Here is a 554283-nt window from a genome sequence, read left to right as displayed (position 1 = left end):
TCCCACTGCTGCGGCGACACCGCGCCGCGTGGGGCGGGAGGGCTGGGCTTGCCCTCAGCGGACACTGCGGTGGAGAGCCGACTGATGAATAAATAAGTGACCACATCAATATTTAAGCTGGGCTCCTACGTCACCGGTTGGCGGAAATTACAGGCTCAGGAAAGGGTTTGAAACAATTACTTCCACGCATTAAGTGCCTACTATGTGCCTGTGTGCAAAGCACAGGGTCTTATTCGAACGCTTGGCTTATTATTAATAATGATAGCAATGGTTAGTAATTATAGATGCTGAATTTCGGCCAGTGCTGGTCCATGTACTTTATATACATTATCTCATTTTATCCTCAGAGCAACCCTCTGGGTGAGTGTGGTTTTTATTCCTGTTTTCCAAAAGATTAAATTGCAGTTTAGAGAAGGTAAACTGCCTGAGATCCATAATTGACCAAGGTGGGATGTGAATCCACACAGATGACCACTGTACTTTGAAAATTATAATTTTTAAGTAAGATATAACACATATAGCTAAAAAAAAAAAATCAAATAGGACAGAAGCTCTTATGATGAAAAACAAAAGTCTCCCTCTCACCCCTGGATCCAAAGAAAATCCACATTTGGCCAGTGGTGTTTTCAAGACTGGCGGTACCTCCATCTCTCTGCCTAAAATGCTTACATAGATGGATTTAGCCAGAGGGCCATTACCTATTGCCTTCTGGCTATGATAGATGGTATGTCTCACACCCACTTCCCTCCCCCAGTCTTGTGTGGCTATCTGATTATTTTTAGGCTCTCTGTTGGATACCTTTATGGTGGAAACTCGTGTTTCTTCTTGGGAAGTCTCTCTGGGATCCCCCCTTGACTTCCCTTGCAGTGAGAGGAGGAAAAATCCCAACTCTGCCGGCCACATTCTCTAGCAGAATATGGAGGGGGGGGGGAACCAGTACAGCAGTCACTGGGGATCGATGGAAACCCACCCACCCCAGGTCCAATCCTGCAGCCTGCCTCCTTGCCCCTGCTTCCTGAAAACTGGGGTAGAGGGGTCCTGGGCACTAAGCCCCTCCGTCCAGCAGGCCTGTGCCCAGCACCTGTCTTTGAGACAGCCAGGTCTGCCTATGGACCTTGGCTGTCCGCCACTTAGCAGGAATAAGATCTGAAAATTAAACCAGCTCTCTAACGTCTCCAGCCTCCTTTCCTAATCTAGAAAAGGGGGATAATGATGCCTACTTGAAGCAGTTGCTGAAAAGATAGTGTGAGCGAATATTGCCAAAGATTTTAATGCAGTGGAGACCACTGCAATGATCTCAAGGCATCCGAACATACACAGCTTTTCTTTTGATTATAAAAGTGGCTTGGAAAATGCCAAAAAATATAAAGGAAAAACAAATGATCATAACCTTGCCATCCAGAAATAAACACGGTTAGCAATTTGTTGTGTTTCTATCAAATCTTTTCCCTACACTCTGTGCTGTTGATTTGTATGCATTAGGGTTGTAAGGCAACTGTAATGTATCTTTGGAGTGGGTTTTGGGGTCCTGGTTCTACCGTTTACATGTATTATCTGATTTACCCCTAAAGACAACCATTTAAGGCAAATGCTATTGCTACCCTCATTTTCACTGATGAAGAAACTAAAGCAGAGAGAGCTTGGGTACTTTTTTCTAAGTTTCTAACTGGAAAACTGCAGAGAATGCACTTGAACTCAAGTCTGAGTGACTACTGCCTGTGGCACTCAGCTGTCACACCGGCTTGTTGATAGACATTACATCATCTGGGGTTGATAAAGCAGGAAATGTTGTCATTCCCACTTCACAGATACAGAAATTGAGGTATGAAAAGTGTTAATAGACTTAACCAGGATAGCACTCAGGATGAAACCCCAGCTTTAAAAAGAATGGATTCCCCCAAGGGCTTTGCAAATGAAGACATCTTTTCCATACTGCAACTAACATATATTAGTCATCCTTCTTTAATGGTTCCATTTCTCCTGTTTCCGTGTTTTTCTCTAATACGCCTAGGCGGCTGCCTCCTCCCCCTTCCCTCCTCCGCCCCCATGGAGTAGCAATGTTGCAGGAAAGGGCAAAAGAGAACTCAGATGGGCTACTCCCACTCTGCTTCCTCCTGCCCTGGCTCACTCAGTTTGGCAAGCTCAGGCTTCCTGCTGGCCTGGGATTGGAGCCATAGGAGGCCAGTGAAGATGGGCAGGGCTCCCCTGCGGGTCACTTAGCCCTAGGAGGAAGGGGTGGGGTCTTTTAACTCTCTGTGACTGAGAAAAGAGCAGAAACTGTGAAGACTACTGAAGTCTTGACCACCCAGAGGTGTTTCCTCCTCAAAACAATGAGACCGCCAACACACTCTGGCTTCCTCTGCCTCCCTAGGGTGGGTGTGCTCATGCTCTCTAGTCCATTAGGGATAGTTCTTCCTAAAAAAAGTGCTCCTTTGTGTAATTCCCACTTGTTGCTTCTCTCCACAATAATATAAAAACTGATTTGCCCTTCCACATAGGTTCTTCAAGTATCTTTGCCTGGCTCTTCAGGCTACATTTTCTCCTGTTCGTTATCTCCCCTTTCCAGCATCTGTTTTCTAGGCCCCTCACCATAACAGAGTCACACAACCCAAGTTCAGATTCTAATGCCACCACTCCCCAGCATTATAACTTTAGGAAAATCACTAAACCCTGCTGAGTCTCAGTTTCCACATCTATAAAATGGGCTTAATAAGAGAAGTCGGCTCATAGGGTTACTATGAGAGGTATCTCAACACACACTAAGCAGTACGTATTATCAACTTAGAAATCTTGGCTGAAAGCAAAAGCTTGTACATCCTTCTTTCTTTTGGATTCATCTGATTGCCAATGAGATTGAACATTTTTTTCAGTTATTAGTCATCTATATTTCTTTTTATTGAATTGTCTATTCTCTGAATTATCTATTTTCCATGCTCATTTTTCTTTGAATTCTTAATTTCCTATTAATTTATATTAACACTTTCTATGTTAAGACCAACACTTTGTCTTGGGTGCCTGGGTGCCTCAGTCAATGAAGTGTCTGCTTTCAGTTCAGTCATGGTCTTGGGGTCCTGGGATCAAGCCCTGCATTGTCAGGTTCCCTGCTCTCCCTCTGCCTCTTCTCCTCACTCCCCGCTTCATGCTCGCTCTCTCTCAAATAAATAATTATCTTTTTTAAAAAAAAGAATAACACTTTGTCTCTTACATTTCTTGCAAATAAGTTTGACAAAATAAGTTATGTGATCAAATCCTCAAATTTCCTCTATTATTTCAAGTAAGTTCTTCCACACTCATAGGTCCAATAATATCCACTCATATTTTCTCTAGGTTTTAAGTTGTTTGGCTTTTTCTTTGTTTTTCATTATCTTTAAATTTTTCTACATGCTATTTTAATGATTTGAAAACCTAAACTTCTCTCCCTCAACAGCAGTCCATGCTTCCCAATACTTATTATAAGACACTATCCCCTTGCCATTAGTTTTCTCATATACATTCTTATATATACTGTAGGCAGAGTCTGAACTTTGTATTCTATCCCAAGATTTCTGTCTTGCTGCCAGTGCCATTCTAACTGCCATTGCGTTTTTAATGCATTGTTACAATAGAAGAGCAAATCTTCACTCACTTCTTTATTTCAAAGATTTTATTGTTACTCTCACCTGTGTATTCATCCACCTAAGACCTAATGCTTTTTGGAATTGTAAGAGAAACTTTTATGAGAAAAATTGTCATCATTACAAACAACAGCCATTTAAAATCATGGTATACTCCCTAAAATGTGGAATAAGACAAAGATGTCCTCTCTCCACTTCTATTCAACATTATGCTAGAGGTTGTAGCAAGGGCAATTAGGCAAGAAAAATAAATAAAAGCTATCCAGATTGGAAAAAAAGGATAAAACTATCTCTATTTGCAGATTATCTTATAAATAGAAAACACTAAGGACTCCACTAAGAAACTATTAGAACTAATAAATGGGTTCAGCAAGGTTACAGGATACAGGATGAAAATACTAAAATCTATTGTATTTCTACACAATAGCAATAAACAGTTGAAAATAAACTAAGAAAACAATTTCAGGGGTGCCTGGGTGGCATAGTTAGTTAAGCCTCCGGCTCTTGGTTTCAGCTCAGGTAGTGATGCCAGGGTCCTGGGACTGAGCCCTGCATTGTGCTCCACACCCTGCATGGAGTCTGCTTGGGATTCTCTCTACCCCTCCCTCTGTCCCTACCCACTCCCTGCCTCATACTCTCTCTCTCTCTCTCAATCTTAAAAAAAAAAAAAATCCATTTATAAGAGCATCAAAAAATAAAGTTCTAAAAAATGAATTTTACAAAAGTAAAATAAAACTTATACACTGGAAACTATAAAACATCATTCAAAGAAATTAACAAAAGACCTAAATAAATGGAAAGACATTCCATGTTCATGGATGGAAGGCAACATTGTTAAAATGGCAATACTCTTCCAATTGATCTACAGATTCAACACATTCTCCAATAAAATTCCTGTTGTTATTTTTGTAGAAAGTGATCAGTTGGTCTTAAAAATCAAGTGGAAATGCAAGGTACCCAGAATTGCCAAATAAATCTTAAAAGAAGGAAAAGTTGGGAGACTCATACTTCCTGATTTCAAAACCCACTATACATCAGGACAGTATGGTACTAGCAAAAGGGTAGACATATAGAGCAATGGAATGGAATTGAGAGTCCAGAAATAAACACTTATATTTATGGTCGATTCATTTTTCCACAAAGGTGCCAAGATCATTTGATGAGCCTTTTCAACAACTGGTGCTAGGACAGCTAGAAATTCATGAGCAAAAGAATTAAGTTGAACCCCTTCCTACACCAGACACAAAAATTAACTCAAAATAGATCACAGACTTAATGGAAGCACTAAAACAATAAAACCCTCAGAAGAGAATGGAGTAAATCTTCATGACCTTGGGTTAGGCAAAGTCTTCCTAGAACACCAAAAGCACAGGCAACCAAGGGGGAAAAAAAGGAAAAAAATACATAAACTAGACCACATCAAAACTAAAAGCTTTTGTGCTTCAAAGAACACCAGTAAGAAAATAAAAAGACAATTTGCAGGACAGGGGGAAATATTTGTAAATCATACATCTGATAAGAGACTAGTATCCAGAATATATAAAGAAGTCTCACAATTCAACAATAGAAAGGTAACCCAACTTTAAAAAGGGCAAATGAGGGGTGCCTGGGTGGCTCAGTGGGTTAAAGCCTCTGCCTTCAGCTCAGGTTATGATCCCAGGGTCCTGGGATCGAGCCCTATGTCGGGCTCTCTGCTCGGCGGAGAGCCTGCTTCCTCCTCTCTCTCTGCCTGCCTCTCTGCCTACTTGTGATCTCTGTCTGTCAAATAAATAAATAAAATCTTTAAAAAAAAAAAAAGGGCAAATGATTTTAATAGATATTCCCTAAAGAAGATGGACAAATGGCTAATATGCACATGAAAAGAAACCAAAAACATTAGCCATTAGGAAATGGAAATCAAAACCACAATTAAGAGACCACTTAATACCCACTAGAATGGATATAACCAAAAAGACAGATAATAACAAGTGTTGTCAGGATGTGGAGACACTGGAGCCCTCATACATTGCTGGTGGGAATGTAAAAGGGTACAGCTGCTTTGCAAAACAGTTTGGCAGTTCCTCAAATAGTTAAATATGGGAGTTATCATATGACCCAGGAATTTCATCAGAATAGAAATATACACATGTACACCCAAGAAAAATGAAAACAGGCAACCACATAAAAAATTGTGCATGAATATTCATTTCCAGGTCCCTACCCCAAACCTACAAACAAATAACCACTTATATTTCTCCAATCTCAGAGGAAGAGCTGTCCCTATGTGCTTAATATCCCTCTTTGCCTTGGGGCAGTCCAGTTTCCATCTCCTTCTCCATTTTGGTATTTCTTATCCACTGGCTCCTTCTGCTCATCATATAAATAAGATCAAATCCCTCCCAAGAAAAACAGAGAAATATCAGACTCCCTCTCACTATCAGCCTCTGCCATGTCCCCCTTTCCATCAGGTTTCCTGAAGATGATTTACCCTCCTGGTTTCTATTGCTTCACTTCTCCATTCACTCCCCACACCGCTACAGCCTGGCTCTCTGTGCTTCCACCCATTCCTAATTGCAAAATCCCAAGGCCATCCCTCAGTCCTTATCTTACTTGACCTCTCTTTGGCATTTAGTAGTTAACCACCACCTTCTCCAAACTCCCTCAACCCCACGCTCTGCCTCAGGGCTCCATTCTTCCATGCTTTTGCTCCGGCCTCTCCCTCAACCCACCACCTCTGGGTCTCCTTCAAGGGCTTCTCTTCTCCATTTCTTAACATTGGTTTATTTCTCAGCCCTCTTCCCTTTTCACTCTTCAGACTCTCCCTAGAGATTCACCTTTACACACATGGCTTTATCCCCACTTATATATGTGTTCCCAACTCTCACATGTCTACTTCCAGCCCAGTCCTCTTTCCTGAACCCCAGATCCACACTTCCAACATCCACAGATGCTTCAAACTCAACAAGCTCATATAAATTTGCTAAGGCTGCCATAACAAAATGCCTCATATTGGGTGGCTTAAACCACACAAACTTATTATCTCGCAGTTCTGGAGGCTACAAGTCCAAGATCAAGGTGCTGACAAGTTAGTTTCTTCCAAGGCCTCTCTCCTTGGCATGCAGGTGGCTGTTTTCTTGCTGCACTCTCACAAGGCTGTTCCTTGGTCTCTGTGTTGTCTGTGTCCTAATCTTCTGTCCTCATAAAGGACACCAGTCATTTGGGATTTGGTAGGACCCATCCATATGACTGAATTTTACCTTAATTGCCTCTGTAAAGGCCTTATTTCCAAATACAGTCACAATATGAGGTAATAGGACTAAGGACTTCGACTTAGGAATTCAAACCATGACAAAGTTAAAAGTTGTACTCATCATCTTACCCACCTCCATCTTCTGTAGTTCCTCTCTTGGTGTACCTCTCAAGGCTCTAACCAGAAACCTAGAAGGTACAGGGTTTCTTCTTCAAAGGTGGGCCTAAGCAGAGTTGCTCCCACCAAACCTAAAGGCTACAGATGGTATCCTCCTAGTGCCTGCTTTCCAGATGCCATATTGGAAGAAAGCCATCAGAATACTAAGATTGTCATAAAAGACTCAGAAGCCAATTTGAGAAGCTTCTACTGGCCAAAGGTGCAACAAATAGAGAATGGCCAAGGATAATAATCAATGGATTGAAATACATTAAATATATTTAAATCCATGACTTTATAATGATTTTTTTAAAGTTAAATTTCTTATCACTAGAAGATGCTAAGAAAATTCATTTGGAGATTCTAACACAGCTACTCATATACCTTCGACAGAAGGATGGTCCTCCTCTGTCAGGGAAGGTCATCCTATTCTACTGAGAGACCAAGAGCACAGCTTCAGGAAGCACACACATGGAGTGGTTGGGAAGAAGGGGTCACCCATCTACCTGGCTAGATTAGAAAAATCAATCCTGGTGAACGATGGGGTGACAGATGTTGCTTTATTTTGAAAGCTGCTAAATAAAGGGAAAGAATCCTGTTACTTCTCCACTTCTATAGGAACTGTAACAAAATAGTAAATGAGGAGAAGACTCTCTTAATAGAAGTGTTCCAGCAAATGAATGAGGAAGAAATGATTGGATTGGAGTATCACCATGTCTAACGCCTAATGAATAAATAGATCTAGGCAGTGATTATCAATGGCTGCTGAATCACACCAAAAGAGAAAACCAGGAATTATATGCCTCCTAATAGAAGAACACATCACCAACTATGTAGTAGTCTTGTCCAAAAAAATCTAACCAGAATCTGATAAAGCCTCTTTACAGGAACTATATGGACAGAGAAAAATGTGAACAACTCAAGAGATACAATCAACAAAAACCAGGCTGTAGGAAACCACAGGATAAACAACCCCGTTTTGTTTTGTTTTGTTTTTTCAAAAAGAACAGTGCAAGGAAGAAAAAAGAAGAAAAACCTAGAAACAAGTAAAATACATTTTATTATTTTTTTTAAAGATTTTATTTATTTATTTGACAGAGAGATCACAAGTAGTCAGAGAGGCAGGCAGAGAGAGAGAGAGGAGGAAGCAGGCTCTCCACGGAGCAGAGAGCCCGATGTGGGACTCGATCCCAGGACTCTGAGATCATGACCTGAGTCAAAGGCAGAGGCTTAACCCACTGAGCCACCCAGGCGCCCTAAAATACATTTTAAAAAAATAAGTAAACCTGGGGTGCCTGGATGGCTCAGTTGGTTAAGCATCTGGCTCTTGCTTTCAGCTCAGGTCATGATCTTGGGGTTGTGAGACAGAGCCCCACGTCGGGCTGTGCACTAAGCTTGCAGTCGGCTTGTCCCTCTCCCTCTGCTCTTCCCCCTGCTCATTCTCTCTCTCTCTCAAAAATAAATAAATAAATAAATAAATAAATAAAATAAATAAATTTTTTTTCTCTCTCTCTCTCTCAAAAATAAATAAATAAATAAAATAAATAAATAAAAAAATTTAAAAAATATTAGTAAACACACCAATAACAATGAGCCCATCCACCACTCAGATTATGGTTTCTAAGTATCATTCTTCAGGGAAAAGAACCAGACTCCTTTGAGAAGTGATTCCAGGACTAAGGCAATTAAAAATCATGAAGGTGGTACATACATGAGAACAGTTTGCTTATTTTACAGATGACTAAAACCAAGGCAAGGAAGAGTTTTGTTCAAGGTCCTATAGCTTTAAAGCGGCCAAGCAGGAATGAAGCCACTGACCACCTTGACTCCTGCTGGGGACATTTCTAGGTTTCATTCCCAGCTTCTGGTGCCTAGGGAGGACAGATTAGATAGCAGGAATTTGGATGTGGGCACCAGGTGGCCTGTTTGGAGTCATAGAAGAGTCTGGGAAAGAAGGATGAAACTAAATGGAAGAGAGAAGGCTGCAGTGTGATAATAAGCATTCAATTCAGCCTGGGCTGCCAATGGTTTAAAATTTTGTTTTAAATTTTGGGATAATATCAGATTTTATAGAGAAGTTGCAAAGATAGTACAGAGAGTTCCCATACACCCCTCACCTAGCTTCCATTGATGTTAACATTTTACAGATACATTTGTCCAAACTAAAAAACCAACAGAAACCAACAATATCCTTAATTAGGCTACAAACTTTATTCAGATTTCACCAATTTTTCCACTAACATAATTTTTTCTGTCGCAGGTTCCAATCCAAGATCCCACACTGCATTTGCTCATCATGTTTCATTGGTTTCTCCCAATCTGTGATGCTTACTTAATAATAATTCATTAAAGGGTACATTTGCTTTATTTGATTTTCAGAATTTGTGTTATATTTAACAATAACAAATTAAAAATAAAACAAAACTGTAATGGTTTCTCATTACTTTTAGAATAAGGGCAGCCATCCTTTGCCTGACTAGCAAGACCCAAATGACCCACCTGTACAGCCTCTCCTTGCTTCACAGTGGTCTAGTCAAGCTATCCTTCTAGTATCTTGTAGTTTACCTTGCTCTCTTCTGCCACAGGGCCTTTGCACCTGCTGTTTCTTCTGCCTGTCACACTCTCCTCTCCTCTTTGCCAAGGTAGCTCCTACTCTTCTGTTGATATCATTCCAGCATCCCTCTGACACTCCAGCCTTGCCTGGCTTTCCTGGCCTCCTTAGCTGGGTAAAATCTCCTTACCACAGGCTCTCATTACTGTCCACAGGGGCAAGGCTAATTTGCAATACAAATGCTATTTGCTTTCACATCACTCTTTCTGCTTGACCATAAGGTCCTTGAGAGCAGGGACCACATTGACTAATTTATCTCTATCCTCAGCTTCCTCTACAATACCTGGCATGTAGTAGGTGCTCAATAATATTTGTTGATTTCAGAAATGAACAAAAAGCATAAAACATGCCCAAAAGGTAGGGGAGGTAGGGAGAGAGAAAAAGAGTATTTACACGGTATTTGTAACTTACTTATTTCTTTTTCATGGAGACAGGGATGAAAGCCAATAGATGGTGGCTGTGTGTGAAGTTGCCATTAAAAAAATTCTTAGGAGGGCAGATCCCAGTAAGTCAGAAAATGACCCTTTTGTTTCTGTTGGGTACCTGGAGGAGTTCTGGATGAAGAAAGTTAGCCTAGGAACTGGGCGTTTAAGGAGACCTGGAGAACCTGAATGGCTGAGTAGAGTGAGAATTACAAGTTTCCCAGAGTCATCTACCAATCCAGGAAGGAAGGGCAGGTAGGAGAGAGCTGAGTGGAGAGTGGGGTGAACAAAATTGCAAGAGGCATGTGCTTTTAAGCCTTGCTTTTGTTATTAATTTATAATTTTGTGCATTATGGGTAGATGACATGACCAGTATGTAACTGATTCTGTGAAATTACAGCTCCTTTTATGGCCAATGCAAATGTTCCTCCTGTGCTCAAAAAGAATATGAATTCTCTCCTGGGTGTGGAATTCCATTATACCTAATACATCAAATTAGTTGTATTTTTAGATCTTCAATATCTCTATTTTTTCTCTGTTTGCTCTCTTGGTTTCTGAGAGTAGTGACTTTGTAGTTATACAGACCTAAGGATTTTTATTTAAAAGGTAAAAAAATGAAGATTAATATTTAAAAGTTATACATTTTTCAAATTTGGGGGGGGGGGGGTAGGGGGAAACAATAAAGAACACAGACCAGAAAGCAAATGATGGAAAGCAGCAAGGGCGTATTAAAAACAATCTGAAATTATAAAAGATGACTAGAGAAAATCTATCTATCTATATAACAATAACTGAATGGGAGAAACTTGCTGACTCAAAGCAAATACTTTCAGACAGGGTTTAAAAATGCAAAAATATGCTATCAATAAAAGATATACTTAAAGTTGCTCAAGGAGTTTGAGAGTAGAAGAAATGAAAATCTCAATGGGTTTTAAAATAACTTGACATTATTAACTCTGAAGTATATTCAAAAGAATAGATGTAGAGTAATAAGTATTTGTTGAGAGCCCATTAGGTACCAGGCATGTGTTACAATCAAAATGCAGGGTAGAGCCCGAAGCAGGCAAATGATCAGCAGCATCAGAATAGAGTCTGGAAACAGTCTCACACTTACCTAAGAATTTAATCTATGCTAGAGATGGTGTCTCAAATATATAGGAAAAGAACAGCTTTAATTTCTATTTATAAAAAAAAAAACAAGTAATAGAGGTACCTGGCTGGCTCAGTCGGTACAGCATGCAAATCTTGATCTTGGGGTTGTGAGTTCAAGCCCCACATTGGGTATAGAGATCACTTAAAAATAAATAAATAAATAGATGGATAGATAAATAAATAAATAACTTTAAAACATAATAGTAATAAATATTAAACACAAAGTTAGAGGGACGCCTGGTTGGCTCAGTCAGTTAAGCATCTGCCTTCAGCTTGGGTGATGATCCTGGAGTCCTGGGATTGAGTCCTGCATGGTGGGGGTTGGGGGGACTATACCACACACTCAGCAGGGAGTCTGCTTCTCCCACTGCCTGCCACTCCCCCTGCTTATGCTCTCTCTCTCTCTCTCTGTCAAATCAATTAATAAAATCTTTTAAAAAATTAAAAATAAACACAAAGTTAGAGTTCCAACTCATAAACAAAAATGACATCTGATAGGTTGAAGATCTGGACATTAAAACCTCATTCAAGAGCGCCTGGGTGGCTCAGTGGGTTAAGCCTCTGCCTTCGGCTCAGGTCATGATCTCAGGGTCCTGGGATCGAGTCCTGCATCGGGCTCTCTGCTTGGCAGGGAGCCTGCTTACTCCTCTCTCTCTCTCTGCCTGCCTCTCTGCCTACTTGTGATCTCTGTCAAATAAATAAATAAAATCTTTATAAAAAAATAAAACCTCATTCAAGTAATAGAATAAAACATAGGAGTATTTTTAAAATGTATATATTCAGGCTCTACCTGAACTGCTCAAATAATTTAAATAAATAGTTCACAGGGAAATACAAAGGATAATTAAACATATGAAAAATGCCTAACCTCACTATTAGTTTAAAATTACAAATTAACACAATAGTGGCATCCAGCTTGGGTAGCCAAAGGACACCCTCGGTGTCAGTTTGAACTGGTACAGCCTTTTTGAAAATCAATTCAGTGGTACCTATCAAAAAATGGGTCATCCCTTTAATCTGGCAATTCCATTTCTAGGAACTTACCTTGTGGAAATCCTCACACAAGTGTTCAAAGATCTGGGGTGCCGGGGTGGCTCAGTCAGTTAAGCATCTGACTCTTGGTTTTGGCTGGGGTCGTGATCTCAGGGTCTTGAGATCAAGCCCCATATTGGGTTCCACACTCAGCTCAGAGTCCGCCTGAGAGTCTCTCTCCCTCTCCCTCCACGCCCCCTTGCGCTCGTTGTCTCTCTCTCTCTCAAATAAATTAATTAATTAAAAATAAAACAAGTGTTCAAAGATCTTTGTATAAAGAGGTTCATTTCTGGATGATTTAAAACAGCAAACCACTTGGGGTGGAGACTGACTATCCACTAACAGAGATGAAGAGGTCACAGCACCTAAGACAAGGCCAGGAATTCTGTGGGCTGCTGAGGAAAGGAGAGCTACGCGTTCGGCATCCCTCATCTCAGAACCAGCTTCCCCACCCTGGGTGCTGTGCTGAGGAAAATGTTCCTCTGCAGAGACCTTGGCCTCGAAGTCCCAGAGGACTCAGCCCCTCAGCACCCACCCAGAAGGAGCTGTGGTCTCCTAGCATCGGGCTTTCTTTGTGTTTCTGGACATCATCTCTGCTGACTGACTTCACCTGTATTTTGAGAAAGACACTTAAGCTTTGGGCCTTTTGGTTAGGCAAATTATAAAGATACGTCCAACATCCTATTTTAAATACAAAGGTTCAAAACAGTAAGAAGCTCTATATATTTTAAATTGTTTGAGATGGAGGGGGAGAAAGTGTCTCTGTAAATGGCTCCCTTTCGTTCATTTATTGCTTCAACAATTGGGGGACAGATGACAGGGACTCTCAAGAAGCTCCTCTCATGAGGGGAGGAACTCTCATGAGGGACGCCATAACTACATCATGCCAAACACATAAAACTTCAAGTGATAGTAAGTGCTGAGAAGGGAGAGTGTGGGATTATACAAGTCTGCAGTATAGGGTTCTAGGTAGGGAACTGTACAGGGAATGTAGGGAAACTTCAGTCAGGCTGGGAGGTCAGGGAAGGTTTCCCTGAGGAAATTACATTAGGCAAGACCAGAGAAAGATGAGAAGTGGAAAAGAATCCCACGAGAGTTTGCATGAAGAAGGAAGGGTTTGTGCAAAGGCCCAAGACAGGGCAGAGCTGGAAGTATTTATGCCATTATGAGTATTAAGGCTGGTGTGGCCTGAGCCCTGAGTGGGATGGCGAGAGGGAAAGGCAGAAGCTACCCTGCCAGGATCTGTGGGCCACTTTAATGACTTGGAATTTTCTACTATGGCCAAAGCAAAACAATTCATGGATTAGGAATAGGTTTCTTTTTAACAAATAATATTCACACCGAGCAGTGTCTTTGGCCATGTTTTGGGCAAGGGGGTGGTATAACCTGGTCAAAGTGGTTGCCCACAGGACATTGGGAGGAGGAAAGCAGCCAAAAGGTCCTGAGGTGAATCTCCTCTTCAGAATGGAGACCTCTGAATGGCCTCCACTGGCAGTGCCAAAGCCTTTGTGGGGCTGCTTCACGAGGCTGTACACAAGCTACAGTCTAGATGCTGGGAGGTGCGCTGGCGAGGGCTGGAGGGTTGTTGGGTAGGGCAGGGGTGCAGCAATTGGGTAGGTTTCTGGAAAGTTGTGAGTCTTTCTGCAAGAGGCAGGGTTAGAGTGTGGAAAGACGGATATTAGCATCTGACCTGAAAAAGGTCTGCAGGAGCCCAAGCCTTCATGGTGTTGGGCATTGCTGTCTGTCTCATCTTCTGGAGGTATAGGAGAGCGGGAGTGCCCAGAAAGGAGCTGAAGTGGAGATACTTGGCTTTTGAATACTGGAGCGTTCTAAACCCTGCTTTTAAGATGTGGTATATATATATACAATGGAATACTATGGAACCATCAAAAAAAAAGAAATCCTGCCATTTGCAAGGACATGGATGGAACTAGAGGGTATTATGCTAAGCAAAATAAGTCAGTCAGAGAAAGACAATCATCATATGATCTCTCTAATATGAGGAATTTGAGAGGCAGCATCAGGGGTCATGAGGGGTAGGGAGGGTGCTAAACCATGAGAGACTCTTAATCTCAGGAAACAAACTGAGGGTTGCTGGGTGGCAGCAGGGAGGGATAGGGTGGCTGGGTTATGGACATTGGGGAGGGTATGTGCTGTGGTGAGTGCTGTGAATTGTGTAAGACTGATGATTCACAGACCTGTACCTCTCAAGCAAATAATACATTATATGTTAATTTTTTAAAAAGATAATACCTACTTTTAAGATTTCTTTTTCGTGCCTTGTAATTCACCCTAGATTTCAGCGAAGTCTGCCAACCTCTCCCCTGTACTGAAGCAAATCACTGAGAGGGTCTGTGTTCACATCTCAGATTCAAGAACAGCTTCCCCAGTGGCCCCCTCCTGCCTCCCTTCAGAGGCCTCCAAGATGCTAATGACACCTTTCAAGAGAGGGTAGTGTTCCTGCAACCCCAGGAGGTAATGGATCAGTCCTTACTAAAGTGGAAAAAACGGCCGTGTGAACGTGAGAGACTCCCCCACCCTTTCTATTCTAGAAAGGCCAGAAGCTTGATAGAGTGAGTTCCTGTGATAATGTGGACAAGAGCTTCACGGTCAGCAGATGTGCTAAGTGACACAGGGTGGACTAATTAGGCAGTTTCGTAAGTGACCCCTCTTTCCTCCTTGACCCTCTCAAAAAGGAGATCGTTATAATCCATGCTAGTGAGGAAGGTGCCACACTCAGGGCAGTGTCCTCAGATGCAGAAAGCTACGGTAACCATGCTAAAGTCCGAGGCACAAACTCTCATAAGCCTGTAGGAGACAGGCAAATAGAGGAGCAAGCGGATCATGGGAAGACAGCGAAGCTGATGGAACATGACCCGGTTTGGGGCGATCACTATTATGTTGATAGGAAAGATCTATGCTTCCTCATTTTCCAATTAAAAAAAAAGCCACAAAAAAACATAAATCCAGATATAATGTGAAATTTAAAAGTTTTTTTCTAACTAATTCAAAATGTATAGAATATATATGAAATCTGTTTCGCGTTGGCTATTATACAGTGTCCTATGACACTGTAACAAATTACTTGGGGACCTAAAGCAGCACAGATGTTTTCCCTTACTGTTTTGGAGGCCAGGAGTCAGCCCTCGGTTTCACTGGGCTAAAGTCGGGCTGTCAGCAGGGGCACCTTCCTTTCAAAGGTCCTAGGGGAGAATCCACTTCCTTGCATTGCCTAGCTTTTGGAGGAAGCCTGCGTTCCCGAGGCTCATGACTCCTTCCACCGCCTCTTGTTTCCATATTCTCCGCTCTTAGCTCTGTGTCAAATCTCCCTCTATCTCCATCTTACAAAAGCACTTGTGATTACATGGAAGGCTTACCTATCTGGATAACCCAGAATAACCTTCCCATTTCTAACCCTTAACTTAATCATATCTACAAAGTCTCTTCTGCCATTTAAGATTATACTCACAGGTTCCAGGGATTAGGATCTGAGTATCTTTGGAGCCATTATTCAGCCCATCACAGGTTTGCAGGTAGATAGAGCCCTCAGATTTGAACCTATCACAGATTTTCCCCCAGCTAGAATAAAATATCCCTAAATTATCCCAATCCTCTGATCCCTGAATCTATGATCCTTTTTAACAGCTTTATTGGAGTTTATTTATTTTTTTAATTGACATATAATGTATCACTTGTTTCAGGGATACAAGTCTCTGATTCATCAGTCTTATATAATACCCAGTGCTTACTACAGCGCATACCCTCCCCCTTCATCATGCAGTTACCCTATGCCTCTACCCTCTCCCCTCCAGGAACCTTGTTTCCTAAGATTAAGAGTCTCTTATGCTTTGTCTCCCTCTCGCATTTCATCTTGTTTCCTTTCTTCTTCTCTTTCCCTATGATCCTCTGCCTTGTTTCTTAAATTCTACATATCAGTGAGATCATATGATCATTGTCTTTCTCTGATTGACTTATTTTGCTTAGCATAGTACCCTCTGGTTCCATCCATGTCATTGCAAATGGCAAGGTTTCATTTTCTGATGGCTGAGTAGTATTCCATTGTATATACATAGCACATCTTCTTTATCCATTCATCTGTCAATGGACATCTGGACTCTTTCCATCGTTTAGCTATTGTAGACATTGCTGCTATAAACATTGGGGTGCACGTGCCCCTTCAGATCACCACATTTGTATCTTTGAGGTAAATCCTTAGTAGTGCAACTGCTAGATTGTAGGGCAGCTCTACTTTCAACTTTTTGAGGAACCTCCATATTGTTCTCCAGAGCAGCTGCACCAGCTTCCATTCCCACCAACAGTGCAGGAGGGTTCTCCTTTTTCTGCATCCTCACCAACACCTGTCGTTTCCTGACTTGTTAAGTTTAGCCATTCTGACTGGTGTCAGATAGTATCTCATTGTGGTTTTGATTTGTATTTCCCCGATGCCAAGTGATGTTGAGCATTTTTTCATGTGTCTGTTGGCCATTTGCATGTCTTCTTTGCAGAAATGTCTGTTTATGTCCTCTGCCCATTTCTTGACTGGATTATTTGTTCTTTGGGTATTGACTTTGATAAGTTCTTTATAGATTTTGGATACTAGCCCTTTATCTGATATGTCATTTGCAAATACCTTTTCCCATTTTGTTGGTGGTCTTTTGGTTTTGTTGACTGTTTCCTTTGCTGTGCAAAAGCTTTTTATCTTGATGAACTCCCAATAGTTCATTTTTGCCTTTGTTTCCCTTGCCTTTAAAGACACATTTTACAAGAAGTTGCTGCAGCTGAGGTCATGGAGTTTGCTGCCTGTGTTTTCCTTAAGGATTTTGATGGATTCCTGTCTCACATTTAGGTCGTTCATCCCTTTTGAGTCTATTTTTGTATATGGTGTGAAGGAATGGTCCATTTTCATTCTTCTGCTTGTTGCTGTCCAATTTCCCCAACACCATTTGTCGAAGAGACGGTCCTTTTTCCATTAGACATTCTTTCCTGCTTTGTTGAAGATTAGTTGACCATAGAGTTGAGGGTCCATTTCTGGGTTCTCTATTCTGTTCCATTGATTTATATGTCTGTTTTTTGTCTTTTTTTTAAGATTTTATTTGACAAACAGAGATCACAAGTAGGCAGAGAGGCAGGCAGAAAGAGAGAGGTAGAGAAGCAGGCTCTCCGCTGGCAGAGAGCCCAATGCGGGTCTCGATCCCAGGACTCTGGGATCATGACCCGAGCCGAAGGCTGAGGCTTTAACACACTGAGCCACCCAGGCGCTCCTATATGTCTGTTTTTGTGCCAGTATTGTACTGTCTTGACGATTACAGCCTTGTAATAGAGCTTAAAGTCTTGGATTATGAAGCCACCAGCTATGGTTTTCTTTTTCAACATTCCTTTGGCTATTCGGGGTCTTTTCTGGTTCCATACAAATTTTAGGATTATTTTTCCCAGCTCTGTGAAAAAAGTTGATGGCATTTTGATAGGGATTTCATTGAATATGTAGCTTGCTCTGGGTAGCATAGATACGTTAACAATATTTGTTCTTCCAATCCATGAGCATGGAATATTTTTTCATTTCTTTGTGTCTTCCTCAATTTCTTTCATGAGTGTTCTATAGTTTTCTGAGTACAGATCCTTTGCCTCTTTGATTAGATTTATTCCTAGGCATCATATGGTTTTTGGTGCAATTGTAAATGGGATCAAATCTTTAATTTCTCTTTCTTCTGTCTCATTGTTAGTGTATAGAAATGCAACCGATTTCTGTGCACTGATTTTATATCCTGTCACTTTACTGAATTCCTGCATGAGTTCTAGCAATTTTGGGGTGGATTCTTTTGGGTTTTCCATATAGAGTATCATGTATCTGCAAAGAGTGAGAATTTGATTCTTCTTTGCCAATTTAGGTGCTTTTATTTCTTTTTGTTGCCTGATTGCTGAGGCTAGGACTTCTAGTACTATGTTGAACAGCAGTGGTAATCGTGGACATCCCTGCCATATTCCTAACCTTAGGGGAAAAGCTCTGTTTTTCCCCATTGAGAATGATATTCACTGTGGGCTTTTTGTATATGGCTTTTATGATATTGAGGTATGTACCCTCTATCCCTACACTGTGAAGAGTCTTAATCAAGAAAGGATGCTATACTTTGTCAAATGCTTTTTCTGCATCTATTGAGAGGATCGTATGGTTCTTGTTCTTTCCCTTATTAATGTAATGTATCACACTGACTGATACCACCCTTTGTTGAACCACCCTTGCAGCCCAGGACTTGGTCACTTGGTCATGGTAAATACTCCTTTTGATGTACTGTTGGATCCTACTGGTAGTATCTTGGTGAGAATTTTTGCATTCATGTTCATCAGGGTTATTGGTCTGGAATTCTCCTTTTTGGTGCGGTCTTTGTCTGGTTTTGGGATCAAAGTAATGCTGGCCTCATAGAAAGAGCTGGAAGTTTTCCTTCCATTTCAATTTTTTGAAAGAGATTCAGAATAGGTATTAATTCTTCTTTAAATGTTTGGTAGAATTCCCCTGGGAAGCCATCTGCCCCTGGACTCTTGTTTGTTGGGAGATTTTTTATGACTGCTTCAATCTCTTTGCTGGTTATAGGTCTGTTCAGGTTTTCTATTTCTTCCTGGTTCAGTTTGGGTAGTTTATACATCTCTAGGAATGCATCCATTTCTTCCAGGTTGTCTAATTTGTTGGCATATAGTGGCTCATAGTATGTTCTTATAATTGTTTGCATTGCTCCTGTGTTGTTAGTTGTGATCTCTTCTCTTTCATTTATGATTTTTTTTATTTCTCTTTTCTTTTTTGAGAAGTCTCGTGAGGGGTTTATCAATCTTATTAATTCTTTTCAAGAACAAGCTCCTAGTTTCATTGATTTGTTCTATTTCATTGATTTCTGCTTTCATCTGTAGTATTTCTCTTCTCCTGCTGGGTTTGACCTTATTTGCTGTTCCTTCTCCAGCTCCTTTAGGTGTAGGATTAGGTTGTATATTTTAGACGTGTCTTGTTTCTTGAGAAAGGCTTGTAGTGTTAAATACTTCCCTCTTAGGACTGCCTTTGCTGCATCCCAAAGATTTTGAACAGCTGTGTTTTCATTTTCATTTGTTTCCATGAATTTTTAAAAGTTCTTCTTTAATTTCCTGATTGACCCTTTCATTTTTTAGTAGGATACTCCTTAGCTAAAATACACCTTAGTATTCGAGCTCTTTCCAACTTTCCTCTTGTGATTGAGTTCCAGTTTCAAAGCACTGCAGTCTGAAAATATGCAGGGAAAGATCTCAATCTTTTGGTACCAGTTGAGACCTGATTTGTGATCGAGGATGTGATCTGTTCTGGAGAATGTTCCATGTGCATTCGAAAAGAATGTGCATTCTGTTGCTTTAGGATGGATGGAATGCTCTGAACATATCTGTGAAGTCCATCTGGTCCAGTGTGTCATCCGAAACCCTTATTTCCTTGTTGCGCTTCTGCTTAGATGACCTGTCCATTGCAGTGAGGGGGGTGTTAAAGTCCCCTAATATTATTCTATTATATCAGTGTGTTTCTTTGATTTTGTTATTAATTGGCTTATATAATTGGCTGCTTACTTTATTGGAGTTTAATGTATATATCATAAAATAATATATTCACCTTTTACAAGTATACAATTCACTTATTTTTAGTAAATTTATAGAGTTCTGCAATTACCCAACAATCCAGATTTAGAACATTTCCATCATCCCAAAAAGCTCCCTTATGCTCATTTACAGTCAGTTCCTACCTCCAGATCCAGATCAGGCAAATGCTGATCTTCTATTTCTATAGATTTGCCTTTTCTGTATACAGCATATAAATGAGATCATACAATACATAGTCTTTTGTGTCTAGCTTTCACTTAGTATAATGTTTTTGAGGTTCATCTAGGTCATGTGTGCATCAGTACTCAGTAACTATTCCTTTTTATTGTTGAGTAGTGTTCCAGTGTGAATACAGCTTATCTGGTTTATCCATTAACCTGTTGATGGACATTTGGGTTGATTCCTGGTTTTGGTATGATGAATAATGCTGCTATGAATATTCATGTACAAGTCTTTGTATAGACCTGTTTTCATTTCTCTCAGTAGATACCTAGGAATGGAATTCCTGGGTCAAAGAGTAGGTTTATTTTTAACTTTTTAAGAAACTGCCAAACTGTTCTCCAAAGCGGCTGTACCAATTTACACTCCTATCAGGAATGTATGAGGGATCCAGTTTCTCCACATCCTTTCCAGCACTTGTATAGAATACTTTTTTTCCCATTGAATACCCTTGGAACTGCTGTCAAAAATAAATTGACCTTACACGTGAGGGCTTATTTCTGAATCTCAGTTCTAGTCCATTGGTCTATATGTCCATCTTACTACCTATACCACATTGTTTCAATTACTGTAGATTTGTAGTAAGTTGGCACTCAGAAAGTGTGAGTCCTCCAACTTTGTTGTTTTTCAAAAATTTTTTGGCTATTCTGAATCCTTTGTATTTCCACATTAGTTATAGAATTAGTTTGACAGGGGCGCCTGGGTGGCTCAGTGGGTTAAAGCCTCTGCCTTCGGCTCTTATCATGATCCCGGGGTCCTGGGATCCAACCCCACATCGAGCTCTCTGCTCAGCGGGGAGCCTGCTTCCTCCTTTCTCTCTGCCTGCTTCTCTGCCTACTTGTGATCTCTGTCTGTCAAATGAATAAATAAAGTCTTAAAAAAAATTAGTTTGACAATTTCTACAAAAAAAAAGGCAACTGGAACTTGGATAGGGATTGCATTAAATTTGTAGATCAATTTGGGCAGTATTACCATCGTAACAATTGCAGTTTTTTGTGCATTTTTTAGGATTTTCTATATATAGGACCATGTCACCTGTGAATACAGTTTTTTACATTTCTTTTCCAATGTGGGTACCTTTCTTTATTTTCTGCTTTTTGGCCTTGTCACACTAAGACCTCCAGTACAATGTTGATTAAAAATGGCAAAAGCTGACATTTTTGCCTTGTTCCTATGGGGAAATATTCAATCTTTAATCATTGTATATAACATTGACTGTAGGTTTTGGTTAGATATACTTTATCAAATTGACGAAGTCCTCTTTCATTCTTAGCTTAAGAACTGTTACCATTAATGGATTTTGGATTTTGTTGAATGTTTTTTTCCACATCTATTGATAGGATCATATGGTTTTTGTCCCTTATTTTATTAAATGGTGACTTACCTTAATTGATTTTCAGATGTTAACTGACCTTGCACTCTTGGGATAAAGGCCACTTGGTCGTGAAATAGAATTCTATTCATATATTGCGGAATTTTATTTGCTAATATTGTGTTAAGGATTTTCATATCTATGTTCATAAAGAACGTACAGTTTCATACAGTGAATTGGGAAGTATTCCCTTCTCCTCCACTTTATAAAAGAATTTATGAAAGATGGGTACTATGTCATCTTTAAATATCTGATAGAATTCACCTGTGAAATATTTTGGGAATGAGCTTCTTTTTTTAATAGAAGATTTTAAGTACTATTCTTGTTATAGATCTATTCAGATTTTCTTTCTTCTTGTTTCAATTTTCATAATCTATATCTTGCTAGGAATTTGTCTACTTCAACCAAGTTACTGAATTTGTAATGTTCCCTCATATTCTTTTTATTTCTGTGAGGTCAGTAGTGATTTTATAATTTATATTTTTCTTCTTTTTTTTTTATTTTGGTTAGCCTAACTAAAGATCTGTCAATTTTGTTAATCTTTGTCAAAAAAAACCCAACCTTTTGTTTTATTGATTTTTGTATCTGTTATTTTTCTGTTTTACTTATTTGCACTCTAATCCTTATTATTTTCTTCCTTCTGCTTGCTTTGGATCTAATTGGATCCCTTTTCCCAGGTTCTTAAAGTGGAAACTTAAGTTATTGATATGAGACTATTTTTCTTGTCTAATATAGATGTTTAAAGCTATACATTTTCCTATAAATGCTTTTGCTGCATCTCATAAATTTCGATATGTCAAATTTTCTTTTTTATTCAGTTCAAAAGATTAATAATTTTCTTTGTGGTTTCTTCTTTGACCCATGGGTTATATTAAAATGCCAAATTTCTTTTTTTCTTTTTAAAGATTTTATTTATTTATTTGACAGAGATCACAAGTAGGCAGAGAGGCAGGCAGAGAGAGAGAGGAGGAAGCAGGCTCCCCACCAAGAAGAGCGCCCGATGTGGGGCTCGATCCCAGGACCCTGGGAACATGACCTGAGCCGAAGGCAGAGGCTTTAACCCACTGAGCCACCCAGGCGCCCCTAAAATGCCAAATTTCTATCTGTACTTCCAATCCACTATTAACTTAGTATTGTCTCGAATATTAATTTGGGACTATTGTGAATATACTTCCTAATTTTCCTTCTTTAATCTTAAGTTTGTTGTTCTTGCTGTTGCTGTTTAGATGACAGAAAATTTTACCAATGTATCGAATCACTCTTACTCTATATATTTCTTGAAAAGTCTCCTGGGTTTGTGTCTCTTCTTATTTGTGTATTGCCTCCAAATGTTTTAAAACTTTTTTCACTATGAAAGTTTCCAAATTTCCAGAACAGTAGAAATGATAGCACAATGAACAGCAATATATCCCTCCACTTAGATTTAATAATTGTTAAAGTCTTTTGAACAGTTTGCTCTATATATTAGGTTAAACCATCTGAAGTCACTCCACTTATCTTTTCATGTGTCCTTGCTTTCTGGCCCTCCAGAGATGCTTTTTGATGTGGGTCTTTTTATGGTGAGCATTTTGAGGCCTGGCTGCCTGAGAATTTTTTTCACATATGAATGACAACCTGGATGTAAAAGCAGAAGTTCAAAGTTATTTTCTTTTAGTACTTAAGAAATATTATTCCACTATCTTCTTACACCTAGTGTTGCCGCTGAGAGATCTGATGTTTAGAGTTTTCTCTTTGGTGTTTTTAGATTTTACCATCTGATATCCTGTGTAGGTTTTCCCTTCTCTCCTATGTTTTCCACTCTATAGCCCTTTCTTTCTCTTTCTTTTTTTTTTTAAATTTATTTATTTTCAGCATAACAGTATTCATTGTTTTTGCACCACACCCAGTGCTCCATGCAATACGTGCCCTCTCTATTACCCATCACCTGGTTCCCCAACCTCCCACCCTCTGCCCCTTCAAAACCCTCAGGTTGTTTTTCAGAGTCCGTAGTCTCTCATGGTTCATCTCCCCTTCCAATTTCCCTCAACTCCCTTCTCCTCTCCATCTCCCCATGTCCTCCATGTTCTTTGTTATGCTCCACAAATAAGTGAGACCATATGATACTTGACTCTCTCTGCTTGACTTATTTCACTCAGCATAATCTCTTCCAGTCCCGTCCATGTTGCTACAAAAGTTGGGTATTCATCCTTTCTGATGGAGGCATAATACTCAATCGTCTACAGCCCTTTCAATCTGAGGTCATTCTTTTTTTTTTTTTAGTTTTATTTATTTATTTGATCATTCGTCCTTTTTAAACCTGAAAAATGTGTGTCTATTGTTTCTTCAAATACACTCTTCTATCCATTTTCACTTTTTTCCTTCTAAATTCTGCTACAGATGTGGGCTTTCTAACTCTACCTTCCTCACCCTAACTTTTAATTTTCATCTCCTCAGTATTTAATGAGTCTTCCTTGGAGTGTTTCTCAATATGATCATCTCAAATTAATTTAGTTTTCACCTGTATATATATATATATCTCACTTTTTGTGTTCTTTATTTCAATTTATTATTATCTTCTTCATTCCTAATATTTTCATTTGGCTCTTTTAAATTTTTTTCCCACTGCTAATATGACTTTTGTATATTTATAGAGCTGATGTGAACTTCTTGGTCCATGTGTACGAATACACCTGCTTTCATCCTCCTGTTTCTGATGCTACACATGGTGCATTTTACTTTCCTTTTGGTTTAGTTTTATGCTTTGAGTGTCCCACTAGTTAGGCTTGTGAGCCCATATTCCTTGTGGGTATTGTCTACTCTGCTCCATACTGCTTTTTGGGGAGGGACTGAGGGCCACTCGGTATAAGTTAGGTTGTCAAGTTCAAGGAGAGAACAGGGACTCAGATCTGGAGTGGGGCACCGCAGGCATCATATAAGCACATGGCATCAGTTCTAACTGTCTTCACCTGGCCAAAACCTCCTTGGGGCCTTGATTTTACTTTCTACCCTGTGCTGGAAGGAAGCTGCCTGCAGTGATTGGGAGTGCCAGCCTCGATATTTAGAGGGCAAACGGTGAAGTAGTGAAGATATACTCAAAAACAGTTGTTCCCCTAATTTATCAACTCTTGACCCTGAGAGGGCTTTCATGCTGCTCTGAGTTCCTCCCCACAGACACCCTGACCATGGCCTGAGCCACTGCCTCTGTAGTTCTGCAGTGAAAGGCAAGCAATGTCTGTCCAGTGCAAAGGTATGGGAGAAGCAAGAGCTGAAAGTCCGTTTTTCTTGTGTCCTTATGATTACTGTCACCTCTGCCTCAGGCTGCAGCTACTCTGTGTGCACACACACGCGCGCATACACACGCACACACACGCACACAGTCTAGTTCTAAACAGCCTTTTAGCTCCCCAGGCATTTCTTCTTTGTTGTTGCTATTTCCTGGATTCCGCATTGCCCTCTTTAATTCCTCCTGTGTTTAGTTCAGGGAGGAAGCCAGCAGCCCAAGTGAATTCTCATCTTGGCAGGAACTGGAGCAGCCAAGAGATGCCTATTAGTCAACTCAAAGGAGAGATAAACTAGACCATTGGATAGATAAGGAAGAGAGTAGACTGGGCCTAGAGATATGTACTTGGGAACGTCAGGGCATCCAGCCATGAGCCTGGATGAGATCTCCCCGGGCAGGACTGTAGATATACAAGGCACCTATAGTCCTTACTGTAAATAAAAATTTAGATCTGGCATGTGTACCCATTTCTCATCGGTTTGGTCAGTGTGAATCAGTCCTGGTGAGACTCTTCACTTTGGGGGCTCCACAAAATTCAAGTGTCTGGCCCAGCATATCTAAAGCTCAGACTCCGACCTCTAAGGTCTCCACAATCATGTACCATCTCCTGCCCCCATCACCAGACTCCCTCAGCTCATACTTGCTGTATCATGTTAACTTCCTGAGATAATGCGAGGAGTAGAAAGAAATGGTGCTTATGAAAACATTTTGGCAAGTCACAGGTTCTGAACAACTGTAAAATACCTAATCATTCTAACTGTAATAGTTCCTCTCTCTCTGAGCAGGCGAATAGGTGCTCCCATCTTCAGAAGAATCTCAAGGACTTGAGGAGCGGCCCACGCACAGGCTGGAGACCTAGGAATCAGGAGGCAGCAGATCTGGAGGCCGACGGATGAGCACTACTGGTGTGTTCTAAGTACTTGGGGGTGGGTGTGCCCAGAGCTCAGACACTCTCCAACTCAACCGGGAAGTTAACCAGGCAAGGCAAGGCACAGGGAAAGGAAAACGTGCAATCAAAGACCAATGAGGAGGGAGGCCAGAGACAAAAACCTAGAAAAGCTGAGAACTATTAGGAAAGGGAGGACACTCCAATTCTTAAGATCTCCCAACACTCATAAACCCTCACTGTTCTGTGATTTCCTAAACAGTCCTTGTCCCCTAACCCAGTCCATTCAGCCCTAGCTGAGCTTTGGTCATGACCAAAACCATCCCACTGTCGAAATCACAACCTCTCAATATCCCACTGTCTGACCATGACCTCCTACCCCCCCCCCCCCGGTTTTTACACCCTTAGTCTCACAAGACAGGTGCTCTTCAATCTTGCTGAGCCTTCTAATCCCTTGACAACAGTCAATGAGTACTGACAGACCATCTACAAATGTGCCGGGCAAGGTATCAGGTGCTTTCTTTCCTCATTCTCTTCCTTATTCAGCTGGATGCAACTGGACCCCACGAGGCATCACTTAACCTGCCTCTGACAGCACACTCTCAAGCGGGCCCCACAACCTCCTCTGCCCCTGCCCCAAACAAGGGTCTGCCACTCAACCTCAGCGACCTACTCTGCAAGGCTCCTTGACCGACACACACAAGGCATCACATGCAAGGACACACACTCAGATAAATGAGCCACAGATGTCCTGGAATAAGAAGCACGGGCTGCTTCCTGAACAAACCATCCTGACCCATCTACCATTCTCAACCTGTTCCTGATCCTTCATTTTTTTTAAAGATTTTATTTATTTATTTGACAGAGAGAGAGATCACAAGTAGGCAGAGAGGCAGGCAGAGAGAGAGGAGGAAGCAAGCTCCCCGCTGAGCAGAGAGCCCGACATGGGGCTCGATCCCAGGACCCTGAGATCATGACCTGAGCCAAAGGCAGAGGCTTAACCCACTGAGCCACCCAGGTGCCCTGTTCCTGATCCTTCAGACTCTGTCGCTAGTTTCCTGTTTTCCTGTTCAGAGCCACATCTCACCCTTCACACCTGGTTCAGGCAGATGTCTTTGCTCCCAAACTCCATCCTCTAAGAACCTTTACTCACCTGCTCCTCCTCCCTGCCCTGCTGCCCCTTTTCACAGGTGCACTTCCCATCTCGATGCTGCTTCTGGCTCTCCCCTCACCCCTGCATCCTGCCATCCACCTCAGCGGCAGCTCTTCCTGAAGTCACCAGTAGCCTCTGGTGCCGAATTCAGTGGACTCTGCAGTCCTGCCTTGGCCTCTCTGAGGCAATTGACACCGCAGACAACTTCCCTTTTAACAGGGAATTTGCAGAAGTAATATATAAGTATATTCTCCTTGTATCAGAAAAAGAAGGAGAAATCAAACCACACCAATGTATATAAATTTTAGTATATGTGCTGCTGAATCGAACACACCGATATATATAAAAACTCAGCCTTAGCCCCCCACTCCTATTTGAGCTTCCTTCTGCCCCCAGAGGTAACTATTATTAACACATGGCTGGGGACTCTTCAAGGCCTGTTTCTATTTATTTGCCTCCATGTATATTGACTTAGACTTTCGCATTTTTAAAAAAATATTTTAGGGGCACCTGGGTGGCTCCGTGGGTTAAAGCCTCTGCCTTTGGCTCAAGTCATGATCACAGGGTCCTGGGATCGAGCCTCGCATCGGGCTCTCTGCTCAGCGGGTAGCCTGCTTCCCTTCTTCTCCCTCTGCCTGCCTCCCTTCCTCTCCCTCTGCCTGCCTCTCTGCCTACTTGTGATCTCTGTCAAATAAATAAATAAAATCTTAAAAAATATTATTTATTTATTTATTCGTTTTAGAGAGTGCACAAGCACACCAGCGGGGGAGAGGGGCAGAAGGGGAGGGGAAGAGAGAATCCCAAGTGGATTCTCTGCTGAGCACAGAGGTCCATGTGGGGCTCAGTCTCGCAACCCTGAGATCATGATCTGCGCCAAAACCAAGAGTCGGACACTCAACCAACTGAGTCAGCCAGGCACCCCTGACTTGGGAATTTTTCTAACGTATAAATTGGCTCATGCCACATAGAGTTCTGGCTTGTTTTATTCATTTCACTGTATTAGTAGTTTTTCATGTCATTACACACAGGTCCATCTGTTCTTGATTTAAACTCTTCCACAGTGGCCCACTGTACCAGTGATCCATAGTTCATTCGATTGTTGGCCTACTGATGGACCTTCAAGTTGTTCCACATCTGAATTCTACAGATTGTGCTACAGGCTCCCGCTTCCAGGAGTATAGCCTGGAAGGACCCTGAGGAAGGGCCCTCCCACCACAAAATAATAAGAGACCACACAAAACATGATGTTTTTGCTGGGCTCAGTGGAAATGAGAAAAATCTCAAAAAAGAAGAAAAAAGAAAACAAACAAATAGAAGTATCAGTTATATCCATACTCTTCTCTCAATTACACAAATTATGCACAGAAATAAGAGTGTAATCCTGTGTCAGTGGAAGAAAAAAGAAAAACAGAGAAGACCGCAGCCCATGCAACACATTTGCGTGGGGAGAAGAAAGCCATCGAGCTATACAAACCAACAGGAGCAAGTCTCATGACCGTGAAAAAGCAAACTGCAGGAAAACACCTTCAGTGTGATTTATAGCAAAGTCAAAACTAAATTAAAAAAACATATATTGCCTAAGAATGGATACCAGCTTGGACCATATGAAACTGCTTAATATATATGTGGTAAACTCTAAAGAAAAGTAGAGAAGTGAAAACGCAAAAGCCCAGACACCTTAATGTCCTTGGGAAGAAAAGGGACAGGGATCTGGAAAGAGCAGCAAGGATTTCAAAAGCTGTAGTTTACTAACTGAGTGGTGGATCCCCTGATGTTCATTTTGCTTTTATTCCTTGCATTTTACACATATGTAATGCATATCTCCTGTATTTAGTCAGTATTTAGTAAGACCATATATTTAAAAGGATGAAAGGAAATATATTTTAGTGATACTCAGTGCAGCATACGGGCATTTTGACTAAATGTGGTTTTTCTCCCTCGTCTATCTTTTTATGTGTCGTAAACATTTTGCATAGTGAACATATATCACTGTGCTCACATATATCAGGGAAAAAAATCTTATAGCTGAGTTGGAAGGTTGGCAGCAAAAGGATTAATATTTTCAGAAATGAGCCTCATATTGGAATATAAAAAAAAATCAAGAAAATTTAGGTGAGATGTTTTACTAGTCTCCACACAGAAGAAGGCAGCATGTTTTGTTTTGTTTGGGTGACGCTGTTGACATCTACCGCAGACGCTGCTGCAGTGATCCCAAAGTAATGACATTTTGAGTCATTACACAGCATTTTTAAGTATCAATTATTACTGTGAGAGATAAATAAAAAAGACTATGCAAAAATTGTTCAGACAGGGGCGCCTGGGTGGCTCAGTGGGTTAAAGCCTCTGCCTTCAGCTCGGGTCATGATCTCAGGGTCCTGGGATCGAGCCCCACATCAGGCTCTCTGCTCAGCGGGGAGCCTGCTTCCTCCTCTCTCTCTGCCTGCCTCTCTGCCTACTTGTGATCTCTGTCTGTCAAATAAATAAATAAAGTCTTTAAAAAAATTGTTCAGACAGAATTTGTAAAGCATTCTATAATAGTAAGACTTGGGAGATTTTGCAGATATTAACAGGATATAGTATAATAGCCTTTCCCTAAAGATCTAAAAAATAACTTATTATGGACAATTTCAAATATACTCAGAGAGTGGGGAGAACGGTTTAATGAATTCCCATATGATTCTTACCCAGATTCAACAATCACCAAACTTTTGTCAAACTTGCATCATCCTTACCTCTTGTGTGTGGTGCATGTTTGCTGCTGCTCAAGTATTTTTAAATAAATTCTACACTTAATGCATCTCTAAAATATGCAGCTGTTTTCTTATACACACATAATGGCATTATCACATTTAACAAAATTAACAATAATTCCTGGGAATTCCCTAATACTAGACTCATATTCAAATTTCCCCAATTGTCTCAAAACTGTCTTTCTTTGGGGGGAGGCGCCTGGGTGGTTCAGTTGGTTAAGCCTCTGACTCTTAATTTTGGCTCAGGTCGTGATCTCAAGGTTCTGAGACTGAGCTCTGCGTTGGGCTCCATGCTCAACAGGGAACCTTTGTAAGACCCTCTCTTCCTCCCCATCTGCCTCTCCCCACTCTTCCTCTCTCTCTTTTTTTTTTTTAAGATTTTATTTACTTATTTGACAGAGAAAGATCACAAGTAGGCAGAGAGGCAGGCAGAGAGAGAGAGAGAGAGAGAGGGAAGCAGGCTCCCTGCTGGGCAGAGAGCCTGATGCGGGGCTCCATCCCAGGACCCTGAGATCATGACCTGAGCCAAAGGCAGCGGCTTAACGCACTGAGCTACCCAGGCGCCTTCACCCTTCCACTCTCAAAAAAAAAAAAAAGTCTTTTTGGTAGTTGGTCTCTTTGCATTAGGACCCACATATTGCATTTGGTAATTGTGTCTCTTAAATTTCTCTTAGTCTAGAGCAATCCCTCTTTTTTTGTTGTTTTTTATTTATACATTGTTTTTTAATACATTGTATTTTTTCATGAATACCATATAAAAGACTTCATAGTATTCTTTTTATGTACATAAAATAATTTAATTAAGCACTCAGCTGATGATGAAATATAATCTTCCTCCGGTTTCTCATCGATAAACATATTAATACCACAATTTAAAAAGCACCTCATCAAGTACATTGACAATTAAACACAGATTAGACACAGCTGAAAAGAGAAATAGTGACGAAAAAGCTGAAGGAATTACTTAAAACACAGCAAAGAGAAATGGGAGAAGAAAACTGTGGCAGAAGATTTAAGAGCTACGGAGAACAGAATGAAAAAGCTTGTCACCTGTCTAAAATTGCAGGAGGGCATTATGGAAAGAATGCAATAGAAGCAATATAGGAAGAGAAAAAGGAAGAGTATTCCAGAACTGATGAAATAAATGAACTTACAATACACAATGCACCACATGATAGCAAACAGGATAAATAAGAAATCTGCCCCAAATGCTTATAAGGAAACTGAAGAATACTAAAGACAAAGGGAGAGTTGTAAAAGCAGCCAGAGATGAAAAAATTGTTTTGTTTTAAAGATTTTATTTATTTAACAGATAGAGATCAGAACTAGGCAGAGAGGCAGGCAGAGAGAGAGAGAGAGAGGAGGAAGCAGGCTCCCTGCTGAGCAGAGAGCTCTATGCGGGGCTTGATCCCAGGACTGGGATCATGACCCGAGGCAAAGGGAGAGGCTTTAACCCACTGAGCCACCCAGGAGCCCCTGAAAAAATTGTTTTAAGTTCGGTTAAAAACCTTTGTAATCTTAAAATTGAATTGGAAGCATCAATATGAACTCATGCCTTACTTTTCTTTCTAAATAATAGGTACAATAGGTATTTTCCAGCTCTGTTTTCTGTAGAAATGACAACCCAGCAGCAATAAGCACCCTCAACAACCAAAGTTTGCTCTCTAAATACCATTTCTCACTAAAAAGAATGAGGTTCCCTGGAGAAATGGCTCATTCCAGTTCTAGGACAGGAAATATACAAGATGAACCCGGGAGATTTCATTAATTCTTAAAATAATAAAATTGTCAATGACTACCAGAGTAATGTTAAAAGATACAGGAGCCAACCTGAAGGAATACTTGCTAAAGATGGGATAATCTTGCATCAGAAATCATAATAAATAATAATGATTGCATATTGAGCACATGAATTATACAAACTTCCATAATTTGATAATCTCACACACACAACCTCATTAATTACCTTGATACATCAACTGCATTTCAATCAACAAATTGATGAGAAGTTTCTAATAGATTAATTCCATCTAATGAATGGATAAGGAATGATAGAATTAGAAGGAAATCACCACTTCACACCCTTAATTCAGTAATGGATGCATTTAACATCAAAGCACAATAACCCAAACGCAATGTGCCTCTTAGCATAATGCAATAGAAGTGCAGCTATGACAGCATTTTGCCAAAATGCTGAGTCAAGCAAACCAACTGTAAAAAGACCTTTCTGGGACAATCAGAGAAATTTGAACATGCATGAGGAATTAGATGATATTTAGAGATTAACAATAAAATAAAGCAAAAGGTCATTAACCATCAAGGACACAATCTGATCGATCTATCTATCTATCTATCTATCTATATATGGAATTTGCTTTCTTTTCTTTTTTTCCTTTTTTTTTTTTTTTTTAAGTAATCTCTATGTCCAACATGGTGCTTGAACTCACCACCCTGAGATCAAGAGTCACATGTTTTACTGGCTAAACCAGCCAGGCACCCATGGAATTTGCTTTAAAGGCTCCAGAATAAACAAAACCAAAAAATGCCTCAGGGAGGGAAGGTAGATTAGAGGAAACACTGTTGACAAAATATTGTTAACTGCTGATGCCAGGTGTTAGAAATGTGGGAGTTCATTAAACTCTTCTCTTTACTTTGGGGTGCATTTGAAATTCTCCATAAAAAACAAAAAAACAACTTTTTAAAGGCCATCAGAAAGGAAACTCATATCACCTACAAATAAACAGCAATTAAGCTGACAAAGATTTGTCAACAGCAAGAGTGGAATAGAGAAGATAGCAATATAATATACTAAAGGATCAGGATAAAGTAACGGTCATGATAGTTATATATTCAGCAAAACTACCTTTGAAAAACCAGGTGAGGGATGTCTGAGTGGCTCAGCTGAGGCGTCTGCCATTCAGCTCGGGGTCATGGTCCCGGGGTCCTGGGATGGAGTCCCACATTGGGCTTCTTGCTCGGCGGGGAGACTGTTTCTCTTTCTGCCTGATGCTCCCCTTGTTTGTGCGCTCTCTCTCTCTCTCTCTCTGAAAAATAAATAAATAAAATCTTAAAAAAAAAAAAAAGAAGAACCAGGTGAACTAGGGACATATCTAGATAAACAAAAACTGAGTTCAGCACTAGTAAATCTGTACTATGAGACTGCTGAAGAATGTTCTTTCAGGAAGAAGGAAAATAATCCTAGAAGGAAAGGCAGAGACTTAAGAAGGAAAGGTGAACAGAGAAATCAGTAAACATGTGGGTAATGTGGCCCGTATAAAATAATTCCAGTCATGTCTAGGTCACAGGGTGGAAAAACAGACTTAAAATACCAAACAATAACAGCATCTGGGAACATGGTGTGTCTCTTCATTTATTTCACTTTTCTTTTCTTCTTTCAAGAAATGCTTAAGAGTTTTCCTCATATGGGTGGTACAACTTTTTTTAAAAAATTAATTTAAATCCTATAGTATTTCTTGTTTTTTATTGTACAAAATATACATAACATAAATTTACCATTTTAACTATTTTAAGTGTATATGTACTGTATTTTATAGTTTCTAGTTGTCGTCAGAAATAGTATATATATATATTTTTTTTCATTTTATTTATTTTTTCAGTGTAACATTATTCATTCTTTGTATATATATATTTTTTTAAAGATTTTATTTATTCATTTGACAGAGACAGAGATCACAAGTAGGCAGAGAGGCAGGCAGAGAGAGAGGAAGGGAAGCAGGCTCCCTGCGGAGCAGAGAGCCCATGCGGGGCTCGATCCCAGGACCCTGAGATCATGACCTGAGCCCAAGGCAGTGGCTTAATCCACTGAGCCACCCAGGCGCCCCAGAAATAGTATATTTTGATTGCCCTTTATATTTTTTAACCACTTACCACCAGTATGTGGGAGAACTGTTGATTTTTGTATATTGATTTTATATTGGCCCCTTAATTCTCTTGTTAGTTATATAGTTCTTTAGGGACCTCTCTTTTCTGGCTACATAATAACAACATCTGCAAATCATGATATTCTGGTTTCTTCCTTTCCAAAAATTACACTTTTTTTGTCTCCTTGTCAAAGTAGCACTACAATGTTGAATAATAGCAGCAACAAAGGACTTGGTCTTGTATTTTACGTGACTGCCTTCAACATTTTACCATTAAGTTTGCTGTTGATTTCTGGGAGTTTCCTTCTGTTAAGGAAGTCTTTTTTTTAATGTGTTGTTTCTATTAAGTACTTAGCACCTCTCTAGTTAAAGGCCCCACTGTCCCTCCAGCCTCTTGGGTCGTTGTTTTTGTTTTTTTGGTGGGTTGTTTTTTGTTTTTTTTTTAAGATTTTTTTTTATTCATTTGACAGACAGAGATCACAAGCAGGCAGAGAGGCAAGCAGAGAGGAGGAAGCAGGCTCCCCGCTGAGCAGAGAGCCAGATGTGGGGGTTGATCCCAGGACCCTGGGACCATGACCAGAGCTGAAGGCAGAGGCTTTAACCCACTGAGCCACCCAGGTGCCCCAAGCCTCTTGTTTTTTTTCTCTCTTTTCCCACTCCCTAGACCATACAACATAAAGATCCTGGGCCCAGGTTGGCAAAGTCTCTCATCTTTAGAGGGCTGGCAGTAGGAATGCTCATACACTTTAAAACTCCCCCATCCCTTGCATCCACCACACTGTCCCTTGGTTATTCTACAACCTCTCCCATACGCCCACTCTCTCTTTTCCCAGCCCCTTAAAAAATCCTGATGCTCCCCAGAACTCTGCCTTTGGCCTGCCTCTTGCTCATGCTCCATGGGCAAAGTCAGCTACTTCAGGCATTGCACCATGGCCCTGTGACCCCAAATCTGTTTATTTAGCCCCAATCTTCCCCCATCGCTCCAGACTGTGTCCTAATTTCTCAGCACACATCTCCCGCAGGAAGTCACATTCCAAAGGTTCAAACCCCACTCCCTTTGCCTGACTATCACCACACCTCTCCTCTCCTCTGTTCCTGAGTTTGGGACGTCATACATGAGAGAAGCGTGGACGTCAGCTCATATCTCCCTCATACTCGCTCCCCACATTCTGTAGCTTCTGGGAACCTTCCCCTCAGAGCTAACCTCACACACCACGCCCCGCACGGAGCAGAGGCGAACTGAGCGCGCTCTCTGCTGGTCATTTGGAGAACTACAATTCCTTCAGGCGGCTGCGTTCCCAGAGTGGCTGGCCTGAACAGGGGGCTTCTTGGACGTGTGTGTTGGTGGGATAAGGTCGCTTTGCCCCAGTCCAGTCAGCATGGCTGCCCTTTGGATGGGTCGGCAAGCAGCGAAGATAGTAGTCACCCCCTCCTCTCCCAGACCCTGGCCATCCTCATTGCCACCCTGTTTTCACCATGCACACCTCTCCTCCACTCTTCTCCCTCACTGCTCCTCCCTCCTGTCGGAGCTCATAACAGGGATGGGACCTCCTGAAGGCAGGAGTCCCTTTTCTCCTGGGCTCAGTCATCCCGACCCAGTGTAAGGTGGATGTGCATCCTGCTGGACCAGACACTGGACAGGGATGGTTCTCATCTTGCTCTTCAGTGTCTAGAAAGAATTGCCCCTTCGGAGGCAGCCCTGAGGATAGGCAGCTTCAAAGGCACCCCTTCCCCTTGGATGGAGGAGGATGGGGCTGGGGCTGCAAGAGGGGAAGCTCTGTGCCAGGTCCCACCGCCCGGTGCCCAGAGAGCAGGCTGGATTTCATGCTCCCACAGCATCTTATTCGGGTGTCCTAGGTTCACAGCTGGGCCGCCTCTGAGATAGGGCCCACAGAGTAATGGAGAAACAGAAATAACAGACAATAGAAGGTGGTGGAGGGAGGCCCACAGTTTTTACAGTCATTCAGAAGGTGGAATCAACTGGGCGTGGTGGTTGATTAAGTCATAAAATTAATACGAATTGAACGCTCCTGAGTGTCAGGCACTTTTGAGGAGTCTGAGGAACAGAGGAAGTAACTCCCAAGCTCCTCACGTGAGAGACTGGAATGGGACAGGGAAGAAGAGGCTGAAGAGACTAGGGGAGGGGGATGATGGGCCTTGTGGGGGCAAGCCAGGTCTCGTGACTCTGAGACATCCAAGTGAGAGGCCCGGAGGACAGTTGACCTACAGGTGGGAGTTCAGGCTTGACACCAGACAGCTGACAGGGCCTGGTGGAAGCCCTCAACATACAGGTGTAACTGAAGCTGAGGGGGGAGGGAGCTCCTCGGGGAGGGGGTGTAGAATGAGGAGGGAAGAGGACCAAGGCCCAAGAGTGCTGGCTCTGAAGGGGCCACCGAGGAGCAGGAGGACAGGGAGAAAGGGAGGCAGGGTGTGGAAACCCAGAAGAGACAGGGAGGGAGCAACAGCAGAAAGTCCTAGGGCAGTACAGGACCCAAGGAGTTTCTACTAGACGTAGCCACAGGACATGGGGGAACACTTTTGCTGAATGGATACAGCACAAGGTGTACTACAGTGGACCAAGAGTTTGGGGGTGAGGAAAGGGAAGCTGTGAATGTAGCTTATTGGGGAAAGAAGAGGGTTGTTTGTTTTAATAGGAAAAACCAGAGCAAGGTTTGGGAAGGAATCAAAGAGTGGAGGTTGAAGATAAAGGACCACAGAGAATGATAGAATAGGAAGTATAACGTGTGGCTCCAAAATTTTGATCCAAAAGTAATCTGGTTTGAGATGAGATGGAACTACTTAAATATCCAAGAAGGTATTGGTTATGTCATATGAATGTCTAACAATATGGGATTTACTGCAAAATCATTGTCTGATAATAGGTAACTAATTGGAACAAACACAACCTATAACAGGATAATTTTAAATGTCTTGCTATGTTTTTTTATCATAAAGTAATACATATTTACTTCAGGAGAAATCAGAATATACCACAAAGGCTCTCAAAAAACACCCATAATTCCACTTACCCGAAGTCACTCATACTGGTATTTTTGGTTCCAAATCCTTTTCTATGCATATATCATTATTTGGCAAGAACTGGGATCACAGCATGTGTATTAGGATAAGTGTTTTATATCCCTCCTGCTGCAGAGCAAATTACCCCAATTCTTAGTAACCTCAAACAACAGATATTTCCAGTTAGTCCTCATTATTCATGTATTCTGTATTTGTAAACTTACCCACTTGCTAAAATTAATTTATAAGCCCAAAATCAATACTTGAAGTGCTTTTGTGGTCACTGGCAGCTAGGCTCCAAGCAAGGAGAAATTTAGACTCACCTTCCCAGCTGAGACTGAACCGGCTGATGCTCCCCCTTCTTGTTTCAGCTCTCCTACTGTAAATGGGTACCCTTGTCACAGTCTGCTTAGTGCCATGTTCTTCACATTTCTGTACTTTTTATGGGTGATTTCCCACAATATAGCCCCCCAAGTGCGGTGCTTAGGCTCTGTCTAACGGTCTTCAGCACAAGAGAAAAAATGTGTGTTAGATAACCCTTGTTCAGCCATAAGTTATAGTGCTGTTGGCCATAAGTTCAACGTTAACAAATTTATAATATATATTAAATATGGTGTTCTTAAACAGAAACACACATAGAACAAGGTTATATATTGATCAGTTGAAAATGTGACTGGAGGCTCACAAGACCTAACTACATATCTCTCCCCTGGGAACAATGGTTCAGTATTAGAGAAGTCAGAGCTCCTGGTGACTGCTGGGAGACACAAGCAACTTCTGTGTTATCACACCATTTCTGCAGGCCAGAAATTTGGGAAGAGCTCAGCTGAGGAGGTTTTGGCTCATCGTATCTCACGAGGTTGCCATCAAATGTTGGTGGGCACTGTGATTATCTGAAAGCTCGCCCGAGGCTGGAGGTTCTGCTTCCAGGATGGCTCCCTCGCATGGCTGTTGGCAGGAGACCTTGGTTCCTTGTCTCTCCAGAGGCTACTTGAGGGTCCTTGTGACATGGCGACTCGAGTGTGTTGTGAGAGCATGGCAAGGGAGGCTTCCCTAGTCCTGGAAGTCCACACCACGAACAAGCCCTAAAGTCCAGCCCACACTCGAGGAGAAAGTCCCACCACAGAATAGATCTGAAAAAAAAAAAAAATACAAAAGATACTGATAATGTTTGTTTCTTGTGAGAAAAATAATCAGGTGGCTGGGAGATGGAAGTGGGGGATTTTACTTTGTATCCTTTTTTTCTTTAGAATTTTTAACAATGTAAACCTATTCATTATCCAAACATAAAGAAATTGAATTTTAAATGACTCTGGAATTTTTTTTTTTTTTTACAAAATAGTTATTCTGGGGGCACCTGGGTGGCTCAGTGGGTTAAAGCCTCTGCCTTCAGCTCAGGCCATGGTCCTGGGATCCTGGGATTAAGCTCCAGTCGGGCTCTCTGCTCGATGGGGAGCCTGCTTCCTCCTCTCTCTGTCTGCCTCTTTACCTACTTGTGATCTCTGTCTGTCAAATAAATAAATAAAAATCTTTTTAAAAAAATAGTCATTCTGTTCAGCTTGATTTTGGCCAACTGGTTTCAGTCCAGCATATTTCTAAAATGAGATCTCTGGGAAGATAGGACTGGTTGGAGTGGGGTCAGAGGCTGGAATTCATGTTAAAGAGGAGAGAAGTTAAAGGAGAGAAGAAGTTTTGGGGCAAGTGTTAAGGGCATTCCCTTTTTAAGGTAGTATTTGCTCTGTGATGTGGGGGACTTTAGAAGAGGTGGCATTTACCTAAGCCATAAGGGAGGGGACAGATTTGCCCTGGTTGAGAAGAGGGGTGATGAACCCCCAGCAAGGTCATGTGTGAGCTAGGATGGACATGTGGGAATGAGAAGACACACAGCTGGAGGTTTGTGTGCACGTGGGGGGTGGGGATGGGCAGATCGGGCCCAGTGCGCGGAGGGCCTTGAGTGGCAAGTCTGGCATCAGGGCTCTATTTAGAGGCAATGAGGTCACTTATTTGATCAGATCTGTGGTGTAATTAGAGCAGTATTTTAGGAAGATCAGTCTGTGAGCTGAGTGACAGTTGGACTTGGTACGGTTTGGGGGCCAGATGATCTATAATAAGAGTCTCGGTGAGTAAGGAGGCACGGTGTTATTATAGTCACAAGCACAGGCTCTGGACGGCTGGGGGGCCAAACCCTGGGTCCCCTACTTCCTAGACGTGTTATTGAATCTGAACTTTAAAAGGCTAATAGCATCTTTCTTATAAGGCTGTGTGGGGTTTTCATCTGACTGGTTTTCATCGCACAGTCCCTGGCACATTGTTATGGGAAGCACAGATGCAGGGCGTGACCAATCCTGGGAGTAGAAGAGGAAGAACGATGAGAAGGACAACTTTTGGTGAATTATTAGTGGAAGAAAAGAGTGAGGGGATACAGTGCATGTCTGTGCATGAAAGGGGGACACAGGGTCTCCCTGTTTCCTGGCAGCATGGCAGACCCATAAATAAAGCCAGGGCAGGCAGGTGAGGACAAGCTTTGGAGGGTTGTGAGATGCTGTGATAGGTCTGGGGCGTCGATCGCACAGTGTGGCCCGGAAACTGACAACTGAGAACAGAGGTCAGGACTGCGGACAGAACGTGGGAGCTACCTGGAAGCAAGTGCGGCTGAAGATGTGGGGGCAGGAGAGACACCAGTGGATCCCTTTGAACGTCTGCAGCAGGGCTGGGGGGAGTGAAAACAGGAAAGAGACCATGAGAGAGGTGGGGAACCAAGAGATACCAGAAGCCCTGGGAAGGAATGTTTGAAATAGAAGGATGGGGTCGGCAACATTGCCTGCCTCAGAGAATCCAGGAGGTCGGGGGATGAAGGCCAGTGGCGGCCTTGGTGAGAGCCTTTTCCCTGGTGGGGTGGGGACACAGAGCATAATGCTATGGGCCAAGGAAGAGGGGAGGAAGGGAGCCATCAGTGACTGGGGTGTACAGTATTCTTTTAAGAACCCCACCTATGAGTTATCCTATAGTTGCCTCAACACTGGCACAAGAAACATATTCATGGATGTTCATGACAACATGGTAATTTCAAAGACAGAAATCATCATTACGTGTTTGCTAAATAAAGTAGGGTACACCCGGGTATGGAACACTATGTAGCTACAGAAAAGAATGAGACAAGCATATGAATTAAGAGAGTAAAAATCTTCGTGATCCATTAAGAGAAAAAGGCAACAAAAGCAAATTATGTGTATTATCTGATCATTTATGTTTTTTTTTTTAATATTGTATGTCCTCTCCCTCCCTCCCTCCCTCCCTCTCTCTCTCTCTCTCTCTCTCTCTCATTCATGCGCGCACATACTCATACACTCTTTTGGAAAAACACAAAGAAAAAGGTAAGGGAGGTTGCCTGGAGAGCCAGAGGACTAAGAAGGAGATTTCTCTCTTTATTTTGAAATAAATTGCATACGACATAGCAACCCCACTCCTAGGTATTTACCCAAGAGAAGTGAAAACACACTCTTACAAAAACGTGTACACCGATGTCCAAATAGCAGCTTTTTAAATTATAGCCCCAACCAGAAAGTGTCCAAATACCTATGAACCTCTAAGGGATAGGTGAGCTGTGGTCCACCCACGCTGTAGAATACTACTTAGCCGTCAAAAGGAACACACTGTTGATGCACGCAGCCACACGAGTAACCTCCCGTGCATTATGCTGAGCGCAAGAAGACGCCATCAAAGGCTACTTGCTCTAGTATTCTAATTACAGGGCATTTAAGGGAAAGCCAACATTTCAGGGAAGAAGTACAAAAGAGTGATTGTAAGGTGTTGGATGGAGGGGAAGCTAATTAAAAGGAGACAGAAGGAGGAAATTTTGGAGGGCGATGGGAGTGTTCTATATCTTGGCTCCAGGCTCTGTGCATTTGTCAAAACTCATACAACTGTATATCGGAAAGTATCCATTTACTGTATACTGTTTTGCTCCGCCCTAATTCCAAAAGAAGAAACATGGCTGCTCAGAAGATTATTTTTAACACTTCTGGATGCGGTTTCCAGGTTTCTAAATAGATAGCACCATGCCCTGATATTTGGAAGACCAAGTTGAAAACGCTGGCCTTGGCCCAGTGATGGCTGAGATAGGCCTGGCATGGGGTGTGCGTAGGAACCTGGGTCACAGAAAGGGCTTTTTGGGGGGAGCCAGGTGCTTCAAGGAGGCTTTCCCTGGGCTGGAGAGGGGAGGAGGAAGGCTGGCCAGAGCTGCGCACCTGCTGCAGGGGAGGAGTGCCCAGGTGCAGATGAGGTGAGAAGCAGTAGCCCCACTTTCATGAGGGTGGAGACTGGGTTGGTAGGCAGAGGGTGGGGTGAGCCATTCCGGAATCCACCGCGGATGTCTGTCTCCCACCCCTGCCATTGAGGTCAGGGGCCAGGTGGGCCTGGCTTGGGGGCGGTGATGGTGGAGATAGGTCTGGCTCTGGGAGTGTGTGGGAGCGGGGGAGTCAAGGGCAGCGGCCAAGCCCCGTTGGCGCAGTCACAAGGGAGAGGGAGCCGTGGCTTATCAGCCCCATCAGAGCCTGCCACACTCCATCTCCCCTCAACCCCTGCCAAGGGGAGAGGGTGGAAATGGGCTCTCCCAGATTTCATTCATTTCTGCAGGCAGTTGACCTCCAAAGCACTTCCTGCCTGCCCCACCTCCATATCGGGAGCAGTCAAGAGGGAAAGCAGAACAGTAAAAGCCTACACTTACCACTGGCACTGTTCTTAGGGCTCCGTATGTATTCACCCACATGGGCTTTACAACTCCTTGAGGGAAGGAGGTATTTTTATCTATGCCCACTTTACAGATGAAGAAACTGAGAGGCAGAGAGATTAAGAAACTTGACCAAGGCCACACAGCTAGCACTGAGGACTTGGGTTTTGAACTTCGGTGGGATTTGGTTTCCATCTTTAAGACTGGGCTATTCCAGTGGAGGAGATCTCCCTCATGGGGAATTTTTTGATTCTCTCTCTCTCTCCCGCCCTCACTACCTCTTTTCCTTCCTCCCTCATTTTTCTCCTTCCTTTCTTCCTTCCTTCCTCATTTCTTCCTGTCTTTCTTAGGTGGGTCATAGGCAGTGATTCGGTTCTGGTTCATAAAGGTTTAATTCTGGTTCATAATGGGTCCAAGACAGACCTGTATGTGGTAGCATACCCAGCCAGCGTAGCCTTCCTCCTTCCCGTGGTCCTGCCAGTGAAGAAAATCTCTCCCTGGGGGAAGGGGTGCCAGAGGACTTGGCCAAGCCTTTCCTAAGAGACCCATCAGTTTAGGTTGTGTTTTCCAAACTAGCCTGGAACCCATTAATACTCGTGAAACCTATTTGGAGGATCACAACTAGTACTTCTAAAAGAAAATTAGGAAAGAATAGAAAATACTAAGCTGCAGGATATGTACCAAATGCAAACATCATTTTGTGGAATTTCTATTTCAAATATATATATATATATACATACATACATACATGTACTGGGATCTGCTGAAAATCGACTTCTCACTATGACATGAGGCCAAAATGATTGGGAAATACTGATTCAATAATCTATTCCCTAAGGTTAAGAATCTATTGTCTTCAATTTATAATAATCCCTACATCCTCCCTCTGTGCCATTTTTTTTAAACATAGTTTTTTTTTATTATTTCTAACAGTAGTCCTCACTACATTTTTTGTTTGTTTGTTTTAATTGTAGAAGTGAAAGAAGACTATATTCTGGTTGTAACAGTCCAGCATTTCTATTCTAATCCCTGCAAGGGATTCTGGGAAATGCGGTTTTTCCTTTTCCAACCTCTCCAGCCAAAAAGGAGATGGCATGGGAGGCTGAAGGAGCCCGTTCTCAGTAGAGAGAGTAGGAGGGGAACTCTCACCTCTCCTCACTCCACTCCAGGCAGAGTCCCCCAACCCCCACCGGAAGCAGTGTGGTGTGCTTCCTTCTGGCTTTCTTTCATAGACATGCAGGTACGTGCATTCATGTGCATGTTATTTTTACTAATACTAAGTTAAACTGTATGCATTGGTATCTGCATTTTTTCCCACTTATCATATCTTGGAGATCTTTTGCTATCCATTCCACATAAACTTATTTCATTTCTTTTAACGACTGAGTGGGTAGTAGGCAATGATTTGGTTCTGGTTCATAGAACCTGTATGAATGAACCTTAACATACTTAGCCTCTCCCCTATAGGCACCTAACGCCATGGCCTATTGCCCCTCCTATGAGCTTCAGCCTCCCTATTCTAAGCACCCCTTCCGCCCTTCTCTCCCCAGGGCACTTGTCTCCCTCAGGGTCTGGAAACACTGGGAGCCCCCCCACCCCAGCCTCCTGGCTCCTCCCGCCAGCCTTTTCTGTGTGGGTATTGGCCAGGCCCCGGCTGGCAGCAGCCACGGCCTGGCATGAGGAAGCCTCCAGGACTGGAAGACATTTGCTAAGGATGCTTAGCAACACTCTGAGTTAATTATTTAATTGGGTGAAACATCCATTAGGGAGGATTCTCACTTTCCAGACAGCCTGTGAGTAAACATGTCGAGAAGAGAAGAGAAGAGTGAGGTGTGGGCGAAAGCTGCCATTCACCCTGGCTCCTCCCCCACCCCCCCCACTCCCCAGCAGGGGAATGGGACCCTGAAGGACTCTGCCCAGATGTTTCCTCAGGCTGGGCCAGGGCAGGATGCGTCGGTGAGGAGGGCAGATGTGGCTCAGGGGCCCACTACTGGCCCAGCACGTCTGGGGAGTGCAATGTCAGGAAACCCACTCACACAGGTAGCTCACTCCGGAGGGGATTTAATTTGAGAATCCAGTTACAGGAATGTCGGGAGAACCGGAAAACCCCAGAAAGGAGAAGGTAAGGCAACTTCAAGGTGAAAGGTTGCAAGAAGTTGCTCCTACTCCTGGAGCCGGACACCGGAGGGGAGGGTGACTCCCACAGCCCAGAGCTGGGACCGCCAGGCCAGAGCTATGACTGGGAAGGGCCAAGAACTGGGGGCTGGAGCCATCTGCGGGGAGTGTCTGGCAGAAGCTGGCTGCACAGATTAGATGCCACTGTCAGTGAAGAGAGAGAAGACACGAAATACTCTGGCCTTTTCCTTCTTCCTGCCCTCCAGAGCCTTGCCTTGGCTCGACCCAACAGGAAACCAGGGGACAGAGCAGCCTGAGACATGTAACCCATGGTTGGGTGGGGGTGCTCCCTGCATGCAGAACAGAGCAGGGGAAGGGCAGGGAATGAATACGCCAGTGCAAACAGGCAGTGACCAGCACGTGAGCACGTGAGCTGGGCAGCTCAGAGGCCGATCACGGGGCTGGGTCTGCTGGTATGAAGTTTTCTTTAGGAGAAGGAGACCTGCATTAGGTGGTATGCTGTGGGTGTCTAGGAGAAAAGGAAGGCCTGGTTTGCACCTGTGCCTGTCAAGGCTCTGTGTAGAAAACCTCTCTGGGCATTTTAAATATGGAGATATTTAATACAGAGAATCAGGTACTTTCAAAATTGTTGGAGGGGCCAGAATAGTGGGTTCTGACCTGAACACCCAGGAATGATTTCCAGAAGAATTCTGAACCGACCCTGGTGGCACTACCCCCTCTGAAACCATCCCTTGAACGATGGGTCTGAAGCCACTGCACCTGCAGTACAGAGATCACAAAATCCGAATTAAGCCACGACTGCCGTCGCCACCACTGTCTTTGCCTTCTGACACCCAGAAGCTAGAGAATGGATTATGGGAAGCTGCTGCAGACAACAAAGAACCAGAAACAACCAGAGGCAGGAAACAGCCTCGCTCTCATACCTACCTTCCAGATATCAAGGTATGACTGAGGGGTGGAATCCTATTCGCTTCCAGAACCCGAGCTGCAAGGGATTCTGGGAAGTGCGGTTTTTCCTTCTCCAACCTCTCCAGCCAAAAAGGAGATGGCATGGGAGGCTCAAGGAGCCCGTTCTCAGTGCCCCCCACACCACTTGGGGAAAACTCAGCCAGGTGGAAGAAATGGTACAAGACTGCAGGACACCATACGTGTTGGGGACTCCAAATGGCACAGGAGTTCTGAGACAGGCAGCACACACTTTGGCCTCCCAGAGCAGTAAGCTAATATGTGCACATATAAGAGGGCTGGCCCCTGTACCAGCTCACTCCCCTCTCCCGTGCACCTCAGGGGACAGGGTTGAGTCCATCCCCATGTACTCACATTCACAGGTAAACGGAGGCTCAGAAATACCGCCCCCCCCCCCCCCAAGAGCACATGGCAGTAAAGGGCAGAGCTGGCAGGAGAAGCAGGCTGCTGGAGAGCAGAGCTCTTTGGCTGGGTGTGAAGAGAGAGAAGGAAACAGAGTAGATGCAGGGGGGAGGGGGGAGCGGTAGGAGGGGGCTGAAGGAAGAGCCTCCAGGTGAGGATCCCAGCACGAACAGACAGGGCATAGTGAACGTGGCCCGCTGTGAGCAGGAGGTGTGGTGGGAGCGGGCATTCTGAGGAGGAGGGCAGACCAGGGTGAGGCCATGTTTGGGAGGAAGCTTCCTGTGCACATACCGTGAGGGACACTCAGTGGGCACAGAGGGAAGGGGAGCTGCAGGGCCTGCACAGAGGCTGGATCCCATGGGAAAAGGGGCCGGAAGGGGAAGGCAGGCACTGGTGAGGGAAAGAGCAGGGCCAAGGCCGCAGGGGAATGCTGAGGCTCAGGTGAGCACCAGAGCCTGGAGGGTTCCTGGCTTAGCTGGGAGTTGTTTTCTCCACCACTAAGTAAACATCATATCTGGGCTGGAGAACAGCCACTGTATTCAGGAACTGGGGGTTCCCACCTCATTCCTCCTCCAGAAAGTCTGCTTAGATTACCTCCACCAGGCGCTCCTGGAGCCAGGGCCGGTGGCATGGGTGGATGGCCTGCACAGTTGCCCAGGCCCCAGGCTCAGAAGAAGGCCCCCATGTTTGGTTTAATGCTCTGCTGTCCCCATCTGGAAATTCTCAATGATTTTTAAACCAGGGGCTCTGCCTTTTCATTCTGCACTGGTCCCAGCAAACTATGAAGTTAGTCCTGCCCGGAATGAAGATGAATTTAAGGAAGGTGCCATGCACGACTCCTGGAGATGGGCAGCAGGAAGCTCCCTCTGGACCTTTTTCAGGGAGGGTCGGTGGAAAGTCTCGAGAGGAATTCCTCCCGCTCTTTGGATTTCCTGTCTATCCCAGATTCCTGCACCTCACACACTAAAGGCCCATTCCTTTATACACCTGTGTGATTTCCCCACAGCCCAGGCCCAGCCTGCTCTAAGCTCAGAGAAGCAGGGTCTTTGTCATCCATCTGTTTAGTGCCTGTCGCCCCTGCCCCTCCCCCCAGCCCCCTCTGACTCCACAAAGGGCCACGCACACAATGGGTGCTCCGTGGGGCTTGCTGAGCTGATCGGAAGGCCGGACTGGGATCCCCGGTGCACAGACAGGCCATCTCCCATGGTCCTCTTCAGCAGCCTAGGCAGGAGCACAGGAGGGGAAGAAGGCAGAGTGTGTGTGTGTGTGTGTGTGTGTGTGTGTGTGTGTGTGAAGGAGGAGGTGCATAAAACAGAAACAAATAAAGAGTTCAAATGTGAAACGATTAAAAAAATAAATCGAAGGGAGTGAGATAAGGCAGTGGAGCCTCTGCTCCCTAGTTAACATTCATTGGATTGAATAATCAGGCTTCATTATCTCAAATTGTCTGCATATTTGCCCTCAAAATGCTAATTTACAGTTGGCTGGGAGCAGTCTCGGCCTATTTTGACTAAAATATTATTTCACTTTATTGAGCATTGTTCTTTGCTGTCGGGCATCTTGCTTTGCGAGGGGAAGGAGGGGAAGAAATAGAGGGAGAGGAAAACATTTCCCATCAAAGCTCTGCCCCGCTCAAGTCTGATTATGGGTTCCCTGTTTTGCGTAGAAATGGCATTTCTAAGCCTCCAAGTAAAATTAGAGTCTTTATCATTTTCTTTTAGGGGACAGACAGTTTATCATTAATCTCAGAGAAGGAAATAGAAATAATTTTTTTGTTTGTTTTACTGAAGGGGTGAAAAATCTTCTTCGCTCCCTCCTCCCTCCTTGGCGCTAAGGCTGTCAGCTTGTCCTCCACTTTCCTCTCACCTCCAAAGGCCCGAATTCTCTGTCTCTTGCCCTTCTCTGTCCTCCAGGTCCCAATAACCAAAACAACGGTCACAGGCTACTACTCTCATGAGCTCTGGAGTTTGGCCAGAGTTTCCCAGAATCTCAGCCCTGAACGTCTACAGATGTCAGCTCCAAATTTAATCCTAGAATTGAGTTAGAAAGGCATAGCCTTCCTTGGAGCTAAAAGTCCATAACAGTCCTTTCAAGTCTTGGTTCACACATGAGCACAGTGTTCCAGAGAGCCAGATGGGACTCTGGGCTGGGTTTTCTGTCTGGGGATAGGCTGTCCTGAGCCATCCACCTTCTCCACCCCTACCTTACCCCCAATGTCCCTGTGAATGGGGACAGGACTAGTGTGACTCTCATCTGGTCAGCCCCAGGCCGGGCTAGTTATGTCTGTGTCAGAGTCACGGGGAAAAGAACCTTAAAGTCATTTCATCCCAACCCCCTGAACTGGATAACAGAAGTGAGACCAGAAAGAAGTTAGTAGTCAGGGGTGACAAATCTAGTTCTGGGTCATCTTGGTGACTCGGTTTACTGTTGGGAGGCTTCTCTCCTCTACCAGACTCCTTTCTGAATGCTCCTTTTGGTCAGCCATCTTGCTACTTTCTTTTGTAGTCTCTTCCCTGTCATAACTCTTCCGTGGGCAATGAATGGCCATTCTGGCACTCTGTGAAGCAGTAAGTATCTGGATTGCTGGTACCTTCTTCCCTGCCTTCACTGTGAAGGCTAGCCCAGAAGAGAGTATGCCCAGGTAGCCAGCCTCCAGCTATCCTGCTCCAAAGCCATCCCCACCCCAGTTAGTCAGGCTTTCCCTCCCCTCCAAAGCCCAGAGGGCATCTCCTTTGCTCCAAAAGAAGCAGAAGTTGCAGGTTCCCAGGCCGAGCCCCAGGGTCACTGTGTATGGTTGGGCAGGTTGTACATGGCACAAGGGTACATGGTCAGGTGAGCAGTGTGGCTGAGATCCTGTTCTTGCTTTCTTCACTGAGTCCTGTGCCCAGCAGGGCATGGAGCCACCTCTGCACGGAAGGATGCCAATAAGGCTACCCATCCAGAGCTGGCTCACGTTTCTGCCCCGCCTGCCCAACCATCTGAGTGCAGCCTTCTCCCAGCACTTTCTCCTTCTGAATTGTGCTGAGACTGAATGTGTGGCCTGGATTGAGATCCAGACTTGACATGTCCTGTCCACTTCCCTGCCCGGCATCTGTGTGGTGCAGGGGGCCTTGCTCTCTGTATTCAATAGAGTTGAGACTCCAGGCGCTGCCTCTGTCCACTCACTGAAGCCAGTGCCTATCCCCGCCAGGGTTTCCATGCACCCTGGTCATGTCAGTTACTGCTGTCCTTCGGCTTCCTGACCTCCTGAGTCACTGGACCCCCAGGCCCTCCGGGCATGTCTCCCTAGCCAGCACAGGGGCGGCAGCCTCTGTCCAGGCATAGGGTAACTGGTCAGGGGATATCATCAGGCATTTTACACAGAAGTTTCCGGAAGGCAACATCACAATACAGCCTACAGGCACGACAGCCACCCACATGCACACAGAGCAGACACTACACACAGACTTCCCAGCCAGTACCGCACATGCTCCGCAGACACACCCCACAGATACCACTTACCCTCACCCTTAGCAAACACTACAAACACAGAGACAGAACCCAAGAGATACTACTTACACGCCCACACTCAGCAGACACACACACACACACACACACAGCCAACACCCCCCCCACACCAACCTACACCCAGATCCAACAGAATCCACACACAGCCTCCACTGACACCACACACACACGTCCCCAGGCACACACACACATCCGTACACAGCAGACACCACACACGCACCCCCAGCAGATATCACATACACGCCCACCATTCGCGCGTGCTCTGTCACATTCCCTGCAGTTGGTGGCCATGCACCTGGTACGACAGGAGAAAGATGAGGCCCCCCAGCCCCACCTACACACATGAGGCAGTACTACGCCCTCCTAATATGCCTGATGCAATTACTCAACACGAGGCGGAGATTCCCCTGCTCCTGGGACGCAGGCTCCGGGCTTCAGCCCAGCTCCATCACTGTAGAGCCATGGGACCTTGATCACCCTCGCCTCAACCAGAAATAAGGCGTGAGGACTTGTCCAGTCTTCGGATGGGCAGGAGGGCCCTGGGTGCTCACCATGTCGCGTACACTGAGTGCCACCCTGGGCTGAGTGCTGCAGGCCACATAAGGAATAATTCCAGGTCAGCCTTGCGCCCTGTCCTCAGGGAGTCAGTGTCTCGCTGGAGAGGGAAGCAGGGCTTAGTAACAGAGGATATGAGAACAAACACACCAGTTGTGCAAATTCACGCTCAGGCCGAAGGCCTGAGGATTAAATGGGGTTCAAGGTAAAGCAAGCAAGCCCAGGGTGGCCACTGCAGCTGGCCATGTCCAGAGGGAAAAATTCAGAGTTGGGGCGAGGAGGGTGGAAGATTCTGAGTCATTTATTCAATCATCAGCATTTTTTTTTGTTTGGCACGCGCTGTCTGCCTGGGCACTGTCTTGGAGGCGTGAGATCCCCGCCTTGGGCAGCTCTATCCCATCTGGGAGACAGCCGGAGCCAACCAGGTGAAGAGTGAGGATGATGTCAAGGTGGTGCCTGGCTAGGAGGCAAATCAGCAAGTGATAGGCATTGACTGGGGCTCCCTTTGGCTGGGGGGAGTGCTTCCTTAGGGCAATGAGGGCAGGCAAGAGACCAGGGTAAGGCAAGGAGGCGCGCCCTCCCGGGTGCCAACCATGCCTTTGCACAATGTTGAGAGCACATACTTAAATTTGTGCCCTCTGGGGTGCCTCACCTCCCTCACCCTAGTCACGGCTCTGTGCAAGGGTGTTAACAGGAGGGGAGGCCTGTAGGCATGAGGTGCCAGGTCACTGTCCAGCCCTCTTCACCTGCTTTCTCTCCTCCATTTCTGCTTCTGTGTCCATTCCTGCAGCCTTCTACTTACCCCAGCCCTCGCTTTCCTTCTCTGGGCCTCAGGGTGTGGGAGAAGGCCCTGCTCCCTGGATACCCCCACCCCCACCCCTGCCAAGGGCTACAGCAACAAGACTTGCCAGGACACAGAGAAGCCAAGCTTTGAACTGTCTGCTAGGCACTGACAGGGGCCTAGACCAGAAGGCCAAGCCACAGGTTTCCTGGCCTGGGGTGGCTCTTCTGGGAGAGAAGGAGGTGCATCCTGGAGGCCTGCATGGGAGGCTGGAAAGTGAAAGGGAAGAAAACTCCCCCCAGCTGAGAACAGTCCTGTCCCTGTGAGGCCATCTCTCAGGCTTCAGTGGGTTTGCCCCAAAAGACTCCCATATGACCCTATTTCTCTCTTCCATTGCACTGGCCTTTTCAGGGACTTAGGAATAGGCGAACGAACAGGGGAGGTGTTTTTCCGCTTGGAGCGCTCTGGGCTCAGGACTCCATTCATCTCTACCACCAGGTTCAGTGAATGAATGTCGGAAGGAGGCCACTGCAAGACCCCGGCCCTTCGGGGCGACCCACAGGAAGCGGGCCCTGGCCACCCGCAGAAGCACTGGGAACCTGAGAGTGGTTTGGGGTACATAGGGACCTGTCAACCCCCAGCTCCACAGTCAGGCCCCTGCGGATCCTCCCTCACCATGCTTAGGACAGCTCGGTCTGGGGGGGAGGAGGGGGCTTCACCACCCCAGACTGGGGTGTGCCTGGGCAAGGTTGAGGCTTTTCCCCTCCTCTCTCCACCTCATTCTCCCCTATCCCCCCATTCCGCCCCCGCAATCTCGATGCCCTTTCCAGGGACATTCTCCACCTCCGAGTCCAGACAGGCCCGCTGGAGAGTGAGGCCTCGGGGAGTGAGGGACGGGGAGAGGGTCCTGCCGGCCTCCTAGGCCCGGGGTGCGGAGCGGGGGCGCCCCTCCCGGGACTGGGCTGAGCCTGCGGCTACGGCGCTAATCAATGGGCCGCAGCGGGCGGGAGGGGCCCGGCAGGAGGATTAGGGGCGGAGAAGGGCAATTACCCCCGACAGGCCGCGCTTCGGCTTTTCTCCCGCGGAGCGGCTCAAATGCCACATTTCGGATGCAGCGCCGCGCTCGGCCTGTTTGCTCGGGGAGCCGGGGCCCCGGGGCAGGAAACCAACTCGCAAGTGTATCGGAGATTAGAGCCGGCGGCGGCGGGGGCGGACGCTGGACAAACACGGGGCGGCCGCCTCAATCCCCCGTGCTCGATTCCGCCCGCGGCGGCGCGGGCCGGGCCGTGACTCTGCCGCGCGCGGCTGGGCGGAGGGGCGGGGCGGGGCGGGGTGGGGTCGGGGGGAGCCTGCGCCCTTCTCCCGCCGGCCGGGACCTCTGCGCCTGGCCCAGGAGAGGCTTGGCCGCCGGGGCCGCCAGCACGCGGGGGCAGCTCGGAGGAGACTGGCACCCGGCGACGGAGCAAAGCATTTTCTTCTTCCTTCCAGTGTTAGGAATTTTCCACCCTTTCCTTAATGAGCGCACAGGTGGAGGGCCAACTCCCGAAAAACCGGCTTGGAACAAAAGGTCACGGGGCGAGAAGGGAGAGCAAGAGGGTACGGGAGAGAGAGCAGGCCCGGAGGGGGGTCACGAGGCAAGAAAAGGGCGGAGGAAGGGGACGAGGAAAGGGAGTGGAGGAACCCTAGGCACCGACGCCTTTAGTCCCCCGACCCTCCCTGATTTGCCTCCCAGGGCCGGTACTAACCCTCCCGTCTCGCGCACCCCTAGTTCACCGTCTGCCAGGTGAGGTGAGGAACCTCAGGTTGGGTTTGGGGAAGGAAAAAGAGCCAAAGGTGGAGTTGTGAAGACGAGAGTGATGGGCCCCTCACCCGGGGGCTGGCAGCTTTGTGGCTGCGCCAGTCGTTCCAGGGCAGAGTAGCCCAGGGCGAGCGCAGCGGGAGAGGTACCCCCTGGTCCATAGGACGCCCCCACACCAGCCTCTGCCACATCCCCAGCTAGAGCTTCTCCTGCCCTGCCCACCCAACTTACCCTCAATCACTGCTCCTTCCTGTTTCCGGAACAGACTGACCATTCCTACAATCGCCTTTGCTCAGGCTTTTCAGAGGGTCCAAATCCTGCTCATTTACCAAGGTGCATGTATGTTTCGACCACTTCCTCCAGAAAGCCCTCCAGGGTTTCTCCAGCTCAGAGGCCCTTTGAAGCAATTCAGCATCTGATTTGGTCTTAGAATCCCTCTGTGAGGGGCCTTAGCCATCTGTCTTCTCCTTCCAAGACAGGTTATGTGTTCCTTTGGAACTGGGAGGTATGGCCAGGCATAGAATTTCCCTCCACCTCCAGACAGATGCTAGAGTTTGAAAAAAGCAGTGGACTGGTCCCTGAGGCATCTGTGCCGACATGGGCCCCTTTCCCTCAAGAGTAACACGGTTCCCCTCCCAGGACCCTCACTGGTGACTCACTGCAATGACTGGCCCCTCTGCTCCACCCCCACCCCTTGGAAGGTAAAGCCACTTTGGAATCACTGCTCTTGTTGGAGTTATGAAGTCCTTTCTCATGCCATTGATATTTCTGAATTCAACAAACAAATCCTCTTCCCTGACCTGTGGGCCCTCCTTCCTCTTCAGCCTCCCCTAAGGTTCCTTAGCAAGCTGCCGGGACCTCTGGAAGTGACCAAGTCAGGCAACCATCCATTCCAAGAGTTGCAGGGTTCCAGCCTCACCTCCAGAGAGGTTGTGGCGAAACCCATCAGGAATTTGGCCACACTGTGGGTGGACACACAGGCCAGGTAATCAGCTTGTGGAGCGCAGAGCAGCATCAGCCAACATTCACATGAGTGTCTCTCTCATCCTAGAAAGTGCTCATTTAAGAATCTCTCTAAAGAGTAACTTGCAGGGAGCACAGTACCCGTAAGAATGCTTGTCATGAGGAGAAATGGAAAAACAACTTCAGGTCCATCAGTGGTGGGCTGGCTCAGTTAAGTGTATCAGTGCGCTGTGCAACCAGTTATTAAAAGTAGGGCAGAGCTGAGCTACCTGGGTGGCTCAGTCCATTGAGCAACAAACTCTTGATTCAGCATAAGTCATGATCTCAGGGTCATGAGATCCAGGACAGCATCAGGCTTTTCGCTGGGTGTGGAGCCTGGTTAAGATTCCCTCTCTCCCCCTCTCTCTACCCCTCCCCCTGCATTCTCTATCATGAATAAATAAAAAAATAAATAAATAAGGCAGAGCGATATATGGACACTTAGTATGTCCAATGTCTAAGTGAGAAATAAAGCAAGTTAAAGAATAGTGCTATTGTTTGAGTCAATGATTTTTGTAAAGATCATTGCAATAAATAATGTGTGTTAGTGTATGTATAGAATAGAAATAAATGTGAAAACTGCCCTTCACGGCAACTATTTTGTTAAGCAATTATGGGAGGGCTTTCATTTTCTTTTTTTTTTTTTTAAGATTTTATTTATTTATTTAACAGAGAGAGAGAGATCACAAGTAGGCAGAGAAGCAGGCAGAGAAAGAGGGGGAAGCAGGCTCCCTGCTGAGCAGAGAGCCCAATGCGGCTGGATCCCAGGACCCTGAGATCATGACCTGGGAGGAAGGCAGAGGCTTAACCCACTAAGTCACTCAGGCGCCCCGGACTTTCATTTTCTTAATGGTAATTTCAGTATTGCTTTATTTTTATGCCTCACGTATATATTAGTTTTAGAATCAGAAAAGAACCTATACTGTCAGGACGGAAGGACCTTGGATACTTGAGGTTGGCAAATGTTGTGATCTGGAAGCAGAAGAATGGGTCCCTATACAAGCACTGCTACTTCCCAGCTGGGGTAGGGTAGGGTCGCTTTCCTTGTCCCCACCTCTCCAAGGTCTGGAGAGGAATCAGAGGAAAAATGAGGTATTTTTCCTTTTGGCATTTGGGAATCTCCTGCAGTTGACTCTACATTATGCTCTTTCGCCTGGGAGGTGGAAAATGCTTGTTTTCCCACTGGGGTTAGAAAGTGTTGACGCCATCAGCCCGAGAGCAGCGTTGGTCTGCACCCACACAGCATCCCTTCTTCCTTCCCTTCCCCACTCGTGCTCTACAGCCCCTTGGGACACAGCGTTGCGCCCCTCCTCCTCGGCTCAGGCTTCATTTCCTGGAGCTTCTGAGGTGCCTGCATACCAAACTGATCTTAAAGCTTAAGCTCCTATATAAAGGGCCTTGCTGCCTCCCGCGCGTTTGCCCCGGCTGCCCAGACACCAGGGATTGGGGTGCCACTGGCAACCCAGGCCCTGGCCGGCCGCATCACACGGTCTGCGCGCGCCCCCTGGTGTCTGTCTCGAGAGACGACACTTTCCGTCTGCCGTGCCCTTCAGTCCGTAGGTTCCAGGAGCCCCCTAGCCCTGGTGTGTTTTCACAGCCTCCCTGGGACGGTGCCCAGGAGGGACAGGTACTTAAAAAGCAAAATGCTGCCTCCATGAATGGGATAAGCACCCCCTGAGGCTATCATCTCACTTCACAAGGGGCTGTGACTTTCCTGGGTCTTGTCACACAGCAAGTTAGATATAGGACCTGCCCAGAGCCTAGGTTTCCTGACAGCAAGTCCAGGCCCCTACAAACCCCTGCCAGAACAGAGAGCTTATATTCTCCAGGGCACTGTACAAGGAGCTCGCCGAGCCTGAGAAAACTGGGTCCTGCCTCCCAGGAACCTCTAGCCCCAGAGCAGGTGCAAGCCTGACTCTAAGTTCGGCACAAACAGCCCAGTGGCCAGCATCATACACCTATCTGTTCTGTCTCTGGGCCAAGCCAGTCCAGACAGTGAGCACTGACAGGACCCTCTGCAGCACCAAGTCCAGGTGTGGTTCCAGCCAGCAGAAACGCCAGCCCAGGAAAGCTCTAGTTGCACCCGCACTCCCAGGGCTGAGGCCGTAAGTTCCCTGAGGATTGAGAGACAGGGTCAAGCCAGAGGAGCTTAGAGGCAGGAAAGAGTGCCCTTCTCCTCGGCCATGTACTAACCGTATCCTGTGGAAAAGTGACTCACCCTCCTTTCTGAGCCTTGCATTCCTTATTTGTAAAGAAGGATTAATTTTCCGTGGGTTGTGATGAGGATTCCCTGCTATGATTTCGCCATCTCAGCACACAGCAGATGCTCATTACATCCCTGAAGCATCTCCAGTGAGTCCCCAGAGTGACCCAAGTGTGACCAGTAGCCCAAAATCGCAGGTGCAGTCCTTTGCAGGACTGCAGGACTGTTTGAATAACTAAAAACTGGATACAATCCAAATGTCCTTCAACAGTATAATGGGTACATTGTAGCATATTCATCTTTGGAGTACTCTACAGCAACCAAGAGTAATAAACCAGGGCTACACACACAAAGCTTGCAAACAGTGCTGTGTGAAAGAGGCAAGCTGAAGAACGATGAAGGACAGAGGATGCTACAATATCTCAAGTTTAGAAGCATGCAAAACACCTCATGCTATAACATGTTGCTTATAGATAAGTAACTATGGAGAAATTGTATGAAACCATGAATGGAAATGATAACCCCAAAGTAGAATGATCGTTAACTCCAGTGAATTGTACTGGAGAGAGGCTCAAAGGGGCTGTGTATTCATCCGTAATGTGCTTTAAAGAATAAAAACTTGGGGCACCCAGGTGGCTCAGTCGTTAAGTGTCTGCCTTCACCTCAGGTCATGATTCTGGGGTCCTGGGATCAAGCCCCATTTCAGGCTCTCTGCTCCACGGGGAGCCTGCTTCTCCCTCTCCCACTCCCCCTGCTTGTGTTCCCTCTCTCGCTGTGTCTCTCTCTGTTAAATAAATAAATAACATTTTTTAAAAAAGAAAAGGCTCCTATATAAAGGGCCTGAAATAAGCACGGCAAAAGCTACAGTCAATAAAGTTGGATGGTGGCCTCTTAGGTATTTATTGTGTTTTCATCTATAATTTCTTAGTGTTTGAAATATTTGATTAGAATTTTGTAAACGGAGGGGAGGAAAACAATGGCTTACCTAAAAATAAGCCCTCCAACACCTGCTTTCAGGAGCTCAGCCTGTTCATCCCCCCACCTGCCCATCCTCCTCCACCTTTCATCTCATGCACTGGTGTTTTTCTTTCCAACTAGCATCCACATGCACATGACCCTCAAATCTATGACCAGCCCAGACACCCTCTCAGATCCAACATCTCGTCCGGTGTCTCCACTGGGAGGCTTTTCAGACACCTCATCTTCAAGACATCCAAAACTCCCCCCTCCAATTGCTGGCTGCCCTCAGCTGTAAAGACGTGTGGAGAGAAAATATACACCCAAGTATCTTGTTGAGACTTTTGAACACTGATGATAAGGAAATCACCCTCTAAGCTTTTCAACAACAGAGAAGGGTTTCCACAGATAAAAATTAACCTAACAACAGACTTTCATTCACAATGTGAAATTCTAGAAAACAGGTATTAGAAACAATGAAACTTCTGCACATACAGCACTGAAGAGAGAACTTTAAAATGGTTTTGAGTAGAAAAAGAAGAGAAGGAAGGAAGGAAGGAAGGAATCTATACACAATACTCTATATAAATTTAAAACTTATGTACAAAACCACCCTACATGTTTTACATGGATCCATAAATAATAAAAAACAGCAAATACATGAAAGAGAGGCTGACTGGGGTGGGGGGGAACTGGCAAGAGGATGAGGATAAAGAGGAAAAGACAGACAAAAAGAGAAGTGGGGTCTAGTATGGACCTCTGAGGGTAACGATCATGAACGGTTGGAAAGCCAGCTCTGCTTCTGAGGTCTAAATGCAAAAAAAAAATAATTAAAAAAATAATTTTTAAAAAATTATATTAAATGCATAAAAAAGACTGAGAGTCATTGATTAAATGATGATTCAGAGAGATGGCAGGGAGAGCTTATAAGAACTTGGATTCAGGTACACTTTTTTTTTAAGATTTTATTTATTTATTTGACAGAGAGAGAGAGATCACAAGTAGGCAGAGAAGAAGGCAGGGAGGGGGGAAGTAGGCTCCCTACTGAGCAGAGAGCCAGATACGGGGCTCGATCCCAGGACCCCAGGATCACGACCTGAGCCAAAGGCAGAGGCTTTAACCCACTGAGCCACCCAGGCGCCCCTCAGGTACAATTTTTGCTTAGAAAAGTGATAAGTTTTGGGGCGCCTGGGTGGCTCAGTGGGTTAAAGCCTCTGCCTTTGGCTCAGGTCATGATCCCAGCGTCCTGGGATCGAGCCCCGCATCGGGCTCTCTGCTCGGTGGGGAACCTGCTTCCTCCCCTCTCTCTGCCTGCCTCTCTGCCTACTTGTGATCTCTGTCAAATAAATAAATTTTTAAAAAAAGAAAAGTGATAAGTTTCAAGTGATATGTGATGTATTTGGCCCAAATCAATCCCTAACCAGAATTCCCTAGAAAAAAGCCAACACCCTGGTGATCTTGAACCAGAAACTCAAGCTCATGACAGCTTACCTGGATCCTTTATTTTTTTTTCAAGATTTTATTTATTTATTTGAGAGAGAAAGATAGCAAAAGAGAGAGCATGAGCAGGGTGGGGAGGTGGCAGAGGAGCAGAGGGAGAGGGACAAGAAAGAAGACCCCACAGCTCCGAGCACAGAGCCCCATTCCACGACCCTGAGATCATGACCCCAGAGGAAATCAAGAGTCAGATGCTTAAGCAACTGGGCCACCCAGGCACCCCTACCTGGCTCCTTAGGAGCCTGGAGAGGAGCACCTAACCGAAGGGGAAGACACTAACCGGGCTGTGAGCTGTTTCCTGCCCTGCTCACCTCTTCTCCCTGCTACACACACCAATGCGTGCACAAGCCCCTGTTCTATGCCAGGAGCTGTATCTTTATTACTTATTTTTGATTTCACTGAATCCAACAAAGTGGGCTATATTAGGTAAAGCTAACATCAGTTACATTCATTCATTTGGTTTATTCATTTAACAAATATTTGTGGGCTGATCATTCTGGGCCAAGCTCAGTTCCAGGCACAAAGAGAAAAAGCAGTAAACAAAGCAGGTAATCTCTGTCCTTGGAGAGCTTTTATTTTTGCTGAGAGATAAAAATAAATAAGTTAGTAAAATACAGGTATGTTGGATGGTGATAAGTACTACAAAGAAAAATTAAGCAGTATGAGGAAATAAGGAATATAGGACAAGGCAGAGAGGGTCAGGTCAAGAAAGACCTCATTAAAAAGGTGACATTTCAGCAGGGACCTTGAGAAGATGGGGAATGCGCCCTACAGACAGCTGGAGGACAAGTGTTTCAGGCGGAGAGAACAGAAGTGTAAAGACCCTGAGGCAGGAGTAGATTTGTCCAAGGGAAAGCCAGAGACCAGTGTGGCTGGAGCAGAGTGTATGTGCGTATGGGGAGGCGGGTGTTGAAGAGGACTGGATGAGTTTAGAGAAATAAGCGTTGTCCAGGGCCTTGTCAGCCCCTACCTGGAATGACTTGGGAAGTCACTGGAGGATACTGAGCAAAGAAGTAACATGCTCTATCCCCATTTGTCAGAACCACCCTGAATGCTGGGTTGAAGGCTGGAGAGGGGCAAGAATGGGAGCAAGGGAACAGATAGGTAGCTATTGTAGTGATCCTAGGAAGAGACAAGAAGCTTGGCCCACTCTAGCATCAGTGTGGGTGGCTGGGTGAAGTCAGATTCCGGGTACATCTGGGACGAGAGAAAGACTAGGTCCAAGGATGACTGCATTTTTTGGCCTAGCATCTAGGAGGATGAAGTTGCCATTCTCAGAGATGGGGAAAGCCGCAAGGGGAGGAGGATGAGAACAGATGAGGAGGTATGAGGCTCCCCAATCACCCACCCTGATGAGCTGTTTCCTGCCCGGCTCACCTCTCCTCCCTGCTACACCCACCGAAACACTTGTCCTCCAGCTATCAGTAGGGCGCATTCCCCAACCATTCTGGGACTGTGCACATGCCTGATGTAAGCCTAGGTCTGTCTGTCTTGCAAGACCTTTCTTCTTTGCACATCCCCCCGCCTCCCCAGAGAAAAGGCAAAGCAAGCAGGGTCGTTGTCCTTGCCTCCTCTGCCTTCCCCCAAGTCAGCATATTCTGGGGAAATCACGCCTTGGAACTCTGAGCTGGAGTTAGTTTTTAACCTTCTGCGGTCTGTCAGTTGGCTGCATTGTCAAAAGGTTCATCCATTTAGTGAACAAGCATTATGACCTGTCATTGTTCTTAGGCCACAGGTCTGGACTGCCAATGCCTCCTGTCACAGCTCTCCCATCCTGAGAAAGAGTCAGGCCATGGGATGGATTTGGGAATCGGCTGTCGTGTAGCCAACCACTCCAAAACTTGGTGGTTTAAAACAACAACTACTGTATTTGCCCACAACTCTGGGCTTCAGGAATTTGGGCAGAGCTCAGCTGGGATGTTCTGCTTTATGTGGTGTCAGCTAGGATTTCTTAGGAGGTTGCAGTCAGGCTGGCTCCACAACCCCAGGACCTAGGCCACTGCACCAGGCCCCATGCTCAGAGAGGCCCTACAGTTGATCTAATGCTCTGCTGTTGCTATTCCTGAAATTCATAATCCTTTTTGAACAAGGGACCCTATGTTTTCACTTTACAGTGGGCCTCACAAATTCTGTAGCTGGTCTGGGTTGCTGTCAGATGCCTGGGACTAGAGCATTCTAGATAGCTTCATTCACAAATCTAGGGTTTTGGCGGGGTGGACTGGAAGGCTGGAGCCTCTCTACAACTCTCCACATGGCTAGTCTGGGCTTCTTTGGTGGAAGGTGGATCCCAAGAGTGAGCATCCCGAAAGGCAAAGGGAAAACTTCAGATCATAAGGTCCAGCCTCAGGAGTTCCACAGTCCACAGTCACTTTCTCCACGTTCCACAGGGCGAAAAAAGTCAGAGGGCTAGCCTCGGTCCAAGAAGAGTGGCTGGGGACATGGCAGGGCCTCCTTGTAACAGATTGTGTGGGAGGAAAGTATTATTACACCCACCTTTAGGAATGTGCTCTACCATAGGACATGTGGGTCCTGTCTGCCCAACAGGACAGAAAAATATGTACCTGCTGCTTTTGCTCCTGTCCTCTCCCTCCCTCTACCACACTCCCAACTGGAGCCAGCTGAACCGGTTTGTCTTAGATAGGGTCTGGGATCTGTTCGGTCCACTCAGACCCTAAAAATGACTACAGCACTGACCTCAGCCAGAGAGTCTGGGATGCCTGTTGATTACTCACTGGGTGAGGTAGTGGGGAAAGGGTGGGCCAGGTGAACAGGTGCAGGAAGCTTGGGTTCATGGTTCTACCCCTGCCCTCGGAGTAATGGGGGCAACTGGAATGAGGAGTCCAGAGCAGGTACAGAGCCTTGCTACTCAAAGTACGGTCCCCAGACTGGCAGCATTAGCATCACCTGGGGGTGTGTTAGAAACGCAGAAGCTAAAGAACCAGCCCTGGCCTACTGAGTGGGATCTACAATCGAGCAAGATCCCGAGGTGATCCACATGCACGTGAAGGTTTGAGAAGCTGGGAGACTCTGGAACAGCGGTTCTCACCTTGGCTGCACAGTTGGAATCAACTGGGAAGGTTCTATCAGTCCCAATGGCCTGGCCACGCCCCAGACCAACTAAATCAGCATCTCAAGGTGGAACCTGCATTAGGATGTTTTGCTCTTCACTAGACAGTCCCCACAGGGGAGTGAGGAAGCCGGACTCCAAGCCCTTCCCGGGTCAGACCTCTGCCATGGCTCTTCTCTGGAAAGCAAGAAGACAGGACTGAGCTTCCAGTGAGGCCCAACCCCCCCCCCCACCAGGAGCTGTAGACATTCATTTTCCCAGATTATACTCCAGACCCTGTGGGCTCTGGGTCCCGCCCATGTTCCCCCTTCCCACGCCTACCCCTACGTGTGAAGCCAGGACTCTGAAGGGCAGCTCCCCATGTAAGCGCGAACTGCAAACAAATCAGCCTGGACACCAACAAGGACATTTCCTAACAGGAACCTCAGCTCAGTGCTGAACAAACAGGTCGCCAGAGTCCCCACCCCACTCCTAGATCTCCCGCTGACAGCAGGGCCTGGCCTCTGCACCTGGCCTGGACCACGAGCTTTCCCAGGACTTCAGTGCTCCCTCCCACCCAGTTCTCTCCCAACCTGTTCCCAACCCTGGATTCGACCTCCCCAGCCTTAGTAGGGCATGGCAAAGGCTTGGGGACAACCCCAGAAACCCAGCTGTGTGGGTGAAGGGAGATCTGGGCTGGTGTGCAGAGCCTGTGACAAGTCTGTTTTCTCCCTGCCCAATACCACCCCACATCGACCCGCAAGATTCATATACCCCAACACCATCAGCATCATGTCATCTCCATTTTCCTTTCTTCTGAGCACAGAAACCTCTCTCTAGATGGTTCTCTCATCCTCTCCCCTGCCCAGCTGCATCTGCTTACTTGGAGAGGTCACACACTCTAATCTAGTTCTTTTTCTGTCTTTCCCTTTCCAACAATGCCCCTGAGTTTCTGCAACCTCAGAATGGGCTCTAATGCCCATGATGCAGAAAGGTACTAAAGACATGGGGGGTGACTTTTAAAAAAAAGAACCAACAACTTTTTTTGGTGTGGGAAGTTCAATCAGTTATGACAGTTAAAGCAAGGTGGTCCTTAAAAGGATTTACCCTCTTTCATACATACCCTTCTACTACAACGCCATCCCCCATTCACCCCAAGGGGGGGGGAAATCTTTCCCCAAGGGCTGTGGGCAAGGAACGGATGTCAACTCAATGAAATTCCATTTCAACCATTTACACTGACCCCCTCATCGTGGAATTTAGAGTCAGATGGACCTGGGTTTGAGTTCAGGCAGTTCACTAGCTGGAAAGCATACCACCTAGCTCTCCAAGATGCAGTTTCCTCCTCTGTAAAGTGGGAGTAACAGCATGACTTCGGGGATCAAGAAGGCAGCATCAGGATGCACCCCACCCCACACCCCAGAGCGTGGGGTAGGACAAGATTTGATAGAGGACCACCCCTCTCTCTTGGCCATTTCTTCCGAAACTGGAGGAAAAAGGAAGACACAGAATTCAGTTCAGCAAATAGGTTTGTGCCTACTATGGGCTAGGCACTGTGGCAGGCACGGCTTCTGGCCAGAACGAGAGTTAAGGTGCTGACTTGGGTCTTGGGTTGTCACAGGGGCTTGGGGTCGCATGAGCTGGAAGCTGAGTCCTGGACCCAGTTTTCCCTTTTGTGCACATCACTCCCCACTCAGTTGGGTCTCAATGTCCTTCCTTTTCAGTACAAGAAAGGGCTTTGACTAGTTGGCTGCTGAGGGCCCAACCAGCTCTACAGTACTCTAAGTGGGTAGAAAACATCCTAGTGTCATTGCATGAGGGTTGTTTGCCCCAGTCCTCCTCCCTCCTCTCTGAGCATTCCTTCTTCCCTCTGCCTTTACCCATCCTTAAAGCTGGGAGGCCCCTAGGGGCCCATACCGGCTAGCCCTTCTCTCTTCTCTCACAGCATTTTCTGTCTGCTTCATCTCACCTACACCTTGCCTTCATAAGCTTCCCTCTCTTTGAAGGTTATCTACAGAGGAAAGTTCCCTCTAAGGAGCCCTCCCAGATCTCTGAAGTTGTAACTGCTTTCTGTCCTTCCTGCTCCCATAGAACTGCCCCTTCAGGCTGACGGTTGTGAATCTCCCCGCACCCACCCCCACCATTGTGAGATGGTGAGTTCCCACTGGGAAGAAACTGTATCCTTCTTTCCTTTGTACCCATCATAAACCCAGCACAATAAATGGGCCTCAAACAAACAGATGTTTGTTAACTTCAGTCTAATTGAAGAGCCCAGGATTTCAGAGAAAGTCTTAAAAGCAGCATATATAAGAAAAAGTTAGGCAACAGTAGGTAACTGCAAAGTGCAATGTGTGTTGTCTGCATAGAGAGAGCCGCCCCTGTGTCCCTGCACATTCCGGGAAGAGAGGAACAAACAACCTTGTTTGCTCTTGGCCTGTCAGGTGCAAGGGGATGCAGGAGGGGCAGAAGAGGGGAAGAACAGGTGTGGGCTGGAGCTGAGGCAGCGGGGCAGCGGGAGGGGGTGTGGGGTTTCCCTAAGGTAGCCCCAGGCCCTCTCATCCTGTGGGCTGGGCTTCCCTTGAGGCCTGATTATTATTACATTGTGTTTTAGCTCAAAAGACCTGTGCTTACCCCACTTAGCACCTTTCTCCTGGATGCAAAGCCCCTCTTTGGAAAGAGGAGAGACCAAGAGATGAAGAGACACCCTGCAGAGGAGAGGGCAGAAAGGAGAAAGGGACAAGAATTCTCAAGGGTGCTGGGAGAAAGGGCAGCAGAGGGGCCCCCACAATACATCTTCTTCTCCAACTTCCTAGGGCCCTGTGGCTCTGGGACCCCGACTAGGTCTCAGAATGTCAGTGTCCACAGCTGGACTTCTTCCCTCAATCCAGAGAAAGAAACCTGTTCTCTACCTAAGTGGCATAATCCAAGGGCCAAGCCTAGCAGTCAGTAAACATCAGCAATTCGTGTTATTATCCTTTCCCTCCTCCTACACTTCAAACCTATAGGCAAGTATAGAGAATAATAAAAAGAATATCCATATGCCCACCACTACATACTTTATCAAACAGCTATACTACAGTAGTTTTAAGGAATAAAATGTCACAGGGGTACCTGGATGGCTCAATCAGTTAAGTGTCTGACTCTATCTCAGCTCAGGTCTTGATCTCAGAATCATGAGTTCAATCCCTGAGTTGGGCTCGGGGCTGGGCAGAGTGCCTACAAGGAAGGAAGGAAGGGAGAGAGGGAGGAAGGAAGGAAAGAAAGGGGGAAGGGAAGAGAGGGAGGGAAGGAGAGCGGGAGAGAGGGAAAGAGGGAGGAAGGAAGGAAAAAAGGAAAAGAAAAGAAATAAACTCACAGAAAATGGGCAGCCTATAGGCCCTCCCTAGTCCTGTTCCCTTCTTCCTCCCCAGAGCTCATCCTTATTTTATTTTTTAAGATTTTTATTTATTTGAGAGACAGAGACAGTGAGAGAGGGAGAGCACATGCAAGGAGCAGCAGGCAGAGGGAGAAGCAGACTCTCCACTGAGCAGGGAGCCTGATGCGGGGCTCCACGCCAGCACCCTGGGATCATGACCTGAGCCTAAGGCAGATGCCCAGCTGACTGAGCCACCCAGGTGCCCTCCATCCTTATTTTAATTGCCATAGTTTTCCTGCTTAATAATGTCTTTATGCTTATACCACATACTTACGCCTTAGGTTATACATGTTTTAAACCTTTTTATAAAGAGTATAGTGGCTTTGTAGTCAGCTTGGCTAAGCTAGGACTACATTTCCCAGAATTTCCTTCCCTGCATGGTTGTGGGCTAGGGCTGGCCACAGGAGAAATCTGCATGATACTTGGCAACAGAAGTGAAGCAGCAGCTGCCTGTTTACACTGTGGAAGGCAGGCCCTGGGCTGGCTCACGCATTATGACAGATTTGCTGGCTCACCTCCCTGATGGGGGAGGTGGGGAGAAAGAGACGGGCACAAAGCTCCTTTATTTCCCACAGAGCCTCAGGAGTTTCCCCAACTCCTGAGCTAGGTGTGGATTTAGTTCTAAATCAAAGGACCAGACTCTGTTGCAGGTCACCTGCACTCATAGAGTCAGAGGCTTAGAGTTGGGGTGAGAGTGAGGCAGTTTCCAGTTTGTCCTTGCTCCCCTCCTGCATATAGATCTTTCCTTCCCAACTGCCTGTCCCTGTCCCCAGCCCCAGAGAAAGAAGTAACAATCCTATATACAGACTATATAACCAGCTCCCATAATTGGGTACAAATTCCCATGAGAAAGTCCTTCTTTGTCATTCCTCGTAGTCCAGCTTCTCAGATTGTATCCTAATACAGAACATGTTAGCAGACATGGTTTCCAAGAAGATCAGAACCTTAGTGAGTGATGCCTTCTCCAAATTTGGTCTGGATTATAAAATTGATTCTGTGATCTAAATAGATTTAAAGGCATAAATGAGGGCCCCTAGGGCCCTCAGTCATTAAGCGTCTGCCTTTGGCTCAGGTCATGATCCCAGGATCCTAGGATGGAGCTCCGCATCAGAGTCCCTGCTCAGCGGGGAGCCTGCTTCTCCCTCTCCAGCTGCACCTCCCCCTTTTTCATGCTCACTTTCTCCTTCTCTCAAAATAAATAAATAAATAAAATCTTAAAAAAAAATTAAAGGCATATATGACCCTTACCAAGGATTACCAAGGGTTACCAGGGGTACAGGGGTCACTGGTACTCTGTGTCATAGAACAAGAGAAAAAGTTTCTTTACGTGATCACCTGTAGACAATTGTAATTTGGTGCCTATGGAAGTCAGTGTTTTGATTGACTATTTGCTTGAATATAATTAGAATTAAGATTGGTGGATTGTTAACGTGCCCTGAAGAATTTGGGGAAAGAGGATGATGCGTCAGGGCTTTAAATTCCCATCTCAAGGTTCATGTAAGGGACCTGAAAGTTTCTATGGCTGACCAAAGAATTCCTTTCACAGCAAATGAAGAGCAGCAATGAGCTCAAGCTCGTGGAATCTACTGATCTTACCATGTTCCCCATCACCCTGAAGCAGCTGGCCTGAGGGAACAGTAAAATGGTCTTCTGAAGCCTCAGTTACGGTAGCACCTGGGTGGCAACACCTTGCAGGGCTTGGGTAATGTCCTTCGGGATGCAAGATGTTCTCTAGATCAGCAACTGACCTATGTTGCTGTTTCTCCCAAATTAAGGATCCATGGGTCAGGAAGCAGATGTTAGAAATGAGAACAGTGTGGGGCGTCTGGGTGGCTCAGTAGGTTGGGCATCTGCCTTTGGCTCAGGTCATGATCCCGGAGTCCTGGGATCCAGCCCCGTATCAGGCTCCCTGCTCAGCAGGGAATCTGCTTCTCCCTGTTACCCTACCCCTTCTCATATTCTCTGTCTCTCACTCTCTCTCTCAAATAAGTAATAAAACCTTTAGAACGAAAAGAACATATTAAAAAAAAAAAAGAAATGAGAATAGCTTTCCTCAATACACATGATGCTTCTCTAGCAAAAATGCTACTTTCTGTCTCTGAAATGTTGGGTTCTGCTGATCTAGAGGTATTAGTTCCCCAAAAAGGGCACACAGAAGTGGTTCCACTCAGCTAGACGTTGACACTGGACCTGGCTACTCTGAACTTCTCTTGCCAGTGAATCAACAGGCTAAGAAGGTTATTGGTCATGCCTGGGTTGACTGTCTTGACTTCCAAAGGGAGAACGGGGCCTCTCTTCCCATTCCTGTGATTAAATTCAACAGCAAAACTACTGCAACCCAATGCAGGAAGAAGTGTTATGGGTCCAGACCAGAAACCACGGTCACCTTACCAGGCAGGGAGTATGAAATGGGAAGTGGAAGAGTATTTATAAATACCAGCTAAAACAGTTGCAGAAATGAGTATGAAACTTTTCCTCTTACTTCAATGTAAATACTTTTCCGCGTTAATAAAAAAGTCTCTCCTCCGCATTCCTCTACTGTCTAAATAAGTTTTTAACATTACTTGTCAGCATTAAGTTATAAGATATCACAGGGGGAATATGACTCAGCTAGAAGAGAAATGAGCACCACTGAAGTGTGAATAAAAAGACTTTGTATCCTCTTGTGGTGGGGAGCATTAAGACCGTACTTTTTCTTTCTACATATGGATAACCAATTGATCTCACGTGATTTCATTGTGCAAGGGAGCAACGCATCATGTTAAGCAGAAGTGCAAGTTTACTATCCTTTGCTTTCAAACTTTATTTCAAAGTTAAGCATAGTGAAAATGGGTATTTGGATTTGGAAAATGGATGCCAAGTTGACCAAGCATGGACTATGGTGCTTTGTATTGTGTTGACTTCGCTAAGTTGAATCTCACTTCCTAGAATTCCCTTTCCTGTATGGTTTTGGGCTAGAGCTGGCCACAGGAGACATTTGCATGACATTTGAAAAATAGAAGTGAAGCAGCCATGCTTAATCTTGGAAGGTCACCAAAGGGTCAGGGCTCTCCATTCTGTTCTACTGACCCATGCATCTATCCCTATGCTGATAGCACACCATGTTCTTCACTCTAGCTTTATAAGAAGTGTTGATGTTGGGTAAGGCAACTTCCTTCAACTCGTTCAGATATTCTATTCATACTGTCTTAGATATCCTTGGTGCTTCAGCATATAGTTTTTGAATCAGTTTGTCAAGTTGTATAATTCCATAATTTTTTTAAAATTCTACTTGCATTTAATTTTAAGATAATTTTGGGAAGAATTGTCATCTTTGGACATTGAATCTTTCTATCCATATATTCAGATCTTATTTTATGTCCTTCAATATTGGTAATTTTTCCTTTAAGCATTTTATACATCTCAAGTTTATTTTTAAATTTATTAAGCGCATTTTATTGTTTATGATGAAATTACAAATGAGATATATTTTCAATTACATTTATTAATAATATTTACCTTTACCAATTCTTATATATTGATCACGTTTCCAGAAATCTTTCTCTGTGGATTTGCTTAACTTCTCTATAGACAATCATATTGTCTACAAATAAGAGTAGTTTTGTCTCTTCCTTTCCAATTACATCTTTCTTTTTGTGTCTTATTGTATTGGCTAACATTACCAGTGCAATGACAAAAAGACACTGTGGTAACGGATATACATGTCTTATTTCTGACTTTATTTCTTTTTAAAGACTTATTTACTTGACAGAGAGAATACAAACAGGCAGAGCAACAGGCAGAGGGAGAGGGAGAAGCAGGCTCCCCACAGAGCAGGGAACCCCATGTGGGGTGGATCCCAAGACCCAGGAATCATGACCTGAGCCAAAGGCAGATGCTTTACCAACTGAGCCACTCAGGCGTCCCCTGCTATAGGTTTGTTATGACTATCCTTTACCCTTTATTTTGATAAAAGATGTACTTTTTAAGTGAAGTAATGTTGAATTTTATAAATTTTTTTCTGTACCTATTAAGATTATTATATTTTTTCTTCAACCTGTTTATATGGAAGACTATTTTGATGACTACCTTTACCCTTAAATTTACTAAAACTTTACTTTTTTTAAAGATAAAACTTTGCATTTTTAAATGATTGTAGAAATTGAACAAATGTTCCTTCTGTATTTTTTTCCTTCTGTGGCTATTAAGTGTTATGTATTTTTCTCTAATTTGTTATTATGGCATATTCCTTAAAAGATTTTATGATGCTGAAGTTCTGTACCTTTCCAGGACAAACCCTACTTGAACAAGAATATTTTTATATAAACTGCAAGATATGAATTGCTAATATTTTACTTAGCATTTTAGCACCTTAGTATCATAGGATAGTTGGTTTATGATTTTTGTCTTATAAACCACTTTTTTCTGGTTTGAATATCAAACTTAACACATCCTTAAAAATGATTTGGGCTTGGGGTGCCTGGGTGGCTCAGTGGGTTAAAGCCTCTGCCTTTGTTTGGCTCAGGTCATGATCCCAGGCTCCTGGGATCGAGCTCTGCATCGGGCTCTCTACTCAGCGGGGGGCCTGCTTCCTCTTCTCTCTCTGCCTGCCTCTCTGCCTACTTGTGATGTCTGTCTGTCAAATAAATAAATAAAATCTTTTTTAAAAAATTATTTGGGGAGCACCTGGTCGCTCAGTGGGTTAAAGCCTCTGCCTTTGGCTCGAGTCATGGTCCCAGGGTCCTGGGATCAAGTCCCGCATCAGGATCTCTGCTCAGCAGGGAGCCTGCTTCCTCCTCTCTCTCTGCCTGCCTCTCTGCCTACTTGTGATCTCTGTCTGTCAAATAAATAAATAAAATCTTTAAAAAAAATTATTTGGGCTAAAAAATGATTTGGGTAGCTTTCCCTTTTTTCACCTCTTTGAAACAGCATAAAATCAGGACTACTTGTTTTATAAAACTATTGGAACTGGACTCTTCTTTGTGAAGAGGGGGAAATGGTTCATAAAATGTTAATGACTAAAGAACAGTCAGTGGTATATTGTTTTCTGTTTTTTCTAAAGTCAATTTTGACAATTAACATTTTTCTAGAAAATTGCCTTTTTCACATAAGTTTTCAAGTGTATTGACAATGTTAGTCATGATAATCGCTTACAGTGGAATAACTTTTTTATCTCCAGCCTTATTCTGTCATCATTCCTTACAATTTTTATTATGCCTTTCCTCTTTTTACTCTTGATAAGTCTTGATAGTGGTTCGCTGATTATATTATCTTTTCCAAAGAACCATTTTGGATTTTGTTGATCTTCTCAACTGTAACGTCTTTTTCTATTAACTGTATCTTTTTTTTCTATTTCATTACTTTTTGTTCTTATCTGCATTTTTTTCTTCCATTTTCTTTTTCCCATATTGGCTTTTCCCCTACCTGCTTATGTTGAACACAATTCATTTATTGCTAGTCTTTATTTTTACTGTTGCTTTTTGTTACAGAAAATGCTGGATATAAACAAAAGCATAAAGAACCCTATAATGAAACTCCATGCACTCATCAGCCAACTGCAACAATTTTCAGCTCATTGCCAGTTGTGTATTGGTCAGTCACCCAGCCCAGATTATTTTGAAGCAAATTATGACATCACATATTTTCATGTATGAACAGTACAGCAGGTTTTTCTAATAAGGATTTATTATATATGACCTAATAAATCATTATCACCTTAAAAAATACCATTACAATACCTAAAAAAAAACACCAATAATCTTTCACGTCATCAATTTCCAAGATTTAAATTTCCTCAATGACCTCATAAATACTTAAACAGTTTCTTTGACTCCTAATAAGATCCAATAATTGCAATTGGTTAATATTTATCTTATGACCCTTAACCTATAGGTTCTCCATCTTTTTTTCTCCCACTTTATTTATCGATGAAGATGAACAGTGTGTCAGAGTGTCCCATAGTCTGGATTTGGCTGACTGCATCCCTGTGGTGTTCTACATGTTGCTCTGGTCACCATATTTCCTGTGAATTGGGAGTTAGATCTAAAGACTTGATCAGGGGTGCCTGAGTGGCTCAATGGGCTAAGCCTCTGCCTTCGGCTCGGGTCATGATCTCAGGGTCCTGGGATCGAGCTCCACGTGGGGCTCTCTGCTCTGCACGGAGCCTGCTTCCCCATTCTCTATGCCTACCTCTCTGCCTACTTGTGATCTCTATCAAGTAAATAAATAAAATCTTAAAAAAAATAAAGTCTTGATCAGATTTGTATTTGTGATGTCAGGGACCACAGATAATCATGGCCACTATAACTTATGTTTGTTTTCCGTCCTGTCATTTTGGTTGTCTGAAGCTTTTTCTCTAGCAGATTCTTCTGCTAGAAGAAGCAGGAAATTTGTGGGAACAGTATTTTCATATTTTTTAAATGCTTCATAAAAACACCTTTAAGAGCAAATTCAAGAACCATGAAATTGGGGAAGCTATCCTGGTCTACCATCCCCTTCCCTTCTGGTTTAGAAACACTCATCTCATTTAAATATTGGCAAAGGTTCTCTTTTAGGTTGTGTTAGTGCTTCTTGATTTGGACTTTTTCACCTATTTCTTTTGTGTTTTCTATTTACCATTCTTTTAAAAAATTGTTCATTTCCTTTATTACCTTCTAGAGAAATGATAAAATTTTCCACATATATACTGCCCCCCCTTTTAATATCTTTTGCTGGTTTGGGGATGCCTGGATGGCTCAGTTGGTTAAGCGTCTAACTCTCGATTTGGGCTCAGGTCATAATCTCAGGGTTGTAAGATCGAGCGCCACGTCATGCTCCCTGCTAGGCATGGGCATGGAGCCTGCTTGGAATTCTCTCTCCCTCTCCCCACCCCTCTCTGTCTAAAAAAAAAAAAAAAAAAAAAATCATTTGCTGGTTTGGAAGCATGGATTGTATTTCTGTTCTTTTGGTCTTTGTCCATAAATTTTTCTAAAGATTTTATTTTATTTGAGAGAAAGAGAGACAGACAGACAGAGCATGAACAGGAGGAGAAGCAGAAGGGGAGGAAGAAGAAGACTCTCCACTGAGCAGGGAGCCTGATGTGGGGCTCAATCCCAGGACCCCAAGATCTTAACCAGAGACAAAGACAGAGGCTTAACCAACTGAGCCACCCAGGTGCCCCCATAAATTTTTAATATAAAATCTTAACTATTAGTTTTGCCTACAAATAAAATCAATCACCTTAATAAGCCATCGATTAATATGCTCAATTTTATTATTCCTGTTGAAATTTTAATTTTATAATTAAAAATTATTAATAGTTGATAGTTGATGAAAATTTATTGACAAATTAATAGACCTCTGTGCTCATTTTTCTTGTGCCTCATGAGTTTTGTTTTTTCTTGTTAACCTACTCTTTAGCATGTCTCTTAAAAGGAAGGGTCTTTGGGTAGCAAGCTCTCTTAGTCTTTGTATGTCTGAAAATGTTTTCATTTTTACTTTTCTCTTGAATGACAGTTTAATATATTAAATGACATAAAATTATTTTATGTTTATTTTTAAAATTATAATATATAATTATAATTAACCAAATTATAAGATATAAATTTCTAAGTGGACAGCTAATTTCTCTCACTACATTGAAGAGATCTCTCCATTGCCTTTTTTCCCCCCCTTTTCCCTGTTGTGGTGGTAAAATATACACCACAATGCCATTTTAGCCATTCGGTGGTATTAAATACACTTGCATGGCTGTACAACTATCATCACTGCCAATGATGATGATGACTCTTCATCTTATAAAACTGAAATTCTTTATTTGTTAGATTGTAACTCCCCATGTCCCCTCCACTCAGTTCCTGGCAGCCACCATTATATTTCTATCTTTTGTTTTTTAATTTCCATCTTTATCATTTTTAGTAAGTACCTCATATAAGTAGAATCATACAGTATTTGTCATTTCTTGACTGGCTTATTTCATTTAGCATAATGTCCTCAAGAGTGACCCATATTGTACCACATAGCAGGATTTCTTTCCTTTGGAAAGCTGAATAATACTCCATTGTGTGTGTTTAACCACATTTTGCTAATCCGTTCATCCACCAGTGGGCTCTTGTGTTGCTTCCATGTTTCAGCTATTGTGAATAATGCTGCTGTGAACACAGGTGTACAAATCTCTGTTCCAGAGCCCACTGTCAATTCTTTTGGGCATAAAACCAGAAGTGGAATTGCTGGGTCATATGGTAATTCTATTTTTACTTTTTTGAGGAACTTCCATACTGTTTTCCACAGCAGCTTTACCTTTTACATTCCCATCAACAGGGCACAAGTGTTCCCATGTCTTGACATCCCTGTCAGCACTTACTGTTTTCTGGTTTTTTTGGTAGTACCATACTACTGGGTATGAGGTGGTCTTTCGTTGTAGTTTTGATTGGCATTTCCCTAATGTTTAGCAATGTTGAGCATCTTTTCATGTGGTAATTGGCCATTTGTACATCTATGGTGAAATGTCTATTCAAATCCTTTACCTGTTTTTTAATTGTCTTTTTATTATTGAATTGTAATGGCTCTTTATATAGCCTAACTATAGTAGGCTTATCAGATATGTGATTTAAATATTTTCTCCCATTCTATGGGTTGTCTTTTTACTGTGTTGATAGTGTCTTTTTTTACGTTTTCATTTAAATTCCTGTTAGTTAAAATATAGTGTAATATTAGTTTCTGGTGTACAATACAGTGATTCAGTACTTCCATACAACACCTGATGCTCATGGTGACAGATGCACATTGATAGCGTTTTCTGATGCACAAAAATTTTTTTAATTTCTAAGTTTTGAAGTACAATTTGTCTATTTTTCTTTTTGTTAGTACCTTTAGTGTTATATCCAGGAAATCACGGCCAAATCCAATGTTGTGAAGCTTTTGAACAATGTATCCTTTTTCTTTTTTAAAAGATGTTTATTTATTTGACAGAGAGGAATACAAGCAGAGGGAAAGGGAGAAGCAGGTTCCCCACCGAGCAGGGAGCCTGATGTGGGGCCCAATCCCAGGACCCCGGGATCATGACCTGAGCCAAAGGCAGATGCTTAACCAGCTGAGCCACCAGGTGCCCCAAATCATGTTTTCTTCTAAGAGCTTTATTGTTTTAGTCCTTACATTAGGTCTGTGGTCAATTTTTAGTTTATTTTTGTATCTGGTGTTGGGTAAGGGTCCAACTTCGTTCTTTTGCATGTATTCCCACTACCATTTGTTGAAAAGACTGTCTTGGGGCGCCTGGGTGGCTCAGTTGGTTAAATGTCTGCCTTCAGCTCAGGTCATGATCCGGGAGTCCCTGGATCAAGCCCTGAGTCAGGCTCCCCGCTCAGTGTGGAGTCTGCTTGTCCCTCTCCCTGTATGCATCCCCTCTTCTCCCACTTGTGTTCTCTTTTACTCTTTCATACGTGAATAAAATCTTGAAAAGACTGTCTTTTACCCATTTAATGGTCTTGGAGTCCTTGTCAAAAATCATTTGACCATATATGTGATGGTTTATTTCTGGGCTCTCTAATCTATTCTATTGGTCTATGTGTCTGCTTTAGCTAATAAGACTGTGTTTTCATTAATGTAGCTTTGAAATAAGTTTTGAAATCAGGAAGTGTGAGTCCTCCAGTTTTTTTCTTCTTTTTCAACATTGTTTTGGCTAAGCAGGGTCACGTGAAATTCCATGTGATTTTTAGGATGTGTTTTCTATTTCTACGAAAAAAGTCATTGGGATTTTAATAGGGATTGCATTGAGTCTATAGATCACTTTGGGTAGCAATGACATTTTAACAATATTAAGTCTTCCAATCTGTGAACATAGAATGTGTTTCAATTTGTGTCTTCTCTTAATTCTTTCAGCAATGTTTTGTAGGTTTCATTGTACAAGTCTTTTACCTCCTTGGTTAAATTAATTCCTAAGTATTTTTGTTCTTTTCGATGCTATTGTAAATGGAATTGTTTTTGTAATTTCTTTTCAGATTGTTCATCGTTTGTGTATGGAAATGAAAATGATTTTTATGTATTGACTTTTAATCCTACTTTGCTGAATTCATAATTTATTCTAACGGGTTTCTTGGTGTGGAATCTTGAGGGTTTTCTATATACATAGTCATATTATCTGTAAATAGAGATATTTTACTTCTTCCTCTTCAATTTGGATGCCCGTCTGTCTGTCTGTCTGTCTTTCTTTCTTTCTTTGTAATCTCTACACCCAGTGTGGGGCTCATACTCATGACTCCAAGATCAAGAGCCACAGGCTCTTCTGAATGAGCCAACCAGGCACTCCTCTGCCTTTTATTTCTTTTTCTTGCCTAATTGTTCTGGCTTAAACTTCCAGTCACATTTGAACATAAGTGGTGAAAACCTTGTTCTGGATTTTAGAGGAAATATTTTCAGTCTTCACTGTGGATTTTTATTTGGTTCTTACTATGTTGAGGGAGTTTCCTCCTATTCCTAGTTTATTCAGTGTTTTTATCATGAAAGCATGTTGAATTTTGCCAAATGCTTTTTCTGCATCAACTACATAGATTTTTTTTTTCTTCATTCTGTTGACGTGGTGAATTACATTCATCAATTATCATATGTTGACCATCCTTGCATTTCAGGAATAAATTCCACTTGGTTGTGGTGTATAATCTTTTTAATATGTTACTGAATTCTGCTTACTAGTATTTTGTTAAGGATTTTTGCATCTACATTCATTAGGAATATTAGTCTGTAGTTTTCATGTAATGTCTTCATCCAGCTATCTTCTCTGAGGTAATGCTGACCTCACAAAAATGAGTAAGTGCTTCTTCCTCTTTGATTCTCCTCTTCAGTTTTTTTGGAAAACTTTAAGAAGAATTGTTATTAGTTCTTCTTTAAATGTTTGGTAGAGGGGCGCCTGGGTGGCTCAGAGAAGGAAGAGTTAAGCCTCTTCCTTTGGCTCCAGTCGTGATCTCAGGGTCCTGTAATCAAGCCCCGCGTCAGGCTCCCTGCCGAGCAGAGAGCCTCTGCTCGGCAGGGAGCCTGCTTCACCCTCTCTCTCTACCTGCCTCTCTGCCTACTTGTGATCATCTCTCTCTCTCTCTGTCAAATAAATAAGAAATCTTTAAAAAAATTAAAAATAAATATTTGGTAGAATTCACCAGTGAAGCCATCAGGTCCAGAGCTTTTCTTTGTTGGAAGGTTTCTGATTACTGATTCAATCTCCTTACCAGTTATATAGGTCTATTCCAATTTTCTATTTCTCTGTGATTTAGTGTTAGTAGGTTTGTGGTTTTTTTTTAATTTTTATTTTATTTTATTTATTTGACAGAGAGAAATCACAACGAGGCAGAGAGGCAGGCAGAGAGAGAGGAGGAAGCAGGCTCCCCGCGGAGCAGAGAGCCCGATGTGGGGCTCGATCCCAGGACCCTGGGATCATGACCAGAGCCCAAGGCAGAGGCTTTAACCCACTGAGCCACCCTGGCGCCCCAGTAGGTTTGTGTTTTAAGAACTTGTCCATTTCATCTAGGTTATCCAACTTCTTGACATACAATTGTTCATTGTTTTTTCTCATAATCCTTTTAATATCTATAAAATTAGTAGCAATATCCCACCTTCATTTCTGATTTTAGTAATTTGAGTCTTCTGTTTTCTTCTTAGTACATCTAGCTAATGGTTTGGCAATTTTGTTGATCTTTTTGAAGAATCGACTTTTGGTTTCATTGCATTTCTCTATTGTTTTTCAATATTTCATTTATCTCTGTTTTAGTCTTTATTATTTCCTTCCTTCTATTATCTTTGGTTTTAGTTTACTCTTATTTTTCTAGTTCCTTAAGTGGTAAAATTAGATTATTGATTTGAGATCTTTCTTTTTTTTTTTTTAAGCTTTATTTATACTTTAGAGAGAGAGTATCAGTGGGAGGGGTGGAGGGAGAGGGAGAGAGAATCTCAAGCTGACTTGGCACTGAGCATGGAGCCCAACATGGGGTTCCATCCCACAACCCTGAGATCATGACCTGAGCCTTAACCGACTGTAGCATCTAAGTGCCCAAAGATCTTTCTTGTTTTTGAATGAAGTATATATAACTATAAATATCCCCCATAATAGCACTTTCACTGATTCCCCCGGGTTTGGTATGTCGTGTTTCTTTTTTTTTCAGAGTTTATTTATTTGACAGAAAAAGATACAATAAGAGAAGGAACTCAAGCAGGGAGAGTGGGAGACGGAGAAGCGGGCTTCCCACCGAGCAAGGAGCCTGATGCAGGCTAGATCCCAGGACCCTGGGATCATGACCTGAGCCGAAGGCAGACCCTTAACAACTGAGCCACCTGGGTGCCCCAGTTGTGTTTCATCTCTGTTCATCTCTAAGTATGTTCTGATATCCCTTGTGACTTCCTTTTTGATCTATTGTTTAAAAGTGTGTTATTTAATTTAAACAATTTTGAGAATTTTCCAGGTTCCCTTTTGTTATTGGTTTCGAAGTTCATCCCATTGTGGTTGGAGGAGATCTTTTAAAATCCATTGAGACTTAATTTGTGGCCTAACAAATAGTCTATCCTAGAAAATGTCCCATGGGCACTTAAGAAACAATGTGTATTCTGTCGTTGGCTACAGCGTTCTGTATATGTCTTTCAGATTTAACAATTTTATTCTCCTAAGTCCTCTGTTTCTCTACTTACCTTCTGTCTGGTTGTTCTATCCATTATTGTGAATAGGATACTGAAATCTCCAACTTTTAGTGCAAAACTGTATTTCTCCCTTCAATTCTTTCAGTTTTTGCTTCATATATTTTGATGATCTATCATTAGGTACAAAACTATTTGTTAAAACTCTTGCTATATTGAAATTTTTATTAATATATAATGTCCTTCTTTGTCTCTTCTAACCTTTTTTGATTTAAATTCTATTTTGCCTGTTATTAGTATATCCATACCCGCTGTCATGGTTACTATTTGCATGGAATATCTTTTTCCATTGTTTCACTTCCAATCTGTTTGTGACTTTGGACCTCCAGTGATTCTTTTATAAACACGATATAGTTGGATCATTTGCTTTTACCCACCTTAAACCTCTGCCCTTCCCCCCTCCCCACATATACAATAATAGTCTTATCTTTAGGCACCAGGCCAAAGTGACAGCAAAAGTGAGGAGCAGTTGGCAAAAGACTGTAGGTACTTCTTTTCCCGTACCCTTTGGAAGAAGTTGCCTTCACCTCTACTTTCAGCCAAGGGTACATATAGCTTCAGACAGCAGGTGTCAAGTTCTGTAATATTTATTTTACAAATACAACAAATGTAAAACTAAATAATGATGGTATGGTATGTTAACCCAACCCAAATAGGAATTTAATAATTTGATAAGTCTGACTGAAATAAATGTTCAATATAGATAATAAAAACTGAGAAAAAGTTCTGTCAGCAGTCAGTGAAATGGATACTAACAGAACATTACATTTAAATATTTACACTGAAATCAAAGAACAGCAAATTTACAAAAGATACAGAGAATATATAGATCTCACATCTACAAAGAAGTAAACTAAGACTCAAAAGATTAAGTGATGGAAATAGATTAATGCAGAGAAAAGATTCTGTCAAACCCTAATTTTGTCATTTACCTGCATGATCTTGGCTATTGTTAATTAACTTCTCAGAATTTTAATTTCTTCACCTGTACAAGGTAACTGTATTATCTAATTTACAAAATGGCTATTTAGATTAAATATGATAAAAATCCAGCTCAATTTCTCAAAGCCTAACAACTGCTCAGTAATTATTACAATCTTATCCAAAGTCGCAAAACCTATTGGCAGAGCTGGTACTGGAACCCAGGTGTCCTGACTGTTGGTTAATGTACTCCCTTTTCCAAGGCTGCACTGTTTCAAGGCTTACATTTAAGTCACTTTATTTTTTTTGTAAAGATGTATTTATTGGGCTGCCTGGGTGGCTCAGTGGGTTAAGCCTCTGCCTTCGGCTCTGGTCATGATCTCAGGGTCCTGGGATCGAGTCCCATGTTGGACTTTCTGCTCAGTGGGGAGCCTTCTCCCCTCCACACCGCTTGCCTTTCTGCCTACTTGTGATCTCTCTCTGTCAAATAAATAAATAACATCTTTTTAAAAAGATGTATTTATTCATTTGAGAGAAAGAAAGAAAGAGAAAGAGGGGCACCTGGATGCCTCAGTGGGTTAAAGCCTCTGCCTTCGGCTCAGGTCATGATCCCAGAGTGCTGGGATCCGAGCCCTGTGTTGGGCTCTCTACTCAGCGGGAAGCCTACTTCCCCTTCCTCTCTCTCTCTCTGCCTCTCTGCTTACTTGTGATCTCTACCAAATGAATAAAAAAAAAAAAAACTTTAGGAAAAAAAAGAAAGAAAGAAAGAAAGAGCTCTTGTGGAGGGAAGGGGCAGAGGGATGTAATCCATTTACATGTAATGTAAATCCATTTACATTTAAAGTAATTACCAATAAGGAAGGACTTCCGTCGTTGTGTTCTGTGTTTTCTATATGCCTTATAGCTTTTGTCCCTCATTTCCAACACTACTATCTTATTTTGTATTTGGTTTTATTAGTGAAATGTTTAAATTCATTTCTCATTCTCATTCTCAGACAGACTCTGTGCCAAGTGCATAGCCTGAGGCAGGGCTCAATCCCACAACCACGAGTTCACAACCTGAGCTGTAACCAAGAACTGGTCTCTTAACCCACTGAGCCACACAGGCATCCCTAAGTCATTTTAAAACTAAGGTTCAGTTCCACTGATATATATATGGATGGACACATGTGTATGACTTCAACCTATTTCTATTCTCTCTGAAGGACATAACTAGATTAATTTCAAAGTTGACATTTGATAATTAGTATTATGTTCATACATGAAGTACAGCACCTTAATAGATCATTATATCAAAGGGGACTGGTGAATCTTAACCAAGAGGGGAGATCTTAAGAAGAAATGCTCATGTGAAGCTTTCCTCCCTATCTAGTACCTACCCCCCCTTAAAAAAAAAAAAAAGTTGATTTTTGTCCATTTGGACATGGTAGACCATATTCAGTGGAATGTATCTGACTACCCTTGGGAAAAAACAAAGAAGTTCTTTCTCATCAGATGGGATATACGCTCTGTCTTTTTTTTTTTTTTTTACACTCTGTCTTTTGATTGGAGAATTTAATCCATATACATTTAAAGTAATTACCAATAAGGAGGGATTGACTTCTGTCATTGTGTTCTGTGTTTTCTATATGCCTTATAGATTTTGTCCCTCATTTCCAACACTACTATCTTATGTTTGGTTTTATTAGTGAAATGTTTAAATTCATTTCTCATTTCCTTTTATATATATTCCATAACCATTTTCTTTATGGTTACCATTAGGATTACAGTTAATGTCATAAAGTTATAACATTCTAATTTGAATTTATATCAGTTTAACTTTAATAGTATAACAAAAACTCTGCTCCTTTACAATTTTGTCTCCATCTCTTTCAGTTGTTGATGCCACAAAATTACACCTATATGCATTGTGTGCCCAAAACCATAAATATTTTAAATACATTAGTTTCTTAAATTATGTAGAAAACAAGATTTGGAGTTACAAACCAAAATTACAAAAGTTACTAGCTTTTACATAAAATAATTGTTTCTTCTTTAAATGTATTTATGTCTTAAATCATGTAGGAAAGAAAAAGTACAGGTACAAACCATTGTTACAATTAATTTTTAAATTTTTGTGTTCTTTAATTAATCAATACTTTCCTTTATAGCTTCAGATTTTGACTCATCCTTTAAAAATCTTTTCCCAAGCGAACCATAAGAGACTATGGACTCTGAAAAACAACCTGAGGGTTTTGAAGGGTCAGGGGTGGGAGGTTGGGGCAACCTGAGGGTTTTGAAGGGTCAGGGGTGGGAGGTTGGGGGAACAGGTGGTGGGTAATGGAGAGGGCACGTTTTGCATGGAGCACTGGGTGTTGTGCAAAAAGAATGAATACTGTTATGCTGAAAAAATAAATAAAATGATAAATAAAAATCTTTTCCCTAACACCTACACAAAAATAAATTCCAGACCTAAATGTAAAAGCTAAAATAACAAAAATTAAAAAAACAATAACAGGAGAACATCATAATTGGGGCAGGCGAAGTTTTATTTTAAAGGACACAAAAACATCATTAAATTAGCAATTTAATTTAAAAATTAGCAATTTTTGTTCATAAAAAAACCTAACAATAAAAGAATGAAAAGGCAGGCCACAGAATGGGAGAAGATATTTGCTTCTCTGTATATTGCAACAAGGAACCTGATCCCAAAATATCTGTATCTATCTATATGTAAATCTCACAAAGAAAGAAAGATAGTAACCCAACACAAAAATAAGCAAACTACTTGAACAGGCACTTCACATAAAAGAGGATATCCAAGTGGTTGATAAGTTTGTGAAAAGATGCTGAACATAAACAGTACTCAGGGAATAAATGCAAATTAAAACTACATTTTGCTAAACTCCCAAAGCTAGCAACTTTGTTAACATCTCTTGTTCTATTTACTTATAGGAATATTAATGTCTGTCCTCAGAAATTTACAGTCTGAGGAGGATTAAGTGAAATAACAAAAAACAGATAACTATGTACTGAAATACAGTGAATTATGTACTGAAAATCCAGAGCTAGAGGGGCACCTGGGTGGCTCAGTAAGTTATGAGTCTGCTTTTGGCTCAGGTCATGATCCCAGCGTCCTGGGATGGAGTCCCATTTCAGGCTCCCTGCTCAGCAGGAGAGTCTGTTTCTCCCTCTTCCTCTTGCTCTGCCCCTGCTCATGGGCTCTCTCTCTCTCTCAAATAAATAAATAAAATCTTTAAAAATAAAAAGAAAAGAAAAAAGAAAATCCTGAGCTGGAGACACAGTGACTATGTTCTTTACCCCAAAATCAACAAAAATAGACTTAAAATGTTCTTGAGCCTGGGACGCCTAGGTGGCTCAGTGGGTTAGGCCTCTGCCTTCAGCTTGGGTCAGGGTCTCAGGGTCCTGGGATCGAGCCCTGCCTCGGGCTCTCTGCTCAGTGGAAAGCCTGCTTCCCCCTCTCTCTCTGCCTGCCTCTCTGCCTACTTGTAATCTCTCTCTGTCAAATAATAAAATCTATAAAACAAAATGTTCTTGAGCCTTCCACCTTATAAGTTTTATCTTGCTCTTTGTCAACTCCTTCTAATTCCAGGGTGCTTGCTGCTGTCAAATTAGCTCATTTTTGAATCTCAGTGCATAAAGTGACACAGACCAGACACTTTATCTTGGCTTTATAAATCTGTCCCCATACTTTCACTGAACCGTTTTAAGAAGCCTAGCTCATCTACCAATCTAAATAGCCTCTCTCCTCCCCAAAATGGTTACCATTTAGCTAAAAACACAATCTCATTTAATCCTTGTAACAGTCCCATCAGGTGAGTATTATTTTCTTACCCAAGAGATCATTACTATTTTACAAGAAATTGGAGGCTTGGAGTGAATAATCCACTTATCTGAAGTTACAGAAATGTTCAGTGACAAAGCTGAGACTTAACGACAGGTTTATCTATTCCAAAATCTACATCTTCTATCACTGTGCTCCACTGACCACCAACAGCATGAGCTGTTATGTCTTCGAAGAGGTGGGTGCTTGCGTCCCTCCTTATAGGCATGCTGTTGGTATCTTGGCACTGCCATCTGGGTGGGGGGGTTCCTCAGGGTAGCACAGCCCCACACTCTTAGAGGAAAAGCTCCTTAAAAAGAAATATGTTGGGGCACCTGAGTGGCTCAGTCTGTTAGGTGTCTGCCTTTGGCTGGGGTCATAGTGTCCGGGTCCTGGGATCCACCCTCACAACCTGCTCCCTGCTCTGCAGGGAGTCTGCTTCTCCCTCTCCCTCTGCCTGCCACTCCCCCTGTTTGTACTCTCTCTCTCTCTCTCTATCTCAGTAACTGGTTAAAATCTTAAAAAAGAAAAGAAAAAGAAAGAAGGGAAAGAAAGAAAAAGAAATATGTGAGAAATGGAATGGTGTGTGTAGGATTTGGGAGTCAACTTTCACTTGATCCCCCATTGGGTCTGACTTCAGGTAAGTAAGATCTCCTCTTCTGAGTTTGCCTCCCACCCACACTCCTTCCCCAAAATCATCAATTGGTGTCTCCTCGACCCAGCACCCCCTGGCCAAACCACAGTAATCCTAGATCTGGGACTAGCTGGGCCAACCACTGATGATCTCACGCACAATCTCAGATTCCAGGCTGCCTGGGGGGCTGTCCAGAAGGTGGGGCAAGTATTTGCTGAAATGGGAAGGAAGGCAGGGCAGGAGGCTGCTTTACCTTAGCAAGATTCGTCTAGTCCCTACCTGGCAGAGCAGACATGGGTACCTTGTGTCCCAAACAGCTGATGCTTACTGACAATGGCATGGAACTACCCTTGACCTGATTGAGTAGTTTCAATGTTAGCCATCAGTTTGAGGAGGCAGAAGGGCAATAGGAGCCTAGGAACCAAGAATCCCTCTGAGCACCACAATCCCAGCCTAACGCTCCTCATGCACCAAGCCAATTCTAAACCCTTCACATTCATTAACTCATGTAATCCACACAGCAACTCCACGAGGTAGCTACTAGTATCTCCCATTTAACAGGTAAGGAAATACAAACAGTAACTTGTAGTTTGTTCAAGAATAACAGCTGGTAAGTACTGATTATTCATCCGAAAAGCAGGAATACAAATGCCAGCCCTAAACCTACATAACTCAAGGAGTTTTGTACACAACGCCTATGCATTGGTGATAAAGACTATTTCTTAAGCTGGAACAATTACAGTTCTTTCCCTTCCACCTTTTGGGATAGAGGAAAGATTTTTTTTTCCAGTGGGGTCCAGGTAATATGGGTGCAGAAAGTTCCTGGAAAAATCCAAAAAGAAATTGGTAACCATGGTGGTGTCTCCAGGCAGGGGAAGAGTGGCTGGGAAGCCGGATGGGAAATTTACTTTCCACTATGTTTATCAAGATATTTAAATTAAATAAAACCTTTTTTTTTTAAGGTCCGCTTAGGGGCGCCTGGGTGGCTCAGTGGGTTGAGCCGCTGCTTTCGGCCTGGGTCATGGTCTCGGGTCCTGGGATCGAGTCCCGCATCGGGCTCTCTGCTCGGCGGAGGGCCTGCTTCCCTTCCTCTCTCTCTGCCTGCCTCTCTTGTGATTTCTCTCTGTCAAATAAATAAATAAAATCTTTAAAAAAAAAAAAAAGTCTGCTTAGTCCCAGGTAAATCTGGCTGGGGTTTCTGCTTCAAAGATGGCGCAAGGATAAGGCCAGGCCTGACGGCGCTCAGAGGTCGGGTAGCTCGCCCAGGATCACCAGCGAGCCACAGCGACCTCAGGGTCCTTTCCCGACCACACCAGGGTGGGCATTTCAAACGCGGAGGGAGGGAGGGAGTGCCCACCTTGACTGGGCGCGCGCGGACTCGGAGGGTCGGCCCTGCAGGACGCCGGAGGCCCCGCCTGGGCGGCTGGAGGAAAAGGCCGGCCCCCCGCCCCGCCCCGCCCCGCCAAATTTAAGAGCCCTCGCCCAGCGCTGGGGCCCTTACTGACCGACGAGTCTCCCTCATCGTGGGGTGCTGCCCCTCGCCTCTCGCACTCCCCGCACGGCTGCCCCCAGGCCCTGGCTCCGCTCCCTCGGCCCGTCCCGGCGGGGGCCGCGCCATGCCCAGCCCGGTGCCGCGAGGCCGCCGGCCGCCCACTCCCCCCGGAGCTCGGGACCAGCCCCCGCTCTCTGGCGATTCCCCTGCGCCCCAGCGCCGCCCGGCCGGCCCAGGCACACCCCGCGGTCCTGGGCGCCTCGAGTCGTCCTTCTCCGTCGAGGCCATCCTGGCCAGGCCCGCCCGCCGCGCGCCCGCCGCCTCCCCGCCGGCCGTTCCGCCCCGCGCCGCCGCGCCGCTCGGCACCGCTCCCTCCCGGGCTCCCGCGACGTGGCTGCCCGCCTACCTGGGCGTGGGTCTCCACCAGCCGTGCCCCCAACCGCCGGGGCCGGGGCTCCGCGTGCCTCACTTCTGCTGCCTGCAGGGCCTGGGCGTCACAGGTACGAGGTGCCCCGGCGCAGCGACCTGGGAACTGGGCGGGGTGGCTGGAGCGCCGCAGCCGCGTCATCGGGCACAGAATAGACAAGTCCCTGAGTTTGAGAACCGCGCACGGCGGGAGTGGGAAGGGGCCCTATGACCCTTGACCTTGCCGTGGAATCCGAGGCCAGAGAGAGGGACTGGCCTCCAGAGGGCCGCCGCGCACGCTCGCTGCTGAGCGGGCAGGAGGTGTGTGAGCGCGGGGGTGGAGGGGGAAGTGCGGTGGGCCCCACGCGGCCTCGGAAGACCCGGCCAGGGCCACAGCGTCCCCCCAGAAGGAGTTTATAGAGTCTCTCGCCCCCTCCACACCCACTGCGAGAACGCTTGATAGCGCCAGAGCAGCTCTCTTCCCAAAGGAACGGCCCTTTCTTAGCTGGGAGAAGCGGCTGCTGCGGTGGTGAGGTCCAGCGAGGAGCTGATCAGTGCCCAGGCCCCCGTGCCGCCCCCCACAGCTCCCGTCCGTGGAGCTTAGGCTCCACACTTAAGTGCTCCACACTCAAGTACATATGCGTAGAGCGCTCTTAGAAGGGGCACCTCCGACTGTGGGGCTGATGTCTTACATCCCAGTGAAAATGTAAATGTGGAACTAACGTTCTCCTCTAGCGTTAACAGCCACCTCCAGGAACTTTCGCCGTTTTTGGCAATCTGATTCATGCTTCCCCACCTCCCCTTGAGGAAAACAGGAGCAAAGTTAGTGCAAGCCTTGTCAACCCATGCCAAGATGGATGTAACCATCTGAGTTGGTGCCCACTCCCTGGGAGCTCTCTGTTCGGCATTTCCACTCCACCTCCCTTCTAGGCTCTCAAAACCCATCCAAATTCATGCCACTGCAGGGGAGTGACCTGCGCAGGGCTCCAAACCAATTTGCCCTAACTTCCTCAGACAGCTGAGCTCTGAATTGCAGTTTACTGCTTTATATTACAGTGATCTCATTTTCAAGTTAGTTTTTGCAGTTACTACATTGATACAGTTCAAACTTCAAAATGTTTACTAAGTTAGAGGGAGAAGAGTTTCCCTTAACATTCCTGTCCCCCAGTCACCTGGTTCACCCCATCCCACAAGCAGCCAATGATTCCAAGTTTCTTTAATCTTCCAGAGAATATGCATATTTATGCATATTTTGTGTGTGTGTGTGTGTGTGTGTGTACACGTGTGTACATAGGCTCTTTAGGTTTAGAGCTGACTCACTGCTCAGGTCTCTGGGGTACCCCAGACTGGGCTCCAACAGAGGAACTCCAGGACACTGAGAGACCCCAAAAGAGGGTCCGGACTATGTTTAACTTGAAGCAGCTGGAAGAGTTGGAGAGTGTGTTTACAAAGCAGCACAATCTTGTGGGGAAGAAGAGAGCTCAGCTGGCAGCCCAGCTCAACCTTACGGAGAACCAGGTAGGAGCAGGGACTCCTGCAAGCCCAGGGCTATACCTGGGGGTGGGCATTGCTCTCCAGAAGGCCCTGGGTGAGGTTGTGGGGAAGACTTGGGCCTTCTTCCTCTCTGCCAGGCCACTGGGGGGAGACAGGCCCTAATCATTGGTACACTCCCTACATGAATGCGGAAAATAATCCCATAGGAAAACACATTATGGGAACAACACCCATTAATCTAGATATTAACCTGGAACTTTATGTTTCTACGTTAAGAAAGGAGCTGACAGTGAAATTAAGTATGTTAGGGACTAAATATTTAAAATAAGAATAACCATTCACTTGGGGCGCCTGGGTGGCTCAGTGGGTTAAAGCCTCTGCCTTCTGCTCAGGTCATGATCTCAGGGTCCTGGGATTGAGCCCCGCATCCGGCTCTCTGCTTGGCAGGGAGCCTGCTTCCCCATCCCTCTCTCTCTGCCTGCCTCTCTGCCTACTTGTGATCTGTCAAATAAATAAAATCTTAAAAAAAAAAAGAATAACCATTCACTTATCCCCCTCCAGCTACTACACCGTTTTTCTGCTTTTTTCATAGGCAGACTTGCCAAGAACTTGTGACAGTCTCTCTACATCCTCACTTCCCATCTACGTAACTCATTCCAATATGAATTTCCCCTTCCCATGCCATCAGAACTTCTCAAGGTCTCTCCATGTTGTCAAATTCAGCAGCTGTTCTCCTTTCCTCATCTTACTCCCCACTTAATACAACTGACTGCTCCTTCTCTTACGGACACACATACTTCTCTTGGCTTCTGGACACCGCATTCTTGGTTTTCCGGGTCTCTAGCCACTTCTCTGTCACCTCTGTAGGGTACTCTTCTCTTTGTGACCTCATATTTGCCCGCCCTCCCTCACCCCCCGCTGATCTCATTTAACCCCATGGTTTTAAATACCATCTATAAGCTAACAACTCCCAGGTTTATATTTTCGCCCATCTCTTTGTTTTCTCACTTGTACATCAAACTACCTTCTTGAGGTCTCCATTTAGATGTCTTCTAGGACAGGCATTGCAAACTTAAGTCTAAACCTCAATTCTTGACTTTATTTCTTTCCAGATCTCTTCCTCTCCCTACTCATGGCCTCACCATCCACCCAGTTGCTCAAAATATCAAGTCCTCTTAGATTCCCCCTCTCCTGCTTCCAGTTCATCAGCAAACCTTGTCACCTGTACCTCCAAAATACAGCTGGGATCGCTTTACTTTTCTCCATTGTCCCTAGTTCATCCTGGTCCCAGCTCTTTTTGGATTATCACAGTAGCCTGCCAGCTGTGTCTCTGCCTCTCCTTTCATCCGTTCTTCACAAAGCAGCCAGATATGCAATTCACTTGAGCAAACAGGACTATGTCTCATCCCACTTAAAAGCCTCAAAGCTAGGGGCACCTGGGTGGCTCAGTGGGTTAAAGCCTCTGCCTTCGGCTCAGGTCATGATCTCAGGGTCCTGGGATCGAGCCCCACATCGGGCTCTCTGCTCAGCGGGGAGCCTGCTTCCCCCTCGTTCTCTCTGCCTGCCTCTCTGCCTCTGCCTACTTGTAATCTCTTTCTCTGTCAAATAAATACATTAAAAAAAAAAAAGCCTTGAAGCTGGTATTCCTTACCCACAGCCTCCGTGGTATTAGGTGATCTGGCCCCTGCTGACTTCTCCCACTGTCTCTTTCTTCACTTCCCCATCTCTCACTCCCAGATCCTTCAGCCATGCTCTCCCCCTTTCTGGTCCTCAAACAGCCCAAGCTTTCCTATAGGTCGTCTCCTGATCCAGCCTTCTTTTCTCTGTCCTCATTAAACTAGCCTCTTATCCTTTGAGCCCCAGCTTAAGTGCTGGTTCCTCAGGGAGGTTTAAGCGCCCATTTGTGTTTGTTTTTGTTTCCATGTTTGTTGTCTCTCCGGACTGTGAGTTCCATGAGGTCAGGGACTATACCTCTATTGCTCACCACGTATCACCATCACCTAGGATGGTGCCTAGTACATAATAGAATCTCAATAAATACTTGTTGGATAAATAAACGGTGCCTAAAATTACAGGGAAGGGTGTTTTGAAGGAGATGCTCCTGTTAGAAGGAAGAACCCAGAGAGCAGGAGGCACCATGGAATGGGGGAAACCATGGGAACTGCTGGTCACATTCTAATCTCTGACCATTGCCTCTGATTATAGGTGAGGGTCTGGTTCCAAAACCGCAGGGTCAAGTATCAGAAGCAGCAAAGGCTGAAGCTGCCCGCTGTGTCTGCCATGGCTGCCTCCCAAGACGAACCCTCCAGCAGCTCTGACAACAGCATCCAGAGAGAAGACCCTGAGTCAGGAATGGACAGCTGAGGACTGGGACAGAAGCTCAACCTGGGCTGTCTGCGCTAGTTTTTCTTGGGGGCACTCACTGGAACTATTGAGCCTTTTTTCTTCATCTGTATAATGGGTGCATTGACAACTTCATCCTCCCAGCACTGACAGGATGTCTGTAAAGTTGTTACAGGGTGCCAGGCCCAAGCAAGTGTGTGGGGCAATGTGTGGTGTTTACACGAGCACTGACCTCTCCACAGATTAATCTCTTCCTGTTCTGACTGTGGAGAAGGGGCCTCCCTGAATCAGTGTCTGGGCCTTAGAAGTCTCTTCCCCACCAGAGATAGTGGAGTTGAGAGCAAAGGTGAGGGAAAAGTAAGGGGAAGTAAGTGAGGGAAGTAAACCATACTTCCCTTCAAAGAGTTTCCCAAAGTTTTCTTGTTTTTGTCTGAACTGTCACCATTTTCAGGAGCTCAGCCCCAGCTCCCTGCTTAGGACAGACATGCCACCCTGACCACCATCTTTTTCCTTCTAGCTACCCATCTTGCCCCCTCTCCATCATTACATAAAATAGAGCAATTTGGCTCTGCCTTTGCCAAGGCAGGCATTTTGTCACAAACTCTGCTGTATTTCCATGAGATGGTTATAATTTCTCTCCCCATTTCCTTCCCAGGAAGCTGCTCAGTTTCTAAGAAGCATGCTGATAGCCTGCTCTTGTTAGCCCAGTCACCAGCACAGAACGGATTTCTTTAGTGCTCTGCATTCCTGACCAGAGGGTGTTAATAGAAAATCTAGAACTGCCTCTCCATACTGAGGTGAGCTAGTGAGAGAGGCGTGCCCTGCCACCTAGTGGTGGGAGAAGGCGTGGTCCCCACTGCTGTCTGCAGGAGAGAAGAAAGACAGGGAGCAGAGGTTGTCTTGGAAAAACCACATGCCTCCAACTGGTGGTAGACCATCCTCTCCTAGACACCAGGCCACAGGCTTGAGGGAGGCCAGGGTCCAGCTTCAAGAGCCCTTCTCCCTGTCTTCACGGAAATCCTTCCTAATGCTGGACCCAAAGTCCACTCTGTTAATCAAAGGGATCCAGCTGCATCTGCCTCTTCCAGCACCTGCTTCTTCAACTGACTCATTTTAAAAATAAAAAAATAGGGTGCCTGGGTGGCTCAGCCATTAAGCATCTGCCTTCGGCTCAGGTCATGATCCCAGAGTCCCGGAATGGAGCCCCACATCAGGCTCCCTGCTCATCGGGAAGCCTGCTTCTCCCTCTCCCACTTCCCTTGCTTGTGTTCCCTCTCTCGCTGTGTCTCTGTCAAATGAATAAATAAAATCTTAAAAAATACAGATTATAAGAAAATAAAAAACAGTTAACCTATTCAGCAGTTACTGGGCTCTACCCAATCCCTGATGTCACCATGATACCATAACAGATGCAAACAATGTCCTTTTTCAAGGAGCACAGCATCCACTGGAGGACAAGGAAACAAGGCAAGGAAACAGTGGTCAGCCTTGGCTGTGGAGACAGATGCTATAAGTCCATGGCTTCAGGCTTTGGGGTCCTGAATGAAAGAACAGGCCCCTCTCCTGTTCCCAAGACAATGTGCATATGCACACTGCTGCATACAATTTCAGGGGTCCTCAGACCTGAGGTGCACCGTGTACCACCTTCCACCACCCCTAGGCTGCAAGGTGCCTATGCCCCTGAAGGGGCTGAGAGAAGCACAAGTCCAGCTTGAAGGCCCAAGGAAAGGGGAATTCTTGCACCCCAGCAAGTAGGATGGACACGTGCAGTAAGCTAGTCCCTCCTTTCAGGTAGATCAGAGAGGGTAGAGATCGGCTGACTGCTGCCCACCCCCGCTCCCGGCTGGGTGTAAAGAGCGCTTGACTCAAAACGGGCCAATGGGTGGACAGAGACAACAGGGCACATAAACACGAACTGGACACAGATACATGAAAACTATACACACACCCATTGAGTAGGACACACAGGTATGTACGAAGACACAGACGAAAAACCGCACAGATGTAAAACACAAAGGCAGACCCAGCTACATCCAGCCACCGAACCAATCGACCTAAACACGTAGATTAAAGGGATCTAAATCAGTACTCGCTAGAACATAGACCCGAGGGCCTTGGACACACACACAGGGGGCGGGGCCGGAGAGGGGCGGGGCCTCCCAGGTCGAGGCGAGGTCAAGGGTCACAAGGCGGAGGCGCGCCCAAGATGGCGGCCTCCATGTGCGACGTGTTCTCTTTCTGCGTGGGCGTGGCGGGTAGGGCCCGGGTCGCCGTGGAAGTCCGCTTCGTAAGCAGCGCTAAGGTGAGGCCAAGGCGGACCCTCCGGGAGCCCCCTACCCTGTCCGACCTTGGAGACAGCCCCACGGGAGACCAGGCCCGGAGCAGAAGCTCCTCTGCCGCTCGGACTCTGCGGCTCGGTCCCTACTCGCGACCCGGGGGCTCCCTGTCTGTCCCCGCGCGCAGGCTTCCGGGGAGGTCACGCGGTAGACCCGGGGCTCCGAAGTCTCCGTGCGCGCGCGCCCCCTTCCCGTGGGACCCGGTGCGCCAGCCGGGGCCTCTGCTCCCGTAGCTCCGGGCGGGGCCGAAGCGGGTGGCGCCGGGCTTTTCCGGCCAGGCTCGGGGAGGGGGGGGGGGGGGCTGGGTGGTACTTTGCTGCCGAGCCCCAGGTACGGTGGGCGGGGATATGCTGAGCAGAGGGAATTTAGGAATAAAAAAGCGTGGGTCCTCAGGGAACTTTCTGAGTGAGATTTGGAAATGGGTGTGGAGGGAGGCCAGGACCCTTCACGAGAGGCCTCGGAATGCTAAGGAATTTGGAGCTCGAAACCCGTGGCCCGTTTGAAGCGTTTCGACAGAGAAATGTCATGATTTTGTTATGTTATGGTGTTCTAAAAGTTACTTGTAGAAAAATGAGAAAAATGCAAAAATCACTCATAATCCTATGCTTGTGCAAATATGTGGATATTAAAATTACAATTTTTGCAATCGCTTTTTGATGCAGTAGTAAATCAACATCAATAAACCTATTTCTAAATAGGTCAACCGACTACTTATTTATGGACTTTTTTTTATATTTATTTTTATTTGTTTATTTACAGCATAACAGTGTTCATTGTTTTGGCATCACACCCAGTGCTCCATGCAATACGTGCCCTCCCTATTACCCACCACCTGGTTCCTCGACCTCCCACCCCCCCACCCCCCATTATTTATGGACTTTTATATTTTATTTTATTTTGCATCCTGAGGTCAGAAGTCTTGGAGCTCAATTTCTGTGCACACATCCTTTTGTTCTCCCTAGCAGAGTATTTTCTTTCCGAGTTAACTTTGCCATATGACATGTGCAAAATTGTATTGCTTTGTTTTCATTTATATTTCTTTGTTTACTGAGAAGGTTGAATAATTTATCATGTGTAATGGCTGTGTGTATCCCCAGTCCCTGCCCAAGATGTCAGCCTTCTCTAGTCATCTACCTTCTGCTCTTCAGAGCCCAACTTTCCATTGACTTCTTCCCACTCCAGATGCATCTGGAGCGTTCCTCCTCTTCCGTGATACAGCAGCTCCCCTATGTTCTTGACCTCCCCAACCACTCACATCTCTGTGTGCACACAGGCCTCTGGTGTTCTTGATCAGCTCATAGTTTGATGGTGTCCAGGTTCCATCACTCCTAGCACACAGAGCTAGTCACCTTCCCCTTCACTGCACCGCCTCTCATCCCCTCCTCTCTTCCATTCTTCCTCTCACATCATCACATCAGCCGCTCTACTTGCCCAGTTGTCCTGTCCTAGCCTTCTATCAAACCCCACCTCTGGAAGAATGAGCTGACCAGCCTCTCCATGCCCACATCTGATCTGCAGCTGGAGAAAATCACATACCCACTTAGACATGGTGACAAGATAGATTATCCCAGGCTTTTTGCATCTGTACTCATCAAGTGCAGTTGCTTGTGAGGTTTTTTTCTTTGTGCTCTCTTCCTCTGGTTACTGCATCAGAGTTATGCTTGTATTTTGGTAAAATGGAGATGCTTTCAATTTTTTCTGTGTTAATTAGTAGTTTAAATAGCATGAGAATTACTTATTTTTTGGCTTGGGAGAGGTGGCTCATGGACCATATGGACTAGGGGCCTCACATGGGGGTTGATTTTTACTATTTTCTCTGTTGCTTCTCTGGATATTGGCAGGAGCGAGCTTTCAAAAATTTAGCAACTACTCTGCCAGGGACAGGACCAATCAGAACATCATAGTGTCTGACCAAAGAGGATGGATGCCAACCAGAATGCCGTACAGGTGCAGGTCAGCCAGATAACAGCACTGCTTCTTTGTCTAGGCTTTCTTCCTTTTATTTGTTTGTTTTTTAAGATTTTATTTATTTGTCAGAGAAAGAGTTAGAGAGCACAAGCAGGGGAAGAGTGAGGCAGAGGTAGCATTAGGCAGAGCAGGGAGCAGGCTGCACCCACCCCCCCCCCCCCCCGCCCAAGCAAGCAGCTCCACGTGGGACCCTGGGATCATGACCCAAGCCAAAGGCAGATGCCCAACCAACTGAGCCACCCAGGTGTCCCTAGGCTTTCTTCCTTTTGAATTCGGTTCTGGTAATTTCTATGTTCCTAGAAAATTACCCATGTAGTAAAGCTTTTAAAATTTACAGTCTTTTTTGGGCACCTGGGTGGCTCAGTGGGTTAAGGCCTCTGCCTTCGGCTCAGGTCATGGTCTCAGGGTCCTGTGATCAAGCCCCGTATCAGGCTCTCTGCTCAGCGGGGAGCCTGCTTCCTCCTCCCTCTCTCTCTCTCTCTGCCTACTTGTGATCTCTCTCTGTCAGATAAATAAAATCTTAAAAAAAAAAAAAAATTACAGTCTTTTTCCTAAAACTTACTTTTCAAATTGGAGCCATCTTTGCAAATTTCTGGCCCTCTCATTCAGGTTCACTTCTCTCCAAGCCTCTTGGTAATATTAATGAAAGCTGCTTTTCTCGAAACACTGTTTTATGTTTGGGGGATAAGTGGTTTCATAAAGAAACCAGCTCTGATTCTGTTCCCATTGTTTTGATTACTAAATACTTTCTGCATTTGGGCCTTCAGAGAAAGACATTGTTATTTACCCAGTGTTGAGATTTGAGATTGTCGTGATAATGTGGGTCTGTGTTCATCTCCCTTTGTCCCATAGAGGAAGACCATCTTTTCATTTTGCTAGATTGGGTCCGGCCCTGAAAGGCATGAAGGTGGGGTTCCAAGAAGACAACCAAGGATGTCTCCATGGCTTTAGCCAGAGGTTTCATACTAGCTGTCCCACTCTGCTGTTAGAGCTCCCCAAGTTGTTCAGGGTTGTGATCTTTAGCTCATGGGTTGCTCAGGGCCATCCTGGTCTACACATCCCTGCTTCTCTGAGTTTGGGAGGTGCTGCTTTCTAGCCACAGTGCCAATGCTAGAAGGAAACGGGGAGCTACCTGAGAGGCCACATGACGGGACGATTTACTGCTGTATCAGTCAGTCAGTTCCTGCCTTCCTCTTCCCTCCTTCCCTTCTCTCTCTTCCCCCACCTTTCTTTCTTTCTTCCTTTCTCTTGGTGACAGTTCAGTGCAGTTCAGGGCGGCACCCTTCTTCTCTAAGTGAACAGTGAGAGTAAGTGCCCCACAGGGCCAGTAACTGCCTGGGTCCCAAAGCCGTCTTTTGTGTCCCTCTGCACCTCCTTCATGTCTTACGTGATGTGCACAGTGCTTTAGACCAGAGCTCTTCAGACTTTAACATGCACGCTGATCACCTGGGCATCTTGTTAAAATGCATGTTCTCCTTCAGCAAGTCTGTTGGAGGGGGTTGAGATTCTGCATTTCTAACAGTCTCTCAGATGATGCCCATGCTGCCCGTCTGTCATGTCACTTTGAGTAGTAAGGAGCTAAAGCTCATAAGGTACATTCACCTGGGCTGAGGTGCGTCATGGAAACTACCTGGTAGGTACTATGATAATACTTTTCATATACGAAACAGATGCAAAGAAATGAAGCGGTTGGTGCCAAGGTCACAGCAGGTGGTATTAGGGCTTGGAATCATCATTCCTTTCAGTATAACACTGAGAACTGGTTGGGTCCTCTGAGTGCCCCATGGACCAGAGAAATGCAGCAATTCTCCCCCAAACTAGGGCTCCCTCTCCTGTGGCAAAGGAGTCCTCTGCAGCTCTGAGCAGCAGCATCACTGCCAGGGTCCTGGCGGGCCACATGGGTGACACTAAGAAGATTGTCCTGTCATTACCAGCTCCTGGCACAGGAGCCTCGGTGTGCCTCTGGCCATTCCAAAAATTCTCTTCCTCTGGCTGACATGGTGGCTCCCTCCCCATCCTAGTCCTTCTGCTCTGACCAGGCTGAAAGAAGTGGGACTGAAAGTAGATCAGAGCTGCATTTCCAGAGGAGGTGGTTATGCTGACCACGCTCTGTGAACCCTCCCAAGGCAGAGAGGCCTCTCCTGAGTGGGGGGCGTGTAGGAGGTGATGCTGGGCAGCCCTCCGGGAACCCTTGGAGCTAGGTCTTCTCTCTCCCTATGATCATCCTATTCCTTCTCTCCCTGGTAGGGTAAGGGGCTGTTTGCCACACAACTGATCCGGAAGGGGGAGACCATCTTTGTAGAACGGCCTCTGGTGGCCGCACAGTTTCTCTGGAATGCACTTTATCGCTACCGAGGTGAGCATATCTTGTCCACTCCTCATGGCTGCTGGGCCCAGCTGCCATTGTGCATGGAAGACAGCTACGTTAGCTGATGTCTCTGGGACTTCAGGTGTCGGGAGAGAAGTTTATCTTCCCTTGGAGAGCCATGCCTGAGAACCATGCTTCTCTCTAGCTTCAGGGCATTTGGGACTGGGGGTGAGCGGTAGAGGGGCTCTTCCAGCCTGCTCCCTGTTGGGGGTGGGGAGGACTGTTGCTCAGGTGGAACTCAGTCTGAGCCAGAGTATAAGGGCCTGGGTGTCATGCTGAAGGTCTCTGTGCTGATGTGCCGCCCTGCACCAAGAGGAGGCCACAGGCCCTTTGGTCAAAACAGGTGGAGTTAGGTTTCAGAAGCAGGTAGAATGCCCTTATCTTTTCTAGCCACATGCTTTCTTTATACTTTTCTTAGGCTAGAGACAAACATGAAAGGAGGGTCACCTGGCTGCCCAATGTGGGGGCAGCGCAGTCTGGGGAATAGGAGGGAAGCTCCACAGATTAAGTCGCATTGGGAAGAGCATAGTGCCTGGTGGGAGGGGTGGGACTCCAGAGAGGGAAGAAAACCAGTCTGCCTTGGAATGCATGTGAAAGCATTCACTCATTCTGTTCTTTAACACAGTCATTCATTCACTTACTTCCCAAATGTTTGTTGAGCACCTGCCATGTGCCAGCCACTATTGTTAGCCCTAGGGTTGCTGCTGTGAAAGAGACAGAACATGGCCCCTGGTCTAAAGACGCTCACGTTGGAGCGCCTGGGTGGCTCAGTGGGTTAAAGCCTCTGCCTTCGGCTCAGGTCATGATCCCAGGGGTCCTGGGATCGAGCCCCGCATCGGGCTCTCTGCTCAGCAGGGAGCCTGCTTCCTCCCCTCTCTCTGCCTGCTTCTCTGTGATCTCTGTCTGTCAAATAAATTTAAAAAAATCTTAAAAAAAAAAAAATAAAGATGCTCACGTTGTCCTGTGTGGCTCTCTTCCTCAGCCTGTGACCACTGCCTTCGGGCACTGGAGAAGGCGGAGGAGAATGCTCAGAGGCTGACTGGGAAGCCAGGCCAGGTTCTGCCTCACCCCGAGCTGTGTGCCGTGCGCACGGACCTCCACCAGAACTGTCCGCACTGTCGGGTAAGCAGCCCCCGGGATTGCACCTGGAAGGGAGGTAGGGGAGAGGCCTTACCTGCAGTCCTCTGCAAGGATACAGGAATGACAACAGACCTGCTGAGGGCCCCAGTGAGCCATGATGGAGGGGAAGAGTGTCAGAAGACTCCATTCTGTTCCAGTTTTGTCCTCCCTGTCCCAGTCCCACCGTCTAGAAAATAGGTCTGCTGGGAACTTGCCCTCTTCCCAGCAGCCTAGCAGGGGCTCTTCCCTCTGTCTGAAAGCTCCCTCCTTCCCATTGTTTTACAAGCCTGGGCGCCCCTCTCACATGCCCCGGGTCTCCGTATGCTTTCGACCCTTGTGATGCCGCTGAGCTGCTGCTCAGGCTGCTCCGAGAAGGAACGCAGTTAGCGGAGGCGAGCAGCACGGAGGGCCATCTGCGCCTCACCCCGTGGCCAGATCCTGGGGTGCTGATGTCGCCCCACTCCACCAGGTGATGTACTGCAGTGCAGAATGTCGTCTGGCGGCTGCTGAGCAGTACCATCAGGTCCTGTGCCCGGGGCCCTCCCAGGATGACCCCGTGCACCCTCTCAATAAGCTGCAGGAGGCCTGGAGGTAGGTAGCACTTCATCTCTTCTCTCCTTTATCTTCCCTCTCCCTGTCTGCCTGAGATGAGCAGATGTAGTCATCTTTCTTAAACTTACCATCCCCCCGATTTTTCCTCCATCTCAGGGTTAAACTGAGGTCACATCACCTTCCATGTGAGCCGCCAGTCCCACTGTCCTCAGCATTTTACACACTCCCAGGAAGAGCCCTATGGTGCCCATAGGGATGTGAAGTCCTGCCCACGTCCTTGCCAGTGACTTCCTCTCTTTGGTTATAAATGGAGTCGGCAGGAAGGATTCTCTGTGGCAGTCAGCCTGGACTTCCCTGCATGCAGCTACCGTGGAGGGAATTTCAGGCCATATCCTTTTCTTTCTCCCCAGGAGTGTTCACTACCCCCCTGAGACGGCAAGCATCATGTTGATGGCCCGGATGGTGGCCACGGTGAAGCAGGTGAGCCTGCCCAGCCCTCCCAGGGCAGCCGATTCTGACCTCGTTTGCCTCTTGGCCTCAGTCACCCCTCCCCCCACCCTTGAGACCCTGCCTTGGATGCAGAGCTCTGCCTGGGCTGTGGAAACATCAGGAGCAGCTAGCCATAGTTCCGGCAAGAGACTCTGATCTGGGAGAGGGCGTCCTGTGCGGCAGCAGGTCACACACTCAGCTTCCAGGAGCCACTTTCTCAAGATCGTGCCTCACGTGTCAAGTGAGAGGAGCCACTCCAACCCCTTCTATTAACACTGAAGCTTCTCAGCCTCATCATCCTGTTTCTCCAAGTGGTGTTGAATCGGCTAGCCTGGCCCAGCTGGGGAGAAGGTCGGGTGCAGGTGTGGCAGGGAGGAAGTTCCCAGGCCGAGAAGGGTCTACAGAGAATCTCCTGTGTGCTGGTGTTTCCCTAATGGCAGGGGCCTCAGAGTCACAGGCTACCCTCCCACCTGGGCACAAGCAGCAGCAAGGAGGCAGGCATCCTTGAGTCCACATGTGCACATGCATGCACGCATGGGCATAGTGAATGTGACTCTGAAGTATATTTGTTCACTGCAGGCCAAGGATAAAGATCGTTGGATCAGGCTCTTCTCCCAGTTCTGTAATAAAACAGCCAACGAGGAGGAGGAAATTGTCCACAAACTCCTGGGGGACAAATTCAAGGTCAGTCTTCTCCTGAGATCCCCCCACCCCCAAACAGCCTTGTATGGTTCTGTGGCTGTCTGACGGGAGCTCCACATTTGGTCCCTTCCCAGCCCCAGGAAGAGGTTAGAGCCTGGGGCCAAAAATCTATTCAGAGGGCCTATATTCCTGCTACTATTTAACCTTGTGGCCTAGCACGGACCAAGAGTTGAGAAGTGGGGTAATGACAGAGGAAGGAGGGGTTGGGTGCCCTGACAAAGTAAGGCAGAATCTCATGGTAGGATAGCAGTGGGCAAGTCAGTTATAATGGAAAACAGAGGGTTGGGGGTCCGCAGAGTGTGGGAGCAGCGTGAAACAAGAGGATTTAGCTGCCGATGTGCTGAGTACTTATTCCCACCCAAAGATTACACATTCTCACTGAGGACAGCCAACTTCCATGCAGGAGCTGCCTAAAGGTACAGGCAGGGTTTAAAGGGAGCTGGGGTGGCCTCCGTTCATTCTGAGGAGAGGGGGTAGGGAGTCAGGCTGGTCCAGAGGCTAGGTCAGGGAGCCTGGAAGATGGCAGTGAGGACAGACCTTCCAAGCCACGTTGCCTCAGCCCTCCTGGTACAATTGCTGTAGGATAAGGAGGAATTTGGGGTTTGCCCCGCTAAGTTGGAACAATCCACCAGACTGCCAAAGTTCTTTACAAATAAAGATTCTGTGGGCTTCCTTTGCCTTTAGGGAAAGCTCTTCCACGAGCTGGCCCTTTTTTCCTTCCCTCTCCTGGTCTTCTGGGGCCTGTCTGGGTGTTCATGGCAAATCCCCAGGGATGCACATCTCTCCCTGCTTCCCCCAAACCAGGGCCAGCTGGAACTTCTACGGAGACTCTTCACAGAGGCCCTCTATGAGGAGGCGCTCAGCCAGGTGAGCAGGGGCGGCGGTGGGGGGTGCGGGGGGGCGGGGAGGGGCACCAATGGCCCTTTACTCGTTCCAGCTCTCCAGGAGCAACCCGGTCAGCACCTCCTACTCGGAGAGCTAAGCCAGAGCTGATCTGGTATGAAGTTGGGGTGGGACCGACTCACAGAAGACTTCCTGAACAGAGAGTTGTGTCAGGAAGAAAAGCGAGCGGCTGTAACCTGAGCATTCATTTTTCTTCTCCCCACAGTGGTTTACACCAGATGGATTCCGGTCTCTCTTTGCTCTTGTTGGGACCAATGGCCAAGGAATTGGGACAAGGTTAGGAGAGAACATTCCAAAGCTATTGAACTTGTCCCTTAGGGCTGGGGTGGGAGATTGACAGAGGAAGGTAGCACGCCTCCTTTCAGGATTAGGATGGGGTAAGGTATGACTCTATGACCGGAGAGCGGGATTGGAGACAGTGGTGGGAGTCAGAAGACTGAGGTGTTAGAATTTGCTCTTGGGAGCCTTGGTCTTTTGGGGAAGGTGGGCCCCTGCCCTGAAGAAGGAAGTGGGCTTAACTTGCCTAGAGGTGGAGAGCCCTGTGAGCTGGGCCTGCTCCTCTCCAACCGTGGATGCCTGGGACCCCCAGCTCCCTGAGCCAGTGGGTCCATGCCTGTGATGCTCTGGAGCTGAAGCCTCAGGACCGAGAGCAGCTGGACGCCTTCATTGACCAGCTGTACAAGGACATCGAGGCAGGTTGGTGAGATGGAGCCTTGGTCTCACCCAACCTCAGATGCCCCCCAGTCAGACACACAGCCTTCCCCTGAGGGAGTTCCAACCGAATGGTTGGGGAAGATAACCCCTATGTGCCTATGGGAAGCTTCAGATCCATCCGTAGGACACATAGATAAGCCACGACTCTGAGATCCATACAGAGCTCGATGCTGGGGGTGGGGGTGCTGGACAAGTAAAGTGATACCGTTTACAGAAAAGCTCGTGCCTCCAAGAAGCAAGTTCAGATGAACTGGTAGTGGCCAGGTGATAAGACAGTGGAGCCAGTGCCTGTCCTTACAAGCCTAGTTTCTTTTCCCCCCAGTAAAATGGGTAGAATAACATCTGCATATTACTGTCTTACAGCCACTGGCGAGTTTCTTAACTGTGAAGGATCTGGCCTCTTTGTGCTTCAGAGCTGCTGTGAGTCCTGGCATTAAGGAGGGGTGGCTCTGGTAGGCTGGTGGAGAGGGAGTCTGAGAGCAGGATTAGATCTGAGTTTCCTTGCGGATTCCCCTGGGCCTTTTCGTTCCATCATTTTCTCATTCATTCATACGCTGGACTTAATATATGTGTATATATAAAACCTTCCAGTGGGCCAGGCCCTGTGCTAAGGCAGGACACAAGAGTTCTGATTCTTGCAAACAGAAGCCTCGGTTTCGCACCACCACTGCCCTGCCGGGTTTGGGAGGGGAGTGTTGTGAGAGCCTGGGAGGTCCTCAGGCTCCTGGGAGGGAGCTCAGGCTGGAAGCCGAGGCTCAATAGCCCCTGACAGAGAGGGGCAAAGCCAGCTCACACAATTGTCTTTTCCAGATCTCAGCCTCTCCCCTTGGGTTTCCTCACTGTGAGCCCCCTCCCAGGCCGTGGGGCCACTCTGCCCCCCAGACTAGGCTTGCAGAGGGCCTGGCTCAGCTGTTCCCAGATGCCCAGTAGCAGACAGGACTGAGTTAAGTTGTCCGGCCTGGGCGGGTGTTCCTTTCTCAGCCCCGTCCCTCCCTCTGCAGGATACTGGAAACAACTGAGAATCAAGCTGCCCAGTGCTGAGGACAGCAGGGGCAGCGATGACAGGTGGGAGGGGGTGTGAAGTGGGAGTGCATTTGTGCCTGTGCTCTGGGGTCTTCAGGAAAGAGCACTGGACAGGGAGTTGGGAAACTTGGGTGCCAACCTGCACAGCTGTAGCAGCAATGAGAGAACAAGGAAGGATGGGAGCTCTGCCAGGCTGTTATTTTTGTTAGTCAGCAGTCCTTACGACTTGCCTCTCATGACCCAGGTAACCACAGCTGTGTCCCCAATGCAGAGACCTCCTTCCCAGAAAACAACTTCCTTTTGCATGTCACTGCCTTGGAGGATATCAAGCCAGGAGAGGTGAGGGGGCTGGGAGCTGTGGGGCGGGGGCACATTGGGCCTTGCAAGTTTCCCCTTGGTACTGGGAGCAACAGTGGCTAGAACCCAAGTTCAGGCTGTTTGGTTGAGTCCCCACATGCCCCAGGGCGGGAGTCTTTTTACCCATGATTATGCTCTAACCCCACCCTACCCCCCCTACCCCCCACCCCCCGTTCTTCAAAAAATAACCAGAAAGCCTCAGAGCAGTGACTGAGACATAACTAGATGCCCAGGTTCTTCCTCGCCACCTTTTGATCAACAAATGCACAGCTTCTAAGAAAGCCAGAGATGACTCTTCATGGCTTGGGCTGTGGGGTATGTGTGTGCTTGGGGGCTGTTAGCACAGTGCACGGAGCCTGGCTGAGTCTTCTTCCAGAGCAGGTGGCACTGTGTCAAGATAACCTCTGACCCCAGCCACAGACCATGGCCACTGAGTGCCCATAGCCATGGCCCGAGGCTAACTACAGTCCCCTCTCCATCTCAGACACAAGTTGGCTGAGCCTTTTGCCAGTCTGCTGAGGGCACGGGAAAATGGAGACAGACCTCGATCCAGGGACGTGGGCCAGTGGTTGGGGAGGCCCCAAGCCCATCTAAGAGAGAGCACAGCCATCCGACCCCTCCTCTTCTCTGTCCTCCAGGAAATCTGTATCAGCTACTTAGACTGCTGTCAGCGGGAGCGCAGCCGCCACAGCCGCCACAAGATCCTCAGGTGCCAGCCGGGGATGCGGCGGGTGGCCGGGCTCCGGGAGGCTCTGGCCTGGTGGCCGCCTGACTGCACCCTCACCACCCTCCCCCCATCCCCTGCAGAGAGAACTATCTGTTTGTCTGTTCCTGCCCCAAATGCCTGGCAGAGGCTGATGAACCCAATGTGACCTCGGAGGAGGAGGAAGAGGAAGAGGAGGAGGAAGGAGAGCCAGAAGATGCGGAGCTAGGCGATGAGATGACTGATGTGTGACGTCACCCTGCCTGGAAGGGGCCCGACCCCAGACCCTGCAGGAAAAGGGGGCCTCCCCCCAGAGGGGAGGCTTGGAAGGAGCTTCCCACTCCCCTTGCCTGCTATCTTCCCGCCCCACCCCCCGCCTGTTCCAGCTCTGTTTCTGCCAGAGGGTAGGACAGAGGCTGGACCCTAGGCCCTAGGCCCTCACCTCCCACCAGACCTCATGCCCTGGACACTGCTGCTGAGGGGCTCAGACTCTGCGCTGTCACTGAGCCTCTCAGAACTTCCCCCCGCACAACACGCACACACGCACACACTCTCCAGGTGTAGCAGCTGCAGCCAAGGTCAGGCCCTAACAGTGTCTTTCCCCCAGCCCCACTTACCTGTCCACCTGAGGCTTCACCCCTTTCAGCGTGCTACAGAGGGGGTAACAAAGTGGCCATCTGAGGACGGCCTGACTGCACTGAAGTGACAGGAGAGGGGGTGAGCTGCCTCCACCTTCTTCCCCACCTCCCACTGTTACAGCTGCTAAGGCAACTGCCTCCTGCTAGCACTGCTGGGAGAAGCAGGAAGGAGCAGCCTGGCTTCCAGAGCATTTCCCCTGAGGCTTTGTGCCCTGGACACTGGACCAAGGGGATACTTCCTTCTGCCCACCTCCTCACGTCCTTATTTGGACTTCTGGGGAAGTGGAGATTAACAATCCCTTCCCCAGACTCCGGAATCTCTGTACCTTGTGCCTTGCTTCCCAGGCCCTGGCACAGTGGCTGGCCACATGGGGTAGGCAAGAGGCCTCTGCCTCCCTCAGGAGGGGCATGTGGGGGATCATCACCCCTTCCTCACACTCTTTCCCACCGAGGACTCCCGCAGCTTGGCTGACACTGGGACATGATAGGCCTGTGCTCCTTAATTTTGGATGCCCAAAAGGCTTCCCTGGGACCAGTTTAACATGGGTCAGTGAGGGGCTCTCCTGGCCTCAATCTCCATCTTTGGGGTCTCCAGAGAGGAACATTGAAGTCTTCCAGAAACCTAGAGGAGCTGGGCTAGATATTCTGACTCAAGCCCTGCCTGTGTCACCCTCCCACCTCCCCCCAGTTAGCACCACCCCTCACTCTTGGGTTGGATGCTATGAGAATTATAGCCCATCACTTGCGATTTCTTTGCCTGCCTACCTTCCTGGCAGGCCTGCCACCACCCCTGCTGAGGGATCTCTGAGAGGGCAGGTGCCCGCCCCGTAGGCTGTCCTAGATCTTGAGTCAGGTGGTGCCCCACCTATGTGGCCTCTTGGGCTCTTACTCCTTCACAGCAGCCAGCACCCCCTCCCGCCCCCCCCCCCGCCCACTGTTCCCAATAAAGTGTGAGTGGTGACAGGCCTCTGCAGGAATGCTTTGTGGAGAATGACTTGACAAGCTGCCTGGGGCCCACAGCAGTCACCGAGGTGGTGCAGAGGCACACAGTGTAGACCAGGTGATGGCAGAGAGGGGAGCCGCAGCTCCTCAGTTTGGGCTCCTCTCTGCACTCTCCGCCCATGCTCTGCTATGCACGTTTCCAAATGCCAATAGCCCAGGTCTTCGGTGGTCTAGTGTGGATCCCCAGGACCAGGTTATCACAGGCGTCTTCTCAGGGGACTGACCTATGGCTTCCTGAGTTCTTGAGCAGGAAGCAGGCTGTATCAGGATCCAAGGCTATTGGTAGCCTAAGCACTGGTCCTGAAGGACCTTGGTCAAGTCATTTACCCTCTGGGGGCCTCAGTTTCCTACCCCTCAAAATAAGGGCATGGGACCAGATGAGTAGGAAGGCCCCTCCCGCCCATGTGCTCTTATTCTAGGACACAGTTGCAACCCTGATGAGAGGCTTTATTGCTAAAAAGTCAGTGAGGGTTTATTAATTCCTCAAACAACAGCTCCTAGAACCACTCCAGCAAGTGCTGTGAAGCACACTGAGGAGACCCTGGCAAGGGAAGGCTGGAGCCAGGTGGGATGTGACAGGTCACAGGTGGCTCTTGGGCCACTTGGCTTTAGCCCCTTTTGTTCCAGATTCTAGCCAAGAAGCTCTGGGGCCTGACTCTTGCCTCTTCCCATAGCATGAGATGTTTGGGGGCCCTGAGGGAGGGAAGGCCAGTGGCGTGGCTTTTAGTATAGCCAAGGCCCAAGCCTTTTTCCTGTACCCAACTCCACCTGTCCCCAAATCCCAAAGAGCAGAATTCCTGGATTTTCCTTTCCCAGCCCAGTTGTTTTAAGGCTGGTATGTGGGACCAACTCTTCTACCAGAAGGTCCAGGGTGGTTGCAGCAGCTCAAAGGTGGGGATGCTGGTGACATTGACTGGGATGGAAATGATGGCCCATGGCAGCCCATGCTGTTCCAGGGAGCGGCGGATCATGTAGCTGGGAGGGCATGAAGAGAGGTGGTGATGGTCACTTTCTCAGCACCCCATCATGCCCCACTGTCCCCATCACTCTGGGAGTTCTAGAGCCCAAGGACTTTGCCCTCCAAGTGAGGCTTGCAGGAAAGGACTGGTGATTGCCCTTGACCTCCCCAAGTCATCGCACCCAGCCTGGTGTTGATACAGCCAGACATAAGGAGCCCTCACCCATCTCGGCCGAGCAGGAAGAGAGCAGGGATGTCAGCTGTACGCTGGGTACTGTCCTGGATCATCTCCACGTAGAAGCTGTCATTGTCAACCGCATTGTCAGAGATGATCACTGCCCGCCCGCCGTGTTCCTGCACCACTCGGGTCTTGGAGAGGAAGGAGCAGCCCCTGGAAGAAGTGGTGATGAGACCAAAGGAAAGACAGGGTCCTAGCTAGCCCTCCTCCAGACTGTCACTGAAAGGAAGAAAGAAGGACCAGGGAGAATTTTTTATAAGTAGCGAAAAGGCACGGATCATCTTAAGACATTTCTTAAAGACCACTCAAAATGTGAATTATTTAAGAACAGCTATTTCAGAGCACCACCAACACTGATCTCAGAATCTACCCTATGCCGGGCCCTCCTCTGGTGCCAGCGTCTGTCTGTTCTTACCCTCTCTCCACCAGAGCGATCTGGTCCTGGATGAAGAAACCGTTGCTGAGCTCCCCACAGGCCTCCGAAGGTTCTGCAGGGACAAGGTGAATCTGCTCATACCTTGTGTGCTGGAAGACATTTAGATAGGTCAGGGTGAGGAGCCATGCCAGTTCCAAGACCAGGCTGACAGTCCCCTATTGGTTCCTCCCAAAGTGTGAAGGAAACGTGGAGTGGTTTCGGTATGTTGGGCACTGAAGTATTTTTACTAAATTCTCACAAAGGCTTATCCAGTTGTCCCACTCGACCCTGCCTTTCTATGAGATATGTAGGAGAGTTGATATGGACCCAGAAAGGGGAAGTAACCTGCCTTAAGTCACATAGTGCAGACAAAGCTAGCAGAGCCCTTGATTTCTCACTATTTCATGTCCCCAAAGAAGACAGCTTATCCCTGTCTGGTGCTCAAGTCTGTATTACACCTGGGAGGATAGCTAACTGAAATCTTTCCTTCCTGCACAGCAGCCCCAGGAGGACAGACCAGGATTCTGCACTCTCCCCTGTCCCAGCACTCAAGTATTGGTTGAAGGGATGAGAGGGTCGCCTTACTTGGTGGGATGGAGATGGAGACAAGATCAGAGACAAAGGGGTCTCCCTAAACTTACAAAGATACCACCAAAGTCCTTGGCAGGTGTGGCTGTGAAGATGTAGCGAATGTCTCCAGGACTCAGCACTTGGAAGTACAAATAATCATGGATGCGTAAGCCTGAAAGATAAAAGTGTACGGGTGAGAAGCCTCCAGAGAACAAGCTGGTTCAAGTTCAGATCATGGACTCATTGTCTTCAATGGGTCTGGCTATAGTCTGGGCTCAGGGGCCCAGCTTTAGCCATGTTGAGTCCTCCTGGTGGATGAGATGGATGGTCTCTGCCTTGATGCAGAGAGAGTTAGTAACCCCAGACAAATCAGCTGCTGCTGCTGCTCCTGCTGCTGCTGCACAGGGGAGCCTGGAAGAGGGAGAGCCTCTGTGTGTCTCTCTCGGGATGAATCCATCTTTGCTCTGAAGTGGACCTGAGAGTTTCAAGGTGGAGCTGTGGTAGCCTGAGTATAAAAAGATTCTCACTAAAACTCAAAAGTTGACTCCGGTTCCACTGTCATGCCCCTTGTCCAGCCACTGTCCTTTCTTGTCCTCATGGGTCCAGCTTCTTAACTGGTCTGTCTGCCTCTGTTCTTGCTCTCTATGGTCTATTCCCCCAAACAACAGCCATGGGGCTTCTTAAAATACCGTAAAGCAAATATGATGAGGTCACCACGCTTATGGCTCCAGAACCCTTCAACAACTAGCCTTTGCGTTCAAAATAAAATCTAAATCTCAACTGTGGCCTGTAGGGTCCTCTTCCATCTGGCCCTTGGCTGCTACAACCTCATCTACTCCTTCCTGGCCTCCTTTCAGTTTCTTCCCTTCTCTGAGTCTTCTTACAGGCGTTGCCTCTGTGTGGGAGGCTTCCTCCCCTTACCCCACCCCAGCTATGCCTCTTTACCGGCTCACTCCTACTCATTAGTTAGGTCATAACTGATATGCCACTTCCTAGAGAAACCTTCTGCCCTGTCATTGCTTTGTGGAGCAATGCCCCTTCAAAATGAGCTTTTTCTCCTTTGACACTTTCAACATAATTTTAAATTACACAGTATTCATACTGTTTTGTTTAATGTCTGCTCCTCCACTAAGGCAAGAACCACAGTTTCAGAGCTTAATTCAATGCTGTATCCACATTATGTAACAGCGGCTAGGATATGTGGGTGCTCAATAAAGGTTGTCGAAGGAGTGAAGAACTATTTTCAGCTCCATTGCACCGAGGAAGAGAATTTTCAGAACAACCAGATTTTTCTGGGGTTCGGGATCTTCTCTTCAGCACCAAAGTTTAATATTTTACCTGGACTTGAATCCCTGGTTCTTCAGCTCAGAGAAATTGAGGAATGTGGAAATGTGGAAGCTGCTTGCCACAGGTCAGGTAGTCAGTCAACAGACTATCAAATCAGTACTGTGTGTCAGGGTTAGGACTGACTGTGGCTTTAGCTATCCTTGTCTCCCTCCCAAATCGCAGCCACCAGAGAGAGTTCCACTGGCTTGGCATTGGGCTCACAGCTTTTACCCCGGGAGTGGGGACTTCCCATCAGATACAGATACATTCCCAAGAAGCCTTCTTTAAACTCCTCCTCCTTCCCACACACATCTTCGCCTGGCCTTTGCATCTGCTGATCTGTGTAAATCAAGTGTGGGTACACGTATGTGCTCAAGTGTGTGTAGGGTGTACATGTTTATGTGCTCCTTCAGGAGCAAACAGGTTGTGTGTGTACAGTGTGTGCCTGTACATGTGAGCCCACGTGTAAGAATGCATGTCCCTGTATGCTCACATACGTATCTCCAGCTTGTACTATCCCTAGCTGGCCCTTGTTCTTTCTCCCGGTCGCCCCTTCAGCATCTGGGTCGGAGCTACTGGGGGCGTGGAGAGAAGTCCTGCTTCGACGTAGGGAGCTGAGGACTCAGAGTCCAGCCTCAGGCCGCGCCCTGCTCAAGTCGCCGGGGCCAGCACCCACCCAGTCCAGTCGCCCATCCCCAGACCTGCCCTGCCCCGAACTCGCGGGGTCCCCAAGGTGACCCGTGACTCCCGGCCCGACACGCGAGCGAGCTAGAGGACCAGCCCCGCCCCGCATCGCAGCCCCGCCCGTTGCCGCTCACCGTGGGCCGCGACGCACGCGGGGAGCCAGAGCACGAGACAACACCAGCCCGCGGCGCCGGGGACCATTTCCAGGGCCCGGCCCGGCGCCGCGCTTCCTCCCGCCGCCCCACCGCGCTAGCTCGCGGGACTTCAGCCTGACAGCTGCTCCGGCCTCCAGCCCCCAGACCCGCTCTTGCCGCTGGTTGGCGGACGGGAACGAGGCCCAAGGCTGACTGGCTCTGATGCCTGTTCGTGTAGCTACACTTTCCGCCTCTGCGCCTTAGCCTACTTCCTATTGGTCAAGAGAAGTGGGGCCGAGGGCTGATTGGTCTAAACTCTTAACAGCAACTGCCACAGCCCCGCCCCCCCCAACCCGCGCCCTAGCATTTCTTAGTTTGGATTCGGCTCTAGGACTGCGCGGGCTGGTGGGTGGGCTGCGGGGGGAAAGCGAGCCGGAGGTTGCCAACCCTCTGGACTCGCTTCAGCCGCGGAAAGTCGGGGCCGTCAGCGGATGCGGACTCGGCCGGATCTTCCCTGCGGCCGCCTAGCAAGACGACGATTTGCTTCTCCCAACCGTGCTTTCCTCCTCACCCCTCTTTGGGAAGGCGTTCGTCTGGCGCGCAGGTGGTCCTCCGCCCAGTTCCACCAGTGCCTGCGCGCTCTCTGTTGGTAGGAGCTGGGCACCCGGCTCAGTGATCCCCTCCCTCGAGGAGGCTGTGGCCAGCGCAGAGCCAGAAAACGGGCACTGGAGCCAGGTGCCGGGTGCCCACGCCTGCTTTTCTACCACTTAGCCTACAGTTGAGACCTTGGACAACTTTCATAACCTCTCAGCCTCAGTTCCTCCATCTATAAAATGGGCATGATAATAGTACCAACGCGATAGGATTGGAAGGGTTCATGAGATCTCTCACCAAGTGCATACTTAACGTAAGCCTATCCCATAGCCCTCAATAAATGTTCGTGTTTATTGTATTCCTTGGTCTGGCGTTCGGGGTGAGGGGGGATGGAATGAGGGTTAGCGGGTGACGCGGATCCAACAAGGATTCTACATATTCAAAGAGAAAAGCACAACCCGAATCCGGCGACCCTGGGTAACCAACACTTCTCCCAAGACCGCCCCCAGAGGCCCAGCCTCTGGCCCTTCTAGCCGTGTCGACTCTGTGGTAACAAGCCATAGAGTGGCGGAAGTGGCCCGTCCCCTTCCTCTCCCGAGCCAACGGCTTGGCGAAGCTTCTGGGGACTTCTCTGGCGCGGGGGATTGTGGGGTTGCTGGGCAGCCCGGACGCGGAGAAGACGGGAGGCGTAGCGGGCCAGTGAATAAGCTTCCAAAATGATGGTGAGTGGCGTTTCGCCTATCTGTCGCCATCCGCTGCCATCCGGCCCGTGGGTGACACCACCTGGCCCGGGTCGGTCCCATAGGGCCCTCCGCTACCTACTGACTCTCCTTACGCGGATCCCCTGTCTCCGGCGACCCCGGCCCGCCGCGGCCTGGCTCGGCCCCCGCACGGAACTGGGGCTCTGGGCGAGGCCTTTGTGGGGCTGGAGGGAAGGCTTTGGTCTGGTCGGCTGCGGACTACAAGTCCCAGGCTGCTTCGGGGCCGCGAGCCCGCTTTGGTGACCGCGTTTTTGGAGCCCCCCACAATCATAAGCTGTGTTAAACGAGTGAGACTTGGAGCGTGCGTGCATGCACGGTCGGCGGGTGCCTTGGGAAACGTGGGGTGTAAAAAATGTGTGCTTCCTAGAACGGGCAACGTGGGACCTTATGTTGGGCGGAGCGGAGGGGCTCAACTGTGGTTGCTCGCGGGTCCCCCAGCCCGCCTGCTGCTGCATACATGGAAACAGACTTGGCTTGTACTTTACCACTCACTCGTTCGTTCCTTAAGTAAAAGCATATTTAGTGCCTGCTGAATGTCCTGTAATGCCAGCTGGTTGTTGGGGCTGCAGCTCCTCAGCCAGGAGAATGGACAGGGCACATGGGGACACTACGGCAGAGATGGGAAGACCCGGGCTCTGACTCCGACTCTGTTTGCCCTTACGGACTTGGCATCAGACCAGGCTTTTCTAGTTGGCCATCTAACGCTGGGTCTCCTTTTCTTTTCTTTTTTTTAAGATTTTTTTTTTTTTATTTGACAGAGATCACAAGTAGATAGAGAGGCAGGCAGAGAGAGAGAGGGAAGCAGGCTCCCTGCTGAGCAGAGAGCCCGATGCGGGACTCGATCCCATGACCCTGGGATCATGACCTGAGCCTAAGGCAGCGGCTTAACCCACTGAGCCACCCAGGCGCCCAGGGTCTCCTTTTCTTGAATGACGGGTGTTGATGAATCCCGGAGGCCCTCTGTAGCCCAGCCGACTTCCGCCCCAGCCCTTTGTGCCATCTCAGAGCCCTAGATGCTTTCCATGGATCTCAAGCCTGCTGCTGTCTCTTGAGTTGCTTTTGAACAGGGCCAACTTTTAAGGGGATGTCTGAGGCAAGACCCTGACTTAGATGCTGCTCCCTGTGGTGCATGTGGCAGTTCACTAACTCATTTTGGCCTGTCAATCAGAAGAAATCTTCTGTTATGTGCTGGTCTTCTGTAGCGGCTTCTGGTCCTGGTAGATGTTAGACTGACACCTATGAGGTGTGTGTTCATTCTGTGACTGGATGCCCTGGGAGTCCAGTTGTACCCATGATAGAAGGAACCTAGAATTTATCTGTACTCTTTTCTCCCCTTCATACCTCTAGTACTTCCCTTTTTCGGTCCCTCTCCAGCAATACCTATTCTTGAAGTCGCCTTCAGAGTAAGGGCTCTGGAGCTACACTGGATGCCTTGGTTTTGTAACTAAGCTGGGCCACCAACTAGGTATGTGACTCTGAGCATGTTATTAAATTTCCTGCCCTCAGTGTATTAAGGGGATTCTTTGAGCTGCTACATACAGAGCATCCAGCTTGGAGTAAGCACTCAGCAGATCTTAGCTGTTCTGCTAGGTGGTTGGTTTTTCCTTCCCTCCCTGTAATCTGTCCTACTGACAAGACTTCCATAGGAGTTTTATTTGGCAAAACTCCTTTTGGGATGTGAAACTTATGTCAGAAATCCTTGCTGTCATGGAATTAGCCCTGGTATGGCTATTGGAATGGTATTCCAGAAGGCTTCTGTGATCAGAAGATAGGTAAAGGGGTGCTTGGCTGGCTCAGTCAGTAGAGCATGCAACGCCTAATCTCGGGGTCATGAGTTTAAGCCCTGCATTGGGGATAGAAATTACTTAAATAAAGTTTTTTTAAAAAGAGAGAGGTAAAAAGAGGGCGCCTGGGTGGCTCCGTGGATTAAAGAGAGAGGTAAAAGGGTGCCATGATAACTCAGTCCTGTGACTTTCAGTACACTAGTAAGAAACACGTGTCCTTGCCTTTGTGGTATTGAGCACTATATGCCTTGGCATGTGAACACCTGTTGTTTTACAGAATATTAAGCTTTAATAATAAAAGTTTTAAAGGAGGATGAAGATGAAGGGCATTAAGCTGAAATTCCAGAGCCTTCCACGATACCCTTGGCAGATTACTGGTTCCACTCTTGTTTCTTTACTTCAGTAAAAATGAGTGAGATTGAAAAGTAACTTAGAAAAGAAGCTGGACTTTCCATAGCAGTGCGGGTCCTCGAGGAGCTAAAAGAAGAGGACCCATCCTGCTTGACCTGGCTTGGTTCAATCCAGCTCTGCCACCTTTCCCTTCCCTTAGGATTCCTCATTTATCCAGCCTGCCATGCCTGTGGGTCCAGCCTACACAGCATAGAGAACATGGGGACTATGTGGTCACCTGCTTCTGAGCCCTCTTTGCTTTGTACTTAGGAATTCTCAGTGGATTTCGTTTTACCACCCTGCCAGTACTTTTGCAAAAATTAGAAGCCAGTGCTTTTTTTTTTTTTTTTTTTTAAGATTTTATTTATTTGAGAGAGAGCACGCACACATGAGGGGATGAGGGTCAGAAGAAGATGCAGACTCCCTTTTGAGCAGGGAGCCTGATGCAGGACTCGGTCCTGGGACTCCGGGATCATGACCTGAGCTGAAGGCATTCGCTTAACCAACTGAGCCATCCAGGTGCCCTAGCCAGATTCATGGCTTGTATAAAGTTGAATTTTCAGTATCAAAAGCTGTTGCTTATTACTTCATATGTGGCCAAATCTAGGCACTCCACAAATTGAGATGACTATAATCCTTACCTTTGGGAAGCTCATACTTTAAGATGGCTGGTGTTATAAAAATTGTACACAGAGGAAGCAGATGGAATTACGGGATCCTCTCTTCAGGGTGCCCCTAGTAGCTGCTGTTTAAAAAACATCTTGGAAGAATTGGGGCACTGATGAATTGCTGGCATGGTAAGAAAGTGTTTTGTTTTTTTACTTTTTAAAAATATCTTCACACACACACAAACACACACTTTATTAAGTAAGCTCTGTAGCCAGCACAGGGCTCAAACTTTTGACCTGGAGATCAAGAGACACATGCTCTACCAACTGAGCCAGGTTAGGGGCACCTGCATGGCTCAGCCAGTTGGGCATCTGACTCTTGGTTCAGCTCAGGTCATGATCTCAGGGACCTGAGACAGTGCCCTGTGTTGGGTTCTGGGCTCAGCACTGAGTTTAAATTGTCCCTCTCCCTCTGCTCCCCCTACCCGTTTGTGCAGTCACTCTCTCACAAATAAAATTTATTTTTTATTTTTTTAAAGATTTTTTCATTTGTATATTTGATAGAGACAGAGAGACAGCGAGAGAGGGAATACGAGCAGGGAGAGTGGGGGGAGGGAGAAGCAGGCTTCCCACTGAGTAGGGAGCCTGATCCGAGGCTCAATCCCAGAACCCTGGGATCACGACCTGAGCAGAAGGCAGACGCCCAACAACTGAGCCACCCAGGCACCCCAAATAAAATCTTTCTTTAAAAATGGGGCACCTGGATGGCTTAGATAAACGTCTGTCCTTGGCTCAGGTCATGATTCCAGAGTCCAGGATCATAGCCCACCCCACCATTGCTGCTCAGCGGGGAGTCTGCTCCTCCCTCTGCCTGCCCCCCACCCCCACCCTGTGCTCTCTCTCTCAAATAAATAAGATCTTTAAAGGGAAAAAAATGTCAGGGTAGCTTTTATAAATAGGCATACAGTTTGGAGGTGGAGGTAAGAAAAAGTCTTCATAAGCTTTGTTCAGTTATCCTGTTGGAGAAGTGAATATTTGTTGAAGGTATCAGGAAAAGTTTGAGATGCAAGTTAGTTTTTGATTTGAAGTGTAACACTATGCAGGGCAAGGATGAACTGAAGATGCTTGGGGCTGCCATGAGGAATAATTTAGCAGGACTGGGAGAGGGTAGGGCCTTTGGACCGAATACCTTTCTCCTTAAAGAAGGTGTAAGAGGCCTGAAAGAATGCTGGGGGTATAAAGCCATTTCTTGCAGCCAGACCTGGGACACTGGTGAAAGGGAAGGAATTTTCCCTCTGACCCATACCTGACCTCAGATTTCAGGGGTTGTCCAACAGGTAGTCTTTATTTTAAAAAAAAGAGAAGAAGAGAAAGTAGTGTATGTGTTTATTAGGAAAACATTGAAACAAAACAAAATCCATAATACAAAGTATTAGAACCCTTTTTACTCCCCGCTCTTACTCATTACAGTTTCTTGCTCATCTTTCCAGCCCCTTGTATGTATTTACATACTATATCTTGCCTCCTACTTTGTTTCTCTTTATATTTTATATAAATGTAAATCGGAACATGCCATTCCTCTGCAATAAGTTTTTCCAGGACTTCCTTTTGTAGGAATAAAATCCAAACTCCTTACCAAAGTCTATATTGAGTATGTGATCTGGCTGTTGCCTGCCTCTGCAGCCTTATTACAATCTTCCTTCTGCCCACTGTCCTCCAGCTGCACTGGCCAAAGCAGTTGGCCTTTATCAGGAATTGCCCAGTGAATATGGAGTCACCCTCGTGGGTCACTAGGCTTTCTGATGTGTGAATCCCTGCCTCCTTATTGTTGGGTCAAGATCTCCCTTGTGCTTTTGTTTCTTGTGTCTTTCCTGCTCAGAGGAGGGGTGGACAGGGGCAATGGCTTTCAGACTTCGTATAGCAATCCATGGTAAGAAGTACATTTTAAGTCATAGCCCAGTAGTACACATATAGCATAACAAGTTTCGAAACAGCACCCTTACTATATTCTTTTTTTTTTTTTTTTAAAGATTTTATTTATTTATTTGACAGAGAGAGATCACAAGTAGGCAGAGAGGCAGGCAGAGAGAGTGAGAGGGAAGCAGGCTCCCCGCCGAGCAGAGAGCCCGATGCGGGACTCGATCCCAGGACCCTGAGATCATGACCTGAGCCGAAGGCAGCGGCCTAAACCACTGAGCCACCCAGGCGCCCACCCTTACTATATTCTGTTTCACAACACAAAATTAAGTCACAAACGCAGAGAAGACTAACTCTGGTTATGAGCTCATCTTGGAAGGCACAGTTTTGATACAAACTCTGGTTTGCTAAGATGAGGAATTACTGTCTGTGCTAACAGTCACTGAAGCAACGGTCTCTAAGCAAAGTTTTAAAATGAACAAGTATCCCTGTCTTCCCAGAGTTTCTAAGGCCGGTCTCCAAATTAAGCCTCTGTAGGAATAATGACTATTCTTGAGGCTAGCCTGCAAAATAGAGGAAAATTTCTGTGGGACATTTGATTGGAGACCGGTCACAGGGAAGCTCTATGGAACTGACACTGAGAGATGGAAACATCGTTGTATGAATTAGATTTGTTGTCATTTTGTGAGGCTATCTGTTTCTCTGCCTGGCTCCTGTGCACTCCAGCTAAACATGGTTAGTAAGCTGCCTGCCTGGGCATCTCCAGGACACCACCTGAAGCTGTTGGCGCCTCGTGTTTTGCATCAGTGCCCCGTCAACTTCTGTAGGATTAAGCTGTAATGCAGATAAGTGGTGGTTTTGCTGGAGGGTGAACACTGAGCTGCTTCCTCCTGTGCTGTGACCTAATTCTTCAACACAGGGGATAGTGTAAGAGTTGAAAAGGCTGTGCTTACTCCACTGAACACTGGAGAACACAGTATTTGATTTAGACTAAATCATCCTCCTCATACCCTTTTCTAGCACACCTGCAGGGTATACTGTGTTCTTGGCTGTCTCTCTGGATATAGATGCTGGTCAAGGAATCAGCGTGGTGGGTAGTGGGAATATGGTTTTGAAAAGCCTTCAGAGGGGCGCCTGGGTGGCTCAGTTGGTTAAGTGTGTGACTCTTAATTTCAGCTCAGGTCATGATCTCAGGGTTATGAGATGGAGCCCTGCGGCTGGCTTGGTCCTCAGCAGGGCATCTGCTGCTCTCCCTCTACACCCCCTCCATGTGCGTGTGTGCATGTGCACGCGCTCTCTCTCGGATCTTTAAAAGGCCTCCATATGTTTCTGTTATGGGAGAGATGGAAACATTTATCCTTTCACCCCTCCTTGAATTTCATTGTAATAGATGACTGTTAAAAGCAGTCTGTTCTTTCTTCTCCAGCCCACACCAGTTATCCTGTTGAAAGAGGGGACTGATAGCTCCCAAGGCATCCCCCAGCTTGTAAGTAACATCAGTGCCTGCCAGGTGATTGCGGAGGCTGTACGAACCACCCTGGGCCCTCGTGGCATGGACAAGCTGATCGTCGATGGCAGAGGTGAGTCTGCAGAGTTCCTCAGGCCAGGGCACAGGAGAGGACACTCCTGGGGAGTATTCGGGGTAGCAGAGGTTGGCCTCACAAATGCCACTGCTTTTAAGATCTCTGATGGCTTGCTGTGAAATAGTTCCATTTCGTACTTTGTCCTGAATGCTAGATAAATCTTAGGGGAATATATTGGAGAAGTGGGTCTCAGGAGCCTGTTGCTTCTTAGAGAGAGCCTGGAAACGTGAAATAGAACCATCTGAGTTGCCTGTGGTCATTCCATTGTATCATGTTACCAGAACAGAATTTCCCCTCATGTTTTTAGTGTCTTAGCTAACATAGGAGATAGTAGGGTATTAACTGTGTCAAGAATATCTAAACAGTTTCTCATTCTCATTTGAAGTAATATTTTCTACATTTAGTTTGAGGTGTGCAAAGTGCTGTTCAGAGAAAATCAGGAGCTCATGGTCTTTAGAAGCTTGTGATTTTACGTGCTTCGTGCACAGAGCTAAGTCTTTAAAAAGATCAGTTCATAGATGCCACCATCTTCTCTGCCCCATCCCAGTAAAGTGTGTGTGTGGGCTCCAGGTCCAACTGGGAAAAGGGTCTTTAAATTTTTACTTTCTGTTTTTCCTTTTAAGGCAAAGCAACAATTTCTAATGATGGGGCCACAATTCTGAAACTCCTTGATGTTGTCCATCCTGCAGCAAAGACTCTAGTGGACATTGCCAAATCCCAAGATGCTGAGGTGGGGAAATCAAGCATATGTGTTTAAATAAAGTTTGAAATGCATGGCTGCTTGCTCTTTTGCTTTTCTCGCATAAGTTTTTTTTTTTAATTTTAACTCTGAAATTATGATTTCACAAGTAGTACATGCTTATAAAATATTTAGATGGTATTGATAGTCTTTTAAAATTTATACTCTTTCACTGCATGTAGTTGAGATCTTAGGACCAGGGTCATATACTGTCATTCATATCCATGACCTTGTAAATAATTTAATCTCTCTACCCTTGAAACAAATAATATATGTTAATTTAAAAAAAATCAAAAAGAAACAGGTGGAAATAATTTTAGTATATTTAGCTTAAAAAAAAATCTCTCGGGGCGCCTGGGTGGCTCATTGGGTTAAAGCCTCTGCCTTCGGTTCAAGTCATGATCCCAGGGGCCTGGGATCCAGCCCCACAACGAGCTCTCTGTTCAGTGGGGAGCCTGCTTCCCTTCCTCTCTCTGCCTGCCTCTCTGCCTACTTGTGATCTCTGCCTATCAAATAAATAAATAAAATCTTTAAAAAAAAAATCTCTCACATGTTAGTCACCTTATAAGATGGGGCTAGAAACTCTAAGGTTTCCAGTTTACTTGTTGTTTTTCCATGCTGGTAAAATACAGATAACATAAAGTTTGCCACTTCAGCCATTTTCAAGTGTACAAAATGACAACATTCACCAGTGTGTCTTAAAACAGTTCTAACTCTGTGGGCACTGGGGTGGCTCAGTTCCCTAAGCCTCTGCCTTTGGCTCAATTCATGATCCCAGGGTCGTGAGATGGAGCCCCAAGTCAGTCTCCATGCTCAGTGGGGATCCTGCTTCTCCCTCTCCCTCTGCCTGAGGCTCCCCTTGGTTGCGCTATTTTTCCCGCTACATCTCTCTGTGTGTCTGTCAAATAAATAAATAAAATCTTTACCAAAAAAAAAGTCTAACACTAGAATCTTGATAATAACAGTTGAGAGGAAACAGGCTTGCATTTTAGAGTATTACAGATATGTTCTGAAGTTATATAAAAAGGTTTATTGAGACCCAGTAGCCTATAAAACAGTATTATTTGTAAAAATTAAAGTGAGAATAATCTGGGTTTGACCTGTTACTATCTTCAACAAGGGACTAATACCTTTCTGGCCAGGAGTTTGGCCACTTAAACCCCTTACCCCAGTACCACTTTTTCCCTCTTGGAAATCCCTCACATTACACAATGGACATAAGTGAATTGAACGTGAATTTCTGCCAAATCAGATGTGAACTGGTTTTAGCTTTTATTCTTTTTCTCATTCATTAAAAATAGGGTTTAGATCCCATTGTAGAAAATGACTATGTTAGAAAGGTTAGCAGACTTGTTATCTGATTATTCCAAAAAGTATTTAAAATGTAAAGGACTTTTGGGGCGCCTGGGTGGCTCAGTGGGTTAAAGCCTCTGCCTTCGGCTCAGGGAGCCCCACATCGGGCTCTCTGCTCTGCGGGGAGCCTGCTTCCTCCTCTCTCTCTGCCTGCCTACCTAGTTTTGATTTCTCTCTGTCAAATAAATAAAATATTTTTAAAAATAAATAAATTAAAAAATAATAATAAAATAATCCAACAAAGGGTTATAGCTAATTTCTCCCCAAAAAGGAAATAAAATGGAATCATAAAAATGCAATTAAAAAAAAAAATGTAAAGGACTTTTGTCCTTTCCTGGAAGGTTTGTTTTAGTGGGATTTGGCGGAAATGATCTTTTTGGAAACTTCTGTAGTCCTTCATATACTCCTTGAAGAATGTTTGTGTCCTGTCTCTTGCCGCCATGGTTACCTGGGACACAGAAGCGTTGTAAGTGTGACTGGGACGATCTTGTTCATCATGCCTGTGTATAGTAAATAAGTTCTTGGTTAATCTGCTAATGTGATTTCATATCCTGAGGAACTTTGATTGTCCAGATCAGTCTCTTTGGAGAATGGGCCTGGCTGGGGAATTAATTTTGTAGCCCAGAGCCTTTTAAGGGACGGATACCTAACTACCATCACCTTCCTTGGACTCGTTGCCATCACCTCTGCTTTCAGGAAAAAATACTTTACACCCACCCATTTAAAGAGTCCCAGTTTAAAGGGGTAGGTTGCCTAAAAATGGAGTTTCAGGGTTTATCTCTAGACATGAGAAAACGTGAATTTCCTGTCATCTGCTTCCAGGTCGGTGATGGTACCACCTCTGTGACCCTGCTGGCTGCTGAGTTTCTGAAGCAAATAAAACCCTATGTGGAGGAAGGTTTGCACCCACAGATCATCATCCGAGCTTTCCGCACTGCCACCCAGTTGGTATGGGAATATTGGCTACCTTGGCCATGTGCTTGGGTACCTTCATCTTTCTCTTAGGATAATACTGTTAGTGGGGTATAGAGAGACTGGTACCAGCGTTTCTTGGACTTTTTCTGACTTCTCCCTACAAATTTCAGATCTGCCATTCAGTAGCTATCTCTCCAAGCCTCAGGTTTCCTGATGGACTCAGTAAGTGAGAGCTGGGGTTTTTTGGTTTGTTTTTTATCAAGTTCCTCATGGCACACATCTCAAGACCCTGCTTTTATTGATCTTGGGCAAGTCAGTCCCTCTAGGCTTTACTTTCTCCCTTTACTATCTCTCTTCCAGGGGCACCTGGGTGCCTTGTTGGTTAAGTGTCCGACTCGTGATTTCGGCTCAGGGTCATGGGATGAAGTACCGGCTTAGGCTCCACGCTCAGTGGGGAGTCTGCTTGAGATTCTCTGCCCCCCCCCCAAAGTTATTTACTATCTGTTTCGGGTTGGTAACATTAAAATGAGATCATACATGAGAAGTGCTTTTGAAAAGATACTAAGTTTAACATACAAGCGTATAAATATCTAATAAATAAAGCACTGAAAGGTGTCATGGGTGTTTTTCATAAGCCAGAAGATTTGGCCCAATCTAGCATCCTAGCTTGTTTCCACTCATTTATTGTAGTGTATTCTTTGCATATTCAGAGTTAAATCCTAGAAATACCCTGATTTTTCAGAACTATACCTATGCCTACACCTATTTGTCACTGGGAGTTTTCTAAACTGTAGAGACCTTTGTTTCGGGCAGCTATAGGACATGGAACTGTTGTTTCAGCTGCAGAGTGGGAATGTTTAAGAATTGGGAGTAAATAGATTGGAGAGTGGCAGGATGGTCTGGGACCCACCTCTCCAGGTTGCCTTTGGCACCAGGGATTCACTCGGCTTCTGTTGTTGACAGGCAGTTAACAAGATCAAAGAGATCGCTGTGACCGTGAAGAAGGAAGATAAAGTGTAAGTTTTTGGTGGGCTTTGTCAGAACCTTGACTTTCTGTGGCCAAATTGGATATAGAGGTGTGTTGCCACCCTATAAGGGCCCAGGGTATTTGGCTCTGCCGGACCCTTGGCTGTACGCCAGCTTAGACAGCACAGAAGGGGCTGTACGCTGGAGTTTTAAAGGTGTCCCACGTGAGGTCTCTGGCTGCGGTCACCATCTGTCAGTGGTAATCTGTCCCAAAGATGCGGGAGATGACGGTGGTGTGGGCTGAGTTTAGACACCAGAACAGATCCCCTGTCCACACTGCAGTAGACTCAAGACAAGAGCCTGACGCAGGTGCCACCCATCCTTGTGTCCCAGGGAGCAGAGGAAGCTGCTGGAGAAGTGTGCCATGACTGCCCTGAGCTCCAAGCTGATTTCCCAGCAGAAAGCCTTCTTCGCCAAGATGGTGGTGGATGCAGTGATGATGCTCGACGATTTGTTGCAGCTTAAAATGATTGGAATCAAGAAGGTGCAAGGTGGTGCCCTGGAGGTAAGCCTGCCACAGCCCCCTGGGAGGCTCCTGCCTTCACATAGACTCTGCAGACAGGTCTGTGCAGGAGGTGAGCACACCGTACAGGTGCTGAGAGAATGCGTGTTGGGCTGGAAGTCAGACTAGAGTTGTGGTCCCCATGTCACTACAGCCTATGACTGTACATACTTTCTGGACCTGTATTTACTTGTCAGCAGAAGAGCAGATTGAACTCGATTTTTAGAATCTCTGTGTGATGCAGGAGGGGATAGCCCTAGCTCCATCTGATAAATTACTTAGGACCCTCCCGGCAAATAAATCTGAGAAGTGCTTCTCAGTCCACTCTGTTTCAAGGGACACACCTTTTATTCATTTATTTTGAAGAGATGATACATAGTTCTAAATGTATGAAGGGGCCTAAAGATAAAAATAAATGCCCCAGATAAAACCACCATTAAGTGTGTGTGTGTGTGTGTGTGTGTGTGTGTGTGTGTGTGTGTGTGTACACGCACGTGCGTGTACATGGGCTTCCAGCATACTGTGTATGTCTGTAAACACATATGTAAATACTGCTTTTCTAAACACAAGGGTTTGTTTGTAATACAGTGTTCTGTAATTCCCTTTTGTCCATTTAACAACATATTTTAGAATTTTTTTTTTTTTAAGATTTTATTTATTTATTTGACAGGCAGAGCTCACAAGTAGGCAGAGAGGCAGGCAGAGAGCCTGATGCGGGGCTTGATCCCGGGACCCTGGGATCATGACCTGACCCGAAGGCAGAGGTTTTTTTTTTGTTTTGTTTTGTTTTTTTTAATATTTTTTATTTATTTGACAGAGAGAAACCACAACTAGGCAGAGAGGCAGGCAGAGAGAGGAGGAAGCAGGCTCCCTGCGGAGCAGAGAGCCCGATGTGGGGCTCGATCCCAGGACCCTGGGACCATGACCCGAGCCGAAGGCAGAGGGTTAACCACACTGATCCACCCAGGTGCCCCTCTGCCTATCCATCTTTTTTTTTTTTTTTTTTTTTTAAGATTTTATTTATTTATTTGACAGAGAGATGACAAGTAGGCAGAGAGGCAGGCAGAGAGAGAGGAGGAAGCAGGCTCCCCGCTGAGCGGAGAGCCCGATGCGGGGCTCGATCCCGGAACCCCGGGATCATGACCTGAGCCGAAGGCAGAGGCTTTAACCCACTGAGCCACCCAGGCGCCCCCTGCCTATCCATCTTGATTGAGCTCAGGCATCACCCCTTTAGGATGCTGTGTATTTGAGTGGTGCACACGTGTTCACTGTTAGGCAGCAGTATTAGAGATGAGCACTGGCAGAGAACATGGAGGTCATTGAGCTGAATATACCCTTTTTTATTGAGTGGGAAATAACTTAGTCCCGTAGTAAGAGAGATCTGGGATTTGAACCCAATCTTTGGATAGTGCTGAAGTCTGTGCCAAGGGCAGTGTGCTTTCTTACTATTCCCTACTCTTAAATCCAACCCACAGGAAGCTTAAGTTCTGAGGGAGTGAAATGTAGGAAGCCACAGTTGTAGCCAGGGAAGTGTATAGGGGGTTTCTGACCCTTTTGGCCTCATCTGTTAGGAAGAGGACACACCTAGCTTACCGCACACAGGTCAGAGTGTGTGTGCACACACGCAGGACAGATAGAGGGGGTGTGGGGAGGAGTGTCCCGTAGAAAATTGGGAGGGAGTTGAGTTGGGATTGAAGGGGGAGGCATTGGGCAGCCTGTACCTTATTCATAAATGCCTGGTCCCTTGTCTGGCACTGGAGGTATACATTCGGCATTATCCCTTGGCTCCCGCTTTGGAGGTCAGTCTTAGAGCAGAGCCCAAATGGCCTTTTACCGTGCTTAGTCTCTGTAAGCTGAATGATTGATTTTCTTGATGATAAAGGGACAGCCAAAATATGTTTTGTATTTTTCCCAGGTTTTATGAAAATGAAAAGGCTTTCTTGTAACAGTGAAATAAAGACATGGTCGGGGTGCCTGGTGGCTCAGTGAGTTAAGCCTCTGCCTTTGGCTCAGGTCACGATCCCAGGGTACTGGGATTGAGCCCCACATCGGGCTGTCTGCTTGGCAGGGAGCTTGCTTCCCCACCTCTCTCTGCCTGCCTCTCTGCCTACTTGTGATCTCTCTCTCTCTGTCAAATAAATAAATAAAATCTTTAAAAAAAAAAAAGATACGGTTAACTCTTTCAGGTTCATGGGAATAGACATATCTTAGCCTAGTTCACCACTAGCTTGATTTCATTTCATGCCAGTACTGAACTGTTGACTGTTTTGTTATTTTTACACAGGAGTCCCAGCTGGTAGCTGGCGTCGCGTTCAAGAAGACTTTCTCTTATGCTGGGTTTGAAATGCAACCCAAAAAGTACAATAATCCAATGATTGCCCTTTTAAATGTCGAGCTTGAGCTGAAAGCTGAGAAAGATAATGCTGAAATCAGAGTCCACACCGTTGAGGTAGGCCCCACCAGCTGGCAGTAGCCATGGAAGGGTCAGCTTTCTGGGCCAAAGCCTTGGTCTTTGTGGACATCTTGGGCCCAGCTCTGTCTCTCAGGCTCCTGTGGACCCCGTTCTCCTGGCCCCCTGAATATGTTGATGTCCAAGTACTAGGCCCACTTTTTTTCCCACTCTGATCCCTGAGTGACCTGACGTGAGGGGATTTGGGTAGGTAAGGCCTGCTGAAATAATTCTCTGGCCCCTGAGATGGGGCTGGTGGGGCCTTCCACCTATACACCGAGCCCGGGATTTTGAGTCCTCTTATTTGAGCAGATGAAGTCCCTTCTGCACTGGGTCCCACACTATAGGGACAGGTGTACTCCCATCACCGATAATACCCAGGCTGTCTCTGGAGGTAGCAGTGTTCCCAGCTATAAGCAGGTGCTGTCCCTCATAACATGCCCCCAGCATGGAATGGCTTCTGGAAAAAGGGGTCTTGTCACTGGGAACTCCGTGGGTACAGCTTCTCAGGGGAATCTAGATCTGTGAGGCTAAACTATTTCTTACACCTTGGCATGCCAGCTCTGGAGGAATTCCCAGTCCTGGGGTTATTTTCTGTTTTGGTATTTAAAAGTTTTAGGTGGTTCCTAAGTTACCATATAGGGTCCCTGTTTAGTTGGACTGAGGAGGGTCTCTTCTGGTTACCCTTGTTAATTTCCAGATAAATCAGCATATTTTACTTTGGGGGTATACTTTAGCCTACCATATATGCTGATCTCCCCGCAAAAGCATCCTCATCCTTTTCTGGGTCTCTTAAGGATTATCAGGCAATTGTCGATGCCGAATGGAACATTCTCTATGACAAGTTAGAGAGGATCCATCATTCTGGAGCGAAAGTCGTCTTGTCCAAACTCCCCATTGGGGATGTGGCCACCCAGTACTTTGCTGACAGGGACATGTTCTGTGCTGGCCGAGTACCAGAGGAGGATCTGAAGAGGACAATGATGGTAACCAAATGTTCGAGTGCTGCTTCTTGGCCTTTGTGGCCCTGGAGGAATTTTCATTTACTCCTGGTGTGCTGGCGTGCGCTGTCAGGTTGGCACGTGATTCTAGGCCTGTCTTCACTTTTTTTGGCCTTGAAGCACTCCAATCCCCATGTGCACATGCTCAGTATAACCGAAACAAGTCAGGAAATCTGATTTGTGCGGGAACCTAGTAGTAATGCTATGATCAGCTAGAGAAACTCAAGTATTGGTGTTTCCAGCCAGATTTCCTCCTTTTTCTTCTTTTTTGAGCATTTCACCAAAGATGTGCTAGGTCTAAAGCACCGATCCTAACTAGTTGTTGGGCCCAGGGCACACTAGTTTGGGGGAGTGGATTTTGGCTGAAGGAAAGGGTCCCCATCTCCTTTTAACTAGGCCTGCTTGCCTGCCATGTGTCTTTGTTCTGTTTTATTTTCTCCTCTTTCGTGGGGTAAGGGTGAGAGTGGGTTATCCAGGGCAGGGGGCTCTGGGGCACTGGTGTAGGGTTTAGCATGGGAATTGGCTTTTGAGGCTGGGTGGCAGGAAGCTGTCTTCTGGCTTCACAGGAGCCTTAACTGCTAGGTGGTCTTACTTTCCTGTGTTCCTCAGGCCTGCGGAGGCTCCATCCAAACCAGTGTGAATGCTCTGTCGTCAGACGTGCTGGGCCGCTGCCAGGTCTTTGAAGAGACCCAGATTGGCGGTGAGAGGTAAGCCATAGGCCTGGTCTGCCTGTTGGCAGAGGTCACAAGACCTGCCTGGGTCTGGCCTTCTGCCGTTTTCTGGGAGTGGTATACAGCATGTGCTCCTCTTTTTTGAAGTCTCACCTTTCGGGGCATAAAGAACTCAGATATGAAGTATTTCGAGAGAGGAGGAGGTGAAGTTGGTCTAAGGTCTGACTCCGCAATGCCCCAGGGTTATAGCCCCAAACCTTGCCCAGAACATGTCTATAAGCGTGGGATTGGAAAACTCTAGTGAGGAACAAAAGAGCAGCTACTGAGTGTTGGGAGGATGTGGTGAGGTCAGACACAATAGGCTGGCAGCAGAAATTAACGTGTATGATTTGATCCTGGGTGTAGGTACAATTTCTTCACTGGCTGCCCCAAGGCCAAGACTTGCACTATCATCCTTCGTGGCGGTGCTGAGCAGTTTATGGAGGAGACGGAGCGGTCCCTGCATGACGCCATCATGATTGTCAGGAGGGCCATCAAGGTACTAGGCTGGGGATGTCCTGCCCGCACAGCCCGCTCTGCCTCCCCAGCTGATGAGACCCTGCATTTGTGTGGTGATTTCTTCCCTGTATAACCTGTCCTTCCCTTAGCGGCCTGTTGGCCCTCAGTTGCCTCACAAGTCATAGAGAAACAGCCTCAGTCTCTCAGAATAGGTGATACTGTCTTAAAGGCTATGACTTGTGAGCCATCCGTGAAGCTGCTCTTATCAGCTATCCCGACGATTATAGTGGTGCCCTCAAACTACACGGTGACCCTGAAGATGGTCAGAAACCAGAAAGTTCATCGGATTGCAGTTGGGATGTGCTAGAAAAGAGCCGCACCTAGGTTTCCTGGGGTTTGGGATGTGGGAGGAATGAGGAACCACTCCCTTTCGGTGCTAGAGGGCCTGCCGACTGGCTGGTCTAGCTTGGCTGTGGCTGGAGCTTGGACCAGGGGCCTGTTAGCATTGAGAGGTGGGTCTGGTCTCTGCAGAATGATTCAGTGGTGGCTGGCGGCGGGGCCATTGAGATGGAGCTCTCCAAGTACCTGCGGGATTACTCAAGGACCATTCCGGGAAAACAGCAGCTGTTGATCGGGGCATATGCCAAGGCCTTGGAAATTATCCCACGCCAGCTGTGTGACAATGCTGGCTTTGATGCTACAAACATCCTCAACAAGCTGCGGGCTCGGCATGCCCAGGTGGGTCCTTCTCCCTTGGGTCCAGGGATTGGGTACGTGGGCCTCAATTTGGAGCGTGGTGCCTACTCAGGCTCTGCGTGCTGGGCCCCAAAGACAGGGCTGGAACCAGACCTGGTACCGGCTCACTGTGTCTCTGAGGGCAGAGAGAGCCACAGTGCCATCAGAGGAACCAGGGGGATCCTGTCGCCTCCTCCCGAGAAGCACATGCTGACCACATATATGGGGCTTTCCGGGGTGGTGGTAAGCGGGCTGGAGCCCGTCGACTAGCAGTCCAGCCACGGCTCTGCTGCCTCTAAGTTGTGATCTCCCAAAGAGCTTATTGGGTTCATTTGCTGTTTGGCAGATACTTGTTGAGAGGTGTTAAGTGCTGGGCACTGTGACAGCAGCACTCAGTGAGTGGCCTTGCTTCTGACTTGTCTGAGGGCTTGAAGCAAACATTCACTTCTCTGCATCTCCATAGCCTCATCTGAAATGGGGACTAATGGAAGCAGTTAGCCAAGTAAGGGGGGTTGGGGAGTGTTCCTCTTGATAAATACACAGTCCTCAGGGTGACCTGAGGATGGGGCCTCCCCAAAACATAGCATGTTGCCCAGAAGAGGGCCCAGAGCTCTTGTGTGAGCAGCTTGTTTAGGGTTTGAAGGGGGTGGGCGTTAGGGGCACGGGTGGGAAGACATGCACGCCCAGCTTCCTGGTGTGACGCCAGGCAGACGCCATCTTCCTTGGGGAAATTCGGGCAAGTTCAGAGAGAATGAGGTTTTCTAACACCCGGAAGCTTTTGGAGGATATGCGAGAAGAAATTTGAGAGCAGTTGCCTATTACGTCCTCTCTTTTCCTGTTCTTTCAGGGGGGCATGTGGTACGGAGTGGACATCAATAACGAGGACATCGCTGACAACTTCGAGGCCTTCGTGTGGGAGCCAGCCATGGTGCGCATCAACGCCCTGACCGCAGCGTCTGAGGCCGCCTGCCTTATCGTGTCGGTAGATGAAACCATCAAAAACCCTCGCTCAACAGTGGACGCTCCCCCAGCGGCGGGCCGGGGCCGGGGCCGGGGCCGCCCGCATTGAGAGGCACCCTGCCCCTCTCACGGGGGGCTGGCAGGCTGGCTGCAGGGTGTGCTTACTCTGTCTTGGTCAGTTGGTATCACGAGGAAGGGGTAGTCATTGGTCCACTCTATTCTCACTGGAGGTTATTTAAATAAACTTAAGACTTAGAATTCACTTTACAAATTACTTTGGCACGGGAGTTTTACGTGGAAGTGTCTTGACTCCAGCTCAGGATTTTACTTTTGTATGTATTCACCCACAGAAAAATCTTCTTTTCTGTTGGGCTGAGTCCTCAGCAGCCTCTCAGGTTGCTAAGGCAGAGTGTACAGCAGGGGAGCTCCACTTGGGAACGTCCATCTGGAAGTCTCATTTTGTTAGTTTCCTTTATCCCAGAAGTGGCTGGGACACTGATGTCATCTTGTTTAGCCCTGGCCTCACCAGGCACTGCTCCCAGGCTTTCTCTGGGTTTGAGTACCTGTGTTAGGTTACTTCATTTGCTCCTTCCACCTCCATACTCTTGGCTCAGTCTTTGGTCTGATTCAAGACCTCATGGTTGAGGAATGTTCTTGGAGGAATGTTCTAGAGGCCACATCCTCTTCAAATTCTGTGTTGATTGTTCAGAAGTTTGTTGAGGTGGTGGCTGAAGGAGCATACACCTGGTCTTCTCAATTCAACCACTAATGGTCTTAGGGGTTCCTTTTGCTTTCATCTGACCGGTGGAGGTTTGGAGTGGCCAGCACAGATAAACTGGAAATCAGCAGGGTCTGACTGCCTTCTCATTTACACTGTCCTGAGAGCCATCCTGTAGCTAGCTATCGTCATTGTTGAAGCTAGAGGTGGGACTCTGTCTCCTTGAGCCACGGAAGCCTTAGCTGCCTGACACTGGGAGGTGATCAGGAAGAAAATCTCTTGAGATAGGTGGACTCAAGCAGGATGGGGTGCTGGGCAGGCTGTGGAGTCGGGCATCCCTCCCTATTTGATGGTCTCTGGGTAAACTAACTTTTCTGAGCCCCCGCCGCTCTGCCTGTGTGGGGAACAGAAGATCTGGCTTGGAGTTGTGGGGACGCATGTTCATCTGATTGTTTGATGCTAGAACCGCACGTAATTTAAGCCCAAACCCTTGGTCTTTTTTCTGATTTTAAATATTTCAAGACCTCAGTAATCAAATCAGTGGGGCAACCTCATTTGGCAAAATGGGGGAGTCGAGGCCAGAAAACAATGGCCAATTTGGTCTCTCCCCCAGGCCGGAGCCTGATGAGCTGGCTAGAGCTTCCTGTAGAGGTGGCCAAGCCACTGAGGGGCTGGGCAGTGCCTGGTGCTCCTGCTTGACTTGTCCTGTTGTCCTTAAAATGGCCTCTCCCAGCTGAGGGTCAGAAATGACACCCCAAGGCTTTGTCTGTGCAGAGTGATTGTGGCAGGGACAGCAATGTCTAGAGCCCTGAGACAGGTCTTCCTAATGCTTTATTCACTCTCAATGCGTTCAGGTCATACACACACCGCCCCTCCCCTTCCTGCCTCGGTGAACTTGAGAGGCAGAAAGGCTTGGTGACACAGACAGACAAAAATACGGCCACCTACTGTTTACTTCCCTGGCAGATAGTCCAGTTTCACCATCTTTTATTAGATACAAAGTCATAAATTCTCTGATGCCCACGAGTCCTTTTAAATACATACACTCAGGTACATTCGGCAGAGGGCACCTATGGGTGACGTGGAGCAAAGTGCTGGGATGGTGATGCCTGGGGGGCGGGCAGAGAAGTGGGGCCAGGGAAGGCCCCCTGGGGGCTGGAGGTACAGGCACCACTTCAGAAACAAAACCAAAAAATGCTCTCCGCCTCCGCCTGCTGTGCTTGGGGTGGGGGGAGCTCCGCTCACGGTTCAGGCCCATTGCAGCCTGCCCGTGCAGGGAAGGCAGGCCTGGGGGCCACTCGTGGAGGGCCCCACTAGCAGTGCCCACTAGAGCCAAGCCTACTGGTGCCAGTCATGAGGCAAGCTGAGGTCGCTTCGGGCCTCTGCACTTGAATGCAGGACCCTGCCGGGGCAGAACTGAGGCTTGGGCTCATGGTGGGGAAGCCTGCCTGATTGTCAGGGCTGTCTTGGGACTGGCCGGGGTCCCGGGGTGTTGGGGAAGGAATAGGAGCTGGTTGCCTTAGTTGGTTGGCCCTGGTATTCCGGTCCTCACCCAATCCTAAACTTTATCCTCAGGCAGAAGCTGCAGATGAATACACTTGTCCAGGAATAAATACATACACACAACACACAGCAGTATATACAGAAATGCAGGCCTGGAACAAGGCTGGGTGAGAAAGCATGACCACCAGGGTTAAAGAGAGAAGTGCCAGGCCCCTGGGGGAGGAACCAATAGGCTGGACAGATGGCATCAATTTGAGTTAACTCCTCTGGGCAAGTAAGCCCTGTCCCCATTCACCATTTCTGCTGTCTTCACCCCAAGTCCACCAGGAATTGGGTCTTTGGCACCAGTAATCACTCTGGGAAGGTCTTCAGCCTAGTGCCTTAGAGGGATTAGGGACTGGGCAGCTTTCCCCCCCATAGCCCAAAGGACCAGGGGAACAGGCAAGGACTCAAAGGCAAAGGATGGAGCCAAACCTTGGAGCAGCAGGCTTTGGGAGGGAGGTGGCTTTCTGTTTCTGAAGCATTTCTTTAGGGGCTCGCTCAAACCACTCTCACAGGACCAGGAAATCCTGGGCTGCCTTGGTCCTTAGGTGGTTTCTTGGCCAGTGGAAAGCCACGATTCTGGGCAGCACCCTTCCTCCCTCCCAGGGGTCAGGTACATGCAGCACCACCTTTGGTCCCTGCTAGTGCCACGGGGAGGTAGCCCAAAGCCTGACGAAGCGCTCAAGCTGAGTGTGCCAAGCCTCTGCGTTGCTGGGTCCAGGCCTCGTGGCAGGGACGGGTGTAGGGACACCCGAGTGCTGGAGCCTGTGGGACCTCTACACGTGCCTGGGAGCCCTGGAGCACGTCCTGCCTCGATTTCCTTGCTCTGATGTTCCTCCCCCTTTGCATCTTACTAGGTGTGAGATATGGAGGATTCTCCTTTGAGTGAGTGAAGGACGGGTGCTCCAGGAGTGGCCAGACCCTCCATCCCTGTTGCCTGTCCTCAGCCGTGCTCTGTGGTTGCCAAAGTGACCAAATGGAGCATCTCTGCAAACGGGCTCCACATACAGCAGCAGGGCTCATCCCCGAGAGTCAAAAAATAGCTTCGAGCCAGGGGACGAGGGCCCCGCGCCCTGCCACTTCTCAGCATGCATGAAGTCCAATGTGCATGAGTCTGAGTCCTGGGGCAGCTCTGTGGCGGGACACGCTATGACCCATCGTTCCTGTTGGCAGGGCCAGGGGCCAATGCCATAGGTCCTGTACCCCCTTCACACTCAGCTGGGAGATATAAAGTGGGGACTTGCTAGCCAAACTTCCTCCTAGTGGAGCTGGGGGATGGGAATGGGGTGGCCTATTCACTCTTCTGCCCCCAATGCTGGTGGTGCTCAGGGCTGTTGCACGAATGAATGAATGATTGAATGAATGGGTAAATGAACCTACTCCTAGAATCAGTCCTTTCAGCACTGCCTTGCTCCCACTCTAGCTCCCTGCCCATGCACCCTGACCTCCTTTCCAGGACTGATGCCAGGCATTCCAGAGGGCACCCACCCGGGGACATTGCCCAAAGTCTTGTATTCAGGGATGGAAGCTTCGTGGGGCAGCAAAAATCCCTCAGTAAGGCAGGCTCTGGCCAAGCAGGGCATCCCTTTGTGCTTTGTCCAGGAGATGGGGAGAGCAGCACCTCTGGTCCTAGGGTCTCGAGCAGAAGCTACAGGGGGTACAGTTGGCAAGGCAAAACAGATGCATCCAGGGCACCCCCCCATAGCCCTTCACAAGCCCCTGGAGGACAGAAACGTCGTGCTTCCTGCAACTCCTGGGGACAGGGACGGGCAGATGGGAGACAGTGGGGCCAGCTGCTCTGGAATCGGGGGTGCCACACGGCCAAGGCTTCGTGCAGGACTGGACAGGGAGTTGCCAATCGACAGACACCCTTGGTATTTGGGGGTCTTCCAAGGGCAGGGCCAGAATAAGCCATGGGAGGAAAACTCAACAGGAGCAGGGACGGAGCTGGGCGTGGAGCCGGGTAGCTGGATACTGAGGCTGTGGGGTCCCAGATCTGAAGGGCTCTGTACAGGGTAACCCGGGGCTGGGTCCTGATGTCCAAGCCAGGCCGTAACAGAGAGGTCCCTGGAAAGGGCTGAGAAACTAGTGAAGCCCAGGCCCCAGCCAGGACCGGCAGCCTAATGGTTAGGGCAGAGCTGGCCCCTGTATGGGAAAGAAGGAAACCCTAAGATGGATCGAGGTTAATGTTTGAAAGAACTTCCCAAGTGAATGTTAGCAGGACCCAAGGCCTCTCCACCACTGCGGGAGTTCTGAGAGGAGGAACTGGGGAGACCTGAGTCTTTGGAACCTTAGTGTCAGAACCTGGTCTTACCAGAACTGTGCAAGAGTCCGTGAAAAACTCCCATTTGCATTCTGTGGTTTCCGAGCCAAGTGGCTCTGGCTCAGGCCCCAGCACCCTCCCTGGCCAGAAGCACTCCAGCAGAGCCCACAGCCCAGGGGGCCCGTGAAGACTGTGGAGGGAGGCAAGTCTGATGAGACTGCTCTTCCTCGTCCTTGGCTCCATAGGTCTGGTTCCCTACCAAGGCCATGTCTTCAAGGAAGCTAGCCAGACAAGGAAACAAACCAAAATTCCCTCCTCCTGGCTTCCTCCCGGCCCCAGCACACAAGGCAGCCCAGTGACTCCCTCCTACCCACAGACCTGGGGACTCAGAGGCCATTTCGTTCCTGCCCAAGCACCAGAAAAACATTTCTTGAGGACAAGAGCTGCTGCTCAGTGCTGCTAAGGTTTCCCAGAGCTAGGGCCTTACCCCTCCAGAGGCTCGGGATTGGAGGAAGGTATAGAAACATGCACCTTTTAGCTCTGAATTTAGCTCTGGTGTGTCATGAGGGTATGCGATGGCTGGGAGGAAAGGTCTTATTGTTTCTATAGCAGTAAAAACTAAGTTTTCTCTACTTGGCAATTTCCCCCCTTTGGGAGTGGTGGTTTCAGTATCTTGGGGAAAAGTTCTAGATGAATGTTTTGCCATTCCAAGCCCATTCCCACTACCTCGCTGTTCCCCTGCTCCCCACTTTTGGGTGACCACATTCCCAGAACCATAGGCCTATCTGTGCTATCCCTAGGGAATGTGGACACGGAGCCTAGGAAGGATGTCTGAAGGGGATGCCCCACAGAGAGCTGGAACAGGGCAGGACGAGGAAAAGAGCCCTCCTTGCCAAGTCTAAGACGCTTTGGGGCCTAGTGGAGCCCCCGACTGGAAAGAAAGGTGGGGGGGGCCTTCCCCAGTAGCCTGAGCAACCAAGAAGCCACTCCGTGGTTAACTGCAGGTCCTGAGGGCGATGACACCAGGTGCTGGTGGTGACTCAGCTCCTTGCTGGCTGTGCCCAGAAGGATGCCCCAGTTGGGGGGTGGAGCAGGGGTCGGAGGGCAGCTTCTGTCCAAGCCCCTGCCCTGAAGAGGCAGTGCCCAGGGTCAGGCCTGTTGCTCCACGGTCCCAGGAGAAGAACAGGAAACTCAACCCTTCCCTGGAAGCCAGGGATAACACCAGGCCTCCAAAGGTCTAGTCCAATCAGGGTCCCTCTGGAGGTCCAAAGAGAGTGCCCTGGTGTGGGGCTGGCAGGGGCCCTGCCGCCCCCCACCCGGGTTAGCAGCCACCGTCCACCTTGATGTGCAGGATCTTAGAGAAGCCGGGCCTCCGTCGTAGGGCCTGTAGACCGAACCCTGGGTTAGTTCCCCTCAGGGTCAGGCAAGGGGGCCTTCCCATTACATGCCTAGGTCAGCAACCCGAGCCTAGGGATGTCACCTAGGGTCTTGCGGGGCCTAAGAGCCAACTCCTTACCTGAAGTTTTGTCACCATGTCCTCAAACAGCTTCTGGGCCTCGGGACTGCTGGGTTCTTTGAAATAATCGGCAATCCCAATCTGGACCACAATGGACTTGAGGTTCCGGCAAATGCCTGGGGAAAGGTGGGCGGTAAGGTGGTGGCTCACGTTTGGCCTGGGCAATGGAACTGCTGCTTCTCCTATCAGTACTTAATGAACCCAGAACCCTACAGAGAGACAGTCACATGCCAGGCACTGGGCACTACATAGAGGAAAGCAGGCCCGTGGCACCCGAGGGTCAACCAGGCAGGGGGTTGGTGAGGGGCTTTGAGGGCAAGGTCATACAGCAGAGGCTGCAATGGACTCTGGGAGGATGAGTGGGCCGCGGTCAATCATGCAGAGGCTCTAGGAACATCCCTGGCAGAGGGGACAGTTGTACCATGGCCTGGCCATCTGGAAATGAATTCAAGGACAGAGCGGCTGGGGTGAGGCTGATGGGTCTTCTCTGGAGCATGGAGGGGAGGCAGGCAGCAAACAAGTTGGGAATGGAGGGCTTAAGGGACTAGATGTTGCCATGAAGTCAGTGGAGAAGGAAGAGGAAGAAAGTCAGGAGGCTGAGAGGGCTCTGGAGGTCAAGCTTATGGAGGCTGAGCAGTTAGTCCTGGAGGTCAGTCCAGGGCTGGGCCATGAGGCTGATGGGGAGGGAGGAACAGGGTCTTGGAAATAGTGAGATAGTCAAGAAATCTTCAGGGCTCAGGACTTAGGTGTGACCAGGACCTTAGGAAAGGGGGCATGCTCCAGTAGCCTGAACAACCAAGGAGCCACTTGGTGGTTACTGTGGATCCTGAGGGCGGTGACACCACGTGCTGGCGGTTACTCAGCTCCTTGCCGGCTGTGCCCAGAAGGATGCTCCAGTGGGGCATGGAGCGGGGGTCAGAAAGAGCTTCTGTGCAAGCCCCTGCCCTGAAGGAGGGTGAGCTGCCCCAGCTGGGCGCCCACGGCCTCAGTGAAGGTGGCGTAGGTGACAGAGGGCAGTGGGCTCAGAAGACACATGTGGAGTCTGCGGTAGCGTGGGGAGAGGGGTCTGAGAATGGGCCTGGCGGGGCTCACCCACGTGATCTCATCTGACCACCTACCCATTCCAGAATGTCTGCTTAGAAGATGGAGATACAGAACCCAGAGAAGCAGAGTAACTTGCCCAGTGACACGGCCGATAAGCAGCAGAACCAAAATGGAGACCTAGATCAGTCCAGCTCCAGAACCTGTATTCCTAACCTGTCTGTCCTGTCCCTGCCCTTGGCCAGAGGCCCACGTGGAACAGGTGGCAGCCCACAGCTCACGTCTCCCGTGGGGGCTGAGCACAGGGCAATAAATGTCTGTGGCACTGAACCATTTGGACCAGATGCTAGCAGGTCTCGCACACCACACTGGCCTCGAGAGACACGGGTGGCAGGGCCGGGATTGGCAGCCTCATTGGTCTGCCCCCTGCCCCCGTGCTGGCGCTTGCTGACAAGGAGCGGCAGGGACCTGGGTATGCTACCTGCTGACCGGGCATGGTGAGAAAGGACAGCGGGCCCCCGCCCCCCGTGTTCCCATCGCTCACTGTTGAAATGCAGCAGGGCCTTGGGGGTGACAGGGGTGGCCGTGAGCACCAACATCTCCAGTCCCTTCAGGCCTTCCCGGCAGACCTCAGCGGCCACCTCCTGGGTGATCTCTGACACATGGTCCAGCTCCAGGACCTGCAGCCGCATGCAGTTTCTTGCTAGGGAGAGGAGGAGGAGGGGAGGTCCTGCTGACGAACTCCCCAGGTTGCCTCCAGCCGGCCCAGTGCCTCCATGCTCCTGCCACCACCCGGGCTACAGCCCCAAGCCCCTCCAGGACGTCGGTGTCACACCCACGCCTGCTTCCCATCACCCTCTGCCCCAGTCCCGAGGCAAGACTCACCAAGTGACGCCAGGCCCTGTACCCCACAGCCAGCACCCCCAACCCCCAGGGCCCGAAGGTGCGGCCAACAGCGACCAATCATCTGCAGGCAGCGGTTACTGAAGCGCGTGGGCTGCTGGCTGGAGAATGGGGCAGAGAGAGGGCTGTCAAGGAAGCTTCTGGTTGCACAGCACCTGGAGGCTGCTCCTCTTGCATGCCTCCCCCACCCCCACCCGCAGCTCGGGCTGGGGCCCCACCAACCACCCAGCTGCTCAAGTTAGAAACCTGGGATCATCCCTGACCCTTCCTCACCCCTGAAGATTCTGTAGAGACCTACAGAATCTGATTCCTGAAAAACTATTCAACACACCATTTGCACCACCACCACCCACATTCGTGTGGGTTCATCTAGTCTCTCTCTGCCAGTTCACCCAGCCACAGTGCTGACAGCAAGCCCCTCGCTCCTATGTTCTCTCACTCAGTCATTCAAGAAATGGGCCTCAAGTGTCTATTAGAGCGGAGCACAACTGAGCTGGGCCCTGGGGACACAGTGGTGACAATACAGAGATGGTCCCTGCCCTCAAGGAGTGGGGCGGGGAGGGGGCATAGAGAACATAACCAGCCTGGTGTGATCCTGTCTTTAAGATCCGAAATACTAAAAGGCTTCCCGAGCACTTCCTAGGTAAAATGCAAAAACCTACCCCCATTATACAAAACCTTCCTGACCTTGCCACCTTCCTCTCCACACTCACTGCTCTGCCCGGCCCGCCACACACAGCAAACCCGCCGTTTCCCTGAACACCTCCCTCCTCGGTACTGGCCCAGACGGCAGGCTTCCTGGTGTCTGCTACATACTTGGTACCAGGGATATGGAAATGAACATTCACAGCCTGGCCCTGAGAGCTGCGAGTACAGTGGAGACTCGGAGAGAGAAAGATGACGGCAAAACAAACTCCAGCAGGGGTCCAGCCCAAGCCCCTGACAGGAATGGGGGCCGGGGAGCAGGGACAGACTCTGCCAGGTGGCTAGGAAGGACACAAGACGCCCCAGAAGGAGCTGTCGTGCAGAGAGGGCTTGGAGGACCAAGTGCAGGAACAAGGAAACCTGGTTTGAGGAACGCCAAGTTGAGTGGTGAATGATCTGGATTCTCCAATGACCACCTCCTTTGTGGATGCTACACCGACCTTCCTTAAAGGCCTTCTGTGTGCCAACCAAACATGGCTATTTCTAGCTAGTGCTGACTGAACACCAACATACAGGCTGTAGGGACACAGCTCATCTGAGCCAGCTACAGTCCCACTAAGGCTAAAAGATCTCTAATGTCACCTTCACTTTGCACTTGAGACACTGAGGCATGCCTGGATTGCCCTACATCACACAGCCAGTGAGCTGGGACGTCACCCCAGGTCTGATTTTGAAGACCCACTCCTAACAGCTAAACACGCAGACTGATGACCATCAATCTGTCCCCTCAACCAACTTCTAGAATGGCCCAGATAGGCTTAGTCCTCAGCTAGCCCCAGCCCAGGCTCAACCCCAGCCCCTCCAAACCCCTGCTGGGGCTCACCAAGGGTGAAGTGGCGCCACCTGGAGGGAGACAATCTCTCTGCAACCTGCGCCCAGGGCCCAAATGACCTCATGGCCCACGGGGTCTGTGGCGCTCCTGTTGAAAAGACAGAGCTGGGACCGCCCACTCTGGTGGCAGCTGCTCCCTTCCCTTGGACCAGAGAACTCTTGGGTCCCCTTGCCTTAGAGCCCTGGGGGAAGGGTATGCAGGCCGCAGGGACCCCTTTGGCCCCCAGTGGAGACGGCGGACTACCTGTAGGTGACGGCCTGCAGGGCGCGGCAGTAGCAGCTGGCCAGCCAGAGGGACCGGTCGGTGAGAATGTTGGGACAGTGTGAAATGCGCAGGATCAGCAGATTCCCCCCGGCCGCCTTCAACAGGGACTCCAGCCCCGCTTCCAGGCAGCCCCTGTGGATGGCCAAGAGCTCAGGGCACCGCTTGGGGCCACTCCCTGCCCCAGGAAGCCTCCCCGTGGAACTCCAGGTGTGCCCGCAGTAACCCCCCAACACCCACCCTCCCGGGCCTCACCGGGTGCTTCGCGCATACTCTTCCTTGCTCTCCTTCTTGCCCCGCTGCCGGGGCTTCAAGTTCTGCAGCGTCAGGGAGTGGGCCTGGGTGCACCACTGAGCCAGCATGGCCAGGAACTGCGGGGAGAGAGGGGTTACCTGGCGATGGAGGGGCCTGAGCTTGGTTGGGCTGGAGGGAGACCAGCCCCAAGACAGGTGGCCCGGGAGAGCATCTGGGGGAGCCAGGCTAAAGCTGGCTGGGTGTTGAAAGGGATGCAAGGGCCAGACCTCAAGGGCCCCAGTTCTGCAGGGAGAAAGGCAGGTTCACAGCAGGGCCGGCGGGCAAAGACAGGCACCTTGGAACAGACGCGGGCGTTCTCGAGCAGCACCCGGGTCCAGACCGCGGGGTGGCGAGCCACGAAGCGCCAGTCCCGGCAGACCTCAGCGGCGTGCAGCAGCGTGCGCGTGTCCAGGTAGGTGAAGATGCAGAACAGGGCGGCACGCATCTTGAGGATCTCTGGGCTGATGACCTCGTTGGAGCGGGAGGGGCTGCCCCTCTCAGCCCGCCGACCCCGCCCACTGCCTCCCTCAGGGCGGGCTGCACATACCAGAGGGTCAAAGGTCAGTGTGGAGGGTCAAAGGCCAATGGGGGTGTTGTGGTGGGGAGGTGGGGTGCGTTGGGAGCTACAGAAGGAACAGGCATGGGAGACCCCTGCTGGGGGACCAGTGACTTGGGAAGGACACAGGGCCTCTTCTTCCCCCTCCTCTGCACACCCTATCTCTAATTATACACATTAGAAAACGGTGACCCTTCCTCAAGTAAAGTGTTTTTTAAAGATCATACATTAGCATATTGTCCAAATTCACCCCCTAGATGAAGCAGCTGAGTCAAGTCTAGGAAAGGCAAGGGTTTAGAGGGTGAGGGTGCAGAGAGACAGAAACCCGGGCTCTGTGAACAGAAGGCCAGAGCGAGCCTGCCCAGAACAGTCACTCGAGAGCAGCCATGCAGCTGACCTGAGCCCTCTAACCTCCTGACCCTGACCCTGACCCACCCACACATGCACATGGCCTTGTGCATATATGGGGGGGGGGCTCTTCCTGCTGTTCCAGGGACTTCAGATTGCAGTAAACACTCAGCTACTGTCCTGTAAATGTCCACGAGTCCATCATGTGAATGGACCCCTGAGACAGCATTCTTGTGCAATCCCCAACATGAACACCCCTGTTCAGCAACACTGTTCTGTCTCAGGAGTTCCTCGCCCCGGCTCCCAGGACACTTGTAGGAGAGTTTGTCATCCTCACTGCGGGAAGTCTGGGACAACAGGAAAACACATGCAGGAGCCCAAGAGATCTACTGCCCCAGCCCCGTGTCCCCTGAGAGGGCCCAGCACCCAGGAAAGCTTGGCCTCTCTGGCCTACCCTTCCAGGACTCACCTGAGAGCCGGCAGCTGCTCAGTGGCCCAGCCAGAGCAGGCCCAGGGCGGGGGACCTCTGCGGGGCCCTCAGCCTCTGACTCGGTGGTTCTCGAGCCCACGTCTGAGACATCACCCTCCTCCCCCTCCGTGCTGTGTCGGCGGGGTCTGCGCTGCCAGTTCTGGATGGCCTGACGCCGCAGGCCTGAGCTGCGAGGGGCCTGGGTGCGCTCCGAGCCACCGTTGGCAGCCTGGGCCCGTGTGCCCAAGCCCCCAGGGCCACTGTCCTCGGGGGCCCCCTCTTCTGGCCGGGGTAGCTCCAGACTGTCACTGTCATAGCAGCCTGAGCTCTGGGACGCAGCAGGGACACGGCTGGAGGCCCTGGGGTGGAGTGGACCAGACGGTGAGGAGTGAGGGGCACCAGGTCAGCCCCAACTCCCCATGCCACCCCTACCGAGGGCAACCCCCCTGTCCTACTTTCCAAGAGCCCACTTCCAAGAGTATGGAGAGGCAGACAGAGGTGACCCAAGGAATGTGGGGAAAGGAGGAGCCAAGGCCCCAGATGGGCCAGCCAACCAGGGGGTCAGTGGATCTTTCTGGGGTGAGGGTGGGTTGTGCGGGACGGGCCAGGCCCGAGGCTTACCCTGTGCTGGGAGAGGAGCCATGCCTCGACACGGCGTATGTGCTAGGCATGGCCGGGCCCGCGTGGTGTTCTCGCTGTGGGCCCCCGAGCGGGAGGGAAAGACGGAGGGGCAGGGGCAGAGGAGGCAAGAGGATGAGGAGGAGCAGGAGAAATAGGGCACAAGATGGAGAGAAGAGAGGAGGGAGAGGAGAGAGAAGGAAAAAAGTTGGGAAAGATGGACAAATGGACAGACAGACAGCCCAGAAAGGCAGGCTCACCACCCCCCTCCCCACACCTACCCAGCACCCCAGACCCTGGCTTGCGGCTCCTGGGCTCTCATTTGGGCAGAGATGGGCACCTAAGAACCGGGGCAGTTGGATCACAGCCTCAGGGGCTGGCACTTCCGCGCAGTCAGAGGGGCACCCCTGCTCCCAGACCCCTCCTTCAGGCCCGAAGTGGGCTTGCAGGGAGGAGCCAAAGAAGGGAAGCACGGACCATAAGGGGCAACGCCAGGCCAGGCAGTGCACACGGTGGCACTGAGGGGGCAGGGGTGCAAGTGGAGCAGGACGGCAGGTGGACACTCACCATTCTGCCGGGGCCCCGGGGACCAGGCCCAGCGCCCCCTCCTCCCCCTCCGCGACCCAGACTGGCACTCGGTGTGCTTCCACAGCTGCTGCTGATGACCTGCAGCTGCCGCTCGGCGCGGTCGGCGCGCTCCAGAAGCTCCTCGATGAACTGCTGCAACCGCAGCTTGGCGCTGGCCTCCCGCGCCGCCGTCTCCTTCAGGAACTGGTCGATCTGCACCACCTCCCTGGGCCGGAGCAGTCTCTCACCCAGGTGCCTCAGTCCCTGCCTGCCCACCCGCCCTCCAGATGAGACCCCGAGCGGGAGGGAGAGACACACTCACATGGGTGCACACAGCACAGCTCCGCACTACTGCGCACCCAGAAATGCATAGACCCTAAGTCCCACGCTCACACTCCACTAACCCAGCCCCAACACTCCTGCCACACATCCCTCATCCCCATGGAAACGCTGACATTCACAGTCACACCCAGGGCCACCTCCTCCTTCCAGAAACACTCACGGGCACAGGGCCACACACAGTCCCGTACGTGTGCTCATGTCCTGTTCACTTGCAGGCATACACGCAGTCTGAGACAGGCACAGTCCCGCTCACACAGCCCAAAACACACACACACACCCACACACACACACACACACACTTCCAGAAACATTCTCAGATGTAGAAGCCTCTGGGAAGTACACACAGCGCCCTTCAGAGTCACTTGAGCATTTACGCCCAAATGTATTCACATTCAACACCGTCTAGGCGTCAGGCACGGTTCTAGGTATTTAGGGGCACAGCAGTGGACAGAGCTGAGAAAAGCTCTTGCTCCCACAGAGCTTACTTGTATCACAATGGGGGTAGATAAATAACATCCATATATTTCCTTCTACACTTAAAGACCGCAGAAATAAGAAGCGCACAAAAAACACTGAGAAGAAGCAGAAAAAAGGAGAGTGTTCTGGAAGCCAAGTGAAGAAAGCATTTCAGGTTGTGTTTCATTTCATTTGTTTCATGTGTTTCATTTGTGTCAAATGCTGCTGACAGGCTGAGGTGAGGAATGGGTCTCGGCGACCTGAAGGTAGTTGGTGACGTGGAGGACCATGGTGGTGGTGGACATCTATCTGATCAGAGTGGATTCAGGAGAGAAAGTGGAGAAGGAAATTGGAGATAAGGAGTATAAACTTTCAAGGAGTTGTTCTGGAAGGGGAGAAAGGGGGCAGCAGCACAAGGGGGTTAGTGGGGTTATGGCGGGTAGGAGAAACAACCTCCTATTTGGCTGCTTTCAGGAATGACACAGCTGACAAGGAAAATCTGATGATGGCAAAGGGGGAGGGCAGAACTGTGCCTCTTTGAGTCGGCAAAAGGTTAGAGGATCTGTTGCCACAGTGTAGGGGCTGGCCTTGGCTAGAAACATGGAGAAGGAAGAGAATGAGTTGTCATGGGCAGGCACACGGGAATACTTGCATGTCCTCACAGTCCCAAACACACACCGTCATGACGCTCTTGGCCCCACACACACTACCATCATGTGCTCGTGGCCACAGATGCCACAGGACCAAGCCACGGCCACACAGGCACACGCAGAGCCACACTCGGGCCCACTCACGGCAGCAGCACTGACACACACGGTCACCCAGTCAGGAACATTCACGGACACACCCGCCCACAGGGCCCCACAGGCCACTCACTGCTGTTTGCGGCTCAGCTCCTGTTCCTTGTGCACCAGGTCCTGCTTGAGCGAGGCCAGCAGCTCCACACTCACGTCCACCTGGCGCGAGAGCTCCGACGCCCGCTCCTCCAGCTCCTCCTTCTCGCGCCCCAGCCGGGCGCTCTCCTGCCGTGCTGTCTCCAGCTCGGCAGCCTTGCGCTCCAGCTCGGCCTGCAGCCGACCCACCTGGCCGGCGATCTTCTGTTCCACCTCCTCGCTCAGCCGCTCCAGCCGCCGGTCCACCTCCAGCTTCTCCAGCGCGCGGATCTTGAGTCGTGCCAGGCCCTCCTCGTAAGCCACATCGGCTGGCGAGGGGGACGCGGGCGAGGCGGAGGCGGGCCCGGGGCCCGGCCCGGGAGGCGGTGTCGAACACGCCGAGGAGGCCACGGACTTGCGCGCGAACAGCTCCCCCAGCGGGATCTCGATCTCGCGCAGCGCGTAGCGTGCCGCGGCGGCGGGCACGAGGCCTGGCTCCGCCAGCTCCTCGCACGGCAGGCTGGCTGGCACCAGGTCGCCCGCGAAGTGGGCGAGGGGCGCGTGGTGATGGTGGTGGTGCAGCAGGTGCGGCGCGGCGGGCGACGGCCCGGCCGCCTGCTCCTTGCCCTGGAAGGACGTGCTCTCGAAGACCTCGCGCCGGGCGCCGGGCACGGCCAGCAGGGCGGCGGGCTCCGGTGTCAGCGGGAAGCCGGAGGCGGCTGCGGCGGCGGCAGCGGCCGCGGCGGCGCCGTCGCAAATGCTGTTGGTCTTGGAGAGGATGTAGAGCGTCTCGTACGTGTGGCTGTACTCCAGGTGAGCACGCAGCGACGACAGGCTCCGGAAGCGCTTGTGCTCCCCGCAGCGGGGACAGCGGTACGGTAGGTCCAGCGAGGCCATGGCCCCGCCGCCCCCGTGGCGCCCGGGCTCCACCGCGGCCACCCCGCCGGTCAGCCGGGTGCGCTCATGGGGGGCCGCGGGCGAGCCCCCCCACGGGGTCGGGAAGGCTCAGGGCGCCCACGGCAAGGGGCGAGGAGGCTAGAAGAGAGGGAGTAAGCTGTAGGAGGATGGTCTCCCCCACGTGTAAGGAAATTGCCCCAGGAAACACACACCCATAAAGGAGGGTATCCCAATGGCTTGGCCTCCTAGAGGGGGCCGGCCTGCTCTAGTACCCGCGGGGATGGGGGGCTGTACATGCACGACATTGAGAAAGAATGAGAATTCTTTAAGGGGGGGAGTAGGCATTCATTATACTTATAACACTTCCAACCTATATTCCAACTAGACATAACCCAGGTGCCCAGCACCAGTAGAATGGATAAATTATGATACGTCCCTAGTGGAATTTTATCCAGCAATAAGAAAAGAAAGCACTGGTACATGCAAGGACATGGGTGAACCCACCCCACATTATGCTGCATAGAAGAAGCCAGAGCAGAGGGCACACTGTAGGATTCTCATACATACAGATTTCAAGAACAGACTAAATTCATCATGATATAAATCAGAATAGAGGTTACTCCCTGGAGACTAGAAACTGAGAAAGGACAGGAGGGAACCATGTGTGATGCAGAAAATGTTCTAGATCTTGATAGGAGTGGTGGTTATACATGTGAATACATATGTAATAATCAGGCTAAATGCTTAAGGCTACTGCACTATATGTATTTGGCTGTATGTATCTTACATCTGAAAAAAAAAAATCCTTAAAGGAAGATGCTTACTTCCATGTCACGCAACCATACCCATCAGACAGACTGGACTGTTGGTACCATGTTGCAGCGACCAAGTTGTCACCTCACCCGATGATACCTGTGTGCGTGTGTTACTGTTTATTCCTGTCCTGCTTCTGTACCCTCCCATCAGTGCCACACTAGGCATGTAGGTCCTTTTTCAGAGTTCTTTGCTAGGTCGGTCTCCAATAAGTGTCCTGCCCCTGCCCTTTGCTCCAAGGGCCACCATATTTGTCTTCTTCAGGCTATTTCTAGCACAAGCCACCACCCTTCCTGACATCCTACCCCCGGTCACCCTGAACTCCTACTGCCTCTCACCCCTCATCTCTGGCTTCTGGTCATACCTCCTCTACCTTGTGGAATCTCTACCCCACTCATCACTGCCCTCCTCTTCCTAACTGCCTGTGACTGGGCTTCAGCCACCCTCTGCTGACACTGTGCTCCTGTGGGTCACAGACCACCCATTTATCAATCCAGTTGTCATCAGGTATCTCCACCCACTTGGTCCCTTGGCTGACACTACTGGCCCCTCCATCCAGGCTGCCATGAAGCTGCCCATTTGGGTTCTCCAACCTCCTCTTCCTACTGCCTTCTGAATCTTCCTGCGGAGAGGTCCACCTTCATACCCTCTTTGCATCTGCCCTCTCCCTGGCAGTCGGGTTTGCTCCCACACGTTCACTCCCAGCTTTAAGCCACTGACTCTCAGCTCTGCATCTCCATCCTGACCTGCTCTCAAGTTCCCATCACCTTCAGGCATTTCCATGTGGGGGTATGGGTCACTGTTTCTTCCCTTTACTAGCCCAGCACCCGGTCTTTCTCCGGTAAAATCATTCTGCTTTGACCTTGAAGAACCATTCTTTCTTCCCCACTTTCTCAGTCCACATGCTTTGAGTGGGGGTTGATGATCCAGCCCGGCTCCAGGGGTAAGAAAGTAATATGGACCTGGCCAAACAGAGTCCCAGGATGGGCAGAGATCACCCAGGTTGAGTCCGGGGGTCATTCCTCCCTCCAGGACCTCTCTGGAACTACTGGGGGGAAAGCATCCTCTTTGGGCTCAGGTTTCTAAGCTGATGGGGAAGGCTAGAGCTGCAAGGGCTATCTTTGCCTCTTTGGGGAGGAACCTCCTGGGAACGAAGCCAAGGCAGAGAAGCAGAATTGAAATGGAGAAAGAGATTTCTCACAGACACTGTTTGAGATCTGGTCTGTTCAGCTGGGTGAGCCAATCCTTTCCCTTCGTTGCTTAAGCCATTGGGAGTCAGGTCTGTTGTACCTGCACTAGAGAGAAGTCCTAACTCAGAAACTAGAATGAGAAATGGGTTTGTTTTTTTTTTTTTTTAAAGGAATAGACCCTAAGGAGGAATTAGCTGAACTAAGAGGGGAAGTAAGATAGTACCACTTCCCCCCTCAGAAGTTGGTGACCCCTGCCTGCTACCCAGCAGCAAAGCAGCCAATGAAACTCTCCCACTGTCTCTGGAGCTCAGGTGATGTTGCTGCCTAGAACTTTAGGGGACTTGTAAAAAATGTCACCCTGTTGGGGTGTGGCCCCTCCCTCGGCCTCAGTAAGGTCCAACAAGAAAGAGACACATGGCTGAAAGGGGCCCATCTGAAAGCAGAGGAAGAAAATGCTGCTTTGCCTAGAGAGGCGCTTTCTGCCTGAGGCCAGTAATCCAATATGGCTGAGAGTCAGATAATTAAGAGTCAGATCTCTGCTTCTAGTAAAGTCAGCTCAAGCAAGGACAGGGAGGCTGCAAACACAGAGAGACAGACCTGGGCCATGGCAGGCTCTTGACTCCTCAGGCCGTTCGAGAACCCCTCCTGCTGTGCCACCATTGCTTTCATCAGAAACAGCCTTCCACTGGGATGCGGCTTGAGTGGGAAAGGGCAGATGGACTCTGCCTCCCACCCTAGAGGAAGGGTTTGCCTTGCCCTGCGGCAGAGGCCTCCCAAGAAGCAACAGAACCATGGGCTTCTGGGATGGGCAGAGCACCAAGGGCTGTTGCTAAGAGACAACCTCTGCTCCTCCCCCAACACCATCACCAGGGACTTGATTCAAGAATTACAACTTCCAATGAGGTCTCTAGTTTGGTTAATGGCTCTGGGGACAACTGAATGCAAATTGACTGAAAGCTTCCTAATGATTAAGGGGATTGTATTGCCAGAAGAACCCACAAACCTGGAAAACAAAGGCCAAGGATTGCTCAGCTCCTAGTGTTCCCCACCCCTTAAACTTGCATCAGTAGGAAGTGAGCCCCCTAGGCCCCTTTTCTGTGTGGCACAGAACTGAAAGACCAGGGAGGCTCTTGGAGATGGCAGAACCAAAGAAGCCAAAAACAGGAGTCAGGGAACCTGGTCCTCCCCAACTGGACAAGTATGTGGACCATGTATGGGTCTGTGACCACTTTTTCCTCACCTCCCCTCTTCAGCTGGGAGGGTTTTGTGCTTTCAGCTGTCTGGTCTTTCCTCCATCATTGTCTGGCCCTCAACTGAAAGACCATGAGGGCCTAGCTCAGTACCTGCCAAAGAGACAGCCCACCACCAAGACCTTGAATTGGGGCTGGACCACTAAGTGCATGAGAACTTGGAACATCTCCTTCTGGAGATGGGACAAGGGTATTTTAAGTTTTGTGAGGGATCGTTGTGTTACAATAAAGAGAAGCATTTTAAAAATTGTACAGGTAGCAGGATCTGTGTAGATCTTGTTTAGAGGAGGGATACAGGGGACACGTATTCTTTTTGCTGTTCAGCTCCAGTCCCCCTTTGTGACTAGACCCCCAGTTTTCCCTTGGAGAACGATTCCCCCTTCTGTGGGTTGGGCTATGACCTTAGCCTGTTTATCAGTCGCATTTCCCACTCCAGGCCCATACAGCCACCCCAGGACCTGTGCCTGTTGGGAGAATGTGGGCCTGGAGCTGCCCGTGGCCATTTCTGTCTTCCCTGGACAAGAACACAGAGACTCCTGATGACCTCCCTTGGCCATCCAGATCCAGATGTGCCTGAAACTTCAGTCCAGGACTTGTAATTGTGAGAGGCAGCAAATCCTTTTCGTAGCCTAAATCTTTTGACTCTGCTGCCAGTCACTGGTAATGAAAATCTAAACTGAAACCATGACTTCCGGCGTCAAAAAGCAAACCTTGGACTTCCCCTCACCCACTCCCCAGGATCCATCCTGTTTCCTTCAATGGTGTCACTGTCCTCCCAGTCACACCACACCACTGGCCATCCTGACCTAGCTCTCTGCTCATCATCAAGACCTATGGATTTTGGCATGCCTGGGTGGCTCAATGGGTTAAAGCCTCTGCCTTCGGCTGAGGTCATGATCCCAGCATCCTGGGATCAAGCCCCATCTGGGCTCTCTGATCAGCGGGGAGCCTGTTTCCCCACCGCCCCCCGCCCCGCCCCCCCCCCCCCCCGTGCCATACCCCGCCCTGCCTACTTGTGATCTCTGTCTGTCAAATCAATAAACTCTTTAAAAAAAAAAAAAAAAAAACCCACCTATGGACTTTTTTATGCAATGGTTTTCTTCTGCTCTGTGCTCTTCCTCACACCCAGACTGCTGGCCTGGGCTTCAGCTCGGGGCTCTCCTCTGTCCTGTTAGGCACCAGCCTCCTCTGTCTACAGAGGACTCCTGGCTCATGCCCTTTCAGTGGTTCCCAATATCTACCAACTGCAGCCAAACTCAGATCATGAGCAGGCGGGGGGCGGAGGGGGGCCTGGCTCCCCGCTGAGCAGAGAGCCTGATGCGGGGCTCGATCCCAGGACCCTGGGATCGTGACCTGAGCTGAAAGCAGAGGCTTTAACCCACTGAACCACCCAGCCTTTACTCGCCTTTCTCTGATTACTATAGCTGGATTTTTTTTTTTACACAGTAAGCGTTCCTTTTTATTTCTTTGGTGACTTTGCCTCTGTACTATTTTGCTCATTTTCATACTGAACATTCATATTTTCTTATTGATATTCAAAGGCTTTTTCTAATATTGATCCCTTGTCATTTATATACCACAAATGGTTTTCTCCAGTGTGTCGATTGGCTTGTTTATGGTCTTTACTGATATAATAAAGCTGATAGTTTGCTTCAGTAAAAATCTTTAGGATTTCTGATTTTGTTATCAAGTTTAGTGAGTCCAGGCCTACCCGAAGACTATAAACAGTTATATATGTTTTCTTTTTGTACTTTGTGATTACCTTTTTTTTAAAGTCTAGAACAATTTTTTAAGTTAAGGGCATTAAACAAATAACCATAATAGCATAAACTGACAGTGACTTGGTAGCATGCAAATACTTCAAGCTGTATGGTTTCCTTTTATACAATGGAGCTGTAAAATCCAAAAATTTTTGGTATGCATCATGGGACAAGGATTAAAGAAAAACAGGTTTTTGTTATGGGCATTTCCACACATATTCAAAAATACAGTAAACTCCTATGTACCCAGCATCCAATTTCAACAGTGACCAACTTATGACAATTCTTTCATCTGTATACCTGCTCCCCTGCCTTACACTTCCCCCACCCTACCACTGGATAATTTTGAGCAAATCCAAGATTTTATATTATTTTACCCAAGAAGTACTTTAGTACCTAGAAGACAAGGACTTAAATTTCTTTTTTTAAAAAAATACTTAGTCACTGTTCTAACATCACCATCGTTTAGCTGTATTAAAACCAAAAAGTAGCCTCTAAAGGTAAATCCAGAAGATAGTTCTCTGAAAAGACCAACAAAATAAAGAGTCTTCTGGAAAATCTACTCAAAGCACAAAAAAAAAAAAAAAAAAAGAAAAGAAAGAAAGAAAACAAATATATAACACTATGAATGAGAAAAGGGATAGAACCACTCACAGAGATTTTTTTTTTTAATTACTAAAATGCAACCAGGTACAACTCTTGGCCCAAATTTTTGAAAATCTGGATGAAGTGCGTATTTTTCCAGGAACATATAAATTACCAAAATTGACTAAGAAAGAAATAGAAAACCTGAATAGATTAGTAACTATAGATAAAATTGAAGACGTTGGCAAAGTGACCAGAGATGTTAGAAATAGAATTCAGTGATCTCAGGGTCCTGGGATTGAGCCCCGAATCCAGCTCTCTGCTCAGTGGGGAGCCTGCTTCCCCCTCTCCCTCTCTGCCTGCCTCTCTGCCTACTTGTGATCTCTGTCTGTCAAATAAATAAATAAAATCTTTTAAAAAAAAGAAAGAAAGAAAGAAATAGAATTCAGCACACACACACACACTCACACACACACCTGCTTGGGAACAGGGCTATTTCATTATGTCCAGTCAGCCTGGTATCAAGGCACCCATGTGTACCCGACCATCCCAAGTGCTGGTCCCTTCTGTGGGGGCCCTTTCAGACATCAGAACTGAGCAGCCTCCCCTCTCCCCTCCCCGTATACTTTTGAAGCATTCTCTTCCTGCACAATACCCTGCTAGCCAGGCCCCGAGAAAGGGGAAAGTCTGGGGGTGCAGGCTGTGTGTGGCTGTGCAGGGTAGAAGAAGGGACTTCTCAGGTCCAGGTGGCTCTTCACAAGGCCAGCCTGCCCCACAGTTTCCCTCCGCAGGCCAGAGCAGAGGAATTGCTATGAATCATTCTTAGGAATATTTTTGCCTGGATGTGTACACTTCCTCAGCGTGAGTATAAGCTTTGCCCAAATGCCAGCAAGAAGATGATGGAGGGAGGGGGAGGCAGAAGAAGAAGAAGAAAAATAGAAGTGTTGCCTGTTCAAATTCGATCACGGTCCTGTATTATTAGTATAATGACAGAACAGTTGGCGATTTTCCTTTGCATTCTGGTCTTCCCAAATCAGCAGCCTCTGCAGCCCTAAGACCTGCCTCCTTTTTCAGCCAGGACCCGCCCCCTCACCATCCGTAGGACCTGTTCTGCTCCCCACCCCACTTCTGAAACGCTAATCTCAAGTCTCTTTTCTTCTAAGCCTAGCTGAAGGCTTTTCATTGGGTGGAAGGATTCTCCAGGCTGAACCAAAGGCATTGACTTTTTTTTTTTTTTTTGGTAAAGTTTTCAGGTATGTGAGTCTCATCTCCTCAAACAAGGCCAACCATCTCGAGATGGGTGTCTTCCCTGGCTCCTGTCTACTGTCACATGATCATGGTCTCTGCCAGAAACACAGAGAATCCTACATTTTCACGGCTTCCATTACCAAATAGGCCCTGAGAATTCCTGCAGTGGACTGTCACATTTTTATCTGTTCGGCAAGCCTTCTTCACCTTCTGATGATAGAACATCTCATTCCTTCTTCGGTAAGCTGCCCCTCCCCATTCCCTGTGGTTCTGACAGGGCTGCGTGACCCAGGCCTGACCTATCATGGTGTCCCCACCTTTCTGGCCACAGTGAATGACCCCAGAACAGCCACATTCCTCAAGCTGAGCCAACAGAGTCCTTCCCTGGGAATATAAGTGAAAGACTGAGGAGTCTCCTGTTCCTCTGAGATCACTGGCTAGTGAACATGAAGCGGTCTGTGGCCTTGTGTAACCTCCAGCTACCACACAGAGGAAGTCCATGCACGGTGGGGGGAAAAGTATGGCAACAGAGTGAAGTTGAACCAAGAGCCAGGAAGAGTCCTCATCACATTTTTGAGAACCCAGGTACGGTCATGCCCAAACCCACTCATCCCCCCTTCTTTCCAGTTATTTGAGTTGGTACATATCCGTTTTTGCATAAAGTAATCTGAATGGTTATTTCTGTCCCTTGTGACCAAAAGTCCCAACATTCTTGCAAATTGATATTTCTAGCCTAGAATTCTCCCCTGGGCTTTATTAAAACATGAATTCATTCATGTTACATTTATTGAGTCCCTCCTCTGTGCCATGAATGTATCAGGTACAGTGGAGAGTACAGCCCACCGGGGGTCAAGGTCAGGAAGAAGTTGAAACTGTTGGCCAAGGCAGCAGGAGCACAATGAGGAGAAGGATGGATATGGGAGCAGTATAGGAAGGAGAGTCGAGAAGGCTTGGTGACAGAATAATTGTGGCTGGTATTAAAGGGAGGAGTGAAGGATCAATTTCAGGTTTGGGTTTTGAGCATCTAGGTAGATGGGGCTGTGGTTCAGTTTGTAGGGAAAGTGAAGCAAGGCACGTTTGGGGGAGAGATTGGTTTGGTTGTAGATTTCACAAGTTTGAGGTTCCAGCGGGCCCTGGAAGTAGAGATAGTACATAGTTTGCAATGTGAAGCCAAAAATACAGTTTTCGCACCTTAAGCGTAAAAGTGGATGAGTACGATCAGGGAGAGGGTGCAGAGAGAGGGGAGCAGGGGAGAAGTGGATCCTCAGAGAGGTAGAGGAGGGAGAAGAACCAAGAAGATCCTAAGAACCGGCAGAAGCAGTGGGAATTCTGGTGGGAAACCTTTGGGAAGAGAGGATGTCAAGAAGGGAAGCAGTGGGCAGTAGTGTAAATGACAGTGTAAACAGCAGGCGTTGATGACACAAGTCAGAGCAGAGGTGTAAAGGGTCCAATGGGGACTCAGGGAGTCCTGCTTTATGAACCCGGTTGATGGGGTTGAAGGGAGAAGAAGCAGCGTGGGAGATTCCAGACAGAGCTTTTAAGAGAAGAGACACCTGAACATATTTAAATGCTTCTTAGGGATAACCTAACTCTCATCTATACCATCACTTGCGGTATCCTGAGGCACACATAACCCAAAGCTTTAGACCTGACATTTATAGCAGGTTTTTTTTTTGTTTTTTTGTTTTGTTTTTTTTTAAGTGCACCTTACAAGCAGCCTGCATAGAGGGAGAGGATGAAAAGGATGATATTTTAATGTCAGGGGCTCAGAGCTTAATATGGCTAATAACGAACTCACAATAGCACAATGTTCACCTTCAAGCTTGCTTCTTTCTCCTGTTTCCCCATCTTGATCAACATCTTCATTATCTACTCTTCACCTTGGATACAACCCGCAAAGCATCTCTGAATTCTCAAAGTCCTCCTCAGAACTCATCAATCACCAGTTTTTGTAATACTACCTTCTAAATACTTGACTCTCTTTCCTCTAGCCCCTGCCCCAGACCATAACCATCCCCTTCTATCTGATTCATTGATACCATTGCTAACTGTAGTCCTAATTCCACCAGCTTTCAATTCTCATGTTTTCTGCAAATACAGATCCAGTCATGTCACTGTTCTTCTCACGTAAGTCTCTGAGCGCAGGCCATTTTCTGGGAGGTAATGTCCACCGTGCTTTGACTGCCCTCAAGGTGGGCCAGGACCCGACCACCACTCAGCCTCGCCAGCCTAGCGTTTGCATCCGCTTCCCATGTGCAACCTTAATGAGCCTTGTGGGCCTTAGCTCACTGAGAAGTGCCAGGAGCTGTCACACCCTTAAGTCTTGGCTCATGCTAGTCCCTCTTCCTGGGACTCCCTTCTCCAAATGGGGAATTCTGCAGGCCCAGCTCAAATGCTGCCTGTTCAGGAAGCCTTCCTCGACTCCCTCCTTCGACTCAAAGCACATCCGAGTGTGAATCACCCCTTACCGTAGATCTTCACACATGGCAACAGGTGTCACACATGCCGGATGGTTGTAGACCTGTTTGCACATCAGATCCCACCCCATGCACACACTGGAGGGCAAGGACAATGCAAATGATTCACCCTCACACCTTCCTCCCATACAGCAGACATCAGTGTATCATTCTTAGAGGTCTAACACTGAATAATGGATGAACTGATGGATTTCATATAGTCGAAGTGATTTCTGCCCCTCATTATGGAATGGGATGAATCTGATTATAATTAAGTCAATCCAAGAATCACCTGGAATAAGAAGTGCTTCCCTGTCTTCTTGACTCTGTCACTCTACCAGAGCTCCAAGGTTTAGGGCTTCTCTGCTTCTTTCTAGTTTATCCACCCAACAAAAAGATGTCAGACAGGGGTGCCTGGGTGGCTCAGTTGGTTAAGCTTCCTATTTGATTTGCGCTCAAGTCAGGATCTCAGGGTCGTGAGACCAAGCCTCTCCACGGGCCCCATTCAGTGGGGAGTCTGCTTGAGATTCTCTCCCTCTCCTTCTGCAGCTCCTCCTGCTTGTGCACGTGCACACTCTCCCTCACAAATAAATAAAATCTTAAAAAAAAAAAGAAAAAAGAAAAAAGACGTCAAACACAGGAGCCATGACCGCCACTGGAGACACAAAGATCAATAAGACAGTCACGCCCCCAAGATGCTTACAGTCTAATAATTTGAACAGTGAACGTTTACCTACTAATCACTCTGCTCAGATACCATGCTTCTCATTTAATCCTCAAGACACTGTTGCCCACAGGTGGTACTGTGTCTATTTTAGGAGGAAAGTGAGGCTCAGAGTGCCAAATTACTTGCCCAAGGCCAGGAAATGACTGGAACAAACTGTGGCTTTGATGGCCCCAGGAACCATGCCTCCCAGGATTCATCCCCTTATGTTGTCCCCTCCCATACTGATGCAGAGCTTGGCCATGTGACTTCCTTTGGCCAATGGGACATTAGCAAGCCTGATGCAGGCAGAGGCTTGATAAGCTGTTGTCCCAGAGGGCTTATCCTCTTGGAATACTTCCATTTGGGATCCAGGTGACATATTAAAAAACAGGCTAAATTACTGACCAAGTAGACGTCCCATGTAGAGAGGCCCTGGAGGATGAAAGGCCATCTTGACGTTTCTTTCCAGCCAGTCCCTCAACTGAATGCTGCCGAGAGGGGCCATGAGAGCCCACAGCCATGGCCACAGTCCTGGCCAACCCACAGACCGTGAAAAATAACAAATCACTCTTGTCTTAAGCCCCTAAATTCTGGGGTGGTTTGTTACATACCAGGGAATGAGTGATAGGCTAGGATTTGAACCAAATACTACCTGACTGATTCAAAACCCATGTTCTTAGTCTTAATATATGTTTCTTCTGATTGGGAGGAGAATGTCACACCAACACTACAATATTCATTGGCTGGCCCATAGCAGCGCTCAATAAATATTTGTTGAATGACTGAATAAAGGGAGTGGTGGGCTTTCAGAGAGGCAGGAAAGTCCAGGGAGCTCAAAGGCAGGATGGCAGTTACCTTTCAACAACCATCACCCCCTTCCAGCTGTAAATATTCCCAAACCAGACATAGGCTAGGCATCCCTAAATCTAGAAACAAGTGTGTGACTATAGCTAAACTTCCTCTCGGTCTCTTTCTCTTTTAAATTCAGATCAGGCAAATGGACAAGTTAGCAGAGTTGGGTTTTTCTTGGTCATGCTCCCTGGCTCCCGTGTCCCCCTCTGGCCTCTCCTCTACCTCTCACTTGGCCTTCTGGGCCCAAGAGCTCTTTCTCCCTCTTTCCATAAAAACTGGCATGCAGGAAAGGAGCAGAAAAGGTAGAACTTACAGAAGCGGGGAAGGAAGATTTGGATGTTAATAGATGGCGTTAGAGGCCAAAGAAATGAAGCTCTAAGCTCAGTGGTTTCGGGAGACATCTGCCAGCAGGTGGAGGAGGTGTTCTGAGGATGGGGAGGCAGCTGGAAGTGTCCCTGTGGATGGAGAATAAAGGCATGCCCCCTGACTCTCCAAAGCCCTCCAAATCCCCCAAGAAGGACAGGGTTCTGGCTCTCCACACCTGGGTTGGGGTCACCACAGGTTACCTCCCAGAGCAGTCTAGTGAAGACCCACAGGGGTCAATGCACCCAGTCCCCTGCTTCCCCGCAGCCCTGACACTGCCTTTTCTCTTCTAAGCTCCTCTTCACTCTTGTGCTCCTGCAAGCGAGCACACACCTCCCAAGGTCACACACACATGGCTCGAGCACCTGGATCCCACACCCAGAAAACCATCTGGGCCCCTCCTCACTGCACATCCGACCTAAGGAGAGAGCAGGCCCCACTCCGACCCACAGGCACGCCGTGGCACGCGCACACAGGCGCCGTGTCACACACTCACATGCAAAGCAATGCAGTGAGGAGCACACAGCCAGATCACCGTGGACAGTCACCAACGGAGGCACTGGGCTACAAGGAGAGAGAAACATGCGTGCACACACACGCACACCTCCAGATCGTCCAGACCATCACACGTGCACACCGGCACGCACACAGACACCCAAAGCCTCCCACCCTCAGACTCCAGCACAGGTGCCCAGCCAGGCCTCAACACCACGCCCCTCCCCCACCCCTTTCCAGAAGCAGGTGGAGAGGGCTGGGTTTGAGGGCGCTCCCTCAAACCTTCCTTCCTTCCTGCTCCCTCCCTCTGGCCTGACTCTCCAAGGTCCAGAGTCCCACCGGAGCCCGCCCCCACCCCCCCAACCTGGCCCGGGGAGCGACAGGCGAGAAGGGGGGATGGGAAGCCTGGTCTCAAAACGTTCTGATTTTAATTCCTTAAATTAACCCCTTCCTTGCCTCTGGCCTGGCCTGCCCAGAATCCCTCCCGGTCCGGCAGCCTCGCGGGCCTCCCGAGGGCTGTGGGGGAGAAGGAAGAGGAGGAGGAGGCAGCGGCTGGGGTCCTCCCTGCCTTCTCTCTCCAGGAGCGGTCCCGCAGCGCGCCCATGACTCGCCCTTACCTCCTCCACCCCGCGGCGAGGCCAGGCCCCGCGGCCCTCGGCTGGGGGTGCACAGGCAGCCCCCGCGTGCCGTGTCCAGATGCAGGGCCGCCCTGGGGCCTCGGATCTCGTTCCCCTCCGCAGCCTCGGGTGGCCGCCGCGGCTTGCGCCCCCGCCTCCCTCTCGGGGCGGGGGCGGTCGAGCCTCCCAGCCAGTCGCAGCGGGAGGGGCACACAAACCGGGTGGGGGAAGGATGGAGGAGGAGGAGGGAGGAGGAGGGGGCTCGCGGCCGGAGGAAAGGAAGAGAAGGGGGAGGGAGGCAGCTAGGAGGTGGGGCGGAGCCGGCCCCTCCTTCGGGGCGGGCTCTCCTGCGAGCTGGGGAGCGGCAGATGCCGCCAGAAGCGGCTGCGCCGGGACCCCACGTTTTCCGCTGAAGGTGGCTTCGATGGGGGAGGGGTCTGCGGCGCCGCCCTGGGGGTGCAGGGGCCGCTGGGCCGCGCTTCTCCTGGGGTCCGGGTCTTCCAGACTCCCGGCACCGCCCAGTGCACTCTTCCTGTCCCAGGCACCTCTACTGCCCACCTTTAATTCAAACCTCTCCGCCCTAGCCCGAGCACGCTGGCTGGGCCTGCTACCACTCAGGGCAGATCCCAGGGGAGGGGGGTGGGGTTCTGTGGGTCAGGAAGAGGGCGGGTGCGCTGCGCTGCTCCTAGGGTATGCGCCAGGGTCACTAAGCAGCCTCGTGGGCCTCGCCCTAGGTTGTGCACTCGGCGACCTCCAGCCAGATGCTTGGTCTCCGCCAAGATTGCTTGAGTCGATCCCCTCACTCTGGGCATCCCTAGGGAACCAGGAAAGCTGGCAGTGGTTGCTTTCCCAGGACCCAATTTTGCCCTTGAGGATATCATGGAGGAGAACTTGTCCCCAACACAAATCCCATCCTGGACCTAGAGGGGGAGAAAATAGGCAGAGAGACAGTGGCTTTCGGGTTTGGTTCCTTTCCACCCACCCCAACCCAATCCTCCACGTCACCTGAGTCCCACCTCTCAACCCCCCACCCCCACCCTGCCTTGAACTTGGATAGGAGAGAAGCCTAGCTCCCTAGCACTTGAGCATCTGGAGTGGCCTTGGCTTAAGGCCTACCCAACCACTGAAGCAGGAACAATCTGCCTGGACTGGAAGGAAGTCCACAGAGCTGCAGGGGGGCCCTGAGAGATCAGACATGGTGTTAGGGCTATCAAGCCCATGGCTCAGCTGGGCTTTGGAGGAGGAAAAAGGGAGATGGAATTTCAGGCTATGGGTAGTACTTGGGCAAAGGCCCAGAGATGAGCTTGGGCAGGATTGAGCACCAAAGCTGTGAGGGACAGTCTGGCTGCAACAGCACAGAAATCAGCATAGCCTGAGGATTCTCCAATAAATGAGGCTGACAGAGACTTGTCTTGACCCCGTCCTACTCCTGCTAAGAAAAGGGCATTGAACATTTAATATGAGGAAAGATAATTTGTAGACTTCTCTGGTGGCTTTGGGGGACAGGCAAATTTAATAAGGACTGAGGCAAAATAAGCCACTCAAGTCAAAGTACACTTCTCCCAACATCTCTTCTGTCCCCGACCTCCTGAATTTATTTCCTCCTCCAGAAAGTCTTCTTGGGTTGAGCAAGTGAGAAATCACTTCTTCTAAGACCTAAATGATAACAGCTTCTATTAGCCAAGTGCCATGCATCACACTAATCATTTCATGCATATCATTCAACTGTCCTAATAAATCTGTTAAGTACATATTATTATTATTCCTACTTTACAGATGGGGAAGCTAAAGTTCAGAGCCCAGTGAATGGCACAGTCAGGCTGTGAACTCAAGTCCATGAACTCTAAAGTCTGCACTTAAACACAGTGCCCTCCTGCTACCCTTTTGCTGTATTAAGCTTACTGAACCCTCCTCTGCCAAAGTACAGTTTCCCCAAATCCACCTGCTTTTGCAGAGAACCAGAAATGGCCGTATATTGTCTTGATTCTAACTTTGTCCTGGTGATGTTTGTCTGTCCTCACTCTATGCTTCCTATGAATATGCAAAAACAATGCAGGGCATGCCTGTGTATGTATGTATGTGCTTTTGTGCATATGTTTATGCGTGCAGGTACATAGCTGTGCATGTGCACGTGTGTGCATGTGTGAGTACACATACAGGTGAATACACGCATGTGTACACATGTGGAGGACGCTGTGCGTGTATGAATGGGTCTCAGTGAATGCACGTGTGTGTGTATGTGTGGGTGCATGTATGTGTGGAATGTGCACATGTATACACACACGCACACACGTGTGTGTGCGTGTGTGCATGTGCGCATGTGTGCTTATGCTACATTTCACAGACAACAGTTCCTGCTTGGTTGTTATGGGAACCACAGTTCTAAAAATGTTAAACTGAATCCCACTCCATGTGGGCCTGAGAAACCAAAAGAGAGAGAACTGAGTGGCAGACACATCTGGGGTCCAGAGCTGAGGTACAAAATCATGGGCTCAGCCAGAATTGGACAGACACAGACCAGCCAGAATTACGGTCCCACTCATGACACCCCCACGGCTTGGAGCAGGACCTCAGTCCTGCTTCTGCCCATCTCTCCCTCCTGATCTTTTCTCAGCTTCATGCTCTCCAAACACCTGATTTCCTTTCTCTTTTCCCTTCTCCTTTTAGCACTTTAGAACTTTTGGGGGAGGGCAATCAATCCACTCAATAATTAAGCACTTCAGTGTGCTGGGGAGTGGGCATGATGATATAGAGCCCGCATATGTGGATCAGACGTGGTCTTTACTCTTGAAGGAGCTCAAGTGTGGGACAATTTGGATAATACATAAGGGGAGAGGAGAGAGCAAAAGGAGAGAAGACAGAGGATGGAGGATGAATCTGGTTCAGATATGGAAGGCTTTAACTGCAGTGTATATTTTTTTGTAGGAAGGTAGAAGCTGTGGTCATTTTGGGATACACCACCATGAGTCCTTTAGGGAAGTTGTATCAGTAGTGATGTGCAATGTGGAGTGGAGGGAGAGAGACCACAGAAAGCAGTTTGGTACAGTACAGGCTTGTCTCAAACAGGGCACAGGAGTTGGGAGGATGAGGGAAGAAATAGCAGACATTCCAAGTTGCTTTGTCAAAATCTCCCACTTCATCAAGATTCTTAATTACTCTTCCCTATATCTCTATGGTGAAAGTCAAGTCTAGAATGACCTTTGTTACTCATGTATGTGTTGAATTCTTCCGGTATATTGGAAAGGAAACAAGTTGGGAACCACTGGCCTGGCATATGGTAAATGCTCAATGGTTGTGGAACGACTAGATATGCAGGAGAAATGCTGGTCTTGGAACTGGAAGGCCCAGGTTCAAGGTCCACTTCAGTCTCTCACTCTCTGTGTGTCCTTAAGAAAATCCCCAGATCTCTCAGGCCTCAGTTTCTTTCTCTATACATAGAGGCGTTAGAAAAGATGTTCTTATAAATTCCTTCCAACTACATGTTATGTGATTCTATGTGATTGTCATAGCCATGGTGTTTGTGTATGTGCAGGGAGGGGCATGGACTAAGATGCTGGCAATAGGCACAGAGAAGATAAACATGGAAAATATTTCACTAAAGGAACCAACATATTCAGGCTTCAGTTTCAATCAGTATTCCGGAATAGATAAACCAAAGACCCTCCTGCTACAGAATATGTGGACTGACTCACAAAATATAACAGACCTCTGAAATGCTTAACCAAAAATGCAATCAAGGAGAGAAAATCTATATGGACCAAAACTGGGCATAGAACTGGGAGACCAAGAAATATAAGCATATGATGTGCTGTGAGTAACCCCAGGAGGTATGGGGAGGGAGGCTTATTGCTTGCCTATGCTGACCTGGGCCCCATTTGGGGGAGTTCCCTTGAGGATGCATAACTATATGAGTTAGCGTTTGAACTCACAATGCCTGTGTGATACAGGAAACCCAGGCAAAGAAATTAACAAAGAGACTGGTCTCCATTATTTGGTATTCTTGGGATGCACTGCACAAGCAAACACAAAATTGCTCAGGAAAAACATACCCTCAACCCAGGCCACAGAGTATTATTGCCCAGGTAAATGCCCACTGAAGGTAAACTCACAGCTAAAAATCACACTATATAAAAGGAAACAATGTACCAGGGATGAGAGCAGATAAGACCCTGAAGAACTTCAGTAAGATCCAACAGTTTTGTTTTTTTTTTTTAAGATTTTATTTATTTACTTGACAGACAGAGATCACAAGTAGGCAGAGAGAGAGGGGGAAGCAGGCTCCCTCCAGGGCAGAGGGCCTGATGCGGGGCTCAATCCCAGGACCCTAAGATCATGACCTGAGCCAAAGGCAGAGGCTTAACCCACCGAGCCACCCAGGCGCCCCAGTAAGATCCAACAGTTCTGAGTGACAGCCTGGATACAGGGGAAGGAGGGGTTATGGATGAATCCCACAGAAGAACTGTAAGTTATTCAGGTGAGTCTAGGGACCTAAATGATAGTCATCATTAGCAGAAACTGGGTGTATAGATGAATGATATGGTTTTAGACGGTATTTTATTTTTTTTTAAGATTTTATTTATTTATTTGTCAGAGAGAGAGAGGGAGAGAGAGCAAGCAAGCACAGGCAGACAGAGTGGCAGGCAGAGGCAGAGGGAGAAGCAGGCTCCCTGCCGAGCAAGGAGCCCGATGTGGGACTCGATCCCAGGATGCTGAGATCGTGACCTGAGTCGAAGGCAACCGCTCAACCAACTGAGCCACCCAGGCGTCCCTAGACGGTATTTTAAATGGCAGTGAGACACCCACACGGAGTTGTTCATTAATCTGACCAAGGAGTTACACCTGGGGCAGATACTTGGGCTGTCTGGCTTAGAAGTCATTTAAGCAGCAGTGATTGCTAAAGGCCTGGAAATGAATGTGCTTTCCAAGACAAGTGTTGAAATAGGGAAGGCGAGAGCTAGGAGCGACGTCTGGGAAAACACCCTCATTATGAGGGCTAGACGACAAAGAGGAGCAAGTAAGATAAGAGCTCTCTGTTTGTCCCTAATTCTGTGGGGGTCTTGGGTTTGGGTAGATTTTCTGATGATTTGATTTAAATTCTTTCCATCTCTGACGTTAACATTCTCTTCCCTCACAATCCCTAGGGGAAGCTCTGGTATATGGAACAATTTCCCTTGGGAATACAAGGAGGGACTTTTCAGCTGGGAGTTCTAGAACTAGGCTGGGCTCTGGCACCAGCACCATGACTAAATCACTTCTGGGGGGGTCAATTTTCCCGTCTGTGATGTTTAGGCCTAGGTGTGTATTTGAGGACAAGATGGGGCACGATAGAGCTGACGGTACTTGATAGAATGATGTTAAAGAGGGCAAGGGTGACATGCTTAGACACCACCCACCCACAGCCTGTCTGCCCTTCCTTCTTTGTTTAGGTTGTATGGTTTGCAACCAGTTGCTTGAAATCTGAGCCTTTGTGCTCTTCCTTACCTTACTCTGCATGGAAGGTGAAGTCAGGTGGTCCATGCCTATAAGTAAGAGGTGTGGTCACTTAAATAGGAAGCTGATGAAAATCACCATTATCTTTTGTGTCTGTGAATCTACACGTTACCTATTGTAATGCCTGATGGTCTATCATTTGAGCCTCTTTACGGGGTTAAACATTGCCCTCTGCAGGCTACTCTTAAAATGTTAACTCTTCTAGAAGAGGTAATGTGGAGTCCTTTACCACAAACTGGTCTAGTAAATATGAGATACTTGGATCACATGAAAGCACTTAACACCTGAGGAGAGAAATGGATGCAATTCTCTGACTTGATTACTTTGTCTCTGGTCAACTGAACTGTGGGGTGGAAGGTGGGCATGTCTGACAGTGAAGGGCCAAAGAAGCCAAAGGATCCGAAGCCAGGTTGATGTGGCATCGCAGGGCTGTAAGGCATTCTTTTTTTTTTTTTTATTTGACAGAGAGAGATCACAAGTAGGCAGATAGGCAGGCAGAGAGAGAGAGAGAGAGAGAGGGAAGCAGGCTCCCCGCTGAGCGGAGAACCCGATGTGGGACTCGATCCCAGGACCTGAGATCATGACCTGAGCCGAAGGCAGCGGCTTAACCCACTGAGCCACCCAGGTGCCCCTGTAAGGCATTCTTAACTCAAGAACAGCTCAGCTTGAAGGAGAAAAGAATGAAGCCTGCAGACAGGCCCTATCTTTTTCTTAGCAGAAAGGAATTACTGGGGAGGAGAGAGAGGGTGAATAGCAGACTTCTAATATTCCAGAGTCTGCTCAAGTTGACCAGAAAAGCTTTTGAGTTGGGAGTTCAGGGAGTAAAGGGGGACCAAGTTGCAACCATCCCCCATCTTCCCCACCTCCCTCCCCAAGCCATGAAGTGTTCACCTGGAAGGAGAGTTAGGGAGAAGCAACTATGGCAGGTGCATGGCGGGATGGTAAAGGGGCTGCTGTCACCTAAACAAGATCATTTGGGAGCAACTAACATGACTATAAGAATCTGGTAAGCACCTTGTGTGGCTTGGCTCTGCCCATTCGTGGTCTGGCTGAATGCTGAGTCCCGTTTGGCCCTGACAGCCCCTGTTTCTCATACAGATGCATGGCCACTGGCTGGAGCTTCTGTGATACCTAATACTTTGGTTCACAGACAGCTCTGCCATACTGCAGTCTTCCATTGTCATGGCTACTGCCTGGGCCTCCTCTAGTTCCCGAATCTATCTCACTTCTTTTTTTAAAGATTTTATTTTTTTATTTGACAGAGAGAGAGATCACAAGCAGGCAGAGAGGCAGACATGGGGGGGGGGGAGCAGACTCCCTGCTGAGCAGAGAGCCTGATGTGGGGCTCGATCCCAGGACCCTGAGATCATGACCTGAGCCGAAGGCAGAGGCTTTAACCCACTGAACCACCCAGGTGCCCCTCTATCTTACTTCTTGGTAGGAAGTCTTTCCAAACAGCGCTATTAAAGTGAGGTACCACCATTCTGGGGTTGGTTAAAAAAAAAAAAAAAGTACTGACTTTGGAGCCAGACAGATCTGAGTTTGACCCCGTCACTTACTAGCCAGGTACCCAGCAAGTTACCTATTTTGCTCCTTCATCTTTGAAATGGAATATATATGTTGCTGCATTTAGGATTGTGAAGATTTAGGATAATATATGCCCAAGTGTTTAACACCTCAACATCTCAATCACTCTCAAGTTTCAGAAAAAACTTTGAGCTCTTAGTTCAGTTGTGATTAAATGCATTTGTTAATTCAGTACATATTTATTGAATGCCTAGTAAGTGCCACAGTGCCTGACAGTAGCTGCGTAATGATCCCTTTGGCTGAATATCTCCTTTCTCTTCCGGCACATATTCTCCTGGGGGAGTGACTGGGGGGAAAGGGTCAGAAGCTTAGATGGCAGATTCAGTAAGCTTTTAGCACAATAATTTTAATTGCAAAAATAAACAGTTTTGTCAACTGCTCGAGAGTAGCGTCTGCTTTACAAAAATTAACAACAACAAAAGGAAATAACCCCAAAGCAAAACGTTACATCCAATGGCTGCTGGGAACGACATTGCTGTACAAAATCCCGCGCGAGACCGGCTCGGCGCTGCCCCAGCCTGCCTCTGGGGGTTCTAATGAGGGGCGTGGGACGTGCGCCAAGTTAGTTACAAAAGACTATCTTGAGTCCCATGGAAGTGCCTACTCAGGGGGTGGCCTGAGAGGACTTCTTCAAAGCGCGGCGGACGCAGGAGTCAGCGCCGGGGACCACAGGAGCTGTCCACGGAGCCGGTGCTGAACGAGGCGTGAACGGCGGGCACTCCAAGGGAACTGGAAGCTGGACTAGAGGCCGGCCCCGGGACGTGCCGGAAAGGGGGTGGGTGGGGGGGTCGGGCCAGGTCTCCTCTTTCGTGCCGGGCGGCGGCGCCTCAATCTACAAACCCATTTCCCCCTCACAGGGCGGCGAAAGAGAGGCCCAAAGAGTAAAAGCCAAGGCCCTTGAGCCGCTCCTCCGCGCGCGCCTTCTGCTTGAGGTGCACCTTGCTGTGCCTTTTTTTCTCATCACTGCGCGCGAAGCGGCGGCCGCACACGTCGCAGGCAAAGGGTTTCTCACCCGTGTGAGTGCGCACGTGTGTGGTAAGGTGGTCGCTTCGGCTGAAGTTGCGGAGGCAGATGCGGCACTGGAAGGGCTTGTGGCCCGTGTGGATGCGCAGGTGGCGGTTGAGCTCGTCGGAGCGCGCAAAGCTGCGCACACAGCTCTCCACTGGGCAAGCAAAGGCCTTGGCGTGAGGCCGCGGGCAGAAGCAGCGCGCGCTGCACTTGCCGCCCCGGCGCCCCTTGCGCCGCGCCTTGGTGGGTGGGAATGGGGCCGGCGGCGGTGGCCCCGGAGGCTCGGCCACGCCACTGCTCCCAGTGATGTCTGCCACCAGAGGTTTCGGGAAGTCCGCCGCCGTGCTGCGAAGGCCCAGGGGAGAAACCTGAGCCTGAGTACCCGCCAGAAACTCTCCGCCGTCGCCGCTACTCCCCATATCCCCACTAGGAGGGGTCAGGAGACCCGGGAGGCCCTCGGCCACCTCTCCTAAGTCACCTGCGGCCAGCGGGAAAGCGTCGTAAGACCCCGTGGGGTAGAGTCTGTTGGCGGGACCGGCCGGCAGCTCCGCCGGGCAGCTGATGGACAGCAGGTCTTCAATCTTGGCCCCCATCGAGGGGAAACGGGCGTCGGGGGCGGCCTGGTAGCCTCCCTGTGACCCACAGCTCCCTGGGGCTCCAGCTGAGAGCAGCTCCCAGGGAGCGTAGGGGCCTTTGAAGGCCGAGACAGTGTCCAGCGCAGGGGAGGCCGGAGGCGCCCGGAGGCCTGGCTTGACGTCGGGCGGGGAGAGCTGAGGCTCATACAGGCACTGTGAGGGGGCGCCTGCCGAGGGTGAGGCTTCCCAGAACGCCTCTGGGAAAGCGGCAGCGCCCAGATCCGGGGAGTAAAGGTCCGGGGGACCCGGCAGCAAGGCGTCGGGGCCTGCGGAAAAAGAGGCGTCCAGCGGAGAACGGGATGCTGCCGCCTCAGGGCCGGGGAAAGGTGCCAGACCCAGGATGCCCGACATGAGGTTGAAGAGTGCCTCCGGGTCGTGCGGGTGTTCGGGTACTGCTTGGATGAAGAAGCTACCGCTGTAGCTGAGGCCAGGAGGGGGCGTGGGTGCAGGCCCCTCCAGGAAGCAGGAATCGGCTAAGTCCCCCCCGGCGCTGCAGCTGCTCAAAGCCCAGCTCAAGAAGTCGCCTGCTGAGGAGGGAGCAGGAATCAGCTCCGGGCACATCAAAGGGCGCGCCTCGGAGTCTGCAAGCCCCTACCCCGAAACCCTGGGGGTGCACTGACACATAAAAGGTGCCTTTTGCACATTCTGATCCAGCGGGAGCCCGAATATGCCCCAAGACGCACACACAGACATGCACACGCAAAACACACGTGCACAGGCAAAAGGACGCCCTGATAAACCCACAGGTTCCTGCGGAGGCGCTGGCGGCACAGAGGGGCTGGGGATGGGGGTGCGCACCTCAGGATCCCGGAGTCTCCTACCACCCCTACCCCCCACAGCTCTACAGTCCCGGTCCCTGCCTGTTCTCAGGCACCACGCGCCCCCGCGCTGCGCCGCCGTCTGAGCACCCTCCGCCGCTCTCCTTACCTCCGGGGTAGCCGGCAGTCGCCGGCGCGTCCCTACCGGGCAGCCGGGACAATTCAGTGCTGGGTTCCGCGCAACAGCCCTCGGTGGACTTGACCAGAAGCGCGTCGGGGCCGGAAAACTCGCTAAGGTGAAGCATGGCGCGGCGGCGGCGGCGGGGCGCCGGGGGCCTCGCCCGCTGGGCTTTGCTGCGCGCGGGTGACGGGGAGGCCAGCTGTTGGGGTGCCCTGTGCCTCACAGACCCAAGCACCCGGGCTCTTGGCTCCAGGCGCTCACCTTTGGGAAAGGGGACGGGGGGCCGAGGCGCCCTTGCTCGCCGGGACCTGCCTCGGGCGGCGGCTCCTCGCTTCTCCAAAGCGCAGCCGGGCTCCCCCGATCCGCGGCCCCCCCACTTATATAGCAGCGGCCGCGCTGGCTCCGGGCTTCCGACTCCCCGGGCCACTGCCATTTCGGGAGGCCCCAGCCCTGCCGCCGTGACGTAAATGCCCAAACATGGACACAGGATGTGTGCCGGGGACTCCCGAAAAGGAAAGCTCGGCCTGTGACGTCGCCGCCGCCGCCTCCCCGCCCGCGCCGCAGCGTGCGCGCGCGCTCCCTGAGCGTGGAACCCCGTGCGCGCCGGGGCCGCCGGGGTTCCTAACTGGGGTGCTGCGCTGCATGGGGCCTGGCGTTCCGTTAGCGCCCTTCCCGCCTGCAGGCAGAGACCCACGGTCCGCGAGGAAAAGCCCCATGGGCTTTGGGATTCCACAGGGATTCGAATCCGCTCTCTGCCACTTAGTACCTATGTCATTTAATTTCCCTGAATGTCAGTTTCCTCACCTGTGACATGGAGCCATACATATCTACTTCGTAAGTTTACTGTAAAGAATAATTGGGTTAGAGCGTATTAAATTCTATGCACGAGGACACAGTAAGCTAGAGATTCTTGCCATTATTCGATATCTGCTCCCTCTTTTGTGTTTTTTTGCGTTTTCTTAATATTTTTCCTCTTTTGTTTGTCCTAGGGAAAATAACTTAATTCCGTTAAAAAGGACGATAACCCTTGCTACGGAAGAGAGAAGTACGTTAGTACAGAAGAGTATATTCTAAACTGAAAAGTAAAAGTCTCTTTTTCCTACCCATCTACATTTTGAGGTAGCAACATCTAAGTTTCCTGTGTATTCTTTCAGAAATAAACAATGCATATGCGAGCATACACTCTGCCTTGCAATATAATTTTTCCCCATTTATAATAGTTGAGAGATTGCTCCGTGTGTGAACATAAGGAGTGGGGCCATTCTTTTCTAAGGCTGCATAGTACTCCATTGTGAGGGAGGTCCGTTTGTCCCCTATCCACAAGCAAGTAGAAAGCTTCCAGCCTCTAGATTTTACCAATGTTGTTGTAATCAACGTTCTTAATTATATAACTGTGAATATATCTGTGGGATAAATTCCAATAAGTGTAGTTCTGGGTCAAGGGTATGTAAAATTTTGATAGGCAATAGGCAAATTGCCCTCCATAGAAGTGAGGCCAATTCCTGCTCCTTCCCCTATCACCTTCCCGGTATGAGATGCTTCCACAGAATTTTTTCTGCCTTTGTATAAATGACTTTTATGCTAAGGATGTTGTTCCTAGCAACACACAGAGAATCCACAGGATATATTTCTCTGGAATCAGCACCTGGAATGATTGGACTTCTTATGGGGGGAAAAATATCCCTGTCTTAAGGAGGCTGTTCATCTTGGCTGCAGCAAATCAGTCAATTCCAGCAAAGAAGCCTGCCTGCTCTCCGGATCTCATCTCTCTTCCACTGTGGTTTCCCCTCTGTCTTGCTTTCTCGTTCTCTTTAAAAATCTTTCATTTAATTTTGGATTATAGCTTATTTGCCTCCTTTCTGGAACAAAATTAGGGGATTAGATAAATACATGGGATAGCATTTTTTCTTTACAAAGAGCTTCAATTCTTGGGAGCTGGAAAGTGGGGAGGGCAGAGCTGGGGTTCCCTAATTATTTATTTATTTATTTATTTATTTGCCAGAGATTGAGACAGAGAGAGAGCACAAGCAGGGGGAGCGGCAGACAGAGGGAGAAGCAGGCTCCCCACTGAGCAAGGAGCCCAATGCAGGACTCCATACCAGGGTGGTTCCTTTTTCTTTCTCTGTTTTCCTAGGAATGGGAACAAAGCCACTCAGGGGTGACAGGCTACAGCATGGTTTGCCATGTATCTCCCAGCCTCCTTTGCCCATTGGTACTCTCCTTTTAGAGGGAGTGCCAAGAATGTCCCAACCCCACCAAATTCTCAGGACTTTTACGCTGTTTCCAATATCCAAAAATTCATTCATTAATTTTCTCAGCATTCATCCATGCAGTATTCATTTCTTAAGTGCTTACAATAATGTCCAGAAGGTAGATTTTAGTTTTGAGTCTACCAAGACCCTAAGACCCATCTCCATCCCTCGTTGCCCCAACACCACCCTCCAATGACTTTATAAGTGTGTTCACAGAATATGTCGTCACATAATCACCCGCAAAACCTGTGCTGATACACTTGCCTTCCTCTTCCCCCATGTCCAGAAATCCTACAAAGTTTTTCAAGAGTCAGGCATGAGGAGCATGTTCTAACAAATGCCACAGATGTACTAATTCTATGTCAACTACACATGTTTGCATGTAGGAAGTGAAGGATCCCAGCACATGTCTGTAAGGATTAAACACACAGAACACTATTTCCATAATACTCTATTTCAGACCTGGGGATTGATTGTAATCCAAATGTATCTCCAAGGCCAGGTGAGCCCACACCAGACACGCAGGGCACACATGTCTCAAATCCATTCTGGCATCTTGCTGCCCGGGAGGGAGAAGGAGTGGAGGGGTTTGGCTAGGCCAGTGTCCAGGGCTCCCCAGGTTGCCCCGTCGGGCCAGATTGGCCAGCCCCAGGTTCCCCATCCCTTCTGCTGTTCTTCCCTCTGCCACAGCATTCCTCCTCCTTCTTAGTCATAGATAATTCCCCTACTCCTTTGGCAAGTTCCCAGGCCTTTGCTGCTCTCTGCCAAGGGCTATTGGTCTAGGTCTGTGTTAAGACAAGGGTCCAGGTCATTGCAACTTCTTCTTGTTACAGGCCAGACCTTTGGGCAAAGCTGCAGAGGGAAGAATGAGTAGGAGAGGAAATGGGGAACAGAGCTTGTGTTCTGGGTATGGGCTGAGCCACTCACCTTCACTGGACACACATACACACACTCTCCCATGTGGGGTGGTTACCTCTGGAGGGTAAGTGCATTTGCATTTGGTTCCTTGCGGAGGAGGAAAGACTATAAAGAGAAAGGGCCTTTGTAGCTCTTCCCAGCTCAGTCCCTCTTATCCCTAAATTTTAATATCTCTAAAAGAGATTCTGGGCCCAGATAGAATAAAGGTCTTTGAGAGGGGATGGAAGAAAGGGGAACTTAGACCCATGAGTTCAATTTTAATTCACACTTTAAATACAAAAACACAAGCAGGAAGGGAAAAAAGGAAAACCACACACTTTGAGCACTTTACAAACGGATCATTTAATCATCCCAAAGTTCTATGGAATAAGGAATTGGAGACCTCTTTCACAGATGAAAAAACAGACTAGATAAAGTTAAATAAATTGCTCAAGACCTAGCTTTAAAAAAAAAGATTTGGTTTATTCTTTTTATTTCTTTTTAAAATTTTATTTATTTATTTGCCAGAGGGAGAGCACAAGCAGGGGGAGTGACAGGCAGAGGGAGAGGGAGAAGCAGGCGGAGCCTGATGTATAGATTGATCCCAAGACCCTGGGATCATGACCTGAGCCAAAGGCAGATGCTTCACCAACTGAGCCACCCAGGTGCCCCTAAGTACCACACTTCTATTCAGTGGTAGGACTGAGAGTCAAGCCCAGTCTAGTCTACTCCACAAGATAATTGAAAAGATATTCATTTTACAAAAGGATTCATTCTAGGATGGCCTAGGTGGAGGCTCTCCCTCCAGCTTTTCAAGTAGGGTATGAGGTACAACTTCGATCCGGCTGGTGTCCTTTCCTGCAAGGATTCCCTGGAGTAGCCAGCATGGCTAGAAACACTGTGGGTCACATCAGATATGTATTAAGGAGGAACACATGCAAGGTCCTTGGGAATTATTGTGGAAGTTGGTGGTGCTGGAATGTGTGTGTGCATGTGTTTGTGCTTGTGGCCTTGGGGAGGATGAGAGGAAATTTCTAATTTCCATGGGAAAAGGTTGAGGAAGGAGAGTTTACCTTCTGGACAAGCATGGAATAGACAATTACTGAATGAATGAATGAACGAATGAATGAATGGAAAAATTCATTCATCAAACATTCATTGAGCACTGCGCAGGCCCTTGGGACAATGATGCAGACAGATGCTGCAGTGGGAAAGACTGGAAACTCTGGATCCAGGGAGGGAGGAGGGAGAAGAGGGGGATGGGGAGGAGTGAGCCTCCCTTTTCTCTCTTCTGGGAAGGGCCCAGCCCCTGTCATCATTCTGATCATGCTACTGCCCCCTCCACCACCCCCCACCTTGATCTTTCTGCTCTAAATATCATTGTGTTCAAATAATAGTGTATATATTTAAAAAGACTCCAAGAAGACAGCTGCCTCAGAGTATTAATCATGAAGAGGCCAGCACTCAGTCTCCATGGCGACTCCTGACAGAGCTGAGGAGCAGCTCCACGTCCCACTTCCTGGGGCCATGGAGATGCGGGGGACACAGTATCCCGGTGCACCCTTCTCTTTCCTCTCTGCCTCTCCTCTCTCCCTCTCCTCTCTCCCTCCTTCCTCCCCCTTCTTCTCTCCCCACCCTGCCTCTCCATTCACTCCCTTTTTCTCTTCCTAAAGGATTTATTTAAAAGCAAGGACAGAAGCAGGATCTAGCTATCAGACTAACAAGGAACAAGGCCAATGAGGCTGCAGCAGAGATGAACTTTGCCTCCAATTACCACCTCTGGAGAACACAACTCCCCTCCCCAAGGCCCTAACTCTAACACCCCCCCACCCCCACCACAGCGCCCTGCCACACTGACCCCAAGGACAGAAGGAGTCTGATCATCTGTCCCTGAGGCAAGGGACTCACTGTCAGGGTCCTTCTCTGTCCCTTCCCTCCTCCCTGCCCATGGCCAGTCATTAGTTTATGGTTTTTGTCTTTATTATTTTTTATTGCCCACAAAAGTAACATAGGCTCCTTGGAAAAAGAGAAACATGTTAAAATGAAAGTATCTCTCCCAATTCTATACCCAGATATATACATTTAAATAGTTTCAAGTTGATTCCAAGAGATTTTTCTTCATGTATATTCGTTCAACATTCCTCCATTCAACTAGCACTACTGTCCTCATCACCATTTATACCAATGGTGTCACACTATACATACTCTTGAAATTAACAGTATCCCTTGAATGGTTTTCTTTTCCCCATCATGATACAGATTAATCTATCGTGTTGTTCACAACTGCTCTGGGGTATTCCATCCTGTACATGTATATAAGTTTTTAACTCTATAGCTTCCTGTTTTTAACTCTGATAGAAAGAACCTGGCTGTGCACAGCCTTGGATGTGTACATGGTCCACTGATGGGGCTAATAATAATATGTGTGTAAACGTTTGTATAGTACTGACTATGGGCACTATTCACCACGTATTGAGAGTTTTATGTACACTCACCATTTAAGCCTCACAACTTGATGAGTACTATTACTAACTCTATTTCATAGATGGGGAAATTGAGGCCCCTATGCTTCACCCCAAGGTCAAGAAATTTTCCCAAGCTTACAAGGTTAGCAAAGGATGGTGCCAGGGTCTGAACCTACAGTAAAACCATAGACTAGATTCCAAAGCCTGGAATTCCTAGGTCAAAGGTACAAACATTCAAAATTATATAATATCAGATGTTCCTCTAAGAAAGTTGTTTCGATTTTGGAGCCAGACAGCAGCATGAGAGTCAACGGGTAGGCACACTGAGGCATCCCTGTGGTATTTTAATTTGCATTGTAAATTTAATTTGCATTGTAAACATTATCGGAATCTTTCCGCAGGGCCTTGGCATTTCATTTTCTGTGATCCAGGGGAACCTTCCTGAGGCTCTTCACATCCTCACAATGGGCAGTGGAGATGAGGTTGTTCTGACATTGACCAGAGTGGGGTATGGGGTGTGGGAGCTTCTGTACCCTCCTTCCTTTTGTTCTTTCTCGTTTGGTTCATGGAGGAAGTAGAGAAGAGGAGAACAAGGTGGCTTTGAACCATTTAGGGAAAGGTTCTTAACTCTTCCAAGGCAGCTTCTAGCTGTTCTCTCACAGGAGAGAGGGAAGTTATTCTTTCTCCTGTCTTCCATTCTATATCCTTCCTTAGGCAAAGTCAGCTTTGGACAGAGCTGAGAGATAGATGATCACAGAAGAGGTGTGACTGGGATGGATTCCAGGAAGGTCAGAGGCGGGGGCGGATGGGGGGCGGTGGTGGATGCAGTGACTTCGCCACGATGCTACCCACTCTAGGATTTGGAATCACCCTTCCACCACCCCTTCATATCTAAGTCTGGTTCCCCCTTTGTGGGCACTGATGGCCTTGAACCTTGATAGATGTTTTTATTTGATTAGGTAATGGTGTGCAGAGCATTGATTTTCAATTCAAGAGTCGAGAAGATGAAAAAGAGGCTGACAGCGTGGACTGAGAGGCTGCAGCTCTAGAACAGAATTAGAATCGGAAACAGGCCTACTAAAGCTGCCTGGGTATTTCTCTCCTCCCTGGCCTCTCCGGATTCCTCTCACCTGACTTCATCTCATTGTCTTCTAGCCTCTCTCCTCCTCCATCTCACAGTTGTCCTCTTTAAAGTAGATGGGTCAATGTACTGGCATCTGAGAGCAAAACTCTAAAAGTACCCAGGCAATTAGCCACAGAGGAACCATTGAGCCAAAGCCTGGTGAGCTGTGTGTCCCCAAACCCTGACGACAACCAGTAGGCCAGGCTTCTGGTTGCAAGTGACAGGAATGCAACCTGAATTAGTTTAGGCTAAATAAATTAATTAGCACACACCCCCAATGGAATTTATCAGCTCACAGACTCCAAAGGAATGTCAATCCATCAACCAACCAACTAACCAACTGACAAGGAGGTAGAAATACAGCTGCGGATCATGAATTAGTGAAACCCGGGGCTAACAATTCTTCAAAGGCTCTCAGCCCTTTTTCTTTTCTTTCACTGATGACTGAAAACCTGGCCAGGAGCAAATTCAGCATTCTCCATGTCAGCCTGCTGTGATAAATGGATTCTTGTTCTCAGTTTCAGGTAAGAAATCTCAGGAAAGACCTCTGCTATCCTCCCTAGGAAAATTCTCTGGCCATGGGGGCAGGGTGATACACGGCTGATAAGACCACAAGGGGCTTGTGCTTGTGTTTTGAGGGCCTTTTCCAAAGAGAGGAAACCACTGGAAGCCAGAAAGTCTTCCAAGAGGCCACTGCCTCAGGCCCTGAGGCCAGGAGCTAGGCAGCAACGGGTTCTGGCATGTTCTCATACCAGGGGCAGAAATGGATAGTTCCCTCTGCTTCATGGTGCCCCTGGAGCAAGTCGCCTACTCCATCTGTCTGCCAGCTCCAAGGAACACTGCCCAAAATAAAAATCCTTAATTAGCAATTCCTGCAATCCAGAGCAAAACAATGTATTTATTTCCTAGAATAATCTGGAGCCATATTCGGCTTGGCAACCAGTGGGTCCCACACATTCATGCGGTGTGCCATGTGAAGGCTCCAGCAGAGGCCTATACTCAGGGCATGAGGGGGAGGGCTGCAGGAGTCCCCTGCCCAGGCAGCAGCAAGCAGGGATCCAAAACAGAACTGGCTTTGTCAATAATCTACAGCAGTTTTCCGGTACAGGGTAGGTAGGAAATGAAAGGAGCTTCAGTAGGATTTCTAAATACCAGTTCCCATAAAGGCCAGTTTGGGGACACATGACCTACAGGGTCACAGAGAATCCCATTGTGCAGTAGTGACCTCAAGCCTGGGAGCCTGGGGAACCGACTCTAACCCAGCTCTGCCCTTAGCTTGTTCTGCGACTTTGAACAAATGCTTTACTAATGCTTTCTGTGCTTGCATTTTTCTCACCTGTGAAATGGGGCTATGTTAGTTGCTAACCCACAGTCCGGGGATTAAGAAAGAGCTAGAATAAGCACTACTATACAATTGAGAGATGATGTGAGGTGCAGTATATCCAGTTAAGAAAAAGTGGATAACCCTGCCCACCCCAAATGTACTCCCTGTTTTCTGGGTACCTCCTCATATAGGGGTGGGATTGGTCACCATGACCAGAACTTCCCTGCCATCGTTGCTCTCATTCATTCGCTTATTCATTCAATTAACTCTTTATTGGGGAATTAGCGTATCAGCCACTTCAAGAAATTATTGCAGAAAGGAGGGATGCATGTGACAGGGGGAAGGACAGAATGGTTTGAGATCAGCAGATAGTTATCTAGTTGAGAATTTCAGGGGACGGGGCAACCGGGTGCCTCAGCTGGTTAAGCATCTGACTCTTGATTTCGGCTCAGGACATGATCTCAGGGTCATAGGACTGAGCCATGTGTTAGGCTCCACAGTCAGTGAGGAGTCTGCTTGTCCCTCTCCCTCTGCTCCTCCCCCTGCTCTCATATGTGCTCTCTCTTTCATAAATAAATAAATAAATAAATAAATAAATAAAATCTTAAATGAGTAAAAAAAAAAGAAAGAAAATTTCAGGGGAGGCTTCCCTGGAGGAAGCAACATTTCATTCAAGACCCGAGGTTGAGTAAAAGTTACCTGAGAGGAAAGAACAGGTTGAGTGGGAAGAATGTTCTAGGGAAAAGGCCAGAAAAAGAGAGAGAGAGGTTTGGGGTAGAGAGAGGATCCGGGGAACTCTGAAGTCCGTGATGGCTGGAACATGAGGAGTAAAAGAAGCTAGAAAGGAAGGAGAAGTGGAGCCAGGCTGCTGTGAGGGGCAAGCTCGGGGTCATGAAGGACATGTTAAAGCATGTTTAGGCATCTGGACTGTATCCTTAGGGTGGCAATCAGATGTCTTTGAAGAGGTTTGGCTGTGTAGGACATGCAGTTTTTAATTTAGGAAGACCAGTCTGTCTGCTGTATGGAAGGTGATCTGGAGGGGAGATCAGTTAGGCTACTGCAGCAAATCAGGTGAGAGGAGGTCCTGAGGCCTGAGCCCTGGTGGTAGTAACAGGAAAGGAGATGCTTTCAGAGTCAACAGCCAGTTGGGAGCTAGTATATACTAGACAGTAGAGGAAGGAATCAGGTTGACTCTCAGATTCGGGATTGGACATTGGGATAGTCATTTATTTAGGTGGAGAACCAGCAGGAAAAGTAGAGTCCTCCAAACAAACACGTTGTGTTTTATTTATGGAGCTATGATTTACATAGAGTAAAAGGAGCAAATCTTAAGTGTATAGTTTGATGGCTTTTTACCCAAATCAAGACAAAGAACATTTACATCCCCCAGAAAGTTCCCTTATGCCCACTTCTAGTCAATAGACACCCCTTTTTTGGAAATAACTACTTTTCTTTTTAAATTAATTAAATTAATTAATTAATTAATTAGAGAGTGAGCAGGGGGAGGAGAAGAGGGGGAGGGAGAGGAGATGAGAAAGAATCCTAAGCAGACTCCACAATGAGCAGGAAGACCCATGCAGGGTTCGAACTCACAACCCTGAGATCATGACTTGAGCTGAAACCAAGGGTAGGACACTCAATCAACTGAGCCACCCAGATGCCCCAAGTTAACCACTTTTTTCAGTGTTATCCCTATTGAATAGTCTTGCCTGTTTTTGACCTTCACATACATGGAATAATTCAGTATGTACTTTTCATGTCTGGCTTATTTGGCTCAAGACAAAGTCTGTAAGTTTATTCACTCCATATTTTGCATGTATCAGTAGTGTGTTCTTATTTTTTTTAATCACTGATTAATATCCCATTGTTTGAATATACATAATTTATTTATCCATTCTCCTAGTGGTGGAAGTAGGTTTTTGTTCTTGTTGTTGTTTGCATTTATGTTTGTTTGTTTGTTTGTTTTGATAAAGCCAAAAGAAAAATGATTTAAGGGTACCTGGGTGTAGCATATAAGCGTCTCTTGGTTTTGGCTCAGGTCATGATCTCAGTGTTGTGAGATCCAGCTCTGTGTCAGGCTCCGTGATCAGTGCAGAGTCTGCTTAAGCTTCTGTTCTCCCTCTGCCCCTTCCCCTCCACTCTCTTTCTCTAAGATAAATAAATAAACCTTTAAAAGAAGCAGAGAAAATGACTTAGAAATGAATGATAATGAAAAGATACAACAGTTATAAACCCCTACGACCTACTACATAGTTTTAAAATATACAGAGTATGAATAAGAGCTCTCATTTACTTAAGAAAAAAAAACTTTAAATGATTTAGCAATAAGCTGAAAACTGTACAAGATGAACAAGAAGAAAACTGTAACATTTTCCTGAAGAGCATTAAAAAATACAACTAAGTGAGGAGATGTTTTCTTAGATGGAAAGCCTCAATATTATAAATAAGTCAGTGTTTCAGTGTCCATGGGTTTTCTTGAAGCAGACATTAAGATGGAGTCAGGGGCACAGGGGCTTCTTTGGGAGTGCTACATGTGGGAGATAAAAGCAAGAAAGGACAAGAGAGCCTCAGCCTGCAAAGCACATCTGATAAAGTCTCAGGCAACCCAGTGATGAATTTCAGAGCAACAATTGCCCATCAGAAAAATCTTGCACTGAGAAGAAATGGCCTGTCCCATAGCACCCCCTCTGTACTCAGTCCTGGTGAGAGCTTTTCTGGAAAAAACATGGCCTTGGCTTGAAAGCTGAGATAAGCCTGATAGGTGCTAACAGCTGGACACTCTGCTCTAACTGCACTCTTTGGGCCTGGGTGGCTCAGTCGGTTTAGCGTCTGCCTTAGGCTCAGGTCATGATCCCAGGGTCCTGGGATCGAGCCCTGCACTGGGCTCCCTGCTTGGCGGGAAGGCTGCTTCTCCCTCTCCTACTCCCCCTGCTTGTGTTCCCTCTCTCGCCGTGTCTCTCTCTGTCAAACCAATAAATAAATAAAATCTTAAAAAAAACAAAACGAAACAAAACAAAACTGCACGCCTTGCAGCTGGAGGGCACATCCTTTCTTGAAGGGGGTTCCACAGATGTTACTCAGTTCTCTCCAATATTAATTCGTAAATTTAATGCAACTCCAGGGACACCTGGGTGGCTCAGTTGGTTAAGCTGCTGCCTTTGGCTCAGGTTATGATCCCAGGTCCTGGGTCCCACATCGGGGACTCCTTGCTCAGCAGGGAGCCTGCTTCTCTCTCTGCCTCTGCCTGCCATTCTGCCTGCTTGTGCTTAATAAATTCTTTTAAAAAAATTTAATGCAACTCCAATAAAAATGCACAAATTATGTACAAGGAAAAGTGTAAAGAAAGAAATAGATTGATTATGAGAAATCATAATGGAGTTTATAAACGTTTCTTGATGCAAAGTCAACATATAAAAATCAATTTTTAAAAATATATCAGCAACAGTGAGTCAGAAAATGAAATGTAAAAGAAAAAGAAAACAAAGCAGAATTTAAAAAAGTCTATCATTTTGGGGCACCAGTCAGTCAGTTAAGCCTCAGACTCTTGATTTTTGGCTCAGGTTATGATCTTAGGGTCGTGAGAACCAGCCCTGCATCAGGCTCTGTACTCAGTGGGGAGTCTGCCTGGGATTTTCTCCCTCTCCCTCCCCCACCCTACCCCTTCTCCTGCTCATAAGCATGTTGGCATGCTCTCTCTCTCTCTCAAATAAATAAAATCTTTAAAAAAAAAGATTGGCAAGTTTATCTATGTGAAAATTTTAATTTGTTTTAAAAGATTTTATTTATTTATTTATTTGACAGAGAGAGAGAGAGAGAGAGAGAGCAAGCACAAGCGGGGGTGGGGGGGCAGCAGAGGGAGAAGGAGAAGCAGACTCCTCACTGAGCAGGACTCCAGGATCATGACCTGAGCTGAAGGCAGAGGCTTAACTGACTCAGCCACGCATGTTACCCCCTAATGTTGTTTGACAAAAGCCATAATAAAAATTAAAACCAAGTACAGTTTAGGAGAGAAAAAAATCTCTCTACATATGATAGACATGGCTTAATATTGAAAGATATCTACAAATAACTTAAAGAGACAAACAAATCAATAGAAAAATAACCGGAAGTTATGACAGGCAACTGCCATGAAGAAGGAAAAATACAAATGATAAAGAGATAAAAGGGGGCGCCTGGGTGGCTCAGCCGTTAAGCGTCTGCCTTCAGCTCAGATCTGCCTTCAGATCTGAGTGTCCTGGGATCAAGCCCCCCATCGGGATCCCTGCTCATCGGGATCCCTGCTCATCGGGAAGCCTGCTTCTCCCTCTTCCACTCTCCCTGTTTGTGTTCTTAAAAAAAAAAAGAGATAAAAAGATGTTCGACCTCATTGGTAATAAAATCAATGCAGATCAAACAACAAGATGTAAGAAATAAAGAGTTTTATCCTTCAGGTAAGAAGTTTAAAATAGAAGTTTAATAATATTCTACCAATAGCACTGGTGGCAAAAAAAGAACGAAGTGTATCTAAATGGAGTTGTTTATGATAATGCTTATTATTATAAATTTTGTTTTGTTATATTGTTGGGTTTAAAAGTGACACAGAACAATAAACATAAAATTATCCCATTTTTGGAAAAACAATTATATTTATGTGTACTTGTATGTGTAGATGAAGACCTTGAAGGACATACATTAAATTGTTGAGGGTTGGGGTGCCTGGGTGGCTCAGTGGGTTGGGCCTCTGCCTTTGGCTGGGGTCGTGGTCCCGGGGTCCTGGAATCGAGCCCCGAGTCGGGCTCTCTGCTCAGCAGGGAGCCTGCTTCCTCCTCTCTCTGCCTGCCTCTACACTACTTGTGATCTCTCTCTGTCAAATAAATAAATAAAATCTTTTAAAAAAAGACTGTTGAGTGTTTAACTCTGGGGAAGTGTATATGGAGGCATTTCTGTATTTCATCTTACATAACCTCTTGTCTGAATTTGTAAACAATAAGAATGCATTTAAATATAAAGAAAAGCAATAGGAATTCCCTTTGATTCAACAGCTACACTTCCAGAATATTCCAAAAAAAACCTTCCCGTACTGTAGCTCTGAATGAAGATTCTTTATAGCATTGATTATAATAGAAAAACATTTGAAATAAATTATATGACAATCAGGAGAAGATTAGTGAAATAATTACAGCAATTCCTGCCATTAAAAAAACTTGTTGGGGCACCTGTGTGGCTCAGTGGGTTAAAGCCTCTGCCTTCAGCTCAGGTCATGATCCCAGGGTCCTGGGATCGAGTCCCACATCGGTCTCTCTGCTTGGCAGAGAGCCTGCTTCCTCCTCTGTCTCTGCCTGCCTTTCTGCCTACTTGTGATTTCTGTCTGTCAAATAAACAAATAAAATCTTAAAAAAAAACTTGCAGCTGTTAAAAATGAGGTGGTATATCTCATATGTATACTGTTACATATATTACATTTCTCACATATACTGTTAGGTGATTTGATACATTATAACAATAAAAATTGCAGAACAGTATAGATGTCCAGCCCATTATATTTTTGTGAGTATAAAAATACTGATGTTATGGGATGCCTAGGTGGCTCAGCCAGATAAGTGGCTGCCTTCGGCTCAGGTCATGATCCTGGGATAGAGTCCCACATCGTGTTATTCCTTATGATCCACAAATAAGCGAAACCATTTGATAATTGACTCTCTCTGCTTGACTTATTTCACTCAGCATAATCTCTTCCAGTCCCATCCATGTTGCTACCAAAGCTGGGTATTCATCCTTTCTGATGGAGGCATAATACTCCATGGTGTATACGGACCACATCTTCCTTATCCATTCGTCCGTTGAAGGGCATCTTGGTTCTTTCCACAGTTTGGCGACCGTGGCCATTGCTGCTATAAGCATTGGGGTACAGATGGCCCTTCTTTTCACTATATCTGTATCTTTGGGGTAAATACCCAGTAGTGCAATTACAGGGTCATAGGGAAGCTCTATTTTTAATTTCTTGAGGAATCTCCACACTGTTCTCCAAAGTGGCTGCACCAACTTGTATTCCCACCAACAGTGTAAGAGGGTTCCCCTTTCTCCTCATCCTCTCCAACACATGTTGTTTCCTGTCTTGCTAATTTTGGCCATTCTAACTGGTGTAAGGTGGTATCTCAATGTGGTTTTAATGTGAATCTCCCTGATGGTTAGTGATGATGAACATTTTTTCACATCTCTGATAGCCATTTGTATGTCTTCATTGGAGAAGTGTCTGTTCATATCTTCTGCTCATTTTTTGATATGATTATGAGAGTCCCACATCAGGCTCCTTGCTCAGTGGGGAGCCTGCTCCCTCTGCCTGCCACTCCCCCTGCTTGTGCCCACTCTCTCTCTGATTTAAAAATAAATAAAGTATTTTAAAAAAAACTACAAAAAAAAACACAAAACGAAAATATTGATGTTATTTAGTAGGAGAGACCAGCTGGGTCCCGCAAGGGCATCTGGGTGCAGAAGGCTCTGATCTCCCCTGCGTGGAGAACGCACGCTCCTCAGTGTGATCATTATTTAAATCCATTAACTCTGCTAGCCAATATAAAAACAAATCATGGAGAGCCAGGTAATAAAGATAGAGAAGAGAAGAAAAAGAGATGAAAATGAAATAAAAGTTTTAGAAAGATAAACATTGATGTCATCAGCTGGGCAGGTGGTTGATGGGGCTACTTTGGGCTGATTCCTCAGTCTCTACTTCCCCTTGTTTCCAAGGGCTTCCCTGTACTGGAGAGGCTGCGAAGCCGAAAACTACAGTTCTGAGACTCCTTTGCAGCTAGAATTCAGATGCAGATTAGGCAGTGCCAAATAGCGTTGTGGGATTTGAAAGGCGGGCATGGGGCAGAAGTCCTCTTCCTGCCGCTTTGGGTGTTTCTCTGCTGCCAAGTCCTGTCAAGGAGACACAAGATTTTCTGACAACAGTGCTCCCGGGGCCACTCCCTCCCTTGCTTCTCAGGTGTTGAAAGGGGGTTGTGTTGGTCAGTAGGCCCTTCCTAGTTTCTTCCTGGATTCCATCTGTTGGAGTGTGCTTTGAAGCTCAATAATTTATATTCTGAGGTTCATTCCAGCCCTTCCCAACATTTTGTAAGTACCCAATATCCTCTAATAAACCTCTTCCTGTTTAAAATACCTAAGGTCATTTCTATTTCTTTGTTTCGGTTATTTTACTGTTACATAACAAACCACCCAAAACTCGGTGGTTTAAAATGGCAATAATCATTTATTTGGCTCGCAAATCTGTTTGCGAGCCAAATCTGTTCCATTTCTTACAAATTGGAGGCGCTCTCCCAAAGGCTGGACGTCTGCGTCCCCGAGGGTGAATGGATGCTGGCTTTTGGCTGAGCTGCCTGCCTTCCCAGCCGTGTGGGCCTCTCCCCACTGCATAGTGGCTGCATTCCAAGGTAGAGTTTGTGTCTGTGTGTGTGGGATCATCTTTATTACTTACGTCCAGAAGTCCCATAGCATGGCTTCTACCAAACTACCATAGACAGTCACAAAGACTGTCTATGAAAGACTCACCCAGGTTCAAGGCAACCGGACTTAGATGCCTCCTCTTGAGGGAAGAGCGGCAAAGTTCTGGAAGAGCATGTGGGATGAAAATATTGTGGCCTTTTTTAGGAAGTACAATCTGCCACATTCCTGCTCTGAAACATAATTGATACAGTTAATAATAGCTTTTTTAAAAAAGCCTTAAGAATAAAACATTGAGCTAAAACTAAATGCAATAGAAAGTATTAAATCTGTAAATATCTAAACAAGCAACGTTTTAAAGGAATATACAAAAAAATAAAGAAAAGGCAGTAAAGATTCAAAAGTGTGACTAGAAAAGCCACAATATAGAAGCAAACAATTTTCTAGAGAATAAAGTTTAATACCTGGGATGTGAAGGTAAGGGGAAGTAATAGAAGGTAGAATGAGAAGGCTGAAAATTAGAAAAAGGAGCCATAAAATAAGGAAAGGGATAGAAAAAGAAGAATTAGAATTGCCCACATCGAGACAACAAAATATGTTTAAATAGCACTGACACAAAAGTCTATTAAATCAAATATATCTTTGTTAAAAGAGAAGAAAAAAAAATAGTGACTGGAGGTCAGTGCAAGGTGGGTTCTGGCCCTCACCAGAAAGAGTCTCTCTTCAAAGCCCCTGTGCTACCAGAATTAGTTTTCAGAGCTGGCTCTGGTAATCGGGCCACATCCCAGTTTTGGAGGTCCAATCTCTTTGGCCAATCTCTCTCTCTCTCTCAATAGAACTCTCTTAGTGATCTTCTCCATGCTAATTTCAGACTTCTGTCAAAGCAAATCTTTTTGGACTTGGCTGCCTATATCCAGGTCTTTCCCAGCTCCTGTGGCCATCACAACCGGGTCATCACCCTGGAGAGGACACAACAGAGCCCCATTGAGGTACTTCTTATGGAAGCCATTTTGCCAACATGCACGTTAGAGTAGGAAGTCGTCTTGGAATTGATGTAGGCAAATTTTCCTGAAGACCCAGGAGCCCACTATGTATCTTCATAAATGCATCCTGTCAGTGTATGGATTCATTAAGTGATCTTGTTTAATCTACCAGTTGTCTTATGATTGCTTTGTTTTAATGACAGTGATTAAGAGGTGAGCCAGTCATCATCCCAAGCACACATTTTCCATTTCCAAATGGGTGGATTCATTTCCCAGGACGATGGTGCCTTTGTGCTGTCCTTTCCGCTCTCCTGTCTCGCTCTCTCCACTGGGTGGCTATTCTTTTTGCCACTGAAGCCCCCCACCTCCACCCCCATGGAAGACCCAGGTTTCGTCCAGGGCAGTTTGGGCAGCACAGGTGGGCAGAATTCACCCAGCTACTGGGCGCCAGCCGCAGATCCTCCCAAACAGCCCCACACAGAGCGGGAGCTGGGCTGGGGGTGGAGGTGTGAGAGGTGAGCCTGGCAGGCTTCAATTACGTTGCTAAGTTCTGAGTTGCTCGTTTCCTGAACGGCTGTGTCAGCTCACCCTGGAAACAGTCATTTCCCTGGCAGCTCCATATTTAGGCTGCGGGCTGCCTGCTGCTGGCACCTTTGCCTCGGAACTCCTGAGCTGCCTGGTGCCTCGGTGGCCTTCGAGAAGAGCCTCGTGTCTCTTGCGTTATCAGGGGCTGAGCCTTTCTCTAGAGCAGTAGGAGTGTCAAGACTCTCTTCTTTGGATTGTCCGTTTTGGGGGAGGGGCTGGAGGCAACGGGAAGGTGGGTGGGGAAAAAGAAGGACTGAAACATGTGATTGAAATTATTTCCTCTCCCCCTAGCTTAGAGAATTAAAGAATGGTGGGAATGCTGGGGTCCAGAGTGATTGTTCAATGGGGAGATAAGGTCCCTGCATGCTCCTGGTCCCCTACGGGGCCCCTCATGACCAAGAGCACCTCCTTTCCAATGGCTACCTCCCTCACCACCAGCCCCCACCTGCCGCCAGGATGGGGTCTGTGCTGAGGTATGCTTCATCGTTGGTATAGAACTAAGAAGACTTAATGGATCCATAGAGAGAGACTGAGCTCCAGCCCACTGGCCTCAGTAGTCCGCATTTTGGCCAATTGAATGGATTGGTCCTGAATTAAAATGGAATGGATTTTTGAAAAAAAAAATCAGTAAGGATAGAGAAGATGGGGTGGGCACTCATGTCCAAGGAATGGAGAATAATCCTAGCTAACATCGATGACTGCTGACTATGCACTGTTCTTTAAACTTGTCAACTCATTTCCTGCCCATCACAGCTTTAAGAGGTGGGTGATACGTTTTACAGATGAGCAATCTGAGGAACAGAGTTTATGTGTTTTTAAATTTTTAAAAAGATTTTATTTATTTAAGAGAGAGAGGGTGCAGGGGGGAGGGGCAGAGGGAGAGGGAGAGAGAGAAACCCAAGTAGATTCCATGCTAGTGCAGACCCAGAAGTGGGACTAGACCCCATGACCCTGAGACCAGACCTGGAGACCAGACCCAAGCCCAAATCTTAGAATCTGTCCCAAATGACTGAACCACCCAGGTGCCCCAAAGCCTCAAGCGTTTATGTTTCAAGGCAAGATTAAGGGACCAAGAAGTAGGAGATCTACCCTTCCTCATGCCCCTTGTCCTTGCTCCTTCTCACTCACCCTTTCTGAGCTGTCAAGCATGCAGTACCCCTAAGATTAAGGGACCAAGAAGTAGGAGATCTACCCTTCCTCATGCCCCTTGTCCTTGCTCCTTCTCACTCACCCTTTCTGAGCTGTCAAGCATGCAGTACCCCTGTCTCTTCTCTTTAGCCTGTTGTCACCCAGCAACGTGTCCACTGATGCTCTGCCTGGCTCTTCCTCCAGGTCCCGGCATGAGGTGATGCAAAGTCCCAGACTATTCACACCTTCCCTTCTTACTCGATATTCTTGGCTCACCTCTTTCCCCTGCCGTTTTTGAAATTGAAGTCAGATGTTGTGTTTTTGTATGAAATAGCTATTGACATACAGGCTTCTCTCCCCGAGGAGACTCCCAGCTCCTTGAGGGCAGGCACCCATCCTTATTCGTTGTGTAGTCCTTTCAGCGTGGGGCCCAGGGCTCCATGCTTGATGCACAGGGACACAGTGGGGGTCTGTCCACACCACCTGCGGTGGGCCCCAGGTTACATCTGGGCCCACAGTTTACTCACCACCCATTAAATGTCTTTCACCTTTTTGTTTTCTTTGTTTCTTTTTTTCTTTTCATTCTTTCTTTCTCCCTTCCTTCCTTCCTTTCCTTCCTCCCTTCCTTCCTTTCTCCTTTTTTCTTTTTTTCTAAGATATTTATTTATTTATTTGCGAGAGAGAGTGAGAGGGAGAAACAGACTCCCCACTGAGCAGAGAGACTGACCCAGGACCCCAAGATCATGACCTGAGCTGAAGGTAGACACTTAACTAACTGAGCAATGCAGATGCCTGTCTGTCTGTCTTTCTTTCCCCTGAACCAAATGAAAGTGACCGTCCTTATCTCTGTATATTTATTCCAGTCTTTCCTCATCATACCTAGATGGCAAGCTTTTGGAAGAACCAGATTCTGGGTCTAGTCACTTGGATCATCACTTAAACTCATACCATGGGTTTAATGAAGATTTTAAAGGAAGGGCACCTGGCTGGCTCAGTTGGTAGAGCATGTGACTCTTGATTTGGGGTTGTGGCTTTGAGCCCCACGTTGGGTTGTAGAGATGACTTAAAAATAAGATCTTTTAAAAAAGAGAGAGAGATTTTATTTTTCAAAGATTTTCTTTATTTATTTGTTTATTTGACAGAGAGAGAGAGACAGAGACAGAGAGCACAAGCAGGCAGAGAGGCAGGCAGAGACAGAGGGAGAAGCAGGCTCCCCACTGAACAAGGAGCCCAATGTGGGACTTGATCCCAGGACCCTGGGATCATGACCTGAACCAAAGGCAACAGCTTAACCGACTGAGCCACCCAGGTGCGCCGAGAGATTTTAAAGAGATATTTTCACCAAATAGATTGACAGAGTTGAAGAAGCTGAAGTTCTCCATATTACATTGTTATTTTGTGAAGTTAGGAAGTGCTTGCCCCAAACTTACTCAGAACTCCCCGACTTGCAGAGGTGAAGAGAGACATTTATAATCTCCATATCCCAAACATGATAGGATTATGGAGATATTTACTCTTTTGTGAGTCCAGTATTTTCTAAGCATTAAAAAAAAAAATCTGGCTTAAACGATAGGAACGGGGAGCTGCTGAGGACTCTTCCGTCGGCCCCCCCATCCTCATTTATAACTTACTTTTGTTTAGTTGCTTTTTAATAATGTAATAGCACCCACCAACTCACCACGCAGAACAAAACTAGGGCCTTGACAGTAATCCACATCTAATTATGTGGTCCCCCTTGTCATCCCTTCATCTTGCCCCATCCAAGGTGACTTTCCATGCTGTACCCAGAGTCAGAAGCCTATCCTGTTATATCACTTTTGCCTCTGCCCTCCTGGTCACTGAGAGGGCAAATCTGCTTTGGCGGGCTTAACATTTTAAAAACATCCTTAAATGGCCTCACTTGGCAGAGACGAAAGCTCAGATTAAATGCTATTTCTTGCAGCATAATTTTCTATCTTTAAGAGGAGCTCAAATATAGCAGAGATATTCTTCATCTTGAAGCCATCACCCACCAATTTGGATATAACTTCCTTTGTTACATTCCAGAAATTCTTTCTTCCAGGATAGGATCAGGGCGGCTGACTAAGAGATCCCCACCCCACACTCCCTACCCACCTCCTCTCCAATACTGATTAGTGTTTTTCCCTCGGCCTCTGCCATGGAGCAGAATGGCTGGTGAGTGACATTCTCGTTCGAGGCCCGTAATTTAGAGGCTCCTGCGTGGAGTGACACATGCTGCCGTTAGTCACTTGTCCCAGTGGAGTTGGTATCTATGTTTCTCAGTTCCAGATAGCAAGTAGGAGTCAGAAGACACTTGCCCAGACTTGGGGATAAAAAGCGATTTGTGCTGTGGAAACCCCTTAGTTCTTCTTCACCCTTGTTGAGGAGAGGGTCCCTAGAATAAAAATGAATTGTAGGAGGAGATTTGAATGAGCAGAACAAAGGTCTGTCTTGTAAATGTTTGACTCTATAGAATCTGCAAGATCTGTGGTTATCTGGCCTTCAGGTCCTGTAAGAAGGCTCTACCTGCCACCAAGACAATGTGGTCTCTAAGCCACTGACCACCAGGGCCTCTGTCAGAAAGGAACCTGGAGTCTGCAGCCTGGGGTAGGGTGGAGACATGAGCGGGGTGGGTAGGTGTGAGCTGAAGAGTGGAAAAGAGGAGGAGGGAGCCACGGGAAGAAGGACTTGGGACTTTTAACCCAAGACTGATTGGTCTAGAGGAGGAGACCTGGTCCAGGTTGGGCCAGTTGTATTCTGTCTTCTAGGAGGATCTAGAATATGGAACCAAAAGGGGCACCTGGGTGGTTCAGTCCGTTAAGCATCTGCCTTTGTCTCGGGTCATGATCCCAGGATCCTGGGATGAGACCTCAAGTCAGGCTCTCTGTTCAGCGGGGGGTCTGCCTCTCCCTCTGCCCCCCCCACCCTGCTCATCCTCTCTCTCTCTCCCCCAAGTAAATAAATAAAATCTCTTAATAAATAATAGCTAGATATATAAATAAAATAAAATATGAAACCAAAAGACACATGGACGGGAGCCTCTAGGATGATGTTCTAGAGGGAAGTGACTCCTCCAGCCTCAGTCAAGCTTTCAGGCCAACATCTTGACTTTAACTTCATGAGGCTTTTGCCAGAGCAAGAACTACCCACTGAAGCTGGATTCCTGACCCTTAACCACTGTAAGAGATACGTGGTGTGGGTTTTTTTTTTTTTTTAAGTTGCTAAGTTTGGGGAATTACTTGTTATATAGCAACAAATCACCAACACTATTGTATATACATCTCAGAGGCAATGTTTTTGGCAGTAAGTAACAGAATACCTGGCCACAGACATAAATCTTTTTTTTTTTAAGATTTTATTTATTTATTTATTTGACAAAGCAAGAGAGACGGCGAGAGAGGGAGCACAAGCAAGGGGAGTGGGAGAGGGAGAAGCAGGCTTCCTGCTGAGCAGAGAGCCCGATGCGGGGCTCAATCCTGGGACCCTGGGATCATGACCTGAGCTGAAGACAGATGTTTAGCAACTGAGCCACCCAGGCGCCTCCACAGACATAAATCCTGAGGACATTTAATGCTACGCTAGTTTCCTAGGGCTGCCATCAGTAAGTGCCCTGAACTGGGTAGCCCAGAACAACTGCAACGTATTGTGTCCCAGCTCTGGAGGCCAGAATCTGAAATCGACCTGTTGGCAGGGCTGTGCTCCCCGTGAAGAAAGTAGGGAAGGATCTGTCCAGCCTTTCTACTAGCTTCTGGTAGCCTCGGGCATTCCTTGGCTTGTAGGTGGCTATACTCTCCCTGCGTTCTCTTCGTATTGCCTTACCTCTCTGTATGTGTCTGTTTCTATGTCCAGATGTTCCCTTTTTACAAGTACAACAGTCAAATTGGATTAGGGCTCACCCTGATGACCTGACAGTCTCCTAAGGCTAAGTATTTGTACGTGTTTTCCAGATGACAAATTGACTTTAAGGTCAATTAAGGCTTTAAGGTCCCCTGGCTGGTGAGTTAGGAGCAGGGCTGAGCAAGAATCCCGGGGCACCTCATATCCAGCCAAGGGCTATGAGAAATGGAGAGGGTTCTGGAGGAGAAGATAGTGTGGCTCAAAGGGGGAAGCAGAATATGGAAGGAAAGACCCTTGAAGTGGGTCTCAAAGAAGGAGAGAGGGGGTGTTTCCCTGCGTTGTCTCCTATTCACTGTTGCCCAACCAGAAAATGCCTCTTTTCTTTCAGCTGCACCCTTCTCACTGTTAAAGCCCCATCGTGGCTCGTCATAACTGATGTAATCAGAACACACGGGTAGAGAGTACCATGAGAATCTCCCCTGCTCTGGCCCATCTCAAGAACTCTCTTGTGATGTCTCAAGAGCATCTGGGTTGCGTTGCCATCCTTAGCATAGTCCTTGGCAGGGATCATGTACTCTTAAAATGCTCATGAGGGTAGCCAGGTCTGTCTCTCCCACATATCCCCTATTTCAATTTGGAGTGGGATTTTGGTGTCTGAATGATAGTATGTGTTCTTCCTCTATTTGGAGATTCCCTCAGCTGTACGTAGAAGTGGGAAACACAGCATCATGTTATTAACAGTGCTCAAATGGAGGTCACAGGCCGAAGGTAGGTCCTCTCTGGGCTGGAGCATGAGGCTTCATTCTGCAAGTCTAGGAGGTAGTTCCTCAGATAGGAAGAGATGAGCCATCTCTTCCTAACTGAGGATAAACAGAGCCCACAGAGTCTACACCCTCATCCCTCCTGCAGGTCCAGGCAGGGAAGATGGAACAGGGGAGTTGACCAGAAGGACCGTCAAACCTGGTCTGTTCTCTGCAGAGAGGCAGGGAGTAAAGGAACAGAGCTCCAGCTCCCACCTGTTACAAGTTACAGTGGCTCTGTCCACCCGTGCCACATGGCTCAAGAATGTCCTAAGCTTTGAGCAACTCCTCCTCTCTCAGAGGGGACCAGTTATGTGGTATTCCCTTCCTTAGGGGTAAAAATGGACATACGAGTAAAGTAGTAGAAATATTCCTGCCTTACCTATAATTGAAGTGTCCCCAACTAGAGTCACACCCTTTGCTTAGGGTACAGTCCTTCCAACAGCCTCACTTAAACATACAAATACCCTTTGAGCAGAAGGTTAATACCCACTGAGCTAGGGACTGGGAGTCAGAGATGACAAAGCTGTGGTCCTGCTTCCAAAGAGCTTACCATCCAGCATGGCAGACCAACCCCCACGCAGCAGTGGAAATGACATTCTATTGGAATAACAACGACAATAGCTACATGTCCACTGAACAATGGCTATGTACAGGTGTGATACCGACCATGGAAGTGTTTTACCCTGGTTAGTCCCCCCAACTGCCACACTCAGGTAATTTTAGCATTCCCCATTTTCAGAAGAGGGGGCTGAGTCTTAGAGGGGTTCAGTGCCTGGCCCGAGGCCACACTGAGCAAGAGGCAGAGCCCGGAGCTGCACTGAGTCTGCCTGAAGTCTCCATGTGCGGCCGCTACATTCTCTTCTTGCCATGGAGGACAACATGGGGTGCCGGGGAGCCCAGAGCAGGGCAGTCACCCAGACCGCCGAGGTCAGTGCGGGATCACAAAGGAGCTCACACACCACCGCGCCAGTGACTGAGCTCATATTAGGAGCCAGCCAGGTAAATGGGGGAAGAAAGAGGGAGCATTAGTAGGTCAGGTCCTCACAGGACACCTCAGTGGGAGAAGGAGAGGGGGGAGGCTGCTGAAAGGGGCAAGTGGTGCCTGCAAAGGGGAGAGACAAAGGCTGCACCTCATGAGGGTATGTGAATGAGTTCATTCACCTCTGGGGTGACATGGAAATATTCAATAATGACCACTATTGAGACTGGTTGACATAAAAATATTTATCTCTGAGGAGCACACAAATGAAAATATCTAAGAGGGGAGGGAGGGGGGAGACATCAGGGCATCAGGAGCCGGAATCTCAACCATCTGGAATCCTACTGAGATTTGGCGGCCCATTCCAGAGTCTCAGGTATCTTGCCAAGATATTTTTTAAAGGAGAAAAAGACAATAATGTTGCCTGCTATAATCATGCTCCAGAAACTCCTCACATTGACATCTACAGATTTCCTGCCAATGGCCCGGAGAGCATGTAATGGATGGATAGCACAGGCAGCTGGGGGTGGGGGAGAAAAGCAACTGAGTGATTGAGCTGTGCCTCCTTGGGTTTTTATTATCATTGCTGCCTTTAGCCATATGCTTTTCAAAGGCACTGACAAGCCTGGACCAGTTTCAAAGGAATTCCTAAACCCAGATTTCAAAATCGTCATTACATCTCCGGATTGTCAGTGCTTTCTGTACAGGAAACACAAATTTATGGAAGTTCCTAAATGTTTCTCCGTAAATGTCGATCAACCTCTCCTGTCGTTACATGAGATGCCTGGGATGTTAAAATTGATGCTAATAAATTACCAATCCTGCTTATTGCCAAGTAATGAAAAGGGTTTCTCTTCCTTGGAATAGGATGTCTTACCACTTGAGTGGGTTCCAGAAGCTGAATAAAAAAGGGAATAAGATGGTTTCTTTTTTAGTCTGTTTGCTTGTTCCTTACCACCCCCCCACCCCCACTGCCACTTTTTAAAACTGAATATAAACAGATTCAATCTGCTGGGAACGCCGGGTTTTATGTACAGCGTGGACCCTGGTTGTGCTGCACCTGTCATCCAAGACGTTTGTCATTCTTTGACACCACTGGCTACCCCATACTGTTGTGACTCTCCGCCCATTCCAGGTCTTTCCCCAGCCTTTCTCTTGGCCTCTTCCACAAAGCAACCTTGTTCGATTTCACAAACAGAAAATACTAAACCAGAGGCTGATTAAGTCAGGTGGCTGATGAATCAGGAACAGAGCCTGGGAGCCCCCACAACCAAATGGGGCTCTGGAACTCGGCAGTGTCCCTGACTCCATCTCCATTCCACAGGACAGCATGCTGCTTTGCAAGAATGATGGCATCATACCAAAGGCTCTGGAGAACTCAAAGCCACAAGCACACAGGGTACTTGGTGAAGTTTCCCATGAAGGGAGCAGAGCAAAGAGATAATCCTATGAAATACAGGAGCCTTCCACTTTAGAGAAATTATCGGATGGATGGCGTATGAAAAGATCTGGGGTACGTTGGGATACTCCATCCAAAATGAAAGGCAAGTTGTTTCACCTTGTGCCTCATCACTAAAAAGAAACCAGTGTTTCAAGGACATCTTTGAATATTGAGGGAATGTAACATATTTAAGGATTTGCTCCATACCACTAACTGGAAAGCATGAATGCTTCCCAGGAACCGATACACAGTTATGTTCAGCACCTTGAGGTAAAAACATGGGACCGTTAATTTTTTTCTTGAGCACATACTGTGTGGCAGGCGTTTTTCTGAGTACTTTAGATGTATTGACTCTTTTAATCGTCACAGGGGTACATAGGTTGTATGCAAAGTCTGCATTTGAACCTGAGCTTGTGGTTCCCAAGTCCATTGTTCGTAATCACCATGCTCTACTGTTTTCATTTTAAGATTGTTAGTTAATCCTGGGGATTGCAATTTCTAGGTGGGGCCCATTCCTCATCTAGTCTATCATCATTCCAGTATTCTTTGACCTATGGAGTGAATGATGAATTTAACTACCACCTACACACCCACTTACAATAGTGAGAGGTGGGAATGAGTAAGAGGAAGAACTTTGCCATAACTAGTATTTTAAAGGAAAGTAAAAGGAGAAGGTAATTATCCAATCTTCAAATACCCCAGAAGCAGTACAGAAAGATGCAATTAATTAAGAATATGGTAATCCATACAAATGAATTTTGTGCCGTTTCTTCACTACCACAACTGGGGAAGTATATAAGCTCCACGACTTGGGGATGATTGCAATTACTAATAATTTTTAAAACAATATTTTTTCAGCTTTTTCCTTCAGAATCACAACCTCAAATAAAGCGATCCTTGTTCATTGCTCACCCAGACTTGAGTAGTTTAAGGTTCTAATATGATCTTCCTATATCCTACCCGTGTAAGACAACACCTTACTAAAAAAATAAAATAAAACAAAACAATAAAACACCTTACTTCCAGCTCTGAGCTACCTCCTCAAGTTCTCCTTCCACTCTTCAGTAAATGGAGGGTCTGTCTCTAAAGTCAGTTTTTCCAGGCTTATTTTGTAGAACTCCCAAATGTGCTAGAACAGAATTTTGCTGTTATATATAAAAAAATTGTTATTATCTTTAATTTCTCCCTGTCCTCTAGAGATGGTGGGATCTTTTGTTTGCCAAGTTCAAATGAAGATATTGTCCTTGGTAAAATAACCTTCTATATTCTTGAGGATAGAATTTAGGTGCTGGGGTTGGGGGTGTAGATAAGCAATTTTAGATACAGAAGCTAGAAGAGAGCAAAATTACCGTGTTTAGGGAATAAAGAACTATAAAATAGAGATAATAATAGTTTCAAGACAGGGTTGTTTTGAGGGCTAAATGAGATAATTTAAAGTATCTGGGCACAGTTCTTAGCACATAGCGAGGGCTGAACCAATGTTAAAATTGTTTTGCACTGCTATCATTCTTGTTGTTGTTGCTGTTGTTATATAAGCCTTTCTTGAAAAAAGTATCTTAATGATAGAAATAGAATCAAGAAGAGAATCAAAATAAAGAACTAGAAATGATGTTTGGAAGTGTTATTTGCAATACCAATTCAAACATAGAGCTAGGAATAAATACTAGGGAAACCAGCATTATAGAACGAAGAGTCTATGTTATAAACCCTCACAACAAAATAAAATAGCATCCACTAAAAGGGTATATGAGGAAATACGAGAGTGCTAATTCATTTTGGGTGTGTCTCTAGACTATAACATACAGTTGGCTTTTGCTTTGTGAGCCAATCTGAAAGTCTTTTTGTCTTAAAATCTAAATCTTGCTCATTTACATTAATTAACATGAGGTTTGGGCCTCTCTGTAATATTTTGGGTTTTTATTGCTTTTTAGCTTTAAAATATTTTTGCACTGTTTGCTTTGCTGTCTTTTTCAGTGCGATTTTAATTGAATAATTGTAGACACATGCACCTATAAGACATAATACAGAGAAATCTTGCATATCATTTACCCAGTTTCCCCAAATGGTAACATTTCGCAAAACTCTAGTACAATGTCACAACCAGGACATTGTCATTGATACAACCATCGATCTTACACAGATTTCTCCTGCTGTTTGTTCTGTTTTGAGTGTAGGTTTCTTCTAATAATTTGGAAATTTTAAATTCATATTCTAGTTTTTAGTTTTGTAATTTTATGTAACTGTCTTTTTAAAAATGAGATACAATCGGGGCACCTGGGTGGCTCAGTGGGTTAAAGCCTCTGCCTTCGGGTCAGGTCATGATCCCAGAGTCCTGGGATCGAGCCCCACATCGGGCTCTCTGCTCTGCAGGGAGCCTGCTTCCTCCTCTCTCTGCCTGCCTCTCTGCCTATTTGTGATCTCTGTCTGTCAAATAAATAAATAAAATCTTAAAAAAAAAGAGATACAATTGACATATTACTTATTAGTTTTAGGTGCACAACGTAATTTGATTTGTTATGTGCATCAATTGCTAAATGATTTTCAGATTAAGTTTAGTTAACATCCATCACCACACATAACTTTTTTAAAATTTAATTTAATTTTTTCAGTGTCCAAGATTCATTGTTTATACACCAAACCCAGTGCTTCATGCAATACGTGCCCTCCTTAATACCCGTCACCAGGCTCACCCATCCTCCCACCCCCGTCCCTTCCAAAACCCTCAGTTTGTTTCTTAGAGTCCACAGTCTCTTATGGTTCATCTCCCCCTCCAATTTCCCCCAATTCACTTTTCCTTTTCTTCTCCTAATGTCCTTCGTGTTACTGCTTATACTCCACAAGTAAGTGAAACCATATGATAATTGACTCTCTCTGCTTGACTTATTTCACTCAGCATAATCTCTTCCAGTTCTGTCCATGTTAATAAAAAAGTTGGGTATTCATCCTTTCTGATGGAGGCATAATACTCCATTTTATATATGGACCATATCTTCTTTATCCATTCATCTGTTGAAGGTATCTTGGCTCTTTCCACAGTTTGGCAACTGTGGTCATTGTTGCTATACACATAGCTTTTTCAAAAGATTTATTCATTTATTTGAGAAAAGAGAGAGAGAGTATGTGCGTGAGCTAGCATCGGGGGAGGGGCTGAGAGAGAGGAAGAGAGAGTCTTAAGCAGACTCTGTGCTGAGTGTGGAGTCCAGCCCTAGGCTAAATCTCATGACCCTAAGATCATGACCTGAGCCAAAACCAAGAGCCTGATGCTCAACCAGCTGCACCACCCAGCTGCTGCCATCACCACACATAATTACAGTTTTTTTTCTTGTGATGATAACTTTTAAGATCTACTCTCCAAGCAACTTTCAAATATACAATGCAATGTTGTTAACTATAGCCACATGCTGTGCTGTACATTATATCCCCAGGACTTACTCATCTTATAACTGGAGGTCATACCTTCTGACCACCTTCACCCATTTTGCGCCCCCCTTCCCAGATTGGCAACCACCAATCTGTCCTCTGTATCTGGGAGCTTCCTTTTTTAAATTCCATGTTTAAATGAGATCATATAGTATTTGTCCTGTGCCTGACTTACTTTGTTTTGCATAATGCCCTCAAGGGTCCAACCATATTGTTGTGAGTGGCAAGATGTCTTCTTTTTTATGACTGAATAATATTCTATTACTCACACATACACACACAACATATTTTCTTTATCCATTCCTCCATTAATGGACACCGAGGTTGTTTCTATATCTTGGCTTTTGGAAATAATGCTGCAATGAACATGGGGGTGCAGATATCTTTCTGAGAGAGTCATTTCATTTCCTTTGGATAAATACCCAGAAGTGGAATTGCTGGATCGTATGCTAGTTCTATTTTTAATTGTTTGAGGAACCGCCGTACTGTTTTCCGTAACGATCGTACCAATTTACATTGCCACCGCCAGTGCGAAAGGGTCTCTTCTTCCCCACATCCTCACCAACACTTGTTATTTCTTGTCTTTTTGATATTTATGTTTGATTTTCTTCAGGTAGAGTCTATGAATTCCTCACCCTGAGCAATGATAATAGTAGAATATTTCTACTTCTTTCCCCCACTTAATTTTAACTGATAGTTTTATTTTCTTAGAGTTAAACTTTGCATTATTAAATATCCTTCTCTCACTTACTTTAGCAGCTCCGTAGACCAAGCTATTAAAGATGAAGAAACATATTTCTACCACAACGTGTTTATACCTTATCCTGTCTTTGTGGCCCCTTCCCCTCTGCATTTTTGTCAGTTATGTCCTTTCTAGATCATTTCTAATCTCTTCTTCCAACACAGTCACTGCTTGTGTTGTGTTTTGGTTCTGCAGTACCGTGCATCCAACCCAACGCTCCCTGCCACTTCCTTTGTTGCAGGTTCTCTAGTCATCTCTAGATAGGCCTAAATTTACCTTCTAACAGAATCCTCCATTTGAACGCATAGGAATTCTCAGAATTCTTTTGTGTTCAAAGCTGTTTATCTGTTGCCTATGTATTTAAATGACAATTTGGCTTGGAATAAAATGTCATGTTTATTTCCCTTGAGGTTTTTTGATTCTTTCTTCAGTATCTTACAGCATTTATAAAGTGGCCAGTGATTACTTTCAATGGCAGTAAGGTTATTATTTTCAAGGAGAGAGGGAGAAGAAATAAGGAAAGAAAGACTGAGACAAATAGAAAAGATTATTACTATGAATACAGAAAAAAGGATTCATTAAAAAGAATACAATGGAAAAGTTGTAAAAACATACTTGAAATAACAGATGGGATATAATTTAATAATGTATAGTTGAATTTATATGTATATTTATATATAAAAATAGATGTGAGAAATAGGTGCATGGATTTACCCAAAGAACAAATTTGTGATTCAGAAGATCACATTAGAAACTTCTCCCAGGAAGTAGCAGAAAATGTAACATAAAATGCAAGCTAGGAGAGATGAAGTATTGAAGTAGAAATGTTAACATCCAGATGGCAGGAGTCCCAGAATAAGAGAAGAATAAAATTATTGATAAGTTATGTTTGAAATAATAATGATAATAATAATTGAAAAGTTTTATCCCATGTCAAGCCAGGTAGGTGAGAGAAAAAAATCACATTTATACCCAAAGAATCTCCAGAGTAAATGAGCTACAAAGGAACAAGAATAATATTGATATCACCTTTTCCCACAGACACAGTGGATTCACATCAATGGAGAATAATTTTTGCGTATTAAAGAAAAAGAACTACTATATGTTATAATCTAAGTGTGAGAATGTATTAAAGACATTCTCTGGCACAAAAGGCCTGCAAAGTTACCACGTAAAGAACACTAGAAATGTTCTAAAGGGAAGTGTTCAAATAAGAGGAGAGAAAAACCAAGACTGTTCTGTGAGGTATATGGGATGTACAAGGGCAATTAAATAACTTAGCAAATGTTATCATTGTCTGAAACCTAAAGTGGCCAAAAGGAAAAAAGAGAAAAAGTATATCTCCAACAACCCAGAATGAATTTTCTAGACAATATCAAATTGGCCATGGTCTCAACGGACATAAGAGTATGTTACAGTCATCGCTTTGTTTGGAAGATAATATGCTGATAAGTTAAATTAATTAATAGGAGTAAATAAATGTAAGTGTCAAACTTAAGGGTAATCACATAACAAAAATAAAAAGAACTAAATTTTATTCCTCCAGTAGAAAACATGAACTCTTAAATTCTACTCTAAAAATTGATTGTACTTACTTGTTTCTGTCATACTTGATGACTAAAAAATGCAAGCTTCTAGTAAGACCTGAAATCCATCCATAGCAAATGAAATTGTTCTTGAGAATTCTTTAAAAATAGATTTGTCTCAAGAGTTGAACTTACTTACTTATCCCAGCCTTAGGGAAGGGATAGCAGACTTGTAGGGCAAATACCACAAGACAAGTACTATATACATGTTTATTTCTTTTTTTGAAAAGTTGCTATTTTAATCCTACTTAACATACAGTGTCATGTGAGTTTCAGGTATACAGTATAGTGATTCAACACTTCCATACATCACTTGGTGCTCAATATATATGTGTTATTCCTAGTGATCCTTTTAAGTCTTCATTTTTTTCAAATAGTTATCTACTTATTTTAGAGAGGTGGGAGAGGTTGGGAAGGAAGGGAAAGAATCGCAAGCAGACTCCCAGCTGAGCATGGAGCCTGAGGCGGAACTGGATCTCATGACCCTGAGATCATGGCCCGAGGCGCAATCAAGAGTCAGCGACTTAGGGGCACCTGGGTGGCTCAGTGGGTTAAAGCCTCTGCCTTCAGCTCAGGTCATGATCCCAGGATCCTTGGATCGAGCCCTGCATGGGGCTCTCTGCTCAGTAGGGAGACTCCCCCTCCCCACACTTGTCTGACTCTTTGCCTGCTTGTGATCTATGCCTGTCCAAAAAAAAAAAAAAAAAAAAAAACACACACACACACACACATAAAACTACCTTAAAAAAAAAAAAAAGAGTCAGGACTTAACCAACTGAGCCACCCGGGACCCCCTTACAAGTCTTTAAAGTAGGCAGTATAATTCCATTTTACAGATAGAGAAACTAAGGTTCAGATAAACCAAGTAATTTGCCCAAGGCCTCATAACTAGTAAGTGGTAGTGTTAGAATCTAAAAATTGGTTCCATGTATATATGTCCAGAATAGGCAGATGAATAGAGACAGAAAGTAGATTTATGGTTTCCTCAGGCGGGAAGTGGAGGGAAATGGAGAGTGATTGCTAATGGGTATTAGGTTCCTTTCTGGGGTGATGGAAATGTTCTAAAATTAGATGGTCGTAGTGATTGCACAGTTCTGTCAAAATACTAAAAATGACAATTTGCACAGTTAGGGTGAATTGTATGGCCTGTGAGTGATACCTTCATAAAACTGTTATGAAAACCTGCATATACGTAGAGAAATCTATCTTGAGTGATGTTTACCAAATGTGTGCAGTGTAGGGTGATTTGTTGCTCTTATATATTACTTGGATTTATTTTTTTAAGGAATTTATTCTTTTTTTTTTTTTAAAGATTTTACTTATTTGTTTGACAGCGAGAGAGAGACAGCGAGAGAGGGAACACAAACAGCGGGAGTGGGAGAGGAGAAGCAGGCTTCCCTCTGAGCAGGGAACCTGATGCAGGGCTCCCTCCCAGGACTCTGGGATCATGACCTGAGCCGAAGGCAGATGCTTAATGACTGAGACATCGAGGCGCCCCTATCACTTGGATTTAAAAGTAAGGAATATTAATATATTTTTGTAAAAATAAATAATTGAAGAGCGCCTGGGTGGCTCAGTTGGTTAAGTGGCTGACTCTTGATTGCAGCTCAGACCATGATCTCAGGCTCGGAGATCGAGCCCCAGGTCCGGCTTTGTGCTCAGCATGGAACCTGAGTCTCTCTTTCCCTCGCCCTCTGCCCCTCCCACTCGGACCTTCTCTCTCTTTCTAAAATAAATAAAACAAACAAACAAATAAATTAATTAATTAAAAAAATTAATCATACTTTCAAAGGAATAATGGGACAAATGAATCCCGACATACTGGTCTCAGAACTAGTGGAAGTTCAGGGGTAAGAGGAGCAGATTTGGGAGCGAAAAATCTTGTTTTCGGTGACTCTTACCTGCTGTGCCTAGGTTTGATGAAGAAATGCAAACTTCCTTAGTGTGATGACAATTACTAACACAACATCATTTTTAGGTTCTCTGAAGCTGAGTAATTTTCAAACAAAAAAAAACTCTTCACGTTCCAATTTTTCTGAACTCACAGAGTATCACTTGGGACAGATAATTTAGGGACAGAAAAGCCACTTTCAAAGAGGCAAGAACAGAAATATCCCCTTTCCATGGTGTGCCTCTGATTTAAGCATGGAAAAGTGTGCCTGCCAGCATTATCTCAGCAGGCCAATCCATAATTAGAGCTCTAATTTTCCTGCAGGCACTTTCTCTTCAGTTATCCAAGGGCCCAACAAGAGGTGCCCATGAAACCATGATAATAGTTCTGAACATTTTTCAATGCCGGTGCCACTATGGAGCTGATGCGTGGGAAGTGGGAAGTTGCATTTTGCTACAGCAGAAAAGCAACCGCATGACCATAAGGCTTGCATCCAAAGTCTCCCCTCTCACCAAGGTTAGCAGGGAAGACCCACAGATCTCCCATAAATGCTTTCTTTGAAGACACCTTTCTCTGAAGCACCCATCCTGGAGAGCATTTGCTATAGTCCCCAGTGTATTGGTCAAGATACTGGTAATAGTAGACCCAAATGTGACTGGAGCAGCTTTGGGAAACTTCCTTGGCTGCAAGAATGATAGCAACCAGTGACAGGTCAAAGTACAAATATCTAAACATCAGTCGTCATTGGTTTCCGTGCACCTCCAACATCTTGATTTCAAGCACTCGTTTCTTTGACTACCCCTTCTTGTCCTTACAGTGCCCTTGCTCTCGTAATCCCTTCCAGCAATCCTCAACCACACCAACACCAGAATGCCTCGATTCTCACTATTGATCAACCCCTTCAGGATCTCAAGGTAGTTCCTACCCAGCCCGTAAACATATAAGACAAAGGGAAGTTATGAATCTCGATGTTTATTTATTTTTAGCTGATTCCTTACAATTCACCTACTTTCAAAACCAGTTTAAGATGGATTGAAAGAGCAAAATACTTATGACAGAACAGAGTACAGATTTAGTAAAGGAAATAAGAACGTCAATCAAGAAAAAATTGGTTATGTAATTTGAAGAGGAAACACCCTTTCTCACCCTCTCTTTTACTGTCAGAGAGAGAGGGAAGATAGGCCTTGGCTAATAATTTGATTTGGTTGAAGGTTAAGAGAAAGGGCAAGTCCAAAGACTTTTCTTTGTGTGGCCAAGCAGTGGTTAAGAAGAAGCACCAGGTTTAATAATGGGCCCTAATCTTGGGCCCAGCACAATAGCGGTTTGCAGCATGAGGAAAGGTTGAGGGAGGGAGAGTTCTCAGGTACTTCGGAGCAAAGGGCTGTCATTCAGTGTGTGTGGCACTAAAAAAAAAAATTTTTTTTCTGCAATACAAATTTAGACTACGCTATCTCCATGAAATTAGTATTTATCTCTGCTGAATATGTATGTGTGTGTGTGTTTGATCAGTATTTATCTGTTGGACATCAGGAAGACAAAAAGGAATACTACAACCCACTGTGGTAGACAGATTCTAATGTGGTTCCCATGATTTCCACCTCTGGGCAGAACTGTCCTTGCTCTCCTCTGCTCTGAGCCATTCAGGACCCTTAAAATCTCCCTCCGCCTTCTGGCCATGAAGGAAAGGGCCGCCATTACGAGCTAAGAAAACCATTCAGCTGTGGTGTGTTATACCGATGCCTTAGGCAGGTGATTCTCAGGCCAGCTGCCTCAGTATCAGTTGGGAACTTGTTAAAATGTTAGTCACTGGGTCGCCCCTCAGACCTACGAACCAGGAGGTCAGGATACTGTGTATTAACAAGTTCTCCAGATGCTTCTGACGCAAGCTCAAGTTTGAGACCCATTACAGTAGGCCTCTGACTTCTAGCTTTCCACTCTCAATTAAAGTAACCAGTTAATATGTGGTGACCTGTCCGACGCTCCTTCCAATTCATATTTGAATGGTTCTGCCACGAGGCCTAAATGTTCAGGCAAAGCCTTGGACATTTCCTGGCACTTATTGGTCAGCGTCTTGAGTGTCCCTGGTGCTCTGGATGTTTGGATGTTGCAATCATCCAAACTGACATCTCCGTCCTCACCGCCTGCTAAATGCTCCTTCTGGACCAACCCAGTGGAAGGGAAAGTGTGGGGCTGGCAAGGTGTAGTTCAAGTAGGGGGGACTCACTTGTAGTTCAAGGTAGAGTTTTCAGGGTCTCATTCTGCCCAGTCAGGAGGTGGACACTGCTTAATGGGGAGTGGGGCCTCCGGTGTCAAAGACAATGGGAGACTCCCGGAGATTCCAGATTCTCTCGATGATTTGTTCCTGACAATTTTACTCTCACTGTCGCAAGATCAAATTTCCACAGGAAGGGACTGTCAGGGGCTAAAGATTTGTACAGCCAAGGTGTTCACTATGAGTCTCTATCCTGGACAGTTTTACAGGTCCACGCTCCTCTGGCCTTTACCCTTTTGGATCTTGGCTTTGCCCCTTACTAACCAGATGAACTTGGCCAAGTTACTTAACATTTTTGAGCTTCAATTTCTTCATCTGTAAAAGAGATACAAAGACACCTACTTCTTAGTGTTGTGAGGATTCATTCATGTTATGTACTCAGCACTGTATCTGGCAAATAGTACAACATACACGAGGTCTAGTGTGATTATTATTACTTTTTAAAAAATAGGCCACCTACTCTGGTTTGTGTCTGGAGATTTTGTTGGCAATGTCTCTAACATATTAAAAAAAAAAAAAGCAAAAATCTAAACACTGAGGAGTGCATAGGTGGCTCAGTTGTTAAGCATCTGCCTTTAGCTCAGGTCATGATTCCAGGGTCCTGGGATCGAGTCCCGCATCGGGCTTCCTGCTTGGTGGGAAGCCTGCTTCTCCCTCTCCAACTCCCTCTGCTTGTGTTCTCTCTCTTGCTGTGTCTCTTTCTGTCAAATAAATAAATAAAATCTTTAAAAAAAAGAATCTAAACACTGAGAAAATATGCAGACAGAACAATTTTATTTTTTAATTTATTTTTAGAAAATTGTATTTACTTATTTGAGAAAGAGACAGAGAGAGGGAATAAGAGCATGAGTGGGGGTGGAGGGGAGGCAGAGGGAGAGGGAGAAGCAGATCCCCCCTGAGCAGGGAGCCCAACTTGGGGCTGGATCCCAGGATCATGACATCATGACCTGAGCCGAAGGCAGAAGCCCAACTGACTGAGCCACCCAGGTGCCCCCAAACAGAATAATTTTATATCTAAGTTCCAGCAGGACACTGGGAGGAGAATACTGAGTTTGGAAAGATTAGGTGGGAGAAACAAAATCACACAACAGGAAGGTTCTAACCAAAGCCATTCCAGATTTTTACTTTAATGTTTTACATAGCAGATTGATTTTGCTATTCTGCCTGATTCAGATACCATGGGGAGAATAAAGGATTCCTTTTATTATAGAATCAGGGAATATATAAAAGAATATTTAATGGAATTCAAACAAAGCTCTGAATAGATTTCTTTCTTTTTTAAAAAACATTTAAAAATCATTAGTAGAACATGTTTATTGTAGAAAAGTCAAAGAATTCAACAAGTTAAAAAAAACAACAACAACCTGTAATTGCACTACTTAAAGACAACTGTTATTAATATTTGGGAGTGAATCCTTCTAGGATTTAGTTTATTTGAGTGCACACACACATCAGGAACACATACATATACTTTTTTTGTTTTTAAGATTTTAAAAAATTTATTTATTTGTCAGAGAGAGGGAGAGCACAGGCAGGTAGAGTGGCAGGCAGAGGCAGAGGGAGAAGCAGGCTCTCCACTGAGCAAGAAGCCCGATGCAGAGTTCCATCCCAGGATCCTGGGATCATGACCCGAGCCGAAGGCAGCCACTTAACTGACTGAGCCACCCAGGTGTCCCTTTTTTTTTTTTTTTAGACTTTTTTTACACATGCATTTTTAAAAAACAAATAGGTAGGGTGCCTGGGTGGCTCAGTGGGTTAAAGCCTCTGCCTTCGGCTCAGGACATGATCCCAGGGTCCTGGGATCGAGCCCCGCATCGGGCTCTCTGCTTGGCAGGGAGCCTGCTTCCTCCTTTCTCCCTCTCTCTCTGCTACTTGTGATCTCTGTCTGTCAAATAAATAAATAATCTTTAAAAACTAACAAACAAATGGATATGTACTGAAAATACTTTTTTGTAACCTGCTTTTCCCACTGAGCAGAATGTCCTGAAAGTTTTCCACAGACATTAAGCAACAGCAAACTATTTCATTTCATGGATGTACCCCAGTTTATTTAACTAATGCCATAATGAGTGAATCCAATAACATTATGGATGATGCAATGGTGAACATTGTTATACACGCATGTTTTTCATTAAAAAGATTGTAATGAGGTAAAACATATGTACAAAATGCAGAAATTATAAATGTATAGCTTGATAAACCATCAAAAAATAAATATACCGAGGAAATCCCTCCCATCTCAAGAAGGTAGAACAATAGCAGCATCCCCGAAAGCCCCTTTTGTCCCTCTAATCACCACTACTCTTTCCTTCTTCTCCAGTCTGTTTTAAAAGTATTTTTTATTTATTAATCTGACAGACAGAGATCACAATTAGGCAGAGAGGCAGGCAAAGAGATAGGAGGAAGCAGGCTCCCTGCTGAGCAGAGAGCCTGATGCAAGGCTCGATCCCAGGACCCTGGGATCATGACCCAAGCCGAAGGCAGAGGCTTTAACCCACTGAGCCACCCCAGGCACCCCTGGTTGACTGCTTTCATTCAATGAGTGAATGAAATGAGTTCATTCAATGAGTCATGCAATGACTCATGTCATTGCAGCGTGGGGTTGTTCATGTTAATTGCTGTGTACTATTCCATCACGTAAGTATACCATAACTTATCTGTTGATATTATTAATGGACAGTTATTTCCATTCTTGTCTATTAAGAAAAATATTGACCATGAACAGTCTTTGACCTGTGTTTTGGAGCACAGATGTATGCATTTCTGGAACATAGGCATAGGAGTAAAATTGCTGAGTCATGGTATATTTCAACTTTTAATTTAGTTTCACTTCCAAAGGGATTGTATCAATTTATATGTGTGAGAGTTCTCATTGCTCCATATTCTCTCCAACACGATATTGTCAGTCATTTTAAGTTTATCCGTGCTGGTGGGTGTGAGGTAATATTTCATTGTTATATTTTGCAAGAGATTGTGCCCTTTTTAACATTTGAATATTTTTTACTATTTGTATATTTTGTTTTGTGAAGTGCTTATTCAAGCTTGTTAATCAAGGTCCCACTGGATTGCCATCATTCTAAGCGTTCTTTTTTTTTTTTTTTAAGATTTTATTTATTTATTTGACAGACAGAGATCACAAGCAGGCAGAGAGGCAGGCGGGGTTGGGGGGGGAGCATGCTCCCTGCTGAGCAGAGAGCCTGATGCGGGGCTCTATCCCAGGACCCCAAGATCATGACCTGAGCTGAAGGTGGAGGCTTTAACTCACTGAGCCACCCAGGTGCCCCTCTAAGTTTCTTTCTATAAGCTGGAAAAGAGTCCTTTGTCAGTTATGTGTGTGTTATGACCGGAATGTTTGTGTCTTCCCTAAATTTCTTTGTTGAAATCCTAACCCCCAATGTGATGGTGGAGCCTCTGGAGGTGAATAGGTCACGAGGAGGGAGCTGTCATGAATGGGATTTGAATACTTATCAAAGAAACCCCAAAGAGCTCTCTCCTGCTCTTCTGCCAAATGAGGACACAGCAAGAAGATATGCAGCGTGTTAACCTGGGAGTGGACCCTCAGCAGACAGCAAATCTGCAGTTACCTTGATCTTGAACTACCCACTTCCCAGTACTGGGAGAAATACACGTTTATTGTGTAGGCCATCTAGTCTATGGCATGATGTATCCGCAGCCTGAGCTAAGACAATGTGTTACACATATCTTGGTCAATGTGTGCTGTATACTGCTGTATTTTTTTACTGTGTCTTTTAGTGAGCAACAATCCCCAATTTTAATGAAATCAGATATATTAATATTTTCCTTCTTAGTTGAAGTGCTTGTAGTGTCCTGTTCAAGAATTTGTCCAAGGTCATGAAGACCCTTTTCTTTCTTCTCAGTCTTTATTGTCTCAACTTTCACCTGTACCTCTGCAAGCCACCTGGAAGTGATTGTTGGGTGTGGTGTGAGATGGGGTCAAGTTTCTTTTCCTGGGCAGGTGTATTCCACTGACTCAATACCGTTTACAGAAAAGACTGACTCTCTCTTTTCTACTGCTCTGCGATGCTACCTTCATTATTAATTCAGTGTTTTAAATATATGTGTGGGACCATTTTCTAGACTCTCTATTCTTCTCATGGGTTTACTTATCTATCCTTTCACCCAGACCACACTCAATCTCATCTCAGTTTCAATCACCATAGCTTTGTAATAAATATTTATATCTAACTGTGTAGGTCCTCCCACTTTGCCTTTCTTCTTCAGCAGGTATTGATGAGACTATGGAGTGAAAGGACTTTTTATATACTGTTAGTAAGAATGTAAATTGGTACATGCACTTTGAAAAACAGTTTGGCAGTCCACACTGAAGATTTATATGGGCTACCACCCAGCAATTCCACTCCTACATGTATATTCAACAGAAATGTGTGTGTATGTTCCTCGAAAAGCATGTCTGAGACTTTTCTTAGCAACATTGTTTATGGAAACAAAATTTGCAAATAACTCGAGTAACAGTAGAATGGACAAATGCATTGTGGTTTAGTCATGTACACAGCTATACTAAAGAATGGACCCAGTGTCAATGGCTGTATCCTCGGACAATGATAGTTCCAGCTCACGCTGGGCTCCAGTAAACATTTATTCTTCCTGTTCTTCAGGTTCAGTGTGGTGGGGTAACAGCTTTTCACTACTGTGTGTCTGTGACAGTAATCCTGCCCACGCCTCTTTGTTTCGCTCCTTCATTAAATCTCATCAATAAACCATATATGGTAAATTCTTTTTCATGTCAGGACTCTAAACAACACACACACACACACGTTTTTCATATGGATGCATGGGTGAGACCATATCATATACACAACTATTAGAAGGTTTATACAATTAAATTGTTCAAATATAATTTCTGTTTCTGTTTTCTTTGGATTATCAGACTCTGGAACTCAAAGGGACTTAAGAAATCAGCCTATCCAATCCTGAGTTTTGGTAAGTAAACTGTTTTCACCATACAACATACAGACCAACTCCTATGGTTGAGAGAGTTTAGACTACTTGCTCTGTTCACACCACCATACTGGGGACTGGAACCTAGGCCCTGGTCCTGAGCACAGTGAAATGCCATTCCTCTTATACATTGGTTTTCAAACTTGGCTGCATTTAAGAATCACCAGGGATAGGTTACCTGGGTGCCTCAGTCAGTTAAGCGGCTGCCTTCAGCTCAGGTCATGACCCCAGAGTCCTGGGATCGAGTTCCGCATCAGGGTCCCTGCTCAGCGGGGAGTCTGCTTCTCCCTCTCCTTCTGCCTGCCGCTCTGCCTACTTGTGCTCTCTCTGTCAAATAAATAAATAAGTCTTAAAAAAAAAAAAACAATCACCAAGAGCTTTAAAGAATACTGATGCTTGAGTCTCACCTCCAGAGAATGTGATTTAATTGGTCTGAGGTGTGACTGGGGTATAAGAAATTTTTTAAATATATATTTTTATTGTAAAATAAAACATCTTTGTAGGATACCACACAAATGAAACACATAACTTACTGAATTATTTGAAGGTGAACACCATCCAGATAAAAAAAGAGTTTTGTCAGTTACCCTAGAAGCCCCTTCCATGTACCCCATCCCAATCACATATACCCTTCTCTCCCAAGAAAGTGCTTGTTGGATCTAACTTTTTTTTTCAAAGATTTTATTTATTTATTTGAGCAAGTGAGAGATCATGAGTATTGGGGGAGGGGCAAAGAGAGAGGGAGAAGCAGGCTCCCCACCAAGCAGGTAGCCTGACGTGGGGCTCCATCCCAGGCCCCTGGACTCCTGACCTGAGCCAAAGGCAGACACTTAACCGACTGAGCCACCCAGGTACCCCATAGACTTGACTTTTATAGTGAAAATATATATATATATAATATATATATATATAATAGTGAAAATGTAAGAAAGTGGTCATTTTATAGTGACCACTTTCTTACATTTTTCGTTTTTATTTTATTTTAAAGATTTTATTTATTTATTTGACAGACAGAGATCACAAGTAGGCAGAAAGGCAGGCAGAAAAGGGTGGGGGGAAGCAGGCTCCCTGCTGAGAGAGAGAGCCTGATGCGGGGCTCCATCCCAGGACCCTGAGATCATAATCCGAGCTGAAGGCAGAGGCTTTAACCCACTGAGCCATCCAGGCACCCCTATATTTTTTGTTTTCATAGTTTTATTACCCCAGTGTGCATTCCTAGACACTATAGTTCACTCTTGCCCATTTAAACATGTATCATGTAAGTATTTTTTAATCTGTAGGCTCTTCCTGAATCCTTTCTTTTGCTTACAGGCCTTTTGGCTGGATTTTGTTACTTAAATATTCTTAGTGAAGTTCAGTGTGTTCCTCTGTTTTCTGTAGTTCTTGCAAATAGGCAACTGATCCAGATGATGGATCAAACAACAGGTACAATCACTTTGGCAAAACGTTGAATATTATATGAAGACGATAGGAAGCACATATTGTCTGGTTGTCATTTTTTGTGATCTTAACAGATGCATAATGACATATCTATTATTCACTGTGGAGTTACCAAATGTTAATAATCTACCATGATATTGTATCATTTCTCTTTCATTTTTTGTGGGAATACTTCTATAAAAACACATTTTCCTCAGCTGCTGTCTTGTGATACAGCAGTGAAGTTCATATAAAAGGCAGGATGAGGACGCCTGGGTGGCTCAGTGGGTTAAAGCCTCTGCCTTCGGCTCAGGCCATGGTCCCATGGTCCTGGGATTGATCCCCACATCGGGCTCTCTGCTCAGCAGGGATCCTGCTTCCCTTCCTCTCTCTGCCTGCCTCTCTGCCTCCTTGTGATCTCTGTCAAATAAATAAGTAAAATCTTTTTAAAAAAATGCAGAATGAATGTTATTCCTTTTAATTGTTAGTTGCAAGATAATAAATTAGTTCCCTTTTTGTCCTCTAGACAGGACAAATTCTTGTTTGTCAAAGTATCATTACGAACTCCTAGATTTAGACATATTTGGTGAGTTTGAAATTGTTGCAATTACTGTCATTATTGAAGTTCATAGGGTCCTGCAGCTGATGGGACTCGAGTTAGCTTCTGAGTCCTTTTGACCTCATCCTAGTCATCTTTGGTAGCTTCCTTGCTTCCTAGCAATCCTTCCTTTAGATGCTCTGGGTTCATCTTGTGCACTTCTTGCCCCAGACTTGGGATCAGCTATTTTGTCAAAAATACCATTTTCTTTTCATGAGAAAGGGTATTTCAAGACCACAGTCTGGGTACTAGGGGATACTCATTGCTACATAGTGTGTCATTGTCTTTATGTTTCTTTCAGTGGCTAGAGCTAAATAATTCATGAGTTCATATTAATATTTATAACTCTAGTCCAGGACTACAGAACATTTACTTAACCTCTTCTCTATTATGACTGCCTTCTTTATTTTATGTTGAGGATCTGGTTTTCAAGGATACAGGGGATGAAAATTATTCATTTGTTTGGGACCCCTGGATGGCTCAGTCAGTTGAGCATCTGCCTTTGGCTCAGGTCATGATCCTAGGGTCCTGGAATCGAGTCCTGCATTGGATTCCTTGCTCAGCGGTATGCCTGCTTCTCCCTCTCCCTCTGCCTGCTGCTCCCCTTGCTTTTGCTCTCTCTCTCTCTCTCTCTGACATATAAATAAACAAAATCTTTTAAAAAAGGGAAAGAAAATTACTCATTTGTTTTATCCTCTATTACATATCAAGAGAGTCAGACTAACAATTCTAATACTACCACCAATATGATTGCTGAAAACATGTAAAACCTTGCCCATGCTTTCTCTGTTCTCTCTCACCATCTAAAAAAAACCAGTTGTGCTGCCAGGACAACTGGATGCTCACATGTAAAAGAATGAGGTTGGACCCTTACTTTATATCATAGATAAAAATTAGCTCCACACGAATCAAAGACCAAAGTATAAAAGCAAAAATAGTAAAACCCAGGGCTCCTGGGTGGCTCAGTGGGTTAAGCCTCTGCCTTCAGTTCAAGTCATGATCTCAGAGTCCTGGGATGGAGCCCCACGTCAGGCTCTCTGGTCAGTGGGGAGCCTGCTCCCCGCCCCTGCCTGCTGCTCTACTTACTTGTGATCTCTTGTCTGTCAAATAAATAAATGAAATCTTTAAAAAATAAAATAAAATAAATAGTGAAACTCTTAGAAGAAAATATAGGTTCAAATCATTGTGACCTTGGATTGGGCAATAGTTTCTTAGATACAACATCAAGAGTACGAGCAACAACAACAACAACAACAACAAAATATTAACTGGACATCCTAAAGATGGAAAACTTTTATGTTTCAAAGAATACCATCCAAAAGGTGAAAATATTATTCACAGAATGAGAGAAAATATATGCAAATCATGTACCTGATAAGGGCTTGTATCTAGAATATATAAAGAATAATTTTAGCTCAATGATAGGAAGACAAATTTTTTTTAAAGATTTTATTTATTTATTTGACAGACAGAGATCACAAGTAGGCAGAGAGGCAGGCAAAGAGAGAAAGGGGGAAGCAGGCTCCCCACGGAGCAGAGAGCCCGATGCGGGGCTCGATCCCAGGACCCTGGGATTATGACATGAGCTGAAGGCAGAGGCTTAAACCACTGAGTCACCCAGGTGCCCCAGGAAGACAAATTTTATAATACACACAAGATAGGAATAGATATTTCTCCAAAGAAGATCTATAAATGAAGAATAAACACCTGAAAAGTGTTCAACATCATTAGCCGTCAGAGAAATACAAGTGAAAATCACACCTATTGTCAAAGAGGGTGTGGACAAATTGGAACCCTCTACGTTGCTAGTGGGTATTGTGTAATTCCATTTATATGAAATACAGAAGAGGCAAACCTATAGAGTCAGATGCTGATCAGTGGATACCTGGGGCATCCTAGGTTAGGGATGGGGAGGTTAGAAACGACAGCTTAAGGGGTGCCTGGGTGGCTCAGTGGGTTAAAACCTCTGCCTTCAGCTCGGTCATGATCCCATGGTCCTGGGATCGAGCCCTGCACCGGGCTCTCTGCTTAGCAGGGAGCCTGCTTCTTCCTCTCTCTGCCTGCCTCTCTGCCTACTTGTGGTCTCTGTCTGTCAACTAAATAAATAAAATCTTAAAAAAAAAAAAAGAAGAAATGACAGCTTAAGAGTATGGGATTTCATTTAAGTAATGAAAATGTTCTAAAATTGAGTGTGATGATAGATGTATGTTTCTGTAAATACACTAAAAGCCACTGAATTGTACTTTAAACGGGTGAACTATATGGCCTTTGAAATATATCTCAACAAAGCTGTTTTGAAAAAGTAAAAATAAAGAAGATAGTTGTACCACATTTATATTGTCAGAGTACATATCTGAGATACATAATATTCCACGTCCTAGCTCTCATTTATTTGTAGTCTGATAGGTAATTATATATTGAATGCTCACCACTTATTCTTATATCAATGTCTCTCCAGTTACTTTGGTGGCCCGAAGCTGATTTCTCTCTGATTTTTTTCTCTCTGGTTTCTCTCTGATTTCTCTCTGGTTGTTCTGATTTTTTCCCCTTTTTAAAAAGATTTTGTTTATTTATATGTCAGAGAGAGAGAGAGAGAGCATATTTTTCAGGAAGGGCTCATGAGACTAGTATTACCCAGTTTTAATATGTTGTTAATAGTTTGTTGGTGTCCTTTATGTTTGAAAGTTATTTTTGCTGGATATAAAATCCTTGTTTCATACTTGTTTTTTCTTGCTTATACTATTATTTTTCTCTTTTTGTCCTGACATAAAGTGTTGTTGTCAAAAATTCTGATGACATAGGAAACAAACTGAGGGTTGCTGGAGGGGAGGAGGGTGGGGGAATGGGGTAACTTAGTGATGAACATTAAGGAGGGCACATGATGTGATGAGCACTGGGTATTACATAAGACTGATGAATCACTGAACTCTGCCTCTGAGACTAATAATACATTATATGTTAATTAATTGAATTCAAATTTAAAAATAAAATTTAAAAAATTCTGATGATAATCTAATTTTCTTTTCCTTAAAAGTCACATGTTGTTGTTGTTTTTTTTTTCTAGATGTGAAAGACTTTTAATTTTTTCTTTTTTTTTTTTTTTAGATTTATTTTTTTGACAGATAGCGATTACAAGTAGGCAGAGAGGCAGGCAGAGAGAGAGAGAGGAGGAAGCAGGCTCCCAGCCAAGCAGAGAGCCCGATGCGGGGCTCGATCCCAGGACCCTGGGATCATGACCTGAGCCGAAGGCAGAGGCTTTAACCCGCTGAGCCACCCAGGCGCCCCTAATTTTTTCTTTTAAGACCAATAATTTTACTAGAATATGTTGGGGTCTTGGTTGTTCTAGGTCAATAATCTCAGCTATAGGGTATGCTCTTTCAATATGCAATTTTAAGTCTTTTTTATTTTTAGGAAAATTTTGTTTGTTGCTGTTTGTTTTGTTTCATTTTTAATCTATAGGGTGTAGCATTTTTTCTATGTCCTTGCTTTGGTTTTCTCCCTTAAGCATTCCTATTCCCTGTGTGTTTGATCTCCTCTACCTTCCTTCCTTTTTATTTCTCTTCCTTTCTTGTTGGTCTTCAGTTTTTTCTTCTTCACTTTCTATTTTTCTTCAGTTGCATTGACTTGCTTGTTTATTCTTTGTAATTTTGGCTTCGTTTCTGAAATCATTCTTCATTTTGATTCTTATTCTGTATTGAATTCCATCACCTCATTTCTGAAATTTTCTTTTTTAAATAATTTTTTATAAGATTTTATTTATTTATTTGAGAGAGAGAGAGAGATCACAAGTAGGTAGAGCATCAGGCAGACAGAGAGAGAGGGAAGCAGGCTCCCTGCTGAGCAGAGAGCCCAATGCGGGGCTCCATTCCAGGACTCTGGGATCATGACCTGAGCCGAAGACAGAGGCTTAACCCAGGCACCACCTAGGCGCCCCCTAATCTGAATTTTTCTAATTCTGATTAAGATTTGGCTTTTTGGTGTAGGCTCCATGGTTATTGTGGAGCCCAGTGAGGAGCTTGAACTCACCACCCTGAGATGGAGACCTGAGCTGAGATCAGGAGTTGGATGCTTAACCAACTGAACTACCCAGGCGCCCCTGTGTGTGTGTTTTTCTATCATTTTCTTCATGATATTCATTTTGAAATAGTAATTTACTATTTTTGCATGTTTTGTGGGCAGGTCTTTTTGGCATGCTTTGTCTTCTGGGATGTTATTCTGCTCCGTATTCTCTTTTTTTCTTGTAGTAATTTTGTGTGGGATTTGACCTTGATACCATTCTCTTTCTTATTTTTGCGTGAAATTAGTTTTCCGGGACTTAAAAAAAAAAAAAAAAAAAAGGATGAAGCTCAGAAAAGCTTTTCTAATTTCGTAGAGCTCCCTCTTCTGTTGTTTTTGTATAGTGTTCAAAAACATGGTGGCTTGCTTTCTTCCATTTTTCTGGCACAGTTCCCCTCCCCCATTTAGGACTCGTCTGTTTATTTTTATGCCATATTTGGGACATACTTATACTAAAAAATTATTCATTGTTTATCTGAAATTCAAATTTCATTGGGAATTCTGCATTTTCATTTGCCGAATCTGGCAAATCCAAACCTTAGTTATGAATATTGTCCACGTGCTTTGGCTACAGATATTCTGCTGTTTTTATGTGAAGACTTGTAGAGATTGAGTATCTTTGCTGGTGCTGCTGAGGCCCCCTTCCCAGAATCCATCCCACAATTTTCAAACGTAGATTTTTTTCTTTTCTTCTTCCCTTGGTATAGTTCTCCCTTCCCTCACAAACGTATCACTCTATATCTCCCCAGATAACCCATGTTCTAAACCTGATGCCTATTTCTTCTATGGTTTTTATTATAGTCATATAATCATGTATACATATGCATTATATAAAGTTTCTTTTAGTTTTCTAAGCAAAAACAAGATTACATAATATACATTTGTCTTTGTCTTATTTATCTCAGTCAAAATCATCCTGAGGAAATCCCTCCCAGTCACCTTGAAGAACTCTGTTTCTTTATAATAATAGCACTCAGAGGGAACCTGGGTGGCTCAGTGGGTTGAGCCACTGCCTTTGGTTCGGGTCATGGTCTCAGGGTCCTGGGATAGAGTCCCACACTGGGCTCTCTGCTCAGCAGGGAGCCTGTTTCCCCCTCTCTCTCTGCCTGCCTCTCTGCCTACTTGTCATCTCTATCTGTCAAATAAATAAAAATCTTTTTTAAAAAAATAGCATTCAGAGGTCTACATGGACTGTAATGAATTCAACCATGTTCTTTGTGTCGGGCCTTTACTTTGTTTATGGATTTTTGTTGCTTACAAAGGTATCTGTAATAAACATCCTTACATAGATCTTTACATGTGAGTGCTTTTGTTTCCGTGAGATAGACTTCCAGGAGTATATTTGCTGGGCAAAAAGTGTTCCTGATTGTTGCAGGAATGAAGATGGAGTCATTCAATATCCATTGCCTCCCACTTCTAGTCTGCTTTCCCATAAGAGAGAGGATGGAAAATTAAAACAACAAAATCCCAGGCTTTGAACAATTCATCCAAGTAAATACGCCTGTGCAGTATTAGATGCTAGAAGTGAGCAATATAGGAAGTATCAGGCAGTGGAAATATTTGATTCTTTGTGGGGAAGCTATATTGGTGATCCTTCCTGCTGTCTTGTCCCTAGCCTCATACATGTCTATAAAAGGTAGTGGTAACTGCAGGCTTTCCCTTGGAACCTTCCATGGTGAGGCTGGCTGTTTCTCCTGGCTGCGTTATCATGCAAATTTCTTGTCTGTTCTTATAGATAACATTCTATAATAAATCACTCAATTGAAACATGCTGAAGTATATTCTGTAGGCTAAAACAAACAACTCCGACCAGTGCTGGTTGTGATTGCAGGCAGTAGTACCTTAATAAGATGGAGAGGAGGGATTGTTTGTCCGACCTGGTTGTAGGTGAAAGCTGTGACAATCTGTTTAACATCAGAAGATGGGTTGCTGGCATGGCGCATGGTACCCAGTGGTGAGCAATTACTTTAACTGTCATCTGTGGTTACATGGAGTGCAGTCCATATTGAAGACAACGCCTTAGTGATCAAACTGGTTACTGTGATAGGCCGGGTGAAGGGCATAAGGAATATAAAGGCTGTGGCTGAGTTTGGCTATTTTTAACTGTGCTTAAAGAAAGAAAATGAAAGTCTCAGGGTTTTAAATTCTTGCATTAAGGTATGGTTAGAGAACCACAGAGTTCCTGTGACTGCCCTAAAAGAATCTCTTCATGTGGTCTCACATGGCTGAGGTTAATTGGGCTGCTGGATTAACATAGGTTGAATCCACAGCCTTGTCTAATCTTTTAGGTAAAAGTTAGGGCATAGAATGGGAAAGAGTGGTAACATGAAATTTGGAATGGGGAAATTCGGGATCTGGCTGATACCAAGTACCTCAAACCTCACTGAGCCCATTTTGATAGCAAAAGAATACCGTCTCCTTGCCTTTGGCTGTTGCTTGAAGCCCTTCTTATGACTTCACCTGAGATAGTTGCCTTGCAAGTGGATGCCAGTTCTCTTCATACCCCTTCCCCCTCTCATTACATCCAGACATATGAGTCATGTTATGTCCCAAGGGATCAATTAAAGTCAGACATTACTTAGTAAAAGAACTGCAACATTTTGCTAATTTATTTCAATAGGACATGGATAAAATATGTGGGCATGGAGTTCAAGAGATTAAGGACACATTTTTACGATGGCCTAAATTTGCTTAGTTTTAGAGGATCTATCTCCTTGGTCAGCTGTTGGAAGCCTGCTGTCAGGCAGACATATGAAGCTGAGATACCAGAGACTCTTTGATATGACATAGAAAAATCCAGAGACTTTAGTAGTTTGGAAGTTTTGAGTCGATTTATTAAATGTGGATTTATCATTCACTCACCCCTTTCCTGAGCCAAGAAGTCTCAGAGAACATTTCCTTCATTATGGCATAGAAAAATATACTAATGAGAAGAGCCCTATATTTTCACAAGGTTCAAATAGTGGTCCCCTGTAGAGTGAGGATGAGGGGGGATATTCTGTTACTGAAATGTACTTCTTGATTTCAATGGAGAGAATCATATCCCAGAATGGTGGAGGCCATAGAGTGGCACTTACCCAACAGAGGTGAGCATGGTTACCATAAAAGGTAGCGGGGCTAGAGTGGTAATCAGAATAGTTTGACCTATAGGCAATTTTGATGGTGGCTAACATGGGATACTCAGGGCCAAAATAGGCAGTCCATTAAGGTTCTCTTTAAACTGTATAACTGGGGGAAAAAAACTTTAGGTGTACAGAAAGAACCCTAACTTAAGCCATCACAATAAAGAGTCATGGCCTCTTACATTTTTCCCATTGCTGTACAGTTCAGTGTCCCAGGAGAGATCAGAAACACTTGAGGAAGGACCATGTGATAACTCTTATTCTTAGACTTCCCTGGAAAGACTTGTCCTTATTTACCATGGTAACTTACCCTGAGGAAAGAGAAATATATCCAGACCTCCCAGGAATTATCAGTTACTGGCTCTGAGCCAGAATTAATCCCTAAGGAATCTGAATTCCACTGTGGTCCACCAGTCAGGATGGGGCTTAGAAGAGCTAGGAGATGAAGATTTGACTATCATTCTTCTCATAGGGATACAGTGGATCTTCAAACCCATCCTGTCTTTACTTTCTTAGTTCCTGAGTTTATAATTGGAGTGGAAATATTCAGCTTCTGGTAGAAGATTATACATATACATTGCTCTCTGACCCATGAGACCCTGTCTATTATGGTAGAAAGGACAAAATGGAAGTTCCTGGAGATCACCTTCCCTATCCAAATTATAAACTAAACACAGTATCCCATCATTTGGGGGAATTTCTATAATTAGGCACCATCAAAGACTTGAAGTATTTATAAGTGATGACTCTTACCACATCACCTCATTCACCTGTTCGAAGCGTGACTTGGGTAATGTTTTTGGATAACGATAAGCTTAGTCAAGTGGTAACTTCAATTGTAGCTGCTGATTCAAATGGGATCTCTTTCCTGGAGGAAAAATCAACTCAGCCCCTGATACCTGGGAGGCTGCTATTGATCTTTTTTCTATTGCCTAATAAGCAGAGATTAAAAGAGGAAATTGCTTTTACCTGGAAGGTCAATTGTATATTCTCTTGGCTCAGCGCTACTTAAGTTTAGCATTGGATCATAATTTGGTCTTTATGTTTACTCACCATCCTATTGGATATTACTTTGCTCCAATAAATTGATGACATCCCTTCTGAGACAGCTAGTGAGGAGGATGTAGCAATTATCCTTAGTTCTCTGATAAAATGTGTATATCCTAGAAAGTGGCTGGGGAATCTCACAAAAATCCCAAGGTTATCACTTCAGGGAAGTGTCTGGGGATCCAATGGCCTGGGGCATATGGAGTTGTTACCTTCAAAATTAAAAAAAATAAGTAGCCAGAAAAACAAACAAACAACAACAACAAAAACAACCCATCTTTCATCTGTACCTTTAAGAAAAAGATATGATATATAGCAGATCATGCTGGATTTTTGAGACAACAAACATCACATTTACTGAGTAGCTTGTACTCCAACCCCTTGACAAAGTAACCTGGAAGGGTTACATGATTTGAGTCAAGTCCAGAATAAGAAAAAACTCCAGCTTGTTGGAACTGCTCTGACATCTAGCTCTTATGACCCAAAGTGTCCAGTGGTGCTTGAAGTATCTGTGGCGATTGAGATGTTGTATAAAGTTTGTGAAAAGCCCAGTTAGAGGAGTCACAGTGAAGCAACCATCAAGGGGATCCATGAGTTGAGACAGAAATTTTGTACTCACAGGAACAGAAATGTATTGCATATTCCCAGTTATCCTCACTGGTTTATCATATATAAATTTCTTGTATATGTATACACACAGAGACAAACATATGCATCTATAAAACAAAATTTTTGTCTATATATGCCACATACCAACTTTTGTAATTTCTTCTTTTGATTATAAAAGCACCATGAAAATGAAGCTATTAGTGGATTGATCTAACCAGCAGTGGAAATGACTCATCCTAAGGGAGAGTTGCCACCAGGAGTCAACTGCAAGTTATAGTCAACTTCCAGATGCCAACTGGGAAAGGAAATTAAAGGTTCTCTGGTAGGCAGACATCTTTATCAGTTCCAGCAAAACCAAATTTATATTGAAGTTCTATTCCAAATCTTTTGACGAGCCAGTTCAATGCAATCTCCATTGACTTCGTTCAACAATGTTTACCAAGAACCACTGTATATGTCAGATGCTGTTCTCGGCACTAGGCACAGAGTGGTGTGCAAAACAGATGAAATCCATTCTCTTGTGCAGCTTGTATCCTAATGGGGGGAGACAATAAACAAAAAAAAATGTTGAGTGGTGAGAAGTTGCAAGAAGTGAAAGAAAGCATTGGTGAGTATATCGGGTTATCAGAGAAGGGGTCTCTGAAAAAGCAAGCAGATTCGGTGGAAGCGTGTTCCAGGCCCTGGGAACAGCACATGCTAGGGCTCTGTGGTGGGAGTGGGCTTGCGTGTTAAGGAACAGTGAGGAGGGCAGCGTGGCTCAAGTGGGTGAGCAAGAAGGATGGGCAGGAGTTTAGATCTGGAGGGATCTGGGTAGGGGCCAGATCAGGTAGGCTCTTGTAGACCATGGTTAGTTAGGACTTTGGATTTTATTCTGAGATTGAAAGTCCTTGCAGAACTTTGAATAAAGACATGAAATACTCTAATTTTTTTTACTGGATCAATCACTCTTCTTCCCCTGTAGAGAATGGTCTCTCATGGAAACTACTTCCATATCTTTAAGTTTCATCTCCAGCCACATACAAGAATGCAAGCTCTTCTAATCTTCCCTTGCTGCAGGGCTTTCATCTGTGTATTTCTGCAAGTCTTCGATAGCTAGGGGTGCCTCGGTGGCTCAGATGGTTAAGTGTCTGCTTTTGCCTCAGGTGATGATCCTAGAGAGCCCTGCATTGGACCTTGCTCAGTAGGGAGCCTGTTTCTCCCTCTCCCTCTGCCTCTCTACCTGCTTGTGCTCTCTCGTGCTCCCTATGTCAAATAAATAAATTTTGAAAGATTTTTTAAAAACTCTTCTTTGGCTTGTCCTGAAATGCTGACCTCGTTCCTCCAAACCTGTGCTAAAATTGTAGACAAACTTCCCTGCCCCACGGCCTCTTACCTCAACCAATCCTTAACTGACACCTAGCTTGCTCCCGAGGATACAGCTGTCCTTGCAGCTTCTGCAAGGGAAGTTGACAGTTTTCCATGTTCCACTTACAACAAGGCTAGGACTTGTGCTGTGCCTGCTCTTGCTGCCCCGCTGGGAGCTTCCACACTGTATGGTTCAACAGGAAGTTCATGGACCATGTCATCAGACAAACTGGGCTTAGAGCTATATTGCACCCCGTCTCACTGGATGGGTTATATTGGGAAAATGATTTAACTTATCTGAACCTTGATATCCTCATCTGTAAAATGCTTTGCAGAATTGCTGTGAAGATTAGAAGAGGGAATTATTATAAAATACCCATCATAGGGGCGCCTGGGTGGCTCAGTCATTAAGCATCTGCCTTCGGCTCAGCGCATGATCCCAGGGTTCTGGGATCAAGCCCAACATTGGGCTCTCTGCTCAGCAGGAAGCCTTCTTCTCCCTCTCTCACTCCTTCTGCTTGTGTTCCCTCTATCGCTGTCTCTCTCTCTATCAAATAAATAAATAAAATCTTAAAAAGAAATACCCATCATAGTATCTGGTGCTCAACAAGCCTTAGTCTTCCCTTCCTTCCTGTCTCCTTTCCTCCTTTTTTTTTTTTAAGACTTTATCTATTTATTTGACAGAGAAAGAGAGAGCACATGCACAAGTAGGGGAGTGGCAGGCAGAGGGAGAAGACGAAGGGTTAGATCCCAGGACCCTGGGATCATAATCTGGGCTGAAGGCAGACGCTTAACCAACTGAGTCACCCAGGTGCTGCTGCCCTCCTTTAAAAAAATATTTTATTTATTTGAGAGAGAGAGAGAAAGGGGGAGGGAGATGGAGAGAGAATCTCAAGTCAACTCCCAGTTGAGCAGAGAGCTTGGCACAGAGTTCTGTATCAGGATCCAGAGATCATGACTTGAGCTGAGATCAAAACTCAGCTACTGTATGGACCGAGCCACCCAGGAGCCCCCCTCCTGTCACTTTGATGTCCACATGGCCCTACTTGTGACTTATCTGGATAATGTGCAGAAAGAATGTGGCACCCAACTCACCTTCTTTATCATTCAGCTGTTTCTATCCCAGGAGTTTTAAAATAAATACATGGGGAGACTTGTTTCAGGAACTTTCTCCTGTAGCCATACCTTGAACATTTTAAACTCCTGTAGCTACATCTTGGACCTTTACAACTGCAATATTTTGGTCTCCAGTCAAGACCTTCAGTTTCTCCATTTATCGCTTTATTCATCTAACCGTCTTGTGCATAAAGTCTTCGGGTCCTTTTACTCTGAGGCTGACAGCTACATCCTGGGGCTGTCTACCTTCTTCCCTATCTGGCCTACACTTCCTTCTCTGGATCATTGACGGGTTTTGTTTTCAAGAGACAGACGCTGATGCTGGCTAACTTCAGCAGAAAAGGAACCTACTAGAAGGATATTGTGAGACTCATAGAACCAGTGGGAAAGCTGGAAACCAGGCTTCAAAAAGGGGTGGTATTTATTTCCTGTCTTCTGTCAACTTCTATAGGAGATATAGGATGCCGAATTTAGCCATGTGGTGTGCTTTGGGCAGTGATGTGTGGGAGAAAGTGAGAGTGTGACTGTGGCCTTAAGAGACATTTGTGTTTCCATTCACCTTTGAGAGCTTCCTACCTCCCTCATGGAAGAAGCATTCTTGGAGTAATGGGCTGGTCCCCAAATAATGAAAGACTTGTGGACTTAAGTCACCCCAGCCAACTCATGCACTGCACCTTGAAACCGATATCTCCAGACAACCAGCTGGTAAATAAGCAAGAAACAGCACTTTTTACTGTGGGTTGCTGAGATTTTGTGATTGTTTGGTGGTACCTGCATTAATATGAGTAGCTGATTAGGAACGGCAAGAACCAAGGAACAGGGACGCCAGGGTGGCTCAGTCGGTTAAGCCGCTGCCTTCGGCTCAGATCATGATCCCAGGGTCCTGGGATCGAGTCCCACATTGGGCTCCTTGCTCAGCAGGGAGCCTGCTTCTCTCTCCACCTTTGCCTGCCTCTCTGCCTACTTGTGTGCTCTCTCTCTCTCTGTCTCTGACAAATAAATAAATAAAATACTGAAAAAAATAATAAAAAGAACCAAGGAACACTGGAGAACAGAACCCACGACTGAAGTCATGCTACGTGTTCCATTGTCTGTTGCTACTGTTGAACTCTCTTTTTTAAAAAAAAATTTTATTTCTTCGGGCGCCTGGGTGGCTCAGTGGGTTAAAGCCTCTGCCTTCGGCTCCGGTCATGATCGCGGGGTCCTGGGATCGAGCCCTACATCGGGCTCTCTGCTTAGCGGGGAGCCTGCTTCCCCCTCTCTGCCTGCCTCTCTGCCTACTTGTGATCTCTGTCAAATAAATAAATAAAATCTCTAAAAAAAATTAAAAAAAATTTTTTTATTTCTTTATTTGAGTGAGAGGGAGCATGAGCAGGGAGAAGAGCAGAGAGAGAGGGAGAGAGAGAATCTTAAGCTGACTCACGCTGAGTGAGGAGCCCGACATGGGGCTTGATCTCATTACCCTGAGGTCATAACTGAGCCAAAATCAAGAGTTAGCTGCTTAACCGAGTGAACCACCCAGGTTCCCCAGCGCAACCCATTTCTTTACCCTGCAGGTCAGGAAGACAAGAACCTCTTGAGATTTCTCTCATTTTGTGGCTTTAATGTGCCTCTGAGCCATCTGGGTGTCTTGTTAAAGTACAGGTTTGGTAGGTAGGAATGAGGCCTGAGAGTTCACACCTCTAAGAAGTTCTCAGATGATGCTACCAGTCCCCAGACTATGCTTTCGAGAAGTACAGTACTGAATTGTTTCTGTTTCCCTCCCTTAAGAGTCAAAGTCACATATGGGAGCATGCACGGGTGTCAAACTAGGCCACATGTCCATGTCTTGGCTGCTAGGTGGCAGGCAGGGGGAAGATTTTCTATAGTTGGTTGGGAAGCATTGTATTGTCCTTGATATTTCACAGAGAAAAGAAAGGAGTGGTTCTCAACAATTACGGGGCATCTGCATTACTTGAGGTTCGGGGGGTGTAAGAGCTAGTTTAAAGATCAAATTCTTGGGCACCACCCTAAACTTCCTAAACCTTATTCTCTGGGTGATAGCAGCTGGGATTCTTCATAAAACATATACTTCAGGTGATTCTAAATGAAGATGGTCTGCAGACAACATTTTGATTAACATGATTAAAAGCCAAGAAACATGAATTCAGTCAACATCTTGCTTCATTTGCCTGAGCAAAAGATCTTTATTAATATCTGTCTTTTGTCTCCTCTATGAGAAAGCCACACTTTTTTAGGGTACTCCTTCCACTTGAATTCACTGTCATCCTCTCCGCTTTATCAATTATCTTTTTGTTTTCTAGCATCAATATCTTTCTTTCCTTTGGGTCAATCTTCTCGGCACAGTAATAAACTCAATTGTCTTCCATATTGAAAACCAAAACAAAATTCTTGTCATGGTTCCTTTCCTGTTCTAGCCACTACCTTATCCTTTTTTTTTTCTTTTCATGACCAAAATCCTCCTTTCTACACTCAATGTCTCACCTTCCTCACCCCCAATCATTTCGCAACTGTTGCACCTGGAGTCTGTTCCCACCATTCCAGCAAAATAATTTCTTGTGCAAGTTACCAATAATTCCTTAATGCTAATTTCATTAGATGCTTTTCAGTTATGTTTGTTTTTCTATTGCATTTGATGCTTTTGTCCTCTTCCATCTTAAAACTATAGCTGACCCTTGAACAATGCAGGGATTACGGGAACTACCTACCACACAGTTGAGAATTTATATGACTTGACTCCTCAAAAACTTAACTACTAATGGCCTACTGTTGATCAGAAGAAGTCTTACTGATAACCTAGTCAATTAGCACATATTTTGGGGACACCTGGGCTTCTCAGTTGGCTGAGTGTCCTGGGATCGAGTACCCTATCAGGCTCCTTGCTCAGCTGGGAGCCTGCTTCTCCCTTGCCTGCTTTGCCTGCCACTCCCCCTGCTTGTGCTCTCTCTCTGACAAATAAATTAATAAAATATTAAAAAATTAACACATATTTTGTATGTTCTGTGTATCATGTATTGTGTTCTTACACTGAAGTAAGGCGAAGCATAGAAAGTGTTATCAAGGGATGCCTGGGTAGCTCAGTTGTTTATGGGTCTGCCTTCGGCTCAGGTCATGATCTCAGCCTCCTGGGGTGGTCTGCATCAGACTCCCTGCTCAGCAGGAAGTCTGCTTCTCTCTCTGCCTGCTGTTCCCCCTGCTTGTGCTCACTCTCTATCTGTCTCTCTCAATCTAAAAAAATAAACAAAATCTTTTAAAAGAAGTGTTATCAAGAAAATTATAAAGAAAATACTTTAGTAGTACTGTACTGTATTTACCCCCCAAAAATCTGTGTATAAATGGATCTGTGTCATTCGGACCTGGTTGTTTCAGAGTCAACTGTATTTGATTTTCCCTACTCTGTATTACCACTTTGTGTACTCTTCCTATCTCTCTAGTAGTTTCTTCTCAGTCTGTGCTCTCCTCTTCCTCTTTTGGAATGTGCCCATTATTTCAGGGTTCCATCCTTGGCTCATTTATCTTTTACACTGAGTTGTGACTTTCTCTAACACCTATGTGCTTTTTGTCACCAACCCACACCTCCCTCTTCCCTAAGTCCCAGACCTGTGTCTACAACTACTACCTGAATATCCTTAACTGGATATTTTCAGGCAACTGAAACTCAATATGTTAAGAATTGAACTGATGACCTTTCCCTAAAGACCTGCATGTTTCTACTTCTGTATTTCCTTCATCAGCTCAGCTGCCCAAACCAAAATGGGGGATTTATCTTCCTCTTTCCTTCTATCTCTCCTCCCCACACCCAGTCACCAAGTCTATCGATGTGATGTCCAGGTACCTTTTGCATCTGTCCTCTCCTATCTCCATGCCACTATCTGCATCCCATCATTCATCATCTGAAATACTGTTGTTAGTTCCTTATTGATTTCCTTTTCTCTACCAGGTCCTCCACATCATCTTGTGTTTTGGTTCCTAAGGAGAATGGGTGAAAAGATGTAGAACTGTATCAGTGTAACTCAAGAATATAGCCATTTGTGTAAAGGACGGTGTAGTTAAAGGAGAACTCCAATTTATTCTCTGGAGGGCTCAGAGTCAGGAGACATCAGGTTTGTCTTTCAGACTGTCAACTTTGAATGTGGAAGCTGCTAAAAAGATTTATACATTTCAGCTATTAAATTAAGAGCAGTAGCTAAGATTTGAGACAAACACACTAGAGATCATTATTTTCCTTTCCTCTCCTTTTCTTTACCCCTTTTAAAAAAATTTTTATTTATGTATTTACTTAGAGAGAGAGTACAGGAGGAGAGGGAGCAGCAGAGAGAGAGAGAGAGAGAGAGAGGGAGAAGCATGCACTCTGCTCAGCCAAGCCATTGGCTTGATTCAGGACTCTGGGATTGTGAGCTGAGCTGAAGGCAGATACTTAACTGACTAAGTCACCCACATGCCCCTTTCTTTCTTTTTTAAAATTGTTTTTTCTTAACTATCATATGATCTCCCTGATATGAGGAAGTGGAAATGCAACGTGGGGGTTGGGGGGATAGGAAAAGAATAAATGAAACAAGATGGGATCAGGAGGGAGACAAACCATAAGAGACTCTTAATCTCACAAAACAAACTGAGGGTTGGGGGGGAAGGGGGGAGGGAGAGGGTGGTAGGGTTATAGACATTGGGGAGGATATGTGTTATGGTGAGTGCTGTGAAGTCTGTAAACCTGGCGATTCACAGACCTGTACCCCTGGGGCTAATAATGCATTATATGTTTATAAAAAATTATTAAAAAAAGAAAAATTGTTTTTTCTTAAGTGGCAGAAGAGCATAGGGAGTCAAAAGTGACAGTATGAAGATAAGGGAGATCATATAGACAAATCATTTTGTAGTTAATAAAGGATGTTCAAAAACATAATAGGCAAGATTAGTGGTAGGGTAAAGGATGCTGAAGAACCAGAAAATTAATCTTGTTCTGTTGTAATGGGCATAAGCTATCCATATCTGTAGTCTGCAGCTTCTGGATAATTCCTAAGAATCTTTGGTTTGAGATCTTCCAATGATCTGGGACAATCAATGTCCCAGAAAAGAATGATGCGTGCATTTTTAGTTGAGTAACATGAATCCAAGGATCAATGCCTTTGGAGTTTCACTGTTGGTTTGTTGTTAACAGTGCCTGATAAGGATTTTCCATTGAGGATCAAGGGAAATTTTTTCTGATGCTTTTTCAGATGATCAAATCTCTAGAGTTCAGATCATGCAGAAGCTGCTTAGATGGGTGCTTTGTAAATATTTTGTTGCTTTACTGTTGATAAAACAAGAGTTACAGCGTGGGTCCTCTGCAGTAATTAGTCATATCAGTTTGTATTAAGGTAGGATCTAGTACTGCAAATACACAAGGGAGCCTGTTATTAACTCAGAAGGAGATAACTTGTGGGTCTTATGATAGATTGATGTCATCATTATCAAGACAAATGGAACTACTTTAGGCCTTGGGAATTTGAGAGTTTCTGAGAATTTTGCTAATGAGTTTTAGAATTCCAGTAGTTCCCTTTAATTTTCCTGAAATTTGTGAATGATAAGAGTAGTGGAGTTTCTAAGTAAATGGTAAAGGTTTACAGAATTATTTAATAACAGTGTCACTGAAATGTGTGTACCTGTTACTGCAGAGGTGCATTGGGATTTCTCAAGTCAGGAATACAAAATCAAGAAATTTTCTTCTATCATTACATCCATAGCTCTCTAGCAAGGAAAAACTTCAACTGTCATAAGAAGAGTTACATTTGAATGCACTCATAGTCCATTTAGAGGTTTTCTTAGGAGCCCTGAGGCTTTGGGCTCCAGTCTGTATTCTATGTTTATAGTTTTGCCAGAATTGCGTCATTGGCAGATAGGACAAACATCCTTGGCAATAACCCTAAAAATTACCCCAGCGGTGCTGGTTCGATATCATTGCCAATTTATCTTTGCTATTGTGCATGGATACCATGAAGAGTTTCACTGGCCTCTAATTATGGCTATCCCCTTAGGTAATAGCAAAGCATCTCAAGATTCTTTAATTTGCTATTCATTTTACAGGAGTTCCTGAAATAGTTAGGAAATCTGTTTCTAAAGATTTTCAAAGTCATTGACTAAATTAAAATGTGTATGTACCATCATTACAAATACTTGTCCTTTTTCCTTTATTACCCGACAGCTCTGGGCCAGGGCAATTAACTGGACCTACAGAAGACTTGGGATGCCAGTAATTCAGAGACTTTGGGCGAGTTATTTTTCTGAGCATTATATTTCTTCAAATACGAAATGGTAATAATACTCATCTCAGAGAACTGTGAGCATGAGGTTATCATGGCCCAACCCACTGAGCCACCCAGACGCCCCTAATGAATAATGATATAATACCTACCACCAAGTCCTTCACGTTGGTTATCTGCTTTAATTATCACAACCATTCTATGTGATGGCCTCATCATTTTATAGAGGCTCGGTCACGCAGCTTTAAGTAGCAATGTCAGGCTTGAAACTTCTATTTTCTTCTGATACCACGCGTCCGGTTCTTAACCCCTCTACTGTCCCAGACATCTTTCACTGCTAGGTTCAAGAGCCCATCATCAGGCCCGTCGCCCAGCAGGCACTCAATCTTTAAAAATTTAGTTTGTAAGTTTGATTATCATGGGTTTGTACTAGGGTCCGATCTCCTCTCGGTGCATGGGCAAAATTCAGTCTTGGCTTGGCGCAGTCGAGGACTAAATTCTCCCCTCCCTCGAGAGGAGCCCAGTCGGGGTTCATTGTGAGCTTTCAGTACTATGAGCAAGATCCCAGCGGGTGAAGAGGACGACGCCCCTCCCCCGCCGGCTCCCGCCACACCTCTGCCCCCTCCCTCTCCCTCTCCCGCGGGGCGTCCATAGCAACGCGCGCTTTCTCTCCCTGCCCCGCCCAGTCGGCGCGGCGCCGGGCGGGGCGCAAGGCCTTGGTGGTCTTTGCGCCTGCGCGCGGCCGCAACCGCCAGTCAGCTCTCCTCCCCTCCCCTCCCTCCCCTTTCCCCTCTCCCCCCCTCCTCCTCTGCCTCCTAGAGCGAGACACCAATATGGAGCCTGAAGACCTACCATGGCCCGGCGAGCTCGAGGAGGAGGAGGAGGAGGAGACGGAAGAGGCGGAGGAGCGGGCAAACCTGGACTCGGACGAGGTGGTGATGGTGGAGGAGGTGGAGGAAGAAGAGAGGAGGTACCTGGACTTGGACTTTAGTAACTACGAGAGCCAGCCTCCGGAGAGTACGGACGACGAGGAAGACGAGGAGGCCAAGGCCTGGCTGCAGGCGCATCCCGAAGAGCCTTTGCCTCCGTCGTCGGTCCCGAGGCACCGCTACTCGGAGGGCCAGCGGACCGGCCCGGAGAAGGTAAGCCGGGTCGGGGAGAGATGGGGGCTGCGGTCGGGCAGGGTGACGCGGCGTCTCTGCGCGCTCAGCCTGCTCTCTGCCCCGCTGCCGTGCCGGGCAAATAACAGGCGGGCTTGGAAAGTCTTGTAGGGACCGTATCACATCCTGGGTCTCTACTCCTGCGCAGGCTCTGGCGGACTACGCCAAGTCTCCCATTGTTTATGGCAAAGACCTCTCTTGTTTCACCCTCTCTGTGGGTCCCGGGCCTTTTGAATTACACCAGCTGTTCCGAGCGCCCCTATTCCCATTGGGTGTGGTTAAGCAGCGCTTTGGGGAGGAGGTGGGGCTCCTCGTGCCCCGCTGGAGTGGAAGCGTTTGTACGAGGGGGAGAGTAGTTCTCCAGGGGCTGTCTTGTTGGGAAGACCGGACATCAGCGTGCCTGAAGGGCAGGACTCTCCTGGAGGGAGTAGTGTGGATTCTGGACACGACATGATTAGTCTCCAGAGGCTCCTCACCTGTTTGACTTCTCCGGAACCTTGTTTGTAGCAATAAAGGGGAGTGCCCGGTAGGTAGGAGGTTTATGCTGCAGCTCCAGTCTGGAAAACTAGAAAGCACCAGGTAGTACACAATGGAGAAAGAGCTGCTTTTATGGTGGGCTCTTGAGGACCATTTTGAAAATAACTACATTTAATTCATTAGCTTTTCAGGGAGGAAAAAAAAAAGGTTTGCTATTCAGTTTGAATATCAAATCATCAGACATTTATTAAGTTTCTGTTGTGTGCAGGGCATGTTGTGGGGATCAAAACAAGCCTAGTGTTTATTGTCTAGTACTGCTCTATAGACAAGATGTAAACTGCGCAGAGTGAACAAAATACAACAAAGTACAAGTGAAAAGACAGTGAAGAGACTTTTAATAGACCTGTGCTGTTCAACACAGTCATCACTATCCACATGTGGCTCTTGACATCGTATTTTGTTAAGATTAAATAAAATTTAAAAATTCAGTGCCTTTGTTGTACTAACCACGTTTTAAGTGTCCAATAGCCACACTTGACCAGTGGCATTATTGGACAGTGAAAATATAGAATAGTTCCATCATCACAGAAAGTTCTTTTGGACCTTAATGCGATAGACGGTTGATCATTAAAGAGTAATAGTTATTGTTTTTCTTGGTAAGTATTCCACTGGGTACTTAATTCATTGAGCATTCACCATGGGCATTCACAGTGTCCTGCTGGATGCAAAGGAATCTTGGTGAACCGAAACATTTTTTAAAAAATCTCTGCCTTTCTGGTGTTCAGGTAAGAAAAAGCAGACAAAATTTAGTTGGCCACATAAATAAGTAAAACTGGTATGTGCTAATATACTTTGAAAGCATACCGTAAGGGGATCTGACCTTGTTAGTGAAGCTGGGGAAAGCTTCCTGAGGAAGTTCTGATAGAGCTAAGATCTGAAGACAAAAATTAACTAGACACAGAGAAGAGAAAATCCTTCCAGTTGAGAGAAGGGCACATGGAGAGGTGCTGTTGGAGAGAACATGGCATTTCCAGGGAACCAAAGGCTAATATGGATAAAGGCTTTATCTCTGGAGCTTTGGAATTGTTTAAATGCAGTTGTTAAATTTGGAAAATGTTTAAAACATTTTTAGTGGTAAGATTTGTGTTTCAGAGGGGCACCTGGGTGGCTCAGTCGTTAAGTGTCTGCCTCAGGTCATTATCCCAGGGTCATGGGATCAAGCCCCACATTAGGCTCCCTGCTCAGCGGAAAGCCTGCTTCTCCCTCTCCCACTCCCCCTGCTTGTATTCCCTCTCTCACTGTTTCTCTCTCTGTGTAAAATAAATAAAATCTTAAAAAAAAAGATTTGTTTCAGAAAGATCACTTTGTAGCAGAGTAGAGGACAGCTTTGACAGCAGGATGTAGTCAGAAGGGGCAGTAAGTCAAGGATGCTAATTATTAAGCCATTGCAGCATTGCCAGGCAAAAGATGATAATATTTTGGAATAGTAAAGTGTTAGTGGATATAGAAAAAAGTAGACTGATTGAAGAAATATTTAGGAGGTAGGGGTGCCTGGATGGCTCATTCACTGCCTTTGGCCCAGGTCGTGATCTCCAGGTCCTGGGATTGAGCCCTGGGGTGTGTGGGGGGGAATCCTTGCTAAGCAGGGAATCTGCTTCTCTCTTTCTTTCCACCTCTGCCCCTCCTCCTCGCTCATTCTCGTCCTCCCTAAAAAATATATATATATTTTTTTTTCTATAAACCTTTTTGTAACTTTTCTATAAACATTTTTTATAACATTTCTATAAACATTTTGTAACATTTCTATAAACATTTTTACTGATAATGGATTAGATATGGTGCATGAAGGCAACAAGGTAGAGTCTGGGTGTTAGATTATTGGATGGATGGTTGTGTCAAGCATTAAGATATGGCCAGGTTCATGGTGGGAACAGTGGAGGGAGGGGTTGATGGGTTTGGCTGAGATGAGTGTTAAGATTATTAGATTGGTTTTGGAGATCAGAGCAGAAGTCTGAATTGGAAATTCCAAGTTATAAGTTATCTGCATATAGACCATAATATATGGGACTCCATCTCAGGACTGTGGGATCATGACCTCAGCCAAAGGCAGACACTTAACCAACTGAGCCACCCAGGCATCCCTGCCCCCCCCCCCCCTTTTTTTTTTAAGATTTTACTTATTTATTTGAGAGACAGAGGTAGAGCACACCAACGGGACAGAGGGAGGGGCAGAAGGAGAGGGAGAAGCAGACTCCCCGCTGAGCAGAGAGCCAATTGCAGAACCCCATCCCAGGACTCGGAGATCATGACCTGAGCCGAAAGCAGATGCTCAACCAACTGAGGGACCCAGGTGCTGCATAATTATCTGACTTTTTGATTGTAGCCATCCTGGTGGATGTGACATGGTATCTCATTATGGTTTTGCTGTGCATTTTTCTGATGGCTTATGATATTGACTATCTTTTCTTGTGCTTATTGGCTATTTGTATATCTTCTTTGGTGAAACGTCTATTCAGGTCCTTTACTCATCTTTATTTCAGTCATTTGTCTATTTGCTGTTGAGTTATAAGAATTCTTTTTAAAGTCTTTATATTTTCCACAGTGTAATTTAAAAATTCCCATATAAGGTGTCTGATTTGCAATATTTTCTCCCAGTCTGTAGGTTGTCTTTCACATACTTGATAGTGTTCTTTGAAGCACAGAAGTTTTTATTTTTGATGAAGTCTGATTTATCTTTTTGTTGCTGTTGTTGCTTATTCTATCTTAGAAACTTGCTGAATGAGAAGTCGTAAAGATTTATCCCTATGTTTTTTCTTACGAGTTTTATAGCTTTTGCTCTTACATTTTAGATCTTTGATTCCTTTTGAGTTATTTTTGTACATTGCTACTTTTTTTTGTATGTTGTATGTATGTATATATGCTACTTTTTTTGTATGTTGCTACTCAGTTGTCTCAGCACCATTTGTTGAAGAGGCTGTTTTTTCCAATTGAATGGTCTCAGCACTCGTTGAAGGTCAGTTGACCATTGATGTATGGGTTTATTTCTGGACTCTCAGTTCTTTGTTCTTTCTTTCTTTTTTTTTTTAAAGATTTTATTTATTTATTTGACAGAGATCACAAGTAAGCAGAGAGGCAGGCAGAGAGAGAGGAGGAAGCAGGCTCCCCGCTGAGCAGAGAGCCCGATGCAGGGCTCGATCCCAGGACCCTGGGATCATGACCTGAGCCGGAGGCAGAGGCTTTAACCCACTGAGCCACCCAGGTGCCCCTGGACTCTCAATTCTATTCCATTATCCATCTGTCCAGCTTTATGTCATGGTACACTTTTCTGATTACCATTGCTTTGTGTAGTAAGTTTTGAAATGAGGATGTGTGAGTCCTCCAGCTATGTTCTTCTTTCTCAAAAATTTTTGGCTATTCTAGTTGCCTTGCTCTTCTCTATGAATCTTAGGATCAGTTTGACAATTTCAACAAAGAAGCCAGCTGATATTTTGATAGGAATTACATTGAATCTATAGATCAGTTTGGGAGTATTGCCATCTTAGCAACACTGGGTTTTCTGATCCATGAACATAGGATATCTTTCCATTTATTTAGATCTTTCCAGACACATTCAGTACTGTTTTGTACTCTACAAGGTATAAGTTTGACACTTATTTTCCCTTAAAATTATTCTAAGTTTTTTATTCTTTTTGGTGCTATTGTAAGTAGAATTTATTTTTTAATTTCATTTTTGGATTGTTCATTGCAAGTGTATAAAAGGACAATTGGTTTTTGTATGTTCATTTTGTCTCCTGCAATTTTGCTGAACTTATTAGTCCTAATAGATTGTTAATGGAGTTTGTAGAATTTTCTATATATAAGACCATGTCATGTGAATACATATAGTTTCATTCTTCTTTTCCAATTTGAGTGCTTTTTATTTTTTTCTTGTCTAATTTCCTTGGATAGAATTTCAAGTATAATGTTGAATAGATTTAGTAAAAATGGATATCCTTGTCTTATTCCTGACTTTAGGGGGAAAAGCATCCAATTTTTTCACTGAAAGTAGGATGTTAGTTGTTGGTTTTTCGTAGCTTACCTTATCAGATTGATGAAATTTCTATCTATTCCTAGTTGATGGAGTATTGTTTATCATGAAAAGGTGTTAGATTTTGTCAAATTCTTTTATTATTTGGTGTATTAATATTAGATTGTTAAGCCAAGCATGCATTCTGGGGATGCATGCTTTACTTCATCATGGTACATAAATGTATGTTATAGGGTACAGGAATATTACACACACACACACACACACACACACACACACAAACACACACAATTTACTAGTATTTTTTAAAAGAATTTTTGCATCTGTAGTCCCAAGGTAATAGTCTGTAGTTTTTTGTAATGTTTTTGTCTGGCTTAGTATCCAGGTAATACTGGCTTCATAAAATGAGTTAAAAGTGTCCTTTCTGTTTGTTAAGGATTGGCGCTAGTAATTTTTGACTGTTAGCTAGATTACACCATATAGGTCTGGGCTTTTCTTTGGGGGAAGTATTTTAATTACTAATTGACTTTCTATTCTTGCTATATGTCTCTTCAGATTTTCTATTTCTTCTTGGATCAGTTTCAGTAATTTGTGTTTTCTAGGTGTTTGTCCATTTCTTCCAAGTTATCTAATTTCATAACTTGTAGTTTTTCATAGTATCTCCTTATAATTATTTGTATTTCTGTAAGATTGGTAATGAAGTTCCCTCTTTAATTTCTGATTTTAAGTAATAGGAGTACCGTCTTTTTTTCTTGGTGAGTCTGGCTAAAGGATTTTTAATTTGGGGACTATTTCAAAGACCTAACTTTTGGTTTCATGTATTTTTCACTATTGTCTATTTCATTTCATTTCATTTCTTTCTTTCTTTCTTCCTTCCTTTCTTCCTTCCCTAAGATTTTTATTTATTTATTTAGAGAGAGCATGCACAAGCAGGGGGAATGGCAGGCAGAGGGAGAAGTAGGTTCCCTGCTAAGAAAAGAGCCCCATGTGGGACTTGATCCCAGCATCCTGCAGACCATGACCTGAGCCAAAGCCAGATACTTAACCGACTGAGCCACCCAAACGTCCCTATTTCATTTATTTCTATTTTAGTTTTATTTTCTTACTTCTGTTTGCTTTGGGTTTTGGGTTCTCTTTTTTAGTTAAAGGTGCGTGGGTAGGCTGTTGATTGAGATCTTTGTTCTGTTTGTAATGTACGCATTTGTAGCTATAAATTTCCCTCTCAGTACTGCTTTAGCTGCAATCCATAATTTTGGTATGTAGTATTTTTGTTCTCATCTCAAAATATTTGAAAATTCTCTTTGAGTTCTTTTTTTTTTTTTTTTTGATCCATTGGTTATTTAAGAGTCTGTTGCTTAATTTCCACCCATTTGTGAATTTATTCAATTTGCTTTTGTTACCAATTTCTGCCTTTATTCCATTTTATTTGGAGAATAAACTTTTCATTTTTTTTTTTTAAGATTTTTATTTATTTGACAGAGACAGAGAGAGAGGGAACACAAGCAGGGGGAGTGGGGGAGGGAGGAGCAGGCTTCCCCCTGAGTAGGGAGCCCGACATGGGACTTGATCCCAGGGCTCTGGGATCACAACCTGAGTTGAAGGCAGACACCCAACTGACTGAGCCACCCAGGTGCCCATGTTTTCAATTATTTAAAAATTTTGAAGCTTGTTTTATGGCCCAGCATTATGGTCTGTCCTGGAGAATGTTCCATGGGGGCTGGAGAGGAATGTGTACTCTGCAGCTATGGAGGGAAATGTTCTATTATATTTGTACATCTGTTGTGTTTATGGTGGCATTCACATTTTATTTTCCCATGTAGGTCTTTTGTCAAGGTGGCTATCCTTTTTTTAAAGTAGACTTCTTGGGAGCAGGTTTTTTTTTTTTTTTAATAGAAAAACTAAGCAGAAAGTACTCTCCCTCCCCATTTTCCTGTTATTAACATCTTGCACTAGTCTGTCACATTTGTTACAGTTAGTAAGTCAGTATTGATATATTATTTTTAATTAAAGTCCATAGTTTATGTTAGGGTTCACTTTTGGTATATTCTATGGGTTTGACAAATGTATAATGCCATGTATCCACTATTACAGTATCATACAATGCAGTTGCACTGCTCTAAAAATTCACCCTTCTCTCCCTTCCTCTGAAACCCTGGTAAACCACTGATATTTTTACTGTCTCCATAGTTTTTGCCTTTTCCAGAAAATCGTGTAGTTAGGATCATACGATCTGTAGCCTTTTTCAGAATGACTTCTTTCACTTAGCAATATGCATCTAAGTTTCTTCCATGTCTTTTTACATGGAAGATTTTTGATAGCTCATTTCTTTTTTTCTTGACTTTTTTTTATTGTGGTAAAATATACATAAAATTTACCATTTTAACAATTTTTAAGTGGCATTACACGTTTGTTGTGTAACCACCACCATCATCCATCTCCAGAACTTTTTTATCTTTCCAAACTGAAATTTTAACATCTCTGCCATATCTGAGTCTGGTTCTGAAGCTTGCTCTGTCCCATCAAACTGTTTTGTCTTTTAGTATGCCTTTTAATTTTTTTGTTCAAAGTCAGATATTTATTAAATGAATGTGATATGAAAGAAACTGAAGTAAATAGGCCTTTAGTGTGAAGTTTTGTATGTATCTGGCTATAGGTAAGATTGTATTTACTTTTTGCTGTAGCTTTATGCCAGGGGCTAAAATTTCCTCTGGTGACCTTGTTTTTGTCTCCTCTGTTATATTTGGGTTTCTCTAAGGATTTATTCTTAAATAAGGTCTGAGATGTGCTTTTAGTTATATTCCCCTATTATTATCAGGAGCCCTATTGATGCAATATGGTGTGTGTGGGAGAGGTGGGGGGGACAGGGGGAGTGTTCTCTAGTTCTATTATTAAGTATTAGTCTTTCCTCTGGGCTGTGATTTTCCCTGGGGTTTTCACTGTCTTCTCTTAAGTGAGACAGAAAGGCAAAAAGGGGGCTGGAGTTGGATATTTCTTTATGCTCATGTTGAAGGCCAGAGCAAGCTGGAGTTGGTTATTTCCCTTCCCCTAGGTCTCTCAGTCTCTGGTAAAGCCCAAGTAGGTTAAACTCTGGTAAAATAGTTTCTTTTGAGGGCAGGTTTTACTAAGAACAGAATGCTCAGGTATATTTCAAAATGTCTACTTTTCCCCTCCCCCTGCCAGAAGCAGAAGATTTTTCTCTCATCTGTAGGAAATTGGTACAGATCGTGGAGGTAAAACTCATGGGTGTGGTAGTCTGTCTAAGACTGATATTCCTTTTTTTTTTTTTTTTTTTTTTTTAAAACCTCAGGGTTGTACCCTGAGCTTCTAGCAAGTTGTCAATTGCAGCTTAGATTTTCCTGCTGTAGTACTGGTTTCCATCGTGGTATCTGCTCCTTGGATTTGGCTCCAATAAACAGTAATTTTCTATATCTGCTTGTCTGTTTCCCCAGTCTTTGGGACTGGTTGCCCTTCATTTCATTTCTCTAATGGATGTAAGAAGAGTTGTTGGTTTTCAATTTGCTCAGCCTTATTGTTGTCCTTGTTGTTGTTAATGGGAGTGATGACTTCCTAACCTGTTGCATGCTGGACCAGGACTCTTGTTTTTGTTATTTTTGTAACAGACACCATTGTTTAGATTTAGATTTAGATTTAGAAAATTTGAGCAGAAAAACTGAGCAGGCTGTACAAGCATACCTTGGAAATATTGCAGATTTGGTTCCAGACCATTACAATAAAGTGAATATTGGAATAAAGCAAGTGAAAAGAATTTTTTGTTTGCTGAGTGCACGTAAAAGTTATATTTACATTATAATATAGTCTGTTACGTGTGCAATAGCATTATGTCTAAACCAACAATGTGTACACCTTAATTAAATACTTTATTGCTAAAAAATGCTGACCATCATCTGAACTTCTAGCAAGTTGTAATCTTTGTGGTAGAGAGTCTTGCCATGATGTTGGTAACTGCTGACTGATCAGGGGTGGTGGCTGCTGAAGGCTGGTATGCGTGTGGCCATTTCTTAAAATAAGACAATGAAGTTTGTGACATTGATTGCTGGTTTCATGAATGATTTTTCTGTAGCATGTGATGCTATTTGAAGCATTTTACCCACAGTAGAACTTTTTTTTTAAAAGATTTATTTATTTATTTTGAGAGAGGGGGAAAGAGAGAAGGGGGGGAGGGGCAGAAGGAAAGTGGGAGAGGGAACCTCAAGTAGATTGCCTGCTGAGTGCAGAGCCCAATGCGGAGTTCCATCTCATGACCCTGAGACCATGACCTGAGCCTAAATCAAGAGTTGAGTGTTTAACCAACTGAACCACTAGAATTTCTTTACAAAACTAAAGTCAGTCCTCTCAAACCCTGCCACTGCCTCTCAAACCCTTGCCATTACAAGGTTAAGTAATATTTTAAGTCCTTTGTTGTCATTCCAACAGTCTTCACAGCATCTTCACCAAGAGTAGATTCCATCTCAAGAATTTTCTTTTCCTGTGCATAAGAATCAACTCCTATCCATGATAGTTTTATCATGAGATTGTAGCAATTTGGTCACATCTTAAGGCTCTACTTCTAATTCTGGTTCTTTCAGTATTTACATCACATCTGCAGTTACTTCTTCCACTGGTCTTAACCTGTCACAGTCATGCATGAGGGTTGGAATCAGCTTCTTTCAAACTCCTGTTAAAGTTGATAATTTGACCTCTTCCCATGAATCATGAATGTTTTTAATGTCATCTGGAATGATGAATCCTTTCTAGAAGGCTTTCAATTTAGTTTTCTCAGATCCATCAGAGGAATCTCTGTCTATGACAGCTATAGTCTTACTAAATGTATTTCTTTAATAATAAGACTTGAAGGTCCAAATGATTCCTTGATCCACGGGCTGCAGAATGGATGTTGTGCTAGAAGGCATGAAAACACCGTTGGTCTTACTGTAGATCTTCATCAAGGGTCTTGGGTGAGCACGTGCGATGTCAGTGAGTGGTAATGTTTTGAAAGAAATATATATATATATATTTTGCTGAGCAGTAGGTGTCAACAGTGGGCTTCAAATATTTATTAAACCATGTTGTAAACAGATGCACTATCATCCAGGCTTTGTATTTCCACTTATAGAGTCCAGGCAGAGTAGACTTAGCATAATTCTTGAAGGCTCTAGGATTTTCAGAATGATAAATGAGCATCAGCGTCAACTTGAAGTCAACAGCTGCATTAGTCCCTAACAAGAGTCAGCCTGTCCTTTAAAACTTTGAAGCCAGGTGTTGATTTCTTTCTAGCCATGAGAGTCCTAGACAGCATCTTTTTCCAACATAAAGCTGTTTTGTCTACATTGAAAATTTACTGTTTAGTGTGGCTACCTTCATTAATTATCTTAGCTAGGTCTTCTGGATAATTTGCTGCACCTTCTGCATAAGAATTTGCTGCTTCACCTTACACGTTTGTTATGGAGATGGCTTTTCCCCTTTAATCTCATGAGCCATCCTCTGCTAGTCTCACTTTTCTGCAGCATCCTCACCACTCTCAGCCTTCATACAATTGAAGAGTTAAGGCCTTGTGCTGGATTAGGCTTTGGTTTAAGGAAATGCTAGATTGTATGCTAAGAGTATGTTTAGTTTTGTAAGATACTGTCAAACTGTCTTCCAAAGTGACTGTACCATTTTGCATTCCATTCATCATTCAGTAATGAATGAGAGTTCCTGTTACTCTGTATTCTGAGCAGCAATTTGGTGTTGCCAGCGTTTGGGATTTTGACCATTCTAGTAGGTGTGTAGTGATGATCTCATTGGTTTAATTTGCAATTCCCTAATGATAATACGATGTGGAGCATCTTCTCATGTTCTTGTTTTCCGGATGTATATCTCTTTTGTTCACATCTATTGACCATTTTCTAATTGGGTTGTTTGTTTTTGTATCGTTGAATTTTAAGGGTTATGTATTTTGGTTTATAGTTCTTTATCAGATGTGTCTTTTACCAATATTGTTTCCCAGTCTGTGGCTTGTCTTTTCATTCTTTTGACATTGTCTTTCACAGAACAAAAGTTTTTAATTTTAATGAGTCTGATTTCTTTCAAGGATTGTAGTTTGGTGTTGTACCTAAAAATTCATCATCATATCCAAAGTCATCTAGGTTTTCTTCTATATTATCATCTACGAGTTTTATAGTTTTTATAATTTGCCAGTTTGCATTTACATCTATGATTGATTTTGAGTTAAATTTTGTGAAGCATGTCAAAGCATGCAGATTTTGTTTGTGGATGTCTAATTGTTTCAGCACCATTTGTTAAAAAGACTCTCTTTGCTCCATTATATTGCCTTTTGTTCCTGTGTCAAATATTAGTTGACTGTATTTATCTGGGTCTATTTTGGACTTTATTATGTTATGGTGATCTATTTTTGTGTTCTTTTGCCAATACTCTCTGTCTTGATGGCTGTAGCTTTATATTGAGTCATGAAGTCAGGTAGTATCAAGTCTCCCACTTTGTCTTTAATTTTGTGAGGCTGTTCTGGGTCTTCCTTATGAACTCTAAAATTACTTTATCAATACCTGCAACATAATTTGCTTAGAATTTTGATTGTGATTGGAATTGTGTTGAGTCTATACATCATGTTGGGAGGAATTGACATATTGACAATATTGAGTCTTCCAAACCATGGACGTGGTAATTAGTTCCTCTTTGATTTCTTTCATCAGAGTCTTTGCCTCATATAGATTTTGTACATATTTGGTTACATTTATACCTGAGTGTTTTAATTTGGGGGGTGCTAATGTCAGTGGTATTGTTTTTTAAATTTCAGATTCCAATTGTTCATTGCTGGCATATAGGAAAGTGATTGACTTGCTCTGTTTTTTTAATGTCCAAGAATCATTCGTAGAATATCTGTCTCTTTGAAAATGGAGTACTGAAGTCTAATTATTGTTGAATTGTCCATTTCTCCCTCCATTTCTTCCAGTTTTTCCTTTCAGTTTTTACTGGGGGCTCTGGTGTTAGTTGCATATGGACTTTTTTTTTAAGATTTTATTTATTTATTTGACAGACAGAGATCACAAGTAGGCAGAGAGGCAGGCAGAGAGAGGAAGGGAAGCAGGCTCCCTGCTGAGCAGAGAGCTGGATGCAGGGCTCCATCCCAGGACCTGACCTGAGCCGAAGGCAGAGGCTTTAACCCACTGAGTCACCCAAGCGCCCCTGAAAGTATAGTTTGTAACTGCATTTTTATTAGCAGGAGTGTTTTTTATTGTTGTTGTTTTCTCTTTTGATGTACCCTTCACTACCTGGTGTTTTTGTGGTTGTCTTTACTTTGCCCCTGTGGCTCCTTTTTTAAAAAGAGGTCTTATAGTGAAGCTTTGGGTTTTTATTTTCCAGGGATATTGGAGAAAATCTTAGGAATCTGTCCCTGAACCAGTGGGTGATTTGACCTAGCTTATTTTTGTTTGAATGCCTTGGATCTTTTCCATTTCCATTGCTTTTCAGCCTTGAGCTGTAGTCACAGCTTTTACTGCTTCTTTTCACAGTTGAGGGACCCCTGCTCTCACCCTTGATCTCACAAAATAGCCTGATGTTTGTTCCCACAGTCCCCACCATGAGTCGATTTTAGTCCCTACTATTAGGGTTCATTTCTTAGGTGTCTCAAATAGTAAGATTTTAAAGTTAGTAACTTGCTTGTTTCTGCTTGCTTCTTTTACTTCTAGGGGTAAAGGAGGTTAAAGAACTGCCATGGTTTATTGGAAAGTATGTTGAGTTCTAACTGGATAACCTTAAGACTATTTTTTTATTTTTATATCTTTAAGGATTTGTTCATTTGGTTTGGAGAGAGAGAGAGAGAGCGTGCGTGAGCGTGCATGCATGAGGGCAGTGGGGAGGGGCAGAGAGAGAGAGGGAGGTAGAATTGCAAGCGGACTTTGTGCTAAGCATAGAGACTGACACTGGACTAGATATTAGGACCCCGAGGTTATGACCTGAGGTGAAATGAAGAGTCGGTGACCAGCTGAGTCACCCAGGTGCTCCTGTTCTTTATTTTTAAGTTAAGGTAGTAATTTGGACAATGATTGTGGAGTTGAAATGTTTTATATATATATATATTTGAAAATGCCTTAGAAACTGAGAAGTACAAGCTAAAGTTTAGATTTTATTATTATTTAATAACAATGATTGTGTCACTACTCTATTTAAATCTGCTTTTGATTTTCAGGTTGTTCCATTGACCTGTCGTGTATGGCAACAGCCACTATATCAAGGCAATAGTAGGACACAGATTTCTAATAATTCTGTGGTCTCTGTGGAAAAAACAGCTCAGTGGAAGTCTAAGGCTGATCAGGTGTGTCTTGCAAACTATTTTTCTCTTTATAAGCAGCATGAGAAATTCTGATTTAGCTGTTAAGAATAGTAAGAGGTGAATTATTTTAATATTCATTTTTCTAATAGATATTTAACAATTTTAATTATGTAGACTAGCGATTTCAGTTTCTTTTTTATCTCAGGACTCATTTACATTCTTCATAAGTATTTTAAGCATCTTTTGTTCATAAGGATTATCTATATTGATATTTAACTTACTAGAAATTAAAACATTTAAAAATATTTTAAAAATAGTAAACCCATTATATATTAGCATAAATAATATATTTTAAAAATGAAAAATAACTTTATTTTTAAAGATTATTTATTTATTTATTTATTTTTAAAGATTATTTATTTGACACACAGAGAGAGATCACAAGTAGGCAGAGAGGCAGGCAGAGAGAGAGGGGGAACAGGCTCCCTGCTGAGCAGAGAGCCAGAGACAGGGCTCAATCCCAGGACTGTGAGGTCATGACCTGAGCTGAAGGCAGAGGCTTAACCCACTGAGCCACCCAGGCGCCCTGAAAAATAACTATTTTCCAAGACAAAAAAATTATTTGAAAGAGTGGCATTGTTTTACATTTTTGCATATCTCTTTAATAACAGGCGCAATAAAAGATGGTGTATTAGACAGGATTCTCTAGAAAAACAAAACTGATAGAAGACTTATACATACATACATGTATATACACGCACACATAAAATAAGGAATTTGCTCTTGTGATGGCTGAGAATTCTAAGATCTGCAACCAGGATATTGAGGAGAGCTGATAGTATGAACTAATCTAGAGTATAGTCATAAATTTAGAAGAGATGGAAAACTAGGGAACAGATGGGAAAGAAGCTTACGTATGTTTGTTGGAGGAAAAAAATGCAACCTTATTCGTAGTGGTTAAATATTTAAGGTTGATTATCTAATAACTTGGTTATCAGATTTCTTCTGGTACTTTCCGTTTCCTCTAAATTGCAGTGATTATCCATTTGATGCAAGATATGGAGGAAGGAGATTTGCTATCATCAGGGGACAAAAAGGGGTTAAAAGAAACCTTGACTGGAAAGTGCATAGGATTCTGGGACCATTAAATGAAAGGGGAATTGCCGTAGATTGAATTGTGTGCCCCAGAATTTGTCGAAGTCCTAATCCCCAGTATTTTAGAAGGTGTCCTTGTTTGAAAATAGGGTGATTGCAAATATAACTTAGAGCATACTGAAGTATGGTAGGCCCTTAATCCAATATAACTGATATCCATATAAGAGAGGAGAACAGCATGTGTAAGAGACACACACAGGAAGAAGTCAGCCTTGTGAAGGCAGAGGCAGAAATTGTAGATACACTGTCCCAGGCCAAAGGATGCCTGGGGCTATCTGAGGGAAGAGGTAAAGAAGGAGCCTCCCTGGAGGCTTTGGGTGGAGCTGGCCCTGCCAGCACCCTGATTCCAGACTTCTAGCCTCCACACCTCTAGCCTGTGAGAAAATAAATTTCCGTTGTTTTGAACCCCCCAATTTGTGTAACTAGGAAATGAATATAGGGAGATATCCCAAAATAGTTTCTGTTTTTGTTTGATTGCCTTGTGGTCTTTCTGTAACCTGAGGACATATTTATGGTAGAGCATGGTCCAAAAATAGATGTCTTCCCTTTTTGTCCCTGTCTTAGGATACTATATGCCATGGATAGATCCTGTAGCTCTTTATTTCTGCCTTTATGCCTGGGTTCCTCCGCCTAGCAGGAGCATTATGCCATTTTTTTTTACTCCCTTTCCTCTTTTCTCCTTCGTGTTATCCTGTTCGTTCATCTTTGTTGCTGTTATCTGAGTTTATCTGAGTTACCTCTCTTTATTCATTGGAAACTATAGCTTTTGCTGCCCTGTTCTCAGTTTCTTTCACTTCAGCTTACATTACCCATGTAGTGCCTAAAGCTCCTGGATCTTTGATTTAACCTTTACAGATCTTTTCCTCTACTTCTCCTCTCAAGCTCTGCCCCTACTATCTTATTATCTGATGATCAGAGTCTAGACCATGTCACCTCCAGCAACTGAGTACAAATGTCTTATCCGCTCTTCCCCTTCAGCTGCTATTTGGTTTAATATTCTGCTCCTTGTTAAATGAAATTTTCAGGATTTTTTTCTCTCCGTTTCCTGCTATGTTAACCTTATTGATGTATAATTTAAATACAGCAATCCTCTTCTAGGTATACAGTTTGATGAGCTTTGGTAGATATTTAGTCATATAACCACTACCACATTTGAGATATACGAGATTGTCATGACCCCGGAAAAGTTCCCTTGTCCCTCGATATATAGTCAGTCATGTCCCCATCCTTAGTCCTTGGCAACCACTGATCTGATTTCTGTCCCTATAGTTTTGTCCTTTCAGAATTGAAGTGTATAGGTTTTTGAGTCTGGCTTCTTTCACTTAGCACATGCTTTTGAGATTTATCCATACTGTATGAATTAATAGTTTGTTCTTTTTAATTTTTTATTGCTGAGTAGTATTCCATACAGGTGGAATTTGTAGTATTCCATACAGGTGGAATTGCCAAAACCATTTTTGGCAGACAAATGGTTTCATTCTCTTGGTAAATACTTAGAAATGAGATTGCTGTCTGATAAAGTAATTGTATGTTTAATGTTATGAGAACGTACTAAACTGTTTTAGTGGCTGTACTGATTTGCCTTCTCCCATAATATATGAGAGTTCTAGTTGATTTATATCCTTGCCAGCTCTTGGTATTGCCAGTAGTTTTGTTCTAAAATTTTTAACCATTTTTTACATAGGTGTATTATGGTGTTTCATTGTGGTTTTAGTATGTATTTTGCTAATGACTAATGATAATATACATCTCTTTGTGTGCTTATTTGCCACCTATGTTTCTTCTTTGATGTAGGGTCTTTAAAAATCTTTCCCCCATTTTTAGTGGTTTGTTTATTCCATTTGTTGAGTTTGGAAGTTCTTTATAAATTCTGGATGCAAGTCCTATATCAAATGTGTATTTTGTAAGTTTTTCTTTGAATTCTATGTATCAGGATGCCTGGGTGGCTCAGTTGGTTAAGTGTCTGTCTGCCTTAAGCTCAGGTCATGATCCCAGGGTGCTGAGATTGAATCCTGAATTGGGCTCCCTGCTCAGTGGGATGTCTGCTTCTCCCTCCACCACTCCCCTGCTGTGCTCTCTCAGTCTCTCTCTGTCTCTCTCTGACAAATAAATAAATAAAATCTTTTTTTTTTTTTTTAAAGATTTTATTTATTTGAGAGAGAGACAGTGAGAGAGAACATGAGAGGGGAGAAAGTCAGAGGGAGAAGCAGACTCTCCAAGAAGCAGGGAGTACAATGTGGGACTCAATCCCAGAACTCTGAGATCATGACCTGAGCTGAAGGCAGTCGCTTAACCAACTGAGCCACCCAGGCGCCCAATAAAATCTTTTTTAAAAAACCCACATAAAAAATGAATTCTATGCTTCTTTTGAATAGCAGAAGCTTTGATTTTGATGAAGTTGTTGTATAGATTTGGGGTTTTTTAAGTGGTTTGTATTGTTGTGTTCTGGGAAAATTTTTTCCTAATCCTGTGTCATAAAGATTTTGTTCTATATATTTTTCTAGAACAAGGTTTCTTAACCTTGGCCTTTTTGACATTTTGGGCTAGATAGTTCCTTATTGGGTGGAGCTGTCCTGTATGTTATAGTGTTTAGCAGCATTCTTGACCTTTCCCCACTAGATATCAGTAGTATTCCCCCGTGTTGTAACTGTGAAGCATGTCTCCAAATTTTGCCGAATGTCCTGTGGTTGAGGGAAGAGGGAGTGTCAAAATTTTACCCAGTTGTGAACCCCTGTTTCTGAAGTTTTATAGTTCTAGATTTTACATTTATTATATATGATCCATTTTAGTTGGTTTTTGTATATGATGTGAAGTAAGGGTCCAGCTTTATTTTTTTACATATGAGTATTTAATTGTCATTACAACACCATTTGCTGAAAATACTATAATTTTTGTCTAATGCTTCCTTGTCATCTTTATAAAAAACAAATTGACTGTATATGTGTTGGTCTATTTCTGGACTCTGTTCCATTGATTTATATGTCTGTCATGCTAATTCCACATTCTTAATTATTATACTGTCCTGAAATCAGGTAGTGTCAGTTCTCCCACTTTGTTCCTCTTTTGAAAAATGGTTTTGTTTATGTTAGATTCTTATAATTTCTGTATAAATTTAGGATCAGCTTCTGTATTAAAAAAGCCTGATGGGATTTTGATTAAGATTGCCTTGAAGGGCGCCTGGGTGGCTCAGTGGGTTAAGCCTCTGCCTCTGGCTCAGGTCATGATCACAGGGTCCTGGGATTGTGCCCGGCATTGGACTCTCTGCTCAGCAGGGAGCCTGCTTCCTCCTCTCTGCCTGCCTCTCTGCCTACTTTTGATCTCTCTCTCTCTGTCAAATAAATAAATAAAATCTTAAAAAAAAAAATCATTGCTTTGAGTTATACATCAGTTTGGAGAGAATTGACATCTTAATAATAGTTGAGTTCTCTGATCCGCAAACACAACAGTTCTTTCAGTTTCATTTAGGTGTTTAATTTTTTTTGTCAGTGTTTTGTTGTCTTCAGTGTACCAAACATAATATGTGTTTGTGTTAGACTGACTTTTTTTTTTTAAACATTGCTTTTATTAAGGTGTAATTAATCTTACTGATGTTTTTAAAAATTTGTTTCCTATTGATTACGAGTGTATGGAAATATAAATGACTGTATAATGAACTTGTATCCTGTGACCTTGCTAATCACATTTACTGGTTTTAGTGGTAGACTTCTGTAGATTATTTTTAGGACCCCCCACCCCTTGTTTTTAGAAAGGGAGAGAGAGTGGAGAGGGGCAATCGGAGAGAGAGAGAGAGAGAGAGAGAATGAATCCCAGGCAGGCTCCACACCCAGCACAGAGCCTGTGGAGCTCACTCACATGACCCTGAGATCATGACTTGAGCTGAAATCTAGAGTCAGACGCTTCATCAACAGAGCAACCCAGGTGCCTCTAGGACTTTCTAAGTAGACAGTTGTATCAACTGTATTTTTTTTCCTTTTTAATATATGTACCTTATATCACTGGTTAAGATCTATTTATTATTTTACTTAATCTGCTTTGTGTTCTGACCTCAACTCTGTGTAAGCAAGTTTTGCTAACATTTGTATAGCTGAATACAGTGAGCACTTTTCTGTGCTCATTTTAGCTACAGTAAATAGCATTTGACACTGTTAACCATTGCATAACTTCCTAAAATGATTTCCTTTCTTAGTTTCTACTAGGTTTCTTTCTACTCTTCTGCTATTCTCTCTCAGTTTCCTTTGCTGTTTTATCTTCTCCCTGTTAAACTTTGAAATCAAAGGTTGCAAGCTGTGGGCCTTGAATAATGGTTAAATGTGGGTTTCAGAAAAAAAAATTTTTTTTTGGCACACTGTTTTTAAAGTTTTGAGATAGAACACTTTAAAATATTTTATTTATTTATTATTTGTCAGAGAGAGAGAGAAAGAGAGAGCGAGCGCACAAGCAGGCAGAGTGGCAGGCAGAGTCAGAGAGAGAAGCAGACTCCCTGCTGAGCAAGGAGCCTGATGTGGGACTTGATTCCAGGACTCTGAGATCACGACCTGAGTTGGAAGGCAGCGGCTTAACCCACTGAGCCACCCAGGTGTCCTGAAATAGAACACTTTAAAGTGTGTATGCAGTGCATATTCGGTCACAGGTCCCAACACTCTAATTTCAGGCAGATTTACTCATTTCTCTTACTTCCCTGGCCCTGTTCACATTTGAGTTTTGACTTCTGCTTGAAGTGTTGGGATGTTTTAGTTCTCATCTGGATCTAGGGGCTTAAATATATATGTATACTTAAAAATCCCAAATTTATATCTCTAATCTTTATTTCTCCCTCAAAATGTGTTTATGTCAAAAACATTAGAGATTCGAGGGCTTTTTTTTTATTGGTTAAAAAGGTGTAACACAAGTAACCACTGTATGATAGAAACAGCAACATAATATACAGAAACTTGTGACCAGCACCAGATGTTATATGTAAGGGTTAAATCACTAAACTGTACACCTGAAACTAATGTTCATTGAGATTTAAGTAAAAACTAAAACAAAGAAAAGAAAAAAAGATAAGAAAAAAAAACAAGATATGCAGAAAGAAAAGGAATGTTGAACAGGGGTGTTTCACAATTTTATTTTATGATGGGAAATTATAAATATGTTTGCTTGGGGAGAAGAATGATTTAGTAGAGAGGGCAAATGGATGAAAGCAGGAGCATAGTATAGGAAGGCAGTTGTTGAAAAGAATGGAATAAGATGAGGAGGCGTTTGGAGGTACAGAGATTTTTTTTAAAGTCACAAGATGAAAATGGGATTTAGATCTGGTGATAGGAAGATAAGGAAGTTCCATCTCCCGCTCTTCACTTAATTGAAGTACGAGATGAGGTCATCAGCTGATATCCAAGATCTATAAAGAACTCCGCAAACTCAACACCCAAAAAATAGATAATCATGTCAGAAAATGGGCAGAAGACATGAACAGACACTTTTCCAAAGAAGAGATACGAATGGCTAACATATACATGAAAAAATGTACATCATCACTAGCCATCAGGGAAATTCAAATCAAAATCACATTGAGATACTACCTAACACCAGTTACAATGGCCAGAATTAATAGGACAGGAAACAACAAGTGTTGGAGAGAATGTGGAGAAGGGGGAACCCTTTTACACTGTTGGTGGGAATGCAGGTTGATGCAGCCACTTTGGAGAACAGTGTGGAGATTCCTTAAGGAATTAAAAATAGAGCTTCCCTATAACCCTGCAATTGCACTACTGGGCATTTACCCCAAAGATACAGATGTAGTGAAAAGAAGGGCCATCTGTACCCCAATGTTCACAGCAGCAATGGCCATGGTCGCCAAACTGTGGGAAGAGCCAAGATGCCCTTTGACAGACGAATGGATAAAGAAGATGTGGTCCATATATACAGTGGAGTATTATGCCTCTATCAGAAAGGATGAATATCCAACTTTTATATCAACATGAATGGGACTGGAGGAGATTATGCTGAGTGAAATAAGTCAAGCAGAGAGAGTCGATTATCATATGGTTTCACTTACTTGTGGAACATAAGGAATAACACGGAGGACATTAGGAGAAGGAAAGGAAAAGTGAATTGGGGTAAATTGGAGGGGGAAATGAAGCATGAGAGACTGTGGACTCTGAGAAACAAACTGAGGGTTTTGGAGGGGTGGGGGTTAGGTGAGCCTGGTGGTGGGTATTAAGGAGGGCATGGATTGCATGGAGCACTGGGTGTGGTACATAAACAGTGAATCTTGGAACACAAAAAAAAATGAAGGAGAGTTCAGTAGTTCTGAGGAGAGAAAAATGTAGTCATTTCAGCAAGTCAATTCAGCAGGAAAATACAGTAGGATTTCTAGGCAATTCTGAGTGCCCTTGAGGTGTAAGGTCATTAATTTTTTTTAAAAGATCCTCCCAGTCTTTTTTTTTTTTTTTTTTTCTTTTTTAAAGATTTTATGTATTCGTTTGACACAGAGAGAATGACAGGGAGAGAGGGAACACAAGCAGGGGGAGTGTGAGTGGAAAAAGCGGCTTCCTGATGAGGAGGGAGCTGCTGTGGGGCTTGATCCCAGGACCCTGGGATCCAAGGTAGAAGCTTAACGAATGAGCCACACAGGGATCCCTAATATCATCAATTTAAGGGAAAAACCATTTGGGTTTGTGCTTTACTCAGCAGTGCGCTGCTGCTTTGTTCAGATAAGGTTCGACTAGAGAACTGAGCTTTTACTAGGCAAATAGGATAATGGGAGAAAAGTACATGAAAATTAAAGATGTTTGCAAGGCAGTGGTTATAAGGATGACTCTGAACTCTCAGAGTGGTAAAGAGGGAAATACAGGAAAAGAAAGGAATTATGAGAAGTATAAATGTAATAGGATAATTATCTTAATGAGGTTAAAGAATTACTGAAGTTGAGCTAGAGTAGAGTGCTCTGACTAGGCCAGAGGATGGACAGGAGAGCCAACAGATACCTGTTTCTTTGGAGTGAGGAATAAACTGTGGGACCAGGCTCAAACCCTGCTTGAGGTGACTGAGAAGAGTTGGGGACTAGAGATTTTTTGGTAGAGTCACACAATGACTGGAATTCTCCTGCTTTTAAACACTTCTTTGGCTCACTGTGCTCTATAGAATGGAGTACTCTCAAAAGAAAAAATTTAAAATTAATCACCTTTTATTTCCAAGTATTGAATACACGATTTTGATGTTCTGGGTTAGACTAATTTATCCAGCATAGCAGGGATTGAGATATTCTGGAATGTCAAAGGTCTATTGTTCTATAATCCCGGAAGCTGTAGATGAGTAGTGTTAATATTTTAGAATATTACTCTCCATTGCTTTTTTTCCCTGTATATATTCATATAACTGATAGTAAACAGTGGATAGTTGTGTATTTTTTTTTCTTAACTTACTAAAAGAACATGTAATTAGTGAATTTTAGGTAATGGTAATTTTAACTAATAACTTCAAAAATGAAAGTGTTATTTGAGAAAATCATTCTGTATTATAATACATTGTTTTATAGATTTTGGGTTATTTGAGAATAAAAAATTTATACTCTCAAGAAAACATTTGAAAAAATAAAAAAATTAAAAAAAGAAAAAAGAAATAGAATAAAGAAAAAAAAAGAAAACATTTGAATTGGTTAAGAAAGAAAAGTTCAGGGGCACCTGGGTGGCTCAGTGGGTTAAAGGCTCTGCCTTCAGCTCAGGTCATGATCCCAGGGTTCTGGGATCGAGCCCTGCATCCGGCTCTCTGCTCAGCGGGGAGCCTGCTTCCCACCCACCCCCACCCCACCTGCCTCTCTGCCTACTTGTGATCTCTGTCAAATAAATAAATAAAATCTTAAAAAAAAATTAAAAAAAAAGTTTAGTAATAGACTTGCTTACAAACAATGAAAATCAATAGGATGGGGGGCCTGGGTGGCTCAGTTGGTTAATCGTCTGCCTTCGGCTCAAGTCATGGTCTTGGTCTTGGGATCAAGCCCCACGTTGGGCATTATGTGCAGTGTGGAGTCTGCTTCTCCTTTTCCCTCTCCCCTTCCCCCTGCTCATGCTCATTCTCTATGTCTGTCTCAAATAAATAAATAAAATCTTAAAAAATATATAGGACAAGTTTACGGAATAAGGTTAGAAAACAAAGCAAGGCATTTGGAAATCCTGATCAATCTTAAGAATAGGTATGAGTGAAAATGTTAGAGTGCTAGCAAATATGATTAAAATCTGATCTACCATTGCCAAGTAAGAAATGTACTAGAAAGAAATTTAGTACATTATCAGACTTAATTGGGAAAAAAGATACTGTATTATAGTTTGATCAAATATAGAGTTCATTCCTAATCAAATTAATTAAATATGAAAATAAAAGTGTACTTTCATAGCATGGTAGGAAGAATATCTTTATTAACCAATACCAAATTTATTTATTTATTATTATTATTTTTAAAGATTTTATTTATTTATTTATTTATTTATTTGACAGACAGAGATCACAAGCAGACAGAGAGAGAGGAGGAAGCAGGTTCCCTGCTGAGCAGAGAGCCCCATGGGGACTCCATCCCAGGACCCTGTGATCATGACCTGAGCCAGAGGCAGAGGCTTAACCTACTGAGCCACCCAGGCGCCCCACCAATACCAAATTTAAAAGAACAATGCCGATAAAGTTGTTAACCATTTGTCTTTTTAAAAATTTAAATTCAATTAGCCAACATATAGAACCTCATTAATTTCAGATAGTCTTTAATTCAACATTGGTACTTAGTGTGGTCTTTGGATTGGTGCCAATCCATGAATTGGTTGTTTTAGGTCTATCAAGAGATAAGTGCAAGAATATGGAAGTAGTTAGAAACTTTTATAAATTTGACAGTAATTTTGGTTTTTAGAACTAAAAATTGGACATTTGGCCTTCTGTTTTATATTTTCGGCTTATATATCTTTTAAATTTAATTTTCTAATTCAGTTGTGTAATCAAATTGTAGGATTTCATGTAGAACCAAATGTATTGTTAAAGTGAAGAGAGCTATTAAAGAATAACAGAAATGCTAGTGATATAACACATTAAAAGATGGGTAGTGATGGGAAGAGCTCTGAAATGTAGTTAATATTGTGAAAAACATACAGAAAGAACAGTTTTACTTTCTCCAAAAACACTACGATGAGAATGTTATCATACAGAAGCCAAATGCTACATGAGTGAATGGATCTTTATATCTAAATATTATGTATATGGTAACTCGGTTAATGACTTAGCATATTTTCCTTCAAAATTATTGTTTTAGAGAACAGAATGTTGGCATTATCTTCCTCAAGAGATGGACTCTTCCCACACCTTGGATATAACCCAGACCAGGTTTAATATGAGAGAGGAAGGGACCGAAGTGACAGACCTCACCTCTGTGGAGGAAGGTATATTGACCCAACCAGAAAATCAAGGAAAGGAACCCAAGAGAGGTCTCTTATGTTCGCCGCTGCTAGGTAATGCCTCTTTATTTTTAACTAATATTAATAACATATTTATAAAACACTTTTGGGGGACATTAGGTCTTGCATCTAAATCTTTTTCTTTCTTTTAGGTTATTTATTTTAGAGAGTGTGCAAGCAAGTAGGTGGTGGGGAGAAGTAGAGGGAGAGGGAGAGAGAATCTGAAGCAGACTCTGCAGAGATTACAGAGTCTAAGTCGAGGCTCGATCTCTCCACTGCAAGATCATGAGCTGAGCTGAAACCGAGTCAGATGCTTAACTGACTGAGCCACCTAGGCACCCCTAAATCCTTTCATGAATTGAGGAGCTCTGTAGAGCCATCCTCAAAGGTATTAGCTTAATTCTGATTTTCTACACTGACCAGCTGGTCTAGTTATGTGTACCTGCCCTTCATTACGTCCTATTGCTCACAGAAGGTAGAAAGGTGATAACTTCCTCTCTAGTGGGTATACCTCCTTGGCCTTGAGTTTGTGGATTTTTCCTTGGGGTAAACTATATATTATCCTTGACAATGTCTCTTGCAATGGAACCTCCATGATCCTTAAAAACAAAACAAATGCTTACAAGCTTGCTTCATTAGATTCTTTTTTTTTAGATTTTTAAAAATTATTTTTATTAACATATAATGTATTATTTGCCCCAGGGGTACAGGTCTATGAATCGTAAGGCTTACACACTTCACAGGACTCACCATAGCACATACCCTCCCCAATGTCCATAACCCAACCATCCTCTCCATACCTCCCTCCCCCCAGCAACCCTCAGTTTGTTTTGTGAGATTAAGAGTCTCTTATGGTTTGTCTCCCTCCTGATCCCGTCTTGTTTCATTTTTTCCTTCCCTACTTCCCAACACCCCCCCACTCTGCCTCTCAAATTCCTCATATCAGGAATTTATTAGGAATTATCAGGAATGGTAATTGTCTTTCTCTGATTGACTTATTTCGCTCTGCATAATACCCTCTAGTTCTGTGTTGTTGGTAATGGCAAGATTTCATTTCTTTTGATGGCTGCATAGTATTCCATTGTATTATATATCCCACTTCTTCTTTATTCATTGCTTCATTAGATTCTTAGAATTAGTTAAGTCATATGTTCTTCTCAGTTTTCAGACCCTAAAAGTGAGATAAAGAGGTTAAATGACTAGTCTGAAGTAGATCTTACTGGTTTCCTCTGCTTAATATGGTACTGATTAATTAGTTCTTTACAAAAGGTAAACTTGAAGTGCCTTTCAGATTATCAGGGTAGGAGATAGAATTGTGTTATTACTACTTTGAATCTTGTGGATATAGAAGAATGCTTAACCAGTATGGTGATTTCAGTTTTTTATGCCTAAATGATAATATTATTTTGTTCTTTTTGTTTTATTCAGGTTTTCTCCCCCCCCCCCAAAAAAAAACGCTTCTCGGCCTTTTGGCTAAGATCAAGTGTAGAATTAGCCTTGACAGTGGAATGAGATTTAACCATGATGTTATCTTGTCAGTGTTTTGTAGAGGAGCGCCAATAGGAGTTAATTCAACAAGTTTCTTTTTCTTTTTTCTTTTTTTTTTTTTTAAGATTTTATTTATTTATTTGATAGAGCGCACAAGTAGGCAGAGCGGCAGACAGAGGGAGAGGGGGAAGCAGGTTCCCAGGACCCTGGGATCACGACCTGAGCTGAAGACAGTTGCTTAACTGACTGAATCACCCAGGTGTCCCACAAGTTTTTTTCAAACATAAGCCAAGGTTATCCAGATCAGAATATGGGCACCAGTGTATTTTATGATGTAGATCATCAGAGTCCATTTTAGTTTCACATTTTAAGAAAGATGTTGACAGTGGAGCTCCTTGGTGGCTCAGGCAGTTGAGCTCCTGACTCTTGGTTTTGGCTCTGGTCCTGGGATCCGGCTTCACGCTTAGCTTGGAGACTGTTTGGGATTCTCTGCCTCTCCCTCTGCCCCTCCCCACCTCACATACTCTCTTTTTCTCTCTTTAAAATAAATAAATGAATTAAAAAAATTTTTTTAAAGAAAGATACCGACAGCACAGCAGTTCCTTTTTGAGAGGAAATGAGTATGACAGTAGATGAAAGAGAAGACTGTTATGATCAGATGTTTGAGGGGCTGTCAAGCTAAAGAGGAAGGAGTTTACCTTTCATTTATTCACTCATTTGCTTAACAAATATCTAAGTGCTTATAGTGTGTTTGATGCTAGGGATATATAGATGAAAGCTACTTCTACTCTTGGGAAGACTAGTAAACAAAAAAATAACAGTACCGTGGGGTTGGTATTATAATGATCTGATGCAAGGATCTGATTTTGTACTGGCCATGAGCTAAGAATAGTTTTTGGATTTTTAAATGATTGTAAAAAACAAAAAAAGAAGTATATGTGATAGAAACCATATGTGATCCACAAAGTGTGAAATATTTATTAGTTGGCCTTTTAAAAAATGTTTGCTGATTCTTAGTCTAGGGGTTAAAATGAGAATACATAGCTTATAGGGAGGCTGTTTTCAATTTGATATAAGAAAGAACTCTTCTAACAGCCATTTAATAGTACAAAGACCATGTAACAACAGAAAATGTGAGGTTTACATCACTGCAAAATGTCAAGCAAAATTCTCTAACAGAATTTCAACATTGGGTCGGAGATTATGCCATGTGGCTTCTAAAATGTTTTCTAGTTAAGGTTTTAGAACTACAGCTTCTCATTTACTTTAGATAAATAGAATGTTTTTAATTATTAGAGCAGATCCCTGGATCTGATATATCGCTAGAAGAAATTTCATCATTGCTGTTTTGTTATGTATGTATACAGTCATTGGGGGGTGTATCGGCCTCACCACTGGCAGATGTCATGATGATGACTGGTGCCAGAACAGTTAGATATTTCAAAAAATAGAGGTCTAAGCCATCAGCAGTTATCTAAATGTGAGGAAATGTGGGATCTTTGTTAAAAACCTTTATGATTTTTAGAGGAATGAGAGACTTCTCTGTTATGAAGGTTTAAGACTGAGTTTGTAAGCCAAGGTCAAAGAGGAATCATATTGGTAGTCAAGGTTATCATTCTCATCCTGCTTCATTTTTAATAAATTAATTTTTAATAAATAATTCTGTTTTGAGTGACTAAGTGTAGCAAGTACTTTGGTAGGCCCTCCAGATACAGCTGTGAATAAAGTGGATGTGGAGTTGACTGTCTAGGTGAGAAGCAGTCAGACCAAAAATTAAAACAATGTATGACAGTTATGATAGGGAAGGTGTTGTCATGCAGAATTATAAGCATTCTGAAATCAAGAAAGTGTACCATGGCAATGGTATCACATTCATAGTGAAAGAACGTTTAGTTCTAGCAAATATCACCTATCCAGTTAAATTAATCTTAGAATATTGATGGTTTTATAGTTTTATTTCTATTAAAATTTTGTTTTTGTTTTATAGTTATATAAATGGTATAAATAATAAGGAGTTTATACCTAGTTTGTATGTATTTAGGCACATATAATAAGAATTGTTTAAGTTGACATTCAGGAATCCACAAGAATAATTTTTCCTTTAAATCAGCAGTTCTCCAACTTTTTGGAAAACAGGACTCCTTTACATATTTTTTTTTTTTAAAGATTTTATTTATTTATTTGACAGAGAGAGAGATCACAAGTAGGCAGAGAGGCAGGCAGAGAGGCAGGCAGAGAGAGAGGAGGAAGCAGGCTCCCCGCGGAGCAGAGAGCCCGATGCGGGGCTCGATCCCAGGATCCTGAGATCATGACCTGAGCCGAAGGCAGTGGCTTAATCCACTGAGCCACCCAGGCGCCTCTCCTTTACATATTTTAAAATTACCAAGGACTTCAAGGAGCTTTTGTTTATGTGGGTTGTTGATATTTCCCATTTTAGAAATTAAAACTTAGAAATTTTTTTTTTTTAAAGATTTTATTTATTTACCTGACAGAGAGGCAGGCAGAGAAAGAGGAGTAAGCAGGCTCCCTGCTGAGCAAAGAGCCGGATGCGGGGCTTGATCCCAGGACCCTGGGATCATGACGGGAGCCGAAGGCAGAGGCTTTAACCTAAACACTGAGCCACCCAGGTGCCCCTAAAACTTAGAAATTTCTAAAATATTTATTAACTCATAAAAAATAACAACTCCATTGCATGTTAACATAAATTACATTTTTTTAAGAAAAATAACTATTTTCCAGAACAAAAATATTTAAAAGAGTGCCATTGTTTTATTTAAGAAAAAAAAAAAAATCTCTGTAATGTTTGACCTCATAGAGGAGAGGTAGATTTTGATAATCTGCTTTTGCATTCAGTATGTTGCTGTATCTCAGATGATGTAGCTTCTGGAAAATTCTATCATACCTTTGTGAGGGAATGAGAGTGAATAAGGCAAATGATATCTTAATATTATTTTGAATATAATTTTGACTCTAGGTACCTCCTGAGAATGTCTTAGGGATGCCCAGGAACCTATGGACTACAGTTTGATTTAAGGAAAGAAACACTCATAGTGGTTAAGAGCACTCGCTAAGAAATTAGAGTGTTTAAGTTCAGTTCTCATTCTGACACTTTAGCTATTTGAATGTGGGCAAATTCATATTTCTTAAATTTTATAATTATGTTTCCTCAGCTGTGAGATGGGCATAATAATACCTATCCTTCAGGGTTATCTTTGAAATTTTGTACTTTAAGTGCTGTTATGTTATCATTCAGAAGCTTTTAGAAACTTCCAGATGGCTACGTATTTAGGTTCTTTAAAGTATTCCATGAGTAAGCTAAGCAATTAACTTTCAGCATTCCCAACATTTTTATGCTTGAAACTTTGCAGTCATACAAGACAACTTTGCTTCCCCTGATTTGCCTTTGCTGACATGTATGACACAAGATCAAGAGTTTGGGTCTGATTCCTTATTTCAACAAAGTGAACTAGATTTTGCACCTCTGAGGTAGGATGATTTATTTTTTTATTTGCATGTGAACTTCCTACTTTTTCTTGTTCTAAGTTGTTGCTAATATTAATGACTTCAGGCTAAGGTGAGACTTTGGAGTGGGGGTTAGATATTTTCAGCACACCCTTGGAAGGTACAAGGCCCTAAGTTAAGACATGATGCACATTAATTTGGTATAGTAGTACATGTGTAAAAATGAGCCAGACAACTTTAGTTTATTTAAAAATGGTTTTTAATGTATTTTAACATTTCAGGCATAATTTTTTATTTTAAAATTTTTATTATTGTAGTATAGTTGACATACAGTGTTAGTTTTGGGCGCACAATGTAGTGTTTTGACAGTTCTGTTCATTCAGCTGTGCTAACCATGACATATGTTGTACACCTGAAACTAATATAATAATGTATGTCAAGTATACTAAAATAAAATGTTTAAGAAAAAACTGTAGATGTTTGCAGAGTAAACACCTTTGCCCTTCTGCTATGTATTACCTTAACATCACTTTTATGAAAAGGTGTTCTATGTATAATAGTCAACTAATAATTAGGTTACTGCTGTGTTTTAAGAGTAGATCACTTCTTAAGGGGTTTTAAAGAGCACAGTAAATGACTAGTGAAAGAATTAGTGAAAGTTAAGTGAGTATTAAATTATGATAGGTGATAAGCATTTTAAATAGTGAAGTTTGAATTTTTTATTTAATCTTTTTTTTGGCAGTATGAAAATATTCCCTATTTTTTGGTAGTATTGTTTTAGAAGAAGGTTGAAAAAAAAGTCAGGGTCATAGGATGGGAGTTCATATTCTGTTTATACAAAATTTGCCTGGTTCAGTCACTAACCACTTTAAGGGAATTTGAGATTAGAACTTTGGGTTTTTTTCAACACACTTTTCAAATAATCTTAATTTCAGTGACATCAATTTTGTGTTTTTCATGTTAGTATTTTAAAAAATGTTTTAAATGTGTTATTTATTTATTTTTAACTGTATATTTTTCAGGGGAATTCCTGGTAAGTCTGAAGATACTGAATGGTTTTCTCGACCATCGGAAGTTAGTGAAGCTTTATTCCAGGCAGCCTCAGAAGTAGCTTCAGACTTAGTTAACAGTTGCATTAGTGTATCTCAGCACTCTCTTATAGCTAGTACAACTGTTGAATGTCAGCGCTCTTTTTTACCTTTTGAACAAGGCATTAAAGAAGAGACCACTTCGTCTGATACAGTTGATGAACTGAAAACCCCCAATGACTTCAATAGTTATGATGCTCTTTGTTCCTGTATGGCATGGAACACACAAGAAGTTCAGGAGCCAGAAGTCAGTTTAGCTGATAAAAGTCAAGTTTCTGTTTCAACCTCTTCTTATACAAGTGATGAATACATGACTCCTGAAGGAAGTGACAGTTTTGATGCTTCTTGTTCGTATGTGCAGTATTGGAAACAGAAAGCTTTACAGCAGTCAGAAAATGATCTAACCAGTAAGGATCATGATTCTTATTCAGATTCGTCTGACACAATTGATAAAAATAAAATTCCTAAGAAAAGTGACAGTTTTCATGCTCCTTTTTCATGTACGCCATGGAGCACACAGAAAGTCTCACACCATCCAGAAACATATGTGATCAGTAAGAACTGTGTTTCTTTTCCCCATGAAGTTGCTGCTCATTTTAATAACAGAATGTCACATTCTTTCTTGCATTGTCTGTTGGAAAGAAGAGGAAAGGGCATTCCCTTGACAGCTCACAATCATTATTTTGGGAGTGTTTATTTAAGGGCTCCAGCTGAGAATGAGGTGAAAGAAATGATGGGGTATGGAAGAAATGAAGAAGGTCTGGAGAAAGAACTATCTCAAGGTTTTAAACAAAAGGAGAGTAGAAGTACTTCAGTATTTCCCGAGATGCATCCCAGATCTTCAGAAATACAATTATTTGAGAATGTTGTAGTTCCTGATAATTCTGTAAAAGTTTCGGAAATACATACACACTCTAGGCAACGTGGTACCTGTAAGATGGAGGTTTCTGGTGGTCCTCTTAAGAAGATTAAATCCAACTTAGATGAGACATCAGAACAACCGTATTTACAAGAGGAAAGATACCAAAGGGCAGCTTCTGCTTTTGGTGGAAATAGTGCTGATGCTTCTGAAAATGTAGCCTTTGAGGTAGTTATTGCCTCTATTGAGCCTTCCAAGAAAGACAGTACAGTAAATGAAATCCAAACTGACATTAGTAAGTCTTTAATAAATGACAGCCAAGAACGTGAACCAAAAAATTCACATCTTTCTCTATTAAATTATAATGGTGAAAACTCTTTGTTTGATGAGCTTAGTCATCCGCTTTATCAATCTGCTCCTGTGGTGTTTGAATTAGGGGGTTCAAAACCATTGTTGCATAAAAAAGATAATAGTGATAGCTCCCTGTATTGGCATCTCGATTTAAAATCCCTCCCCAGTGCTCCTCAGGAAATGTTCATTAAGCCACTTTCTCTTATTCCAGAGCTTAAGTCATCTGCTTCTTTAAGTGAAAAATCTCACAGCCAGGCTGCTGGTCTTGGCAAAGCACAGTCAGCTTTATTTCAGTGCGATCTAGACAATGAACCATTTCTTCCCATTGGGAAGATAAAGTCTGGTCCTGGTCTTGACCTTGCAGAGAAGGCAGGATCTTCAAACATTTTTTATCCAATGAAAGTATCAACTTCAGATCCTTTGGTTTTACAAGATTTAAGAAGATTTGAAGAAACTGAGGATTCCTCAAACTATATTTTGGTTACGAATGTAAACTCTAGTAATATCATTGAAGGTCCTTCTGCAAGTGTAGGAGGTGGCTTTTCAGCAAACTTGGTGACACCTGATGCTAAGTCACAAGGTGCTTTGCCAATGACCAGTAATGCATCATTAATTCCAGTCGTCCAAGAGTCATTGCTGAAAGCTGATGTAGGTCAAGATAAAATTCCTCAGCCTATGGGAGCCAAATCCTATTTTACTATACATACAGTTATGCAAAACGACTCCTATTTTGTAGAGGGCCTGCAGGGGAAGGCTGAATCTGACACCTCTACTCTGGGTGATGATACTGAATGCTGTGACCTAGATGAAAATGCTATTGTGGGCAGTACAAGAGCTGCTGATCTACAAAGAGAGGTGAGACACAATAAAATGATAGTTGGGGGGAAATGTTGTCTTTTCTAGTACTATTTTAGGAAATGGTATTGTTACTTGTTTTTGTTTTTCTTTTAATTTTCTGAGCAGGTGTGTGAACAAGGTGACTTGACTGTTGAGTGCATTGAGCTAGCAGGTTTTAAAAATGAGCTTGATGATCTGGAGCTTTGTGACAGCTCCCTGCACAGGCAGTCTGCCTTAGAACTGCCATCAAAGGAAGAGAGTGATTTTGAAGACCCTGTAAGTTACTCTGTTTGACATTTCTTATGGGGTAGGGATAGAATATTTTAGTTGAAAAATCAGGTTGAAAGTAAAGGGCCCATTTATATCCTTTAATACCAACATGTGACTTACAGTCTGGTCTTCATCTGATACCCAAGAATATGCTCCATTAATTTGTTAGAGGTTGGCATAAAAGAAATATTTGTGTTTCATAGACCATAAGAGTTAGTGAATTTTGTGGTGTTTGGGAAAAGGCCTTCCTTTGGAGCTCCCAGGCCTTTTATATTGAGACGTGCTGACTCTTCCCAGTTGTGGCAGCAAGAACCTTTAGACAGTGTTCAGATTAGACTCACTGGTAGAGATAGTCAGTTGTACATTTTTTCACTCTGCCCTTCAACTTATAAGCATTGGAATAGACCCTGGAATATTTAAATATTTCTGTTGAGAAGCTCCTGAAAGGTTTGACTTCAGAGGAATTTTGAAAATTATAAGAACCAGTGTTTTCCCAGAAAGGATACTGAGGTGCTTAATATCCACACTAGTTAGTGTCCCCAAAGGAAACTAACTGCCTCCTTCCCAAATGAGTGACATACTGAAGCGTATACACATTCCCTCCCTCTCTCTATTTATATCATTATCATTGTGTATGTGTACTAGAAAATAACTTTGAGGTGTTAAAAAGTTCTCTGTCAACCTTTCTTTTATACAAAACTTCATTTGCCTGGATGCTTGCCTCTCTTGGTTTTAATGCTCCTTTGGTCCCATTGCCTATCCTCTTTTGTCTGATACTGTCAGCTTCTTTATAATATATCCTTATATTTGTTAGTCATTAAAGATAGCTATACAATAAATGTGTACTTAATGTTACTTTCCCTTTCCTGTTTTTCCATGTATAAGATTAGTATGTCATTGGAAAGCTGCTAGTTTGGGTTGCAATCATTTTTAGACCTTTAGGTTCAGGCTGTTGATTAGAGAAAATGAACAAAGATATTGAGATAAACTTTTCCTTTCATTTATAATTATTGAGTCTATAAAAAATTGAAATACAGAGAACTGTGAGGTTAATTTTATTTCCTTTAATATTCTAAAGTAGACATTGTTTGGGCACCTGGGTGGCTCAGTCAGTTAAGCATCTTCCTTCAGCGCAGGTCATGATCCCAGGGTTCTGGGATCAAGCCCCACATTGGGCTCCCTGCCCATATGGGAGCTTTGGTCTTCTTTTTCTGCTCTCCCTGCTTGTGCGCTCTCTCTGTGAAATAAATAAAATAAAGTAGACATTGTTTAATTCTAATTTTTAATCTCTTAATGGGGATGAAAATGATAGCTAACACTGTGTGCTCAAATACTATGCTAAGCGATTTATTTATATACATCAATTCATTTAGTCCTTTGGTCAGTCCTGTCATGTAGGATTATTGGGGATTGTTATCATCCTCATTTTACAATAGATATTTAGAGGGTTAAGGAACTTGCTCATTATTATTGAGCAAGTTGAGGACTAGTATTTGAAACTAACCTTACCTTTTTTTTTTCTTAAGATTTTGTTTATTTATTTTTGAGAGAGAGATAGCAAGAGAGTGAGCATGAGCCGAGGGGAGAAGGAGAAGCAGGGTTCCCGCTGAGCTGGGAACCTAACATGGGGCTCAATTCCAGGACCCTGGGACCATGACCTGACCCAAAGGCAGACACTTAACTGACTGAGCCTCCCACGCATCCTGAAACTAACATTATCTATATATTTAACGACTATATATATATATATATATAATATATATATAATTATCTATATATTTAACGACTATATCATAAACTGCCTTCCTGTTTAACTATTATTCAGTGAAACCAAAGCCAAGATTTTGCATTATTTTGGCAAGAGTGAAGGTTTTGAAGGGGATTGGTCAAAGTGAATTTCACAAAGAATGAGAAACAAATATAATCAATATTAAACTTCTAATTTCTTTTGGTAGTACTACTTATGTAACTTACATCAACCATTTATACACATAATCTATATCTGAAGAAATGTAGATATGAGTGCCCGGGTGGCTCAGTCGGTTAAGCGTCTGCCTTTGGCTCAGGTCATGATCCTAGTGTCCTGGAATTGAGTCTCCCATCAGGCTCCCTGCTCACTCGTTGTTCTTTAGCCCTCCCCACTGGTTGTGATCTGCCTCTCTCTCTCATGCTCTCTCTTTCTCAAATAAATGAATAAAATCTTCTTTAAAAACCCACATTTTTTTTTTTTTTAAGATTTATTTTGACAGAGAAAGAGATCACAGGTAGGCAGAGAGGTGGGCAGAGAGGGGGAAGCAAACTCCCCACTGAGCAGGGAGCCCAATGTGGGGCTGGATCCCAGGACCTTGAGATCATGACCCAAGCCTAAGGCAGACGCTTAACGACTGAGCCACCCAGGTGCCCCCAAAAAACCACAATTTAAAAGAAATGTAGATAGATATTCAGTTAATAGTGATATGCTAAGATTAATTCTGACCACTATTCCAGATTTTATTTGCCCCCAGCTGTAGCCTTAAGTATATTTTTTCACTTGGGGCACCTGGGTGGCTCAGTGGGTTAAAGCCTCTGCTTTCGGCTCAGGTCATGATCCAAGGGGCCTGGGAATGAGCCCTGCATGGGGCTCTCTGCTCAGCAGGAGGCCTGCTTCTCTTCCTTTCTCTCTCTGCCTGCCTCTCTGCCTACTTGTGATCTCTGTCTGTCAAATAAATAAATAAAATCTTTAAAAAAAAAAGGTATATTTCTTCACTTTAGGGAGCATGTTCCCTGTATTCTCTTTCACTCTTAGCTCCATTCTGTAGTCCGGAGGTTATAATGTCAATTATCAGGGAAATAAGGACTCAGATATGGTAGTAATTTCCTGCATGGCTCAGCTTGCTCTCAGAGGGCTTGCCTGCTTCTTGGTTCCTTTCTTATTCTCATCTGTGTCTCAGAAGAGTCATTCACATTTCATAGTAGCCATCATTTCTTTAAACGATTGTTCGGCCATCCACTTGTATATGATGTAGCTTGGGGCTGTGAAAAGAGTGTGGAGATGTGGAGCCAAACCTTGTTCAGTTATTTGTTAGCCTCATGCCTTGGGCACATGACTTTGGAGGATCATTCTGCTCATCTACATGAAGAAATAGGAATAGTAACAATCAGCCTCATGCATTGTTATATCGAATGAGGTAAGGTATATAGCACTGCCTGCCTGTTAGTTCCTTCACTTCACTGAAACCAGGTGACTAGACCCTCACCAGTGATTTCCTCCTGCCTATCATTGTTCTTCCTTCTGTCTTCTCCTTATTCCTGGTAGCAGCACATTACTAATATTCTTTTAGCTTCTGTCATAAAATACTGTTTTTAGGAAAGAAAATACTGTTTTAGTATTCCCTGTTTTGGCCATGTAACTAAATATTATTTAAAGTTTACTTTTAGAGTTCTTTTTGTTTTGTTGGTTCTGCGTCTTCCACCAAGTACTTTCCTCTCATGGTTTAAATGCTTTTCTCTGTGTGATGGCAGTTACTTCCATTTTTAGATCCTAATATTTCTAAGGTAGACCTGAATGATTTCTTGCATGAAATTTTTTTGTGAACATTCCCGTCACCTCAAACGCAACTTGCCTGTACCAAAAGAACTCAGACATTTTTATGGAATCGGACTGACTTGTAGATTTTCTTTGTTCTTACAGAGAAGTTAACATGTCTTGGTTTCTTCATCATCTTTGATTGATTCTTTATTATTGATTAAAGACTGGGAGATAAGCCAGTTTCATTTTTTTCCTCCTGATTTCTCCCATTTCCAGTTAGTAATGAAGGTCTGCTGATCTCTTAAATAAATTCTTCTCATCTTTTTCATTCTACATCTTCTTTTTTTTTTTTCTTAAGATTTTATTTATTTGAGAGAGACAGAGAGAGAGCATGAGCAGGAGGGAAGGGAAGAGGGAGAAGGAGAAGCAGGCTCCCCGTTGAGCAGGGACTCCAATGCAGGGTTCAGTCCCAGGACCCCAGGATCATGACCTGAGCCAAAGGCAGAGGCTTAACCGACTGAGCCACCCAGGTGCTCTACATTTTCTTTCGCATTAACTACTCTAGTATCCATATATTTCAAAGCTTTGATAATAATGTTTTATTTATTTACTAAATTTTAATTCAATATAGTTAACATACAGTGTTATATTAGTTTCAAGTGTACAATATTCTATACATTAACAGTTCTATACATTACTCAGTGCTTATTGTGTTAAGTATACTCTTAATTCCCTTCACTTATTGCACCTGTCTCCTCCTCTCCCCCCAACCATCAGTTTGTTCTCTATAGTTGAGTCTGTTTTGTTTTTGTCTTTATTTTCTTTGTTCATTTGTTTTGTTTCTTAATTTCCACATAAATGAAATCACATGGTGTTTGTCTTTCTCTGACTGACTTAATTCACATAGCAGTATACATTCTAGATTTGTCTCTCTTGTTGCAAATGGCCAGATTTCATTTTTTTTTATGACCGAATAATATTAATGAAATCGTATTGAAGTCAAGATTAGAACAGAAATTTTTTTTTTCTAACTATATTTGAAAGCTCTAGAGAAAAACTATTAAATACACATATGTGCCTGGGACACACACACGAAGTCTCAGTCATATATATGATACATGTGTTAATGAACTGTACTTCAAAAAAGTCTCCTTTAGGGGTGAGATAATTGAAAACTTAGAACTTTGTACTTTGTTTAGAACAGAGTTTCTCTGTACTGTTGTCTTTTTGGGTGTGATATTTCTTTGTTGTGGGGGGTCTGTGCATTTTAGGATGCTGAGCAACATCCCTGACTTCTACTCATTAGATGCCAATAGCTACACACACTGCCCCCAACACCCAAAGTCAGGACAGTGAAAAATGTCTCCAGACATTGCCAGATGTTTCTTGGTCAGGGAGAGATGGGTGGGGGCAAAATCTCCCACAACTGAGAACCACTGGTGTAGAGAAAACTAGACCAAGGCAGCCGAAGTAGACTATTTATTTTACGCCCTGCCAGCTTCTAAGATTGTTCATTACAGCACATGAAAAAACCTTGTCAAAAGAGGATCGAACAAAATTCATCTTTACATACATTTTTAGGCTCTCCTGAGACTGCATCAAGAAGAGGTAATAATATTTTTAGGAAAATAAAGAAACCTAGAAATGGTATATTGTTTTTATATGAGAGTATGATGATTGGGTGAGAAATTATATACGTTTATGTACTGACATCACCAGAGTTGGTTTCTAATTTCTTTTCTAGTAAGGACTTGCTGGGATCTGATGAAACTTTGAGAACTTCTTTTTCAGCATTTAACCTTTACTTCACTGTCAGTTTGTATTTCCCACTATTCTTGTTTAAAGAAATTTGAGGACTTAGGCTTTTTGGTGATTGATCATAGATCCAGTTTTATAGTTTTTTTCCCTAAACATTTGTGGATTTCTTGAAAATATTCCTGTTCTCTCTTTCCTTCTTTTCTCTTTCCTTTTTACAACATAACCCCTCCTTAAAAAAAAAAAAATCCTTGAGCTTGTCAGGAGTAATACCAAAGTTCACATTCTTCAGTCATCATACCATTATATGGAACAAACCAAATAGGCTTCCTATCTGTAATTTTCTATATAGGCAGACTTCCAGACCCTCAAGAGTAATTTGTAGAGCCTTCTTAGAATTGACCAAACAAGATATGACCTGCAAATGAATTTAGGAGGGTTGAGAATATGAGCTTAAGGAACTGATTAAACTGTTAAGTATTCATTTTCATAAAAATTAGGTTTGTTTTAATCAGGTGAAGCCTACTATTAACCCTATTTTCTTCATTTTTTCTCTCTTTTTATAGGTAGGTTGTTCTAATACAGACACTAATCAGACTTTTTCATCCACATTGCCTCCATTTACTCCTGATGAGCCAACCATAGAGTTGGAGTATCACTCTTCAGATCTCAGGATGTTGAGGATATCTCCTGACACTGTGCAAAAGTCCCTCAAACATATAGCAGGTATGTAGAAAAGAAGATATTAGATGTTCGTGTGACTAGCTTGTTAAAAATACATTGCTGTGGCTAACTAATTTTTTATTTTTGAATGCTTTCAATCATGTTAACTTTGGATTAGGTGTATTTATAAATCCCTGGATCTTTTAGTAGGTGAATCATTTGATTTTTTCATTGCCTTCTCTGTGGCAGTGTTTAGAACTGAGTTACGTGGTGGAGTCTATTAGAGTCAGTTTATTATTTCTGCATTCCATTCTGTGACTTGAAGGGAAGAAAGAAATTAATGGAGCACAAGAGGAAAAGAGTGGATCCAAATAAATTTGTAGAGAGGAAACAAAGATCAGTTCTGAGGTAGAAAGCAAGATTATCTGCTGAGGGGAGGTAGTGATAAAGGAGGGTTAGGGGGTTTGAGGAGAGTAGATTGGTGCAGGCTCAGAATTTATGTTAAAATGAATAGGAATTGCAGCTGACCAAGAACAAGCAAAAGAACTGGCAGGTAGTTCTGAGAAGTCAGCTGAGGTTGGAGATGATTCTGTAATGTTGTCAGCCTTACTAGAATCTCTGGTTTTTCTCTTCTAAAACTCAAGACTGCAGAAATTGAGTTATAGGTTGATCCTCAGTTTTGCTGAGGGATTTGTTGAGTGGGTGGATGTGGTGGATAAAAAACAGTGGAAGGGAATCAGTAAATATTAAATGTTTAGATCTGTGGATCTACGTTGTCTTTCCTTTGATAGAATGCCATTTTATATTAAATGCTTTGATCTATAAATATGGGACATCTTTCCATTATTTAGGTTTTCTTTATTTCTTTCAACAATATTTTGTAGTTTTCAGTGTATGAGCCTTGCAGTCCTTTGTTAACTTAATTCTAAGTATTTTAATCTTTTTGTTGAAAAAGAAACTGTTTTCTTAATTTCATTTTTGGAGTATTCATAGTGTATGGAAATACAGTTGAATTTTGTTAATTATATAGCTGCAATCTTGCTGAGCTATTTGTTATTATCTCTAATATATTTTTGTAGATTTCTTATAATCTTTATATACATGACCATGTCATCTTCAAATATAGTCTTCTTCCTTTCCAACATGGATGCCTTTTATATGTTTCAGATTCCCAACTGCCCCCAACTAGAACCTTCAATGCAGTGTTGCATAAAAGTGGCAAGAACAGACATCCTTGTCTTTTCCTGATCTTTGTAGAAAGATATGAAGTCTTTTATCATTAAGTATGATGTTAGCTGTGGGATTTTTATAGACTATATTTATCAGATTGAGGAAGTTCCCCTTTATTTGCATTTTTAAGAGCATATTTATCATGTTACCATATAAGGGTGTTAGATTTTTGTCAAATTTTTTTTTCTGCCTCTTTTATGATGATCACATGGTTTTTGTCTTAAAGTCTCATAATATAATACATTGTTATTTTCATGTAACTGACCTTACAGTCTTGGTTATATATGCCATTTTGTTATGGCATATAATTCTTTTTGTATGTTGTTGGATTTTTTGGGCAAGTAATTTTTTGAGGACTTTTGTGTTTATATTCACAGTGGGTATTGGTGTGTACATTTGTTGTGATTTTTGTTATTATTGGCTTTGGCGCAAGAATAATACTAATGTTACAAGTTGAGGTGAGAAGCATTATCTCTTCTAGTTTCGCTAATGTCACAAGTTGGAATGAGAAGCGCTGTCTCTTCTAGTTTTGCTAATGTCACAAGTTGGGATGAGATATGTTGTCTTCTAGTTTTTGAAAGAGTTTGTAAAATACTAGTTTTTATTGGGTGAAGGCTGCCTGCCTCTTTGTAGAAGTTTTAAAATTACTACTTCCATCTCTCTGTTTGCTATAAGTATTTATATTTTATATTTTTCATGAATCAGTTTTCATAATTTGTGTCCTTTGTGGAATTTGTCCATTTCACCTAGGTTATCTAATTTGTTGGCATATAACTGTTCATGGTATTTGCATATAATCCTTTTTATTTTGGAAGATTGGTAGTAATACCCCTTCTTTCATTCATGATTTTGATATTTTGAATTTTCTCTTTCTTTTTTTAGTGAGTCTAGCCAAGTTTTTTCAATTATGTTCATCTTTTCAAAGAAATAAACTTTGGTTTCTCTACTTTCTCTGATCTCTTTTCTCTACTTTTAAATTTCTGTTTTATTCCCATTTTAGTCTTTATTTTTTCCTTCCTTTCACACTTCAGCTTTGGTTTGTGCCTTTTACTGTTTCTTGAGATGAAAGAATAGGTTATTGATATGAAACTTTTTTTTTTTTTTAAGATTTTTCATCTGTTTATTTGAGAGAGAGAGAAAGAGAGCACATGAGCTGTGGGGAGGGGCAAATGGAGAGAGAGAAGCTGACTCCCTGCTGAGCAGGGAGCCTGATGTGGTGCTTAATCCCAGAACCCTGAGACCATGACCTGAGCTGAAGGCAGACGCTTAGCCAGCCGAACACCCAGGCACTCCAAGACTTTATTTTTGATATAGGTGTTTACATTTATAAATTTCTAAGCACTACTTTAGTGGTATGCTTTGAGTTTTCGTTTCTTGTGTTTTTTGTTTTAATTCATCTAAAATATTTTTTAAGTTTCCATTGCAATTTGTTTTCATTGACCCCATGGTTATTTGGGTATGTCTTGTTTAATTTCCACATACTTTTGACTTTCCTTTTGTTATTAATATCTCATTTGATTCCATTTTTGTTGGAGAACACCTGATTTGTATGCTTTTAGTTCATTTACATTTTACTGAGGCTTGCTCTTATGTCCTAGTGCGTAGTTTATTCTGTAGAATGTATGGTTTACGCTTGAGAAGAATGTGTATTCTGCTGTTGTTAGGTAGTGTGTTCTATACGTGTCTCTTAGTTCTAGTGGGCATATAGTGTTCAAGTCTTCTGTATCCTTGTTGATCTTCTGCCTAGTTTTCTCTATTTTTGAAAGTAAGCTATTGAAATCTTCAACTATAATTGTTTAATTTTCTGTTTTATCATTTTTTTCTGTCTTATTTGCTTCATATCTTTTGAGACTACGATATTAAGTGCATTTATGTTTATAATTGTTATATATTCCTGATGAATTGACCTTTTTGTTGTTACAAATGGTTACCCTTTAATTCTAGTAACATTTTTTGTTTTAAGGTCTGTTTTCTCTTACATCAATATAGTCACTTCAGTTCTTACTCTTGCTGCTTGTATGGCATATGTTTTTCATCCCTTTACTTTCAACCTATTTGTTATTTTTTTTAATCAAAAGTGTATCTCTTGGGGCGCCTGGGTGGCTCAGTGGATTAAGCCTCTGCCTTCAGGACAGGTCATGATCCCAGGGTCCTGGGATGAATTGGACTCTCTGCTCAGCAGGGGGCCTGCTTCCCCCCCCCACCCCGCCTGCCTCCCTGCCTACTTGTGATCTCTCTCTCTCTGTCAAATAAATAAAATCTTAAAAAAAATAAAGTTATATCCTAGTCATTGCTCTAGGGCTTACAGAATTTATCTTATTAGAATACATACCTGATTTATACTAACTTAATTGGTTATTAATTTTTAATAATTATTTAATTATTAATTTAATTAATAATTATTTAATTATTAAGTTAGTAATTATACTAACTTAATTATAGTGTGATACAGAAACAGTACTCCTATATAGTTCTATTCTCTTTTGTGTGTGCTATTACTGGTATATGTACTCTACCTATATGTGTTACAAACATGCAAGAATACATTATTATTGTTACATTATTAAACTTATTTTTTTATAATTTTTTGTATTTTTACGAAGCTGAGAGAAGTAAGGAGAGCAAGTATTTAGAGTTTATTATATCAATGTTCTGATTTACCATTTTTTATTCTCTTTATTTGTTCCTGTGGATTTGTTACCATCCAGTCTTTTCCTTACTCCACTCCAGCTTTGCTCCCATTTGCCTCATTTTGATGTTCATTGTCAAATATGTTACATTTCTCTATGTGATAGCTCTACTAATATAGTTAAATACATGTTTTTTTGTGTAAAATTGCTTTTAAAAATGAAATATGTAAATATGCTGTCTTTTTGTAATTACCTACATAATTATCTTTACTAGCACTGTTTGTTTTGTTTTGTAAATTCAGATTACTCTCTGGTGTCACTTGCATTCAATCTGAAGAATTCGTTTAGTATTTCTTGTATGATGGTTCTGCTACCAACAGATTCTCTCAGTTTTCATATACCTGGAATGTTTTTATTTCATCCTTTTGGAAGTTTTGTTGAATTTATAATGTTTGGTTGATAATATATTTTTTTAAAGATTTGATTTATTTATTTGACAGAGAGATCACAAGTAGACAGACAGGCACAGAGAGAGAGAGGGGTAGGCAAGCTCCCTGCTGAGCAGAGAGCCTGATGCGGGTCTCAATCCCAGGACCCTGAGATCATGACCTGGAGCTGAAGGCAGAGGCTTAACCCACTGAGCCACCCAGGCACCCCTGATAATCTTTTTTGTTTTAGCACTCTGAATATATCTTTCCATGGTCTTCTGGCCTTTATTGTTTCTGATGAGAAATCAACTATTGATCTTATTAACATTCCCTTGTATTGATTTGTTTTCTCCTGCTGCCTTCAAGATACTCAGTCTTTCAACATTTTAACTATGATGTTGTGTGGATCTCTGTGTTTATCCTACACTGAGTTTATTGAACTTCTCAGATGTGTAAATTATCTTTCCATTTATTTGAGTCTTTTTCCAATTCTTTCATCAATGTCTTATACAGATCTTTCACCCCCTTGTTAAATTTATTCTTAGGGTTTTTTTTTATAATGTAACTGTAAATGGGATCGTATTTTTGACTTTTCTAATAGTTCTTTATTAGTGTATAAAAACATAACTGATTTTTGTATGTTAATTTTGTATCTTGCAACTTTACCAAATTTATTATTTATGACAGTTTTTTGGGAGAGTCTTTAGGAGTTTCCATATGTAATACCATGTCATCTGTAAACAGAGACAGTTTTACTTCTTCCTTGCCTATTTGGATGCCTTTCTCCCCCCCCCCCCCCCCCCCTTTCTTGCCTGATTGCTCTGGCTAGGATTTCCAGTACTATGTTGAATAAAAGTGGTGAGGGTGGGAACACTTATCTTGTTCCTGATCTTAGAGGAAAAGCTTTCACCTTTTCACTGTTGAGGGTAATGTTAGCTGTGGGCTTTGTAATGTTGAAGTATGTTCCCTCAACACTCCCTTTATTGAGAGTTTTTATTGTGAATGGATGTTGAGTTTTGTCAGTTGCTTTTTCTACATCCACTGAACTGATCACATGATTGTTATCCTTCATTGTTAATACTGGTGTATCATATTGATTGATGTGCAGATATTGAGCTATCCTTGCATTCTTGGAATAAAGCCCACTTAATAATGTTATATGATTTTTTTAAAGTATTGTTGAATTCAGTCTGCTAATATTTTTTTGAGGATTTTTGTATCTCTGTTCATTAGGGGCATTGACTTATAATTTTACTTCTTTGTAATTTCCTTGTTTGGTTTTGATATTAGAGTAATGCTGGCTTTTTAAAGTGAGTTTGGAAGTGTTCCCTTTTATTTTTTGAAAGAATTTGAGATATTTTGGTGTAAATTATTTGAATATTCCGTAGAATATTCACCAGTGAAGCCATCTGGTTCTTGAGTTTGATTTGTTGGGACACTTTTGATTACTGATTCAATCTCCTTACTAGTAATTGGTCTATTCACATTTCCTATTTCTTCATGATTCAGTCCTGTAGGTTATATGTTTCTTCTAGATTGTAAAATTTGTTGATGTAAAATTATTTGTAGAAAGTCTTTTATGATCTTTTATATTTCTGTGATATCAGTTGTAATATTTCCTTTTCCATTTTTGTATTTTATTATTTGTGTCCTCTCTGAGTTTCTTTGGGTGGCAGTGGCAGTGATTTTAGCTAACGATTTGTCAGTTTATTTATCTTTTAAAAGAATCAGATCTTTGTTTCATTGATTTTTTTTTTTTTTTATTTTCTATTGTCTTTTTAGTTTCTCCTTCATTTATTTTTGCTCTGGTTTATATTTTCTTCCTTCTACTGGCTTTGGGCTTTGTTTGTTCTTTTTCTGGTTCTTTAAGATGTAAAGTTAGGTTGTTTATTTGAGATCCTCTTATTTCTTGATGTAGGCATTTATCATTATGGACTTCCCTCTTAGAACTGCTATAACTGTACCCCATAAGTTTTGGTATATTGTATTTCCCTTTTCATTTTTTCAGGTTTTTTCTTTAATTAAAATATAATGTATTATTAGCCCCGGGGTACAGGTCTATGAATTGCCAGGTTTACATACTTCACAGCACTCACCATAGCACATACCCTCCCCAATGTCCATAACCCCAAGGGTATTTTTTGATTTCTCTTTTGATTTCCTCTGTGAGCCATTTGTTGTTCACTTAATCTGTTTTGCTTTACTAATTTCTTGAGTCTTTTTTTCTCACAAAACTTTCCATAACTTCTATTCCTTTTCAAGTTACTGTGCAGATTACATTCATCCCTTCTCCTTTAGTTTTCCTGAAGAGTTAATACTTGATAATATACTTCCTTACCTTATAATTCACTCTTCAACCCATTTAATTCTATATTTAGTAACTTTTTTGAAGCTTATCATTGGGTTTAGAATGGCAGTAACTTAGTAATTTAGTGAGAAGAGTTCAGAATTTGGAGTTAGAATTAAAAGGTTAAAGTACCTATTTTTGTCTTTTACTGTAGAACTCTGGAGAAGTTGTATTTCTTTACCAATCAAAATGTATTCTGAGGACCAAAAGTATGGGACATCACTAGGGATTTTGTTAGAAATGCAAAATTTCAGATCCCACCCTAGACCTAATTTTTAAAAAATTTTTTTTATTTATTTGACAGATGGAGATCAGAAGTAGGCAGAGAGGCAGGCAGAGAGAGAGAGTGGAAGGGAAGCAGGCTCCCTGCTGAGCAGAGAGCCCAATGTGGGGCTCCATCCCAGGACCCTGGGATCATGACCTGAGCTGAAGGCAGAGGCTTTAACCCACTGAGCCACCCAGGTGCCCCCACCGTAAACCTATTGAATCAGAATCTGCAAGTTAGTAAGATCTCCATATTGAGAAGCAATCTTATATCTTCATCTTTGAAACTTAATTTCTTTATATGTAAAGTGCTGAAGGTCCCCTGCTTAGGATGCTTTGACGTAGGATTTTCATCTTTATCATGTGCATTTAGTAGAAACCATACTCCAATTTATGAATTTTGCTATTTTCTTAGGCTAGCCACATGTGGTATGATATTCTTTTGTGATGTTGGGTAGCAGCCGTGAGCCACAGCTCCCAGTCAGCCACATGATTATAATGGTAAAAACCTGATAAACTTACAACCATTCTGTACCCATACAGCCATTCTGTTTTTTTTTTGCTTTTAGTACAGTATTCAGTAACAAGGTACTTAACACTTTATTATCAAATAGGTTTTGTGTTAGGTAATTTTGCCCAAGTTTCGGCTAGTGTAAATGATCTGAGCATGTTTAAGTTAGGTGAGGCTAAGCTGTGATATTTGGTATGTGAGATTATTGTATGTATTTTTGACTTGCATGTTTTCATCTTATGATGGGCTTATTGGGATGCAACTCCATTGTAAGTTGAGGAGGAGCTATATAGATAATACTCGTATATATCAACCATTTTGCCATCATCTAACATCCTATATGTTTTATCAATTTATTTTTTGTCTGCTTCCTACTATTAGAATGTAAGCTTTGTAAGGCAGAATTAGAGTGTAAACTTTGTTTGTTTATTGTCCTATTTCTTATATCTAGAACTGTGACTGGCACATAGTAAACATTAATTATTTTTTGAATGAACAAATGGATGAATGTGTATCTTGTCAAATCTTATCATTTCTGTTGCAGTCATTTACTTCCCACTGACATTTAGATTTAGAAGTACTGGATTAGATAGTACAAATACAGAAATTTCTGTTGTTGCAGAAAGTTTTGTTTAGATAGTACTACTTACGCTTTTGCATTCTGTTCCCATTCATCTTGAATCTGTATTTCTGCAGTATAGGTCAATTCCAATTTATCAACTCCCCATGCCAGTTAGAGTTAAGTTCAGAATCTTTAGTGTAATCTTTAGACACTTTATAGTTTCATATAGTTAACAAATATATCTTTCTGAGGGTGCATTTACTAGAATAATCATTTAAAACCCACTGCTTGCATAGCGTCCATCTGGGACATATTGCATTGCCATTGTAAGACTTAAAGGATAGGGGAACCCATGGAAATAAGTTGAAGATCCTTTGCTATGCCACGGAATGAAGTATTTTGTCTCTGATTGAGGAGTCACATGTCTTTTAATGGCATACATGGCACAATAACAGGCTAACTTATTAGGTTATAACTAGGGTGAAATTAAAGTCCAGACTGGATAGCATTTTCCCATCACGTTAAAAGTCTTTAAAATCTGGGATGCCTGGGTGACTCAGTGGATTAAAGCCTCTGCCTTGGGCTCAGGTCATGATCCCAGGGTTCTGGGATTGAGCCCCTCATCGGGCTCTCTGCTCAGCAGGGAGCCTGCCCCCCCGCCCCGGCCTCTCTGCCTACTTGTGATCTCTTTGTCTGTCAAATATATAAATAAAATCTTTAAAAAAAATTTTTCAAAAATCCAAATTTTAATAAAGATCCACCTATCATATCAAATGGATATGCTGCTATTTTTAAACATTACTCTATTGCTGAATACTTAAATTATGTCTGCATTAGTTTGCTGTTGTAAATGGCTTTATAATTAATATCTTTGTAAATATTTGTCTCCTTTGATGACAGTTTTCTTAGGAACCCTTACTAGAAGTGTAAAGATCAAAGGAAGGAAAGCTTGCTTTCTTTCTTTTATGCATAAAAGAAATATTTCTTAATTAAAAAACATATACTATTAGTATTAATAAGTCTCTTTTTTTAGGAGATACTTCTAAAGGAGGCATACCTGAAGTTACTCATTCCAGCTTGAAACCAGGCATCACTGCTACTGCTGGAGATTCAGATACTGGATCTCATTTATCCTTATTCCCCGAGGACTTTCCTCAGTTGGCTTTAAGGTCTCCTCAAGAGAATACTGTTGGTCAGCATACTGATACACTCAAGCAGCAGGCACCAGTAGATAGTAAGATAAGTGAAGAGACTCTAAAACTTTCAGCTATTAGTGAACTAGCTGACCAGAAGACTGGGATATCAACAGTACCCTCTAGTTCCTACTCACAAAGAGGGAAGCCCAGTATTTTCTACCCACAAGCCTTAACAGACAGTCATCTAACTGAAGAGGCTCTAAAAGTTTTGGCTCTTCCTGCTCCTGCTGTCCAGAAAGGTGGCATACCTACAGTCCTTCCAAGCTCCTACGCACGTGGAGAGAAGCGTAATATCTTCTACCAGCAGGCACCGCCAGACAATCATCTCACTGAAGAGACTGTAAAAGTTTCGGGTGTTCCTGGTTCTCCTGTCCAGAAGAGTGGCATACCTGCTGTCCTTCCAAGTTCTTACTCACATGGAGAGAAACATAGTATTTTCCACCCTCAGACCTTGCCAGACAGTCATCTAACTGAAGAGACTCTGAAAATTTCAGCTGTTCCTGTATCTGCTGACCAGGGGACTGAGAAGACAATAGTTCCTTCTAGTTCCTATTCACGAAGAGAGAAGCACATTATTTTCTCCCAGCAACAGTTGTCAGACGGTCATCTAACTAAACAGGTTCTGAAAGTTTCATTTGTTCCTGGGCCAGCTGATCAAAACACTGAGATACCTACATTATCTTCACATTCCTATCCACTTGAAGAGAAGCCCAGTATCTTTTACCAACAGGTCTTGCCAGATAGTCATTTAATTGAACAGACTCAGAAAATTGTGGCTCTTCCTGAACCAGCTGACCTGAACACTAGGATACCTGCAGTACCCTCTACTTCTTACTCACACAGAGAGAGGCCCCCTATTTTCTATCAACAGACATTGCCAGAAAGTCATCCAACTGAACAGGCTCTGAAATTTTCTGCTTCTGGATCCACTGAGCAGAAGACTGGGATACCAACGGTAACCTCTACTTTCCCCTCACATAGAGAGAAATCCAGTATTTTCTACAAACAGGAGTTGCCAGATAGTCATCTAATTGAACAGGCTCAGAAAGTTCCAGCTGTTCCTGGACCAGTTGACCAGGATACTGGGATACCAGTAGTGCTCTCTAGGCCCTACTCTCTTGGAAAGAAGCCCAATGTTTTCTGTCAGCAGGTATTACCAGATAGTCCTCTAACTGAAGAGCCTCTGAAAGCTTCATCTGCTCCTAGACTAGGTGACCAGAAGACTGGGATACCAGCAGTATCCTCTAGTCCCTACTCACATAGAGAGAAGCCTGGTATTTTCTACGAAAAGGTCTTACCAAGCAGTCATCAATCTGAAGAGGCTCTGAAAGTTTCAGTTGCTTCTGAACCAGCTGAAAAAAATAGTGGGTTACTATCAGAAGCTTCTAGTTTCTACTCACATAGAGAGAAGCACAATATTTTCTATGAACAGGAGTTGACAGACAGTTCTCCAACTGAACAGGCTCAGAAAGTTTCACCTGTTCCTGAACCTACTAACCAGAAGACCGAGATATCAACAATAACTTCTGCTTCTTACTCGGATATAGAAAAACCCTTAATTTTCTACACACAGAGCTTGCCAGACAATCATCTACCTGAAGAAGCTCTAAAAGTTATAGGTGTTTCTGAACCCACTGACCAGAAGACTGGAATACCAGTAGTTCCCTCTTCTTCCTCCTCACATAGAGAGAAACCCATTATTTTCTACCCTAAGGGCTTGACAGATAATTGCACTGAAGAGGCTCAGAAAGCTTCAGCCATATCCTTATCAGCTGACTGGAAGACTGGAAAATCAACAGTATCCTCTACTTCCCACTCACCTAAGGAGAAGCCCATTTTTTCCCCTCAGGCCTTGCCTGGCAGCCAGTTACTTGAAGAGGCTCTGAGAATTTCAGCTGTTTCTGGATCAGCTGACCAGAAGACTGGGTTGCCATTAGAACCTTCTAGTTCCTACCCACCTAGAGAGAAGCCCATTACTTTATACCCACAGGACTTGACAGACAGCCAGGTGTCTCAGGAGGCTCTGAAAGTTTCAGCTGTTCCTGGACCAACTGACCAGAAGACTGGGTTGACACCAAAACCTTCTAGTTCCTATTCACCACAAGAGAAGCCCATTTTTTCCCCTCAGGTTTTGCCAAGCAGTCAGTTGCTTGAAGACGCTCTGAAAGTTTTAGTTGTTCCTGGACCAGCTGACCAGAAGACTGGGTTGCCATCGGAACCTTCTAGTTCTGACTCACTTAGAGAGAAGCCCATTACTTTATACCCACAGGACTTGACAGACAGCCAGGTACCTCAAGAGGTTCTGAAAGTTTCAACTGTTCCTGAACCAACTGACCAGAAGACTGGGTTGACACCAGAACCTTCTAGATCCTACTCACCACAAGAGAAGCCCATTATTTTTCCCCCTCAGGCTTTGCCTGGCAGTCAGTTACTTGAAGAGGCTCTGAAAATTTCAGTTGTTCCTGGACCAGCTGACCAGAAGACTGGGTTGCCATCGGAACCTTCTAGTTCCTACTCAGCTAGAGAGAAACCCATTATTTTCTACCCACAGGGCTTGACAGATGGCCAGGTACCTCAGGAGGCTCTGAAAGTTTCAGCTGTTCCTGGACCAACTGACCAGAAGACTGGGTTGACACCAGAACCTTCTAGTTCCTACTCACCACAAGAGAAGCCCATTATTTTTTCCCCTCAGGCCTTGCCTGGCAGTCAGTTACTTGAAGAGGCTCTGAAAATTTCAGCTATTCCTGGACCAGCTGACCAGAAGACTGGGTTGCCATCGGAACCTTCTAGTTCCTACTCAGCTAGAGAGAAGCCCATCATTTTTTACCCACAGGGCTTGATAGATGGCCAGGTACCTCAGGAGACTCTGAAGGTTTCAGCTATTCCTGGACCAACTGACCAGAAGACTGGGTTGACACCAAAACCTTCTAGTTCCTATTCACCACAAGAGAAGCCCATTTTTTCCCCTCAGGTTTTGCCAAGCAGTCAGTTGCTTGAAGACGCTCTGAAAGTTTTAGTTGTTCCTGGACCAGCTGACCAGAAGACTGGGTTGCCATCGGAACCTTCTAGTTCCTACTCAGCTAGAGAGAAGCCCATCATTTTTTACCCACAGGGCTTGATAGATGGCCAGGTACCTCAGGAGACTCTGAAGGTTTCAGCTATTCCTGGACCAACTGACCAGAAGACTGGGTTGACACCAGAACTTTCTAGTTCCTACTCACCGTGGGAAAAGCCCATTATTTTCTACCCAGAGGGCTTGACAGACAGTCCGGTATCTCAGGAGGCTCTGAAAGTTTCAGCTACTCCTGGACCAACTGACCAAAAGATTGGGTTGCCATCAGAACCTTCCAGTTCCTACTCATACAGGGAGAAGCCCATTATTTTCTACCCGCAGGGCTTGACAGATGGCCAGGTGCCTCAGGAGGCTCTGAAAGTTTCAGCTATTCCTGGACCAGCTGACCAGAAGACTGGGTTGCCATCAGAACCTTCCAGTTCCTACTCACCGCGGGAGAAGCCCATTATTTTCTACCCAGAGGGCTTGGCAGACAGTCAGGTATCCCAGGAGGCTCTGAAAGTTTTAGTTTTTCCTGGACCAGCTGACCAGAAGACTGGGTTGCCATCAGAACCTTCCAGTTCCTACTCATATAGGGAGAAGCCCATTATTTTCTACCCCCAGGGCTTAACACAGAGTCCGGTATCTCAGGAGCCTCTGAAAGTTTCAGCAATTCCTGGACCAGCTGACCAGAAGACTGGGTTGACATCAGAACCTTCCAGTTCCTACTCATATAGAGAGAAGCCCATTATTTTCTACCCTCAGGGCTTGGCAGATAGTCAGGTACCTCAGGAGGTTCTAAAAGTTTCAGCTGTTCCTGGACCACCTGACCAGAAGACTGGGTTGCCATCAGTACCTTCCAGTTCCCACTCATATAGAGAGAAGCCCATTATTTTCTACTCACAAGGTTTGACAGACAGTCGGGTATCTCAGGACGCTCTGAAAGTTTCAGCTACTCCTGGACTAGTTGACCAGAAGATTGGGTTGCCATCAGAACCTTCTAGTTCCTACTCACCTAGAGAGAAGCCCATCGTTTTCTATCCACAGGGCTTGACAGATGTCCAGCTACTTCAGGAGGCTCTGAAAGTTTCAGCTGTTCCTGGACCAACTGACCAGAAGACTGGGTTAACAGCAGAACCTCCTAGTTCCTACTCAAACAGAGAGAAGTCTAATATTTTTTACCAGCAGGAGTTATCAGGCAGTCATCTAACTGAAGAGACTCTGAAAGTTTCAGCTGTTTCTGGAACAAGTGATCAGAAGACTGGGATACCAACGGTAACTTCAAGTTCCTACTCACTTGGAGGGAAGCCCATTATTTTCTATCAGCAGGCCTTATCGGATAGACCTCTCACTGAAGAGGCTCTGAATGTTTCACCTTCTCCTGGACCAGCTGACCAGGAGACTGGGATACCAACAGTATCTTCTGTTTCTTACTCTCATAGAGAGAAGCCCAGTATTTTGTACCAACAACCCTTGTCAGACAATCAGCTGGCTGTAGAAGCTCTGAAAATTTCAGCTGTTTCTGGACCAGGTGATCAGAAGACTAGAAAACCAACAGTTACTTCAGCTTCTTATTCACATAGAGAGAAGCCCATCATTTATCAGAAAGAGTTTCCAGATCTTACTGAAGTGTCTTTAAATGTTTTCAGGGTGCCCGGACTAGGTGACCAGAAGACTGGAATACCAGTAGTAACCTCTACTCCTTACTCACATAGAGAGAAGCCCATCATTTCTTACCAGCAGGAGTTGCCAGATCCTAATGAAGGTACTGTAAAAATTTTAGGGACTCCTGGGTCTGCTGACCAGAAGACTGGGATACGATTTGGGTCCTCTGCTTCCTATTCACATAGAGAGAGCCCCATCTTTTCTTACCAGAGGGAGTCACCAGGTGTTATTGAAGAAGCTCTGAAAGTTTCAGGTGGACCAGGTGACCAGAAGACTGGGATACATATAATTCCCTCTAGTTCCTACTCATATAGAGAGAAGGACAGTATTTTTAAACAGCAGGAGTTGCCAGCTGTTACTGAAGAAGCTTTAAAGATTTTTGCTCTTCCTGGACCTGCTGATCAGAAAACTGAGATACCAATAGGACCTTCTAGCTCTTACTCACATAAAGAGAAACTCAAGCTTTCACCTGTGACTTTACCAGATGACCAAAACACTGAGTTACTAACAGCTCCCCTTAGTTCCTACTCACAAAGAGAAAAGCCCAAAATTTCAACTGTGATTGGACCAGATAACCACACAACTCCATTACTGACAGTTTTTCATAATTCCTATTCTCAGAGAGTAAAGCCCAGTATTTTCTTTCAACAAGAACTGCCAGATAGACATTGTAGTGAGGATATTTTGAAAATTTCACCTGTCTCTGAACCAACTGATGTGAACTCTGGGATACCAATACCTCTTTCTAGTTCCTATTCCCACAGAGAGAAATCTAATATTTTCTACCCACAGGAATTGCCAGACAAACATCTAGCTGAAGATGCACTGAAGGTTTCAACAATTCCTGTACCAGCTGACCAGAAAAGTCTGTTACCAACAGTTCCTTCTAGTTCCTTTTCACACAGACAGAAACCAAATATATTCTGTCAACAGAATTTTCCAGATAGACATGTAACGCAAGATGCTCTGATGTTCTCAAGGGGTGTTGGGCAAGTTGATCAGATTACTGGGTTATCAACAGTTACCCCTGGTACTTATTCACATAGTGAGAAGCAGAAACTTGTTTCAGACCATGTTCAAATGCTGATCGATAATTTGGATTCTTCAAACTCCAGTGTTGTCTCAAACAATATGCCTTTTAGTTCTCAGACTGATGGTAGAGTTGGAATAAGTAAACCAGAATCTTCAGGTTTTGAAGATGTTGGGTCTGAGGAAATTCAAGATACAAGCAGTGGTTCCAAAACTCTTAGAGAGATTCGGACCCTTTTAATGGAGGCAGAAAATATAGCACTGAAACGATGCAATTTTTCTGCTCCCCTTGTCCCTTTCAGAGATGTTAATGATATTTCATTTATACAATCTAAGAAGGTGGTTTGCTTCAAAGAACCCCTCACAGCTGATGAGTCTAATGGTGATTTGCCTCAGAGCCTGCCATTTACGGAGGAAAGCCCAAGCAACAAGTGCATACAGAAGGATATTAGCACACAGGCAAATCTGAAATGCCAGAGCGGCATTGAGAATTGGGAGTTCATTAGTTCAGCTACAGTTAGAAGTCCTGTACAGGAAGCAGAAAGCAAATCCAGAGTAGACAGAAAGACAGTAGATGAAACCCTTCAGCAATATAGAGCAGCCAAATCTGTAATGAGATCTGAGCCTGAAGGGTATAGTGGAACCATTGGGAATAAAATTGTTATACCTATGATGACTATCATTAAAAGTGATTCAAGTAGTGATGCCAGCTCCTGCTCGTGGGACAGTAATTCATTGGAGTCAGTTTCTGATGTTCTTCTAAACTTCTTTCCATATGCTTCACCCAAGACAAGCTTGACAGATAGTAGAGAGGAAGAAGGTATGCTGGAGAGTGATGATGCTGGTGGTAGCAGTGTAGATTCACTGGCTGCACATGTCAGAAACCTTCTGAAATGTGAATCGTCATTGAATCATGCTAAACAAATACTCAGAAATGCAGAAGAAGAGGAATGTCGAGTACGAGCACGAGGTAGGAACTGATAATTTGTTATAAAGGGAGGTCAAGCTTATAAACATTATACTTTATTTAAAGTTAAGTATTTGTGGAGTCTGAATTTATGTTCTTGTAGGATTGTTAGAATGATTACATTTTTCACCGTAATCCAGAGTAAGTCCATTTAACCAATAGTGTAACTAAGTCACAGTATTAATAGTGCTAGTTTGAGTTTAGGGTCTTAGGTAGTTTCTAAAGCCTGAAGGAGAGTAAGAAGATAGCTTGGGTTTTCAGACCTGAAGTTCTTCTGGTTCCTTAATTCTCCTATTACAGTATTCTATTTTGGAGGGAGAAAAAAAAAAATGAAAACAATTTGCTCTAAATCAAACTGTATCATAAAACTATATATACATTTCTCCTTTTCTAATAAAATTCTTAGAGCATATTTTAGACATTAGAAAAAACAAGTATTTCACACTAAAACTTGGGTTGGAGCTTTTAAAGAGGATATTTACCAATCCCATTAGTCTCTAATAGTAGAATGCCATTAAAAAGGTTTTTTTAAGACAATATAAGGAATGTACTTAGCAACTTACAACTAACAGTTCAGGCCTCCCTGATTTGTTTATAAGTTTTCCCTTGAGATAAACTACCTACGCTGTTCCTTTTATCACTTACGTATATTCTGACTCCAGAAAACTTAAGTATCAGCTCTCATGGAAGCAACAGTAATTGTAGCAGGACCTAATAGGGCAGGGAAAGGGACCATCCTGATTGGAAGGAAGATTAAGATAAAAATAATTGAAAATCGTGGTTAAAGTGGCTTCTTTGGAGAAATATCTGTAGAATGTGGTTTTTAAAAATCACAGTTTTCAGTGAAATGATTGCTCTTAAGACCTTATAATAGTTGTCATATAATTGAGAACACATTTTGCTAAGTATTGTGGTAGCATTTAGCTGGATATATTGATGGTTTTCTGTGCTCTTGTAATTACTGAAAATTACCATTTTTGCATTGCATTATCTCAAGTGTTTTTATATTTTCTTTTCAGCCTGGAATCTGAAATTTAATTTGGCTCGTGAATGTGGCTACTCCATTTCAGAATTAAATGAAGATGACAGGAGAAAAGTAGAAGAGATCAAAGCAAAGTTGTTTGCTCATGAGAGAACAACTGACTTGTCCAAGGTATAATAGAAATCTAGAAATGAAGAGAGAAAATGTGAAAGAAAGGGCAGTACAGAGTTGATATCTCTTAACTTGGGCATTGATGACATGGGCTGAGTCATTAATAGTCTTTGGATAAAGTGTTAAAAGTCTTATTTTTTCAAAATTAATATTTAAGTATTAGGTTCAGTAGTTTTTGATTACTTCCAAACTCATCTATTGAAAAAAAAATTATCTCCTTAGGAAAATAAGAATAAGAATAAATTTGTCATTTGTATTTTCTCATGAAGGTGATAACTTGGGGTACAGATGAAGTCCAGCCATATTCAGATATATATTATCTACTTAAGAACATAGAATTACCAAATACCATTGAAGTCCTTTGTGTCTTCATCCCAACATGTACTGATTTTCTCTTGCTGTTCAGTATAGTTTTAATTTCTTTAATAGATGGAATCACATGGTATATATATTCTGAGAATTCTGAGAATTACATTTTTACATTTATATTTTTCACACAGACTTGGGTTTTTGAGATTCCTCTGTGTCAATGTGTGTAGTTTTAGTTTATTCCTTTTTAGTATTATAAGTATTCTAGTGTAAGACTATATCATAGTTTGTCTGTTCTCTTGTGGATACGGCATTTGGTCTGCTTTCATGAATAGTAATGGGGTACAGTAATACCTGTCTTATAGGGTTTTGATATGGGTTATATGAGATAATGGTTAGTGGAATATATGGTATCTAGTTCTCAATAGTTGGCAATTATTATCATTACTATTAATACTATAAAATTGATAATGCATAGACTTTATGCCTAATTCATAGTTTTTTAGAAGATTTTTTTGTCAGTGATACAGCATAATTATTTGGCTTATCTCTTGGAAAAGTTTTTTTTTTTTTTAAAGATTTTATTTATTTATTTGCAGAGATCACAAGTAGGCAGAGAGGCAGGCAGAGAGAGAGGGGGAAGCAGGCTCCCTGCTGAGCAGAGAGCCCCATGCGGGGCTCGATTCCAGGACCCTGAGACCATGACCTGAGCCAAAGGCAGAGGCTTGACCCACTGAGCCACCCAGGTGCCCCGGAAAAGTTTTTTAAAAGTATAAATTAGATTGAATTTTAGATTTATATATATATTTGAAATCATCACCATCATCCCATTTCCAGAAACTCTTTGCATCTTACAAGAGTGAAACTTTGTACTTGTTAAATAATTTCTCTCCATTCTACCCTCCTGCCAGCCCCTGGCAAGCACCATTCTGTCTTTATGATTTTTTTAAAGATTTATTTATTTATTTGACACAGAGAGAGAGCAAGCACAAATAGGGGGAGCAGCAGAAGGAGAAGGAGAAGCAGGCTCCCCACCGAGCAGGGACCCCACTGTGGGATTTGATCCCAGGACTCTGGGGTCATGACCTTTGCTGAAGATAGATGTTCATCTGACTGAGCCACCCAGGCACCCCTATGATTTTTTTTTTTAAGATTTTTTAAAAAATGTATTTATTTTAGAGAGAGAGCACGAGTGGGGTGAGGGGCAGGAGGAGGAGCAGACTCCCTGCTGAACAGGGAGCCCGACTTGGTGCTCCATCCTGGGACTCTGGGACCGTGACCTGAGCTGAAGGCAAACACTTAACAGACTGAGCCACCCAGGCACCCTTGATTTTAATTAAGTACCTCATATAAGTAGAATCATAACAGTATTTGCTTTTTGTGATGAGTGTATGTCATTTAGCATAATGTCTTCAAGTTCATCCATGTTGTACCTTATGTCAGAATTTCCTTAAGGTGGGTCTCTTAGAGGTAGTATATAGTTGAATAATGGTTTTTTTTTAGCGATTCTGCCAATCCCTGATGTTTTGATTGAGTTTGATCCATTTAAAGTAATTACTGAGAAGGTATGACCTATGTCATTTTGCTATTTGTTTTTTTTTTTTTTTAAAGATTTTATTTATTTATTTGACAGAGAGAGAGGTCACAAGTAGGCAGAGAGGCAGGCAGAGAGAGAGGAGGAAGCAGGCTCCCCGCAGAGCAGAGAGCCCGATGTGGGGCTCAATCCCAGGACCCCGAGATCATGACCTGAGCCGAAGGCAGCGGCTTAATCCACTGAGCCACCCAGGCGCCCCTGCTATTTGTTTTCTATGTCAAGGAGCTGATTTTTATGTTCAGGTACAACTCCAAACCACAAGTTTATTTAACTTACTGCCCTTTAGTCCACAGAAGTGCAGAGGACAACAAATTACATTTTGTAGGCTCCTAAAGACACCCTGTTACATTGCTTGTTGGCATTAACTACTCAGATCATTTTGATTCCTCCCAAACTGATAACAAAATTCACTTTGTATGTGTAGATTTACTGTCTGTTCTTAGCAGGATACTCCCTCCTTTCTTTTCCCTTTTCTGTTTGGTAACCTCTGAAGACAGGAAGAGTTTGAAGTCAGGAATTTATATCATCTTGGTGTATGGATCAGTATCTCTTAAGTTTACAAAGAAAATCATAAAACAAACCTAAGAGTAAAAATAAAACAAGCCAAACTAAGAAAGTAGTAAGAAAGAAATTATAAAATCAAATGTATCAACTAATGTACTAGAAAACAGGAAAATAATAGAATTGAACATTACCACTTAGAGTTCAGTCTTAGAAATAGTCCACATCAATAAGCAGTCTCTAACTAGAAGATTACAAGAAAATAATTTGATGTTATAAATTAAGAGGAGTATGCTAATCATACCATTGAGAAGTTTTAAAGTCATAAGAAAATATTATACCTCTTTTTAAAATTAGATTTAAAATTCTCATGAATTGGCTGATTTTCTAGGAAGATGTCTATAAATCTTAAATAGATTAGATGTGAACAAGATAGAAAAGTCCTTGTCTCTCAGATTTATCTTCCAAGAAAAGTAGCTGACTTGTTAGAAAATGGTATGGAGTATTTCCTAGGTGTGATATTGGCAGTGTGGTTTTATGACAGGTGAGTGTCCCTATTCTTAGCAGATGTGGTGGTGAACTATTTAGGATTGAAGTGTCATTTACCAGTGTTTGTATAGAACTGATAGGGAAAAATGTTCAGTTGTTGAATCATGGCAGAAGGAATTCCAGTGTTTATTTTAATACTGTATCAACTTTTTAAAAAAAGCCTTCATTTTTTAGAGCTGTTTAAAGTTCACAACAAGGGGTGCCTGGATGGCTCAGTTGGTTAAGCATCTGCCTTCGGCTCAGATCATGATCCCGGGGCCTGGAATCAGGCCCCACATCGAGCTCCTTGCTCATAGGGGAACCTGCTTCCCTGCTTCTCTCTCTGCCTTTTCTGCTGCTCCCCCCGCTTGTGCTTTCTTTCTTGCTCTCTGTGTCAAATAAATAAATAAATAAATAAAGTCTTTTAAAAAAAATAAAGTTGCCAACAGAACTGAGAAGAAGATACGGAGATTTTCCATAGACCCCCTGCCCTACACATGCACTTCCACTGACATTGTCAGCATCCCTCCCCAGAGTAGTATGGTTGCTACAATTGATGAACCTACATTGATACATCGTAATAACCCAAAGTCCTTGGTTTACATTAGGGATCGCTCCTGGTGTTACATAGTTTATGGGTTTGGACAAATGTGTAATGACATGTATCCATCACTATATCATACAGAGTATTTTTACCACCCTAATTCTGCCCCTTCCCCCTTGCGCTGCAACTGCTGATCTTTCTGCTTTCTCTATACTTTTAATATGTCATATAGTTGGACTAAAACAGAATTTAGCCTTTTCTATTGGACTCTCTGGATTATTAATATGCATTTAAGTTTCCTCCATGACTTTCCATGGCTTGCTAGCTAAAATTGCTAAATTGCTAAAATTTCTTTTTAGCACTGAGTAATATTCCATTGTCTTAGTGTGCCACAGAGTTTATTTCATCTACTGAGGAATATCTTGGTGGCTTCCAAGTTTTGGCAGTTATGAATAAAGCTGCTATAAACATCTTTGTGCAGTTCTTTCGTGTGGAAATCAGACATTTTAGCTCCTTTGGTTAATTATCAGGGAGTGCAAATGCTAGATTATATGGCAAGAGTCTTATGTTTAGTTTTGTAAGAAACTACCAAGCTGTTTATAACTTTGTATGTCAGCTATCCTTCAGTTAAACACACACACACACACACACACACACACACACACACCCACCCACACCCTTAAATGGGGGAGAGAAAGAAAGAAACCAAAATTGCCTTACAAAGTGGCTGTATCAATTTTTATTTCTACCCACAGTTATTCGGAGTTCCTGTTGCCAGCATTTGGTATTGTCAGTGTTTTGGATTTGGGCCATTGTTGTAGGTGTGGAGTGAATCTTGTTTTGTTTTCTTTTTTAAATTTTTAATTTATAGATTTTATTTACTTAGTTATTTGAGAGAGAGAGTGCATAAGCAGGGGGAGGGAGAAGAACAAAGAGACTTGTACTGTGTGTGGAGCCTGAGGTGGGGCTTATCTCATGACCCTGAGATCATACCTGAGCCAAAACCAAGAGTAGGATGCTCAACTGACTGAGCCACCCAGGTGGTTAGGGTGGTTAGGTTTCATTTCCCTGATGACATATGATGTGGAACATCCTTTCATATGCTTCTTTTCCAGATGTATGTCTTCTTTTGTGAATTATCTGTTAATGTCTTTGGCCCATTTCTAACTTGGGTTGATTTCTTATTGATTCTTTAGAGTCCTTTGTATATCTTAGATAATGTTCTTTATCAGACGTGTCTTTTGCAAATATTTTCTTCCAATATGTGGCTTGTCTTTTCATTCTTGACATTGTATGTCGCAGAACAGAAGTTTTTAGTTATAGTGAGTTTCTTATCAATTACTCTTTCAAGGATTGTACCTTTGATGTTATATTTAAAAAGTAATCACTGTATCCAATGTCATTGAGTTTTTCTCCTTTGTTATATTCTAGGCTTTGCATTTTACTTCTAGGTCTATGATCCATTTTGAGTTAATTTTTGTGAGGAGTTTTATTTTTTTATTTATTTTTTTTTTTAAAGATTTTTTGTTTATTTATTTGACAGACAGAGATCACAAGTAGGCAGAGAGGCAGGCAGAGAGAGAGAGGAGGACGCAGGCTGTCTGCAGAGCAGAGAGCCCGATGCGGGGCTCGATCCCAGAACCCCGGGATCATGACCTGAGCCGAAGGCAGAGGCCTTAGCCCACTGAGCCACCCAGACGCCCCTAATCAGTGTCTAGATTCACTTTTTTGCCTGTGAATGCTCAGTTCCAACATCATCTGTGGAAAAGACCATCTTTGCTCCATGCCTTTGTCGCTTTGTCAAAGATCAGTAGACTAAATTTACATGGATCAGTTTCTGGGTTTTGTTCTGTTCTTTGATCTGTCTATGCTTTGACCAGTACCACACTGTCTTAATTACTCTAGCTTAATTTTAAGTCTTTTAGTGTCAGGCCTCCAACTTCGTTCTTCTTTAGTATAATGTTGGGTATTCTGAGTTTTAACTTTCCCAGATAAACTTTGGAAGCAGTATGTCAGTATCCACAAAATAACTTGCTGGGATTATGATTAGCATTGCAATGATCTATATAGGTCAAGTTGGGAGGTCTTGACAATATTGAGTCTTTCTATCCCTAAACATGGTGTATCTCCATTTATTATTCTTTGACTTCATTTATCAGGATTTTATAGTTTTCTTCTTAGAGAGCTTGTAGGATATTTTGTTAGGTTTAATGTAAGCACTCCATTTTGGGGAATGCTAGTATAAATGGTATTATGTTTTTTATTTTGAGCTCCAGTTATTCATTGCTGGTATATAGGAAAGCAGTTGACTTTTGTATATTAACCTGTGTCCTGCCTTTTGCTATAATCACTCATTAGTTCCAGGAGTTTGTTGATTCTTGTAGATTTTCTACATAGATGATCAGATCATCTACAAACAAAGACAGTTTTATTTCTTCCTTCTCAATCTGTATACCTTTTATTTCCTTTAGTTGTTTTATGGTATTAGCTAGGAATTCCATTTTGACGTTGGAAAGGAGTGGTGAGATGGGCTATCGTTAACTTGTTCCTGGTCTTTGTGGGAAAGCTTCTAGTTCTTACTATAAAGTAAGAGGTTAGCTGTAGGTTTTCTGCCAATACTCTTTATCATGTTGAGGAAGTTTCTTTCTATTCTTCATTTACTGATAGTTTTTATCACAAATACGTGTTGGATTTTGTCAAATTCTTTTTCTACATCTATTGATACAAGGGTCATTTTTCTTTTTTTAGCCTTTTGATGTGATCATATTAATTGATTTTTGAATGATAAGTCCCACTTGGTCATAGTGTATAATTATTTTTATACTTTTTTGTACTTGATTTGGTAATATTTTATTGAGGATTTTTGCATCTATATTCATGAGAGATGTTGGTCTCTGGTTTTTTTTCCCCCCTTGTAAAATCAAATAAACTAGGAAGTGTTTCTTCTGCTTCTGTCCTCTGAAAGAGATTGTAAGAATTGGTGTAATTTTTTCTTTAAATGTTTGGTAGAATTCACCACCGAATCCAGCTGGGCCTAGCATTTTCTCTTTCGAAAGATTATTGATTCAGTTTCTTTAATAAACAGATGCCTATTCAGAATGTCTTCCTTTAGGGTGCCTGGATGGCTCAGTTGGTAAGCATCTGCCTTCAGCTCAGGTTGTGATCCCATGGTCCTGGGAATTGAGCCTGCATTGGGCTCCCCTGCTCAGCGGGAAGCCTGCTTCTCCCTCTCTGACTCCCCCTGCTTATATTCCCTCTCTCACTGTCTCTTTCTGTCTGTATCAAATAAATAAATAAAATCTTTAAAAAAAAAAAAAAAAAAGGAATGTCTTCCTCTTTGTGTGACTTTTGGCATATTTTTTATTTCCAGAAATTAGTCCATTCCATCTAGGTTATCAAATTTGTGGGCATATGGTTGTTCATACTATTTCTTCATTATCCTTTTAATGTCCATGGGGTTTATAGTGATGTCACCTCTTTCCTTTTTGATATTAGTAATTTGTGTCTTTTTTTTTTTTTTTCTTTCTGGCTAGAGACTTAATGATTTTATTGGTCTTTAAAAGAAATAGTTTTTTTGTTTTGATCATTTTTCTCTTTTTTTCTATTTGCAATTTCATTGATTTCTGTTCTAAATCTTATACTTTTTTTCTGTTTGCTTTCGACTTAATTTGCTGTTCTTTTTCTAGTTGTCTAGTGTAGAAACTTGGGTTACTGATTTTAGTTATTTCTTCTTTTCTAATATATAATTTAATGCTAAAAATTCCCTTCTATGCCATGCATTCCCTGCATCCCACAAGTTTTCATAAGTTGGGTTTTCATTTCATTTCATTTAATATTAGGTTAATATGCTTTAAAATTTATTTTGAGATTTATTCTCTGATTCATGCTTTATTTAGAAGTATATTGGTTAATCACGTATTTAGGGATTTTCTTGTTATCATTCTTGCTTTGATTTCTAATTTAATTCCATTGTGGTCTAAAAGCAGGCATGTGATTTTTATTCTTTTAAATTTGTTAAGGTGTTTTGATGGCTCAGGATGTGACCTGTGTTAGTGAATGTTCCATGTAAGCTTAAGAAATTGTGTATTCTATTGTTTGTGGCTGAAGTAGTCTATAGATATCTATTATATCCAGTTGATTTATGGTATTGTTGAGCTATGTCCTTACTGATTCACTACCTGATAGATCTGTTCATTCTGATGAGGATGTTGAAGTCTCCATCGATAATAATAGATTCATCTATTTCTTCTTATAATTAAATCAGTTTTTGCTTCATGTAGTTTAACACTCTTTTGTTAGGCACATATACATTATGGATTGTTATGTAGAGAATTGACCCCTTTGTCATTATGTAATGGTCTTCTTTATCCCTGATGACTTTCTTTGCTTTGAAGTCTGTTCTGTTTGAAATTAGTAAAGTATTTCTACATCCTTTTGGTTAGTTTTAGAATGGTATATTTTTCTTCATCTGCTTACCTTTTTTTTTTTTTTTTAAGATTTTATTTATTTGACAGACAGTGAGAGAGAGCGAGCGAGCACAGGCAGGGGGAGCGAGAGGGAGAAGCAGACTCCCCCACGGAGCAGAGAGCCCAATCCCAGGACCCTGGGATCATGATCTGAGCCGAATGCAGACACTTAACTGACTGACCCACTCAGGCGCCCCATCCGTTTACTTTTAATCTATACATGTCTTTATACTTAAAGTGGCTGTCTTGGGAGTCCTGGGTGGCTCAGTCAGTTAAGCATCTACCTTTAGCTCTGGTCATGATCCCAGAGTCCTATGATCTAGTCACGCATTGGGCTTCTAGCTTGGCAGAGAGCCTGCTTCTCCCTCTGTCTGCTGTTCCCCTGCTTATGTTCTCCATCTCTCTCTTTCTCTCTGATAAATAAAATCTTAAAAAAAAATAAATAAAATGGCTTCCTTGGGGCACCTAGGTGGCTCAATCAGTTAAGTGTCCAACTCTTAATATTGGCTTAGATCATGATATCAGGGTTGTGAGATTGAGCGCCACATGGGACTCTGTGCTGGGTGTGGAGCCTGCTTAAGATTCTCTCTCCTGGGGCGCCTGGGTGGCTCAGTGGATTAAGCCGCTGCCTTCGGCTCAGGTCATGATCTCAGGGTCCTGGGATCAAGCCCCGCATCGCATCGGGCTCTCTGCCCCGCAGGGAGCCTGCTTCCTCCTCTCTCTCTGCCTGCCTCTCTGCCTACTTGTGATCTCTCTCTCTGTCAAATAAATAAATAAAATCTTTAAAAAAAAAAAAAAAGATTCTCTCTCCTTCTCTCCTTCTGACGCTCCTCCAACCCCCCTCCCTTTAAAAATTTAAATAGATAAAGTGGATTTTTTTTTGGCATTGTTTTTCTATTTATTAGACAACCCTGTTCACTTGAAATCTCCTTTCTAGTGATAGATGTAGATAGATTTGAAAAGCTCAACATATACATATTCATATATACATATGCATTTGTATGTATATATGTGTATATGTATATTCTAAATTTCACCTCCTTTCTTATAGTTTGTTCAGCGGGGGGGGGGGGGGGGAGTTGAAAATTCACTCTAGGCTAAAAGCCAGTAAACAAAAGTAGTATACTTCTTGTTTGCGGCTCTGGTGTTGGATTCATGGCTCCATCAAAAACTCACTTTTAGGGCTGCCTGGGTGGCTCAGTGGGTTAAAGCCTCTGCCTTCAGCTCAGGTCATGATCCCAGGGTCCTGGGATTGAGCCCCACATCAGGCTCTCTGCTCAGCAGGGAGCCTGCTTCCCTTCCTCTAGCTCTGCCTACCTCTCTGCCTACTTGTGACCTATCTGTCAACTAAATAAATAAAATCTTTAAAAAAACAAACCTCACTTTTAAGTCTTAGAAATGTTCCCTAACCTTTTTGTTCTTGGTTTCAACATGTGTAAAATAGAAATGTTAATGACATCTACTTTCTAAGGTTTTGCTAAGTATTAAATCATATTATGCACATAAAATGGTTAGCAACCCTAACACATAGGAACACTCCCAAAATTATTTACTGTTATTATTATTCTCAATGAAAAGCCCAACGGGACAGAACTATTGTCCCACTTTCTAAAATGATATTTTAACTTTATTTTCAGGCTTTGTTATATCACTCCTACTCGTAATCATGGACTGAATATTTAATTATAAATTTTTTTATTTTTTAGAAATGTTATTTTACTTAAATTCAGTTAATTAAGATATAATGTATTATTTGTTTCAGGGGTACAGGTCTGTGATTCATCACTCTTACATAATACCCAGTGCTCATTACAACACATACCCTCTCCAGTGTCCATCACCCACTTACCCCACCCTATACCCCATCCCCTCTAGCAACCCTCTGTTACCTATGATTATGGTTTGTCTCCCTCTCGGGTTTCGTCTTGTTTCATTTTTCTCCTCTCTTCCCCTGTGATCCTCTGTTTTGTTTGTTTAATTCCACACATGAGTGAGATCATATGATAATTGTCTTTCTGTTATTGACTTATTTTAGCATAATACCCTCTAGTTCCATCCATGTCATTGCAAATAAAGTGCCTTTCTCTTAGATAACATGTAGTAAGATCTTGGTTTTTTTGTTGTTTTGTTTTGTTTTTTTAATTTTTTTTGTTTTAAGATTTTATTTATTTATGTGACAGAGAGAGATCACAAGTAGGCAGAGAGGCAGGCAGAGAGAGTGAGAGGGAAGCAGGCTCCCTGCTGAGCAGAGAGCCCGATGCGGGACTCGATCCCAGGACCCTGAGATCATGACCTGAGCCGAAGGCAGCGGCTTAAACCACTGAGCCACCCAGGCGCCCCAAGATCTTGGTTTTTGATTCACTCTGAGAATCTTTGTCTTTTTTTAAATTTATTATTTTTTTAAAGATTTTATTTATTTATTTGACAGACAGAGATCACAAGTAGGCAGAGAGACAGGCAGAGAGGAGGAAGCAGGCTCCCTGCTGAGCAGAGAGCCTGATGTGGGGCTCGATCTCAGGACCTTGGGATCATGACCTGAGCCGTGGGCAGAGGCTTTAACCCACTGAGCCACCCAGGCACCCCAATCTTTGTCTTTTAAGTGGTGTACTTAGATCATTGATTTTCGAAATTATTACTGGTATAGTTGGAGTAATATCTACCATATTGGCTACTATTTTTATCTGTTGCCCTTGTTCTTCATTCCAGTTTTTGTCTCCCTGTCTTTTGTGTTTTAATTAAACATTTTATATCATTATATCTTCTCTCATTTCTTAGCATATCAGTTACACTTTAAAAAATTGTTTTTAACCTTTTTTTAGTGGTTGCCCTAGAATTTGTAGAACATTCACAGCTAGTTGAAGTTCATTTTCCAAATAATACTAAGCACTTCAGGTAGTGTGAGTACCTTCTAATAACAAAATACAGTTGATACTTGAATAGTATAGCAGTGAGGGGAACCAACTACCCACACAGTTGAAATTCTGCATATAACTTTTGACTCTCTCAAAGCTACTAATTGCCTACTGTTGGTCCGAAGCCTTAATGATAGCATAATCACTTAATATTTTGTACAGTATGTGTATTGCATACTATACTTTTACAAAAACATCTAGAGAAAGGAAAATGTTACCATCATAAGGAAGAGAAAATACATTTATAGTACTGTATTTATCAAAAAAGTCACTGTGTAAGTGGATCCACGCTGTTGTTCAAGGGTCAACTGTAGTCCTGATTTCTTCCTCCCGTCCCTTGTGTCATTGCTGTCATTTGTTCATACACATATATATACACACACAAGCAATAGTTTGAACAGATTATTACCTGTTAGAGCAATTAAAAGTAAAAAAGGTGTGTGTGTGATTTTTTTTTAACTATCACTTACTCCTTTGAGTTCTTCCTTTTATGTAGATCCAAGTTTCTGACTATATTTTTCTTTTCTTTAAAGTACTTCTGCTAACATCTGTTACGTGGCAAATCTGCTGGCAACAAAGTCCCTCATTTTTGTTTGTCTGGGAAGCCCTTCATTTCTTCTTCAGTTTCAAGGATAATTTCATGGGTAGAGAATTCCAAGTTTGTATTTTTATTTTCCTCAACATTCAAATGTTTTATTCTTTTCTTGTTTGCATAGGTTCTGAGGATAAAGTGAATGTAATTCTTTGTTCCTCTATAGATAAGACTTTTTCTTTTTAACCGAATAACTTCTTTCAGTATTTTTTCTTTATTATTTTTTTCTTAAGATTTTATTTATTTGTCAGAGAGAGAGAGAGAGAGAGCACAAGCACTTCTCCTTCTGGTCAGCAGAGAGAGAAGCAGACTCCTCACTGAGCCGGGAGCCTGATGCGGGGACTCCATCCCAGGACTCTGGGATCATGACCAGAGCCTAAAGCAAATGCTTAACCAACTGAACCACTGAGATGTCTCTCTCTCTCTCTCTCTCTCTCTCTCTCTCTCTCTTTTTAATGTTTGATTTTCTGTACTTTGAAATGTTATACCTATGTGTAATTTTGCGGAGCATTTATCCTGCTTTGTGTTTTGTAGCTTCCTGAATCTGTACGTTGGTGTCTGACATTAATTGAGGGGGAAATTTTTAGCCATTTTAAAAAATATTTTATTTATTTATTTGTCAGAGAGAGAGAGAGCTCACACAGAGGGAGGTGGGGAACGGCAGGCAGAGGGAGAAGCAGGCTCTCCACTGAGCAAGAAGCCTGATTCCAGACTCAATCCTGGAAAACTGGGGTCATGATCTGAGCTGAAGGCAGATGTTTAACCCAACTGAGCCACCCAGGTGTCCCTAGTCATGGTTATTTTTTCAAGTATTTCTTCCATTCCTTTCTTCTCCTTTTGGTATTTCCATTGCTCATGTGTTACACCTGTTGTAGTTGTCGTAGAGTCCTTTGATGTCCTGTTCTTTTGTTTGTTTTTCAGTCTTTGTTCGCTTTGCCTTTCAGTTTTGGAGCTTTTTGTTGAGATACTTTTATGCTCAAGATTCATTCTTTAGCCACTTCTGGTAATAATGTAATAAGCCCATCAAAAGCATTCTTCATTTCTATTAAAGCGTTTGTTCTCTAGCATTTCTTTTTCATTCTTTCTTAGGATCTCTGTCCTCTTGCTTACATTGTCCTTAGCTGCTGTTCATTTTATTCATCAGAGCTCTCAGCATATTTACCATCCTTGTTTTAAGTCTCTGATCCAATAATTTCAGCATCTCGGTATGTCTAGTTTTGATGCTCTATTTTTCTTTTTAACTAGTTTTTTTTTTTATTTGTTTGGTTTTTTGCTTTGTAGTGTCCTATTATGGGGCCTGTAGCTGGTATATTACATGCAGATCATGACCCACTGAATAAGGAGACATTAGCTATGCTCACAGGACTGGCAGATCACTTCCTAGCATCCAAACTCCCACTTTGGGGGAGGGAAAACCCCAAGATCATTAGGATTGAAGATCACTCACACAAAGGGAGTTAGATTACAGCATTTACTTATAGATCCCAGAAGGCAGGGGTCTGTGGTGAGTGAGTGGCTCTGAGTAGGGGCAAGGGGCAGTCACTAAGCTGAGAGAAAGGCAGTCCTTTGTCCCAGGTCTGAACAAGCAGGAGATAGAGAACAGGGTCACAGACACCTACTACCTATGAGTTAGTTGAGCAGAGATAACTAACTTCATAGTCTTAACTCTAAGTAGTTGTTTTAAAAGCTGCCTGAGGGAAACAATGTGGAGACTTCTGGAGGGGAATCCTAAGCTCAGGTCCTTATCTAACTATCCAGACTCTGGGTGTGAGCAGGGTTGTCATACTGTAAAATGCCTAGGCAGCAACTCAAAATAGCTTTTTTCTCATCACAATTGACCCTGTGATGCCTAGGCATTAGTCTTTAGGGAAAACCATGGGCATGGTCTAGTTGGTGGAGATGTTAAAAGCCACTGGCAGGGTTTTGGTCACCTAGCTCATGAAACATTTGAGCAAAGCCAAAATGCCAGTCAACAATATCAATAGACAAATGGTAGTTTAAAATCCTGTCTGTAAACATCTCTCCATTTGTCAGGGTCCAGCCAAGAAAATAAAGCCCATGGACAGGGTTAAGGTAAGTATCTGATTAAAAACTTGGGAAAGATTATGGAATATTTGTACCCATTAGGCCACCTTTTGTAAATTAGTCTAAATTTGTCCGGAATTACTGAAACATATGCAGTAGGTGATGCACTCTACAGTATATATACCCCCTTCCTTTACCAGTAAGGAATGTAAAGTGCTTATCCTAAACTCTTTGCACTAAAGAGCCTTGTGTGAAGTCTACGCTTTGGGGTAGCAGTCCAGTGTATTCAGCCAGGGTGGCTGACGGGTTAGTGTTTGCCTTAATAATTTGTCGTTGTGTGCCTAGTGTGTTGGTGTTCCCCACAAGGGACAGTAGCAGATCTATTTTCAACATAATGAGAATGCATTCTGAATGCTTTTGACATGAGGGGACAGAAAGACAGACTGGGGGTCATGTTTATTAATTAGGTTGTAAGGGTCGTGCCAGGGTTCTGAAATACATTAGTGTGAACAGACAGGACTCCTAGGGGACCAGCAAGGAGGTAGATGTGTTAGAGTTTGAGGGAAGAAGTGCATGTATATGGACTGGGCTCACAGTGAACACTGACTGTTTCATTGTGGAAGCCAGAGTAAGTTTAGAGTTCCCCCGAGTGAGTAGGCTGCAGGGCCCAAGACTGTGGGGTTTGTACTCTTTGGGACAAGATATATGTTCTGTTCATTTTTGTGGTGTTGGTGACTGTACCGATATGTGGAACTACAAAGAGTGTGTGGGGTCTCCTGCCAGGTGCCACGTACTGTCCCGCAAAGTGTCCTGCCTGGGAACAGTTGAGCACCCAGAGAGTGGTCAGGCAAACTACAGAGATGTGTGGGATGCCTTTTGGTGGGCAAATGAGCACAGGCTAGGCTAAGCCTTTGTTGAGTTCATTAATATGCCCAGCAATTACAGTGGCTCAATAAATGAGCCCTAGTTCTTGCCCATGGGATAGAAATAGACTATTGGAGGGCTTCATTGGGAAGATTTTGGAAAGCTGAGTGGTGACAGTGGGAAAGGGTCTCCTTGGGGTTGTGAGGGAGGTGATATAGCTGTGGTCCTGTGAGAGTGTTGGGGGGGATGCTCTGGCGGTAGCATCCATGGCCAGAGTGGTTCTTCCAGTAGAGATTGTTTACTAACCCCCAGTAAAAAGCTTGGACCTATCTAATGGGTATGGTGAGGGCCAGTAACTAAGTGAAGTGTATGAAAGGGCCTCTGTAAGTTTATGAGTCTTGACAGATATCTTGGCCTTTCAAAGCTCAAAAGTGCAGTGGAGACTAGCCTGGCAGTCATAGGACTGCCTCACACTCAAGCAGCAAGCATTGTAGTAAATAAGGGGGCCTTGGGGTAAACACATAATTTAATATGTTTAATGGACAGAATACCACTCAGGGAGGTCATGTTCCCAGTTGTCATCTCTACTATTGTGGAAAGTTTTGGAGGGAGCATTTAGGATGAAGTTTTGTCCCATGCCATTATGGGCTAGGGTATTGTCTTCTCCGGTGTTGTTGGACTGGAGAGAGCCATCCCAGAGGAGAGTGGTTCTTCTAGGTATCTACCCAGGAGGGGAACTGAGGGGCCCAGGAACATAGATTTCAGGGTCACATAGATTTCAAATGCCCTGGTTAAGGTTTGCTTGCATCATCATAAACATCTACTGGTATCACAATTTTTAGTAAACTTTGGAGGCTCTTGGGGGAGTATACCTCATAAATGACTGTCAGTGCTCTCCTCTGAGGCATAGGACGCCTCCATTCATAAATAGTAAAGGTTGGAGGCATATGTGAAGCCTTAGTATAAAGAAAGTGTAGTTAGATGCTTCTGACAGTTTAATGTTTGGCCCTGTATTACTGGGGATGGGTCTGACTGCATAAGCCCATTAGCCAGTTAGGGTTGGAATTAGGGAAGTGCTACAGCTGGTGGCCTTTAAGCATTTATGCTTTTGATTCCATTTAAGATTGTGGGCTTGACATCGGGGAGATTCAAATTAAAACCACATTGAGATATCACCTTACACCAGTTAGAATGGCCAAAATTAGCAAGACAGGAAACAACATGTGTTGGAGAGGATGAGGAGAAAGGGGAACCCTCTTACACTCTTGGTGGGAATGCAAGTTGGTGCAGCCACTTTGGAGAACAGTGTGGAGATTCCTCAAGAAATTAAAAATAGAGCTTCCCTATGACCCTGCAATTCACTGCTGGGTATTTACCCCAAAGATATAGATGGAGTGAAAAGAAGGGCCATCTGTACCCCAATGTTTATAGCAGCAATGGCCAAGGTCGCCAAACTGTGGTAAGAACCAAGATGCCCTTCAACGGATGAATGGATAAGGAAGATGTGGTTCATATACACTATGGAGTATTATGCCTCTATCAAAAAAGATGAATACCCAACTTTGGTAGCAACATGGATGGGACTGGAAGAGATTATGCTGAGTGAAATAAGTCAAGCAGAGTCAGTTATCATATGGTTTCACTTATTTGTGAAGCATAACAAATAACATGGAGGACATGGAGAGGAGAAAGGAGTTGAGGGAAATTGGAAGGGGAGATGAACCATGAGAGACTATGGACTCTGAAAAACAACCTGAGGGTCTAGAAGGGGCTGGGGGTGGGAGGTTGGGGGAACAAGGTGGTGGGTATTAGTGAGGGCACGTGTTGCATGGAGCACTGGGTGTGGTGCAAAAACAATGAACACTGTTATGCTGAAATGAAATAAAAAAAAAAAAAAAAAGATTGTGGGCTTGAATCTCCTATCAGTTTCCACACCCGATGGCATTTCAGGTGCAGCCACTCTAGGGCTGACTTCAGCACACACCATCTTCCCATCCTGGGGTGCAGTTGTGAGCCAGTGCTGTTTGCTTCCAGCAACTTTCTAGTGTTGTCTTTCTGGGGTCAAGGAGAAGCTTTATGACCCACATGGTACAAAGGCACAGAGTTAGGCCAGTAGTAACAGGCATCTGCATTTTATAGTTTTGTCCTTCTGACTGGCTCATGAGAAGATATATTATGGGGCCCTTGTGGATCAGCAGCTCATTGGTGGCCTCTTCCAAAGTGGGGTAGGGCCAAGTGTTATGACCGTGTCACCATGATGTCATCCAGTACTGTTGGTATCAACCAGGAGGAGTGACTCTTCGCTGCTTTGAGTGGGTCCAGGTACAATTCCACTTCCTGTGGGGAGGTATGGTTAGGAGAAATGAGCCATTGACTGAAGCCACTATACATTGGAATTTACATATCAAGTAAGTAAGTGTGGTCCAGCAGCAGCACAGAACTTCTACTGGGCCAGCACTCTCTGTGACTAGGAGAGGTAACCGTCTGTCCTCAATCAGGTTGCCAGGGAATACTGGAAAGTGAGATGATTGACGTTTTAAATCTGTAATGTTGGGGGAAATGTAAATACTATTGTAAGATAAAGGTATCAGATTACCCCATGATAACAACCAAACCATAGGCAGCATGGTCAGATAAGCCTAGTTGCTATGAGAAGAGTGGTGTCTATATGTCCTAGAGTTTAAAATGTTTTAACGTGACCCTCGTAGCAAGAAGTCCATTTAGGAGTCTGTTTGTTGCCTTGTAACTTAAGGAGCAAGGAACTTAAAAGACCCTTGTGTTGAATAATGCCAGAAGTCTGTAGCTGCTATGGAAGATTAAAGTCTCATCAGATGCCCTGTTGGAAAGTCCAGTGCTATGTTGTATGAGCAGTAAAATGAGATCCTTGATCTGAATCAGTGGTGTCTGGAGGGCTGAATGGGGGCAGGCTATACTTAGGAAAGAAGAAGCTTACTTGTTCTACAGAGCTGTTCATGATGGGTATAGCAGGCAGCAGGCTGGTGAAAGTGTCTATACATGTAATAGTGAAGTGGGTAGTGCCTGGTGATGGAGGATGTGGTGCTGTTGAGATCAACCTGCTGGCAGCTTACTGGGGCTCTCTCCTTGCAGAACTTAAATGTGGCAGGGCAGTTACCAGTGTTTGGTTTGGGAGCATTATTTGCAGTTTAAAATGGTGTGTTTTGTAGGGGTGGTGAGCCCAAACTGTTGTGGCAGCAGTTTCGTCATGACCCAAAGAGGTATGGTACCATTCAGACAGGGAATAAGGAGTATGGAAGTAGTGACTAAGAGAGGCTGGAATGTTGATGGCGGGTTTTGTGGTAGTGGGTGGAACTGACGGTTGGTAGGGTCAGTAGTTGAGAGCCCCAAACCCCTGGTGACCTGAGTTTGGTCAAGGGTGTCTGCCTTGGAGTTAGACTCTGGTGTGAAAGTATTTGTATGTGCTGAAACATGGGTAACCTTATTTGTGACTGGTGCCAGGGCATTGCCTTTCCAAATTTGGGGCATCCCAAATGGGATAGCCTTGAATATGAAAATCATCCTGTTGCAATTGGTCTGACCAAACAGCTGATATGGTAGCAACTGTCCATTAGTCAGTGAAAATAAGAAAAGAGCCTTGTCTGGGCAACTGCACTCCATTTGGACCACCACAGGTTCAAGTTCGCCACCCTTCACTTACCATCTTTGATAAGCATGCGCTACTGACAGGATGATACATTACTACTCTCCCAACAGGCTGTACCGCATCTAGTGGTGGCGCTGCCACCCACGAAGAATATAGAATCCCTTTCTTGTTCTATCAGCTCTTCCCAGGGACTACCACAGGTCAGCAGAGCTTAAGCAGTGGGAGCACTGTCAGCAGCTCCTCAAGGTCCATTGGCAGTGGGTTGAGGATCCAGGAAGCCACATCCTTCAGTAACGTGGAAAGATCTGCCATGTCAGATTTAGCCCATTCTAGAAGCTACCATTTCCATTTTAGCAAAGAGGCATTTATGGCCATGCTGAGCCATTATTGGGTGGCGGACCTTATGCATGATGTAATAGGAATTTGGGTACACAATAGAACAGGATCTGTTCCTGTTGAGCTGCCTTTGTAACAAAACCCAATAAACCGCCAGAATTTGATGTTTTAAGGGGGTGTAGCAGGTGACTATGAAGGGCAGCCATCTGGTCTAGAAGCCAAGAGGCAACCAGGAAAAGTGTTTAGTCCATAAACTCCAGGCTGAATAGTGCCTGGTGTTCAGTGCCTCAACCTGGAAGGAAGAGCCAGAGGGAACTATGGGTAGGGCTTGATGATTTGACTTTTGTGTCAACTGTAAAGCTTATTGTAGGGCTTCTTCCTGTCATAGAGGATTTGTGTGTAACTGCATAAATGATGCTAAGTATGGTAGATATGTGTGGTTTATGTGCCTCCAAAATGTGAAGAGAGCTAAGACATGTTGGGCTTGCCATAGAGTGGTAGGAGTGAATTCTTGGCCTTCAGAGGACCAGTTAATGCCAAGAAATGTAACAGTTGTAACTGGACCTTGAATTTCATGTGGTGCAGTAGCCCCACCTCTGTGTCATAGGTGAGTTATCAACTGTGTTAAGGCCTTGTGCACCATATCCTCCAAGGAATCTGGGATTAGAATGTCATCCATATAGTGCCAGACAGTGCAAGGGGACACTGTAAGGGCATCTGTGTCTTGCTGGCAAAGATTGTATGTAATGGCTGGGTTGTTAAGTTAGCTCATAGGCAGCTGGGTAAAGGTATATTGGGTCCCTGTGGCTGAGATTTCTCAGTGATTGATACTAAATAAAACATATCCGCTAGATGGCTCTACTATGTGTTAGAGCTATCTAAGATCAACATTCTATAACAACTGAAATATTGGACCCAGCAGCTAGTCTCCCCTCCTGGCCTAAATGTAGGGGAATTCTCCTTGGCTCCCAGGACCTGATAGCCTATACCTCTAGTCCCTGTTTGTGAAAAAGAGGCAGAACCCTCCCTTCTTGGTTAGCTCACCTTGGCTCAGTTCTGGGACTTCGCATGAGTAGAGCGGATCACATCCGAACCTGACACCCAATGGACTCTCCTTCAGAGACTAATGGGAAAACTTACTGCCTCAGACTAGGGCCTCTTGGCGTCTCTGCAGTTTAGTCTCACGTTTTATAGGACTGACAGTTAGGGTGGGGATCCACAGCAACAACCAGCAGCAGTATAAAGCAATGCTACAGACCACCAGCAAGCAGTTCTTCCTTCCCAGAGAGGCCGAGCAGTTTGGGAGAGGAAGTTAGTGACCAAGTCACAACTCAAAAACTTTATGTGGGGTTACAAATTGCACTCACACTCCCATCCTGATCACCAATTGTGTTGTGGGCCTGGAGCTGTTGTATTAAATTAAGAATATGCAGATTATGACCTGCTAAATGAGGAGGGACAGACCACCAACACAGTGCTGGCAGGTATCTCCCTCAGCATTCGAGGGTTTTGACTTTGGGGAAGTGAAAACCCCAGGGTCATTTTGATTGAAGATGCAGTTTTACTGTCACACAAAAGAAGTAAGAGTACAAGATCTCTTATTCCTTGCAGATCCTGGAAGTGGGGGTGAGGGTAGGGAAGGCATTGAGTGAGCCAGAGGAAGGACAGCCCTCCATCCTAGATCATGAGTGAGCAGGAGACAAGAGAGCAGGGTAGCAAACACCTATTACTTATAAGGAAGTTGGGGCAGAGGTCACTAACCTTTCATGGGCTCAACTATAAATGGTTATTACAAAAGATGTCCAGGGGAAACACAGTGGGGATGTCTGGCAGGGAATTCTAAAGGTCCTGTCTAACTGTCCAGACTGAGTGTGAACAGGATTGTCCCACTGGAAGATGCCAAGGCGGCTAGTCACAGTAGCTGTTTTCTCATCATATATGCCTTGTAATTTTTTATTCATAGGGAGACACAGTGTATCAGGTAAATAGGCCTTGAGTAATGTGGTAGTAAGGTATGTGGAGAAGGAAAGCATTCCTGTGATTAGATCTCAGTCTTTTTTTTTTTTTTTTAAAGATTTTATTTATTTATTTGACAGAGATCACAAGTAGGCAGAGAAGCAGGCAGAGAAAGAGGAGGAAGCAGACTCCCTGCTGATCAGGGAGCCGGATGCGGGCCTCAATCCCAGGACCCTGGGATCATGACCTGAGCCGAAGGCAGAGGCTTTAACCCACTGAGCCACCCAGGCACCCCTAGATCTCAGTCTTTTAGTGAGCCTATACTTCTGAACTGTGACTTAAAATATTTCTCAGCTTTTTTCCCCCCGCTCTTATGTGGAACAGAATGGCTAGAGTGGTGTGGAAGGTGTATTTTCCTTCTCCCATATAGAATACTTGAGTTTACTAGACCTGGGAATTTTCTTTCATCCATGTCGGTTAGGCTCTGATAATTCCCCAGCGAGTTAGGCTCTGGTTTACTAGTGTCTCCTGAGTGCAGGCCTTGTTAACAACAGAGTGGTCTGGCATATTTCAGAATATTTCCTTTTCTCCTCTCAAAAGCATGCAGGGATTTTTCTCCAGTATTTATTGTGAGAACCTGGTCAATCTCCTGGAGGTAAAACTCACAAAAATATTAAGGCAGTCCTGTGACTGGGTTCCCCCTAGAGTTTTAAATTTTCAGACTTGTCCACACTGAGCCTCCAGAAATTCATCTACTGTAGTTGAGGTTTTCTTACACCGGTACTAGTTTCCACAGTGGTTTCCGTTTTGTGGTCTCTGTGCCTGTAAGCCTGGACTCCCTGTATTTGCTTTTCTTCTTGGGGATAGTGATTTTCCCTATGTCATTACTTATGGATCCAGGAAGAGTTGTTCGTTTTTCAGTCTGTTGTTAGGAAACAGTGGTGACTTCACTGTTCATACACAAGGAACCAGAAATCAAAAGTCCCTGAGACAGCCCTCTATCAACCTTTTGGTACATTTCATGACAAAAAGTTGGAGAAGAACATAACGTGATTCAGATATTTATATGGGTGAGTCTTTGAAACTGTTGAATAATGGATAAGTCCCATGCTATCTAAATACTTATCTAATGCATAAAGGAAAATTAAAAATTTACAGTTAATTTGAGAATACTGATGCTTGAAAAATTTCAGAGTCTTCAAAAAACAAAATTACAGGGGCACCTGGGTGGCTCAGTGGGTTAAGCCACTGCCTTTGGCTCAGGTCATGGTCTCAGGGTCCTGGGATCAAGCCCCGCATTGGACTCTCTGCTCAGCAGGGAGCCTGCTTCCCCTTCTCTCTTTGCCTGCCTCTCTGCCTACTTGTGATCTCTGTCTGTCAGATAAATAAATAAAATCTTTAAAAAAAAAAAAACAAAATTACATAAGAGTCTTTGACAGCAGTTATAATGTCTTCTCTTTTTTTTTGAGATTCTTTTTAATTTATTTCTTTTTTTTTAAATTTTTTATTAACATATAATATATTATTTGCCCCAGGGGTGCAGGTCTTTTTTTAATTTATTAAGGAATATGGATTTTCTCACCTAATGAATTCCTAGAGATGAAGATTTCCTCCCCAACGTTTTAATAATTGTAATAATTTTCCTGCAGTCCATTTTAAGCAGCCTCACATCAGTGGCTTCTTTTCATTCTCTGTCTTACCAGTTAGAAAATGGAATGGTTTTTCTAGACCAGATTATAGGGATAAGATTATTGGAACTATTTGACCTGATTGAACAGCCATTTTTATGTCTGGATATATTATAAAACTCCATACAGAAAGGGAAATCCATTCTGCATAAAAAGGTCAAGTAAATATTCACACTGTGGTTTCTTTACAGGCAATAGATTTTCATCAAAAATGAAGGCTTCAGGCACCTGGGTAGTTATATATGTGTGGCCATTTGTTTTATAATGGCCAGAGTTCTGTGCTTTCTGCCTAATTCTTTAGTAGTAGGAACAGATTGGCAGGTAGGAAGTAATGTCTCCTCTTTCATTTCCAATCTTTTTTTTTTTAACAATCTTTTTTTTTGACATCTTAATTTTATTTTTTTCAGTGTTCCAAGACTCATTGTTTATGTATCACACCCACTGCTCCATGCAATACATGCCCTCCTTAATACCCACCACCAGGCTCACTCATCCCCCCCACCCTGCTCCCTTCCAAAACTCTCTTTGTTTCGCAGTCTTATTTACTAAAAAAGTCATCTCTTTTTTTTCTGTAGTCTAGCTAAAGGTTTGCCAGTTTTGTTTCTTTTCATATTTTAATTTTTCCTTTTGTTGTTATGCTCTCTATTTGATTTACTTCTGCTCTGATTTTTTAAAAATTTGATTTCAGTGTAACAGAATTCATTGTTTATGCACCACACCCAGTGCTCCATGCAATACATGCCCTCCATAATACCCACCACCAGGCTCCCCCACCCTCCCACCCCCCACTCCTTCAGAACCCTCAGATTGTTTTTCAGAGTCTATAGTCTCTCATGGTTCATCTCCCCCTCCAATTTCCCTCAACTCCCTTCTCTCCATCTCCCCATGTCCTCCGTGTTATTTGTTATGCTCCACAAATAAGTGAAACCATATGATAATTGAGTCTCTCAGCTTGACTTTATTTCACTCAGCATAATCTCTTCCAGTCCCATCCATGTTGCTACAAAAGTTGGGTATTCAGCCTTTCTGATGAAGTCATAATACTCCATTGTATCTATGTACCATATCTTCTTTATCCATTCGTCTATTGAAGGGCATCTTGGTTCTTTCCATAGTTTGGTGACTGTGGCCATTGCTGCTATGAACATTGGAGTACAGATGGCCCTTCTTTTCACTGCATCTGTATCTTTGGGGTAAATGCCCAGTAGTACAATTGCAGGGTCATAGGGAAGCTCTATTTTTAATTTCTTTTTTTTTTTTTTTTTTTTTTTTTTTTGAAGAACATTGTTTAAATCTATTTAATCCCACTGGACCACATATCTTTTTTCCCTTCTGCAACGCTTGTTAATATCCCAAGGATCTGCTGTCCCAGGGAACCCACTATATTTTTTTTTTTCCCTTTTTATTTATTTTTTTTTTCAGCGTAACAGTATTCATTCTTTTTGCACAACACCCAGTGCTCCATGCAAAACGTGCCCTCCCCATCACCCACCACCTGTTCCCCCAACCTCCTACCCCTGACCCTTCAAAACCCTCAGGTTGTTTTTCAGAGTCCATAGTCTCTTATGGTTCGCCTCCCCTCCCCAATGTCCATAGCCCGCTCCCCCTCTCCCAATCCCACCTCCCCCCAGCAACCCCCAGTTTGTTTTGTGAGATTAAGAGTCATTTATGGTTTGTCTCCCTCCCAATCCCATCTTGTTTCATTTATTCTTCTCCTATCCCCCTACCCCCCCATGTTGCTTCTCCATGTCCTCATATCAGGGAGATCATATGATAGTTGTCTTTCTCCGATTGACTTATTTCACTGAGCATGATACGCTCTAGTTCCATCCACGTCGTCGCAAATGGCAAGATTTCATTTCTTTTGATGGCTGCATAGTATTCCATTGTGTATATATACCACATCTTCTTGATCCATTCATCTGTTGATGGACATCTAGGTTCTTTCCATAGTCTGGCTATTATAGACATTGCTGCTATAAACATTCGGGTACACGTGCCCCTTCGGATCACTATGTTTGTATCTTTAGGGTAAATACCCAGTAGTGCAATTGCTGGGTCATAGGGTAGTTCTATTTTCAACATTTTGAGGAACCTCCATGCTGTTTTCCAGAGTGGTTGGACCAGCTTGCATTCCCACCAACAGTGGAGGAGGGTTCCCCTTTCTCCACATCCTCTCCAGCATCTGTCATTTCCTGACTTGTTAATTTTAGCCATTCTGACTGGTGTGAGGTGATATCTCATTGTGGTTTTGATTTGTATTTCCCTGATGCCGAGTGACGTGGAGCACTTTTTCATGTGTCTGTTGGCCATCTGGATGTCTTCTTTGCAGAAATGTCTGTTCATGTCCTCTGCCCATTTCTTGATTGGATTGTTTGTTCTTTGGGTGTTGAGTTTGCTAAGTTCCTTATAGATTTTGGATACTAGCCCTTTATCTGATATGTCGTTTGCAAATATCTTCTCCCATTCTGTCAGCTGTCTTTTGGTTTTGTTAACTGTTTCCTTTGCTGTGCAAAAGCTTTTGATCTTGATGAAATCCCAATAGTTCATTTTCGCCCTTGCTTCCCTTGCCTTTGCCGTTGTTCCTAGGAAGATGTTGCTGCGGCTGAGGTCGAAGAGGTTGCCGCCTGCATTCTCCTCAAGGATTTTGATGGATTCCTTTCTCACATTGAGGTCCTTCATCCATTTGGAGTCTATTTTCGTGTGTGGTGTAAGGAAGTGGTCCAATTTCATTTTTCTGCATGTGGCTGTCCAATTTTCCCAGCACCATTTATTGAAGAGGCTGTCTTTTTTCCATTGGACATTCTTTCCTGCTTTGTCGAAGATTAGTTGACCATAGAGTTGAGGGTCGATTTTTGGGCTCTCTATTCTGTTCCACTGGTCTATGTGTCTGTTTTTGTGCCAGTACCATGCTGTCTTGATGATGACAGCTTTGTAATAGAGCTTGAAGTCCGGAATTGTGATGCCACCAACTTTGACTTTGTTCTTCAATATTCCTTTGGCTATTTGAGGTCTTTTCTGGTTCCATATAAATTTTAGGATTATTTGTTCCATTTCTTTGAAAAAAATGGATGGTATTTTGATAGGGATTGCATTAAATGTGTAGATTGCTTTAGGTAGCATAGACATTTTCACAATATTTATTCTTCCAATCCAGGAGCATGGAACATTTTTCCATTTTTTTGTGTCTTTCTCAATTTCTTTCATGAGTACTTTATAATTTTCTGTGTATAGATTCTTAGTCTCTTTGGTTAGGTTTATTCCTAGGTATCTTATAGTTTTGGGTACAATTGTGAATGGGATTGACTCCTTAATTTCTCTTTCTTCAGTCTTGTTGTTGGTGTACAGAAATGCAACTGATTTCTGTGCATTGATTTTATATCCTGACACTTTACTGAATTCCTGTACAAGTTCTAGCAGTTTTGGAGTGGAGTCTTTTGGGTTTTCCACATATAGTATCATATCATCTGCGAAGAGTGATAGTTTGACTTCTTTTTTACCAATTTGGATGCCTTTAATTTCTTTTTGTTGTCTGATTGCTGAGGCTAGGACTTCTAATACTATGTTGAATAGCAGTGGTGATAATGGACATCCCTGCCGTGTTCCTGACCTTAATGGAAAAGCTTTCAGTTTTTCTCCATTGAGAATGATATTTGCGGTGGGTTTTTCATAGATGGCTTTGATAATATTGAGGTATATGCCCTCTATCCCTACACTTTGAAGAGTTTTGATCAGGAAGGGATGCTGTACTTTGTCAAATGCTTTTTCAGCATCTATTGAGAGTATCATATGGTTCTTGTTCTTTCTTTTATTAATGTGTTGTATCACATTGATTGATTTGCGGATGTTGAACCAACCCTGCAGCCCTGGAATAAATCCCACTTGATCGTGGTGAATAATCCTTTTAATGTACTGTTGAATCCTATTGGCTAGTATTTTGGCGAGAATTTTTGCGTCTGTGTTCATCAAGGATATTGGTCTGTAGTTCTCTTTTTTGGTGGGATCCTTGTCTGGTTTTGGGATCAAGGTGATGCTGGCCTCATAGAATGAGTTTGGAAGTTTTCCTTCCATTTCTATTTTTTGGAACAGTTTCAGGAGAATAGGAATGAGTTCTTCTTTAAATGTTTGGTAGAATTCCCCTGGGAAGCCGTCTGGCCCTGGGCTTTTGTTTGTTTGGAGATTTTTGATGACTGTTTCAATCTCCTTACTGGTTATGGGCCTGTTCAGGTTTTCTATTTCTTCCTGGTTCAGTTGTGGTAGTTTATATGTCTCTAGGAATGCATCCATTTCTTCCAGATTGTCCAATTTGTTGGCGTAGAGTTGCTCATAGTATGTTCTTATAATTGTCTGTATTTCTTTGGTGTTAGTTGTGATCTCTCCTCTTTCATTCATGATTTTATTGATTTGGGTCCTTTCTCTTTTCTTTTTGATGAGTCTGGCCAGGGGTTTATCAATCCTATTGATTCTTTCAAAGAACCAGCTCCTAGTTTCATTGATTTTTTCTATTGTTTTTTTGGTTTCTATTTCGTTGATTTCTGCTCTGATCTTTATGATTTCTCTTCTCCTGCTGGGTTTAGGGTTTCTTTCTTGTTCTTTCTCCAGCTCCTTTACGTGTAGGGTTAGGTTGTGTACTTGAGACCTTTCTTGTTTCTTGAGAAAGGCTTGTACCGCTATATATTTTCCTCTCAGGACTGCCTTTGCTGTGTCCCACAGATTTTGAACTGTTGTGTTTTCATTATCATTTGTTTCCATGAATTTTTTCAATTCTTCTTTAATTTCCTGGTTGACCCATTCATTCTTTAGAAGGATGCTGTTTAGTCTCCATGTATTTGGGTTCTTTCCAGCTTTCGTCTTGTGATTGAGTTCTAGCTTCAGAGCATTGTGGTCTGAAAATATGCAGGGAATAATCCTAATCTTTTGATACCGGTTGAGACCTGATTTGTGACCCAGGATGTGATCTATTCTGGAGAAGGTTCCATGTGCACTAGAGAAGAATGTGTATTCTGTTGCTTTGGGATGAAATGTTCTGAATATATCTGTGATGTCCATCTGGTCCAGTGTGTCATTTAAGGCCTTTATTTCCTTGTTGATCTTTTGCTTGGATGATCTGTCCATTTCAGTGAGGGGAGTGTTAAAGTCCCCTACTATTATTGTATTATTATTGATGTGTTTCTTTGATTTTGTTATTAATTGGTTGATATAGTTGGCTGCTCCCACGTTAGGGGCATAGATATTTAAAATTGTTAGATCTTCTTGTTGGACAGACCCTTTGAGTAGGATATAGTGTCCTTCCTCATCTCTTATTATAGTCTTTGGCTTAAAATCTAATTGATCTGATATAAGGATTGCCACCCCAGCTTTCTTCTGATGCCCATTAGCATGGTAAATTGTTTTCCACCCCCTCACTTTAAATCTGGAGGTGTCTTCACGTCTAAAATGAGTTTCTTGTAGGCAACATACTGATGGGTTTTGTTTTTTTATCCATTCTGATACCCTGTGTCTTTTGATTGGGGCATTTAGCCCATTAACATTCAGGGTAACTATTGAGAGATATGAATTTAGTGCCATTATTAGCCTGTAAGGTGACTGTTACTGTATATTGTCTCTGTACCTTTCTGATCTACTACTTTTAGGCTCTCTCTTTGCTTAGAGGACCCCTTTCAATATTTCCTGGAGAGCTGGTTTGGTGTTTGCAAATTCTTTCAGTTTTTGTTTGTCCTGGAAGCTTTTGATCTCTCCTTCTATTTTCAATGATAGCCTAGCTGGATAGAGTATTCTTGGCTGCATGTTTTTCTCGTTGAGTGCTCTGAATATATCATGCCAGCTCTTTCTGGCCTGCCAGGTCTCTGTGGATAAGTCTGCCGCCAATCTAATATTTTTACCATTGTATGTTACTGATTTCTTTTCTCGGGCTGCTTTCAGGATTTTCTCTTTGTCACTAAGACTTGTAAATTTTACTATTAGGTGACGGGGTGTGGACCTATTCTTGTTGACTTTGAGGGGGGTTCTCTGCATCTCCTGGATTTTAATGCTTGTTCCCTTTGCCATATTAGGGAAATTCTCTCCAATGATTCTCTCCAATAGACCCTCTGCTCCCCTCTCTGTTTCTTCTTCTTCTGGAATCCCAATTATTCTAATGTTGTTTCGTCTTATGGTGTCACTTATCTCTCGAATTCTCCCCTCATGGTCCAGTAGCTGTTTGTCCCTCTTTTGCTCGGCTTCCTTATTCTCTGTCATTTGGTCTTCTATATCACTAATTCTTTCTTCTGCCTCATTGATCCTAGCAGTGAGAGCCTCCATTTTTGATTGCACCTCATTAATAGCTTTTTTGATTTCAACTTGGTTAGACTTTAGTTCTTTAATTTCTCCAGAAAGGGCTTTAATATCTCCAGAGAGGGTTTCTCTAATATCTTCCATGCCTTTTTCGAGCCCGGCTAGAATGTTCAGAATCGTCATTCTGAACTCTTGATCTGACATAGTACCAATGTCTGTGTTGATTAGGTCCCTAGCCTTCGGTACTGTCTCTTGTTCTTTTGTTTGTGGTGATTTTTTCCGCCTTGTCATTTTGTCCAGATAAGAGGATATGAAGGAGCAAATAAACTACTAATAGGGTGGCAAAGACCCCGGAAAAATGCGCTGTAACCAAATCAGAAGAGACCCCAAATTGTGGGGGGGGGGGAAGGGGATAAAAAACAGGTTCTGAAAAAAAAGAAAAAAAAAAAAAGAAAAAAATTTAAAAAATAAAACAAATAAAAAAATATAAAAAAGAAAGAAAAAATATATATATTTAGATGAACTAGTCAAAAAACGTTAAAAAAGAAAAGGGTAAAAGTTTTTAAAAAAATTTAGCAGAAGAAGAAAAAAGAAAAAAGAAAAAAAAATTGAAAAAAAAAATAAAAAATTGAAAAAAGAAAAAAAAATTGAAGTAGCCGCAAGACTAAAGAATCATGGGGAGAAAGCCATGAGTTCCGTGCTTTGCTTTCTCCTCCTCTGGAATTGCTCTGCTGTCTTAGGAATCGAATCTGCTTTCTCCTTGACAGATGAACTTCGTCCTGGCTGGATATTTTGTTGATCTTCTGGGGGAGGGGCCTGTTGTAGTGACTCTCAAGTGTCTTTGCCCGAGGCGGGATTGCACCGCCCTTACCGGCGGCCGGACTAAGTAATCGGCTCGGGTTCGCTTTTGGGAGCTTCTGTTCCCTGAACGCTTTCCGTAGAGTTCCGGAGGACGGGAATGAAAATGGCGGCCTCCCAGTCTCCGGCCCGGAGGAGCCGAGAGCCTGGGGCCCCACTCCTCAGTGCGCCCCCAGAGGACAGCACCCAATCACTCCCGTATCCCCAGCCTCTAGCCGCGCTCCGAGCTCACCCAGCCCGCGACCAGTTCAAGGTAACCCCGAGCTGAGAGTTTAGTCCTCGGCTCTGTCTCTCCAGCCGGCTTCTCCGTTCTAATACCTGCAAGCTCTCCGACACTCTGACACCCCCGATCCTTCTGTGACCTTGCGGGGCCTGGGGCCACGCTGGCCCCGCGTGGGCTTCACCCCGGTTTAGCCCCTGGAGCAATGTCCCTCAGTGGAACAGACTTTTAAAAGTCCTGATTTTGTGCTCCGTTCCTCCGCCGCTTGCCGGGAGCCGGCCCCTCCCCCCGCGGTCTATCTTCCCGTTGTTTTAGATTCACTTCTCCGCCAGTCCTACCTTTCAGAAAGTGGTTGATTTTCTGTTTCTAGAGTTGCTGTTCTTCTTCTCTTCGCTCTCCCGTTGGATTTGTAGGTGTTTGCTATGTTTAGATAAGCTATCGAGCTGATCTCCTGTTACCTGATGTAGTCTCAGGCTGCTACTTCTCCGCCATCTTGACTCCTCCCTATTTTTAATTTCTTAAGGAATCTCCACACTGTTCTCCAAAGTGGCTGTACCAACTTGCATTCCCACCAACAGTGTAAGAGGGTTCCCTGTTCTCTACATCCTCTCCAACACATGTTGTTTTCTTTCTTGCTAATTTTGGCCATTCTAACTGGTGTAAGGTGGTATCTTAATGTGGTTTTAATTTGAATATTCCTGAGGGCTAGTGATGATGAACATCTTTTCATGTGTCTGATAGCCATTTGTATGTCTTAATTGGAGAAGTGTCTGTTCATGTCTTCTGCCCATTTTTTGACATGATTAGATTATCTGTTTTGTGTGTGTTGAGTTTGAGGAGTTCTTTATAGATCTTGGATATTAGCCTTTTGTCTGTACTATCATTTGCAAATATCTTCTCTCATTCTGTGGGTTGCCTCTTTGTTTTGTTGACTGTTTCCTTTGCTGTGCAGAAGTTTTGATCTTGATGAAGTCCCAAAAGTTCATTTTGCTTTTGTTTCTTTTGCCTTTGGAGACATATCTTGAAAGAAGTTGCTGTGGTTGATATCGAAGAGGTTACTGCCTATGTTCTCCTCTGGGATTCTGATGGATTCCTGTCTCACGTTGAGGTCTTTTATCCATTTCCAGTTTATCTTTGTGTACAGTGTAAGAGAATGGTTGAGTTTCATTCTTCTACATATAACTGTCCAATTTTCCCAGCACCATTTATTGAAGAGACTGTCTTTTTCCCACTATATATTAGTTTTATCCTTCTGCTAACTTTGGGCTTTTTTTTTTCTAGTTCGTTGAGGTACAAATTACGTTCTTTATTAGGTATCTTATTTTTTTTTTAATGTAGGCATTTATAACTACAAGTTTCTCTCTTGGTACTGCTTTTGCTACATCCCATTAGTTTTAGTGTGTGTACACCATAATACACCATAAAAATAACTACACCATAATAGCAAAACTAAACCTGATTTTTTAAAAAATGGCAAAGGCCTTGATAGACATTTCTCCAAAGAAGAACAGGTTTATGATTCTACTTACATAGGATTTCTAAAATAGTTGAACTCATGGGAAGAGTAGAAAGGTAATTGCCAGGGCTGTGGGGCAGAGGCAATGGGGAATTGCTGTTCAACTGGTATATCGTTTCAATTATGCTAGATGAGCAAGTTCTAGAGATCTGATTCACAACATGGTGCCTATAGTTAACAATACTTTATTGCACACTTAAAAAATGAATGGACCTTTGTCAAGAGGGCACATCTCATATTAAGTGTTTTTACCACAATAAAACATGTATATCTTAAAAATCTTGTGACAAATATAGATGCAAAAATGTTCAAAATAAGTATTAATATTTGGTACTGAGTATCAGATTTTTGGAAAAAACATATATCAAGCAAGTAGGGCTTGATCTAGCAAAGCAGTAATAGCTAATTTATAAATCTACATTTTACATTAGTAGGAAAACCACAGTTATTTCAGTAGTCTCCAAATAGGTATTTGGGAGTAAAAGTAAAAAAAAAAAAAAAAAAAAAATCTGTTCCCAGTTGAAATACTTCTTTAAATTAGAGTAGAATAACAATGTCTCAATGTAATAAAGACTATGTATTGAAATTAGCAGTTAGTATAATCAAAGGTCATATACTTTTTTATCCATATAAAACATTGTGACTGATGTTACCAAAAATGGTGAACTCTAGGGCTCCATTCCCACACAAAAAGTCTAACAGGCTAGCAAATCTGTCAGAATCAGCTTTCGTAAAACTCTGGACTCTAGTCAGAACTTTAGAAGTAAACCAAGAACCATTACTGAAGTAAAAAGATGCTGCACTACAGTGAATGAGTGGTGTGACACCTTAAATTGCCCGCCTGCCATCCCTCAATTTATTGTAACTTTGAAGATGACAGATCACACTTCTGGTATAGGTTAGTGTTGATGAAGGACACAATGCAAACCTTTTTCTTAACAAATTGTTTTAAAGTGTTTTAACCTGTCTGGCAGCTCCCAGAAGGGGCTAAGAAAGTTTTCTCAGGGCTGGGGCAGTTTCCCTGCCAGTATTTGTTGAAAATATTTAATGGCCAAAGTATCGGCTAAAGCAGCCAGGGATATCAGGATAAACAGTAAGCACATTGAAGAGCTTGAGAAGGAAGCAGTTGAGAAAGGGGAATACTTGCGGGGAAAGGACTTTCAAAGGCTCCTAATTATATGGGGGAATTGAGAAGGCCAAGTATATGCCCAGGGCTGGACTTATTCTCAGAAAGGCCTGAGAAGACCCCGAACTTCACTTTGGCTAACCTTTCAGGCTTTGTGTTGCACAAGTGAGAAGTGGAATGTGAAGCAGTGTTTAAATAATATGGCTAAGTAGTGAGGAAGTACCCTAACTTGGAGAAAACCAGAAAAGACTGGTAGAGGTTTGTTTTTTTTATTCTCCTCTACCCACCTTGTACCTTTCCTTACCTTTCCTTTTCCTTTTTTTCTTTTTGGCTGCACGTTTTAAGGAAACTCAAACCAACTGATTATTAAGCTAAGCACATATAGACTTCAGTGCTACACACAAAAAAGAATACAGACCTTTCACAAAAGTAATTTAAAGATTTTATTTATTTATTTGACAGAGAGAGAGATCACAAGTAGGCAGAGAGACAGGCAGAGAGAGAGGAGGAAGCAGGCTCCCCGCGGAGCAGAGAGTCCGACGCGGGGCTCGATCCCAGGACCCTGAGATCATGACCTGAGCCGAAGGCAGCGGCTTAATCCACTGAGCCACCCAGGCGCCCCCACAAAAGTAATTTAGAGAAGTATCCAACAAACAACAACAATCTATAACAAGTAAAAATAAACCCTAGGTAGGGAGGAGAATCCGATATCCAGAGTTGCCATGTCCATTTTTAACAAATGATGAAATAGTTAAACAAAGTGGCCGTTTTCAGGGAAAAACGTAATAAAAACTGTGTCTGAGGAAGCACAGGAATTATACTTGTTAGAAAAAGATTTTAAGTCAACTCTCTTAATTACGCTCAAAGAGCTGAAAAAAGCCATGATTTAAAAAAACTAAAGAAAACAAAAAAAAGGAGGTTTCATCAAGTAGAGACATCAGAAAACGGGATAGAAATCCACTTGAACAAACTGAGGGTTTTAGAGGGGAGGGGGATGGGGAGCCTGGTGATGGGTATTAAAAAGGGCACATATTGCATGGAGGACTGGGTGTTATACATAAACATGAATCTTGAAATACTACATCAAATACTAAAGATGTATGGTGACTAACATAACACAATAAAAGAAATCCAGTTGAAGGTTTCAGTAGCAGATTTGAGTAGGCAGAGCAAAGAATCCATAAACTTGAAGATAATTGAGATTATAAAGTCTGAGGCCCAAAAAGAGAAAAGAATGAAGAACAATTAACAGAGCCATGAGATATAATCAATTGCTCCTCACAACCCCAGTGCACTTCTTCCTGCCCACAGGTACTGTCTCTGTGCTTTAATAAAACCACCTTTTTCCACCAGAAACAAAACCAAAAAACAGCCATGAGATACCATCAAGTATACCAACATGTGTAATAATGAAAATCCTGGGAGGAGAGAGAAAAAAGAGAAAGGAAGCAGAGGCAATATTTGATGAAGAAGCTATTGAGAACTCCCAAATTTGATGGAAATTATATATCTATACATCTAAAAAGCTTAATGAACTCTAAGCAGAATCAATAAAGAGTTCTTCACTGAGACTCATTATAGTCAAACTGTCAAAAACCAAAGACAGGAAGTCTTTTAAGCAGCAGTAAAGAAGTATATCATCACTTACAAAGTGATCTTCAGTAAGATTAAAGGTCAACTTCTCTTTAGGAACCATGAAGGATGGGCGCCTGGGTGGCTCAGTGTGTTAATAACTTTGGTTCTGGTTATGATCTCAGGGTCCTGGGATCAAGCCCTGAATCAGGCCTTCTGCTCAGCAGGAAGCCTGCTTCCCCCTCTCTCCGCCTGCTGCTCTGCCTACTTGTGTTCGCTTTCTCTCTCAAATAAATAAATAAAATCTTAGAAAGAAAGCATGGAGGCATATAGGGAGTGGGGTGATGAAGTTTTATCTTTATGGTAGCTTTAGGTTCTGATCCAGTACCCCCAGAAAGAAGTACTCATTCTTTTTCCTATTTTTAGAAATAGTCCTTTCCTTATTCTTATTGGTATAATATTAGGGTATAGACCAAGCTTCTGTAACAAGGAGACCCCCAAATGCAATGGCTCACATATGGTAGAATTTTATTTTCCTTTTTTATAGTAGTCTAGGATAGGAAGAGGAGCTCTGTTCCTTAAAGGTATCCAAAGACCCAAGCAGACTTTCCAGGTAAGCCATTTGCACACATGGCTTTTGAGATTGTTCTAGATATTACCATTTTTAGCTGGCAAGAGTAATGGTGATGGTAATGATGGTGGTAGTAGGGGAACATGGAGGTCAAGAATTTGATTTTCTAAGGACAGGAAGCAGAAGTTATACTTACTGCTTTTGCTCATATACCATTGGCCTAAACCTAATCATAACGGTCATACCTAGGTAAAGGAACCTGGAAAGGTCTCCAGTTTTGTGGCCATGTGACCAGCAAAAGTTGGGGTAAGGGACCTCTGTTACTAAAAGCAAAAAGGTGAGAATACTGGGGGACCAAAGTAGTCTTTACTTTTGTTAGTTTAGTGAAACATTAAAAAAAATTTTTTTTAAGATTTTATTTATTTATTTGACACAGAGAGAGATCACAAGTAGGTAGAGGCAGACAGAGGGAGAGGGGGAAGTAGGCTCCCTGCTGAGCAGAGAGCCCGATGTGGGGCTTGAGATCATGACCGGAGCTGAAGGTAGAGGCTTAACCCACTGAGCCACCCAGGTATCCCTACTGAGACATTTTTAGAAGAAATTAACAATGTGGTCTTAGTTATCATGAGTCATTTTATCCTATAGTTTACTGTCCTTTTTGTTATGTTCTTACCTATTTTATTGTAATAGATCAATAGGACCTTTGTGGTCAAATCTTAGCCTGGATTTTTCTGTAACTATTTTTTTTCTGTAACTATTCGGACTACAAGTAAGAACTTGTTTATATCTTCTAGGGTGTACGGAGTCCACGGGGAATAGGATGCAAGCCAGAAGCTGTATGTAGTCACATTATTATTGAGAGCCATGAAAAAGGATGTTTCAGGACTCTAACTGCTGAACAACCACAATTGGATAGTCACCCTTGTGTTTTCAGATCTGCTGACCCCTCAGAAATAATCAGAGGACAACGGAGTCCATCATCATGGAGAACCAGACACATCGACCTTTCCAAATCACTAGACCAGAGTAACCCCCATTTCAAAGTTTGGAATTCCTTGCAGTTACGAAGTCATTCCCCATTTCAAAACTTTACAGCTGATGACTTCAGAATTAGCCAGGGTCTTCGAATGCCATTCCATGAAAAGATAGACCCTTGGCTGTCAGAATTAGTAGAACCTGCTTGTGTGCCATCTGAAGAAATGGATTGTCATTCTTCATCACAAATGCTGCCCCCAGAACCCTTGAAAAAGTTTACTACTTCCATCACTTTTGCATCTCACCGACATTCTAAATGCTTTTCAGATTCCTCTGTTTTTAAGGTTGGTGTTACTGAAGGTAGCCAGTGTACTGGAGCATCTGTGGGGGTATTTAATTCTCATTTCACTGAAGAGCAAAATCCTCCCAGAGATCTAGAACAGAGAACCTTTTCCCCTTCGTCATTTAAAATTGTTAGTCATTCACCAGATAAAGCTGTGACTATCTTAGCAGAAAGTGGTAGGCAAAGCCAAAAACTTTCTGTTGAACATTCTCAGCAAGAAGAAAAACTCTTAGAAAGATCAGATTTTAAAGGCAGTGATTCTGAACCCAGTACCAGTGAAAAGGATAGCAATGTCAAGGAAGTTCATTTTTCTGATAACCATACCTTCATTAGAATGAGCAGACCAAGTTCCACACTAGGAGTAAAAGAGAAGAATGTAACTATAACTCCAGATATTGCTTCGCACATTATTCTTGAACAACGAGAGCTCTTTGAACCAAGCAAAGCCTCACATGCAGATCACCATGTGAGAAAACACCATTCTCCCCCTCCTCAACATCAGGATTACGTAGCTCCAAACCTTCCTTGTCGCATTTTTCTTGAAAAACGAGAACTCTTTGAACAAAGCAAAACCCCACATTTAGATCATCAAATGAGAGAAAACCACTGTCCCTTTCCTCAAAGTCAGGATTATATAGCTTCAGACATTCCTTCTTCCATTTTTCTTGAACAACGTCAGCTCTTTGAACAAAGCAAAACCCCAGATCACATGGGAAAATACCATTCCCCTCTTCCTCAAGGTCAGGATTATATAGTAGAAAAGAATAACCAGCCTAAGTTTAAATCATACATTTCCAGTATGATAAATGTTGAAGCCAACTTCGATAATGTGGTGTCTCAGTCAGCCCCAAATCAGTGTACATTAGTAACATCTGCATCTACTCCACCCTCAAATAGAAAAGCACTTTCTTGTGTTCGTATAACTCTTTATCCCAAGACTTCTTCCAAGTTGGATAGTGGAACCTTAGATAAAAGATTTCACTCATTGGATCCTGCTTCTAAAACAAGGATGAATAGTGAGTTTAATTCTGACCTACAAGCTATATCTTCAAGATCATTGGAACCAACCTCCAAATTATTGACCAGTAAACCTGTAGCACAGAATCAACAATCTTTAGGTTTTCTAGGACCTAAATCTTCACCGGACTTCCAAGTTGTACAGTCTCCTCTTCCAGATAGTGATACTATTTCCCAGGACTTGAAAACCATACTTTTTCAGAATAGCCAGATAGTAACCTCAAGGCAAACACAAGTGAACATTTCAGATTTGGAAGGATATTCCAGTCCAGAAGGGACTCCGGTATCTGCAGATCGGTGAGTCTCAATGTGATGACAAGCAAGCTGATGGAATTTGTGATAGAAGGTTTTAAATACTTAAGCTAAATGTAAGTTCTTGGGGGAAAGGCAGTACAATTTTTCTTAGGGGAGGTTGTATCTGACTATTCTTCTAGAAGTCTTTCAAGACAAATGCCTAGGTAAAAGAGAATGTCTAAAAGTAATGTATTTATAATTTCAGAGGGCTTTTGACAAGACTTGGCATTGAGTATTTCAAAACATCGCATTACCTTGGGAAGAGTCTTTGATCATCCCATCGTACAATTTACTAATTGTTTATTGTATTGGAAATACGCTGAGCACCAGGCTTTGGGATATGTGCATGTGCTCACTCTCTTGCTTGTTTGTGCATGTTCTCTCTCTCTCCCTTCTCGGTTTCCATTTCATGATTCTCCTCAAATGTTTAGTATTTATAATGAAAAGTAACTTTCCAGCAGAGAATCCTGGCAGACATCACTTTAGTCAAGTTATCAAGGCTAACATCACCGGTAATGCATGTCAATATAATGTTCTCTCTGATGTGATGCTCCACTTCACAGTGCATTATAGGAAAGGAAACCCAGGTCAGGACTAAATGCATTAGGTTTATACTATTCAGACTAATTTTAAGAGTGTCATTAATTCAGTTTTACATTTTGAATCCTTTAAAATACAGCTAAACAGAAATACCCTGGGCATTTCACGTTCTATCTGGTAGTTGAGAAGGCAGCATATCGTAGTGAAGAGCCTGGGCTCGTAAAGAAGGAAGGGAAAAAAGGGTTTATTCAGCATCCACGTGTGGTGGTCACGGCAGTGAGGGACTTCTGAATGTATCTCATTTAATGCTCATGATAACCCTATGAGGTAGGTTTTTTACTCTCTGGGAAACCGAGACACTGATATTGCTACTTTGTCAGCAGACAGTATGGTCTCACATAATGCTGGGTTTCGGGGGGTTTTTTGGCCTTTTTTTTTTTTTTTAAAGATTTATTTATTTATTTATTTGAGGGTGGGAATGGTCGGGGGAGAGGGAGAGAAACTCCCAAGCAGGCTCCCTGCTAAGTGTGGAGCATGACAAGGGCTTAATCTCACACCCTGAGATCATGACCTGAGCCGAAACCAAGAGTCAGATGTTCAACTAACTGAGCCATCCAGGTGCCCCCACACATACTGCTGTTTGTAAGCAACAGAATAGGCATTCTAGTGCAGTCTGTTTAAAGCAAGAGGTTGTTCACTGCGTGGTAGTGTCTCCCCAAATCTTGAACCCTGCTTTCAGCTCCTCTATTAGCTATCCTCCTGGACAAGTCATTTAATATCTTTGGTACTCATATGTGGATGATGGTGGGAGGAAAGGCTTGAAAAGCTGCTGGAAGGCCCCTTGTAACTCTGCAACAACTTAGTGATTTAGATTGGATTGGGCCTGAAAATCAGGGTCAGTCTCTGCTTTTAGTATTATAATACTGAATTACAGTTGAATTCCTTGAATGAGAAGAAAATAATAGGTGACTATAAATAAATATAAACTAATAATAATGCCATTTGTCTAGAACGTACTAAATGCCATCTGTTACAGTAGATGCAGATATCATTTTATACTTAATATAAACATCAGGATTTTAAAATCTTAATACTTGGAGAAATTTAATGTTTGGCCCAATAGCAGTGCTTGGCTATTACTAAGTGTTAAGAGGTGGCATTTGAATCTAGGTTTGTCTGACTCCAGAGTCCATAGTAGTTCAAAGGGTACCTGGGTGGCTTAGTCGGTTAAACATCTCCCGTCAGCTTTGGTCATGACCTCGGAGTCGCAGGATGGAGCCCCACATTGACCTTCCCGCTCAGCAGGGAGTCTGCTTTTTTCTCTGACCCTCTGTCCTCTTGTGCTCTCTCAAATAAATAAAATCTTTAGAAAAAATAACAGTAATTCAAACTACACGTGTGCGTGCACACACACACACTAATCTATATACATATGTGTGTGTATATATATGAATAAAATGTGAAGTATGTGTGTATTTTAAAACTTTAATTTTGAGATTAAGTTTACAGAGGTGAAAAAGTTTACAGAGGTGTTACAAAAATAGGAAAATTTCTTGTATTTATTGCTGTGTAACATATTACTCTAAAATGTAGCAGCTTAAAACCAATATTAATATGAGTTTCTATGAGTCAGAGATCTGGGTGAGGCTTAGCTGGGTGCTTTGGGCCCAGGGTCTCTTACAAGGTTGCAAACAGGGTATTGCCTGCAGCTGTAGTCCCATATCAAGGCTTGATTGAGAGGATATGCTTCCAGGCTTGTTCACATGGCTATTGGCCAGAGACATTCCCTTCCTTCCATAAGGCAGCTCAAATATGACAGCCAAATGTTCCTCAGAGTGAGCATGTGACAGAACACGGAAGGATACCCAACACAAACATCATAGTCTTTGCAACCTAACTTTCTGTGTGAATCTCACCTCTTCTGCCACTTTCTCTTCAGTAGAAATGAATCACTATTTCCTCAAGGATTCGGGGTTACACAAGAGTGTAAATACCAGGACTCAGAGATCATTGGGGGAATATCTTAGAGGTTGCCAATATATCCTTTACCAGAGATTCCTCTATGTTAACATTTTGCCATAACATCATAACTATGAAACATTTAACCAAAACTAAGAAACTTCCTTCATATAAAATTATACCTAAAATATAAACTGATTTGGATTTGAATTTCACCTGATTTTTCCACAATTGAACATTTTTGCTTCAGATCCAACCCAAGATCCCACCAAGATTCCACCTTGTGTTACAGTTGTCATGTCTACTTTATTTCCTCCAATCTGTGGCTGTCCTTGTTTTTATGACATTGACACTGAAGAGAAGTAATTACTTATTTTGGAGAAAGTTTTTACTTAGTTTTGCCTGATGTCTCAGGAGTATATTGAGATTATGCTTTTTCTTTTTTTTAAGATTTATTTTTTAATTATTAACATATAATGTATTATTTCAGGGGTACAGGTCTGTGATTCATCAGTCTTAACATTATTCACAGCACTTTCAGTGCATCTCATTAGGGAGCAGCATTAAGTTGATATGCATTACTGGTGATGTTAACCTTGATCACTTGGCTGCAGTGGTGTCTACCAAGATTCTCCACTGTGCAGTTACTGTTTTTCCTTTGTAAATACTAGGTATTTGAGGGAGAAACTGGTGGATTGTGTAAACATCCTGTTTCTGCTTAAACTTTGATCACTAATTTTAGTGTCCATCACTGGATCTTGCCTGTAGCAATTATTACTCTGGTATTCTAATGGAGTCTTTATATCTCTTTCATTCCTATTAAGTGGAATTTTTCTATAAGCAAGAGCTATTGTTCCTTCTCCATTTATTTATTCCTTTATTCATGTACATCAGTATGGATTCCAGGGCATTTATTTCATTCTTTGGATTGTAAGCAATACTACTCAAATTAATCCAGTTTTAGCTATTGAGAACCCTTTATTGTTGGCTATTGTACCCTGCACTAGCCCCTCCGTCGCCCCCATTAACCATTTCTCCAGAACTCTTGTTTCCTGTTCCCTCCCTCCATCCCTTCCTCCCTTCCTTCCTTCCTTTTACCTTTCCTTTCTTTTTTCTTTCTTGAAAAAAGGATTTTTTATTTTTTTCTAGCTTTTTTGACACATAATTTACATAAAACATTGTGTAAGTTTACTAAGGTTTGTAGTGTGTTGATTTGATGCACATATATTGCAAAACGATTACCAGCATACATTAGCTAATACCTCTGCCCTGTCACATAATTGCCTTTACTTTTTGCAGTGAAAACATTTTAAGGTTTTCTCTTTTAACAACTTTCAAGTGTATGATATTATTGTTAGCTATCATTACAACGCTGTGCATAGATCTCCAGAATATCTTCATCTTCTAGTTGGAAGTTCATACCCTTTGACCAGAGTCTCCCCATTTCTTTTACCCTCCGGTCTCTGATACTACCCTTCTACTCTCTGTTTCCATGAGTTTGGTTGTTTTGGATTCCACATATATATCATACAGTTTCTGTCTTTCTCTGTCTGACTTTTTCACTTAGCATAGTGCCCTTAAGGTCCATCTGTGTTGTTGCAAGTGCAGGATTTTGTTCTTTTTTTTTTTTTTTTAAAGATTTTATTTATTTATTTGACACAGAGAGATCACAAGTAGGCAGAGAGGCAGGCAGAGAGAGTGAGAGGGAAGCAGGCTCCCTGCCGAGCAGAGAGCCCGATGCGGGACTCGATCCCAGGACCCTGAGATCATGACCTGAGCCGAAGGCAGCGGCTTAAACCACTGAGCCACCCAGGCGCCCCGGATTTTGTTCTTTTTAATGGCTGAATAATATAATACTATATATATATTATATATAATATATATATGTATAAATAGCACATCTTTATCCCTTCATATATTGATGGACACTTAGGTTGTTTCCAGATCTTGGCTATTATGAATTAATGACATGGGAGTGTAGATCTCTCTTCACTATCCTGTTTTCATTTCCTTTGAATATATACCCACAAATGAGATTGCTGGCTCATATGGCAATTCTGTTTTTAAGTTTTTGAAGAATCTCCATACTGTTTTCCGTAATGGCTGTATCAGTTACATTCCCACCAACCATTAGTGCACAAGGGTTTCCTTCACTCTGTATCCTCACCAACATTTATCTCTTGGCTTTTTTTTTTTTTTTTTTAAGATTTTATTTATTTATTTGAGAGAGAGCACGAGCTGTGGGGAAGGGCGGAGGGAGAGGGAGAAGCAGTCTCCCCACAGAGCAGGGAGCCCTGTGTGGGGCTTAGTCCCAGGACCCTGGGATCATGACCTGAGCTGAAGGCAGACGCTTAACCGACTGAGCCACCCAGGCGCCCCTTTCACTTTTCTTTTTTATAATGGCCATTCTAACAGGTGTCAGGGAATAGCTCATGGTTTTCATGGAGTTAGAGGGTTGTGTTTTCCTGATGACTAGTGATTTTGAGCACATTTTCATGTATCTGTTGGCCATTTTTGTGCCTTCTTTGGAAAAATGTCTGTTCAATTCCTCTGCCCAATTTCATTTTTTAAATTTTTATTTGAATTCCAGTTAGTTAACATACAGTGCATTATCAGTGTCAGGTGTACAAAATAGTGATTCAGCACCTCCGTACAACACCTGGTGCTCATCACAACAGGTGCACTTACCAGTTTCCCTAACATACCCAACCCATTGCCTCCAGCCACCTCCCTCCTGGCAACCATCAGTTTGTTCTCTATAGTTAAAAGTCTGTTTCTTGGTTTGCCTCTCTCACATACCCCCCCACCCTTGCTTATTTGTTTTGTTTCTTAAATTCCACATGAGTGAGATCATATGGTATTTATCTGTCTCTGACTAGCTTAAGTATAATACTCTCTAGCTCCATCCATGTTATTGCAAATGTCAAGATTTCATTCTTTTTATGCTGAGTAATACTCTATTATGTATGTATACACCACATGTTCTTTATCCATTCATCAGTTGATGGACACTTAGGCTGTTTTCATAATTTGACTATTGTAGATAATGCTACTATAAACATCAGGATGCATGTATCCCTTTGAATTATTGTTTTTATATTTTGGGGGATAAATACCCAGTAATACGATTGCTAGATGGTAGGGTAGTTCTATTTTTCACTTTTTGAGCAACCTCCATATGGTTTTCCACAGTGGCTGCACTAGTTTGCATTCTTACCAACAGTGCAAGAGGTTTCCCCTTTCTCCACATCTTCGGCAACATCTGTTGTTTCTTCTGTTGTTGGCTTTAGCCATTCTGACAAGTGTGATAGTTTTGACTTGCATTTCTCTGATAATCAGTGATGTTGAGCATCTTTTTGTGTCTGTTGGCCATCCCTAGGTCTTCTTTGGAAAAATGTCTGTTCATATCTCCAGCCCATTGTTTAATTGGGTTATTCATTTTGGGGGTGTCACCTTGTTTGTTTCTTTGTTATTGAGTTTGTGTGAGTTCTTTATATATTTTGGATATTAATCCCATATCAGATACATCGTTTGCAAATATTTTCTTCCATTCTGTAGGTTGCCTTTTTATTTTGTTGATTGTCTCTTTTGATGTACAGAAGATTTTTTATTGACACAGTCCCACTTACTGAGTTTTGTTTTTGTTGCTTGTGCATTTGGTGTCACATTGAAAAAGTCATTGCCAAGATAAATGTCAAGGAGTTTTTCCCACATGTTTTTCTCTAGTATTAATTTTCAGGTTTTATGATTAACTCTTACCCTATTTCAAGTTAACTTTTGTGAGTGGTATGAGATACGGGTCCAGTTTCTTTTTTCTGCACATGGTTATTCAGTTTTTTCAGGACTTTTCCTCATTGAGTATTCTTGGATCCCTTGTCAAATATTACTTGACTGTATGTGCAGGGAAATAGTTCTGTGCTATTTGTTTGGTTCATTTGTCTGTGTTTCTGTTTTGATGCTAGTACCATACTGTTTTGATTACTGTAACTTTGTAGTATAGTTTAAAATCTTGAAGTGTGATGCCTCCAGTTTTGTTCTTATTCAAAATTTCTTTGGCTGTTTGGGGTCTTTTATGGCCCCATACAAATATTTTTTTAAATTTAACTTAATTTTTTTTCAGTGTTCCAAAATTCATTGTTTACGCACCATGCCTAGTGCTCCATGCAATATGTGCCCTCCATAATACCCACCACCAGGCTCACTCAACGCCCCCATTCCCCTCCCCTCCCAAATCCTCAGTTTATTTCTCGGAGTCCACAGTGTCTTGTGGTTGTCTCCCCCTCCAATTTCCCCCAGCTCACTTCTCTCCATCTCCTAAAGTCTTCCATGTTATTTCTTATGCTCCACAAGTAAGTAAAACCATGATAATTGACTCTCTCTGCTTGACTTATTTCCTGAGTATATCTCTTCCAGTCCTATCCATGTTGATACAAAAGTTGGGTATTCATCCTTTCTGATGAAGTCATAATACTCCATTGTATCTATGTACCATATCTTCTTTATCCATTCGTCTATTGAAGGGCATCTTGGTTCTTTCCATAGTTTGGTGACTGTGGCCATTGCTGCTATGAACATTGGGGTACAGATGGCCCTTCTTTTCACTGCATCTGTATCTTTGGGGTAAATGCCCAGTAGTGCAATTGCAGGGTTATAGGGCAGCTCTATTTTTAATTTTTTGAGGAATCTCCACACTGTTTTCCAAAGTGGTTGCACCAACTTGCATTCCCACCAACAGAGTAAGAGGGTTCCCCTTTCTCCATATCCTTTCCAACACTTGTTGTTTATTGTCTTGTTAATTTTGGCCATTCTAAAGGCCAAAGTGTAGTGTAAGGTAGAAGGTGTAAGGTAGAACCTCAATGTAGTTTTGATTCGAATCTCCCTGATGGCTAATGATGATGAACATTTTTTCATGTGTCTGTCAGCTATTTGTATGTCTACTTTGGAGAAGTGTCTGTTCATGTCTTCTGCCCATTTTTGGACATGATTATCTGTTTTGTGTGTGTTGAGTTTGAGGAATTCTTTATAGATCTTGGATATCAGCACTTTGTCTTTAGTGTCATTTGCAAATATCTTCTCCCATTCCGTGGGTTGCCTCTTTGTTTTGTTGACTATTTCCTTTGCTGTGCAGAAGCTTTTGATCTTGATGAAGCCCCAAAAGTTCATTTTCGCTTTTGTTTTCTTTGCCGTTGGAGACATATCCTCAAAGAAGTTGCTGTGGTCGATATCGAAGAGGTTACTGCCTATGTTCTCCTCTAGGATTTTGATAGATTCCTGCCCCATGTTAAGATCTTTTATTCATTTCGAGTTTATCTTTGTGTATGGTGTAAGAGAATGGGCTCCATATAAATTTAAGAATTTTTTTTTCTCTTTGTGTGAAAAATGCTAGCGAGTGTTGATGGGGGGATTGCATTGACTCTATCAAGGGCTTTGGGTAGTGTGGACATTTTAACAATATTCTTGTGCATGAACATAGGGCATCTTTCCATTTTTTTTCTGTGTGCCTCAGTTTCTTTTATCAAAGTCTTGCAATTTTCAGGGTACAGCTCTTTCACGTCATTGATGATTAAGTTTGTTCCTAGGTATTTTATTGTTTTCAATACTAGTATAAATCTGAGTTGTTATTTTTTTTTCAGATATCTTGTTGTTAGTGTGTAGAAACACTAATCATTGGTGAAATATTTAAGATTTTCCATATTATAAGATTATATCATTTGTAAAAATATACAGTCTTACTACTTCTCTGATTTGGATGCCTTTTATTTCTTTTTCTTTCCTGGTTGCTCTAGCTAGAACTTCCAGTACTATGTTAATAAGAATGGTGAGAATGGGCACTTTTATCTTGTTCTTGATATTAAAGGGAAAGCTTTTACCAGGCACCCCTAAGGTTGATATAGGCTCAGGGTTTGTCATATATGACGTTTATTATGTTGAGGTACCCAATTTGTTGATAGTTTTTATCATGAGTGAATGTTGTGTTTTGTCAAATGCCTTTCTTGATGTTTATCTTTCACTCTATTAATGTTGTATATCACATTTTTTTACTTGCTTATGTTGAACTGTCCTTGCCTCCCAAGGATAAATCCAAACTGATCATTGTATAGGACTCTGTAAATGTACTGTTGAATTTGATTTGGTAATATTTTATTGGGGTTTTCTTTGTCTGTATTCAGGGATAGTGGTTTGTAGTTTTCTAGCAATGTCCTTACCTGGTTTTGGGTCATGGTAATGCTCACCTTGTAAAATGAATTTGGAAGTGTTCCTTCCTCTCCAATTTTTGGATGAGTTTCAGAAGGATTGGTGTTATTTCTTCTTTAAATGTTTGGTAAAATTCACCAATAATATCTTCTGGTCCTGGACTTTTTGTTTGTTTGTTTAGAGGTTTTTGATTACTGATTCAGTCTCCTTACTCATTATTTGTGTGTTCATGTTTCCTATTTCTTCATGATTCAGTCTTGGGAAGTTGTATGTTTCTAAGAATATATCCTTTTTTTCCCCCCTAGGTGCTCCAATTTGTTGGCATATAATTGTTCCTAGTAGTTTCATGATTCTGTGTATTTCTGTGATATCACCTGTAATGTCTTCTCTTTCATTTTTTATTTTATTCATTTGTGACTTTTCTTTTTCTCTTAGTCTGGTTAAAGATTTACAATTTTCTTAAAAAAAAGATTTACAATTTTCTTTATCTTTTTGAAAAAAAGACAGTTCTTAGTTTCATTATCTTTTCTGTTGTTTTTCTGAACTTTATTTCATTCATTTCTTCTCTGATCTTTGTTACTACCTTCCTTCTGCAAAGTTTTTTCTTTGAGGTATAGGTTAGGTTATTTGAGACCTTTCTCTTTTCCTTTCCTTTCTTTCTTCCTCCCTTCTTTTCCTCTTCCTTTTTCCTTTCCTTTTCTTTTCAGGAGAGAGTGTGCATGAGCAGGAGGGAGGGGCAGAGGGAAAGGAGGAAAGAGAATCTTAAGGTCAGTTAATGGGGCTCAATCTCAAGACCCTGAGATCATGACCTGAACTGAAATCAAGAGTCAGACGCTTAACTTACTGAGTCAACCAGGTGCCTCAACACCTTTCTTTTTTCTTAATATAGGCATTCATCACCATAAACCTCCCTCTTTGAACTGCTTTTGCTTCATCCCATGGATTTTTGTATGTTGTGTTTCCATTTTCATTTGTTTCAAAATATTTTTTTGCTTTCTCTTTTGATTTCTTTCTTTAACATATTGGTTGTTCAGGACTATATTGTTTAATTTCCACGTATTTTTAAGATTTCCTGTTTTCCTCCTGGTATTGGTTTCTAGTGTCATATTATAGTGGTTGGAAAAGGTACTTGGCATGATTTCAGTCCTCTTAAATCTGCTAAGACTTATTTTGTGACCTATCATATGCCCTGTCCTGCAGAATGTTCTGTGTGTGCTTGATAAGAATGTACCCAATAGTCAGGAGCTGTTGGATGGAATATTCTATATGTCTGTTAAGTCCATTTGGTCTAAATTATAATTCAAGTCCAACATTTTCTCACCTAGAAGATCTATCCATTGTTGAAGTGGGGTATTTAAAAACATAAAAGTGCAGGGGGCAAAATGATAGTGATTTTGTATGTGATCAAAGTTGTTATTATATAAAATAGTTTGTTACAACTATAAGAAGTTTTATGTAAGCTTCATGGTAACCACAAGGCAAAAACATGGTAGATTCATGAAAAATCTGAAGGGAATCAGAGCATAATCTTTTGAAAAATCAACAATTCACAAAAGAAGGTAGCAAGAGAGGAAGAAATGAACAAAGAAACTACAAATCAGCCAGAAAACAAATAATGAGATGGCATCAATTCTTTACCTATCAATAATTACTCTAAATATTCATGGATTGAATTCTCCAATTAAAAGACATAGAGTGACTGGATGAATTGGGGGGGGAAAAAAAAACACGACCCAACTATATGCTGCCTACAAGAGACTCATTAGCTTAAAGACACACAGGTTTAAAGTGAAGAAATGGAAGAAGATACTCCATGCAGGCAGTAATCAAAAGAGAGCAGGAGTGGCTATATTTATACTTACATTGGACAAAATAGACATTAAACCAAAAGCAGTAACAGGAGACAAGGAAGGCCATTATATAATAATGAAGGGGACAATTCATCAAGATTATATAACAGTTGTACACCCAACATTGGAGTATCTAAGTGTATTAAGCAATTACTAAACATATCTGAAAGGAGAAATAGATAACAATACAATAGTAAGGGACTTCGGTACCCTATGTTACCAGTGGAGAATAGTATTTAGAAACAAAGGTATAACACCAGATTGGCTCATTGTTACTAGGATGTCACTGCTTCTAACAGTTAATCAAGCTAAGAATTATATGTATGTATATTAATTCATACATATACCTACTTCTCTACTTATTCCCATCTCTATCAGTATGTGTGTATGTGTTTATGTTTATCTCTATATTTAAGTATTTTTTATTTATTTGTTTGCTCGCTTCGGCAGCACATATACTAAAATTGTTTGTTTGTTTGTTTGTTTGTTTGTTTTATTTTAAAAGATTTTAGGGCACCTGGGTGGCTCAGTGGGTTAAAGCCTCTGCCTTTGGCTCAGGTCATGATCCCAGACTCTTGGGATGGAGTCCCGCATCGGGTCTCAGCTCAGTGGGGGGCCTGCTTCCCTTCCTCTCTCTCTCTGCCTGCCTCTCTGCCTGCTTGTGATCTCTATCTGTCCAATAAATAAATAAAATCTTAAAAAAAATAAAAGATTTTATTTATTTGACAGACGGAGATCACAAGTAGGCAGAGAGGCAGACAGAGAGAGAGGGGGAAGCAGGCTCCCTGCTGAGCAGAGAACCCAGTGCAGGGCTTGATCACAGGACCCTGAGACCATGACCTGAGCGGAAGGCAGAGGCTTTAACCCACTGAGCCACCCAGGCGCCCCTTTAAGTATTTTTTAAACCACTAGTCAGTATTGATACCCTCAACTGATTAGAACCACAGGGTTGATTCAAGCCTCTTACCCATATTTTTAACTTATTTCTTCAGTGGTGATACACCTGGCTCTCAGTATCTACAATATATTTACCCTTGTATTTAATTAGATAGTTTCAGAATTCCTAACCCATACTCAGGTGAAAAACATTCAGTCACTCAGGTGACTAGATGCATTATAGCATCTAGTCAAAACATTGCTGATGCTTCTTAGGTCATGTTCTTTTTTTTTTTTTCCTATACCCTTCAGTGTGATTGATTTATAATACAGTTACTATCATTTGTCACATCCTGCATTCTATCTTTGTTCTTACATCATGGTTCATTTTAAAAAAATTTACGTAGTTTAAAACTTACTTTTTATGGTTTACGACTCTATCAATTATGATAAATCCACCATCACAGTTCCATACAATGTTTTTCCATCAGTCCCCAAATTTCTACATGCCTTCTATTTATAGACAGATCCCTCCCTTGACACCTGATAATTCCTGGTTTGTTCTTTCCTCTGGTTTTGCCTTCTATAGTGTCATATAAATGAAATAATAAAATATGTAACAGCCTTTAGGTTTAGTTTCTTTTACTTTGTAAAGCACATTTAAGATTCATCCCTCCTTTTTGTGAAGCAAATTTTTTACTTTTTATTGCTTTATTGAAAACAGTGATATTTTATTACTCCTTTATATTACAATTCTTTTGTACAGATTACCATAGTCTGTTTATCCATGCATTCATTCTTTGGAGCGATTACACTTTGGGGTGGTTACAGTTAGAGCAATAAACCTTTGTGAGCTAGTTTTTGTTTCTGTAGGGTAAATACTTAGGAGTGGGATTGCTAAGTCATGTGGTGTATGTGTGTATCTAACCTTGCAAGAACTGTTTATTTTTGCATTCCCACTAGCATTGATACGTGTTCCTGTTACTCTGCATCTTTGCCAGCATGTGGTATTGTCCACATATTTTAGACATTTTTATATGTGTACAGTGATAGTTCAACATGTTTTTCATTTGTATTTCCCTAGTGGATTTTCCTCACTTCATGTGATTTTTTTACCATCCTCTTTGGTGAAATGATTTTTTAATAGGGTTTTATTTTCTTACTGTTGAGTTCTGAGAGTTTTAGATAATGTGTTTTGGTTATAAGATCTTTGCTGGATATGTTATTGGCAAATATATTCTTGTAGTATGTGACTTATCTTTTCATCTACTCAGTGGGTCTTTCACAGAACAAAGTTTTTTTAAATTTCAGTGAAGTCCAAGTTTATTCATTATTTTATGGCTCATGCAATTAGGTTGACAGTCCTTTTCTTTTAGTACTTTAAAAATAGTCTACTTCTGTCTAAATTTCCTGGTTTCTGATGAGAAATCTACAGTTGTGGAATCGTTATTCCCATATAAGCTAGAACAATGTATCATTTTTCCCAGATTGCTTTTTCTTTTGTTTTGCTTTGAGTCAATTGGTTATGATATTTCTAGGCGTGGATTTCTTTGGTGCATCATGTTTGGAGTTTGCTGAGCTTCTAAGGGTTTATATTTTTCATCATATTTAGGGAATTTTAGCCCTTATTTCTTCAAATATTTTTTCTTACCACATTCTTCCTCTTCTCTTTCTACATCTCCAAAGACACAAATGTTAGACCTTTTAGTATTATCTTCTAAGTCCCTGAAGTTCTGTTGATTTTTTTTTTCAGTCTTTTTTATCCTCTGTTGTTCAGCCTGAATAATTTCTATTGATCTGTCTTGGAGTTCACTAAGTCTTTCCCCCAACATTTCCATTCTGCTGTTGAGCTTATCCAGTGAGTATTTTATTTCAGTTATATCATTTTTTAGTTTTAAAACTTCTGCCATTTCTTCTCTAGATCTTCTGTTTCTCTATATCTTCTGAGACCTAGCTTTCCATTTGTTTCAAGGGTATCCACCCTTACTTGTTGGAGGATTTTATAATAGCTTCTTTAAAGTTTTTGTCAGATAGTTCTAACATTTCTTTCATCCTAGGATTGGTTTCTGTTGATTTTCCCATGTGAGTTTAGATTTTTCTGGTTCTTCATATGCTGAGTAGATATTTGTATTTTGTAATATTTTGAGATAACTAGTCTCATTTAAATCTTACAGAAAATTTTGATATTTTTGTTTAACTGGGCAATCAACACATCCACATTCATATTACAAATTCTTACCCGCCTTCCGTGGGTTATAGTTCCATATAGTTCCGTGGGTTATAGTTCAGTTTTCAAAGCTTTTGCACTGCTGTTCAGATCTGACCTGCATGTGTGTGTACCAGTGGCCAGTCTGAGACTTGGACTATAGTCTGTCTCATATGTCTGTGCTCAAAGTATAGGTATGCTGTTTAGGTTCAGATCCACACACACAAATGGCTCGGGGATAGGCCCGGGAGTTTATAACATACGTTAAGGCGTTGCTTTTTTCTTTACAGTTTTTCCTTAAGCTCCCCTTTCCTGACTCTCAGGACAGAAGGCAGGAGCTTAATTTACTCCTCTCTCCTGTGTACTTTGTGTCAGTTGTAGGTGGCTTAGTACAGAGGGAACCAAACCTCCACTGTTGGAAGAGGAAAGTTTTCCTTCTGTAATTTGTGTTATTGAGAATCATTTTCTTAGATATTCCAGCGCCATTTTTGGAATTTTGATTATTTCCTTTTTGAACTTAGTTAATACCATGATCTCTCTTTTTTTTTTTAAACCATGATTTCTTGATTACTATAGCTTGATATTAAGTCTTGAAATCAGGTTGTGTCCTCCTTCAACCTTGTTTTATTTTCAATGTTACTTTTGCTATTTTAAGTCCTTTGCATTTCAGTATAAATTTTAGAATAAGCTTCCTAATTTGTATGTTAAAGCTTCTTGTGATTTTGTTTAGTATTGCATTGAATCTATAGATCATTTTATGAATGATTGATATAGTAATAAGTAATTTCCAGTTTGTAGATCTTGCACATCTTTTGTTAAATTTATTCCTAAATACTTGTGTTTTTTAATACTATTGTATATGGTATTTCAGAATTTATATTTTCTAGTTGTTTGTTGCTTGTATATAGAAATACTGTTGTTAAGCCAATTTATATATGTCAACAAGTTACTTTTCATTTTTATTTTTTGCTTGTTGGATCAGAGCTTCCTATGGAATAATTGAGGGCAATGGATACTAAGACCACAGAGAATTTAAGTAAGCTAATATTTCCAGCGGTTAAGTTGAGGCATACCTGCTGTCCTCTATTTTATATTCTGTAACTCTCCTAAGATTTAGGGAGTTTCTTATCTAAATTTAATGAAATCTGCAATATGGTATTTATTCTTAGTAGACAATCTTCTTGTCAGGGAAAAAGCATAGCAGTTTTACTTCTTCCTTTTTCATCTTCATGGTTTTATTTCTTTTTCTTGCCTAATGCACTAGCAAGGACATTCAATATAATATTAAGTAGAAGTAGTAAGAGTAGACATCTTGCCTTATTCTCTGTTTTGGGAGCCCGGGGAATAGGGTTCGTTTTTCTCAAGTGTGATAGTACCTGTAGATTTTGAAAAAAGACTTACTTACTTATTTGAGAGAGACAATGGAGGAGGGGCAGAGGAAAAAGGGGGAGAGAGTCCTAAGAGGAGCACAGAGCCCAGAGTGGGGTCCATCTCACCACCAAGAGATCACAACCTGAACCAAAGCCAAGAGTTTCGACTGCTGCCACCTGGGTACCCCTAGTAGATACCCTTTATCAGATTAAAGATGTTCTCTTTTACTGTCTACTGTGAGTTTTTATCATGAGTGGGTATTGAATTTTGTCAAATGCTTTTCCTGCTTTGTTGAGGTAATCATATGTATTTTCTTTTTTATTAATCAGTGTGGTAAATTACATTGGTTAGATTTTGAATGTTAAATATCTTGTGTTATTGGGATAAACTTGACTTGCTTATGACATATTGTCCTTTTTTAATACTTATTACTGAATATATTTTGCTAATATTGGTCTATAATATTTTTGAGGGGTCCTGATATCAGAGTTAATGGTGTCTTCAAAGAAGAACTGGGAAATTGTCATTCTTTCATCATTTTCTGAAAGAGTTTGTGTTAGATAGGTATTATTTGATTTAAATCTACCATATCACATTTTGCTTTCTATTTGTGTCATATGGATTTTGTCCATTCTTTCCTGCCATCTTTTTTTTTTTAATTTACCCTGCATCTTTTATTATTTGCCTTATTCTTCTTATTGGCCTTTTATATACATTCTTTATTTTAAATAAAGAAATGGGATGATTCCTACCCCAAATTTGGTTCAGATATGTCAGCTATGACATTTCTCATACTATGAGAATTTGAGAGGAAGTTTATTACTCACCCAGGAACTTTTAGGGTGTGCTGGATGAATACAAACAGGTCCTGGCTAGCTTTGGCAAAGCAGAGTGAGTGGATTGGGCTTATAGTGGCTAGGAAGTAGAACTAGGAAAAGGGTTCTATGTGTGGGAGGTTTAAATTTTTTTTGGTGCCAAAGAAGGAGGTACTTACATTCAGACTTTCTTACCAGCCTGTCCAGATGTAGGGCCAAAGGCAATGCTTAAAAAGAAGTCATTAGTGAAACATTAAAAATGGAATCAGACTTTATTACAGTTGTAGAGATTACCCTAATCATCTTAATTTATGTATTATCCTTTGTTGCTAGACACAATTTATCCAGTATTTTATTTAGGATTTTTACATCTATGTTCATGGGGGATATTTACCTATAATTTTCTTTTTTTGTAATATCTTTGTCTGGTTTTGGTATGAGCATTAGGCTGACCTCAGAAATATATTAGGATACTCTGAAAGAGTTTCTGTAAGTTTGATATTCTCTCTTTCTTAGGTATTTGGCAGAATTCATCAGTGAAGCTGTTGTGGCCTCGAGTTTTTAGTACAGATTCAATCTAATAGATAAGACTGTGCAGATTTTCTTTTTTTTATGTCAGCTTTGAAAGTGTTTTTCAATCATTTTTTTTTCTATTCTAAGTTGTCAGAACTTGGTGACATGAGTTATTTTCATATCTTCTTATCCTTCCAATTTCTGAATCTTTAGTGACATTAGCTTTTTTATGTTTGATATCAGTGATTTTTGTTTTCTCTTTTTTTACTTGATTAATTTTTCTAGGGGTTAAGTCGTTTGGGTTTTGTTGATCCTCTAGTGTGTGTTTTCTGTTTTAAGGTTTCTGCTTATATGTTTATTTTTCCTTGTGTTTTGGGTTTTAACTTGATGGTCTTTTTCTACATTTCTGAAAATAAGTACTTAATTTTTTTTCATATTCATTAATATTTAGCCTTTTTTGATATACACAGATTTTTATGTAGTTTCTCATCACCATCTTTGCTCTAAATATTTTCTCATTTCTGTTACAATTTGTTGTTATTGTTCCATGGGCTATGTAGAGATGTGTTTCTTAATTTCCAATTATATGAGAACTTTCTAATTATTATTTATTTCAAGTTAATTTTTTTGTGGTCATTGAGATTATATTCTAAATGATTTCAACATATTTAAATTTCTTAGAATTGCTTCACTTTACAGTATATTTTCATTTTGATCAATGCACAGTTGAAGGGAGTAAGTATTCCACAGTTCCTGAATGTAATATCTATACATGTCAATTTGGTCCAGTTGATCAAGTGTTATGTTGAAATCTTCATTTTTACTGAATTTTTGTCTGCTTGTTTAATCAGCATTTGAGAATATTATGTTAATATCTCCTTTGTTTTCCTTAACCATTTGGGAGTAAGTTGTTGACATACTGCCCCATCACTGTATCATTTCCTGTAAAAAGAACATATTCTTACATAACCCCAATAAAGCCATGAAAATCAGGAAATCAATATCAGTGCTCCATTACCACACGATTCAGGTTTTCTGGTTGTTCTAGTAAGGATTTTTATAATAAAAGGAGGCAGTTAAAAATCTCATGTTGCATTTAGTTGTTAGGACTCTAATTTCCTTTGGTCTGGAACATTTCTTTAGTCTTTCTTTGACTTTCTTGACCTTTTGAAGATAATAGATCATTTACTTTGTAGAATTTTTCTCAATTTGAGTTTCTCTGATGTTTATCATGATTAGGTTTGGGTTAGGACTGTCACAGAAGTGACATTGAATTCTCATCATATGTTATCAGATGTTGCACAATTTTTGTTTGTCCCACTGCTGACTGTTATGACATTAATTACTTCAGGTTATGGTTGCTAAGTTCCTTCACTGGAAAGTTACTCTTTTTCCCTTTGTAATTACATATTTGTGGGAAGTATTTTGAAATTATGTAAATATCTTATACCTTTGCAATTTTTGGTTTATTATATCCATACAGAATCATGCTTTCTTATTTCATTCATGGGTCTATTACGTTTTTTCTTCACTTTTTACTTTAAAAATATATAGACTCGGGGCACCTGGGTGGTTTAGTGGGTTGGAGCCTCTGCTTTCGGCTCAGATCACGATCCCAGGGTCCTGCGATCAAGCCCTGCATCGAGCTCTCTGCTTAGCAGGGAGCTTGTTTCCTCCTCTCTCTCTGCCTGCTTCTCTGCCTACTTGTGATCTCTGTCTGTCAAACACACACACACACACACACACAAATATATAGACTCACAAGAGATTACAAAAATAGTTTAGAGAGTCCCAGGTTCCCATCACTCAACCTCTCTTACATAATATCTTATGTAACTTTAATACATTATCAAAACCAGGATATTGACATGATACAATACAGATAACTAGACTATAGACCTTCATGAGCTATCACCAGTTTTTGCATGCAGTTGGTTTTTTAAAAATATATGTGTATAATTATATGAAATTTAATCACATAGATTTATGTAAATATACCATAATCAAGATACAGAGGTGTTCTGTCATCACAAAGGAAGTCCTTGTACCCGTCCCTTTATAATCACACTCCTTCTCTCTGACCCTGCCTTCTTTAACCCTTGGAAAGCAGTGGTATGTTTCTCTACTTATGATTTTGTCATTTTGAGAATGTTCTATAAATGGAATCATATAGCATGTAACCTTTGGGATTAACTCTTTTTACTCAGCCTAACGACCTGGAGATTCATCTGAATTATTATATGTATCAATAGTTATTTTTTTTTTATTGCCAAGTACTATTCTAATGTATGAATATATCACAGTTTATCCTGTAGAAGGACATTTGCATTGTTGCCAGTTTTTTTTACTATTAGTAATATAACTGCTGTGAACATTCAGGTTCCCTGTGTCTCTAGAGTGGGTGTCTAGAGACACCTTCCTCATTCTGCTTGGGATCAGCCCACATGCCAAGCTGGACCTGCCTTTCCATGGAAACCTTTCTCATCCTTATTAGGCTCTGATATTTTATATCAGGCCACACCTCCAGATTCTCTCCTTGCCCTGATTAGATTATGATACCTTGTATTGGGCTTTTACTTGGTTTTTTGTTGTTGTTGTTGTTTTGTTTTACTCTTTTACTCCTCACACTAATGAGGCTCTGTTACCTTACTCTGGTGTACTTGTTGCCTTACCCCATATAGGTGCCTACTTTATTCTCTCCACTCTGTCTAGTGGGACTTGGTTTGTTATTGGTGCCATGACTATGAAGGAGATTTCACTCCACTTTTCATTCAGGAAGAAAAGATAAAAGGATGGGGAAAATAAGGCAGGAGGAGGAGAAAAAGAAAGGATGCTTATTTTTGATTAGCATTTCCTTGGTGTATCTTTTTCTGTCCTTTTGCTTTCAGTATATCTGTCAACTTATGGTAAATTGTATCTCGTGAATAGCATATAGTTTGGTTTTATTTATTTTTATCTTGTCAATATTTGTATTTTAATTGGGATATTTAGGTCATTTATATTCAGTATAGTCATTGAAATTATTGTGTTAAGGTTTGCCATTTTGCTGTTTATTTCTGTTTGTTTTCCCTGTCCTTTATTATTTCAATTATTTTTATTTCATGTTCTCTCCTTTGTTGGATTTTTTAAAAGATGTTTATTTATTTGAGAGAGACAGAGATAATGAGAGAGCACACAAGTGGGGAAGAGGTGCCCCTGTTGCATTTTTTATTGTACTTTTTTCTGTTACTCTTTTAGTGACTATTCTAACGATGATACTTAACTTTACAATTCATTTTATTTTATTTTATTTTTACAATTCATTTTAAATTAGTATTCTTTTTACTTTATGAACAATGAGGACTCTTTTTGGGAGTGCCTGGGTAGCTCAGTCGTTTAAGCATCTACCCTCAGCTCAGGTCGTGATACCAAGGTCGTGATATTGAGCCTCACATCAAGGTTCCAGAGCTCAGTAGGGAGTCTGCTTCTCTCTTTCTTTCTCTCTCTCTCTCTCTCAAATAAATAAATAAATTTTTTTGAAGAGGTTTTTTTTTTTGTTTTTTTTTTTTTAAAGAAAGAGAGAGAGTGCCTGGGTGGGAGTGGGGAAGGGCGGAAGGAGAGGGAGAGACAGAATCTTAAGCAGTCCTGAGCTCATTCTTGCATTCCTGAGATCATACCTGAGCTGAAATCAAGAGTTGGCTGCTCAACTGACTGAGCCACCCAGTGCCCTGAACAATTAAGACGCTTATAACAGTTTAGCTCCATTTGCCTGCTCCTGCTTTTGTTTATGTGTTTATTTTCTACATTTTTATAAATCACCACAAGACATTGCTTATTTTCTTTCATGTGAAATATAGAACATACAAGTATATATAAAAAGGTGCATCCGTATGTGTGTATATGAATACGTACTTGTATATGTTACACACACGTAAGTGCCTTTATTCTTTCCTGTAGTTCTGTACCATGTTGGATTGTTTTATTTGAGCCTATGAAGTTTTTAGTATTTCCTGAGGTCTGCTGGGGGCATGTCCTGTTATTTTTTAAATTTTTTCTGTATTTGATTCTAAAAAGTAGATTCTAATTTTTTTTGAGAATCCCTATATTTTTATCTATTATCCCCCGTAATTTGATTTTTTAATATATTCACAGTCATTTTAGAGTCCTTCTTTCTGCCCTAATTCCAATATCTGAATCCTCTATTTTTTGTTTTTTCTGTTTTTAATCACTTTTTTCTGCTTGATAAATTTTATAATCTTTGATTATGTAATGAATGTTGTGAATTTAAAAATCATAGGGACTGAGGATGCTGTTACTTTCCAGCCAGAGGATTTGACTATTCCTCTGATCTTTATATAAAGTGGTTGATCACTTTAGTCATGTCAGGAATTTTCCTGGGTCAGCACTGGGGTTCAGTGCAGTAACTCATTATACTTTTTTTTTTTTTTTAGATTTATTTATTTATTTATTTGACAGAGAGAGTAGGGGGAGCAACAGGCAGAGGGTGAGGGAGGAGCAGGCTCCTGCTGAGCAGTGAGCCCGATGGGGGGCTCGATCCCAGGACCCTGGGATCATGACCTGAGCTGAAGGCAGAGGCTTAACGACTGACCCACCCAAGCATCCCAACTCATTATACTTTGGATTTTTCCTGATCTGTGGCCTCCCTGGATTTTTGCTTTAAGCCTGACAGATCTTTGACTTTTCAGTAAGTAAATACAGCAAGATGTTCAGTTTAGTCTCTCAGGTGTTTGAGTTCACCTCTTTCAACTCTAAGCTCTTGCAGCTTCAGAATATGGCAAATGTAAGGGGAGTCAGGCTATATACTTGTTGTAGTTACATTTTCTTAATATACATTTGTCTCATAAGAACTCAAACATTGCAGATGATTTTACTTTTCCTGGCTCAGCCCCCTTGTTGGGGATGGCACTTCTGGGTTTTTTATTGTCAGTCTGGTATATGTCCTAAGGTTTGAAAGTTCTCTCCTTCAGGCAGTAATTATTTAGCTTCCTGCCTCATTGAGGTTCAGAATCTGGCAAATGTCTAAAGGAGGAGACCTGATATTTGTTACAGGCCCCTCTGTCTAATGGGACTTGGTTTGTTATTGGTGCCATGACTATGAAGGAGATTTCACTTCACTTTTCTGATTTAGCTTTCCGTTCTCCCATACCATCCTGATACTAAGAAAATGTCCTGTGGGGAAAATTGGCTGGCATTCTGCTAGATTTCACCTCATCATGCCAGCCCAGGAATGATTTCTCTTTCCCAGTGGAGTATGTCTGTCTCTGTCCCTGCCCATAATCTCCAAAATGCTGCTCTCTAGCTTTTAGATAATACTGTTTCCTGATGCTTCCATAACTTTTCTGATACAAAAAAAGTAGTAGATTTTTAAAAAAATTTTATCTCCTGTCAACTTTCCTAGAAACTTATTTATATTCTAATAAGTTATGTTTAGATTGTTTTGGACTTTCTGTGTACCTAATTATGTCAAATATGAACAATGACAATATTATTTCTTCCTTTGTTATCTTTCTATCTCTTATTTCTTTTTTCTGACTTACTGCAAATGCCATTTAAGACCTTTACTAATATTGAACAGAAATGGTAAGAATTGGCATCCTTATTTTGTTCCTAATCTCACAGTGAACATTTTCTGCATTTCAGTATAAATAGGATTGTTGCTCTCAAGTTTTTTGTGGTTTCCCTTTGCTATGAGTTTTTAATCTACATAATTACTGAGTTTCATCAAATGCTTTATTTGACTATATTTGTATGGTCATATGCATTTTCTCATTTATTTTATTGATGTGGTGAATCATTTATTGATTCTTGAGTGTTAACTCACCTTGCTTTCCAGGAGTAAACCATCTCGGTAGGAATTCACATACATCCATTTGGTTTTAGATTTTGTTTATGATTTTGTTTGGATTTGGTTTAGGGTTCTTGCTTTCATATCCATAAAGGAGACTGGCCTATTATTTTCTCCTAATTGTCCTTTTCAATTAGTGAAGGCAGAAGGTAGAAATTCAGAAGGTCTTCTCTCTTTTTTTTTTTTTTTCTTAAGATTTTGTTTATTTATTTGACAGAGAGATCACAGGTAAGCACAAAGGCAGGCAGAGAGGAGGGGAGAGCATGTGAGGCTTGATCCCAGGACCCTGAGACCATGACCTGAGCCGAAGACAGAGGCTTAACCCACTGAGCCACCCAGGTGCCCCAGAAGTTCTTCTCTTTCATGATATAACTTTTACTCCAAAATAATACAATATTACTCTGTTTTTAAAAGAATAACTTTTATTTCTTATTTTCAAAAAATATTTATTAATTTGAGAGAGAGAGTGAGTATCTGTGTGAGCAGGGGAAGGAGCAGAGGGAGAGGGAGAAAGAGAGAGACTCCTAAGCAGACTCTCCACTGAGTGCAGGGCTCAATCCCATGACTCTGAGATCATGAACTGAGCTGAAATCAAGAGTCAGACACTTAACTGACTGAGCCAGTCTGGTACCTCAATAACTTCTTATTTTTGAGTAATTTTAGACCACAGAAAAGATACAAACATAATAGAGTTCTCTATACCCCTCTCCCAGGTTTTCATATTAAAATCTTACATTACTCTAATGTACATTTGTCAAAATTAAGAAGCCAGCTTTGGGGGCGCCTGGGTGGCTCAGTGGATTAAACCCCTGCCTTCGGCTCAGGTCATGATCTCAGGGTTCTGGGATCGAGCCCCGCATCGGGCTCTCTGCTCTGCAGGGAGCCTGCTTCCTCCTCTCTCTCTGCCTGCCTCTCTGCCTATTTGTGATCTCTCTCTCTGTCAAATAAATAAATAAAATCTTTAAAAAAAAAAAAAAAAGAAGCCAGCTTTGTACATTACCATTAACTACACTCCAGATTTTATTTACATTTCACATTTTTTCCATCAATAACTTTTTTTTTTGTTCCAGGACCCAGTGCATATCACATTCCCTTTGGTTAGTCCCCTCTTGTCAGTGGCAGTTCCTCATTCCTTCCTTATTTTTCATGATTTTGGCAGTTTTGAGGAATATTGGTCAATCTGAGTTTAGATTGTTTTTTGCATGATTAGATGGAATTATGGGTTTCAACAAAAATACCATAAAAGGATACCCATGTTTTCACATCCCAGCAGAGAGTATGTGACACCCACCCAACATTGGTGGTGACTTGAATAATACGGTGTTTGTTAGGTTTCTCTACTGTAAAGTTATTATTTGTCACTTTTTATTACTTTTTATTAGCCAATACTCAAGGAAGAATGGAAAGATTAATCTTCACCTCCTTGGATGGGGAGGTATCTGCATATGTTTTTTGGGAATTCTTCTGTAAAGAAGATTTGTATCCTCTTATTCTTTAAAAATCACTTATTTATTCTGTTTTAATATTAATTCTCTAAAATATTAGTACATAATTACAATCTTAAAAACCTCTGGTTCCCCCACTGACAATAAACTTCTTGAGGCAAGTCTTTATTTATTTTTGTACACTCTATGCATTTAGCGCAATCCCTTAATTTATTATAGATGTCTAATAATTTTTTTAAAATGATTATATTTTTACTTCAACTGGAAAGTACCATTTCCTCAGATAAATTGTACAATAGAATTCTAAGTTGAAATTTATATAGATTTTTAAATGAATGAAGTAAACTCATGCATGATTTCATTGTAAGTATTTAAGTTGGCAAAGGGTACTGCTGAAATAACTTAGCCATTTGAGGTTGATGTATCTCCACATAATGTTCCTCAAATCTGCCTTTGGAAAAAGTTTACAGTATTTGGTAAGCCATGGATATTGCCTTCTGTGTCTTTTCTCCCTTTTGTTCAGACCATCAGAGGAGATTAAGACCCCATTTTCTGCCTTTCCTGGAAAATTGTCATCTGATGCAGTCACTCAGATAACAACAGAAAGTCCAGGAAAAACCATGTTCTCATCTGAGATTTTTATTAATGGTGATGATCGTGGACTTGAAATTCCAGAGCCCGGTACCCCAAAGGTGGGCAAAGTTCCTGTCAAATTTGCTTCATCATCTTCAGGCCAACAGATTACTCATCCTCATGGCACAGATGGTAAGAGAATGTGATTACATTTTAGGTCATATTACCAACTTCTATATGAAATAATCTCAGAAATTTGTGAGGGGGTCTTTGTAGTCAGAAAATCCAATTTTATTTATTTATATTTTTAATGTATTTTTATTATAATAGTCACCATACAATACATCATTAGTCTTTATTTTAAGATTCATTGTTTATGCATCAGTACCCAGTGCTCCATGCAGTACATGCCCTCCTTAATACCCACCACTAGGTTCACCCAACCCCCCACCCTCCTCCCTTCCAAAACCCTCAGTTTGTTTCTCAGAGTCCACAGTCTCTCATGGTTTGTCTCCCCCTCTGATTTGCCCCAACTCCCTTCTTCTCCCAGTGTCCTCTGTGTTATTCCTTATTCTCAACAAGTAAGTGAGACCATACGATACTTGACTCTGTCTTATTTCACTCAACATAATCTCTTCCAGTCCCATTCACGTTGATACAGAAGTTGGGTACTCATCCTTTTTGACGGAGGCATAATATTCCATAGTGTGTATGGACCATATCTTCTTTATCTACTTGTCTGTTGAAGGACATCTTGGCGCTCATCATTAGTTTTTGATGTAGTGTTCCATGATTCATTGTGTGTGTATAACACCCAGTGCTCCATGCAATACATGCCCTCCTTAACACCCACTACCAGGCTAAGCCATCCCACCACCTCCCTCCTCTTTAAAACCTCAGGAGGACATTAGGAGAAGGAAAGGAAAAGTGAATTTGGGTAAATTGGAGGGGAGATGAAGCATGAGAGACTGTGGACTCTGAGAGGCAAACTGAGGATTTTGAGGGGTTAGGTGAGCCTGTTGGTGTGTATTAAAGAGGGCACATATTCCAGGGAGCAATTGGTGTGGTGCATAAACAATGAATATTGGAACACTGAAAAATTAAAATTTAATTAAATAAAACCCTCAGTTTGTGGACTCCTGGAAAGAAAGAAAACCTAATTTTAATTTTAAACATTAGGATACCACATGATTTTATCCATCTTTTATTTACATGGCTGTGAAAGGAATATGGCGTGTTTTTGCCTTAATTTCTAGTGGAGATAACTTATATGGGACTCAAGCTGCTTGTGGTTGACTTATTTTTATCTCATGATACTTAATGAATTAGTTCATAAAAATTTAAAAACAATGGATGTCTGGTTTCAGGTGGGCAGATGAAGTATTGCCATTTTGTATTATATTAAATGTTACATACTGTAATAAATAGATGAAAATATGTAATAGTACAAGCACAATACCAGTCTGTTGCTTATAAATCAATGACCAGGAACCCAGGTTGACTGTGGCCCTGCTGTCTTTAAAATACAGAATCCACAATTTCCTTGGATTCACCATCACAGTCAACTAGAAGGGTCCCAAAAAAGCATGGAGAAACCCATGTCCTAGGCCTGGAAGTGGCTCAGATCACTTTCTTCTAGCTAAGAAATGGTTTAGCTGTGATTTTGAGGATAAAGAAGTAGATTTTGATGAACAGCTAGTGATCTCAACCCTAAGGTCTACATTTAGAGTGTTCATGTGCTGTGAGAGGTAGTTCAGTGGTATTAATCCTATATAACATTCAAAATAGAGCATGTTATTTTCTTTTTCAGACCAATAGCAAGAGAATTAATAATTAAGCTCCCATTCTTCCTTCAAATGAGAGTTAAGTTAGTAATTTAAGAATTTAATAGTTTGCACAAGTCTTCTCAAAATATTTAAGTTTTCCTCCTTATGCAAAAAGTTCTGTAGATAAAGATGGGGTATGCCTAAATATGTAAAGAAAATTTCTTGGTTCACCATGTAACTTTGACTGAATTTAATTTAAACAAGTATACTTGTATGTTAATATGGTTATAATTCTTACACATTTTTATGATGGAAAAAAAAACATACCCCCAAATCTACAGTTTAATAAATATCACAAAGAACATACTTGTATGCCAGTTACCTAGTGCCACAGTGATACTGTGAAACAACCTCCCAAATCTGTGCTTTGTAACAACAAACATTTGCTTTTTTCACTCATGAGTTTTGTGAGTCAGAGTTTGGCTTCAGGCTACAGAAATGGCTTAGGTCTGTACGTTATGCCTTGTTCTGAAACCCCAGCTAGTGGAACAATGTCTGCCCTGGGTTATATTGTTCTCATGGTGATGCCAGAAGCATAAGAGGGGAAGTCCAACTGTGAAAGTGTGTTTTAAACCCCTACTCACATCAAATGCATCAATGTATATAGAGGCCATAATTTATATTTTCACCTTGGCATACAGGATCTAGGAGAAAGGATTCCTTTAAAGGATGAATGTCATTTGGCTTACTGATAAAATAGTGTTTTTAATACTGTGTATTTAAAAGTAAAATTTTGTGTTTTGTTTTTTTTTTAAGATTTTATTTATTTATTTGTCAGAGAGAGAGCACACAAGCAGGCAGAGTGGCAGGTAGAGGCGGAGAGAGAAGCAGGCTCCCTGCCAAGCAAGGAGCCCAATGCAGGACTCGATTCCAGGATCCTGGGATCATGATCCAAGCTGAAGGCCGCAGCTTAACTGACTGAGCCATCCAGGCGTCCCTTGTGGGATTTTTTTTTGTATGAAAACATTTTAACTTATAAAGAATAGTATGTTAAATACATAACTGTGCTCAATACTGTAAATTACCAAATTCAAAATAATATATGTATATATTTGGTTCTATTTTCCAAGTTTTTGAAGAAATAAATTTTATAGTTGAATTTTCTTCTTTATACTTCTCTAATCTTTTTTTTTCTTTCCTAAGAATAACCATTATTTGCTGTGTAGTCACTTCTTTCCCCATAGGCAGCCAGGCCAAAGTAACCTTAAAACTATTGCATCCAAACATAAAGTTGTCAGTAATTTTGAAAAGCCACTTCTCTGTCTCAGAATTCTCCAGCTCTGCATGATAGCCATTCTTGCTCTTGGTCCATTGTAATTCTGCCCACCTGTTATTACTCACTTATTTTTTGTAGCCTTTCACCTATCTGGTGAATTTAACAATCATTACAAGCATTATATACACTGGTAGAGAAAGAAAATTAATAAATCAATATTCCTACAGTGACTACAGTAATGACCAAATACAAGTGGAGGCAATAGCCTATTTTTTTCTGTTTAAAATTTCCCCTCCTCTATACACTTTTTTGTTTTCCTTGACTTCACAGAGACAAAACTATATATATATATATATAACTATATATATATAAAATCTCCTTTATGATAATCAAATTATTACTTTGGTACAGACATATACCTACTTCCTCTAGAATGCTAGCTCTTCTTGAAGGCAGAGATATTTTTCTGTTTTAGTTCACTGATAATCATCCTAAGACTCTTTTTTTTAAAAGTTTCTTTATTTAAATAATCGCTACACTCCATGTGGAGCTCAGAATCACAACCCTGAGATCAAGAGTTACATGCTCTTCCGACTGAGCCAGATAGGAACCCTGATTTTTCCCAAGAGTCTTGTACACTGCTTGGTACATGAAAGGCACTCAGTATTATTCAGTGAATTAATAAATCTTTTCTTATTAAATTTTCTGATCTTTATCTCTTTAGCCCAGCCTTCACTGTTGCCATATAAGCCTCCTGGTAGTACAAGGATGTACTATGTTCCACAATTGAAACAAATTCCTCCATCTCTGGATTCCAGATCAGATACCACCATTGAGAGCTCACACTCAGGTATTATGCATAAATTATTCAGAATTTTATTTTTTGAAATTTTACTTGTGGATTGGCTGGTTAATTCTAGAATGACTTATGAAAGCTCAGTGACATAATCCTTTTGAGTGAAATATGGAGCTTTTTATGCCTGAGTCTCTGTTTCAAAAAAGTGTTATTTGGTGAGATGTGTTATGTATATATAAACATTTAATAAGTATTTAATGAAGAAAATTATATGGATAATTGTTTGTTTAGGTTAGTGGACTTCATTTCAGATGAAGGTTTCCAAGTTTTTTCTGTTCACAGTGCGCTTAGTATTTTGGTGATTTTTTTTCTTATCATTATGCAGAACACATATAAACAGAAGAAGTATTTTTTTAAATGACTGTAATTTATTAAGACATAAATACTTATTGTTTTGACCTAACAACTTAAACAAAAATATTAGGTATTTTAGTTTTGGGTTTTGAAAGAAAATACTTTACTTTGTTCTTAAATAACTAGTTACTTACTAATACAGTATGTGCAGCTGTTAGAACACTGTATAGCTTCTCAAACCTTAAGATGAAACTTTACACAACCATAGTTATTTGCTGCTTTTACTACAGAAACTGTCAAAAATCTAGCTTTGCAGAGATACAACAGCATTGAAAGGAATATGGCACTGTCTGATACTGAAACTTTGAACTCCTTTGGGCCAGTAGCTTGTGCACTGTATACTGGGTACCAGTTATCACTGTTGTTTCCGTGGAATCTTAAAATATCCCATAGCACCCCTGTGAGATCACCACAGGGGAACTGCAGATTTAGAAAATGAACAGCACCCCATGCAGGAATTCAGTAAATAGTTCCTGTGGGGATTTTAAGATAAGAAGTTGAGTTGGTGTGGTGTGGGGTTTTGATTGATGCCGTAACGTTTAGGGTGGTCCACAGGAGATGACTTGTTTCAGCTTAGATACAATTTTTTTTTCATGATTTATCAATAGACATCTTGATATGTGTAGAAATAGCACATAAATGAGAATTTTCCCTAGTCTTAGGCTGACTTTTTTTGTTGTTAACTTTAAGAGGACCAAGCAAGTACCTAGTGGTAACTAAGTTAAAGTGCCTGGTACAACTGCTTCTAATTCCCCACTCTGATGCTACTGAAAAAAAGAACCATCAAAATGCTCATATTACCAAATGATAAGATTAATTATTAAGCCTATAACATACAGGAACTAGAAGAAATTTCATGGCATGTAAGGCTATGATTTTAAATATTTTATTTATTTATTTGACAGAGAGGGAACACAGGCAGGGGAAGCTGGAGAGGGAGAAACAGGCTTCCTGCTCAACAGGGAGCCCGATGCGGGGCTCCATCCCAGGACCCTGGGATCATGACCTAAGCTGAAGGCAGAGGCTTAACAACTGAGCCACACAGGTGCCCCTAGGCTATGATTTTAAAAACACACTTAGTGGGGTTTTATTCCTGGGTTGGAAGGATGGTTCAATATTTACAAATGAATGCGATACATCACATTAATAAAAGAAAAGATAATAACCATATGATCATTTTCAATAGATGCAGAGAAAGCATTTGATAAAGTACAACATCCATTCACAATAAAAACCCTCAACAGAGTACGTTTAGAGGGAGCATACCTCAACGTACTAAAGGCCATGTGTGAAAAACCCACAGCTGATATCATCCTAAGTAGGAAAAAAAATGAGCTTTTCTTCTTGGGCAGGAACATGACACGGATGTCCACTCTCACCACTTTAATTCAGTGTAGTACTAGAAGTCCTAGCCATAGCAATCAGACAACTAAAAGAAATAAAAAGCATCCAAATCAGCAAGGAAGGAGTCAAACTTTCAGTATATGCAGATGACATGATACTATATACAGAAATCCAAAAAACTGCTAGAACTGATAAATTCAGTAGAGTCACAGAATACAAAATCAACATACAGAAATCTGTTGCATTTCTATACACCAGTAATGAAGCAGAAGAAAGAGAAAATAAGGAATCAGTCTCATTTACAGTTGCACCAAAAACAGTAAGATACCTAGGAATCAACCAAAGAGTTGAAAGACTTTACACTCTGAAATTGAAGATGATGCAAAGAAATGGAAAGACATTCCATGCTCATGGATTGGAAGAACAAATACTGTTAAAATGTCTATACTACCCAAAGCAAATTACACATTTAATGCAATCCCTAACAAAATGCCAGTAGCATTTTTCACAGATCTAACACAAGCAATTCTAAAATTTGTGTGGAACCACAAAAGACCCCAGATAGCCAAAAAGCAACCTTGAAAAAGAAAAACAAAGCTGGAGACATCACAATTCCAGACTTCAAGTTATATTACAAAGCTAGAGTAGTCGAAACAGTATGGTACTGACACATAAATAACCACATAGATCAATGGAACAGAATAGAAAACCCAGAAATGAAGCCTCAATTACATTGTCCGTTAATCTTCAACAAAGCAGGAAAGAATATCCAATGGGAGAAAGACAGTCTCTTCCGTAAATGGTATTGGTAAAACTGGACAGTAACATGCGAAAGAATGAAACTGGAACACTTTCTTAAACCATATACAAAAATGAATTCAAAATAGATTAAAGACCTAAATATGAGACATGAAATTATAAAAATCCTAGAACGGAATATGGGCGGTAAAGTAATTTTTTTGACATTAGCTATACCACCTTCTTTCTAGATATGTTTCATGAGGCAAGGGAAACAAAATAAAAAATAAGCTATTGGGACTGTATCAAAATACAAAGCTTCTGCCCAGGGAAGGAAACAATCACCAAAACTAAAAGGCAAACTATGGAATGGAAAAAGATATTTGTAGATGACATATCTGATAAAGAATTAGTATCCAAAGTACGTAAAGAACTTATAAAACTCAACCCCCCAAAATGAGTAATCCAATTAAAAATGGGTAGAAGACACAAATAGACATTTTTCCAAAGAGGATATGCAGATGGCCAACAGACACATCAAAAGATGCTTAGCATCACTGATCATCAGGGAAATGCGAATCAAAACTACAATGAGAGATCACCTCATACCTGTCAGAATAGTTAAAATCAACAGTAAGAAACAACAGGTGTTCATGAGGATGTAGAGAAAGAGGAACCCTTGTGCACTTTTTTTTTTTTTAAAGATTTTATTTATTTATTTGACAGAGAGATCACAAGTAGGCAGAGAGGCAGGCAGAGAGAGAGGAGGAAGCAGACTCCCCATGGAGCAGAGAGCCCGATGCGGGGCTCGATCCCAGGACCCTGAGATCATGACCGGAGCCGAAGGCAGTGGCTTAATCCACTGAGCCACCCAGGCGCCCCACCCTTGTGCACTTTTGATGGGAATGCCAACTGGTGCAGCCACTCTGGAAGGCTGTATGGGGTTCATCAAAAAGTGAAAAATAGAACTACCCTATGACCCAGCAATCACACTGGTGGTTATTGGCCTGAGGAATACAGAAATACTAACTTAAATGGATATATGCACCTTGCTATTTATAGCAGCATTATCTGTAGTAGCCAAATTAGGGAAACAGCCCAAGTGTCCATTGATTGTTGAATGAATAAAGAAGAGGTAGTATAGGGGTGCTTGGGTGGCTCAGTTGGTTAAGTGTCTGCCTTTCGCTCAGGTCATGATCCCAGCGTCCTGGGATCGAGCCCCGCATTGGGCTCTCTGCTTGGCGGGGAGCCTGCTTCCTCCTCTCTCTCTCTCTGCCTGCCTCTCTCCCTACTTATGATCTCTATCTGTCAAATAAATAAATAAATAAATAATCTTTAAAAAAATATAAAGGAAAAATTAAGACATTCTCAGGTAAACTGAGTTTATTGGTTGCAAACTGACCTATAGGAAATACTAAGGGGATTCTTCAGGATGAAATGGGTTGATACTACCAGTAATTTGAATCCATATTAAAAAATAAAGAAAACTGATAAAGATAACTACACAGGTAAATATAGAAGTATAAATGTGTTTTTCCTTATAATCCCATTTTCTTTCATATGACTTTAAAGACAAATACATAAAATAGTAATAATTTCTGTTGTACAAAAATGTATAGAGATATTACTTAAGAAAATAATAGCATAAAGAAGGGAGGAGACAGCTATACGGGAGAAAATTTTTGTATAACGTTGAAATTAGTATAAATCTAAATAGATTGTTAATTTATTAAAATTTGAATGGAAATTCCTGAGCAACCACTAAGAATATAAATAAAAAATATATAGTAAAAGACTCACCATAGGAGGTAAAATGCCATACTAATAAATATCTATTTAACACAAAAGAAGACTCCACACCAGGCACTGTAGGCATGGGGGACCCCACAATATTTGGCTTTGAAGACCATAGGGGCCTAACTTCTAGAGTTTTCACAATCACTGGGGCTTAACACCAGGAGCTTCAAAAATAAGCTGGCTCTGCTTTGGGATAGCCAGAGGGCAATAGGAAATTGAGTCCCATTTAAAGCAGCACAACAGCCCTTCTGAGATACAGTATAGAAGCAGTAGTTTGGAAAATGCCTAGAGGACATCAGAAGATCTTTTTACCAATCTCAGGTATGCAGTAGGAGTAAGGATCTTTAGAATTCTCCAAGAACGAAAGAGCCAGTGCCATTTTTCTTCCCCATCCACAATCCTAGATACATGCACATTTGCTGAAGAAGCATGAATGCTTTCCATCTAGCTTTGTTAATAGGGTCCCCCACTCCCATGTTGTGCCCCCACGAATCTGCCCCATCCAAACTGCTCTCAGTGGGAGTTCTCCAAAAGGGGCCAGGTCTTCTCCCACAAGCATACCAACACATACCTAGCATTGCTAACAATGTGTCCTGCCCTCACATTCTCCTGAGAATTTGTTCCATCTGACCCACCCTCGGCAAGAGTGCATCCAAAGTGGCATCAGAAGCATGGTATTGTGCAAGTAGCCCCAATAGTGACCAGGACCACTCCAAGGTGATTCCCTCCCTGAGTAGAGATGAAGATAAATACACCAGTTCAACTTTGGGCTGGGAGTAGACATCTGGTCTGACCACATGCCCTGCCCACCAACAAAAGCCTCTCAGGGACCAACACAAGGAGAGCACCCTGTAGTTCAGTGCAACTGCAGCTCTAGCAAACATCTGGTCATACCCAGTTCAACCACAAGGCAGCCCCAAACTGGCTCATAACAGCGTAGAGACTAAACCTGCCCACTACAAGCGAAGAGACCGATTGCAGCTGACTGGACTGAAGGCAAACATGACTAAATCACAATAGTAGGACCCATGCAATACTTGGAGGATACCCCTGAAGCTCCAGGTTCTGGTGAACAGGGGACATTGCACTGCATGGCACTACAGGACCTCTTCTTCACGGGGCCACTATCAAGACCAGAAGATATGGCTGACTTTTCTTTCCTTTTTTTTTTTTTTCTTTTAAGATTTTATTTATTTATTTGACAGAGAGAGACACAGCGAGAGAGGGAAGACAGCAGGGGGAGTGGAAGAAGGAGAAGCAGGCTCCCCACCGAGTAGGGAGCCTGAAGCGGGGCTCGATCCCAGGCCCCTGGGATCACGACCTGAGCTGAAAGCAAACTGTCAATGAACGAGCCACCCAGGCCCCCCGCAGCTGACTTTTCTAACACAGAGAAACAATTAGAAAAAGGGAGATAGAGGAATATGTCCCAAATGAAAGAAGAGGACAAAAATCACAGCAAGAGAGCGAAACAAAATGAAGATAAGCAATATGCCTGATAGAAAATATAAAGTAATGTTAATAAAGATAGTCACTGAACTTGAGAAAAGAGTGCCATATCTAGGTGAGACTCTCAACAAGGAGAAAATATAAAAAAGAATCATTGATGAACTCAATAACAAATTAAAAATACACTAGAGAGAATAAATAGACTAGAGAACACAGAAGAATGGATCAGTGAGCAATGGAAGACAGAGTAACAGAAAGCAATCAAGCTGAACAGAAGATAGAAAAAACAGTAATAATAGTACGTTAGGGGAACTTAATGATGCTAATAAGCATGACATTCATATTATAGGGCTCTCAGAAGAAGAAAAGGAGCAGAAAATTTATTCAAAGAAATAGCTGAAAACTTATCAAATCTGGGGAAAAAAACAGAAACCCAGATCCAGATTGTAAATGTAAGAAATAAATGAAACAAAATATGTGTTTAGTGGGAAAATTGTATAATTGAAGGATTTATGGACCCAAGTGCATAGTTTTCAAGCAATATGGCAACAGAGAGATTTTCCCAAATACATAGGAACTCAGAACATACTCTGCTTTCATACTTTTTTTTAAATTGAGTTTTAAATTTCAACTCCAGTGTAGTTGACATACAGTGTTATATTAGTTTCAGGAGTAAAACATAGTAATTCAACAATTCTTTACATCGTTACTTAGTGCTCATCATCTTAATCCCTTTCACTTACTTCACCCACCCCCAACCCACCTCTGATGTGCTTTGTTTTAAATGAGTAACCTCAGTTAAAAGTGATTTTTTCTTAACAAGAACATTTTTTTACTTGAAGCATACTTCAGAAAACATGGTTCTAAAATATCTATATAACATATTCCACCCAAGAAAAATAGAATACACATTTTCTTCAAGTACACACAGAAAAATTCCCTGGTTAAATCACTTGAAAAGAAATATAACAAATATTACAGATTTAAGATGACTGAAATATACCAAGTGTATTTACAGCCATGATGTTATAAAACTAAAGATCAACAATAAAACAAAGCTGGAAAATCAAAAATATAAATATGAAATATTGAATATGTAAATATTAACACCCTATGCCCCATAGCAGTGGGCCAATATTAATAAATATTGACACCCTATTTGGCCAATTATTTATTAACCAATGTTAATAAATATTAACATCCGATTTGACCTTATAGCATTGGGCCAAATAAGAAATCAAATGCAAATCAAAATGTCTCAAGACAAAAGAAAAAGAAAACACAATATTCCAAAATCTATGGGATGCAGCAAAAGCAGATGTTAGAGTGAAATTTATGTCATAAATGCTTGTGATATTAAGAGGAAAAGATTAACATCACATCCCAAGGAACTAGAAAAAGAATAAATGTAGCTGCAATTTAGTAAAGGGAGGAAACAAAAAGAAAAATCAGAGATAAGTAAAATAGAGACCAGAGTAAACAATCACATAACATTGAAAGTTATGACCAGATTTTCAAAAATATATAAATGAATAAACAAAATTGGCAATGCTTTAACTACATCAACTAAGGTGGGGGAAAAAAAGAAAAGTCCCGAAAACCAGAATGAGAAATGGAAGAGAAAACAATAGATAACCACAGAAATACAGTGTGAAAACAGATTATTATGAATAATTATATACTAACAAATCAGATAACTTAGAAATATACAACCAGATAACTTCTAAAAATGCACAAATTACCAAGATTGCGTCATGAATCTTGAATCCCAGAAGTAGGAAATCTTCTTAGACCAATAACAAGCATGAGAGTTACATTAGGAATCAAAACTCTCCCAGCAAAGAAAAGCCCAAGACCCCATGGTTTATTTGGTGAATTCTACCAAACATTAAAAAAAAAAAAATGACAATCTTATCAAAATCTTAAAATAATGGAGGAGAGGGAACACATTCACATTCAAAATCATTCCATGAGGGCAGTACTACCCTGATACCAAAGCAGGATAAAAACAGTGTAAGAGGGGTGCCTGGGTGGCTCAGTGGATTGAGCTGCTGCCTTCGGCTCGGGTCGTGATCTCGGGGTCCTGGGATCGAGCCCCACATCGGGCTCTCTGCTCCGCAGGGAGCCTGCTTCCTCCTCTCTCTCTCTGCTTGCCTGTCTGCCTACTTGTGATCTCTCTCTCTGTCAAATAAATAAATAAAAAAAATCTTAAAAAAAAAAAACAGTGTAAGAACAAAAAAGTCTAGTTTGTCTAATATAAGTATTGTTGCTCCAAATTTCTTTTGACATCCGTTTGCCTATTAAGGGTTTCTCCACCCCCTCACTTTAATTCAGCTGGTGTCTTTAGGTCTAAAATGAGTCTCTTTGTAGGAAGCCTTCATACTTTCTTGAAAAATTAATTTGAAGACTCATCCACCTGAAGAGGTGGCTCTAAATGAAGAGCTCCCAGAAAGAATAACAAAGCAGTGGTGAATTTTGAAGCCAGGTTAACATAACACACACCTAAAATAGAAATTTTAGTTACAAGATGAACAAAAAATGTCAGAAGTTAATTTTGGAATGAAAAACATGAAAACAAAAAACAGTTTAATTATATCCTTTGTGTTTGATAGAAAAGACCAAAGAAGTCTTATTTTATTCATGATTTGGTGATCAGATAGGTTAAAGAAGTTCTTATGGGGTGCCTGGGTGGCTTAGTGGGTTGGTTAGAGTCTCTGCCTTCAACTCGGGTCATGATTCCAGGGTCCTGGGATCAAGCCCCGCATGGGGCTCTCTGCTCAGCAGAGAGCCTGCTCCCCCCTGCCGCCTGCCTCTCTGCCAACTTGTGATCTCTGTCAAATAAATAAATAAAATCTTAAAAAAAAATAAGTTCTTACAAAACTATTATGTTATCAGAAGCACAGGCAACAAAAGAAAGAAATTGGAATTTATGAGAAGTTAAAACTTTTGTGTATCAAAAAGCTATCAACAGGGGTGCCTGGGTGGCTCAGTGGGTTAAAGCCTCTGCCTTCGGCTCAGGTCATGATCCCAGGGTCCTGGGATCGAGCCCCACATCGGGCTTTCTGCTCCGCAGGGACCCTGCTTCCTCCTCTCTCTGCCTGCCTCTCTGCCTAGTTGTGATTTCTCTCTGTCAAATAAATAAAAATATTTAAAATCTTTAAAAAATAAAATAAAATAAAAATTTAAAAAGCTATCAACAGGGTAAAAAGGTAATTCACAGAATTAGAGCAAAATGCAGTCATATATCTGATAGGGGATTAATATTCGTTATATGTGAAGAACTCTTACAACTCAACCAGCCAACAGTCTTATTTTAAAATGGGCACAGGATCCGAATAAATGTTTTTCCAATAAAGATACACAAATGGCCAAAAAAGCCATAAAAAAGATGCTGTACATTATTAGACATAAAGGAAAGACAAGTTGAAACCACAGTGAGAATACCACTCCATATGCAGTAGGATGGCTGTTATCAAACAGAAAATAACAAGGTTTGGTGGGGGTATGGAGAAATTGCAACCCATGTGTATTGCTGGTGGGAATTTAAAAGGATGTAGCCACTACAGAGAGCATTGTTGTGGTAACTGAAAAAGTCAAACATAGAGAAGTGCCTGGGTAGCTCAGTCAATTAAGTGTCAGTCTCTTTATTTTGGTCTCAGGGTCATGAGATCAAGCCCCGCAACAGGCTCCCTGCCAGCCATGGAGCCTGCTTAAGGTTCTCTCTCTCCTCTCTCCTCTTCCCCCAGTGTGCACATGCTCTCTCTCTCTCTCTCTCAAAAAAAAAAAAAATTTAAAATGTTTAACACAGAATTACTATATGATCTAACATATACCCAAAAAAATTGAATGCAGGGATTTGAATAAATGTTTGTGTGCTCATGTTCATAGCAACATTATTCACAATAGCCAAAATGTGGATACAACTCAAATGTCTATCAGCTGATGAATAAATACATAAAATGTACATATATGCAGTGGGATACTATTCAGCCTTAAAAAGGGTGAAATTTGGCACATGCTACATTGTTGATGAACACCGAAGATACTGTACTAAGTGAATAAGCTAATCACAAAGGGACAAATATTCTAAGATTCCACTTATATGAGGTATATAAGAGCAGTCAAATTCATAGAGACAAAGTAAGACAGTGGTTATCAGGGTTGAGGAGAGGAGGAAAAGGGAATTACCATTTAATAGGTACAGTTTTGGTTTGTGAAAATGTGTGAATTCTGGAGATGTATGATATGATGGTTGCACATCAGTGTGAATATACTTAAAACCACTGAACTGTATACTTAAAAATGGTTACAGTGGCAAATTTTATGTATATTTTATCCCAATAGAAAATGCTAAAAAAAATACTACTGGAAAAACTCTAATTGAATATTTTTTTTCTATTTAAATTTTTTATTTATTTCTTATTTTTTCTATAAACATATAATGTATTTTTATCCCCAGGGGTACAGGTCTGTGAATCACCAGGTTTACACACTTCACAGCACTCACCATAGCACATACCCTCCCCAATGTCCATAACCCCCTTCCCCCTCTCCCAACCCCACCTCCCCCCAGCAACCCCCAGTTTGTTTTGTGAGTTTAAGAGTCACTTATGGTTTGTCTCCCTCCCAATCCCATCTTGTTTCATTTATTCTTCTCCTATCCCCCTAACCCCCCATGTTGCATCTCCACGTCCTCATATCAGGGAGATCATATGATAGTTATCTTTCTCCGATTGACTTATTGAATATTTTTTTAAGATTTTATTTATTTGGGAGTCCCTGAATGGCTCAGTGGGTTAAGCCTCTGCCTTTGGCTCAGGTCATGATCCCAGGGTCCTGGAATCGAGCCCCGCATTGGGCTCTCTGCTCAGCAGGGAACCTGCTTCCCTTCCTCTCTCTGCCTGCCTGCCTACTTATGATCTCTGTCTGTCAAATAAATAAATAAAAATTTTTTTAAAAAGATTTTATTTATTTGTTTGAAAGACAATGAGAAAGAGCACAAGAGAAGGGAGGGTCAGAGGAAGAAGCAGACTCCCCACTGAGCAGGGAGCTCGACAGGAGACGGGGACCCAGGACCCAGTCCGTTCTGGGATTCTGGGATCATGACCAAGCTGAAGGCAGTTGCCCAACCAACTGAGCCACCCAGATGCCCCTCTAATAGAATTTTAAAACTTGATATCTATCTTCCAGATTACTGTTGAGTGTACAAAATTAGCAAAATAACAGAACAAGAACAGAAGGGACGCCTGGGTGGCTCAGTTGGTTGAATGTCTACCTTCAGCTCAGGTCATGATCCCAGGGTCCTGGGATCAAGTCCCACATCGGGCTCAGTGGGGCACCTGCTTCTCTCTCTGCTAGCCACTCCCCCTGCTTGTGCACTTGCTTGCTTGCTCTCTGACAAAAAATAAAGGGTGCCTGGGTGACTCAGTGGGTTAAGCCTCTGTCTTCAGCTCAGGTCATGATCTCGGGGTCCTGGGATTAAGTCCTGCATCAGGCTCTCTGCTCAGCAGGGTGCCTGCTTCCCCCTCTTTCTCTGCCTACTGTCTTATATAAATATTATATAAAATATATAAATATTATATATAAATATATATTCATTATCTATAATATAAATATATTATAACATAATATATTTATATTATATATTTATAATAATTAAAATATATAAATATTTGTTTATAAATAAATAAAATCTTCAAAAAATAAAAAGAACAAAGCAGGAAACAAACTTTAAGATAGCGTAAACTCGAATGGATTATAATGAAATCTTTTTAGCTATGACAAATTTAGCATATATTGGCATTTTGTCATACATCCGTTTAACTTAAGCATGTTCAAATACATATATTTAGCAAAAAAGAGAAAGCGCATATCTTTCAGCACAGACATATGCTAAAAAGGCAAGAGTTGGGGTGCTTCAGTGGCATGGTCAGTGGGGCATGCAACTCTTGATTTTGGGTTGTGGGTTCAAGCCCCAGGTTGGGTGTAGAGATTACTTAAAAATAAAGTCTTTAAAAAGGTGCAAGAGTTGTGTGCAGTCTGTATACTCTGTGAACATACTGTGATGGATTTGAAATGGGTGATAGGAAACCTCTCTTCTCAAACTTTACTGTCCTCATTTTCCTTTTATAATAGTTTAAACAGCTTACCTTGATTCCCTGAGAATGATTCTAGAACTAAAGTGTCTTTTTGTTACAACATGGCTTCTAAACATAAGCCAGGTGCTTCATCAGGTGTTCAGAAACAGGCACAGTGATTCGCTGCGAGCCAAAAGGAGAAAGTACTCTCGGGTGGATTTGTTGAGCTAATAGGATGTCATTTTCAACATGGTACCTTCTTAAGGAACCTTCGTGGGGTAATTTCAGTGCTGTATGGTTTTTCATTTTATATGCTGACTTTAAACTCTAGATTCCGTGTAAAATTTATCTTGAGTGAGGGGAAAAACACAGGTAGGAAACTACATACGTTGCATTCCCTGTGTATATTCATTCCAAAGCATATAAAACCAAAGTTTGGTTTTTTTGTTTTTCTTAAGGTGACAAAAGCTTTCAGTTCATGTTCATTGTTTCTTCAACCCAAAAGTATTAAAGCTCTTACTGTGTTCCTGGCAGATGCTACACTAGGTGCTACATTTACAGACGCAAAATAAACATGGTCCCAAGTTTATGGGGTATGTGGAATGTTGTTACAGATAGTAAACAAATAGACCATAAATAAGTACATAATTACAAATGGTTAAGTGTTAATAAAATAAAGTAGAATTGGATGAGAACAGTAAGAGTGCCCAGTTTAGTTTTAGGAGCTCCTGAAGGCTTTCCAAGGAAAAAAAACTTTACAGATGAGGTCTGTAAGATAAAGGTGGGTTAGGTAGGCAGAGAGTAGGGAGTGACAGAATGGGAAAGCTCCTGGAACAGGAAAGAGCTTGATGCATTTGACAAATGAGAATGCAGTATGGTTAGAGCAGAATGGTGGCTAGATACGGTTAGATGGGTAGGCCCAAGATTATTTAATGTCTTATAAACCATACTAAAACGTTTGTATTTTATTCTCATAGGCAATTGTGGTTTCATTTACATTTGCAAAATTTATCTGTCTGGGAGATGGAGAACCACTTCATAGGTGGGAAGTCAGGGAGCCAAGGTGGGGACTCTAGAAGTGTGGAGGCAAGGACACCAGTTAGTCAGAAGGCTATTGACCATAAACAGAGTTGATTTACACATTTAAGGTTATATGCAAGGGTGCCGCATAAAAGGTTGTATTACTAACATCATAGAGATATATGCTGTTTTTTATGAAAATACATAGGTCAGTATGAAGGTTCCAGATCTCCAGCTAGAGTTCTGAAGCAGTGTTAACTCTCTTCTTGCCCCAAACAAAAATCTATACTTAGAAGTCCCACAGTTGTGCTTGGATGAGGTAAAATAAGTACACACACACTTGTTGGCATTCGCACATCCATGTGGCTAGACTGGCTTTCAGTTTCCTCTCAGCTCCACAGACTTGCTTCTCTTGCTATCCACCACTACTCTCAGGGACTTACAGTTCCCCACCTGACTGTGAACCTGACGTACTCCCCTCTCTTGGAGAACAAAATGTGGTGGTGGTGAAGAGTATGCATGTGCTGGTTGCTGGTGGGGTGTGTTCTCTGGTATCTGGAAGTATTTGTGAGAAGAATGATCCCAGTGTACAGTTGTTATGTTGTACCATAATATATAATATCTTAATTTGTTTAATTAAGAAAGGGACATCTTTTTTCTAATTTCTTCAGAAGATGCTGTAAGGACTAGCTGTGTCTTGAATGCTAGAATCTGAAGCTCAAAAGAAAGATCTCAGCCACAGATATGTATTTTTGGTCATCAGCATATAGACAGATAGTGTTCAATCCCATTGGTAATTGATGAGTCCACTCAGGAAGTCAAGAGTTCTGACCCCTGGAGGAGCTCCTGCACTGAAAGATTTGGTAGAAGGAGAGATACTAAGAGTTTGCCAGAGAGATAGGGAGCAAATAAGAGAAAGTGATGCCACAGCAACTGACAAAAAGCCTAATTTAATCTGTACATATGACCCAGCAGGCTTAGTAGGATCCTTGCAATCTGTCTAAAAACGTCCTTCATGACTTACCTACACTGGCGTTGTACTAATGAGACTGATACTGAGCTTTTATTGCCATACATAGTTTAGGTGCTCAGAAATGTTCTTCACCTCTTTTTTTTTTTTAATTAATTTATTTATTTTTTCAGCTTAACAGTATTCATTGTTTTTGCACAACACCCAGTGCTCCATGCAATACGTGCCCTCCCTATTACCCACCACCTGGTTCCCCCAGCCTCCCACCCCCGCCCCTTCAAAACCCTCAGGTTGTTTTTCAGAGTCCATAGTCTCTTATGGTTCGCCTCCCCTTCCAATTTCCCTCAACTTCCTTCTCCTCTCCATCTCCCAATGTCCTCCATGTCATTTGTTATGCTCCACAAATAAGTGAAACCATATGATACTTGACTCTCTCTGCTTGACTTATTTCACTCAGCATAATCACTTCCGGTCCTGTCCATGTTGCTACAAAAGTTGGGTATTCATCCTTTCTTTTTTTTTTTTTTTAAATAAATATATAATGTATTTTTATCCCCAGGGGTACAGGTCTGTGAATCGCCAGGTTTACACACTTCACAGCACTCACCATAGCACATACCCTCCCCAATGTCCATAACCCCCTCCCCCTCTCCCAACCCCACCTCCCCCCAGCAACCCCCAGTTTGTTTTGTGAGATTAAGAGTCACTTATGGTTTGTCTCCCTCCCAATCCCATTTCGTTTCATTTATTCTTCTCCTATCCCCTAACCTCCCATGTTGCATCTCCACGTCCTCATATCAGGGAGATCATATGATAGTTGTCTTTCTCTGATGGACTTATTTCACTAAGCATGATACCCTCTAGTTCCATCCACGTCGTCGCAAACGGCAAGATTTCATTTCTTTTGATGGCTGCATAGTATTCCATTGTGTGTATATACCACATCTTCTTTATCCATTCATCTGTTGATGGACATCTAGGTTCTTTCCATAGTTTAGCTATTGTAGACATTGCTGCTATAAACATTCAGGTACACGTGCCCCTTCAGATCACTATGTTTGTATCTTTAGGGTAAATACCCAGTAGTGCAATTGCTGGGTCATAGGGTAGTTCTATTTTCAACATTTTGAGGAACCTCCATGCTGTTTTCCAGAGTGGTTGCACCAGCTTGCATTCCCACCAACAGTGGAGGAGGGTTCCCCTTTCTCCGCATCCTCGCCAGCATCTCTCATTTCCTGACTTGTTACTTTTAGCCATTCTGACTGGTGTGAGGTGATATCTCATTGTGGTTTTGATTTGTATTTCCCTGATGCCGAGGGATGTGGAACACTTTTTCATGTGTCTGTTGGCCCTCTGGATGTCTTCTTTGCAGAAATGTCTGTTCATGTCCTCTGCCCATTTCTTGATTGGATTGTTTGTTCTTTGGGTGTTGAGTTTGCTAAGTTCCTTATAGATTTTGGATACTAGCCCTTTATCTGATATGTCGTTTGCAAATATCTTCTCCCATTCTGTCAGTTGTCTTTTGGTTTTGTTAACTGTTTCCTTTGCTGTGCAAAAGCTTTTGATCTTGATGAAATCCCAATAGTTCATTTTTGCCCTTGCTTCCCTTGCCTTTGCCGATGTTCCTAGGAAGATGTTGCTGCGGCTGAGGTCGAAGAGGTTGCTGCCTGCATTCTCCTCAAGGATTTTGATGGATTCCTTTCTCACATTGAGGTCCTTCATCCATTTTGAGTCTATTTTTGTGTGTGTTGTAAGGAAGTGGTCCAATTTCATTTTTCTGCATGTGGCTGTCCAATTTTCCCAGCACCATTTATTGAAGAGGCTGTCTTTTTTCCATTGGACATTCTTTCCTGCTTTGTCAAAGATTAGTTGACCATAGAGTTGAGGGTCGATTTCTGGGCTCTCTATTCTGTTCCACTGATCTATGTGTCTGTTTTTGTGCCAGTACCATGCTGTCTTGATGATGACAGCTTTGTAATAGAGCTTGAAGTCCGGAATTGTGATGCCACCAACTTTGGCTTTCTTTTTCAATATTCCATTGGCTATTTGAGGTCTTTTCTGGTTCCATATAAATTTTAGGATTATTTGTTCCATTTCTTTGAAAAAAATGGATGGTGTTTTGATAGGGATTGCATTAAATGTGTAGATTGCTTTAGGTAGCATGGACATTTTCACAATATTTATTCTTCCAATCCAGGAGCATGGAACACTTTTCCATTTCGTTGTGTCTTCCTCAATTTCTTTCATAAGTACTTTATAGTTTTCTGCATATAGATTCCTAGCCTCTTTGGTTAGGTTTATTCCTAGGTATCTTATAGTTTTGGGTGCAATTGTAAATGGGATTGACTCCTTAATTTCTCTTTCTTCTGTCTTCTTGTTGGTGTAGAAAAATGCAACTGATTTCTGTGCATTGATTTTATATCCTGACACTTCACTGAATTCCTGTACAAGTTCTAGCAGTTTTGGAGTGGAGTCTTTTGGGTTTTCCACATATAGTATCATATCATCTGCAAAGAGTGAAAGTTTGACTTCTTTGCCGATTTGGATGCCTTTAATTTCTTTTTGTTGTCTGATTGCTGAGGCTAGGACTTCTAGTACTATGTTGAATAGCAGTGGTGATAATGGACGTCCCTGCCATGTTCCTGACCTTAACGGAAAAGCTTTCAGTTTTTCTCCATTGAGAATGATATTTGCGGTGGGTTTTTCATAGATGGCTTTGATAATATTGAGGTATGTGCCCTCTGTCCCTACACTTTGAAGAGTTTTGATCAGGAAGGGATGCTGTACTTTGTCAAATGCTTTTTCAGCATCTATTCTTCACCTCTTTTTTATGGCATGGATAAACTTTTCTTACCAGTGGACATAGGAATATTGAAATGTGTTTCAAAAGAAGGTAAAATTACTTTCCAATCTTGTATTTCTTTATCATATTACTTTTCTTTCAGTGTTTTGTATCTTGTATTATTATCAGATTAATCTTTCCAGAACATGGCTGATTATATTTTCCCTTTATTAAAAATTTTTTAATGATGTTACATTTCATGTACAATAAAATCTGTGCTCTATAGCTTGGGATTCCATGCTCTGCCGAATTTTGCCCCAATTATTTTTTAATATTTTCCACCACTTTCTTTAATGTGTTCTATGATCTGGCCTGACCACAAAGTGGCTGCTGTTCTTACATACTTTTTGCTTTCCTGCTTCCTTGTCTTTGCTCATGCGTCACCTCTTCCTAAAATGTCTGACTTCCTCTGCATACTTAAAAAAACCTGCTTATTTTCCAAGTTACAGTCTGTATTCTCCTTTCTTTTAAAACCTTCCTGAACTGGAAATTGTCTTTCTTCTGAGCTGATACTCTATATTTTCTGTCATTAGCTTCTCCACTGTGTATTGTTACAGTTTATTATACACGTCTGATAGCTTCACTTTGACTGACATCGCCTTCTGGTCACATTACAACACTCCTATTGTCGTACCTTTTTAATCGAAGCAGTGTAAGAGGTAAACTTTTTGTCTTTCTTCAACTTCAACTGGTATTAATTGTACTACTTTCCCACTTTTCTGTAGGATCCAATGATGCCATTGCTCCAGACTTCCCGGCGGAGGTGCTAGGCACGAGGGATGACGACCTGCCAGTCACTGAAAACCTTAAACATAAAGAGGGGATCTACAGTAAGAGGGCGGTAGCTAAGACAACCTTGCCACTGGGGGCAAAACCTCCTCAGAAAGATAATGCAGGTAACTGAATTGGCTTTGTATATTTTGTGGCCTTTTTTTCCCCGGTTATTCTAAGTGAGAATGTTATTTCTGGTGTTATACAAACTTTTCTCTTAGCTATTTCATTGGGTGTAAACAAGAAGGTAAAATATTTATAAAGTCTTTTAAAATACTTCACAGATTTCTGGGCGCCTGGGTGGCTCAGTGGGTTAAGCCGCTGCTTTCGGCTCAGGTCATGATCTCAGGGTCCTGGGATCGAGTCCCGCATCGGGCTCTCTGCTCAGCGGCGAGCCTGCTTCCCTCTCTCTCTCTCTGCCTGCCTCTCTGTCTACTTGTGATCTCTCTCTGTCAAATAAATAAATAAAATCTAAAAAAAAAAAAAAAAATAAAAATAAAAAATAAATAAAATACTTCACAGATTTCTTAGACTTACTCATTTTCACTGTGGGAAATAAAATATACTGCAACTTTTGACATGAAATAATATCTAGTCAGGTATGTTTTAGAAACAAATCTGTAGAAAATCTTGATTAAATTTGCTTCATAAATTTATCTGATGGTACAAACTAATATTTTCGTAGATTGGATTTTGCAAGAAAGTATATGGTTCACATGGTATTTTAAATTTTCTTTTCATTTTGGTGCCAACATTTGAAAATAAGATTTTGGACTTCCCTTGAAAATCAGAATATCTGGTTGCACTGACCTTGCATTCCTCCATGATAGTAATCACCTGCCCCTGACGCATGGGTCTTCCCTGCAGAGAAGATGTACATTCTTGTGTTTGCTTCAAGTGCCCACACTTCTCAGAGCCAGTCTGCTTCATTCATCCACCATTATCTGTCTGGTCACTATGGGTATTTGAGCTTTCAAACCTATCCCCAGATACAGGTCCCACTGTTATATGAAACTTTTTAATCTTTAGATACCTGCTTGATATTTTTTCCTCTGGGTCCCTGACATTGGACTTCCCTAGTTGACACATGGTTTTATTTATTAAAGGGAGACTCCAAGGGCACTTGGGTGGCTCAGTGGGTTAAAGCCTATGTCTTCGGCTTGGGTCATAATCCCAGGGTCCTGGGATTGAGCCCCACATCAGGCTCTCTGCTCACTGGGGAGCCTCTTCCCCCCTCTCTCTCGGCTTGCCTCTCTGCCTACTTGTGATCTCTGTCTGTCAAATAAATAAATAAAATCTTAAAAAAAAAAAAAAAGGGAGACTCCAGTTGCCTATGTTGCTTTATTCCATTTACTGTTTTTAGTTCCTGTGCATGGCCGTTAGCTAAATAGGTGCTGCTGATTCCAGGGCAATTTTTAAAGCATAGGATAGCTCCTTGTTCAGTCTGGGTACTATTGTTGATTAATACGTGCAATAAAGCAAAAAAAATTCAGAAACATCCTTGGAATTGATAAACTCTAAATTTGGCATGAAAGTTGCTACTGAAAAGACAGAGAATAGCATCTCTGAGTCTTTACACAGGGAATCATATCTGCAGTGTTTTATTTCTTAAGCTCTTTGATAGACACATTATATTATATCTTTAGTAATCTCTATTGCTTTTCTGATTTCTTTGTTGAAAAATATTCATACTTAGCAATGAGCTGAACCTCTTTTTGACTCATTGTAAAACATAACCATTGTTAACTGTTATCCTAGTTGCTTTATTGGTGACTTTTTAATATACTTAGTAACATATTATTTTACACTTGAGTTTTCTCAAATAAGAAAGAAAAGAGCTGATTTTTTTTAAAAAGCCAATAAGATAGATAAGTCTCTAGCAAATATGACCAAGAAAAACAGAAAGAAAGCAGAAAATATAAAGCATTTTAAAAGGATATAATTTCAGGAGGTTTTTGAAGTCATAAGAGTATTATACATAAAATTTTGATGGTACAGAAGCTTTTCTAGGATGATATGAAATATCAAAATTGGCTCAATAAGTGACAAAAACTTTGAATAAACCAAAGAACTCAAAAGAGTTGTTCACATCCCTTTTTTACTTTGAAAAAGACAATTGGTTTTTTTTTTTTTTAACTGTTGTGTCAAACCAGTGAAGAACAGATTTCATTTAAAGAACAGTGGTATGTTAGGCTAGAATTAACAAGTCAGGAAATGACAGATGCTGGCGAGGATGCAGAGAAAGGAGATCCCCCCCACACACACTGTTGGTGGGAATGCAAGCTGGTGCGGCCACTCTGGAAAACAGCATGGAGGTTCCTCAAAAAGTTGAAAATAGAGCTACCCTACGACCCAGCAATTGCACTACTGGGTATTTACCCCGAAGGTACAAATGTAAAGGGACACCTGGGTGGCTCAGTCCGTTAAGCAGCTGTTTCGGTTCAGGTCATGAACCCAGAGTCCTGGGATCAAGTCCCACATCTGGCTCCTTGCTCAGTGGGGAGCCTGCTTCTCTCTCTCCCTCTGCTTGCCACTCTGCCTGCTTGTGCTCTCTCTCTGTTAAATAAATAAATAAAATCTTAAAAAAAAAAAAAAGATATAAATGTAGTGATCCGAAGGGGCACCTGCACTCCAGTGTTTATAGCAACAGTGTCCACAATAGCCAAACTGTGGAAAGATTCCAGATGTCCATCAACAGATGAATGGATAAAGAAGATGTGGTACATAGAGAGAGAATGAAATATTACTCAGCCATTAAAATAATGAAATCTTGCCATTTGCAACAACGTGGGTGGAACTAGAGGGTATTATGCTAAGCGAAATAAGTCAGAGAAAGACAGTTATCATATTATCTTATATCTTGTATGTGGAATTTAAGAAACAAAACAGAGGATCATAGGAGAAGAGAGGAGAAAATACAGCAAGATGAAACTAGAGAGGGAGATAAGCCATAAGAGACTCTTAAATCATAGGAAACAAACTGAGGGTTGTTGGAGGGGGTTAGGGGGTGGGGGAGGGGATAATTGGGTGATGGTCATTAAGAAGGGCATGTGATGTAATGAGCACTAAATATTATATAAGACTGAAGAATCACAGGCCTGTACCTCTGAAATCAGTAATACATTATATGTTAATTAACTGAATTTAAATTAAAAAATAAAGTAGTATTTTATTTAAACCATCATTGTACACAGAAAAATAGGAAGAGGTTTCCAGTGAGATCCATAATTGTCCATATTTGTGGAAAATCCATAATTGTCACAACTTAAAAGCTGTGATGAGGCCTAGGAGATGCTTTTTTTTCTTACTATATAAAGAGGTTTGGGGGTTTGTTTAGACTTTTTTGAGGGGGGTGGCAGTTACTTGCCTATTGTGTTTATTGTCCTTTCCTTCTCTGTGGAATTGTGTGATGTCATTATTCCAGATGCCCAAGTTCAAGTTTCCATCATTGGGGATGAGGACATTTCAGATAAAAGACAGAAAAAGGAGATCTACAATAAAAATGCAGTGACTCAGGCTGCCCAACCTGAAGAAAAAGAACCCTTGCAGAAAACCACTGAAGGTAACTGAACTGGATTATCTGTATATTATTTTCTTCTGGCCTTCTAAAATGAGTAGAAACAGAAAAGTATTCTCTGTTCCCTTACTGTCTTCAACCTTTCACTGTCTTGCTCATATGTGAAATAGAATATTAGCTGCAATTTTTTGGTATAGATTGGCAGGTAAAATTAACATTTTTAAAGCTCTTCAAGACATTTCTGTACAACTTTGTGACTATACTACACAAGTTAATCTCATTGCCAGAAATTCACATAATGGACTTTACTGATAAAACGATTCAGTTCCACAAGATGCTTACTCTTTAATACTATTGTTGTACAGGGGCACCTGGGTGGCTCAGTGGGTTAAGCGGCTGCCTTCGGCTCAGGTCATGATCTCGGGGTCCTGGGATCGAGTCCCGCATCGGGCTCTCTGCTCAGCAGGGAGCCTGCTTCCCTCTCTCTCTCTGCCTGCCTCTCTGCCAACTTGTGATCTATCTCTGTCAAATAAATAAATAAAATCTTTTAAAAAAAAATACTATTGTTGTACATAAACCTTTTTCTCTAGGAATTCAGCTTGTTTGCTTCTTAAGTACCTATCCAGTTAATTTACTTCAGTGTGGATTATGCTGATTAAAAATGACTATGATAATGTGTTAAAGGATTTGTTAAAAAAAAAGTTAGGATTTGTTTTGGCTCTGAGAGGTGAAAATAAAAACAAAGTAACATTGTCTTAAGACAGGAAATTATTTCTCTTTCTTGTAAAAATCCAGGTGTAGACTTCAGTGTATCAAGGAATAAAGCTCTTTCTCTCCTGTTGCTCCAACATTTTTAGCCTCCATTCTCCTGCAGTAGTCATTAGGCCTGTATTCCAGCCAGCACAAAGGAAGAAAGGGAAAGAAAAAAGTATATTCCTTCTTTAAATACTTCCCAAAAGTTACATGTACCATTCCCCTTCCATTCTATTGGCCAGACTTAGTCACATGTTCATACCAAGCTATGTTGCCTGAAGGCTGGGAAATATAGTTTTTATTCTGATAACCATATGCCCAGTGAAGTCAAGGTTCTGTTTTTTTTTTTTTTAATACAAAAGTCTTCATTTTTGCATGTGAAAGAACGAATCACATGTTCATTCTGACAGCTTTACCAAGCCTGGCCACCCAGTAGGTAATACACGCTTTTAGTTACTTGGAAGGTATTGCCTGGCTCTTTAACTGATCAAGTTGGAGCAAACCCCAGTTGAGCCCCGGCTCCATCTTCCACGAGGACACCGTACTCAGAACAGGCTGTGGGGTGGCTGCAGTCGAACTTTGTCTCCAGATTATGAAAGTGAAGTTTAGCAGGAGGCTGTGGCTTCTTTCATTTCAGAGTATCTTGTCTACTGAAGTGAATACTTGGATGTCTAAGGTGGGATTGGATTTCTGAGTAGGGAGACCAAAGTACTGCCTGCTCAGTAAAACAAAAAACACAACTCTGTAGTGCTTTAGATTGTAGGCAGACAGCAGTAAGGAAGTGTCAGTAACCTGTTCCTGACAGATTATACATAAGCCCAGTGTGCAGCTGGAACTTAAAACCCTGAGATCAAGAGTTGCATGATCTACTGACTGAGCCAGCCATGTGCCCCTCCCTACAAGATTCATCTTCAAAGTTGAATCTTTGCCTTTTTTTTTTTTTTTTAGATTTTATTTATTTCACAGACAAGAGATCACAAGTAGGCAGAAGGGCAGGCAGAGAGGCAGGCGAGAGAGAGAGAGAGAGAGAGAGAGAGAGAGAGAGAGAGAAAGGAAGCAGGCTCCCTGCTGAGTAGAGAGTCCGATATGGGACTTGATCCCAGGACCCTGAGAACATGGCCTGAGCCGAAGGCAGAGGATTAACCCACTGAGCCACCCAGGCACCCCAAATCTTTGCCTTTTTTGCCAGCTAAATGATTTTGATGAGTTTGCTGTGATCCGGGGGTGTTCTGGCATTTCTTTGAGAATCAGCCTTCGGTTAGGGTTATGTTTCAGCTGTTTTGGAAAGAAGTTCCTGGCTCCCTCTTATACAAAGTCAGAGAATAGGAATTCAATCTAGGATATATTTTATAGGTATCTTGGTATATGCTTGCGTCAGAAGGAGTCTTCCCAACTAGAAATTTATAATAAAGAACACCAAGGCTCCAGCGATTGACTTCTCAGCATGCATTCGGCCCTTAATCATCTCAGGGGGCAAGTGGTCCAGGGTGCTGCAGTAAGTGGGTGGTTCTAGAGGATGAGGACATAAACCAGCTCCCCAAAATCTGTAATCCTAAACTCTCTAGTTGATTCAAGAAGCGGGTTCTCTGGCTTAATGTCTCTATGAATAACTCTCTTTGAATGACAGTAAGACAGGGCATTTGCCAGTCCTGTTATAGAAGAGTAGCAGTCCTCTTCTCATCAGACTGACAGTTTGTGAAGTTCTCCTTAGACAGGTCAAGAGGATCATAGTTTAGAATTGGGTAAACTAGTGGCATCATCGAAGTAACCATACAGTCCGAAAATATTTGGATGTCTAAGGTGGGATTGGATTTCTGCTTCTCAGCTGATACTTATCTCTTTCTTTCTCCAGTTGAGCTTTAAGAGAGACTTTAAGAGCTAGGATACATTTGCTTTTTCTCTCCCCATATAAACATCAAAATTGCTTTAACCCAGCAGCCGACCAAATTGGAATCTTCCAGAACTGATTGTTTTTGTTTTTGTTTTGTTTTGTTGATTCTTCATTTTACTGTTTTGACACAAGTTCCTTTTTAAGAATTATTTCCAAGGGCTGATGGCTGGGGTTGCTCTTTGGGGCATTATTCAGTGGCCTAGGATAGGACTAGGGACACTGGTTGCCTGTAATTGCTTCTGCTTCAGATTCTGAACTTGTTAATGGCTGGTAACGAGCTTTTGTGCTCATGAAGAACTCACTGAGAGGAATTTGAAGGACACAAGATCCCCTCCGCCTGTCTGTTGTCAGGGGTTTATTTTAGAGGAAAGGAAAATGGATTTCAGAGAACAGCTGGTAGTCTCTGACAATATTATAAATAGAAACATTTTGGAGCATAATTAGCCACTTCTTTTTTGTGTGTATTGCTTGTTTTCACAAGTTATGTTGTATTCTGGGCAACATTTCAAAATTTTACCCCCCTTTTTGCTGTTGCTAAATGAATGTTCTAGTAACAGATCCTGTTAATCTCATAACCAGAAAGTTTTCAGTGCCCTTAAGAATAAAATCTAAACTCTTTTAGTACAGCCTTTCAGAACAGGAAGATCAGCTTCCACACAACTTTTTAGGTACCTTTTTTCCTTATAAATTCTGTACTCAAATAAACCAAAAAATACACTCGCTCTATTTCTTCTATGTTCATTTGCTTTCCTAACTCTCTTGTTTTCATATGCAGTGACCTTTGCCTAAAATGCCTTTCATCTTTCTGTCTCAGTGTGTATCCCATTTAGCTATCTTCTTCTTTTTTTTTTAAGATTTTTTATTTGTTTGACAGAGCACAAGTAGGTAGATAGGCAGGCAGAGGGGAGGGAGAAGCAGGCTCTCTGCCGAGCAGGGAGCCTGAAGCAGGGCTCAGTCCCAGGATCCTGGGATCATGACCTGAGCCGAAAGCAGCCGCTAAACCGACTGAGCCACCCAGGTGCCCCCCAGTTTAGCTATCCTCTAACACCCAAATCAGTTGTTACTTTACTCTAGAATTCTTTCATGGTCCTCTGAGCTAGAAGTAGTTTATCCCTTTTTGAGTGCATATACTTCTTTCTCTTAGGCAGTAATTCTTTTACTTTGTATGACATCTGTTTTTGTATATTTTTAATTTATTTATTTTAGAGAGAAGTGTATGCATGCACGTGAGATTGAGGGGGTGCTGAGGGAGAGAATTTTTAAGCAGACTCCCCAGCTGAGCATGGAGCCCAGCGTGGGGCTCAGTCCCTCAAGCCTGAGATCCTGACCTGAGCTGAAATTAAGAGTCACCCAGGCGCTCCATGTTTTTGTATATTTTTTAACTCCAATTTGGAATAATAGTTTCTAAACACATTTCTAAATGGCATTTTTATTTATTTTTTTCGTCAGTACCAGTAACAGTGCCTTTCACCTGTTAGGTGCTTGAGAGGTATTTTAAAATACTTTTTGTCAACCTCTTGTCTGGCTACTGTGTTAATTTACCTCTCTCAGGTTCTGGTGGTGTTGCTGTTGCAGAGCACTCAGCGCCACTGCAAGACACAAAGACTGAAAGTCTACCAGACACTGAAGACATTAAACAGAAAGAGGAGATCCATACTAAGGGAACACTTCCTAAGGAAGCCTGGACAAAAGAAAAAGAATCCTTCCAGATAGATATTGCAGGTAATGGGATTGGGGCAGGGGGGTGGGAGGAGAGTACAAAGGGAGTGACAGAGTGAAAGAGAAAGACAAGGTCTGTGTCTGTGTGTTTCCATTTTATTCCTTTTTTTTTTTTTAAGATTTATTTATTTGAGAGAGTGAGAGTGAGTGGGAGCAGAGGAAGGTGAGAATCCTCAAACAGATTCCCCACTGAACGTGGAGCCCAATGTGAGCTCAATCCCAGGACCCTGAGATCATGACCCAATCCAAAAGCAAGAGTCAGATGCTCAACTGACTGAGTCACCCAGGCTCTTCCCCATTTTATTCTGATGATAACGTTGCCTCACAATTTAAATAGAGATCCGTTTTTCTTTTTTTTCTGCTTTCTCATGCAAATCACTTTATTATGTAAAATAATTGTAACCTCTGGGAAAAGATTTGTGAACTTAGAAACAGGATTAAAAGTAAATACTTAAGGCTGATAATAATAGAAGTATCATGTCTCAGTACTAAAACGGGAAATCCTACAATCTGAAGGCATTTCAGAAGACTGTGATAAAGACTAAAAGAGCCTCAATACAAACTTAAAAATAGTAAAAGCCAAGTAAAAGGCCATGTTTACCCATGGCCCCCTATTTCTAACATAAAAGAACATATAGAACATAAGTCGTTACTGGGTGCCTGGGTGGCTCAGTTGGTTAAGCAACTGCCTTTGGCCCAGGTCATGATCCTGGAGTCCTGGGATCGAGTCCTGCATCAGGCTCCCTGCTCAGCAGGGAGTCTGCTTCTCCCTCTGCCCCTCCCTTTCTTGTGCTTGCCCGGGTGCTCTCTCTCTCTCTCATATAAATAAATAAAATCTTAAAAAAAGAAAAAAGAAGAAGAAGTAAGTCATTACTACCTAGGTGTCAAACTTTACCTCTTAGGGGAAGATAGAACATACCTAGATAAGGAAAGAAGTCAAAGAGCTGATCTATTCCTATTTGTATTTTGAGTATAGTCCAGTTGCAGCTACTTCCCATCAAGATCTATAGATCAGATAATAGATAAGATAAATGATTCTCCACAGGGTGCCAAGACTACACAGTGGAGAAAGTACACTTCAACAAATGGTGTCAGAAAACTGGGCATCCACCTGCAAAGGAATGAAGTTGAACTCTTGCTTTTTACCATATACAAAAATTAACTCAAAATGGATGAAAGATCAAGTATAACCGCTAAATTAAAAAACTTTTAGAAGAAAACAAGGGAAAAAGCTTCATGACATTTGATTTGGCAAGGATTTCTTAGATTTGACACCAAAAGCGCAGTCAACAAAAGCAAACATAAATAAATTATACTACTCAGAATTGAAAACTGCCTTAGAGGACACAACAGGATGAAAAGGCAGCCTAGGGAATGGGGAGAAAATATTTGCAAATCATGGTAATTGGTTAATATCCAGATTATACATGGAACTTCTATAATTCAACAATAAAGAAACCCAATTTAAAAATGGGCAAAGGACTTGAATGGACAGTTTTCCTAAGAAGATTTATGACTAGCCATCAAACATACATAAAGATGCTTGAAATCACTAATCATCAGAGAAATGCAAATCACAAACCACAATGAGATGCCACTCCATACCCCATTAGGATGTAAGCAAAAAGAACAGAAAGTAACAATTGTCCCAACAATGCAAAGAAATTAGAACCCTTATGCACTGTTGGTGTGAATATAAAATGTTGCAGCCATTGTGGAAAATAGTATCATGGTTCCTCAAAGAATTTGAAATAGAATTACCATGACTCAGCAATCCCACTTCTGGGTTTGTATTCAAAATAATTCAAACCAACATCCCAGAGATATGTGCATACTTATATTCATCACAGCATTATTTATAATTAATCACGTTACGGAAACAACCCAAATGTCCATCAACAGATGAATGGATAAAGAAAATGAGATACATACATCCAGTAGAATATTGTGTAACCTTAAAAATGAAGGCATTCCTCTCACATGCTACAACATAGATGAACTCACAGACATTGTGCTAAGTGAAATAAGCCAGTCAAAAAAGGACAATATTGTGTATTTCATGTCTATGAAGTATGTATCTAAAGTAGTCAGAATTTTAGAAACAGAAAAGTATTTGCACAGGGCTGGTAGGGAGGGCGGAGGGAGAATTGGTGTTTAGTGGATATGGTGTTTAATGTTGCAAGATGAAGATGTTCTAGAATTCTGTGGCACACAGTGTGAATATACTTAACACTACTGAACTGTACTTAAAAATGTTTAAGATGGTAAATTTAATGTTGGATGTTTTTTACCACAATAAAAAAAAAATGAATAAGGTGAAAAAACAAAATTGAAGCTCAGCAATGGGTAATGTCAGAGACATAACTTGGAAAAGAAAGGTGGAACTACAAGCTGTAAAAACATATTCTATAAGACAGGAAAGTTTTTCCTGAATGTTTTGTGCCATGAATAATTACAGAAGACATGAAATGTGTTAAATAGAGTTTAGATAATAACAAGAGGTAAAGAGATTTAGGGGATCAGAGAACAAATTGAAGGAGAAGAATTGTAACAGGAAAAGGAAATGAAAGCAATTGGAAAAAATAATTTGAGGAATGACAGTGGAAGTCTAACATAGTGATAACTGTTAGTGTCTCTAAAGAAGACAACAAAAAATAATAAGATATCTAAGGAAAACTGAACCTGTAATTTAAAAGGACATACCCCAGTCCTAGAGAAAAATTTGTATATAGTAATCAACACCCAGACATACATTGGTAATAGTACTGAACTTCAAAGAGAAAGAGCACACTGTACTGACACAGAAGAAGCAAGGCGAAAAAAAAACCAAAATGAAAAATCAGCAAGGAGACAGGCAGAAAGAAGAAAGGCAGCATAAAAGAAATATATGTGAACTATTTTCATCTTTTAAGTTGACAAATCAAGAAATACATGTGTAAGTTATAGTATTTTAAATTATAGAAGTTATTTCTAAAAGAATTAAACTAAAAAAATTAAAATATAAAACATCTGAAATATTTAGAAAAAAGATAGGAGTAAAGGGAAGGGAAAAGAAAAAAGTAAATTTGTAACAAAAGAAAAAATACGGGTGCCTGGGTGGCTCAGTCACTTAAGTGTCTGCCTTCAGCCGAGGTTCTGATCCCAGGGACCTGGGTCAAGCCTCACATCTGGCTCCCTCTTCCCTCCCCCTGCTTGTGTTCTGTCTCTCTTTCCCCCCCCCCAAATAAATAAATGAGATCTGAAAAGGAAAAAATACTATAAAATAGAGAATGGAGAACATATGAGATTATGTAAACATTGGGGCACCTGGGCAACTCAGTTGGTTAAGCCTCCAACCCTTGATCTCAGCTCAGGTCTTGATATCATGGTTGAGAGTTTGGGCCCCACATCATGCTCCACACTTGCTGCGGGACCTACTAGAAAGAAAAAACACCAAAACAATGCTATATATATTTATGGAATAAATTCATCAATAAAAAAAAACTCAGATTGGGTTAAAAACAAACTCAGTTCCATGCTATATAGCAGACGCATTAGAAATAAAGTGACTCAGAATCGTTGAAAGTAAAAGGAAAACTAGAGTCATATCAAAAAGAAATTTGGAGACATGATATTAATATAGACAACACCCAAGTGTTGCAGTAATCAAGGAGGAATATTTTGACACTGATTTGCAATCCACTGTGAGGCTATAACACATATGTCTTCAACCATGAATTAGCATAAAAATATGTATAAAATGAAAATGAAAAGGTTTTTAAGTGGGAAGAGAGAACATTGCTTGGGGATGGGAGGAATGCAGAACAGACCATAAACTAACAAAACTCTATAGAGAACCTTCAAGGAGAAATGGACACTACAGAATAATAGTAGAGAAGCTGAATACCCATGCTTACTTAATGAGAGATCATAGAAATGAAATTGTTTATAAAAAGCATAGTTAAATATATATCTGAGAATAATGCAAATAATGAGGGTGATCTAAATAGATCCGTATAAATGTTTGAATGCTTTAAAAAATCTTGAGAGGGCACCCCAGTGGCACAGTCAGTTAAGTGTCTGCCTTCAGCTCAGGTCATGATTCCTGGGTCCTGGGATCGAACCCTGCATCAGGCTTCTTGCTATGTGGGAAGTCTGCTTTTCCCTCTGCCTGGAGCTTGTGCTTGCTCACTATCTTTCTCTCCCTTTCTCGCTGACAAAGAAATAAAGAAAGCAACAGCAAAATGATATACCAGTTGATACCCACTAGAATAGGTACCATAAAAAAAGTCAGGGAGCACTCGGGGAGTGCAGTCAGTTAAGCATCCAACTCTTGGTTTTGGCTCAGGTTGTGATCTCAGGGTTGTGGGATCAAGCCCCGAATCAGGCTCCACACTCAACTTGAGATTTTCTCTCCCTCTCTTTCTGCACTTCCTCCCCACAGTTGCTCGCGCTCTCAAATAAATCTTTTTAAAAAGTCAGATAATAAGTGTTACTGAGGTTGTTGAGAAACTGGAATCCTCATATACTGCACGTGGGAATGTAAAATAATGCAGCAACTTTGACAAACTGTCTGAGAGTTCATTAAATGATTAAATTTAAAATTACCATATAACCCAGCAATTCTACTCCTAGGTATATACCCAAAGAAATGACAACATATATCCACACAAAAACTTCCTCCTCTCTCTCTGCCTGCTTCTCTGCCTACTTGTGATCTCTGTCTGTCAAATAAATAAATAAAATCTTTTTTAAAAATTAAAATTAAAAAAATTATAAATTACCCACAAAGGAAAGTCCAGGCCCAGACAGCTTCACCCTTGAATTCTACCAACATTTAAAGAATTAAAACTAATTTTTTATAAGTTCTTCTAAAAAATAAAGAGAAGGGAACACTTCTCAATTCGTTTTATAAGGCTAGTGTTACCCTGATAATAAAATTCAACAAAGACATGACAAGAAATTAGACTGAGATCTCTTATGAATATGGACACAAAAAGCCTCAATAAAATACCAGCAAACTCACATCTAATAACACATAAAAACTATTATATACCTTTGCCAAGTGAGATTTATCCCACAAATACAAGATTGGCTCAATATCCAAAAATCAGTCAACAAACTAAAACACAAACTCACTTGATCATCTCAAAGGCACAGAAAAAGCATTTAACAAAATCCAACCTCCTTCCCCCGCTTTCTTGATAAAGACATTCAACAAACTAGGAATAGACGGGAACTTCCTCAATCTGGTAAAGGGCATCTATGAAAAATCCACAGCTAAAACCACACTCAGTGTTTAAGACAGAATGTCAGCAGTGCCTGAGTCGGTCAGCTGGTACTGCCTTCAACTCAGGTCATGATCTCATGGAACTGAGCCCCGCATCGGGCTCCCTGATCACTTTCTAGATCTAGAATGCTGACATTAGTTTTATATTTATCAGTAATAAATTGGTCCTCTATTTCATTTTTTATATGAGTCTTCTTAGTTTTTTCCCTTGGTTAATCCAGTTGAAGTTTGTCTATTTTGTAATCTCCTTTGAGAACCAGCCTTTGGTTTCGATTGTTTTTGGCCTTTTTTATTCTCTATCTCATTAATGTCTACTCTGACCTTTATAATTTCCTTCCTTCTGTTTGCCTTAGTTTTAGTGTGCCCTTTTTCTAATGCTTAAGGTGGAAGTTTAGGGTTTTTTTTACTTGAGATCTTTCTGCTTTCTTGTTATAGGCATTTACAACCATAAATTTTCCTAAGATATAGCTGTACCTGGGGCACCTGGGTGGCTCAGTTGGTTAAGTCTCCCAACTTGTGGTTTCTGTTCAGATCTTGACCCAGGGGTCATGGGATCAAGCCCTGCATCAGACTCCTCACTCAGATTTTATTTGTCAGAAAGAGAGAGAGCACAAGTAGGGGAAGCAGCAGGCTGAAGCAGGCCCCTCACTGAGCAGGGAACCTGATGTGGAATTCAATTCCAAGACCCTGGGATCATGACCTGAGCTGAAGGCAGACACTTAACCCACTGAGCCACCCAAGCATCCCCCAAAACTATTTTCTAACCCTTATTGGAGTTGACATGGCAGTTAAACATCTTCAGGTCCCAAAAGTAGAGTGAAAGCAGGAACCCACCGTAGAGATAATTAAGCACTAAAGCAGATTGTCACCCTAAGGGTTTCATCTGAGTTCTGTAGATCTTTTTCTTTCTTTTTTTTTTTTTTTTTTTGTGGTGAGCAACAAAGCAGTTTATTTTTCTTTTTGCTTTGTGGTAAGCAACAAAGCAGTTTATTAAGTGATAGTAAAGTTTATTGAGCAATGGTACAAAGCTCTCAAAGAGAGAGGAGACCTGAGAGTGTTGCCCTGGGATTTATTTTTAATGTCTACATGAAGTCGGGAACAAAATATAGAACTTAGGGCACACTGATAGTGGAAAAGTCCTTCTTGGGTTTCTAGTAGGCTGCAATCTAAGTAAAAGAATAAATAAGAAATAAACACTCCGTGCAAAAGAATAAAACAAGGAAGTTTGCTGGTCTCAACCTTGGTAATGGGTTCAGGGAAAGAAGGCAGTGGCAAATTTATCCTGAATTTTGTAACTGCAGACCAACTTTTTGCATTGGTACAATTTATTGGTGCAATGGACTACATGTTATCTGAAAATTCTCCAGCCCAGAATTTTATTTAAAATGGCCCAGCTTGGTAGTGCCAACTCATATGCCTGAAGGCTGAAGCTGATCTCTCTGAAGAAATTTCAACTGGGGCCTCAAAATATTCCCCCAAATACCAAACTCATAAGCATCATGAGTGAAAAAGCATAAAAAGTAAAAATAAAAAGCAGAAATGAGACCCACAAAAACATATTTTCAGGCTCCTAGGAAAATGGGCTGATTCTACAGTTAGAGCAAAAAATAGAGAAGAGCCAGGAGCGTCTTTAGTGCTGGAAAGTTAGAAAACCTGACGATGATAAGTATGCCAAGGGGACGCAAGGGCCAAGTTAAAGACCTGCCAGTGACGAAAGTTGCCACAGGTTGAGCAATATACTAATATTGAATTATAACCAAAGGGCAAATATTTTGTTACTCTTTTGTAAGAACCAGCCTTTAGTTTCAGTTATTTTTATCCTTTTTTTATGAGTCCATATTAATATATATAAAAGATTAAATAAATAAATAAATATTGGGAGCAAATAGACAATTCGGTACGGAATTCCAAATGTCTGAATATGTATGGAGTATGTAGACACTCCACCCTGAAGGAGACAGAGCATAACTCCTTCCTCTTTATGAATGGATTGCTCAAAGTAAAATCCTTCCCAGAGTTTGGCATAGGAAGGGGAAAGAGAGTAAGTTTATAGTGAAGAACCCTGACAAACACTACCCTCAGCCAGGTAGTCAAAAGTTAACACCAACAGTGGTAAGTCATGCTGATGGTATGTACCCTTAATATGTGATAAGAATGGCACTTTAAAGTCTTCCTCCCCAAAATGTATGATGCCAGCCTCGTTTTGAGAAAATCATCAAAAACCCAAATGAACATTCTATGAAATATTTGATCAGTACTTCTCAAAACTGTCAGGGCCATGAAAAACAAGAAGAATCTGGGGAACTGTCACAGACCAGAATAACGTAAGGAGATATGGTAACTAAATGTAATGCAATATTTCTGTATGGGATCATGGAACAGAAAAAGAACATGAGGTATAAACTAAGAAAATCAGATAGTGTGTAGACCTTGGTTAATAACAATGCATCTTTATTGGTTCATTAAATGTAAAAAACATGCTATATTGATGGAAGGTGTTAATAATAGAAGAAACTGGGCATGAATTATAGAAAAGTATTTGTATTGTCTTCACAGTTTTTCTGAGACTAAACTATTCTAAATCAAAAGGTTTAAAAAACTCACGTGTAATAAAAAAAATCGGGCGTGTTGTGATGAGCACTGGGTGTAGTACACAGTGAATCGTTAAACACTACATCAACAACTAATGATGCACTATATGTTGGCTAACTGAACATAATTAAAAATAATATAAATAAACTCATGCATCCGTATGGATTTTAAAACAGATAAGATTCATTATTCATTAGATAATAATAAGAAATATTATTAGATAATAAGAAAAGGGGAGGCTGCTTTTTTTTTTTTAAAGATTTTATTTATTTGACAACAAGTGCAAGAGAAAGCACAAGCAGGGGGGAGCAGCAGAGGGGAGGGTCTCGATCGCAGGACCCCAGGATCACAATCTAAGCCAAAGGCAAATACTTAACTGACTTAGCCACCCAGGTACCCCACCTATGCCATTTTTTAAAAATTAGTTCTATTTTAGTTAACATTTAGTATTAAATTAGTTTCAGGTATATAATATGGTAATACAACAATCCTATACATTAGTCAGTGCTCATCAAGATAGGTGTACTCTTAATCTCCATCACTTAGTTGACTCATCCTTCCTCTCCTCCCTTTTGGTAACCATCTGGTTTTTTGTTTGTTTTTTTGTTTTAATTAATTTATTTATTTTTTCAGCGTAACAGTATTCATTGTTTTTGCACAACACCCAGTGCTCCATGCAATACGTGCCCTCCCTATTACCCACCACCTGGTTCCCAACCTCCCACCCCCGCCTCTTCAAAACCCTCAGGTTGTTTTTCAGAGTCCATAGTCTCTTATGGTTCGGGAGGCTGCTTTTTATAGTACAGTGCCAACTAAACATAGGAGAAAAAATACAGTTAGAAAATCTTCATAGTAATAATAGATTTAAGCAAGAATCATCAGTGGATGATAAAACCAGTGAGTGAAAACTTACGGGGCAGAAGTGTATTTATTCAGCCTCAAGATATCCCATAATATCTTCCCACGTTGCTCATTAATTTCAAAGGGAAAAAAGTTAACCTTTACAGTAGAGAACTTTGGACATCAAAATTAACATCCACCAGTAATAAGAAACGTTGAAATTAAGTACTTCACATGCGATGTACTTAGGACACATCACTCCTATAGAACTGTTCAAAATGCGTAACTTTAATCACAGTGAAACTCACAGAAACTCAAATTGAAGGACTCAAATTGAAGGATATTCAACAAATAACTGGTCAGTCCTCTTCAAAAATGTAGGTGTTGTGAAGGACAAAAGCTGAGGAACTATTCTAGATTAAAGGATACTAAAGAGATATGGCAGCTAAATGTAGTCATGATCCTACATTGGACTCTAGCCCAGGGAGAAAAATTACTACAAAGAACAGTTTGGGGAAAATTGCTAAAATTTGAACATAAACTTCACATTAGTATCATATCAGTGGAAAATTAGATGGGTTTGATAATGGTTTGTAAGAGGTTACTTTTCTTTCTAGCGTATACATCCTATAGTAGTGAATAGGCAAGGTGAACCTTTTTATTTTGAGGTAGTTCCACTTGTTTATTTTTGTTTTTGTTACCTGTGCTTCTGGGGTCATATCCATGAAATCATTCCCGAGATCAGTGTCATGAAGCTTTTCCCCTTTGTTTTCTTTTTGGATTTTTATAGTTACAGGTCTTACATGTAAGTCTGTACTCCATTTTGAGTTGATTTTTTAAGATTTATTTATTTGGGAAAGAGAGAGAGCATGAGCAGGGGAAGGGACAGAGGAAGAATGAGAAGCACACTGACTCCCTGCTGAGCAGGGAGCCTGACGTTGGGCTCAATCCCAGAACCCTGAGATCATGACCTTAGCTGAAGGCAGACGCCTAACCAGCTGAGCCACCCAGGCACCCCTTGAGTTGATTTTTGTGTATGACATAAGGTCAGGGTCCATTTCATTCTTTTGCCTACAGATATCTAGTTTTCTAACACCACTTGTTCAAGAGGCTGTTCTTTCCCCTCTGGGTATTCTAAGCACTCTTATTGAAGATCAGTTTATCATATTTGAGTAAACTTATTTCTGGGCTCTCTGTTCTTTTGGTCCCAAGTAACTTTTCCTACCTTATTTTATCTACTGCCTTTACTTTGCAAATTGTATAACCACATAAACGGAATGTTTACACTCAACTATTTGCTTAATGCTTCCTGCTTTTATGCCTTTGCTCATGCTACTTAATGAAACAAGGGGAAAGGCCAGCATAATTGGAATATAATTATCAAGAAGGATAGTAATGCATGGTGAGATACCTGTACACCTTGTTAAGGAGTTTGAGTTTTGTTCTAAGAGTAAGAGAAAGTTGTTAAATAGAAAATGATAGGTCTAATTTACATTTTTGAAGATTACTGTTTGAAGAACAGATTGGAAGAAGACAGGAATGACTGCCTTTTTTTTCTTTTTCCCCTAATTACTCTGGCCAGGACTTCTAGTAGTATATTGAATAAAAGTGGCAAGAGTAGGTATCCTTGTCTTGTTCCTGATCTTAAGGGAAAAGCTTTCAGTTTTTTTCCATTGAGTATAATGTCAGTTATGGTCTTGTCATTTATGACTTATATCATGTTGATGTCAATTCCTTTTATACCTATTTCTTGAGAGTTTTTGTTGTAAATAGGTATTGAATTTTCTCAAATACTTTTTGTGCATCTCTTGAGATGATATATTATTTTTATCCTCCTTTTTGTTAACTTGGTGTATCACATTGACTGTGGATATCGAACCATCCTTGAATCCCTGCAATAAATCCCACTTGATGATGATGTATGATCCTTTTTATATATTGTTGAATTTTATATATTGTTGAAGATTTTTGCTCCTGGGCTCATTAGGAATATTAGCTTGTAATTTTCTTTTCTTGTAGTGCCTTTGTCTGGGGTCAGGGTAATAGTGGTCTCATAAAATGAGTTCCCTCCTCTCGTACTTTTTGGAAGACTTTGAGAAGATTTTGTATTCTTTAAATGTTTAGTAGAGTTTACCAGTGGAAGCTGTCTGGCCCTGGACTTTTATTTGTTGGGAGGTTTGAGAGTGTTTTTATACTTTAGCTATAAAAACAGATCCGTCTATCTTATTATAGTCTGGGGAAATTGTCTTAGGGATTCTCAGAGTAATGAAAATTCTGGTTGCCAATAACCTATACTGTGGGCGAAAAGGATCCCATAGTCACAGTTGTTATTTGTTGCATATCTGTCTTTGTTTCCCCACATGACTAGGAACTCCAGAAAGGTGTATATTAGTGTTTCCAGTTAGGGTTTATAATTGTAAGATGTTCTTATATCTAAAAATGCCTGTTTTGCTATAGAATAATGACTGTCAAAAATTGGAGATGAAGATAGTAAATTTTATGTTGGGTGTATTTTACCACAATAAAAAAAAATTGGGAGGAAACATAAAAATGTTTCAGAGAAAGGAATTTTAAAAGCCTCTAAGACACATGAAGAGGTTTTTTTTAATCCCACCTATTTAATTACTGATGATGAAAATGAAGTCTCAGATTTCTTTTTTTTTTTTAAGATTTTATTTATTTATTTGATAGACAGATTGCAACTAGTCAGAGAGGCAGGCAGGGAGAGAGAGGAGGAAACAGGCTCCCTGCTGAGCAGAGAGACCGATGTGGGGCTTGATCCCAGGACCCTGGGATCATGACCTGAGCTGAAGGCAGAGGCTTTAACCCACTGAGCCACCCAGGCGCCCCAAGTCTCAGATTTCTTAACTGAAAATAAGGTTAACAGTACCTCTCTCTCAGTTTTATCAATAAAATTGAATTAAAAGCAAAAAGACAGATACAGAGAACATATCATAATACTCTGCATGTAGCAGGTAGTGAATGCACAGCAGTTGCTGTTACAATCCAGAGAACTAAACTGCCTTCCTAAGGTCACACAGCCAGTCTGTGGCAGATTCTAACCTAGAATCCCAGTCTTTTGACCCTTAGTCCCTTGAAGTTTATTCTGTCAGTCTGGCCCATAGACGTATGGCTAGAATCCTTTGTGGAGGCAGTTAATTTCCTGAAACTTTATATAAAACTGTTCTTTCCTTAGGTCTTTGTTCGGTATCTAGAGAATTAAGTGTGAATACCATTTCTAAAGGGAATGCAAACATTTTGAAAGTCTTTCAGAATCCTCTCCTTTCTCCTTTTCAGAGTCCAGATGTCTTTCCGAATTTGAAAATACTACCCATTCTGTCTTCAGGTCAGCCAAGTTTTACTTTCATCATCCAGTGCACCTACCAAGTGATCAAGATTTTTGCCATGAATCCTTAGGAAGGAGTGTTTTCATGAGACACTCTTGGAAAGATTTCTTTCAGCATCATCCAGACAAACAAAGAGAACACACTCGTCTTCCTTCACCTCACCAAAATGTGGAAAAGACAAAGGCAGATTATACCAGAATAGAGAGCCTCAGTATCAATGTAAACTTGGAAAATGAAGTGATGCGTACTGCTAAAAGTCAGGCTAGAGATTATCCAAAAAGTGACAAACTAATTAATGATCAAAAAAAGGATCATAAGGTTACCCCAGAGCCAATAACTCAGCACAGTGTGAGTTTGAATGAACTCTGGAACAAGTATCAGGAGCGACAGAGGCAAAAGAAACCTCCTGAGTTCAGTGACAGGAAAGAACTATCCTTGGTGGAACGACTTGATCGTTTGGCTAAACTTCTTCAGAATCCCATCACATACTCTCTCCGGACCTCTGAAAGCACACCGGATGATAGCAGAGGAGAACGAGATGTTAAGGAATGGAGTGGTAGACAGCAACAGCAGAAAAACAAGCTTCAGAAAAAGAAGCGGTATAAGAGCCTAGAGAAATTCCATAAAACTGCAGGAGAGCTTAAAAAAAGCAAGGTGCTTTCTACTCACCAAGCTGGGAAACCTAATCAGATTAAAATTGAACAGATTAAATTTGATAAGTATATCCTGAGAAAACAGCCAGGTTTTCATTACAGAAACAACACTTCTTCGGATTCTAGGCCCTCAGAGGAGAGTGAGCTGCTCACAGACACCCCCACCAATATTGTTTCCACCACCACTTCTCCGGTGGAATCAGATATGTTGACCCAAACAGATAGAGAGGTGACTCTGCATGAGAGGAGCAGCTCTATTTCCACCATTGATACTGCCCGACTGATCCAAGCTTTTGGCCAGGAAAGAGTTTGTCTGTCACCCAGGCGAATTAAATTATATAGCAGCCTCACCGACCATCAGAGGAGATTCTTTGAGAGGCGGAACAAGAAGAACAAGAAAGCACTGAATACGGCTCATCCCCAAATGACTTCTGAGCACACCAGAAGGAAACACTTCCAGGTACATGGCTACAAATTCCATCTGGCAATGTGACTGCCTTTTTCATGGACTCTTTAGTTAAGCTTTGCGCACAGGTGAAAAAAAAGCCAATTGCCCTTTCCTCACTATAACGTTTCTTACCAGCTGGAAAAGAGTGAGAAAGTGTAGTACAGTGCTATTGTGAGTTGTCATTCTTTTCATCGACACTCAGTTACAAATTACCCTTTGGACGAAGGGCTTTGCTACTAAATGCTTCAGAATCTGCAAAGTAAACCCCTGACACAGGGGACCACCAGTGTCGGATGATCTCCATTCCGACCAATAGTGCCTGGCTTTTTTTGTTTATTTGTTCCTCCCTGTCTTTCAAGAAATTTTGAGGTGCTTTTAAACACATACACAAATACATACATACCCATATATACACTCACATAAATACAGAAGTAATACAGTAATGATTTTTTTGAGTAAATGAAGATTTAGAATGGTAGAAAATTAAATTGAAGCCAGGGAAGGGTGAGCTACAACATGATTCTTAAAAATAAATAAATGAAGGGTTTGTAGTGATGGGAAGATAAGTTGAAGCCAGAGGAGAAATCAATCAATATACCTATGGATATGGTTGCCAGAAGCAAGCCACAACTTTCACTCTGTTTTCTAGCAGTTGGTGTTGCTAGAATTTTGTGATCAATTACGTAAGTCTGTAATATGAAAACAAACTAAATATTCCAAAGCGTTACAGATATTTCTTAAGACCTAAGAGAAATTTTCCTCATCTGTCCTCGTAAAGAAGGCACCATGGTGTGTAGAACAGTCTTCAACAGCATCCTTACAAGAGATTCGGTAACAACACCCATAAGGTTAATATGACCTTAGGTTAGGGAGTTCGGTCAAGGTACATTTCCAGGGATCAGCAAGTGCTCTCCAAAGAAGTATGCTTGCAGAATGGGTCATTAGAGTATAGAAAGAGAGGTGTAAAAAAAAAGTTAGATGTATATTTTTCTCAACCTTTAAAAATTTATATTTCTCTATATCTTTTACAATATATGAGTACAGTAATAATTTATAACTTATGAATATCTACTTTGGTAATTTGTGCTCAAAAATACTTTATCTGTAGGACTGCATGATCAAAAAAATTTAGAGACTAGTCTAGAGGAAAGGAGGCACAAGACATTCAGATAGTTTGCCATAAATATTTCTCATAATTGAGTTTTGGTAGGTATTAAATGATAATGATTTACATTTACATGTGTAAATGGTACAATATTACTTTTTTTTCTTTAAAGTAGGTAAAGAATTGGAAATCATACGGAGGAAGGCTTTTCATTCCATTAGAGGAGATGGGAAAAAAAATCGTGGTAGAGGGGTGAAACACACACTTTACATAAAGCTTACAATTTAACCATTTTAAAGTATACAGTTCAGTGACACTGAGTTTCACAGTGTTTTACATTAGCACCACGATCTGGTTTGTGTACTTTTTCATCCCTCTAATGACACTTCATAACCATTAAGCACTCACTCTCTGGTGCCTATTCTGTGTGTTTCATATAAATGAAATGATACAGTATGTGACCTTTCTGTCAGACTTCTATCACTTTAGCATATTTTTGAGATTCATCCATGTCCTAGCATGTATCAGTACTTTATTGCTTTTTATGGCTGGATAATATTTCATTGCATGTATATACTTACATTTTATTTATCCATTCATCTGTTCATGGACATTTAGATTGTTTCCATCTTTTGGCTACTGTAAAAGACAGAGCAGATAGGAACATTTGTATGTAAGTTTTTATTTAAACACCTATTTGCAGTTCTTTTTGGGTATATACTTAGGAGTGGAAGTATTGGGTCATATGGTAATTCTGTGTTTAGTTTATTAAGTAATTACCAAACTGTTTTCCGCGGAGGATATACCATTTTATATTCCCACCAGCAATGTCTGAGGGTTCCAATTTCTCCATATTCACCAGCACTTTTTATTTACTTAGTTTTGTGGCATTTTTTTAAAATATTTTTTATTTATTTATTTGACAGAGAGAGAAATCACAAGTAGGCAGAGAGGCAGGCAGAGAGAGAGGAGGAAGCAGGCTCCCTGTGGAGCAGAGAGCCCGATGCAAGGCTCGATCCCAGGACCCTGAGATCATGACCTGAGCCGAAGGCAGCGGCTTAATCCACTGAGCCACCCAGGTGCCCCAGTTTTGTGGCATTTTGTTGCCATGCTAGTAGGTATAAAGTGGTATCTCATTCTCGTTATTTTAATTGTGGTTTTGATTTGCCTTTCTCTTTCCTAATAACTAATGACATTAAACATCTTTTTGTGTGCTTGTTGGCCATGTATATGTTCTTTGGAGAAATGTCTGTTCAGGTCTTTGCCCACTTAAGTTGTTTGTCTTTTTGTTTTTGAATTGCAAGAATTTTTTATATATTCTGATTTGTAGATTCTTTTTTTTTTTTTAAGATTTTATTTATCTACTTGACAGAGAGACAGTGAGAGAGGGAACAAAAGCAGGGAGAGTAGGAGAGGGAGGAGCAGGCTTTCTGTAGAGCAGGGAGCCTGATGCAGGGCTTGATCCCAGGACCCTGGGATCATGTCCTGAGCTGAAGGCAGACGCTTAATGACTGAGCCACCCAGGCACCCCTGGATTGTAGATCCTTATTGGATTTGTAAATATTTGCTCCCAGTCTCTGGCTTATCTTTTCACTTGCTTAGTACTGTCCTTTGATGTGTAACAATTTACTTTTGATGAAGTCTTATGTTTTCTTTTGTTGCTTGTGTTTTTGTTGTTATATCTGAGAAACCATTACCAAAGCCACAGTCTTGAAGATTTATCTCTATATTTTCTTTTAAGACTTTTATACTTGTTAGCTCTTCCCTTTGCAAATTTGATATATATTGGATTAATTTTTGTGTATGATATGACATCATTCTTTTCTACAGGGATATTAGTTGTCCTAGCACCAGTAGTTCAAAAGACTTTTCATTCCCCATTGAATGGTCTTGGCACTCTTGTCAAAAATAAATTGATGATAGATTTGAAGGTTTGTTTCTGAGCCTTCAGTTGTATTCCTTTGATCTACGTGCTTATCTGTATTCCATTACTGCAGTATTTTTGATAACTGTATCTTTGTAGAAAGTTTTAAAATTGAGATGCGTGAGTTCTCCAATTTTGTTCTTTTTCAAGACAACTTTGGCTATTCAGCCCCCTTCTATTTCCAAATGAATTTCAAAATCAGCTTTTCCATTTCTGCCAAAAGTTCATTGGGATTTTGGTATTAATTGCTTCAGATCTGTAGATTGGTTTAGAGTTTATTCCCATCTTAACATAAGCTTTCCAGTCTGTGAATACAAAATGCCTGTCAATTTATTTAGGTTTTTTATTTCTTCTAGCAATGTTTTGTAGTTTTCATTGTCCAAGTCTTGCACCTTCATGGTTAAATTTATTCGTATTTGATTTTCTTGTTCTCTTTCTTTTTTATTCTTAATTGTGGTAAAATACATATAACAGAATTTATCATCTTATCCATTTGTAAGTGTGCAGCTTGGTGGTACTAGGTACATTCATATCTCTGTGCAAACATTACCATCTTCCAGAACTCTTTTTCGTCTTGCAGAACTGAAACTCTGTACCCACTCAAACAACTCCTCATTCCACCTTATGCTCAACCGCTGGCAACCACCATTCTATTTTCTATCTCTATGAATTGGACTACTCTAGGTACTTCATATAAATGGAATCATATATTATTTGTCTTGTAGGGTGATTTCATTTAGCAGAATATCCTCCAGGCTCATCCATTATGTAACATGTAACAGGATTTTCTCATTTTTGAAGGGTGAATGATATTCCTGTGTACAATATAGCACATTTTGCTTATCCATGCAATTGTCTATAGGCAGTTGGGTTACTCCATCTTTTGAAATGTTGCTGTGTGTGTAAATGGTGTTTGCAAATATCTGGGTTTGCAAAAATATGAGTATGCAAATATCTGTTCAAGAGCCTGCTTTTAGTTTAGGGGGTATATAGCCAGAAGTGGAATGGCTGAATCATATAATCATTCTATTTTTAATTATTTGAGGAGCCAGCGTGCTATTTTATTTTCCACAGCAGCTGCACCCATTTTACAGTCCCACCAACAGCGCACAAGGGTTCCAATTTCTCCACATTCTTGCCAACACTTGTTATTTTTTTTTTTATACTAGCCATCCTAAGGGGTGTGAAGTGGTATATCATTGTGTTTCGGTTTACAGTTCCCTAATGATTAGTGATATTGAACATCTTAATGTGCTTATTAGCTATTCGGATATCGTCTCTGGACAAATATCTATTCTAGTCCTATGCCTGTTTTTTACTCAAGTTTGCTGTTGAGTCGTAGGACTTCTTTATATATTCTGGATGTTAGCTTCATCTACCTAATTTGTAATATTCTTTCTTACTCTGTGAATGCCTTTTCACTCTGTTGATTTTGTCCTTGCATGCACAGGCATTTTTAGTTTAGATGTAATCCAGTTTGTCTATTTTTGCTTTTGGTGCCTGTGCTTTTGGTGTCATATCCAGGAAATCATTGCCAAATGCAATGTCATTAAGGTTTTATTCTGTTTTCTTCTAAGAGCTTTATGGTTTTAGGTCTCATGTCTATATTTTTAATCCATTTTGAGGTAATTTTTTGTATATGGTGCAAATTACGGCTCCAACTTATTCTTCTGCATGTGGATATCTAATTGTTTCAGCCCCATTTGTTGAAAAAAGACTCTTTTCCCCATTGAATGGTCTTGGCACCCTTATCAAAACTCATTTGACTATATATGTGAGGGTTTATTTCTGGGCTTTCTATTCTGTTGGCCTTTATGTCTTTCTTTATGCCAATACCATGCTGTCTTGGGTTTATTGTATATTGGTAATAAATTTTGAAATCAGAAAGTGTCAGACCTACAACTTTTTCTTCTTTTTCAAGAGTGTTTTGGCTCTTCAGAGTCCCTTGAAGTTCCATATTAATTTTAGTAAAGTTTTTCTTTTTGATGCTATTTTAAGTATAATTGTTTTCTTAATTTCATATTTACATTGCTTACTGCTAGTATATAGATACATAATGAATTTTTGCATGTTGGTTTTGTAACTTTACTGAATTCATTTGTTAACTCCTAACAGTTCTCTTGCAGATTCTTTAGGATTTTCTACATACAAGATCATGTCATCTGTGAATAGAGATAATCTTACTTCTTCCTTTCCAATGTGGGTGCCCATTATTTGTTTTTCTTGCCTGATTGGTCTGGCTAGAACTTCCAGATTAACAGTGTCAAATAGAAGTCATCATAGTCTTGTTCATGATCTTAGAAGAAAAGCATTTAGTCTTTCACCATTGAGAATGACGTTAGCTTTGGGTTTTTATATATGATTTTTATCCTATTAAGGAATTCCCCCCCCCTTTATTTTTCTTTTTTGTCGACTAATTTTAACATAAAACGGTTGTGGTTTTTGCCAGATGCATCAGCATCTACTGGGATGATCACATGAGTCTTTTTTCTCTTTTATTCTATTAATATGGTATATATTGATAATCATGTATTGAACCAACCTTGCATTCCTGTGATAAATCCTTAACTGTTCCTTTGTCTTGCTATATAATTCTTGTCATCTGCTGCTGGATTCACTTTGCTAGAATTTTGAAGAGAATTTTTGCCTCTCTATTTCTAAATGATAATCTATAGTTTTCTTAAGATAAGTTTGTCTGTTGCCTCATAGAATGAGTTAGGTCATTGTTCCCTCATCTTCTATTTTTTGGATAAGTTTGTGAAGATCTAGTGTTAATAATTGATACTTTCTTTAAATGTTTGGTAGAATTCATTAGTGAAAGCACTAGTCGTGCATTTTTCTTTGGGGGAAGGTTTATTGATGATTCAGTCTCTTTGTTGTTTAAGTCTACTCCAATTTTGTTTCTCCTTGAGTCAGTGTGTGTGTTCCTAAGAATTTATCCACTCTGTTGTTTTCTAGTCACTATTTCATTTATCTCCACTCTAATCTTTATGATTTACTTCTGCTTGCTTTGGGTTTAGTTTGTTCTTTTTTTCCTAATTCCTTACAGTTTAAAGTTAGATTATTGATTTGAAATTATCATTTTATGTAAGCGATGAATCACTAAATCCTACACCTGAAACAGATATTACACTGTATGTTAACTAACTGGAATTTAAATAAAAACTTGGAAGAAAAAATTATGAAATTATTCTTTTTTAGTAAAGGTGTTTACCACTATAAATTTCCTCTGAGCACTGCTTTTGTAGATAAGAATTTTTTTCTAAATTCAGCCTTTACTGCATTCCAAAGTTTTGGTATGTTTTCATTTTCATGCATCTCAAAGTATTTTCTAATTTCCCATTTCTTTTTTGACCATTAATAGTTTGACCATTTAATTACCACACTTTTGTTTTCCAAATTTCTTTCTGTTATTGATTTCTAGTTTCAGTCCACTGTGGTCAAAGAATAAACTTTGTATTATTTCAGTCCTTTTAAATTTATTATGACTTGTTTTATAGCCTAGCATATGGTCTCTTGTGGAGAATTTTCACGTGCACTTGAGAGGATTGTGCTGTTGTTGGTTGGAGTGTTGTGTATATATGTATTGGGTCTAGTTGGTTTATAGTGTCATTCAAGTCCTCTGTATCTTTACTGGTCTTTTTTTTTTTAATATTTTATTTATTTATTTGACAGACAGAGATCACAAGTAGGCAGAGAGGCAGACAGAGAGAGAGAGGGGGAAGCAGGCTCCTCGCTGAGCAGAGAGCCCGATTCGGGGCTGAATCCCAGGGTCCCGGGATCATGACCTGAACCAAAGGCAGAGGCTTTAACCGACTGAGCCACCCAGGCGCCCCTCCTTACTGGTCTTTTATCTAGTTTTTCTATCATATTGAAAGTGATGTATTGAAGTCTGCTGTTATTAAAGTGGAACTGTTTCTCCACTCAGTTCTGTTTTTGCTTCATATATTTTGAAGTTCTGTTGTCAGCTATGTGTATGTCCATAATTGTTTTATCTTCTTCATGGGTTGACCCTCTTATCAAAAAATAATCCCCTTCTTTAACTCTCATAATGATTTTTAACTCAAAGTCTCTTTTTTCTGGTATTAGTAGAGCCATCCCAGCTTTCTTTTCATTACTACTATTTGCATGGGATATCTTTTCCATCCTTTTACTTTCAAATTCTGTGTCTTTGGATCTAAAATGAGTCTTTTTCAAAATGGAGGGAGATATGGGAGACAGCAAGGGGATGGCAGTTTGGGCTGTACATCTTTTATGTGATTGGTTGAGGACCCTGTCCTCCTCTGGTGGGTGCTGTGGAGGGGCCAGAGCAGAATGACTTCATTCCATTAATAACATCTGGTAAAAATGGTATGGCACCAGTAACATTCCCAATATAGGCTACCACACACTGACATTTGCCACGATAGATGTGTGATAAAGACAAGACAGACTTTGTGATAAAGACACATGGATTTCTTTCTCACCCAGAAGTCCTGACTGCATGGGATCTGGAAGTAGTGGCCTGGGATTGTAGGGTATTACCAGAACAACACACATATCTGACACCTTCTCATGAAAGGAACTAATAGAGTAGCAGCAACAACAAATCCTGTTCTTGAGAATATGATATTAATCTAATTGAAATGGGCTAAAACATCAGTCACACTTCATGTCATTTTAAATTACAATTAAGCCTTGAACAGCATGGATATGACCAACATAGGTGTAAAATATCCACTTATATGCAGATTTTTTTCAATATAATTCTATACTGCAAATGTAGTTTCTCTTATTTAATAATGACATTTTTCTTTTCTCTAGCTTTATTATAAGAATACAGTTTATAATATATATATAAAATATATGTTAACTGTTTATGTTATCATAAGGCTTCTGGTCAGTAGTAGGCTATTAGTTATTTTGGGTAGAGTCAAAGGTTAGATGTGGATTTTCTGCTACCTTCAGAGTCAGCACCCCTTTTTCCTGTGTTGTTCAAGGGTCAACTGTATAAGAAAACAGCCTCAATGTAGGTGTATGACCCCATTAAATTGCCTTAGATGGGGAACCTGGGTGACTCAGTCAGTTGAATGTCCAACTCTTTTTTTTGTTGTTGTTTTTGTTTTGAATGTCCAACTCTTGATTTCAGCTCAGTTCCTGATCTCAGGGTCATGAGATCAAGCCCCTGTCCGGCTCTGCGATCAGCAGAGAGTCTGCCTGAGAATTTCCCTCTGCTTCTCCCCTCCCAAAACAAATAAATAAATCTTTAAAAATATTTTACCTTAGTTTTTGAAGTGAATGAATTAATGAAGTCTTTTTTCAACAAAACACAAGTGGATCATGTTTTTTCAAATCCATTTTGCCATCTCTACCTTCTAATTGGAGAGTTTAATCTGTTTACATTTAAAATAATTACTGATAGGAAAGGATTTACTTTGGCAATTTTGCCATTTGTTTATGTCTTATATAATTTTTTTCTTTTTTAAATCCTCTATTCCTGCCTTCCTTTATACTTAACTGATATCCTGTAATGAACCATTTTGATCCCTGTCTCATTTCCTTTCCTTTATATTTATTTTCATAGTACTTAACTTGGGAATATAATTAATATCTTACATATATAACATAATATATAACATGAAATGATACCAATCTAGTTTAAATAATATACAAAAACTGGGGCGCCTGCGTGGCTCAGTGGGTTAAAGCCTCTGCCTTCGGCTCAAGTCATGATCCCAGGGTCCTGGGATTGAGCCCCGCATCGGGCTCTCTGCTCCGCAGGGAGCCTGCTTCCTCCTCTCTCTCTGCCTGCCTCTCTGCCTAGTTGTAATTTCTCTCTGTCAAATAAATAAAATATTTTTAAAAAAAAAACTTTAAATAATATACAAAAACTCCCACTTATGTATCTCTTGGCCTCTCACCCTTTTATTTATTTTTTTAATTTATTTGTTATTTTTTAAGATTTGATTTATTTATTTGAGAGCGCATGAGCAGGGGGAGGGGCAAAGGGAGAGGGACAAGCAGACTCCCCACTGAGTAGGGAGCCCAATGCAGAGCTCAATTCCAGGACCCCAGGATTATGACCTGAACCAAAGGCAGATGCTTAACTGACAGCCATCCAGGCACCCCTGCCTCTTACCCTTTTAATTGTTATAGTCACAGATTACATCTTTAGACTTTCTGTACCCATTAACATAGATTTATAATTGTTTTTTATGCATTTGTCTTTTTTTTAAGAGAAAGAGAATGTTTGTGCATGTGAGTTGGGGAGGGGCAGAGGGGGAGAGAGAGAGAGGGAATCCCAAGCAGACTCCACACCCAGCTTGGAGCCCGAGATGGGGCTCTGTTGCATGACCTGAGCCAATATCAAGAGTTGGACACTTAAACAACTGAGCCACCTAGGTGCTCCTATACATTTGTCTTTAAAATCTTATAGGGAAAGAAAAGGGAGTTACAAACCAGAAGTAGAATATTACTGACCTTCATATTTACCTATGTATTTACATTTACCAGTGTTATTTCTTCATCAGGCATCATATGGTTTTATTGCTTCACGTGGCTTCACATGTTGCCTCTTGTTCTTTCATTTCAGCCTGAAGGAGTCCCTTTAGCATTTCTTGTAGGGCAAGTGTTCCAGTAATGAATTCTTTCAACTTTTGTTTATCTGGGAATATCTTAATTTCACCTTCATTCTTGAAAGATTGTTTTGCCAGACACAGATTTCTTTTTTCAGATTTTCACACCACTTTAAATGTCATCCTACTGCCTTTTGGCTTCCAACATTTCTTATGAGAAAGTGACAGTTAAACGTACTGATGATCCCGGGGCGCCTGGGTGGCTCAGTGGATTAAGCCGCTGCCTTCGGCTCAGGTCATGATCTCAGGGTCCTGGGATCGAGCCCCGCATCGGGCTCTCTGCTCTGCAGGGAGCCTGCTTCCTCCTCTCTCTCTGCCTGCCTCTCTGCCTACTTGTGATCTCTCTCTCTCTGTCAAATAAATAAATAAAATCTTTAAAAACAAAAACAAAAAAAAAAACGTACTGATGATCCCTTTTCTGTTATGAGTCTCTTCACTCTTATGGCTTCAGGATTCTGTCTTTGACTTTTAAGAGTTTGATTATTATGTGTCTTGGTGTGGAGCTTGTCCTATAGCATTAAACTACTTCAATTTTAGATTCATGTCTTTTATCAAATTTGGGAGTTTCCAACCATTATTTCTTCTGATACTCTTTTTGACTCTTCCTCTCTCTCTTCTTCTTTTGACACTGCCACCGTCCATGTTATGTAAGCTTGATGCATTCTATAAGTCTCTGAGACTCTGTTCATTTTCCTTTATTCTGTTTTTATTCTGTCCCTCAGACTGGATAATTTCATTTATCTTACCCTCAAGCTCATGGATTCATCTGTCTGTTGAATATGCTATTGAACTAGTCTGGTGAATTTTTCATTTCAGTTATTTTACTTTTCAGCTTCATAATTTCTATTTGTTTGCTTTTTATTTTTCTTTATTAATAATTGTATTTGGTAAAACATTCTCCTTGTTTATTTGTCCATGGTTTTCTTTAGCTCTTCAAGCATATTTAGAATATATTTAGTTGATATAAAGTCTTTGTATAGTTTTTTAAAAAAAAATCTTTGTATAGTAAGTGCAATGTCTGTGTTTCCTGATGGGAAGTTTCTGTCATTTTGTTTCTTTGTAAGTGTCCCATACTTTCTTGTTTGGATGTCTTGTAATTTTGGGTTGAAAACTTGACATTTTGAATATTATGATGTGGTAACTCTGGATATCAAATTATCCTTCCCACTCCATAGGGTTTGTTGTTACTGCTTGTTGTGGGCTAAAGTTGTCAGTAAGTTTAGTGACTTTTCTAAACTATTTTTATACAGATTGTATTTTTGGTCTCTGATGTCTCTGTTTCTTTAGCTCATTAGTCAGTTGTCTGACAGATTGCCTTAAGTGCCTGGAATCAAGAGAAAGCAAAAAAGAAAGAAGGAAAGGGGGGGAAATTCCCCAACTTTGTGTAGATTATCTTTGTATTAGGTACTCCAGTGCTTAGATTTTCAGCTTGCACTGAACCTGTAGATCAGCCAATTGTAAAACTTTATAGTCTTCTTAGGCCTTTTCTGCACATGCATTCTGCCCTGTACATGAACTTTCTAGTTTCCCTGGGGCTCATGGGAGATTTTCAAAACCCCATTTCCCCAAAATTCTCACTGTTTTTCTCCCTGGCTTTAGTGTGCCTGGTGTTTCAACCGACTTTGATTGATTGATTGATCACCCTATGCAGTAATACCTTTTTCACTTAGTTTTCAGTTTTTTTCAAGAAAATCCCATCCTTTAAAATGCCCTAAAAGAGTTCCAAGTTTAGTGAAACAAAGATAGGCCCTCTTGTGTCAATCCTTTAGGGAATACCCAGGCAGGTTCAAAGAAGCAATTCTTGGGAACAGACTCTGTGCTTCCTTTGAAAGCAAGTACCTACACTGTGAATGCAGGCTACTGTCTTCAATGCCATGCCTGGGAAAGGTAAGTTAAAAGCCACAAAGCTCACCTATCTTGTTTAGGCGGCCTTACTCTTGCTTAAGTTTTCACTTAATTGCCATAAACCTTTGACTAGCTTCTAGAATTCTGATGAGGTTGATTTTTTGACAGTTCTTGCCAGGTTTTTTGGTCCTTGGAGGTCCTTATTCTCCTGTTTTTGCTAACATCCCTCCAAGGTAGAGTTTGTTTGTTTTTTTTTTTTTAATTTTTTTTTTTTAATTTTATTTATTTGTCAGAGAGAAGGAGAGAGAGAGAGAGAGCACACAGGCAGGCAGAGGTGGAGAGAGAAGCAGGCTCCCTGCCGAGCAAGGAGACCATGCGGGACTCGATCCCAGGACTCTGGGATCATGACCCGAGCCGAAGGCAGCGGCTTAACCCACTGAGCCACCCAGGCATCCCCAAGGTAGAGTTTTATACCCTTCCCACAACAGCTACTGTTCCTGTTTCCTGGGTCTGCATGCACTATAATAGACATTTGAATAAACTCTTCTTTTTCCTGGTGGAGTTTATAGAGAATTAGCAAGAAGGTACAGAGTTCCCCATTTTCTATAGCTCGCAAGGGCTTCACATTCTTGCCAGTGTATAGAGCTCCATTTAATCCAGTCTCTGTCCTTAATATTGTCCAGTTGTATCTCTTCTAGATGATCTGGTGCTCGTGTCTCATATCTCCCTGCAGGCAACAGTCTCTCCTTAGTAAGATTTTTGGGCCAAGGTTGACCTGTGACCTCAACTTCCTGATGGCTTCAAGGAAGTCATGAACTTAATACAGTTTTGTTGGTGGTGGTGGTAGTGGCGGTGGTGGTGCTGGTGGTGGTGGTGGTATAAGAATGGAGGGCTGCTTTATCTGACTGTCTAGATCCCTAAACGGAAAAAATACATGTATGTATATATTAGATTTAAGTTTGTAGTATTTGTATTAGTAGTGTTTTCTAGATGTTCTATAATTATAGCTTTGAATTTCCTGTTTGACCCAAAAGGAAAGTTTAGGGAATAATTTTTTTAATTAAAATTCTTAAAGTTGGATTTATTGTCACCACATATGAATTTATAGTTTTAAAGTATTGTGATTAGATACAGATACAGTTCTGTTTCTGTTTTAAGCATATTATAGAGATACTCTTTGTGGCTTAATGTATGAACAACTACTCCAGGGGTATTGTAAAGGAGGTGGAGGAGTCTCCATATAGAGTATGACATTCCAGTTATATCTAGTAATTCATCTTTACTAATTGTATTTTTCCCAAATATTGGTTTCTTTGGTCTGTTAAGGACTTTAAAGAGTGTACTTAGGGTGCGTGGCTGGCTCAGTCAGCAGAGCATATGGCTCTTGACCTTGGGCGTTCAAGCCCCACATTGGATGTAGAGCTTACATTTTAAAAAGCTGCAGTGTTTTCATTCACAAGAGTTGGATAGACGCACAAGCTTAAAATATTGATGGTAAATAAATGGAAGTTGGTAAAAAGTTTTTTTTTTTAAGTAATTATCATATGGTTTCACCATATGGTATTCATAAGGAATAACACAGAGGACATGGGGAGATGGAGAGGAGAAGGGACTTGGGAGAAATCAGAGGGGAAGACAAACCATAAGAGACTGTGGACTCTGAGAAAACTGAGGGTTTTGGAGGGGAGGGGTGTAGTAGGTTGGGTGAGCCGGATGGTGGGTATTGTGGAGGGCATGTATTGCATGGAGCACTGGGTGTGGTGCATAAACAATGAATTCTGGACCACTGTGACAGCATTTAAAAGGTATTGTTTTGTTGGATTAAAAAAAATATATATTTGAAGGTTGATTTGTCTTCATGGTAATTAACAGTTTATATGTATATGTTTATTTTATGTCTGGCACATAAACATTCGTGATACTTTTTTATTCACTGTGAATTATGCTATAAATCATACAAAGTAAGTTTTATTTTCCATTTTTAATGTTTTATCTTTGATTCCACTTTAGTACAATTTTTAAGACTTTACATTTGCCCAGTTGCTCTTTGCCTGTCCTTCTACCTTTAGCCTTTCTGGGCCACTTTGCTCAAGTCTAAGTAGCATCTAGTTAAATTTAACTTTTTTCCCCAACAAATTTTAGCATTCTTCTTTTGGGATAAATTTATTCTATTTAACTGTGAGGTTATAACAAATATGTTTGGGTTAAATTTTATTATCCTTATTTTTTTCCTGTTCTGATATGTTTGTTATGCACAATTCCATTTCAGACCAAGGCAAGTGAACTTTTTAATGTGGTTTTAAAAAAAAAACACATGACAAAAAAGTTATCATCTTAACCATTTTTTAAAATGTAAAATTCAGTAGTATTAAGTATATTTACATTGTCATGAAACAGATCTCCAGAATTTTTTCATATTGTAATATGGAAAATCTATACCCATTAAATAACAACTGCCCCTTTCCCCCTGCTCTGAGCCCCTGGTTCTACTTGATTTTAGATAACTTCATATAAGTAGAATCACGGAGTATTTGTCTTTTAGTAACAGGCTTACTTTACTTAGCGTAATGTCTTCAAGGTTCATCTATGTTGTATCATGTGACAGGATTTTTTTTTAAATATTTTTATTCATTTATTTAACAGAGAGAGGCAGTGAGAGAGGGAACACAAGCAGGGGGAGTGGGAGAAGGAGAAGCAGGCTTCCCGCCGAGCAGGCAGCCTGATGCAGGGCTCAATCCCAGGACCCTGGGATCATGACCTGAGCCAAAGGCAGATGCCCAATGACCAAGCCACCCAGGTGCCCCAGGATTTTCTTACTTTTTAAGGCTGAATAATATTACATTGTATGTATATACCACATTTTGTTTATCCATTCATCCCTCAGTGGACATTTGGGTTGCTTCCACCTCTCAGTTACTATGAATAATGCTGCTGTGAACATGGTTATGCAAATATGTCTTCAAGACCTTGCTTTCAATTCTTTTTTTTATTAATTATTTTTATTAATATATAATGTATTATCTGCCCCAGGGGTCATTTCTTAAGGACATGTATCTGCAGGTGGAATGGTTGGATCATATGGTAATTCTATTTGTAATTTTTTGAGGAACCACCATACTTTTCCACAGCAGCTGCACCATTTTATAGTCCATCCAAACAGTTCACAAGAGTTTTGGTTTCTCCATATCCTTGCCAAAACTTATTTCCTGGTTGTTGTTGCTGTTGCTGTTCCTCTTGTTGTCATTGTTGTTGTTGTTCTATATTACCCATCCTAATGGGTATTAGTGGTATTTCATTGTGGTTTTGATTTACATTTCTGGTGATTGGTAATGTTGGGCATCTTTTCATGGGCTTGTTGACCATTTGTACGTCATTGTTAGAGAAATGTCTATTCAAGTCCTTTGCCCATTCTTGAATCAGGTTACTTATTTTTTGGTCATCGAGTTGTAGTTGCTCATGTATTCTGGGTATTAACCCCTTATCAGATAGATAATTTTTATGTTTTTCTCCCTTTTTACCTTATTGATTATGTCCTTTGATGCACAGATATATTTAATACTAATATAATCCCTGTAGTCTGTTTTTACTTTTGTTGCCTATAATTTTGGCTGATACATCCAAGAAATCATTACCAAGTCCAGCACCATGAAACTTTTCCCCTATGTGTTCTTTTAAGAGTTTTATGGTTTTAGGTCTTATGTTTAGGTCTTTAATCCATTTTGAGTTAATTTTTCTAGATGGTGTAAAGTAAGGTTCAGCTTCATTCTTGCAAATGATATCTAGTTTTCCCCACACCGTTTGTTGAAGAGAAATTTCCCCTTTGAGTAGTCTTGGCATCAAGAGTCAAAGATCCTTTGACGATAGATCATTTGACCATACACATGAGGATTTCTTTCTAGGCTATTCTAGTCCATTGAAGTATTTGTCTGTTTTTATGCCAGTACTAACTGTTACATTACTGTACCATACTATACTGTACTGTAATATGTTTTGAATTCAAGAACTGTGAGTTCTTTAGCTTTGTTCTTTTTCAAAGTTGTTTTGGTTCTTTAGGGTATTTTATCATTTTTAATGATTTCCTTCTGTTTCCAGTCTCCTTTTGTTCATTGCTATATGATTTTCTTTGAGTTGAATTTTTTTTTCATTAGTTTCAGTGGTAGAATTTAGTGATTCATCAGTTGCATATAACACCCAGGGCTCATTACATCAAGTGCCCTCCTTAATGCCCATCACCCAGTTACCCCTTCTCCCTACCCACCTTCCCTCCAGCAACCCTCAGTTTCCTAGAGTTCAGTGTCTATTGAATTGTTTTTCTGATAACTTATAGCAGCCAGGTAATCTCATTAAATACTGTGTTTAAACCATTTTATCACCCTCAAGATATAAAACAGTATCTACTGACTCCATCATATGAAAAATTAAGAAACTGGTTGTACTTCTCCTATTTCTTCCTACCCACTAACACACACACACATACTTCCCCCACAACCTACCAATATTTTATTTTGTAAATTTTGTCTTAGTTCATTATTGTAATATTACGGCTACGTTGACTACCTTTATTTTCAAGGATTATAACATATCACTTCCATATTGTAAGCAAAATCACCATTTTATATTATGTTTTAAAATACAGGGCCAGTATTTACCAAGAGCCTTTTCATGTAACTTTTTTAATGAGTCTGTTAAATTAAATAATTCTGTTTAGATTTTTTTTTTAAAGATTTTATTTATTTATTTGACAGAGAGAGAGATCACAAGTAGGCAGAGAGGCAGGCAGAGAGAGAGGAGGAAGCAGGCTCCCTGCAGAGCAGAGAGCCCGATGCGGGGCTCGATCCCAGGACCCTGAGATCATGACCTGAGCCGAAGGCAGCGGCTTAATCCACTGAGCCACCCAGGCGCCCCTTAGATTTTTTAAGCAGTTGTTCGGGAATAAGCATTTCTTTAGTTCTTACAATTTGAGACTATCTTTCTCTTATCTTTATGTAAGAACAACAACTTCGTTGGATATAAGACTTTGGGATAATAATCCTTAATTCAGAATTCTGTCAGTTCTCTCCCCTTTTCTGGGCACAAGCATTTAATGTTTCTGTATCAGAGGCAACCCTGATATATTTTTCCCTGTGGTGTCCTGGATTTTCATTCCTGTCTCAGTATTGGTCAATCTCTATTAATTTTTTTCCATTTATTTTTTAAAATAAAGTTCACTTGCTGTGCAATTTACTTTTATATATAATTCAGTGTGCCTGGGTGGCTCAGTGGGTTAAAGCCTCTGCCTTCAGCTTGGGCCATGATCCCAGAGTCCTGGGATCGAGTCCCACATCAGGCTCTCTGCTTAGCAGAGAGCCTGCTTCCTCCTCTCTCTCTCTGCCTGCCTCTCTGCCTACTTGTGATCTCTGTCAAATAAATAAATAAAATCTTTAAAAAAAATATATATATATATATAATAAAGTGCTTTTTAGTATATTCTTTGAAGACTATACAACCATCACCACTAAATCCAGAACATACTTGTCACACCAAAAAGAAACCCTATGTCCATTAATAGTCATTTCTCAGCCCCTCCTACTTCTCCCCACTCTGCAGCCATTAATCTACTCTCTGTCTCTGTGGATTTTCCTTTTCAGTACATTTCATAAAAATGATTCATGCGATATGTGGTCTTTTGTGTCTGGTTTCTTTCACTAAACGTATTTTCAAGGTTCATCCGTTTCGTTGCATGAGTCAATACTCATTGCTTCTTAGAGGTGAATAACATTATATATACAACATTTTGTTTATTCGTGAGTTGATGGACATTTGGATTGTTTCTGGGGTTTTTTTACCATTATGAAAAATGCTGCCATAAGCATTAATATACAAGTTTTAAGATTTTATTTATTTGAGAGAGAGAGAGCACAAGCAAGAAGAGGGGCAGAGGGAGAAGCAGGCCCCACACTGAGCCCCCACACCAATGCAGGACTGGATCCCAGGACTTTGGGAACACTACTTGGGCCAAGGGCAGACGTTCCAGGCATCCCACTTTTTTTTAAAGTTTTTATTTATATTTCAGTTAACCTACAGTGTAATATTAGTTTCAGGTATACAATCTAGTGATTCAACACTTCTGTACTTCACCCAGTGCTCATCACAGCAAGTTGCCTCCTTAATCCCCAACACCCATTTAACCCATCCCCTGGTAACCATCTCCCTCTGGTAACCATCAGTTTGTTCTCTATAGTTTCTATATAGTTTTACAGTCTGTTTCTTGGTGTACCTCTCTTTTTCCCCCCCTGTGCTCATTTGTTTTGTTTCTTAAATTCCACATGTGAGTGGTGTTTGTCTGTCTCTGACTGACTTATTTCACATAGCATAATACTCTCCCATTCCACCCATGTCATTGTAAATGGCAAAGTTTCGATCTTTTTCATGGTTGAGTAATATTCTGTTATACACGCATGTTCTTTATCCATTCTTCAGTTAGGGGACTATTGGGCTGTTTCCATAATTTGGCTATTGTTGATAATGCTGGTATAAACGTTGAGGTGCATGTATTCTCTTGAATTTGTGTTTTTATACTTTAGGGAGTAAATGCCCAGTAGTGCAATTACGGGATCTTAGGGTAGTTCTTTTTTAATTTTTTTAACTTTAAGAAGCCTCCATACTGTTTTCAACAGTGGCTGCGTCAGTTTGTATTCCCACCAACAGTGCAAGAGGGTTCCTCTTTCTCTGCATCTTCACCACCTATTGTTTCTTCTGTTGTTTTTAGCCATTCTGACACATGTGGGGTGATCTCTCTTTGTAGCTTTGATTTGCATTTCCCTAATGATCAGTGGTGGTGCAAATGGCAACATGGGTCTTTTCATGTGTCTATGGGCTATCCATAACTCTTCTTGGGAAATATGTCTATTTATGTTTCTGCTTTGCATTTTAGGAGACTTTTTCAGTCTAATCTACCCCATTGGCTAAGTTTTCTTTATTTTTTTATAAAATGTCTGTCTTCTATTGCAGTGTATAGTGCTATTATTTTTGTCCTCAGTCTTTAGTGACTGCTCTTGGTTCTCCCAACACAGAGGATATACTTACAAATTTTTTTGACAAGTTGTGTTAATTTTGTCAGCTGTCTTTTAATCTTATATTGCCTTAGTTTATCTTGGATCTATTTAATTAGATCCATGATCTTTCTAATTTTCTCTAGAGTGAGAGTACAAATTATTTATTGGCTGAAATGGGTAAACCTTCTTGCAAAATAAATTATCCTTTTTTCCCCTTCCTTCTGCTTTAATGCTATAAAATATTTACATATATCTTTGTCTTTGTTTTCAGATTGCTTGTCTTTGTCTCTGAACAATTGTGTGGAAACCATTTATTTGCCCACAAAGAATGTGGTTGAATTCTTGATACTGTTTTATTACCTGTTTGTAAGATACTGCTTTGAATCCTCTTCCCGGGACATGAAATGGAAGGCTAATTGTGTATTTCTTATATTTCTTTTGCCCTTCAGATTTGGGGGAGATCAGTAGCAGATAATTATCTAGGACTCTGCCCAGCTACAGCAGGTGACATTTTCTTTGCCATTGTTAGGAAAGTCAGAAACGGTGGACCACCTTACCAAGTGTGGAAATAAAGAAAGTATTTAATTCTATGGGATCTGCTCTTGGAGTTTGTTATTGTACTATTTTAGGGTCAACTGGTGACTGTTTTCATGGCATTGTCATGTAGGCAGTGATATGGCTAGGGCCTTATTTTTTTCTAGCAAGTGTTAGTAATGCAACTAAGGTATTTATGCTGAAGAGATTATTTCCCAGATCTTTTTCTGACTTCTTGGCCAAAAGAGGGTATATAGTAAGTCATTCTGGCTATGGCAGAAGGTGCTATTTTTTTTTTTTCACTAAGACATGTCTCCAGTTGGAATATTTTTCTTCTGAGCCACTTGTTGCTTCAGTCCTTCTCTGAGGTATCAGTATAGCATTTTTAATTTAATTGATTCTCCTTTTACCCTTCTTCATGATCCTTTGTGTTGGAAGAGCTTTGTGATGGCTCCTTAAATTTGATCTTTTTCTCCAGTGTTTCTGGAATTTTGTGATATGAGTTGAGTGTTTCCCCTAGCTTCTGAATATTCTTTTCACTTTTTGTTTGTATCTTTCAGTTATGGAAGAAGAGGTTCATTAAGAGTATCTCTGTGCTGTCATATTTTCTAAAATCCATTCATCTGTTTTCTAGCTGTTTTCTCTTTCTCTCTTACACTCAGTTTCTTCCTTTTCTATAGATTCCTTCCTCTCAACTAGACCCATGCTTATGTCTTTCCTCATCACAGAGTGTGGAGGACTTGCCTATCAGGCAATGTAGAGAGAAACAATAGTCAAAAAATGAAATCATACCATATATATTGTTTGAAGCTTAATATATGCTTAATAATTATATGCTTAATATATAATAGACATCTTTTTATTCATTTATTTTAATTATTTTATTTAAATAAATTTAGATGTGTAGTCATTTTTAGTGACTTTATGGGTTCCATTATATAAGTATAATATTTATCTCATTAGTTCCCTAATGGCAGGTATTTAATTTGTTTTGAATTTTTTTAAAGATTTTATGTATTTATTTGAGAGAGCAGGAGCAGAGGGAATAGGCAGGGGGAGAAGCAGGCTCCCTGTTGATTAGGGAACCCGGTGCAGGACTCAGTCCCAGGACCCTGGGATCATGACCTGAGCCCAAGGCAGCCACTTAATTGACTGAGCCACCCAGGTGCCCTTTTTGAATTTTTATCATAATCTGCACTTTGATGAGTAGTCTTGTTATATCTTTATGAATTTTTCTGTTTCCTCTAGATACACTTCTAAACATGGAATTTCTGGGAATTAAAAGTGTTTAATCCACACTCCTAAGGTGTTCTTAAATGTTGAATTATTATTTGTTCACCAGTAATGAAAAATTATAACTTGGTCAACACCTTCTGGTAGCATTCTTGTTAATATTTGCCAATCAAATAAGCCGTAAATATGGTGTTTATTCTTGTTCATATTTCTTTAACCACACCTGCTGAGTTTTTGTTGTCTTTTTGTGTTTACTAACCATTTGTATTTATTCTTCTTTGAGCTGCCTGTCTCGTCTTTAACCCATGTTTGCTTAGATATGCTAATGCTTTTTTTTTTCCCTAAACCTGTGCACCCAGGATATTTTTAACTCTTTGTACATATGAGGGTTTAAGAGCCAATGTAAGTGGATACCAGCAGCCGCCTGCTTGTCCCGCTCCCCTTCCTTTGATGATACGTTCCCTTTCTGTGCCCCTCTCCCCTGTGTCTGTGCTGTCTCTCCTCAGTCTGTGCAGTTCCCGTTTCCCTCTCTCTACTGTATCTTTCCACTCCGTCTGCTCCTCTGTTGTTTCTTTCTGTCTCTGTGCACCTGCTTTTCAGACACTTGTGCTCTCCTCCTCCTGCTCCCATGCTATCTCTGCTGTGTTTCTTTTTCTTGTCTGGTTATTCCCCTCTTCTGCCCTTTCTGTCACGTCCCTGCCATGTTTGTCTCTGTGGGCACGCATGCCCTCCCTCTCCCCTTCTCTCCTCTCTTTCTTTCTCCTTCCTTTCCCCGTTTTTATTTTTCTCAGTATCTGGTTGTGAGCTAGTCCAAGAACAGTAGTAGTTTACTACTGTCCGTACAAAAAAAGAATAGTCAAATTGATCATTTTTTATTGAGAAGCAACTGAAGATGAATTATTTCTGGTTTTGACCTCTCATTATCTTCAATTGCCCATGTTTCCAGCAGCTGGGCAGATGAACAACACAAAACTACCAAACAAAGAGGCCTCCACGAGAGAATAAAATGAGAGCTTTAGTGATAGTAATTGTTTACCAGTGAGTCTTAGATTTTTATAAAACAAGCTGATTTCATATCAGTCCTTATACTCACACTCCAATATGGAAGGAAACAACAGTCAAAAGCAGTATCTTGGAACCCAAGAGATAAATGCCATTAAATGCTAAGAGATAAAAAGCAAGATGTAAAGCCATATATTTTATATATGTATCTATGTATATGACTGGCAAATATTAACAAATTATCTTAAAATTATGGGTTCACTATTTTTTTCCTTTATAATGTGTCTTTTGATTTTTTTTTTTACAAGAAGCATGTATTTTCTAAGATACCACAAAAGTTGTTTTTGTTTGACAGTAATAAAAAAGTGAGGTAAGCCAGGCTGATCAAACACAGAATGTTAGTTATGAGCTAGAAAAGGGGATTCTCAAGCTTCACATTGTGTTCTAGTTTCTGCCTAAAATACCTTTTTGTATCTCCAATCTAGTCATAATAAATCCTTCTAGAAGCAGAGTGAAAGAATAGGGGTAGAAAGGTATTACACACAGTTTCTGTGCTAAGATGAAGATGAAGTTAAAAACCTTCAGGTGCTGAGGGTTGATTTAAATGTGCTCCTAGGTTCATGGCCTCTTTTGAAAATTTTATCCCCATATTACATCCTCATTTCTAGTTTTCCATAGGCAACTGGTCTTGTTATGCAAATATCTTTCGGCTTACAAGAATTCTTACAAAATGTGTATTCTGTATGTGTGCCTGTGTTTTCAATTTATGTAAAAGGTATAACAGCTTTTTTTTTTTTAAGATTTTATTTATTTATTTGACAGATAGAGATCACAGGTAGGCAGGGAGGCAGGCAGAGAGAGGAAGGGAAGCAGGCTCCTGCTGAGCAGAGAGCCCGATGCGGGGCTCGATCCCAGGACCCTGGGATCATGACCTGAGCTGAAGGCAGAGGCTTTAACACATTGAGCCACCCAGGTGCCCCGGTATAACAGCTTTTTATTTTCAGTAATCATTGTGCTTTTAACATCTATCTACATTGCTAGACAGGTATATAGAACCAGGTTTCTGATCGTCACATAATATTCCATTGAGTGCATCTACCAGTTCTCCGACATACTGTCCCTGTATGACAGCAACACAGGTTGCTGTCAGCACCTGTCACCACAAACAGTGGGAGTGCACACCCTTGTCCATACCCCTCATTAGATCTGTGTGAAACTGTCTTTGGCATATATACCCAGAAGTGGAATTCTTAGATCATAAGCTATATAAGTTTCCCACATTCGTACCAAACCGCTTTCTAGTCCATTTCATAACTGCAATGCATGCAAATTCCTACATTTCCACTTTCTGCCAGTAACTTCTAGTTGGCCAGAAGATCAGAAATACAAATTTCTATACCAAGGGTTGGTTGGTTGGTTGGTTGGTTGGTTGGTTGGTTGGTTTTCAAGAGAGAGAGCATGTGCATGTGTGCACAAATGGGGGAAGTAGGGTGCAGATAGAAAGGGAAAGAGAATCTTAAGCAGGCTCCAGTGCCCAGTGCGGAGCCCCATGTAGGGCTTATCGCACAACCCTTAGATGACCTGAGCCAAAATCAAGAGTCAGACACTTAACACACTGTGCCAAGGCACCCCCCTTTTTTTTCATTTTTAGTTAAATGTTACTTGTCTTGAGAATCTATTTACACTATCCCCACTGTAATGTCAAAAGGAGGGAAGAGTCTGAGACTTTTAAAATTACTGTTGTGCTTTCACACAGAATGCTTTCATTTTCCATTCATCCAGATGCAGGTAAAATAGAGAATGTGAAAAGTGCAAGAATAAGCTACTTTAATTGATTTTTTTCAGATTTTTACTTGTAACAGACAAAAGGTGTGGAAGATTTTGCTAGCAATATTAAGATTGATTTAAAATATCTACATAAAACTTCATTCCAGAATACAGCACTAGTTCCAGATGCCCATGGAATATTTACAAAAATTAATTGTACTTGGGCAAAATGTCAACAAATCCCCAAAGTAGAAGATTTATAACTAAGCTTGTATTTTCTAACCACAATGCAATAAAGTTGGAATTTAATAGCTATAATTTTTTTCTTTAAGAAGATAAAAATTTTAAAACCTCATTCTAAACCTTTTTGTTACAGAAGGACTAAAAATGGAAAATACACTTCTTTTTTCATTAAAGACAGAAAAGGCACATATCCAAAAGTTATGGGATGTGACTAAATCTATAGTTAGAGGGAAATGGTATATTTGAACAAGTTCAATAAGGTAATACATAATTGAAATAAGTCTTCCAGTCTGAAAGAAGATTAAGGAAAAATTTTCTAAGGACCTATTATGCAGGCATAATGCCTTTTTAATGTTCTGAGAAGGACTTTTCGTAGTTCTTACCTACCAGACTTGCAGAAAAAAATATCCAGTTCTGATTCTTCTAAGGTGAATAACAAGCAGTTATCACTTGAGTTCCTGCTTCTATAAGCTTTAATCTGTACCAATTTCTTATATAAAACTTTGTGATTGAATCAGGTTTCTGATCAATAAATCTATATCAAAGGACTACTGTCCATACAATCTATATCAAAATTTTGTGTTTTAGACAAACAGTTTGTGATTGTGTCACCCTTTACTGGTTAGTAAATTTTATTATTGAAATTACAGTTGACATGTGATCTGCATATACCTAAAAACTCTTCACAAGAAAAGACTGCCCTTTGGTTCCTATTTTGACACTGTCTTATCATTGTATATATCTGATCCTAAACTTCAGTGGTTATAAACAAACTAGCATAAACGCATTCCTCTGAAAGAAGAGCATCTCCCAGCAGGCATCTGACTGGCAGAATGTAGCAATAGCACATTTCCTATATGAAGAAGAGCTATATAGGCTCATGTAAGGAAACATGACCTTTCTCCTATGTTAGATATATTTTCCTAAGCCCAATTTCTACCTAAAAAAGTAACTTTTTAATTGAAAAGCTTTTGGGGGATGGGTCTATCTGAAGATATCTCTGCTCAATAAATGTGGGAATTGAGTCTCACTTAGATTTTAATTAAACTAAACAGTACTGAAAAAGCCTTATCTGTGAGATGGTAGGAGTTATTTTCTTTCTTTTCCCATTGTGGAATAAGACATCAGCAGGTGAGTTTGCTATCATAATACTAGAAATTAAAACCGCAGCCAGCCAGCCAGCCAGAATTTGTCTTTTTCCAAGACACTCTGCAACAGAAAACGTGAAACCATGATGACTGATAATGTCAGTTGATGTGTATTCACTTACATCTTTTCATGGAAGCCTCATTGCAGAGGCCTGAGTGAGCTGATTCATACCCAGGCCCTAAGAGATGATGAGATTGTCCGAGGAGATGCCTGAGACTCTCCCATGGACTAAGGAGAGTGACTCTTTTTGGTTTACCAACAGCATCTGTAAATGAATTCAGCAGAACTGATGTGATGTCTCTTGGTGGGACATCAGTACAGATTGTCAGACCCAGTGAGGCCTATGCATTGTGATGACTGTTGTGACACTGTGGCTGTCATCCTGGTATCACTGCACAATTCTGATGACAGTTTGCACCGGCCCTCGTCACAGTGTGGGTAGTGCTGTCATACCGACAACATCCAGGGCCCAAGTTTTTGTTGGGATTGTTCATGCTTTATTATATGGAAATGACACTTTGGTCTGCTTCCACTGTTCTTATTTCACTTAACAGGAGATGTAGGACCACAGAACATAAGTTTTGTTCTCCAAATAAGTCTTCATCACCTCCATTATTTGTTTGCGTAATAAATAAACACATTTTTACAGCTTTTTTGAGATTTTTCACATACCATAAAATTCACCTATTTAAAGTGTGCAGTGTAGTGGGTTTTAATATTGTGCACAGAATTGTGCAACCATCCCCCCAATCTAATATTAAACATTTTCCATGCCCCCTAGAAACACCCAGTACTTGGTGGTTCAGTTGTTAAACATCTGCCTTCAGCTCAGGTCATGATCCCAGGGTTCTGGGATTGAGCCCAACATCGGGCTCCCTGCTCAGTGGGAAGCCTGCTTCTCCTTCTCCCACTCCCCCTGCTTGTGTTCCCTCTCTCACTGTCTCTCTGTCGTAAATAAATAAAGTCTTTACAACAAAACAAAATAACAACAACAACCAAAAAAAAAACACCCTGTACAAATTAGCAAAGTCCCTTTGCATTTCTTCCAGCCTCTCACCCCTGCCCCAGCCCCGGGCTGTGGTTATTAATCTTCCTATTTCTGTGGATTTTCTGCTTCTGGACATTTCATATACATGGAATCCTACAATACGGGATCTTTTGTGGCTAGCTTCTCTCACTTAATGTTTTCAAGGTTCATCTACTTTGTAGCAGTGTGTTCATTCCTTTTTATTGCCAAATAATATTCCGTTACATAGTTTATTTATCCACTCAGCAGTCAGCGGACACTTGGATTTCTTTTCCTTTTTTGGCTATTCTTAACAAGGCTGCTGGGAACAGTCCTTCCAAGTTTTGTGTGGATGCATGTACTCCTTTCTTTGGGCAGATGCCTAGGAGCAGATATATGCAGGAGTGTGTGCTAACTCCACATTAAACCCCCTGAGGAACTGCCCGCTCTTATCCAAAGTACTGTCACCATTTTGCATTTCCAACAGCAGTGTGTGAGGGCTCCAGCTTCTACACATCCTTGAAAACCCTTGTCTTTGTCTGTCCTTTGGGTTTTCACCATCCTAAAGGTCTAACTAAATATATTTTATTATGAGGGAATTTATTTTTAGACTCTTTTCTATTTTTAAATGTTTCTGACGTTTTATAGGCAAGAATTAATCCGAAAGAGATTTGAACTAGAAACAGAAACACACACACACACACCAAAGCCCCTCCTTAAATCAGATGTAGACATCTGTTTTTCACCCCCAATGGTGCATAACCTGACTGGCTGTACCCTTGGGATGTTCAGGGGACTCGGGCTTGGAAGCGACCGTCATTTCTGCTGCATGTGCACCACGAGGCCCTCGAGGCTCTGCTTACAAAGCCACCACTGCCTCCCTGCCCACGGGCAGCTCATTCATGTGTCTGAGGCTCCATTATCGAAGGTCTTACCCTCTAGAGATCCAAGATCTGCAGTCATTGCGCTCCCTGGCAAAGCTCTGTCCCCAGCTCTGCTTTCAAAAGGCACAAGAAGTAGGTCCAGTCTTCCTCTTGAGTTCCCACTTCCTTCCTGGAAGTGTTTCCTCTCAGGTCTTCACTCTGAACCATTTTTCACAGGTCATGCTTTCTACTCCCCTTTCCTAGAAACTGGCAGCTTTCCTGGGTCTATTAAGTTTGCCAATACCTTATTTTTAAACATGTCTCTGAACTAGCATGTTGTGCTTCAGATGGTGAGAGCATGTTAACCACGGATTTATCACCTTCCCTTCCGTGGCTGGAACACTTCTTTGGCCTAACGTACATTTTACTTCGTTGAGCTCACCAGAGCCACAAAGCCTCTATAGCGGCACTCTTTTCTGTATGTTTTTGTTTTATTTTCACTTCTTAAATGGGAATTCAACCACATCGTACAAAATTTTAAATGTATAAAAGAGTATTTGATACAGGATGTCCTTCCCTCTCCTGTTTCGCAGGCACATAGCTCTCCTTTCCAGAGCTACTCAGTGTCATTAATTCTTGCACATCTTCACGGAGATTTTTAAAACAGCTTTATCGAGGGGCACCTGGGTGGCTCAGCGGGTTGAAGCCTCTGCCTTCAGCTCAGGTCATGATCCCAGGGTCCTGGGATCGAGCCCCACGTCAGGCTTTCTGCTCTGGGGAGAGCTGCTTCCTCCTCTCTCTCTCTCTCTGCCTGCCTGTCTGCCTACTTGTGATTTCTGTCTGTCAAATAAATAAAATCTAAAAAAAAAAAACCAAAAAAAAAAAAAAACAGCTTTATTGAAGTATAATTTATATACCATGGAATTCATCTTTTTTTTTTTTTTTTTAAAGAGAGAACAGGGGTGAGGGGCAGAGGGAGAGAGAGAATCTTAGCAGCTCCACACCCAGAGCAGAGCCTCACACAGGGCTCAATCTCAGGACTCTGAGATCATGACCAGAGCCGAAATCAAGAGTCGGACGTTCAACTGAGTGAGCCACCCAGGCGCCCTTTAAGCCCATATTTAAATTACATATGTGGAACGTCTCAGTATGTATTTAGCTCTTGAATTTCTCCCACCAATATTTTTCAGTTTTCAGTGTGCAAGCCTTGTACTTCTGTTGTTAACTTTATTCCTAAATATTCCATTCTTTTTGATGCTTTTGTGAATGGAATTGTTTCCTTAATTTATTTTCAGATTGTTTATTGCTAGAATATAGAAATACGGTTGATTTGGAGGGGGGCATCTGGGTGGCTCAGTCAGTTAAGCATCTGACTCTTGCTTTCAGCTCAGGTTATGATCTCAGGGTCCTGGGTCAGGCTCCATGCTCAGTGAGGAGTCTGCTTCTCCCTCTACCCCTACCCCCTGCTTGTGCACGCACTCTCTCTCCCCCATCTCTCTTCAAATAAATAAAATTTTAAATATATATATATTTATATATATTGAGAAGATTAAAAAAAAACCAAATATATATATATATAAAACCAAAAAAACCAAATATATATATATATATATAACCCAAATATATATATATATATATATATATATATATATATTTGGGTTTAATACTTCTTTACGGATTCCTTAGTATTTTCTATGGACAGGATCATGTCATTTGCAAATAAAAAGAGTTGTACTTCTTCCTTTCCAATCTGGGTTGTTTCCTTTCACAGGTGTTTTATCACTAAGAAAGCAAATACCTGCATGTGTCTTTTTTCTCACAAACTGGCAGCTTTGCTTTTTATACTGAACAATCTATCCTGAAAGTCAGTCCCTTTCAGTCCCTAACATGCTTCCTCCTCTTACATAGTATAGTATAGTATATGACCAGTTGGGCCTGTCTTCCTCAGCACCTTCCCTAGCCTCATACATTTGGGGTTTTTTAACATCACAGTAGTCTCCTAGTTTCATGTTAGTTTTTTGGAGTTTATAATCTCGATCATTTGTTCTTTCTAACACTTCTGTACTTTCAACGATGCAGGTGCTCCCTTATTGAGCTGGGGAGACTGGAACAGAGAGTGTTCTCAGGTACAGACAGTGAAGGGAGGATCTGAGACCGACTTAAGTCTTGGGACTCCAGACACAGAGCTTTTTCTACTGTGTCAAAGTTATCACCATTCCCCCTGCCTAACATGTAGGGCTTTACAATTATTCATTGTTTGATTTGGCATCATTCCTGTTTATTTTTTTGGATGTTGACAGTCATTTAGGCCCTCCCAGATATGGATCATATGAGAAATCACCTGCTTTCCTTATCTCCAAGACACATACATAAAATGTTGAAAAGGAATAGCCAGAGCAAACCAAGTAACTGGACACAATTGGTGCTTAGTAAATACTTGCTGTTGGATCAAAGAAATACCCTCATAAAAGGCCTCTCTGTGTTAATAGTATTTGGGTAAGAGTGGTTCAACCAGTTACGGTTCTACCAACTTACTTTATCATTTAACCCACGTAACTCCCATCTTGCCCTCAAAGATGTCATGAGAAGTTTTATCATTTTATTGAAATCTAATTGTACTCAACTACACATTCTTTTGGCTGACCAGTTAGTAACCATATCTACTAGAAGAAAGCAGGCTAACATGGCAAAACTCATTCTGCCTGCCTTCCTGAGCACTAGCTGAAATGTGCTCATCTTTTCTTTGACCTCCAAATGCTTGCAGATTATTAGATTGGTGATCCATTCTAGAATTTTACATGCCGTCATTGTTAAATCCAGTTTGCAATGCTTATCTTTTGAAAGTTTAAACATTTCTTGTCTCCAGGTATCAAGTTTCTAAAAGAAACTGTTTCAGTTTCCTGAGGGCCCTGGAATATAGTTTATCTAGTTCAGGGAGCAGACATTCTTAGTTTTCTTTCCTAACTTGACCTTCAATTCACCTTTACCAAACTTGCTTAAGTAGACAAGTACCTGGCATTTATAAAAAATAAATGCCCATACCCCTTCCCTAGAGATGCCACCTCATTGTCCTGGGTTAGGACCCATTTCCCCCAGGAGATTGTTGTAATGAACAAGTTTAAGAAATACTGTTTCATACTACATTTTGATCATCTTTTTATCTTTCACTAACATTCCACCATCAACTTCTATCCACGAAGTTGCCCTTCTTTGCTCTAGTTGCTCTGAACATAATTATAAAGCCCTTTTGGGTTCTTTAATAATTTTTTTAATACTCTAGTCCCTTGGGGCTTCTCATGGGCCCTTTCACCTCTTTGTATTTACCCAATGTGTAAGTTTCTGAGTCTGATCTTACTAGAGAGCACCCTCTGCATCTCCCCCCCCCCCCCACCACCTTTAGTCATTCCTAGTCCTCTTTACCTCTCATCAAAATTTCATTCTGAAGACCCACCACCCTAATCTTTGGCTAGCATCTTCCTCAGTTTTTTCAAGTCCCATGAACATACTCAGTCTTGATGTCTTCCCTTCTTTCTCTTTTTCTTTATCTGTTTTGTTTTTTTTTTTTTTTTAGTTTTCAGAGTCATTGTTTATTATCTCTCTATTCATTTATTATATTCAGTTAGCCAACATGTCTTCCCTTCTTAAAACAGCTCAGGCCCTTATCCAACAGCAGCAGCTTTCCCCTCCCAGTTATAAACAGTGCTGGAAAATGATCCCATTGTCACAAGCTTCCTGGCAACTTGATCTCAACAAATGGAATCCAGTGAGAAAGTACTCTTGGTGACATGTATGTTTTGTCCTGTGGGTGACTGTGCGATTGACTGCAGGTAGTAACAGGGTCTCTTTTTGTTTTTCCAGGTGCCAGACCATGTGATTTCTTCTGATTCTGTTTCATCTTCTACCAGTAGTTTCTGGAGCTCAAGCTCTACCCTTGGCAACAAGCAAAATGTACAAATGTTAAACAAGAGCATACAAGCAGGTAAATTACCTGAATTTAAACATTTTCTTTAAAATACCAGTAGAGGGGCGCCTGGGTGGCTCAGTGGGTTAAAGCCTCTGCTTTCGGCTCAGGTCATGATCCCAGCATCCTGGGATCGAGCCCCGCATCGGACTCTCTGCTCAGCAGGGAGCCTGCTTCCCTTCCTGTCTCTCTGTCTGCCTCTCTGCCTGTTTGTGATCTCTCTCTGTCAAATAAATTAAAAAAAAAAAAAATTAAAATACCAGTAGATCTTTAACATATGTTAAGATACTCAGCCTCAAAACAAAATGAAGATTAAAACTATACTCAGATGCCATTTTTCATCTCTCAGACTGGCAGAAATCTAGGTCTGGTAGTAAGTTTGTGGGCACAAGTGTAAAGAAGTACATACTCATACGTTCCGGTTGGGAATACGATCCTACAGGCAATTTGGCAGTTTCAATCAAAATTACTTTGACCTGGCACTTTGACTTTTGCACTTTAGCCTATAGGTATGTTTTGCCTATACGCAAAATGCCAAGTGTACAGAATTAATCATTGAAGTAGCGTTTACTTTTTTTTTTAAGATTTTATTTATTTATTTTACAGACAGAAATCACAAGCAGGCAGAGAGGCAGGCAAGGAGAGAGGAGGAAGCAGGCTCCCTGCTGAGCAGAGAGCCCAACTCAGGGCTCGATCCCAGGACCCTGGGATCATGATCTGAGCCTAAGGCAGAGGCTTTAACCCACTGAGCCACCCAGGCGCCCCTGAAGTAATGTTTATTATAGCTGAAAATTTAAATCGACTTAGATACCCATCAATAGTCAGCTGCTTAAATAGATTATCATACGTCCATATAATGAAGCATAGTGTGAGGACACTCTCTCTCTACTAAGATGACAAGATCTCCAACATTGATGATTAAAAAGGAAAAGCAAAGTACTTTAAAAATAAAGGAAGGTGGTTGCTTGAATGTGTGCAGAAAATTCTCTGGAACCATGGGGTTACAAACTGAATGAAGGGAAACAGGAATGTGAAGGAGGCTTTTCACTTGTGTTTTTCTATATCTTCTGATTTTATACAACAAAAATAAACGTTGCCCTTAATTTTTTTTTCCCTCAAGTCTTGATTTTATATCTGTCAACCTCTTCCTTACCTGGGTGACTGCCAGTAGGACTATAGGCATTAGCTGTCTTTCTCACTTGGGATCAGAACTGAATCCTGGGGCCCGTGGGTGACTCAGTCAATTAAGCGTCTGCCTAATCCCAGGGTCCTGGGACTGAGTCCCGCATTGGGCTCCCTGCTCAGTGGGTAGCCCACTTCTCCCTCTCCCATTCCCCCTACTTATGCGCACTCTCCCTCCCCTTTGTCAAATAAATTAATTAAATTAAATCTTTAAAAAAAAGAACTGAAACCTTTACCCATCGAATCCATGTTAGTTGGGTTTTTTCCCCTCTAATATCTAAATTGACTTAGAAGTAAAAACCTTCTTTCTTTCTTCCTTCCCTTCTTCCCTTTTTCTCCCTCCCCTCCTGTCTGTCTCTCTCTCACACACACACCCCTCCACACCACCCAGAGGAGGCCTGCATTTTTGAAGGCTTAGGGTTTTCATTTACTGAATTGAATACACATGTCAACTAAGTCTCAAGGCTACTCCCAGAAATATCTGTGGATCTTTTTCCTCAGGTAACTTGGAGATTGTGAATGGTGTCAAAAAACACACTCGAGATGTGGGAATGACTTTCCCAACTCCAAGTTCTAGCGAGGCTAGAATAGAAGAGGACAGTGATGTGACTTCTTGGTCTGAAGAAAAAATAGCAGAGAAAAGACTTCTTGCCAACTATCTTGGGGACAAAAAGTTAAGGAAGAACAAGCACAGCTTCTGTGAAGGTCAGTTTCTAATTCCAGTTTCGTAGCCAAGGAACTAATAAATTTCCCGTCTCTCACAATGCTAAGATTCTTTATTTCTAAATGACTCTGTATTGACCCCATTTCCCCAAACAATACCTTGGCACCCCTTCTAGTACTAAAATTATAGTCATGCTGGTAGTTTAGCCAACTCCAAGGCATCCTGGTGGTCTCTGACAGCTGAGCCCCCGAGAGCCTAGATTACACACGTCTTTGATGAGCAGAATGGAAAATCTCTTTTCTTTCTTTAAAATATTTCCCATAGGAGTTTCATGGTTTGTACCCATGGAAAATGTGAAGTCCGGTCCTAAGGAAAACCTGCCCAAGCATCATGGCCCTGGTATCTGCTGGTTTGCACCAATAACCAACACCAAACCGTGGAGGGAACCACTGCGGGAACATAACTGGCAGGGACAGCACATGGACAGCCACAGGGCACTAGCAGGCCCAGGAAGAGAGCCACCGAGGCCGTTTGTGAGAGCAACGCTACAGGTGCAGTGACACTAAGTTAATTTTAGCTGTAGGTTTACAGGGGACAGAGGGGGACATACAAAGACGCTAAGACTGTGACTTGGCCTTCTGAAGATCAGTCATGTAACCCTCATTTCTAGCCACCCGCTCCCGCAGTTCATCTGTTGCTGCTCTCATCGTTAATCAGAGGCTGCCTTACTGTTAGCCATTGCAGATTGGGCGTTGCCCCCTGCATCTGGGGACAAGGCAAGGGAAGGGAGGGTGTTGGGATGCTGCTCACGGGGTTCGTGGGTTCCTGCACGTGGCGCGCTCCAGAGGCCTGATACTATTGTCAGTCTTACGTGTGTTCCTCCGTTAACAGAACTCCTGTTCCTGCTTAGCACGGGATTGAAAAGGCACAGAGTCCCTTCTTTACATGTACCTTGGGAGCTGAAAGAAATGTCATTTAATAATGTATTTGTTGGAAGGGAAATTTAAAATAGCACAGTGGGCTGAGCAACGTCTAGAAGAGATGCAGTTGCCAAGGTCGTAGTTCTTGGCTTGCTGCAGAGGCGCTCTTTGAACCCTCCCATGGCCTGCTGCTGCCCTTCCCGCCCCCCGCCCCCGGAGTTGTTAGATTATTCTTCGGCTCTAGATAGTTTCTGCACTGTAGAGACAGGCTCTTCAGACCACTATGGGGCTGGTGCTTTTTTGCAACCCCTTAGAGAACAGACTGCATCATTCATGTGAGGTCAGGGATCCTTTTCTCCCCCTCAGGAATCCCTTCAGTTTCACAGACCTGACTTCATCTCCCGCTCTGGGGAGCGGATAAAGCGTCTGAAGCTGATAGTCCAGGAGAGGAAGCTGCAGAACATGTTGCAGAGCGAGCGGGAGGCCCTGTTCAACACTGTGAGAGAACAGCAGGGCCGGGACCCTGTGCGCCCGCTTCTGAAAAGAGGTACCCTCTGCCTCTTCATTTTCCTATCATGGCTCCTTCCCCAATGGGGAGTGTGTCTCAGTGCCAGCCCAGTTACAGGGACAGAAAGGGACTCTTAGCTTGCTGAGTCTCCACTCTCCCCAGGCAGCAAAACCTGCCCCATGTGGCTCTCAGCGCTCTCATGATCCACATAAGCCCAGGTCCGCCCGCCCTATCACTGCATCTCAGAAACCAGAGTGTACAGCGAGAATGGTATTTTTATATGCCAGCTGTGGGTCCGTGAGCAAGTTCCAGGATTGCCAGCTTCATGGCGGGGAGGGGGTTTTGATGATAGTGATGATGATGATGATAATATGTAACCCTCACATGTTTTGCCCAGACCCTGTTCTTATTTAATGCTTGCAACACCTCTCCAAGGTAGATACTATTAATAACCCTGGTTTACAGATGGGAAAACAGACGAGAGCTTAAGTCCCCTGTCCAGGAGTATACACCTGATAAGCTGGGATTTGAACCCTGATGGGCTTGCTTTAGACTCTGCACTCCTAACGATTCTGCTAGTTGTAAGATCTCCAGAAAATAATATTTGAGCACTGTGAAAACTACAAGTGCTACCTAATGCTTTCACCCAGCCTGACCCATAAACCGGCCAGTGTTTCTGTTCACGCTGCCTAGTCTGTGCCACAGCATGTTGTGTCTTGAGGAGCCTGCTGTCATAGCCCCCATGGTCTAATCTTGGCCTTAGCCTTGGCCACTGCTCACCACCCAGTACTGTCAGCTCAAGGTAGGGTCCTAGCAGCTCCTTCTCACAGCTCTTGAGCAACACACCCTTCCCTATTAAGACACTATCCCCTGAAAACCCCTTCTTCTCATGCTTAGGCTTCCTGGATGCCCGAAAGAACAGGCCTATTGGGAAGAAGGAAATGATTCAGAGATCTAAACGGTAAGGCTAAAAGAATAAGAGTAATTACAAACATATAAATAAGGCCACCAACTGACCAGAGCTCTGCTTTGTCCCTGGAATAAAGACATATGCTCAAATTAAAATGTTATGAGAAAATTAGTTGTGAAAGAAGTTTTTCACTTGTAGCACTAAAAAAGGAAAGAAAAGTAGCAGATTTGTGGTATGGATGAGTCAGATAAAAAAAGATACAAAGAATTCCCTCTAATTTGCAAGCCTCAGTCAGGCTTGTCTTTGTTAGAAACCTAAACATAAGTAAAGATATCTAGAAATAAATAAACAAAAAAAAAACCCTAAAATATAAGATCTGACTATTTTGAAATAAGTTGTTTATTTGGGGCACTACCCTTTTATCCACACAATCACATTTCTAGGAGTTTATGCAGTACAGTGAGAAATAATTAAATACTAAGACATATTAAATTAAGCTTTACAAAAAGTCAAATTTGGGGCATCTGGGTGGCTCAGTTGGTTTAGCATCTGCCTTTGGCTTGGGTCATGATCTCAGGGTCCTGGGATTGAGCCCTTTGTCAGGCTCCCTTGTTTCTCACATTCCTCATATCAGTGAGATCATATGTTAATTGTCTTTCTCTGACTTATTTCACTTAGCATAATAACCTCTAGTTCCATCCATGTCACCCAAATTGCAAGATTTTTTTTTTTTTTTTGATGGCTCTGAGCAGGATTTCTTAATGTTTTTATTCATTTGTCATCTGTTTTTATTCATCCCAGATCATAAGGAACGTAGCCATCGTTCTTTGTGTCCAAATGTCTAACAGGAAGCAGGCCCGGACAGAGGCCTGGGGCCTGTGTTTGAGATCTGAATGCCCTGAGAGCAGCAGACCTTAGGGACATGGGGAAGAAGAGATCATATTGCTTTGTGGTTGGGTAACCTCACTGCTTTTTGTTTTCCTACTGGCACCATTCCTAAGGATTTATGAGCAGCTTCCAGAAGTTCAGAGAAAGAGAGATGAGGAAAAGAGGAGATTGGAATATAAGTCCTACCGGCTGCGAGCTCAGCTCTTCAAGAAGGTCGGTCAGTCCTTGGGCAGGATCCTTCAGGTTTATCAGGGGAAAGAGAAGTTGAGAGAAACACATCTGACCTATTTGAATTAACTATATCTGGGGAGTAAACTTAAGCTTGTAATGCATTGTACCACACCTGGAATTTGGAAGATAAAGGCATCCATGACTAGATTTCAAATCTAAAAATCTGAAAGGCGAATCTAGAAAAGGCACCCTCCAGGCATACATTTGGAACAAAACCAAATTCTGTACTTAAGAGTCACGGTGGAAATGTCCAAATCTATCAGAATTCTTGGCTTTTCATTCTAGAGTCACAAATGGTAGTTCTGTGCCCCTTATTGGTAAGTCAGATACTTCTAGAGCTTGTAAAATAAACTGGAAAATGCCCGAGTGTAGCATAAGAGTTGGCGGCTTGGGGACTCAGAGCCTCGAAGCTGCCACCATTTCCGGCCCATGGCCCAGGGGAATCAGTGGTGTGGCAAGTCCCAGACCCTCCCAAGGCCAGGGAACTTGCTATCAGTATATTCCTTGAGAAGCCAGGCAGGCGACCATGCCTGAAGGTCCATATCCTTCACTGTTCTCATTTCCTTCCCAACCCCTTCACTTCACCACCAGAGGACTCTGAAAGTCAGAATCCAAAAGACGTGTTTATACCAGACCGATGTGGGATTGGAGAACTGCTTCTGGAGCACACCCGGAGCTGGGCTGGGCCGGGCCCTTCGAAGAGGGGTTCCCCAGGCACCACATGGCCTGTCCAGTGGGTCAGCATCACAGGCCAGGCCTCTCGTTGTGCTCGTATGTTTGAACTGATGGATGGATGGATCATAAATGATCTGTATCTGTACAGAAATAAAGATACTTAACTATATAGATCATCTTTCCTAAACACTTCAGGAAGAATTTTTTTGCATAATTACCATAGTTTCTGTAACTGGGGAAGATAAACAAGATTTGGGTAGAACCCCACTGGTCTCTTCAGAGACATGTCTGGGGTGAGGAGTGGCTGTCTCCCTCTGATGGCAAGAGTATCTGACTTTTTTCCTGTCTTTTCTTCCACAGAAAGTGACCAATCAGCTCTTGGGGAGAAAAGTTCCCTGGAACTGATACGAGATTATTTTCCTCACTGTCTTGGAATTATATTTTATCAACATGAAGAAGCACAATCCTTACTTTTATGAGTCTGGTTTAATAAAACTTAACTCTTTGTCTATGATTAATTTAGAAGTAGTAGCCTTCTAAAGAGTCTGAGGAGAGTGGTGATTAGGATTATTAATGGTTTGGGAGCGGCCTTGCCCACAGGAATATTCGTCACAGTGATACCATTTCTGAATTCTAGCCACGAGTGAGCCCCTTCTTGTATGTGTTTTTATACTTTTAGAAAATAAATAACTTCTGATTGATTCATAGTAAAGCAGGCAGCAGAGGGTCATTTCTTTACCATCTGGAGATGTGCAGGGAGCTATGTGATGTCTCTACTGAGGTGCATGGGGAGCCCCAGTCTAAAAGCATCCGTCAAGGGAAATGGGCTGTGGGAATGAAATGTGGCCTTTGTTCACAAACATGGCAGATCTTGACAAGAACTCTGCCATGGGCTTTGTGGAGATGGGGTCTGGTTAGAGTAGCTTTTGGGCAGGCCCAGATGCTCCCAGCAGACCAGGCACCTTGGGTCGAGAGCCTCCTCTTAGCCTCACTCCAGCTTCCCATTGGCCTCTAGCCTTTGGTGGATTTTCCTCCAGCCACCCTCTCTTCAGGATTGAAGCCTCAGAGCATTTATCATCACTCATGGAACCAACATTTATAACCCAGATAACCACTTCTGAAAAGCATGAGTTAATTAAAAAAATCATGTACATAAAGCATTTAATGAATCCTGTAGCCTGAAATGACACCTAAAGCCCAGAGTTGAGGGGGGAAGGTGCTAATTGGCCTCATTCAAAATTCAGGGAAGCCCCAGCCTCCCCAAAGGCTTCCGCAGAGGGCCAAGTTAAACAACAGACCTGCCCCGCCAGCAGCTCTGGGGGCGCCACCAAGGCTCCTTTCCTTACCCAGGAGGAGGCTACGAAGAAGGCTCAGAGAAAACTTGGTATGTGAAGTTTACTCCCTAGTTTTTCCCTTTTATGCTAGACAAGATAATTAAGCACTCTGGGCCAGTTCACCTATAAAAGGGTTAATAACCCCTTAAACCGCACCCCGCCCCCCCCGCTTCAGCCCTCAGATGCTATGACTGTCTTCTGTCTTGTCGGAGTTGTTATCCAGAATACAAACAGAAAGTGATAGTTGTCTGGAAACCTGGGTCTTCACGGAAACCAGGGCAGGATGGAGCCTGCTTAGGAACGATGAGCACGATTCCCTTCAGGCCCTGGACTGTGTCATCCAGGCGCCTTCCCAGAGCATTTAGTTTCAGGGCTTGGGAAGCCACAGGTGGCAGCTGGCCACCAGCTCCCTGCCACCAGCCCCAGAACACACCTGCCTGGGAATGTTACTACTGATGCCCTGGGGAGAAGCTGTTAGCCTCTCCAGTAGGTTCTACAGACTTGCTTTCACATTTTAATGGTAGTTCCCAGGCCACTGGGCCCTGCGTGGGGTAGGGCACAAAATCAAAGCCACGCATGGGGGAGGTGTGCGAGAGTCTCCCAACTGCAGTTTTCCTTGGCCAGGTGCTGCCTGCAGATCCCTGGCACTGGCCTCACAGGCAATCCCAGTACCTCTCCCGGAACCTGTTCTTCCCCCACAGTGCTCAGGATGGTCCCCCCCCGCCCCCCCCGCCACGCTGCCCACATCAGTCCAGGCTGAGCATCAGGCAGAAGCCACAGAGTCAGTACCTGTGCTGCCACACCTGTGGCCAGGCTCTGCTCTCCTGCTTTCCATGAGCCCCCCCATACCAGGACCTTGCTCTGTAAGTGCTTTTGCCCCATGCCAGGCAGGATGTTGGGCCTCTTGTTTTATTTTTTCTTGCATGGGTACAGGAAAGGCAGGCCCAGGCTGAACCTTGGCCTTACCCCTGGCCACAGCCTGTCGTGGGGATTCATTCTGGAATTGCTTCTTGCTAGCCTGAGAACCCACTTGCCCTCCTTTCTCCTGGAGGTTAGACTTCAGCCTCCTCAACCACTTCTCTTCTCTGAGAGGGTAGCTTCTGTTGCTGCCCTCCTCCAGCAGAGGCCTTCGGTGACCATTAGCAGGTGCAGTGTGGGGTGGAGAGTGTATGAAGAAGGCAGAGTGTCTTACCCATAAAACACAATGCATTTTGTGTCCCAAAGGATTGTTCCAGCCAGTCATTAGGCCAAGCTGAGCTGTTAACATGGTCTTCATCTTTACCTGTTGGGGAGCTTGCGTGCTCATAACCTACAGTGTCAGTTTTATTTTTACTGACTATGAACCCTCGCATACAGCCTTTTCCCAGTTTCTCACGAAATACTCCTGAATTCTGGTTGGGAAGGTGGTGTGGAGTGGGTCCACTATCAACAGTTAAAGCAAACATTATTGGCCTCAAGGGGGCACTCTTGGCTCCTCTCCACAAGTCTTGCTCCTTGGCAACTCCCCATGATGAAGTTCCTGAGGTAAGAAGACTTTACTACCAACCCCAAGGTTGAGTCATCTTCCAAATATGACTGGGCTACATGTTAAGGGTATTACAGGCCCCAGGTACATAGGTATTGGCTTTTCATTTTCTTGGTCCATAGCCCTAGCCCTGTCTGCTGCTCTTCCATCTTTCAGAGAGCAGTAGTTGGCCAGAAAATACTCGCTAACCCAAGCCAGCTCCTCCTTAGACATTGGGATAAATTACCCCTCTCTCCCCCACTGTGTGTGTGGTGTGTTTCTCACTCTCTGTCCCTGACTTGTTTCCTTTGATGGTTTGATGCTGGCACATTTATTCTGGGTAGTCTTACTACTGCTGTGCATGGGGTTTGAGGTCCCGCACGTCTCCAAGGAGGACATTCATATATTTCTAGGATCCCTGATCTGTTCTCATCACAGTGTTCACCCAGCCTCACCCACTGCTCCCCACACAAGACAGCTTAACAGTAGAATCTTAAGGCCAGGGGTGCCTGGGTGGCTCAGTGGGTTAAGCCTCTGCCTTCGGCTTGGGTCATGATCCCAGGGTCCTGGGATCGAGCCCCACATCGGGCTCTGCTCGGCAGGGAGCCTGCTTCCCTTCCTCTCTCTCTGCCTGCCTCTCTGCCTGCTTGTGATCTCTGTCAAATAAATAAAATCTTAAAAAAAAAAAAAAAAAGAATCTAAGTCCAGAACCTCAACTAGCCACAGGGTAGATGGGGCTGGAATAGGAAATGCCTATTTTAGCTTCAGGTAATTAGACAAGGGCCAGTTGAGAAAAGGTGGGAAAGTGTTCATATAGTTCCCATTGTCCATCCCTAACTTAGAGGCTGAGAACTTTGGCCAGGGAGGAAACTGGTGAGCAGGAAGTACTCAGGAGACACATACTTGGTGCCATGTTTTGACAGGCAGGCCTTAGCTCTGGACCCCAGAAAATAATGAGGAATAGCAAACAATCTGCATAGGGTTGGTTGGTTTGTTTCCTGGATTGTTCATTAAACAGGTAACCCTATGAGGCAATAGTCAGCACTGCCTGATCATTTGTGGGGGTTTTTGTTTCATTTGCTTAAGATTTTTTTTTTAAAGTAATCTCTACACCCAGTGTGGGGCTCAAACTGACAACCCCGAGATCAAAAGTTGTATGCTCTACTGACTGAGCCAGCCAGGTACCCCTGCCTGATCCCTTTGTTTTGCCAGGGGTAACACAATGTGTAGCACGTGTTTGAGTCAATAAGGGTTTATCGAATGGCACACAAAAGGGTCATCAGTCCAGATTGGAGCCCAGAGCTCTGGGAAAGAATTCAGGGGTATTTAATCGATAAGTTACCTGAGGCACCTTAATGTTATGGGGATCTGTTTAAACATCTGATAGAGTGCGGAGCTGAATAAGTGACCTATATAGAAAACTAAACAACAACCCAAAAAAGATAGTTCCAAGGAAAAGAAAACAATCTACATAAAAAATCATAGTTTTACTGTGTAGCTTAGCTTAAACAGAATGTTGCCGTTCCCCAACCAGTGGTCCAATCTCTGGGAAGCTGGATAGTAGGAAGCATGCACATGCATAGTGTAGACATGGCCTCAACTCCCAAAAAGTAGTGCACAGACAAGCTTAAAACCGAGCATTAAGAAGCAGCCGCACAAGTCCCTTAAAGATGTGGAAATGGGCGCCTGGGTGGCTCAGTGGGCAAAAGCCTCTGCCTTCGGCTCGGGTCATGATTCCAGGGTCCTGGGATCAAGTCCTGTGTCGGGCTCTCTGATCGGCAGGGAGCCTGCTTCCTCCTTTCTCTCTCTCTCTCTCTATCTCTCTCTCTCTCTCTCTCTGCCTGCCTCTCTGCCTACTTGTGATCTCTGTCAGATAAAATCCTTAAGGGTGCCTGAGTGGCTCAGTGGATTAAGCCTCTGCCTTCAGCTCAGCTCATGATCTCAGGGTCCTGGGATCGAGCCCCGCATCGGGCTCTCTGCTCGGCAGGGAGCCTGCTTCCTCCTCTCTCTCTCTGTCTGCCTCTCTGCCTACTTGTGATCTCTCTGTCTGTCAAATAAATAAAATAAAAAATCTTTAAAATAAATAAAATCCTTAAAAAAAAAAAGATGTGGAAATGAATGAGACCTGAAACCATAAAAATCCTAGAAGAGAGCACAGGTAATAATTTCTCTGACACTGGCCATAGCATTTTTCTAGATATGTCTCCTGAGGCAAAGAAAACAAGCAAAAGTAAACTGTTGGGACTACATCAGGATGAAAAGCTTCTGCACAATGAAGGAAACAAAAAGACAACTTACAGATGGGAGAAGATATTTGCAAATGACATATCCCATAAGGGGTCAGTACCCAAAATAGATAAAGAACTTATACAACTAAATGCCAAGAACCCCCCACAAATAGTCCAATAAAAAAATGGGCATAAGACACGAACAGGCACTTCTCCAAAGACATCCAGATGGCCAACAGATGGCATGAAAAGATGCTCAACATCACTCACGATCAGGGAAATGCAAATCAAAACCGCAATGAGCTATCCCCTCACATCTGTCAGAATCGCTAAAATTGAAAATAAAAGAAACAAGTGTTGGCAAGGTTATGGAGAAAAGGAGCACTCTTGCACTGTTGGTGGGAATGCAAACTGGTACAGCCACTCTGGTTAACAATATGGAGGTTCCTCAAAAAGTTAAAAATAAAATTACCTTATGATACAGTAATTCCAGTACTAGGTATTTACCCAGAGAATATGAAAACACTTATTTGAAAAGATATATGCACCCCTATGTTTACTGCAGCATTATTTGCAGTAGCCAAAATATGGAAGCAACCCAAATATCCATCGATAGATGACTGGATAAAGAAAAGGTGGTACACACACAGACACACAATGGAATATTACTCAGCCATAAAAAATGAAGTCTTGTCATTTGGAACAACTGGATGGATCTAGAGGATATAATGCTAAGCTGAATAAGTCAGAAAAAGACATACCGTAAGATCTCACTCATGTGTGGCATTTAAGAAAACAAGCAAACAAAAAAAGACAAACCAAGAACCAGTCTCTTAACCACAGAGAACAAATTGATGGTTACCAGAGGGGAGGTGGGTTGGGGGATGGGTTAAGAAGGTGATGGAGATTAAGGAATGCACTTATTATGATGAGCACTGGGTGAAGATCGAAGTGTTGAATTACTATATTATACACCTGAAACTAATAACACTGTATGTCAATTATACTAGAATTTTTTTTTAATGTTTTAAAGACATAGAAGTGAGTATACACAGGGAAGTGTAGGGCTACTCTGACACATCACAAATCTACAGAACTCTGACTCTTTAAAATAGATGGGTACATATGTAATTTTGAGAGAAAAACAAAACTAGACTTAAGTGTGAGGGGCAAAACAAAAAACTTAAGAAGTAAATATAGGAAAGTATCTCTAAGAACTTAAGGAAAAATGTCTTAAGGAACAAAGCACAAATCATAGAGCAAAAGACTGATAAACTCAATTAATGAAATGTAAAAATTCTGTATTGGAAGACACCATTGGGGTGTCTGGGTATCTCGGTTAAAAGTCCAGCTCTTCATTTCAGCTCAGGTCATGATCTCAGGCTTGTTAGATAGAGCCCTGTGTTGGGCTCCATTCTAGGCGTGGGGCCTGCTTAAGATTCTCCCTCTCCCTCTGCCCTTCTCCGCCCCCATAAATAAATGAATGATGAATGAATGGATAATTACAAATAATAAAGACAGTGAAAATACAGGGCACAAAACAGAAGATAATTGTAGCACATGTAACCAACAAAGGATTTGTATCCAAAATATATCAAGAACTCTTATGAGTCATTTTTTTTAAAAGATAATCTATGGAAAGATGGACTAAATAAAAACATGAGCAGGCAGTTTCACAGGACAAACACAACTGGCCTGTACATTTTTGATTAATTGCTTGACTTTATTATTAATTGGAAATGCTCATTATTAGCAGAATACTCCATGCCGGCCTCTTGGGTGTGCATGCACGTCCCAGATCTGGTCCTCAGAAAACACTTGCCCATCCTCTGTCCCACCAAACTCTGAGAGTGCAGACCAACCCCAGGGTCTTAGCCAGACTAGTCCCTACACTCACCCTCTGGATTCCTCTAGTACGAGTCAGTCCTCTGAAGCTCTTGACCTGCAGGGAATGCATATCAACCTGTCCAAGTGGTGAAGGCCTCCCTAGATCCGGGATCATACTCACCGACATTGTAATTCCCTTGCCCTATGGTAAAACAAATTATCATAAATTAACCCAATCTGGTGTGTTTTTCTTAGAGCCTGGAAGAGAAGGCAGAGGGGAAATAGCCTGGTGCATACCCTCTCCTCCACCTCCTGGACTTCGAAGTCAAAGATGGCAATCTATGGACTCAACTCGAGTTTAGAATTCTGGATAGTGGGGAGCACGGCTGGCTCGGTTGGTAAAGCCTTTGACTCTTCATCTTGGTTGGGAGTTCAAGCTCCACATTGGGGTAGAGATTACTAAATAAATACATAAACTTAGATTTCTGGGTAGTGTCAACAGTAGGGCTGCCAGATTTAGCAAATTAAAATACAGGACTCCCAGGAAATTTAATTTTAAATGAACAAATGATTTAGTGTAACTCCTGTGCTGTATTTGAAACATACTAAAAAATTACCCACTGTTCTTGTGAAATTCAAATTTACTGAGGTATGTCCTATTTTTTTGTTTGGCAACTGGAGTCCATAGGGATTAGGGGCAGCCTAAGCTAATGCTGGGGAAAGCAGAAAAGGGAGAGATGAGACCAAGAGAGTCCCCACTTACATCAGGAAGTCTCATCAGGACAACCTAAGGTGCTAAATGCGCAGGAAGGATTTTGAATCAGTGTCTCATGTCATCCAGAGAGACTTTGGAAAGCCAGCCCTGAAGAGGATAGATCGACTGACAGGCACCAACTTGATAGAGAAGTGGTGGGCAGGACAAGGCCAGCCTTCCATATGGGGTGACTTCATCAGCACAACAAAGCAAAAGTCACTCTGTTATAAAAACACTTTTTGGTTAAATTCAGGATGCAAAGAAATTAGATAAAAATCCAAAAAGAAGTTTAAACAGTAACTGAGCATTAAGGGAGAAAAGAATTAAATAAATACAAAGGCCAACAATCATGTGGTCCATTTATATGCAGCACCTAGAGTAAGTGAATCATAGAGACAAAAAGTAGCATAGTGCTTGCCAGGGACTGGAGGAGGGGGGCAGAGAGCTGGTGTTTGGTGCATACAGTGAAAGTAGATGGCGGCGATGCTTACATGGCAAAGTGAATGTACCTAATGCTACTGAATTGTACAGTTAAAAATGCTTAAGATGCCAAATTCTATGTTAGGTATATTTTTCATAATAAAATAAATAATAATGAAAGGAATTACAACTTATAAGAAATAAAAATCACAAATATCAAGATATTGGTAAAACGTACAGCTTGGAATTAAAAAGCCTAAATTAAAAAACATTTAAAATGTCAACAGAAGGGGCGCCTGGGTGGCTCAGTGGGTTAAAGCCTCTGCCTTCGGCTCAGGTCATGATCTCAGGGTCCTGGGATCGAGCCCCGCATGGGGCTCTCTGCTCCGCGGGGAGCCTGCTTCCTCCTCTCTCTCTGCCTGCCTCTCTGCCTAGTTGTGATTTCTCTCTGTCAAATAAATAAAATATTTTTAAAAAATAAAAATAAAAAAAATAAAATGTCAACAGAAGAGAAATTTTAAAGGCATGAGTTTTTTTTAAAGAAATGAAATAATTTTTAAAATATGTGATAAAGCCAGTTTATAAATTAAGGTAGTATACATATAACAGACTTTTTTAGAAGGGGAAAAATAAAAATGGTCAGGAAGCCTAAGAGCAGATAAATTAAGCTAAAACAATTTAATAGACAAACTGCATACTGTCAACAACGAGGACACAATCCACTTGAAATCATTTGAAAGGAAAACAAGGTAACAGTTGAAAAGTATGCGATGAGAAAGAAAATGAAGGGCATGCTCTATAGGGGAGCAGCTGGAGAGATGGGGTGACCTCCCAGCCAGGAATCTGTTGTGGGCAGCACCGAACCCCCAGCAGCTTTGTCCAGTTCATCCTCCTCCTGTCTGCCCCTCAAGAGGTAGGTGTGGGCCACAGGTCAGCTTCCCATGCCCACTCTGGAGTCCCTCATATCCAGCTGGAGCTCAAGTTCAAAAGATGCCCCAGGTTATTCAACATCATCAAGGATCCAGACTCCTCATGCCTTCAGTGGTTGGGAGAAACGGCCCTTCCTCCATGCTGTACCCAACAGAAAACAGACCCCCCCACCATTTTCTCCTCCTACCTCTCAGAATGCTCCACAGAGAGAGCTCTCCTGGCACCTCACTGTCCTGCCTAACCTTGCTTCCCTGAATCCCACCAGGCTTCTAGTAGGAGCAGGGCTTGGTCCCAGACCCATCAGGGTGCTCTGCCCTCTTGTTCCCCAGACCCACATGCCATGAAGGTACTCAGTTTATCCCTCGGGCACTTCTTTACCTCACTGGGCATTTGCTTCAAGCAGCTGGTCCCCCTCTCCTCTGGTTCACACCCCAGGGAGTAAAAATGCTCCCAAAAGAGAGATATTGGCCAAAGAGAGTAACATTTAGGTTCTGCTCTCTCCTATGGGCTTTCTCTAGCTGTAGCTCCGAGTGACTTGGCCCACAGAGGCAGTGCTCTGTTTAATTTCCTCTAATGCTCAAAGTAGATGCTGCCTTCTCCAGTCACCTGCTAGCTTTAAAACCCCAGCCTGCTACCTGGTCACAGGTCCATACTTCCTGCATAGTTGTTCCTAAAATAAACTTCCCATTTTAGGGGTGCCTGGGTGGCTCAGTGTGTTAAAGCCTCTGCCTTTCGCTCGGGTCATGATCCCAGGGTCCTGGGATTGTGCCTCGCTTCAGGCTCTCTGCTTGGCAGGGAGCCTGCTTCCTCCTCTCTCTCTCTGCCTGCCTCTCTCCCTACTTGTGATCTCTATCTGTCAAATAAAAATAAAATAAAATCTTTAAAAAAAAAAACTTCCCATTTTAGCAAAATCCAAACTATCTTATCCCCAGTATATAAAGCTGAGCATTTTCATACTGATTTTGTTCAGATGGTAACCACCTGGTTTATAATACATACAAAATTTATTCATTAACCTCCTTGATAATGTCTCCCAGTTAAAAAGTCACTATGTCCCCAATGTAACTTAAATTTTTTTTTTTTTCCTGAATGGTTTCTAAAAAAAATTAACTCTGGTCAAAATGTGAAAACAACCCTAATGTCCATCAACAGATAAATGGAAGAACAAAATGTGTGTGTGTGTGTGTGTGTGTGTGTGTGTGTGTGTGTGTGTGTAAAACTGTATTACTCAGTCTTCAAAAGGTAGTGAAATTCTGATGTATGCTACGATATGGATGAACCTTGAAAATGATAAGTGAAATAAGCCACACACAAGAGAACAACTACTGTATGACTCCACTTAAACAAGATACTTAGGGCAAATTCATAAAAAGAAGGTGGAATGGTGGCTACCAGGGGCTGGGAGGAGGGGGTGGAGGGGAATTATTGCTTAATGGTTACAGAGTTTCTTTTGGGGGGATTGAAAAGTTCTGGAAATATTGATGATAGTTGCACAACATTCTGAATGTAGTTAACCCTACTGAACTATATATTTAAAATTTGTTAAAATGGTCAACTTTATGTAATGTATATTTTGTCACAATATTAGAAATACGAGGAGGAGGGAGAAAGGGAGTCAGGGGTAGAGCAGGGGAGCACAGACCTTCCTGCAAGTACCCACCTACACGGGCACAAACATGTACGCGCCAGACGGAAGAGGCATGTGCCTGGCAGGCAAAACCAAAAACAAACTTACCCTAGTTTAACCAGCACACTGGTACATAAAAGGAAACCTTGATGTTCTTAGAACTTGACCAAGTTCTGAATAAAACCTCATCTTTCAAATGAACAAATTACTTATTAGCTGGAGAAAAGTGAAGGGAAGTTTGGAGTCAGCATTCTAGGGTTTTTTTACTGCTGGGCCCAAGTCACTGACCTCCAAAATTATCCTGGACCTCATCCTCCCTCCTTCCTACTTTCTGGAAAACTATCAGTCTCCTACACTTGCCCAAAGGGGTCTTTGCCCAGGTCACAGAGCTGCACTTTGCCATTCCCTAAAACCCACCGCCTCACCTCTGTCTGCATTCCCTGTGCCCAGTTCAGGAAAAGAACTTTCTCCTCTTCCACCCCCTTCTCTCTCAAACACATACACACAAAGCCAGGAACATCCCACCTCTGCCAGATTTCCAGGCCCATAGGCACTGATTGTGACTTTTAGATTCCTCAGGAAGGCGTCACCCATCAGCTCTTGCTCCACAAAAAGGCCCAAAGGTGTTCTCAAGGCTTCTCTGTCAGTGGCCTTGGGGTTGCAGGTGGCACCTTGCCCATCCTTTGCTTGGTCGGGGCAGACTCATGGCTGGCTGTAACTCCCATAACAACTTCTCAATATCTCCGCTGTCTCCAAACCTTTGTATCCTCCCTTTGGTTTTTAGAGCCCTCTAAGGTCTTCCTTTTTTATCTCGAAAGACTTTTTGGAGGTGAATTTCATACAACATAAAATTAACAATTTTAAAGTGTACACTTCGGTGGCATTTAGTACATTCACGATGTAAATTCACCACCTACATTGAAACTCAAAACATATCCATTGCCCCAAAAGAAAACCTGCAGCCATCACTCTCCATTTCTTCTTTCCCCAACCCCTGGCAACCCCTCTAAACTGTCTTGGTCACCTGCTTTGGAACTTCCACATTTGGGTCTCAGAGTTTATTTCTTCTCTCTCAGACCTGGTGCCTGGTCTGAAGCTCCGGCCTAACTTCCTGCTGTCCTTAGCCCACAGTCTTGACTTAAATACCCTCCTTCCAATTCATCAACGCAGACACGTTCACTTGTCTGGCCTTGGGCCCCTTACCCGAACTCTACAGAAAAGCACTGCTTCAGACTCCACTGACCGAGTGTGGATTTGGTCTGGGGAATATGAGTAAAGGAGCCTCCAGGACAGGCCTGGCCTCTGTCCCTGGCTGTTGGAGCACCCTCCGTGGATCAGGCAATAGGGAGCAGTGGCGTCCCCTGACTTCCTCTGCCTGTGTGGTGGGTGGCCCTTTGATGTTCTTTGGCCAGTACCCCATCATCCCCACACTTATGACAATATATTCCCACTTGCTGCTTCCTTGGTTTCCAAGCCTGCTCTGACCTGTAAGCCCCTGGAGGGCAAGGATCATGTCTACATGGGATTAGCAAACCAATTAATTGTCACTTAAGAAAACTTTCAAAGCATCAAGACCACTGTGGGCCTTCCCCCTCTCTAGCACCAACTGGAGCCCACTTGGGAATTCCTCCTGAGAAGCCATCTGGGGCAAGGACAGCTGGTGGGAACCTCCTCTTCCTCTACCTCTCAGAGAGGCTGGGCCCAAAGCCCTGCCATTAACTAGAAGCTGGAGCTAGGAGGAAACAGAAGCTTCATTTTTAAAATGGAGTGGAGGGGCGCCTGGGTGGCTCAGTGGGTTAAAGCCTCTGCCTTCGGCTCAGGTCATGATTCCAGGGTCCGGGGATCAAGCCCCGCATCGGGTTCTCTGCTCAGTGGGGAGCCTGCTTCCCTCTCTCTCTCTCTGCCTGCCTCTCTGCCTACTTGTGATCTCCGTCTGTCAAAAAAAAAAAAAAAAAAATGGAGTGGAGGTGTCGGGGAGGCCACAGTGTAACGCGAGATTTAGATGGCCCAGTCTTCTGAGAAGCACGCAGGGAAGGTGCAAAAGCTGCAGGCATGGAAGAGGTAGAATGCCTGGTAGAAGGGACGGTGGGTCACCCAAAGTTAGGGAGAAAAAAGACCCAATGGAGGGCAGCAGAGTTGTGGCCCACTGTCTTGGTAACAAAACATGAATGTTTACAGTCATCCCTTGCATTTGATGAAAGGTCCCCATTTCGGGAAATGTGCCAGCAGCAATGCCAGTTGGCAGGTTCGGGCCTGGTTTGAGACCTGACTGATCCTTCACAGGAGAGAAGCTATGAGCAGGCATACTGCCAAGATGGGAGTATGCCACAAGACCCAGACTGAAAGGGTGCCTGGACTTCCTGGGTCATCAGGGAACTTACTGGATCCCGGGACTCAGCCTCTGGGTCAGGAGACCTGGTGCCTGTGGTGACCTGACTGGACAAAGTACACAGTGGGGCACACACCACTTTGCCACTGTATCAGAAGCTTAGGGACAAAAAGGTCAGGCCTGAGGTTTCTGTAAAAATCTGGAGTCTCTGAGCACTGGGACGAGAGGCAGGGTGCCAGGTGTTGCAAGTCTGGGAAACTCACCAATCCCACATTCCCAGCCTCCCCTTAGGCATGTTAGGGCTATGTGACTGGGGCCTGGCCAGCGCAGTAAGAGCCGCACCACTTCTAGGTCTAGCTGGCATTGAAATGCCACTCCCTATCCCAGGCTGCCTTCCCTTTCAGCGGACGGTGGGTGGGGGCCAAAGCAGGCTGATGGCATTGTGGGCCCCAGTCCTTCTCCCAGGATTCTTCTTGCTCTCTTTCTTGGCACCCTTTGCTATGTGAGTTCAGTTCCTCTCACTAAAGAGGCAGAGCCCATTTCTCTTCCCGAGTCTGGGATGTCAGCAGATGTGATACCCGAGACGCTCAGAAAAGCATTTGCTTGTCTCTGCTTAACTTTTTACTCCTCTGCAGTTATCTTCAAACCACCACTGAGTTCACGTGCTGGAAGATGAGCCGGCCCGGTCGCCCTGTCCCTCCACCTGAGCCCATGACGATGTGTGAATTAGGCTGTAGGAGACCAAAGCGCTGCCAGACAAGTCCAGCCTAAATTGCTGATGGTGGACAAGTGAACTAAAGAAATGTTTATTTGTATTTGTTTTATTCATTTGTTTTAATGCAGCCTTCCCGTGGCGCTAGATAAATCAAACAGCAGCCACCGTAAAAGACAGAAAGGAACAGAGCCACCCACCACCAACCCTGTTTCCCACGGAAGGAACAGTAAGCTCTCACTGAGACTTTGGGGTCTGCTTGCTACCTCAGTTAGAGCCGGCCCTCTCCTAAGCCACCAGAAAAAGGATCGTGGGCCACCTTCCTACTCGTGTGCCCAAGAGGCCTGAGCAGAGGGCAGGCAGTAGACAAACCTAACCAAAGGAATAGCAAGTAGTCTGAAGTACAGGGAGTAGAACTGATGCAACTTCTGGAAGCCCATGCGCTGGTAGAGGGCCAAGGCCGAGTGCTGCAGCATGCTGGTGGTGAGGACGACTTGGCTGTAGCCCTGGTCACACGCGAACTGGAGGACGGTCCTGACCAGGGCTTTCGCTATCCCCTGACCTCGGCGATCCAAGGCCACACACAGGTGAAACAGCTCCAACTGCTCCTTGTGCAGGGAGCGCTCCTTGACAGGCAGCGCCCCCACGATGCCCACCACCTGCCCCTCAGCCTCAGCCACCCAGAAGCAGGAGCCGGGCTCACTCAAGTAGGACTTGGTGATGTTGGACATGTCTGTGCGCAAGCAATCGGCTGTAAACTTGGTCCAGGGGTATTTGCAGAGGAATCTCAGAGCAGAGAGGAGGGTGGGGCTGGCTATAAGGACCAGCAGCCAGGAGCCGGAGACCAGGAGGAGGCCGAGAGACACCCCAAGCAAGAGCACCAAGGTTTGGGGCAGCTTCAGGATGTGGCGGAAGGAGGCAGGGCCGAACTCATCCAGTGCGTGGCAGAACAAGTCCAGGACCTGTGTGCGGTCACTTTCCTGGTATTTGCGGATGTGGTAAGGAGCCATGGAGGACTGCGACGCCTGAACCTTAAAGTCCACAAGAGTGAGCTTTAAGGCAACCCTGGGGAAGAGAAAGGAAGCCAGATAAGTGCCCCATCTCTGCCACCTCCTGGGAGTGGGGGAGACACTGCTCAAGGGCATCTCTGCTTTTGCCCTAGAGGATGTAGGAAACAAGTCTACCCAGCTGCCCCCAAGTACGAGTTTCAACAAAGGCTCCTTCCCCCTTGACTGCAGTTTTTTAGGCTGCTGAGGTGGCAAAAGAGTCAAACATCAGGGCGCCTGGGTGGCTTGGTTGGTTAAGTATCTGCCTTCGGCTCAGGTCATGATCTCAGAATCCTGGGATCGAGTCCCATGTCAGGTTCCCCACTCAGCAGGGAGCCGGCTTCTCCTGCTACTCTCTCTCCCTCTGCCTCTCCCCCGATTGTGCTCTCTCTTCCAAATACATTAAATAAATAAATAAATAAATAAAATCTTTTTAAAAAGAGTCAAACATCAAAAACGTCCCAGACTCGATACCCAGAGCAGGGTCCCAGGCTCCAGGCCTCTGTCAAGACACTGTCCTTCAACTCCAGTCCTCTCACCTGCTACCACAACAGACTTGAATGTCCAGGGCAGTGTCAGGACGGCCTCTGCCCTCAGTCTCTGACTGGAATCCCAGGAGAGACTGTGCAGGGTTCCCTCTACCACCAGGGACCAGCCCCTTCCTGGACGGCCACCTGACTGGCTGGCTTCTGCACATTGGATAATCATAAACCCCAGGATCAAGAGGCTGGGCTATGATGCAGCCGGAAGCCCAGTCTCCACTGACCTCTGCGATCGCCAAAAGCAGAGTCTGGGACACCTCAGGGGATCTTGCCCTGGCAGACGGCCTACACTTCCTCCCTCAGTGGTTGGGGCCTGGAGCATCTCCCAGCTGGCCCCTCGATATGCCCTTGTGTCCACTTTTGGCCCCTTCTGGGACACAGCTTCTGGGAGCCTGGGGACGTGTGCTGTCATCACAGGCTTGAGTCCAGACCCGTGGCTCAGCACGCAAGGTGCTCTCTCCCTGCCTAACCCCATCTGAGGGAAACTGATCCTTTGCAGTTCGCCTGCCTCATTTCACTAGGCTCCATCTTCATTCATTCGTTTGTTCAAGGTACTGTCGTGTACGCTGCCACGACTGCGTGCCTGGCGGCCTCTTCAGCTCTCAACAACCCTGACAACGCAGGGGACAGCCACCGCTATGACGCGCCCCTGGTGTGTGCAGCTGTGAAATATTTGCACTGAGAGCAACTAAAGCGGGGGAAAATTCAACAGAAAAGCCCTTCTCTGTGGCACAGGGGGTCTCTTCCGCCCTGAAAACAGGTTCTCCCCCACGCAAGGCCCGCCTCTATAGTCTCCACTGCTCCTGAAGCCGGGCTCTCGTCCTCCTCAAGCATGTGGGGGGCCCGGCGGGAGCTGAGGGCCTGGCACACCCAGGTTTCCCGTACCAGACACTCCTCAGCAGTGGCCGGCAATGGCGAGAGCCGTGAGGCGCGCGGCGCGGCGCGGACTGGGACCTGCTGCCGCGGGGGTGATGGGAACTTCCGGGGAGGACCCTCAGGGCGAGAGCGAAGGGAGAGGTAGATCGCGGCCCTTCTCAGCAGTGGCGGGCAATGGCGAGACCCGTGAGACGCGCTGCGCGGCCCCGAGAGGAACCTGCTGCCGCCGGGGGTGACGGGTACTTCCGGGGAGGACCCGCAGGGCGAGAGCGAAGGGAGAGGTAGATCGCGGCGAGGTTGAGGGGGAGAGGGCGTCCGGGGCCGAGGGGACTGAGGCGTGAAGCCCTGAGGCAGGGCAAAGGCAGGGTGTTCCGGGGAAGGGTGGCCAGCACTCCCGAGGGAGGGAGGGAATGGTGAGGGCGCCTGGGGCCTGGGCGTGCAGGGCCTGTCGTCCCAGTTTGCGGGGTTTGGACTCTACTCCAAAAGGGGCAGGAGGCCATCGATATGCTTTTAACTGGGGAGTAACATGGGGTCTGTGTGTGCACGTGTGTGCCTGCCTCTTGCACGTGTGCCTGCTCTGGCAACATCTGGGGAGTGAATGGGAGGAGACCGTAGTAGAAGCACATAGTTCCCACCCCATAGGCGAGTGTCCCAGTCCGGGTGAAAAAAGAGCCCCCAGGTACAGATACGCACGTTGCTCACTATTCAAGAGCATCTGGGCAAGGAAGACCCGTTAGAATAGAAATAGAGCCCTACTCCACTCACCAAGCCCTGAGCCCTGATACATACCTGAGTCTGGCCAAAGGTGAAGGGCGAGCTTTTTCTTATTTGCCCAAAGGCGTCACTGCCCACTGGGCTGTGCATCCAGTGGACTGCTGTCTGTATGAAAGGGGTATCTTCCTTGTTCTTTGTTCACTAAGGAGCCACGTGGGCTAACAGAGGCCCTACAAGAGTGAGTAGTGGCTTGGAACAGAGTGAGGCGATCCAGATGGTGAGAACCAGCCCACCTGTAGTCCATTTTGTGGGCAGAAATATCAGGAGTTTGTAATGACCCAAATGGGAATGAGGACGAGGAGGGGGTCAGAGATGACAGCCACATTTCTGGCAAGAACCTCTGGAGGATGCAGGAGAGACAGACTTGGTGAGAAAGATCGAGACTGCCCCTAGTGGTACCATCCTGAAGCCTTCTGGTCAGAAACCAGAGGCTGGCAGCTGGGGCCCAGGTCTAGTGGATGGAGACTGCTGACAGGTCTTTGGCACCCAGCAAGGTCACAAGGGTAGAGTTTAACATGAAATCTGAAGCGTTAGCCATGGGTATTTGCTACATTGGTCTCATACATTTTAATATTCAAACATTTCAGTGTTAAGCAGAATTTGAACTAGGAATCCAAAGTACAGTTGAGTTTTCCTAGCGAGTCTAATATTAACCAGTCAAAAACCTAACAGTCAAGCCGAGGGACCAGAGGTCTGATCTGTCCCCATGCTCTCCTTCCTTGTATTCTCACTGGGTTCTGTGGCCTCCTCAAAACCCTGTGGCTTGGCCTCCAGGGTTTTCATCTTTCCTCACAGCCATAAACAATGATAATGTGAGGATATATTGACATACAAAAAAGATTATAGAACTGTAGGTTTTAACTCACTTTTGGAAAACCATAACTTGAAAATAATGTATAGATGCAAGCATGCAAAGAGAAAAGTCTGAGCAATCATACCAAATGATGGCAGCATCTGGACGGAGGACTTATGGATCATTCTCTGTGCAAATGATGGAACCTCGGGTGTGCTGAGACTCCAGGCTCTGGCCTTCAGATGGTGAAACAGAGGCATGGGAATCTACCTGGCTCTGCCTCAGCTGGATCTGAGAGTCTAAAGGCACTTAGCTAAGATCATGAACTCCCAAAGGTAAGGCACATGTATTTATTATTTCACCTTTTAATTAACTGGCGTAGTGTGTACAGTTCATTGGCATTCAGCACACTCACTATGTTGTGCAGCCACTGGCTCTGCATGGTTCCAAAGCATGTTCACACCCCAAAAGCATCCCCCTGACCCCTATGTAGTCTCTCTCTCTCCCTCCTCTTGCCAGACCCTGGCAACAACTAACCAGCTTTCTAGATGTTTTATTTAAATTGAATCATGTGATAGGCGAACTTCTATGTTCAGCTTCTTCCACTTTGTTTTTAAGGCTCACCATGTTGTAGCTTGTATCAGTAGATCATGTCTTCTTATGGCTCCATAATATTCCACGGTAGAGATATCCCACATTTGTTTATCCATTCATCCATTGAGGAACACTTGGGTTGTTTCCATCTTTTGGCTATTGTGAATTGTGCTGTTATGAACATTGGTGTACACATTTTGGGTTGAACACCTGTTTTCGGTTCTATTGGGTATATACCTAGGAGTGGAATTTCTGGGTCATATGGTGATTTTATGTTTAACTTTTTGAGGAACTGCCATACTGTTGTCCAGAGTGGCTGAACTGTTCTACTTTTCCACCAGCAGTGAGTCCTATTTTATTCTCCTGTCTGCCTCAGCACTACTGGCTGGTACGTAAAGAGAAATCAGATGCCTGGCACTGTGAGGAATCTCTTTTCCTAGGCTCCGTTTGATATTCATGACAATCTAAGAACTAAGGTTGGTATCAATGTCCCCATTTACAAATGGGAAACCAAGGCCAGAAAAGCTGAGATCTCCTTCCCGAGGCCTCATAGAATCACCATTATTCCAAAGGTTGTGGATTTAAGAGAAAAGAGTCATTAAAACCCCACCTTATATCTTTGAAAAATATTCCCTACTACACCAGCGCAGCCCAGAAATGGGCCAGTGAGATGGACAGTTCATAAATGGCATTACATTTTGGAAATCTCAGGGAGAAGAGAACATCAATTCAGTTTCATTTAACTTAAATTCCTTAAATTCTCCTGTAACCTCTCATCAGGGCTCCCCGTAACCCAGTGTCAGGCCAATGCCCTGAACTTCTACCAAGAGCTCATTATTTAGAGAAGATGAGTGGAAGAAAATCGTGACAAGTCCTTTCAAGGGGAAAGAAGTAGGTGGGTGGGTCATCCTTAGTAAGATAAGATGTTCAGGAATCCTAGAACTATAATTCCAGCTCCACAGAGATGTTCTGTAACCTTACAACTAATTATCTGAGAGTGAGAGTATCAGGCCCCGACACTCAAATTAGGGTAACTCTGGCAGATTTTATGCAGATGATCAAAGGGACTAGTTCTGAACGTATGGGTGGGTAGAGAGGGACCGAGGATGGTGCAAGAACCAGGTGTATTATTGCCCAGGAGGCCTGAAGCAAGGTGAGAGGGAGAGATGACAGGAACCTGACCCAGGAGTTGAAAGGTTCAGGGACAAAGCCAGCCCACATGACCTTGCAGGGAGGGGGTCAGGAGAATAAATATGCTGGCCTCATACTGTCTTCCCCTTTCCAGTCTCCTGCGGGTCACCTACTTGGCCAAACTCAGGCAGAAGCCAAGGAGAAGAGTCCTCTTGCTGCCATATAGGGCCACCTCCCAGAACAGGGGCGGGGCAGGGGTATTGGAAGGATTGATCTAGAGGGGAACACGGAAGGTCAGTGGTAGAAAGGACTATAAAAACATCACTAACAGGCAAATTTGATGAATACAAACTTCATTCTGAGACCAGTCGGACTAGGTTATGCTTTCCTTGATACTGTGATGTGAGTGCAGAGTGGCTGCCATTAGTAAACCAGAGCAGGGAGGTGGCTGCAGTAGGGAGGGCAGAAGGGCACCTTTCCGCTCTAATGAGAACAACTGCTCATCCCCAAGGATTCTACTTTAGAGAAACTAGCCGAAAGAAAAACATGTACAAAGATTTATTGCAAAAGTGAAACATTGAAAGCAATATAATGTGTAAGAAGAGACTAGGTATGTTACATGTACCTTGTTAATACAAAGAAAGTGAGTGATGGCATGGGAGGAGCCATGCCATGGAGGTGTTCGGAGCACAGGGGCCTGGGGTTATTGGGATCAGACTGTTAGTCCCTGGCAGCTGAAACGCTCTGTCAGGGGAAGAGATCCCTTTGTAATGGAGACGTCTGGGGGAGGCACTGCCTTAACCAAGGGATCAAACTTTTATCACTAATGATGGGGCCAACGGACATTGCATGCTGACACGCAATGGCAAGGACCCAACATTACTTCCAAAAATATTTAAGCTGATGTAAATCATGAACAAATCCAGATAGTGTGGAATTCTGAAAGATACTTCGGGTGCTCTTCAAAAAATGTCAGCATCACTCTTAAAAGGTTTGCTGTAGATGAAAGGAGATATAACAGCTAAACACTGTGTAGGCTGGAGTGCCAGGTCTGTAACTTACATTCAAATCATTCAAGTGTGTATGTTTGTATTGTACACACCTGAGCACAGACAGGCAGATAGGAGAGCAAGAGGTGAGCAAACAAATGTAGCAAAGTGTTAAGAACAAATAGTGAATTCACATGAAAGGTACATGGACTTTTCATGTATTATTGTTAATTATTCTTTAGGTTTGAAACTTTTTGAAATAGACTTCAGAGACTAGATCTGTTTCCTTGCTGGTAAAAATCTCTCCGGATTATAGTAGGACTAAATGAGGTAGTACATATTAAATGCTAAGCACACTACAGACAAGAAATGTCAGTGATGTCCCTATGCTTTATTATTTATGATCGTGATAGAAATCACTAAGTATTTCCACCTCTCTACTTTCCAGCATGTGGAAGGATCACACTTCTCTGTCCTTTATGAGGTTGGCAGGACCACTTGACTGGCTTTGTACCATGAAACATGAGATAAGCAGACCTGGTTTGAGCCTCTTGTGTTTACTGCTTCACACTGGCTATGCAGACTGAGGATGACACAGACTTTTGTCTGTTGTGTGAAGCCAGTGAGCTTTAGGGACTGTAACTGAAGCCTAATCTAACCCAGAAGACCACAAAGTATGGCCTCAGGTCAAAATCTGCCCACCATTTATTTTTGTCAATTGAGTTTTGTTGAAACACAGCCATACTCATCATTTATGGCCTATGGATACTATGACAGCAAGAGTTGAGTGGGTGCAACAGAGACCTTATGGCCTGCAAAGCTGAAAATACTTACTACCTGGCCCTTCACAGAAGTTTGCTGACCCTTAACCAAGGCAGTCTTAACTGCTACAATCCAAATAGAAGACAAAGTGAGAAAAGAAAACCCAAACCATCTATAAAACATGACTTAATACTAGCCGTATGACCTTGAGCAATTTACTTATTATTTGTATAATCTTTTAGTTGCCTTGTGTGTGAAATGGTGGTTATACTAGTATTTACCTCCTAAGGTTATGATGAATGAATTCTTGTATATAAAACCCTTGGAACCAGGATGCTTTGAAGGGAAATGTCAGAGTAGCCAGAAGTAAGGGCAGGGATATGAACTGATGAATATAAAATCACTAAGGCAAGAACCTAGTAAATGCCTAATTATTCCAATTACATAAAGATGAAATGTATTTGAATAGAAACAGAAGACAGAAGACAAGAACACATAATAGCAACAGTGGCTATCTTTTAAAATATTAAGAGAGAAGACAGTAGTGGCTTTTTTTCTTTGTTGTAACATTCTGTGTTTTCTACAATTGAACGTATATAATAAGAAAGAAAAATCCATGTTTTTTTAATAAATGCTGAAAAATTTTAATATTTGTCATTTCACAAAACATCTTTTGTTGACATTCTACAAATGATACCATCCAATAATGTTCCAATACTTTCTTCTTGTGAAGACAGTTTATATATCTGTAACGATAGAAGGCAAATTATGGCGTGCTAATATATGCATGCACTACTCATTTTCATCATACAAACATGTATAAGTGAAATTTTTATCATTCATCTACTGGGATAATGGCATGAAATCACAAATCACAAATGTGATTAAAATATGCAAAGTAGATAGCAACTCATCACTTATGTCAAAAGTTCCCTTTAAATTGCAGTTATGGTGATTAACCCTCTAAACACAGAAACCAAATTTGTACCAATTTTAAAAGTGTACATCTAGACATTAAAGATCAGGCTTACACAGGGGAGCCTGGGTAGCTCAGGTCATGATCCCAGGGTTCTGAGATCAACCCCTACATCTTCATCTGCATAGGGCTTCCTGCTCAGCTGGGAGTCTGCTTCTCCCTCTACCCCTCTCCCTTCCCCTGCTTGAGCTCCCTCTCTTGCTCTGGGTGCTCTCTCAAAATAATTTGAAAAAAAAAAAAAAAACAAACAAAAAAAAACCCGATCAAGCTTACACAGTGCATTTGAAATATAAAATACAGAATGTATTTATTCTTAGAGAATGCTTTTATCAACTAAATTTCTAACTATATTTTTCATAAACCTGCACCTTCTAATTCTTAGCCTCTATACTTATTCTCAAGTAATTCTTTTTTTTTTTTTAGATTTTTAATTTATTTATTTGACAGGCAGAGATCACAAGTAGGCAGAGAGGCAGGCAGAGAGAGAGAGGAGGAAGCAGGCTCCCTGCTGAGCAGAGAGCCGGATGTGGGGCTCGATCCCAGTACCCTGGGATCATGACCTGAGCCAAAGGCAGAGGCTTTAACCCACTGAGCCACCCAGGCGCCCCTCAAGTAATTCTTAATACATTAACCTTTCTTAAAAAAACAAACAAACAAACAAACAAAAAACATTGGTGATCAATAAGCAAACAGCATTGGTTTTACTCTTAATCACTCTTTTTTTTTTTTTTTTAAGATTTTATTTATTTGACAAAGATCACAATTAGGCAGAGAGGCAGGCAGAGAAAGAGGAGGAAGCAGGCTCCCTGCTGAGGGGGGGGGGGGGCTTGATCCCAGGACCGGCAGAGGCTTTAACCCACTGAGCCACCCAGGCACCCCTCTTCATCACTCTTTTTAAAAATACAGATTTACAAACCTTTTTTACTTCTGTAATATTTGTTACGTCGGGAAGGTTTTTCAGAGAAATCTGATGACCTTCAACCTGAGATACTAGGTCTTCTTGATTTATTTGTTTTTCTCCCTCTTCAATGTAAACAATTAGAATTGAAGTGTCATTTGCTGAGATACCAAATTTTTTCAAAGCTTCTGAAATCTAAGGGAAAAAAAAAGGCAAGATAACATACTAGTAGTTTCTGTGTCTGAAACATCTCCCCATCAGCCTCCTCCTCTGGCTGGAGGTTATTTTACATTTCCAAATGGTTCTCTCCACCTACAGTCTCTCTCTTCAACAGCCCTTCCTGACACCCCAGCTATGCCTCTAGGGCACTCTCTGCTCACAGGTACACCTCCTTACTGCACAGGCAAGCCCATTCTTGGCATGGCACACAAACGCCCCCTCCTTCTGATCCCCGGTGACCCTCCAGCCATGCACGCCTACCTTCTAGCCAGGCTGGACTGTGTGGGGGTCCTATCATTTCACACTTTTCCTCCTCCTGTCTGGAGTGCCTCATCCTTCACCGTCCAGTGCACACGGCACTCTCCGCAGCAGCCCCCTCCTTACAGGAGTTGCTTCCTTGCTGTTCCCATAGGTTTGACTTATTATTCCCAATATATCATTTTATCTTAGAGTAGCTGGATTTCTGTCATTTCCCTGCCTTCCTCAGGAGCATATTTCTTTCTCCTGCCCTGGAACTGTAGCCAAAAGAGGGACCAACCAGTCCAACAGATGCTTACTGAATTGAATAGTTTCTCAAGTTATTTCAAATGATCTCAAAGAAATAATAATTATCTGGAGATGTTTTTCTCCAGGTACCAGAGAGTTAATTCAAACATTATTTTAAATCATGCTGCAGCATTCCCAATTACCCTCTGGATGCTATTATTACCTGGCTGTGTTATTAACAGTAGTAGTAATACTCAAACTTCATCAGCAAAATTTTCAGGGTTTTTTTGTTGTTATTTTTTTAATGTGCCACATATGGAATGTCTTTAGCTCAGTAACTTACCATCAGTACCTCAAACCGCAAACTTCCTGTGCCCCGGAGGTGTGAGAGCGCCCGTGTTAAGGGCTGTTAACCGGAAGACTTCTGGATATGGAAAAGACATGGATTCTATCCTCAAGGAGTTTATAGGGAAAATAGATGTGCATGATAACACACAGGTATCTATGCTTAATGTTTTACCATTTAAATGTATATATCATTTAGGGGGATCTTCCTGCTCCTATTATATGATAAGGACAGATAAAACTGTCCTCATTTCATGTAGCTTAACTTTTGTTTACTCATATCTGAAATGACTAAGCTTATTTGTCTAGTAAAAGGCAGTGCTAAACCTCAATTCTATCCAGAACTCTCTTAACTATTATTTTGCTTTGTTACCAACAATAGGCGTACAGGAATTCAGCCTCCAGCCCAACACTAGGGAACACATGGTATATCATGACAAGGTCAGCAGAAGTAAATTAAGTGAAATTCATATTAATTACATTGTTATTTGGGGAAAGGTTGAAAATAATTTCAGTTGATAGAGTTCTTGTCTTCATTTTTCCCAGTTTGTAGAGATGAACTGCTTTGTTTGCTGCCACAAGTATCTGAAATGGATCAACAATCTACCAAAGAGGACAGAAAGAATTACACATGGAGCATCTGGAGCATCTTGGAGATGCATGCCTTAGCTTTTGGTAACCCCAATGTCGGGCTGTTTTACTTCATCACAATTTCTGTGAACTACATTTTCAAAATTGCTGGGTGTTCAGAAAATCACAGAATTTTAAAGCTGCAAGAAACTTAAGTAGTGAAAAATTTTTAAATAACATTTGTTGAGAGTATCATGGGAAAAGCCATATTCTAAACATTTTACGTGTGATATTTTAATCCTTAAAACTACCCTATGAAATCAGTATTATTATTCATGTACAGTGGATAAGGAAACCAAAGCAAAGACTGTCTGGGTTTGAATCCCAGCTCTGTCACTTAACCACTGAGGGACTTGGGCAAATTCCTGTTTTATCTGTTAGATGCAGAGAGTCATAGTACTTACTTCAGAAGGTAGTTGTGAAGACTGAGCTGGTATATGGAAAGGAACAGAGTACGCACACTCTGAAGGTTGGCCACCACTTGCTCAAAGTTGTAATGGCAGAGCTGGGATTAAATTCTGCTACCGTGTTTCCACGGTGTGGCCTATTAACCACTATACCTGCCTCCTGTGCAGAGATTTTTTTTTCCCCCAACTAACAGCTTTTTAAAATTTTTATTTATTTTTTAAATTCTTTCTTTAAATTCAATTTAGTTTACATATAGTATATTATTAGTTTCAGGGGCAGAATTCAGGGATTCATCACTTATATATAACACGCAGTGCTCATTACATCAAATGCCCGTCCCCCAGTTACCCCATCCCTACACCCTCCTCCCCTCCAGCAACCCGGTTTGTTTCCTAGAGTTAAACATCTTATGGTTTGCCTCCCTCCTATTTTCATCATTATTTTTCCTTCCCTTCCCCTATATTCATGTTTTCTTACATTCTACATGAGTGAAATCATATGGTATTCATCTTCCTCTGACAGAATTCTTTTGCTTAGCGTGATACCCTCTAGTTCCACCCACGTTGCTGCAATTAGCAAGAGTTCATTCTTTCTTGATGGCTAAGTACTCTTCCAATGTATATATATGCCACATCTTCTTTACCTGGTCGACGGACATCTGGGCTCTTTCCATATTTTGACTATTGTGGACACTGCTGCTATAAACATTTGGGTGCATGTGCCCCTTCAAATCCTGTGCAGAGATTTTTTTTCTAGTTCAGATGAGAAGATGAAGATCCAAGAATTTGCCATTAGGTCAGAGCCTGACCACAACCTTTCTCATCTCCTGGGGGAAGTTCCCAGCACTTAGGCTTCTATTCAATGTTAAATTCAAGGTTGGCCCAGTCTGACTCCAAAGCGTGGACAAGAACTCTTTACTCAAAGGTGACAATTTTAGGCTAACCTGTAACATCATGAAAAATTATATACTCTTCAATGCCCTGTTACAGCTCAGCTAGTCTCACTTATACTCACCACCTTAGGGTTTATTAGTGAACCATCAATAGCACCTTCCATGGCCTTTTTTCTCAAGTCTCCAGCATTTTTTACATCTTTAAATAACAGAAGGGTCACCCTGCATTCGGGAAATAGGTCCAGCTGATGTGTTAACTGCATTTCATAGACAAGCAGGATTCTATTTGCATAAAACCAAAAAGACCAAAAGACTTTGTTTAAAAGTTAATGTTATAATTCACTTAAAAATAGCCTTGCTAACAAATAAATTAAAATAACTTTAATAAGATGGCAGAACTGTTAAACTAGAAGAATCCATCCAAAAGCACATTTGGCATCCTCATGAGATGTCTTCCCACCCACGCTGAGTTGTTTCTAGCTTCCTTTACCATTCTTCAGAAAGGATCAAGGTTGCTGCCTGGTTCCCTTGCTCAAGGGATCTGATGCATGGCTGAGGGGAAGCTTCTTTAACAGCCAAGTAGGAGAAGAATGTCGGAATTGTTAGACAAGAGGCTGCTGATGGTATTAGTAAAACCTCATGCCAACTTAGCCTTTTTAGCTTTCTGGGCTTACCATTATATGTAATTTTAGCAGAACCTAGACACAAATATTAAGAAAATTTTATTGAAGAAAGTATGACACCTGACTCAAAGATACTCATTTCATACATGACATCTGAATAGAGAGGATACAATTACTAAAAAAAGAAAAAGAAAAAAAGATCAATTACTGGCCCTTTCTTACACATAAGTTTAATAAGAAAACGACAACGACATAAAAGAAACATAAAAGACAAGAACTTGACTAACCAGAAAGACAACCATATCTTTGATAAACAAAGTATTGCAAAAACATGATCTTTAAAACAATTTCAATCAACGTCTTAGTGAGATATTTGGATGTGGCAATTTGATAAATTCATTTTATCCTTTTACTTGGTCGGTTCCATTTCTAGGACTCTTTTCTTTTTCTTCTCATTGGTCATTCCCATGACAAGGGAATTAAATTCTGAAACCTGAAAATGATGTCCCTCTCATCATCCTAATAGCAAAAAGTTGGAAAATTATCTAGCTAATAATGGAATTTGTTGCGACTAAACAACCATTAAAAACTATGGTCCCGAAAAGCAGTTAAGGATGTGTGAAAACAGCAATTAATAACATTGATTAAAAACATGTGATTGAGGGGTGCCTGGGTGGCTCAGGGATTAAAGCCTCTGCCTTCAGCTCAGGTCATGATCCCAGGGTCCTGGGATGGAGCCCCACATCCGGCTCTCTGCTCAGCAGGGAGTCTGCTTCCTCCTCTTTCTCTGTCTGCCTCTCTGCCTAGTTGTGATCTCTGTCTGTCAAATAAATAAATAAAATCTTTAAAAAAAATGTGATTGAAAAACAAAACCTAAAATGTAGCATAAATAGTGGACTTCTCAAAAAAGTGCATAAAAAATACTGAAAGGAAAATAAACCAAAAAGTTCTGAGTTGGTGGAATGACATCTGAGTTTTTAGTAGGAAAAAACAATGTGTGGATCATATCATGGCACACGGCAGTTCAATCTTTATTGTCATGGGAATGACCAATGAGAAGAAAAAGATATAGAAAAATATAACGAATATATTCCCAATTTCACAAAAAAGATGCACACAGAAAACGAAAACATGAAACACACCAAAATATGGCCATCTCGGGTGGTAGGAATATTGGTAATTTTTACCTTCTATTTTAAAAAGATGTCCATTCTGAATTTTCTACAGTGAGCACACAAAATAGGAATACATATAATCAGCACGGAAAAAACCCTCTTCGGTGTTTTATGTTTTAACACTACGGAAAAAAGGACCCCTGGCAAAGGTCAAAATAAATTCCCTCACTTAGGCCAGAAACGTGGCATCATCGCCGAACACCCACCCCATAGCTAATCCACAGTCCTGACGAGTCTACCTCTTAGGCACCCGTCCACTTGTCGCCGATACCCACCACCCCAGCAGCACCGTTCCCTCATCTACGGCTGTGGCCTTCCAGGGGCTGTCGCCTCGCAGTTCCCACCCTCTCACCCGCCAACCTCCAGCCGGCAGAAAGAGCGATCCCCTCAAAAAGTAAGCCACAGCGGGTCCTTCCACTGCTCGTGCGATAAAGCCCCCAGCCCCGCCACTCCGGGCCGTCGCTCCCTCCGCTCGCAGGCGCGCCGGGCCCACACACTATCGGCCGCCGCCGCCGCGGCCACCCCGGCTTCCGGCGCCCGGGCTCTCTCCCCGCTCTGCGCCCCCGACAGGCAGAGCCCCGACTCCTTCCCTCCCACTTGCCGGTAAGAGTCCATTTACCAGGGCGCCCAAAGTCCCGGGTCCGGTCCCTCTTAGACGCGCTTCTCCGCCCTTTCACGACGTCAGTGAGCGGGCGCCTGCCCCCGCCGGGTTGCGTTCCCGGGGCTGCCCTTCCAACCCCGAGAGGACCCACACACTCTCGCTTCCGGTCCGCTCGGAAGACCTTCCCCTTGGAAACAAAGCCAACACTTTCTGAAAGCCGGGCGGAAGCGGCGTCCGCCCCTCCCGACACGCTTCTTCCCCAGCCTGAGCTGTCAGCGGACGCGGAGTGACGCGGGGGGCCCTGTCCGTCACTTCCGGCGACGGGGACGGTGAGGACCCAGGGACTGGACGCTGAGGTTTCACTGCCGAGTCTCAGCATTGTCTCCGACGCATGTTCGGCGTAGGTTTCTTCCAGTGCAAAAACAATGTTAGCCAGGATGAGCTCCTTCGTCTCCGCTACAGTTCTCTGCGGGGCAGGCGGGACTCATTCCCTTCTTGCTGTCAGTGCCGTCGGTCATTTAGGGAGGGTCTCCTAGGGAGAGGGAATGGACAGACTTCCCTCCGGTACTTAAAAGACAGGTGACAGGACACTGATAAAATGAACCTCTTCCTGCATCTAGCAGGCTCAGAAATTTCTCATCCGTAAAAGTGTATCAGCCTCCAAGTGAGGAAGTAATCCTCTAAACAGGTTGCAGAGAATTATTTTCCATGTTTATGGTTGGAGCTCTTCTTGGACAGCACTTTTTTTTTAATACAGGTACATTTACACAGGTAAATAACAAATATAGCTGTCGGGTAGGTATGTACTATGGAGGAAAAAAGCTAGGAAAAGGGAGGAATGCCTGGCCGTGGGTATTACTGTTTCAAATAGGATGGTTAAGATCTCACCAGAAAGTGACTGGAGGACGTCTGGAAGCCAGCTGTATGATCTGGGAGAGCAGCATTCCAGTCAACACAGAGTTCAAAGGCTCTGAGACACAAAGGCCTTCCCCTATTTAAGGGGTAGCAAAGAGTACCCTTCGGCTTGAATACGTGGGAATATATATGTGAAAAAGATATTCTGACCAAAGATTGGTATTCAGACTATATAAAGAATGCCTATAACTCAGTAAGAGAAAACAACCTAATTATTAATGGGTGACATATTTGAACACTTTATAAAAGATACATGAATCAGGCCAATAAACACAGAAGATGCTCAACATCATAGCAGAGTAATGCAAATTTAAAACATAATGAGCTACTACTACACACCCACATAACTAAAATTTTAAAAACTGTTAATATAAGTTGTTGTCAAACACAATTGGTATTGCTGGTTTGAGTTTTACAGAGTAGTACAACTACTTTAGAAAAGAGTGGCTGTTTCTTAATAAATCAAATGTGTATTTACTGTACTCAGCAATTTCATTCCTTGGCATTTACCAGGAAAAATGAAAACATGTACATACAAAGGCTTGTACATGAATGTTTACAGCAACTTTTACTCTTAACAGCAAAAGACTGGAAACAACCCAATGCCCAACAACATGTCAATGGATAAGCAAATTGTGGTAGATTCATACAAAGGAATACAGCATTATTATTATTATCATTAACAAAAAGGAATGAATTACTGATACTTGGCAATACTTACAACATGGATGAATCACAAAACATACTCAGAAAAAAAACACTAGAATTTATTACCATATGATCCCTTTTCTACAAAACTCTAGGAATTACAAATTTATTTTAGAGTGAATAGAAAGCAAAAGATTGCTGGGAATGGAGGAGTGAGAGAGGAGCCTGGAAAAAACCCCAAGGGAATCTTTGCCATGAAGCCAATGTTTTAGATCTTGATGTGGTGTTAGTTACACAGGGAGTAGGACTTTGTAAAAATTCATCGTACTATGTACTTTAAAAGTATATTTTATAGACGATAAATTATACCTCAATAAAGCTGATTAAAAACAGACATTAAAAAAAAGGCAGCTCATTTTTTAGCAGCGTATTTGTAACCATCCACAGCTGGAAACCACCATAATGTTCATCAAGTGAGTGGATAAGCACATTGTATATCCATACAATGGACTACAACTTGGCGATAAAAAGGAACCAGCTGTTGTCACATAGAATAACATGGATGAATCTCAAAATAATCACGCTCAATAAAAAAGGCCAGACATTAAAATAGTACATTTTGTATGACTCCGCTTACATAAGACTACAGTGACACAAAGCAGATCAGTGGTTGCTTAGGTGGGGGCCTTGGGTGGAAAAAGGGAATTACAAAACAGCACAAGGAAACTTTGGGGGTAACAGGTATGTTCTGTCTTAATTGTGGCAATGGTTTCATGGTTGTATACGTGCCGAAAGTATCAAATTGTACATTTAAAAACATAACAGTGTATCATGTTAATTATGTCTCAAACTTTTATTTAGTTTTTGGGAGAGAAAGGTGGGGAGAGGCAGAAGGAAAGGGAGAGAGGATGTTAAGCAGTCTGCATGCACAGCATGGAGCCTGACACTGGGCTTGATTTCATGACCCTGAGACCATGATCTGAGCCGAAATCAAGAGTCACATGCTTAACTGAGCCATGAGGGTGCCCTCTAAAACTTTTAAAAATCACAATGAGACAAAAATATACCGGTATTAGAATAGGTACAATTAAAAAAAAATGAGGATACTAAGTGCTAGTAAGGATGTGAGCAACTGGAACTCCTATACCCTTTTGATGGGGATGTAAAATAGTTCAGCCATTTGGGAGACATTTGGCAGTTTCTTATAAAATTACATAACAGTTACCTCATAGCAGCAATCTCACTCCAAGGGAAATAAACACCTGTGTTCACATAAAAACCTGTATATAAATGATTATAGCAACTTTGTTTAAAAGTCAAAAACTGGAAGTGTCACCTGGTAGATGGATAAACAAACAGTGGTATAGCCACACAACAGAATGCTAACTCAGCAACAAAAAGGGAATCGAATGTTGATCCCCTTCAGTGACATAGATGGATCTCAAAATCATTATGCTAAATAAAAGAAATCACATTGATAAGGCTATATACTATATGATTAAACTCATGACATTCTGAAAAAGGCAAAAATACAGACCAAAAACCCATCAGTGGTTGCCAGGGTATGGGAACAGTTATTTAGAAAATAACATGAGGAAAGTTTTGGGGGTGATGGCAAGGTTCTCAGTTGTGGTAGTCACTATAAAACAATGCATTTGTTAAAACTCACTGAACTGTACACTAAAAAAGGATGAATTTTACTCTTCTTAAAAAGTCATCTCGGTTGGGGTGCCTGGGTGACTCAGTGGGCTAAAGTGTCTGCCTTCGGCTCAGGTCGTGATCCCAGGGTCCTGGGATGGAGCCCCGCATCCGGCTCTCTGCTCAGCAGGAAGCCGGCTTCCTCCTCTCTCTCTCTCTCTGCCTGCCTCTCTGCCTACTTGTGATCTCTGTCAAATAAATAAATAAATAAAATCTTAAAAAAAAAAAAAAAAGTCATCTTGGGCACCTGGGTGGCTCATTTTGGTTGAGTGTCTACCTTCAGCTCGGGTCATGATCCCAGGGTCCTGGATCAAGCCCCTTGTTGGGCTCCCTGCAGAACCTGCTTCTTCCTTTCCCTCTGCCTGCTCATGTGTACACATTGTCTCTGTCAAATAAATAAAATCTTTAAAAAAAAAAATGTCATCTCAGAAGAGGTAAAGATAATCCCTTTACTACAGTTGCAGAGGAAGAAGTCACTAGGCATCATAAAATGAGTTCAAAAGATCTGATTTGGGGGGCGCCTGGGTGGCTCAGTGGATTAAGCCGCTGCCTTCGGCTCGGGTCATGGTCTCAGGGTCCTGGGATCGAGCCCCGCGTCGGGCTCTCTGCTCCGCAGGGAGCCTGCTTCCTCCTCTCTCTCTGCCTGCCTCTCTGCCTACTTGTGATCTCTCTCTCTGTCAAGTGGATAAATAAAATCTTAAAAAAAAAAAAAAAAGAAAAAAAAAGATCTGATTTGGAAAAGTGTTAAATGAGAACTTTCACAAGAATATCAGCCTTGTTCTCTACAATAGGCAAACCTGCATAAATATGCATAACTGTTACTGTCTGCTAAAGTGAGTCTAACCTTGGAAGTATTATCTGAACAAATGGGTCATGGAAGACACCGAGACTCCAAAAACTATTCCAAGTCATGTGAAAATAACCCTGAGAATAAATTCCTACCCAAAAGTCTATAGCCTATACTTCTTGGTAAATTGTATCTTTGAATATAATTGACATTTCTGTATTCCTAAAGGTATAAACATTTGTAGGATCTCCATGTCAGATCAGGAAGAGCTCTGGTACTTCCCACTTTTGTATACATGGTTGAACAATTAAAATCCTATGACTGTCAAATTTATTAACAAATGCTTGAGTTCCTTACCTAGGTCCTCTGGAAAGCAGAGCCTAATACAAGGGTTAAAATGCTGATGTTTTATTTGGGAAATGTGCAGACTAGTGAGGGTGAGGGAAAAAAGGGCAGTGAAGTAAGGAAAGCTGCAAAGCAATGTGAGGTAATGGATTTCCTCATTGGCAGGGTCGTTTGGCAAGTGTCTGCTCAGTGGGCTAAGCTCTCTGGAAGGCTTGAAAGGAAAAACCTTTCCCAATAGTCCTCCACAGAAGGGAGCAAGGAGGGGGAGAATTTGCCTGCCAGGCGCCCTCCTATCCTCTGTGTTTCATTAATCAAGGCTCCCCACAGTGGGAGCTTCCTCCTCAACATTTCTGATCATCCTCTCATTGGCAGTTCAGAAAGCCCAATCCTGTGCTGGCAGTAGAGCATCTCCTCCAGCTCTAACGTGGAGAAATGACAGAAGAGAGAGAGCTAGGTGTGGAGGCTGTAAGGGCCTTGATTAACCTGGGCTTTAGTTGGCTCAGGGAGTGCAGTAAGGTTTGTTGGCAAGGGGGAAAAGGGGACTGTGGGCCAGGTGAGAGATGGCGCCTTTGCAAAGCAAGGGGCGGGGGGTGGTTTGAGGGAATCTGAGACTGTGCTTGGAAGCTGTGATATAAATGAAATAAATACTAAATAGTGACACAAGGTACCTGTAGGAAAAGGTATGAATCAATAGGGGGTAGAGTTGGGAAAGAAGGTTTTACTGAGATAGGCTTCAAGAATGGGAATGATTTGCTGTCAGAGACCACAGCGCCATTATGGCCAAGGGAACAACCTGGAAGATAAAGACATGTGACATAAGTGTGTACAACATAATTCTGGGGCAGTTGTTAGAATTACATTAGAAAGGTGGTTCACACAGGTTCCTATATGGGGCTTACCGCCACAGCAGGAGTGTTTGTGACTGATGTTACAAGACCAAATCGTGACTGAGGATACTCAAAGGCCTACACTTCTGGGACACAATGTATAAAAATCACGCTTGTTAGACTGAGGATAAATCCCAAACTCAATTTTATTGGCAGCAGATGCTCATTACACTGGCTGGACTGACCGAATATTGGTATCTCTATTTCTACCAAAAATGTCAAAAAAAGAATTTTTATGGTTTAAAAACTCAAAAGACAATGGGGAGAGATACCAAATGGTAGATGAGAGAGCAATAAAATTATGAAAGACAGCAACTGTCAGAATGGAGAAAATAAAACCTAAATGTGTGCAGCAAGGGGGAAGTAAACAAAAAGCAAACTGACAACATTATGATTACAAATCCACCATGGGACAAGCAGGGCTTCCATCAGTTTTGAATGCCTCAATCTTAAGTACGAAAAGATGGGCAAAGGTTACCAGATATCCCAAGAATACCTCTAACAGGAGAGACAGGCATCAACAATTTGAAAAAAAAAAGAAGAAGGGAAACAGTTGATGCAGGGAACAGAAGAAACCTAAACATAATTGGTAACTTTGGAGAGAAAAAAGAATACATTCATTAAAAAACAAAAAAGTGGGCAACCGGGTGGCTCAGTGGGTTAAGCCTCTGCCTTTGGCTCAGGTCATAGTCTCAGGGTCCTGGGATCAAGCCCCACATCGGGCTGTCTGCTCAGCAGGGAGTCCGCTTCCTCTTATCTCTCTGCCTGCTTGTGATCTCTCTCTCTCTGTCAAATAAATAAATAAAATCTTTTAAAAAAATAAAAGGCAGAATAAATGCTGATTCCTTAAAAAAAAAGTATCTGAAAAAAAAAGTCATTCAGAAAATAATATATGGAAGGTAGAAAATAAAGCTGAGGAAATTCTCCTGATTTAAAAAAAAGAAATGGCAAAAAGGTTTAAAACTGGTAAGAGAAAAAGTACATAATTAACTTAAAGGTACATTTCAAAAAAAAAAAATCCAATATTCAACTAATAGAGGTTCCTGAAATAGAAGGGATAAAAACAGAAAATTTCCCAGGACTGATAGTCACAACTTGCCAGGCTAAAGGGCTCACTAAGTATATGGCATTACAAATAAGAAAACAGACTTTTAAACATATCATGAAATTCCAGGATATTTGAGATAAAGAAGATCTTAAAGCCTTCGGAGAGAAAAATCACAGGTCACAAATAAAAGCTTGAGAATCACAACAGCACAGGGTTTCAGGAGCAACAACAAAATGTATGAATAAGTGGATTCAAAAGGGCCTACGTACAAGTCTACAGCCTAACAAATTATCAGTGCAGTGAGATTAAACTATACCCATTTCACACATGCAAGTCTCAAAAAATTTACATCCCATTAACCCTCCCTAGGAAGCTAAGGAAGGATATACTCCACCAAACAAGGAAGTACACCGTAACGCAGTAGCTATGGGATCGAGGAAACAGAAGAGGGGTATAAGAAATGACCGGGGTGATAGTGGAGAGAAATCCCAGGCCAACAGCTCTGCCCCAGGCATAGAGAACAATCAAGGTCCCTGTCATGGGCTGAATTGTGCCACTCTCCACCCCTGATAGATTCTCACGTTGAAGTCACCCTAACCTCCAGGATCTCAAGAATGTGATTACATTTGGAAACAGGGTCTTTAAAGGGGTAATACATTTAAACAAGGTCGTAAGGGTGGCATCAATCCAGTATGACGAGTGTCCTAGTAAGAGGGAATCTGAACACAGTCTCAGCTGGAAGACCATGTAAAGACAAAGGGAGAAGATGGCCATCTCTAAACACAGAAGAGACCAGCCCGGCCGACACCTTCAGCTCAGACGTGAAGCCCCCAGAACTGTGATAATGTAAATTTCTGTTGTTTAGGCGGCCCAAGCTGGTGCTTTGTTAAGGCAGCCCTAGCATCCTAACTCGGCGCCCAGCCTGGAAAAGGCCAGGAGGGTTCCAGGCAAGATTTCAGACAAAAAGGCAGGGTCTGTCCTATCCATATGAAGAGAAATGTTACAGTGGTGTTGGGATCTTGGGGATGAACCGGTGATAGGTGCAGGGAAAAGCAGCAAACAAACAAGGCAAAAATGAGGACAAAAGCAGTGTAAGAAAGGAGCTCAGCATAGTATGGCTCAGTATATCTAGGGAACGGGAGCTTAGAATACTGACTGAATCGAAGTTGGGAGAGAACGATACTGAGGGGTAAGAAGAGGCATGTGGGTAAATCATGTGCATGAGCTAAATCCGTATTCTCCATGGCAGGAGAAGCAGTAAGTGGCAAAATAAACCTAGTATTTAAAGATGGAGGCAAATACTAGAAGATAATGCAAAAATATTTAGTGTTCCGGACGCATGGGTGGCTCAGTTAAGCATCAACTCTGGGTTTAATAGAGCCTTGCATTGGGCTCAGAACTCAGCTTGGAGCCTGCTGAGGATTCATTCTCTTGCTCCCTTTGCCCCTCTCCACTCTCCCTCTCCAACAAACAAATATTTAGTGTTTGCCTTTGGGGAGTGGTACCGCTGGGGCAGGGGGAGGGACTGTTATTTTCCACTGTATCTCAGTAGAGCTATTTGAATTTTAAACTACTCCTACATGTTTTTTAAATAAAAATGAAAACTTTAAAAAAGCTTAAAAGGCTACTGAAGACCTTTAAAAAAACGGGAGTGGCTAGTCCCTTTAGCCAGAGGACTTTTAAGGGGTATGCTGTGAGTAGAAACCAGAACTCTAGTATGGTGAAGAATAAATGAGACGTGAGAAAGCGAAAGCAGCCTCTTTCTTTGGTTGTTTGTTTTTAAGGAGTTTAGTTTTTAAACAAACCATGTTGACTGAAATAGGAAGGGGACAGAGGGGATGACAGGATCACATTTTCTGAAGGCAGCAGTACTTCTAAGGAGGGCACTTCTGCTGGCAACGGCCTCCTTGGAAACTGCTTGCCAAGGAAAACCATCAAAGTAGCTGGATTCCCACTCCTGCCCCTGCTTGTTCTTTCCCGTACGCCTTACCATCTGTCTGGCTCCAGTTTCAGTCCACGTGAGCCTTCAAGGTGTAGCCACAAGAGCAGCCTTTCAGCAAGAAGAACTTCCAAATCTGTTACACGTGGCAGGCCGAGGACCACTTCCTGAGCATCTCAGATGATGGGCAGCAGCGTGACGGAGCTAATGAGACACAGGCCAGGGGACTGGCCGAACTAAAGCACTTCCTCGCGGTCAGGTTCCACATGTTGTTCAGATGGAAAAAGAGGATAAAGAAAATGCCTGTCGCATGCAGTATGAGACATTCTAGGATATACATCTTCAAAGTCAGAGGCTTTAAAAAAAAAATGAAGCCAAGCTGCCCAAGTACTCATCGAATATCTACTGAGGCTTAGGATGTCATGTTGGTGAGACACTTTATTGAGCAAACAGGTCTCTGGCTTCCTCTGCAACTAAAAATATTTAACACCTCCCAAGTGATCCATCTGTATGTTCCAGAGGTATACCAGCAGGAAAGAGAACAGAAAAAGTCAAGATCAAGGCACCACTCTACTGTAAGGCAAGAGCAAAAAGATCGCAGTGGGATATGTTCAACAGACAAGTAATAAAACCAGAAGCCATCCTTGTCCACTAGTCTTCCAGACATCCCAGGCTTCAAGTGTTGTATCCTATTTTGTTCATTAAAGAACTTCTATAGTCTATGAAAGTTTTCAAGTTTTCTGAATAGTTCTACCCCGTTGGTAACAATTACCCTGTCAGGTAAATTAACCAGCATTCTGGTTTATCAGTTTCTCTTGCCCAGCTGACAGTCTATTACCTAAAAGTTTATCTGTTCTTGTGTTAGATGGTACATCTGACAATTCAGTGAAAGAAGTTGGTCAAATCCCACAACAGACTACCAAAGAAAGAAATGTCTAACCACAAAATTACAATTACTAGGGGTGTCTGGGTGGCTCAGTCGGTTAAGCGTCTGCCTTCGGCTTGGGTTGTGATCTCAGGATCCTGGGATCAAGCCTTGCATCAGGCTCCCTGCTCAGCCTGCTTCCCCCTCTCCCTCTCCCTCTGCCTGCTGCTCTACCTACTTGTGCTCTCTCTCTACCTCTCTCAAAACAAATAAAGTCTTTAAAAAAATACAATTACTAACTTCAAGTAGATTTTAAATAAAGAGATTGTCTCTTAGGTAGGTTTTAATAGAAATCTTGAACAGTTAGGGAAAAAAAAGATAGCCTTAATGACTGGGCCAATAATAGAACATGACAAAAACACCAGAAAGTTCTGCACATACCCTCCTATCACAAGTCTAGTCAGAAAGAAACACATCGATAAGGAAGACAGAATTTTTAAAAAATAATTTACGAGGGAAATTCTTTATTACTTTCTCAGTTCTAAAATACCATCTTCCTTTAAAAAAAAAAGTAAGACTGAATGACAGATTATTTCCTTTACTGTTGCAAATACTGCAAATTTATCGACAAAGAGGTATCAATGTAATTTTTCTTTAAGCTTGAACACATGAGGGAGCAATAAAATAGATTATAAACCTCACAATTGACCTGATCTTATAAGAAGTCACTTCAACTGTCTTCAGTCCTGCTCTATCTGCAGACAGATTTCTAGGACAGGTTTGTCATTCGGTCCATCCACAATAGGTTGGATAGGAGAGTCTGTAGTAACTGCCCGGATACCACACTGTATTCTGGGCTGCTTGACTGGCGTTTGGCTTTACATTCCAAGAGTACCTCCTTTGTGAATAGTCCTCTCCAGGGGGACCAGGAGGAGGGATATGGCCTCTCTGGTAAATGTTCTGGTTCTGTGAAAATTTTCTTAAAGAAAACAAAAAGTAATGTATTATTATTAGTTTTAATAAAATATCTTAATAAGCTTTATAAACTAATACACAAACACTCAGGTTCTACTGTCTTCTCCTTGTACAACCTTAGCAGATAAACTGCTTCGTCTTTGGATTTCTTAGTTCTTTATGAAAGGGAGGTAATACCTTCCATCTTCACGGGTGGTTTTCAAGGTAAATTAAGACAATGTATTTAAATTACCTACCACACACCTTGGCACACAGTAGCTTCCCAAGAGCTATTCCAACCTTTCCCTACAGAGATAAATGCCCACACTTTTCTAATCAAATACTTTCTCCCCAAGTCCTGCAGAGTTGATGTGAGAAAGTATTAAGGTATTTATTTTTAAAAACAGAAAGCTACTTTCACTGTATAAATACATATATAAATTAGCCATAAAGTGTAGAAATTCTAATTATTACCTACACATGCAACAAATTTGGGAAATTAAGATTGAAATTTGTTCCAAAAGTAAGATCGGTAAATGTAATATATCATACTGGAATTTTACTATTTTTCCTTATAATTTGTATTTACTCTTTAAATAACAACCTTCCTTATTCTGCAAACTCTACCACTATTAATAGAGCCTAAGAATGCAAGATCATTTTTGGTAATCACATCAAACTTTTGGCTTAAACTAAGTTTAGAATCAGTGAAATTTTCTAAGTCATTTTCCCAACTGCCTCTGAAAATTCACATATTCCCTCCCATCCTATGCTTTATTTTCCAGCCCTGAATGCAAAATATGGAGCAAATGATACCTCTGGTCAGTCAGAAAACATCGGTTTTCAACATTTTCATGTGTTTGCACTAATTTACAATATAAATTTCTATTTCAATTCTAGAAAAGAGGACAGAAGAGATACCTTACTGACTGCTGCAAATCCTGGGTTTGGCTATGGAAATGCCGAGAAGGTACTGGGTAACCTTGGGTCTGATGTAGGTTATACCAATGTCCTTGGTTAACAGGCTTATACAGTGATGTGGACTGGTTAATAGTGGTGTGGACTGGTTCCATCATGTATGTTACATCTTCAAAACCACTTGATCTGGATACACTGGAATCCCAATTCCTCAAAGAGAATGTTTCCACACAGTATTACTGGTTTCCAAATTCTGTAGCCAATTTAGTGATGATATTTTGGCCCATGAAAATAACAATCCCATCCTCCCCTCCCTGTTTGTTTAAAGTTCCCTGAGCAAATAAATAAGGTATAAGAAGAATGAACACATACAACTTCAATGATGTAAAAACAGATCTCCCTAACCATAGATCTCACATATAAAATGCAACTTACCTTCTGATGGGACCTTTCTGAAGGTCTTCAATATAGTTTTGTCTTTCCAAGCAATGTCCACGGCACCTATTGAATACTGAAGAGTGGATGAACTGTTAAAAATCACTACAAAAAGTAAATCTTTCCCAGAGAAAGCAGGTCAAAGCTGAAATCCACTGACTAATCACTCAGGCAGTTATACCTCACTACTTCCAGATACATCCCTTTATAAACTTTTGGCAAAAGAATGCATTGTGTCAGAGCAAATGCATTACAAACGTTTCTTTTTCCCAAAATCTGAGAAATTCATCTACATTTCCACCTTCAACTTTTATAAAAAGAAAAAATAGTGACAACCCTTATACTTACATTCAATTGCATCATCTGGCCTCATGCCTTGTACATCAATCAAATACCTAACAAAACAACATAATTCAAGTCATTTATATATATGAAGAGAAAAAAATCAAGTGTTTTCAAAAAAGGTCCAATTTCACTTACAAATATAAAAATCCTAAGAAAATATTAGCACATCTAATCCCATAATTAAAGAATGATATATCATGACCACAAAAAGACTGTATTCCAAGGATGACCCAACTCTAGCAAATCTATTAATATAATTATTTACATTAATACAACAATTTAATTACTAAATGAAAGAGAAGAAAATAAGGGACCAAACTGGCAGATGTTAAAAAGGTAACTGATAAGAATACAACAGTTATTTTTGGTTTTTTGGTTTTGTTTTTTAAGATTTTATTTATTTGAGAGACAGACAGTTAGAGAGCAGAGCAGGGGGGAGTGGCAGAGGGAGAGGAAGAAGCAGGGTCCCTGCTGAGCAGGGAGTCCAACATGGCACTCGATCCCAGGGCCCTGGGCTCATGACCTGAACTGAAGGCAGATGCTTAACCTACTGAGCCACCCAGGTGCCCCACAACAGTCATTTTTATCCAAGTGTTTTGTATACTGGAAATAGGACACTTACTTAATATGACAGAGTATTCATCAGGAACCAACAACAGAAAAAGACAAATTGGGAAAAAATACTAACCTCAAATCTAAATACTATCTAACCAACACTACGGGCCAGAAGCTTAGGAGTCACTGCCACCGCCAGCCGTTTCGCCCTCACCCTCACCTTCAACACGCTACCAAATCCTGACAATGAATAGCTCTAGAATATGTCCCCATCTTCCCTCCCAAATGACCACCACACCCCGGTCCAAGCCACCGTCATGCCTTGATTTCTACAAAGCCTAACTTTTCTCCTTGCTTCCACTCTTCCTCCCTACAGTATATCCTCCATTTAGCATCAAAAGGATGGCTTGATAATGCAACTGTGATTATGTTCTACATACTCACCCTTAACAAAAAACATTCAATGGTTTTCAATTACTCTTAAGTCTAAACACAAACCCGCATGATCTAGCTCCTCCCCATACTTCCAGCTCCGTTGTAATTTTTTTTAGATTTTTGTGGATTTTTTTAAAAGTAATCTTTGGCACCAAGATCAAGAGTCATATGCCCTTCTGAGTCAGCCAGGTGCCCCTCCACCTCCATTTTAAACTTTTTTTTTTTTTTTAAGTAATCTCAAGGGAAAAAAAAAAAAAAAACTAATCTATACCAAGGCTCAAACTCATGACCCTGAGATCAAGAGTCAAATGCTCTACCTACTGAGCCAGCCAGGCACTCCCACCCCCAAACCACCTCCCCTTTTTTTTGAACTTTTCTGCTCCATTTTAATATCGTATTTCCCATGGCCCAGCCTCCCTGGCTTGTTCCAACACAGCATATGCTTTCCTATTATCAGTCTTTGCTGTTCCTTATGCCTAGAATTCTCTCCCCAGTGTCTAACAGTGTCTAACCTCATCATCCTTCAGGTATCGGCCCAAACATCCCCAAAGAAACATTCTGTATTCTCCATGCTAAGGTCAAATCCCCCCATTAATATGCTCTCACATACCATGTCCCTCTCCTTGGCATTTATCAGATCTGTAATTCCACATGCGTTTGTGTGATTCCTGAATGTCTATTCATACTTTCTTGACTATTAAGAGTTCACAAAAGGCAAGTCAAGTCTCTGAGGTCTTTCTGCTAGCACCCAGCACAGTGCTTACACAGAGCAGACGCTCAGTCTTTTCTGAATGAACAAATGTATCAATACTTTGATTCAGAAATTCCTTTCTGAGTGAAATTATCTGAGAAAATAGCATATATATTCAAATTTGTTCATACAGGAATGTTCACTGATTCAATGTTTTAAAATATTAAAAACTACTGACTTTTACGTTGATCAGAAAGCAACGAAACATTGCAGCTTCTAAAAAAGAATGAGGTTTCCAAATATTTTCATAAGAAGATGTCCACGATATGTTAAATTATAAAACGGGATCTCTAAATATTAACACCATTAAATTACATGTATATACTTATACCTGTCTGCATATTTAAGTCTGAAAAATACATAGTAAATTATTACTGCCGGTAATCTCTGGGTGGGGAGCAAGACTGCGTTCTACTTTCATACATTTCAATACTGACTGCATTCTTTGCAACTAGCTTACGCTATTATTGTAAACAAAACAACTTAAACCTGGTCTGTCTCCTGGGGTTGACAACTCACCTGCAGATGAGATAGCCAGTCCTGTTTAAACCGTGGGTACAATGAACACCAATAAGTTTGTCTACAAAATAAGGAATACAGAGTTAAATAAGTGAAGTAGATACACTTAAAACAAATTCTACTATTTTCTTTAGAGTACCATTTATTAGTTGCCACTACCACAACCCTGAAAAGGAATAACTGATAAGGAGTATGTTATTTTAGGAATACACTCTAAAGAATTATTTCACATAAAGTCGAAATTCACTGCCCCTGAGAAATTCTGCATAGTCCCTGTTAGAAGCAATCGTGTAAACTGGAAAAAGCCTAATCAGGTACTAAAAGCCAAAATGGCATGGAGATGAACCCAGCTTTTTACTATAGAATGTCCATCAGCAACTGATTTAATTATAGAAAATGAATGCAAAAAACCCCCGAAAAACAGGCTAGAAGAATCAAACTTTTTTTTTTGAGTAAAACAAATCAAATGCCTTTTCTTTGGATACTGAATATGAAAAAGAACAGTTTGCGGGATTCATGAATTCCCAAAGCACTTCCATCCCTGCTCTCATTTGCTGCTCCTCACGCCCCCCAGTCTGTGTGTCCGTGAAGCGCCCAGGAAAGCAGAGCTGCTCGTATCTCCTGATGAAAAAGTCAGACTTGGTGACGGAAGCCCACGCTGCAAAGCAGGCAGACAGAGCAAAGATTAGAATCAAGTCTAAGATTTTCCCAGCTATGCCATAGCATCTCTTAGTCCATCGTTTAAAAAAATTACCTGAGAGGTGCCTGGGTAGCTCAAACAATTAAGCGTCTGCTTTTGGCTTACGTCATGATCTCTGGGTCCTGGGATTGAGCTCCACCTTGGGCTCCCGGCTCAGCATGGAGTCTGCTTTGCCCTCTCTCTCTGCCTCTCCCCCTACACATGTTCTCTCTATCTCTCTGTCTCAAATGAATAAAATCTTGAAAAATAAAATAAATTTAAAGTGTGTGAGAAATTAAATAAATGATTAAGTGTAGTTGATCTCTGCAAAATGTGTGTCTGGGGACTAGGTGGTATCTGGTAGGAAAGCACTCGTCACCTGCCTGGGTTACTGTCTCCCTACCTCTAAATCTTGTCTATTTCAAGTAATTCTTCATATGGAAGATGTGGATCTTCCTAAAATACAAACTCGTAGGGTTGCTCCCTTGCTTAAAAATCTCCATTTAGCATAGAAAAAAGCCCAAACTTTCAGCAAAGCATTTAGAACTCTTTAAAAATGGTATCATCAGGGGCGCCTGGGTGGCTCAGTGGTTTAAGCCGCTGCCTTCGGCTCAGGTCATGATCTCAGGGTCCTGGGATCGAGTCCCGCATCAGGCTCTCTGCTCGGCAGGGAGCCTGCCTCTCTGCCTACTTGTTTCTCTCTCTGCCAAATAAATAAATAAAATCTTAAAAAAAAAAAAAATGGTATCATCAGTCTCTCCATCTAAACTGTATGTCCACAATGATTCAAACTAGGACTTCTAGGTATCTCCATGATCCACCTCCTCCTGGCCCCTGCCAACTTCCCAGACCCCATTTTCTATGGCCCTGACCTCACACACGTTCCCCACCGCAGCTGCACTGGTCTGCTTACTATTCCTCAAACATGCCGAGCATAGTCCTGCCTCAGGGGCTTTGCACCTACTATTCCCTCTGCTTGGCAACACTCTGTCCCCCCAAACTTCCCAGATATCCAATGGTTCCTCATTTCTTTTAAGGCTCTACTCAATGACATCTTAACAGAGAGGCCTTCCCTGATCACCCAACACAGGCCCTCACTTCTGAATCCTGTTCGTTATTCTCCAAAGCACGTCATCACCATCTAACATTTCCTATAGTTACTTATTTATCCCTGCCCCCAACTAAGAATGCAGAGCATAAAAGGGCAAGACCTTTCTTCCATTCTGCTTCCTAGAACAGCGCCTTTAACTTAAAAGGTGTCCTATAAATGTTCGTTGAAATTCAACAGGTGAATTCTATGCCCTTTCACACTATCCTCTGGTCATTACAGAGGCTGCCGCTCCTGGGCACAAGGTCAAGGCCTGTGCCTTTTGCACTTGTTCCCCAAACCTGGATATTCCTTTTCTCATTCTGGCAAAATCCTCTTCCCCACAGCCTAGCTCAAATGCTGTCTCCTCAGTCAGGCCTCCCTCAGCCTCTCCTCCATATGCCTGTTGCACTTAATGCTTTTATTATAATTAACCCACTCTCTTATAGTTACCACACGTTTATCTTCCCGGGTACTGTCAGTTTCTAATGAACCTCTGTATCCCTGGGCCCTGCCAGCAAATCTAAAAGGCTCTCAGCATTTACTGAATCAACGTATTTTCTGAGCCTCTACCGGCTCTAAGGAGTGAAGAGTCAAGCATCCTCCTCTTCCTCAGGGAGCCTGGTGTCTGTGGGAGGGGCTTAGAGCAGAGGGAGCCAAAATGGATCAAAAGCAGGCTCTCCAGACTGCCAGGGCTGAGGGCACAGTGAAGTCAGCACAACACAGGCAGGAGACCAACATGGGACAGCTCGTGAACAAACAAGACTGACGGCCCCATTCACACGGACTCACAGAACCAAAGGGATACTGTACAGCAACCCCACACACAGGAGCCGGGGAGCCACAAGCAGCCCGGCAGCCGCACCCTAACATCCTACGAGGCGATGTTTCCGAGACAGAAACATCAGAGTCTACCTCTTTCATAGATGACGTGGTTGTCAGAGGCAGGGCCAAGCCTCCCAAGTTTTAAAGTACGGGGAAGATCTGGGAGCAGGGCTTAAGATACTGAAAAGCCAGTGCCTGCATGAGGCAACCAGATTATAGTTTGAAAAGTTATCTTAAAATTCCCATCTCTTTCTCTCTCACCTCCCATTCCCATTTTCCCATCTCCATCTCTTATTTTTTCTCTCCTACTCCCTGTTTATGTATGTATGTATATATGTATGGAATATTTACTCACTGTCATATTTACTTAACAAAATATAGGCTCCTCTAACTAAATTTAAAAAACAAAATGAGGGGCTCCTGGGTGGCTCAGTGGGTTGAAGCCTCTGCCTTCGGCTCAGGTCATGATCTCAGGGTCCTGGGATCGAGCCCCGCATCGGGCTCTCTGCTCAGCGGGGAGCCTGCTTCCCTTCCTCTTTCTCTGGCTGCCTCTCTGCCTGCCTGTGATCTCTGTCTGTCAAAAAAAAAAAAAAAAAAAAAAAAAAAGCGCTTGGTCCTGCAGATTGGTGGCTTTCCAAAGACAAAAGAGTCCTCAGTCTTAAAATATGGCAAATACCACATTCTTTCTGACAGCCAGGTACCAGAAATAGGTAGGTGGATCCTTAAAATTCAGAAGCTAATAGCTTGCTAAGATCTATTGCCCACGGAGTAAGACACATTTTGAAGCAGGAACAAGAAGCGCCAGCTTTTTAGGTCCTTCCTTGTCTGAATGAGAGGTGGGAATGTCCTTCCGCATCTGTACCCAAAGTGGAAAACCAGCAGGAATATGTGAGATGTGGGCAATGCAGAGGCCATGCCCCAGGCGCACCTTCTTTTGCTCTGCTTCCAGAGCTCCGTCTCACTCCAAACCTTTCCCTTTTGTTGTCTCTTTTATATACATTAAGACCTTGACATCTTTTTACCTTGTTTTTAGCAGAGGGTCACACAAGCCATGCCCCCCATACTCTTTGACCCAATACCCTGACATCCTTAACCTTTCCCCACACCTCTCACCTCTGAACCAATAAATGAGATAAAAGAATGTTTTTATTTTAGTATATATTTCCCAAATATTTTAAAAAGAGATGAGGAAGCTAGTTCACATTTCTCATTAAAGCCATTTGTCAAACTAAATTGTTAATTTGTGACCATAAAAGGAAGAACACCTCAATCTATCTCCACCATCTGACATTTCTACCTTAACATTAGCAAACACAACAAGCCTAACAACTATTAAACACACTAAAAGTTCCAACCCCATTCAAAATGCATACCAAAATTCAAGTAAAAGAAAAAACAAGAACAAACTCACCATTATCTCTATTTTCTTTTAAAAACTCATTAACAGCACATTTGAATTTAAAAATAGTGTCGTCATCAGGCACCTGATGCCCAATTGTATAAATTTTTAAGTAAGGAATAGTTTCTGGAAAGTCCTATAAGGCAAAACCATGAAAATGCATATTATTTCATTTGTAAAGAAAGAAGTAAAAAGTAACCAGAGAAGCCAGAATATAAACCAAGAGATTATTAATAAACATAGCTTGTCAGTAATTCTGATAAAAGAGCCATTTTTCCCAAGCTGTTCCAACCAGGAAGTACCATCTGATTTTCATTGAAACTACAGAATGGGGAATAAAAAAACCCTACAGAATGGATAGGCAATAGGCATACAAACCTGAAATCTGAGTCCATATGAATAAATGAATATAAAATGATGAATAAGTAGTTCTACTAAATATTTTATATCTTAAGGGCTATAAGGGAGCTGTGATTTAAGCAGAACAGGAGAACAGTGTCAGAAAAACTTGGATTTTGTATTGTAGAGGAAGCAAATTGCAGGCACTTTTAAGAATTGGTATTCTTGGGGTGGGAGAAATTAGACACCAATAAAAGAAGAGGTTAAATGAAAATCCTATAGTTCTGAATTGAAATGGAAAGTACTAGTATGAACCTATGATTTGTTTTATATTAAAAACACACAAACATGTTTCCTAGCCCTGAGCACAGAAGAAGCCTAGAAACAACTGATTGTCATGTCCAAAGGACTCAAGAGCCACACTGAGAAGCAACTGGGCAAAGACAGGGCCTCAATTTGTGCCTCAATGAGAATAATAGCTGCAATGAAGTCCATAATGATACAAAAAGTAAATAAATAAAATTTATTGGTTACCACCAGAGGATATTAGTGCATCAACTCATCATTTTGACGCCTGTTAAATAAAAGGAAAGAAACATGCTTCTATAACTGAGCAACCAAACAGATGAGGAGGAGGAAGCTTCTCTTGATAAAAATATACCCAGCTCATAAATGAAAAAGAAATAGAATTCATTATTTTTTGAAGTCCCAAATGAATTAATGGATGTAGATATCAATCATCAATGACTACTAGTATCACAGAAAGAGATAATCACTTATATGTCTCCACAGAAGAACACATCATCACTCCTGAAACTGTCTTGCCAAAAACAAAAGCAAAAACAACACACAAAAAAAGCAAACAAACAAAAACCTAAACAAGCCTGAATCTGATCAAGCCTCTAGGTCCAACTACCAATTTATAGGGAATAAAAGGACTGAAGAATATGTTAAAAACACATGGGGAGGGAATCATCAAATCAGAATGAACAAAATACCTGGTTTCTCCAAAAAATAAAATTCACCAGGGGAAAAAAAGAAAGTGAGAGAGACATGGACGGAGAACCTACAGACTAAATAAGACATCAGAGACCTAAAAATCCAAGCGTGGATCTTATTTGGATTTAATTCAAGCTCTCAAAAAACATTTTTTATGACACTTAAATTTGAGCACTGACTGATATTGAATGTTAAATAATGATAGTAAAAAATATAAGTCCTACATTTAAAATATAAATACCAAAAATATACAGGTTAAATTATATGATCTATGGGATCTGCTTCAAAATAATATGGGATGAGGGTGAAACCAGTAGGTGTACAGATGAAACATGATAGCCATCAATTAATAAAGATTAAAGCTGGATGAGTTCGTGGGTGTACAATGATTACCCAAAGTATTATGTCTGTTTCTGTATATGTTTAAAACTTGTGATAATTGTTTTTTTTTTTAAAGATTTATTTATTTATTTATTTGACAGAGAGAGATCACAAGTAGATAGAGAGGCAGGCAGAGAGAGAAAGAGAGGGAAGCAGGCTTCCTGCTGAGCAGAAAGCCCAATGCGGGACTCGATCCCAGGACCCTGAGATCATGACCTGAGCCAAAGGCAGCGGCTTAACCCACTGAGCCACCCAGGCGCCTGTGATAATTGTTTAAAAACAAAACGACAATGGAAAACAGTCTGATGGTTTCTCGAAAGTTTCTAAACATAGAACTATCATGATCCAATAACTCCATTCCTACCTATACATCAAGAGGAGCTCAAAGCGAGGCTCTGACCCAGTACTGGTACACCAATATTCACAGCAGCATTATTCACAATAGCTAAAAAGTGGAAATAACTTAAATGTCCATCAAAGGTGAACGGATAAACAAAATAGTGAAGGTACTCATAATGGAATATTACTCAGCCATAAAATGGAGTGACATTTTGTTACATGAATGAACCTTGAAAACATTATGTTTAGTGAAGTAAGTCGGACACAGGACAAATATTATATGATTCCACTTATATGAAGTACCTAGAATAGTCAAATTCACAGAGACAGAAGCTAGCATAGAGGTTACTGCTGCAGGGAGAGGAAGTGGGATTATTTAATGGGTCTAGTTTGGGTTTAGGATGATGAAAAAGTTCTGGTTAAAGACAGTGATAATGGTTACACAACACTGTCAATGTATTTAATGCCACCAAATTGTATGCTTATGAACGCTTAAGATGGTTATTTACGTGTATCTGACCACAATTTAAAAAAAAAACAACAACAAGAGGAATAACTGAATTCAAGTGTCAATTCTTCCTTTTTTGAGACTCAAGTTCTATCATCTATAGAATGAGCAACTGCAATCATCTATCCTCTGAGCTTAGTGCAGAGTAAGCACTCAGCAGGATAGGTAAGTACTGCTAATGCTTCATCAGCAAAGGACTGTTGCGAGGATTAACTAAGTTAAAGCATGCAAAAGTACTTTTTAAATAGCAAACTGCTTTACAAATATTAATAAACATTAGAGGTTACTGTTTCCAAGGCCACGAAATTGGTCACAAGGATAATTCCCTCCCACCGGGATGCCACACAGGCCAAGAGATTATGTGGGCTCTTTTATCAAGAGATACTAGGAAAAGAAAAGTATGAAATTTAGAGAACAGTTGTCTTTTACCACAATGCTCACATGCTCAGGCAACTGCTTAAAATAAGTGCTGAAGACATAATGGATATTCATTTCTTGCTACTATACTTACTGAAAGTTTATTTCATTTTCAAAATATGGAACACGGAAGCTTATAGAATTTCTTCAGCACATACAGAGTCTACTATCCAATACTACAGTTTTTAGACCCTGTCTTTAATCTCATTTTGAGACACCAATTAGAAATATGTACTTAAGGAAACCACTAAGTTCCCTTTTTGAACTATTACCCATGGAAGAAAGCCAGCATTCACCTTAGCATAAGACGGTAATTCCTGAATTACTATGCATTAATATAGTAGCAGAAAGTAGGTTCTTTTCAATGAAGGGTTCCATTTACCTCTGGTTTATAATAGCGGTGAGTATAAGTTAAATCAATAATTAGTCCAAGTTCTTCATTCTGTTTTTGGATTTTGTTAAAAAGATCCAAGGGTGAAAAACGTTCTTCTGGAGCAAGGTTCTTTTCAAAACTCTGTTAGAATGAAATAAGAAAGAGCAAACATGTGCTTAAAATCCTTTTCCATTTATTCAAGCCTTGTGATGCCAACACAATGAGATTCAAATCAAAGTTTCCACTTTGCCGGAATTTACAAGCTACATTACAATCCTTTCTTCTAGAGATGAGAAGAAAGAAAATAAGCTCACTTCTTTGTATTTTTGTGTTTGTTTTATGTCTATCTCCTAACCAGACTTTAACTCTCAGAAGGCAGGGACCACATCAATTCTGCCTACCACTGTATGTCCAGCTTCACACGGAACACGTGGAAATAGGTACTTTTAAGTACTTCTTGAGTACTTACATATACGAAAGGTGGCTTTTACTGCTAAATATTTTTATGTATTTGGCTTATTTACATACTCTGCTCATTGATCTCTTTGGTTATTCAAATGCCAGCAACACATTTTTTTTTCATTAACAGACTAGCTTTTACAGCAGTTCCACGTTCAAAGCAAAACTGAGCAGAAAGCAGAGTTCCCTCTTATAACCTCTCTCCTTTACCCCCACACAGCTTCCCCCCATCAACATTCCATACCACTGTGGTCCATTTGTTAGAATGGACCAACACTGACATGTCATTTTTAAATCATTATGTATCATACTTTCTATGGGTTTTGGCCAATGTATGACCTGTATTTACACTTATAGTACACAGAATAGTTTCACTGCCCTAAAAATTCCCTGTGCCCTAGCAACACTTTTAATATAGGCTTAATACCTGGCAGGCTACATGATCCCTTCCACCATTATTCCTCTTTCTCAGAATTTTCCTGGCTAATTAGCCAAGAAACTCTATGAGTTTTAGAACTGCCCTATTTGAGATGTTAAATTTATAATAAATTAATTAGGAAGATTTGACAGATTGATGATGTTGTCTTCCACCCAATACTGTGAAAGTTTTGAAGAGTAAATTAATTACAGTAAGGCATACAATCTCTCCAGTAAGCTTTTTTTTTAAGATTTTATTTATTTATTTGGCAGAGAGAGAGACAGCAAGAGAGGAAACACAAACAGGGGGAGTGGGAGAGGGAGAAGCAGGCTTCCCGCTGAGCAGGAAGCCCGATGTGGGGCTTGATCCCAGGATCCTGAGATCATGACCTGAGCCAAAGGCATACACCCAACAACTAAGCCACCCAGGAGCCCTGTCCAGTCAGCTTTTTGCAAACTTGGGGCTGATGGATCAAATATCATCTCTAGCTGTGTGAACAACTAACTTTAAATAACTAATTTAAGTCACAAACCCTTTAGGAAATCTTCCCGTCTGTTATCAATTCCCCCTCCTCCGAAATCCTTGATATTTCTTGCCATGGCATTTATGTGATACTTAACATACTCTAATTTATATTCCAATGTGCATGAGAACTGACTGTCAAGTATTGGGACTGCTTTTCTTTGGGTGAATTCCATGAAACACACAAGAAATCAATGTCACATCTTACTCCCTGACTCTGAGCATGAGTAAGACATGCAGTGGGGTGGTTATGCAGCTCTGTAATCCCCTTTACAAGGTCTAAATAACCGTACCATACAGGAAAGATTTGTGGCTGTGTAGAGGAGAGTCTTCCTATCTTCTATCTTGCTGATGTACTTTTAGGCAAGAGGCTAAGCAGGGACTCTGGCAGAACCTCAGGAATCCACTTTTAGAGGCCATGGAGTAGGGAGTTAGGGAATTAGGAAAATCGCACAGAGGAAAGGAGAAACATAGGAGATAATTCACAGTAACTGCAAATGGAAGGGGGTGTCCATTCCACAAATATTTGCTAATATTTATTATATGCTAAACACTGTTCAACTTATTCAATAGCACCATGCTTGGTGTTGATGGATGTGAATAAGAACCATATGTTTACCTTTATGAAAAGACTAGTTTTTAAGTCTAGATGCAGAAGAACTAACATAACAGGTGAGAAAGGAACTCTACCTATGAGTCACAAACTAAATAAATCCCCAGTATATTCAAAGTAGGCTTTTCCAGACACCAATCCATTCTATGCTGGGCAGTTTAATGAGACATAGTCTCTCCTCATTCTTTTTATACTAGCCAAATGCAATCCCCACCTATTCCTTCCTTAGTTCAAAAAAAACACAATTTTCAGGATCTCCTTGCTGAAATCTTGACTTACTAATCCACAGCATTGGGGTTTTGGGGGGATTTATTGGTTATGATGATGGGAGTGAAGGGGTCTTATTAGCATTTAGTGAAGAGGGGTTATGAATGCTAGAAATCTTGACAAATTCCTAACAGTCCTACAAATGTGTCTCACACTTGAATTACTTTTTTTAATGATAAGAGACTTTATTGCCCTGCAATTAAGAGTATTCAAATAGGGGCACCTGAGTGGCTCAGTCGGTTAAGCATCTGCCTTTTGCTCAGGTCATGATCCCAGAGTCCTGGGATCAAGTCCCATGTCTAGCTCCTTGCTCAGTGGGGAGCCTGCTTCTCCCTCTCCCTCTGCCCCTCCGCTGCTTGTGCACGTGCTCTCTCGCTCTCTCTCAAATAAATAAAATCTTTAGTAATAATTTAAAAAAATAAAAATACTCAAACACGTGTTTTTCTACATAACTTCTTGTGAGTGATCAACGTTAACTAAAATATTAATTTTCATCATCTGCTTCACTTCATGTCTTCTTGACCAAGTCTTCATTTTTCATTCCAACTGCATGTCTTTGAGGCAATGAAGAATTTTTTACCACCTTAGTTATGGACTGGAACATTCATTCCCCTGCAGCTACCTAAATGCTCATTTCACGCAGCTGTGCTCCTCATCATTTTATCGCAGCCATCCTCGGACACGTTTTCAGAAAACATGAGGACGACCTTCATTCAGCTTCATCTCACAGGCTCTGCTGCACCTCGAAGACCCCTGCAACCCCAGAGGTGCTGCTGCTGGCCTGCATGGCCAATGGTGCCTCAGGGTGCACCCTCCTTCAGGGGCCACTTGGAGAATGACTTTGGAAAATCCTATTCAATGCTCGTACAGGTGAAAAACTGTTCACAATTATCTAAGCCTTAGAACCTAACTTCATTTCACAAATAAACATGAGTTTTTTTGGCCTAGTTTAAAGTACATTGACTTCTCCAAGACAGTAATCACATTATCAGCCAAGTAAAAATCGTATACTAGGTTTTATTTGAAAATCTACTAAGAGCTGTTCACTATCATGGAAATTTCTGCCAGCAAGGCAAGAAACCCACCTAGTTCAACCTGGATTTGCAGTTTTTGTATTCATGATGGAAGTAATTGACTGTGTTTTTATTTCTAAAATAGTCATGCCCAAATATTTACATACTGAAATTAATATATATTACTTTTTTATAAATTACTTTATTTATTGTGTATGTTATTGGTTTCAGCATTACATTGATTTTTTTTTCTTTAAAATTAAGTATGGAAGTAGTATTTATCTATGAATTTTATTTCAGAATAGTAAAGGGGATATAACAAAGTTAACAAAGTATTTGCTATTAAAAAGGGAAAATGGAAGGGTGCCTGGCATAGAGCATGCAACTCTTATTTTTTTCTGTCCCTGAGATCAAGACCTGAGCTGAGATCAAGAGTCAGATACTTAACCAGCTGAGCCACCCAGGTGGCCCTGAGCATGGGACTCTTGACCTTGGGGTCGTGAGTTCAAGCCCCACACTGGGTACAGAGATTACCATACAAAATAAAAACTTAAAAAAAGGGGGGGGGCACCTGGGTGGCTCAGTTGGTTGAGCAGCTGTCTTGGACTCAGGTCATGGTCCCGGACTTCGGGGATCGAGTCCCGCATCGGGCTCCCAGCTCCTTGGGGAGTCTGCTTCTCCCTCTGACCTTGTCCTCTCTCATGATCTCTCTCACTCATTCTCTCTCAAATATATAAAATCTTTTTAAAAAAGGGGGGCGCAGAGGAACAGAGTGTGACATGCTCGAGCACGAGTATTCTACACCATGAATTCGGATTTATGAAAGCATACTGAATTTACTTTTGCTCACCTTTTTTAAAGGAACTTTGAAAGCAATGAAACGAGTCCCAGGCATCCGTTGTCCAATTGGGAGGTAGTCTTTCCACCTATTAATAGATTTTTTGTTAGCCAAATTTTATGTTAGCCTGCCTCCTTGAATAGAATGAAGGCTCCTTGTAAATGGAAACCGTAGCCCACACAGTAGGTCCCCTCTTCTCTTTGCTTTGAATTTTGCTGTTCCACTTACTCAACACCACCTAGTAACAACTTCCACTCTCTCAGACACAATGCAACAAAACAGTGCAAAAGTCTCAACAAGTAAGCCAGATTTAAAGCCAGAGTTGGCCAGTACTGTTGTATCCCTGATAAAACCTAGACCAATCCTGAATACTAAGATGTCATTAATACATACCTGTCGACTGAAGTAATTTAAATTCAATTCTTTCACTTCACAGTTTATTTTTAATAAACTGTGCCATCATACAACTGATGCCATCAAAATCAATCAAAAGGAAACGTCAAGTTCTTATTTTAAAAGACAACCTGATAGAAAAGGGGCTGTGAACTTCACTTAGTAATGTTAGGAGTCACAGTGAAAAGTGATATATGAGCTGATGTCTGTAGGATGTTAGTTAAATAAGGTTAATTCAGTATAGCTGAAGCACAGAAAGTGAGGACAAAAGTGGCACAAGATGGGGCTGGGGAAGCAAGAGAAGAGTCTAGACTATGCAGAGTCTTAAAGACCATGGTAAAGAGTTTCCTTTTATTCTTAAAAACAATGTTTTTGATATATGTTTTTGAGCAATATTTGAACTAGTCTATTAAAATGACTTCTTGTGTGAAGAATGGATTGGAAGGAAACAAAAGTCGATAAACGTACACTAGATAGGACCTAACCGCAACAGATCGGTCAATTTCTGAATTTGGATGCTGACAGAAACTGACAGGTTAAAGATATTAAGGAGATAAAATGAAAGGGACCTGATGTGGAAGATGGAAGGAAAGGAAGGGCTCGAGGAATACAAGAGTTCAATGCACACACAAGCAAAGTCTCAAAATTCATCATTTGTACAGAAGCAGCTATCTCAAATGAGACGTGCTAGGAAGCAACAGTATCCCCTCAATGATTCCTAGAAACATTATAAATCAACTTTTTCGATGGAAAATTTCGGATATCCTGGTGGGTTTTTTTCGCTCGAACTAGGTTCTTATTAGTCATATTTGCTGTGCCAAAATAACACAGCTCGAGAAATTGAGGGAGACTCCAAATTTGGTAATTAAGGGGTTGTCCCCAACATTGGCAGCCCCATCTTAAGCCATCCCTCCGCATTTGACCGGAAAAGCAATGGCCAGAGCCTCGCTTTCAACAGAATGGGGAAAAATCAGAACCTCACAGATGATCGGATACCGTGGTTGGAACAGTCAGAGCATCGTGCCTCCCAGCTGGGGCGGACCGCAAGCGTTCGGCGGGGACAGGGGCAGGCAAACACCACAAGAGATGGAGCCCAGGCCCAGGAGCTCGGAGCTGGAGGGCCACGCCCCGGGGCCAAGGCAGATTACCTTTCCGGGACGTGGTTTCCGCGCTTCTTCTTGGCTGAGCTACGTCCAGAGAACGCGCGTCCCTGGCCGCCGCGGGCATGATGCCACTGGCTCATCTGAGCCCCAAGATGCCGCCCACCCAAAGGCAAGAGCGACAAAGCCGCCAGCCCAGCGCCTTCGGTACCAAAACAAGATTCGGGACCGGAAGCGAATAGGCAGCAACCCACGTCGTTCCCAGGCCCTTTGCTATTGCGCACGCGCCACCGACAGTCGTGATGACGTAACCACGCAGGCCGGCCGACTGTAATTTGATTACTAAACAGGAGTCGGAGAACTACAGTGCCCTCCTAAGCTGGGGGCCGGTAGCACAGGTTTGATGAGCATGTTGGTGTACTTCAGAATTCAAACAGTGCAGGATATGGAATGAAAGTTAAGTCCCACTCTCCCAGTTCCTTGTGTGGTTCTTCCAGATATTTTCCAGCTGCTCACATTCACACTTACTCTGTGTGTGTGTGTGTGTGTGTGTGTGTGTGTGTGTGTGTGTGTGTGTGTGTAAACATATGTAGTTATCTCCTATTTTATACAAAAGCAATGTAGTATATGTATCCTACAATCTATTTTGGATACTGATTTTCCCAATTTATGCATACATCCGTTCTATTCTTTTCAATGCCTGGTATGCATAGTATTTCATTGATTATAAGAAACATAATCTTTATAACCAGTCCAATACAGATGGACTTTTAGTTTTTTTCAGGTTTTTGTTCTGTATCACAGACAGGCTGCAATATGAATGCCCTGGAATTTGTATACATCTTTATCTGAATCCCTAGAAGTGGAATTGTTGGAGTGAAGGATATGTAGACTGAAAATTTTCAAAGATACCGCCTCACTGCCCTCCAAAATTATTGTATCAGCCACACTCTCACTCACAGTGAAACTATTATTGGATTGTTATCACGCACCTTAGAGTTTCACATTAGAGGTGGACAGTAGGTATTTAGGTTTTAGAAAAAACAAAAAAAATAAATAAGAGTAGAAGCTCAAGTCTAAGATTTCCACACAGTATCAGGCATAGGGATCTGTACCCGCTAGAAAAACTTAACTTCTGCTCTATGTGGAACAGCAAAAGACAACATGTCCTACAGTAGGTCTGAAGGCAGAATAGAGTACCAAATTGCAGGCTATACTAGCTGGGGTTTTTTGTTATTTGTATTTTTTAGTTTCTAATTTCTGAGAGTATTTTATATACACTGTTAGTCTTCACAACCATTTGAGATCTGGACAAACTGAGGGTCAGAAAGATCAGAGTTATTGAATAAACGACTAAATGAATGGGTAAAAAAATCACTAGCTTTAACAATTCTGGGACAATCATATTCTAATCAAGTTTATATCCACAAGCATTTATAATTCTGAACACTTACACATAATGTAAAACAGGCCAATCTTGTCAAATTGCTATTTGGAAAAAGAAAAGATTTAAGATAGAACAGTGCATTTGCAAACTTACAATTAGGTACATTCAACTTTGGTGCTCAATCAAAATATTTTTTTGAATTATGAAAAAAAATATTCAATAGGCGTGGAGTAGCCAAAAAAAAGAAAAGAATGGTATATATATCTATGGATATGATAATATATGAAAAGTGACTTAAATCTATCAGAAACTACAAAAGATATATCCGTTTTACACTTCCAATGTGCTAAAAGACACAACAAACTCAGTTATAGTTGATACAAGAAAATCCAGACCTAGGTAGGGAGCTGGCTTCTCCCTCTGCCTGCTGGTCCCCCTGCTTGTGCTCTCTGACAAATAAAGTCTTGAAAAAGAAAACACCCTACATTCTACAAACATACCAATGATATAAATGAGGTAATATGACAAAAAAGTGAAAAAATATACTTAAGATTACTTCTTTAGTATATGGAGTTCATGGCAGTTGCTACACTATCTAGCTGCATGAATAAATAATGACTATAAGGTATTAAATACTAAAATATATTATATGTTATAATCAATGTTATATATGAATTATTATTGTTATGTCAATGTTATACTAATATATAAATATAAATTTACATTTATATGCATATGAATGTGTATATAATTGTATGTTTTGTTAATACAAAATGAGGCCAAAATGTGTCAACTGACCTTTTTTTTTTTAGGATTTATTTGTCAGAGAGAGAGGGAGTGCACAAGCAGGGGGAGTGGCAGATAGAGGGAGAAGCAGGCTCCCGGCTGAGCAAGGAATCCGATACAGGGACACAGGACTCCATTCCAGGACCCCAGCATCATGACCTGACCTGAAGGCTGATGCTTAACCAACTGAGCCACCCAGGCACCCCACTGTCAGTTTATTTCTCATAGAAGCCAAAAACCCACACGAATCTCTTTCTTCCTGTACTTTTTTACTCTGCATGTTCCCTATTCTCAATGAATGTCCTCTTTTTTCTCTAACTATTCTCCTCTTCATTTTGCCTGATCTTGCACCCAAACATGGCAGGCAGAGAATCCTAGAGGCCCAAGATTCTACAGTGGCTGTTTGCAAGGGGGGTGGAGGCTACAGTAACTGCCACACTGGATACACTTAAGTGAGAAGGAAAAAGGAAAAGTATCCCGAATGCCACCAATGCCTCTTACCTACAAAAGAACAGTATGGCAGCATGCCTGTGTGGCCCCAAGGGCCAGAGGTAACAAATTATGGGCAAAATAATTGCAACCAAATGCTGGAAAAGGAAAGGTCTGCAATCAGCTGTGTCCTCCAGCTCTCTGCTGTTTGCTTCTAATGGGCAGAATTCATTTTGGGAAGTGTCAGGCACCGAAAAGAAGACCCTTGCTGCTGGAAGTTGACCGGAAGTAACATCCACAAACGTAAGAATGCAAGGTCAAGGCTTGTCCCAGAAACAATGCCTATGATGAAGGAGAGAAGAGAGATCTAAGTTCAATCTGGCCCAGGCCAGCCCAGTCCAAGAAAGCCAGAATCCAAGGAGAAGAAACTGAAAGAGGCTGCACCACATCATTCCCTACAAGGTGCACTCAACAAACTTCAGCCTATTCTTTAATCAAGTTACCAAAAGAACTTTTTAATCCCTTCATTTGCTCCTTAAAAGCTGCAGTAAGTTCACTAATCAGATCAACTAATATTATTTGAGAACACCTATAATTGTTCAACCTAGATGTGCCTTTCCTTTTTCTCTAAGGATGTTAATTAACTGTATAATTATAAATGTAGAGTACACAAAATAAAATATGATACATAGAATATAAATAACTATTTGCTGATTATATTAATGAACATCCCTAAGAAACGTTGAGATGATTTCCCGAACATAAGAGCCTGGGGAAAGTGGGGCTATCACATCTGTCTTATAGGGTTAGGTACCACTTAGGTGTTGTCTTAGCTCTCCTGCCACTCCTTCTACCCAATCCCGTCTTGCTGTTGGGAATCTGACCTCCCCATTGGCTCCCTCATACCTTTAAACTGCCTACTTTGTGACATCATTCTCCCACCAAACCTACCACCACCTGGTAGAATCTTGGGGTTTCCATGGAGTTGTCTGTAAATAAATTTGGATCATCGCAAGTGACCAGTGACCAGTGACCAGTGACCAGTGACCTTCGTACTGGACACATGCGCTCTTTGGCTTCAGCCGCTCCAACATCCTCCAGGATTGGCTCCTCATCCCATGTTTCTGCAGTGGATGTTTCTTCTTCTTCTCTGACCATGTCTGGTAAGGAAAGAAACTTTTAAAAGTTTTTCATTGGATTTTTTTTTTGTCTCTAAATTTAGTTGTAGGTTCAAAATAACATGGAATAATGGGGGAAAGAAAGTACTGAAGTAATAATCTGGAGAACTCATTTCAGTTTTGACTTTGGCATTTACTAGCTGTGTGACTTTGGACGAGTCATTGAATCACAAAATCTGTTTTTTCCTCATCTGTTATGTTAGGATGTTAGATTAGTTGTTCTCTCTGATCCCTTTCTTTTCTAATTGTGAGTCTTAAAGGGCACCCATGGAGAAAATGAAATCAGAGACTTCTTGAGAGTGTTTCGACAGAAAGAGAGGAAACCTAGGTTATGTAGAAACCTAACTATTTACTGAGAAGTTTCATCTGAAATGTTCCCTCCACTCATATTTCAACTGTAGTATTTTAAATTTAGTGCTGTTTAGAAGTTAGAGTCACATGATTTGAAGTTTTCTACCTAGCGTGGGCAAAAAGGGAAAACAGGGAAAGAGGAGGGAGAAGATGGGCTCTAGGAGGCACGTCTTCGAAGGTAAGGAAGTTCAGGATTGTTTCCCTCAGCCCAGGCCAACAGGAACCAAGGAGGAGGAGAAAATATGAGAATGAAGGGGAAGCAGGGCACCTGGGTGGCTCATTCAGTTGAGCCGTTGAGCAGTTGAGCATCTGCCTTGAGCTCAGGCCATGATCTCCTGAGATGGAGCCCTGCATCAGGCTCCCTGCGTGTTCAGCAGGAAGTCTGCTTCTTTCTCTTTCTCCCTCTCTTTCCAGAATAAAAAAAATAAATCTTAAAAAAAAAAAGAATGAAAGGGAAGAGCACAGAGGAGCTCTTAAGAAAAAAAAAAGAGGTAGTTTAGGATGGAATGTTGGAGAGAACCAAAGATTTTAAATTAAAGCAGAAAGAGCATAAACTGAAATCTGCTTTGAGCAGGGCCAAACAAAACTGACTTTAGCAAGCACTTCCACTAATAGACTAGGCAAGAAAGGATGGTCAGAATAGGGCATCACTAGGAAAAGTAGCTTACGGAAAAGTCATACTCGGTTGTCTGGGTTTTGTTCATTCCTCCCTGAACACAGATGGCACTTAACAGTTTAAAATGTAAAGCATTTTAGAAATATAATTTAGAGAGGATGCTTCCTATCAACAAGCAACTAATAAAAGTGGCTAAGGGGGCTTAAAGAAACAGAATTTTCAGTTTTATTTCATTTTGATTTTTAAGCTATGTAGATGTTTTGCCTATTAAAAATCAGACTAAGTTTGTTGAAAAATTGGCATCTCCTAGATTGAATCATAAGGCTGCTTTTCATCTCTACAGTTATTTTCTTCCCAACACAGAGGGCACACATCTGTTTTTAGATCTTAGTGAGCAATCTAACAAGAAAAGAAAAAGAAAAAAAAAGTCAAGCCCCACATCTCTAATTCCACATTTATCTAAAACAGTTTTGTGGAGTTTCTGGTTTTCCTACATTAAAATTTTTTAAATTTGAGTTTAGTGACATGGCTTTGTTAGGCTTTGAGGGTGACATTTTCCTAGACGTTGAAGATGATTAAAATATATTTTTGGATGACTATAAAAACCTCCATGATGCTTTTTAAGTGTTTTTTTTTAAATTTTTTATTGACATATAAGGTATTATTAGCTCCAGTTGTACAGGTTAAGTGTTCTTTTTTGTTATATGATTATATTGAAATATATATTTCTCTTTTTATTGTTCTGATTTTATTTAATTTTTTAACTTAAATTCAGTTAGTTAACAAAGAGTATATTATTAGTTTCAGAGGTAGAGTACAGTTGAAATATATATTTGTACTAGACCTAGTACCTGTTACTTGCTGGGTAATATTCAGAAAAAAATGTGAATGAACACAATAATGGAATTCCTTTACAGTTATTATTTCCCTCTCTGCTCTGTACCAGATTTTATTGAAATATTTATAAAAATTGTGGCTACATCTACATTCACATTCATGGCATTTGCTGCTTGTGAGGCAATTTTTACTGATCTATCTACTCTGTATGCACTGGCTAGGAACTCATTCAAAACTACTTTCTATTGTGGGTTGTGTTCTGGCAAAACAGGGTAGCAATATTCACTTCCACTATATTGCATGCATGATACAGAACTTCATTTTATTAGTGAACTTATTATGCTCACTACATAGCCCAGTTTTCGGTAATATCTTTATATTTCTTCTTAGTTCTGTAATACATGTTTTTCATGATTTGTCTGTCTTTCCAGAACATATTATATCTTCCTTCACGGAAATATAAAAAGTGTAATGTACCACTTTCATTCACATTCATGCAAGAATTATTTCCATTATTATTGTTATTATTATTATAACCACTTTATAGATGAGTAATTTGAAGCTCAGAGAGAGTTTAAATAACTTTTTTCTTTCAAAAAGCACTTCCTGAGAAACATACTCTCAGGTAGTCATTTTAAGGTAGAATCAGAAACCAGGTTTTAAAGGGTAAAAATGACCCTTTTTCCTTTTAAAAAAAGATTTTATTTTCAAGTAGTCTCTATAACCACCGTGGGGATCGAACTCACAACCCTGAGATCAAGAGTCATACACCCAGGGCGCCTGGGTGGCTCAGTGGGTTAAGCCGCTGCCTTCGGCTCAGGTCATGATCTCAGGGTCCTGGGATCGAGTCCCGCATCAGGCTCTCCGCTCAGCGGGGAGCCTGCTTCCCTCTCTCTCTCTCTGCCTGCCTCTCTGTCTACTTGTGATCTCTCTGTCAAATAAATAAATAAAATCTTTAAAAAAAAAAAAATAGTCATACACCCTTCTGACTGAGCCCACCAGGCACACCAAGAATGATGCTTTATATTTACCAGCTGGACTGAGCTGTACGTGAACTCTGGGTAACAGCATGAGAAATGCACAAGCCCAATGAGACACTGAAGTTACAATGGTCATAGCTGTACTGTTTCTAATGTGGGGAGAAAAGGTCTATATGTATTCATTTCTCCTGGTTTCTGGCAGTATGGGGCTCCGGGCAGAGTCCTGACAGGAAGTCAGGATCCTTAGGCTCTGTAACCTGGTAATGAGACCTAAAGTCGGGGGAAACCTCAAATAAGTTGAAGTGACCTCTCTGAGCCTCAGTTTTGTCCCTCAGAGAAAGAGAACATGAGACCAGAGGCTCTCCGAGCTGTTGGGAGTGCTGAAACGCTTCATTCTGGGAAGTGGGATGGGAGTGGCTGCGGGGGCAGCCCCCCACCCCCACCCCCGGCAAAGGGGGCAGGGAGAAGGCTGCTTTTTGCCTGCAGAACCATGCGTGAAGCACACTGCCTGGGTCTGCTGCACACGGGGGCCCTGGCTGGGAACCCGAGCGGTGACTAGACGAGAGAACAGAACCACCAGCCTCCACAGTTTGCCTTTTGGTATTTCAGCAAGGGTTGGTATCAGAGGCTTCCTGGTAGCAACAACTTTAAGATAATGCTGTTCCTCAAGCATAGAATTGATCCATCCCCCTGATTTTTCATCACCCTCTTGTTTCCTACAGAAAACTTCCCAAATCCATCTTTACTGGGACCTCCAAACTCTCTGCAGCTCTCCCTCCCCGTGGTAACCAATGCAGCTTCCCTGACAGGAAACGTCTGCAACTTCTCCCGGGTCTCTGCTCCTGCGGTCAGTTCGGCCTGGCTGCTGCCATCAGTTTCTGGCGCCTCCTTCCAGCCACTCATGGGGAGTGCCTACCTTTACCAACATTCCAGCACAACTATGTTGTCTGGGGTTACTGGCCAGAGCCAGCTTTCCACGGCAGCTGCTTCCTATCCCGGGGTTTTCGAGTGGGATGTCACGGGGAGTACCGAAAAGAAGTCCTCTTCACTTGGAGACTTCACTGTCACTGTCATTGACCAGGATGCAGCTGTGTCTTCCCTGTCTCTGGCAGCCCCGTATGATAAAACTTCAGAGGCCAGTAGCATGGTTTCTCTGTACCCATCGCTTTCTGCCAGCCTTGTTCAGGGAACACCATCTCAGATGCCAAATCAAGGACACGGCCTAGCACTTCCCTACCAGGAAGGAAGGCAGGTATATTACTATAATCAAGGCACACTGGGGCCTCTACTGTCTGGAGAATTTGGCCCCTGCTTGCAGTCCTATGGCTCAGTGTCCTATGTGGGGAGTAGGGCTTCTGTCCCTCAGCCGGAAATGGTAATGGTCCTCAAGGAGGTTCAGCCTGCAAGCGTCGTACCACCAGCTTCCACCTCTGGAATATACTACACTGTGTCTGCTCAGCCCATCACAGAAACAAGTTTTCAAGGTGAGTAAAGGCAGCGAGAGGGAGAGAAACAAGGTCAGCGGTCAAAAAGAGGGTGAAACCTGCAGCTGAGAGCTAGTGAGTCCACAGATTGGCAGAACTTGAGTCCCGAGACAGAAATAACCACGACCCTCACTCAGTGCTCTCCACCTTCGGGCTCTATTTCAGAAGCCTGCATGGAGGTGGGAAAGTGGCACACTGGGATGGCCGGCTAAGCTGCAGGTGCAGGAACCCCAAGAGCATAGTGAGGGCTGCCACACATGTCACCGGCCTAGCCAAATCAGCCTCCCCATACTGTCCCAAGGTAATGAGCTCCCTTCCCTGAGCTATTGCTTCAGTGTCTTCGGAAAGTGTCTCGGAACTCTTGTTGGGATGGAGCCAGTTTAACTTTTCCTTACTTCCTTAATTCACACCAGGATTTGAGACCTCACGTTCCGAAATCCTGTCCAGAGCAAGCAGGCTAAGAATTTACCCGGGCTTGTGTATTTTATTAGGAAGAGCTCCATTCCCTCTCCCAGTACACAGTGTGAAGCATTCTTATTCTCTAAGGAAAGGGGAGAGACTTGAAGTGACTCTATATGAGAAAGCTAGGCTTTGTTGAAAATTTCATAATATAAAAACCACTTTACTTCTTATTTGACTTATAACAACCCTATAAAATACAAAGAACACCAAGAATCAGTGACACCAAATGATCACCTGTAAGAACTAGAAGTCCCTTCCTGTATCTCCTAGCGCACCCTGCTGTCCTTGATTCTTAAGAAAAGCTGGTAGAACCGCCCTGCCCATTGCTGGAAGGTACATGATTCCTGTGTTAGTGTCTAGGGGGAGCATCTCACTTACCAGGGAATGACTTTTTCCTTGATTCCTTTGTAGTGATGGAGACTTCCCTGGGTATGGAGACTCCCCTGGGCTTACAACCTCCGGGTCAGACATATTGTCTGCCACAAACTCCAAAATTCCCCAAGTCCTGCAGTAGCAGAAATATCCAGATCCTTGAAAGTAAGCCACCACCTGACCTTGGAGACATCTCAATGATAGCTCCAGTCCAGAGTTCTAATAATGTCCTGGCATTGCCTCCAGCTCCAAGCCAGGAACAAACAGAGAATAAGAATTTGGATGATATTAAAATCAAGCTTTCAAAGCCTCTGGATGTCTACCAGATCCCAATAGAAAACCAAGATCCTCCCCTACTTCCTTTAGAAATTCCTGATATTCACCAGCTCCTGGCCTGCATCGATCCCCTGGGCCAGGAGGAGAAGCCTGTTTCTGAAAACACCAATCTGGGAAAAAATACTCTGGGTCTTGAAGACCAAGTGACCCTTGAAAATGGGAATGAATGTAGTAGTGGTTTTGCAGACATCACTACACTAGTGGAGGACATTCATCTTCCTCAGCTCTTTAATTCCTTGAAAGACCTTGATGAAGCCAAAGGTCCCGAGGTGATGAAAGCCAAAGATACCAGAGTCAACAAGTTGAAACAGGTGCAAGAAAAATCAAGTGTCGTAAAGGCTCCCTCTGATCACGTCAGGAAGAACAAACACAAAGCCACTGAGCCGATCAATGGCGCTCCCAAGACCAAAATCCAGGCGAAGAACCCAGAGTGCCTGTTAGGGGAAGAAGTGGTTATTTGCAATGTTGCAGATGGTGACAGGGCTCCTGCGAACAGGTCCAAGCATTCCAACAGCAAGTCTCAGAAAGCGGCATCCAGCGGGACCAGCAAAACGAAGAGCCATGGGCAGGAAAAGACCAAAAGGACCAGAGAAAACAATCCCAAGAAAGCAGAAGAGAGTAAGCAGTCTGGAAACAAAGTCAAGGCAGAAGAGAAGCCAACCATTCCCAAGGGGAAGCGGAAGAAAAATCAACCCGAGCTTAGCCAAGAGAGCTTTAAGAAGCCTCGAAGTTGCCTAGGCATGCACATGTTGGAGTCTGTGCAGGTTTTTCATGCCCTGGGAAAGAAGAGTGATAAGAAAACCGGGCTGTCTTCCTCCCGGGCCCTGGTAAGTTCCAGCAACTTGAAAAATGCCCAGCCACGCCCAGCTATCAAACCGTGGCTTGATACACCATGTGAGGGCAAAGGTCCTGAGAAAAAACAAGTCAAAGTCCAGAAACCAGACAAAGGTGCTGACAAAGAGTGTCCATCTCCATCCGAGTATGAGCTCCCACCTCCTGGGAAGGTCAAGTTGGTGCCTTTGCCTTTTCCAACCTACGAGAAGCCTCAAGCTCGACCTGTTCCTCGGAGGCCACAGTCTCTGGCCTCACATCGGTCTGCCACGGCTTACACTGCCCGGCCTGGTTCTACTAGCTCAGCTCAGCCTGTTGCAGTCAATTCATCCCGGCCGACTCCTGCCTCCTTGACAGGTCCTGCCAGACCAGCTCGGCCAATTTCAACCAATCCCACCCGCCCAGGCTTGACCAACCCAACCCGGCCTAGTGTCCCGCAGTCTGTTGCTTCGAGGCCTGCACCCTACAAAACGTCATCTTGCACTTCTCTCCAGCGGGATCCTGTCCCCACTGCTGTGACCAAGCCCCGGTCGCCACCCAAAGCTCAAAGCCAATTTCTACTCCAAGACTTCTGCTTTCAACCAATTCCATGGAGGAAACCCAATGTTCCTGAGCCGGTCATGTCAAAGCCCATCACAAAAGAGCAGAGGCCAGAGAGGGAGGCCATGAAGAGGCAGGCTCAGCAAGAGCGTGAGAATGCAGCCAAATACACCTCTTTGGGGAAAGTGCAATATTTCATCGAGAGGGAGAAGGAAATGGATATTGCTCGATACTATGGCTATGCAATATAAGAGATGCTAAGATTGTTTGTACCACTCTGGTACCCACTGTTCATTCATAGATAGATAGATAGGTATACGTTTCTCTATTTATTGGCATATATTTTAAGACTTAATAAAACATCATAAATAGAATTAGTAGATTAAAAATAAAGAAGCCTTTTCAGTTCTGAGATGCTGTTAACTGTGGTCTTTCTTTGGTGGGGCGGGGATCAAAGGCTGCATGAGAAAGAAAGAATGGGAAGCTGGATGGGAGAAAAGAGAAAAAGGTAAGAAGAAAAGAAGAAGGAACTTGGTCTAGGCCTAGGAAGGCTAAATGGGGAGAGAGATTTTATGGGTTCATAAAAAGCAGGAGTGGGGGAAATGGCAGAATCAGGGTCTGAGGTGAGGCTTAAAAGAAGACATTTTGAGTAGACTTGATGATAGATGAGTCTTGTTTGACTAGGAAAAATGTAAAGATTTTCATGGATATTGCCCTACATCCCATGTCCATCAGATAGGGATTTTTGAAAACAAGAGACTCGGGACACCCCTCCAGAAGGTTTGGGTTGCCTTATCCATTTAGGGCTATGGTTGGGTAAGGGGAGTACAAATCATAGGGGAATCTACCAGATGGATGGCAAGAGCTCACATCTATCCTGGGGGCAGCTGGTAACAGGGGCCTAGCCAAGTGACCTGCAGCAGCAGGAGGGCCCTCCAGAACCGGGTCTGGGAAAAAAATCACCGCCTCCTAAACACCTGTGCACCGCTCCAGTGAACGTGCACGACAACATGCAAGGCTAGTCCCGCTGGGCCACTTGACTAGCAAGATTCAGCAATGGGCTAAGATCACGCTGCAGGCGGAGAACAAGGCTTCCATTTGAGGCCTACAAGGCTCCAAAGCCTTCAGTATTTGCGAGCGCCGGTAGGCGGCCAACCCGGCTTTCAGAGCACAGCGTCCGGAGGTTACTGGTCATCAAACTTCTGGAGGGACCTAAATGTAACTTGAGGGGCAAGCTAGGTCGTCCTCCATCGATCCTGGCGCGTGCCGTCTTCTCTAAACATGTCCAACCGAAGCTCACGAGAAAAATCCGCTGGAGGAGTCCCTCCCCTCAAGGAAAGAACAGCGGGTGTCCAAGCGCTAGGGGTAGCGTGCCTACCAGGGCAGCACGCATGCGCCAAGCGTCTAGCTGAGCTCCTTGGGACCTGGTGGAGCATCAGGAGGGAGGGGAAGAGAGGGGAGGGAAGGGGGAGAGAGGGGAGGGGAGGAAGAGGAGGGGAGGGGAGGGGAGGGGAGTAGAGATGGAGCAGGGGAGAGGAGAGTTGGGAGAGGAGGGCAGGGGAGTAGACTGAAAGGGAATGGAGTGGGGGAGGGCGAGGACTGCCAAAAGTCACCATGGAAAAACTGGTACTTTGCCTTTTAAAAATTATTTTGTATTGAGATATAATTAGCATACCATAAAAGTCACCTTTTGAGACTGTGAATTTAGTGTCATTTAGTACTTTCACAAGCTTGTGCAACCATCATTATCTAACCCCTAACATTCTCATTACCCCAAAAAGAGCCCCCCTTAACCATTAGCAATCACTTCGCATTCCCTCCTCCCTTCAGCCCCCGACAACTAGGAAATCTGCTTTCTGTCTGTCTGGATTTGCCTTTTCTGGGCATTTCATATGTATGAAATAATAAAATACATGACCTTTGTGCCTGACCTCTCTCACTTGGCCTGTCTTCAAAGTTCATCCATGTTGTAGAGTGTCCACATCATTGCCTTTTAGGACTGTGATAATTCAGTTGCCTGGTTCTATCACATTCGTTTAATCATTCATCAGTTTGTGGGCATTTGGGTTGTTTCTGCTAGTATTTTACGTTTATTGAGAGTTTATTCAGTCCATTTGACAAATAATGAGATAGGCTTGAAGAGTGTCAAGAATTTGCTGAAGGTTAAGAGTTAGCAATTGGGGGAGCTGGGGTTTGATCTCAGGCAGTCAGACTTCAGAGCTAATCAATTCACATGATAGGACAAAGTACAGAAGGTTTTCAACAGAAATATCTAGCTGCCCATTTCCCTGCTCCCTTAGCGACATCTACTTTTGCCACACTGTGAATCCTTCCAGAGAAATTATTTGTCTCAACATGTATATATCACAGTGTTTTGACTAATTTGTCTCACCGATTTGCAATGTCACTTTTATAGCATGCTAAATTCTTACATGTGTTTGTATTACTCTTTTCAGAGTTGTCCTGGCTTTTTTTTGGCCAATCTTTTATATTTGCCATTTTTCTAGAATTCTTATCTTCTTTTTTACTTTTAAAATTTCCTACTTTTCTTGTTTATTTCACTTAAGGCATTATCCATTATGTTCAATAACTCTTGTTATTTTCAATTGAAGCCTTCATTTCAGAAATTTTTTAATTTTTAATTCTGCCCCGAGCTCTTTCACCTCACCAAATTCTGATTTATGTTGTGCTTTCATTTTTTTTGTTTTGTTATGGTAAAATACACATACACAAAATTGACCATTTAACCATTATTAAGCATAGAATTCAGCTGCAGTAATGACATCCCTGATGTGGCACGACCATCCACACCAACCACGTTTAAAATAATTATGTCCAAAAATTGAGCAGGACCCCCGGAAAGACGGAGGCAGCGGCCTAGTATTTGAATCTCCCCAACCTTCTCACGGAAATAGAACAAAATCCAAAATGCCATTTGCCACTTGCAGTGCTTTTTCTTCACCCCAAAAAGAAACTCCGGAGCTGTTGGATGTTAACTTGCCCTTCCCTCGCTCGCCCCGTATTCTTTCATCTTTTGCATTGTGTCTTCTAGCTTGTTTTGAAATTGCTGTTCCGGCTTTGATCTGTTTTGTGGGCCTGTCTTTTGGGACTTGCTTTCCACGTCTGAGGGGAAGCTCTTCTGCTCCTTATTCTCATTTTCTGATGCTGCATGTAGAGGCTGCTTTTTTAGGCAAACGGATTGGAGCGACCATGTGGCTGGATACACTCGGACCCATTGGGCACCCACCTCAAAATATCCATAGGCCCTAACTAACCAGTGGGCTACTTACAGCCAGGCACAGTTATAGCAAAAAATTCCCTACGTCCCATCCCTCCTCATCACCTTCCCGCTTTAAATACAGTTCCACCCGCGGTCTCCTCGCGAACAGCCTCCTCCTTCTGTCCCGCTGCCGCCACCTTGCGGTGGATTCAATAAACTTCTCCCTCCTTTGTTCTGCCTCCGGGTGAATTCCTTCTCTTCCCAGCCCCGAGCTTCCCTCGGATCCTCGCCCCACACCTGGGGGCCCGCCAAGCGTTCCGATGGAGACAGACACCACACTACCTTTGTATAAAACTAGGCTATGGACATTGGGGTATGTGCTATCGTGAGTGCTGTGAAGTGTGTAAACCTGGCGATTCACAGACCTGTACCCCTGGGGATAAAAATACATTATATGTTTATTAAAAAAAAAAATTGGAAGGGGAGGCGAACCATAAGAGACTATGAACTCTGGAAAACAACCTGAGGGTTTTGAAGGGTCAGGGGTGGGAGGTTGGGGGAACAGGTGGTGGGTAATGGGGAGGGCACGTTTTGCATGGAGCACTGGGTGTTGTGCAAAAACAATGAATACTGTTACGCTGAAAAAATAAATAAAATGGGAAAAAAAAAAAACTAGATCTCAATCCCTTGTTTCTTGCCCATGTTTTAAGTGAAATCGGTGTTCATGCACTTGGGAAAGGAGTGGTTGAGGACCGGTTTTCTAACTGCACTGAATTCGCTTTTCGGGTTGTCGTCGTTGTTTGTGAAATGTAGCATTCAAAAACATGGAAGCTTGCTTTCTGAGGTTTCCTGGCTCTGTTGCCTTCCCCAGACTTCTATCAAGACATTTCCCTTTGTGTCTGATGTTCTGACTTCTCTTCCGGGCCACATCCTGGAACAGTGCCCTGGCTGCTCAGTGTCCAGACAGAGGGGGCAAGAGCACCCCAGACCTTTAGACACCCTCTGGTTCACCTCGTACATAACCACTAGGTGAGTGGACAAGACCCCTCCGGGTCTCAGCTGCTGTTCTTACATTGACCCATCTACTGAGTGAACACCAGCTAGCAGTTTGAAGTCCTCCTGCCCTCCAGGCCATCAGATGGGTCCGGTCTACTCCTGCCTCCTGTACAGACACCCTGGCCAGGCAAGTCTGCGCCTGTGGGCAGTGCTCTGCTCCACTGTTCTGTGCCTGACTCAGCCCACCTATAACCAATGTGGTTGGAGCAGCCCTCTGAGTCTTACTATGATTTCAAGTCCTTTAGCGATCACCATTAGGAAAGCTTGAAAAAGTAGAGTTTTATTACTTACAAGACCTGGGAATTACTCAGCATACCTGGAGCCCCACAGTGAGGTTGCAAGTAGAGACAGCACTGGGAGAAGGGGTTCTGCTCTGGTTGGAGACAAGGGGTGGGGGCTCAAGGGTTTGAAGCGCTCACTCCTTGGTGGTGAATTTAAAACATAGGAGTGGGAAGTTATGGGAAAAGAAAAGACAAGTGGCCCGAAAGGTCAATTATTGAAATTGACCAAGATTTCTAAATCAGAGGAACTCAGTTGGGGAAAGGTGGCCTGGGTGTTTCTCCCCGGTGTGGCTAGTACTGTGTTTATTGGAGATAACTGTCTTTGAAGGGGATGCGGAAATGGATAGCTCAGCAATCAAAGCTTATGTCATGCATTTGCATTACAAAAAAGGAAAAAAACAACTGTATGGCTTACATTATACCCACCCTCTTATATTGGGGGTTTCTAATTTTATGGCAAATGCTACCCATGGGTATTTGGTTTTGGTTGATCTATTTCCCTGAGAGGATTTGGGGAAATTAAAAAACGATTCTGCTACCTCCATCCATCTGAAATTCCAGTTCAGGGATGCCTGGGTGGCTCAGTGGGTTAAGCATCTGCCTTCTGCTCAGGTCATGATCCCTGGGGGTCCTGGGATCAACTGGGACTCCAGGTTCAGCATGGAGCCTGCTTCTCCCTCTCCTTCTGCAGCTCCCCCTTCTTGTGGTTTCTCTCTCTCTCTCTGACAAATAAATAAAATCTTATAAAAATATTTTTTAAATTAAAAAAAATTAAATTCCACCCCACCATTTGACATAATTATTTTTAAACTTGGGGGGTTCTGTAATTTTCAGTTCCTGAAAGCAGAGCCCCATTTGGCCTATCCTCTTTAGGGCACTGGCTCAGATGAGGCTTTCTGAGTCTCCTCTAACATGGAGCCTCATGTCTGTATTTGCTCAGTGCATGTTTAGAATAAGTCAAAAACAATAACCTCTAAGAAGCTCATGGGTGGAGGGCATTTGACCACCATGAGAGGCAGAATGAGCCAGTGGGCAGGTAGAAGGTCTGCAGGCAGGCCTGGTCAAGAATGTGCCTCTTTTCTTCCCTTTTTTTCTTCTCTTCGTATCTACTTCTCTAAACATGGGCAACATGGAACCCACCAATCTGCCCTCCTCTCCAGCAGAATATCTGGTCCATGCAGCATGTTCTTCATCTCAGACCACAGTAATGGTCTTTTTTTTTTTTTTTCCAGAAAAAGTGTAAGAAGGATTTGCAGTTGTTTGACTCTTCTCTTTCCCAACCAACCACACCTCCAGAACATCAGCAAATTCCATCTGCCTTACCTTCAAATGGTATCTAGAACTTGTCTACTTTTGACCACTTTTCTCCCTTTCTACTCAAGTCCTAGCTCCTTCATTTCCTGCCTGGGTTATTGGCAGAGCCTCCCAACTCGGAGGCTTCCAGACTTTCTCTATTCATCGAACGCTTTGTGTCCCACCTATAGGCTCAAAGAAACAACCTCATGGTCCCATTTATCAAGTAGTTAGGTGCCAAAAATATAGTAAGTATTTATGCCTGTAGTAGGCTGGATAATGGCCATCCAAAGAGGTCAGGCCTTAATCCCTGTAATCTGTATATATTACGACTTTATTTAGGGAAAAAAAATCATTGGGTATGTGATTAATTAAGGATCTTGATATGGAGAAGTTATCCCAGGTAGCAAGGTAAGTCCTAAATGCAATCACATATGTCCTTTTATTTATTTATTAACTACTCTCTCTGCCCAGTGTGGGGCTCAGACTCACAATCCCCAGATCAAGCATCCCATGCTCCACCAACTGAGCCAGCCAGGTGCCCTTCACACGTGTCCTTATAAGATTGAGGCAGGAGGAGATTTGATGCGGCCAGCAGAGGAGAAAGCAAGGTGACAATGAAAGCAAAGCTTGGAGTGTGGCAGCCAGCAGCCCCCTGAGCTGCAAGAGGAAAGGAAGGAAATCTTCCCCCAGAGCCCCTAGAGGAGTATAGCCCTTGTTATGCCTTAATTTTGTCCCAGTGACACTGATTTCAGACTCTGGCCTCCAGAACTATGAAAAAATAAATTTCTGCTTTTTTAAAGTCATCAGATTGTGGTGAGTCATTAGAGTAGCCAGAGGAAAAATGCTCCAATCACACAATGCATTGTGCAAAAATGCGATGCTCCAAAAACTAAATAGACTTTGGAAAATAATACCTATAAATAAAAGAAAAAATATTTTTATTTCATTCTTAAATAACCACGATTACTTGCCAATGGAGAGTGTGTGAGTTGGGCACTGCACAACATCTCAAACCTTGGAGTGAAATTGGACACTGCCAGTCTCATTTCCTGCCCCATACTGATTTTCAAAGAGGACTGGCTTTTTAGTCCAGGTGCTGCCAAGAACCCAGCTTCACAAAGATACGGCAGCACTGAAAGGAAAGTAGCATGACCTAAGGTTGAAACTGTGAACCACCTGGAAGCTCACACGGTATCTGACAGATGTCAATATTGCTGTGGACCCTTCAAAAATTTAAAATATTCTGCTACACCCTGATGGATTTGTGGTGGTACCCTGGGGGCACCCTGGTATACCTTGAGAACACCATCCAAACTGGCTTCTCAGGTCCCACCCTTGCCTCTCTAAAATCTGTCCTCACTATCGCTATACTGATCCTTTCAAAACGCAAGTCAGATCCTATCTTCCTTCTGTTAAAACCCTCTCATGACTCCTTGCTTTTCTTGGAGTCAAACCCAATGTCCTTACCATGGCTTATATGGTCCAAACTATGTCAAAGGTCAGGAGCATTTTCTATAAAAAGCCAGACAATAAATATGTTTGTCTTTGTGAGCCAGATAGTCCCTGTCTCAACTCACTCAGCTCTACAGTTGTATCTGAAAGCAGCCACAGAAAATGCGTAAACAAATGGACATGTCTGTGTCTCAATAAAACTTGATTTACAAAGACAGAGTTCACACTGTAGTTTGCTGATCCCCACCTTACATGACCTACTGCTATGGTCCTTTTTGTTCATGTCTATTCCTGTCACTTTGAGTCCTCATTGTTCCTTAAGACCACAAGCAAGCTCCTGGCTTAGGGCCTTTGCAGTTGTTAGTTCTTGCCTAGAATGCTCTTCTTACCATGAAGTCTTCATGCAAATTTTTTCAATCAGGGTTTCCCTGACCACACTATTGGAAATTAAAACTGCCTCTCTATATTTCTCCTTTCCTTCAATCTGTTCCCTTTTCTCCCATAGCGCGTAGACTCTTCTAATATGCTATGTAATTTACTTGTTTAACATGATAATTGCTTATAATCCATCACTCCTTCACCCATCACTAACATGTGAGATCTTGGAGGGCACAGTTTTGGGATTTTGTCTGCTTTGTTCACTGACACATGCCCAAGGCCTTGAGCAATGTTTGGCACATGGTGAGTACACAATAAATATTAGCTGATTGAATGAATGAATGAATATTTTTCAAAGAACACAATTATAGTGGTCTGCAATTTTTTTAAAAATCTCCCATTCAAAGGTATAGTGCCCAGCTATATGGCAGTATTCTGGCAAAGAAATATGGAAACCGAATACAAAATCATAAAATCCCTCAACCTAACATGTCCAACTCAAATAGCCCTAAAATTTCTTATCTCATTTAACACTTGTTGAAATTTACAATCCTCAGAATGTCAATCTTACCTAGAACAAAAGACTTTGAGTTATTAGGAACCAAATTATAAAACTCACAACTAACTAGCAAGTAACAAAGCAATAACATATGTCTAAAATTAAATTGACCTCTTATGTATACATTTAACCATTAAATGCAACAATACACACACATTAAAAACCTTTCCAAGCATGCGGAAGAATTTTTCCAACTAGAAATTTTTCTTGGCATTGGAGTTATCAGTCTTCAAACAAACTGTAGGTGGAGCTCTAAACCTCAGAGTCATCTTGATGTTACCAATTTTACTGTGGCTGTCTTCTCAAGGAACAACATCTTCATCAGGTAATTCCAAGTTCAACTGAAAAGGAACATAATTTGCATGCATGTGCAATGTTGCATATGTTGCAATATGTCAGCATTAAAGATCTCAGTACACTTGCTGCATTTCACCCCCCTTTTTTTGAACAGCTCCTTCCACGTCTTTTTTTTTTTAAGATTTTATTTATTTATTTGACAGACAGAGATCACAAGTAGGCAGAGAGAGAGGAGGAAGCAGGCTCCCTGCTGAGCAGAGAGCCGGATGTGGGGCTCGATCCCAGGACCATGAGATCATGACCTGAGCTGAAGGCAGAGGCTTAACCCACTGAGCCACTCAGGCGCCCCTCCTTCCATGTCTTTTAAAAAGTATTTTCAAAATTCTATTTGTCATTTTATAGTCCCAATGGGTTCACAGCAAAAATTTTAACAATGTGAACAATTTGTCTTTAGTACACATTCCATTTTTGCTTTCAGAGCACTTTCATTCCCTAGCAGTGTTCAAAATAGGCTGTTGCAGTGTTTCGGGGCATGGAACTCACCTAGCATCTACCTGAGAAAGTTAATTATCTTTTTTATTTTAAAGATTTTATTTACCCATTTTCCAGAGATCACAAGTAGGCAGAGAGGCAGGCCGAGAGAGAGGAGGGGAAGCAGGCTTCTTGCTATGCAGAGAGCCCGACGTGGGGCTTGATCCCAGGACCCTGGGACCGTGACCTGAGCCGAAGACAGAGGCATTAACCCACTGAGCCACTCACAAGCACCCCAGTTTATTATCTTTTAAAGAACTTTTTCTATTCTGATGGTTCCAAGCTCTCATTCACAAAACAACAGAAACTGAGTTTTTCTTTGCTATTATTGTAGGCCCATTGCCTGACATAGAGTCCTGAACATGATACATACTCAACAAATATTTGCTCAATTAATGAAGGTGTCTAGCCTTGGAGGTTTCCTGCTCCTAACTCTAACCACCTTGTAGAGAAGACTTGGTCCCACGAGCATAGTAGGCACTGTTTTTCATTGTTCATTTCAGTTATCACTATAATTGGCTAGCCATCCTTGTAATTAATTTGGGGGACAGTGAGACAACATTTATTTTAACAACATTTGAACATTCAACAATATTGAGTGTCTTCTGGGGTCCCAAGCTCTTCTAGGTACTGGGGATACACTTGTGAGCAAGGCAAAAAAAAAAAGTTCCTTTCTTCGTAGAGATTATATTTTAAGGGGTAATGAAAGACAATAAACAATCCAGATCATTAAAGACCAAAGCAGACAGTGGTGAGGACTACGAAAAGAATTCAAACAAGGCTGAGTGATAGAGGGTGGCTGGATGGCTACTTAGAGTGTGTGGTCAGAGCAGGTGACATGTAAACTGATACTTGAATGACAACAGGGAGCCAGCCAAGTGAAGACCAGGGTAAGAGCATCTCAGGAAGAAGAAATATCTGTCCAAAGTCTAGAATAGAACAGCAGATGTTCAGACAGTGTGGAGGAGACTAGTAAGCAAACGGGAGAGCAGAAGATGAAGTCAGAGAGGCAGCAGGGACCAAGTCACTCTACAAGCCACAGTGAGGAGTTTGGATTTTTAATTCCAACTGCCATGGGAAGTAATTGGAGGGTTTTTAACCCAGGAACAATAGAACCTTATTTTTGTTTTAAAAAGAATATCAGCTGCTGTTGTAAGATCGCATTGAAGTAGGTAAGAAGGGTTGTCATTCCTGTACTCAGGTCATTGCCTTGCCCTTCCAGGTATGTCGCTCCCCACAGGAGTGAGAAGGAAGCAAGTGATATGTGCCTTGAGATTTCCTTGTTTTTAGCTTCTCCACAAAGCCCATCTGAGCATTTTCTCTCTACCCTGATGCTATATACTGAAGTAAGAATTTTGCCTTTTAGGATTCTTTTGCCGCTGCCCAGGAAGGAGCAGGTAGAAATAAGCATACAGGAGTGTAGGAGTAAGTGACGCTGAACTTTGAAGAGGTCATATGGAGACTGTTATATTCAGGGAAGATGTACTGACTAGGTATGGGCACCAGAAAGAAAAGAGTACCTCAATTCCTAGCTCGGGTTTGACCCACCAGGTGAGCTGCTAAATCTTCCCTGCTGACAGAATACTTTGATGCTTAGCCTCCAATTTTGGGGGCAGGAGTAAGTAGAATATTCTCTTTAGTTAAGCCAAGAACCAACAGAATTCTTTTTTTTTTTTAATTTTTTTTAAAAGATTTTATTTATTTATTTGACAGAGAGAGACCACAAGTAGGCAGAGAGGCAGGCAGAGAGAGAGAGGAGGAAGCAGGCTCCCTGCTGAGCAGAGAGCCCGATGCGGGACTCGATACCAGGACCCTGAGATCATGACCTGAGCCGAAGGCAGAGGCTTAAACCACTGAGCCACCCAGGCGCCCCCCAACAGAATTCTTGTAGCATTAATTTCCTGGTTTCACATACAAAAGGGTCCAGTTTTCAACTTTCCCAGTTAATAAAGAAATGAAGAATGTCAGATATTCACATTGGCCAGGGTTTTCTTGCTTGTCATTTCCAATGCCTGTTAAACCCAAGAGTGCTGACCACTTGTCCCGGAGGCCAAAAACTGTTCAATATTTACAGATTCTCTCCCTGAGTGAACCAGATCCTGCTTACAATATTCTCTTAGCCATGATCTTAAGAACTGCCGTCACTGGGGCCTACCTCCTTTCTAATATAGAGGACAGCCTGTGTGTAATGGTTGCTGTGTTTGTGATTATTTCACACCCCTCTCTTACTTACGTATTTCCCATTCATAACTTCTTAAAGACTTCTCATCATACTCTTAACTTCTAGCATGTTTGTAAATTCTGTTAACTTGTTATGTCAAATATTACAAAGCCAAGAGCTACTTTTTGGAATCTGTGCTTAGTGGAAGCAGGTGCCTCTATTTCCCCCACAAGCTCTGCTTCTGTCTGCACTTGCACAATAACAATATCCACCTGCTGGATTTGTTCATGGCTGTATCCTTAACACCTAGAACAGCAACTGGCACGTAGTAGATGCTCAACAAATGTTTACTGTGAAGTTGGATGGGTTGGGTTTTGTCCTGTGTTGACTTCTGCCAGGACTCCGATTGCATTGTATGCCTTCCCTAAGACCAGCTCCCCCAGTGCCTTAATTTCTTCAGGCTCTACCCACTATGTTTACATTCTGAAGGAAAAGAGTCAGTAGAGAAATAGAGTTCTGAGGACCCCCATGGTCCTCTTCACAATTGTCTTGCCAGAGTTATCAGCATGAGATCCAGGAGAATTGATAGTGGATCCTTGCACTGACATGCCTATTTATGCTTGTAGGAGAGAAAGAGTCTCAATCTGTTAAGCGCTTTCAGCTGTAGGTCTCAAAAGCCAATGACCACACAGAATCACTCTGGGAAAATCCCAAAGACAGATCCACAACAGAGAGTCAGAAAATTAGAGATCTGAACCCTGATCTAGTGGAAGTGGCTTTAAGCAGTTCAGGGGCTTTAAGCAAGACCTTGAAGGATAGGTCATGTCATCACATTAAGGAACTTACAGGGAGGGTTCCCCAAGTTTGGTGGGTAGAGTGTCCAGAGAGCAGAAAGTATCAGAGTGTTGATATACAAAATCTCCTGATACGGAATGAACAGCAGGCTTGAAGGACCTTTTTTGGAAAGCAGCTGTGCAAGATATTCATACATACACATACTCATACACAGAATATGCCACTGTTTGTACTTGGTGTAAACGGCTGCCTGTCCTGGCTGCAGGGGTAGGAACCACACTCATACAAATCTTTGGGTCTCCATTGCTTGGCACGTGGCCTTTAGAAGTCAAACACTCATTTTTAAAAATATTTTTATTTTTAAAAAGATTTTATTTATTCATTTGACACACAGAGATCACAAGTAGGCAGAAAGGCAGGCAGAGAGAGAGAGAATGGAGGAAGTTGCCTTCCCGCTGAGCAGAGAGCCCGATGTGGGGCTCGATCCCAGAACACTGGGATCATGACCAGAGCTGAAGGCAGAGGCTTTAACCCACTGAGCCACCCAGGTGCCCCCAAACACTCATTTTTAATAAATTGTATTGGAGTTCTATCATTCAAAATTTAGTCTTAAGTTCTTTTCTAGGCAATAGAAGCGATTGCCAAATACCTCAGGCTATCAATTTTGTGTAGGAAGTGACACAAACAAGCTGAAATTTTCAAGAGTTTTTTGGTTTTTTGGTGTTTTTTTCCACCAATTTAGAAACCTTGTTCAGCCAGGTACTTGCGTCACCAATCCCTTCTTGAATGTGGATTTGTGGATTTGCGTGAGTGTGGTATAGGGGCTCTCTGGCAGAAAACTCGACCAAAAGTCAAATTAATTCCACAAATAAAAGTTAGCTTGATCATTTAACAAATTTAACTACTTTAACTACTCGCTGCCCTTTCTACCTTGTCGCTTTTCCTTTACCAAGATGGCTGCTGTCGCGCTCTCTCCTCATTGGCAGTCTTTTGGGGGGGCGGAGGGGAGCCGGCGGTTCTAACTCCTCCCACCAGCTCGCCGCCTTGCGTCCTGCGCTCTAGAAAGTGAAATGGGTAGACAAGAGGGAGGGGTGGGGCGCGCGCCGGATGTGACGTTTCGGGAAGCTCCGAGTGTCGTCCGCGGGGACAGGTGGGGAAGGGTCCGGAAAATGTGGTGGGTCTGAGGCCCGGAGCGTAGTCGGACCCTGAAGGGGAGCGGCCGCCGTGAGTGTGGGGCCTGCAGCCTTGTCCTCCCCGCGCCCTCTGCCCGGCCCGCCGCGCGCGAGCCCACTGACGGCTCCGGCCTCAGCCAGGCCCCGCGCGTCCCCGCCTGCCGCGCTCTGAAGACCCGAGACCTTGGATAATTTTGCCCTGGGTTGGCAACTTGGGCGTGAGGGCCTTGAAGGAGGGGACTTCCAGCAGGTGTCAGGAGGTCCCTCTCCACTGAATACGCCCCCCTCGGCTCGTTCCTGCAACTTCCTTTGACCTCGACTTTCCTCCTCAGCCCTTTATGCCACCTTTTCCTTTTTTTGCGGATGCCGCATCTCCTCTGGAGTGTTGCTCAGCGCTCTAGTACCGCTCGCTGGCCTTGGGAGGGGGTTCCATTCTCGACCTTACAGATCATCTCCCCAGAGGTACTGAGGCGCAACAAGCTTCAGTTCGCTTTAATGGGCTCTGGATCGAGTTTACTAATAAGGCAGCCTGAGGAGGTTTTAGATTTGCTGAACGGCTTTCTGAGCCTCTAAAACGGCTTTGGGGGAGATGGAAGGCCTTTGCATCCCTGGTAGTCTGCACAGCTTTTGTACTGCTCGTGAGGGTGTTTAGAGAGGAAGCTTGGGGGAAGTGTGGCCTAGAGGTAGAATTGGCCAAGAAAAGCCTCTCTGAGGGAGGGCTTGGAGGGGAGAACGGGAAAAACAGTGGATAGACAAATGAAACACACTTGAGGATTTCTGGGCAGATCAGAATCCTGACTGAAGGGAAAGATGTCTGATGGGAAGGAGTAAGGTTTCAGACTGAAAAGACAAAGTGGGACCACTTGTTAGAGGGCTTTGAATTCCAAAATGGATTCTACTCTAGTCGTATGTTCTAAAGCATGCTGGCTAGGGTGTGCTGTAATTCAATGTGTATCAAATACCCAGATTCTTTTTGAAAATGGTGTAGAGGCGTATCAGTTGGGAGTTGGAATCTGATCGTAGCAATAGAATCAGATCTAGAAAGATTGTAGAATTACTGCAGTTTGAAGCACAGGGAAGGAAAACTCCCTCCCTGTTTTTTGTTGGTCTGTTTTATTTATTTATTTACTTATTTATTTTTTGCAAACCGAGTTACCTTTGTGCCCTTTTGTTATTTGAAGAGTGCTTAGTCTTTGAAGATAGATTTGAGTAGGTTGTTTTTCAGATCTAAATTCCTTACCCTGACATGAGGAATGATGTTGTGGATTGACTGGAAGAGGGGTTTAGTGAGCAGAACTGGGATTGTTCTGCATTCATTCCCAGACTAGTTCCCCTCACCTTGTGCTCAGAGATGAAAAAGTACACCATGGGAAAGTGTCATTACTCTCATTAAATAAAAATGACCAAACTTGAAATCAGTTAACAATCATCATGAAAGTTCATTGAGTATATACTATGCCAAGTACTGGGATAGACGAAAGTGGGTAGCTGGTAGGAGAAGTAGCGCAAAAAATATAAGATACCATCCATCTTTTTATGGTGCTGAGAGCAGGGCCACCTCATGATAGGGAATGATTAAAGAGTAGAACCGAATCCCCATTGTAGTTTTACTCCTTGTACCACCTGATCATGGCACAGGTTTTGTGGGATTTTAAGTCGGCCAATGCTTTTATCATTGTGATATGTACTTCCTCGAGGGTCTCAGCCTTCTTGTGGGAAAGAGACTTTATCTGACACAAGCCACAGCGTATGATATTTTTCTCTTAATTTCTCTGTAATTAATTAATTACATTAATTAATTAATGAATGTATTTTTTTACATTACATTACATTATTAATTAATAAATTAATTTCTCTGGAAGTTTGTGGGCTAACCATACTGCGTGCTAGGCTGTGCTGGGGTGATGGGGACCGTGGTGCTGATGCCACCTGTTTTTTCTGTCTCAGAACTTCTTGGTCCTGATGTCTGACCATGGAGATGTGAGCCTTCCACCCGAAGACCGGGTGAGGGCCCTCTCCCAAATGGGTAGCGCAGTGGAGATAAATGAAGACATTCCACCCCGACGGTACTTCCGCTCTGGAGTCGAGATTATCCGAATGGCATCCATTTACTCTGAGGAAGGCAACATTGAACACGCCTTCATCCTCTATAACAAGTATATCACGTAAGACACCTCCAGTTTCCTTTTTCTTTTCCGGTGACTGATGCCTCACTCATTCTGCTCGTGTGCTCATTTATTCTGCTCGGAATTGCTAAAACTAGAGAACTTTACAACATCATTAGCATTAATCATTTTTTGCAGGCAGCTCCTACATACTGACTGTCCTTGGCATTCAAAGTCATGAGTACTGAAAGTGTTATTTTCATGACTCAGTGATTTCATGAGTAAGAGACCTAGCTTTTTGGCCTGTGCCCACGTGGCCCAGCTGTTAGGCAAGAGAGGATGGTTAAACTACATGTTTTGTATTGATGAATGTTTTTCTGTGCTCTTTTTATTAAGGCAGCTAATCATAGGATTACTGTTGAGGTTTAGCAGAGCCAAAATTTGTCATCTGCTTCTTTTGTCACTAACCAAGTGACTCAGGAAAAAGGTTTTTCTTCTTAACCTTTATTATGATCATGCAAATCATCAAGTAGGTATTGACCACCTACAGTTTGTGTGGCTTATCATAAGACCTTTCCCTTGAGTTACTTAGCATCTTAGGTAGGCAGCATAAATAGAAGATGGCAGTGCTGTTAACAGGGAACAACTTCTAAAACCCCAGTGATGATGAAATGATGTGTAATTTAGGAAGGGAATAATGTTAAAGGGTCTCATGTATAATCTCTAGCCTTGTTCTTTAATGATACCAGGACCTTTAGAAAAATAATGACTATAATGTGTTTGTATGACTCTTACAGTTCATAGAGTGTTTCTCCTTCATTGTTTCATGTGATGTTCATAGTTCTAGGTACATGGGGTAGGGCTCATCGTCTTCCCATTCTATATGTGAGGAAGCAGGCTCTGGGTTTCATGATATGCTTTGTTCCACACTTCAGAGTGAGAAGACTCAGATCTAACTTTTTCTTTTTTTTTTTTTTTTTAAGTAGACTCCACGTGGGGCTTGAACTCAGGACGCTGAGATCAAGACCTGAGCTGAGATCTAGAGTCAGATGTTCAACCAACTGAACCACTCAGGCATGCCTAGATTTTTTAACTCTTAATTAGGATTCATCTACGACATTGGTCTTGTTTTTAGTTTGTTTTTGATAATGTTCTGTGAGTTGAAGCTAGAGTTGAGACCATAGTTTCAAGCCACGCTGTCTTTTGGTTATTTTTTATTGTTTTTTGAATAGGTAACATGTATACAAGGTGCAAATTCAGAAGGTACAAAAGGGTATATATATTTAAAAAGTAAGTCTCCCTATCCCTCCCTTTTCCCCAAACTCTCAGTGCCCTTCCCCAGAGGCATTTCCTCTTACTAGTTTCTTACATGTCCTCCTTGAAATAATAAATGCATTTCAGTCGTATCACATTCAGTTCTTGATCACATACTGCTCAGCAGGAGGGTTTGTCAACCTTGGTACCGTTGACAGCTGGGGCAGAATAGTTCTTTGTTATGGGTACTGTCTGTGCATTGTGGAGTGTTGAGTAGCACCCCTGGTCTCCATCCACTAGATGCCAATAGCACCGCTTTACCGCCTCCTGCGTTGTGACAGCCAGAAATGTCTCTAGACGTTACTGATGGTCTCTGATGGCCCAGTTGAGAACTGGTGCTCCTGAAGAAAAGTAGCCTATTACATACAAGTGAACTTCCTGGGATTTGTACTGTGATTGTAGAGTCCCTTTGGTAGAAAAAGGTACTGTTGTTGTCTCTTTATTTTTTTAATTTAGAAGTAGTCCCTGTCTCCTCAGAGATCATGCAGGCCATCCACGCCGTCATGCCCTGTTATGTGACCTCAGTGTTGATAAAGTTACATAGAATTAAATTACATTTTTGCCTCTCTTTGCTATTACGAGTTTTTCATTCCTTGACATAGTAGGCACAAAACTTATTTTCCTAAGAAGTTTCTTTGACTACTGTCCCTTTCTTCTGCTGCTGGTAGAAATATTATTCTTGTATATTTCCAGTAATCTGGTAGAGAGTTTTCCTAGAATGAGGCCACAGGGCACAATTCTTCAAAGAATCATGGTTGAGAAAGTTAAATAGAATCATGGAATCACTCTCTCCAGTATTTTCTGGAGAACCTTCTGGGTCCTATTGCCTCTCGTAGCAAGTGCTTTGAGGGCAAGGACCATATTCATTTGACAAACATGTATTGTACATCTGCTGTCTGCTTGGCACTGCTCTAAGTACTGGATACATAGGAAGTAAGCGGCCCCTGCCCTTCATGGTGTATCTTTGTAGTTATGGGAGAAGACAATAAACAGGTAAGCAAATAAATGTCAGAGAGTAAGGCAAATGCTAGGAAAGCGACAAAGAGAGTGCTGTGACAGAGATTAGCCAAGGGTATCAAATAGAGTAAGGTCTGTCTGAGCAGGTAAAATTTAAACTAAAACTTGAAGAATGCCACAGAGTTGCTCTTTCCAAGAGCGTGGAGCAGAGTGTTTGAAACAGGTGTTACTGTGTGTTCAGAGCTCTTAAGTAGGCAATACCTTTGTGTTTTCTGAGGAATGAAGGAACATCATTGTGTTTGGAGTGTAGCAAGTGAGGAGGGAGAAGGGGATGAGGCTGGAGAGGCAAGTGGGGCCAAATCACGCAGGCCATAGGAGTTTGCATTTTATCTTGACAGCATTAGAAGCCATGGCAAAGTTTTTAAGTGAGGTTATGACTTAATTTTACTTATATTCCAAGAAATATAAATTGGGCTACCATGTGGTAAATGGTGGAAGGTATGTTAAGAGAAGGCAGGGAGATGAGTTAGGAAACTCTTACGGCAATTCAAGGCAGAGACTGATGGCGGTGGCATGGAAGAGTGTGGCAGTGTGGAAAGAAGCAAGTGGATTGGGCATTTTGGAGGCAGAGTCCACGGGACTGACTGATAGTTTGGGAAGGATGGTGTCAAGGTTGATCTCAGGTTTCTTTTTTTAAAGATTTTCTTTATTTGACAGAGATAGTGAGAGAGGGAACCCAAATGGGGAACGGGAGACGGAGGAGCAGGCCTCCCACTGAGCAGGGAGCCCAACTCAGGGCTTGATCCTAGGACCCTGGGATCATGACCTGAGCTGAAGGCAGACGCTTAACGACTGAGCCGCCCAGGCACCCCTGACCTCAGGTTTCCGTCCTGAGTAACTTTAGGATGTGCTGGCGCATTTACTGAGATGAGGAGAATGGTACAGAAAAGGGGCTGAGAGGGAACCCGGGTGGCTCAGTTCGTTAAGCAACTGCTTTTGGCTCAGGTCATGATCCTGGAGTCCTGGGATCAAGTCCCGCATCAGGCTCCCTGCTTGGTGGGGAGTCTGGTTCTCCCTCTGACCCTCCCCGCTCTCATGCTCTCTCTCTCTCTATCTCAGTCTCTCCCAAATAAATAAATAAAATCTTAAAAAAAAAAAAAAGAAAAGAAAAAAGGAGGGTTGAGATTCAAGGAAAGAGATTCAAAGGGGAGGAGATTCAAGAGTTCAGGCCTGGCTTCTTTGACATGTTAAGGTGTTAAGTTTAAGATGCCTCTGAGATACCCAGCAGGAAGTTGGATGTACCAGTCTGAACTGAGGAGAGGTCTGGGTTGGAGATACAAACTCAGAAGTCCTTGGCATATGAGTGGTTCTGAAGCCATGAGAGCTGCTGAGATCTTCTAGCAGATAGGTCTTAATCAGTGATCCAGGAACCCCACAGGGATTCATTGATAGAATTTAGCCTCCATGAACTCAGTTGGGAACAACTTTTGTTTACTAACCTCTCACTGAAATTTAGCATTTCCTTCCATTTTGCACAGTAGTATTAATATTTGTAATGCTGTCACCACCAGTAGAAATCGATATTTTTTTCTTAAAGATTTTATTTATTTATTTGACAGACAGAGATCACAAGTAGGCAGAGAGGCAGGCAGAGAGAGAGAGGGGAAAGCAGGCTCCCTGCTGAGCAGAGAGCCCAATGTAGGGCTCAATTCCAGGACCCTGGGATCATGACCTGAGCCGAAGGCAGAGGCTTTAAACCCACTGAGCCACCCAGGCGCCCCAAAGTTGATATTTTGTATCACATTATGATTGATGTTGATATCCAAAAATAGCATTTACACTTACCTTTACTTCTGAATTACAGTACAGTTATTAAAGCCACAAGTAGATCCTGTTTTTTTAATGCATTAACAAAATATCAGTAAAGAAGCACACAATACAATTATTATATTTTGGGAAACTGTATTTCAGTATAATTGGTTTCTAATCCTTCATGTTTTATATTATATCTTTAAAAAAATTATTCTGAGAAGGAGTCCATAGGCTTCATCAGGTGCTAGAAGTATTCATGACACATTCAAAGATCAAGAAACCTTGATAATAAGACTGTAGAACGGGAAGAGCCTTGAGGTTGGTTAGGTAGGGAGAGCCATCAGACAGGACTTGAAGGGAGGTTTGAGAGGCAGGAGGAAATCCAGGAGAGAATGGTGTCATGGTAGCCAAAGGAGGCTGGTACTTGCAGGAGAGTGGCCAGCTGCGTTGGAATGGGTCAGATGGGGTGGGTGAGGTGTTGGGGTTGATGTGATGTCACTGGTGATCTTAGTAAACAGGTTTCACTGAAAGGACTAAGAAGACATTGGATCAGGGTGGGATGAAAGGTGAATGGACGCTAGGAAAGCAGAGACCATGAGTACAGCCCAGAGGTCGGCGCATGTTTTCTATAAAGGGCCGGAGTGTAAATGTTTCTGGCAGTGCAGCCATTTGATCTCTGTCACAAGCTCTGTAGTGTGATAACACATGAATGAATGGGTGTGGCTGTGTTCCAACGAAACTTCATTCTCAGATACAGATGGTAAGCCAGACTTGACCTACTAGTTGTACCTTTGCCAGGCCCTGGCATAGATAACTCTTTGGAGGAGTTTGGACAGAGAGTAAAGGGAGTAACTGAAGAGGGACAAGGGGCCCATGAATGGGTGGTATTTTAAGATGAGAGATTCTGGAGCATGTTTCTTTGCTGATGGAAAGGAACCTGTGGAGAAGGGGAAGCTGATGGTACAGCACAGAAAGAGCTTAACTGTAGCAATAAGCTCTTGGCTAGGCAAGTGGGTGTAGGATTAAGAGTACACAGATACTTAAATCGATTTTGTCCTGTGACCTGTGGTTACTTTGAGTGACACGAATATCCATGTTCACAGCAAGATCAGTATGGGGAATCTGTCCCTGTATATGGTTCCCACTGATGGGACCATTTAATACCACAAAATGGGCCAGGAGGAGAGCTCAGTGAGAAGAGGGTGGGATGAAGCAGCTCGTTTACTTGCCTTGTTAGATTTGGAGTTTGATTTGGGACTTTGTTGGATTGGCTTGACCTGAAGCAATAAATGTAGCTACTTTCATTTTTCTCGCTGGTATCTTTAAGACCCTGATTCTGATTTTGTGAACTGACAAGCCGTAGGAGTTGCAAAAAAGTTCTGGCTTAATATTCTCAGTCTGTTTTCCACTTCATTTTTCTTGGTATATTCTTGTCAGTAACAGTGGCTCACTTAGGCAGTTATTACAACTGAGGAGAGAGGAGGGAGGGGAGCAGGCATCTCCCTCACCACTCCTCTGCCTCCCCCACTATTGCAAGTCATTGTTCTAGACCTTTTGTGGATACTTTAATTCCGGGTTTTAAAAGGCATGTTTGTTCTTTTCCCCGGGACACTTCAGGCATCTGAATGTTCTGAAGTACATTTCCCTCTCAGAGGTTTGCCCTCCTGTAGGAATGCTTTGCCTTTTGCAGACCCCGGTATAGCAGGATCTTCAGCATATTAAATCAGTACATATTTTCATGATGAGCACAGACAATAATCCAGGCAGTGAATTCTTTCACAGCTTTTTATGGTCATTGACTAGGCTACATAGAAGGGAGTTACAGAGGACTTAGGCAATTCTTGTCTCCTGTGTGAGCCTCCTATAGCACAGACCTGCTTGCTGAAAATGGTCGGTCACCTGTATTGAAAATGTTTTCTTCTAGAATCGGGGCTTACAGACGAGGGTCTGTGATCATGCTCACTTTGCTGATCAATTTCTAAGATTGGGAGAGAGGAGAGGAGAGTCCTTCGTCCCTCCATGTTATAGAGTTTCTGCTGGACTCTCTGAAATAGTTACTTGTATAGAAAATTAATATTCATGATCAAAACAATTTTTTTTTCAAACCACCCAGCCAGGGAAATACTAAAGTGAACAGAATCCACCAGAGATGACCACTGTTAATTTCTTGTGTGTAGAGGGAAATGTTTGTCCGTGCAAGCACTTAGGCTCATGTGTTTATTCTTGTTTCTTAAAATGTGAATAAGCTCATACAGTATATTCTGTTCTACAACTTTCTTTTTTCTTTTTTTTTTTAAGATTTTATTTATTTAAATTTGACAGAGAGAGAGCACAGGCAGGGGAAGTGGCAGGCAGAGGGAGAGGGAGAAGTTGGCTCCCCACAGAGCAGGGAGCCTGATATGGAACTTGATCCCAGACCCCTGGGATTGTGACCTGAGCCATAGGCAGTCGCCTAACCAACTGAACTACCCAGGTGCCCTACAACTTGCTTTCTTAACAGTCATATCTTTCCATATCAAGTCATACTGATCTCATTTCATGCCATCTCATTTCTGCCTGGAACAGTCTTGCTCCAGATCTCTTCATGGCTTTGTCTCTTCCAGGCTTAATTAAATGCCGTCTTCTCAGTGATGCTTTCCTTAGCTGCCCTATATAAAATCCCACTCCCTCTCCTGTCACTTCCTGTTTTCCTTCCCTATTAATGACTTCTAGCACTGATTATCAATACATTTTTTCTTCTATTGTTTTCCCCCCACCCCATAACACACACCCTATGAGGTGGGATTTATGACTTTGTTCACTGCCAAATGAGCATAGTAGATGCTCAATAAATATATGTTGAATGAATGAGTGAATGATTACGTTGTTCTTCACATTTGGGTGCAACATAATTTATTGAATAATCCCTTATTGATGGACATTTAATTTTTTAGTTTTCCCTACTTTTACGACCAATGCTATATTGAATAGTCTTATGTATATCTTAGTATTATTGTGTAGGATAAATTCCTAGAGGTATATTTGTGAGTTTAAAGGATATGCGGATTTTAAAATTTGAATAGTTGTCTCTCCCCACCCCCAGGAAAATTACAGTCCCGTGGTAATACAATGTATTATTAAATTACAGTCCTGTTAAAAGTGTGTAAGGATACCCATTTCCTTTCACCCTGTCTACATTAGTTATAATCAACCTTTAAACCTTTGCCAATCTGAAATATGGAAATGGTACCTTGTCTTAATTTGAATTTCTTTCATTGTAAGTAAAGTTGAATATCCTTTTGCATATTTAGCTTTTGTATTTCCTTTTCTGTGTATCTCTTTTTATCCCCATTGTCCCAACAGGTTGTTTTGCTTGTGTTCTTGCCAGTACATCTTTGCTTTGGTATGTTTCCCCTCTCTAAGCTAAAACAAAATCTAACCCCAGAGAACAGTATACCTCTGGGCCACAGATATTCTGTGCCTACAACACTTCTAGCCCTGGTGTTAACATCTTCATCGGTTCTTGTTCACACTTTTTGTTTATTTATTAGTAAAAGCAATCATATAGTGTACATAGCCGTCGTAGCAAATGTTGGCTATGTGCTAGGCACTGTGCTCAGCACTTATTTTTTTCTTTTTCTTCTTTCTTTGTTTGTTAACATATAATGTATTATTAGTTTCAGAGGTAGAGGTCAGAGATTCATCAGTCTTATATAACACCCAGTGCTCATTAAGCACTTTTTAAAAAATCTCTTTAAGCGTCCCAGCAACCTTATCAGGTAGTGCTAGTTTGTCTCCGTATATAGAGTATATATCTAGAAACTGAAGGGTAGTGAGACTGAGTAACTTGGCGGAGTTCACACAGCTAGTCGTGGCCGAGCCAGGGTTTGAGCCCAGGCAGGGTGGCTCCAGAGCCTGCTCCCTCCCTGCTGAATACTTGCCTCCTGTACAGACAATGGGCTAGGTTGCCTGTTCTGGTTTCAAGAGACCCTTCTGCCCATATGGTCCCCATTCAGAGAATTGACTATGGTTGCTGGAACAAGAGGAAGGTATTCATGTACCCGTCTAAAAGTTTTACCTTATAAACTAGATTCCACTGCATGGTTCAACATCAAAATAATAGAGCTGTGTGGTGAGAGGTTTCACTCCCACTCTTGTCCCATCTACTCTCTTTCCCCTGCCCTCTACTTTCCTTGGGTTCCTGTGTTACTGCGCACTTAAAATGTATGTACAAACACATAGAAAATTGTCCCCCTTTCTTACATACCAGGTGGCATACCAAATGCACTTTTGTATACTTCGGGTTTCTTTATTTACTCACCCCATCTGAAGGTTTTAAGACCATTTTATTGCTCAGATATTTATTGAGTGCCTCTTCATACAGGCAGTATGCTGACTTTAGAGGGACTTGCAGAGAAGCACAAGACACAGGCATCTCTGGCCTCACTTCTCAGTTCTTCAGGTTGGGAGCACAAGTGCATATAAAGTGTGGTGGTCATGTGACATGGTGCTGTCTGGGCTGATTCAGGCTTCCATACAAAGCACATTCCACCTGCTAAAGTTAGGAGCAGGTACCTTGGTCTTGTAGAGCCAAGAGAGTGTTACTGAATTATAGATAAGTGTCTTGAACATAAGAACTAGCCTTACTTATCCTAATATCTTCTTCAGGGCTTGCTGGGTGAACAAATGAATCTGTATTTTAAATACAGACTTTAAGTAAACTGTTTTATATCTTTCTCTGTGAACCCAAAGGGGAGAGTTTTAGAATCATTTTGATTTTAGAATTCATCCCTGCCTGAAGGGTCTTGTCAAACTGGATTGAAATGAAAATTTTATGTGCCTAATATAGAACCAAGGGAGGAGGGCTCTTTTCAAAAGAGTTTGCTTTGGTGGAGGTCGACTTCCTTCCCCTTATTGAGGTTTCCTCCTCCGTTTACTCCTACCCATGGGCAGAAAGGGGAAAAGAATCAGTTAGTCCCAACTACAGTATGGTATTTTAGAGCTGTGGGTAAGCTCCCCTCAACTGATTTGTTTTGGGTATAAGTTTGAATTCATTACACCTTAATCCTATTAAAAGACATCTTTGTTCAGTACCCCTCCAACAGTTCTGGGCGTTCTGGAGCCATATAGAGGCAGAGCAATATAGTGGCTAGAAGCGTAGACTCTGGAACTGGCCTGCTGAATCTGCCACTTTGGGCTGTGACAAGTCACTGAAGTTCCATTTGTTTTCACTCTTCCCACCATCATAAACAATATAAACATTATAAACATTAGAGATCTGTGAATTGATTCAGTTTACCTTTCCCACTGAGCTTTACAGCTACAGATAAAACTGGAAGAGAAAATCTAGCTCTTAGTTTCTCTAAGAACTTTTCATCAGGACCATTAATGCACATCACACACATAACAGTCACATATTACACACATGCAACACATGTACTGTCTAAGGATCTCAGTGCTTAGTATGATGCAAGGAATATTCTGCTTTGAAGGCACATGAATCCCAAAGAAAAAGAAGCCAAATTTAAGGTCACAGGGCTAGAGTAGTCTAGAACATGGATTTTCTCAGCCTCCTGCCCTTGGTTGCCAGACTTAATTTGAAGAATTTGTGACCGAGGCCCTTTCCTTTGGAAGCCTGTCATGGTCATAATAAGAAAAGAATCTCTTTGGAGGTAAATTTTTGGGCACAGGGTAAGTTTGCCCGCCCCCCCAAACCCGCACTCATTTTTTTAGTTGTGGGAGTCTGGTGCTTCCTACACACCAGATTCAGGCGAGGAGAGAAACACGGGTTGAAGGTGGGTGGGGAACGTGGTCACTGGGTTTGTGTGACCCCTTTGCTGCATGTGTGGAAACCCATCTTGTGGTGACTGCAGGACATGGGGGTTGCTTTGCTTCAGACATTTGGACATTTTCTTTGCATGATAATGATTCTGATCCATTCCTTTAGGCTCTTTATTGAGAAACTCCCAAAGCATCGAGATTACAAATCGGCTGTCATTCCTGAAAAGAAGGACACAGTAAAGGTGGGTCTTCACTCTCACTGTTGCCCATCTAAAAGCTTCAAAGCAGCACAGACTAACTTCAAGGTAAAAGTAGTGGTGTCCGCATCTGAGCTTCAAATCCTGCAACAGGAGATAAGGCCATGTCACCAGATCGGTTATGAAGTAGCAGGTATGGTACAGTAGAGGGTATTTTACGTTGTTTTGGGAAACATTGTTGCCATTGCCAAGCTGACTTAAGTCTTTTTACTTCTGTACTTAATTAGCTCGGAATTATTCTAATTCTCTGTTTTCTATTTTTGTGTCTCAGAAGTTGAAGGAAATTGCATTTCCCAAGGCGGAAGAGCTGAAGGAAGAGCTATTAAAACGATATACAAAAGAATATATAGAATATAATGAAGAAAAGGTAAGTATTTAACAGCAAAAAAAAAAAAGAAAAAAGAAAAGGAAATTATTGTGGTTGCTTAGGCTGTGCCCTGGCATTGCAATATGGTATTTTAGCAGATCCTTTGATTTTACTGTCATATTTTACTTTTTCAGCAAAGACCAGAAACTCAAAAAAGTGGAACAGAAGTGTTTAGGCTGAATTCTAACATAGTTTTAGCCTGCTTGTCTTACAGGGTAACTTGAGGAACAGGAAATCTTGTTTGCTGTATCTAGAGTGAGAACCTAAGGACAAGTTTTTAGATCAGCAAATTTTGGGGTGTTGATTCACATTTGGTTATACCTGTTTATAATAACTGATTGCTCTTCAATCCATTTTCAAATGATTCTTATTAGGGAGAGTGAGTTAGGACACGTGGAGAAACTCCCAAGGCACGTGTGTGGTCTGTGTCAGATGTGAATACTTCCTGTGGGTTGGGGGCCCTTCCACGTTATTTTGTAGTACTCTGCTGAGCCCTTGTCTGAACTCAGATGCTGCAAATTAGCAGGGCAGTAAACCGCTATGAGGCATCTGTTTGTAAGGGGCTGAGTGAGTGAAAACCTTATTGAAGGAGATTATTACTTGATATTTCTTATTAATTTAAAATGTCACTCTGTATTGAACTGATCAGCAGGAAAATTTTGGAGGCTTCCTTTTGGGTTAAAATTCAGTAAAGACACCCAATACGGAAGGGTGAAGTTTGGATTTGGTTCTGTTTTGCAGCCTTGCTTGGGATAAAGAATGTATGCACAGTGCAGTCAGAATAAAACTGTGTTGGATACAGATTATGAGGGATAGACGGTAAGTTGCAAGATTTCAGTAAAGAAGAAAATACATTAGTAAGAGCCATTGAGGAAGGGGAGTGAGGGGATCAGGACCTTCACTGTCCTTGCAGAGTCAGTCTGCAGTAGCCAGCTAGACACAAGCAGTGACATTCTTCAGCGTGGAACTGCCGAGGGAAGCGCGAGGTCCATGTTGGGAAATTGGGCCGGAGCAGGTGTACATTTTAGAAAATCACTGTGCTGCAAAGCCTTGTCCTCCCGAGGTGTGAAGTCACCTGAGTGTCACGTGTAAGCCTGACTCCTCTTCCTTCTTTGCAGAGGAGGGAAGCGGAAGAGCTCGCACGGAGCGTGGCCATCCAGCAGGAGCTGGAGAAGGAGCGGCAGAGGGTGGCCCAGCAGAAGCAGCAGCAGTTGGAGCAAGAGCAGTTCCATGCCTTTGAGGAGATGATACGGAACCAGGAGCTGGAAAAGGAGCGACTAAAGATCGTGCAGGAGTTTGGGAAGGTGGACCCCGGCCTAGGCGGCCCTTTGGTGCCAGACTTGGAGAAACCCTCCCCAGATGCATTCCCCCCGGCACCTGTGGCATCCGCGCAGTCTACGGACTGTACTACGACCGTGAGGCCTGCCAAGCCACCCGTGGTGGACAGGTCCTTGAAACCGGGAGCATTGAGCAACTCAGAAAGTAGTGAGTCCACTTGCTCTTGGCCTCTTCCATTTCATTGGCCCCCAAGCAGAGTGTCATTCTGTGGATTTCAGCCCAAGATCACCTCCATGATCCCACTCATTAGACCCTGGTCACAGAAGCCCCTTTGGTCAGTATTGCCATGCTGGGTCCTGTCATACTGGCTGTCATGTGCAGATGGCTGTTGCTTCAGCCATATAATTTACCTGGAGCAGGTCACTTTTCTGAAGAGCTCATAATATCCTTGAAAGTCAGACCCTTCATTTTTAAGGATTTTACAGAGATTCAAAATGTCCAGTGAATTAGAGACCACTGTTGGCCCTCTGGAAGGGAAATCTGAAATTTATAGTATCACTTTATAATTTAACAGATGACTTTTAAAAAATAAAAATGGGCTACTGAGTTGCACTTGCCTTGAAAATGATTCCATTCCTTAAGGAGCTTGGTCAAGGTCAATATTATACGTAGTCTGATGATTCAGGCTAGCCGTAAAAACTGTTGGCAGTCTTTCCTCCTCTTACCACTGAGAGACTGTCTGAGATAGTAACAGTAGCAGCAAAATGGTGCATATACCTCAGTTAGTAGAACAGATCATTTTGGGAAAGAATTTTCAAGTAGTATTTGAGAAAGTCAGCTTTGCAGAAGATCCACTTACAAGGACAGCGTAAGAGTGGGCAAGGGGTTCCAGACTCCGAATCCTGGCCTTTAGGATTTCTCCCCATGGACTTGGCAGGCTTGTCTCCCACTGCTCTTCCTTCATCCATATTCTGTGCGGTCAGATTGGGCTGTCACGTTCCCAGAGCAGCCCCTGGACTATTTATCCAAGGAGGTTTGTTAACATTTGCCCTGAACCTAAAATCTCCTTTCTCTATCTCTGCCTTCCTTGCTTTTCTTAAAGTTTTGCCAGATCCCCTTCCCTTCATTTAGACTCTCAAATCTCTAATATCTGTAATGCAGTTGAGATCATTTCCCTGATTGTGTAGTCATTTGCCAATAACTAGATTTTAACTTTTTCCTGGTTGGGGCTTGAGTCTTACTTGTATTTGTGTTCCCTGTGAGCTGAGCACAGTGAGCGCACTGGTGTGCCCTCGGGGAGTGGTTGTGGAATTGCAAGGGAAGGACTGTGCTGACACTTCCTTCAGAATCCTCACATGCCACCGTCCCAACGCCATGTGACTGCCTGCTCCCCTGTGTTACGTCCCCAGCAGTTCAGAGCTTACTGTTACATGTGCAGAAACAGAACATCCCTTTTCTTTTCTTTTCAATGAAAATGTAACCATGAAAGACACATCCTAACTTGAGCTCGTGGTCTCTCACAGGGCTTCTCCCTGGTGTCCAGCGACTGGGCCTGTTCTTGGCATTCTGAACCAGGCTTATGAGCTGCTCTGTGCATTCATGCCTCTTGAAGACCAGATGGGGTTTTTTTGTTGTTGTTGTTTTGGCATTTTAACGTTCTTCTAATAAATTTAGAATTCATTATCCAAAGTATTTTCCATTACCCAGTATATATCTGGTATATTTCTTTGAAAGTCCTACTTTCCAATATTCTTACGCGAGATAAAAGAGAGATTTAAAATAAAAATAAAAACTCCGTTGAATGAGGAGGTTATTTTTTTTTAATCCTTTATATTAGGTTGTGACTGAGAATTTCTAAATAACTCAGGAACTTGTTTTGAGTAGTAGTTCACCTTTGTCTTAACTTGAATTGTTCAAGCCTCTTTTTTTAAAGCAATGCACTTGCAGTTTCTGTGGCCACAACCCTCCTCCTCATCTGTCAGGATGAGATCACCACTCACTGTCCACAGTTCGGGGAACCCCAGTGATTTGGCATTGCTCTCCCAGGACTGCCAGCTCTGGGGTCTGCTTGGGAAGGCTCTCCCCCAGTCTCAGACTTCTCTCCTTTCTCCACGACAGCTCCTACAATCGATGGACTGCGCCATGTGGCGGTGCCTGAGAGGCTCTGCCCGCAGTTCCTCCAGTTAGCCAGTGCCAACACAGCCCGAGGAGTAGAGACATGTGGAATTCTCTGTGGAAAACTGGTAAAAACCAAACGCTTTCCTGAGCTGAGACTGTACCTTCCCCCTTGGGCTCCTGTGACTCTCAGAGAAGATACCCAGGGTCAGTTACTGTTTGCGACAGTCCCTCTGCAGAAGGAACCGGGGATAGTGTAATGCGGTTTTACCTTGAGTGTGGTGACCTTGCATTTTATTGATTTTCATGGTCCCTTGAATTGAACGGATTATCTTCATGCTAGTAGTAAAAAATAGATAATTCTAAACTTGGTAGGAAGAGCCAGCATTACCTGTATGTCAGTTTTTGCGTACCTGCTTTATGGTAGGCCTGGGAATATCCAACATGTAAGGCACATAGCATGTGTCCGTAGAACGTACCCAAGCATTTTGAAGAGTTGGAAGATATACCCAAAGATGAATAACACACTGAATGGTACATGTGGTAGAGCGCTAGGGATTCAGAGGAAGGAAATGTCATTGAATAAGGCACTTGAAGAACCCATTGCTAACTGCTGAATACAGAAATGAGTGAAATGGAATAGACTGAAACTGAGCCTTAGAGGATGAGAAGGGTTAAGAGAACCAGTAAAAAGGAAACTACCTTAGACTCAGGCAACGGAAGAGAAATGGTATTATCCCAGGGCTTCTTAGGACCCACTAGTAGACTCATTTGACTCCCCCTGGAAATTCCCACTGGGCTGTGGGCGCCCGTGGCTTTGTAGAGTGCCCCGTGCAGTGCACTTGAGCAGCCAAGGTTGGGAACCACTGAGTGAGGGACTCAGCACCAGTCCTCATGCTGGCTTGAGAACAGCCTTTGTTGTACAGATGTTTACCTTGAAACTACTGTGACAGTGGGGGGTTGCATAAGTGCCAGGGAGTGGTGACAAATTGTTTTCTCCTTTGACAGATGAGGAATGAGTTTACCATTACTCACGTTCTCATCCCCAAGCAAAGTGCCGGGTCTGATTATTGCCACACCGAGAACGAAGAAGAGCTCTTCCTCATACAGGATCAGCAGGGTCTCATCACACTGGGCTGGATCCATGTAAGCAATCCCGAGCTCTCCGAGGGCCAGGCTCCTCCTCTGTCCCCAAGTTATAAACATGCAAACATGCTGCTTATTTCTTTCTTTGAGCAAAGTGAACTATGGCCAGATTATTTAGGTGACTGTTTTTCCCTCCTCCAGAGGCACACTCGACTTCTCTCGCATACTTGACTGCTTCCACTCTGGTACTGATTTCTGGGAACTACTTAGGGCTTTTTAATTTTTTTATTTAAAAAAAATTTTTTTTAATTAAAAAAATTTTAATTTAATTTTAAAAAATTTAATTTAAATTTTAAAAACTTTTAATTTAATCAAAATGAACTTGTTTCCCTGTAAGTATGAATGGTGGTAAGATGCTGGCATAGAGTATATGTGGATACTGACTGTAGAGGCTCTGCCTACTTCACACAAATGATGTTCCTGAAAGGTATATAAATCAAACTATTTAATGAGCCAAGGAAGATAATTCAGATGTGTGCATTTGGTCTTTGCTAAAACAGCGTATACCTTTATGTAAACCAGTTGGGTCACCACTGTGACAGATTTTCAAGGGTTTGCTTATTGTGAGTAGCCTGGTGATATTTAGGTAAAATGTAATTCCATCCCTAGAGGTCATTTCTACTTTTTTTTTCCTATTCCTTTTCAACCCCTCACTCCATAGACCAAGCTACTTTCCATGTTTTGTGATAGGCTTACTTACAAACGAGTCTGCTCATTTCTGGATTTGGGGAGATTACACATATTTGTATGTTAGACTTGGGAAATACTGACCCAAGAGGCCATCCTATGTGCCTCTCCTGTCTGCATTCCATGACCTACATATTTGCCTTCTGTTGGGTACCCCCTATTATATAGTATGTGGGTGGCAGAAAACTTGTTTCTTATCTGCCAGAGGATACAAATTTGAGTAAGGCAGGGCTTTAGTCTCATAAGGGAGACTAGACAAAGAGACAAGTAACCACTCCTCACATGTGGCAGAAGGTGCCAAGTGCTTCCAGAGGTGCAAACAGCACGATGGAATTCGGAGGGGAGGATTGCACCTGGCTTGATTTCCCAGAATTTTTACAAGATAGGCTAAGGGAGAATTGCATGTGCAGGGGCAGCAATGGAATAAGCAGACTATGTTCCTGAGACATCTGGTTTGTTGGGATTCATGGTTCATATCAGGAAACTGGTCGATAAGCTTTAATGTGATGGATTGGAGCAATGTTCTGGGGACTCCTGGACAGATAGGCAAAATAGTTCTTTTGGGATGCCTGGCTGGCTCAATTAGTTAAGTCGCTGCCTTGGGCTCAGGTCATGATCCCAGAGTCCTGGAATCGAGACCCACATTGGGCTTCTTGCTCAGAGGGAAGCCTGCTTCTCTCTCTGCCTCTGCTTGCTTATGCTCTCTCTCTCTCTCCTTCTCTCTCTCTGATAAATAAATAAATAAAATCTTTAAAAAAATAGTTCTTTTGTAGTAAGTGGAGGTTTTTGAAGGTTTTTTAATAGAGCAAGGCTATGCTCAAAGCCATTCTTTAGAATATCTAAAATAAAGGCTGTTTTAAAGTAGGTCAAGGCAGGGAGATCATATAAGAGGTTTCGGGGGTGATAGAATCTACTGATGAGAGCTAGGGTGATGACATTGCATTTGGGAAGGAGATGAATGTAGGATTTCAGAGGATGTGGGTAATGAGCAAGAGGAGGATGAGTAAAAGCCAGTGGTGACTTAGAGAGCAGGCCTGACTCATGGGGGTGGCAATGATTATCCCATAAGCAGAAACAGGGGCTCCAGGAGAATGACTTACTTGAGAAGTGGGATAAATTGTGGGTTCAGTTTTGAGCATGTTGAATTTAAAGTATGTGTGAAGCTTTCTGTCAGTGGAGGTAGTTAGCAGGCAGTTGGAAATGTGGCTGGGACTTGGGAGCAAGGTCAGGGTAGGAAGTGGATTTGGGAGACCTCTGCATAGAGCTGACCTGGGAGGCCTTGGAACTGGAGGTGAATGGAGAGCAAGAAGAGATTCACCAGTAGGTTGGGGGCAGGCCCCCCAGGGAAGTATAGGGAATAATAGTTGGTCATGAAGCAGAGAGGTGGAAGAGCAGGGGAGGGCAGGCAGTGTGTTAAGGCACAGAAGCCAGAGGAGGAGGAATGCTATAGAGTTTGAAGAAGTAATGGGGACTGAGGTTGTGCTGATGGTGAGATGTACACTATTTTTGGAAGGAGTTTAGTTCACAGGGAAAAGGAAAAAAATGGGATGGTGATTTAAGGAATAGCCAGGTTGAGAGAGTATTTGCTTGATTTATGGTTTAGCGTGAAAGGCTTGAACACGTGTTTTGGTTTGATTTTTGGTTTTTTGGAAACCTTTATATTGGAAATACGTAAGAAAGGACGTGAAGATAAAGGTACACTTCAGTGAATCATGAAGCAAACATCTACATGCATGCATGACCCATGTGAAGAATTAGAGCATTGTGAGAGGCATGCTCCTGCTCCATGGTCTTGCCCTGTCACACTTGCCCTCTGACGCAGGTAACCTCTCTCCCACCTTTTCTGGAAATCCTTTGCTTTCTTAACAGTTTTACTACCTACTTGTATATCCCTGACCTCGACAGTTTAGTTTGGCCTGACTTTCAACTTCATATAAATAGGATCATGATATGTATTCTTCAGTGTCTGGCTTCTTTTGCTTAACGTTTTTAAGGCTTATCTGCATTCTTGTATGTAGTTGTTTGAACGTGTTTATATGCCCAGTGAGCCAGCGGAGCTCAGTGGAGCATCGTGGAGCTGGGAGAGGAAATGCAGAGGGACAGAGACGAGGTAATGTGGAGGTAGGAAGGTATTCAATCAAAAATACAAGAAAGCGGCTCATCTTCTTATGGGGGAGAAAACACTCAGACAGAATTGAAGAAAGAAAGCTACAGAGAGATTTTGGAGGTTCTGTTTGGAGGGGTTGATGGAATTCATTTGATTCAACAGGGTTGCCATCTAGATGCACTGCCTGGTCAGAGGAGACAGGTGGTTTTAGGAACTGGAGGAGATGGGGGAATGTTTGGGTAATTACTGTTTAGATTGCAGGTAGAACTCAGCCCCAGATGAATAAAAGGATTTCTAAATTGTAGCTGAGGGTCCAGCTAGGAACAAATTTAGAGCTGAAGTTGATAGTATTTCAGCTTTTTCCCCAGTGATCTTTCTGTACCATTCCTTCCCAACTGGGGATTAAAAGCAGAAAAAAGCAGAGGTTTGCTCAGATCCTAAACTCGGCAAGAGGATTATGGAGAAGATCAGTTCTTCCTTCTAAACTTTGCCAGCTGTAAACCAGGTTCCCTGGTCCAAAAGTGTGTATGATCACGTATTGATCACCAGCTACAGGGTGACCCTCCCGTCCAGGATTCAAGGCCATCCCTCAGCTTGCCTCAGCCCTGCCTTAGCTCACATCGCTGTCCTGTGGCTACTCCCTCCGATCCAGGCGCTGAAGCTGCCCCCAGCATTCAATCTCCTTGTTCATTTCTGCTCCTTTGGTTTATTGTTTTCTCTTCATAAAAATGCCTTCCTCTGTCTCCAGCATGACAGACACAACTGTTTTTTCAAGAAATTCAATTGTGAAGGGAAGGAGAAAGAGAAAGCACAATAGAAGGGAGTAGAGGCTCAAGACAAGGTTTTTTTTATTTAGTTTAACAATTATTTATTGAGCTCCTGCTGTGTGTCTCTATATTCTTTCTAGCTAACCCAACTGTAGATCAGAGGCCTAGATCAGCTTGTGTAGGCCTCATTTGTCCCAGTTAAAATTCCTAGTTCTAACTGTGGGATGAAAGGTGTTGGTACAGGCCATTTTTCCTATAGGATCACATAATTAGGTAGACACTATTTTTCCTTTGTGGTCACCAAAGTTCATACCTGCCCCAAGAGGACCTGTGTGTGGATTTGCTGTAGCACTCAGCTGACTTATTCCTGGCCTGCAGACCGCTGGCCATGGCTTTGTGTGGAGGGGTGCTTCTTAGATGAGGCTGCACATAAGAATCATTGAATCAACTTTCTATCTATCTATCTATTTATTTATAGATGAGGAGAGGGGCAGAGGGGAAGAGAGAGAATCCCAAGCAGTTTCCACACCCAGCATGGAGCCCCGTGTGGGGCTCAATCCCACAATCATGAGCCAAAATCAAGAGTTGGATGTTTAACTGATTGAGCCACCCAGGTGCCCTGAATGAGCTTAAAAAAAAAAAAAAAAAAGTCTCCGGATGGATATTTCTAGGGGTGGGCACAGGAGCCAATGCTTTTGACAGGCTACTTGGGAGCTTCTTTTCATACACAGCAGGTTTGAGAACACTGATCGAGTACACTTCCTTATGTTCTGGACCTTCTGTCAGTGAAGGTTGGTAGTCTTTTTGAGTCCTGTTGGGGCTTTCTTTTTCCATTCTTGTTATCTGTACTCATACTCCTCTAAAACGAACATAAGGCATTATGTGACTATTCATTTGTGTACTAACAGTGTGCTCAATAAGACAGTAAATGGTTGAAAACAAATGAGATCAATTGAATGTACATTTCGATAGTGCTGTAATGGATTACCCTCAAATTTCAATATCTTTGTCCTTTTCCCAAACAAGAAAGGTCTTTTGTGTGATTTAACTACCACTGAAATCCTGATTGCCCCCGGCTTCTCACATCCTTAGATGGTATTCTTTAGCCATAGGACAGCATTTGCTATTTTTGCCTAGAGTGCTGCACATTCATGCCTGACCTCTGCCAAGAAGAAGAATCATTCACCCACCTGGGGTTTGTTAAGTCCTTGACTTCTACCATGTTGAAGTATTGAATAGCGTCTACCATCTATTCCAGAATGGATGGCTCTCCATTGCAGAGAGAAAGCTTGTGAGGGGCCAAATAAGTCTTGATGGTCCATTAGAAATTACGAGTTTCGTCACATACTTCTGTTAAGCTATACTTCTTTACAGTGCTCAAAAAGTAATGAACTTCAGGCATTGCCCCATCATGATTGCCAGTGGCTTTGTGCTTGAGAAGGAGATTGTGGCCAGCTGAGAGCTCTTTGGCTCTGTTTCCTTCATGGGGCAGGCTTGGCTGTCTCACTGAGGGGCATCTCAGGCGTTTTCTCCTCTTCTCAGACTCATCCCACACAGACCGCCTTCCTCTCCAGTGTTGACCTACACACTCATTGCTCCTACCAGATGATGTTGCCGGAGTCAATAGCCATTGTTTGCTCCCCCAAGTTCCAGGAGTAAGTACATTGATGTGGTTTGGGGCATTATAAGGAGATAGTGGGGAAAAGCCTCTCAGGAAAAGGTTTCTATTTGGCAGACCTTGTTCTCTGTAAAATATATAGATTGTGGTCGTAATTGGCTGTTTTTAAAAGTTACTTTCTAAGCACCATATCCGGATACACCTCCTATGCTTGTTTTAAAAAAGATAGCCAAAGCAACAATTTTGATGCTTTTCTAAGAAAAGGACATAAGAAATTTAAAGTGTTTGACTTGAAGCAATAGGAGTTTTAAGAGACTGGTGTCAAATTAAAGAATTTCAAAGTCAAACAGGTTATCTCAGTTAAATTCTTTTTCATTCTAAATCCTGTTATTTACTATGAGTTCTCCAAGCAAACTAGTGTGGTGGCAGTGATGAGTCATTCTCTAACTGATTCATTCAGCAGAGAAGAGACCTATGTGCCAGCACACTTTTGAAGCTGTCTCAAAACAAACTCTGTGTGTGTGTGCACGCGTGTGTGTGCACACGTGTGTGCATGTGCATGTGTGTTTGGGACTAGGGAAGCATCTTTGCTTGATTCTGGGCCTGCTTTTTTTTAATTGCAGAACTGGATTCTTTAAACTAACTGACCATGGACTAGATGAGATTTCTTCCTGTCGTCAGAAAGGATTTCATCCACACAGCAAGGATCCACCTCTCTTCTGTGTACGTATCCACATAGAAGAAATTGGGGCTATGCATCAAGCAGGGAGGACAGTCTGAGCTGATGAGGTGCATTGTCCTTTCTGACCCACGCAGAGGATCAACCTTGTCATTTATCTTTGCAAATCTTCCTAAAAAGAACATACGTGGGAAGCGGTGTGGGATAGGAATGGATTTGAGTCGTAGCTCTGCCATTTAAGGAATATCTTGGATTAGACTTAATTTTCCTGGGCCTCAGCCTACTCATCTGGAAAGGGGGATGATAATGATGATAATACCTACTTTATAGGGTTAGTGAGAGGCTTAATTGAAGAGAGTACCTGGTGCAGTAGCTGGCTTATTAAATGTTAGTTTTTTCCCTTCATCAATGCTAAGGCTGTACTTCAGTGAGAGATTTAAATTCAAAGGGAAAAAAAACCCTTAACATTGGTAAGGTATATTTGATTCTTAAATTTTCCTTAAAAGGGATTTATTTTTCTGACCTTCTTAGGAAGTTTTTTTTTTTCTAAGTTATAGTTCATGAATAAAAAGTTTCAGTTGCTGATAAGATCAGTATATTTCAATTTGTCCCTCAAATCTAATGTGATAGATTGCTTCCCTCCATGCTGGCCATGGAGTGTTATTTCTTTTGGGTTCACCAAAAAGTGGCCAGTATGGAAAAGGGACTCAGAACCTTTTCACATGAAAGGAACCGGGGATGTTTGAGGAGAAACCTCAGGGATGATCTGATAACCGACTTCAGTGAAAGAATAATTATTGTATGAAAAGGTACACTTCATAGGCCTCCCAGAACTGAAACTGAGTCCTCACAGAATGACGTTTTCAGCTGAGTTTGAGAAAGAACTTTCTGACGATCTGTTCCAAAATAGGTCAGTCTGCCGGGAATGTAATAAATGTGTGGGTATGAGGATGTTGAAATAGTGGCTGCAAAAACAGTGCCCACATTATCAGTTTTCAGTTATAAAGACCCCTTTTGCATGGTGAAACTAAACATTCCCCATGTGACAGTGGGTGTGCTGTATTAGCTGGTTGACACAGTCACCCAAAAAAAACTAATGAATTCATCAGTTCTTTTGAAGAAACGTAAATTTCATGAACAACTCTAGAATATACATCCAGTCGAAAAGTAGATGAAGATATGCGGGCCCACATTGATTGAGGCTGCAGGTAGGGTTTGGGGAGTCACTGATTCGTAGGCCTCTCACCATAACCGCATGTAAGTAGCAGTCTGGCTTCCAGACTGGAAACCACTAGCCAGAATAAGCATGTTAAACAAGAAGGTTTAAAAAGTGACTTCTTAGAATTTTCCAGGACTTTCCCTTTTTTTCTCTTTCCCTGTTGTAGAGCTGCAGCCATGTGACTGTTGTGGACAGAGCAGTGACCATCACAGACCTTCGATGAGAATTTGACTCGAACACTTCCCAAGAACTATAAAACCATATCAGTGTACTGTAGGCCCTTAATTTAAACTTTCCAGAAAGCTCTGGAAGCCTTTTTAGACAGAATTAAAAGTGAGTACCACCTGGGGAGAACTGATTTTCTATTTCTGGCTTAAAAAGAAATAATTGGCTGTATTTTTTACCCAAGTGTGGAAAAATAGCATGATCCCACTAAGACAACTTTTCAGTCTGTCTGCAATTAAAAAATTAAGTTGAAAGAATGGTATAATGAACACTTAATCTGTACCCTTTATTCTAGATTCACAAGTTGTTAACATTTTTTTTCCCTCTAAGCTATCCTCCTGATTTCTCCACCTGTTTGTCTACTGTTTACCTTTGGAATTATTAAGGGCATCTATGCAGAAATTTGGAAGCCATTTAGAAAATCTTTGGGTTTTCCTGTGGTTTATGACAACATTAATGAAGCTTATTACAAGGGTGATGGATAGCTCACTATGTCTGACCAGATGGTGAGGCCCAAAAACCCTGAAGAGTGATTTTGTCAGGAAGTATTGTTATTTAACAAATATGTCCGGATATTTTTTTCCTCTACAATAAAATAACAATTAACATATTTTGTGTGTGTATGCTCTAGAGTGATCTGTTTGGTCAAGTATTGTGGAAACAGGCTAACTAAAAGGTCTGATTGTTTGGGGAAAGGTGAGGGGAAAATGGAATTTGAGCTGGGCTGATATTGAAGGTGTGTCCTAGTTCGCTGTTAACTGCTCAGTGTCGTTTGTCTGCCTGTTGCCATCTTCCAGGGCTGTGAAGCTTTCTGTTCTTCTAGTGTTGTCTCAAGTGGGTCATCCCATTCACTTCCTCCTTAGGCCTGAAAGCTTTCAGCTAACGATAATGGAGCCTTTATTTGCAGTGCCAGGTTATGCTCCAACTGAGTGATTGCATTCCCTTGCCACCCCACCCTACCAATGTTGTCATGTTGACTATGTTTTTCTGACTCAGGCAACATCTAGGAGGGTGTTTGAAGCTGTAGTTGGTTCTGTATTTCTCTTCCTGTGAGCGGAACCTTACTGTTCTAAGGTGGCCTAGAAATAATGGTATTGTTTGTGACCCCTCAGGTGAGGACAGGTGAGTAAATACCTTGTATGGGAAAAGAACGAGTTCTTTTTATATCAGAATTCTATGGAGAAAAAGTCTGCAAATGTATGAAGTTTTGCTTTATTTTAAAGTTTTGTGTCCTTGAATATATTATGTTCTTTATCACTCAGGTTAGTGTCCTTGAACTTTTCCCCTGAAAGAACCACATTTATATTCTTCTTCTCCTCTTGGGTTCCTAACTCCCAAGGTATCGGAAATTCTTTCTTCTGCAGTTCTGGTGTAGGGAGTGTGAGGCCAAGGGAGTCTGGGGAGGGGAAAGAGTGCCTCTCCTTTCACTGCCTTCCTTTCCCTACTGTGGCCTCAGAGGCAGCCTGGACTGTCCCACCTTGCCTTAACAGTCCTATAACTGCCCCATTCTGGTATGTTCTAGGAAATTCATCCTTTCTTTCCATACTCAGGCTACTGCTTAATTTAGGGCTTTATTGCCCGTTATTTGAACTCATGCAATAATAGGATTTTACTAGGTCTCCCTGTTTCTTTCTTTCTTTTTTTTTTTTTGTGGTATTTCTTGACTCCATTCTGTACTGCCCGGTACGCGCAAGAGAAGCTTCCTACATTACGGCCATTCTCATGTTTCTCCTCTTCCTCCAAAACCTGCAATAGCTTTGTATGGCCTGAAACCTAAATTTAGCCTTTGTTCAGAACTTCTGCATATGACCACATAATGCTCTTGCCCCTGGCTATGCATTCAAATACCTGGAGAGCATTAAAAAAAAAAAATACTGATACTTGTGCTCTACCCCACACCAATGAATTCTGCATTGCTGGAGTGGGGCCCCACACAGAGTTTTTGTTTTGTTTTCATCTTTGTCTCTAAAGCTGCTAGGGTGCAGCCAGGGTTGACAGCACTGCCCAAATCACAGTTCAGGGACCACTGTACCTAAGAACTGGGAGCTCCGTCACCCATGTCTGCACTTCAGAGACATTCTACAAATGTTCATTGAACCAGAGTGAACTGAATGTATCATGTGTCCCAACCACATTGGTCATTTACTTTTTACCAAATGGCCACATCTTTTCTACCTCTGCACTTGTGTGCTAGAAATCTCAGAGGCTGCCCCGGGGGCAGGAAACCAGTCTGCAGATGCCCTCTTTGCACCTGCTACAGCGTAGCCACTCTACACGGGGTGCTTTGGCTGTCTCTTTCTCCGCCTAGCTCTGGGGGCTAGGGTGGTCGCAAGCCAGCCCACAGGGAAGCAGGGATGTGGGAGCTGGGGCAGGCTCATGAAAGAGAAAAGGAGCCAGAGTTGTAGGGGACGGACAGAAGCATTCCATATTGTGAATAAAAGGGAATCAGATCATGAAACTTGAGGAAGTAGCTTATATTGAAAGAGTAGCAACTGCTCAGTAAAGAGACTGATTCCTGGGCTCCTGACTCTCCCAAGCCACAGGAGCACCATGCTTCCTGGTCTGGACTGAGGGGGCAGGGGAAGGCAGTGTGTGGTTCCATTCCAGTTGGCTTCAGTGGCACAGACATTGCAAAGTGCCATGGGCCAGGTGCAGAGACTCCAGGGCAGCTGCTTTGTGGGTGGGGGTAGGGGGTAGGGGCAGGGCTGGCTTTCTTGGAATGATCACTTTCCTGTACTCCAGTGAAATGCCACCAAAGAGGAAGAAGAAACCATTTCAGCCTTTATTTTGCTTCCTCAGGTAACAGACACCTTAAAAGGCAGCATAGGAGAAGCATTCCCTAGCGGGTCTAGTATGATGGGTATTTGTGGCCTGAGAGGCGAGGGTTTCAACTTTCATTCTGGCCCTCCTGATTTTAAAATCGTGGTGCCTATCCCCTTTGCCTGCTGATCACTTCTTCTGGGTGTCAGTTGCCCCACTGGAAGGAAAAATTTTTCATGTGGAGATTGGGAGGAACGGAGACCCCTGAGAACAAAGCTTTAATGATGTGAAAGCCCAGCGAATCCCCCAACACTGGTGTGTTTCAGACAGCTTTTGAAAACAGTTTTAGGAACAGACCAGTTGTTCCTTAGAAAACCGCCAGTTGGTATTGTGCCTCCTGACCCCCCCCCCCGCCCCCGCCCCCGCCCCCGTATCTCGGTATTTTAATCATGCCTGGGTTTGGAGACCAGTTTGTGACCAGGAGTGGAACTTCTGAGTCAAGGCTCATTTCTTTTTTGTGAGCTTTGCCTGGGGCACTGAGAAAGCCTATTTGGATCAGGACCACAGGAACATTATCCTCTGGAGAGGAAGTGCCAGCTTGAACATGTAAGACTTTGCCTTTAGGCCCTGCTGGTTATTCACCCGCAAGTCACTTAACTTCCCAGACTTACTTAAAAATCTATAAAATGGGATCCCTCTGACATGTCTACCTCAAATGAGGACAAAATGAAATCCTGGTGCAGCTCTGAGAGTTGTAAAATGTTGTAAAGATTGAAGGCTCCTGTGATTTGTATCTCCGGAAATGCTAGTGACAAGCTGCCATCGCTCCTGTCTACTAGACTTTGACAGCACCCACCTTCCAGCTACAAGACTCTTGAAGCAGATCCGCTTTCTTTATCACTAGCTGGGCCTCGGCTCCAAATATCTTACTGGTACATTCTTTTTTTTTTTTTTTTCATTTTATTTATTTTTTCAGTGTAACAGTATTCATTCTTTTTGCACAACACCCAGTGCTCCATGCAAAACGTGCCCTCCCCATTACCCACCACCTGTTCCCCCAACCTCCCACCCCTGACCCTTCAAAACTTACTGGTACATTCTGATGTCCTGAGCTGGAAAACTAAGAATCTCAAGAACCAGAAGAAATAGTCCAAATTTCTTCTCATTTCCCCTAAAGCCCAGAGCAGAGTAAGGACCCAAGGAGATCATCCAACGGTATCTTTTATCCTTGGTTCCATCCACTCCTCTCTGAGCCTCCCACTCTTGTTGTTCCAACTAGTTTTTGAGATGAATGAAGAGGAAGAGAACTTTGACCCTTTCACAAAGTCACCACTCCTTAACCCAGGGTTGAGTTTCTTGTTGTAACTTGGGGTTAGCAGCCCAGTGCTCATGGGGTGTGTCCAGGATCATTCACTGGATCCCGAATCCAGCCTAGTTGTAACCGTGGGCTCTTGTATCCTTCTTTGGTGACCACGTCTGCTTCTCCTAGGGCTTAGTTCAAGTCCCACCTCATTTCTTCTCTCACTCTGGGGGCTTCCTTGTTTGAACTCCAGTGCCACTTTTAGGCTATTTCCCACAACTTGATGAGTTGTTTTTTGCTGTTTTGAAGTGTTTTCTCATTGTCTTCCTATGTAGGTCAGGTGTGAATGGTCATGTAAATTCTGTAAGGGTAGGAATCACGCTTGTTTTCCAGCACTGTGCTGAGTGCCTTTCAGTCAGCCTGGCACTTCCTTACTTTCTTCTGCTTTAGCCCTTCTTGAAACTGAGTCCTTGGTGTTGAGTTGTGAGGAAGGAAGCCAGCTGGACCTGTGCCCTGATTGAGAAGCTCTATTCCCACTTTGTGGGAAGCCGTCTTAACGCCTTGCCTCTGACAACGTTGCTCTTTGGGCCCAGGCCGCCACCACAGTGTCACCTTGTGCCAAAGGTCTGAATGGGAGCCCGCGCTCCCAGCAGAGGAAGCCAGCAGTTGGGCTCTCTTCCGACTGCCAGGACAGATGGTTATCTTGCCCAACAGGCTCCTTCAGTGGATAGTCAAGAGAAGATGTGATGAGGGCTGAAAGGGGGGAAGTCAGAGAAGCAGGAGGAGACCAGGAAATAGTGGCACAGCTATCTTATCACAGAAGTCAGGGAAGGCAACGGTTTAAAACAAGGGGAGAGGAGTGGCGCCAAATGGCTCAGGAGAGGTTTTCTGGGCTAATGACCAAGATGAGTTCATGGGATGTGGCCACTGATAGTAGTCTTCCCTGACACCCCATCACTCTGCCACACCTCCTTTTTATTCTCTGAATAGCACCATCATTAGCTAAAATCATCCTGTTTATTTCTAGCTTCTGTATCCAAAGTCTACTCCTTGAAAACAGCAACTTGGTCTTGTTTACTCTTGTCTTCTCTGCTCCCAGAATAGTGCCTGACACTCAGAAAGATAAGAATAAAGGTACAGACTTGTCCAAAGTCACCCAGCTAATGAGTGGGAAATCTCTGGGGTTCTGGGGGGAACAGAATAGTAAATGTGCATATGTTTTGAATAATGATTTTAAAGACTACTATTTAAAAATTAACAAGTTAGTCATAGACATTTACCTCTTAGGTAAAAGAAGGAAAGCATGTGAGATGCTAAAACCTACATATTTATTCAGAGATGAATGATAATGCAGTATCACAAACTAAACATCTGGAATTTCTACAACCCGTACAAAGAAGGAAATTTAGAACTTTAAATGGTTTATTTCATGAGAATAAAAAAATGAATTAAACATTTGACTCAAATTGGGAAAAAAGAACAAAATATATAATAGGGAAACCAGGAAGAAAGAAACATGTATTAGAGCAGAAATTATTGAATTTTAAAATAGAGTTTTAAAATGTCATTTTTCAAAAAAGGAATAGAGTAGTCAAAGAGGAAAAAGAAAAACATATCCCAAATTAGAAATGAACAAGGGGGTGCAACAAATTTATGTTATAATAAAGTACTATATGTAAGTAGGCTAATGAATTTGGTCCTCAGTGAAATAGGTGATTTTCTGGGGAAAAAAAAATTATATGTGTGAATGAAACCAACATTCCCTTAATTATCTTAAGCTAAGTGGAAGACCTGAAAGATCAATAATCAATGAAGAAATGGAAAAAGCATATGAGAGCTATCTCTATATGCTTTTATGAATGAGTTCTTTCAAACGTTCAAGGAACAGGTAATTCTCATGCTATTTTCTTTATCATATCACCATTCTGATTGTATGTATGCATTTTTTATTTATATTGAGGTATAATTGACATACATTAGTTTTAGGTGTACCACATAATTTGATATTTTATAAATTGCAGAATGATCACCACAGGGGTGCCTGGTGGCTCAGTGGGTTAAAACCTCTGCCTTCGGCTCAGGTCATGATCTCAGGGTCCTGGGATCAAACCCCACATTGGGCTCTCTGCTCAGCAGGGAGCCTGCTTCCTCCTCTCTCTCTGCCTGCCTCTCTGCCTACTTGTGATCTCTCTCTGTCAAATAAATAAAATTTATTTATTTTTTATAAATAAAAAAATTCCATTGCATATATATATATATCACAATATGTGTGATATATAGATAGATCACATTTTTTTTAAGATTTTATTTATTTATTTATTTATTTATTATATATAAGAGTTTCTTATGGCTTTTTCCACCATCTTGGGGCTTGTGGAGGCCTGCTGGGAACAGGACTCCTCTAAAATGCCTAATAATGTCTGGAAGGCTGTGGTCCAAGGCCATTTTTTTTTTTTAAGATTTTATTTATTTATTTGACAGAGATCACAAGGAGGCAGAGAGGCAGGCAGGGGGGGCGGGGGGGGGGAGCAGGCTCCCTGCTGAGCAGAGAGCCTGATGTGGGGCTCGATTCCAGGACCCTGAGATCATGACCTGAGCCTAAGGCAGAGGCTTTAACCCACTGAGCCACCCAGGTGCCCCTCCAAGGCCATTTTTGCTGGCTATAAGCGGGGTCTCCGCAACCAGAGGGAGCATACAGCTCTTCTTAAAATCAAAGGTGTATATGCTCGAGATGAAACGGAATTCTATCTAGGCAAGAGGTGTACTTAACGTGTACAAAGCAAAGAACAACACAGTGACTCCTGGTGGCAAACCAAACAAAACCAGAGTAATCTGGGGAAAAGTAACTCACGCTCATGGAAACAGCCGCATGGTTCGTGCCAAATTCCGAAGCAATCTTCCTGCTAAAGCCATTGGCCACAGAATCCGTGTGATGCTGTACCCCTCAAGGATTTAAATTTAATGAAAAGTAAATAAAGGTACAGATTTTTTTCTTGTTTCATTTTTTCCTCTCTTCCCCTATGATCCTAACATAGACCCTTTCTAACCACTATTATCTCAAGGCGTCCTGAAAGGATAATCTATCCAATGTAATGAAGTAGGTTAACAAGTTTACTACTGGAAAGGAGATATAGTTTTTGGCTATAAACTAAGTATCTACCTAGAAATCTAGAGATAATCAATCCTGGAAAATGGTTAGGCCTAATAAAGAACAGGAGTTGTCCACTAAAAGACATACATAAAACTTCCTAAAATAGCTTTCCTAGTTCAAGAAACAACCAGTTAGGGGCACCTGGGTGGCAGTTGGTTGAGTGTCTGCCTTTGGCTCAGGTCATGATCTCAGGGACCTGGGATCACTCTGCGTTGGGCTCCCTGCTTAGCAGGGAGTCTGCTTCTCCCTTTCTCTCTCCCTCTGCCCCTCCCTCCCTCATGCTCACTCGCTCTCTCTCAAATAAATCTTTTTTTAAAAAAAGAAAGAAACAACCAGTTGCAGTTGGGGGAAAATAATCTCATTCATCCTAGCAACCAAAACTATAAAATACCTTAGAACAAAATTAACAGGAAATGTGCAAGACTTACAGGAAGAAAACTACTGAGCTTTACAGAAGGACATGAAGAAAATAAACAGAAAGGCAGATATGTAATATTCCATAAAGGGAAGACTTAGTGCTTTAAAGATGTTCTTTTTTAATTGATCCATAAATTTAAATGCAAGTCTACAAAAAATCTCTCTCTTTTTCTTAATCTCATTTTTTTAAAAGTAGGCTCCATGCCCAGCATGGAGTTCAATACATGGCTTGAACTTACAACCCTGAGATCAAGACCCGAACTGAGATCAAGAGTCAGATGCTTAGCCAACTGAGCCACCTGGGCGCTTCTCCTTTTCTTTTCTTTCTTTTTTTTTTTTTAAACTTGGAAATGCAATTCTAAAACTAATCTGGAATAAGTGAAATAACCATTTTTTTAAAAAGTGAAAGAAGAATGTTGGGGGAACTTTTATTACCAGATATTTCTTATTATAAACTTGTAAGTTAAAATAGTATCATACTGGTGGTACACTCACTTAAAAATTAGACAACTTTATTACTGAAGGAGTTAAGACTTGAAGAGATAAGTTTCCAAAGACCACAGAACTCTAAATGAGTGGTGTCAGACTTCCAAACCCACACTCTTACCACAATGCAACACCACCTTCCTAAAATATACATAGATACATGTATTCATGAAACTATGAGAAAGAAGCACACTTAAAATGAGTATTAGTTATCTGCAGATGATGGAATTATGGCGTGATTATTCTTTTTTTTCCTTCTATACTTTTTTGAATTTTCCAAATACTCTACAGAGAACACTATTGCTTTTATAATTGGACAAAAAGGACAATGCCTGCTATTTTCAGAAACCTAAGCTCCACTGCCCCTTCAATGTGGGAATTCGGCCAAGATCTTATTCTTGGACAGCATCAGTGAAAGGGCCTTGGGAATGCTCTTGGGAGCACCAGCAGGGGCATGTCATATATGGAAACCTTCCATTACGATGACCTCACCACTGGAACCCATTCAACATAAACCTTGCCTGCAAGAGCTAGCAGAGATCTTTGGACCAAACCTGAAGGGTGGAGAGCTGAGAAAGAACTGACCTAAAGAAGAATGAACTGGGCTCTTGGCATGTAGAAGTCTGTACCCATTTGGGCTTAGGAGGTCTCTGTGATCAGTTCCTAGGGAAGGATTAATTTCTCCATCTCATTCTCCAAAAAAGAACTCCCACAGTGGCCAGAGGGTTATTTCTGTCTTTTTCCTGGGGCCTGAGTGAGACCTCGGTTGTTACTTGTGTTGGAGAAATAGTAGTGGGTTATTAGTGGGTAAAAGAAGTGGAAATATCACCTAGACTAAAGGAAGTAAGACTATTCTTAGATATTCCTCAGTCAGTCCCTGTAGTTAGTTTCCCGATTCCTGGCAGCCTCCTCTCTTCACCTCACTTTGCCTTTAAAAACAACACTCGTCCCTTTGCCACTGTGAACAGCTCTTGACAGCCCCGCTTCCCATGCTTAAACATCTGTGTCTAGAACTCCTCTCACTCAGCTTAGTGTTCTATGGTTTTTCTGTGGCTCTGCAGTTTTAAATTATTTCTAATTGAACCATGGAAGACTCGAGACAAGTTTACACAAATACTTTACCTCCCAGTCCTGGTGGTGTTCTCTGAGCACAGAGCCTCTGATTATGACCCCTAGAACTTAAACATGGCCTAGGAAGAAAGCATATAATGGGAATAGAATGCTGTGTTAGTTTGAACTGTTTTCATTACACTGACAGAAAATTCAATTTAGATTGGTGCTCAGGCACAGCTGGACCCAGCGGCTACCATCATCAAGCCTCACTTTACATTTTGTTTTAAAGATTTTATTTTTAAGTAATCTCTACAACCAGTGTGAGACTCGAACTCACAATCCTGGGATCAAGAGTTGCATGCTGCACTGACTGAGCCAACCGGGCACCCCAAAACTCATTTTGTATTCCTCTCTTGGCTCTTATATACTCAACATCCATTCATTTATATTTTGTGTGTGTGTGTGCGTGTGTGCTTATCTAAATAAGTTTTTGCAATATGGTAGTTTTGATAGCCATAGGTTTATATCCTATTATCTTGGTAAGTCCAACAAGAAAAAGAAAACTTCTGTGTCCAACAGTTCCAACATAAAGCCCTGGAATTGAGTTGTTTGGTCATGGCTTTGGTCATGACTTCATCCTATGACCAATCACTGTGGGCGGGGGTATAGAATGCTCTGATTGGGCAGACCTAGTCCTTGTGTCTATTCATCAGTGGAACCACATGCCCTGAGAGTGGAGGAGAATTCCTTCTCCAAAGAAAAATCACAATGGCATTAAGAGCAGAAGGAGGAGTAGATGTTGGGCAAGCAAAAGGAACAGAGGTCCACAATAGGTGCCTAGGAGAAAAAGTCGGGCCTATCATCGCAGTATGACCTAAGATGAGCGAGCTATCAAGATAGAAATGACATGGGGCGCCTGGGTGGCTCAGTGGGTTAAGCCTCTGCCTTTGGCTCAGGTCATGATCTCAGGATCCTGGGACCAAGCCTCGAATCAGGCTCTCTGCTCAGAGAGGAAGCGAGCCTGCTTCCTCCCTCTCTCTCTGCCTGCCTCTCTGCCTGCTTGTGATCTCTGTCAAATAAATAAATAAAATATTAAAAAAAAAATGACAACACAAAGTACTATTCACTCTAAATGATAGCACCAGAATTATGGGGTAATGACCCCTTCACTCCCAAAAACATGGGTCACACATCAAGGCCATGGGTCATTTATTCATTTAATTTGCATTTATTGAGCACCTGTTGTGTGAGGAGCGCTGTTCAAAGTACACAGAATTAAATGCTGTGCTTTCTGTCGTCAAGGAGTGAATAGTGGAGTGAGATAAAGGAGACATACTCTCACGAAACAGCACAAGAGCAGTTTCTTCCTAATTGATGAGCGTGCATAGATGAGCAACAACTTTACATGAGCGCTGAGGGAACCCAAGTACGGGAGAAATGAATGTTTTCACTTTAGCCATGTTCCACTTTTATAATTTCACTTATACTCTTTATAACTATAATTGTTGTTTATTGTTGTTGTTGTTTTTGTTTTAAAGATTGTATTTATTTACTTGACAGAGAGAAACACAGTGAGAGAGGGAACACAAGCAGGGGGAGTGGGAGAGGGAGAAGCAGGCTTCCTGCTGAGCAGGGAGCCTGATGCGGGACTCGATCCCAGGACCCCAGGATCACAGCCTGAACTGAAGGCAGACGCTTAATGACTGAGCCACCCAGGTGTCCCTATAATTTATTTGTACCCCACTTTTAATTCTTTAAACAAATATTTATGCCCACTCAATGTCAAGACCCCAGACTCTGGATACCCAGTAGAAAGGTTTTCCAGGATCTGTAAAATATTAGAAAGACACAATAAATGGATTGAACATGGCAGATGAATCTAGAATATGTTCCCGCTATGGATGAAAGACATGATGTGTCATGTCATAAATAATATAAATGTGTATAATGAACCCCAACAACACATAGAGGGCTCTGTTTTGCCATGGAAAAGTTGGCATAATATATAGTGAAATATGTGTGTATTGTAGGTAACATATATAACATCATGAAGTACGATATGTAGTAAAGCACAATATATAGTAAAAGTAGTCAAAGTAATCCTGCTGGAACTCAGGTGGGTGCGGGCGATGGAGCAGTACGTAGTTCAGCTCAGACACCCAGCTGTCTGCCAATCCGGCTTCACCTAGATGCTGGACCATATGGATTTTACACGACTCCAAGTTCCTTTTCATCGACATTTTAATAAATATTTAATGACCGTGAACTTGGAATTGTAATCTTTGGCAAATGCTTGGGGCGCAGCTGCCAATCTTTATTGGTGGCTGAGTAAGGTCTGAGGCTCTCAACTTTCAAACTGTTTTTGTTTTGTTTGAACACAGAAACTCTTACTAAACCAGAGTTTAGTAAGAGAGCCCATGGGCCACTTACTACATTGATTCCCACTTCACAGCAGAAAAGGAACCTGCAGTAACCACAAGGGTTTCTGTACAAGCAAATTTGGAGAGTCAAATTTCAGACAATGTGGTCGTCTCCTTATTTACGAACTTGGGAATAACATGGGAATACCTACCCAGGTAACCATTCCAATGTTTGAGGTTTTGATCTTGCAGCCCTTCTTTCTGTCCATAATTGGCTAGCAGAGTCTGCTGCATGTCCAATTATTCTTCGTCCAAGAAAATAAAGCCCTATCATCAGAGTAAAAAAAGAATATCTTTTCTTTTCTTCTTTTTTTTAATAGCAAGGGACTACACAACCAGCCCATCCAAAGATAGTCTCAGTTGTTGTTGTTTTTTTTAATGAGTGGAAAAGTACTAGTGTCAGAATTCAGTCTGGATCAGCCCTCAGGAAAGCTGCCCCCCCCCGCCGGCGCCCAACCCCACGCCCCACCCTGGCCCATGAAGTAGAATAGCAGCACCGATCCAATTCATCCATGGCCCAGACTGAGGAAAGGTCAATAAAAGTTGCAGACAATTTGATATTATTCTGCCACTGCAGGGCAGAAATTACAGCAGTGACCTGCGGTGGAATTGCCTTTGAAAGCCCATTCGTTCCTTGTGTCAAATGTTCACCTGAGAACCCTGGGTTTTCACAGCTTGTTAAAGAGTTAGTGTAGCATCGGGGTAGAATGATCAATAAACAAACAGACTTTTATTTTGAGTTAGAGGAGACACAGGTTGTTCCTATTCAAGGAAGATAAACTGGGTTCTGGGTCGAGCTCAACAGAGCTAAGTCCAAAGAGTTTAAAAAAAAAATAAAATAATAAACACGATCAGTAAACAAAACTGGGTCTGGGAGCCCACCTGACCATCTGGAGGTAAAACTTCGCCCCCGAGTGCTTTATTTAGACCAAGTTTTAAAATTGTCACGCCTCATATTTCTAAAAATTGGGGCAGTTGACCTTGTTTGATGAGAGCCAGAGGAAGAGAACTCCCTAGGTGTCTGGTCCCACACAAACTCACTTTCCAGGATAACGGCTCAAAATCTGCACTTGCTGCCAGGTTCCATTCTCACCACAAGGTGTTATTGAAGTAAAGTATTTTTAAGACAGTGAAAAAATGTATTCTAAACTTTAACTTTTATGAGGTCTTGAGTGGCCTTTTTCTATTTTGAGTTTTCACAGCTTCTTTACTTGATGTGTTCAAGGTGATTTTGGCGAGCCAAGACTTCTTAAACCAAATGTAGGGAAAGAAGGACCTGCATTTGCTGTAACATTTGAAATTAAGGCTGATTTTAAATTATTTGCATTATGTTGTTATGGGAGAAGCTCACCTTCAGACCCTGCAAGTGATTCTTCTAGTAGTTCTCAGCTGATTCCCAGCTTCAAGTGTGTTTTTCCCCAAGCACTAGGAGAGGGCATAATGCCGAGGGGGCGAGTGGGCTCCAGAGCCAGCCTGACCTGGGATGGATTCCTGGCTTCCTCACTTACTGGCTATGTCACTTAACCAAGTGCCTTACCCTCTTCAGCTCCAAAGTTCTCAATTTCATAAAATGGGAATACCAGGAGTAAAAGAGAGAATGCTTACACAGGGCGTAGTACCATTTGTGGCACATAGACACAACTCAGTAAGTGGCTGTATTGATAATAGCAATCAGCGTAAGAACAGTGAGGCCTGAGGCCAGTAGTTTGCTGTGAATCACCCTTTTGGGCCTCTAGCTGTGCAGTGGAAACATTCTTCTCTTGCCTAGAGAGATGGACAGAGGATCCTCACAGCCCAGGGAAACCCCTCTGGGGGCTCCTGGGTGGCTCAGTTCGTTAAGCATCTGTCTTTGGCTCAGGTCATGATCTTAAGAGTCCTAGGATCAAGTCCCAGGTTAAGCCCCAGGTCAAGCCCCACATGGTAGTGCTCCTTGCTCAGTGGGGAGTCTGCTTCTCCCTCTCCCTCTTCCCCCCGCCACCCCACTTGGTGCTCGCTCTCTCTCTCACTCTCTCTCAAATAAATAAAATCTTAAAAAAACAACAACAAAAAACCACCCTTCTGGGTGGGCAGGCCTAATGTCAGGGGAATCTTGACTTTAAAAAGAACCATCTAGGGCACCTGAGTGGGTCAGTGGGTTAGGCCTCTGCCTTCGGCTCAGGTCATGATCTCAGGGTCCTGGGATCAAGTCCCGCATCGGGCTCTCTGCTCGGAAGGGAGCCTGCTTCCTCCTCTTTCTCTGTGCCTGCCTCTCTGCCTACTTGTGATCTCTCTCTGTCAAATAAATAAATAAATAAATTATATATATATATATAATATATATATTATATATATTATATATATATAATATATATATATATATAACCATCTAGCTATCAATCCTGCTTTTAAAGCCCTCTAATCCCGCTTTTCCTATTACTCTCCTCCAGCTTTTCCCGTCTGGGGATGAGGGTAGGGATTGATGGGAAGAACAGAATGACTGTGGGAGTTGAGGGAGGGTACTCCCTTAATATAAATAAGGGAAAGGGTAGGGATCCTGGGAGACCTCCCAGGCCAGCCCAAGATTTGGGACACTTAGAAAGTGGAAAGGGGTGTTGCCTGTTTCTAGGTCCTCCAGGATCAGGGTCACCCCGGAGGACTGGAGGGAAAAGGAAGGACATGTGTCTTTTTACTTAGATGTATGATAGATTTCAAATTTTTCCCCCTTTGGCTGTTACTTCATTTAGCATTGACCATCCAATGCTGGCTTTCTTGTAGCGATCACACGTGGAATTTTCTGTAGGTCTCATGCAAACCGCCCCTCTCTACCCAAGCTCCCACTTCCTTGAAACGGGAAATCTGGTCTGGTTCAAACACTTTCATCCTCCCTTGTCCCCACCCTCTCAATGGTACAACCACAGCCTTTCTCTTGAGTGGAGTATTTGCAAGAAAGCTCCAGCCCAACCACATTCCTTGTGCCCATTGGTCCCATAAAGACACCCCAAAATTGAGGGCATCTGGTCTGCTGTATTACTGTCTTCCCCCTTCACGGAAACTTGGCAGCCTTGGGTGGGCTCAAGGCAGATCAGAACAGCCACTGCACAAGCAGACATCCTAATGGAGAGTGAAAACTATTCTGGGCACCTGGATCTTCCAAATTGTCCTCTTGGAATCTCCTCCCCTGGCTTGGTAGGGACACAGCCCTCCCTGTTCGCAGAGTGATAGGGGAGTCCCCTCTCATTACACAGCTCTCCCCCAAGACTGAGGACTTGTCTGAGAAGACTCAGTCTCCTTCTCTCTCTGGTTTTCCTACATAGATACCTAGGGGGGAAGAAATCAGAAAGTAAGGTGGCTGAGCTGTGTCTCAGTGAGCCCTGGGGGAGGGGTTGGGCTCCTCATTTGACCATGTCCTAGAGCTATTGTTTGCAGTTGGGGCCATAGCAACAATTTCAGGGAAACAAAAATGTTCACTCAACATTCTGTACCAGATAAGATTTAATCCTGTTCAAATATTCTATATCTTTCTTGTTTTTTGTGCTTCCTTGTTCTATCAGTTACTGAGAAAATTGTGTTACTCCAAGTATGATTGCAAACATATCTATTTCTCCTTTTTGTTGAGTTAATCTTTTCTCTCTCTCTGTCCATATGTATATGTGCTATTGGGTGCATGCAAATGTGGAATTGTTATATCCACGGGGGGACCCACTCTTTTATATTATAAAATGACTCTTTCCTTTATGACTGTTCTTTGCCTTAAAATGTGCTTCGTCTGATATTGGTATGACTTTCTTTTTTTTTTTTTTTTTTTTTTTTTTTTTTTTTTTTTTGACAGAGAGAAATCACAAGCAGGCAGAGAAGCAGGCAGAGAGAAAGGGAGAAACAGGCTCCCCACTGAGCAGAGAGCCCGATTCGGGGCTCGATCCCAGGACCCTGAGATCATGACCCAAGCCGAAGGCAGAGGCTTAAACCACTGAGCCACCCAGGCGCCCCGGTATGACTTTCTTTTGACTAGTGCTTCTTACTTTCAGTTTTACCGAATCTTTGTATGTAAGTAGTGAATTGCCAATTTGATATCATCAAATACCCAGTCAAACAATTTCTATCTTTAAATATGGATATTTGCTCAGTTTAAAGTTAGTGTAATTGCAGATATATTTATGTATAAGCTCACCACCTTAAAATTCGTTTTCTACAGAAAAGATCAGTCTTTTCTGTCAAGGTCATTGTTGATTGGATGGGACCCACCCCTAGTGGAGGATAATCTGCATTACTTGAAGTCTACTGATTAGAACATTAGTTTCATCTTAAAAATTCCTCCAGAGAGGGGTCCCTGGGTGGCTCAGTGGGTTAAAGCCTCTGTCTTTGGCTCAGGTCACGATCTCAGGATCCTGGGATCGAGCCCCCGAGTCCGAGTCCGGCTCTCTGCTCAGCAGGGAGCCTGCTTCCCTTCCTCTCTCTCTGCCTGCCTCTCTGCCTACTCGTGATCTCTGTCTGTCAAATAAATAAATAAAATCTTTTAAAAAAAAAATTCCTCCAGAGAAACATCTACATTAATGTTTGGCCGAATATCTGGGTACTGTGGTCTAGCCAGGTTGATACATTAAAGGTGACCATCAGGTCCCAGTGGAAAGCCCAAAGTATTTGACAGGCCCCTCCCCACAGTGGCTCTGAATTCCAGTGGTTTTCTCCCTTGTCCCAAAAGTCTGCCAAAAGCACTGGTAAGCTTCTTAGTCTCTTAGTTACTGCATCTTGCTCAACTTCTTTTTCTTTCTTTTTTTTTTTTTTAAGCTTTTATTTTTAAGTCATCTCTACACCTAACAAGGGGCTCGAACACACAGCCCTGAGATCAAGAGTTGTGTGTTCCACCAACTGAGCCAGCCCCGGGCCCCACTGCTTGATCAACTTCTTGGTCTCTGCCCTGTACTGCTCTAGCATGGGAAGATGTCTTACAAGGAAGATAGCACAGAATATCAGATTTACCCAAATGAGTTTCTTTGCTCTCAAAACCTGGCTTCTTATGCACTACCTGCTTTGGTGGTTCTGGGTGCCTTCAAACAGGTACACTTTCATATTTTATCCTAGTGGGAAAACCATTGAGATGCTGAAATGCACATTTTATGAAATCCAATTCCTCATGAATAATTCTTAAACTTAGAATAGAGCAATACTTCCTTAAGATGAAAAATAATGCAAATTATATTGAATAATACTAGAGTAGGGTCCTCAATGGTATATTGGGAAAGAACATGCTTCAGTATTATCTGTGTTGCTAACAAAGCACAGTCACCTAGGTCCCTCTCAGATTTACTGGATCAGAACCTGTGGAGGTTGGAGGGGATGGGTTGAGACCAAACCAGACACATTTTCATTAAACACAAGGATCCCATTTGTAAGCGCAAAGCATTAAACATGGTTCTGAAAGTTCTAAATAATGTAATAAAAATAAGGAAATAAATGAAAGGTAGAAATATTGGTTGAAATAAATATTTTCAGATGATATATTATCTACCAGGAAAGGAAAAACTTCAAACTAATGAGTTTAGTAAGATAACTAGATATATGTGTATAATAATATACCTGTGTATATAATAAAATGTATATATTTCCTATACATCAGTAATGAGTTAGAAAATATAACAAAAATGTCAATATAGCAGCAATAAAAATTTTAAAAAGCTCATTAAGAAAACAGAACTCTGCAGAATCTATATGATGACATCTTTGTGATGTTATTGAGGAAGATAAAGTTTTGAATAAGTGGAAAGACATAAACAGCACAAAGATACAGTACAAAGATATAAACAGTACAAATAAATAAACATTTTGTAAATTAGTATGTAAATTCAATGTAACTCCAGTTAGGGTCTCAATTTTTTCAGGGGATTTGGTGAAAGAATTTCACAAAATGATTTTAGTGTTTTTATGGAAGAATAAATGAATAGTAAGAACGAAGAAATGTTTGAAAGAGAGTAGCAATACAATATTTATTTCTGAAGATATTAAAACCTAGAGCTATGTTCAAAATAGTGAGATATTGGCACAGAAATAAGTAGGAAGATAAAGGAAGAGAGCAGAGTACAGAAAGAACATTCAGGGGCGTCCGGGTGGCTCAAACGGTTGAGCCGCTGCCTTCAGCTGGGGTCGTGATCCCACAGTCCTGGAATCGAGTTCCGCATTGGGCTCTCTGCTCAGCCAAAAGCCTGCTTCGGCCCCCCAACCCCTCCACCCCCCGCCTCTCTGCCTACTTGTAATCTCTGTCAAATAAATAAGTGGAGTCTTTAAAAAAAGAAAGAAAGAAAGAAAGAAAGAAAGAAAGAAAGAAAGCACATTCAAATCATGGAGATTTGTTGTGTTGACTGGTTTATAAGTGATATTGTCCAGTTAACAAATAGTGTTGGGTAGCAGCCCTCGGGGTAACAGGGAAGACAGGGAACTTTAAATGTATCTCAGAGTTTATATTAGGATAGATTTCTGCTGGATTCAATAAAGATTTCAATATAAGAAATGAAATCACAAAAGTGGCAGAATAAAATGTAGGTGAATATTTACATAATTATGAGTTGAGGAATGACTTCTTTAAACATGGCCCAAAAATACATGCCATGAAGTGTAAGACAGATATGTTCATCAAAAGTTGAAACTTTATCAGAGTAGCATTTACCTCAGGAAGATTATTGACTAGGAGAAGTTATATGGAAAGCTGCCTTGGGTGGTGGTTATGTGGGTGGAAAGACTCACTGCACACTTGAAATTTGTTTACTTGTCTGTATGTGTGTTGTTCTTCAATTTAAAAAACAATTTAAGTAGCACTTTCAATTGGAAAAAGAGACCAAGAAAATAATTTTTGAAAAAATAACAAACTAGGAATAAAAATTGCAATATTTGCAACATATAAAAAGTTAATTAATATCTCTAATATATTAACATTATCATAAATCAGTAAGAAAGGATTAAACACCCTAATAGTGAAAATGCACAAAGTAATACATATTGGCAATAAACAAGAAAAGATGTATAATGCACTAATAACCAAATAAATGCAAATTTAAATTTTTAAATTTTTATTTTAAATATAATTTAATATAACAATAATTTAAATTACCCAGTATGACAATACTTTTTACCTGTTAGATTGCAACGACTAAAAGGTTTGATGCTTGGGACGCCTGGGTGGCTCAGATGGTTAAGCGTCTGCCTTCTGCTCAGGTCATGATCCCAGGGTCCTGGGATAGAGCCCTGAGTTGGGCTCCTTGCTCGGCAGGGAGCCTGCTTCTCCCTCTCCCACCATCCCCCTGTTGTGCTCTCTCTCTCCCTCTCTCTCTGTCAAATAAATAAATACAACCCTCAAAAAAAATAAATAAAAGTTTTTTTGTTTTTTTTTTTAAAGATTTTATTTATTTATTTGACAGAGATCACAAGTAGGCAGAGAGGCAGGCAGAGAGAGAGGAGGAAGCAGGCCCCCTGCAGAGCAGAGAGCCCGATGCGGGGCTCGATCCCAGGACCCCGAGATCATGACCTGAGCCGAAGGCAGCGGCTTAATCCACTGAGCCACCCAGGCACCCCAAAAAATAAATAAAAGGTTTGATGCTCTCTAGCTAGGTTGTAAGGAAAGTAGCACTCTCATACTTGAGTGGAGAATACACTGCAGTTACTTTCTGTAGGTCTGGGTTAGCAAAATGATTTATAGTTAAAATGTGCATTCTACTTGGCCAAGAAATTTTTCTTTTTGGAATGATCTAAGGAGAGATAATGTGAAAACATGTTCATTGACAGTACTGTTTATAATAGTGGCAAATTGGAAACTCCTTAGACAGCCAATCAGCAAAGGACTGGTTCAATAAATACACTGAAGTATATGCAAGCAATAAAACATGTGTTGGTGAAAATATATATTTATGGACACAGAAAAAAGAAATTCCAAGACATAGTGCTAGGTGATCAAAGTGGGACTTGTTTATTTCTTCGTGTAACCGACAGTGAGTGCCCACATACGTCAGGGCCTCCTCTGGTCACACAGGGTACAGCAGGGAGGGGGAGAAAAGAAAAGCAACCCCTGCTTCTCTGGAGCTAGCATTCTAGTAGCAAATGAAAGATAATAAGTGAAATAAATTATGTAGCTATAAAGCAGCGTGTAGAGGATAATACCATTTCCTAAATGTGTATTTGTATTAAAAATGTCTGAAAAGGGTTTAATCCTTCATGGCTTTCTGCATGATGGAGATTTTTATTTTCCACTTCATGCTTTTCTCCTGAAGTGTTCCGAATGAGTATTCCTTTTAAATCAGAAGAAAATAACTGAATTTCTGTTTTGACAAAAATAAAGTGGCAAAAAGTGTGTCTGAATAAATGATATTCTCTGTTGCCTCTCTTCAAGAAATAAAAAGATCAACAACTATCAAGTGGAGAGATTTTTTGACGTTAAAAGAAGGTGCAGGGGTGGCTCAGTTGGTTAAGTCTCTGATCGTGATTTCGGCTCAGGTCATGATCTTAGGGTCATGAGATGGGTCCCGCGTTGTGCTCCTTGTGGGGCATGGACACTGCTTAAGATTCTCTGTCTCCTCTCCCTCTGCTCCTGACCCTGCTTGCACACACTCGCTCTCTCTCGCTCTCTCCCTCCCTCCCTCAAATAAATAAATAAAAATAAAAAGAAGCATGCAAATGCAAATCAAAACTATAGTGATGTGGAAAAGACTTGCTAGTGGAAATGCAAGATGGTACAGCCATTTTAGAAGGCAATTTGGAAGATTCTCACAAAACGAAGCCTACCTTCACGTATTACCAGCAATCAGACTCCTTGGTTATACAAATGGGTTAAAAATTCACATCTACACAAATACCTGCTTGAGGATGTTTGGAGAGGCTTTATTCATAATTGACAAAACTTGGAAGCATCTAAGATGTCCTTCAGTGGGTGAATGGGTACATGAACTGTGGTACATCCAGACAATGGACTATGACTCAGCATTAAAAAGAAATGAGCTATCAAACCATAAAAACACATAAAAGGAACCTTAAATGCATATGACTAAGTGAAAAAAGCCAATTTAAAAAGGCTACAGATGTTAAAAAAAAAAAAAAAAGCTACATACCCTGCAATGCCAACTATATGACATTCTGGAAGATCAAAACTATGGAGACAATGAAAAAATCAGTGATTGCCAGGAGCTGAAGTGGGTGGAGAAGGATGAGTGGATGGAGCACAGAAGATTTTTAGGACAACAGAACCATCCTGTATGACACTGTAATGGTGGATACCTGTCATACATTTGTCCAAACCTATAGAACGTACAATATGGAAAGTAAACTCTGATGTGAACTGTGGTCTTTGGGTGAAAATGACGTGTCAGTGTGGGTTCATCAACTGTAACATATGTACCCATCTGGTTGGAGATGCTGATAGTGGGGGAAGCTGTGCGTGTGGGGGTGGGTAGTGTGCATATGACAAATCTCTGGACTTTCCGCTCAATTTTTCTGCAAACGTAAGCCACTGGAAAATAAAGTCTATTTAATTGTTATTACTTTTTTTTTTGGACACATAAGAGCAAGCATGTCACACCCATTAGGATGACGGCTATCAAAAAATGTGAGTGAGCATGTGGAGAAATTGGAACACTTACACACTGCTGGTAGGAATGGCAGATGGGTAGCTGCTGTGGAAAGCAATGTGGTGGTTCCTAAAAAAAACTTAAAATAGAATTACCATGTGATCCAGGAATGCCACTTCTGGGTATACACCCAAAAGAATCGAAAGCAATGTCTTGAAGAGGTATTTGTTCGTGTTCATTGGCAGCAGTATTCACAGCAGACAAGAGGTAGAAATAACCCCAGTGTCCTTCCATGGATGAATGAATCAGTGTGACAAAGGCCTGAAGTGGAATATTACTCAGCCTTAAAAAGGAAGGAAAGTCTGACATATGATACCCCATGCAGGAATCTTGAGGACATGATGCTAAATGAAATAAGCCAGTCACACAAAACAAACCCTGTATGATCCCACTTACAGGAGGTGCCCAGGATTGTCAAAGTCACACAGACAGTAAATAGAGAGGGGTTTGCCAGAGTCTGGGAAAAGTTGTTGTTTAATGGGTACAGAATTTTATTTTTACAGGATGAAAACCTTCTGGACATTGTTTGCACAGGAAAGTGAATATACTTAACATTAGTGAACTGTACACTTAAAAATGGTTAAGGTGGTACACTTTATGTTTGTGTGTAGTTTACCACAATTTAAAATAAAATTAGCATAAAAAAATAGAAGTGCTCAGCATTCCTAAGAATGTTATGAGACGCAGACACCAGAAAAGAAAGACCTTTGCATAAACTTCAGTAAGCAAATGTTACCAGACAAAATCAAAAGGCAAATGTTAAAATGGGAGGAAAATACATATCTGCAACCACTGGGATAGGCAAAAGGCTCCTAATATCATTAATGAGACATACCAAGAACTCTTATAACTCAAGAAGATTAAAGTGAATCATCCGGTGGAAAAATAGACAGACGTGAACCAGCTATTCCTAGAGAAAGACAAAGAAAAAAAGTTAATAAATGCCAAATATATTCATTCTCGTTAGTTATCAAATAATTTTGCATTTTAATTAAATTTTATTTTATTTTTCTAAGTGGGCTCTATGCTCAGTGTGGGGCCCAGGATAGGGCTTGACCTCACGACCTTGAGATCAAGACCTGAGCTGGGATCGAGAGTCAGATGCTTAACTGACTGAGCCCCACAGGTGCCCCTGAAATTTAATTTTAATACAAAAAGATACTGGGTACATGGCTGGCTCAGTCAGTAGAGCATATGACTCTTGATCTCAGGGTCATGAGTTCAAGACCCACATTGGGCATGGAGCCTCCTTAGAAAAAATAAAATATAAAACAAGAAGGTGCTAAGTTTCTCCTTTTGAATTAGGAAAAAATTAAAAGATGGCTAATTGCCACGTGGTTCTTTTGAACACAAGGAGAGCCAGAGAGGCTTAGTTGGACAGCTGCCCACAGAAGCAAACAACTCAAGATGCAAACACCTATTTCTAATTTTTCTTTTTTTAACCATTGTGTGTATCACTTTTATAATCAGAGAAAAAAATGAATCATATGAAAATTGGCGTGTTTCCAAATGTAATAAACAAATGTAATAGATTAAAAAAAATCATTGAAAAAAATCATTGCTCCTCAGTGTCTGAAGTGTGTGACGAAGGAGGTGGTCTCATACACTATTAGCAGGAGTGTGAACTTGTACAACCTTTTCAGAAGACAGTCTGGCAGTTTCCACCAATGTTTCAAATGTTCTTGCTGGATCAAACAATTCTGCTTTAACAAAATTATCATACACACACACACATGCACACAAAAGCACATACATAAAGTTTTATTAATTACACCAATGTTTACTTAAGTAAAAAATTGGAAATGGCCCAAGTTTCCATCAATAGGATATAGTTTAAATAATTTATAATATATCTCAACTATGGAAAACTGTGCTAAGGTTTAAAAAAATTATATGAATTATATGATTTGAAAAGATATCCAAGAGTATTATTAAGAGTAAATGGCAAGTTTCAGAACAGTTGTAAAAACCTATGTTATAATTCCTTTTTTATAAGTAATGTAAAAATGGTAGAAAAATTTGGAAAAAATGGGGAAGAATATGCATCATACTGTTAACAATGGCCATCTCTGATTCAGGTCTGCGAAATTGCAGATGTTTGCTTTCTAAAATACACATTTTTGTATTCTTGAGTTATTTTTTGCACTGATTTTTGAAACCGGGGTGGGGGAGTACACATCTTAAAGGTGGGTTTCCTCATAAAAAATTGAGTAGCTCTGGTACCTGGTTTAGCCTCTGTCCCCTGCATCCCTTCTTCTCTCTGTCAAAGTCAAGTCAGGCTGCACTTCCTTAAGAATTTCCTAAGAGTTTCAATTTATTCAGATAGCTTTCCTTTCTGATCTCCGGTCTCCTTGGACCCTGAATCATGACCAAACCCCTTTGATCACAGGCTCTTTATTGTTTATCAGTTAACTGTGCCAACAAGGTGTGACCACCCTGGCCTCAGTGCTGAATGCTTAGAAGGAAAAAGAGCCAATCCTGACACTGTAAAGGGAAACGATGCCCCTTTATTTTATTTTATTTATTTTATTTCATTTTAGCTTTTAAAGGATTTTATTTATTTATTTTTCAGAGAGAGAGAGAGCGCAAGCAGAGGAGCAGCTGGCAGAGGGAGAAGCAGACTCCCCACTAAGCAGGGGGCCCGATGTGGGACTCTAGTCCAGGTCCCTGGGATCATGACCTGAGCCGAAGTCAGACCCTTATCCAACTGAGCCAGCTAGGCATCCCACGATGCCCCCGTTTAGATTCCTGATCTGGGTGAGAAGAGACTGGCTCCCTGTCCCTGCCCATGGAGGGAGACTCAGAGGAGGAGCTCATGACCTGGGCACTAGCTCTTAGCTGCCTCCGCCAGTGAGGACTGACAGCACTCTGTCCCTGCTGGACAGCTCCCACCTTGTCCACTGCCTTGCATGCCCTCTCAGCTAGTGAGGGCTTTTGCAGGGACCTAAAACGTTTAGGGAGGATTCCCATTAGTCCTGGAGTTTAGGTTTCACACTAAGCACTCAGGTCAATCGCCAAAAGGTAAGTATACTTCATGATGGCTACAGTGTCCCCTTCCCCACGGGGACAATCACAGGTCCTCATGTAAAGCCTTTCCTAACCTACCCTCTAATCTCTCTCACTCCTTATTCACCCTCCTGTTAATCCTCAGTTTCTGAGGAAGACAGACCTGCCCCAGGCCATTGTGCCAGGACACCAAAACCATGTAGAACTCCTACGCAGTGTCCCCAGAGTGGGTCCAGTTGTGCCTGTCTGGACAGCTCAAAGCTGAAGGGAAATGCCATTCATACCTGGAAAAGAAATCTCATGCGTCCTGCTCACCTGCTACCTCCCCCCCCCACAAAAGCTCCTAGTCTTCGGCTGAGTCACGGGTCAGGACGGGGGGTTCCCAGGACACCTTAAGCAGGTATTCGATGCATCCCTCTTCTGGTGAAGGACCCCCGGAGTTTCTCATTCCCTCCATCTGGGTGCAGCACGAGAATGTGCATTTCTAACAGGTTATCAGGCCACGCTGATGCTGCCTTCCAGGCAGGCTGGGGATCCCACGTGGGAATTGCTGGGTTTGAAGATGGGGTAGAGTCTGGAAGGCCAGTCAGGAAGCTGTGTCAGGACCAGAGCCTGAAGCAGAGTGGGGCTAATGGGGCGGAAGGGAGGCAGAGCTGAGGGGCATCTCGGAGGGGAGGGCACCAGGAAGGGAGCCCAGCTGGTTGCAGAGCATGAGGGAGGGGGAGACGTCTAGACTGACTTGGGGTTGCTAGTCTGAAGGACCAAAGGGAAAGACTCTGAGGTAGGGAACCCAGGAGGCACACTAGTGTTGAGGGGCGGGGACAAGGGTTCAGGTTTGGAGGGTCATCTGGGTGGGGATGTCCAAAAGGCACTTGGTAATTTCAGTCTGGATTAGGCATCAGGTGTGAGGACTGTGGGAATGTGGAGCTGAGACTACGTGCCACAGAGCTGGTGGCTGACAGTGTGGGAAATGAGACCGCCGCCCCGAAAGAGTACACAAACTATGAAACGAAGAGCAAGAACCACTGTGGAACATGCTACAAGCTTGTGAGTCTTGTTAGGTGTGTTAAGGCAGTTCCCTTGATCTGTAATTCCCAAAATTTAGGAAGTGGCAGAGGGAATCTGGTAAGGTAAGGAAAACAATATGGGACAGTGAAGATCCAGAGGTGGCTTAAGGTGTCCAGGTTGACTCAGCCCAGCCTGTGAGGGGCAGCGGGTGAGTAGGGCCCATGGTATTTCTTTCCCAGCTATGGATGGCAAGTTCACTTCAGCTTTTCGCTGTCCTGGGCTGGTACCGGACAAGGCACAATTGCACCCACTTGGGGGCAGAGCGTGGTTGTCCCAGGCCGACGCCAGGGTAGGGGGGCTGCAGGCAGCAGGGCCTGAGGAGGGAGGTGTGGAGGGAGGAGGCCACTGCCATTCTTGGTATGGTTCTCTCTCCAGGAGCAGAGCTGCATCTGGCCTCACTCTGGGCAGCTTATAAGGCCTGGTGTGAGTTTTGTTGATGCAAGTGCAGCAAAAAAGGAACAAATCCGCCCGCACCAGAGCTGTTGCCACTGGAGTCCTTTTGCATACATTTTTCAAACGATAATTCACTCTGCCCAGCCCCCTTCCCCACCCCCCAAGGCCGATTTATTGAAAAAACCACCTTATATGGTAATATTGTTAACACACCGTCAGCTGGCCTTTTTAGGGACTCTGTTTAAAGAAGATCCGCCTCTGGGGTTTTATATTGCTCCGGTATTTATGCCAAAGACACAGCAGCCCTCAGTCACTGGGAGAAGGACCTCTCGTCCACTCGGTGAGTACTGCACAGCCTCGGCCAGCCCTTCCTTTCCAAGGCCGCCTGGCCCCCTGGGTGCCGGAGGCGCCTCCAGATTGGCCTGGCTTCCGTGACGCGGGCCCAGATCACACGTGAAGGCACTCCGTGGGCAGTGATGCCTCCAAGCACGCTGCTGCCTTCCAGGAAAAGGCATTTCTGGCCACGGGGCTTCCTGGATAGCCCTTTGATCAGGTGGCGGGCAGGATACAACACCAGTGGTCTCCACTCACCCTGCTCACCTGGGCCAGTGCAGAGCTATACGCTCGTGTCCTTTATCATGAATCTGAATGTCTGAGAGGCTGTTTTAGGGGAGCAGAGGCTTTTGGGGGGGGGAACAGCTTCTTCATGGGGTTTTTAAATCAAAGCCGACAATGGTCCCAGTGTCTGTGAGATGTCTGTGCTGGGAATGTGTGTATTTTCTTCAGTCCCCTTGTGGGTCTCACTGTCCTCTTCTCCATGCTTGGCTGAGATGAATGGAGAATTTTCTCAATCCCTGAAGGCTCCAGGGTCACTGGGGGATGTGGGAAGTCAGGGCTGGGGCAGGGGCAAGTGTCTGGTGGCATCAAGCTCTGTTAGCTCTGGCAGGAACGAATGAACAAATTTGAGAGCCATCTAATTCATTCTGAAGGCAATGGAGCCTAGAGAAGTTAAGTGTTGCCCAAAAGTCTCACAGGCAACTGTGAGACCGCCCACCAAAGCCATCCTCCACCACTCCTGTCCCCCACAAACACACACAAATATAATTAAGATGGAAATGAGACCAGGGGCTGTTTCCACTCTGGTGACCAGAGTCTGCTAACATCTGTTTAGGGCTGAGGCAGCTTGGTGCAGTGGTGGAGGCCTTGGAGTCAGACTGCCCAGCTGCCAGAGTTACTGAGTGACCTCAGTTTTCTCTCTTGTACAGCGGGAGTACTAGTAATAACATCTACTCAGCAGCACTGTTGTGGGGATTAAATGAGATAATACGTTTACAGGGTGCTCAGCTCAGCACCCTCAGGACCTGGCCCTGAGTGCTCAAACTTTAAGCACCTGGAAGGCTTGTTAAAACATGGACCGTCCTACCCTCCAGCCCAGATTCTGATTTCAGTCGGCTGGAGTGGGGCTGGGTAGTCTACATTCCCAGTAAGTTCCCAGGTGATGCTGAGGCTGCAGGTCTGGGACCACACTTTGTACGGGGAGGCTGTAAGCACTTGCTTTTACTGTTTGAACAAGTTTTGACTTTGAAGTTAGCCCTTAGAGTCAAAAAGAGATGGAGCTTCCTCTGGTGGAGAGGGGTGGGCACTGGAGAAATTGCAATGAGCAGTGGACAGGTCTGTGACACCAAGTGGGCAATATGACATCATGACGTGAGGCTAGAGTTCTTTCCTCCTTCCCTTTGCTCATTCCAGCAACATTTATTGAGTGCTTACTATGTGCCAGGCACTGTTCCTACTCCTTAGGGACAATGGAGGGACTTCTGCCATCGCTGGGAAAGATGAACAAACAAACATAAATACAGCCCAAGAGGAGCCCTCACCTAGCGCAGGAGTTATCAGGGAAGGCTTCCTGGAGGAAGGGGTTCCTGAGCTGGGTCATAAAGTAGGACTAGTCTTGGTGTCAGGGAAGCATAGTCTTTGGACTGTTTAAGTGTCTCAATTCCACCGAATTTAGATGTCAAGGCAGGAAGCATGGAGAACTAAGGTCAGAGGGGCAGGCAGGGCCGGATTATGAGGTCTTCATACACTAAGGGATTAAACAATGGGGGACCACAGGAGGGTGACAGCGAGAGACCTGCCCTTCGAAGGGTCTGCTCTGGCATTTGTGAGGAGATCGAACTGGAACGAGGCTAGAGCCCTATCCCAGCGCGCTGAGGGTCCTGAGCGCCGGGCCTGCGGTGGTGCCAAGGTAGAAATAAGAACCTGAGGATTGGTTGGGAGGGAGGTGGGAGGAGTGGGGTGTTGGGCGTGGCCTCCAGGGGGGCGGTGCAATTCTCTGAGGCGGGATTCCAGGGCAAGGCTGGGGCTGAGGGACCAAGTACCCGTAGTTGGAGTGAAGGTGCCAAGGGGTCTGGGGTGCAGGTGCCCCGCAGGCAGTTGGTTCTGAGGGTCTGGAGCTCAAGAGGCAGGGTCTGGACTGGAGCGGAGCCAGGAGAACGAGTGAGAGGCCCAGGTCAAAGAACATGCCCAGATTCCTGATGATCAGAAATATTACGAAACAGAAGTCATTTTTCATTTAATTAATTGCCTATCAACCAGGTCAAGATAACACAAAGTTGATTAGAGATGCTGCTACAATTTTCTGCCACAGGAGTGTTTTTCGTTAAATTATTTCTCTGTGCCAGGCTCTCTAATTGCGTGGATATCTGTGTGGATGCGGATTGTTCTAGGCGGCTGCTTAATGTCATTTAAAGGCCTCACTCCAAAATATTTCTCCAACTATTGTTTGAAGTCTCACCATCTGAGAGGCCTTCCTCTTAGGGCTTAAACTGTGCACTGAAGTGAAAATGTCTTTGGAAGCCGGCATAAATTATTGTCCCTTCAATAATCATTGATTTGTGAAGTGGGTGGTTCAGCTCCTTCCAATATGACAGACTTCATTCTTGGAGCAAGTTCTCATGGAGAGGGGTAAGAGAGAGATCATAAGAACTTTTTTTTTTTTTTTTTTTTTTTGCAGTCCTTTACAGCAGGGGTTGGCATACTTCTTCTGAGGATGGCCAGATAGAAAGTATTGTATTTTAGGCTTTGCAAGTCTAAAGGTTTCTGTGGCAACTGCTCAAGGCTGTCTTCATAGGAATAGCAGCCACAGTCAGTATGTACCTGAACAGGTGTGGCTGTGTTCCAATAAAACTTTATTTATAGGCATTGAAATTTGAATTTCATGTAGTTTTCTTGGGTCCTAGAATATTATCCTTTGGCTTTTTTTTGGCAACCTTTGGAAAACGTCAAGGGGGACCTGGTTGGCTGAGCCAGTGGAGCAAATGACTCGATCTCGGGGTCATGAGTTCAACCCCAATATTGGGGACAGAGGTTACTTTAAAAAATAACAAAAATGTAAGAAAAAAGAAAAAATGTCAAAATCATTCTTAGTTGGTGGGACACACAAAAATCAGTGTGAGTTTGCTGGCCCTGATTTACAATTTATAGAGCATTTCCATTTTACTTCCTTTACTCCATTTGCTCCATCATCCCAGGAGACAGAGGTTATCCTTTCCATTTGACAGCTGAGGAAACTGAAGTCCAGAGGGGAAGACCAGGGACAGGGCCATGGGAAGAAGGTGTCTTGAGAGAAGAGAAGGGCAAGGAAAGGGGAGTTGGAGGGAACTCTGAAGTCAGATCTTATCTCCTTCAGAGTGACAGATTGGGGGGCTAACATCTCTGCCCTCATAATTGCCTGAGGGTGACCAGGGAGATGAGTGAGTAAACAAATTCTTTGCACCCATTATGCCTTTGGGTTTTGGCCACCTTGAGGGGTGGGGGTGGGGCTGTGTTTGTAACTTTGTGAAGTCCTCAGTGAAGACCAGATGTAGTACGTGTTGAAAGAGCCAGAACAATCTGATTGACTTTCTCAGAGCAGAAAGTGGTTGTGACCCCAGGAAACCACAGTGACTTTGGCCCTGGTTCAGCTGACACACTCGAGCCTAGTCACAGATTACCAGCAAGCAGCTGAGGAAGGTCTAGAATTTCTCCTGGCAGAGACATTCCAGGAGAGCCTGGTTCCACAGTAAAAGCCTTCTTCCTGGGCAGCCTGGGGCCCCATGGAGGCCCCACTCCGGGCCAGGAGCCCCACCCTGCCTTCACCTTTCTCACTTCTCATTTGGTTCTGACCTCCAAAAAGCAGATTGAAATTCACCTAAAGTGCTGCAGAACCACATTGTTGACTTGACAGCTTTAAGTTGCTTTGTGTCTTCTCTCAGCCGCTGCTCTGCTTGGGAAAGTCCAACACTCTCTGTGTCGGGGAAGCTCAGGGAGAGACAAAAGGTTCATTGAAAAGCCAGGCAGGCTTGAACTATAAACCACACCAGAGAGAGAGATGCTGAGGGGACCCTCGAGAGAGAGAGTCATGGAGGTGCAGCCTTGCCTCTTGGCCACCTTCTAGCTTTTGGGGTTGTTTTCTTCTCACGGTGGACCACCTGCTAGAACAGGGAAGCACAGCTGTTTGTTGAGCAGCTTGTGAGGAGAAAGAAAACGGCCTCCAGGTGATTCTACATCAGGTCTGTGTGAGTGAGCTGTCATGAGACTGGACGGTGGGGGCACAAGGATCCCAGGAGCAGAGCAGACCAGGTCTGGGAGGGGCTGCTCTAGTGGTGGGATTGTCACGCAGCCTTTACTGAGCACCTACTCTGTGCTAACACTGAGTTAGGTTCAGGGCTATAAACATAAATCACAGACTATCCACATAAAACACAGACTTAGTCCTGGCATAGGAGGGGTGCAGAGGCTCAGAGAGAGAAATGAACACAGACCCTTTTGTTTAGGGCTTTTGCTGCCAACTGCTCTAGAGAGAGGCAGAAGCAAAAGCACCAAACATGGAGAAGTTAGGACAGCTTCACTAAGGTGGTGAGGAAGGTGTAAGCTTCAGGCTTTGGAACCCGTCCTGGTTGATGCCAGCCCTGCCTCTTCCTGGTGAAGAGACCTTGGGCCAAGTTCTTCCACTTCTCTGAGACTAGGTTTCCAAATCTGAAAATAGAAATAAAAATATCTTCCCTTGGGGTTTTTTGTGAAAATTAAATAGATAATCTATATGAAGATCTCCACATTTTTCAAAATTAAAAATCATTTTTACCAAAAATGGAACCATGGAATATTCTGCTATGTTTCCCCTAGCAATGCACCTTGCACCTTTCTGTTCCATTAAGTATTCTGCTCTCTCCGTTGCATGAGGGGTTCTGGCAGTTAGTTTACAAAGCAATTTATTATGTTTCTAATTTTGGTTCTTTTAAGCTGTGATAAATCAGCTCTTAGGCAAATCTCTGCACCCACCCATAAGTGGTCCCCAAGGATGAATTCCTGAAAGTGCCTTTGTGGAATCAAGAGATATGTACATTTTTAAGACTTTGGATAAGTTTTCTTGAGTTCCCCTTCTGAAAAGTAGTACAGTTTGACACTCATGAAGGCAAACCCCCCTCCCACACCTTTGCCAGCAAGGGTGGCCCCAAGAACCAGTTATAGTATTCTAGCCAGAGGTGGAGTTAGCTTTTCTGCTGGTCAACAGAGTACTGCTTACCGTCCACAGGAGCCCAGGTCCTGCTCACGGAGGCTGAGCAAGAGCGATCAGTGTGCTCATTTAGACTCACATGCGGAAACTCTTATTTACTCAGTGAAATATTGAATTTCTTATTATTTGATTCGGTTCATGTCTCTGTTTCTTGAGATCTTCTTGGGTTTCAATTCTACCATATGGCATATTTAATATTATACTCTCTTCCAGCGCTGGAAACTTGATGGGCCTGTGCTCCGTATTCTCATGCAATGCATTTATAAAAATGCGTGACAAAGGACCAAGAGCAGAGCCGTGAGGGATATGGCGGCCTCCAGGGTGATGATGGTCCGTTAAATTAACACCTTTCAGTGACAGTAACTCAGGCAGCTGTAAATATGCCTAACTGATCGATTGTTCAGACTGCGTGGCTTTGTCAATACAGATACCACAGGAGACCTTGTCCGATGCCAAGACCAAGTTAAGCTCAATGTCTCCCACCTTCTGCATTTCCAGCCCACAGTGGTCCTGGGAAGAAAAGGGAAGTCTGTCAGTCTGCCAACATTTGTTCTTGGTAAACCCTTACTGATTATAAGAAGTCACTGCTTCTTTTTTTTTTATAAGATTATTTATTTATTTATTTGACAGATAGAGATCACGAGCAGGCAGAGAGGCAGGCAGAGAGAGAGAGAGGAGGAAGCAGGCTCCCCGCTGAGTAGGGAGCCCGATTCCCGGGCTCAATCCCAGGAACCTGGAATCATGACCTGAGCCAAAGGCAGAGGCTTTAACCCACTGAACCACCCAGGCGCCCTGAGAAATCAATGTTTCTTTAATAACGCGTTCTCTAATAGTGCCTTCTGGAAACCTGCCTACCTTGCATTCAAGAGTATCTGAAGTTTTAGAAATCTGCTTTCTTTCCCGTTTTGAACTTTGGAACAAACTTTGCCCATCTTCCATCTTCTGATGGCTCTTCAACTTCCACTTCTCTAACGTGGTGGGAGATGATCTGGATCTTCCCTGCCATCCAGAAACTTACTGTTTTAAGCAGCTAGGTAAGGGTGATTTCCTTCCGGCTCCACCTCGTTGCAGACCTTGATTTTCCCTTACCGATGTTTCTTCTGTTTCTTTTCTTCTGCATGTCCTTCTCCCGTACATCCACGGATTAGTTCACTCATTCATTTTAATGACAAAGATTTAAGAGCCCAGTCTGTGCCAGACACGGTGTCGGGCTCACTGAGGAATCACTGGGGAACATACGAGGGAGAGCTCCCTTTTAGCTTTCAAGTTGTGTTATGAAGTTTCCGCTCAGCCTCGACTTAGCCTTTCTGACCTCATATCCACAGGTCTGTGGCTCTGTCTCCTCTTCACTTTGTCCACCTTCATCCTGAGGCCATGGAGGGGCCAGGGTCACAGGTCTCTGTAGCACTTATCTCCTTCCCACCTGTGGTCGAATATTCTGAATGAAGCTCCCACAGGCCCTCCCCCTCAGCAGTCACCTTCCCCCTCCTCTGGACTGCTGAAAGTTGGCCTCCCTGAGCCCTAGGCTGGTGCGGTTCCCACTTCTACCCTCCCCTCCGCCCCGCCCCGCGCTGGGGGCTCGCCAGGCTGGGAGGCTTCCGTTTTCTCCAGGGGGAAGAGGCAGGGGCGGTGCTTCCTGGCCGGAACCCTCTCTCCTCTCAGGCGCTTCCTCCCTGAGGTGCTTCGGCCCTTAGGACTGAGAATTTCAGTAGAACCACTGCATGGTTTGTCCCTTAGTGCCTTGTTATATTGTTGATTTTTATTATAAACGATATGTGAATAGAGTGTTCTTGGGAAAAAATGAAAACATCGCGGCTATTAGCCAGCACCTCCTCTCCTAGGTCCCTGCCTCCTCCAGAGGTAATCAGGGTGATCTGTCAGAGACTTCGTTTTTTCAGACCTTTTTGCTATGAGTTCATATCCACAAAAAGAAAACGATGAAAAAAAAAATTGTTTCGTTCTTTGAAAAGAATTCATTGCAGAGGTTCCGGGTAGCTCAGTCAGTTACCTGTCTGCCCTGGGTTCAGGTCATGATCCTAGGGTGGTGGGATCGAGTCCCACATGGGGATCCTTGCTGGGCAGGGAGCCTGCTTCTCCCACCCCCACCCTTTGTTTGTGGACTCTCTCTGTCAAATAAATAAATGCAATCTTTAAAAAAATTAAAAAGAACTCACTAGATTGTTTTATAACATAAACCATTATACTCTGCAACTTGCTCACTCAGTAGAATGGCTTAGAAAACTATCCGCTTTAATCCCTATAGATCAGCCTGGCTCTAAACTTGACTTCAGTGTAGAATCCCATAATTTGGACCTTTGAATAGTTCCAAAGTATACGTTTATGCGTTTCTCGAGTCAGAATTCCAGTTTCCCCCACCTTTGCCAACACCTATTGCATCTTAATGGTACGATGGATGAAAATGGTCTTATCTCACTCGTGCTTCCTTGAGCACTGGTGAGGCCGAGCATCTCTACACAGACACATTTATTTTTTCACAGTTCTGGGGATTAGAAAGTCTGAGTTCAAGGCATTGGCAGGGTTGGTATCCTCTGAGGCCTCTC

General features: G+C 42.7%; 13 protein-coding genes, 1 long non-coding RNA gene and 1 pseudogene across 34 annotated transcripts in view; 9 read left to right on the top strand and 6 right to left on the bottom strand.

The window, feature by feature from the left end:
- Positions 1-82862: 82862 nt before the first annotated feature.
- On the top strand, positions 82863-88308 carry NOTO (notochord homeobox). Its single transcript, XM_045979825.1, has 3 exons — positions 82863-83347; positions 84547-84770; positions 86952-88308. Exons 1-3 carry the CDS (start codon positions 82972-82974, stop codon positions 87108-87110), a joined length of 759 nt encoding a protein of 252 aa, XP_045835781.1. The 5' UTR covers positions 82863-82971; the 3' UTR covers positions 87111-88308.
- Positions 88309-89291: 983 nt separating this feature from the next.
- Positions 89292-101924, top strand: SMYD5 (SMYD family member 5). Of its 2 annotated transcripts, XM_045979824.1 has the most exons (14): positions 89298-89391; positions 91267-91378; positions 93641-93749; positions 94744-94883; positions 95350-95471; positions 95843-95912; positions 96501-96605; positions 97428-97490; positions 97732-97802; positions 98116-98222; positions 98604-98660; positions 99508-99602; positions 100259-100329; positions 100428-101924. In XM_045979824.1, exons 2-14 carry the CDS (start codon positions 91346-91348, stop codon positions 100573-100575), a joined length of 1191 nt encoding a protein of 396 aa, XP_045835780.1. In that variant the 5' UTR covers positions 89298-89391; positions 91267-91345; the 3' UTR covers positions 100576-101924. The 2 variants fall into 2 exon arrangements, with proteins under 2 accessions (XP_045835779.1, XP_045835780.1); XM_045979823.1 differs by lacking the exon at positions 91267-91378 and having other exon boundaries at positions 89292-89391.
- Positions 101925-102389: 465 nt separating this feature from the next.
- On the bottom strand, positions 102390-106491 carry PRADC1 (protease associated domain containing 1). The gene is made up of 5 exons (XM_045979446.1): positions 106289-106491; positions 104216-104316; positions 103575-103684; positions 103145-103312; positions 102390-102938 (listed from the first exon to the last, which is right to left on the bottom strand). Exons 1-5 carry the CDS (start codon positions 106353-106355, stop codon positions 102818-102820), a joined length of 567 nt encoding a protein of 188 aa, XP_045835402.1. The 5' UTR covers positions 106356-106491; the 3' UTR covers positions 102390-102817.
- A 1001-nt stretch (positions 106492-107492) lies between these two features.
- On the top strand, positions 107493-125036 carry CCT7 (chaperonin containing TCP1 subunit 7). The gene is made up of 12 exons (XM_045979883.1): positions 107493-107604; positions 113769-113922; positions 114549-114655; positions 116840-116965; positions 117896-117948; positions 118292-118463; positions 120745-120909; positions 121707-121895; positions 122520-122617; positions 122987-123119; positions 123611-123817; positions 124662-125036. The coding sequence occupies exons 1-12, from the start codon at positions 107599-107601 to the stop codon at positions 124881-124883; spliced, it is 1632 nt and encodes a 543-aa protein (XP_045835839.1). The 5' UTR covers positions 107493-107598; the 3' UTR covers positions 124884-125036.
- A 1406-nt stretch (positions 125037-126442) lies between these two features.
- Positions 126443-152585, bottom strand: FBXO41 (F-box protein 41). 4 transcript variants are annotated; one of them, XM_045979696.1, is made up of 14 exons: positions 152313-152585; positions 151151-151292; positions 139085-140115; positions 137411-137636; positions 136847-136920; positions 136226-136584; positions 135148-135389; positions 134814-134929; positions 134541-134693; positions 134289-134384; positions 132743-132861; positions 132402-132560; positions 130817-130932; positions 126443-130684 (listed from the first exon to the last, which is right to left on the bottom strand). In XM_045979696.1, exons 3-14 carry the CDS (start codon positions 139975-139977, stop codon positions 130622-130624), a joined length of 2616 nt encoding a protein of 871 aa, XP_045835652.1. In that variant the 5' UTR covers positions 139978-140115; positions 151151-151292; positions 152313-152585; the 3' UTR covers positions 126443-130621. The 4 variants fall into 4 exon arrangements, 3 of the variants coding, with proteins under 3 accessions (XP_045835652.1, XP_045835654.1, XP_045835655.1); XM_045979698.1 differs by lacking the exon at positions 152313-152585 and adding an exon at positions 151697-151766; XM_045979699.1 differs by lacking the exon at positions 151151-151292.
- Positions 152586-159714: 7129 nt separating this feature from the next.
- Positions 159715-162502, bottom strand: EGR4 (early growth response 4). Of its 2 annotated transcripts, none has more exons than XM_045979547.1 (2): positions 161960-162502; positions 159715-161559 (listed from the first exon to the last, which is right to left on the bottom strand). In XM_045979547.1, the coding sequence occupies exons 1-2, from the start codon at positions 162402-162404 to the stop codon at positions 160241-160243; spliced, it is 1764 nt and encodes a 587-aa protein (XP_045835503.1). In that variant the 5' UTR covers positions 162405-162502; the 3' UTR covers positions 159715-160240. The 2 variants fall into 2 exon arrangements, with proteins under 2 accessions (XP_045835503.1, XP_045835504.1); XM_045979548.1 differs by having other exon boundaries at positions 159715-161556; positions 161960-162156.
- A 59976-nt stretch (positions 162503-222478) lies between these two features.
- ALMS1 (ALMS1 centrosome and basal body associated protein) lies at positions 222479-417607 on the top strand. 2 transcript variants are annotated; one of them, XM_045979270.1, is made up of 24 exons: positions 222479-222787; positions 235495-235620; positions 246005-246200; positions 251003-251120; positions 252119-252129; positions 254131-254249; positions 254358-254507; positions 260331-260490; positions 269433-276311; positions 277328-277461; positions 312329-314166; positions 338302-338543; positions 342118-342243; positions 359563-359733; positions 363033-363170; positions 367345-367491; positions 379487-380649; positions 410815-410935; positions 412601-412804; positions 413088-413314; positions 414050-414230; positions 415089-415152; positions 416103-416202; positions 417256-417607. In XM_045979270.1, exons 1-24 carry the CDS (start codon positions 222479-222481, stop codon positions 417298-417300), a joined length of 12969 nt encoding a protein of 4322 aa, XP_045835226.1. In that variant the 3' UTR covers positions 417301-417607. The 2 variants fall into 2 exon arrangements, with proteins under 2 accessions (XP_045835226.1, XP_045835225.1); XM_045979269.1 differs by having other exon boundaries at positions 367321-367491.
- Positions 417608-430662: 13055 nt separating this feature from the next.
- NAT8 (N-acetyltransferase 8 (putative)) lies at positions 430663-433171 on the bottom strand. 2 transcript variants are annotated; one of them, XM_045978698.1, is made up of 2 exons: positions 433034-433171; positions 430663-431625 (listed from the first exon to the last, which is right to left on the bottom strand). In XM_045978698.1, exon 2 carries the CDS (start codon positions 431568-431570, stop codon positions 430884-430886), a length of 687 nt encoding a protein of 228 aa, XP_045834654.1. In that variant the 5' UTR covers positions 431571-431625; positions 433034-433171; the 3' UTR covers positions 430663-430883. The 2 variants fall into 2 exon arrangements, with proteins under 2 accessions (XP_045834654.1, XP_045834653.1); XM_045978697.1 differs by lacking the exon at positions 433034-433171 and adding an exon at positions 432146-432242.
- Positions 433144-441669, top strand: LOC123925488. Of its 5 annotated transcripts, none has more exons than XR_006815028.1 (5): positions 433144-433165; positions 434699-434926; positions 435527-435661; positions 441374-441432; positions 441538-441669. It is a non-coding gene; the product is annotated as an uncharacterized LOC123925488 (long non-coding RNA). The 5 variants fall into 5 exon arrangements; XR_006815026.1 differs by lacking the exon at positions 433144-433165 and adding an exon at positions 433174-433263; XR_006815025.1 differs by lacking the exon at positions 433144-433165 and adding an exon at positions 433175-433305.
- TPRKB (TP53RK binding protein) lies at positions 438687-445811 on the bottom strand. 8 transcript variants are annotated; one of them, XM_045978701.1, is made up of 6 exons: positions 445339-445575; positions 444732-444765; positions 443044-443203; positions 441472-441594; positions 439960-440136; positions 438687-438813 (listed from the first exon to the last, which is right to left on the bottom strand). In XM_045978701.1, exons 3-6 carry the CDS (start codon positions 443182-443184, stop codon positions 438727-438729), a joined length of 528 nt encoding a protein of 175 aa, XP_045834657.1. In that variant the 5' UTR covers positions 443185-443203; positions 444732-444765; positions 445339-445575; the 3' UTR covers positions 438687-438726. The 8 variants fall into 8 exon arrangements, 7 of the variants coding, with proteins under 7 accessions (XP_045834657.1, XP_045834661.1, XP_045834659.1 ...); XM_045978705.1 differs by having other exon boundaries at positions 443044-443143; XM_045978703.1 differs by lacking the exon at positions 444732-444765 and having other exon boundaries at positions 443044-443143.
- A 9144-nt stretch (positions 445812-454955) lies between these two features.
- Positions 454956-472592, bottom strand: DUSP11 (dual specificity phosphatase 11). The gene is made up of 9 exons (XM_045978696.1): positions 472382-472592; positions 470853-470928; positions 466720-466851; positions 463367-463490; positions 459365-459425; positions 457108-457154; positions 456760-456835; positions 456328-456534; positions 454956-455431 (listed from the first exon to the last, which is right to left on the bottom strand). The coding sequence occupies exons 1-9, from the start codon at positions 472474-472476 to the stop codon at positions 455236-455238; spliced, it is 1014 nt and encodes a 337-aa protein (XP_045834652.1). The 5' UTR covers positions 472477-472592; the 3' UTR covers positions 454956-455235.
- Positions 472593-475989: 3397 nt separating this feature from the next.
- Positions 475990-483173, top strand: C15H2orf78 (chromosome 15 C2orf78 homolog). The gene is made up of 3 exons (XM_045978796.1): positions 475990-476098; positions 479620-480381; positions 481255-483173. Exons 1-3 carry the CDS (start codon positions 475999-476001, stop codon positions 483171-483173), a joined length of 2781 nt encoding a protein of 926 aa, XP_045834752.1. The 5' UTR covers positions 475990-475998.
- Positions 483174-496056: 12883 nt separating this feature from the next.
- On the top strand, positions 496057-521143 carry LOC123925959 (STAM binding protein). Of its 3 annotated transcripts, none has more exons than XM_045979608.1 (10): positions 496057-496098; positions 498068-498285; positions 508235-508310; positions 508597-508692; positions 509811-510177; positions 512089-512213; positions 513094-513231; positions 518335-518447; positions 519034-519133; positions 520475-521143. In XM_045979608.1, the coding sequence occupies exons 2-10, from the start codon at positions 498083-498085 to the stop codon at positions 520529-520531; spliced, it is 1275 nt and encodes a 424-aa protein (XP_045835564.1). In that variant the 5' UTR covers positions 496057-496098; positions 498068-498082; the 3' UTR covers positions 520532-521143. The 3 variants fall into 3 exon arrangements, with proteins under 3 accessions (XP_045835564.1, XP_045835562.1, XP_045835563.1); XM_045979606.1 differs by having other exon boundaries at positions 496069-496582; XM_045979607.1 differs by having other exon boundaries at positions 496073-496172.
- A 5818-nt stretch (positions 521144-526961) lies between these two features.
- Positions 526962-527592, top strand: LOC123926021 (annotated as a pseudogene).
- An 18812-nt stretch (positions 527593-546404) lies between these two features.
- ACTG2 (actin gamma 2, smooth muscle) overlaps positions 546405-554283 on the top strand; it is a 21259-nt gene continuing 13380 nt past the window's right edge. Inside the window, exon 1 of the mRNA XM_045979366.1 lies at positions 546405-546508. The gene's annotated coding sequence lies outside the window, so the exon portion shown is untranslated. The remainder of the gene's footprint in view (positions 546509-554283) is intronic.

The sequence above is a fragment of the Meles meles genome, chromosome 15 (genome assembly GCF_922984935.1).
Source record: "Meles meles chromosome 15, mMelMel3.1 paternal haplotype, whole genome shotgun sequence".
Lineage (NCBI taxonomy): Eukaryota > Metazoa > Chordata > Mammalia > Carnivora > Mustelidae > Meles > Meles meles.
Note: the sequence above shows the minus strand (reverse complement) of the source record. Positions and strands in the feature narration are given on the sequence as shown.

Bases quoted from the DNA above. Each gene is read 5' to 3' on its own strand.
- NAT8 (XM_045978698.1), bottom strand. From the start codon at position 431,570: ATGGCTCCTTACCACATCCGCAAATACCAGGAAAGTGACCGCACACAG.
- DUSP11 (XM_045978696.1), bottom strand. From the start codon at position 472,476: ATGAGCCAGTGGCATCATGCCCGCGGCGGCCAGGGACGCGCGTTCTCT. The intron at 457,155-459,364 runs GTGAGTTGTCAA...TTGTTTTGTTAG, and splicing joins ACTGGCTATCTCATCTGCAG to GTATTTGATTGATGTACAAG. The intron at 455,432-456,327 runs GTATCTCTTCTG...GTTTTCTTTAAG, and splicing joins GATTTGCAGCAGTCAGTAAG to AAAATTTTCACAGAACCAGA.
- C15H2orf78 (XM_045978796.1), top strand. From the start codon at position 475,999: ATGCGCTCTTTGGCTTCAGCCGCTCCAACATCCTCCAGGATTGGCTCC. The intron at 476,099-479,619 runs GTAAGGAAAGAA...TGTTTCCTACAG, and splicing joins TTCTTCTCTGACCATGTCTG to AAAACTTCCCAAATCCATCT. The intron at 480,382-481,254 runs GTGAGTAAAGGC...ATTCCTTTGTAG, and splicing joins CACAGAAACAAGTTTTCAAG to TGATGGAGACTTCCCTGGGT.
- NOTO (XM_045979825.1), top strand. From the start codon at position 82,972: ATGCCCAGCCCGGTGCCGCGAGGCCGCCGGCCGCCCACTCCCCCCGGA. The intron at 83,348-84,546 runs GTACGAGGTGCC...GTGTGTACATAG, and splicing joins GCAGGGCCTGGGCGTCACAG to GCTCTTTAGGTTTAGAGCTG. The intron at 84,771-86,951 runs GTAGGAGCAGGG...CTCTGATTATAG, and splicing joins TCAACCTTACGGAGAACCAG to GTGAGGGTCTGGTTCCAAAA.
- CCT7 (XM_045979883.1), top strand. The intron at 113,923-114,548 runs GTGAGTCTGCAG...TTTCCTTTTAAG, and splicing joins GCTGATCGTCGATGGCAGAG to GCAAAGCAACAATTTCTAAT. The intron at 120,910-121,706 runs GTAGGCCCCACC...GGGTCTCTTAAG, and splicing joins TCAGAGTCCACACCGTTGAG to GATTATCAGGCAATTGTCGA.
- PRADC1 (XM_045979446.1), bottom strand. From the start codon at position 106,355: ATGGTCCCCGGCGCCGCGGGCTGGTGTTGTCTCGTGCTCTGGCTCCCC. The intron at 103,313-103,574 runs GTAAGAACAGAC...CACTTCTTCCAG, and splicing joins ATCGCTCTGGTGGAGAGAGG to GGGCTGCTCCTTCCTCTCCA. The intron at 102,939-103,144 runs GTGAGGGCTCCT...ATGCCCTCCCAG, and splicing joins TTCCTGCTCGGCCGAGATGG to CTACATGATCCGCCGCTCCC.
- EGR4 (XM_045979547.1), bottom strand. From the start codon at position 162,404: ATGGCAGTGGCCCGGGGAGTCGGAAGCCCGGAGCCAGCGCGGCCGCTG. The intron at 161,560-161,959 runs GTAAGGAGAGCG...CTCCCTCCTCAG, and splicing joins GACTGCCGGCTACCCCGGAG to CAGGCGACTTCTTGAGCTGG.
- SMYD5 (XM_045979823.1), top strand. From the start codon at position 89,296: ATGGCGGCCTCCATGTGCGACGTGTTCTCTTTCTGCGTGGGCGTGGCG. The intron at 93,750-94,743 runs GTGAGCATATCT...TCTCTTCCTCAG, and splicing joins TGCACTTTATCGCTACCGAG to CCTGTGACCACTGCCTTCGG. The intron at 95,472-95,842 runs GTAGGTAGCACT...CTTTCTCCCCAG, and splicing joins AAGCTGCAGGAGGCCTGGAG to GAGTGTTCACTACCCCCCTG.
- FBXO41 (XM_045979696.1), bottom strand. From the start codon at position 139,977: ATGGCCTCGCTGGACCTACCGTACCGCTGTCCCCGCTGCGGGGAGCAC. The intron at 134,930-135,147 runs GTGCCTGTCTTT...CTCTCCCCGCAG, and splicing joins ACGCCCGCGTCTGTTCCAAG to TTCCTGGCCATGCTGGCTCA. The intron at 132,561-132,742 runs GTGAGTCTTGCC...TCCTCTCCCTAG, and splicing joins ACAGGGCCTGGCGTCACTTG to CAAGAAACTGCATGCGGCTG.
- LOC123925959 (XM_045979606.1), top strand. From the start codon at position 496,484: ATGCCGCATCTCCTCTGGAGTGTTGCTCAGCGCTCTAGTACCGCTCGC. The intron at 508,693-509,810 runs GTAAGTATTTAA...CCTTCTTTGCAG, and splicing joins TAGAATATAATGAAGAAAAG to AGGAGGGAAGCGGAAGAGCT. The intron at 519,134-520,474 runs GTACGTATCCAC...TCCCTGTTGTAG, and splicing joins AGGATCCACCTCTCTTCTGT to AGCTGCAGCCATGTGACTGT.
- ALMS1 (XM_045979269.1), top strand. From the start codon at position 222,479: ATGGAGCCTGAAGACCTACCATGGCCCGGCGAGCTCGAGGAGGAGGAG. The intron at 260,491-269,432 runs GTATGTAGAAAA...CTCTTTTTTTAG, and splicing joins GTCCCTCAAACATATAGCAG to GAGATACTTCTAAAGGAGGC. The intron at 342,244-359,562 runs GTATTATGCATA...ACTTTTCTGTAG, and splicing joins CATTGAGAGCTCACACTCAG to GATCCAATGATGCCATTGCT.
- TPRKB (XM_045978701.1), bottom strand. From the start codon at position 443,184: ATGCAGTTAACACATCAGCTGGACCTATTTCCCGAATGCAGGGTGACC. The intron at 441,595-443,043 runs GTGAGTATAAGT...CCTCTTTGGTAG, and splicing joins CACTAATAAACCCTAAGGTG to ATTGTTGATCCATTTCAGAT. The intron at 438,814-439,959 runs GTTTGTAAATCT...CTATCGTTACAG, and splicing joins ATATTACAGAAGTAAAAAAG to ATATATAAACTGTCTTCACA.